Source organism: Trichogramma pretiosum, unplaced genomic scaffold, assembly GCF_000599845.2.
Source record: "Trichogramma pretiosum strain Unisexual culture from Peru unplaced genomic scaffold, Tpre_2.0 scaffold43, whole genome shotgun sequence".
NCBI lineage: Eukaryota > Metazoa > Arthropoda > Insecta > Hymenoptera > Trichogrammatidae > Trichogramma > Trichogramma pretiosum.
Genome location: NW_019640864.1, coordinates 817,008 through 1,328,160, shown reverse-complemented (window position 1 = coordinate 1,328,160; position 511,153 = coordinate 817,008). Strand labels below are relative to the sequence as shown.

At 41.2% G+C, this 511,153-nt stretch overlaps 36 protein-coding genes, 2 long non-coding RNA genes, 10 other non-coding genes and 1 pseudogene across 71 annotated transcripts; 26 read left to right on the top strand and 23 right to left on the bottom strand.

The window, feature by feature from the left end:
* The first annotated feature begins 16,718 nt into the window (after window positions 1-16,718).
* Window positions 16,719-17,311, top strand: LOC111693260. Its single transcript, XR_002763374.1, has 2 exons — window positions 16,719-16,842; window positions 16,965-17,311. It is a non-coding gene; the product is annotated as an uncharacterized LOC111693260 (long non-coding RNA).
* An 11,577-nt stretch (window positions 17,312-28,888) lies between these two features.
* On the top strand, window positions 28,889-28,960 carry Trnae-uuc. The gene has a single exon. It is a non-coding gene; the product is annotated as a tRNA-Glu (tRNA).
* Window positions 28,961-29,030: 70 nt separating this feature from the next.
* On the bottom strand, window positions 29,031-29,102 carry Trnae-uuc. The gene has a single exon. It is a non-coding gene; the product is annotated as a tRNA-Glu (tRNA).
* Window positions 29,103-36,158: 7,056 nt separating this feature from the next.
* LOC106649559 (homeobox protein caupolican) lies at window positions 36,159-75,273 on the bottom strand. 3 transcript variants are annotated; one of them, XM_014367013.2, is made up of 5 exons: window positions 74,010-75,273; window positions 54,065-54,667; window positions 52,077-52,192; window positions 38,078-38,382; window positions 36,159-37,950 (listed from the first exon to the last, which is right to left on the bottom strand). In XM_014367013.2, the coding sequence occupies exons 1-5, from the start codon at window positions 74,046-74,048 to the stop codon at window positions 36,869-36,871; spliced, it is 2,145 nt and encodes a 714-aa protein (XP_014222499.1). In that variant the 5' UTR covers window positions 74,049-75,273; the 3' UTR covers window positions 36,159-36,868. The 3 variants fall into 3 exon arrangements, with proteins under 3 accessions (XP_014222499.1, XP_014222498.1, XP_023313311.1); XM_014367012.2 differs by having other exon boundaries at window positions 74,856-75,273; XM_023457543.1 differs by having other exon boundaries at window positions 74,424-74,507.
* A 50,646-nt stretch (window positions 75,274-125,919) lies between these two features.
* Window positions 125,920-175,750, bottom strand: LOC106649595 (homeobox protein caupolican-like). The gene is made up of 7 exons (XM_014367064.2): window positions 175,068-175,750; window positions 161,755-162,219; window positions 149,683-149,822; window positions 138,668-139,080; window positions 133,698-134,877; window positions 133,518-133,602; window positions 125,920-126,336 (listed from the first exon to the last, which is right to left on the bottom strand). The coding sequence occupies exons 1-6, from the start codon at window positions 175,110-175,112 to the stop codon at window positions 133,563-133,565; spliced, it is 2,283 nt and encodes a 760-aa protein (XP_014222550.1). The 5' UTR covers window positions 175,113-175,750; the 3' UTR covers window positions 125,920-126,336; window positions 133,518-133,562.
* Window positions 159,437-159,509, top strand: Trnaa-agc. The gene has a single exon. It is a non-coding gene; the product is annotated as a tRNA-Ala (tRNA).
* Trnaa-agc lies at window positions 159,609-159,681 on the top strand. The gene has a single exon. It is a non-coding gene; the product is annotated as a tRNA-Ala (tRNA).
* On the top strand, window positions 160,513-160,585 carry Trnaa-agc. Its single transcript has one exon. It is a non-coding gene; the product is annotated as a tRNA-Ala (tRNA).
* Window positions 160,995-161,067, top strand: Trnaa-agc. Its single transcript has one exon. It is a non-coding gene; the product is annotated as a tRNA-Ala (tRNA).
* Window positions 175,751-206,254: 30,504 nt separating the features above from the next.
* Window positions 206,255-264,053, top strand: LOC111693228 (probable serine/threonine-protein kinase samkC). Its single transcript, XM_023457521.1, has 7 exons — window positions 206,255-206,631; window positions 206,771-206,832; window positions 207,458-208,039; window positions 208,955-209,203; window positions 227,613-227,648; window positions 227,955-228,080; window positions 263,982-264,053. The coding sequence occupies exons 1-7, from the start codon at window positions 206,505-206,507 to the stop codon at window positions 264,051-264,053; spliced, it is 1,254 nt and encodes a 417-aa protein (XP_023313289.1). The 5' UTR covers window positions 206,255-206,504.
* On the top strand, window positions 222,448-222,520 carry Trnaa-agc. The gene has a single exon. It is a non-coding gene; the product is annotated as a tRNA-Ala (tRNA).
* On the top strand, window positions 222,936-223,008 carry Trnaa-agc. The gene has a single exon. It is a non-coding gene; the product is annotated as a tRNA-Ala (tRNA).
* A 1,642-nt stretch (window positions 264,054-265,695) lies between the features above and the next one.
* On the top strand, window positions 265,696-266,612 carry LOC106649713. Its single transcript, XM_014367297.2, has 2 exons — window positions 265,696-266,021; window positions 266,094-266,612. Exon 2 carries the CDS (start codon window positions 266,094-266,096, stop codon window positions 266,511-266,513), a length of 420 nt encoding a protein of 139 aa, XP_014222783.1. The 5' UTR covers window positions 265,696-266,021; the 3' UTR covers window positions 266,514-266,612.
* A 3,762-nt stretch (window positions 266,613-270,374) lies between these two features.
* LOC106649712 lies at window positions 270,375-312,388 on the top strand. Its single transcript, XM_023457526.1, has 9 exons — window positions 270,375-270,404; window positions 282,995-282,997; window positions 294,136-294,234; window positions 294,342-294,347; window positions 308,485-308,557; window positions 308,640-308,732; window positions 310,774-310,800; window positions 311,213-311,367; window positions 311,451-312,388. Exons 6-9 carry the CDS (start codon window positions 308,726-308,728, stop codon window positions 311,781-311,783), a joined length of 522 nt encoding a protein of 173 aa, XP_023313294.1. The 5' UTR covers window positions 270,375-270,404; window positions 282,995-282,997; window positions 294,136-294,234; window positions 294,342-294,347; window positions 308,485-308,557; window positions 308,640-308,725; the 3' UTR covers window positions 311,784-312,388.
* Window positions 284,873-285,604, bottom strand: LOC106649714. The gene is made up of 3 exons (XR_001339311.2): window positions 285,496-285,604; window positions 285,312-285,426; window positions 284,873-285,240 (listed from the first exon to the last, which is right to left on the bottom strand). It is a non-coding gene; the product is annotated as an uncharacterized LOC106649714 (long non-coding RNA).
* Window positions 312,389-313,678: 1,290 nt separating the features above from the next.
* LOC106649601 (tRNA-splicing endonuclease subunit Sen15-like) lies at window positions 313,679-315,239 on the top strand. Its single transcript, XM_014367070.2, has 4 exons — window positions 313,679-313,987; window positions 314,074-314,155; window positions 314,238-314,409; window positions 314,474-315,239. Exons 1-4 carry the CDS (start codon window positions 313,964-313,966, stop codon window positions 314,838-314,840), a joined length of 645 nt encoding a protein of 214 aa, XP_014222556.1. The 5' UTR covers window positions 313,679-313,963; the 3' UTR covers window positions 314,841-315,239.
* Window positions 315,240-316,893: 1,654 nt separating this feature from the next.
* On the bottom strand, window positions 316,894-350,965 carry LOC106649668 (serine/threonine-protein kinase N). Of its 5 annotated transcripts, none has more exons than XM_023457601.1 (16): window positions 348,873-350,965; window positions 339,015-339,137; window positions 338,061-338,262; window positions 329,563-329,669; window positions 327,922-328,332; window positions 322,096-322,356; window positions 321,867-322,020; window positions 321,156-321,644; window positions 320,791-321,077; window positions 320,049-320,246; window positions 318,968-319,294; window positions 318,734-318,885; window positions 318,435-318,654; window positions 318,263-318,370; window positions 318,036-318,176; window positions 316,894-317,626 (listed from the first exon to the last, which is right to left on the bottom strand). In XM_023457601.1, the coding sequence occupies exons 1-16, from the start codon at window positions 348,894-348,896 to the stop codon at window positions 317,483-317,485; spliced, it is 3,348 nt and encodes a 1,115-aa protein (XP_023313369.1). In that variant the 5' UTR covers window positions 348,897-350,965; the 3' UTR covers window positions 316,894-317,482. The 5 variants fall into 5 exon arrangements, with proteins under 5 accessions (XP_023313369.1, XP_014222690.1, XP_023313368.1 ...); XM_014367204.2 differs by having other exon boundaries at window positions 327,946-328,332; window positions 348,873-350,964; XM_023457600.1 differs by lacking the exon at window positions 348,873-350,965 and adding an exon at window positions 340,598-341,783.
* On the bottom strand, window positions 322,365-325,400 carry LOC106649670. Its single transcript, XM_014367206.2, has 2 exons — window positions 324,263-325,400; window positions 322,365-324,195 (listed from the first exon to the last, which is right to left on the bottom strand). Exons 1-2 carry the CDS (start codon window positions 325,274-325,276, stop codon window positions 322,903-322,905), a joined length of 2,307 nt encoding a protein of 768 aa, XP_014222692.1. The 5' UTR covers window positions 325,277-325,400; the 3' UTR covers window positions 322,365-322,902.
* A 619-nt stretch (window positions 350,966-351,584) lies between the features above and the next one.
* On the bottom strand, window positions 351,585-354,157 carry LOC106649578 (conserved oligomeric Golgi complex subunit 6). The gene is made up of 7 exons (XM_014367037.2): window positions 353,920-354,157; window positions 353,572-353,846; window positions 353,356-353,500; window positions 352,460-353,287; window positions 352,233-352,394; window positions 351,980-352,141; window positions 351,585-351,904 (listed from the first exon to the last, which is right to left on the bottom strand). The coding sequence occupies exons 1-7, from the start codon at window positions 354,019-354,021 to the stop codon at window positions 351,671-351,673; spliced, it is 1,908 nt and encodes a 635-aa protein (XP_014222523.1). The 5' UTR covers window positions 354,022-354,157; the 3' UTR covers window positions 351,585-351,670.
* A 132-nt stretch (window positions 354,158-354,289) lies between these two features.
* Window positions 354,290-356,324, top strand: LOC106649579. Its single transcript, XM_023457603.1, has 4 exons — window positions 354,290-354,372; window positions 354,484-354,921; window positions 355,000-355,166; window positions 355,244-356,324. Exons 2-4 carry the CDS (start codon window positions 354,672-354,674, stop codon window positions 355,919-355,921), a joined length of 1,095 nt encoding a protein of 364 aa, XP_023313371.1. The 5' UTR covers window positions 354,290-354,372; window positions 354,484-354,671; the 3' UTR covers window positions 355,922-356,324.
* Window positions 356,325-356,529: 205 nt separating this feature from the next.
* Window positions 356,530-356,602, bottom strand: Trnaa-agc. The gene has a single exon. It is a non-coding gene; the product is annotated as a tRNA-Ala (tRNA).
* Window positions 356,603-357,140: 538 nt separating this feature from the next.
* Window positions 357,141-359,516, top strand: LOC106649599 (pumilio homolog 3). Its single transcript, XM_014367068.2, has one exon. The coding sequence runs from the start codon at window positions 357,577-357,579 to the stop codon at window positions 359,497-359,499; it is 1,923 nt and encodes a 640-aa protein (XP_014222554.1). The 5' UTR covers window positions 357,141-357,576; the 3' UTR covers window positions 359,500-359,516.
* Window positions 359,517-359,671: 155 nt separating this feature from the next.
* Window positions 359,672-361,971, bottom strand: LOC106649605 (SWI/SNF complex subunit SMARCC2-like). Its single transcript, XM_014367075.2, has 2 exons — window positions 360,740-361,971; window positions 359,672-360,677 (listed from the first exon to the last, which is right to left on the bottom strand). The coding sequence occupies exons 1-2, from the start codon at window positions 361,832-361,834 to the stop codon at window positions 360,099-360,101; spliced, it is 1,674 nt and encodes a 557-aa protein (XP_014222561.1). The 5' UTR covers window positions 361,835-361,971; the 3' UTR covers window positions 359,672-360,098.
* A 319-nt stretch (window positions 361,972-362,290) lies between these two features.
* On the bottom strand, window positions 362,291-364,348 carry LOC106649504. 2 transcript variants are annotated; one of them, XM_023457545.1, is made up of 9 exons: window positions 364,326-364,348; window positions 364,063-364,236; window positions 363,763-363,999; window positions 363,546-363,689; window positions 363,336-363,479; window positions 363,135-363,269; window positions 362,879-363,065; window positions 362,725-362,757; window positions 362,291-362,487 (listed from the first exon to the last, which is right to left on the bottom strand). In XM_023457545.1, the coding sequence occupies exons 1-9, from the start codon at window positions 364,329-364,331 to the stop codon at window positions 362,414-362,416; spliced, it is 1,134 nt and encodes a 377-aa protein (XP_023313313.1). In that variant the 5' UTR covers window positions 364,332-364,348; the 3' UTR covers window positions 362,291-362,413. The 2 variants fall into 2 exon arrangements, with proteins under 2 accessions (XP_023313313.1, XP_023313312.1); XM_023457544.1 differs by having other exon boundaries at window positions 362,376-362,615.
* Window positions 364,349-366,218: 1,870 nt separating this feature from the next.
* On the bottom strand, window positions 366,219-368,142 carry LOC106649565 (superoxide dismutase [Cu-Zn], chloroplastic-like). The gene is made up of 3 exons (XM_014367021.2): window positions 367,973-368,142; window positions 366,915-367,228; window positions 366,219-366,699 (listed from the first exon to the last, which is right to left on the bottom strand). Exons 2-3 carry the CDS (start codon window positions 367,200-367,202, stop codon window positions 366,442-366,444), a joined length of 546 nt encoding a protein of 181 aa, XP_014222507.1. The 5' UTR covers window positions 367,203-367,228; window positions 367,973-368,142; the 3' UTR covers window positions 366,219-366,441.
* A 1,235-nt stretch (window positions 368,143-369,377) lies between these two features.
* Window positions 369,378-370,608, top strand: LOC106649608 (peptidyl-prolyl cis-trans isomerase-like 1). Its single transcript, XM_014367080.2, has 3 exons — window positions 369,378-369,483; window positions 369,929-370,034; window positions 370,127-370,608. Exons 2-3 carry the CDS (start codon window positions 369,949-369,951, stop codon window positions 370,572-370,574), a joined length of 534 nt encoding a protein of 177 aa, XP_014222566.1. The 5' UTR covers window positions 369,378-369,483; window positions 369,929-369,948; the 3' UTR covers window positions 370,575-370,608.
* Window positions 370,609-370,800: 192 nt separating this feature from the next.
* LOC106649583 (tubulin-specific chaperone D) lies at window positions 370,801-375,055 on the bottom strand. Its single transcript, XM_014367043.2, has one exon. It carries the CDS (start codon window positions 374,705-374,707, stop codon window positions 371,249-371,251), a length of 3,459 nt encoding a protein of 1,152 aa, XP_014222529.1. The 5' UTR covers window positions 374,708-375,055; the 3' UTR covers window positions 370,801-371,248.
* A 412-nt stretch (window positions 375,056-375,467) lies between these two features.
* On the top strand, window positions 375,468-377,706 carry LOC106649672 (6-phosphogluconolactonase). The gene is made up of 4 exons (XM_014367214.2): window positions 375,468-375,842; window positions 376,642-376,842; window positions 376,939-377,222; window positions 377,289-377,706. The coding sequence occupies exons 1-4, from the start codon at window positions 375,701-375,703 to the stop codon at window positions 377,388-377,390; spliced, it is 729 nt and encodes a 242-aa protein (XP_014222700.1). The 5' UTR covers window positions 375,468-375,700; the 3' UTR covers window positions 377,391-377,706.
* Window positions 377,707-378,070: 364 nt separating this feature from the next.
* Window positions 378,071-404,855, bottom strand: LOC106649671 (calcium-binding mitochondrial carrier protein SCaMC-2-A). Of its 6 annotated transcripts, XM_014367211.2 has the most exons (10): window positions 403,831-404,855; window positions 401,205-401,339; window positions 400,783-400,990; window positions 399,767-399,893; window positions 399,588-399,675; window positions 399,406-399,517; window positions 381,126-381,542; window positions 380,872-381,039; window positions 380,529-380,783; window positions 378,071-380,435 (listed from the first exon to the last, which is right to left on the bottom strand). In XM_014367211.2, exons 3-10 carry the CDS (start codon window positions 400,963-400,965, stop codon window positions 380,361-380,363), a joined length of 1,425 nt encoding a protein of 474 aa, XP_014222697.1. In that variant the 5' UTR covers window positions 400,966-400,990; window positions 401,205-401,339; window positions 403,831-404,855; the 3' UTR covers window positions 378,071-380,360. The 6 variants fall into 6 exon arrangements, with proteins under 6 accessions (XP_014222697.1, XP_014222694.1, XP_014222695.1 ...); XM_014367208.2 differs by having other exon boundaries at window positions 400,783-401,339; XM_014367209.2 differs by lacking the exon at window positions 403,831-404,855 and adding an exon at window positions 403,142-403,244 and having other exon boundaries at window positions 400,783-401,339.
* Window positions 404,856-406,614: 1,759 nt separating this feature from the next.
* LOC106649694 lies at window positions 406,615-415,392 on the bottom strand. 2 transcript variants are annotated; one of them, XM_014367259.2, is made up of 14 exons: window positions 415,061-415,392; window positions 413,432-413,594; window positions 413,125-413,335; window positions 412,831-413,049; window positions 412,561-412,736; window positions 412,150-412,483; window positions 411,667-412,068; window positions 411,214-411,587; window positions 410,922-411,136; window positions 410,721-410,836; window positions 410,495-410,636; window positions 410,351-410,420; window positions 410,073-410,264; window positions 406,615-409,961 (listed from the first exon to the last, which is right to left on the bottom strand). In XM_014367259.2, the coding sequence occupies exons 2-14, from the start codon at window positions 413,591-413,593 to the stop codon at window positions 409,842-409,844; spliced, it is 2,733 nt and encodes a 910-aa protein (XP_014222745.1). In that variant the 5' UTR covers window position 413,594; window positions 415,061-415,392; the 3' UTR covers window positions 406,615-409,841. The 2 variants fall into 2 exon arrangements, with proteins under 2 accessions (XP_014222745.1, XP_014222746.1); XM_014367260.1 differs by having other exon boundaries at window positions 411,223-411,587.
* Window positions 415,393-415,739: 347 nt separating this feature from the next.
* Window positions 415,740-418,672, bottom strand: LOC106649569 (anaphase-promoting complex subunit 5). Its single transcript, XM_014367028.2, has 9 exons — window positions 418,409-418,672; window positions 418,290-418,339; window positions 417,866-418,227; window positions 417,657-417,807; window positions 417,416-417,597; window positions 417,231-417,344; window positions 417,017-417,146; window positions 416,504-416,928; window positions 415,740-416,418 (listed from the first exon to the last, which is right to left on the bottom strand). Exons 1-9 carry the CDS (start codon window positions 418,527-418,529, stop codon window positions 415,779-415,781), a joined length of 2,175 nt encoding a protein of 724 aa, XP_014222514.1. The 5' UTR covers window positions 418,530-418,672; the 3' UTR covers window positions 415,740-415,778.
* Window positions 418,673-419,082: 410 nt separating this feature from the next.
* Window positions 419,083-421,258, top strand: LOC106649570 (sorting nexin-16). 3 transcript variants are annotated; one of them, XM_023457547.1, is made up of 5 exons: window positions 419,083-419,383; window positions 419,682-419,973; window positions 420,044-420,352; window positions 420,419-420,546; window positions 420,616-421,258. In XM_023457547.1, exons 2-5 carry the CDS (start codon window positions 419,683-419,685, stop codon window positions 420,680-420,682), a joined length of 795 nt encoding a protein of 264 aa, XP_023313315.1. In that variant the 5' UTR covers window positions 419,083-419,383; window position 419,682; the 3' UTR covers window positions 420,683-421,258. The 3 variants fall into 3 exon arrangements, with proteins under 3 accessions (XP_023313315.1, XP_014222516.1, XP_014222515.1); XM_014367030.2 differs by having other exon boundaries at window positions 419,085-419,383; window positions 419,679-419,973; XM_014367029.2 differs by lacking the exon at window positions 419,083-419,383 and adding an exon at window positions 419,409-419,580 and having other exon boundaries at window positions 419,679-419,973.
* Window positions 421,259-421,403: 145 nt separating this feature from the next.
* LOC106649596 (b(0,+)-type amino acid transporter 1-like) lies at window positions 421,404-432,062 on the bottom strand. 2 transcript variants are annotated; one of them, XM_014367065.2, is made up of 6 exons: window positions 431,502-432,062; window positions 426,981-427,938; window positions 423,891-424,240; window positions 423,264-423,796; window positions 422,773-423,188; window positions 421,404-422,475 (listed from the first exon to the last, which is right to left on the bottom strand). In XM_014367065.2, the coding sequence occupies exons 2-6, from the start codon at window positions 427,078-427,080 to the stop codon at window positions 422,321-422,323; spliced, it is 1,554 nt and encodes a 517-aa protein (XP_014222551.1). In that variant the 5' UTR covers window positions 427,081-427,938; window positions 431,502-432,062; the 3' UTR covers window positions 421,404-422,320. The 2 variants fall into 2 exon arrangements, with proteins under 2 accessions (XP_014222551.1, XP_023313295.1); XM_023457527.1 differs by having other exon boundaries at window positions 431,738-432,062.
* Window positions 429,660-432,570, top strand: LOC106649580 (ZZ-type zinc finger-containing protein 3). Its single transcript, XM_014367040.2, has 4 exons — window positions 429,660-430,811; window positions 430,874-431,094; window positions 431,173-431,304; window positions 432,079-432,570. The coding sequence occupies exons 1-4, from the start codon at window positions 429,989-429,991 to the stop codon at window positions 432,331-432,333; spliced, it is 1,431 nt and encodes a 476-aa protein (XP_014222526.1). The 5' UTR covers window positions 429,660-429,988; the 3' UTR covers window positions 432,334-432,570.
* Window positions 432,414-434,387, bottom strand: LOC106649581 (queuine tRNA-ribosyltransferase accessory subunit 2). The gene is made up of 6 exons (XM_014367041.1): window positions 434,104-434,387; window positions 433,850-433,996; window positions 433,309-433,773; window positions 433,038-433,240; window positions 432,839-432,964; window positions 432,414-432,743 (listed from the first exon to the last, which is right to left on the bottom strand). The coding sequence occupies exons 1-6, from the start codon at window positions 434,218-434,220 to the stop codon at window positions 432,617-432,619; spliced, it is 1,185 nt and encodes a 394-aa protein (XP_014222527.1). The 5' UTR covers window positions 434,221-434,387; the 3' UTR covers window positions 432,414-432,616.
* A 454-nt stretch (window positions 434,388-434,841) lies between these two features.
* Window positions 434,842-436,056, top strand: LOC106649505 (ankyrin-2-like). The gene has a single exon (XM_014366944.1). The coding sequence runs from the start codon at window positions 434,842-434,844 to the stop codon at window positions 436,054-436,056; it is 1,215 nt and encodes a 404-aa protein (XP_014222430.1).
* Window positions 436,057-437,874: 1,818 nt separating this feature from the next.
* Window positions 437,875-439,139, top strand: LOC106649506. Its single transcript, XM_014366945.2, has 3 exons — window positions 437,875-438,607; window positions 438,682-438,947; window positions 439,044-439,139. The coding sequence occupies exons 1-3, from the start codon at window positions 437,941-437,943 to the stop codon at window positions 439,137-439,139; spliced, it is 1,029 nt and encodes a 342-aa protein (XP_014222431.2). The 5' UTR covers window positions 437,875-437,940.
* A 1,367-nt stretch (window positions 439,140-440,506) lies between these two features.
* LOC106649604 (SET and MYND domain-containing protein 4-like) lies at window positions 440,507-443,163 on the top strand. The gene is made up of 4 exons (XM_014367074.2): window positions 440,507-441,791; window positions 441,867-442,132; window positions 442,212-442,388; window positions 442,465-443,163. Exons 1-4 carry the CDS (start codon window positions 440,768-440,770, stop codon window positions 442,891-442,893), a joined length of 1,896 nt encoding a protein of 631 aa, XP_014222560.1. The 5' UTR covers window positions 440,507-440,767; the 3' UTR covers window positions 442,894-443,163.
* Window positions 443,164-443,577: 414 nt separating this feature from the next.
* Window positions 443,578-448,231, bottom strand: LOC106649508 (nose resistant to fluoxetine protein 6-like). Its single transcript, XM_023457520.1, has 10 exons — window positions 447,817-448,231; window positions 446,093-446,352; window positions 445,497-445,997; window positions 445,257-445,417; window positions 445,002-445,170; window positions 444,690-444,886; window positions 444,471-444,609; window positions 444,200-444,395; window positions 443,973-444,115; window positions 443,578-443,891 (listed from the first exon to the last, which is right to left on the bottom strand). The coding sequence occupies exons 1-10, from the start codon at window positions 448,229-448,231 to the stop codon at window positions 443,688-443,690; spliced, it is 2,385 nt and encodes a 794-aa protein (XP_023313288.1). The 3' UTR covers window positions 443,578-443,687.
* Window positions 448,232-451,335: 3,104 nt separating this feature from the next.
* On the top strand, window positions 451,336-454,824 carry LOC106649509 (probable cytochrome P450 303a1). Its single transcript, XM_014366947.2, has 7 exons — window positions 451,336-451,355; window positions 452,489-453,497; window positions 453,582-453,693; window positions 453,767-453,947; window positions 454,018-454,135; window positions 454,212-454,350; window positions 454,611-454,824. The coding sequence occupies exons 1-7, from the start codon at window positions 451,336-451,338 to the stop codon at window positions 454,802-454,804; spliced, it is 1,773 nt and encodes a 590-aa protein (XP_014222433.1). The 3' UTR covers window positions 454,805-454,824.
* Window positions 454,821-457,942, bottom strand: LOC106649555 (splicing regulatory glutamine/lysine-rich protein 1). Its single transcript, XM_014367004.2, has 4 exons — window positions 457,393-457,942; window positions 456,479-457,055; window positions 456,060-456,335; window positions 454,821-455,984 (listed from the first exon to the last, which is right to left on the bottom strand). The coding sequence occupies exons 1-4, from the start codon at window positions 457,712-457,714 to the stop codon at window positions 455,438-455,440; spliced, it is 1,722 nt and encodes a 573-aa protein (XP_014222490.1). The 5' UTR covers window positions 457,715-457,942; the 3' UTR covers window positions 454,821-455,437.
* A 20,518-nt stretch (window positions 457,943-478,460) lies between these two features.
* Window positions 478,461-478,598, bottom strand: LOC111693263 (annotated as a pseudogene).
* A 3,798-nt stretch (window positions 478,599-482,396) lies between these two features.
* Window positions 482,397-482,615, bottom strand: LOC111693262. The gene has a single exon (XR_002763375.1). It is a non-coding gene; the product is annotated as a small nucleolar RNA U3 (small nucleolar RNA).
* Window positions 482,616-483,308: 693 nt separating this feature from the next.
* On the top strand, window positions 483,309-485,320 carry LOC106649612 (ras suppressor protein 1). The gene is made up of 7 exons (XM_014367085.2): window positions 483,309-483,578; window positions 483,840-483,890; window positions 483,966-484,086; window positions 484,167-484,285; window positions 484,366-484,448; window positions 484,525-484,772; window positions 484,849-485,320. Exons 1-7 carry the CDS (start codon window positions 483,395-483,397, stop codon window positions 484,934-484,936), a joined length of 894 nt encoding a protein of 297 aa, XP_014222571.1. The 5' UTR covers window positions 483,309-483,394; the 3' UTR covers window positions 484,937-485,320.
* A 350-nt stretch (window positions 485,321-485,670) lies between these two features.
* On the bottom strand, window positions 485,671-489,255 carry LOC106649586 (recombining binding protein suppressor of hairless-like). 3 transcript variants are annotated; one of them, XM_014367049.2, is made up of 6 exons: window positions 489,161-489,255; window positions 488,969-489,096; window positions 487,533-487,794; window positions 486,884-487,460; window positions 486,458-486,808; window positions 485,671-486,367 (listed from the first exon to the last, which is right to left on the bottom strand). In XM_014367049.2, exons 3-6 carry the CDS (start codon window positions 487,712-487,714, stop codon window positions 485,969-485,971), a joined length of 1,509 nt encoding a protein of 502 aa, XP_014222535.1. In that variant the 5' UTR covers window positions 487,715-487,794; window positions 488,969-489,096; window positions 489,161-489,255; the 3' UTR covers window positions 485,671-485,968. The 3 variants fall into 3 exon arrangements, with proteins under 3 accessions (XP_014222535.1, XP_023313299.1, XP_014222534.1); XM_023457531.1 differs by lacking the exon at window positions 488,969-489,096; XM_014367048.2 differs by lacking the exon at window positions 489,161-489,255 and having other exon boundaries at window positions 489,011-489,154.
* Window positions 488,043-492,223, top strand: LOC106649587. Of its 6 annotated transcripts, none has more exons than XM_014367053.2 (3): window positions 488,043-488,120; window positions 491,290-491,583; window positions 491,665-492,223. In XM_014367053.2, the coding sequence occupies exons 2-3, from the start codon at window positions 491,348-491,350 to the stop codon at window positions 492,008-492,010; spliced, it is 582 nt and encodes a 193-aa protein (XP_014222539.1). In that variant the 5' UTR covers window positions 488,043-488,120; window positions 491,290-491,347; the 3' UTR covers window positions 492,011-492,223. The 6 variants fall into 6 exon arrangements, with proteins under 6 accessions (XP_014222539.1, XP_023313301.1, XP_014222540.1 ...); XM_023457533.1 differs by lacking the exon at window positions 488,043-488,120 and adding an exon at window positions 489,125-489,142; XM_014367054.2 differs by lacking the exon at window positions 488,043-488,120 and adding an exon at window positions 490,389-490,512.
* Window positions 492,224-498,095: 5,872 nt separating this feature from the next.
* On the top strand, window positions 498,096-499,339 carry LOC106649593. The gene is made up of 2 exons (XM_014367061.2): window positions 498,096-498,598; window positions 498,668-499,339. Exon 2 carries the CDS (start codon window positions 498,684-498,686, stop codon window positions 499,317-499,319), a length of 636 nt encoding a protein of 211 aa, XP_014222547.1. The 5' UTR covers window positions 498,096-498,598; window positions 498,668-498,683; the 3' UTR covers window positions 499,320-499,339.
* A 6,992-nt stretch (window positions 499,340-506,331) lies between these two features.
* On the bottom strand, window positions 506,332-507,995 carry LOC111693250. Its single transcript, XM_023457519.1, has 2 exons — window positions 507,020-507,995; window positions 506,332-506,948 (listed from the first exon to the last, which is right to left on the bottom strand). The coding sequence occupies exons 1-2, from the start codon at window positions 507,798-507,800 to the stop codon at window positions 506,332-506,334; spliced, it is 1,398 nt and encodes a 465-aa protein (XP_023313287.1). The 5' UTR covers window positions 507,801-507,995.
* A 1,464-nt stretch (window positions 507,996-509,459) lies between these two features.
* On the top strand, window positions 509,460-511,127 carry LOC106649620. Its single transcript, XM_014367094.2, has 3 exons — window positions 509,460-509,533; window positions 509,718-510,487; window positions 510,575-511,127. Exons 2-3 carry the CDS (start codon window positions 509,761-509,763, stop codon window positions 511,096-511,098), a joined length of 1,251 nt encoding a protein of 416 aa, XP_014222580.1. The 5' UTR covers window positions 509,460-509,533; window positions 509,718-509,760; the 3' UTR covers window positions 511,099-511,127.
* The last annotated feature ends 26 nt before the right edge of the window (window positions 511,128-511,153 follow it).

The window sequence follows — 511,153 nt, the reverse complement described above, 5'->3', positions numbered from 1 at the left end:
CCCCCCCCCCCATCAGTTCGATGCATGCGGATATCTCCCTCTTCCCGTGCGTGGTATTCGCTGCCCTCTAGGTTCGAGCAGGAGTCTTTGCAACTTGCGTCCAGCTCTCGTCTCGTTTCTCGCAATTGGTTCTTGTAAAGGAAGGATATTGCGCGCGCGCGTGCGTACACTGGACGCAACGAGCAACAAATATTCCGGGTACGGAGTATATCGGCATGGCTCAAGCTTACCCTTCGTTGCCGTGCATGATAATCCCTTCGTCATCGGGTTGACGTTAATGTAATAATAATAATCATAATAATAATCATAATAATGAAAAAATTAGTCCGTGTATCAGCTTCAGAGGAGCGTATCATTGCTCCGTTGCTACCCACAGATACACACAGACACACTTGCATTTCATACAGTCGGGGCGCGTGTCCATTTGTCTTATTTGGCCGACGACGATCTGCTCCGCGCCTGCACGAGTCCGTCGACGTAGAGTCTCGAGTCTATCTCTCTCTCTCTCTCTCGCTCACACTTCGACAACGCGGCCCTTTAATATCTATATCGTCCTTTTTGCGAGCTCGGCTATGCGGTGGTGGTGGCGGTGGCATCGGAATATATACTGGCCGATTCCCCGAGTTGGCGAAATTAATAGCCGTCTAAGTGGCGTTTAATATATTGCCTCGTAAATATCTTCCAGCTACACACACACACACACATACACACACACACACACACACACACACACACACACACACACTCGTGCATGATACAAATCGTTCCCTTTTCATATAATATAATATGCTCTGCTTTCAGTTTTTAACGCTTTTACGCGGTTATCGACGCTTTTGTGTCTTATCTGTGGCTGCATTTGAAGCGAAGATGGTTGACACTTCGCCTGATAACGAATCGATGTCTTCTTTAGGTAAATAACACGATGTAGAAAATTTTCATGAACGTCTGAGCGGATTTTTTTTACGGAAACAAAAAGGGGTCTGGAGTAGATTTTCGATCAACGAGCATGGGCATTTACTTAACGCTATAAAAATTATTAAAAACTGATCGTGCGGTAATTAGAGAAATGCAACATTGAAATTCAAAGCTGCCATAGTCTTCGGAACAGCACAATGATAAAGTAGAGCTCTTCATTACGAGAAGCTGACGTTAAGAGAAAGCATAATGAAATTAGACTGAACACATGAAAGAAAAGAGTCGAGAAAAGTGTGTCGGACGGTGGCTACGCGGGTCTGGTAGCCAGAACGTAATGTCATTGTTCGACCGCCTAGGTTAAGGATCGAATCTCGCGTGGCCCGAGATTCGAATTGGAATAGAACTAAGGATAGGAACTGACCAAAATTTTTGACAAAAGAGATTACATTTTTAGTTATGTGGATGTTTTAGTTTCTTAGATCTTTGTACATTATAAAATAATTTTTAAATCGAGAGCCGCGCTTGAACAATGGTAATGCTCGAAATTCTTATATATATATAGTTATACGTACATCTGTAGCGTATTCGCTTGGCGAGGCATGCGTGTGTCTGTATGTAGGAGTGTATCCTATATCTCGAGAGCAAGTGAGGAGTATAGAGTGCGAAAAAGTAAAGAACCGCCTATCTTTCGAGAGTACTTATATGTACGTTACGCCTTCTTTAAGTACATACACACACGCAAATGGTCTTGATAGCAGCTACCAGTCGGAATAATTCGAAAAATTAGATCGCCCTCCGACGCCGAGCCAAAAGCCTTTTCTTTCTCTCGCGACGCATTATAATGGCTACGGAGTCAGCTGGTTTAACGAGCTGCAAGCAATACACATAAGTGTGCTCCATAATAAGCGTCGCGTACGTGCGCGGTTAAAATTGCTGCGCGTCTCATAGGTGGACCTGACTCTCGGACGATTTACGTATTTCGGGCGTATCCGCGACTTTTATAATATCCTCAGCTTATGTGCTGCAAATGCTACGACTCATAATTGATGACGCGTGATAATTATTAGCATTACGTTCCCCGTGCTTTTCGTTCGCCGCATGAACCGATTCAATTTATGATGTTAGTTTTTCTTCAAGTACTTTCGAAAGGCCCGAAGGTGTTGACTTCAACTAAACAGAGAAATTAAAAATTGAGTACGTATTATTCGTAAAAAAATTAAAATTAAAAGAAACATAATTTTTCGATATGAACAAAATTAGTAGCTTCTGAAATTTGGTAAAGTACAGACTTATTGTTAGATATGCTTACCTTATATTATGCCTGTAGCAAACTTTTTTGAATTTTTGAAAAAAAATTATGGTAAATTTTACAATGCAAATCAATAAAATTCACCTTATCAGAAAGTAATCGTTTGACATAGAGAAATTATGGTAAAATTTTTAATTCGTGATCGAAATTTTTGGAAAAGTTACATTTTCACCGCACTGTATAGCATTTTTTACTATATTGCGTTGCAACAATTCGCAAAGTTAAATAATTTCAATCGCGAAGGATAATTAAATAAATTTTTTTATTTTTGAATTATGTTAATTAACATAATTTGTCAATTAATTTCGTATTTTGTTTGCTGGGCATCTTATAAGACCTACTTACATTTTAAACGTATAATGAATTAATCTTTTCTTACTTACCAATAGATGGCGAACGAGAATTTTTTGCAAAACTCCCAATACATTTTTTAGAATTACCATATATATCATGATATCGCGCACGAGTTTAGTGTTAAACGACACTCAAAAAATTTTATTTTTTGCTGCTTTTCAATAAACACAAATATGTCGATAACTTTTTTGTAATAAAACGATTTCAATTTTTAAAGATAAAAAGTGGAATAATCAGTAATGGTAGACGTATTATTTGGTACTATACCATCGTAAACGGAAGCTGTGTCGCGTCGGCCAATGGAGTATACGATTGAACAGCGAGCGCAAGTTAGTTATTCGTTTAAGATGGATGAAACGATGCAATTTAACAATGCGTACAGTGACTCTGTCGACTCGAAGAAATGGACCTGAAAATCCTGGAAAGAATAGGCCTACAAATGAGTTGTCTAATACCATGAATTACGTAACGCAATGCGGTGTGTACGATCGATCTTGCGAGTGACGAAAAATCACAGCGGATATCCCCTTTCACGTATCACAATCCCCGCCATTAGCGAACGCACCAGATTTTGATTAATCTAAATTGACTTTATGTATTTTTTCATCGCCTTCCTCGCGCTATATGTATTTGAATACGAGGTAAATTTTGTCGAGTCATATAGCTGTTCGCACATATGCGCGCGTGCGTGTCTTTGGATCGATCTTGGTCAATCTCAGACGAGGTGCTGATTTTTCCGGTCTTTTTTTAACGTATACCAGGTATTGTATTATACTCGGTACAAGAGGCTTCTGTGTATAAACCGTGCGTCGAACAAAATTGACGATGACAATTTAACACGACATCTTTATTATACGCACACACACACACACACCCGAGATTCTTGAGTAATGTATAAGTAGATCTCTTTACACGAAAACGCGTTGACACAATATTTTTCTTGTCACGACGTGCGTGCAGTGTTTTTTTTCCTTTTTTCAAAAGGTGCTCCACGCCGAGGCGATCCGACTCGCGAGGAAAACGCACATCGTCGTCGGCGTGGCTGTTTACGAAACCCCGACTCTGAATTTCCCCAAGAAAATTCTCATGTTTATGCTGTACCGATGATCGAACACAAAATAGAAAAGTGAAAATGTTTGTTAGTACGTACGTATCTCTGCGTACAGCGCATAAATGCTAGATATTTATCGTACGCTTGCATGTACGTGTATGTGTGTATGTGTGTGCCATCCGATCGGTACAAGCGCAACGTATTTAAGAATCGTGACGGACGCGCAGTGGAGTTTCAAATCGGAATATGTACGCGTATACCAGATCTGTCTCTTGTATCATATAGGCCTAGTCGCGTGTGCACTCCAAGCGCGCAAGAGCTTAGAATACATACAAGCTGAGTAAAGGCATTTGGCATTGCTCGGCTAATCGATCATCGAACCGTTTCGATGTATACGATATAAAATATATATGCGAGCAAATGTCTGCGGCCGAGGCACCGTAAGAGACGATCGTTTGTTTTTTTCGTTCTTTTTTTTTACAATTTGTACTAGAACTAATTATTATAAATGTATTAAAGATCAAATTGCTAGTCAAGGATTTATGTTTCCAGAGACGAGTCGTTTTTTTATGTAATATAACGAAATTTCGGTAGCTACGAAAATTAAAAAATTTATGTCGAAACGGTAAGAGATTAATGAATCGTTACTGTGAAATTTGATCGGTTGACAAAAATTTATAAGGCATGAATATGAATGTAAGTTTATACGACTGGTGTCGAGCAAAAATATGTCAATGCTCTAGCCGTCATAAGCATAATCGTGTACGTGTATTTGTATATTAGTAAAGCCACGAGGACGATAATCACGTATAACGAATCGATGCTCGCATTAAGTGTATATACAGCATCGATTATAAATTTCTAAAGTCAGTAGTGGAATAAAGAAATAAATCTCGATTAATATACCTTTTCTACCCAAAAATCAACCACATCATAATCTCGCCGGCTCTATATTAATGCGGAGTCGATTTTTACGACTACCGTTTACGATTCGAGTGTGTATGCTTTGAAAATTTGTCCATGGCATGGCTGTCAATCAATTTTCTAAACAAGTCCAACAAATCATATACACAGCGTCATAGATGCGACGTATATTAATAAATCACTTATCGAATATTTGGAATGTATTAATTTTACGAGGCTTCGGGCTATTGTGTGGCTCGAGATCTCACCACAAGAGTTGAAAATTATTATACCACTTAGTCGAGGCATTGTGCGGTGCACTCGTTTGCGTCATTTTACATCGCGTCAATTCTGGGGATCAATGTCGTTAGTCATAAAAAAAACAAAGGGAAAGAAAAAAAATTAAAGCGAAAAGCGCTTGAAACCTTATAGATTTTCTCGAAAATAAAAAATAAAATCTCAAGTGCGTGAGCTAATACGTATAGACGAACATATAATCGTGGCTTAATTGTAACTTACGAGTCGCCTGTATAATATAAGTTGGCGCCGTGAAGCCAGTGTTCGAGATTAAAATTTTACACGTGTAATACAGTATACTTGTCGTCCGCGAGCTTTTAGCAGTCCATCTCGGATTTTATAAATTCAGAGAAGAAATATTAATTCTTTCCGTCTTTTTTGCATACCTCTCGCGCGTTTCTTCTTTCATTCGGCAAAGGAAAAAACAAATTCAAAATGTCGGCGGTATTATACACTCGACGAGACGTGATGATATATACAATATATATCGACGCTCTCGCAGCTTCCGTTCTGAATAAAGCCAAAAAAAATAGAGAGAAAGAAAGAAGAGGCCAAAAAAAATTCAACATTAAATTATAATAAAAGAACAGGCCCGAATCAAACGTAAGAAGAAAAAAACAAACACAGAAACAACATCGTCTATTATCTATAGACTCTACGCGCGTATAATCGGCATCGGTATCGGTTAGTATAGCGGGCCAATTAAGGCGAAGAAGCTCGCATATACATTCACATACACACACGTGTTCGTACGCAAAATTTCGAAAGCGCTTTGTTGAATCGTCGCGCTGCGGATCCGTATATGATAATATTGAATAAATACACGAGCTTGTGCTCGACCACGACGACGACACTGCACAGGGCCGATCGAGCTGGAGAGCAACAACAAGAGCAGCACCACACGCATTTAGGCATATATACACGCACACGACGACGACGGTGACTCGGTGGAGTGGACGCGAGCGGTTATATTTCGCGCTAATTGTCAGCGAGTCCTATCGGCGATCTCATTATACGCATGCCGAGCTCGTGTATGTAAGCGCGCGTATGTACACGTCCAAGGGGGTGATCGTGTATACACACACACACACACACACATACACACACTATATGTGTCGTACCGGTGGTGCTGCAAAAAAGAGAAGAAAATAACGAAAATAAATCTCGAAAGGATATAAGGTGCGAAACGCGTTTGTCTCTTGTAGCAGCTCGAGGAGGCCCCGCTCTGCAGCAGATAAGGACACGCGTTCCGAGATGCGGTGCGCTGCTGCAGCTGATGTATGTATACTTGTAGTACGTACACGAGCCTTACGCGGTGGCGATCCCGCGCGAGCATCCCGAAAGATTGATCGACTTTGTTTTTACGCGGCTACCTTCGATATGTAATATATAATATATAAAATACACTTTTCGAGTTTTTTCATTTTTATTATATTATGTGCGCCTTGGAAAAGATGACTTGATCGATAATATACCTCGGGTTTCGCGCGCGTAATAAATAAATCCAATGTTTATGATGTTCGACGCTTTTTTTTCATTCCGAGACGAGCGTTCCATAAAGCGAGGATCGCTTCTAGCTCTCTTTCTCGCCATATATTAACGCGCGCGGATAATCCGGTAGCAATTATCACGTACTTGAAAAATCACACGTATACAATACAAAACCAACAACACACGCTCGCACACAAGCAGCGGCACAGCTACTCCGCAGCCACATCGGCATTCATATAAATATATTATGTAAATTCGAATCTATCCGAGTACTGATGACATCTTGTTTCATCAATGATCGTTTGCAGCGCGGGGAAAATTATCATAACAGGATATATGTTTAGTTTGGCCTTTTCATCGTTCGCACACTCTCTGCGCTTGGCGCAGTGTGCGTGTCAATATTGTAATTGAATCAAGTCCGTGTTTCTTTCGTTCTTTATTTCGCTCTTTTACATTCGTTCTCTCATCTTTTTCTGAAAGTTGCGAAATTTCGCTCAAGAAATTATCGATTCCTCCTCGGTTATTTTTTTTTTTTTCGTTCGTTCATTCAATCTTCCTTAATTCATCCACTGATTCGCTCGGCCGCTGATTAATACCAGCTGAAAAAATTCAAGACCGGTAGTATGTCTCATAAACAATGCCGTACGACAACTGCTGCCCAGGTATAAACCTATACCTGCTACAGTGTACCATACAAAATATATAATAATCTATACCTGCTGCGCGTATTAGGCCTGGCTGCGGAGATCGGCTGCCGCCGCGCACGGCGAGAGATTTGGAGATTTTTTGTCGGTTTTTAATTCAAGTAATCCGACACGATAATGGGCGTCTCACGCAAAACCGAACATCCACTACACACGCACACACATACGAACAAACAAACACATACACACATGCACACGAGTTTCGAAGTGAAAGTTTGTCATCGCATTGGCCTTTTTTTCTTAATTCGTCGCGCGAGGATATATCACACACAAGCTCGTCGAGGCTACCGTGCTACACGTACGTCCGTCTGTCTCCCTCTCGCTCTCCCAACGGCGACAAGAGACCTCGGCGTGATAATTGAGACTAAGTAGACGAGCTAAGGATCTTATGTGTGTGTCTACAGTAGAGAGGGATCCTCGTAAGAAGAGCCCAAATGCCTTTAAGGACGTGTTCATTAGACGGTGAATATATCCTCGAGGAGCTCACATGCACGAGCTGCTGCTGCTGCTGTTTATCCTTTTTGTCCACGCATAAATACTTTGCATTAACGCTGAAAGATTATAAAATACATTATAATGTATTTGCGTACGAAATTCCTTAAACGAAGTTTTATTGATCATCGCTCGTGTCTCGTGTATTATACACGTTACATAAAACTACGTTGATAAATGACATTCGGTAGCCAAGCAAGAGAGATAGATAGATCATTATATTGAGTGAAAAAACATACATGCGTCTGTGTGTGTCTGCGCGCACGCGTAACGGTTCGCGAATAAATGCGAAATTCCTTTGCGATGATTCCCTTATAACTTACATATGCGGCGGCGGCGAAGAATTAATGACACCTTAACTCGTTTCTTTGTCGACGAGAAATATATACATGTGTGTATAAAAATTTTCGCTTATCGAAGCACCGAATCTATTTTATATTATACATCTCTTTGCCAGTCGCTTATACGACCTCCGATGATTCCTTTTTTTTCTTTTTTCCCTCGTTCGCTACTTGTGTTCTGCGCGTTTGTCCTTATATAAACTCGGATTTTGCTTGTCGCGCGAGCCGATGATACATCCGCGGACCAAGAGAGGAAGAAGTGGTATATAGTGTATAAAAGCAAGCAGGGACAGGCGAACGAAAGAGCGAAGCGTATTTATAAGCGCGAGACGTATCAAGCGATGGAATAAATGAATATCATTTGAAGAGAGCCGAAAAAGAAGGTGTCGTATACACGAGATTCGATAAGAAATCAATCTTTGGAAGCTCGCATGCGCACACGAATGTGCAAGCACGACTCGATCGAGCTATCCTCGCTCGGTCTCCGAGGTTTCGTCATTTTTTACGCGCACACAAACTCTTCTTTATCGTCTCTTAAATATATGTATTTTTTCTTCTTTTTTTGTCAAAATTCTTACCGAAATTAATGAGACGCTCGTTTCGAATACACGAACAACTTGTTGAAACGTGCGTACACGGAAAAAGAGCCGTACGAGCAGCAGCAGCAACGATCGAGTCGTGTTCGTCGCTCGCAAATACATATAATATCACGAGAGCGTGACGTCAAGCTCCTCGTTTCATATACGTGTGCATGCTGTATCGGTGTGCACTATACAGCGCTTTGTGATATAATATAAATATATAAATTCTTAGTCTATGCTGGGGCGCGCGCGAGCCCGTGCACCTTACGTGCGAAATAATATTTAAGAAATCGGCAACCGATCGCGTACGCACTTTGAGAGAACACAACGAGCGCGGCAGGAAACGTGGGCGGGCATCCGGTGGGATCTCTCTCTCTCTCTCTCTCGTTCGAGAGTGCGAATAAGAAAGAGAGAGAGAGAGAGAGAGAGAGAAAAAAAAGAGGATAGATAATGCACACACGTATATAACACGAGCGAAAAAGAGAGAGAGGGAGAGAAGAGACAGGCAGCTGCATCGGTACTGCAGAAGCAGTACAGAGGGACGCGCGTCATTAAAATTCGCGATAACACATCGACAACAAGGGCCTCCGTTCGCCTCGCTTGCACTTGGCTCGTTCATTGGCGCGAAGGATTGTTTTTTTTTTTTTTTTTTTATACTTTAATACCGCCGGTCGATTTATCTCTCGCTCCTTTGTCGAGACGAGGACTAGTGTATGCGCAAGTGCCTTCAAATGCTCTACGTGTATATAGAACCACTGCTGTACTATAGTATACACTCCATGTAACAGGTCCACACGCATCGCTCGGATATCCCACCTCGACGCAGCTTGTATAATACGGAACAACTTTTATCCTTGCTCGGCACGAGCCCCGCGCGAGCAACATTGATAAATTGCTGAAAATCAAACTACCGAGCTCGAGATGATCGCGCGCGACTATAGGTAGGTCACATTTCGCAAATCGTCGCTCGACTTCGACTCGGCCATCAATCCACTCTCTCCAGCGGGCTCTCGAGTTGAGCAGAGATGACACCCGCGCGATAAACGAGCCGTGAGGTGCGAAGTACATAATATGCGTGCCCATGCAGAAATAAAAAAAAACGTTGATCGTCGACGAAGAAAAAGGGAAAAAAACAAAGGATTATCCGCTACTGCCGGTGGTGTACAAGACCGATGCGCAAAACACACACACACACACACACACATACACACGAACTCATACATCGTCGAGTTGATTAAACGCAACGAGTGCGTAGGTCGTTTATCAGCAGCCCACGCGCGCGAATATAAGCGCGACTCGCCGAGGAGAGCTCGATCGTTTTCTGATATATCGCGCCGAGCTTCCTTTAGCGTGTTCCTCGAGATGAGCAATACAAGCGAGTCTTCGGTATATTATGTGTAATGCAGATATGGAGAGGGGGAGAGAGAGAGGAGGCAGGAAGCCGAACGAGACCTGCATATAGGCCCGTTGCAGATTTATCGCGTCGACGACCATGTGTATTGTGCTCATATCCGAGACGGATTGTACGATGAGCGCGTGTCGACTGTACAAGTGAAAAGCGTAACTTCTAATTTTGGAAAGATCGTATTGTGTCAGAAATGGTGGCAGATGAAATGACGTTAGATACATTGTAGAAAGAAATTAGAATAAGAATCTTTATTAAATAGTTAATCTTGTATATGGGAAAAGGCCTAACTTCCTTTTACCTAAAATTCATAGCATGTCCTAACTACTTTTTGTGAACGATAAGACTGCATTTGAACTGACAAAGAATACAGTATAATAATATTTAAAAAGTGTAGCTCTTTTATAATGAAACAATATTTATTCAATTTTTTTAAACTTGTTGCCTCGTGATCATATTGTTTTTACAAATTGAGTATAACAAAAGAAGAATTTATAATGCTAAAATTAATGTTATTTTTCAGATGAGTTTTGTGAATGAATACAATCATACGAATATTTACTCATGTGAAATGATTAAACATAAAATGATTTTGAATGTTTGAAATTACGAGCAAATTGTTATCAAAAATATATTCATTTTATTGACCTAGTAAAACATCTAGCTTCCTACATTGTGATATTTTCAACTAAAATTGTGAACAAATTTCTAACGTATCCCGATCATTTTGTAATAATAACATTATACAGTCGATGTGCCATTCGCCAATGCAACGCCCCCAATAGCAGTAATTCATTAACTCCTGCATGCAGTTGAGAAAGTGCAAAGATGATCGTCGATCTCTCGCCAGTGAATATTTTACGCGTCGATCGCTGATTCTAGTAAATCTCCATCGTGAACTCATATCTTTATCGTTGCTAAAAAAAAAGAAGAAAAGTCGAAGCACGCATTAGCGTGAGTGGACGCGTTCACAAGTGGGATCGATAATGGCATTCATGAGAGATGCTTTAACGAGTGTCTTTATGACGCGAGATGTCTCAAGACACGCGTTTTTCCGCGTAATATGCAGCAAGCTGGCGAGATGCAATTATAAAATATCGAATAGCCTCCCGCGCGCTTGCTCACTTGCTTTAATCAACGAATACACGCGCCATTATACGTGCGCTTGCATCTTTCTGCGAATTACACGATTCTAATAAGGAGCGTCGTTCGATCGGATGAATGTGGATCGTACACAAGAGCGCGCGGCATCCGGTTACCGAGTAATACGTGCGCGAATTAAATTCCTTATCTTCCGTCGACGCGCGAGATGCATATAATGCGCGCGTGTGTGTGTGTGTGAGCGCGTAAAAAATGAATTTGCTCCCGATTCACGGGTGGTCACTGCTACTACCACTGCTATGTATAACAAGCTGTTGGCAATGGCAAATATACTCCGAGCTTCACACGTGCCCAAGAGAGAGAGAGAGAGAGAGAGAGAGAGAGAGAGAGTAGATATATGTATACGTGCTGCGAAAAATAAAGGAACGCGCTGGCGAAGCTATACGTCTCCCGCTGGCAAGATGAATGAAGTAAGCGTTTCCATTCACGAATCTCCCACGTTTACGCGCGAGCTCGAGCCCCGTCGATTCTTATATATCGCTTCGCACACACGCGCGAGTAGCAGCACCTATTTTGTTCTCCTTCTTTCCTTCGCGGGCGCGCGAAAAGAATCTTACCTGTGCTGTTGCCGGAGTTGGAAGTAAAAAGCGAAACAATACAAAAAAACAAACAAACAACTCGGATGCAGAGGCAAGAAAGAGTGAACGAGAGAGAATGGGCTTTCCACGGAGCTGTTTTTTTTTTTTTACCTGAATTCATCGGTCCGCCGAGAGAAAGAGAGAAAAGGGCAGCGGCGAAGCTGCAGTATAGTAGTGGACCCCGTCGCGGCGGCGGCTAGCTCTGCTCTCTTAATGGCCGCGCACTTGTCAGTTCGTTTACGTGCTGATGGACAAACGCGCGCGTAGGTAGCGCTTAACGAGCTTCCCACCCGGCTGTACTGCTGCGCGCCGAGTATATAGCACACACTCGCGACTGCTTTTATTGTTTTCTTACGTATACATACATACGTATACGCGCGTCGAGCCAAGAAAGAGAGAGAGAGAGAGAGAGAGAGAGAGAGAGAGAAATTGCTCGATTCCGTAAATGTTTCTCCGATGCGTATAATGTGCATCGATCCGCGCGCATTTTTATACATAGATATATAAAATAAAATACATACGCACTCTCTAAAAGCTCTCGTAGCTGCAGGGCTGCACGCGCGTGCCTGCGTCATCGTTATTAAATCGCCGCGAGCGCGCGGAGAATTAAATTTTTCGTGCTGCTTAGAAATAAGCATCGGATATTTATCTCTCGCGATGGCAGGTACGCTGGAAAAAGAAGTAAGTAAAAAACTCCACACATGCTCATTGTAAGCCTCGAAGCGCGGCGAGCATTATTGATATTATATCATATGTATACAGGAGGTCGCAGGTACATATCCGTGTAAAAGGTACGTCTTCGTCGTCGAGAGCGACCAAGTAAAGTATATATTCTCCCGGTTATATCTCATTGTTCTTATAACGACTATATATCGTCATCGTCGTCGTCGTCGTCGTAGCTGCCGTCTTTCAATGCGCGCGACTATCTTGAGATATCCTCGTTACACTTCGAGGGCACATACAAGACGAAAAATAATAAATACAATACATCCACTCGGTCACAACTGTACAATATATTGTGTATACATAATGGTATATATAGAGCTCCCGCGAGGAAGCTCCGAGGTAGCGAGAGCTCGTCATTATTTATAATTTTCCGCTTCGCGTAAATATATCATCGTGCGAATGCTCTCGCGGGCTTGCGCGCGGCAGCCGAGGCAGAAAAAAAGAAGTCTAAACCTCGAGACTATCGTATAGCGGGTTTACACATATACACGATCTTAGACTCACGTGTTTGCTGCAGAAGTGGTGGTGGTGGTTCTTCTAAAGAGAGCGACCTAAAGAAACCGCACGTATATATCGTTCGTCGCTCATTGTCTTATTGGAATTCTTCATTTTTATCCCTTTATTTTTTTTTGCGGCGCGTGTGTGTGTGTGTGTGTTTGTTAAACTCCACATTGTTCGAACTGACTGTATAAGTCTATCTCCAAGTCAAGCCAAATCGTATTGTACGCGTATCATATACGCAAGCTCGGCCATAAAAAAGAAATACAACGAGAAATATAATAATAATCGCTCGGAGAAAAAGAAAGCTTGCGCGCTTTACATTAAAATGCGCCCGAAGCACTTGTTTATCCGCGTTCAAAATAAGACGTTCGAGCTGATTCTTTTCTTCTCCTTTTTCCTTCGACGTACTTGCTTGGCATTTGTTGCATACGATATGAAAACCAATGTGCCGCTGCATAGACGAGCGTTTTTTATCGTTGATTTCGAAGCTTCTTTTCACAACTTATCGCGTCTACTTTGTAAAACGCAGCTTTTCTTCGTAGGCCTGCATAGCTTTGCCTTTTCAAGGATGATACATTTCGAGCGCGTGTGATTCTTTAGGGGGGGGGGGGGGGGNGGGGGGGGGGGGGGGGAAGGTACACTATTGTTCCACAAAAAAATCGATTTTTTGTTGTTGTATTTTTGGATTTAGTATACCTATAAGAGTATTCAGTAAAATTTTTAAGTCAATTAAAGTAAAATTCATCGAGCTATGGACAGTTTAGTGCAAGGTTTTTTTATGAGCATATTTACGTATAACGCATTCTTAGCTTTTTTCGCTTTTATTCATAGGTTTTACACTAGAAACTCATAATTAATATTATTTCTTGGTTCTAGGCGACGGTGATTCTAAAACTTATACTGGCGTTTTGAATTCAAAAACATGCGGCGAAGATTTTGTAATCAATAAAAAATAATGTGTTGGACACGTTTAAAAAAGAATAGGTACTCGTCTGCGAGAGCTTGTCAAAAATACGGTTGAAGATACTGTCATTTCAACTGAAGAAAAAATAAAAAGAAAAGTGATATCTGGCAAAGGCAAACTTACTGCTAAAATAATTGAGAAATCAACCATATATTATGGATTGGTCGAAATCAAGAATCGGTAGAAAAAATGAGAACTGCAATGTGAGCGACATATGATCACTACAGTTCTACAGATGAGTTTCCAAAACATCAAAAATGTACAAGCGGTGTAGATTCATGGTGTGAATGGCAAAAGTCATCTGCTGAAGGAAAATTAAGAGGATTCAAACATAGTTACATTGCTATACCTAAAGATGTTTTGGAAGCTATAACACCAACATACGAAGATTTGAGTAGCGATACACTTTTACAGAGATGTGTCGGAGGTTTTACTAAAAATAATAAGGAGAATTAAATATTACCAACTACGCTAAATTTTTCGAAACTACTTCGACATCTACAATTATCTTCAACCTACCACTTGCGGATTTACAAATGAAGATACTCGCCCTCTAGTGGTAAAAACTGCGATTTAAGTTATGCATACTTTTTTATAATTTTTCATCAGCGATTTGAAATTTTAACTGATCATAGTACATATGTACAACTAAAATGAAGAAAAGTGATTGAGAATTTTACGATTTTCAAGCGATTTTTGACCGGAAAACTGTAAGTTTTTCGACATATTTTCACCAATTAGTTTCATTCCGTGAAAAATCCTCATTTTAATTCAAACGATTTTTTCAACTTTTCATATTAATCTATCAACTAGTTTTTCTAAAATCGTATCGACCACGATTTTGACCTTTTTTCAAAATTTCCTAAAGTTCAAGGCCTCCAAAAAAAAGTTCTCTTTTCGAGCACTCGGGGATCGAAAGACTCCTTAGTGGACGATGAACGTAGCCTTGCATAGTCGGCTCGTCCTCGAGATAAAAAGCTCGACTAGTCGCGATCGAGTGACAACCCCGCGTCGCACGAGGAATCATCGATGGCGCACTCCATAAAGTCGCGTACGCCTGTGTATATATGTACTCGCAGCTCGAGCTGTGCCGACTAGATATCGTGCGCTAGTGCAGTTGCGCTTACATTATATAAGTATATAACGTTTAGCGGCCGCGCACGAGCCAATCAGCCATTCAAAGGCTTCTATATACTACTTCTTCCTCTTCGCGTTCCGATCGTGTATGCGCGCGCGCGTGTGTATTTCTTCGTCATCGCGGACGATCATCAAAGGATACCAGACCGCGAGCGCGTTTAAGGATCGTCTTGCTATTGCGCGGCTCATATTTGTTTATCTATTATGCTCCGCTGATCGCGTTATAAGCTCGGGATGATCGATTCTTTTCTCGCGGTATATATATTGTGCTCACTTAAGCTCGAGCGCTATACACGTTCGAGCCGCACCACGTACAATGGCGTAATTATAATATAATTTTCTCCACGGTAGTATCTCGCGTACGGATGTTTCGAATTTTTGTTGAGCTCGGTCATCGTCGTGCACGCGGTAAATTACTCCGCGTGTGTGTATACCTGCGATAATTGTTTATTAAAAGTATTTACGACGTCTTGCGCCGTATGGAGAATCGATGTATATGGCCACGTATTATTACAGCTCAAACGTCGAGGTTTATTAACCACGATGTAGGCTCGCATGGATTTTATATTTATATACAATAATAATCCAGCGGCTTTTTACGCGTCCGAACGACGATTCAATGCGCACGATGATAAAGTCCTTCGACGCGTGGGGTAATAAAGCCATATAAGCATTTCGCCAATCTAAGCTTTATTTCTTTTCTTTTTTTTTCTCTTTTTTTTTAGGCACTTAACGCTCTTGCTCGAGAAGGAGAAATAAAATCACGCGCAACCGCATCGCCGCCGCTCGACATAAATCGCCTACATTATATATTGTTTTTAATATCCACAACGCGAGGTGCGTATACATCCGAATCGAGCGTAAAACGCGTATATCACTTTAACGGACCTCTCGTGCACTCCTCAAGTCGAATGTATACCATACCGTACAGTATATGCACTGTCGTTCAAGCATCATTATACGACCCGCTTATTATTACACTCGTATTCTAATGAAGTTTTACAATTTTTCTTAAACTACATATCTTAAATATATGCGGGAAATCCAATGTCTATTAGAAATCGAAGATTTGTAGTACAGATCGTTGAATGTATTGATGAATTTTTGACGTAACACTGGAAGCATTTTATACATAGATATGACTCAAGTACATGCTATCATGGTTCAAAATCAGAATGTAATAATTCTCTCTTCTCTTTCAAATACGTCCACTTTCATACGAGAACCTTCAGGTGTCACACACACGAGATTTGATCGACAAAGAATATCAATTAGCTCATAATACCATGTTGCCACTTTGTATATTGACGCAGTTCATTACAAGGGATTTGAAGCACCTATGCTCGCGTCCGGCATTGTGAATTAACAATCGCCTCGGTGAAGTAACGTCAAATGTTTCTTCCTACATCGGTTCAATAACGATGATAATTTAATTTCTTCATCTTCTTTTTTTTCGAAGAGAAGATACAGAACAAATTAATGTTGAACATTCTCCATTATGACCGATTTATGGTAATCAATCGATAGGTTCGACAAAATTTGTAAATTAAACCAGATAATGATAATGAAGTTTTTTAATTTAATACGTTATAATATTACGAAATATAAATTTATAACTTATATATATTTTTAGGTATATCGGCCAGCTATTAACGAGCTCGAAACTGTAACGAATGCGCGCGACTAAACCTTCCTCGCGCGAGGCCTGTTTTCACTATCGTCTCGGAATAATTAAGATAAGCGAAGCTCGTGTCTGTGTGTGTGTGTGACACTTTGGCTAAGCGAGCTCGTAAATATACTGTCTTTTACGGAACACGGCAGTATTATCCGAGCCACCGAAGAAACGCTCGTTGACCAGCAGCAGCAGCGGCAAGTCAGAAAATGTTGGCAGCCATCGGCCTTTTCATTATGTACGGCATCTTCACGATCTACGTAAGTGTCGATCCCGAAAATACGTAATGATCTCGTGATTTTATATATCGGAGATCCGAGATCTGGATGTATATAATAATATAATATATTCCGATATTGACTTCTCTTTTATACACACACAGGCTGCACTGACGCTCTATCAAGGCATCTACGATCTCTTCGTGTACAATTATGGACTTTACTCGAGAGTGGAAAATTAAAATTCTTTTGGCACTTACATAACACACGTCGTGCCATGCCGAATGAAAATAACGAGTGTACAAACGGACGCAAGAGAGAAACAGAGAGAGGGAGAGAGGCAGGTGGATTTTTTCGCGTTATCAATTGGGCATTCCACGGCCGAGAAACGAGTTTCGTACAAGGTTGCACTGGGGAGGCCTGTCGCATATAATGACCGTATTATAACCAAATAATGTCTTCACAAAGTAGTCAACATAGTCAAATAAATTCTTCAATTTTTTCTTCGTTATTTAACGACAATTTTAATTGAGCACATAATTAATTTCGAGTAGGTGAGGGTGGATGCGATCGATCTGATTGTGGCTCTCTGAGTGTAGACTTAGGCGATGCGTTTATCTTTTTTTCATGATTTTCATGATTCGCTCTTTCAAAATCAAATTCCTTTCCGGCATCGTGCCCCCGCGCGAACGGTATACATAACGACAGATCTCGAGTCGAGAGAATATATCGCTCCGAAACGCAAGGCTTTCGACTCCTTTTTTTTAGTTACTCGACATGAAACGTTGAAAGAGATGAAGAGAGAGAGAGAGAGAGAGAAGTTCTGCTACGACCTGTATCACTTTGAGAGACTGTGGGGTGTACACATGTGTGTGTGTGTACGAGAGCTCGTGTGTTATGTCTTGTACATATCGATGATTCGAATGATATTGTTGTCGTCGGGTTGATGTCGAGCCAATTTCTCGGAATTCCCTGCTGTAAAGTTGGTCCGTGGGCTTCGACGAAAATGCACTCACAGCTATTATACACGCACACAGTATGACTCGGCGACGATGTAAGTACATCTATCCTTTCCTCTTCCTCCACTCGGCAGCTTCTCTCTTATATTATACTTTGACCGTGAAAAATTTCATGCACGATCGATTGTTTGCTTCTTTTTTTTCCTTTTTTTCATTAGATTTTCATCTGTTTTTCATGAAATCCTTTCTCAAAAAAATGATGATCCCATATTGCTTTAGGGAGGTAGTTTCTTTTACTTCCGTCCGGGCGCTGGTGACATTTGAGTGGACTTACGAGATCCCCTCGGCGACTTGACGGATTTCTATGTTTTTTGGGTCGCTGAAACCGAATTTGAAGGTCGCCAGGCCGAAATCCTGGTCAATTTTTTGTTATAAACAAATTAATTGTTTAAACAGCCATATCTTGAAAAATATTGAAGATAGATTAAAACAATTTGTTTTTATTTTATTCGTCTTTGAAAAACAAAGAAATTCCATTAAATTAATTGAAAATCCGTCCACTAGAAAAAAAGTTATGCAATAATTAGTGTAAAATACGTCTTTTTTCACCTTTCAACCTCTGTAACTTTGCTCATATTAGTGCGATCGAGCTCCTGGACGTCTCATTTTAAAGGTAATAACCTACAGAATGATGTAACATAATTTTTATGTAGGTAAAATTGTTTATAATGCAATCTGTAGACGTGTATAAACGTAATTTTATGGCTCTGACGTACTTTCCATTTGTTTATACGCGTTTTTTGCTGAGATAAATTATTAAAACAACGTGGTAACTTAGTTCAAATGAAAGTGCATCAAAAAAAAAACATTTTAAGGGGTTTAGAAAGGAAATCGGTCTAGTAGATGCCAAGTTACAAACAAGTCTGAGCTTGGTTCATGAGTTCATGTTGCCTCAGTGTGCACGCCCTAAGCGCTCGCTGGTTTCTACGCGCTAGTTCAGAAGGCTGTAACTTGGCATCTACTGGACCGATTTCCTTTCTAAACCCCTTAAAATGTTTGTTTTTTGATGCACTTTCATTTGAACTAAGTTACCACGTTGTTTTAATAATTTATCTCAGCAAAAAACGCGTATAAACAAATGGAAAGTACGTCAGAGCCATAAAATTACGTTTATACACGTCTACAGATTGCATTATAAACAATTTTACCTACATAAAAATTATGTTACATCATTCTGTAGGTTATTACCTTTAAAATGAGACGTCCAGGACCTCGATCGCACTAATACGAGCAAAGTTACAGATGTTGAAAGGTGAAAAAAGACGTATTTTACACTAATTATTGCATAACTTTTTTTCTAGTGGACGGATTTTCAATTAATTTAATGGAATTTCTTTGTTTTTCAAAGACGAATAAAATAAAAACAAATTGTTTTAATCTATCTTCAATATTTTTCAAGATATGGCTGTTTAAACAATTAATTTGTTTATAACAAAAAATTGACCAGGATTTCGGCCTGGCGACCTTCAAATTCGGTTTCAGCGACCCAAAAAACATAGAAATCCGTCAAGTCGCCGAGGGGATCTCGTAAGTCCACTCAAATGTCACCAGCGCCCGGACTAAATGGCTTAATTGTGTCTTTGAAATGAACGTGTTTAGATCGACCATTGGATTTGGAAAGATGACCCGCGAATTTTTAAATTCCTAAGATCATGATCGAGTACGGATATGATTTGTGTGTTCATGTAAGGTCCTAGTTATATAATAAACATACGAGTGCGTTATTATACGAGCAAAGAGACAGAGCGAGAGAGAGAGAGAGAGAGAGAGAGCGTGAAACTGATGCTGGCAAAAGTGTAAACCCGTGTAATTTCTCGCGCCGAAGAGCGACGAGAAAGATAGAGGATGAAGGGTGACAAAAAAAAGAACGAGATGCAGCGGAGTCGTAACACACGGGGCAAACGAAGCGTCAAACACGTTACACGTGCAAGTAAACGAATCGTCGAGGTGTCTCTTTCTCGCGCTCGCAAATAGGACACGGCAAAAGTTTACTTGCGCGGCCCACCATCCCTTTTTCGTATTATATAGGGCCGTTTTTCTCGCATCATGCGAGCGCTCGCGACTCTTGCGCACCTATATGTACGTATGCAGTCGAGCCATTCTACACGTCTCTCTCTCCGCGTATATGTGTGTGTGTGTGTGTGTGTGTGTGTGTGTGTGTGTGTGTGCGTGTGTGCAGTATGGATAAAGAGTGGAAGAAAGATGAGGAAGGCTCATCAATCACTGCACGCTACTGCATACGTTATATTGTACGTAGAGCTCGAGTCGAGCGCGTTCGGTCGTTTATTTCGAGCCATGCGAGCCTTGTTGTAACAGCACACATATACACACACACTCACGGGGACCTTCTTTAATACACGCGTCATTACCGTCTTTGCTCCCCGCTCGCTCGTATGGTAGCGTATAGTATTATCGAGCTGTGCCAAGACGATTATTATTATATTATAAAATACGAACGCAAAGAGGAAAAGAGAGAGACAGAGACGAGGCCAAGCCTACTCAACGTGTGCCTGCACCGCTGCTGCAGATCCGGGGGAAAAGCTGCGAGCTCCGGTGCAAGTAGTTCGAACTCGGAGCTGCACTATGGGTTTTCCATAAATACAATCAAAGTGCTCGTTTTGTTCGGCATATGCGCAGCTTATAAGGCATCTTTCAACGACTCGATTCGATCTTCATCAAAGCTCTCTCTCTCTCTCTCTCTCTCTCTCTCTCTCTCCTACCCCGACCAAAAAAATAAGCAGAGCCGCAAGTATATTATACGTTGCACGTTGATATGCAGTTTAATCACGTCGTATACAGGGGCAGCTCCCGTACGTTGACAAGTTTCGCGTGGCAAAATAAGCTGCTGCCGCTGCAGCCTCGAAAATCCACACTGAGCAAAATCAACAAATAAACTATCCCCGTAATAAGTTGCAGCGCAGATCAAAGCGCATCGGCGTATATATACGTGTATTATATATACACGCGAGCTTAATAGTCCGTTTGGTCGTGGTCGTGGTCGTGGTCGTCGTCGTCGCGAGGCGACGGCCCATTATATATGCCCCTTTAATACCTTCCAGCTCCGCAAGCTGCTGCTACTGCTGGCCTTTGAGTTTTGCTGCAACTGCACTTTATCTTATAATACCAGAACACATGAGAGAATGAGCCGAGTGAAAGAGAGAGAGAGAGAGAGAGAGAGAGAGAGAGAGAGAGATTGGCTCGGGATGATATCGAGGGAGAGAGAGCGAGACGGGCGCCGCGCGACGACACTTCCGTCGCCAGAACGGCGCGCACACCACACGGCTCTCCCCGTGTACATGCAAGTGGTGTACGGCTATGTACCGCATATACATACAGACCACAGAGCGGATCCGTCAACGTAACGATCTCGTTGACGCGTCGCTTCCTTGGGAGCCGTTGCCGAGCTGCGCTGCTGCACGATGTTGTACTAGAAGGAAGGCCTCAGCACGCGACATCCAGTGATGTGATTTTCTCTCTCTCTCTATATATTGAAGCTTTATTTCATCCTTATGGGAGCTAGCTCGAGTATACTGCAACCGGTATCAGCGTGTACATATCTAGTATACACCTGACCCGCAGATTCTCGTATAATAATATGTACATTTTTGTCACCGCGCACGCTCAAAAGGTTCGTCAATGAAGTTCGTATATCGATATAACATAATTATTCGCGGGAAACTGTTCGTTATATAAATTTCACCTTCGATTTTTTCTTCACCCCTGTTTGTTTTTACAGCTTGTGGACGCGAACGGAAATATGAAAATGAATCATATTCCACGCTCGGCGCGCGCACGTAGCTGTCGATCAATAATAATAATAATAATAATAATAATATTGTTATTAGCTCCATCGGGCGACTTTTTTTTGATACGCAAATGCCAAAATTAGCGCGACTACGTGCGCGACGCTTTGGACCAACAGCAGATTCCAAAAATAATAAGAGATCGAGCTATGTATTGGGTTTATGATCGTCATTCGATTGGTAAATCGCATTGGGAAAAATCGCACGTTTGACAGTACGTATTAATCAGTGGTATCATAAGTATATGTGTGTGGTATATTTGCGTCAAACTATCCCGACGTAAGATACTATTATTTTTTTATAAAAAAAAAGAAACACTGATGTAATTAAATATACCACTCGTGTTCTCATCAAAGCTGCAAAATTGAAAATTATTCGACGATCGTTTCGAAGCGAATTATAATAAAAAATAAGAAAAAAAACACAACTATTCAAAGTCTGTGAAAATATTTCAACCGGTTGAGGCGAAAACAAACAAAAACAAAAATCCCCCAAACGCGTAATGTACACGACGAAAAAAAATGTTGAAATTACGCAAGGAGATCGAGCTTACACGCTTCCCGCGACATTAAATACACGATAACTACAAAAACTGGCAAAGCTATAATTCACGATCGCGATAGGACATCGTCATCATCTCATCATCGTCTCATCCATCTTCGATCACGTCTCGATCGACCGTTTTAATTTGCTCCTTTGCGCTGCATAAAAACAGCTGCCGATACATAGGCAAAGATTTAACCCCGAAAAATGTGCTTCTTCATTTTGTCATGTTGAGAATCAAAAATTCAAAAGCTCATGGCTTCTATAATGCATGCACCAGTTAGCTTAACCGAGCTTTTCTTCTCCTTTTTAGAAATTTGATAGAGAAACAAACACAGTTATAAACTATGTTTTATGTGTCCTGCTTATTATTATGGGTATCTTTATTGAAATTTGCAGGGAAGCAAATATCCAGAACAAGTGGAGTCCAGTTTCATTGCGGTATCAAAACCAGAATCATTTGGATGTAAATTTGTATTAAAAAAAAATAAATAAATGAAATCACTGACATTATTGATTAATCAGCGACAATCATTTTCAAGCCTATCACAGGGTTCCCTCAAGGAAGAAACAACGTAATAATACATATGCTGTTCGTCTTCGCCGTCATAATCTCGAGCTAAATGACTTAATAACGAACGGGGCCAATACCGCATACAAATACTTATGCGTGTGTATACATTGTAAGAAGCGGCGCCTACGTCCCGCGAGATATAGAAAGAGTTGGTTAATATGTGAAGAAGAGAGAAAGAGAGAGAAAAAAAATCGTCCCGGGGCTGCCGCGCGCGGCTCTCGGCTCGAGATCGTGCCGAATGTTAATTACACGTCGTCGTCTCTCGACGCCCGAGAATGTGTGTTTGCATTAGTGTGTACGTGAGTGTGTATGTAATCGAAGCTGGATCGACGAAGGAGAGAAAAAATTTCTCCCCTTTTGCCTTGATTAACTGGTTTTAATTAGATTCCGATCGGATATGTGAGAGATCATTGTGGCCGATAAAAAAAAAGCAGAGAAAGACAGATAGAAAGAGAGAGAGAGAGAGAGAGAGAGAGAGAGAGCGAAAAAAAAGAAGTTGTCGAATGATTTAGAAAACATTAGTTTCTGTGCAAGGCCCCGTGTACGTACAAGAGCTCGACGAATAATTCGATTGACACTCGGCTAGCTACTGCTTTTTTCTTCCTTCTCTCCCTCTTCATTGAGTGACTCACCTGTACTAAACGTATAAGCGAAAACGAATGAGTGACTGGGCAGCTCACGCGGAGACCTCATGCCGATCTCTCCGCGACAAGAGCTGCCGAGCTTTGTTTTCGCGACAGTGTGTGTTAGCTGAGCTTGTCGACAAGCATAATTTTTTTTTTCGTCGCTCGTGCATCATAATGTATGATTGGAGGGGGCGGGGAGCAAGAATCGATCCAGCCTGAAAGAACACGCATAATATTACACAATAATTACCTGCCGAGGTTTTTCAGCTTGTAGCCACAGCATCGTTAAAATACGAGAGAGCTTGCGCGCACGCACAAAAAAACCTCCGATACATCAAAAGAGACCAATTAGTTGCAAATATGAAAATATCCGTCATAAATCTTGCCCGTGTATACATGCGATCGTCTGCGTGTACGTGCGTGTGCACTGTAAGACGTTGTCTAACTAATTAAGCCATTTCATAAAGGGGACAGGACAGATAGGCAGAGGAGCTAGCTAGCACGACAATTCGAAAAGCTCGTCGCGCGGCAACGAGAGTAAGAAAAAGCGAATCTCCGCTAGGCGTCGAGAAAGCTCAGCTCTCTCTCTCTCTCTCTCTCTCCGTCTTTCGAGCGACGAATGCGTGTGTTTTACGAGGCTTTTGCCAAACGAGATGTGCCGAGCGCGTCTCGCTCCGTTGAAGATCTCTTTCTCGCGCTCATCGTGTCTCTACGGCGACGACGACGAAGACAAGTCCGCAGCTCATACGTTATACACGCTGCTTGCGGTGGTGATTAATTTACTCGGCGCGCGGCCGACTATACATGTATCGTACGAATGCATGCGCCTTATAGTGCGCGCCCTTAGTTCTTCTCTCTTCTCGAGGCATTAGCTCTTAATTTATTTTAACAAATTGTATTTTACTCAACTTTCCGTGAAATTGTCTTGCCTATACACGTTGATATACACGCAGTTATATATATGGGAGGGCGAGTGCAAATCACGAATGTACATAATGCACGAGCGTAAGTTTGACGAATGATGCATGTTCGCGAAAACACGACGCGAAACGTACACTACCTTCAATCGACGACGATAAAAATATGTAAGTGAATGAATACGAAAGTTCGACCGTCGCAATTCGCATGATTGTTTTTTTGGCTGATCGTTGTGTGTTGTCGTGTACATATATATACTACCACGCAGTAGCAGCAGCAGCTCGACGACCGAAATTAATACATCATAAAGCGTCGTGACACAGTCGACATAATCACGTCTCTTGAGCTCTTTTTTACCATATACATAATAATGTACGACCGCGCGCGCACGCACACACGCCAACGGGGGCGACATTGCTCCAGCCCCACACCCTCCCCAATTCATCCTGTCTTGTACATATACCTATCCTTCGACATGTCGAAGACAGGCTGCTGCTGCCAGTACTTAATTAAATGTCGTTTTTCTTTCGATAAAGACGACGACGACGACGACAGTCTGTCTTGGAGGCATCGAGCCACTGTGTACGTGTGTACTCGCGTCTCGAGGTTAATATTTCGCGATCGGACGTATTCCTCTTTTCTTTTATTTTCTTCTCTTTTCTTTTCTTTTTTTTTTGGCATATAGAGAGAGCTCGAGAGTACATTCCTGAGTTGGGCGACACGATCCTTCTTATGGTCAAGATGCAGAGGAGGTGTTTATCAATATTATTAGCACGTTCACGATGTTCATTCACGTATGACGATATTATATATATGAAAGAGATATCGAGCTTATAATAAACGAGCGCACGAGTTCATCTTTTTAATAACAAGCTCGCGTATTGTACACGCACGCAGTTGAACGTTTATAATTGCGATCGCGAGAATTAAAAATAAAAACGTGACCAATAAAATTTTTATCCTAAACAAACAAATAATCGAATGTTTTTTTTCTTCTTTTTTTCGTTACCGAATCTCGAGCGACCGATAATAAATATTTTCGTATCGACAACGATGCAGCCTCGCGATCGCTAACAAATGTATATGTTTCGTAAATTATACCAAGAAAAATTTCTCGTCGCGATCAACTCTTTCCGAGCTGTGTAAAGCGCACGAAGCTCGTTTTTCGACCGCAGAAACGAAACCGTATAGCCATGCGCAAAAAGCTCTCGAATGTACGCAGCTATACAGCTCGGTCTAGCGCACAATATACATATTATATACATACAAAAATGCATGTCATTATCTAATTCAAGGCATCGAAAAACAAGATAAATAATACACGGCGTGCTTATGCAGCGAGAAAAGCGAGAGAGAGAGAGAGAGAGAAAGATAAGTTACGGTAGCTCTCTCGCGTCGACACTCGTAATTTTTTATTCACGTTTCTCTCTCGCAGGGTCTCGAGTGATGTGCAGTGCACCTGAAGCAGTAGTATAAGCAGCTCGCGTACCGAGAAACATGGCGCTGTATGTGCACGTCAGATATATTCGCTCGAATACATTTATACCCGCACACGTACACGAACGGAGACTAGGAAAAGATCGGCGAAGGACAAAAGGCCGGGGCGGTGAAAAAGAGAGAGAGAGAGAGAGAGAGATGTGAGTCGAGGCGCGTAAGCCGATCCGAAAACTGGTGCAATGCTTTATATTATACATACGAGCTCTTATCTCTCTCTCACTCTGTTTCTCGTGCGGCGCGGAGCGCACGAGAGCTTGGGAAGACTCGCGAAGCGTAAATTATATACACTTGCGCGCGTATGCATCAGCAATTCTTATACACGTATACACGTACACACGAAGTAGATGTATACTCGCGCGCAGAGAGAAAGAGAAAGAAAGAGAAAGAGCAAACAATATTGTTGAGCGAGGAAAAAAGAAGGTAAAATTTTTTTTCTTCATCCACAGAATGGACTTTTGATTACGTTATACGTAACGAACGAATCAGGTAGCTATACGGCACACGGCTCAAGATGCTCGAGAGACAGAGAAGAGAAAAAATAAAATAAATGTAATCCAAGCTGCTGCGAAACTCGTGTAAAATATAAGCGCGCTCGTATAGCTATATACGAAGTAGCGCGAAGCAACGAAATTCATCATTTCGCGTCAGATTTAATGCTAATTAGCCTCGTCGTATAACGCGCAGAGAGCTAGCGAGCGAGCGAGAGTTCACATAAATACGAGAGAATGTCTTTTATCTCGCTTGGCACACATGCAAATAACAGCTGTTATTACGAGCATCGCGGAGCTTCTGAATCAGTAGTAGTACAAAGTAGTAGTAGTAGTAGTAGTATAACTCGTTGCTCGCGCGTACGTTACGCGTGTGCGAGAGAAATTCCAGTAATCGCGCTATATGGTAGCTACTCGTATACAGAGCTCGAGTAGAGAGAGAAGCGCGCAATACAAAGCAGTTTAGGCTGACGGATACGCGCGAAAACGCTCGCGCCAATTAACTCACGGGTGAATTATTCGACCTCCTCCCTTATACGTACTATCTAGGTACACGCATATATAGTTGAAACGCGTGTTATATATGCCAGCGCCAAACGTTTCCTCACTCTGCTGCTGCTGCTGCTACCGCTGCCGCGAGCTAGTCTAGTATATACGCGCTAATTTGGAGCACAGAGCTGCAGCAGCAGCAGCAACGGGTGACTTATGTGCTGTTACTGACTAGCTCGACTCGGCGTCAAACAGTTTGTGCGCGCTACGTGCCACGTGGCTCCGTATATGTATACGTACATACATCATAACGCACTGTGTGTGTATGCAGTCGCGATGCTTCTGCACTTGTGTATAACCCAAGCTTGTATCAGGCGCGCGGCATTGCGTATACGAGGCGTGTATAGCACGTTGTTAGCTCGACGCGTATAATGCTCGTGTTGAAACTAATCGAGGCCTAAAGAGCAGCGGCAGCAGCTCGTCGTTTCGATTCTCCAGAATCTCGGCTTTCGTTATATATGTATTTGTCTGTGTGTGCGCGGGTGTATATACAAACACACACGCGTATTACACGCACATACATCATATACTTCCGTGATTTTAGTACAACAAAGGCGCGGACACGATCGCGATCGGATACATCGTTATATATACGTATTATAATAATTCCGACGGCACCCGGGCCCCGCGCAAGTTCGAGGTTTTCGGTAGGCAGCGGCTTATTTAGCACACGCGAGCAACTCTCGCACACGCTCTTTGAAGTGTATGTGTGTGTACTGTCGTGCACGCCAGCAGCAGCGGCTATATTACTTACATGGACATTTCCAAGAGAGAACGTGCCTGCCTCGTTGATGCATTGACTCGCTTCAAAGAAAGCCGTGAAAAAACATAAACGCACTCTTAGCGCGGCCGACGCGACGCACGTGCACCCGAAGAAAGAAAGCGCAGAGAGAGGCGCAGAGAATGAGATGCCTTCTTCGGCTCTCGGCTGTGTGCGACGAAAAAAAAGCTGCGCGCCGAAAGCATCGAAGGATAATGTGCAGTTCTCGAGGGCTCGACAGAGTGGCGATATTTAGTACCTCCCGCGAATAAGCTCGAGGAATCGCGGCAAACAAGCTCGAGGAATCGCGACGCAATCCTCCAACGCCTGTTACTGCTGTAAGGATATAAATCATATCTAATAAGAAGCGAGCAGCGCCGGATGTCCGACCTCCGCGCGCAGGAGCTTAATAATTCGTGATTTCAGCGAGATAATATACGCTGCTGCGCTGCAATGAGAGCCTGTTTCGAGATTGTGACTGATCGTAGCATGTGTACGTACGTATGTAAAAATTTAGAGAGAGAGAGACCCGATGATAAATTAGGTAAACCTTCTAAAAGCTAAAATCCGATACCAGTAACACGATTAAAAACTGAGTCTACGTTACCATTTACTACGGTCTTCACCGTGTGTGTGCGCTTATCAAAATATTACAATTACGCAAGGCTGTCATAGTAGGTGCATTATGTGCCTTTTGCATCTGTCCGTGTGTGTATCAACGCGTGAAATGATTTTATCAGTACAGTTAATTGCAGAAAAATGTATACAAAGAGCAGCTGTTCGTTCATTCGCCATTGTTACAAGGGCCGTAATAAATTGATCTATGCTCTGCTTGACATATATCGACATTAAATGAAACATTCAATGGAATCGAGTCGAAACATTGATTTCGAAACGCAGCTTTGTCAATCACTTGAAAAGTTGACTGCAATATAGTCAAAAAAATGTTGTTTTGTTACGGGTGATGTTACACAGTCTCATTGTTACAGTTGTTGATGCTCCCGCTTCTTCGACTCATCGATTTATTAAGCATTAGAATTGCTCCAATTTACCTATCACAAGCATGATAATTTACGTGAAAAATATCTTTCATTTTTTTTAAACATTATTAGTAAATATTAGTTAAGGTTTTGTAGACAAAGTTATAATTCAATGAATCATTAAGATTAGAAATTTTTCGAAATTCTTTGAAATAGAATTATTGTTAATAATACTTCTTATTTTAAATAATATCATTCTTTACATTACAATTCTAAACAGGATTGTAATCATCCATGAATTTGTGGCATTTTTTAGATAATTTTCGACATATCCCATATGGTCTAGTGGCTAGGATACCTGGCTTTCACCCAGGAGGCTCGGGTTCGATTCCCGGTATGGGAAACTTTTTGTTTTTTTGAAATTTTCACGAAGAAATTTTTTAATCCAAAAATCAATTACGAAAACAAAAATTTTCCCATACCGGGAATCGAACCCGAGCCTCCTGGGTGAAAGCCAGGTATCCTAGCCACTAGACCATATGGGAGTATATGAAGGAGACCAAAAATAATTATTAAATAAAACTGAAACTATATTTCCTCTTATAACAAGAGACGTGCTCAGTACCAGAATAAATTAAATATGGATAAGAAAATAATAATAATAATTACAACAAAAAATAAAAATAAATTATTAAACCAAAAATATAAAAAAAATCAGCAACATTCTTCCAAGGCACATAATCTCGATACGAGGCCTGATTCATCGTTTGCCGTGAAAATGACAAGTCTACAATGTTAACATCGATACGTACACGAGAAACACGCTGCGCACGCCCGCCGCGTGCACATGATATGGACAATAGGGCCTCACTGCGCAGCCCGCGAGCAGTCACAGAGAGTCCAGGCAACTTATGTATGCGCAACTAACAAGCGGCTCACGTACATACACACACGTGTAAGGGTCCTCTCAGCGTGAGCCTCGGCTCGGCTTATATGTTACAGATATATATAAGCGCGGATATGGTGGATAAGATGTTTTCCATATTGTAAGCCCGAGCCGATCTCCTCTCGATTCATGCGCGCATACACACAAACATACACACACACACGTATCGTCACACGAGGTGCACAGCTCGCGGTTTCAATTTTTGTCCGTGGAAAGAGAAATGAAGTTTTCGCTTCGATCTGGTATGAACTTTTAAAGAAACCTTTAAATGAAGTATATATTGAATGTAAAATTGGACATTAAAGGTAACACTTAATTTCATTCAAAGTACTGTTACATGTATTTTTAAATGATTTTTGAAGTGGAATGAGAAACTACGTGAATTAAAATATTTTGATTGAAAATTAACGTTCCAATATTGATTAATTTTTTGTGTAATTGATTTTTATTAAAAAAGTGTACGAAAATTTAATCATAATTAAAGCTAGCCTCTTCCGATAGGTGGCGCATACCTGTTTTTTTAAATCTGCAAGTGGAAAAGTGAAAATATATACGTATAAGTAGAAACGTGGAAAAGATGAGTTAGCAATATTTCTTCACATTGAATTTCAATGTAAATATTTTAGCAGTATAAATACAACGCATTATAAACTGTGAAACATTTTGCGTTTATATTACGTTGAAGAGCATCAGTAGAGAGTATTATCAACGTCGAGATTTGTGTGAAAAGTCACGAATGTGCGTCCGCTAACCGAACCAAGAAGTTTCGGAGTGGAGCAAGTGAGGTACCAAAAACAAGAAAAAAAAATCGACTGCCATATCGACGCATCGAGCATATATACATACACAGTAATGGCATAAACAAACACGTATACGTACGCGTATTTACGATGTGGCCGCGAGAGTATATAACTCGGCACGCTCTAACTTGGCTTTCCGCTCAAGTGCACGTGTCTGTGCCTGTGTGTGTGTGTGCGTCTGCATTTGTGCACACTGAAGGACTTTACGATCGAGAGCACGACCAAGTATACATATATGGCATATATATACCTCTGCCTCTCGGCGCTCGTCGTAAAATTAACGGCGTTTTCCATAAACCCTCTCTCGCGTACGTACACACGCGCGCATTATACATACACAAACACGGAGCGGCACTCGGTGGTCAGTTTGATAGGGAAGTTATGCTGTATTATAACTATGCGCGGACGGCGCACACAGGCCAATAAAGCATTCGCGATTGTCGGCGTCCAACGCGCCAAGCTCACTCTGTGTGTGTGCGTGTGCGTGCTGCACTTATGACGCGATTTATTTACCCGGCGCGAGATGTCCTACTGGCTGCCGTCGCCGTCGTCAGGATCGTTTGTGACTTTATTAAAGGCTTATGACCGCTCTCTCGTGCACATGCATGCACGTATACACACAGAGACACGCAGCTCGCACGAGTTTACCGAAGCAGCGATGAATTTAACGTTTATAAGTGCGAGCTTTTGCTCTTTAACGGGCGTATACGCGCGCGTTTATGTGTACATTAATGCGAGGCGCGCGCGCGTCCGACGAGTTGCCGAGTCCTACGCGCCCGGAGAGCTTTTCTTGATTGAACAATTAACTCGCGTGTGAATGCGTTCCGATATGCCTTTCAACCGAGCGGCGCGGCTCGTATAATAATATTATACAAACGGAAGAGAAGTGCGTAATAAGCCCAGGCCACGGATTGTCGAGCGGAAAATCAATCGAACCTCGATTCATTCAAGTATACATTATTTTTATTTTTTATTTTTGAAGTAAAACTTCTTTAGATTGGAAATGAAGAGTTAATCCTCGAGTCGAAAATAGTGTACGATTGCCTCGTGATAGAATCTGGTGATTCGCTGCTACACTTGGCTCTAGACGATTATGGCGGAATTATTGTGACTGAATTGCCACTAAGAAACGGCGTAACCCGAACAAGCTAATGAGGATGGAAAAACTCTTCTGCACATTATTTGCAAAAGCCTCTAATACAAAAAAGATTTCATGGAGATATTGTTCAAGAAGTGTGACGATATCCAACAGATGGTTCAGGTCCAAGCCAAACGACAAAGCTCTAATATCAATCTGAAGTCTTTTTGTTCAACAAAGAGCGCAAAAATCAAAAAATATAAATAAATAAATTGAATTCATTAACTTGTTTGAATTTGACTTTTTAGTGTTTCAATAAAATTTAATTCAATTCGATTTTTATTTTAATCTGTTCTCTCTCGTACGTATAAATCTAGCTAGCACCTTGTCGAGTTGTGATATTTCTCTCGCCGCTTCTGCCGCTGCCGAGCGCGAACATTCCGCTAAATGAAGTTGCTAACCAGGCCCCGTAACCTGCTATATTATAACACATATAAAGCTCGGGATAATATACATACACATAAATACGCTGGAATGGCAAATTCCTCCTATGAGCCTTTTCTTCACTTCGTACCACGGGCATATTATATATGTAACACACTCGCACACAGACACGGTTCGGAGCAGTGGGCACACTGACAAACGCGCATACACATATAAGCCATCCTTTTATGTAATAATACATTGATATACAAAGAGCAAAAGCCGAGTGAGCAGCAGTTGGCCTGTATTATAGGAGGCCCTCGCTTGATTCATGAAGATGCGGCGGACCTCCTTCGGATCGTTGAGAGTCTCGAGCCGGCGGGTGGTCCCACAGGTTGATTTCTTGTTTCTTCTTCTCTTCTCTTCGCTCTCTCTCTCTCTCTCTCTCTCTCTTTGGCTCAGTTCTCGCGTATATATGCACACACATACATAGTCCGTATATTGTATATGTGCATTGGCTTTTTGTCCTCGCGCATATACGTATAGATATATACGTGATTTCCTCTGTCTCGCTGCTTTGCTCGCCGAAAAATGACAAAGGACGCGACTTTTGGATATGACTTTATTGTTCGCCTTTTGCATACATACCCGAGCACGTATGTGTGTATAAAGAAAGGAGCTTGAGTAATTGCTATCGAGCCATCTCTCTCTCTCTCTCTCTTTCACTCTCTCGCCCGCGTAGGCCAATGATATAGATTTATCGTGAACACGTAATATAAAAACGGATTTAGGAATTAAAGAAAGTAGTATAGCAAAATAATCTGTTTCTGGTGCATCGTTGCAAGTATATAAGAGCTGCGAATCATGCTCTACTGCACCTAAGCGTCGGAACGATTCGATAAAACTCGAAGGTGCCAATGATAAAAAAAAATCGAATTTTCACCATTACTTACAATGAGTTTCTTCCATTAATATCCATTGCACTGACCCAAATAAATTTGAAATATTTTACTAATAAACTGGGCAGTTTTTTCGTGAGCAGCAGCAGCCGCAACCACCCAGGCAGATCCCGCTGGGCTTTCTGCATTTTTACAAGAGTACTTCCACACATAGACTCTCTCTCTTTCTCGATCTTGAGACTTCTTTCCAAGAATATACGTGGCGCTCGTGCGCAGCTCGCAAAAGGGTACACACACACACACACATACCGCATTGTACTGCGGCAATATACATGTGCCCGTGCCCCGCGTGCGCCAGTCGTCGTCGTCGTCGTTCGATTAGTCCGCGTCGTCCGCGGGGCTGCTGCTCCGTAGCGCGCGGGGCATATATAAATAGTCTGAAACTCGGTCAAATCGCGAAATGAGGATATATCTGATTTTCGATGAGTTATTACATGTATGTATGCTGCTCGAGCTCGCGACCGACCAACCACTGCTGCTGCTGCTGCTGCTGCTGCTGCTGAATCGTATATTATGCATCTCTTGGCAAAACGGCAGGTGGATGTATAATACACACACACACACACACACACACACACACAGGCTGGTACATATACCGCGCAGACTCGCGACGGGAATTCAATTTTTGAAAAGAAAATCTCGCTGATACGTATCTTTATTTATTACTGGATACTCGCTTTTGGAGTGCGGGTGTGTTTGTCCGTGGTGTACGACTGCTGCAGCTTCGGGCTCGTTGTCCTTGTCGTCGTCGTTGTTGATAAAGCGATTAGTTTCCGAGATTGCCATCGTGCGCCGCATGTATACACATTTATATATTGCGAGAGTTTCTTTTTGCCGTGTACAACAGACAGTAAAAAAGAGAGGAAAAGGCGGCCAAACAATGAATTCGTTTCTCCGCATTTATTTACCTTTTTTTTGCTTCCCTTCGAGCGTTATACGTATAAAAAAAAGCTTACATAGACCTTTGACTATTGTGAGAAAAAAATATGCAGCTCGATAAGAGGCGCGTGTAACGTAATTTTTCGTCGTTGATGCCCGCTGCTGTACGTATTAGACACGTATATGTGTGGCGCAAGTCAGAAACAAAATCATTTTCAAGGATCTGTAGGGAAAAACACAAAGGTTGGAGTTTCATATCGAATGGGTAAGTATACGTACATGAAGAAATAAAGTGTACAACAATTGCGATTAGGTTTCGTAATGGATTTCATTTATTGCGAAAAAAAAAGGACACATGTTTGCGCGCGCCCGACGACGCGCGAGCTTCTGATCGCTCGCTCGCGCGCCTTCTCGGTGTTGATTTTTTTTCTTTGCATTTCACATATCAATGACATTTTTTTTGTTTTATTTAATTAATTAATAATTTCGTTTACTTCGTTATACAGAACATCACATAGTTTCCATTTAATAATTTTTCTCTCTCTCACATATTCTCGCACGCGTACACATACATACACACACTCCATTATACTCCATGCACACTTCTATGTAATATATTTATAAATATGAATCGCAGAGGGGGGCTTGGGGGCGAGATAGGGAGGTTTCAGGAGGGGCCCTCCTTCGAAGTGCACCTTTCAATGTTTATTTGTTACATTTTGTTTTTATTCGTTCACTCGTCTATTATTTATTTATTTATTTTTTCTTCGTTTAATAGAATTAGTTGAAAAAACAATATCTCCTATTATCACGAGAGATACATTAAATTAATATCTTCACAGACTATCGACCCATATACATTCATATTATAAGGTAATAAGTGGCTAGTAAACATTATACAATTCGTGGATGGGCGTGTACGTACGTATGTATGTATGTATGTGTGAGTGTACTTCTATGTTTATGTAATTTTTTCACCTTTTTGTAATATATATAAGCCGCTTCGCGCACCGACGGCACATGTGTGTATATAAGAACAAACGTTTTGGACGAGAAATGACTAATTTAAATGACGAAGCTCAACGACGGGCGATTTTCATTTGCTTTATTATCGAGCCAACGACGATGGGTATACTCCCGCGTTTATTGGTGTTTGATACGTGTGCGAGACTCATCAAAGTATACAACAGCGCACGAGGAAAAAAAAAATAAAACAAGGGAGAGCGAGATGCGACGATGGCTGCTAATATTATGTACAGAAAATACGATTAATTGGGACAGATTGTACGTGTGAGTGTGTGTGTGTGTGTGTGTGCGTGCATGAGTGTGGGTGTATGCGCACCTCTACGGCTGCTGCTGCTGCCGCTGCCATTGCAAAGCTTTAGAAAACGGAAAGACTCGATTATTCTCCGAGACGGTTTTGCGTGTAATATATTATTCTCGCGCGCGAGAATCGCGATAAAACTGCCCTCTCCGTGTGTACACGTATGTACGCCCTGGTTGGTTGCCGTGTATTATATGCGTGTTTATAAATGTCTGTCCGTGTACGTGTGTAGTTTCTCGCACTCGAGCTTCGCGTGTTTTCGTGAAATTGGAGTTCGCGTTTTCGCGATGGATGGATAGGTTTTTGCGACTGGCTGCTTTTTCGAGACTGGCTTATACGTACCAATTACTCGTCCCGCGCTAAACATTGTATTACGTATAGAGCCGTGTGGCTTGGCTATTCTATATACCGAGTGCGATGGAGATAAAAGGGGGGCAAAAAACTCACGCAGACAAGGAAAGTCCGAGTCAAGCAGAGAGACGTGAAATAAGCTATAGTTCGACGCTGCACGAACGGGAGATGTCTTCGTGAAAGAGTCAACCTCGATGCTACACTCGGGCCTTCGTCGTTTTTGCTTTCCCCTGTGTAATTGTGAAAATGCTTTTTGTCCGCCCACGCGCATCGTTGCAGTAATTCGTAATAAGCCACCCGAACACATAATTGTCTTCTCGATCACAAAGCACATCGAGATTTTCGATTAAATTCATTCCGCTCGCCCCGTTAAAAATCTTCAGTCGTTGGTTCGTATATACGGTATAATAATGATAATAATCGTACCTAAAGTCGTCTAATCTACATACAATACATACACATCGTTCGTCCAAAACGGTACAATGAACGTCGTTGAATTACCAATGATTTTTTGTTTTATTTCATTATTCTTTCGATTATTCAATTCTCGTTACTTATATCGTCCACTTTTTTCCACCTTCGTTAATTCTCTGACAAATATTTACAAAACGCTATTATTTAATATCGATAATTGTTTTACATATATTTTTATGTATAATTATTTCGTAGAGTTTTCATCTATGTATAAATAGCAATATAGACATTTTTGTTACGCTGATAAAATTAGGTAATTTACCTTCTACTTGTGTTCGTTTTCTTTTTTATTTTTTTTCACCGACTCCGGTCATCGCTACTCGGCAATGACTGTGTGCCATTAAAACCGAATTCCATTGATTGCACATCTTTTGAAGATGATAGATCCGTGAAAAATAAAAAGAGACCGATCCGAAAAAGATGTCCCGTCTCCGTAAAAAATTAAAGCGCGTGACAGGTGATCTTTTAAGCACCCTCTATAATATAAGTATACCATAATATAAATATACTATTCAAAAAGAAAATTTAAAAGCTACTTATTGAGAAGAAAAGGTAAATCATTCTGAATATTTTTAATGAAAACGAAAAACAAAGAGAAAGATCGACATTATTTTTCGGATCGCTCTCAATCGGGTCAAATCAACGAATATCGCGAGAGAAATATAGATGCGTCAAAACGTTTTACAAAATTGATGAAATTTTTCTGATAAAAACGTCGCAAATGGTAAAATCGTTCTCTCACAAGTCGAAGATAACGCACTGAAAATTCATTCAGTCACTACATCGTCTTTATCCACGTATGATATATATATATAATTATATAAAGGGTTTCTCAACTTAATCGAAGTCGTGTGTTTCTCATTTTATTTACACTATGTACAATTTTTTACGCTTTATCAATTCGTTATTAATAATCGTTTGTAATTAATTTAAGATTTTATCCTCTGTTTTTTTTTTGTATTAATTTTATTGTCGCGCACAGATATTTAAATCGGTCACACGTACCTATTGCCGTACGGAGCTCTCGCTCGCTCACACACACACAGTAGTCGAGGAGGGGAGGAGGAGGCTCCTTTATCAGACGCGCCCGGGAGACTTGAGCTCCGTGGGCGCTAGACTAGCACCGCTACTTGGATTTGGAGATTGCTGCTCCGTCGTCGAGCCGTTGGAGGACGCCTGCGACGACGACGAGGGCGATATGCCCGACTGCACCGTGGTCAGCATCACCGCCTGCGACGAGGACGAGGTCGGTGTCGCTCCGCCTCCGCTCGTCGTCGAGTTGCCGCCGTTGTTGATCGAGAACGGGATCTTGAGATTGGCTGCCACCGCCGCCGCCGCAGCCGCGGATGAGCTGGACGCGGCCTGAAGCATGTTGGGGGCGCAGCTCGTTGGCGGCATCACACCGCCGAGCGCCAGGGTGCGCTGGTACTGCTCCAGGATGGCCATCTCGTGGGGCGCCGCGCCGTAAAAGTTCCGATAGAACTCGGCGCCGGGTGGCTTGATGTAGTGACCCGCGGGTCCGCCACCGGAGGCTGCAGCAGCCGCCGCCGCCGCTGCGTGCATCTGAGCCGGATGCAGCGGATGATGGGGTGGCAGTCGACTGGCCAGCGGCGAGAATATCTTGCCGACGTTGTTGCTGTTGGCGTAGGGCGAGCTGAGCACCGCCGCCGCCGCCATGGCACTGGCCGACTGCGCATCGCCGTCCTTGCTGGCCATGTCGGCGAGCGACCAGATCCGCGGCTTCGAGGACGAGTTCGAGCCCGGCGTGGCTACGATTCCGCCGCCACCGCCGCTGTGACTCGTGCTCGGAGGCAGTGGATGGCCGCCCGGCGACGTTCGCTCCGGCGAGTGATGGCGCAGCAGTGGATGATGATGCGGATGATGCGGATGGCCCCGCTGCTGTTGTCCCGCGGAGGCCGCCAGCAGACCCGGATGATTGGCGAACTGGAGCGGGTGATGGGGCGGCCGGTCGCGATCGTACAGGCACTCGGGGCTGCCGGGACTGCTCGCGGGCCTCGACTCGTTCCACGAGTCGAAGTCGTGGCGGCCCGAGCCAAGACCCCCGGGCCCGCTCGAACCGTGTATGAGGTCGAGTCTGTGGCTCGCCGACGGGCCCCGCTCGCCGTCCTCGCTCGAGCCCGTGCCCGAATCCTTCGAGTCTGTAACATTCAACAAACGACACGACGTGTTCTAAATTTGCTGCTTCAACTGATTGGCGATTCTCTCGAACTGTTCCGAATGCCCACGATGATAAAAATAAGAATTAATAATGAAGAATAAACTTACCCAGTCTGTCTTTGTCGTCGACGCTCTTCCTACCGCTGTCGTCATCGTCGTTGTTGTTGTCCTCGTCTTCGACTCGATTTCGCGGCTCCCACGTCATTTTGTTCTCCTTCTTTAGTCGTCTCCGGGCATTGGCGAACCACGTCGAGACCTGTGTGAGCGTCATCTTCGTGATGATGGCCAACATGATCTTCTCGCCTTTGGTCGGGTAAGGATTCTTCTTGTGTTCGTTCAGCCAAGCCTTGAGCGTACTGGTCGTTTCTCGCGTGGCATTTTTCCGCCTTGCTCCGTTCAGATCCATGCCGTATCTGTACACGAGGACAAAAAAATAAGGGAAAGGGCTCCGTTTAGTCTCGGTCAATATTTCGCACGCTGATTTATAATTGTACACATACACACATGTATATATTGGCTCCATGACGGTTATGCACGCGCATATCATTAGATCGAAAATAAACGATAAGCACCGCAACCCTAATACGAGTTTTGATTAAGCTACTATAGTTCGAGCTATATGTGCATTACTCTTGAACAGTTTCTGATTGAGAGAGAGAGAGAGAGAGAGCAAAAAAAAAATCCCAAAACGTGACGCCGTGAGTGGCAGCTCTTGCATAGTATGTATGGCGCCCAACGCGGGGCTCGCTTGCGCCTGCGATCGATTTGACGCGATGACAAGTCAAGACAGAAATAAGATACAAAGAGGGCAACAGATAAAGTCGCGATCTCTCTCGCGTGCGCACGTCTATATACAGCAACAGCAGGGTCAGGATAAAAGTCGAGCGAGAGTCAAAAAAAAGTGGGGAAAAAAAAGGAAGAAAAAAAAACAGTAGTAGCAGTAGCAGCAGCGTAGTGCCAATACGAGAGGTAGAGATCCGAGCAAAAGATTGAGAACATTATATATACCGCGTGTATACAGGAGCAGCAAGCGCCCAGCGACCAGGGGGTTATATACCTGGGTTAGAAAGAAAGTATCTCTCTCTCTGGGAAAGTTATCCAATCACGAGGCTCGTTACGCCTCTCCTCGTGGCATATATAGCAGAGTGTTACATATATATATGTAGGAAAAAAGTCTGTGCTCTGTGTCGAGCGCTGGTGGCGGTTGAGGGGTATTACTTTTCTTCCCGAGATCTTTTATCTAACGGTTTAACCTTTCGCGAGTGCACTCCAGCTACCAAGCGCCATATTATATATAGACCAAAAAGAGAGAGGATCGTTGCAAGTTCGAGTCTCTATTACACTTTATCAAAGAGATTAAAGCTTATAAATGCCGAATCGACGGGATTGAAATTAAATTTTTTCTTCACGCTTGACGTTTTTCATCCTGCTGACATGTTTAATTCATTCGTTCACACATATTTTGGACAGCCATGGCTACAGGCGCGCAGAGTGCAACGCAGTAAATTAAGCGAAATCGGGCGGGCACGCGGTGAACTTGTTCTTCCGGCCACGAAATATATAATTCAGTTTTCGAGTACGAGGAAGAGCGGCGCAACCACTGCACACATGCGATCGCGACGACGTCCCTTTGTGTGTTACACACATACCATCTCAGCCCTATATTATTGAGTTTTGTGTCAATCCTCGACGCAGTAATACTGACAAGTTTGTCCGCGCGCTAAGAGGGTGTGTGTACGCGCAGTTTATATCGAGCTACAGTATGATATTCTATACCGCTGCTGCTGCTGCCTGAGATACGGAGAATTAATAAAACTGTCACTTGTAACCCTCTGGTGACGCGTCGAGTTTGCTTGTGAATATCTATATATTTGCACGATATATAACGTGTAATACAGAGAGAAAGTGCGAGAGCGAGACTGTCTGCGGACTTGATCTGTGTTTGCGTGCATTACTACGATACGGGACTTTTTTCCTTTTTCTGCACGCGGTATTGAATATAGAGAAGAGCGTTTCAACGCTGCCGTACTTCGTAAACATTTCAATTTTTTTTCTGTTTTGATGTAAAATCCGAGAGAGAGAAAAAAGAAATGCATATAATATGAACATTTGATTAATGCGCCGTATCAAATTTAACTTAAGACATTAATTAAAAGATAGCAAATAGTATATTTTGCACCCAGGGAGTGAAAAACTGAAAAGTCTCAGAGTACGTGTAATTTATCATCCGAGGCGAAGCCGAGGTTGTTAATCACGTGCTCTGAGACTTTCATTTTTTGCTTATACATAGGTGCAAATTCAATTTTTTGTGAGCCCCCCAGCCTAAAATAACATTTTGGTTTTGCGCAGCGGGAGTAAAATGTTACTTTAGGTTGGGGTGGCACAAAAAAATATGTTTAACCTTCTCCCAAACCATAATTTAACTTATACACTTATTTTCATTTAGCCACTTTTAGTTTTGCGGACAAAGGTATTCGCCATCTAGTGGTGAAAGCTCAAAGTGGTATTATCGTATATAAATTACAATATTACGCGTTTTCGTTCATCTCATAAACAGAAAACACGAAGCTAGCTCGAGCTTGAGATTTGTGAACCATGAAAGGGATCGTCCCCGCAGGAGAAACAAATTAATGCATACGGTGCCTCGCGAGTTTTTGATTCTCCGCGTGCGCAGACTTGCGAGCCAAAGAGAAAGAGAGAAAGCAAAATGGCGTTCGTTCATATATTCGCTACACGATTTGGAAAGGCACATACACACACACACAGCGGGGGGGTCGCATTACTTACTACTACTGGTGGTGGAGCTAGGATTAAAAAATCAGAGTGGTTGCTGCTTGTTGCTCGCGCGAGATAACAGCTTGCCGCGAGCGCGCCCGACAAAGAGCAGCATCATGCCCCAGCGAGCGGAAGAAAAAGAGAGAGAAAAAGAGTCAGCGAGCCGAGGTGAAGGGGTGGTGGTGGCGGTGTTGCTGTTGGCGCGAGAGTTGATCGCATCACGACTTTTGTTACCATGGCGATTGCTAATCGGACCGTACGTATACGTGTCTTTCTCTCTTTCAGTTATATAAACGCGCGTGTGCTGCGAGAGGATTATGCGCTATACGATTCGTATGTACATATATATGAAGATTTTGATTGGTTATAACGCGTTTATAACGCGTAACAGAGAGAGAAAGACGAGAAAGAAAGAAGAGGAAAATTGTTTCCGCTACAGATATGCTAAAAAACAAAGAAATATAAGGAGAGTAATACATAACTCGCAGTGAAAGGAAACAATGGAAATGGCTACACACATACACGCGTGTATGTAATTGATTTGGCACTTTTGTATTTGTAAAAAGGAAAATAATATAATACCGAAGGTCGCGCACGCAGTTATATGGTAGCCATGATTGCCATTATAAGCATCACCACCACCGATTCGCGCATCAGCATCCAACATCCAACATCCGCAGCAACGTCCCTGCGCGGCCGATAATTTGTAATCGCAGTTTAATCGATGAACGCTGTTCGACAATTACACTCGACCCGCGACTGTGGGAAACTGATAAAGCTTCGGCCAATATAATACACGTGCTCTGCTTTGTATTGTGCATCAGCGTGTGTGAGCGTGTGTGTAAGTGCGCCGGATTGGCTGCGCGTCGGCGAAAGATCAAAGCTGCATCGCGTCCTCCTCCCCCCAAGCGCGCGCGCGCGAACTCGTGGAAATGAATTCTTCCTCTTTGGACGCGACGACGACGACGACCGAAGCTTGCGCACACGCTCGCGTATTCCGGCCTCGATAGTTTATAATAGTGTATATTTCTTCTTCTTCTTCTTCTTCTCTCGCGTACGTTGCGCAAAAATTTAATGAATAATGCGTGTACATTCCGGCTGGGCCGCATGAGTAGTAGTAGTGGTAGTAGCAGTAGTAAGTGGTGCTTTATTCAATTACAATAAGTAGCTGCTTTATAGCGGTAGGTAGCGGCGAGTTATGTATAATGGAGGAGCCGCCAAAAGGTGAAAATATATATCGGGGACGTGCGAATGTGTATAAAGAACCGCACAGCGGAAAAGCACACCGGAGTCGTCGCAAATAATCGATGTATATAGGCGATCTTATCTCTCCCACGATAATACCCGTGGCAGGCGAAATAGTACGAAACGACTCCGAACGAACGTATCCGCGAGGTGCGTTATGTAGGTTGATTGATTTTCCTATATATATAATAATAATTATATTGTAACTGTTTTGCTACAATATAATTATTACTTACCATTCATGGATTTGAAAGTAAGTCAAATTATTTAAATCAATCCTATTTTCAAAAACAAAAACCTATACATTCAATTTAAGAGTCTTGAAACGCTAAATAAATACATAAACGTCATAATATCTGCTTATCTGCGTGTCCATACGTTATGCTTGTATGTGCAAAGACGAGAAAGAGACATAGTCGGCACGTACGAAAACTGGTATATTACACAGATATTTACATTATTATATTATAATAATATAATATAAAAATCGCGCTAGCCTCGCTAAGGTTCGAGTGAATAAAATGAGGTACGAGATAGTACGAGCGTGCGCGGGGTGGGCACGGCTTTATATGCGGAGCAAAAGAGAGAGCGAGAAAGAGACGGAGCTCGTGTGTGTGAGTTTGTAAGCGCGGGCAGGTGTGGTATATCCGAGCTAGCGCTCCGCCCCTCATTAGTATAGCCGCCGCCGCTGCCGTCGCCGCAGCAGCGATCACGCGCACACACGCTATATGTGCTGCCAACACGAGAGAGAAAGAGAAAGAGAGAGAGAGAGAGAGACAGACTGAATCGGCTCTTCAAGGGCTGTACTCGTATAATATAAGGTAGAAATATCTCCCCACACGTGCGGCTGCTGTTGATGCCACGGCCACAAGCCCCGCGCTTCATATGTGATATGCATTTATTATTATATCCAATGATGAAACCTCGACTCCGATCTTTGGACGAGCTGCTGATCCCGAAGATTTTTCTTTCTTTTTTTTCAATCTCTCCAGGCTCGAGAAATTCTTTATAACGCTAATAAAAAATCATATTAAATAATGTATAATATTCGCTTGCGTGTACGACTTGCTGCAGCGAACTCTTATCTCTACCGGCCATCTTTAGCGAGTGATTTTTTTATCCGCTGCTCAATTTCTCCTTTTTTTCGAGCAGTGAGATGAAAGAGGAGTATATTTTATAAAGGGCGGCGCGATCGCGTCGTGGTTAATCAGGTGTAAAGCCACGCCGCGCCAGCGTCGCGTTTGCGCGCGATGCACGACATTATAAAATGTGCACTCTTTCGGCAATATATAATAAAACGACGATTCGTTGCTCTCGAAAATGACAAAAAAATTAATAGATTGTTCAGAACGTTCACAATTGTTCAGAAATGCTCAACATTAATGATGGCTTCATGATAAAAAAAACGAACTGGTAGAATGTTTTAAAATATATTACTATTAATTAGATTTTTATGGATAATTTTTCTTTTAAAATTATGACATCACTTTAAATACAATCGCATACTGATTTAAGCCTCCATCACTAGATGGCAAGTTTCTTGATCTGTAAATCTGCAAGTGGCAAAGCAAAAATCAGCATATATAAGTCTACTTTCTATCATTCGATGGCGAAAATGGGTTATTAATTGTTTGTTCAAGGGGCAAAGTAAAATTAATTGTTCAAGTCAAAGTATGGTTTGAAAAGTATTAATTTTTCAGAATTACAATTAAAATCATTATATATATATATATATATTTTGCGCGCCTTATCTGAACCTCTCTTGCTCTCTCGAGAATATAATATTCGCGACAAAATCTCGCCTGCGACTGTTAAAGGCTTGTACACATCATCGACGCAAGCTATGCGTGTATGTATATCATATACTTAAAGATGTGCGAGAGCAGCTGCGAGACATCACGTATCACGCTCGTAGAAGCTGTCCCGCGCGCAAAGGAGTCGTCCGCTCGGATCTTGTCTCGTTCATCGAGATGAGACTCGAGAAAAATGCGAGTGTAATAATAATATCGCCCGAAAAGACTCGAAACACAAAGACGATAATTGTAGCCGAGTAGTGTCGTTTCGTCTCGCGTCGTTCACACGATGTGTACCATCACCTATAGTAGCACTACACAAACTTTCAATTATCGTCAATGATCGTATCTGTGAACGTTTCTCGAGGCGCTTGTACGAAAAATTCAAGCCTATAATATACATGCGTAGCTCGCACCGATCGTGTGTACTCCAGCATCGATCATCCTAATGCGCTGGATGTACGTACAGCGACGATATTATATGTAATATTCAAAATATTAAAATCTAATCGCGCGCCTCGTATTCGACCGCGTCCAATTGATTCTCCGAGGGTCCTGGAGACCGAAGATCGACGCGCGATCCATCTGTATTATGTACAGGAGTCGTCGATCAGTCATCGGCTATAATACATACACGTGGAGAACGACACTACGAAGGCAGCGCGTCGAGATTCTAAAATTAAAAACGGAAAAAGGGCTAAAAACGTGTTTACCCATTCGATGTAAGGCTCAGAACCCCTTCTCCTTCTCTCGTTCTACTTTTTTTTCTCGAGTCATTAAACGCTTGTACATCATTCGGTGCCCGAGTATATGTCACGAGATGCGCGCGAACCAAGAACGTAGGATATTTAGGACCCTTATATATCGTATACTAAACTCGGCTTGTTCAGCTTGTTAGCTCGGGTCCACACGGAGCGAATACACATAACGCCAGATGACATTGTTTCCTTCCCTTGTTGCCGCACGACTCTCCTGAATCGATCGTAACCATACGTTAAATAGAAGAAACCGTCCTTATTTTATTATTTTTTTTAGCCAAGAAATTTACAATTTGATTTCGTACGTATGACACTAATTTACAAGCTTATACGAGCCGAGTTAAGCTTCGAGAAAGACATATCTCGATAGATATACTTCGCGCCGCTTCGCGAGCCGGTTTTCCACTCCAGGCGTGCGCGAAAGAAAAGAGATGCATGTTTGCGCAGAGCTTCGACGATCCTTTTTTTTCTTTCCTCAAAGAAATGTCTATTAACTCGGCGATTAGAAATCATTCGGCACAAATACGGCCGAGGCGTGTAAATACTTAACGTTCACGTTTTTGGCATTTTAAATGAACCACGACGTACGCACAGCGAGAGAGAGAGACGAATATGTGAAAGTCTTTAAACGTATATATACTCAACTGCGATCGGAGTTCGCGAGAACAGCATCAGCAGCAGCTCGTTGGGGCATTACATAAAAATTTGTTCAAGAAATAACTTCGCTTAATATTCGCGCGCGAGCCCGAGTATACGCGGAATTTCTCAATCGAGCGCGCGAGTTTTGCAAAAATTTTCTGTTTCACAATGATCGCAATAATATTGAAAGGCGCGCGTGCTCGTCGTCGTCTCTTATCTTCATTATTGCCGTGCAATAACGCGGGCCCCGCGATCGCATCGATGTTAACCATATACGTTATATGCTTGTAGCCGATGAGTCTACATATTGAAAACATAAAGACTCTCGTATATCCCCAGTAAAAACTAATCGTTTCTCGGCAATCATCGCACTTTAAGATTTGCGCAATATTTATATCGAGCGGATATGTGGTTTTATTAATTTTTTTTCTCTTTCTCTCTCTTTTTCTTCTCGTATATTACATATATCTATCGATGAGTGGGCTTTGGTCATTTTCAATACATACATTACACTTTTAAACGTTTCGCGAGTAGAAAATAAAAAACACGCGTCTTTTGCGAAATATTGCAGGCAATGCGCGCGTGTGAAAGTTTCAACTCGTCGCTTACCGGAGCTGCGCTGCAAGCTCGAGACGCACGAAAATGCGCGTTTGTTTGGTTTTTTCTATGCGAGAAAAAATGCCGGTTTGTCTGTTTCTTTCGTGACTTGCAGAGACAATAATTCACACGCGCAATCGAATGAAGAAAGAAGCACTTCTGCAACTATGCTCGATCGAGACTCAACAGTCATTCCAAAGACACGTTAATTGTCAATATAAAACTTCATTTGGTCGTGCTTTTTATTTTTAAACGTGCTCTTAAAAATATCGTCAACTCTTTATTGGGAAGAGATCGATACATTCCCGTTAACCAACGCGAGCCGAGAGGTCGAGGATTGAAAAATTAGCAATACGCATAAACAAGTAAAGACTCGCCAAATTCCACAAAAATTTTTATTACGATTCATATCCGATCGTTAAATGTCACACACACGGCACATGTGTCTGTTTCGGGTCTCGAGCCATATAATATATACACCAAGAAAGTGCGGTGGTTTACAAAAAGCACATAAAAAACAAAAAAAAAGTAAAAAAACACGAATAAGAAGGTGACGATCTCGCTGTCGCGTCGTTTACAAAAAAAGAGGTCTAATTTTTCTCTCGTTTCAAAGAGTCATTAAAAACATAAGCGAGCAGCAACATAGAGCCTCGTAGAGAGAAGCGCGCGTCGTGCGCAGCGACAGGCGGCGTCAGTGGTTTTACTGGCGCCTTATTAGCCTCGACTATGACGACTGTACGATATCCCGCGGACTGTAAGTATATATGTATGAGCGATCGGTATCTCGTCAGCAACAGCACACATATGCGCGATGTTACATATTTTATAAGTGCTAATGCTCGGGTGAAACTCACTTCTTTTCTCTGTCTCTCTCTCTCTCTCTCTATAAATTAACTTCGTATAAGCTTTTATTGAATTAATATTGGCATCTACATATTTAATGTACGTTATGTATTGGCTGCGCAAATCATACTCAATACATATTTACTCGAGCCGATCGTCACCTTTTGCCGGATGACTAATGTATTACAACCGGCGCTGCTGCTGGCTGATCGCTCGCGCACATTTTCAACTCTTGAACGCGCGTCACGTACTTGGAGCTGCGGACACACACACGCGGATACACTGTGTTCTGTTACTACTACTGCTACCGTGCCCGGTGACAGAGCGAGGATCGCGCGTCCTTTTAACCCTACAATGTTGCGCGGACACAAGTGCAGCGTGTGTGTGTGTGTGTGCAAAGCTCGCTGCTCGGTATATTACATGTATAGCTGCTGCCCGGAAGCTATAGCTCGACGACACCGGAAAGTCAAGACCGTTAACCCGTTGATGTGCGCTGCGCGCAGCACATTTTTATAATATACATATCCACGCGCAGGATTACGTATCTGGTATTCCGAACCAGGATTCGCTCTTTTAATCTTTTAGCACCGATTTCGGGATTAATAAGTATGCGCATTATGTATCGAGCCAGCTCGTCGTCGTCCTCGTCGCGAGAGTGCGACTCTCTCGAAAATGGAAAATCTCGGTTTATTATACGTATGCTGCTTGATCGATTGATTATATCGCGGACGCATATAATATGCTTTTATCGCGTATAATACGTACATACGCTTTCTCACTCTCTCTGACGTCAAGTGCGTGGTGATCTGTCGCGCGCGCGCGCCTGTCCCATTTACGAAAAGGAAAAACGGATTTTTCATCGATATGTCATGTAGCTGCGTGTACGTGTGTGTATGTGTGTGTGTGTGTGTGTGATTGGACAAATATTTCACATTTACAAGAGCTTATACGCGTTTGATATAGAAGAATATAGAAAATCATTATTTATTGGGAGAGATAACGAATAATCGAAACATGGATTCATTTGGAAAGTCATATGTGTACGTATTATAGTTTGACATCGATTATTACGCGAGCATATGCCACCACGCTGCTCTCGCCTTGTTTTACATTCATACATTACAAAAAAAATCAGAGCTAAGAAGCTCGCTCTTCGCCGCTCGAGTTTTATCAACTATATAGATATAAGCGTTTGTATGACTATACATACGCGTGGATCGAGATGCGCTTCGATGTGTGGATATTATAAAGTGTCGCCTTGAGATACAGAGAGAGAGAGAGAGAGAGAGAGACGAAGAAGAAGCTCACCGATCCACATTATATGCATATGTGCGCGCGAGAGCTGTTTGCGTCTCTCGTAATACGCGTGTAAGGTCAAAACTCGTTCTTATTTCCAAGCCTTTTTTCACGTGTTATATTCCGCGTACATATTACATGTATGTATAGGCGACATCGCGCGGTCGTTGCCAAGCTCTGCTGTAGCTCTCTTGCGGAGCTCTGCTCTGCTCTCGGGGCTCGCGCACGCGGCTAATCAGCCGATAAGAGCATTAATGTATATTTCATGTCGTACATCGGTATATACACACGCACGCAGACGGACGTATACACGTACGAGCAGAGACACAAACACAAATACTTGAGGAGCCGACCTTACATATAGCTCGGAGTCGTCGTCGTCGTCGTAGTCGCATATTTACCCGAACGAGAGAGGCGAGAACAAAAAAAAGAAGTTAAAAAAGAAAAAAAAGAACGAGTCGCGATACTATATTGCTAAAAATACGATTGTAAAGCGAGAAAGAAACAGACGTATTACTGCTCGCACACAGCTCGAGGAAGATAATACACATTACGCGCGTTTGTCAAGTCTTGTTGTGCGAGCTGCAAAGTCGCAATGTTTGCGCGATTAAATCGAGAATCTAAGATTCACGCCCGCCCGCGCGCGATACCCTTTAAACGTATGTATAATACTGCAAGTGTACGCGCACACTCACACTCACACGCATCATAATATGACGCAGTGCGCGACAGCATTATAACTCGGCAGAGAGCAGAGGCGATACACGCATTACGATAATACCGACGTAATATACAATTGCGTCGTGCGCTCGACGACGTGCGTGAGATGAAAGTAATGAGTCATTCGACGATTTTTTCTCTCTTCTTCTTCTTTACCTTCTCTCCTATTCCTTCTTTCTCTCTCTCTCTCTCTTTCTTTCCTCTTTTTTTTTGCACGTAATGAGGTAAGATAAAATTCCGAATCACGCGCGCGGACCCGGCGAATATAAACGCGCACACACGACACACGTGTGTCCGCGTCCGTCCACTTCCTTCGATCGCCGAGCTGGGTAGGCGCACGATTATTTCGATCCCTACATATATATATGAGCGCGGCCGAGTGTAAATAAATATTCGAATTTTATAATGTAGTTCCGCGTCACGTACACAACGACACGCGCATTATAAAATGTAAGCAGTGCAACAGCAGCAGCAGCAGCAGCAGCAGCAAAGAGTCGATACCAATCGTCGTCGTCGTAGTCATCGCATGTATTATAAAGGACACACGCGGGGGTTTTTGACGCACTTCCGTCGCGTGTACATGTCATCGCTCGTACCTACCGTATACACATATAAAGCTCGATTTAGATTATTACGTTATGCAAGGAAGCGCGTCTATGTTGTACATCAAGGCGGCACCAATGTTCCGACTCGATGTGTACGCTCGTGCGCGTAGCTGTTTCGTTGTTTTGTTTTTCAAAAGGAGTTCTCTATGAATTTGCGATGCGACACGACGCATCGGACGCGCGAGCGATTAAAAAAAAAACGTTTATATGTAGCGATCTAATACGACGTGGTGAATAACCGATTCTCGCGATGATGAATTTTTTTTTGAACTTCGTTCCAAATCGGGGAAAATAGAACTAGGATTACAATTTTTATCGTTCGTTCGCGGAGGCCGAGCGAGAAACAGAGCGTTTAGAAAGATATCGACGCGAAATTTTCATGCGAAATGTTTACGCGCCTCGATATAACAGTATTCGAAACAGCGCATAATATAACAAACGCGCGAAAGCATATTGCAATTCGCGCAAAGCCGCGTGTTCGCGCTATCTAAGCGCCTTCGCGTAAAAACGATTCATCTTAATTTTCCGTTGTAAATTTTGCTCTCTGCTCGCGAAGAGATCTCGCGAGTCGGCCGTGCGCATATAATAATATAATATCGTACAATATGCCTTATTATTTAAATTTCATTATCGCGTCAAGTCGGTACACTCTCGTATCTGCGCCCCAGAGAGTACGAGAGAGCGAGCGAAAGAATCAAGAAGGCAAAAAAAAGCTCCGGGATTGTGAGTAACAAATGTCGTTCACGGGTCAAGTGAAAACTAATTTATTGAAATGTTTGTGTGTCGCGCGAAACACATATGTATGTATTTATCTCTCTGCCTCTCGCGCGAACTCGATGACGATTTGCTTATTAAGAATTACATGCAGATATACAAGTCCCCGCACATTTGCTTCGTTATATCTTGCACATTATAATCGTGCATATGTGCAATTGTTCGCTTATGTATATGTGCATGTATAATATGTTACAACGAAATTGCGAAAGGCAAAAGCGAATCTTAAGATGAAGAAAAAAAGCACAATGCGAGAGATCGACGTGGAGCTGTGTCAAAATTTGTTTCATCAAAACGTTTCGCGTGTGTGTGTATCCGTGTGCACTTTTTTGGTGACCCAGACAATAATAGTATTGCTGCGATAGTTATATATACAAACAGGCTTATCTGCGAAATCGATCCAAATTGACTTTTTATGTTATCGAGAGTGCTCTTCAAAAAAGCCGCGCATATGTTCTCTCTCTCGCTCTCTCTCGGCTTATATTGTATCGATAATAATTATTACCGCTTTAGCGTGTTATAATTATCGTGGTATATGTGTACGAAAAAACGACTCGCTTGCGTCAATTCGGGCGACGCAACGACTCGACGACGATTGCCATATATATTAATAAAATTTTCTAAAAAAGCAGCAGAGATCGAGTATTTATAATCGAGTATCGAGCGTCTATCGCGACAGATTATTATTAAACCTAAAAACTAGTCAGGAAATCGAAGATGTTCCATTAACGCTTAAAAATATGCACGACGACGCTGCTATGCGGCGTTCCATATTGCACACACACACACACCCGCAAAGCAGGAAGAAAATCAATGTTAATATGTGTTACAAGAGTTTTTTTTTGTTGATTCCTCAATCCTCATAGCGCGACCCGTGCCTGCGTAAGTTATGTAAACTATGTAATCTGTCGCTTCGGTCTATAATTTCTAATTCCGATCGAAAATCTATTAAGCCATGAGGTGGATTAGACACGCATACATAGGCTTTACAATAATATATAATACGTCCTTATCGCTCGGCAAAGATCTCGTTTTGTCAGAGCTTCCTCTCTAGCGAGTTTAAATTATTCATCAAAAATATCTGGTCTTTCCCAATTCCCCAATCGCTCTAACGAATTTTTCCGTGTTTCAATATCAAACACGACGAACATTACATTACATTTCCATTACATTAAGTTACATTCAGCTGAGATTTACACATTATAAACCTGCGCGTGTACATCAAAACGAGATGTGTTGTATCGGTATTGACCTGCAGACTCGAGAGCTCAAGAGACGCTGCTGTAAGACACACATGCGCGAGGCAAACATTATCGCGCTTCATTGATTAAAATGCAGCATACTGTTCACGATTTTGTTTTCAATACTTTCTTTTCCCCCTGCTTAACATTTATTGTTTTAACGTTATCTCTATCGCCGCTTGCTCATTAAGTGATTTACAACAAATTAATTATTTTTCTCATCTTAGAGAGTGAAAGAGAACTTGTGTGTATGCGCGACACAGCAGGCTGCGAGAAATCGAAGTAAATAGATTTATAAAAGTGAGTCCGCGATAAGTAGTGTACTGTGCAACGCAGCAGTGCATACACGATTCTTATACAGCCTCCACGGGTGTGCACTGCAGACGCCGCGCCACAGCTCGATACGTATCCGCCAGGGCACGAGAGCACGACGAGCTCGGTATTGATTGCCAGTTTTTATTTTTATTTATTTATTTTTTTCTTACGCTGTTCGCGTCAAAGCCGATACTGCGTACACACGTCCAATTAGGTGCAGCTCGCGCACATACAAAAAAGTATAGGCTGAGCGCATATCGTCGTGACAAATGTATTAATACAATACGAGATAGGAGCTGCTCTCTCGCGCGAGCGAAGGTTCGATAAGTCCCGCGAGGTGATTCATGAAGTTGCTCCTCTCTGTCTCTCTATCTTTGCGCGAACACGCATAGATTGATTATCGTCGTTGCCGAGCCATATATATACTCATATACATGTGTTAGTGCCGTGTATATATTTATGTTGAAACAAAAAAACAGTAACAAAACGGAGGAATAGGTACTCACCCATTGAATGGGTAACCGGCGAACGTCGCGTCGTACGGATGATACACCGATGGATAGGGCCATGCCGCGGCCGCACCGGCTGCGCCCAAGTTTTCCTTTAGGTCCAAACCACCAGCCTGCAATTGATATAAGAAAAAAGAAATGAAATCAATGGATTAATTTATCTGCAAACACGTGTACATTCTTGTATGCTCATGATACGATTTTTTTGCTTTTTCTCTCTCTCTCTCTCCCGGTCGCGCCAGGCAATATGATATTTATATCGATCGGCGAAATCGTTACGTCTCTGTCGCTCGCTCTCTCGTCAATTTGTGCTCTAAATTCACCGATATACATCGAATATATAAAATTCAATGTTTCTGTGTACAATCGTCGATGAGTTTGTGTGTATGGCCCTGCCGACGACGAGCGCATCTGCCCAATTTCTAGCCGCTTCTCCTTTTTTTTTTATCTCTATATTATACATCTGTTGGCGAGGTCTTGTGCCTCGTGCAAATGCGCGTGTATGACGACCAAAAAAAAACAATAAAAAATGAAATAAAATAAAATAAAACCAACAGATTGTTTGGGACAAATGTCGAGCAACTCGTAAATAAGAGGTAACGAGCTACTCTCCGCGCGCAGTGGCGGACGCGAGCACGCGCCCCGGCTGCGACGACGCGCCTCCTGCACTCGCAAAAAAATCTAGAACGGGATTCATAATGAATTTACAAGAGAAAGAGAGAAAGAATCGAATTGAGTCGGGTGCAGACGGAGCGAAGGATGATGATCGGATTATTTGTGCCTCTTTGTGTGGCCACCGGTCTTGTATTATACCCACCGAAAACACTTGAGTTATCAGTGAACGTGATTCAATACGTGCCTGAAGCTTTCTATCTCGTTTTTCATTTACGAAAATTAACTCGCAACCGCTCGAACGATCGATCATCCACACGAATCGGTTGGAAAATCGGCTCATCGATCGCGACTCGATAACGAAGATGGAATATACAATATAAAAAAAAGGGTCGATTCTCAATTTTTCCATGTTTTCGCTCGCCTATTTCTTTTCTTCTCCTTCTTCTCTTTTTTTCTGTTATTCTGCTCGTCGTCGCCTTGTTGTCGTTGGTATACATAAAAGTTTGCATCGTGTATATACAGACTTTGAGCAAGCGAGCTTTTGCATAATTCCTCTGCTCGCGCGTGTGTGTCTGTGTGCACGCGTGTAAGAATGCGGAAGCCCGATGAATGGAGAGAAACCCCTTTTGCTCTTCTATAAGTCGATGCTGTCTGTGTATGTGTGTGATGTATAAACTCACATGCATATACAAGTCGGAACCCGATTTGAGTTTCGCTCGCTCCATCTCCCTCTTTCTTTCTCTTTCTCTCTCATCGCTAATACTGCAGCCGAGCTTGATGGAACTTTCAAGCGACTATAGCTAATTCCACAGCTGATATACAAGTACGTTATATGTATAAACATTTTTATACATATATATATACGCACGCAAACACGCAGCAAGAGAAAGAGAGAGAGAGAGAGAGAGAGAGACGATCGAGGAGTAGTCGGTCGGTCATAAAATTTTATAAGGCACCAACTTTGATATGTTGTTCGCGACGGATCAAAACACGAGTGCTATGACATCGACGCTAATATCTATAGCAGCGCAAAACACGTCGTCGTATGAGCTCTCTCGGTGTGCTCGGATAGGTTATATAACTCCATCGGTGTATATCGGTTATGAGATTATACTAATAGGTACAAGAATATTGAATATTAGATTTTTAAACAACGAGCTTAGAACTAACGTGTGTGTACGCTTCTATGTATGTTTATGTGCCTGGCACGACTTTAGCTTCTTCTTATTTTTTTCTCTTTCGCTTTGCTTTCTATCTCGAAGCTTCGTCGAGTGCAAAAATCAAGCGAACGTCTCGAGGATGATGCAACTTTTCATCGAGAGAGAAACAGTCGCTATTCAATTGCGAGCTTGAAAGAATATCGAGCTTACCTGTGACGAGTAGAAGGGCGCCTGCTCGGCACCGAGTCCGGGGAAGTACGCGGCCATGCCCTCAGCCGCCGCAGCCGCGTAGGGGGTGGTGTACATGGACAGGGCGGCCGTCGGGATGGCGCCCAGCCTCTGGTACGAGCCCGAGAACAGCTCGTACTGGCACGAGCAGACGGTCTGTCCGCTCAGCGGATCCGTGAATATGGTTCGGCCGGTCTCGCAGCAGCGACCCGAACCGGCGGAACCAGCCGCACTGTTGGGTGGCAGACCGCCGCCCGGACCGCCGCCGCCACTCGTGGAGCCGCCGCTCTGCGAAGCCGGCGAGACCGAAGCGACGGCCGTCGGACTGGCGCCGGCCGGCCGCACCACCGCGCTCGTCACTGCCATTCTCAGTCCGATCGGATGATGCGGAGGCGGTGGATGATGGGGATGAGAACCGCTGTTGTTGCTGTTACCGCCGCCGGTTCCGGACGAGGCGTGTTGCTGCGAACTCGCCGTGGGCGACGTCGCGCTATTGACTATTCCCGAGGAGGACGATGTACCACCGGAACTGCTCGAGGCGGCGATCGTCGCGTTAACTCCCGTCGCCGGTACTGTTACAGGACACTGAAACATGAAAAATGGTAAAACGTTAGAGATCGCTAGTCTCAATGACGTCAGGAGAGAACAGTGATTTTTTTTGTCTCACGGATTCCTGACTATTATAATTATCGCTATTATTATTAGCATTGAGCTCTACAGCTACACCAAATGTAACACCGTTCGACATTCTCGCGTTGCTTCCAGAGTAGAGAGAGAGAGAACCTCAGATAGGTGTACGCGCGTATCATACACGGACACACACTCGTATACACAGACTCACGCGACAACAATTGCGTACGAGACACATCCGGTTAAACGCGCTGACTCGGACACTGGCCGGTCTGAATATTCAACGAATCGTGCCGGCTGTGCACTTCTTGCCGATCGCCTTGCTCGCACACACATATACATAGAGGCTCCTCCACTCCTATTATATTACTCATATATATATAAACTCGAACTTATATATGAGGCATTTCATGCGAAGTGTCCTAGCGCTTCGCCGCGCGGCCCAATTAAGCGAAATCACTCAGTTTCTAACTCACGTAAAAAGTATCAAAATATACTCAGAAAAAATAACTAACTAATGATTTCGATAGGAAATTTCCTCAGCTTTCCGATGGTGTGGTCAGATTTTCCGAAATTTTCCATTTTCCCCGGAAAAATTTGACATAAAGTTTAAAACGCAAATATCTCAAAAAGCCCATTTTTAAGATTTTTTTAAATAGTCCCAATCGAAAGCTGAGGAAATTTCCTAACTGTATGCAAGTTTTCAGAGTGTGCAATTGATTATTACTTAGTGAAACACAGCTGTGAACATCGGGCGCTCGGCCGCGCGGCGGTATGACGCCAGCCGCCGCGCCGTCAGCCATCGCGCGGCACCCACTGCCCTATTCTTGTGTATGACACGACTCTAATTTCTCTTTAAAAATTAAACAAATACATGATTTCGATGTATTTTTTTCTCAGCATTTCAATGGTGCGGTCAAATTTTCCAAAAATTTTCGTTAATTCCAAAAATCGTTTAATTTTCAACTCGCTGTAAAAGTACCTAAGTGCACCTTGAAAAATAACTATCACTCTATTCCGATGGAAAATTGTCTCAGCTTTCCAATGGCGAGGTCGAATTTCCCGAAATTTTCCATTTTCACCGGGAAAATCGTCGAGAACTCTATAAAACTGACTATCTCAAAAACGACTGAATATTTTGAGTTAGAAAGTTTATGTCAAGTTTTTCCGGAGAAAATGAAAATTTTTGGAAAATTTGACCGCACCATTGAAATGCTGAGAAAAAAATACATCGAAATCATGTATTTGTTTAATTTTTAAAGAGAAATTAGAGTCGTGTCATACACAAGAATAGGGCAGTGGGTGCCGCGCGATGGCTGACGGCGCGGCGGCTGGCGTCATACCGCCGCGCGGCCGAGCGCCCGATGTTCACAGCTGTGTTTCACTAAGTAATAATCAATTGCACACTCTGAAAACTTGCATACAGTTAGGAAATTTCCTCAGCTTTCGATTGGGACTATTTAAAAAAATCTTAAAAATGGGCTTTTTGAGATATTTGCGTTTTAAACTTTATGTCAAATTTTTCCGGGGAAAATGGAAAATTTCGGAAAATCTGACCACACCATCGGAAAGCTGAGGAAATTTCCTATCGAAATCATTAGTTAGTTATTTTTTCTGAGTATATTTTGATACTTTTTACGTGAGTTAGAAACTGAGTGATTTCGCTTAATTGGGCCGCGCGGCGAAGCGCTAGGACACTTCGCATGAAATGCCTCATATAAAGAACTAATGCGTTTAGATACGTTAAGGAGTCGCTTTGGCTACGATCGTAAATGTGTCTGTGCGTGTATTATTGGACAATGTGCGCGCTCCCGTGGACAACTAATGATGTTTATTCAGACGAGAGACAATAATACACACATGCGTATACCTACGCGGACACACCGCAAAGACTTGTGCGCTCGCGCGCCAATATTATACGATGCCTACGAGGCATTGTTCGGCTTTATAAGGCCAAAGTACAGAGACGACGACGACGACGACGACGACGACGACGCGCTCCGCATCGCATAAACGCGTTTGTCGAATTATCGCTGAATTAATTAGTCGAAATTTTCCGATCTCTCTCCTGTGACGCTCGAGGCAGGCGCGCCGCCGCCACAGCGATCGATTTTCGTTTTTCCTCGTTTTTCATTTGGTCTAGTTATTTTGTTTAGCCTATGCCTATGTAACATAAATAATGCTTAATAAGCTGCGGCATTTTTCGATACCCATAGTAATGAGCACGCGCGAGTGCATTATATTATAATACGCATACCGATTTTGAGCGCGTGCGTAAACCTGTCTTGTTTTTATTTTTTCGTTTTCCCAAGATCGGTATACATATAACTCGTATAAACTCACGCGTTCGTGCGTGCGTGGGCCGTATCTACAGAGAGCAGTTGTTTTTCCTCAAGAACATGCGTACGAACCCAGAGATTTTCTCGTTCGATCGAATTTTTCATATACTCTTGTGCCCAAAGCCGATCTGTCTTTTGCGTCTTTCGTGGAAATCTGTAATCGCTCGCGTTATAATCGTTGCCTCGAATGCATTACGATACGCATTTTTCGGGTACGCACGCACGCACGCACGCACGCATGCATCCGTATACGTGAGGTTATGAACAATAAAAGAATGCGATTGTCGCGTTATGTATCGCGCAAAAATGCGCGCGGCGCAAAAACAACGGGAGAAAAAAATTGAAGCCTGAGAGACAAAAAATGAAGATGTAAATTTGTCGAGCCTCGAATTTGTCGCTCGCTTTGGGTCTCGCGACCTACAATAATGTATAACGACACGCGCACGCTCTTATATTTATACGAGCTCTTTACATTAATAATGAATCTTTTTAACCTCTGGCCTTGTAGAGTACATTTTACACGACAGTGCTAAATATTATAGAATCGTATTTCCATCGTTTTTAGACGTCATCGACGATGAGAGCGGCGACGAATACTCGGAACAAAGAGATAATGCGACTGTACTGCTATACGAGGCAATCATATCGATACGTATTATAATAATTTTTGCATCGGCTTATATTTGTCTCGAAGAAGTGACCTATGAACCTAATAAGCCTCGCGCGCATCGAGAGAGCCGAGTCGAAGCAACGCAACAAACGAGTCCACGCAAACTTTGTTCCTCGAGTTCATAGTCAAAACAATGAAAAAAAAAGAAAAGATGAAGCAATCGCATTGCCATGTAGCGAAAACATAAAATTTCCAACGAGCAAGAGGCTTTAATTTACTATATCATATAAAAATAAAATGTACGCGTTAAAAAATAAAAGCAAAAGTTATTTTGCAATGGGATTCACAACATCTCACGTACGCAACATTCACATCTGTCTTCGTTGACTCGTACACAATACGAAATACATACAAAAATTCCCTATAATGTGCTCTCGCTCTCTTGGCTGCGAGGCCATCCCCTTTGAAAAGTACACGGCAGCAGTAGCAGAGCTCGTTCATTAATTCCACATCAAACAAGCCAGCTCTAAATAGATTAAACTCCCGAGCTTTTCGTACGTGTAAGGGTAGGAAATAATATTTCGAGTCTTTATCTCTATATGACTGTCTCTGCGCTTCTATGTATGCTATATGTTATGTGTACGCGCGAGCCAGTGTTGTTATAGTTGTTCAACATGTCTTTGGACACGCGGCGACACAATGCAACGTATGCACGAGCCATCAAATATTTATAATATTCCTTCTTTTTTTCGCATTACGTTTGTGTGTATACCAGCTGCTTGTGTGGCGTTGATCCTTGAATTTATGAATCTCTTTTCTTTTTTCTCTCGCTCTTTGCGGTTATAAATGATGAGTTTTACTCTCGGGTCGGGATTTGTACGTGCGCTCTGCTACACACACGAAGCTTGGAAGTTGTTTACCGAGCCTATATAAAAATAAAAAAAAATAAAGACCATTGTCGCAACCTCGAGGTGTTTTTAATTATAATCGATTGAAGTATATAAAATAGTCGAACGCGACCCCGATTATTTATTATACGCGTGAAAGTACTGTCGCGAATCTTCGTTGGGAAAAGCGCGTCGCTTTCATGTTGCACCGACTGCGCGCGCAAAACAGCTCAAACCACCCGAAAGGACAGAAAAGAGGAGGAGGATAGACTTCCGCCGCGGCTCGGGTGGCAAAAGTATTGCGAAACATCATTGTTCGTCGCTTTGGGTTTTTTATTTTTTTCGTTTTGATAAAATGCCGACGCGAGCAGTAAGCTATATGAGTATCTCTCTCTCGCTCTTTTTCCTTTACTCGATACATTTCTCACGACGATCACCAATTCAAATTGCCATTATAGTTTTATAAGCAACAAACCGATACAAATGCGTATAATGTGTGGCCTGTTTCGTGACACTCTTGCGTGACGTACGTTACGTTTTATATATGCTTGGTATACAGTGTTATACGTGGACAGAGGCGACGATTTGTTCTTTATACATTTTGGCGCGATCCGTACCGTCTTTTCTTTTTCCTTGTTGTCGTTGTTGTTTTATTTTTTGACTCGCCGAAAGTACACTTTTTAATGCATAATACATTGGCACGCGCGCTATATAGCGACGAATTCGAACAGCATAATACGAACAAACCCTCGCTTGGGCCAAAGGATTTCGAGTTGAGCAATGTGGCATCGAATCGACGATTATACAACGATTACGTTTCATCGCGATCGCTAACCAGATACGTATTATTCCGAGATGGTATCCCCCGAAATCGGTAGGCAATCGCTAACAGATTTCAAGAGAGTTTCCCATAATATAATGATACATCGTACGCATATTGGACTTTTCCATCGCGCAGAAATGTACCGGACGAAAGAGTCGCAGAAAAGCTAGGGCTAGATTATAATTTGCTATCGCCGTCGACCACGGTGTAGGACAGCAAAGAGCGGCGCAACGAGGAGGACCAGAAAAAAAAGACAACGCACAGCGCACGATCGTCGTGATCCATACACGCGTATTTTCTCTCTTTCACTGTTGTGCGCATTATATACCTGCGCACACAATCGAACACAGAAAAAGACAGAGAGAGAAAGAGAAACGTCGGTTGAAAACGATTTAGCACTGGCGCATGTAAAACACCGATTTAATTTACCGCCGCCGCGGCGCTGTGCTGATTTTGCGAGCAGCAGCAGCAGCAGCTCGTTGTTACCACGTCGTTGCTGCTGTTATGTTGGCATAGTAGTGCTTGCTCGCGGAGTAAATTTGTAAATTAATCGGAAAAACAGCAGCAGGGGATTTGAATACAATGAAAAAGTGAATTTCGCGTTTCGCCGATTTTTCAACGATCCCGTGTTCGAATTGCCCGTGTATACAGGTATAGCCATAGCTTCGAGCACCGAGAATCGATCGAAAGAGTGAAAAAAAAGCAACAAAAAAAATTACACAGTCAAGCCCGCGCGTAGCAGCAACATGCCACGAGAGTCGGGTCAACACCTCAAACTCTTTCCAGCTCTTTTTTTTTCATTCTCTCGCGCTCGAGTTGTGCACGCAGTACGAGCGTACACACACGGTGTGCATACAAGGCCGGCCAGCAGCACACCTCATGAGAGAATCCGAAAAATCAGCACCTTTGCTCGCGCGCAGAAAAAAAACTCACACGGATCGCGGAGTCGAGCTGCTGCTGCATCGTTGTCGCGCGCGAGCGAGCCAGTGCATACGGCCCCGAAATTTATAAGCGAAAAATAAAAAGGACGAGAGTGCGAGAGTGAGAGAAAGGCCGAGGGAAAAAAATTGTCGGCATCCGAAAAAGAGAATATCAGCCAAAGTGAGAGAAGGAATAACTATTTCCTGTGCGTGTATATTTTCTGCGCGATCAAGAGTTTGTGATAATAAAAAAAACATCAGCAGCAGCAGCTACGATACTACAACTGCTGCTGCTGCTGCTGCTGCTGCCAGTGTATATACCCGCAGAAAACACAAAAGAAGGTATGGATCGAAGGAATCTCTCGCCAGAGAAGGGCCCATAATTCAACGACAAGCAGCAGGAGCAGCAGAGGGTCTATATGTGCTGCGATGCGAGCTCGTGCATGTGTGTGAGTACGTTTCGCGGCGATCGCATATCGGGACGACTACGGTAGCGCGCCACAATGCGCTCAGCAGCGGCAGCAGCATGTATGCAACTATATCACGGCTCAAGAAGAAGAAGAAGAAGAAGAAGAAGCCACAGCAGCGAAATCAGAAGAAGAAGAAGAGAATGAGACAAGCGAAGAGAAGAGGTAGAGGCAGCAGACACACGAAGGATATAAAGGAAGGAAGAGAAAGAGAGATATACCAAATTGATGCTGATGCGATGAGTGCCGTAGGTGTATAAACGAAAGAATCGCCGGCAGCAGCTCTCGCGATGTCGAGGTGTGATTGTCCCATCGGCAGACATCTAATTACGATAATATATAAAAACACTTTTTTTTCCCTTTTTTTTCTCGCCACCAAGCCGCGGATCGATGTAAAGCGTTCTGCGTGAGAGAGACGACTGCTGTATATACTATACACCTTATCATACGCGAGAATCAATGACGCGGATCTAAGTTTGAGCCTAAAATCTTGGTATCATTTATTATTATTCAAATTTCAGCTGCACGGCCCGATTCATCCCGAGCACAACAACGTACAAATACACAGCAGCCTCTTTCTCTCTCTCTCTTTCGGCCAGCGTGGCAAATTAAATTTCATCGCGCGCTCGCCCGGGCTCATCGCGCGTACAATTACATAATTATATCGCCGCGCTAATGGATTGTCAGCGCGGTAAAAAGGTATATTAGGAAACTTTTAGCACGCCACTTAAGAGTCGAGCGCGCACAAACGGCCTGCCAATAAAAAATCGGTTAAATTCATAAAATACGTCGTGTATATTTATGACGTAGGGGGCCGAGGGGTGGAGTGTTGTACCGCAGTGGCGAGGAAAAAAGGGCGCGCGCTGATGTATCCGCGTGGCAGCATATTAAAATCGTTGAGTGCATACATAATGCCGCAGAGTGCGCGGATTTTCGGAGCTGCGCACACGGACCGCGGATGATAACGTTACTTTTACGAGTATTGTCCGGCGTGCATCGTCGTCGCACACAGTGTGCATGTGCGCGAGCTCGCGTCATTCGCAGGCAGCTAATTACCCACGTGGCGAGCGAGCTCTCGAGGCAACAGCGCGCAGAATTGCGATATCGATAAACTACGAAGCAGTGGTAGCGTATATATACGGCAAATTAAACGCATTGCCTTTTGCGAGCTAATAGCCCTTATAACCGGAATCCTGCCAACGACTCGACGACGAGGCGATCCTGCGTATTACGCGGCTGCGATCGGTATAGCGAAGCAGCTGCGCTGCGATGCGTCTTTTTCTCGCTTTCGACCAACGCATCGTCGTGCCACTGACCAATCGTACACCTATACGTTATTACATGGGCATCTATAAGTGGTCAGGCTTCGCAGCAGCACGTCGATATTACACGAATGCCTTTTTTTTCGCGCAGTACACGACGCAGACTCGCCACGCTGACGTATTGCTTATCCCATATGTATGCATCGCGTTCTATGAACGAAGAAGGTTTGCCGAGGTTGCGGGTAAAGAAGGAGGATGCGACGACGCTCACTTTGCGCGTGTATATTCTTTAATGCGCTAGACGTGACTAAACTCGTTCTAATGCGCCGTGGGAAGAGGTGTAAAGGCCGTGTGGCTCGAAGACGCGCATACGACATATTATACATATAAGCAGAGAAAGAGAACCTCTGTCAATGGCCTTACATGTACCCATAACACCGTGTTGCGTTGGCATATATTTCTGAAAGCTGTCAAGTGCGGAGACGAGCCCTGAAATTCTTCGCCTTACATTATCTTTGCGATATTATACGTGTTTGTTTCTTTTTTTATACACATTGTAAAAATTTTTACGAAACACATAAGCGATCGGATCAATTATCAACTGGCGGTGCGTTAAGCTTAAAAACTACGGGGGCGGGCATGTCGTTCTACCGTGCTTCGACAACAACAACTACGAAATGAGAAAAAAACAGACGAGGCGAGTTTCAATTAGCGAACGCGGGATATAATCGCGTGTTCCGCGACACGGAAATCCATCGAGTTGTGCGCGTCGCGCTAATCCACGGGAAGAGAGAGAGAGAGAGGAAACAAATCGTACATTGCGCGTGCGAGTATTCATTCCCCCGATGACGGATAATGAAAGAGAGAAAGAGAGAGAGAAAAAAAAAGATGAAGAGGAGGAACGATAATCGTGTACGTGTGTGTGTCGAACATCGATGATCCGAGCGCGTAATAATAGAAGCTGTGTCGCGATGAGTCAGGAAATCTCCTGTCGTGTACTCGCGTCTATCGCTCGTTTGCCCCTTTTTACACGCGTATAATGCTTGCGCGATGTGTATTGTAGGATAGTGCCTCGGTGGGAAATGTATGAAAATTGTAAAAGGCTGCGCACGTTTAATATCTGTAATCTTGATTTTATAACGAAATCTAAAAGCCATATACGAGAGACTATATAAAAATAATACTCGGATAATTTGTAAAAGAAAGAGCATCATCGGCAGCAGTAGATCGCAGATCGCAGGGAAGCGCAATCGTCACTAGACCGCGAGTTATAAATTTTTCATACTCTCGAGGCTCTTATCCATAAATACATACGAATATATACGCGTGTAATGCATATATGAGAATAGTTCATCATATAATTACTTCGGGATGTTATGTTGTTTTAATGGAAACATACCATTCAATTAGCATACGTTTTATGCTAATTCATCACGAAAGATCTTCCTTTTTTTTTTATTTCAATTTTTTTCTTCTTCGTCTTCTTCTTTCCTTTCGTTCGAGCCGCGCGCGAGATCATCATACTTTGGCTATATACCTCGCGAAATGAATAATACACTCGAGTGAGGCAATTTGTGGTTTTTTACTCGATAATCGCGCGTACATATATACAAAAGCGCAACGTCAAGATCACTCAACTTTAATGATGTTGACGGAGTGTGCGTATACGGATAACGCGGGCAGCAGCTCCACGCACGCGTGCAGACCTCGGGGGCCACTCGGGGTTAACAAAAAAAATGTCGCGAGCGTCGAGTGACATTGTACGGGGTTCGCACATGCAAACGCACACTGTGCCGATTTCCATACGGCTTATCAATCGCGAATATCATATATACAAAATTTCAAGTTTCTCGAGTGTCTCGTCGTCGTCGTTGCCGCGCGGCTAGATAGTGTCCACGTTCTAAAAATGCCTCTCTCACGCGACAAATACCTGAATATAAATCTATAAAGAGAGGCTTGTCGAAAAATAAAGTCGTAAAGGTGTAAGCGCCGGAGCTCTATACATATCGCGCGTAATCTCGAAAATAGCCGCGCGCGGCGAGATCAGGTGGCTGTGTAACGTCTTCCATTCGTCGGACCACTTCAACTTTACGAAAAACCTTTAGCTGTATACTATTAATGCGACGATACGGTCGTATAATTTTTATAACGAGGCTTTCTCGCGGCGAAAATACATTTCGAGTATATGAATTATTGCGGTCACAGCGTGCGCACGTACGCGAAGAGCTTGTTGCTCGGTGTTTTTTTTTATATCGCCGATGGACTTAACATACATTTGCGAACGATATAACGTCTAATTAGTATATACCTTCACATATATATATATATACGTTTCGAGTTTGTGCGTTCCGGGGTATATACGTAGTAAATATGTAGGGCGTGTGTATGCGCGCCTTGTCGAAGAGCCGAGAGGAAAAACTTGTATACACGCGGCGATTCGGATCGGCGAGTGAATGATCGATGAAACATCGATCATCGCTCTCTGCCTCGAGGCTCGCAAAAACACGTGCACGACTACGACGACGACGACGGAGTCGAAGCTGCTGCTGCAGCTATACACTAACGGCAGCAACGGCAGCAGCACCTGCCCTGTCTGATATTGCCTTAATATTATTTTATGCGTGCAAGAACTACGGTATACAGAGGGTAAATCAAAGAGGATGATCGAGCCTCGCGGAGAAGAGCGTGCATAATGTGGCTTTGTACCGTGTGTACAAACACAAACATAATGCGAGGCCTCTGCTTTTTACGATATACGTGTGAAATTTTTCTGTTACGCGTCGTTGCAGTTGAAAAATGCGCGCGGCGGCAATATCGCCGCCGTTAATTATTATTCGTCGATGAGGTGCGTCGAGTCGACTTTTAATTGCGCGCTAATCGCTCTCTCGTATTATATCGCGCGCGAGCTCTTTAAATATATATCATTGACGAGCTTATAACTCGTTTAACGACGGAGGGAACTAATTCGTTTTCTAAACAAAACAAAAAATAAAACATGTTTACTTATTTCATTTAGTTCCTTCTTATACTTTCTTTTTCTTTTTTTTTTTACTTACTTTAAACGGTAGTTGTAAATTTTCACATTGATAAGGTGGTATATAATAATGCCTCGGGTAAACATTATAAACGGCTGTTTGTCACGCGCAATCATAATTCATTTTTCTTTCTCGAGGCTCGTAAAAATTAATTTTTATTGTATTTTCCACGCGACGCAGTTACATGGTGTATTATTTATCGCTTCGTTGGTGTGAAAATTCAGAAATTATTTGTTTTTCAATTTTCTATCCTCACAAGATATGCATACGCGCGTATTTATGTTATAAATCTTATTGCTTATAAAAGCAGCTCGCAACACGACTGTCGCGCGGAGATTTTCTGCTCGCGATCGGTAAACGTTTTTGCGGTGCGTGTAATCTATAGACACAGATGCCCCGATTTCATCTGTTTGCCTATATCATTTATTTCCTGATGTGCTCGTGAGTGTAATGTACGTGTTTGACTATGTAACGAGGAAGAGAGAGAGAGAGAGACAGAGAAAAAACATTTGTCACGCGTTATTACAAAGCCTAGCGCAGAGGCGAAAGTCCATATTATATTTATCGAGTTAAATATTGACTTCCCTTTTGTGCCCGGAACGCGGATTTCTACGATGGAGTGCGCCCACTTTTTCCCTTACATTACACAAAAAAAAAAGGAAAAGAGAAAAAGGAAGTTTTCGACGACGAGTGTACAGAGGCGCGAGCCTCCAAATACTTAGGATGTTTGCTTTGCGGTTTACGTTCGTGTCTGTGTGTGTAGACGAATAATGTGTAAAACGTACAGATGCGCCGCGCGCGCGCCACTGTATACATACACACATATTATGAACCGCATTGTCATAATGTAATAACGCGCCTATGGAGTCCATCGCGTCGAAGCGTGAGAGTGTCGAGCCGACGCACTTGGACCTTCATATTACATAGACGATTTACGAATGTTATGAAAATATTTTTTACGACTTACGCGAGAAAAAAAATAATATTTTATATCGTATGTACGAGAAGTTTGAAGCGAAGTGAAGTATGTGCAGTTTTTTTTTGGCATGGTGCGATTAGATTATATATTATAATATATTGAAACAATGGTGGTGACATCGGTTACACTATACGGCTCTACAGAGAACTTCACTTCCTTGTAATCGAGAAATCCGACTCGAGTACTTTTCGGAACATCGCAAACAATGTATATTAAAAGGCAAAGTCTCGTTTCGCCGTGTTTAATAAACACTTGGGCTACAGTGTATGTGTCCGAGCCTCACATACATTCATGGTACTCTCTGCTATTTCGATTTCGGCACAACTTACATTACAAAGTCTCTTTCTCTCTCTCTCGAGTATATATTCTCCCGAAGTAATACAGCTGTACATGGTAAGTATGACTTCAATGCCTTTCATCGTTTATAGTTTTGAATGTTATAATCAAACATCCTAAAATGTCACTCGACACTAAATAATAATATGTATATTAACTTCGAGCCGACTCCAACATTAACATTACGTTATTTCAAGAGGTCTCGACCAAGTCACTCTCTCATACACATGCGCACTCTTCATATAATGTGAGCGAGTATAATATAAAACGCGACACCGACACCACTTCCTCGTTGATAAAGAAAATACATTGTATTATATCAACTTCATATTTCGCATATCTATATAGCCCCGCTACTTTGTTTCGTTTAGGCGACTCTGCGCGACTCGAAGTTTTTTGATATACACGCGTACAATACTTATTATAACGAAGAGCATACATACGTAAAGAACGAAGTCTGCGCTGCGTGAAACCCGAGCACAGGAAGTCTCGCAATACAATATAATAAAAAAAGAAGAGAGAGAGAGAGAGACAGTGAAAGACAAAAAGAAGAAGAGGAATGAAATGCTTGAGCTTTCGAGTTATGTGCACCATGGGCACTGCAATATACAGTACGATGACTATGTGTATGTGTGAGTATTAGATATGAAAAAAATACAAACGTAATGTTACGTATCTTATTTTTGTGTGCGAGCAAGTGTGTGTCTAATTTGTAAGGAATTGCTCCGATTTTGGATCGATCTATCGGATCGATCATTCATCCCAAATTTTAGCGATAACGATGTTGATTTTCAACCGTATTTTTTTCAAGGGAATTTTGACTCGGCAAAAATCCATATCCATTGATCGACTCACGTACAGGACACGCACACACAACGCGCCGTTTCCAAATTGTCGCGATGTATGCGCTCGAAAATGGACAAAAAAAATCTGTGCCCGTGTACTTCGTCACGCTTCGTGCGCGCGAGATCCTTGCATCGTATACGGGAAAAACGTGTAACACACAAGATTAATGAAATTAACTTCGAGTCGTTCGCAATTAAGAGATTTTCGATCGGATCGACGTACGAGATTCAATACGGATTTCCCCGAGAGGATACAATTAATGAAACACCAGTGTGTGTGTATATATAATAAAACAAAACTGTCATACAGCACAGACGACAGGTTGTATGTACTACACCGGCAGCAACAGCAGCAGCAGCTGCCACCGCCTCGCTGGATGTAATGACACGAGGGCGGATCCAAGTCAGCATATTTTGCGCAATATTCGCGAGCGCTTGCATACACAAGCAAGTGTTCGTGCATTATGTGACACGCATGTGTGTGTTTGCGAGTGTGTATCGTGTGGCATTCTGCCTATCTCTCTCTCCTTTCGCGACGAAAAAGCAGGTTTCTATCGACAGGAAGATCCGACTTTAAATTAACTTTTTTTCCTCGTGGCTTACAGAAAATATCTTGTATCATATACGTGCGCGTTTATAGAGCGTATATCGAAATGAACTGACATTTTTTTACTCGCGCCTCGTATTCTCGTTCTTCACACGGCCAGCTTAGCCGTATGCAGACGCTAAATCGCCTTTGTATCGAGTATTTTGAATCATAATATTATTATAAGTATACGAACACACGATCTTAGGAAGATCTGACCAAGACATCGGGGTTTTTTATTGCTTATGATGTATAACAAGTGCGTCCAGTTATACAAATCCCATGACCGAAAATCCACTTTTGAATCGGCTCTGATCTTCAATATACACCTATTATTTTATCAAACACACGATGTATATTATTCGAATGAAGCTGTCATCGTTAGACATACGTTATAATGCTCGTATATATTAATATAATAATATAATATAATATAAATATAATATCCTCGATACACGCGTTGTGCAAATCACAAGGTGTGTAATTTTATACTCATATTATATTATGAGCAGTTCGCTACAACCGACGAGTAAATATCACCGTTTCGCATCTCACGTATAACAGTACGATTCTCTCTTTGCGAGTGAGCTTGATTTCTGAAAAGTAGCAGCTATGCGAATGTGTCTTATGCTACGAGGATCCGAGAGTGAAAAAAGAGCAAGCGAGAGAGGGAGAGAGAGAAAAGTGCAGCGCGTTTAATTTTTTCACATTTAATTATAAAAGTGTTAATTGAGTGTTAGCAGCCGAGTCATTCCTGCTATAAAAAATGCAAGCGCTAAATAACTATAATCATCCGTACGATTAACGTTGCACCGAATGTAATCGCATATTGTATGTACATTTATTATGCACGAGAAATGAAACTACCTTTCGAAAAACTCGGTAAAACTACTCATGAGTACTGAGTACCATATGTACGGCGATCCTCGAACTACTACTCTCGGCCTGGAAAAAGGAGAGAAACATTGTTTTTTTCTTCTTCTTCTTTCTCTTTAAAAACGCGGAATATCACACACACACGAAAGCGGCAATTACCAACGTCGCGCTTGTCTCGCAAAATGTGCATCGTTTAACCTGCTGCGCCTAGCGGTACCACGGTATACATTATTATAATATGTATACACACACATTTGAGTCGTATATGGGTATAATAGTGAAAATTTCACACACGACTATGTACACTATATGCATATACTATACGTACTGGGCGGCTAACGTACACACGCATACGATAAAACATTGAAAATTTCTCATCAACATCCCCCCGCAGCGCCGCTGGAGTTATTAAGTATTATGCGTTTATATGGCATTACACCCATTACACATCTTATAAATTAAGTGACACGCGGAGTACAGCTCGAGTATAAGGAAAAAGCAGCAGCAGTAGTGCAGGAGCAAAGCCGCGCGTGTGTGGGTAGTTGCTCTTGCGCAAAAGCGATAAGCTTTTAGATCGTAGAGACAGTTAAGCGGACTTGTGCGTGTGTGTATATTAGACTTGTGTTGCTACGAGGCATACACATACACGAGCAATAGCGGAAAAGAAAAGTGCCTTGTTAGCTTCTTATTTTTCTCCCTCGCTCCCCTCTTTCCCTCTCTTTCTCTCTTTCTCTCTTTTAGCGTACCTACGTGTGCGTTTGTAATTTTGAAATTTATTCGCAAGGTTTTTCACGTGCTCCTGTATGTGTGTGTGTGTATGTGTTTGTGGGTACACGCGCGAGTGCGAGTGTAATTAAAGTAATTGCGGCACGCCTGTGCTTGTGGCTCGGTCGAGAGAGAGAGAAAGAGAGAGAGATGTACTAGAAGATACACATACACCACCGCCGGAGGAGTTTTGATAATCTCTGTGCGCATGTTATAGCGTATATTAGTGTCATTATTCGCGTGTTATAAAAAACGAGAAAAAAATATAAACGCGCAAAATTCGTGTTTTTTTTTTATAACGTAGAGAAAATACACGACCGAGAGCTCACGATTATATTTGTTCAAAAAAAGGTTAACACATCTAACGTCGATAAAAATAAAGAGGAGGAAGCTCGCCCCGATGAATGTATACATAGGCGAGCGAGAATGCAGCTTCGAGTGAAATTTTAACGAAAGTGTTTTCGCTTTAAACCATTGAATTATATGCGCTTGCGCCCCGGGTCCTCTTCGCGCACTGTATAGAGAGAGGATCGATGGCTCTCTCTCTATCTCCTGTCCCGATACATTTGCAGCGCAAATTAAACGAGCCCGAAAGATGCCTTTGAATATTGCACGTCGTTTAAATGCACACACATACACACACACACACTTGCCACTTCGAGTCTATTTTCGAGTCCGCATGCTCTATATGTCTTGGCGTATGCCTCGAACCCGAGCGAGCGAGAGAGTATATATAAGCTACGTCGAGATGTCAACTTTAAATTTCTAACAGGCTTGTAGACAAGCCGTGTAATTTTGCCTATCTAAAATATCGTATCGTTACATTTTTCACGTCATAGACTGCGCGCGCGCACAAATAATTTATATGGAAAATCCTGAATACCGATCGAAAGCGGCACTGAGTAGTGGTGCACACACAGGCAAACGAAGATTTATATATAGACACTCGTTTATCGCTCGATAGGTATAAAAAAAGGAGAAGAAGAAGCAGAAACGTAATGGTTCGCTCGCGTACATACATAACATATTTATCCATATTTTACTTTGACAAATATCACCGCACCTTTTTTTTTTTCTCTCTCTGTCACTTTTTGTTGTCTCGAGGCTCGAGCGACGCGTCGCTGCTGCTCCGCCTATTTTTCGCAAGTTCGTTATCGCTTCTTCGTCAGTCACGGACGGGCGGGACAATGGGGGACACATCGAGGCACAATACGTGTGTAACGCTGCAAAGTGATTCTAGTGAAATTAACGCTTTGACATAACGCGCGATATAAAAATACACACCGTGAAAGTAGCTATTTTTCGTCTGCGTCGAAAATCATTTTATTTTCATTGCCAATAGTCAGCAATATCAGCCGTCGCGGAACGAAATTTCACTCGTGGCTTTATTAACACGTATATCGCGATGCGTACAAGTGACGCGACCGGGACTCGCTACGTGACGTGATTTCGCGGCAATATTTCGAAAACGAGAGGGTGCAAAATTCATCCTTCATATTCACGCAAACCGGCGCACGAAAATCGATTATTTCCCTTGAAGCTTTTATCGCGCGTTGGGAAAAGCTCGTCGAGTTTTTCTGAATGAAAATTGACACGCGCGGGGATAGTCGATTGATTCTCGTCGTGCGGGCACGCGCGCGTGCATGTGTGCGCTGCACGAGAACTGCCACAGCATAATGGGCGTATACATTTTATAAATGTAAGCGAGTGAACGAGAGAGGAGGCAAATCGACACACGATGGATTTTTTGTCGGCCTCTTTTGTGTCCGAGCTTTTGCTGCAGCCGCGCGCGCAAGCTCTGCCCTCTGCCAACTGTTGTATATGCGCGTATGCTTTGATTTACTCTTCTTTTTTTTTCGTTCGTCACGACAATTCGTCGGTATAATTGATTCTCATCGAGTACCCGCGGCAAGTCGATCGATCAATTACCTATACACGTACCCGCGGACGTGTAATCGTTTTACCCAGACTCGTATTAAATTATTATACGCGTACCATGTGCACGCGTAGATATATAGGAGGTGCTGCTGCTGCTGCTACAGCTGCCGAGAGATAACTCGAGTTTGCTCGAGATTATTAATGTAGTTCTCGGGCACTCGATGTCATCGTCGTAGTAGTCGTCGTCTGCTCACTAGTGCCGCTTCCGTAGCTATAACGCGATATTTGCATCTGTGTGCAACGTACGCGAAAATTACCCGCGGAACGCGAGCCAATTGTCATGACTATCGCCTCGATCGAGCTCTGTATTAGCGTCGCATTAGCAGCATAGTTGGCGCGACTTACAAATCTGGGCACGAATATACCTTCCAACTTTTCAACTCGCGATGTATATTCTACGTGGGTATACACGCATGTATACAAGAGAGCCGATCTAGGATATTATTATAAATTTTGCGCAACGTACGCCTGCTTATATGCACGAGTGTAAATGTGTTGTGTGGGGGGGTTGAACGGATTCTCGCTCGCTCAGTCTCTCTCCCTCTCTCTGAAGCTCGTTGCAAAACGTCCGATGATTTACGAACGAGCTTCTGCGATTGAATTTTATTGCGACTCGACAAAAGCGCGCGACAGAGTCGACTACTGCATGTGCACTTCGAGAATAGCTTAACGCGCGCGAGCGAGCGGCTATACGTTTTGTGTTTCTCTCTCTCTCTCTCTCTCTGTCTCAACAACTATGCTATGACGACGACGACGACGACTACGACGGCGAAGATGAGGCGACGACGAGATGCAGCACGCAGTAAATCACTAGACAACGCCGTCGCCGCCTGCACCACTGCATGTGCAGCACGCGCATCTCTATAATATACATGCAAAGTCAGCAGCCGCACAAGAGTGTATGTTATGTGTGTGTGTGTTTTGCAACTCTCAAGGCAAATTATATCGCCTCAAAAGTTGTGCGCGCTCGATGTATACCGCTGCCGCCGCCGACGGTAAAAATCCACTAGCTAGACGTGAAATATTCGGCACCGACTACATAGTATTTTATTCGTTTATTTTATTTTTTATTGTTTCAGCCTCGAGCGCATTTGTTATTTAACCGATTTTACGCGGGGTATATCGTGGTACATACGTCGCGCGCTGTACACGTTATACTGTACGGCTAAAGCACGACCGTGTGCTATACGCCAAGTTTATAAGAAAGGAATGTCTTGCTCGACACGTGTGCGCACGAGGTGCACATGATTCGCGCAGCAACAGCAGCAGCAACATCGAAACACACAAACTATTCGAGCTCTCTCTCTCTCTCTCGTGAACTTGCTGCATCGAGCCATAATTTCTTCCTCAACAATGTGCCATTCCTATCCTTTTTTTTGCTCTTTCTCTCTCTCTTTCTCTGCTTTATCCCTTTTGACCGTATAGCAACAGCAGCAGCAGCTAAAGCTACAGCCAACTTCTTCACTCTTGAGCGTATGCATATGTAAGTGTGTGTGTGTGTGAGTGCGCGCGAGTATATATATGCGAATGTACTTTCACCTTTTGCCCATGCAGGGGCGACCCCGGGCTCGCGCGTGCGGTTCTCCTCTACTCCGCGACTCGTGTCCTTACACACATACATTTATATACATAATATCTGCGCGCGGCCGCTCGTGCGGATATCGAGAAACGCCGGCCGCCGCCGCCGCACATACCGTGCGATATTCATATGCGCGTCGTCCTGAATTCCGAATCTGTTTGCTCTCGAGTACCGAACTCGACGAGTGTACCTCTTAACTTATATGACCATCGTATGTTAATACTCCCAAAAGTGACCATCGACTCCTTTTTTTTTTGTCATTCAAGTCGAGATCGTGTAATGAAACTCGAACGAATCACAATGCCAATGATTATGAGAATAAGCCAAGCCCGATTAGTAAAACAAAACACATCGCGAACAAAATGTCGCGCACACCGCAGGTGAATTAACAAGCTGCTAAAGAGTTTTAAAATACTAGTATCCCATGTACAGCGTATCATATAATAACGATTGCTGCTCACGGGCTCGAACGAGATAAAAATCACGGCGTATAACGATGTAAATTGTTCAATCGGTTCTATCTCTCTCTCGTGGCCAGGCGCTTGCACAAGAAACGCGTCTATCGCGACGTTAATGAATTCGTTTTGCAAATGCCCAACGAACGCATGCACATTGCACCTTTCACAATTTTCGTACCATTTGTTGTTGTTTTAATTTTTTTCTGTCTCTATCTATCTTTTGCGTTCGACTCGATTTGATCTGTCGTCGCGTAGTAACAGACAACACGATGCCGCTTGAGCATCGCAGAGGGAAATGGAAAAAGCGCGGCGCACAAAAATCGCACCCATCGATTTACTTGTACAACCCCGGGAGCTTTTGCTCGGGCGGGCATCGTTCGACACGCGATCTTTCTACGCGATTCCTCTCTTTCCCTCGTCTAGCGTAACAACTACGCAGACCCGCGGCAGCACAAACAAGTACAAACACGTCGAAGCTTTCGAGGACTTTTTATCCAAAGGACTGATTATATATTTTGCACCGGTGAATATCGTCGCCTATCCTGGTCAAGATCTCCGCACGCAGCGCGTATCAAATAATTAATCAAGTCACCTGTAAATTGGGCGATCCTCGAAAAGAGAACTGTGACATGATGCGTCGGCCGCTGAAGGGCCGCAACGATTAGCAACACACCCACTAAGCGAGCATGATCTCGTCCTTGCTTGAACACATGCGTGATCGTGACGAGACGAGCCGCGGCGCTCCCGTTGACGCTAATATATATCTATGTATATAACGGAGCAGCGCAGCGGTAGCACCCACACCCACGCGCGCCACCGTACGTCGTAGTCGCAATAGTCGTCGTCGTCGTCGTCGTCGTCGCGATGACCGAGGAGAGCTCTTGTAAGGCTACAGTCGTTTTGCTCGCGAGAAAAACGAATATAACTAGCGACGACACTACTCGTTGCTTTATCTCTCGCACCACTTTTTTTTTTTCTTTATATACTCTAACAAAAAACTACTAACTCTGTCAATGATATATTCGATGAACGCGCGAAGGTGTTTCTCTGTCGCTTTTCTTTTCGGCACACGGTCACTTGTCACTTGTTTTTATTGGTCGTTTCACGCGAACTTGGGCAGCCTTTCTTTTCCTTCTCGCGCGTTGTTGTCGTTGTTGCTGTACCGCATCGTCGCGAATGCACATCGCCTTCGACAATTAGGGGGTGGCGATTCAAAGGACGTGCCAATGAGCGCGAACGAAGAAGCAGCAGCCGCCAGCTACTACCGACTCCAACATGTTGCAAGTGTGACACACGCACCCACACACCCACGCACACACGCGACGTTGATATATAGTGGATATATAGCGAAGAGAGCAGTGATCGGATAACGTAATTTTTGCACACCGTCGTTATCGTTGTCCGGCCCGTAGCACTATGAGAGAATTGTGTAACTTGCCTGACGTTCGATCAACGGGGAATCGATGAAACTCCTACAATCCAACATGTTATGATTCCCGAGCTACTTGTCATAGAGTCAAATCAGCTCGAAAAATCGACGAATTCGTGCATCGAGGGAAATGCACCTGATACGTAAGTCGTTCGTCATTTGATATAGCACCACAGCACCACAGTACGCGTAAAAATCACTCGGCACAATTATTATAATGATAATAATAATAATAATAACAACAGCAGCTGCAACGGCCAAAACAATCAACAAATAAACTGCAAAAATAGTTTAAAATACACTCGTGTTTTCTGGAACGTGCACAAAACTCTCTTTCAGATACGACTCCTTTTTCGCGAAGCAGCAGTAGCATCAAGCGCGGAGCAGCTCTTGTTGCGCAGCGCGTATATATATATTTTGCCGTATATATACACACGATCGCGATCAGTACGCTCGCTGTGTGACGACTGTACTGGCTGTACTACAGACCAACGAGCACAGTTTCTTTTCCTGTAGACGCAGCGGCATCTATACCCTCACTCTTCTCTTCTTTTAGTTACTCACACGCGCGCAGCGCTCGCGCATACACACCGACGTTCGTTCTCTCTCTCTCTCTCTCTCTTTCGCTTCTCCGGCGAATGTATACACACTCCGCTACACGTACATGTATACATGTGCGAGGTACTACCGAAGCGACGCGATTCAGTATTTACTGGTGTTGGTGGCTGTGTGTAAGTGTGTCCCCCCGCACGTGTGTGTGTGTGCGAATATAATGCTCGAATGTGTCGCGCGCGCGACGGAGACGGAGAGGCATGAAAACGTAGAGCAGCAGCGCGGCGGAGGAGAAGGGGAAAGTGTGTGTGCGTGTATATATATACGGGCGCGGAGCAAAAAGCTTATAGCCGCTGCCGAGCCGGAGCGAGTGCGAGTGGGGTTCGCAGAGTACGAGTGGCGCCCAACCTGGGGCTGCTGGCTGGTGGGGGGACCAGCGATTCGCCTGTTACTACTGCTACCTCTACTACTACCTACTCCTATATAGGTGTATACAGGGGAGCTCGTGTTTGTAGTCAGCGAAAACGCTTTGTCTACAAGTACGTATATGTGTGTTTGTGTGTCTGTATGTGTGTTTGAGCTTGGCTCTGTTCGGCTGCACAAACGTATTGCAAATGTCACTGGAGATGCACTAATGTTCCTCTTGAGCTTATGCATGTATATGTATACACGCTGCTATTTGATGATCCTATACAGTGGCCTTTTGCATTAGTGAGTAGAGTGAATCGTTGAAATGATTGATTTGTATCAAAATTTTGCGCTTTTGAGCTTTGCTCTTGTCTGCCCCCTCCCTCTCTTTCGTGACTTTACAATTCAGTATGCAAGCAGCCTTCGATATAGAGCTACATTTTTGAAGGCCTGAACAATTAGCAATAGGAAACGAGGCCACAATTTACTCCTACTATATCAGTCAAAAATTACCTGAGTGCCGAGAGACTTTATTGTAAAAATGTATCTTGCAACAAAGCTCACCACCCGACAGAGACATCTGATCTCAACTAATAAGACTTGTCCTCACCCACAATTGCATATGTTCTAATTTAGTCTTGACATTGGCTAACAAAAGATGGCTACTGTATCCACCCACCCAATTAATAGTATCCAATGAAAATTTTGACTAATTAATGATTAATTTCACTCGATGACCTCGCCCACGAAAATGTCTACACTCAATTTTTCCAAGAAACGACACACGTCTGTGGTTCGATTCATGCTCATCATAGCACACAATCATCGTCACCATTAATAGTCATCTTCAACCACTAACGAGCGTATTTGATCGAAATTATAAAGGCTGACTAAGGCAGCGCGTGTGAGTGAGACAGAAGAACGACTCATCCATCTTGGTCGAACCGAGCAGGTATTTGTAGATAGTAGTAGTCGCATGGTAGTGTTAGTAGTAGTAACAGCAGCAGCAGCAGCAGCAGCAGTAGTAGTAGTAGTAGTAGTGGTAGTAGTATAAGTAGTAGTAACAGCGTACACAGAGTAGTGGTGGCAATTGTCGCCGTAGTTCTTTTCTTTCCCAGGAAAAGGGGCAGATTTTTCGTGCCCGCGCCGCGAGGCGGTTTGTACCTACTACTGCTAAGCAAGCATCGCGTGTACCCCCCACCCTTCTCTTTCCTTGTAGTCTATCTCTCTCGCTCGCTCTACTGTGGGAGGGTCTCGCGATTTGCCGGGCGCGCGCGTGAAACGATCGCTCCTCTCTGCCATAGTCGTGTATAGCATGCAGCAGTAGTTGTAGCGCGAGCGAGCGATGGAGATGGGGAGGGAGAGTGTACGTTGCGGCGCGTTCTACGTTGGGCGCCACCTCTCATTTCTTTCTCTCTCTCTCTCTCTCTCTCTTTCTCTTATACATTTACGGAGTGGCTCTCTCCGTTGGAGACTATACCTACGCGCGAGAAGCAATTATTACCTCCGACAGAGTCGCACACGCACACACTCAGATGCACATGCATGTATATAAAACATACATACGCGTCTACAGCGAGTCAGCCAGTGCCGAGAAATATCATGGCGTGTGCGCGAGCGAACGAGGCGGTTAGCACCGGTAGACGCGCGACAATAACGCTCGACGAGAAAGACTTTTCTCCTTCTCCAACCCCTTTCTGACTTCTCGTTTTGGAAAAACAGATCCTCTGGTCGTTTTCCACGCTGCCCACCCGTGCCCCTGCCACTGCGCGCTCACATTAAGGGAAAACTTTCCTTATGCGCTCGGCCCCTGTGAGTGTATGTATGTATGTACGTGGCTCTAAGCTCCGAGGGGGTTGTATGGGTAATAGAGCAGGGGAGTGAACGCGCAAAGCGTGAGCGGGTATTATCTAGCTCGCGGCCAAGGGGCTAGTTTGTCGATCTTTCTACCGCTGCGGCGGCGGCAACTGCGACGGCGACGTTGGCCAAGAAGAAGCTGATTTTTGATCGTATAAGGAAGTCTTCGCGCGTGCGTTATCACCCGTCGTACGCGCCCTGAGAGCAAGGTGGGAGCTCTCTCTTGCCGTACACGACAATTTTAGTTCGATGGATTTCTCAGTTTAGCAAGCGTGACTCGGCAGCTCTATATACCGAAGTAGTTTGTTCAATGCCCTCTCTCTCTCTCTTTCTACCCCTCGCTAGGATTCCTACCACCGGGAGAGAACCTCCTTGTGCTACCCCTAGACGAAGGTCTATAAAGCTACAACTTATACCGGTATACTAGTGCTGCTAGAGCTACTGCTGATCTCAACTCTTGCCAGACAATATACTTCTTCTTCATACTTTCCTTATGTGCTTGCCACTTTCCCCCGAACAAAACCCACTAGTTTTTTTTTTTTCACTTTTTCTCGACTCGAGATACTCTTTTTTTTTCTTCTCTTTATAAATGTACCGATTCTATTCTACATGCAATTTTCGTGCTGTTGGATCTAAACTTTGAATATTTTATGCCAACCAGGGTTTCAAATGTTTTCGCTCTGCTTTTCAAATGATGTCAGTTTTTAATGCTATCACGAGTCATGCGATTTATTATTTTATTTTTAATTGATTCAATTAAATTCTTTTATTCTGACAGATATTTTCAAAAAAACTATGTCAATAGTGAAGCAAGTATTCTTAGGCTAAAAGACCTAGTAATTACTTATTTCTTTTCTATTTATTATCATATTTCTTTATAAAAGCTTTGATGTCGATAGTTTACTAAATTTTATTCTTTTTTATAAATGATTAATGAAAAAAATCATCTAAGAAAAACTTTTTCAAAAATATACCTCAATCACTTTTTCATACGAAAATTATATTGGCATAGTTCAGTTTTGAAATAAAAATAACTATTCGAGACAGGAAAATCAACAACCTAATCTTTCATAAAAATCATTATAAACTACTAATAATTTATAAGTTGTTTTTTAACCACTTTTAGTTCACAGAAGAAACCCATAAAAGAAAGTAGTATCATTTTTATTCTGACTTTGTTTCCGACAGGTTTGATAATTTATTTATAAAATGTCATTTCATGCAATAATTACTCTTATGTTTGCCTACTACGAATATGTTTACTTTCATTTTACGCAACATCATCATATTTGAGTTTACAATGATAATCAAACTTTTGCCTCGACCACGATAAAAGTAATGACGATTATACTGCGAAATTGCAGAGTTGGGAAAAGTTTCTCGCTCGATATCATGAATGCAACTGTTTAAATTGTGCCTTCCAAAAAGCCTTTTGCAATAATCCGTCGGCATAGCCCTCACGAGCTTTGTCCTCGATCCGCGCAGAGGGCAGCAAAGCTCACGAAGCAAAGTGCATCGCTCGAGTCATGAGCCTGTATACGCACACCGAAAGCTCGTGTACTTTTTTTCCTTTCTCTCTCTTTCTCATTCTCCTTCGAGGTGCACGAGAGTGGAGGCGATTGTCGTTCGCGCGAGTGCACGACGTTGGGCGCCCCGGAGAAAAAGGGGCGGACAGAGAGGACGGTCTATTGGTAGGTGGAGCAGTTTGGAGGCAACTGAGGCGTCACGCTCTTTCCCCTCTTTTTGAAGAGATGAAAATTTTCACCGTGGTAGGAGATTTTCGTTTTTTAACACGTTGGGCGCCAAATTTTAAAGATAAAGATGATTAAAATAGTAAATAACACGTATATTTCTCTCAAAACTTACAAATATATCTTTCTTTTGGTATTGAATTTGACAAAATAAGTAAAAAAATTGCATATTGATTAGAATTTGAATAATCTGAAACATCAATGTTGTTCTAATTACAGAGAAATAAAAAAATATTTCCCAATAGTTGGTTGAAACCGATACACTGTTCAACTTATCGCTAAAACTGACGGCAAAAGCTCGCCAATATTGAAGGAAAAGAAAACCCCTTAACAAAGGCAGTTGCAGTCTTGAAAAAAAGCGAACCCTCTCCACGATATTCACGAGCTCTCCCCTTCAGAAAAGAATGACTCGCAACATCGCGTTCGTTGGCTGCTCATTTTTTCCCCTCCGTTCGCGGTAGGCGCGGAAGTTTTGAGTCCCGCCCACTCTGAGCGCTCCCCACCCTCGCGATTCTAGCTCTGTCTCGCTTGCTCCATTGGCGATAGCACAGAACTCGTTTCTCTCTCTCTCGGGCTCGTGCGGCGCGGCGAGCTCGACCGAGCGTGAAAAAGGGGGAAGCTCGAGAGCGGAGCAGCGAGCCGGAGAGTGAGTTGAAGCCTCGACGCTTATTCTTCTTTCTATCGGCGTGGCGAGCGCACGTACTATACGTATACGGATTTTACACTCGGCAGGCTTCGCGAGAGCCGTCGGATCGTAGAATTGTAGGTGAAAGAATCGAAAAGGAGATAGATGCCATACATATACCGAGATATATGCATCGCTGTGTAACGTAGTTTATTAAACTCTTTGTGGTTTATTGTAGAATCTGGTAGAGGGCGTCGTGGAAAAAATCATGTGTTATTGCGGATAACTTTTTGTTGATTAATAATAAGCTCGTAGGTAAGTGTGTGTCAGATGGTGTAAATTTTCATTAATGCAAGTGTTAGGTTGAATGACGCAGGTAAGAATTGTTGTGATAAATTGTAAGATAATTAGAAAATGTATGTAGAGACAGATTCTCCGATGTTTTTGTTTATTTAAAATTAGATTAATGTTTAAAAGATCGTATTGAAGTAAACTTAGTAGATTTTAATTATCAGTGTAATTGTGCAATTTAGAATTTTGGTTTTTAATGCTCTAATTCAAATTTTTTTTTAAAATAATTTAATAACACCTATGATGATATCAACTATTCTAACTCGTTTTTATGCAAATTTTCAAAGTAGCACTAGAAGTTTTTTTTCACTTAAATGGGTTTTTTACACGTTGTATAAGTTTTTAATTTCAAGTTTAACTTATAGCCGTCGGATCTTATGATTTTTTAATTTTTTTTTCTTGAATTATTTTTGTCTTAAATTTATTGTGAATAACTGTCCTAATAAATAATAAGGTGTAAAAATGAAATGCTATTCTTTTCCTTTTTTGCTTAGATTATTAAAAAAATTATTCAAACAATTAATTATTATTGTAAGAAATAAAGAGTTGATAAACAGTTCGTTATTTTATTGCGAGAAAAGAAACATCATCGCTCCATCCTTTTCCATTTTCTCACTCTAATTTTTAAGAAATTTAATAAGAAAATGAGGTACTTCAGTTCTCGATGCGTCATTATTTTGATAAGTAAACACTTCTCGAATTTAATCAACGACCATCGTATTCGACAACATCGGCAACGGCTTTTACGGTTGAAAAAGGCCAGAAGTATTTATTCATAACGGCTTTATTTTTGCCGCTGCATCATCGAACTCACAAGGAAGTATTCTTCGGTACATCAAGAATATCAGGTAAGTAAGTATCTAATCTCCCTCGAAAGAGAACTCGTTCGTTAAAGGGAAAACGAGGGAAAAAAGGAACCACCAAAAACGTCTGGCGCGCAGTCAAGGTGCACAGACATGTCGTGTCGAGGAGAGGACATGCGAGATATCGTCGGTGCGCGCGTGCAGCTGCTCGCATCGCGCGCTAATTAAAGGTCTGGCCGTTGGCGTTCAGGTGGCAGCACGATTCGTCCCTGTAAATGTATAACCCAGCGAAACAGAGAAAGAGAGAGAGAGAGAGAGAGAGAGAGAGAGAGAGAGAGAGAGAGAAAGAGAAACGTGTATGGAAAGTTGCCTGCCTACAGTGCACATATGCAACTCTCGGCTTTCATAGTGCGCACACAGGCACACGGGCAAGCAACGCCTATATCGGCTCCGAAAGCTATATATCTAGAAATTGGAGGGGGAACTGGCTTCTTTCGTGGAGGGGATCGTTCCGAATCGAGAGAGACAGAGCACGGGTAAGTATAAGAGGGGACGTCGCAATGGCTTTCGATATGGAACGCACGAGTAGTAGGTACGTCACGGGTATATTGCGGCTTGTATTATAGAGCTTCGTATACAATATATGTTATGTGTATCGGAGTATTATTCGTAAGGGGGCGCACAGAAATCATTGCCCTGCACTATATGTCTATGTACTTGTGTGTGTATATGTGTGTTATCGTCTTGTCTGGGCGAGGATAATCGTGCCGTTATGCACTGAATGCGATAGTATAGATGTATATAACGCTCAGTTTTACTCGATCGAACGTGAAACGAAATAAGCTCGTTCGTCATGGTGATTTGTATAAAATGCAATCCCCGACTCGTGAGCGTACAATGTAAAGGCAAACCATATACATATAGGGTGGGCTTTCCGTTATGACTATTGTACACTGAAATTGTTAAGCACCTTACTTGCACTTGATAAAATCCGTCGCGATCGTTGTAAAACTTGCCCTTCGAAAAAATCGTGCATTCAGTTATGAAATCAGGACGATCAAATTCATGGTGACCCATAATGATTTTTACTGTATTTTTGGCTTCATTGATTGAATAATTTTCTCCTCTCACCATTTTGGGTCTTAACGAAAGACGCGTCAATTCAATTTTCATCGCATGAACTTTCATAGAATGAATTACTGCAATAAATGACTATTTAATGTCATTTATAACGAAATCAAATGACCGTACCCTAGAGTAAGTTCTATCAGGAAGGTAATTCCTGTTCGAAACCAGATAAAAAATTCAGTCGATAACCCAAAAAAAGGTCCTGGCAGTGCATCGACACGCAGCTCGAACGAGGCCACGAGTTATCCATCGTGTGTACCTCCATCGAAAAAGCGCATCGCGCGCATCTCGCAGCTGCCAGCCTCGAGTTCGACAAAAATCCCACAGAGCGCGCGGCGCGATTCGTTTCACGTACACCTAATATAATAAATACGCATTCAAAAGTGCAGCTGGGATAGGTGGCCTGACTGTGCATCGCATGTGGCGCTATGCGACGCTCGATGCCGTCGGCAGTGTAGAGCAGTAGGTATAGAATATTAGTGGTGGTAGTAGAGCTGCATGGTATACCGTACGCATATAAAGCTGCAGTCGCCGCCACTCGACCATAATATTTCATCCCGCTTCGCCTTATACGTATAGTTATAATACCCTTGCGTGCCCAAAGAACAAAACCTTCTCTCGGGCGCACAAATATATCTATAGGCACACACACGAACACTTGAGAATTATCCCCCCTTTAGTCTCGTTGGCTTGATATATACATATCTGTTTTAGGCGCGCTATATGTACCTACGCTACGCAGATAGAGAGAGAAAAGGCACGAGCACATCCAAGGGTAAGACTCGAGAAAATCCAAATTAACGACGTCCTGTACGAGGGAGGGTTAGGGATACACGTACCTACGTACACACATAAAGCGCCCGCGGATGTGTACAGGGTACATACACGCGTAGATATGTACATGCATGCGAGCTTTATAGAGACGTTATGAATAAACTCGGGGTCCGTTGGATCGTTCTCGACGCGACGTAGACACCCACGTGTGTGCTGTGCTGTGCTATGCTGTGCTCTCCGACGCGCGTCGATTCGTTTGTTGACTGATTGGATTTTCGGATAAGAGATTCGATGTGTTATAATGTGTTTATCACGCCGTCGCGGCAAAGGCTCGTAGCAGCACATACATTATACAAGGAGGGGTGAAGGGTGTCAAAAGTCCCACGCACGGAACACAGCTAAGGGATATAATAAAAGAGCATATCTATTCGGGTTGATGCTGCCTGAGGCTTCATAAGTGCATTTACCATCAGCAGATTTTTTTTTCTTTTAGCAAATGTCATTTGACGCTACATCCAAGTTTGTAAACAATATGTTACATAAATCGCATTTATCAATCTCATCTAATCGAAGCTATATGTGTGCGATGATGTATATAAAGACATTAATCAGTCCGGGTAATCGTCGCGTTAGAATTAACTACAATGTACGGTAATTAACAAGCAATTGTAAACTCATCGATAATCTCGCGAGGTAGAAATTGTATATATAGACGAGATGTATATCGACTCGCAATTCGATTTCCACACACACACACGCGCACAAGAGCCATATATTATAAATGGCACGATCGCTATATATTATAGGCGCGCGCCATCACGACGAAGCTCGAGGAGCTTAATATATTAATTATAGCTTAAATCTCGACATACTCGTGTATAGGTATATATAATTAATGGGCCACACGAGCCGCTGACATCGTAACGTCTTATATACATTATCGCACTATATAGTCGAGCTTCTTCTACCTCAACGCGCTTGTGTGCGTATACGTGTATATGTGCGCACAGATCCCGAGACCCTGAGCAGCTAGCCGAGACAAGATTAATCGCGCAAGTTCATTTTCGGAGTCTCGGCTGCTCCACTCTATATAGCTGCCGCACGCGCATATAAACTTGCGGACTCTCCTCGAGCTGCTCGTAAATGCGTGACCATATTACAGTGCACACATAGTTAACGCGTCATCGCGAGCTTTTGTTCGAAATGTTGATCTTGAAAAAAGTACAGAGTTATTTTCCGTATACGACACTGGGAGGGATAAACAATTTGCTCAAAGTCGATACCGCAGGACCGGTGTTCCGCGAGCTTTGACAAAAAGTTTTTTGCTCTTTCTCTCTCTCTCTCTCTCTCTCACATGACGAAGCTTTAGCATAGTAGCTAAGGAGTTATTATGCAAGTAACCCCTTTTTGATGGCAAGTTTAGCCGAGAGCCATGGCAGAGAGCAAGGCAAAAGTGAACCGATGGAGCGAATTGGCAAAGTTAGCCTTGCGGGGATCTCTCTCTCTCTCTCTCTCTCTCTCTCTCTCTCTCTCTACGGCAAGCGCAATTGCTTGAAGCTTCTCTCAGTACGTCGTCGTAGTTATACAGTTGCATTAGAGTATACGGAAAGACGGCCCCTTTCTTGTATAATAACTTTAGCGACTGCACAGGAAAAGCGGGGGGAAAAGCGAGCAATCCTCTCGCAAGTGATTTTCGACGCGCTCTCTGCGTCGCGACTAGAAAGTATCTTATAGAGAGTTTCTCTGTTTATTGTATCGCATCGCATGTTCTATATACAGCTTGAGATGTCAATTTTTAGCTAATTTTACAGCGCAATCTACGTTCGCTTATCCATCGATTAATTATTATATAAAGCCGCGCGCATTAACGCAGACTTTGTGTCATCGCATATAGGCATTATACGAGATTATTCGAGATAAAAAAGCACTCGCGTCGCGTTACGAAAACAAAAAAATATCAATAAGCTCACGGTGGCTCGCGTGCACACGCCCGGCCGTATACTTTGATGAGCCGCACGAGCATTATCTTTTTCTGTTATTTTTCCCCGAATTACATGTACACACGTATCGAACACCTACTTACCGATGTTTCTCAAATCGATTCGAGCCCGATACCTTAACCCGATAATGTACGCGTAATTCTTTATCGAGTATCAGTGTTCGATATAATTGACTTTTACGCAATTTTCGTACTCTACGCGACCGCAGCATTACTTTACTTTCCCGGATGTGTATAAAGATGTGTACTCAGTCGTGATGACATTATCGTGGGGCACGAGCGATAAAGCATCGCTTATATCTCGTTCGGAACGTACGTTTGCTATTTCAAGGAGGTCTTGTTTGCTTTGGTATCGATTATGTTATACTACTTATACTCGAGACTTCTACGTTCCACATCGAGGCATCTACCGTTGAGGATTAAGGGAGCGCGAGACAAGAATTCTAACATTATAGAGATTAATGTAGAGAAAGAGAGTGAACGATCAGTCACTCGATCGAGCGAATTTCGTGAGTGAATTTTATTATAGCTCTGCACTGACGTGCGGCGAGATCAAACTAAAAATGGAAAACGTCGGAGATGAAACGACTGTGGTCGCCGCCGCTGCAGCCAAATATATATATAACAGTCGCACATTCACGCGTGCGTACCATTAAGTAGAGCGTGACGCGCGTACTCATAAAAAGATCCTTTCGAGACTTATCCGGAGGATATCGAGCGAGGCTGAAACGATCCCGATTCTTCGTCCGCGAGATTTTGAGTAATCGAGTGCGACACTAGTGACGACGATGGGAACTCGAATGTTATTTGGTCCGTTTGGCGAATGAAAAATAAAAGGGTGCATAACCACCGTGCTGTTGATTTTGCAACGAACTCAAATTGCAAACACAGCGTAGTAGGGTTCTTACCGTCGCGCCCTGCATCGAAGTAAGCGGCCACAATCTCGAGAGCAAAAAATTACACGATACCTTACAATGTACTCGCGAGTAACGATTATCTAATTAACCCATATGCCTCGAGGGGGCACTCCACGATGCTTCTGATCACGGCAGCGATCGTTACGATCGCGATTAACGTGCGCATAACGAGAACGGTTGAAACTAAACCGTCGACAATTAGCTCGAGCAATCGCATTTACATACGCGAACAAAATCATTTTTCTTAGGCAAATTGAGGAAAAGTTGAGTCGAGCTTGTTGTTGTTGTTTTTTTTCCTAGCTTATCTTCGTGGCATTAGGGCGCGTGTTCGATACCCATGAAAAAGACCTCGTTTTATTATATTGCACAGCTCGCCTTTATATACGTGTTGAGCAGCCGTTACGATTCTCTGGGCTAGATTATGGCAATGCACACACAGACACGTGTGGAACTTGGTTTATTAGTCGCAGTCCTTAGCTTTTATATTGTTTGGTTTTGCGCATATATAAGCAAACGTTTACGTCTCGCTCTTTCTCTCGAGGTTATCGGTGTGTGAAATGGATTATATTCACCTCTCTTTTTCTCCAGTCAGCTTCCAGAGGCTTGTATCCACGAATCTCGACTTCCTCGCGGGAATATTAAAACGTTGTTGCGGCTTGGATAATTTCTTTACATTTATATAAAGGGATTTAATCGGAGGGTTGATCGACTCAGGGACGTGTGTCGGCGGCACGTACATAAGAACTTCGTTTGAAGATTTAGCGAAAGATTCGCAAATTTTACATTTTAATGAAATTCGCGTTATTACACTAATACGCAGCTGATAGTATCATAAATGAATCAAGATATGCGAAAAACCTTTGGTTTGAGTTATTACTCGACTTTATGTACTTTTATAATAAATGGATTATCATACACTTCGAGGGCAAGATTACAGCGTTACTGGCTGAACAGGTGTTAAATTGAAAGACGAAAGTTTTAGAGAGAGAGTTGAAAATTTATTGCTTTATTTTTAGAACACATGCCTCGAGATAAACTCATTAATTAAAGCTGTACAAGTTTTCATTATTTTAACCTGCGCAGAGATAATGAATTTTAATTAATTGTATCTAGTTCTATAACCTGTTATACTCATTGCAAAAAGAAAATTCCGTCAATGATATCACTGCTGTTTTAGTACACCCCGAGATCCAACAGTATGAATTTGATCATTAAAACAGTATCTCCAGAAAAACATTCGTATTTTACATTAATGATGCATCCATAATTTGATTGATACTTCATCTAGCGAAAAATTACTATAATGATATGGACTTTGCGAGGCGCGCATGCAGCACACCGTGTCGGCATCGTTCAGAGATAGACATCGAATCCGGTGCGCAATTCAAAAATCATATACATAATAAGCGATTGCAATTTATTATTTTTTAAGCGTCGATAAGCCATCGCGCGCTTGTACACATACATGAACGAGCGCTAATTGCACGTACGAGAATCGGCCCGCGGACGGTGGTAGTCGATCGACGAGCGCACATACATACATGAGAGATTATGACGCGCGTGAATCGTGTTGCCCGCGACTCGAGCGAGACTTTATTCTATTGTTCGGCGAGAAACGAGTTTGTGTTTGTGGGTCTGCATATTATAAGTTTGCATAATATAATGATAATAATAATAATAATAATATATTACGAGCGTTCCTTTGCACAGACGCGCGCGACCCAAAGATTCCAAAGATCGCCGCAACAGGATATGTTCGTGTGATATAATGAGATTTTTCGACATGTACATATCGTAGTCGCATACGTATGCGGCAATGATCGCAATTACATTTAAATGATATACCCGCGAACTCGCGTATTCGCTTTAACGTTTCTGCGAGTAGTAGTGCCGCATAAAACATGCGTACGCACTAGGCATCTGGAAAATGTCCGAGAAATAATTTTTCTCGTCAAATTAATTCAAGAAAGCATAAATTGCATTATTAAAATTTAATTTCCCAGAAATCGCTGAATTTGCGCTTGTTCGATGTGCTTACAATGTATTCATCAAGCCTTTAACGCGAAATCATTAGAAAATGTTACGGCTATGTAAGCAAGAGATATATACATAGAGCTTAATTAAGAATTGTATCTTCGAATGTTTTTCATAATTAAATTATTGATTCAAAATTATACTCGAATTTTCTACCAGCGAGAAATTTCATCGATGTGTAAGAAAATAAAGTAAAAGAAAAGCAATTATAAAATGATATGATGATCCACATATTAATATTAATAAAGTATTTAAAAATATGATAAAATATAAATCTTTTATAATTTTGAAAATATTTACATGAAAACTAATATAAAATTGATAGAAGTTTTTTTGTTCGTGTAAATTTAATGTGATTAGAATTAGAGTTAATATGATTAGAATTATAAGCTCAAAGAACTTTTTTTGAATCGAATCGATCTAAATCTTATTTAAAATGTTCAAGTCACATCTATATTCATATATTTATATTAATTTACCGTCTTAAGTATGTATTCATCAATTTCAATTTATTAATAGAATCAGTAATGCTCATTTATAGAAATACTAGGGGGCTCGTNCCCCCCCCCCCCCCCCCTACTAATGTACTGTTTCAAAAAATAGATGCATCGTGCTGTGAACCAACGCTCCCGACGTCTATAGAAATAAATCTATAATGAGGATCCACCAGATCTTGCAAAGTATTTGAATAAAACCTTTTTATAGTTAAAATAACGAGATCCCGAACCCGAAGATTTCTTTATTCTCATGTGACACACGTCGAGAGCTTCAACGCAATGAGGTAAATTCCAAATTGTATAGAAATTAATGGCCGTTCGAAGGAGAATATTCATATTTGGTTGAGGCATATGCAATGACTGAAATGTATTCCAAATAGCTCTTCAAAAATATAACCTGTCCTTGATTTGCTAATTCCAAATCCACTTTAAATATGTTGGTAAGTAGTATCAGTACTCAAAATCCTGTTAAAAATTGTAAATTGTAATAATGACTAAAAAAATAGATTTACTTTATCTTTATGAGTAACTGTTCTTCGGGTAGTATCGGTTCTTTGTGAAAGTTTGTCCAATTTCTCATGAATTGATCACTTATCTTAGATAAGATATAATCAAATGTCTAGATTGACATCCTGCAATAGTCGTGGAATTGATTTGCATCTCTTTTAATCCATAGAAAACAGCTAAAACACTCAGATTGACTCCTTCTTGAATCGGACATTGTCAAAATTGACTTGTGTTCTTTTAAAAATTGTGGTAAGTGTGGGGCAGCTATGGAAATTAGATAAAAACCCTTACAATTATATAGTAATAGAAAATCTACTTTTCATTGCGTTTTTATCCCAAACAACTCTTAAACAATTTACCAATCTTACATTATAGTATATTACTTTATAGTATATTATATTATATATAATTATTTTGATTTTGCCGCTTGCAGATTTACAGGATCGTCAACTCGCCATCTAGCGACAGGGGCTGACTTTAATTATGATTGAGTTTTCATACATTTTTTGTGCATTAATCAACGCAAAAAATAAATAAATATTAAAACATTGATTTTTAATCGAAATTAAAGATCTGATTCTAATTTTAATCGGAAGTTATTTTTTTCATCTTTGTTATAAAATGTGTATTTGTTGTTTGGCTTTTTAGGCAATTTTGTATACCTTACGTTAGGTAAAAAAGTAAATTGACACTGATATATATTAATTTTCATCGATGTTAAATCTACATTAAATTTAAAGTTTTTTTATCAGTTTCTTTTATTCATAAGATTTTACAAATTGAATGTTCACTCCAAACGACTCCTCTATTATCGACCTCGAAATGTTGTAGTCGTTACAATCAGAATAGCTGGATAAAACAATGCTGTTACACAGCGATGTCTTTGCACATAGGCTCGCATATAATCAATAAAACGCGCGCACCAATCGTTATCTAAGCTTATCGATGCTACATAGATATACACACGGACGCGTCGGATCTCACGCATGCAGTGTGCAGTATTCGTGCTTACGAAACAGTCTCGCTCGAAAACTCGAGAGCCCGCAGCCGAATAAAATCCTCCCACCCTCTCCTTCCCCCTTTCTCTCCGTCTCTCTCGTTCTCCCGCGAACCGCAAATTTCATTCAGCTTTTCCCATGCGCGCGTTTGTTCGTTTTTCTGCTTTTACGGTCCTGTATACGCGGTTGTATACGACGATGCTCTCGGGCCCTGCTGCGCGCGTTCGTGTGCAGCGCCTCTACCTTTCTCTACATAATAATATGTATATAGGTACCCTCACTCGATTCAGTCTCTCTCTCTCTCTCTCTCTCTCTCTCTCTCGCTCTATCTTACGAGTCTGAGTACGTGTGTGTATGTGTATATCGTGCTTATATACAGCTCGAGTGCGTCTCATCCAATCCGAGAGGTTCATTTGCGAGGCGAGCTCATTAGTGCCCACCTACCGTGGCGACTTGGAGGCTGGGACTGCTGATCTCATTACCCGACGGGGGCCTGCGCTGCATATGTTCACGAGCTGCTGCGTGAAAGGCCCCGCTTGCTTATCCCCCTTCCTTCTGGCTTCTCTTCCTTCTCGGGCTGCGCAGTGCTGCTGCTGCTGTTGCTGCTGTTGATGCTACTCTTGCTTCATTATATTCTTACAACATTTGCTGCTGCTGCTGCTTATCATTATAGCTAGTTCATCCATGCATGATACTCCGCTCCGCCTCTTTTCGACCATCTTCTCTCCTTGCGTTGGGTACAACGCTTGCTCGTTTTTTTATCTTGGTTTCGAAGAGGAAGAGAGAAAGAAAGAGAGAGAGAGAAAGAGAGAGGAAGCAAGAAACGGGCCCATTTGACTAAAGTTGCACTCGGTCGCGCGCGCGCACGAACGAGAGGCTGATTTTTTTTCTTATCTAAACGATGCTCGTGTCTCGCTTACTCTTTATTAATGACAAGTCGACGTCGTTCTTTATTCGACCAAAGTCAACGAGAGAGAGAGACTCTGATCACCGCATATAATACACGTATAAAACGAAGACATCGAACTCGTCCGTGTCTGATTTTTTATACCGTAATTTATGGTCGCACATCAATGAATTTTTGGTTGAATGACTTTTTCTTGCTGGTTTTTCGACGGTGTGCACGTACGTGGCAGCTTCGACGACGAGTCATCATCCTTTTTTTTATTACTTATATACTCGTCGTTATAATTTGCATTGAGAGTTGTATGTGCGACAATCTGTCCAGAAAAAAAAGAACGCTGACGCATTATTAACACGCGTGCGTGGTTCGAGTATATATGCGCAGTGTTTAATTAGTCGAAAATTAAAAGTCAAGATATAATTTCAAAGACTTTATCAGAAAACTATTTCTGCCGGTGTATATGTGCATTCTTAGTGGCTCAGTTCAATGTCGTTTTTTATTGTATTATTAGATTTGCTTAAAAATATATCTTCCCACTACGACCGAGTACTGAAAAAATGTATAATAGGGGAGAGACCGGCACGAGTGACACCCTAAATTCAAACTTGCGTCCAGAAGCGAATTTTTCAAAATTTTCAAAACTAAAACTATCATTGCAATGGGGAGCTCAAGCCCTATAACATATATTAAAATTGGAAAATTGCAATGAAATTTCATTTTTTTATTGAATTTAAAAAAATTTGTCACAATTGCCCGTCTTTTTTCAATGGTGGGCAATTGTGCCATAGGAGTCGGGCACGAGTGTCATGTACATTATCACGCAAGAAACACATGTATAAGTGAGAATAGTATAATTTTTTACTCAAAAACAATTAAGTTTAGAGAAAAAGTTTATGGAACAAGAAAGTCTCAAAATTTATCGAGAAACATTCTCAAATATTTTCAGAATTTTTTGAGATTTTTTTAAGAGATGGGACTCGACGAATTGTCGAAAAATTGAAAATCGTCTCCGAAAATTTTGAAAAAATTTGAAAAAATAAAAAAAATGTTTTTTATCGCTTTGCTACTCAGTTGAAATATTGGTGATATCGGATTTTCATAAATGATAAAAGCATTATGAAAAAATTTATTTCATAATTTTAAGTTGAAATTTGCTTTTTTTATGGGAGTGGCACGGTTACCAGCCAAGTTCCAATTACCCGCCTCTCCCCGATGCAAGAAAGGAAAAAGATTCATTTGCTGTTCTACTTGTAGTAGAACCTAGTTTATAACCGTAAGACTATCTACAACAACAAGATGTTTATCGAGATTAAAAACATTTGTATTTATACTAATCGGACATTTGTTTTGCTACTTGCGCAATAACAATGCTCCATCGGTTTATGAAATCAAAAAGCTCTTAATCACATAAGACACCTTTGATTACGATAAATCTTGTTACAATACAAAACAAATTCTAGAATATTAATTCATAATTTATTTACAAAAATAAAACTCATTTAATGAATAAATAAGCAAATGTGTAGAACTGCTGTTATCATATATCTTCAACAGAATTTCCTAGAATATTTTGGAAAATTCATGTTATAAAATATACTTTGAATTCGTATCCATGTATATAAACATGTACTTATGTGTTGTTTGCCCAAGAAACCAACATGAAATACGTATAAAGTAAGGGAGGCTATAGTAAACGCGAGAGAGACAGAGTTACAGGACATTAGAGCATCAGTCAATCACATCGGGGGAAAGACTCCGACTCTGAAGAGATGTTTCTATAATTATCACACTCGTCTCGTTTGCTCGTTTTTCTGCACAAAATTCGTATGCATATGGCTCGACGCTCTTTTCTCCGACTCCTCGATACCAGGGCATATTGTACTGCACAGCACGTGTGTACACATCAGACTTCAGTAGATTTTCTCCGGGTCGAAGTAGAGAGAGAAAGAGAGAGAAGAGAGCAGCAGCTAACTTTTTCCTGGCACGCGTGTTGAGATGCTCTTTATTTCGCAAGCAGAGCTATAATACACATACACACGAGTACCGAAAATTTTTAACGTATGACGCGTGCCCCTCGAGTATATATACAGCGGAGCTTGTTCTGCCGGCACCTCTCAAGAATATGCAGCAACTGAAAAACACATACACTTCGTTCGCGAGGAAAACTTTTTTTTTTCATTTTTCATTCTCTGTACACTAGCGGGCCATTGCTCGCACGAAGGAATATTATACATCGATGCAAGAAATGTGCACAGTGAACGAGTTTCACACACGCGCGCGCGCACAAACTCAGGCCGCTTGTTTCATATTATACGTACATATACATGCATGTATATTAATATACATGCATTCATCTCTGATCGTTGCGGGCTTGCTCAAAGTTTCGTCGAAAATGATTTATATAAAAGCCTGCGCGTTTGCGCCAGCTAACAAGTTAATGTCTCGCGCGTTTTATTACGATTGCAATTGTGTTGTATGCAACGTGTATGTAGCTTCGATTGACTGTTATTTTCATAATTTTATTTTAAAGATAGTAATCAAATTATCGAAATCCATTCATCTTAGATGAATTTATGAAACGAACATAAAATTCGTGCATCATGAGGAAAAGCTATGTTGGTAGTGTAATGTTCGTGTTTATCGAATTATTTCCTTTGCCGATTCTCTTAATGTGCTATCTAATTAGTTTTTAGTGAAATAATTAACAATTTTAAAAAAATCTTCGCGAAACGTCGCTTTTTTGTTTAGAATATAATTGTTAAGAGTACAAAATATCCAGATGAAATTTCGCAACAATAATAATAGACTAGTGACTAAAAATGACCATTTAGAATGTTTCATAATTCATTCATTGGTCTTATTTTTGGCGATTTTTCTGTTTACTTCGAAAATTCAAACGCATTTCTAATTATCTGAAGATGACGTTTTGACTGTATCAAAAAATTTACACCTGTTTTCAACCACTTTAAATAGGTCAGTTTCACTTTAAATCTTCACCGCTAGATGGCGATGTAACTTTATTTGCGAATCTGCAAATGGCAAAGTCAAAGTATTAGTACGAGTCAAATGGGTGTATTGCAGTTCATTACTATGGTATGTGCTATTCATGATAGAAGGGTAAAGTATTGCAATAGCGGGGTCTCGTTATTAATGGACAAGTCACGCGTTCAGTCACTAGCGAGTAGCTACATTCCTGAAGGGAGCAAGTGTTTAAAAATTGGTGAATTTAAGGTATAGCTAAGCTACTCGACGTGTATAACCTCGAATATTTTCTCAGTCCTATTACGTATAATCAAGCGAGTAATGGAAAAAAGAGAGAGCACAATCAGGTATACAGGCAATCCCCGCTATTCGCGGTTAATTCGTTCCCGAAAAACACCGCGAATACCGAAACCGCGAATACCGACACAGAATCCCCGTTATTGCGGATAGACCTAATAGTTGACTCATTAACCTCGAATCTACGTGCAATTATGGCAATTTTTCTCCTTCTTTTATTAGCTCCAAAATCTTGAGCTTTTGACCAAAATCCATCACAGCTTTATTAAAATTATTACTAAACAACCGTGAAGTAAACCGCGAATAAGCGAATCCGATTCCCGCGAATAGCGAAACAATGGCTCAATTAAAGAACCGCGAATAAGCGAAACCGCGAATACTGAGTACCGCGAATAGCGGGGATTGCCTGTATTTACTTTTTTAGTGTGAACCATTATATCTTTTGAAGCGATTGCTTGATCAAACTAAATTATTTTTAAGGGTAAAAGAAGAACCGTATGATGCTTGGTCCGGTGCAGATGACGATTATAAATTCGATTCGGTGGACTCTAGCAAAGCCAAAGACTTTAAATCAGTGATTTCAATCATTTTCCAAATTCCCCCTATCAATGACTATTATACAATTTCAATTTCATAGGCAAATCACATGAATGAGATTATGGCGTTACAGGAAGAATTAGATGTAAATATATTCAATGATTTCGAATGCAAAAATGTTAAACTTGAGCGGAAGTGTCCAATAACGAACTGCAAATCTGAATATCCAAATTTCCAATCAGTTATAAAAGTAGAAAATGAAAATCAGGCCGATGACGTAAATGAGTATATATTCATTGATATAGAATGCAGAGATGAAAAACCTAAACAGAAGTATTTATCGAAAACCATCTACAGCCTACCTATTCAGAAAATAGGAAACGAAAATCAGATTAATGGTAAGAATGAAAATTTGTTCATTGATTCTGCAGTACACAATCGGACTCAATCCTTCCAATGTTATATTTGCCACAAATCATTTGGACACAAAAGTAACCTCAATAAATACATAAATACAGTACATAATCGTATCAAACCCTTTGAATGTGACATTTGTCAAAAATCATTTGGACGGAAACAAATCCTCAAACGTCATATAAGTGCAGTACATGATCGAAGCAAACCCTTTGAATGTGAGATTTGTCACAAATCATTTGGACTAAAACATAACCTTAATAAACACATAAATACAGTACATAATGGTAGCAAACCCTTCGAGTGTGACATTTGTCACAAATCATTTGGAGAAAAGGGTAACCTCAGGCAACACATAAATGCTGTACATGATAAGATTAAACTCTTCTAATGTGAGATATGCCACAAATCATTCGGACAAAAGTGTAACTTCAATAAACACATAAATACAGTACATAATCGTATCAAATACTTTGAATGTGAGATTTGTCCTAAATTATTTGGACAAAAAAGTAAACTCAAAAGGCACATTATGACAGTACATGAACGAAGCAAACCCTTCGAATGTGACATCTGTCACAAATCATTTGGAGCAAAGCAAACCCTCAATAAACATATAATTACAGTACATGATCAAAACAAATAATTTGAGTGTGAAATTTGCCACAAATCATTTGGATCCCAGCATAACCTTAAAGCTCACATAAAAACAGATACACATGATCGTAGCAAACAATAGAACATGAAAGTTGTTTCAAGACACTTGAACCTAATGAAGACTTCTTTACATGCACACACGAGTTTGCTAAATAATTTTGTAAAATCTTTGTGTGTATTCTTTAATTTTGTAAAAAAACAATGAAGTACAGTTCAAACTGTTTCTAATTTTGTCGTTACTGTAAAAAACCGTTGGCTCACTTTTTGCGCATAAAATATTAAATCTTCGTTTAGATCTGTTTTAGATATTGTAAGATGCTGCGATACTAGGAAAACCCGTAGATTTTATCGTAACCAAACCGAGAGATATTCGACACCTCGTCAACCTTGCGAGTTGGAATTGCCATACAGGTAGTGCGAGCAGACGTCATACTTAAACAGCGAAGGAGACTATAGTTTGTTTATGTAAGTTTTTAATTAACATATATATAGTTGTACAATTATCGTCACTTTGCCACTAGCAGATTTACAGATAAAGATACTCGCTATCTAGTGGTGGAGACTTAAAGTGGCATTAACTCACGTCAATTGGTTAAAAACAAGTTAACGTTTTTATTATCGATAAAAATACTAAATCGTCTCATCAATGTGAATAGCTGTCAAATACATCTCTCAGTTTTATTAAAATCTTATTGTATTTATACTAGAACGAAAAGTGGTTCGTCCAAACTCGCAAAATGATATTTTCGATAGTTTTTATTCGCGGTCGGCAATAAAGCTATTTATATACTACATGCGTGCGCGGGCACCCAAGCTCGTTTTACGCAAGGCGTATAATGTCTAACGAATAGCCCCCAATAAATTCATAAGCCCAAGAGCGAAACAAGAGCTCAGTTCTCTCTCTCGGCTACAGCTCGCCCGCTCCTGTAGATGCATGGAGAAGAGAGAAAGAGAAGTCTTGTATACACACGTATATAGTCGCACTTGTCGTTGTGTGTATGTGTGTGCCAGGGTGTACCGGAGGCACAGAGCGACGGCGCTGGCGGCTTTTATTAAAACCATAACCGTCGTCGGGATGAAGGTTCTCTATACCGCGTATACTGAAAATTGCGAGTATATAGAGAAATTAGAGGATTCATTAGGAACGAGGGTGTACAAAGAGTACGAAGCCGAGGGTATTACAAGCAAAGGCACCACACGGTGGCGGCCCTTTTCTGAATTCTCGCTACGCTAAAGAGTTTGATACTATAATTCGGTTCAACTATAGCTGTTGTGCCTTTTAATAAGCATATTAGCCAAAGTGTAAATTTCATTCTGAAATCGTTAAATACTGCGAGCTACACTAATAATAGCTGTGTGGTCGGGGGAACTGCCCTTTTTCTTTCAATTAACTTCCGAAACTTTTAGCAAAAATTAGCCATTACCAAACAAAAAAAAACGTACAAGTACTCGAGCCTGCTTTTACTTGTCTATATGCTTTTCCATGGGAATAACTTTTTATTATGATCGCTCTTTAAAAGATATTCTATTTAGCTTTAAATTAATATTTCGAATCAGTCAAATGTCACGTATTTTGCATTGTGTCGCCAAAATCGTTTCATCCCTACCACCATTAATATATCGCACACAAACCGGCCGTCTGTCTGAGAAAAAAAAACTACGCGCGCTCGCGAGCCATGCACAAGCAGTAAAGCATCGAGTGTTTGTTAATTCTATTTTCCTCGCACACACTTACAAGCAATCACACACACACATTCACACACACGCATACACTTAGGCACACGAGTCATGCGATTTCATTGATTTAAATACTTGCGCAACTTCATTCCACGGGTTGTTCAGTTCAGTGCCTGTACGTATGTATGGCTGTATAGAGAGTGAGAGAGAGAGAGAGAGAGAGTGCAGGGCCTGGGCGAGCCTCGAGTAAAGCGGTTTATGCAGCTCGAACGAAACTTCAAAGTCTCAAAACTAATACTTTCGCTTTAACGAGTATAGTTGAGAGCTTTGCATGTCATGAGTATATAGTACGCGTCTACGTGTATGTATGTGTGCACATATATATGTGATACACGTCGTATAGACTTCAGCGCGTGTTATAAGCAGTATAAAGATCAAAAACTTCGCGTATTATTACAAACGCTCGTTGCGCGCTCGATTCTCGAGTCACGACGCCATAAGCACGCCGACGGCAGAACAGCTCGACGTATACACGTCGAATACAACGATAAGCATCAGGAAATGCTAATTGCGATAAATCGTACTGTTAATTTCGCGATAAAACATCGATCCGTAAAGTCCTTCTCGTCGGTACTCGAGCGTGTGTCTGTGTGTGCGATGCTGATCCGTCGCTATAACTCGACTTGTCCGCGCGCAAGCCGTCACGCTCGACTCCGATGCTGAAGTTTAAATGTAGTTTTTCGATTTTTTTGTACGGGGGTTTAAAAAAAAAAAACTTGTCACGCGCGCAATCCGCGAAAATCCGCGCGAGCCTGACTGGATTAGCTATATAAACTTCGAGGTTGATAACTTTTTTTTGGAATCGAAGTTGCGATTCGCGCAGATGTGCGCGCCGATGCTCCGCAGCTGCTGCAGCTTCAAACGCAGGTGAAGAGCTGCGATAGAACTTCTTATCGAATCACTTAGTACATTACATTTCTGATTGATGTTTGAATTTAATCCCCGCCACTTCATTATAGCTGCTAATTATTCATAATCGAGGGGTAAAAAATAAAGTAAAATTGTATTTCGGTCAAAAGCTCGTTGCTGTTTCTTTTCCTACGCTCGCCATCACTTAGTCAATCAATTATAATCCCTAACGTCGTTCATCCTCCTTCTCTTACATCACTGCGATGCTCGTCCTCTCTGGATATGGCTCCGTCGTCTATCTCTCTCTCTCTTTCTCTCTTCCGACTTTTATCTCGGATTGTAAATGGACTCGTTGGTCGATTCATCCTCTCGTCAGGAGGATCTCGTAGCGGCAAACTTATAATATTCTCGTCTTACCCCGCCGTAGCTGCGCAGATTAATCGTCCTTGACATCGACACCCATGATAGCAATGCCCACGCGCGGGCATAGAATTCCTATGCACGCCTTTGACTCATATACTACACACACGCGTATAGAAATACAAACATTCGATCGAGCCGCGCGCCATGGGGGAAATTATTTTGCAGGATTAGAGGATGTCGAGGGCCTTCGCACCGATGTCCTCGCGAACTTCCGCTCCACGGATTATGACGCTCGTGTGTCTGTCATTGGCGCCGCCATATAGCCCATGGACTTGTCGCTCTCGCTCGCAGCTTTTTATGGCGTTGAGAAAAAAAGTTCGAAATGACGATTGTGAAAGTTGTATAAAATAGTCAGATTTTATATTGCCCCGGGGTAATCAATTTTTTTGTTATATTCCTCGTTGTTGCTCGTTTCGCCGTTATATATCGCGCGCGACCCTTGGATGTATCGTGCACGGCCTATACGACGACGATGATTTTTTTATTGCCGTGTGTGGTTTATGCGATTAAATACTCCGAGCGTTTCCTCGATCAAGGATATCGAAACAATAATGCTTTTAAACCGATCGACTGACCGCGACTAGTTTTACGTATAAAAATATTTATCCCGAGCAACTATTGAATATCACGTGGCCGATCGGCCACAGTCGTGTATATGAGTCGGCCTAGCTCGAGTTTTTATACATTTATATTTATCAACTGTGAAATTCCAGGCTGTCGGTGTAACTTTTAATCATCCGCTTTGACGATCATTTCCGTCGTATAAATACTCTCCAGTCTCCTCTCACGAGATTCGCGTGCGTATAGGTATATATAATTTAAAACGATCCTCTCGAGCCTCTTTCTTGCATATAATACACACGCATTTTTATATTTCGTCTCTTCTTCTCGAGGCTGTTTCGTCAGTTTTCTCGCGCCGTTAAAAGACAAATATAAACGCTTTGTTAGGACTTTATACATTTTTTTAAAAACCCTCGCACACGCTCACATACTCGAGCACACACACGCATACAAGAGAGGCGTATTTCAGTTTAGATTATCTGGACGACGATGCGCGTAAGATAAAGAGAAGGACGCGCTGAAACGAAGCCGAAGCGAGAAGAGGTGCGAGCGTGGAGAGAGAGAGAAGACGAAATGTGTGCAAATGAATGAATCTCGAGCGAGAGAGCCGAGCGACTATCCGTTTCTTTCACCTGACTTCATTCATTAATGAGCTTAAAAGCTTCATTCATATGCGGACGCGCGCAGAGTTACCTCCCGTATGTATATATCGCTCGCCGCGTTCGCATCTCGAGCGTTTATATATTACTATACGTTTCCACACTCATGAGGCAGGATAGAATACCGTGTCGGGTTCCTCTTTTTCTTCCTCCGCCTGTTGCCAGGCTCTCGCCTTCTTCCATTTTATCTTTGTATTTTGTTGTGTTCTGTTTTTTTTCAACGTCTTGCTGCTGCTGCTCCTAGCTTGCAGGATCATCAATGCTGGACGGAGAATTTGACAAAATTCCTCGTCTTCTTGAGTTACACGAACCCGCGCGCGTGCACAGACCTTGATGTCATCGGTGTGGAAAAAGTTTCACGTTTTTATTGTTTAAGCTATACTTTTATGTATCCATATACAGCACTCGGCCAACGTGTCTGTGAGAAACAATTAAGTGTATGAACACAACAAACAAACTCGAGGGAGCCTTTGACCGAAAAATTTCGTCAAAAGAATAACAAGTGCGCCCGAAGCTATAATCAGTCGCTCCTCGACCAGCTCATATATATATTATAAGCGACCATGGTCTGTGCCTCTCGAAATCGATGAAGTTTATTTCCTCTTCGTCGCGTTTACAACGGGACGACTCAGCCGCAAAATGCGTCGACGCACGCGCGTGGCACGTGCTTTTTTCATGTCCGCGCGACTATTCTATTATAGCCAAGAGCACATCGTACATGTAATGCATAATTGTCCGTAGGGCATTGAAGTTGAACAACAACTATGTCGTCGGCGGCGGCGGACGCGCATACATAGACAGAGGCAACGCGATGAATGTATTATACAGTATCGCTGAAAGCTCGGGACGCGATGGCCATTGTCGCGAGTAGGGCAGCCACTTGACGTGAGACACGCGCCGCATGCTACATTATATATCTAGCTCTTACTCGGTGCGCAAAGCGTTTCTCCGTGTGAGTACAATAATCACTTTTTTAAATTTCACATTTCTTAAGGATAAAATGTTAGCTTAGAAATAGTATATTTTGCACCTGGAGAGTAAAAAACTGATTTTTTTCGCTACATAGGTGCAAATACAATTTATTGGTACGTATAGATAGAAGTTCGATTTAATAATTCCTATCATGATTCGCATTGGGCGGTAGAATAATAAGGGATTTTTTTTATTTACAGTTTTATTTACAGTTGAACGAGAAATTCTTATTTATAGAAATTTAAAAAATATCTTGCCATTTGCGAGTTTTGAAAAAACAATCCTTGTTCGCCATCTATTGGCCAATTACTATGATGAAGGTAATCAATTAATTGATATTAAGTCATATTGCCTCAGTTTGACTTTTACAAATTTGTTGACTTAACCACTTGCAGATTTATAAATAAAGGTATTCGCCATCTAGTGCTAGCAGCTGAAAATGTTATGGTATTTAAAATGGTTTAAAACTGGTCTGAATTTGTGAAAAAAATTTTATTACTATTTTAAGGTCATATAAAAATCGCTTAATATTTGCAACATGATTGAAACAGAAACTATCATTTATTTATAATTACGCTATTATTGTATTGAGCATTTCTATTAGTTGTGCCAACAACGACCATGACGATCTAATTTTTCATCATATTTTTTCATATTTTATCTTTATTTTATAAGTTTTTTCATATTTGTTCATTTTATTGGTGCGTTAACTATTTTTATGAATTCTCCAGCAGAAATTAACTTTTTCGTTTCACTCGTAGGACCGAAAAGGTTGATTTCAGCTGGGGTAGCATAAAAAATAAATTTTCGATGAAAAATGAAGCATATTGTTTATTTTGAATTATTCTAAATCTTAAGGATAATATTCTCGCTACGTACGTATGAGTACTTGTAAATAAAATCATTCACACAAAAAAAAACAAATGGCTTAGACTCGCTGAGCTTCAGCGCTGACAGCTATTTAGAAAAATAATGATTTATTAATGTAAGATAATGATAAGTTAAAACCTTTGAATCGACGTTGTTTACGTTCGTTGCCGTTAGGTGACGTCGGCTCTGGGCATCGCACTCGCAAGCAAAAGTGAGTCCCACGCATATGTAGACTCCTGGATTTTCGGCAACAATAGTATTTGTAGCTTTGATTACTAACACTTCGAAACGATCCATTTCTGACGATGGTAATCTGTACTAAAAGGCATATCACCAATAAACGTTGGAACGAGCTTCGTGAACCAATATTTACAAATGGTAAAAGTAGCAGTGGCAGCAGCTCAGCCTCGAGACTAATTAAATGAAAAAAGAAAAGCAGGAAATAAAAGAAGTGATGAGCGTCAAACACGATCAACTTTTTTTGCTGTACGGGGGAGGAAACGCTGACTCGGGTCCTTCGTGTAAAAACAATCCATCAGCGCGTGCGACAACGCGTGTATGTCTTTTGGCTTATGGCCGCGATAAGGTCCCATATTCTCGCTCTAATAACACTTTATACCGACTCGACGCTGCTGCGTCGCAGCTCTCAAAACACGCCAAGCCATTATACAACAACAACAGCAACAGCAACAGCAGCAGCAGCCGTTCATTCAGTAAAAGCACGAGTGCAGCAGCTCACACGCGAGAGGAAGAGAGAAGCTCTCGGGGTATAATACCATATAGAAATAATTAGGAGCTCTGCTGCGCGAGGACGGCTCAAGATCGATGCGCTGCGAGGTCCGAAAACCGTTGCATATACGCGCGAGGCCTCTCGCGACTTTTCTCTCTCTCTGGCACATATGTAAATGTAAGTGCTCGTATCGTACGTGTGTGTGTGTATGCGTCGCACTGTGTGCAGTTTGCGCGATACGAATCGCAAAACCTGAATGAAGCCTCCTCGCTCCTCTCCATTCTCTCTCGCAGGACCCCGCGTGTGTGTGAGCTATAAAGTTCCGAGAAAGCCAGTGTCCTTTCCGGGGCACGAGAGCCTCGCTCGAGAGCGAGAGAGAGAGATAAGAGAAGGTAAACCTGCGGGCTTTTTCTTGAATGAATCAAGGGCACATGTGTGTGTAGAGTGAGAGAAAACGAAGGCACTCAACACACAGAGGAACTGCTCGTGCAGCGCAGACGCAACGACGACTACGACGACACAAAGTGTTGATTATCCGACGGAAGTTGCACGCGTGTAATTGTTCTCTGGTGGCTGCTGCGCTATACATACATACAATTTATGTACATGCACCGTCTCTTTCTCGAGCTTTGATTTATACTTCGAGCCAAGGTGTGTGTATATATATATAAGCGCTCGATTTATCGATGACGAGCATCGATACTGTACGCTATAATATACATAAATGCGTTACACGTATACGGAACATTGCGGGACGTTTTCGCGCGCGGACAACACTGCCACCTTACGTACTACGCGTAGCATATAATGGCCAATACGTATGTGTATGTGTATATAATATAAAAGCAATAAATTAATTACAATTCGAGATATCGCTTATCGCTCGTTTTTCGGGAACGACATTAATTATTCATGAATCTGGAGCATACGTACAATATGTGTAAGATGCCAATGTTCTTACACGCACTCGGGCATCGTATGCTGTGCTGTTCGTACATAGTCGTAATGTCCTCAGTGTCATGCCCGTAGTGTGGCCGTCAAAAAATCACAGTCGAGCATGGAAAAAGACACGCAGAGCCGAGAGAGGAAGTTATATATCGCGCGCGGTGTTAAGTTCGCTCCCGCGCGCGGACATCATTAATAAAGCTCCTTTTTGGAATTCGCAGCTCTTCGCGCGCGGCTTCGTATTATTAATTGTTATTGATCGATCCGATAAGCATCTCTCGGTATTATATAGCGTAATGCTATATCTAGGTATATTAATAAGTATGTATATTATTGAGGAATTCCGTGGACGGGAAAGTCGTCAGCAGCAGCTCAAAAGCGAATACTAATTTTTCTAATTGATTTCATCATTGACTGCAAATAAAATTCCACCTTTTTCCTTCTCCTCGTCATCCTCGTTTTATTATGTGCGTATAGCATAATACGATGTTCCGATCGCGAGCAGATCGTAGCTTTTTATTATAATACACGCATTATGTATTCGTCGAAGATGTATCGCCTCGATAATTATAAGCGTTTAATCAATATAGCCGTATATGTGCTAATATAATGCGCTACACAAATTAAATATACGTTTAATATGTAAACACGGCTCGAGTGTATTCCTCGATAAATCAATCTCCGATTATCCGAAAAATAAATTTTAATTCGAGCGAGATTGAGAAGAAAAAGAGAAAAAAAATCAATCGCATACTAGTCCATATAGTTTCCCAGCAAAATATCACCTCCCACGCAAAATCGCATGAGTGTACATGTGTGTACACTGCGGAGTCTCTTAGCGGGAGTCATCCCTGCGGGGAAGCTCTCCTCTCTCTCGCTTGCACTCGTATATATGTATAGCTCGTGTGTCCCGCTCGCAACACATACACACAGGTAAAATTTCGCGATCGGGAGAATCGCGGCGTCGGCGTCGACGACGCGTCACTACCGACCATCCGACTCATCCGTTACCTTAGCGCTAATATTTCAAGCTTATAACGGCCGCAGCCGAGCCAGCACGAGGCACACCACTACTGCTGCTGCTATATGCTGAGCTGCAGCGGGGGGTTGGTCGCGGAGGCTGCTACAGCCTCTGCGGTACAAAAACTCCCCCCCGCGGAGTATATAGGTACACACAATATAAAAGATGAATTCAAAACGCTGAATTATCGTTGAGTTTTTTTCAATTTAGACTCGTGGCCGAGAGATTAAGATGTGTTAAGAGATGCTTTTGCAAAGCGCGCGAGAGCTATATGTGTGTGTGTGTGTGTGTGTGTGTGTGTATGTGCAGTGAACTGCAGCCTGCACACATTATACTGTGCCTGCGTGGGTGCGGTTCGTACGATATACCTGCCTAAGTATAATATACGGGTGATTAATTGTCGCCCTCGCTCGAAGCTGCTCGACGTGCTTCGCAGGCGATGGAATTTATTTAGCCCTTTGCCTTTTTTCTCCTCCTCTACTCTGTTTTTTTTGTTTCTTTTTTAGCAATGACATTAATATTTGAAAGACAATGGATGGATGGAGATTAACGTGTTTAAGTGAGTACGCCTGCGTATATTCATATACGCAAGTTTGTATGAGTGATGCTGTTCGCGTGGCACAGCTTGAAGACATAATATCGAAATACACGTGTATTACACGTACGATCGAACGGGTATATCGATCGATTATTCTTAATATCGCGGCTTAAAACGCGATACGGACATCAATTCGTTTCACCGCGCGACACCTTAGAAATTTTTTCATCAATTTTCTCGCGTTCGCATGCGATAATTCGCTCCATCTTCTTTCTGGTTTTACTTTCGTACGACGAGGAGAAAACAAATCGTATTCATGGATTGAATACGTACGACATTTACGTCAATTGCGATCAAAAGGATTTCCAGTCGCTATATCCGTGATGACGAGTGATTTGTTCCGCTCGACTTATTACCGTGAGTGAATAAAATACATATTTGTAATAAATTGAAAAAATTATTCATGTGCTACCCATAGTCCTGCAAATGCACGTAATTCAATGTGAGATAAGTTAGATAGATACATACTTTTGATATATTCTTTTGATAAATTACTTTGGAATAACAGAAAAATATTTTTGTAAAATTGTCGAAAAAAATGTATTCATACTGGTATTTCACGAGCTGAATATAACTTTGAATTGGAAATGTTCGTTACGATTTGCCAAAAGATGTCACTTCGAGTCGGGGTCGATCTCGCAAGCAGTAAAATCACTGTCAGTCTAGAAAATGGCATTCAAAATACCGGAGCGGTCATGAATAGTCCGGGTGCCAGCTATGGGCTGAGTATGCATTTTCAGGTCCATGAGGTAACCAAGACTTTTTATAGGTTTTTTGGTGTGCTGAATTTTTTCGTTTGAGACATTCTTTACCGAGTTAAAAAATCGCAAAGATTAAAAATATGATTGGTTTCTAAACAAATTCGTGCGTATAAAAACAACTTTACGATTTTCTAACTCGGTAAAGAACGTCTCAAACGAAAAAATGCAAGGAACAAAAAAGTCTTAGAATTAGTCAAAAAATTCAAAGTCTTAGAATTAGTCAAAAAAGTGTGAATTTTTTCAAATTTTTTTAAACAAATTTTTTAAGTTATAAACAATAAATTTGTTAATAACTTTTAAAGTACTAATTTTAATGTTTGGCACCCAAGCTAAGTCGATTCAGCACACCAAAAAACCCATGAAGAGCCTTGGTTACCTCATGGACCTGAAAATGCATACTCAACCCATAGCTAGCGCTCGGACTAGAACTCCAGATTTGTATTCAGCGACCTCAAAACCCTCCGAATAATACATTTGAACTTATTTTTACAAATATTTAACAAGTGTCACATTTTTTCCTATTTTCATAATTTTTTTATATGTAATGAAGGTTATTTCGACCGTCCCTACGAAGACAATCACTCATGCGAATGCGGTCAAAAAAATCTCTTAGAAATCGGTGGCGAAAAAAAACTCTCTTTCAAAGAAGCGGTCGAGAAAATCACTCTAAAAAATCTGCGATCAAGAAAATCTCTTGAAAAAAATAAAAAAACAACTAAAAAAAAATCAAAAAAATTAAAAAAAAATTAAAAAAAAAAAATAATAAATTTTTTGGAGAGATTTTCTTGACCTCATTTTCGAAAGAGAGTTTTTTTTCTCCGCAAGTTTTCAAGAGAGATTTTTTTGAACGAGCTTCACTGGAACGGTGATACTCTTCGTAGGGACGGTCGATTTATGCATTGTTTCGATACAAATATAAAATATGGAATTCCTTCATGATTAGATAATTCTCAAAATTTCTTGAGCCCGTAACGAATCGCACGCACGAAATTACATACGCATCCGTCTTACTCCGCCGAAAATCGATAATGCATTTCTTCTTTTCCTCGATATTATTGCTATACATACAGCTAGATACAACGGCTTTCGTACTCTACTTTTTTGAGAATTCCGCATTTTTAAGTATTCGAAATATCAATAGCGAATGAAGTAGATAAGCTAGGCAGTATTCAGCACAGTTTGGGTTACTTGGGTTACTAAAAAAGCAGGTAGTGGGAGGCCAAGTAACACACGTTTTTAAACGAGGACTTCTACAGGGTCAGAGGAGGGACCTGGTGGAGGGTCGCTGAAGAGGAGGTGGGGCCAGGACGACGACGACGACGAGGTCGGTGGCGGTGACCGACCATAATTATCATTATCATTATCATCAGCGTATACTCATGGTTCGTGTCTTAGTACGTGTGCATGAACATACTCACGTTCACATACGCATACGCGCATGACACGCGCATAACATTAGTGACGACGTGTTTTTACCATTTTTATCATCGCGGCTGATGCTGCTGCTGCTGTTAGCCGTTCCCGTAGACGTCAGCGTTGATACTCCCCTCTCCACCCCGTACATCTAAACACAATCAGACACTAACGCATCAAGCCATCGATCAAAAAATTTGGGTTACTTTGCTTACTTGGGTTACTTTCGCAGTTGCCGCTACCAAAAAAACTTTGGTTTCTCTTCAAAAAACGTGTGTTATTTGCGTTTTTACTCTCAAAATTGTCGAAAACATGTGTTAGACTTCCCTTTCTATATGAAAGCACTACCTGCTTTCTTAGTAACTCAAGTAACCCAACCTGTGCTGAAAACTGCCTAGCTTATCTACTCAAACGTGCGCTTTATTTTGATTTAACAAATCGCTCAAGCTCATCGGCTGTTCATCGTCTATGGACTATTCTCAGCAAATTCTACAACAGACGAGAGAGAAGTAAAAGACAAGCGTGCCAGAAATAATTTTTCAATGGCAATTTTCCTTCGAAGATAATATACACATGTCTGTGCGTTGAGATTTTGGATGCACGTATACGTATGCGTATACCTTAACGCGCATAGAAGACCACCCAACTGGGACGTCAAATACCAAACTGCTATATAACCCTCCCCCCGTGTGGACGGTATATTGCCGCATATATACTCATAAGTGCTCGTGTCTGTGTCTGTGCAAGAGAAGAGAGTGAGAGAGAGAGAGAGAAAGAATCGTACTGGAGAGCAGCAGTGACGACAACGACGACGACGACGACGACGACGATGTTCATTATGCATCGTCCTCCGGATCTCGCTCTCGGCTCTCGCACCTCAGCAGCTAATCTCGCCCATATAAACGTTAATTTAATTAAATGCTTCCTCTCGTCGCGTTTTTCTTTCTTCCCCGTGTGCCTCTCCTGTTCTTTCTTCGTCTCTCTCTCTCGAGCAGCAGCAGCAGCAGCAGCAGAAACAGCAAGTGAGGCCGTGTCCCGAGGAGAGCCTCATGCAGTCTGGCCGTTCGTTATATCACACACATACACACTCACACGTGTACACGTCCGAAGAAAGGAAAAAAAAGGATAATATAAGAAGAGAGGAAGGGCTCGAGTCTCGAATCACGTCGCGCTTATCGCGAAGATAATTCGATGTGTATAGGTTTAAACCTCTTGCACTGTATAGCGTTGCATTTATAATATACAAGACAAAAAATATTGGACATCGAAGGTATAAAGGGGAGGGACTTCCATAGACAATGTACATATATAATAAACCAAATCAAATACAGTTAATTTCACTTTGCCAATTGTAAATTTTCAAATTTAAAGATACTCGCCATCTAGCGGCCAATGCTTGCTCTATAATTATGAATAAACTCTGATACATTTTTAGAGTAATTTAAACGAAAATGTTTGATTTTCAGCGTAAATTTTTTTATTGCAAAATTATATTTTTACAAATTTTTCGTGTTCCGTTATAAAATATTCCGATTTTCAAACATTCCGAATATTCATAATTCCTAATATTTATCATTCCGAAATGTGAACATGGCTCGAATCGTTTTTAAATGCAGGTTTAAGATATCACTCCTCACTTAAGTCTCCCCTTGACCGGTTTGTTACTTGGGTTATATGAGTTACTTGGATTATCTAGGTTACTTGGGTTATGTGGGTTACTTGGGTTATATGGGTTACTTGGGTTACTTGGGTTATGTGGGTTACTTGGGTTATCTGGGTTACTTGGGTTACTTGGGTTACTTGGGTTACTTGGGTTATATGGGTTATATGGGTTACTTGGGTTACTTGGGTTACTCGAGTTACCTGGGTTATTTGGGTTACTTGGGTTATGTGGGTTATGAGCGTTACTTGTGCTATCTGGATTATATGGGTTAGTCGGGTTTCTTGGGTTACTCGTCTAAAAATGCTTTCTTCAACAGATACAAGTCTAACTGACATTCCAACATTATTTTAGAAAAAAAAATTTATATATGTCTTCTTTCGATCAGTTGGGTTACGTTGGGTTTTTTTACAGAGAAAAAGGGAATCCTTAGAATAATATGTCGATTGCTGTCTAAAGAGACCTGTTATAACCCGCTGGAACACTCTCTATGACTGTTTTGCACAAATAACTCTATAACGTTTTTTTCCTAGGCGCTTGGTTGACATATAAAAAAATTTACTACGTTCATATACGGTTTTTTTCTACGACGCGCCATTTTCGTGTCTGCCATGTTAAATTTCGATACCGTAACTATTGGACTTTTAAGTCTACACCCCATGGACGCAAAAAAAACGTGTTAGACCTATAGAGCAAGTCTGTTTCGACTCGAAAATTCGGATCAAATCAAATTTTTTTTTTAAAAAATCGTGTTTTTTATTGTTTAATTGTTCATAACTTTTACACATCAACTTTTTTGACAATTCTGACACCGGATTCGAAAAGTTCATAAAATTTTACGTCGGTTATGACTATTCTGACATTTCTCACATCATTTTTCCACAGAGTTTACAGCGAGTGAAAAAATAACTAAAATTTCGTCCGTTTGGCCCGAAACGGGTTAATTAACTACCTGCAACACTGATTTGTACACATAATCGAACTTTTTTTTAAATTCAAAAAATTACGATTACTATTATTTTTAAAATTTTTTGAATTTAAAAAAAAATCGATTATTTGTACAAATATTGGACACATTTTAACTGTGTAAAAAAATGCCCGTGTACAAGTTTCATGTGTACGAATGATACCTTGCCGAGAGTGACTTTGAATTATACGTATTTGTGGACACAAATTTAAACCTATGCATGTGAGAGCAGGTGAATGTGTGTATATATGTGCAAGCAGGCAGAAGGTCACAGAGAATAGCCGCTGAAGATATATATACCGCAGGACGTATCGTCGTCGATTAAATAAATACGAATCTCATCTGCCATCGACGCTAATTAGGAGCTACCGTATAAAAGCCTTGTGCTGCGCTGCGTATACGTAATATAGCTATGCACTCGTCGAGTAGTGTGTGCCTGGGCCACGATCTCTCGACATTTGCGGGTAAGCCCACGGGCTCTCCCAGCTCGGTAGCTACTTATATACCTACTAATACTCGTTTCTTTATCCCTCTCCTTTTCCCTCCTCTCTGGCGTCGTCGTCGTTTATGTATGTATATAACCTGCCGTTTCGCGCAGCAGCAGCAGCAGCGGCCAGGCAAATTTCTCATTTTGGCTTATGTGCTATTTTGCCTTAAAGCCAAGCGAGAGAGAGAGAGAGAGAGAGAGAGAGAGAGAGAGAGAGAAAACGGCGTAGAATCCTTGCAAATTCTCATGGAGCTGCTGCTGCGCGAGCGTAGAGAGTCTCTAGCGTTTTCTTTCTTTCTCCCTCTCGCTCTCATCTCGTAGGAATTCGAAAGATTGGGTCCCTGATAAGCTTTTTGGTTTGAATATACATTCATTTCTACTTCTTCGTTTATTTTTTTTTTATTCCAACCTGACCGAGTGCGTTTTTATATAGTGAAACGAGCCATAGCGTATAGCCACTATATAAACGCGCATGAATATTCGTGCACACACGACATTAAAAGGACCCATATATATACGCGCACAGCATGTAAAAGAGGGGAAGTAGAAGGCTTCTGAAATTTTTCGCCAGATTTATACTATCGATACGTATTATATAGATGCGCGCGCTAACGAAATATTTGCCATAAAACGTTGATAATAATAATTATCATCGTGTGGAAACGTCCACTTGCACGATGTGTGTCGTATTCACAGCCGCGATCGACGTCAATCGGAATGTGCCATTACATCCGCGCGTCCATAAAAACAGTAGGAGATACATCTCCGAAGTTTTTCGCTACTTATATCATACGAACTCCTATTTGCAAGCGTCCGAATTTTTTTCTCCTTCTTTTTGAGCTTTTTTACAGCTGTAATATAACATTCGAGCGACAGTACACAGAGATGCTTTAAAATTGGCTGCGGATATTCAATGTAAACAGGCCGCTTATTACACTGATTTTTTTCTTGCTAAGATCGGTAGACAGGCGTGAAAGTGTCAAACGATTCGTGTTTTACGAATGTCTCGTCATTTTTTTTGTACCAAAAACGAAACAAGAGAGAGATAGAGAAACTTCCACTGACACGTGTAGCGTATGCCTGTGCGTTTTTGAGAAAAACATCATTTTAATCGAGGAAAGCAAATAGCTTAATCAATGTTACGAGCCTTATAATACACGCGGGGAACCAGATCTATACGTATGTATGCTTGCTCACCGGCTCAAGAAGCCGCAATAAATTTCCTTGAAACTCGATAAAAAGCGTGTAAGCATTTTGAGTTTTTAGATAGCGCGCGCGCGCCCGAGAGTCCCCCGAGCTGTGCGACCCGATCGCAAAAAAATTTAGATAAATCTCGCGGCAAATACAATAATAATGTATTATAATGCCGAAAAAAAACTTTGAGAGAACCAAACATCGAACTGTGCCTCGATATAACGTCGTTGTGTGTATACGATTTGGAAACTTGTCCCGCGATCGAGGATTATATTCTTCAATGTCCGCGCGCAATTTGCATCGCAGGGAGATAAGAGCCCCGAGCGAGGCACATTATTTTTTCTCGCTTACTTCTTTTTTTTCATTTGTCACTGATTAGCATTAATCAGCATATAATTACGTCTCTCTTGTCGTCTGCTTTTAATCAATCGACTCGATATAAATACACAATAAGTTGAAACTGAATCATACCTATTTCGACTGATTATTTCTTTTTTTTTTCGACCAAGTACTTACTCTATAGGTGCAAGTGACGTTCAGTTTCGGGCAAGCGCGCATAATAAAATCGAGCCTGTGTATGTGTACCGTGTAGCACAGAGAAGCCCGAGATTATAAAAAAAGAAGTGCGCGCGAAGCGAGTGTCATTATTTATCTGCGCGCGGCACAGAGCCCGGAGATCAGGCCCGGCACCGATGCCCGGGACGAAGGTACGTTTTAATGGCCAAACCATGTTGGAATTAACCAAAACAAAGACGAAGCATCAATTAGGTAAGCGACCTCCCTTATATACATACACACGCGCGCATATATACACTCGCCTTCCTTCCTCCTCCAGATGCCCCTTTTTTAATTTTTTTTTCTCTCTTGCAACCACTCGACCACTTTTTCTCTCGTCGCCCCCACAAAAATTGAGCTAAAACCTATTTTAACCCCTGTTTGTATAGCCGAATATATAGCTCGCTGCTGCTGTTGCTTCTGATGCTCCCGAGATGACGACGGCACGATGATTTTTATGATCCCCAGCGCCGCACCGTTGCGGAACTGTGTTGATTGCGCCGCGTCGGCTATGAATTTGCATTTATTTGAAAGGCCCCGGTGACGGCGAATTATATAGATTGATTTGTGTCCGGTAGACGAATATTTGCACTGGCAGCTCGGCTATCCTTTTTGCGATCCGCGCACCGTTGTATATCTATAAACGCTGTTCATTCCGGAGGTCGCAAACGACGACGACTACGACGTAGACGATACGCTGCGAGCTTCTATATAGGTACGAGCGGGATATATAACATCGTTGAATATTCATGAATCATATATTCGCCTAGCTACCTACTGGATTTAGCATAAGAGGATGTGCTAGAATTTTTGCTGCTAAGAGAAGTAGAGAGAAAGAGAGATATCTGGTTCCTCGTGTATATATGGATCTGTGCGTGGCCGCGCAATGCTCTACGCGATTTCGACATTTTGGATTATTGCGCCGTTTACAAGTTAATTAATTATTCGCCGAGGAGCAGAGAAGCTATATATAATATGATGCGACGATATGTATTTTGCATATAGTCGCAACAACGAGGCAGCTCTCTGCTGCTGTACGGCCATTTCATCTTTTTGGAAGTTTTTTTTTCTATGCTTCTTTCCTCTATACTTTTTTTTCTCTTTTTTTAATGTTTTGCCGAGATTCGCGTATAATTAAATATATCGCGTGGTGCGTAATAGAGTGAAATATGCGAGCGTGCACGGATAAGAGAGGCCTCTCTCTCAGCTTAGAAAAACAGGTATTTTTTCTCAGAGCATTAATCATTTGCCGCGCGCGCACGCCCGTAAACATATTATATACTTCTGCTTCACTCTTCCCGTATACGTATAGCGTATTATATACGTTTATTATATATTATTTTTTGGCTTCGTTCTTTATTTATGAACTGTGGACTTTTTCATTTTCATAAAAATACACACAGAAGCTTATAATCCGACACGTATGTCCAAGAGGAGCTGGAAACGTATAAACGTATCACACACATGTCTATAGATTTATTTGATTTATTTATTTATTTTTTTTTTTTCGTAATATGCAACAAATGAACGAAGCAATCGATCGTCACGTCTAGTCAACGCTCGACATATCGTTCCACGTGTACCTATATCCGCCTTGTGTACCTACAGTAAAGAGAAAGAGAGAACGAGAGAGTAAAAGCAGTAATGCAGTAGCGGTCGAGAGGGTGAACTGTACGCGTGTACACGTCCATATAATATGTATTGTTGTGTCTTTCATCCGATTCCCAATAACGGCTAATAAATTGTCGTATACACACATACCGATCGGCTGCATGCGCGCGAACGGACCACCGCGACGAGGCTAAAGGCTTATTATATTATAAGCAGCATCGAGAGGACAAAGGAAAGTTTTTATTATGTACGCGGTATAGCTAATTATCCCCTGGACAGGTAGTTCGATCGTTCAGGTTGCTATTTTTTTTTTTTTTTTTAATTTTCCTTCGCAATTTGATTTCGCTTGGTCTTATTAGATATTTTTCTGATATTTCTTTAAACTATCTAAATGCAATTGAGTTAATTCTGTTATCAAATTTAGACATTTTGGTCATTGTTTTGATATTGATTTATTTTTTGCGTTAATTAACTAGCGAACGAAAAATGTATGAAAATTCAATGATAATTAAAATCAATCTCCACCGCTAGATGGAGAGTATCGTAATATGTAAATCTGCAAGTGGCAAAGTGAAAATCATTACATATAATCATGTTTATAAACCCTGAAAACAAGTGACTTTGTGATTATTTGTTACGTATAATCATGCTTAGAAATCCTGAAAACTTCCTGGAGAAAAAAAACTTTCTCTACTTCTAAATTAATGAAAAATATATACATCTTTAAAAGTGAACTTTAACTGAATTGTCAGAAAAACATAAAATGAGTGTATCAAATTTTGCTAAATTTTTTTGTATAAATGAGGCAAAAAATCAAAATTCTGCACTCGCCATTGCGCGCATGGCTAATTACGCTTACATACGCTCTCCGAAGTTGGCGCGGCCGCCCTTTAAAGTTGGTTTTTTGCTTAATTCGAAAAATATCTCTGACCGATAGGCCACTTTTTACTCCGAAAAAGTCTCGAGTATATAATATAAGAGAGCAACGTGGCTCGTGCCAAAATGTTATATTTCAGCGCTCTAAGGTCCCTTAAGCAGCGTGTAATGCTACGCCAGGTGATTTGTTTGTTCTTCTCTTTCTCTCTCTATCTGCCTCTCTCCACCTCTTTTTGCCCAATGAGGTCCAGCCGTGCATATATGTAGCCAAAGAGTCTGCAACCATGTCCAGACTTGAAATATTACCGGATGCTGCGAGTCCCGAAACACTCGCGATCCTCCGTGTGTGTATGTGTGCGTCCGGACCCTCATGGTCTCTTCTTCCTCTCGTTCTCTTCTTTTCTCGAATTTGCCGCTTTTTGCTTCTCTCTCTCTTTTAATACGGAATGTCGCTTTGCACGCGCGGCTCGAATTCGTATTTATTCCTCTCTTTCTCTTATTTCTTTTTTTTATTTTTCAGCCCACCTCCCTCTGCACCTCTTCGGTTATGCACACATACACAAGGATATAATACTTACACTATACCTGCGGTCGTCGAAGTGATGGGCGAGAGAAGAGCAGAAACACACACGCACGTATGGATGAAACGAGCTGCCTTGTCGGTAGATAGTGTTTTGATAAGGGTGCCTTGATTGAAGGCCCGCTCGTCCCTTCCTTTTTCTCTTCTTCTCTCTCTCTCTCTCTCTCTCTCTCTCTCTCTCTCTCTCTCTTAACTCATATAAGACAAAAGCTGATTAATGTATTATATACATGTATAAACTGTGCGTGTATTTTTTTTGGTAACAAAGATTCCCAATCTTTCCCAATCTATTACTGTTAATAATATTTTCACTTACATATATCTCAAAAACTTGACTATTCCTCTTTCGAATTGGATAAGCACCTTGTAGCGGTAACAGAAGTATTAATTACTGTTTATGCCGGTAATATCACGACCGACAGACGTCTCAGAGAGGACTACACAATAATGGCTATAATCGCTTTGGCTTTGCTGGTTTTGTCTAAAAATTTTTAGTCATTGCGGCTATTACACAAAGTGTTTAAGAATTTCCTAAACTTTTAACGGCATTGCAGTGATGTCCTAAAATCTGCCTGTAACATGTATAACAAAAACGACGAGACGCGATCTCGAGCTCGCAGCCGTGAATTATCATTAGTTCGCCATTAATTACACCTGTATAAGAGTCGATACATACGTTAGCTCAGAACCATACTGATAAAAAAGTTTACATTATACATTACACGTATTTCTTCACTCGTGTTTTTGTCGTGATCTGCCTCGATCTGCGAGTCTGCTGACTGCTGCTAGCTGCTGCTGCTGATCATTAAAAAAAAATCGCCCGAGGAATCGAATTTATATTATGGACGCATCGGGGGCCGGAAATATTCAAATGCGTCGAACCAAGCGAAACGACTCAATTTTTCACGATATCTTTCTGCCGTGGCCTATGCGTGCGCGCGCTTGTGTGTGGCGAAATTAACTTCTTTTTTTTCTTCTTCACGAGGGCCGTCGAGAAATCGTTATCTTCTGCGCGTAATCGGCATGGCGGTGGCCCGCAACGAATCAACAACGCATCAGCGGCATTAATCTAGTAGCTGTGCTCTCAACGTTTGCAAGCGTTATTATCCCATAAATCGGCTACTTTACAGACCCGCGCGATAATCGGTTCCCGTTATAATGCCATCGCTATTTTGCCTGCTTGTGTGACTTTTTTTCCTCTCGATCGTTTCGGGGGTATAATCTTTTAGCATTGGAACGAGCTATTGCTGCTGCTGCTGTTTCTATCCGAGGTTACACGCAAAAATGTCAACCTCGAGGCCCACCGGAAAACATTTGAATCATCGCTCGTTCGCTCTCTCTCTCTCTCTCTGCCGAAGAGACAGATCGCTCGAAGTAGATAAACTTGGGCCAGAGGAAGAGCGAGAGAAGAGAAAAAATACCAGTAGTCTCGAGCGAGTCCTTTCACCTCTCTCTGTCTCGAGGTTACAAGAGGCAAACTCGCGCGTTAATCACTGTTAGTTGCATACACACAAATAACACGGCGTATACAGTAAAATGAATACCGGAAGGGACGATGGATGAGAAACTCGGATTTTTTCTCTTCTTCCCTGTTGGCGAATAAAGCTAGCCACGAGAGACGCGGAGGAGACATCATATTCGGACGTATAAAATCTTACACCGGAGTCGGTATAATTCAAAAGAAGCTCCCGCTCTCGCTTGTATGTATTATAAAAATTTTGTCTCGCTGATTTTACGTCAAACTGTGCTCACTCGCTCTAGCACCTGCGCGCGGCACAGACTCCGCACCAGCAGCAGAAGCAGCAGTGTCCGCGTATACTAAATATACACATATAATATAATACGATTTCATCCGAAAACGAGAGAGGATGGCACGAGATTCTTTTAGTTTCGGATTTCATCTCGCTCGTCCGAAGGGGGTGAAGTCGAGAAGTTATTTTTCCTTCCATTTTTGCGTGCTTCGCTTCGTTAACCTGGCTTCTTTTATTCTTCCTTCTTTTTTATATTTTTAACCTTATTTTTCGACACTGTGTCCTAACGCGCACGAATTAATGATAAAAAAAAGAAGAGAGAGAGAGCGAGAGAGAGAGAGAAAAAAAAGCAAGAAGAGAAGAGGTGACGAAAGAGAGATGCTGGTACGAAGGAGATGTGAGACGCGCACTTGTTTCTTTCTTCTTTTTTTTTCTTTTTCATCTTCACCTGGACGTACGTGTGTATGCTATGTGCGAGTATGAAAACGAGTTTTGTCTCTTCGTATCGATCGCCAGGCCCAAAAATCGAGTGGTCGTACGCTTATTTCGTACTTTTCATTCCCAATCAAATAATAATGACATCGTCGATCGGCATAATTACTGCATTATATTTTCTTTCTCGCTTGTACAATCAAGAATCGTTAACAATAAACTGTATCGAAAAGTCCAATCGGGTTGTACCTGCAAAGACCTTGAGGAAAAGATACGAAGGCGCGTCCACTAGTCTAGTGTCCTACAGCAGTTGTTCATCGTGGGTTCATAGGAGAGGGGAAGTCACGGCTGCGAAGATATTCGGCTCGGGATGAAAAAGAAGTGCAACTCTCGATCGCCGTTCAGTCGAAAAAAAACCCGTTATATACCTGCGTACCTTGTTATCCTTTTTTCCCTGATTTCTTCTGTTGTTTCTCGTTTTTTTTTTCTTTCTTTCCTACACATTATAGACGTTCTCGCGCATACGTAAAGCGAAGAGGAAGTTCGCGAATTAGCACTTATTATATAAATGCAAATGTCGATTCGATTCGACGCTTCTGTTCGGCCGGGGCCCTCATTCATTCGTTCGTTCGTTCATTCATATTATTATATACATTATATATATTTGCTCGCCGATGATATATTACACACGATGTTGGCTTGTAATCCTTTTAGACTCGTCCGCGCGCAGTTGTGTAAATAATACATCGGCCTTATATCGTATAGTATATAGTATACGTGGCTTCATTTAAAGCAAAGCGAGCTGCGAATCGAAAGAAAGAAACTCGGACCCGATCGATCGTTTCGCGGGATAATAAGAAGCGGTATATCATTATTATTTGACTTGTAATGCGCTCCCGAAACGACTTTATTAATTTTATCTTAATATTCGCGCTTACATAGGAAAATTATTATTGTGTTAATGAATCATCTGTGTCGGAGGAAAAGTATTTTCTCGCGGAGAGCTCGGATCCCGAACGATTATAATTTCTTCTTCCACGAGTGGTGTATTTTTCGGTGTAAATAAAAGGCGTCCTCTACACGCGTGAATGAGCGCGTGGTTATAAGCCCTTGCGTATATAATGTATAATGTACCCGAGCCCTATATATACAGACATTTCGTCGCGAGCTTCAAAGTTTTTAGCGTCATACGCGTGTGCACTTGCTGAGTCTCTCTCTATCTCTCTCTCTCTCACTCTCTCGAACGTTGAGCAAAAGCACGTGCATATGTTGTGCGCGTACACATACACACACACACATATATACGTTACACATACAGGTATATATAGACGCGAGCGCATATAAAGGAAACCCTAGAAAAACAATACCCTACATACTGCGTGCATTGAAAAGCTCCTCGTACGTATAGGTGCATATAATCCCCCCGAACTGTACTATATAGGTGTGCTGCTGCTACTGCAGTCTATATGGGCGAGAGGCGGCCATTTGCATTTCTCCGCATTCTAATTGATACAGTGGGCAGAGCTATATATTTTATGCGCTTCCTCGCGCGGCGACAGCAGTAGACCAAGCTGTGCTCGTCGTCAAATCGCATTAGCATTTTGCGTTTTCCCCCGCACAACCCTGCCCAGCAGCAGCAGCAGCAGCAGCGGCACAACGTATAGGGCTTTCTTCTTCGGGTAATACGGGCTCGCTCGAGCTTCTTGTCTTAATTAAGAAAATCTGTCGAGCACTGTACACACTGCCAACTCTGTACCATACGTGCCCAGTATACCTATGTACGCGTGTGTGTGCGTTTAGCGCAAGCTCTTCGGCGAATAACGTATTCCACCCCCCGCACTTATTTTGTACCCACACGCGGACAGCAGATGGAACCGCGACGAGTCTTAACACTATATATATACCGGCATCGACTCCCTGCGTATAACACAATCCCAATAAATCGAAGGAACAAACTGTAACCAGTGGACGGAAAAATGTCATGTACTACATCTATCCGCGTAACAATCCGTTTTATAAAATATTAATTCCGTCGGACGTATTATATGCTGTAGCGCATTGGCTGCGTGGAGCTGCAACGATCTACTCTAACGTACATAAGCTCGACGCGATCTCGCGAACCGCAAACCTGGTTGCGCGAGTCGGACGTATTTATATCGAACGAGAACGGATCGGCGCGCGAAAAAAGGGGAGCTGCTGCTGCAGCTCGGCTTTTCATTCTTGCCCGGCGCGTGTACATATACGTATACAAGCAGACATACATACGAGCGCGTTTGTGCTCGTGTATATATAGCTTATAATACAAGACGACGGCGCCGAGCTAAATGGCATAAATCATCGGTATGTAACAGCAGCAGTGGAGCATTTTCTTTCTCGCGCTCCATCTCTGTATATAGGTATGTATGTGAGTGTATATATCCCTCTCGCAAATGTTATATTATAAGTGGGACCTCGGAAGGACTTTGTACACGTATACGGGCGATAATCCAGCCTCTCTCTCTCTCTCTCGGCGAGTGTAAATTAACGTCCGCGTGTGCGCCGCCGCGTTCACCACATCCCATGCTGCGATCGCCGCGTATGTGGGGTATGTATACCTGTGCGCGCGCCACCACCACTACTGCTACATCGGCGTATCGCACTCACGACGATTTTTCTCTTATTTTATTCGTATACACATACACACGCGTGTATATGCTTTCCTCCCTCCCTATGGCTTTTACTCTCGTTTTGTTTGGCGCATTGGATCTCGACCCTCCGTATACGTGTGTGTGCGTCTGTGTATATAGCGGCCTGCGCTGTTCATTCATTCTTTGTTGCAATCTATTTGGCTGCAGCAGCTTATATACATTTACCCTCTCGCGTGGTTGCGTATGTACCGTCTGATTTTATCGCCACTCGAGCACGAGGCATACGTATAGCTTTTACTCCTTACGGACTTGTGCTGCTGCTGACTGCGCATGAGAGTCTGCGTGCGTGTGTACGTCTGTGTATGCAAGGTACACATATCTGCATTGCTGTCCATTCATGGACCCGCTGTATCCTGCATACACTTCGAGTAGTATAGGAGCAGCTTGCGCACTGCACGAGCTGCTGCGCTGCACCCTTTTTGAGTGAATTAATTAATATTTTACTTCATGAAAATAAGATTATTCAAGTGTGAAGATTGTATATCGAAGGCGAAGAAATTTAAAAACTTGAACGATATACAGGACAATCCTTTAGATAATATCCCAAGACCAAGATAACCACGCGTGGACACAAATTCGTCATATTTTATCAAGTTCAGGTGCATTCGCCTTAACGACGTAATCGATATATTGATGAAGATCATAATAAAAATAATAATGAGACGCTGTCAGTACGTGTTTTTGTCAAATGACGCTAGATGGCGACCGCGAGTAAATACAAACACTCGATGAAACTTATCAAGTAAAGCATATGAATACAAGAGAAATGTAGCAAGTGTACACGTAATACGTAGTACATTATTGAGATGCTTCGGGCGCTGATCCATAACCGAATAGTATATCTGAAAAATCAATTGATGTTCACTTTAACGTGAAAAAAGTACATTGATCAAAATTCGATATCGATTACTACAATTTTCATGTTCGATTTTACATTGATTCTTGATCAAATTTAAGATTTTCCGTAACGGTGTACTGCATGAATATAAATTTTCAGCATTGTCGCTCGTTGGCGCGTAGGAAGTCTACCAAGTTTTCCTATATACATACGCAACTTGTGAGCACAAAACAATAATGAGAAAGAAAAAAAATACCACATCCAACGCGTATAAGATGCGATTTTCCCACATCGTGCGAACAGTTTCATATATACCTATAATATATATCACTGCGATGAGTAAAACAAGAGGAAGGAAGGTGGATGGAGGGTACAAAAAAAAAAGGATATACGTATACGGTATAGATGTTGTTTGTAAAGTTGAGATCGAGCTAGCGCTGCACTTTCTTATATGGCCGGGCTTCTCTATATATATATTCGCGCTCGCTGCTGCGTACTGCTGCCGCGCGTGCATCAATCGGAATTTATGAATCCTGGAGTAATATTTCGGCGTTGCTGCAGCCGCTGCTCGTGGGAGTAGTCGCGCAAAAGCTCGCGTATATAATATCGATTGCAATCTTCCCAGGCACACGAGCGTGCGCGTATTTTATAAATTAAGATATGCACGGTATAATATAATATAATATATAAATGGCCGAGCCGCGTAGGCGCGAGCGAGTCTCGGTCGTTCGGCAAAGTTCCGCGTGCTCTTCTTTTTCTCCTTCCTTTCTTTGGATGGTTTTTTTTTCTTTTGCTACGTCAAGCGACTGACAAAATACACGACTCCTTTCAAAAAAAGCATGTCAAGAGTATAGCGAATTAGCGTATATATTCCGCGTGCCAAATGAGCCGTCAAAATTGCAACGTGTGCTATTAATGCACCCTGACGCTTCTTTCTCGAGCGAGCTCGCGAGCAGCGGCGAATAAAAATCCATCGCGCGCGCACGCGATTCTAATAATAGCCAGGTATAGCGCACACGGCATGAGGCGGGGAACGACAATTATCCAATCACATAGTCCAGTCACAAATGAATGGGGGAAAAAAGAGAAGAAACCTCCGAGAAGCGGCAAAAAAAACAGACACACACTCTAAATTACTCGAATAATGAGAGACAACGAACGAATTGCTATTACCGTGCTAATACTGCTGCTGTTATGCGAGATTTATATGGCTCAGTGCCAGGATGTTCTAGGCGTATTTCGTTCTTCCGCGTTGCACTCATTGGCTTTAGGCATAATATTTTTTTTTCTTGTGGCCTGCCCCAAAGCCTCAGCGACGCTCCGTTGCGTCACGCGAAAAGCGGTGCAATCTCGCTGTTGTGTGTGTCTAGGTTTTTTTTATACTTCGTGGGTAAATTCGAAAGCTCGTTTAGCGCGAGTAATACGGTATATTCTTTGAGTATATGCATCGGGTGTAGCAAGAGCATCCAAGATACGGCGTGTGTATAATCGAAATTCGCGTCCGCAGAGGCCTCTCCTAGCAGGCCGCGACGCAACGAAGCCTATTGTTCCTCTTCTTACTCACGGAGCTATTATATGTGTTAAAAGCCAGGGGTCAGTATATATACATACACGTACCTATACACGATCATTTTTATATACCCTTTTCAGCAGCTATTGTTCGCTACGGCATGTATTTAAAGCCGAACGAATGCGCCCTCTCTCTCTCTCTCTCTCTCTCTCTCCTTGCAATGTGTACACTTTTTTCCGCAGTCCTAACGCCGAGCTACTGCTGCTGCTGCTATACGTGCCACGAATTCCTTATGTATATTTATGTATATGGAAAAAGCTACACACTTAGACGGTAGCTGTGGCTGGAGCAGTAGCCGATACTCGCGCGTGCGACTGCGTGATATTTTAAGGTGGGTGGTATATTCACGAACAAAGTTTAAACCACTGTACGTATTTAAAGTTGCGCTCGCGGGGTATATCTTTGAATTGCAAAACGAAGGCGTTAGCACAGGACTAATAGCAGGAAAATTCGTTGGGGGTGCGTGGAAGATCAGAAATGATCAAAAACGAGCATATCACAACGTAATAGTTTCTTGTTTCTTTTAATGAATAATATGAATCCATAATTGAAATAGACAATAATAATATAATAATATTTTTATGTGATGCGTTGTCACTGCGTTCTCTTTCTTTTATTTTTTTCTTCTTCGTTATATAATATCGATAGGTTTTTTTTTAAGTTTATCGTATAGTTATCGTAATAGCGCACAGATATAATATAATTTTTGCTTCGCTTTATCTATACATTCACATTCACAACTATTTACAATTTTTTTTTTGTTTACTCTTCACACCACTCGGTTTTTCATTTCGTAATGTACAATATATAGCTCACCAGAACAAGCGCAACCAAATCAGGAGCGAGGCTTTGTTTTTTCGGCAACCTCGTAAAAAACCTCTTTTTTGGCGCTCCACCGCGTTCTCAGCTACATAGAAGATATGCTTTAATATTCACAGCAATTATCGTATTTTCTGATCGTCTCTCGCGTTGCATCTGTTTTTCTTTTCCTCTTTTTTTTTCAAGAGACAAGTAGACAAGAGATGGGCGAGATGAAACAACTCGCTGTATTTACAGTGATAATTAAGAAAAAGAAACGTCAACGATGAGTCGGTCATCTATTATTATAGGGAAAATTGCTATCGTGTGTTTGCAAGTGTATAATACGTGTGTAAACATTACTATTCCGTCGAGGCTTGGCTCCACGCGTCTCCCATATTGTATATACTGGCGTTTAATTTTCTTCTACACTTTTCCATTTTATCACAGACATAAATAAATATATTATATAGTTTTTTTTACATTTACAATCCTTATTCGCGTATAGTCTGATTTCAAAAACGCATAATATGTACATGAGTGAAAAAAAAATGAACGAGGAATTTTTCATGAGGAACTATCCGCGAACGCTGGCTTCCACAACGCGATCAATTTGCACTTTAATATAATAATATCTCGTGTACGTCGGCTATACTTATGTGTATTCTGTACGGGTATAGTAAAATGATCTATTGCAGCGTATTATCCTTTACGTATCCACTATGAGTATAAGTATTCTATTGAAAAAGACAAGCTTATTTAACTCGAGGTTTTATCATTATAGTCTCGTCACCCGCTGCCGCTCGTAGCGCGGGGGGCAAAATCTATGTATCGTAAGAAGCGATGGAGGCATATTCTGAGTAATTATACACGCATAATACACACATGACTTTTCAAGATTAATTAATGTCGCTATGAGGTTTTTTTTTATTATTTATGAGATTCGAAGCTTAGTTAAGATGCATTAATTATTGGCTTTAATATACGTCGTTAAGGTGGAGTGATAAAAACTATGATTCTAATTGCACATTCCGTCGGGCAGAGAAGCCAGCGCGATATTTCGGGAAAAGGGTTTGCATGCGAGCTTGATATAATCGACCGATCGATTCTCCATTGGGCGTATATAGGTTATTTATCGTAACTAGGCACCGAGACAATTTGATTGAAATGGGTAATGGCCCAATGAAAGGAAACGTTATAGTACACTTAAATTTCGAGCGATCCAGTTGAGGCGACGATGATGATGATGACGATTACGACGCTATGATAGGTGTTTATACGATTGGGCAAACGCGCGTTATATTTTCCGGTAATACTGCAAGCGCGAAAATAACGACGGCGTATCACGCGAACTCTCGGGACTTTCATTGTGGCATTGTGTATATCAACAAAATCTACGCCAGGGATTTGGTTGATTGACGACAGCCGGGGGCGCGTGCGCGAAAGTGAGATGGTGCACTGCTGAAAATCAAATTGGTGAATTAACGCCATCGTGCACCATCACAGAATTTCGCAAGCGCACACACTATCGAAACGCAATTACATCAAAATTGATTAGTGTATCAGGGATGAGTGATGTTTTATTTCTTTCTGCCACATACAAATTTCAAACGCAAACAAAGTCAAGTGTTTAAAGTTCATAATTTTTTTATTGATTTTTTGTACAGTTCATCTTAAAACAAATCGTGATTTTTACTCGTCTTTTGCACTGAGAATAAAACAGCTATTCCGTGTACTTGATTATAAAACATTTTTCATCTTTTATAATGGTATTTTTTTTCGTATATATTTATGCATATTTATATAGGAGACGCGTGTAAGTGACAAGCAGTTCCGTCGCTGTGAACCAATTGCGTGTGTTCCTGTGTTTTATCTTATAACTCACATTTTTTTCCTATCAAATGACATAATTATATTGTTATGCATGACGCTTTTAAAGTTTTTTTTTGTTTGATAAATTTATAATTTACGACTTACATTTATCATTAATTTATCTGTACTATATAGAATTCTATATTTTTTTTCTTTATGTAACATATTTACAGAAGATTAAAAAAAAAAGGAAAAAAAGAAGAAAAGATACTCTCTGCGCGCTTCGATATAGTAGCGTTGCCAGAGTAACTTCAGCGTGACTTCATTTTTATCCAATATATTGACATATATTTATAAAACGTAATCAATGCATCGATAAAAATTACGCTTCTTTCGAGATAATCAAAATAATCATACTTTTTTTTCACTCTTCATATCGACTAATGAACAATTATATTTAATATTCAACAATAGTTCCTTTTTGTATCCCTTTTCGACGTCTCTGCATCGCGTCGTAAATCCAATGCGTTTTACAGCTCCGCTTTGCACGTTGCCCATAAATATGTATTTTATTAAGTTATTATTACAGTGAATAAATTCAGTGACTTTAAAAACAATACAATAAAGTAAAATCTCTCTCTATCTTTCGCGCATAAAAGGAACGAAATAATAAAAATTTACTTCATCCGACGGATACTCTTTGCATTTTAATAATTATTTAAAATCAAAAATTTTTTCTTCTTTCATCTAACGAGTCGCGTTGACTTAATTTATTTATCTCTCACTCATTTATTCGTCCGCATTTACCACGCATTTAAATTGTAATATTGTATAGTGTAATCTTCAGTCTGTATATATATATATATAATATATATTATAGCTCGTGTCTCGTAATCGCGACGCACGTTGCGCGACTCTCGCGCTACATACGAGAAAAGAGACGTTTTTTCATGCGAGAGGTAGGATTTTCGTATTATTATCGTAATACACTGTCTGCATCGTCAATTGCGTCGCGCGCGCGACAGTTGGCAGGTATCAACGTTGTTTTCATGCCGATGATCACAATATATTTCACTTTTTTTTCTCCTCGTTCGCTCGCTCTTTTCGTTTTGCACTTCATAAGTTATAATAGCGGGTTAACCTGGAACATAAAAAAATTACCATGTCTTTTAATTTTGATTTATTAAAATCGAATGCATATTTATAAAATCATGTATACGATATTCAAAGTCGTCTCGACAATTGTGTCAACAAGCGCGCTTATACGTCTTTATCTCGCTTTGCACGCGTATGCGCAGTGAAAATGACATTTTCTCGTGCGACTAATTATTCGATAGGATAAAATTGATTGAGTTATCCCGGAGTCGATTTATTCAGCTATTCGATTGCGCAACGAACTGGCACGGCAGCAGCGAACGGTGGTGGTGCGGCGTCGAGCGACGCTTATACGAGCGAAGAGACGATTAGATTGAGCAATTTTCATTAGCAACTTGCCAGCGGCAGCAACTCCACCCGTCGGGTAAAAGGAAAGGAAGCGACGACGACGAGAAGGCACGGCGAGCGCAATTAGTCAAGCGGAGATTTAAAAGCCGAGAAATTCGAATCGAGTCATTGGAATTTATAAGCTCGACGATCGTCGTTGCGGCCGCGCGGAAAACTCGACGACGGCGTAAGTCAGCGGGGGAAGGCGAAGGCAGCGCAGCGCGGGCACGCGTTTCAAATCACGATCTACAAGTCGTATCTTTCCAGCTTTGTAAATAATCAAGTGCGCGCGATCTAGGCGCCTGCAGCGATCTGTGCTGCGCATTTGCACTGTGCAGCGTGTGAGTGTACTCGAGGCTCATATATAGAGAGGTATAAATTGAAGATCTCGATTCCAAAAGGTGTGAACTTCGGAGCGCATCGCGGACACGGACGAGACGAGAAAGAGGGAGAGAGATTAAAAGGGCCGCTCGTTAACGGCAGATTCTCTCTTATATTCTCACGTCTCTGGCAGTGCCACAACTGCGCTGCGCGAGGAGATATCAGCCGTGTCGATCGTCGTTGGCTCGAGAGCTTTGCTCGCGAGATCGTATGTACTAACGCTACTCTTCTCTCGCACACGTGAATGTGCCGTGTATTTGCCCATTTGTAAGAAATACATGTACGAGTATGAGTTCATATACACACACGCAGACACACATATGATACGTTCGGCGCAATCCTGAGCGAGGCTTATAATCGACTTTCGCGGAAAATATCCTTCTAGGCAACGACAGTTGCAGGTACCTATATACCGTACGAGTTTATTTTCTATATATATGAAACGCTCGGTAGCCGAGAGTTCAGAGTATAAACTGCTAGCGCGAAAAACCGCGGGAACTAGCTCGTCGTCGTCGGTGGTGGCGGCGGCGACGGCAGCAGCGCAGGCGGCAAATATCAAGATCCGTCGGTGCAGCTTCCGACTGTATATAGAGAGCTATGTGCGCGATGGCGAAAATCGCCAATTAGCCGAGTGCACACGCGTACGTGACGGAATACATATATAGGTAAGACTAAGTGTGAAGAAAGAAGGTGCGCATAGGTAGAGAAAGAGAAAGAGAGAGAGAGACAATCTTTTCGCACCATTGCGGCGACGGCGGGAGAGGGTAAACCGGTCGACGAGTAACTGTCTCTCTTACAGCAAAGAGAGAGAGAAAGAGAGTTGGAAAAGAGGATCACTTCATGGGAGGCCGCGAGTCTTGTTCAGTGCACTGCAACCTATATATCTGTCTATTATACATTCATGCACTCATCGTCGCGAATCGTACTTTGTTTTTACCGATAAAGACAGCTAATACGCTCTCCCATGCCTACTCTATGCACGCGCAATCGTTCGACGATTAAATAATCAAAGACTCGTGCCCTTTTCTAATGGCCAAACTCATCAGTACGCCTATACATCGGGACGTTTTGATAAACATCCGCACACCGGATAGGAACTATCAATTTTGAATTTGCCAAAGCGAACGATGATCGATGAGTTTTAGATACATAGAGGAGAGAGGAGCGCACGCAACGTAAACTCGCTTACTACGCCTCATAGATTAATCATTCGATGAAATTATTTCCTCGCTCCGGTCATTTTTGTTTCCTCGTTTTTTTTCTTCCTCTCGTTATCGCCGAGCTTTTTTGTCATCGTTATAGCTATTATTTTGTTTTTCATCCACGAGGAAAAGTTTATGCGCGCTAATATTTATACAAGGTACAAAGTATTATAAAAGCTCGCGCGCAGCTCGTCGAGAAAGGCCGAGTAGTCGCTCGGGCAATATAGGGATTAATCTTATACGGATCGTGGAATCGCTGGAATCTCGTTTGCGCGCGCTCTACCGAGGCCTCGCTATAGAAGGAGCGGTTCTCTCTCTCTCTCTCTCTCGTTCTTTCTTACCTTCTTTCTCGCTCGCTTGCCATTTTAACATACCTTCACATTTCGAATTACAATGCGAACGCGCGCGTTTTTCGAGACTTGCAGTGAACCTCGAGAGCGAGCTGCTCTCGACCACGCGCGTTTTATAAATACACACACACATCCACGCGGGTTATCTTAGCGCGCTCTCCTTCGCGAGCTTTTTTTGGTCATCGCGAAGCATTGTATTATCCGCTCTGAACTTTTTTTCTCACGCATTTTTTATATTTTTTTATTTTATTTTATTTTTTCGTTCATTCATTTTTCTTTACTTTTTTTGCGTTGTTTCTTATATACCGTCCACCGTACGCTTCGTCGCACGCACGCGCATCGCCACTTATCTCGTGTTATATCTGTCTTTATATATCGTACTGTATACATATACAGAACCTCTGGCTCGAGCTTATCGCGAGTCCGCCAGAGAGACGTTCCGTATGGGTAATGAGATTTTTTGCGCGCGTAATTGCGAATTTAGCTCTGAGCAGCAGCAGCTCTCTCTCTCTCTCACTTAGCCGTTCTCTCGTGTATCTCTGAGAATATATATTTATAAGGAAACTGCTTGCAAAACACCGATCGATACAAGATCGTATGAGATCGTTTATCAGATCGCCAATTAATTTATAAGCCCGCTCGCGCGCGCACCCGTTTACCTGTGTACACCGTATTGTACACACATATCGTATGTGTATGTTTTATACGCTCTCTCGGCCGATGAATTATACTCGATTCTCGCTCGTCGCGCACACACAGCTCTCCGATATAAACGACAAATCGGTGTGAAAACTCGTCGCCAACTAGCTATACATACACACACATATTCACACAAATACAAGACGAAAGTCTGACTCAATCCTGGTTATAGTGCGCCACCGTGATTCGACTTGATAAATTGCCCGAAACGCGAGATAAACGGACGAGCGTGAGCAGCAGCAGCAGCGATTGACTAAGCAAATACGTACTTTTTTTATAAGCGGAAGATATATCATTGAGTGTGCGCGCGATATTGTCGTCGACCTATTTCCTCTTCTTCGTCGGTTTTTTTTTCTTCACGCGAAGGGATACGAGCTGCGCTGTATAATTGACAGATATGCAAGCACGCGCGGAGCACGCTCGCAACAATTGTCACGAAAAACCAGGATCGATTTATTATACACACACATACACACAGAGTTGCGCGTGTGCTAGTCCCGCTACCATGGCAGGTATATGTATGGGCTACACGATATAAACAAGGCGCGCAGAGAAGCGAGAGATACACAGGCAACAGCAGCAGCAGCAGCAGCAGCAGCAGGCCAAAGAAGCGGCAGTACAATATAGCAGCTCGTTTAATTAGAGGATAACTTGGCTACGTTCGCGCGTCACATTTGCGTATATATTATAAGCGTATACTATAGGTGTATACATACTGCACGCTGAGGCAAGAGGCGCATTCGATTTAATTACTCTGTATAATAGCGTGTGTATATAGCAGCGCGCAGTGCACAGAGAGGCCACCAGAAAGGGAACTGTTTCGGAGTGAATTTGCATTTGGAGATATGTACAAAGAGGGGGGTCACTGTGCGAGCTTTGCCTATATACCACACAATTGCAGCAAGTGATTCTCCAACAGTGACTGCGCGCGTGCAGCTTGGGTCAATTCGAGCTTTGGCAATCAACTATAAATAACCGTTTTTTTTTCATTCTCTAAAGTAGAACGAACAATATTGTTGCATTAGTTGCGTTGCAGTTGCATTAGGCCAATTAGTTACATTACTTTATACAAAAAATTTTATGAAAATATTGTACGAATATTCGATCCAAATTAAAGTTAGCTTCCAGCACTAGATGGCAAGCACTTTTATCTACAAATCTGCAAGTGGCAACTTTGAAATAATAGATAAATGCGCAAGTGCGGAATCTCGTCGTAGACTTTTCTCAACCTTATTGATTCTTTGAGTAAACGTAATAATCGTTTAATGAACTCGTTTGTCGAGATTGACAGTGCCGTCAATACAAATATACGCATCGAGCTGGCACATGGGAATTTTTTAATATCTTACCACACGAGATGTTACGGTATATAAGACGCAACGCAATTTATAAATTCGAGATGAGAAGTTTTGCAAGAGCGATACCGTGCCTGTATAGAGAGAATCTCAGAGGAAAGGTTGGTCGTCGCATCATCCTTAATGAGTCCGAAAAAAAACGTCGTTGGGTAAGAAAACAAATGAGCCGAGCCGTGAAATAATCCGCAGCGAATGAGCCATCAGGCTTAATAAAGGAGGAAGAAGAAAAAGAAAAAAAGAATATTCTCTATTTGTAATCCACTGAAACGAGCCCAAGAAGGCGAAACGTCTCTCATATTGCAGGCCAGCATCAGCAACAGCAGCAGCAGCAACATATACAAACAGCACAAAGAATCTTTTACGCCTCTTTCTTTCACCCAATAAGCACCCGAAAAAAAGAGTCAAGCAAAAACCAACACGCAGAGTCGCATAAAAAAGTCGCCTCTCTTTTCAGCAGCAGCAGCAGCAGCAGCTCGTTGCGATAAAATTTATTAAGAGGATGTACACGAAAGTATAGTGCGAAGGTCCTCTCTTGGCCATTATTCTACTCACTGAGAGAGAGAGAGAGAGACTGAACGAGCGAGACCACCTCTGGCCCCTACCTTTCTGCTTTCAATAGCAATTAAATATCCGCCCCGCTAATTGGCAATTACCGCCTCTCTCTCTCTCCCGAAGCCACCGGGTAGGTATATATAATAATGCCTCTTCTCTTCCTTCCTCCTTGATTTCTTTTTCCTGAGAGAGGTATACATATATTTTGGTACGCACATAAAAGCCAAGCACTGCCAAAGCAACATAATCTATATTCATGGACAATATTATATGAAAGAGAGCTGAGAGAGCCAAGAGCTGCGAGCATGGCAACGATGGGGAGGAGAACGAGAGAGAGAGACAGAAACGGAGAGAGAAGAGAGAAGAGGTGACGACAGTGAAAACTAGTTTATTTGGGACTGGGCTGTAAATTAAGATCCGATCAACGCCCAGATAAGGATGTCCCACTAACACCCGGCCACCTGAAAGAAATGTGCACCAGCAGCAGCAGCTACAGCAGCAAGCTCTCTTTTGCCGTTTTATACCATTCTTCTTTTTCGTTCATTCTTTTTTCTTCTTTCTCTCTCCTTTTTTTACTGTTTCTTTTCGTTAATCTTTTCCTCGCGCGCACAAACTCGTCCTTCCTGTTTGTTACTTTGTGCGCAAGCAGGTAAAAACGCGTGCAGGAGAATTTTCGGCTCGGCGGTATACGTGTGTGATCGGCGGAGAAGCTGCCGCTGCTTCTCCTCAGGTGTAAATAACTCGCGCCTCGGGGGTACGCTTTGTAACAATGCGCTTAATCGGCCTCGTCCATCAGACGTCTCTTTGGGGTCCTTTGCTCGGTTTGTCTCTCTCTCTCTCTCTCCCGTAATACAGCCCCGCCGCGCTCGCGTTTATATACAGAGGAGGCTGTATGCCGCCTGCGAAAAAGGATTGTTGTCGCGCTGACTGTTTAACTTGCTTCGAGTAACTAATTGGGATGTAATGCCGACGAGAGCTCTCCTTCTCTCGCTCGCTCCGCGTTGAGAATCGAGAGAAGAGGAGAGATACTAAATTTACACGGCACGGGGATAAAACTTTGTTTTACACCTCGGCTCGGCGCAAAATATATATCATATACACTGCGTCAACGTCGGAAACTGATAAAATATCAAACTCCAGAGAGAAAAGTTGCAACTTGTCAACTTTCCCAAATGTCGAGGCGCGTTAAAATGATTCATTGTGGCCGAAGCTCGCGGCGAGTCGTTTCTGTCGCAGTTATGTAGAGCGATATGCTTTCTAGTTTAGCGTGCACGTATCGCGCGACGTTTCGAGAAAATGCTGAACGCGTGACAAAAAAAAAGGTACAAAGAGTCGAGCTTTGACTGATCGGTGGACAAACGGGCGCGAGAATGTGTTATACGAGCCACGGGGCTGCAACAACTAGAAGCTGAATGAGTTTGCAGCAGAACGAGAAAATTACAAACACCCGTGGATATACGGTTTGCGTGTGTCTCTGCGCACGCGCACGCGTGTGTGTGTGTGTATATTCGCTGCAGACTCTCGAGAGGCACGACGGAACGAGTATACAGGACCACTGCTCAACCACGATTTTACAACGTGAGAGAGTGAACACGTTGATTCCATTCAGCGATTGAAATCTTCGTCCATTTGTTACTGTCAAGGAAGGTGGCGATAGCCCCTCTCTTCGCAACCGCGTCTTTCTTACTCAGGCTGCCCACACGTATAACCCAACCGTGTATACATGTATTATATACGCATATATATTTGCTCTCGTGCACGAAGGAGACTCTACTCGGCTCTCCGGGCAATGGTGGGGAACCCACAAGACGCAATGGAGTGGCTGCCGCTGCTATTATTTCGAGGTCTCTCGTTTCGGAGCTTCGAAGACGGACGGACTATATAACGACCAATCAACCATGCCCCCCTTTACCCTGTCTTGAGGTATATTAATTTCTTATCGATTGTCTTCTCGAGGTGTCCGCGACAACGACGAGACAAGATTTAACTTTGAGACCTTTTCGTTAACGCACCAATACGTGTGTATGTAAAGTGTCCACGTGATTGCAGATCGGATAACAGAGAGAGTACCGTTTTGACTTTCCGGTCGACCTCCTATATCATCGGTTGCGAAACATTTCTGTCTCTCTTTTCTTCTTTTTTTCTCTCTCCGACACGCCTAATGTTGCTTTTGCAATAATGGATGACATCGAGGGTTCGGTTGGAATTCGAATGAGCGAGAGATCGCTTGTAATCGATTTTTATTGATAATACAAGATAAAATATTGAGGGAAAGAAAGTAAAAAAATATGTGTTACACACCTTGTAGACGGCCGTGAATCTCTCTGCGCTGATCCCAGCGTCGTTTTAGACAGGTGATACGAAACCACCGCCAACCGCTTGTGACCTGTAACACGATACGTGAAAATCAAGTTCAGTCATAAAGTATGAGAATTATCGCGTAGGAAAATTGATTGGGAAAAGTGAGGAATTGACACCGACCCTTTGTAAAACGGTTTGAAAGCGGTGGTGGCTTCCGTCGGCGGGAGACTGGCAGTGGTCTGGTGCTGATGCAGCATCGAGTTCTGCGTCGGTGTGACCGCCCCGAAGTCCTTGTGCGGCGAGTTCTGCAGCCTCGAGTTGTAGCTCGCGGCGTTGCCGTTGGGACCGGGCCCGAGCGCGCCGTTGCCCTGCGCCTGCTGCATGTAGCTCGCGGCGACGGCGGCGGCCGCGGCGTGACTGGCGGAGGCCGAGCCGTAATGACCGGGATTGACGGCGGGATTACTGGCGCTGTTGCTGCTGCCGTTACTACTGCTGCTGCCACCAGGGCAGTACCCGGTCGGAGGGCCCTGGATCACGCCGTTCGGCGTAGCCACCTTCATATTGGGCGGCGTCTGCGGCGGGGTATCCGTACCAACCTCGGGAAACCCCGCCGCCGCTGCCGAGGATGAGGCGCCGCTCGAGCCCGACGTCGAGTTTGGGTTGTAGTGCAGCTGGCCGCCCGAGGACGAGGACAGGAAGCCGCCGTAGCGCGCGGACGTGCTCGAGTAGGGCGCGGTCGCGGCGCTGGACGGGCTCATCGAGGCCGAGCTGGGCAGCGCGAAGTTACCCAGACCGCTGGCGTCCCCCACGCCGGAACCGCCGCCACCGCTACCCAGCCAAGGTTGCTGCGAGTGATGGTGGCTTGATTGACTCGACAGGTGATGGTGGGGATGCTGATGAGACTGTTGCTGATGCTGCTGCTGCTGCTGCTGCTGCTGCTGCTGCTGCTGTTGCAAATGTTGCGACTGTTGCTGTTGATTGTAGTGTTGTTGCTGCGGGGTCAGTTGCTGTTGCTGTTGCTGCTGTTGTTGCTGCGGATGGTGGTGTATGTGGTACTGGTGATGCGGCGGTGGCGGCGTTTTGCAGGCGGCTGTGTCGGCCAGTGACCAGATTTTTGGCTTCGTCGCCGGGATCGGCACACCGGCGCCGCAGTCGGACTTGATCACGTCGTCCTTGAGATGATGATGATCGTCTGTCGGGCCGTAGGGATGATGATGGTGCAGCGGGTGGTGGATCGAGTGGTGGTAGGAGTGCTGCTGCTCGTTAACCCGACGTGGATCGTCCTCGAGGTCCAGATCGTCGTCGTCGTCGAGATCTTTGTCGTGCTGCATGTGTTCAGCTTTCACGTGACGCATGGGTTCTTTGGGAGGAGAGAACCACCACCACAACCGAGAACACAAGAACAGTTTTAACCGTTAGATTACTCTCATATTTGGTAGTTTTGAGGAAAAAAAAATATTTTCGGTTGCATTTTACCGCTCTAGTTGTATACGTATAGCCGAGTTTATATAATACGCGTATCGACCGCCGAAGTCGTCAAACGGAGAGTACAACACTCGAAGATTCTCGAGCTCAGGGTGTGATATATAACCTCGACTCTGGCTATCTCTCTCTCTCTCTTCCTATCAAGCACGGTACAGAAAAGTTCAAACAAACTTTCCTCAACTTCTTGGCGCGTTTTTCTTGTGTGCGGTGTATAAACTTAAGAGCGAGGAGGGCTGAAGACAAAAAAGAGCTAGGGTAAGTGTAGCGGACAAAAGTCCCCATTCAATGCCGAAAGTACTCGTACTGCTGCGTCCAGTTCTCCTAAATGTATAGAGATATGAGCAAGTTGCGCGAGACGCGTCCACTTAGTTAACAGCGAAAGAACATTAAGACTCGGGCGTGTCGGCTTGGTATTATCCAAGTTCACGCTCTGGTATACGCGGATCTTAATTCTTTCGATGAGTTCAAAACACACATCTCATACGTATCAGGTATTAATAATTAACGTGTATTCAGTGGCCCCTGTGTTGTGGATACGGCAGCGGTCTCCGTGCGCGTGTGTATAAATATATCGAGAATATAGGGCGAAATAGAGCAGTCAAGCCGATTCCCTCGGCGAACTTATACGCGCACAAACTCACACACACACGTCCTAATCTAACGAACTGCGAGCGAGCGGGGCAGAAGCTGTGAAAAGGGAGTGTGAGTCTAAACTCATGGCCAAGGAAGGCGAATATCTATGCTATGGGACTTGGCGCGAGATTTCACTCTCGAGTGAGCCTAGCTTCTCTCCTTCCTATAAGCTCTCTCTCCGGGCTCGAAAGATTCTCTGTGTCTTGCTTACCCTCCCTGGAGGCGCTACTATACCACTGCTAACCCTGCTTCGTAGGTTAGTTCGCGCGTGCGGCAGGACCTTCTGCCGCAGGGTGGTATTACCTACACCAGTCGAGTGAGAGCAGCAGCAGCAGCAGCAGCAGCAGCAGCAGTGGCAGCAAAGCGGGGTGCCGGAGAATTTCATTAAGAGGCTCGAGAACGACGACGACGACGACGAGGGTTTGCTTGATGGCTCGTCAGGCGATAATTCCCCCAAGAAGGGCGTCAGTGGCGGCCAGAGCCGAGGCTCGAAATAGAGAGCGCGCTCCCGACTTGACGCCTGCCAAGTGAGCAGCCCGTAATGGAGAGCCCAGCAGCATCAGGGCAAAGTAAGCAGTAGCAGCAGCTCTCTTGTGTGTGTATAGAAGAGAACTGAGCTTATGGCTCTTTTGACAACTAAATAGATACTCTTGGCGCGCAGTATATCGGGACGGGTCCACAAGTGGCTCTTTAACTTTTCAACCTTCGCCATATTGCATTGACCCCGCTTGCGGCGCCCAACCTGGCCTCGTAAAAATAATAACAATAATCGCTCGATGGACGTTAACAATTTAATCGATGCATACTATAGTGCGTGTGTTTATATGCGTGCACGGTCGGGCATGGTTATACGTTCGAGTGAAACCGATGGCTCCTTACGGAGTCGTGCCCGCGCGCCAATTTATAGCGTTTCATATACGAGCGAGCGAAGTACGCGAGCCAAGCCGTTGTGGCTTATACGTTGATACATTAGCGAGTGGTGCGTGCGTAGCTATTGGGCAGCAGCGGAGAGCCGTTTAGGACCTTGCTCCGTGTCATTGTGGTCTCGCCCATGTCGCGTCGTTGCGAAACGCGCGTCTTTATATGCGCGCGCGCGTTGCTACCGAGACAGTCAACTGGCCACTCGCCATGCCTCCTGTAATAACGTGTATGGCCTATCGCTTCGAGCTTGTTCTGTGTCTACAATATAGGGCAGGAATTTTTGCGATAAGTTTTCTGGTAGAGCTTGCGACACGAGATTTCTCGTTTTTTTTTTTTTTTTTTAACTTGATTTGACAGCTAGCTGGATGAACTGTCCATGTGTTTTTATCAAAGGCAATAAAAATCTATGACAAGTAGAAGGAGGCATCGCAAGTTCGAATCGTTCAATTTCCAATTCTACCATTATCAATATTTTCAACCCGAATTTTCAAAAGCGTAAACACGATGACGTATCTTCGCAAATTAATAATATAAATAACGCACATAATGCGCCGTACGTACACGCATACGTTAACTCTCGCGCTGACTAAATCAAGACATCTCGCACACGCAACACACACACACAAGCCTCGTACATAGTCACAATATATGCATTACATACACGAGAAAGACATTGCGCGCACCGCAGCCGAGGCGCAGAAATATTACGCGCTTTCGCGAGACTCGATCTCCAGCTGTATATAATGCGCGCGGCTATAGTGTGTATATCGCTGCTGCGAGCAATGGAAGCTCGTATAATAACTAATAGCATACGATTCCGAGGCATTTTATCAGACTAATATTTTTACGTTCAGCGCCGTATGTACGGCGCGCGTTCGAGCATCCGATCGATTTTGCTCTCACATCCATACGCGCGAGAGAGTAAGAGAGAAGGATGAACGAGGATGAAGAAAGAAAAAAAAAGGAAGAAAAAGAGTAAGGGAAATCACGCACCAGGTCGCACGCGCTACAGGGGGCTGCTGCTGCAGCAACTTCGCAAGTCGCAATACATACGCAGAGAGAGAGAGAGAGAGAGGCCATTAATCTTTTCGTGTTATATAGCTGTGGAGAGCCACAGCCCGTCACTTTGGTGTTTACCCACAATATACGTGTGTACGCCCTTTACGACAGTCGAACATATTTATACGTCTGTGTGGATGCGCGAGTGCACCGAAGCAATACAGTTAGAGAGAAATGCAAGATAATGTGATGTATCGGAAAAATCTGCACCTTGCACGTACATAAACGAATACGTACACGGAGACGAAATGAATTTACGCGTGTTTTCCCCAATTGGAAAATTCAATCGCGGGGCTAACTAGAATAATAAGTTCATTTTGAGAGTTAGCTAGAACGGGTTAAGAGAGCTTTGACTGAGCTTTGAGGGGTCGAAGGGCAGTCACGTATTATTATATATAAGGGAGATCATGCCTTGGATACGATGGGGAGGAAATGTACACATTCTACTGCCGCTGCTGCTATGGATTGCTACAGGGATCGATTATTTCATTAACGGCAATATCAAAGGGGAGCAGCAGCATCAGCAGAGCAGCTCAATGATAATATCGGTGCGCGTGACTTTGGTGTCAGGCCGATTGGTCGCGTCCTGCCGCACACCAGTGCGGGGGAGAGAGAGAGAGACACCCCGGGCAGATGGCTTTTGACGTATTGCCCGCCGACGAGGCTGGGCGCACCGCGTGCGTATAGTACAGGGGGTCGGCTACGAGCCTCGAAAAGCTCCCGAAAACCCTATAACTCTCGTTAACTGTACGAGCCAGCCAAAGAGAGAGAGAGAGAGACAGAGAGTGAGTGAGACCAGCAGTGATATATAGAAGTGCTAAGTGTAATCTCGGCCCGTGTTTGCCTTGCCGCAGGAAGGTGATCATCGCAATCGAATGTATCATTCCAGGGTGATACATACGTATAACGGTGTGTGTCCGAACACGCTGGACATGCTGTACACGTATTATATATAGGTACACGCGGTCGAGGTCGGCTATTTATTTTTGAGTCAATTAAGCTTTCGGGTTACACTACACATAAGTACATTTGAACGTCTCTATATCTCTTACCATTGTCGTCTAATCCTCGCCTGTGATGATGATGATGATGATCGTCGGCGCCGATTCTGTTGTCCTGGTGCTGCTGGTGATGGCCGTGATGCCTCTGTTGGTCGACGACGCCCTGCATGTCGTCCTTGTCCTTGTTGTCCTCGGAGTCGCTGAGGGCCGCGTCGTCGTCGTCGTCCGTCTTGTTCTTCGGCTCCCACGTCATTTTGTTCTCCTTTTTGAGCCGTCTCCGGGCATTGGCGAACCACGTCGAGACCTGTGTGAGCGTCATCTTCGTGATGATGGCCAACATGATCTTCTCGCCTTTGGTCGGGTAGGGATTCTTCTTGTGCTCGTTCAGCCAGGCCTTGAGCGTGGCCGTGGACTCTCTCGTGGCGTTCTTGCGCCGCGCCGCCAGATCGTAGCCAGCACCGTACCTGCAAAAAAAATTGTTATGATTAGATGCAGCTTGCGGAGAGCTTACACGTGTATATTATGTACATGAAAGATTATCAGTATCTGGAGTTAATTGTCGCAAGGAACTACGCGCACGAGACGGGGTGCATCTGAGAAAACATGGGCGCTTTTTATCGCCCCCGTATGCGCCATTTTCTTGTCGACGAATTTATTTTTTTCTACGTGTTGTATATCACACACACACACACGTACATCTCGGGTATTATATTAGACGCGCGCGATTCCCCCATGGGATTTAGCTAGATGCGTATGCACGCTCGCGTGCGCGCCGCAGTATCTTTCTCTCTTTTAGCTTTTAGAGCTTTTTCGCTACACATATACACACGGTTGTATATGTGTATGTATGAGTCGTCGCTTCCTTTCTCCCCTATAGCCTCTTCTTTTTTTTGCGTTGTCGTTCTTTATGTCGCACTATATACTATATAAGTAGCTCGATTGTGTGTATCATTTACATTTTCTCTTTTTTTGACACATTGCAACAACCACAAAAATTGTTCCTTCTAACGTATCGTGCATATCATTGATGACCGATGGAACAGTCATTATAATTTGTCTAGCCTAAAATTGCTCGTTTCCCCTTTTTGTAATATTATATTATGCATACGTGGGGGTGAGTGCAGCAGCAGCAGCAGCAGCAGGCGGTATTATTTCTGGAAAATTTCAAACTACTCCGCCGCGCGCCAAGAGGAAGAGCTCGCGCGCACACAAGCACTACTTCCGATGTGCTGTGCACGGGGCACATATACATAGTAGTACTAGCAGTATCGTTCATGCACACGTACTAAAAGCCCGCGGGGCAATCTCATCTGACGACGAGAGAGAGAAAGAGAGAGAGAGAGAGAGAGAAATTCACATAGCGTAGCACACGCAAGCCGGAAGAGGGTGAAAGAGGTCGTCGTCGTCGTACAGTAGGGGTTGATTCTCTCTCTCGCTCACTCTCGGAGTGAGAGGGGCAAATAAACCGTTGCCGCAGCAGCAGCAGAAGTAGAAGTAGAAGCAGCGTGATTCGCATCGCTCTAGTGTGCCCTGTAGGGTATACAGCAAATGGCGATCCGATCGATTTCACTCACTCTCACTCTGTGTATAGTGCGAGCAATTTTTTTGCTTCCCTCCCGCTCTCTTTCTCGTGCGGCTTGCTGCGCGCACACAGAGTTTTCCATGAGATGCAGAGAGTGTATATAGAACTCTGGTGTATAAAGTGAACGGAATTTTCGACGATAAGCTGTTTCTTTTCCCCGTTTCCTTCTCTCTCTCTTGCTTTTTTTGTTCTTTTTTATATACTTTTCTCTTTTTGTCGAGGGAGGATAGTGGATGCTTCGAGTCGAGTGCTATTCTCTCTTTCTCTCTCTCGTCTCTCAAGAGTGCTTATACGAGAGATACATACAAGTGCTAGATTTTACAAATAATATCTCGAGCAAATCGATACAAACGTTGGAAATGCCGCGTGTGAGTTTGCTGCCGCATACATGTACGCCAAAACGACCTCTAGAATTTTTTTCTTCCTTTTTATCAATCAGCGCACGACAAAGAAACCTCTTTTCGCTTTTGTCTTAGCCAAGCTGCTGCTGCTGCTGCTGCTGCTGTTGTTGAGTATGTATGACAAAAAAGTGACGGAGAAGCGCGGGGAATAAGAGAATTGAGAAAACGAGCTAGTCTCGCTTGGTGTCGAGAAAGAGGAAATCCACCGACGGCTTGTATCGGCTATACACCATGCAGCTCGAGTGTTGAATGCACACAAAAATCAAACAAATATGCCTCGCACGTGCGAGCGAATCTTCTTCTTTTTTCACGTGCTCTGATTTTTCATTCATCGAAGATTATTGTACACACGCACAGACACCGTGATTGTTCCTTTTTTATATGGCCAATCTGCTGCTGCACTGTCCGAAGGTAAACAAAGCGCAACGTTTCGATCCGATATTCTTTCTTCTTCTTTTTTTTACACCGGCATATTTACTCAAGTAAACGAGTCTAAGATAAAACGATTACAAAACTTAAATGAAATAATCTCATCCTTGAGGGAGGGCGCGGAAAATAAATGATCTCACTTTCATCGTCACCCTCCTTTACTTTTGTATATACGTATACGGCAGCGGCTCGCTTCTCTCTCTCAAAATTCCCACCCACCACGCACAACTCACTTTCTCTCCACACTATAACGCCAATTTTTTTTTCGCCTCCCTCTTTTTTCTTCGCACACCGCAGACGCGTACGCGCCCGCGCGCAAGGCAATCTCACAGCGATGACCGTGGAGAGAAACCTCCCGCGTAAGTCTTTTTTCTCCACCGAAAAAAAAGGAAGAGAGAGAAAGAGAAGAAAAAAAGAGAGCATCGCGCGAGTAAAGTAACGTGAAAAAAGGTCTTTCGCTCGCTCACTGGCAGTGCGGTTACGCCAGAGGCTTTTCACCCTCTATTAAACTTCCCTAGGGACAAGAGAAAGGCGGCGCGGCGTGGCTCGTGGATTTCTTCCACGAGGCGAAGAGTAGTAGAGAGAGAGTCGAGGCGACGATGGCATCGATTTATATAAAAGACGCGCGCCTGGCACATTCTCCAGCGTATATAAGGCATGCGCGTTGGGCTTAGCCCATTGTCAAGCAAAACAGCCGCAGTGAGAAGATAAAGAAAGAGAGAGAGAACTCGAATTATTTGCTTCGGGGGTAAGGTCCTTAATGAATTCGACGATTAACCAATTTCGACTTTAGCGCTAATTGCCACGCGCCTCGAGCTTTCTTAAAGCGCCGCAGCCTGAAGTATCGGTTATACATCTCTATATTTTCCTTGAATCGATACTTGAGTGTCGTTGTTCGACTATACGTTATAAACTCGATACGTACTTTACGTGCCGATTGGCTTTTCTTCGATCTCGCTTTCTCATCGTCGCATTACGCGCGCGTACATACACGCAGATTGCGACTGGAAACAAGTGTGTACACTCACTACCGCGTGTACAACAAAGCACTGCAGTACAGGGAGAGATCGCACAACTCGAGTCCTGTGTGATGCTCGAGAAGAGGAGTGCTGCTGCTGCTGCTGCCGCCGCTGCAACATCGGCATTGATGCATAGACAGGCAGCAGCACATCAGTCAAAGCGGCAGCATCAGCCACACAGCAGTTGGGAGATCCTTGAAAGGTTGGCCAATATTGGCGCAAGGCGCGTAATTACGTAAGCTGCGCGCCTGTGCAGCCGCGCTGCAATAGAGACAGAGAGAGAGAGAGAGAGAGAGAGACGAGCGGCTCCCTCTGACAACTTTTGCTTACATACACTGACACACGCACACATAGTAGATGATGAACAATCCTAGGGTTGCCTTCACGTCGATTGTACGCGTGTTTATTCAAACTAAAACTACCGAGAAATGCTAAAGGTAGCTCCGATGTTATATTGTGTATAGTGCAGCCATGACACATCGAACTCGATGTTGGGGCGCGGAAAAAATTTTACGAGTAAAGGTAGACTCTAATATTGAAATGTTTCACATCTATCCAGAATTCTAGAGGAGTTTCATTTTTCTCATTCGTACATTATAGCACCCTCCGAGCATACATCGCGAAAACTCACGAGGACAAGCACGAGACCACTGTATAGTGGTCGTTCACGCAGGCCAGAGAGAGAGAGAGAGCTTTGATTAACTATTTTTGTCTCTACGCGTATACGTATGGCACGGTAACAACGCGCACCGGCTCATTTTTTCCCTCGCGCGCGAGCATGTGATACGAACATTTTCGCATATTATGACGAGGCGGGACCGTGGCAGAGCAGCAGCAGAGCTTTCGAGAAAAGAGAAATCCTAGATGAGAAAAGCGTATGCGTCGTTACGTACACGCGTGTAATGACTTTTTTTCGACCGATGGTCGTCGTCGTCGTCGTAGTGGCCGGCAGCAGCCCACGCAATACACAACACCCCTTTTTCGAAGCGACCCATGGCTACGTATATATCTGGTTTTTATCCGCAACCGTGTGGGTGTGTTGTTGCTACTGCTGCCGCGCTCGTTGCGGCATTTTATTGAAAAATAAAAGGCACGTATAGCGGGTAGATGAATATTTCGCGTTGGGCGAATAAAACTTTCGCTTTTTTGTGCGCCCTGCGCGTGCTACAAAGAGAGAAAGAGAAAGAGATAGAGGAGAGGAAAAAAATTACAAGGACGATGAGCATATATATGCTTCTATATATGTACCATGGTAGAGACAACGACGAGCATCGGTCAACGCTGCACGCACAAAAAAGTTTCAAAATAATTAAAAAATCGTTGCGGGCTTCGTCAAGCTCTCGATACGCCGCGCTCGCGTTTCATCCTTTTGTAAACGTTAAAAACTCAATCAAATATCGAGAGATGATTCAATAAAGATCGGATGCGGTAAACGAGAAGGATATACATTTTTAACCAAAAAAAAAAGACGCAAACAGACCAAAAAAAGCGAAATAAATATATTTATAATACCGTGACGATCGAATCCATCTTGGAAACGTTATATTAAAGCTGCGCACAGCTCAACGATACGTGTATAAAAGAAACTCCTTCGAGCGTCTCGCTCGCGCGCGCGCGGATCTCGAGTCTCTCTCTCTGCTCTGCTCTCCGAGCGGTTCTTTATATGATATCTCTCGTCTCCTCTCTTTTTCTTTTATAACGAGCCGACGATTTTTCTTGCGGCGCGTACACTCACGCACACATTCTGACCAATTACACACGCACGTCGCGGAGGTCTTACCCATTTCCGCCAATGTTGCGAAAAACTCTCAGCCGCCGCCGCTGCTGCACAACGACTCGCGCTCGACGACCGGTTCTTTTCTCTCTGTGTGTATTATATGCTATATTACACGTGCGCGTGGAACATAAAGGCCGCGGCGGTTTCCTTTGCTCGATCTGTGCGGGCCCGAAAAATATCAGCTCCCCCCGCCGCTTCGGTATATAAGGTTATATGTAATATATCCGATTTGTGCTTTCAAGCTTTTTTGTATCGCGCACAATCGTTCAATCGATCGTGTGCGCGCGTATAAAGATCGGAAAGGATATATTATTATTTCTCCGTGTTTCTTTTGGCACTAATAAAACCTCTCTCTCTCTCCGTCGACGACGACAAGTTGATTAGCGATACTTTTCATTATACGCGCTGGCGCAGACACATCCGACGCGAGCGAGCGAGCTCGCGGTGAAACATCAAAAATGACTCGCGCGCGCCCCGCAGATATAATATAAAGAGCAAAAAATGCTCCCGCGTTTTATAAAAATAATAAATATTAAATGTGTATCTGTGTGTGTGCATTGAACGTCAGGATGCGATACGTTTCGCCATTATCATAATTAAAAGCAACACCCTTTTCGCGCAGCGTATGTATAACGTAGTTTATTATGCGTGCGGCGCGTTGGTATATATGGCTCGTCACGCACGTGCCACACTGGGTACGGTATGCAGAGCTCCGGGTGCGAAAAAAAAGAAACGAATGCACCGCACACACGCACTCACGCACACACGCACTCGTTAAATTTGAGATTTTGCGCGCGAAAAAAATAACAATAACAAGAAAACGCAGGAGAAAAAAAAGGAAAAAGGTAAATCTCCCATTTATGCTCGCGCGTCGCGCGCTCGGCGATGTGTCTCTGTTTCTCTCGCGCGCGAGCGCACCCGAGAGATGATAATAAAAGAGCTTGCAAAAACAATAAAGTCCTCGCGTACACGGGGCCTCGAGTACAAAGAAAAGTTATATGTATAAACGCGCCTGAGCTCGAGCTGACACGATGAAAAGAGAAAAAAAAAGAAAAAAAGGTAAGAGAAAAATACGCCTAGCGTCGTGGGGTAGGTAAAAAGTTTTCCTTTTCGGAAATTCAGCCTGGCACACACGAAGCGCGCACATATACGTATGCGTGCGAGGATATATGTCTGAAGAAATACTTTTTTCACGTACATATACGACGTTGTGTAAACCGTGTATCGCACGAGTGTCACCAGGATGCGTGGCAAGGGTACGTCAAAGCAGCAAAAAAGTGTCAACGTGATTTAGAATAGAAAAATAATCAAGAGTGATCAAGATATACTTTTTTCTTCCTCCTTTTTCTGGGTGGAAAAAATTGCGCAGGAATGCGCACGCTCTATATATCGGGCTAAGAGTCACCACTATTGGGCAATAGAAGGGGAGGCGAGTAGTATAGGAAGTAGGTATAAAGAAGAATAGGCGCGAGCGAAGCGAAAATTCATAACCGTACTTTGGGGTGTTTTCGCAAAGAGCTGCTACTGCTGCTGTGGTCAATGAAATAATACGCGTGCGCGCACACCCGTATATAGCAGCTCATACATATAACACTCGGCGGCACATATAAATCACTCCCACAAGCAAGGAGTATATAATAGCCCCAAGAGAGTCTATAAAGATCATAGCCGCAGCTAGAAAATTCGCCGGGGCTGCAGTGCTAGCACAGCAGTACAGTCACCGTGCGTATAATATAATAATATAGATATCTTCGTCTATATATATATGAACAGTTTGCCTCGAGAAAATAGAGAAGTAAAAACGACCAAGTATAATACGAGCCCGAGCTATATTATATTATGCGCATGTACAGACGCGAGGAGAGCTGGTGAAGTGTAATAGAATCGATATAGAGCTACATACGAAGCTATTAAGAACTTCAAAGTCTTCGAAAAGAAGTTTGAGTTTGCTGTTAAGCACTTACACGTAGTCGGTATCATAATGCTCGAGTTAAACAAGCGTCGCGCGCACACGCATGCAGAGCAGCAGCGGGTAAAGCTAGAAAATATGCTCCTATTACGATACGTACGCATGCACACATATCATATACTATTATTATATATGTGTGGACGACAGAACCGCAGCTCCTCGTATTCCTTCGCTTTGCACAGTAGTTGTAGCAGTATGACATTTCATTAAAACCCGGCAGCGCTCGTCTCGCTATAATCACACTTTATACCTGTTTTTTTCCTTCTAAATTTTCTAACTTATAACTCGAGCGTCATTGTGAAGTTGTTGTCTCGTACGCAGCCTCGCGCGCACAAAGACACGAGCTTTGAAATAATCTTCTCTCCGAAACTGTGACTTCGAACTCCGCTATATATAATATATATAAAATATATACGTGCGCTGCGGCGTAAGATTCGCTTTATATTCCGTGGGTGTCGAGCAAAAAGCAGCACTTTAGGCGCGCCCAGGCAGGAAAGCAGGCAGGCAGGCAGGCAGTCAGGCAGCTGTCTGCATTGCTTTTACGTCACATCCATTCGATGACTACTACCACTGCTGCTGGTGCTGCTGCTGCTGTTGCACGCACATACACAGAACGACGCGCCTAAAAGCAGCCCGCTCGGGGTATAGGTTTGATAAAAAGCTCGAATCCCCATGGCAGAGGTCGCCACCTCGAGGGTTGGATGAAGTCGAGTCCTATAGGCTCGTCAGCACACACACGTATATCGCATTATGTATTTTATACTCTGCACCATGCGAGATCGAATTGATACGTAGTGAATTCAGTGGCCAAGGAATGATACGCGACATTGAGTAGTTTTAAAAGATATGAGCATTCGATGCGTCTCGTTGTATGTGTGTGTATATGTGATATAGCAGCAACACATGCGTGTTCAGACGTATTACGTGTATACAGTAGTGTGCAGCCCCTTGCATTCAAGCCCAACACCGTGTCACAAATTGGGGTGAGCGAGAGAAACTTCCAAGTGAGAGAGAGAGAAGCATTTAGATGATTATGGGATTTGCTTGTTAGCTTTTAATGCAACTGAAATATTCAGTGGAGATTTTGCCCTTAACGCCGTGTGTATAATAAATACGTAAGAGCGTTTAAAACTATGAAGCCAACGAGTGTAACGAGTATGTATATTTCGATCGTATCATACATCAATGCATACGAGAATAACCGAGAGAAATTTGCGTTAGCGTTCGATGTTTCGACGACACAATGTGTGTAACGTATGCATTTCTCGGCAAAAACTCGTTTATACTTGACGAGTGGCAAAAAGTATAGTGGTATACGTTAGTAAGTAGAGGCGACACTTGGAACACGGTGACAAGCGTCAGAGACTGTATACTAGCTGCTACTACTCGACTGGTACACACGGACACAGAAAGCTTCGCTGTACACACATCGAGTAGCAGGCGAAAAAAGAGCCGCAAGCTCGAGTCTCTCCTCGGTCGAGCTTGCCAACAACGAGCTTGCGAGAGAGAAAGAGAGAGAGAGAGAGAGAGAGAGGCAATTCCCTCTGATAAAATAAATAAACCAATGAGCGGCTAAAAACAAAGCTTACAACTATACATACATCTCGTTCATAAATCTCTTTGTGTGCGAAGCTCGAGTGAGCTCGGTTACATAGCTCGAGCTGTATATAGCTATATATACAGGGACGTACAACGTACAGGCGCTCGACGACTACCCTCCTATACGTTGAGGGGTCGCGCAGGCGTGTGCTTTTCTGCTGCTGCTGCTGCTGCTATACTGCTGCTACTGCACGACGGGGGAGGAGGAGGTGGTGGAGAAGGAGGAGGAGGCGCAAGGCACCTGTGGCAGTCGAGCACGGAGTAGGCGTACAAAGAGCCCCGCTGCTGCTGCTGCTACTACTACTACTGCTGCTGCTTGCGCGACATATACAGGGAAGCCCAATCAATAAAGCCCCTCTTATAGTACGTCTACGCGCGCGTGTGTGTGTGTAAGTGCTCGTGTGTAAAATCTATGGCTGTGCGCGTAGATTTGTGTGCACGCGTGCGAGAGAGCGAGCGAGAGAGCCGATATCGCATAGAAGCGGATTCGCATACTCTGGTTGCCTAAGCTACGCAATGAATGTACATAGTAAATTTTACCATGGAATAATGTATAGAGGCGCGCGAGCGGTGAAGCGATCGCGCACCGCAGTTACTTATATATAAGTGCCTTTATATTGTACATCGTTCGCACGCCCACACAACTCCTGTACACACACACATACATCGATCTCTATACATGTATAGTACGCTGCTGTAGCCTACGAAATTGATTGTACATTATTTGCCGGCGATGGCGATTGTGCGTTGCGTAACGTCAAAATTTCGTTCGGCTATCGATAATATAAAATCGATCGAATCTCGAAACGAACGTCGTATGTATAAGCGTCGACGACACACCGATACGATATACCTTTTTTCCTCCTCCTTTTATGTATAAAAAAGCTCGATCCGCGTATTATTATTCATACATATGTTCGGTCTTTGTCGAGGAAAAGGGAGCACAGGAGCGCGCGCGCGCGTGGCAGGATTACAACATCCTCTCCGAACCACAGCCATTTTGTATAGCCATGCTACACGGCTGCTGCATAGTAGCTTGGCTTGTATAAGCTACCTCGACGCCAATAGAGTAGCAGCGACGGGAACTCGATCGTACTTCAACCCTCTCTCGCTCTCATCTCGCGTTCGATACTATACGGAGCTTAGACGGATTACTTTTGGATTTTTCATGAGCCGGCAGCAAGTGTCGCGCGCGATCAAAGCTTTTGTCTGTGTGTATATCACGACGAGCAGCAAGTGTCGCGTTTGTATATAAAACGAAGATATAAAAGGGGTTACGTTATATGCATGGGCTAAGAGACTCCTCGTATACGTTGTAACGTGTATCGTGAACGAGGCGCAGGAGGCAGAGAGAAAGAGAGAGAGATTATGCGGTCTTTGATTTTAATTTAAATTAGTCGAGGAGAAGTCGCTCTCGCCCTGCTCTCTTACTCTGTGATTCCGAAGGATTAGAGTCGTGTGTCTTGTCTCTCTCTCTCTCTCTCTCTCCTGTTCCCTCCACGCGCACGAGTATATAAACGCGGTAAAGGACGGCCGTCCCGAAAAATTTACGATAGCAACTTTCGACCTTGGCACGCCGTGTGAAACTCTAAACTCTCATAACGAAATTCGCTCGTCGCTTATACTACAACAAAATAAGAAATACAAAAAATGCCAAGAACAAAAAAAAACATTTTCAAGTACGCGTAAATCAATTTGTCCATCATCGTTCTCTGCCTTTGCGCGCACGCGCACACACATGCGATATTCGCGCGCGCTCGCGATTTCTCATCCGACGAATTTTTCGCGCCATATATCGCTCGGACACATACTTACTGCTGTTGTAATCCCTCTTTCCGGAAGAGACTAGCACGCGTGCGCGCGCGAGACGGCTTCTTGACAGGCTCTCTGAACTTTCTCGCGCGCATACGCAGCAGCTCCAAGAGCTATAGAGTAGCTCGGTCTCGGGATTAGGCACGTCGCAACCGCATTTCTCTCCCGCGAGAGAAAATGATTTATGTGTGCTGGTGCTGCGACACACACACACACGCAAAAATATATATATGATATATATTCGTTTGTGAGACGGCCTCGATAAATCGTCTTTTTGGAGCGAGCAACTATTTTCATCGCCCTGTCGACGAGTGATTTTTTTGTAATTAAGCGAATGTTTTCAAAATATATCATGACTATAACTGTATTATCGGCCGAACGGAAGAGTTTCCAGTTTAACGAGCAGAAAAAAAATGAGAGTATTAAAGTCCCGAGCATATAAAAAAAAGCAAGAGAAAGAAGAAAGAAATTTACATACCCATAGGCGGCGAGGGTCGGATCATAGGGGTAGTAACCAGTGGCCGCTGGCTGTAGAGCCGCTGTACCCCAGGCTGCCGCTGCGCCCATATCCGCAGTCATGCCCATACTCGTCGCGTCCTTCAGTCCGTATGGATTTCCCTGGAAAGCGAATGAAAAAAAAAATTAAAATTGATTCTTTAGAACTGCTCTGTGCCACATTGTATTATGGATAAGAAAAAAAACAAGGGAGAAATTGAATCAAACGTTAAAAATTACGATCACGATTCACTTTTTATCATGCATATTGTACGTATTAACAGTAAGGAGCAAATTCGGTAGCCGAATATATATAAACACTCGGCAGAATGACGAGAGAGGTAAAGACGTCGCATTAAACGCGTATAAGTGAGGTACTTTAAAAAGCCTAGTGGCGCCATAGAGTTTCGTATTTCGGCCTCTTCTTCGCTACTTCTTAATTCCGTATAATAGCTTCTGTATATATAACGCAACTACTTATTCTCATCCTGCTCCTGCAGTATGCCCGGAAAGCTACTACTCTCGCTTTTTGCGAGCTTGGTTTTTTTCCTTCTTCCTTTTTTTCATTCGCCGCCGCTGCCGACGACGACGACGAGGAAAGATTAAGACGAGAAAAAAGGAGCCTTTGTCGCTGAGTTTTAAAAAAGAGCGAAGCTCGCGCGAGTTAGTGTATAAAGCAAGCCTAAAACAGCCGTCGCGGCAGGTGTTTAATGAATTTATGTTTTGCTTCTTTATATCTTTATGTGTCTTTTTTTGGGCTGCTGCATTCGTATACACACAAGCATATCGCGCATATTTGTATATAAAAAGTCTCGCTGCCCCCGGAGTCATCAATCTCAATTGGAGCCAAATCGAGTTAGAGTCTCCCGACCCTCGCAATTACGCGTGATTTTCTCGGGTGAAATTTACCGCACCGGCGGCAGCAAAACGCGCGCCGCACAGCCACCCAAAATTTTTTCCAAATCATCGAACTCTCATCCCCAAGGCGTGCGAGTGTATTATATATGGGACATTTCACGTCAACTCTCCCAGTGCCGCGCGGTCAAATTACTAAATTTGTGAATAGCTGTAAAAGTACTAAAATGCACCTAGAGGAAAGAACAAACCCACGATTTCGATGGGAAATCACCTCAGCTTTCCGATGGTGAGGTTAGATTTTCCGAAATTTTCCGCTTTACCCGGGAAAATCGCTGGGAAAACTTTAAAGTCGATTATCTGGAAAACTTCATTTTTAAGATTTTTTTAAATAGTCTAGATCGAAAGATCAGGAAATTTTCCATCGATATAGATATAGATGTTCGGTTAGTGGCGTCCGACCGTCCGTGCGCGCGAAAAAACCACGTTTTTTCTTCTTTCTCTCGCTATATCTCGCTAAAATCAAAAAACGCCTCTCTGGAAAAGGTCTATGTCGATGGGAAATTTCCTGATCTTTCGATCTAGACTATGTAAAAAAATCTTAAAAATGAAGTTTTCGAGATAATCGACTTTAAAGTTTTCCCAGCGATTTTTACGGGTAAAGCGGAAAATTTCGGAAAATCTGACCTCACCATCGGAAAGCTGAGGCGATTTCCCATCGAAACCATGGGTTCGTTTTTTTCTCTAGGTGCATTTTAGTACTTTTACAGCGATTCACAAATTTAGTGATTTGGCTTAATTCTGCCGCGCCGCGCGGCACTGGGAGACTTGACGTGAAATGCCACATATACGGCACATATACGCACACATATTTATATACTCTATATTGCTCGCAATAATACGTACTCGAGTGCACACATACACATACAAACACACGTATACGCATACACACACACGCACATATACGTATGTAGAGTACATCGGGCTTTTAATGGGTGAGTAGTAGCCGCGGGTGGTCCGTGGCTCACAACTATTGTTATGTACGCCTGGAAATGGCTCCGGGTTTCTCTCTCTCTCTTTCTCTCCCTCGTTTCACAATATGTGTGTCGCACAGCAGAAGAAGAAATGCAAGAAACGGAAGATAAAAAAAGAGAGAGAGGAAAAAAGCGAGAGAAGGGCGAGCAAGTGCGCATTATGCGAGTCACGTATCATACGTATTCCTGCCAGCACCGGCTATACAGTACTAGGTATATAAATGTACGTTCGTGTATTATACGTGTGTACGTATGTGTGTGTGTGTGTGTGTGCCTGTATGGGTAAGTGGCGGGTATATAAGCTCTGGTGACGGTGTTTATACATAAATATTTTTGCGAGATATAAAGCCGAATATATAAACTATTATTGCGATGTATGGCTGCTTGCCCTCGTCGAATGAATGTCGCGCGCACACAGATTCAGACAGTGAGTCGAGCAGAATGACAAGAGTCTCTACATTGGTATATAGCTTGTAAAAAATTAAAAATTACTACAGCGATTACAAGCTGCGCTCGACTTGCGAAGAATGTAGCTTCTTTGCTCTGTGCTCTCTCTCGGTTGCTTTGTTCCGAAGCGCGCAAGCTTATACGTGCCAGTTATCATTGCCAAGTCGAGGAAAACGACGACGACGTTGTTGCTACTGTCGGCCGAGACAGTTATGTTAATGTAACTAGACGTATATACGAACGTGCGAATTACATTTATCATAAAGCTAACGCGTGTCCGAGTTTTCAAGACTCTTTAACTCGTGACTTTAAACTCGCTCGATGCCATAATAATAGTACACGCGCGCAGCTCTCGGCTCTTGCACTCGTTTCGGTGGCGCAGCTGTCTCGAGGTTTTTGTACTTTTCTCCTCGTGCATATCGAAGTACGCTCGAAATTTCGAAGTGAATCAAATTAATATCACTCGTGGCATATTGAGAATTGAAAAATCGACTCCGATCGAAATAGAGCCGGGACTTTTGACAACGACTTCATAACGTACTCAACGCGGCAGCGACCTGTCCATGCTATATCTTCATCGCATACGTATACCGATTTCAGCTGGTTTTTCTCTCTTTTCAACGTGTCCTGCCGCGCATCAGCTGTGCAGTTTGCGTTCGATATACAGTACATAAAGTACGTACACCGACACATAAATATACGCTCGCACCGATAAACGATTATACGCATACACCTATATAATACAGGCAAGCGTATATACGCAGCAGCTCACGCGAAGTGGAGTCTAATTAAAAGGCGAAGAGAGGTATTGGTTTGATTAATGTCAGCTCTCAACGTTAAGCTCATGTACGTGTACCGCGTACTGCACATACATACACGCACAGACACAGACGCAGAACTGGGCGGACGATGCGCGCGATTCGTCGTCGAGATAGCAGGACTCGCGCTTACGTTCACGCATCTTTCTTTCTTTTTCGTATAATAATAATATTCTCGAGTAGGTACTGTATACAGGTACGTGTGCGCACGCATATACACCTTTTATAACATGCACACGCGGTGCAGGTGCAAATGCGCAATGTTGAAAATCGTTGCTCTTTTCTCTCTTCTCTCTCTCTCTCTCTCTCTCTCTATCTGTCGGTTGTGCACAGGCGGTAATGAGACGCGTATGTAACGTGTGCTGCTGTTGCTGCTGCACATTTATCGTATACCCATAAGGTTTTTCGAAACGTCGATTATATTTATATGTGCTTCTCTCTTATTTTTATTTGTTGTCTTCGAGAAAGAACAAAAGGTGCACGTATATAGAAACATTTTGTAATACACATACTCGGCATTCGTATTAGGAGACGCTATCGGCGTGTAATATCAAAAAGTTTTCCTCGGCAATATATGTAGAGCCACATTTTTTCGCCCCTGTCTCAGTCTCGCTCTCTCTCTCTTTCTAGCTCACTCTTGTGGGTTAGAAAGAGAAAAACTTTTATACACGCAAATTCCTTCTTTTTTTCTCTCTCTCCCTCCTGCGTCCCTCGTATACACAGATAGAAACTAGATAAAGTCTCTCGAGGTGTGTAAGTGCTACGTGTGTATACTACTTGGTACTCGCGTTATGTGTGCAGTTACGAAAGTTAAAATAAAAATACAAATATATAATGTGCAACGCAGTAGAAAAGTATATAAATATTTGTCTTTGCAAGTTGTATACGGAGTACTGCGTGCTAGGCACGCGAGTACGTTGGTACTTTTAATTTTGAAAATTAATTTAAAAATTCACTCCAACGCTGGGCTGTACACGAGCGTCTCGCTCTATTATACGTTTATGATATTTATGCGCTCGAGCGAGCTTTTACATTATAGGTATAGAGTGTGTAACGCGAAAACGACCAAAAAAAGAGACAAACGGACAAACGTCCGCAGCTCTCTCTCTTTCTCTCTCGCATTCTTGAGTCGCGCGTTGCCTTCGTTTTTCAATATATTAAGTACATCATCCTTGTGGACCACCGTGGCTGCTGCCGCTACTGCACCACTGCTGCGCTTTGGCCATTTTCATTCAATGCTAATCTGATTCTTATTATATTACAATACCCATTTATACGAATATATCGTGTGTGTGTTTGTGTGTGCGTATAAGCATGTCTCGCTTGTCGTTACACGTGATGCCCGGCGCCTTCAGCGGGCTCTTCTTATTTTCACCCATTCTTTATTTTCCATTTCCACTTTTTCTCTCTCTCTCTCTCTCTTTATTTTTTCTTTCAAACGGCTCTTAACGCTGTACATACGAGTTAACGACTGTTCACATTTTTATTAATTGGATCGAACAAACGATTGTGCTCGCGTGCGCTTTAGGAACGAGTAGAATTATATTTATGCACACTAAGGAATGAGTCGTTGCTACATTACGCGATGCCAAAGTGCACCAGGAAAAGACACGCACGCAAGAGACACAAAGGTTTTATTTCATTTTATGTCAGCTAAAGAGCTTTTCAACCATCCACGATGATCATATACTTGTTGTACATTAAATTATCAAAGTAGACATTAGCCAAGATCTTGACAGTATATCGACGCAACGCAGCGACTTGACGTTTATGAATATGTAACTAATTTTTATGCGCGACGTGTTACATTGCCGCGAGGTGTATATATTATTTAATTAAAAGGATAATGCACACTTCGTGTCGCTCGCTCCTGAAAATCCACGCGCATAAACGTCACTTTTGCGGGGCTTTATTATTTTATTATTGTCATTACATTGTTCTTGTTGTTGTTATTATTATTATTATACGCATGTCCGCACGCGAATAAACGCATGATTGATTGTTTAATTAAAATAAATGAGCGGACGAACAATAACGAGTACAGCGTCGAGATAAAACATCGAAGTAGAATGTGAGCGCGGAAAAGCGAGTTTGCAATAATTAACGTGTATTCAATTACTCGAGAAAGACGAGGCACGCATACAGGGAGCGAGGCAAAGAGAAAAGCATGACAATCGATGGGGTATGTATGTAGGATATACGTGCAGGTTTTATAAAATTAACACGTTACGCGCGACAATGACGTTTTGTCGCGTGGCGTGGCACATCATAATACGGCCGCTGATAATTGATCTAATGTTTATGATACGAATTTAACCAAAATTCGTTAGTACTCGGGGATTTATAGGGTAACGTGTAAATTTTGCAGTAAACCAGGAGAAAAATTTGTCTTTATTTGTAATTCGAACCGTAACGACGTACCAGTACCTGTAATTAAATAATATAGAAGTGTAAAATAAAATTGCACCGTAGATAGGCATCGTTTTTCGGAAAATCGTCGAAATTGGCGCTCTCGCGCACACAATGTCTCTGCCTCTCTCTCTCTCTCTCTCTCTCACGCTGGGCGAAAAAACCAGAGAGATAATAGCACGTATATATGTGAGTCTGTGTCGCGTGTTGAAAATTATAGCGCGATTTCGAAACGGAATAAATAATTCCGAGTACGGAGCAGCGACGGCAGCGGTGTCAGAAAACTATCCCGCGGAAAACGGAGAAAAATGCGCATGTACGTGTCGCGCTGATAATCATCTCCCGCGCACGAGCGGCATAAAACAACAACAAAAACAACAACACACGACAATAATGCGCGCACTAGCGTAGATATATTTTCCAGTTTTTTTTTCCTGTATTTTCTCGATGTGTATCACTTGTAAATAATCAACTTAATTCATATTTAACCGGTGCATGTGTTTACCGCGCAGGCTCCGGGATATAGTACATATGAAATCAAGCTGTCCGCTTTCATCGCTTGTCAACTGCGCGAGTTTACATTTGCGCTCTCTCGGGAGCTTTATTGGATCTTTGGAGCCCGGGTATATATTAGCTTCGGCATTACGATAATTGCAATTTCAAAAGGCATCGCGCACGAGGCAGCAGTAGCTTCGATGTGCTTCAAAGTATATCTAATTTCTAATTAAAAGTAGTATATTAGTGCGCGTGTATGGATGTTCTTTGATCTACTTTTAATTAACTGTAACGATGAAAACTCATTTCACAGTCGAGCACGAGAGTCGAGATAGATAGAAATGAAAAATAAGTTACAAAACCAATTAGCTCTCCGCGAATCTTCCATAATTTATATATATATTTCTGCGTAACTTTTTCGAGGAGAGCGCAAAGGAGAGTGCGAGAGAAAAAAAATGAATAAATACGATTAATATCGCTGAATAATCGTTAAATTAGCCGCCGCCACCACCGCCACCAGCACCGCAAGTGCAAGCGGCGGCGGTTTTATGAAAGTAGGCGGGCAATTCCTAGATTATATACATTATATATCACGTACAGCACGGCGCAAAAGTCACTGCGAAAACTGACGCCACGCGGAGGCGAATAAGAGAAAGAGAGAGGAAAACCGAGGGCGAAGAGAGATGCTGAAAAGAGAATCGGCGCCGCTAATTGCGGTCGATTATATTATATTAAATCCGAATTAGTGGCATTAAGGCGCGCGCGCGCCTGAGCAATGCTCTTAATTGACTATTTTTCACACATTCTAACGTTCTCTCTCCCTTGCGTATGTGCATACATTTATGCTCGAGATTTCATGTACTCATTGGGACGGATATATATTTTAAAAAAGTGACGGTATTTATCTTTCCGGGACCAATTTTAAATCGTGTTGTTTATTTGTTATTTGCTCCAATGAATTTTCCAGAATAAATTTGTTGTCATCAATATTTATGCGCAATGTTTTTGTGTTTTTTCCTATGTCTTCCTTTTTTTTGTCAAAATTCGTTAAAATTTCGAAAGATTTAATTTTTCATCATTGTTGAAGAAGCAACAGCCAGGCGATTTTTTCCAATTTTTTTTCTTTCTTACTTTCGTACTCTTTGGTCGCAAACAAACAAAGAGACGGAAAAGCACACGCGACTCACGGAGTCTCGCTATAATTATACGACAAGTATTTCGTCTGCATTGTAACGTTTCATTGTTTGCTAATGATTTTCGCTCGATTACCCGAAAATAGCGCTGCTCGCTCGCCTCGTTCTCTCGCTGCTGCGTGTGGCGCGAGAATTAACATGTGTCGCGCTACCGCCGACGACGAGAATCGACGTTCGCCGCTTAGCGAATTCGTGTATTATACCGATGCCAAACACACATTTGCAGGCTTGTCCCGAAACGTAATGATGCTTTGATAAATCGCATGTTTATTGTTCGAAAAATCATTTCGCCGATTCGCTATCGAACCGATTCAACGCCGGACAGAGAATTGCGAGATATTTTCGTGTATACGTGCGCGTATAATAATCGAAGGCTCTCTCGGCCCGCGTTGAATTTAAAATAGATCCCACTTTTTTCTTCTTTCACTTCGCTCGGATTCCGGTATATGAGCAACTATAGGTGTTGAAAAATACACGCGCACACATACGCGCGCGCGCGCGCAGACGCGAGTGAAGCGAAATTCATCAGCTTCCAAAGCACTAATGCATCTCATCCTTCTTCATTTCCACGAAACGCGACTACGCAAGAGACACTTTTTTTAAGAGCAATTTCGAGCGTGTTTATAGCAAAAATTAATCGAGACATGTCTCGTTGGCTCCTCGTCTATAAATATCGTCTTTGTGTGTGTCTCTGCGCGCGTGTATACGTACACTCGGACTGATGATACAGTATCAGACCGGATAGGTATCGTCATTATTCATACTCGAGAAAACATTTAACAAGTCAAAACGCCGAATGCATGTTTTATCAAATTGGTACAAAGCGAGCTGACTTCGTGGCTCGAACCTATTCGAGAACTCGAAAAGCGGAAAAGTAGCTATAGGCGCAAGTGTCATCTTCGAGTAGTATATTAATGATTATTTTCTGTTTGACATTTTTCTCGAGCGTGTTTTCTCGATAGATACAACATTTTTCTCGTGATATTTTTGTGTCGAAATCGTTTTTACACTCTTTTTGCTTTTTTTTCATAATTTTCGTGCGCCCCAGCAGCTCTCCGATCAATTAACAACTCTCGAGCTCGTGTTTTCTCGATATATATACGTCGGAGAGCTAATTTTTGGTATATTATAATACAAGCTCGAGTCGCGCTCCGGCCAAGTTTTAACAAATTCTCCCTCTCATACACTCTTAGCCTTAATAGCCTCTCGAGCCAAAAAAGGACGGCTGCTTGAAAAATAATTATTCACGTCGACCACGTGCGTCGTGCCGATCAATCTCTTACTTGGGCCGCGTGTGCGTATCTCACTTTCTCTCCCTTCTCTCTTGGTCTTTTTACTCGTCGACCGAGTCCGAGCGAAAAGCTGTCGCGCGAAGAAAAGCTGTGTGCGCACACACACATCTCTTCTCCGGGTGAGCTTGATTTACAACAATTGCTACGCTATCAAGTGGAATATATACTGCTTATTTACTTGTGGCTTTTATAGGCTCTATTTCTCCTCGGCTGTATAACAGCGGTGATGAGAATATTTACGAGCTCGAGAACGGGGAATTAAATTTATCGAGTCGTTTTTTGGAAACGTCACCCCATAATTATGGCTCGAAAAATTAACGCAGATGCCAGTGGACACACTATGATTATAATCTGTCATTTTTAGGTAAATACGAGTTAGTTTAGATGATTTATATCTTAAAATTCAGAAACATCGCTAGTGTAATATCCTTTTGTGTGCGTAATAAGCCTACGCGTATACGCAATAATACCACCTACATTATACTCTCAACCTGTTTTTCCTCCATACATAAATGCGTAACGCCGCGAGTGTATTGTATATCCGAGTGCGCCCGCGCGCCTTGTTGCCGTGTTTATATAAACGACTAATTGTTCACTAAGCCTAATTAATGTCTCAACAAGTGATGTTCCCTTCACGCGCGAGTCGTTTAGCAGCGTGTCTCTTTTCTAAAAATACAAGAGGGAATTTATATACATGTAGTATATGCTACGGAGCGATGCGCCTCGAACCACGCCTATCTCGTTGCATATGCTGCGAGTTGTTCCTATATGCGTATACGAGGAAGCGCACGACAAAAATTATCAGACTCGGGCGAATGCTGCAGATACGTATAATGTTCGCGCGAAGAAGAAGATTCTCAGGAGTAACACGAGTGAATAATGTCCGCATTTTTCGAAATGACGAGACAACTGTATATCGAGAGCCGACGGAGAATTTTGCAAATGGATTTGGGTTAAATATATAAGACGTATTGTTAGTCGGTCTTTGAGAGTGATGTTGAGATTGGAAAAAAGGGTAATAGATCAAACAGATTGATTCAATTTTTGCAAGTATTTTAGAGAGATTAAATTTGTACGGATGAAATTTGAAATTTAAAATACGATTTTTCATTTTATAAATAAAATAAAACATTTTTATCCCCTAAAATTAACAAACTATATTTGAATCTCGTTTAAGACTACCAGGAACCATCAGGGGGCGTAGCTCAGATGGTAGAGCGCTCGCTTAGCATGCGAGAGGTACCGGGATCGATACCCGGCGCCTCCAGAAACTCTTCTTTTGAGTTTCGCGATAATCTTTTTAATCTTTAACTTTCCCTGGTCTCTTACAGATCCAACATGATCAAGTTGCGCCTAACAGGTAACAGGGGGCGTAGCTCAGATGGTAGAGCGCTCGCTTAGCATGCGAGAGGTACCGGGATCGATACCCGGCGCCTCCACAAGAATTGTATTTTGCTAAAAAAACAATTTTTTGACGATCCAATACCTGAAGCATTTTTTGAAACACTTTATCCAACTGACTCTTTGAATAAACCTGGTAGGTACTGACTATGGTTTCGTTCGTCACCAAAACTTAATAGTTAAAGAAACTGGCTCCTTTTGAACTCTCGAATGCAAACGTATATTTCCGATAATTCCCTGTGAGTTTTATTCAAATTAAATACTGTTAAAAAGTGTCAATAATTTTTTTTTAGTAAAAAATGTAGATTTTTTAAGGTCTAATAAAAAAAATTTTTAAATAAGGTATTCGAACCAGTGATTGACAACTTTTGACCAATAATTAACCTCTTTTAAATATGCAATAATTATACTTTTTTCGTGTTATGTGGTAATCGGACATGGAAAACAAGATGCGACATCCGCTGAAGAATTGCATAACGTCCATACAAATATATTTTTAATTGTTTATCATAGTGTATTTTCCAAAACAGTCATTCACATATCATTTTAGTTCTACACAAATACTTCTACGAAGTACTATTGATACTCGAAGGCTTATTCTGGTGTTGAATTAATCAAGATACATTTTTGAATAGTTGAATATTAATCAAAAAAAATTTTTAATTCTAATTTTAAAGTTTGATAGCAACATTTTTGATTTGAAAAAAAATCTGAACGTAACGATTCTGATACTTCAAGCTTTTTAAGTGCTGGACAACTGATCAACATAAAACATTCTATTTAATTCGGTCTTAAGGTTTTATTGGGATCCAGTCTACTTTCTCTTAATTTTTAAAATCTCATTATCTCAAATTAATGATTAAATATCAGGGGGCGTAGCTCAGATGGTAGAGCGCTCGCTTAGCATGCGAGAGGTACCGGGATCGATACCCGGCGCCTCCAAATTTTGCAATTAACAATAATAATTTGCACGAAAAAAGGGTCCGAGACAGATTTTAATCTGAATATTTGAAAACATGGAGAATTTTTGCAAATGCGTCAATGCGCTATAGATACTGATTTTTTTCTTACTTTCCTTATTCATTCGATTTTTTTGATAATTGTTCAGAATTTCGATTTATTTATAATTCCAAAACTCAATTAAAATCAAGTGCTATACTTAGTGTAAACGCAACGGCTAATACTTATTTTTTATGCATTCAGTGTAAAATTTGTTCTATACCGTCTTCGTAACTTTTAAGTCTTGTTCTGTTATAAACAATAAACATTTTATATCCGAAAATGTCCGATCATTATACTTTTTGTTATTAATCCTATAAATTTAATATCCCTTTGAGATCATCAGGTATCAGGGGGCGTAGCTCAGATGGTAGAGCGCTCGCTTAGCATGCGAGAGGTACCGGGATCGATACCCGGCGCCTCCACGTCGATTTTTGAAAATTTTGTGAATTTTTTTTTTACTTCTTCTGACGGTCACGACCGTGTATATATTTCTTAATTATTTGAACAAAAAATTTATGAATAACTTCATACTGACAATGTTAAATATATAGCTTTGCCTCTACCAAGCTATGCATAATTAATAAAAATATGGTTTTTCAATAAGACTCATCACAGAATTCGCTTCCAGTTTCTATAATAATGTCTCATTAAACTATAAAATCATACTTGCTAATAAATATCGTACTTATTATGAGTATTTAATCTTTTTAGAAGTGCTAATAATTTTATGCAGTTCATCATTCTCTGCATAAGTTATCACGAAAAACAATTCTCATATCGGACGAGAAACTAATTAAAACTTGTCAATTATTTTAAATCATGTAACAATATTATAATTTGAATAATTGTCGAACAAATTTTCTGAAATATCGTTTTAAAAAGTTGACCGATGTTTTTATAATCAGTCGCAAGATAACCCAGGCACACGCTCGTTTATTTACATTGCATATTAAGGTCATTAAAATCAAGTTTTGCAAACATGATAAAAATTATTGACGAACACGCGCATCATCAATTTATTATTGCGATTTATTGCGACGCGAGACGAAATTGAATATGCACCAAAAAAAGAAAAACATTCGTGTGTATACAAATATAGAGACACTCACCAGTGGCGAATAAAAAGCCGAACTGTCCATGCCGATGCTGGGATATGGACCCTGCTCGGCGCTCGTCGGAGTCGGGGTCGGATACGTGCTATAACTACTGGCAGTGGGCCCCAGTCTGGGATAAGCGCCGAGGGCCAGCCTCGCCGCGCTGTCGTACTGGCACGAACAGACCGTCTGTCCGGTCACCGGGTCCGTCATCATGGGCCGGCCATTCTCGCAGCAGCCGCCGCCGCCACCACCACCAACGGTCGACGTCGTGGTCGCTGGGGCGGTCGCCCCGGCCGCCGCCGTCGGTGTGCTCGTGCCGCCTGCGGCACCGGTTCCGGCCGTGGTGCTCCCGCCGCCGGTCGTCGTGGCTGTCGTGGCCGTCGAGGAGCCCGGCGACAGCGCCCCGGGACTGAGAGCACCCGCCGACGACATGGCCGGGGACGTGGCCGTCGTTGGCTGGCCGGCGCTCACCAGTAGCTATATGCAACAGCAAAAATAATGATGTCAGTATGTTCATGGAATCGTATTTATTGTCAAAGAGTTTGAATGTATACACGCGAATTTAACAAGCCCTCTTGCGAGCGAGGGACGATGTAAATTTCAGTGTTAACAAGCGTAGGCACGCTCTGAGCTCAACATGTACTTCAATTGCATATACCAGTGCGCTCTGTTCTGTTTCTTCTCCAAAAAAACTTGCACGCAAGCTAGTTACACAAGTGTCGCCGAGATATCACTCGTGAAATACATATTTCACTCGGCTAAAAGACCGATAAAAATCCTCGAAAAACTGAAATGGTCGTTTCGTCAACTCGACGATTTTATTTCTCTTCTCATTTAGTGCTGCAACTGTACGCTATTCTTCATCACTCGGCACATTTCGCGAATGCGAGGGGATGGAAAAGTTGAAGAAGCGTAGACGTTTTTTTTGTTGCTGTTTTGACCGCACAGCAGGAGAAAAAACTTTCTAAAGCTGTGGTTTTTCATTTTCACGCACCGCGAAGTAAGTATCGTAGTTTCCGATAGCGTATGGTAAAAGAGTCGAGAGAAAAAAAAAGAGCATGTAACAATATCGCGTTTGTGAAGTCACGATGTATGTCGGTGAAGTTTGCGCAGATCATCATCTCTCTAACGTATTAATTTCAATACTTTCTTCGTTTAAGAGGAAAAAAAACGAGCTTGACTCGCTCAATCTCTGCTTCTTGGCATGCACGCGCGCATACACACAGACACACACGCTATAGCGACTCGGAGATATCTTACTTCGTTTTAAAGTTAATTAAAGACGACCTCGCGTGAATATCTGTATATTGCTGCACATCCACTAGACGGAATCTGTTTCGTCTACTTCTCTCCCGCTCGTGTGTATGTCTGTGTGCTAATGCACTTTCTCTTTGTACTGCACTACATGCAGTATTGAAGGCAGCCTACATAGCATATAAGATAGTCAGAGACCAATGATGGTGCAGAGCGGTATAGGGGAGAAAAAAAGTAAAGGAAAGAGAGGCCGGCCACTCGACGCAACGACGAATCGCCCTCCGCTCGCTGCTGTGAAAGAAAAATCCCGAGACGGTCTGCGTTGTATCGTTTGTGGCACGAGCACAGCCCTCGAGTGAGTTCGAGACTCTCGCACACACTCGGAAGGCAACGATTTTACGATGATATTAATTAGTCTGCGCGTTTGATGGCCGTGGTCCGTCGCGCAGATGAAAGAGTCGCTTTTATGCACGCGCGTGGGTAGTTTATGATTGTATGTGAGTTATGGTGGGTGGACGCGCATCGTGTGAAAATCCTCCTTTTGGACGACTAGCGCACCAGCACCAGCAGCACGTAATAATATCAATCAAGTCTTTTGCCGCTGCGCTGGCACGGCTAGTAGATTTGCGCGAATGAATAAAACATACTATAGTTGTAAGACACTTCTCGCAATCAAAGGTGGATAGAAGTCACGAAACGGCGCACTCGACCAAGCTTATGGCTCTCTTTCTCTCTAGACCGCCCGACTCGACACCCTTTGAAGAGCTTAATTGAGTTTTTTTTCTCCTTCTCTCTCATATACTGCTGCTGTGTTCCTCCGCGCGGCCCGACTACCTATATACAGTGCGGAGTATACTGTCTGCCACTTGAAGAGAGGAAAGAGAGTGAAACAAACAAACGCTTCAACACGCCAGAAGAAAAGTCCTGAGTGAGCCGCAGCAGCGGCAGCTGAGAGGGGTCGTAGAGCCGTAACACTCCGCTGTACTATCCCTTTTCTAATTCACTCGACGCGAGTAAGAGAGAGAGAGAGAGAGAGAGACAGAGAGAGGATCTTTATTCATGAGCGGTTTTGTCCCGGCAACTTTCTCAACTCGTTCATTTGTGCAATGCACCTCGAATATGTGTGTGTGTGTGTATTATATAAAACGTAGTGTGCGTGTATGTTTGGCTCAGAAAAGAAAATTCAGGAGATAATTTTTCGCGACAAAAAAAGAACTCGATGAATATTTCCATCGACACGGTTTGTCGCTGTTTATGTACGACGACTGCGGTCGAGTTTTTCCTACCGACTTTTCGCGAATCTCTCGAGCTACATCATTATGCACGTATGATCGGACGACGGAATGCGCGACAAATCCCGAGGCTCAAGACTCTTCGCTATATAGACGTCGGTCCGTCGGAACGTGAATAGTCTACATATTATAAAGCCCTCGCACGAAGTTGTATCTTCACGCGCTCGGGTATAGCCAATGTCCTTCTCGATGTGTGTCTGCACTGTGACTATGACCTTTGATCGAGTCTAAAATATCCTGAATCTTTTAGGCACGGGTCGTCTTTGCCACTTCTCTCATTCGCTTCTTCTCTAAATCCCCTTTTTCTCGTATACACTACGCACTATTCGCTCTAAAACTATTGATTTCACACGCTTTCGATGTGCAGTAACTGAATATATTCAGGAGCTGCCTAGTATATACCAAAAAGGAGCAAAGTATAAAATCGCATCGTCGTCGAAGACCAGAGTGCGAACAATATATATGAATACGCGCGCGCGGGAATGTAAAATACGAACGAATAAGGCGCGCATTACAAATACATAAGTACACATGGAGGAGCGCACGTGGATATTTTGCACGAGCTCCGATTACAATACAAACAATGAGTAATGAGTATTAGCCTAGCAGCGCCTATACCCACTCGGCACAGCCTCGCCAACGGCAAATACACGACGTAGAAGGAAAATGGAGAACAAACGACAAGAGGCATTTTCCACAGCACAAGCCGATCAGCGAACTAATGCGCGTGTATACACACTGTAATATATGTAACAGATTTGCGCGATCGAATCGACATTCGTGCCACGCCACGCAGCTGATCTTCCCGCACACAGCTCGAAGAAATGATCTCTAGACGACTCTCACCTTTCAAGCCCCGAGGAGCTCTCTAATAAAAATGCACGGCAGGATCATGGCACGCCACGCGGTGGTGGCATTTTTTTCGCGAATCCGACCACCGTTGCGAGGCAAGTTCGTTGGAGCGTGCGGAATAGAGTTCCTAGATATATGTAAACAATAGCTTCGCTTGGGTTTAACTTTGCCTCTCGCACGAGTAAAAATGTTCTCACTAAATTCCACAAGAGTCGCCGTTTCTATGTGCGCACCAGTAAAGAAGCTATATTAAAAATTACGCACGTATAGCATCGGTAAAAAATGTATAAATTTTTCCATCGCGACTGGAAAAATGATCGACGCGATTCAAGTTGAAGATCGAGTACATTTGCACAAACAGAGTCGAACTCGATACATATCGAATGAATCGTACATTGATTTTACATACTAATTGATAGCTGAAAAAAAAAGAAGAAGTATAAATCGATACGAAACGTACGCGAACATTAACCGATCTAACATGGAATTTAAATCTTTCATTACAACAAAAAAAAGTCGATTTACAAACTAGACGACGAGTGCGCGCGCGCGGACATAAAAACACGGGAATTTCTAATTCCATAATTAAAAAGTAGCGAGTGGATGTAAGCGCTGCCAATTGCTCGGGCGCGCGTACGCGATTCGAGAATTCCTCGGCAGCACAATAAAACTGCTCGCTGCACACACACACAGCTCGTATTTCGTATATAAAACGAGGAAAATAAAAAGAACTTGAGAGGCTGCGATTTATTCAGAGACGTTAAACAGCCCGTTAAAACGGCTGTATTTTCGCGCGGCACGGGGCGAGAAATAAGAAGGAGGCAGGCAGGCAAGCGCGCACGAACGTGATCTTGAGGAACAGAAGAGGGGCGGGTCGCGAACTTAGCTACCACGCTCTCCGACTTATATATATATTTGAGGAAGCGAAGAAACGAACGAAAAAAAGGGAAAAAAAGGACCGACGGAGCTGCGGTAAATAGACAATAACGAAAAGGCGATATTACGGCGCGCTGACAATGCACTAAATAGGACGTATCGAGCGCGAATATAAATACCCAAAATGTGTGCGGCGACAGGTATAAGACACTCGCTCGAAGGAAGAACCATCGCTGCACACCGTACATCAAAATACCAATTAGAAATTTCAATATCTCGAGCTCGCCGCTATCGCCGTATTATCAGCTAGCTCGTGATATATGTACGGGCTTACCTTTGGTATCAATAATTCATGCGATTGCTATATTCGAAATAAAAAAAAAAAATAAAAAAGAAGGGCTTGGTTTTCTCTCGCTCGCGAACTTGAATATGCATGGAAAAAAATATGACCGCGCAAACTGGTTCTCTTTCTCTCTCTTGCTCGAGAGCGCGAGAGAGCTCGAAAATCGAACTTTCAAAAATGCGCTGCGCTCTCTGTGTATGCGTGCGTGTGTGTGTATGGTGGCGCGTGTACGTATATCCTTGCGAATCGCAAAAAGTACACAACTGCGTTGGAGAAAAAAAGGAAGGCGAACAAGATATTTTATTTCCTACGCCGATACGTATAATGTATTTTAAAATGTGTCATAAAAGATAATATTAACGACATTGTAAACGCAAAGCAAGTAGAGTAGTCGGTATATACGTGTGTGTGTATACGTACTCGCGCGCGCGCGCGCGCCGGCGGTGAAATATTAAATTAAGCATTATTTCGCGTGCGGATTGGCAGTTTTCTGGCTTGCGCGCGCGATCGCGAACGTCAGCCTGTGCAGCCTCGAGCGAGGAAAAATTAACGTTGAAATTTCGTATTCAAATTTTTGTTAAACGTGAAATTTCTCGAACGCGCGCGTGTGTGTGCTTCTATGCCGTTTTTTCTTATTTATACATGTGTGTTAAGGAACGATTTTATCGTCGAGACACGTTGTAAATTCCGACTTCGACTATAAACACGCTATGAATGATTTCAACCCTTCTCTTATAAAAAGGCCATACTTATACAGAGACGCGCGGCACGGAAAATTATTATTTTTTATTTCCATCACTTAGAGTTCCGCGAGTATATATATATTAATAATAACGTTAAGAAACTCCGCCGCGAACGAGACTATCAAAGTAAACATTATGATTAAAAGCGCATTATGTACGTATATGCGCTTGGAAAAGTATACACTTGACAAGGTGATTTTAGCCTACAACTCATTTAGCCGCGGCGCACACTGAGGACTCCATATCGTGCACAGAGAAAGAGAAGTCGGAAAATCGGAACTTACATGCCCGTTAAGAGATAAGCCATGTGAGCGCGTGTTCGTATATCGTATAGCATAATAATATGCAGAAGCACAACTTTTACTCCGTAAAGCTGTCGATACGTATCCAGCTGCATCGACGATAGCAGTTCACGAACGAGATTGTAATCAATTTCATTTTCTCACGTAAATTCGATCGCAATGAAAATACTCTGGGCACGAGCGCAGTTTACTCACATATATTTGTCACGAATACATATTCGTCTTTATTCGCAACGGTGACGTTATATCATTCGCGTCAATTTGTCAAGACGTGCATACAAATATACAATGTATTTATAAAGCCGCGAAACAAGCCGCGCCGATGGAATCGCAACTCGTATTAATAATGGCCCTGTCCTTTTTGACGAATAATATACTTGCGGACTTGGGATGTGTCAGCCAGAGCAGTGCAGTCGCGCGCCGGTTCATTCGTCTTGGAAAGTCTCGACTTGGACAACTCAGTTTAAACCCCGCGTGCGCGCCCATACCTGGCGCTTGATTGATCTCCTATATATATAAATGCGAAAGTGCGCGAATATATATTCATTTGTCTCTCAGCCCCGTATACCATATGTATAAAATATATCGACGCGCGGCAGAAAACGAATTGACGCCTCGCGCGCGTGGGCTATAAGTCAATCTCTCTGTGCGCGCAGAGATTGTTTTTTTTCCTTCACTTTTCAGATTTATTTATCGGCTCGTTGTTGTTGTTTGGTCGGTTGTTAAGCGAGCGTGTCGTTGATAGAATGACACGCGCGGAGAGGGAGAAAGGAAGGGATAACAGTGCATTTATATACAGCTAGATATTTTCACGAAATCATTTGCCACACTCTCCGCGGCGGCGGCGGCGGCGATTGATTGATTGACTGATTGATTGGCGTATTTACGATCGGCGCGCCACAGTCTGCGCTCAAAGCGAGTTCGGTGTCTAATACACCTGAAAATTGTCATTGCTTTCCATAGTCGTTTGGAGCTATTGCGACTTTTATCATAAGTGGTTTTTTCTTCAACTATCACTCAAAAGCTATTGTATTAGCATTAAAAACTAACGATTCCTACTGCACTCCGACGGCGGGGCCTCGGATCGTCATTACTCCGACGAGCGCGTGATGCACACACGATACGTGCGAGAGTTCACACACTAAAAACGCACACTACTGGCAAAATGAAAAAAACAAAGTCACGAATTAGAGCGCGGCAAAGGACGGATGCAACACACGGTAGCGCTAATATAGTATGCATGCGGTTTTTCTACGCGCATACGTTCGTGAATGTGTGTGCGTGTGTCTGTGTGGAGTATGTATATAGGTAGAGGTGACGATAAAAGCTGCGCGCGACGTGCGACGATCTATAAGCGCAAAAGCAGCCCAAGCCAACTACGAAGGCTAATAACAAATTGAAATCCGACGCGACGACGAAGGTCTCTCTCGCTACGGATATTCTGTTCGCTGTGCATGTGTGTGTGTGTGTGTGAGTGTGTGCGTGTACGCGGGCTCTGGCAGTCGTCGATGCACGACTCTTTACCCGTGTCTTCTCCGGCATACACACGTCCTCCTCCTCCTCCACCTCCTTCTCCTCTTCGTCTTTTTCTTTTTCTTCCTGCCTCGAGCTGCCGACGACTCTCGTACCTTTCGTCGTTATAATATTTTCACTTTTTGCCCGTACGCGCATACACTTGTGCGCGTGTGTCCTGCGCGTATAAACGCATACTTTGAAGAACAAGTTAGCAGGCGGTGTTTATTCGAGAGCCCAACAGCGAAGCAGCAGCAAGAGTTAGCAGAAGGAAAAAAATGGATCTAAAAACTTTTTTTATCTCGAAAAATTAAATCCGCGAGCAAGAGCGCGCGAAAAACTTTTTTCTACACGCAAAAGTTTCCGCGTATATACATGTGTCGGAGTTTCTTGTGTGCCTGTTTGTGTGTATACGTCTGATTTTTTATGCGTTATTATATGCGTGTATATGCGACCTGTATGCATGGAGAGCACCGATACGACTTCCCCGGTGACGAGACTCTCCAAGAGCTCTACTCTATACGATACATACATTGTAGTTGCACATTGTATATGTGTATAGCAGATCAAAAAGTGTGTGCTCTAGGTGTGCAGCCCAGTCCCCACTTGGCGCAGCGATCTGCGCAAGCGCAGCCCTCCGAGACATACCGTACAGAAACGAGCAAGTGCGCTATGTATGTGTGTTTTTGTCCTCGACGCACGAGAACACCTCGATTTCGGGCTCACAAATTTTCCATTTTTCTTCTTCCTCGCGCCACTCACGAGTCTACCTGTGTCGGTATAAGCATACGACTGCGTGTGGTACTTTATTATACAAGAGCAAATTTATGCACTCGACGAAAGATGCGGAGGGCAAAAAAAGAAGTGCAAAGAAAAACAGCTGATCGATTGGCGTTTCTCTGACTGTTTCTGTCTGCGGCTGCCCAGCTCGCTCTCGGACTCGGATCGCGCGAAAAGCATCGGATTAAAACCCCCGAAGCTTATGCGATTAAGTTTAATTTTTTTTCCTCTTTCGCGCACCCGACTGCAGTGTGTGTTGTATGTATATAAAATACACACATATCTCAGCGCGGCTTCGAAAGGTGAAATTTATTTATATAATTTAAAATTTGTAAGCTGTCGTGTCTCGCGAGTAATAATACGTGTATATATCGTACGCACTTGCTCTTATAACAAACTTTTAATACATTACACACGACGACGTTTGCAGAGAGATCAGCGCGGCTATTTCTCTTCGCGTTCTCTCCCTCTGCGTTGATCGTTGCTCTTTTTTCTTCGCTGTTGCTCGCAGAGAGCTACATATACATACGTATACATACATACGTACATTCATACAAATCAGATTACATATCGATCTTTAGCGTATATACGGTTGTATTAACACCGCGAAAACTTGTATTATTTAACTCGTCCATTAAAGAGACACATGCGCGCGCGCGCGTATAATACATAGTATGCGTGTTGCGTCTGTGTATGTGCGCGTGTGTGTGTGTGTGTGTACACGTTAAAGGGGGATATATGTCTTACAGCACATAATAACGTTGTGCAAACTAGTCACACGAATGCTTTTTTAAAAAGCCATGCCAAACAAGCACCCAAGAGAGCAAGAGAGAAAGAGACACGGAGCACATATAGCTCCGATATCTTACGCAACTCGACTACACACACCGACACAGACTCGCAGAGAGAGAGAGAGAGACTCGGTTATATAGGTATTGGCGAATGTCGTCAACTAAAATCTCGAAACCTATACGGCAGCCCTGGTTCGTATGTATAGCGCGGGCTTTATCGGACCGAAGAATCGTCGCTGAGAATATAAGAGAATCGAGAGGCTGTATTAATACTGTACGTAGACACTTGCGTGTACCTACATGTGTTTTATAAATCTATGAGTATAATGCACGCACATGTATGTGTGTCTGTGTGTAGACGATTTTTTAATCCGACGAGGTGGATTTTTTATAATACGTCCTGCGCAGTGCGCCATTGTGTGTTGGCTTTTAAAAACGTTGTGAAACACGACCATCAGTCGCTTCTAAGCCAAGGCACACACACATAAACACAATGAAGATTTAATACCTTTTAATTATAAAACCTTATTCCGATCTCTAAGCGACGGTGTGTGTAGCAGCTAATACTTATGCATGATATTCAGCTCGTATAGCTCGAGCGAGCCACAATCGAGCCTTTGGGGCAAAAAATCGTAGACGTTCGCGAATGTGCACCGTACACACACAGTATATGCATATGCAGTATATGTATATGCATATGCATGCGTTACACATATATAAATAAAATAAGACACGCGCGCGTTCACGTGTGAGTGTGTATATCTAATCCCCGACGCTCTTTACCTGCTCGTCGGATCGTTTGCTATAATATGTAAACATACTCGCTTTACAAGTGGAAAAACACGATGTCGATGCAACATTTTATCATCTCCTCTCCAGTGCTTATAGCTACTACGACTACGACTGTACCTACGACTACTAGTAGCTGGCGATCGGCGCGGTAGCTCCTCAATAAAATCCAATGACATTGATAAACCGTAATATACGCAGCACGCGTGTGCCATCGTCCTCGGTATGCGCGAGTATACAAATACTTTCTCGCGCGCACCGCAATCTAATTTACAGCTAATAATTTCCAAACTGCAGCTCGAGCGCGAAAAATTAGCCGTACACGATTTATACGCACACGACGATTCTCATTCGTTCCCGTTTCTATTTAGTGAGTCTAACGCGTATAAACTCGCAGCATTATTCAATCGGTATCATATCAAGTGCATATATCATAATATATGGCACCTATGTGCGCGTGGGTGCGTGCACGATGCGTTATTATTACGACCGTTTCGACGATCGCGCCGCGTATCAACACCCGCAATAATCGTGCCGTATATTTTATTTATTATATACGCGCACACTGTTACAGAGCTCATTAAGCTTCGTGTATTTGTGAAAACGCCGGAGTATAATTAAAACTAGACGTTTAGCGGATAGTTAAATAGTAATAATGTTTGAGAGAGAGAGAGAGAGGTGTTGATTTTTATGAGAAGCAATTTATATTAATTGTTAGTATTCTCGTTGCTCTATGCGAATATCTCCGGCGTTCGGCGCGCGCGTTTAAAAAAGCATAAAGCAATGACTTTTAAATTTCTCTCTCTTTCTATGTCTGTATTTCCAAGTCGCTGCCTCTAGCACGAGCGCAGCGTGCACACACGCACGCGATTCCGATTAATAATTCGCCATTAATTACGCCACGGCCTCCACCATTATGGTTAATCTCATTATAGAAGTTATATATTATTTATTTTGGCACGCACGATGTACATAGATTTACAACGGGGCTCCTATAGCACACCACTAATTTTTTATATATATATTTTTTTTAATTGTCGACAGGAAAAAAAATAAAAGGTAGGGATGAACGAGAATAAAATTAATTTTTTTTCTCTCATCTCTGCTTATAGAAGTGATAAAGTTCTTTCGGAATTTATTCTTTTGCGTGGAATAATCGAAATGGAGAATGACCGGAAGCTTACGGATGAACAAATACGCATCGCTCGACCGTGTGTATGTGTGTATGTAGCTGATTTCTCGCCTGATCGGATCACCACAAACTATCTTTCAGGGATCAGAAGTGTGAAATTTTTGCAATATCAATAGGAGGCCATCTCTCTGACGCGTCGAGCGGAATATTCGCACACATGCACACTCAAATGATGCACAGACCGCCGCCGCCGCTACGCATATATATCGAGCGCTGAGTTATAAGCTCTCGGCAACGTAGCTCCTCTTTTCGTATCGGCTTACTCGGCTATAGGCGCGATGCCATATTCCTCCGTGGAATACATGTAGGCAATGCATTATAATCGTTACACATCGAGAGCCTAGGCTCGTTAGTAACACGCCGCGACACAGCAGAGACGTGCGCGACGGCCGTCGCTTTACAATATGCCTTTTTAGAAACGCACGGATACGTACACGCTCGCAAATGTAATAATGATAAGAAGCTGTGGTACGTTGAATAAGGCGTTGAAGAATCTGCACGATTAACTGCGTGAGCCATCTGAACCGAAGCACAGGTGCGCGCGCGCGTGGCCCGCTTAATGAATGTCTTTTTCTCGCGATCGCTTTTATACTCGCTCTCTCTTTATATTTGCGCACGATTGTATATCTATATATGATCGCTCTAAAATAAACACACAGCACTCGAATATGTTTGTTTTGCCCTTTTTTCTTTTACGTCCGAGTTATTGAACAAAGCTACGATTTCGGCAACCAAAACTTCATCAGTTTTGTTCTCTACTATATTGTTTTTTATTTTCTTAAAGATAGTGACTACACATGGCTTGGAAGGCGTCGTGATATCGATCTAAGCTTAAGATAGAGAGATAAATTTGAGGAAGTACCGGTCCCCTTCTAGTCCGTATATGTGTTTGTTCCGAACATCGGCGAACATTGACAATCGACCTGGTTACTATATATTTGACAACATTTTATCGATGAGTAAACGATCATAGGAAATTAAATCGATATTTATATGTATAAATATGTATCACCCTTTTTATTCGACTGAAGCAAGCTCTAACTAAGTATTTGTATAACAAAAAATGCAGTTCTCAATGAATTTTAAAATAATGTCTTTGCACAACACGTAACTTTAGTCAACACAACGTGCAATGGAATGCATAAAAATTCTTCTTTTCATTAAATAGACAATCTGCAACGAAGTCAATACCCTTTAATAAAAAAAAAATGTATCACCCCGTGCCAGCGCCTCACTCTATTGCGGGGGTCGTTACGAAATCAATTTATCATTCCACCGGTTCACGTGTATGATATAATAATATTGCGGGCGTTGCACACCGTCAAGCAGTTCTAAGCTCGAATTTTTCCACTCGGCTGTTGAAAAAAATTCGCCAAAACGATTACCAAGAAATCGACGATCTTCTTTCTTTAAAAGCTCCTTCATGATTATTGTTCTCATTTTTTTTTTCGTACATAGATTAGCTCTTGGCGTCTTTTTATTATCAAGTTTAAATAAATATTTCTCTTATCAGAGATCATCGATGAAATTTTTGTTGTTGATGTAACAAAGCAAACGCAAACGAAGAATGCAGGCCTATTCACCCACATTTCAGACGAATTTACCTTAGGCAAAAGTGTAATAGTGCAAACACGCCATTAAAACCGAAATGTCAAATAAAAAGAAGCAGCACCTCGCAAACACATAAAAAAGAAGAACCACGAAGCTATATCGGGCAACAGGTTTGGAAATACGTCTAGTTTTCATCTTCGACGCTTCTCTCTCTCTGTCTTCCCGTCTCGTTCCGCTGGATATAATATGTTTATCGAGCTTATTATCGCGTCGGGAAAACGCGCTAAACGAATCATTAGCCGTGAGCAGCAGCAGCAGCAGCAGAAAGCAAACGTTTGCACAAGCTCGGATTTTAATGCCTCGGCAAATTTACGTTGCCGGGCTTCAGTATCGTGCCGGTGGTAGTGGTGCAAATTTCATTTGATAGCTCCGGTTATTGGGCGAGCAAACACACATAACTATATTTAATGCATTAATCAGTGTAATTACTTAATCGATATATCCATTGATGAACGATTACACGAATAAACACTCGAGAGAGAGAGAGAAAAAGATATGGTGAGATAGAGAGCGAGTGAAAAAAAAGAGTCACTGAATCTAATTGCTCGTTTTTATTTATAGCTCTCGTATGGAGCAGCAGTACACAAAAGAATTCGCACGTGCTCGTTATACACGCACGTAGTAGCAGCACCAGCAGTCGAGTCTCTCTCTCTCTCTCTCTCTCTTTCTACACACAATGCATACACACACTGCACGAACGGTGCAATTAAAAATTCGAAAAAAAGACCGCACGCGTATAGAAATGAAAAGCACACACAAGTTTAGATGGCGAAGCTCTCTCTGTTTCAGTCACTCGCAGGGTGCGCGCGATAACGTCTACTCCACGAAAATCGATCGGACGAAAGAAACCCCATCTGCATACGCGAGTCCCGGCCGCTGTACGTGTGCACCGTTCTGTGTGTGTACGTGTGCGTTGATGTGTGCGTGCGTGGGTGGGTGAGCGTATGCACGCCTATATGCAGCCTTTCGAGCAGCAACGAGAGCTTACCTGCGAAGCCGTCGGATAGTAGCCGAACTGCGCGTATGCTGACATATCCCTCTTTTAAGCCTCCTCTTCTCGTTTTTACGAAGCTTATGCGTGTGCCGTCCGCTGCTGCTGCCGCGGCCTTTTTTTTCTTCTTCTTTCTGTTCTCTTCTCTCCTTATTTTTGCAGCACTCGCGAGAGCCGTGTATAGACTTCTTGTACTTTTGCGCATATAAACGCAGTGTTTCGGAACTACTACTAATTCACACGCCACACTAGTGTCCGCACTATCTCTCGTTGCAATATCATTCGTCGTGCTACGTTAACAAAAACACTACTCTGTGGTACACCGTCGAGTCACTCATATCTGCATGCAACAAAACAACAACAGAAAATAAAAAACAAAACAACAACAACAACACACGGGGAGGCTCTCTCTTTCGAAACAAAAGCTCCTCTAGCTGTTCGTTTTTTTGCGATGCCTCATGATATTACAGTCTCTACGGCTTATCCTTTCGATACACTCGACTATTCTGGTGGATCGTCGTCCAACACGAGCCCAGAAAATAAAAGAAAAATCAACGCAACGACGCGAGATCGACGTATTATAAACAAAATATCGGACGAAGCGGAATGCGAAACGTCGGTGGGAACCGGAGCAGCGGCCGCACGCGGTACAGGGCTGCGCTCCAGTCTGCGACTGACTCGCTTTTACACTAACACTAGCGCGAACTGTCTGCAAAACACACAGCGCGCCGTTCTCGTCGTCGTCGTCGCCACCGCCGCACCGCCGCTGCCGCCAACGCCGCCGCTGCTGCTGCTGCTGACTGCAGGCGGCAGCTCGTGTTTTGCCCGTGTAGCATATAGCGGGTTTTCTGTCTCGTTCTCTTCTTCTGGCGAGAGACTGTACGCGCGAACCCTCTGGCGGCGAAACGCCGCAACTGGAGGCTCGCGACGCCCCCCACCCCACGGCCGGCCGAGAAGCTGCGACCAATGGCAGCCGAGACTAGGCGGAGAAGTCGGGCGCCATTGGCTCGAGGCGAGAGGTACTCGACTGGGCGGAGCCCGACCCGGTGACTACCCACTACCATACTCTTTATTTCTTTCCGTGTGTATACGTATATTCGCGCGTGTATGCTACGCTAGGTACGGAGTTACGCACGAGGAAGCGAGACAGAGAGCGGCATATCCCGTATACACGCGAGAGGGATGAATTCGTGCTGGTGGTGGTGGTGCGCGCCCGGCGGCAGCAGCACACAGAGAAGAAGTAAAATGGAAGGGAGTGAGGATTTTCAGATGATGCGTATAGCCCGAGTTTGTAGGGTGTTTGTTCGAGGGTGTAAGTAAGGATGTAAGTGAACTTGTGTGTACAAGTGGACTACTGTTGCTCTTCTGGGAGAGTTTGCCTCGTTTGTATTTAAAAGATATAAATCTCGCCCTCTATGCGCTATATCGTTCCTCCTTTTCTTTCTATTCTGCAAATAGTTGAATTTTTTCATATGAATAATGTTTCCACAAGATTTTGCGGTACTTCGTAAGAGCGCTTGGCTGAAGATGACACAGCGAGATTTTATTTATTTTTAGAGGTCTATTTATAATGTTTTACTTTAATGGAAATTTGTCATTAATCGTATGGAGAAATAGGAGAAATATTAATATACTTTTTTTTCAATTAATCCTAAAAAATCAAGAGGCTGAAAGTCCTCGTTTCAGATCGAAACACTATACGCTCTATGCTAATTATGAGTATAACGTATTTTTTGCAATCGTTCATTCAAGCGTAGAAAATTTATGCATATCAAAACTATAGCTCATAATATTCTGTGTCTAGACAGATAAATTTTCCAAAGTAATAAATTTATTGAAAAATAAACAAGTTACATGTAAAACTGTATTACTATTTAGTTGCAGATAAATTTATTGCTTCATAAGACTGTTTTGGCACTTTAACATTGTTGCAGTCGTAACACAAACGTAATTATTAGATAACGATAAGAATGATAATTATATTAGAAAATGTGTTGTTTAACAAGTCAAAATATGTTTCCTGATGCATTATCTGCTATCAATGGTCATAAATTAATGAAATACTTGTAAACTTGAAGTATCAAATGAGGTATAAAAAGATCATATCGAAGTTTAATACTGATAAAATCTCATTGTAATCTATAAATGTTTTTTTACATTGAAGAATGATCCATTTTGTGCAACTAGGACATGAGTACATTTTTTAAATGACCTTTCAGAGAAGATTCAAAATCAATAAAAACAGCAATAGTGACAGCCCATTAATTTACACGAAGTCATTATTATATGTATTTATATTTATTTATTTTAATAGTATTATTATTTATGTTAATAAGTATGGAGACTTTAGTATTTAACACGTCTTCCAGGTGTATCAGTAACCGAAAGAATATTTTTTAAATAAATTGTTTTAGCTATTTTGAATCTTGAATTTGTTCTGGTCAATTCGATTTGGTGTGAAGATAGTTTCGTATCATATCTTCTGTAAAATATTACAATTTTTTCATGTACTGAGGTTTTTAATGAATCAGATTCCTAAGTACATACCAGAGTGAATATACAATGCTTCGTAATGTTTCATTTTGAAATATCGCCATAGAATATTGGAATATCCGAATTAGATTTATTAATGAATACTAATCATATTTCAAACCATAAAGTTCAAAATGTAATTCATTCAACCCACAACACATCATATATGTATAATTCATAAATCTCTGCATGATCTTCGAGTCTCTAAAGCTCTTAAACTATACGTGTATACGAGTCTTACATTACGAGCACGTTGTTAAACATTTTTCGACGCTCCGACGGCCGGCGGAGATCGAGGCGCGCTCGAGTTAAATATATCAGCATCGAGAGCTGCCGCTTACAAATGCGATCTTACAAGCTATTAGGCTTGTCTATATGAAGAAGAAGTAGAAAAAAAATCAATCAGTCCTCTCGTTCTGTGCTTTGTATTACGAGGAATACACAATATTCATTCATCTTTCTCGTATGTGCTGGGTACACGATATATAAAAGGTGCCCTGCTGTTGGCTGTTACCCGTAACCATAATATAAAGCGGAAGTCGCGTGGCGATCGCGCGCACAGTGGCACAAGGCGGTGACTTTTGCATCGCACTTACTATAAGGCAGCAGCAGTACACGCAAACTTATGATATATTTAATGACTGGTTGACAACGTGGGAGTCGGTTAAAATTCGTACATTCGTATGTATACACGCACAGATACATAAAGGCCGAAGGAAGTCTCGGAAGAAAGGATTCGAGTAGGCGTGATAGGGCCATTTGATCACTCGCGCGTATATTGTACATATTGCGTAAAAGAAAGATGGATGATGGATTTTCAACACGTGTTACCGGGTATACGCACATATACGTCACGAGACAGGAGGGCAACGCTGCGTACACAGCCTAGCTTGGGGTCGCTTTATAAAGGATGCATACACACATACAGACTGCTGCAGTTCCCGATTCATGTGTCTCGTGCGTGTCACGCTCGTTGTATTATATACATATAGCTAGAAAGAGAGAAAAAAAATCATACACTCAACGCTAATCGCTCTGCTCCTCGGCGTTTGATGGATATAAAATTACCACAGTGATTAATGAATAAAAGTGTCCCCGCGCGCGAGACAAATTAGTATAGGATATATACAATATTGCACGACGACGTTGACGACACACGTCCGTCAAGTGTTCGATTCTTCATACGAGGAATCAGAGCGATCCAGAAAAGAGTACAATAATAGACTCGTCGAGTCGTTGATCGAATAGATGAATGATAGCGGAGTGATTCTAGCTTCTCGAACAGCCCAAGAGGTCATCTATCCGTGTATGTTGAATTGCTCGTATCCGCGTGATATCCGCGCGGCGAGATCCCAAGAGATTTTTCATCGACGAGAAAAAAAAGGTTTCGCGCGATCAGCCGTACAGCATATACGAGGGTTTAAGGAGGTCGAGAGAACGGAAAGAGATACAGCTTTTTAAAGACCGCACGGCTACTTTACCAGTCATTTTTAGGCTCGATTGACCGCTTGCCCACGGTTCTACATGAGTTTTGGATTTTCTACGATATGTGGCATTACGAAATTCGTCCGTATCCTTATACGAGCCAACGCGAGAGGCCCACATAAATCGAACGATGATTTATTTCGAGTATATATATAAGAGACAGGACTTAATAGACCCAATATCCGTGCATTACATAAAGCTAATGAAATAGCTCTTACGGTCTTTTGCGTGTCTCGAGTACCGCTTATGATGATTCAATTATATTTTACGATCGATGATGGCGATGATGCACTCACGTCGACGTAGTTTTTTTTTCATTGTTTTTAAATCGTCACGTTCCTGCGCGTCGATTATCATTACCGCCAAGCGAGCGGCAGCGCCGGCTGTGCCCCTGTGCGGGAGTCTTTTATAATTCGCATTATTCTGCCAAATTATTGTATCATTATATTTTCGTGCACGAGGCGGAGGATTTTCGGATCAATCGATTTTTCGCAACATCTCAATATTTTCTTGATCAATCAAACATTGAGGTACGCGCATCATCTTTTGGGCAACAAAAATCCGCGGAATCACTTAAAATGTATGATCTCGAATCACGTGAGTGCTACAACGAACGGATATACATACAACAACGCGGCGATATCCACCTGTGTGCGCAATGCCCCCCGATTTTTTTCGCTCCGCACGATATTGCACGCACTCGAAGTTTCTCGACTCGAGGGAATAAATGTATCGGTTATACTGGTCGATCTTTGCGCGCAAAAAGCCGAGAAAGAGAATGGAAAGCGGCTTATAACGATAAAAATCCCTCTAGAATTCAATGCCTGCCGCGTGCATGCTTGTTAATATTACACTCGATCGGGCAAAAAATGTCCCGCAGCAGCAGCAATGGGAAAATTCTTTTTTCCGATAATTACGCCACGCGTGCTTAGCTTAACTTGCGAATTTCGTATGATTCATGGGAAGAAAAAGTAGCTATTTGAGAGCAATGGTCGTGACAAAAAAAACCACACCAGGAGCAAAATTACCCAAAAACTTAATTTTTACATTTCATCAATTATAAACACGAGACTTGAATTCGCGATTACAAATCGCAATCCTTCTTTTTTTATTGTTCTCGCGTCACGCACTTTTTTCAACACCCGCAGGTATATATGCAATACACGGCGCCTCTGCACGCACACAAGCTGACTTACGTTTATACCTTCGAGAAATTTTTATTGGTCCCTGGCGCCTACTCTTTTCTTGCGGGGCGCGATGCGATGCTAAAATCGAGAGCCGAGAGGAAAGAAAACGAGAAGAAACCGACGATGCGCGACGAACGTCTTGTTTTCACTTATTCATTCGATGACGATGCGCTTTGTATTTATTATTATCGGCCGCTTGTTTTTTTGCTCTCATATAATACGTATATCACGCGCTATTAACGTACGTTTGATCTTGTTCCTTTTCTGTTATTTCGTTGTTTTATTTTTCGGCACAGTGGGTTGTGTTGCGTAAAAGTCGAGACAATAATTTTGAGCAAAACGTGTGCATGTGTAGCAGCGATTCTCGCTTGTCGATCGCGCACTTGTCTCGATATCTCAATGAAATATTACGCGCTTCGTATCTGGTTCAAATCTTGTAACAATAACAAATAAATTCTAGAATTATATGGACCATTAATTTTATATTAAAAATCAATAAACAGCTATGCAAAAACAACTGTTAAGCAAAACTTGAACATAATTCCACAATCACAGCATATAATCTTTAAAAATATTTTTCTTTTATATAAAACGACGAAGTGCTAAAAATTCTCTCCAAAATTTCAAATTTCGAAGCTATGAAAAAACGTGTTTTATGGGTTAACTCTTCATATCCAGCATGCCTCAAGAAATTTATTTTAAAGCACTGACATTTTTATGAAAGTTATTATATTCTAATTTTTTTTTAGGTACATAGCAATTCATAATTTACAGATAGATGGCATATGGCCGAAGTCTTGAAAACTCAAAGGGATTAGGTAAAGTTTGAGCATTGAGTAGGAAAAATGTTTAAACCGCGACAGAAATCGCTTCACTATTTTCACTCTATCAAAGCAAAAAAGGAATCGCAGCTGCCACATAACAATCGAAAAGGCTCGGGAGGTGCCAACAACAAACAAAACGCGAACCAAAGAGCGAGAGAGGACAGGCTATAACATAGCTTTGATACGGCATCGAACGACGTGCGCGTAAGTACAATGTATGTAAATAATCTACGTACTATATATACGGCGTCATCGCAGACACCCTTAATGAAGACGAATGGCGGGCAACGCGCGAAGTAATGATAGCGCACGATTAACACACACACACAGACACATATACAGCGATCGTGTGTGTCTGTGTGTTATGCACTGCGCTCTCTCTATGCAGTGCAGAGCTCGAGCGCGGCGAGAGGGATAATGATCGGCGGAAGTGCTCGTGCTAAAATATGCAGATCTGCAGCAGCAGCAGCCTAAATTACTATACGGCTATATACACCCTACGCTGCGCGTCGCACACACACACATATATAACACGCGTGTGTATTATACGTGCCGCATGAGCTCGCGAGCCCGTGTGCGCTGCAGCTATACCATAGTGCAGTCGAGTCTCGCTCGGTCACCTCGATGCATCGATGCACACTACTGCTATATAGATGCGAAGTCAGCAGCACCGACCTCGGCTGCGCTAGCCCCGGGACCCTCAAGGGTGTGTGTATATATTATGTAACGCGTTATAGTATCAAGCGAGAGAAAGGAGGGTTCGTCGCTCGATCATTGTAAATTTTCGGGAGAATTTCGAACGGCCGCTCACGACGACGATTTAGAGGGTAATTTTGTATTATACGAGGCTGCAGCTATAATGGTGTATATACGACGATTCGCACCATTGCCTCCCTTGTGTGCCGCGCCACACACACGCCTTTACATTCAATTTACAAATGTTTAAGGAAAATTGAGAATTATGCTCGGTATATAAAAATTACGCTCGCACACGATGTATCGTAATCGACTTTGGAAATCTCTCTCTCTCTGCTTTTATATTAATAACGCTACCGATGCGAGCTCCGCTCGCTGCACTCGCCCCGATAGATGCTCCATACGTATACGCGAGGATCGGTTTTTAAAGAATAAAAACTTGGTGTATACTTATAAACGCGTACGATATGCTACTACACATAAGCTCGGCCGTACACATATACGTATGTATATCGAAAATTGCTTACGCTTTAGCTTTACTATATAGCTCGCTACGCGTGCTAAAAAGTCGCTCGTTAAAATTAATGATTTCCTGTGATTTCGTCGCTTCTTTCGCTCGGCTCTCGCGCGAGAACGAAAAAAGTGCATAGCGCGCACACACACAGTATACTACTGCAGAGCACCGCAGCATGATACAGCGAGGAAGTGAATGCTTACGACGTGTAGCGCTCGATGCGTAATATTGCTCACGATCAGAGCTTCGAATCTGAAGCGCGACATTTTTTATTCTCCTTGCTTGCTGCACAACGTTATGATATATAAACATAAAAAATTTTTTTTGATATTATTTATCGCACGTGTGCAAGCATACGATGTGTCGAGCCGTGTTTTATCGACGCGCGTGCATATCTTACTTGGGTCGTTGTTAAACCCTCAGCCTCGCAATGGTAATTAAGCCATACGGCAGTCATTCGCGATGGGACTAAATTTTATTGCAGCTCGTACTTCATATCAATTGATGGTGAACGGAATAAAAAAAATGTTTTTACAACTTCATCGTCGTCGTCGTCGTCGTCGTCATCGTCGTATTCTCGGGGCTATTATCCACGCGTGTAACTCGGGCATTTAGTCGCGATTTACAGCGATAATCAAGGAAAATCAATAACTTCAAAAGACTCGCGCGAAGCGCCGCGAGTTTGACGCGAGCGAAAAAAGTCAGCATATAGCGGCATGGAAAAAGAGTGGCATTTTTTTCTTTGCTTTCTTCTTTTTGAAGTATTCGTTCCGTCGTACGTACAGTATATCAGTGTCTACTTAAACGTGCTCCTGACACGTTGAGTGCAGTAGCAGCAGCAGCAGCAACAGTGCACTCATATATATATTGTGTGCTGTATATATATGTGTGTGTGTGTAATAACGGTGGAATACATAAACACACTTGGGAGCTTGGGATATTCTGGGAATGCCTTAGATTTCTACACATTTGCGATACTCCGGCGGGCCGCATGCAGCCTGGAGTACAGCAGCCTGACAAGAAAGGAAATCATTAAGTTGTTTACAAGAAATTGCTATTACCGACTACGAGTCTACGTACATATACGTATGTGTGTATGTGTGCATATACGTCGACTTGACCGCTATTCTTGGCTACCTGTGCGTCGATGTGTGTGTGTCTTCAGATGTGAGGAGAAAACAATCGATGCATCCGTAAATGACGCAGGAAAATTCACGCGTTTCTTTTTCGAACAATAGAGAGAAAAAAGGCACCTAAGTGTATACGAGATTGATTGATTTCACGAATCGAAAGATTTCATTGTACAAATGGCGTACATACATCGTGCTTATTTCTGCGCTTGACTTTGTCTTTAACATAAAAACGATATCATACGAGAATACGGACACAAACTCATGCGCGCGTGGATGATTCCAAAGAACAGCGAATAATAACAGCTATAAAACGACTACAGCGCAACGAGTCAACGAGAGAGGCGAACGAGAGGCGTATAAAGAGTCGAGAGAGGGAAAGCTGCATCACAGAGAGAGAGAGAGACGAGGATGCAGCAGCAGCATCATGACCAGAGCTGAGCGAGGCAAGCGAGCCACCTCTATTTTCGTCACGCACGATTGATGTGTCTACGTGGGGGTTTGGCTCGCAGCCGATTTCGCGCTTGTACCTTATGCATCTCGCTCTCTTTTTCTCTTTCTGCTTCTTCTTCTTTTTTTCGTATATTCGTGACTCGCGATCATCTTCCATATCCGAGCGCGCGCGTCTCACTCCATAAGCTTTATTTCATATGCCGAGTACATAAATGTCGCTCGAGCTCGAGCTTTGACGTCTGCAGCAGCAACAGGAATATGCATACGTACCTCGTACGAATGGAAATATTATTACATAAGTGCACATTCGTGAAACGAAACAATGAGTCGATTTTTTTATTTTGCGTTTGTGTATTTTCTCGAAAGTATTAATCAAACGAGTATGTGTGTAAGTAAGGGTATGCGCGTTTACGGGTCAAGCCTATAAATATTCAATTGCTTATAAGGCTCTCGCGCAATAGAAATAACTCGACTCGAAATTAGACTTTTGTCCGGTCGACGAAATAATCTTATCGGGCCGGCGCGACCGCGTCGATTCGAAATTCACGAGGCATAGATCTTATTTACAGGATATATATACGGCCTATGCATATGGGACGCAGCATTGGCTCGCGAGAGAGTCATTATATGAGTATAGGATCGACAGCGATGGCATACCAAGAGAGACGTACACATTCACGCGCAAGTCCCATTGATGGATGGACGTGTGGCACACAATCTGCGCTCCGCATTCCGTAGACGTCGATGTGCTGCGCGGCTCGGTCGGTCGCGCGAGCGAGACGTCCTGAGGCCTCATCAGGATCCTAATGTGACTTTTTCCGTCCTGCGTACGCGCGGATGTATACTATATAGGTATGTGGGTATATAATAGAGAACGTGCGGCGCTGCTAATGTGGCGCTTGCGATTCAGAATTTTAATTCGCTATTCCTAGAACGTCGTTGACGACGACGACGACGACGACGTTGACTCATTCGTCGTCGATTATATTATTACCTGTATGTGTGTGCCCCGTATGTAGCTGCGAGCGCGCGACGAGTGAGCGATGAGTGAATTATATACCCGACGAAAGTCTCCCGAATTCTTCCGTTTTTTTCTCCTCTTTTTTTGCTTACTTTCGACCGTGTGCGTGTCTGTGCGTGTGGACTGAATTAATAATTTTTTGACAGTTTCGCCATTTGAAAATTTGCCTCGTATTATTGTACATTATATACTTATCGTCCCGAGACGATCGCCGATAATTAGGCGAATTTTTATGATGAAAAGTTTAGGAACCAGCGGACAAACTAGTATACATAATATTATGTATATCCGACGTATCACCGTTGTTCGCGTCCACGTCCGATCATCTTTTTATTTTGTAACATAATCCAGTCCTCGCTCTCTCTCTCTCTCTCTCTTTCTCTCTAACGATTCATCATCGCGATAATAGAATGTTAAAGTCCGGACGCGCGCCAACGTCGTCGCGATTTTTTGTCACCTCCTATACTTACACGATCGCTGGAGAGAGAGAAAGAGAGAATAAAATATATTGGACACGCTATACTTTGCCGCGCGCACGCGTGCAAATCATCGGACAACATTCTTGGCTCGTCATAATTGTACACACACACACACACACACATAATATAATGGTAGGAGCGCGGATCGTTTAAGTGCTCATCGATCATCGCGCGCATTTGTCACCGATGAATAATAATAAATGAATTATCCGAAGAAAAGTACGAATAGTTCTATCGCGAAGACGACGACGACGATTCTTACACTCATAATACAAAATGTGGCTGTGTTTTTTCATGTTTGTTTGTTCATTTTTTCTCTTTTTTTGTTCGTTTTATTACGAGACGGTTGTAGACTCAGTTTTTCTTATAATCTTGTAAAAATATACATTCATTTCGTAACGGTGCGTATGTATACTTTATCTTTAGTTGCAGATGTACGAAAATAAAAAAAAAAATAATAGCCGAAGAGAAAAAAAAGAAGGAGCATCATCGGACGGACGTATCAGAAAGCAATTAAGGCAAGAGCACGTTTGTTCGAGCTATCTTGCCTCGGAAGTCCGAATCTGCACGAATGCTACAGAAAGAAAAAAAAATACGAGAGAAGAAAGGTCTGAAAGGAGGTATACGTTACACACGCGCTTATACAGGTGAAATTTGCAGTGCTGCTGCAGCTGCTTTTTTTTCGCCAACTACTCTGTCGAAACGTCGCGCGCGAGTATACCTACACTATAGGCACGAACGCGCGCCACAAACCTTTATCTCGAAATCCGATCTAACGTTTGTTAAATCGTCGACGGGTGCGGTTTATCAGCGTTGATTATGAATAATTAAATAAAGAAACGAGTTTCCAGATTTGTTGATTGTTTGTGCGCAAATTGACACTGTAAAAATTATTTTTAAATTTTGAGTACTTTTCGTAACTGATTGTACTGGAATCCTTAATGACCTTTATATTATATTTACTGAAAAATTCCAAAGTGATTTTGAACATGAATCACTTTCATGTAAAAAAAAAAGTACCAATACTAAAATTAAGGAAGTTGAATAAATATTAAAAATGAAGTATTTATAAATCCTGCATATTTACTTAACCAAAATACATGAATTTTCAAGTCATATCTTGAATATTGCTAATATTTTATGAAAGTTACGCATTTTTCGGGTACGTAATGGTTCACAACTTGTACCGCTAGATGACATATGGTTGAATTATTAAAAACCAAACGAGATTAGGCAAAGTTTGAGCATTATATACAAGAAATTGTCAGCATCATTTTAAAACTCATCAAAAATATTAAAGTTTGCATGTTCTTTATGCCAATTTGTGTTTGCATACATTTTTAAATCATTGTAACTATTAAAAACAGTGTCAATTCAAACGCTGAAAGTAGCAGATTATTGGCCCTTCACGCGTCGACAAATTTTCCCCTGTATATTGAAAGTTTAATGAAAATAATACCATCATTGTTGTCTTCGTTGTTTGTAAGCAGGCGCCCTTTTGACGAATTAATTATGCCGATGATTAAGCAAAGAGTGCGTCATTATTACATCGGAACAGAATTAATGATGCGCTCGTACCTATACGCAGGAACAAAACGATGAAATTGCAATAATAATAATACGCCGTGTGCGCGCAAGGTGAGTCGATCAACACATGACTTTGTCAAAGTCCACCGTGTGCGTAACGCATTGGAATAATTTTAACGCTGCACGTCTATGTTTAAAAATTTATCTTAATCGAGAGATAAAAATTAATTAAAACATTCGCGATCGAATATAATAAAGCTGTTGCGCGAGCAAATCGAGCCGCGCGGCTGATTAAAAATGACTTCTCATATTATTATATACCCTTTTTTTAATGGCTATTCCGCGCTTGTGTGTGTGTGTACGTTTGTGTACACATGTACCGTACGCACAAATACAGAGAAGTGCGGTTCGTTTAATTAATAATCCTCCGGTGTATATCGTGTGTGTGAGTGTGTATATGTGTGTATACGCGCAGGTTGCGCTCATACGTCTCACGCGCGTACGCACGACGTCTCTCTGCGCGGCGTATATTATTCTCTGCGTCCTTGCCGCGCGGGGCCGGGGATGACAAAAAAATTACACACACGCGCATACATAAATGCGTGAGCGCATACGATCGGGGGCACATAAGAAAAAGTTGCAGCTGAATTATGCTATACATCAAACAGAGCGAGCGCTCGCCACGACTGTTACATATAAATGCCTACGCACACGTACGCGCATAACCCATAATTCGCGGATGCATCGGGCCGAAAAAGCTGCCCGAGAGGCAATGAGAGCTGATATACGAGGCTCGAAAAGTCGCGCGCGCGCCTAATGAAATCGAATAACTGTCCTTTACGCGTGGTATACGCCATCAACGTGTATACTTATAATATTTCCGTGCGTACCCCCTCGTATGTAATTCGGTGCATTTTATTTTTGTGTCGAGCGTGGATCGCAGATTTTTTGAAGCAGAAACGCTGCTGGCGGTCGCGGCAACGTGTGCAAGGTGTTACCGACGCTTATAATGATCGGCGTGACCGCTCGATCATTTCGCCGGGGCCCAATTGATACGCTCGAGGTCTGAGTGATTTTTTTGTCGTCCACCCCGCGCGCGATTCTATATAATATAGAGTAAAAAAAAAAATGTTTCGACTCGAATGTGTATACTATAATACGCAACTGGTTCGCTATCAGCATAAGCCACGCGAAGGGAACTGTAACATGCATGTTTGCATTATACCGAAATCTCGTTTAGTGCGCACGCTATTTTCCGAAAGCCTCAGCCGTGCGCCGCGAAAACTTGGCTAAATCTTTTTTTTTTTCCTCTTGAGAACACGTGTGCTGCGATTGTGTGTGCGCGCGTGTGTGGGGGTGTGGATTAAAAGAGACTTCTTGTCTTTTCGCGCGCTAGGCTATATAAGAGAGAGACGGTAGCGAAGAGGAAAAAAAGTGGTAAACCCTCGACAATCTGTTTCCCAAACTGTTCGTTTCCTGCGCGCTCGTGTCTCTCTTTCTGCGTGTCTGCGGGGATAGCGAACGACGGACACTCCCCATGTGTGTATCCTGGCTCGAGTGGCCAAATTGAATCATCGCTGAATAAGCTAGAAAATCGCTGGGGTCCACTATAGCGCACGATATAAACCATCATAGATGTACTGATCATACGCGTTCTGGACTTTTGGACTACCGATAAATCGATGTAAGAAAAAAGAGATAAAAAAAGAACTGTAAGCATAAATAGATTCTGCGTGGGGGTAAAAAAACTATAAAAATGTTAATCTGCGCCTTTATACCCATTGAGTGCAAGTATACGTATTATAATGGTTACAACGAGCCGCGAAAGTTAAGACGCGCTCTCGAGAGCCCGTGTACTTCGTTCCGAAGGGGGAGCGAGGGATTATTATCCTCCGCGGGAGAGTAGCTATTACCACTATGTATACGCGTCGAGAGTGTATAGCCGAGCGAGCTAGTGAGTGAGCGAGAGGAAGAAGAAAACTACGCCCGAGGCCGCAAACTGTTGCTCTTCTATGTATGCTTGCTACCGTCGACTAATGAAGCGAGCACCGAAACAGCTATATAGGACTTGCATACTCCGCATAGACGCATTAGTTCGGGGCTCTTTATTCGACTGCGTACGTATACGATAGAGAGGGCCCTGAGCAGATGCTTATCCGGGCTGGTGTTATCGTTGGAGCATTCTCAAACTACTACTATACAGTTGGATAATTTTACCGTGGGTCCATTTCAAATAATGTAAAACGTAAAAATTAATTTTGCTGTAAATGCGTATAGTGTCAGCAAACGTCAACGAAGTTTTCAGCTCGACCGTACTCCGATCGCAATCGCACGCGTAATAATAAACCGTTTGCGTATGAAGATAATTCACATTTGGAAGCTCGCTGTCTGAAGGAGCAAAGTGTATATGAATTCGAGGGGCCGTCGTCGTCGACGTTGCCGCAATCCAGCCGCGTTCAATTAGCGCACGAAGAGCGAGCGTCACGAGTTGCCGCGCCCGCTGAATCCTGCTCCGCACGGAGCGTCGATGTACGCTACGTATGGCAATAGTACATATATCGCATTCACGAAGGGGATGCACGCACGTATACGTGTATGCTTACCTATCGAAGGGAGGGGGGGGGNGGGGGGGGGGGGGGGGGCAGAGAAAGAGAATACGCGCTAAGTGCGACGTCGTGTGTTTTCGACGATTTCGTCGAGGGTTATGACGACGCGACGATGATGCAAGAGGGGGTGCTGTGCGGGTACATACATTATAATGCGTCTGTTGTGTGTGCGCGCGGGGGGAATGCACCTGCATCGAATTTCGACTTGTTATGCGTAGGACCAATATATTCGTATTTGATCATTTGTGCGTGTGGGTGTGTGTAACCATTAATCGTAATTGTATTATTCGGAGGATCAAATTTTCATCTCACGCATTTGATATTTACGATTAAAGTAGTGAAAAATCTAATTTTGTAACTCCAACTAAATATTTTGGTAGCGCTTCTGCAACTTTTCACTCAGCAGAGCAGTGATATTCACAGTTGGTACAACAAAATCACATTTTATATCCTCAACTGTTACTTTTGTAGTTTGCACTACCATAATTTTTTACGTGTGGAAGATATCGTCAAATATAACGTTGAAATTGAAAGGGACTCAAGGGGACTTTAAATAAATTCAAGAAGTCTGAAAGATTTTTATATAGTTTCTTTATTTGGGTTTCTGGAGATACATACAGAACGCGTGCGCAGCACGGTTATTCTGCAGCTGTATTGACAGTTTTATGACTTGCTTTAATCGCCTATGTTTCCACTAGCCTTATACAGATTGTTTAATGACATGCTGCCTTATCATTTTAAATATAATAGTCTATCTTAAAGATATACGGCATTGATTTTACTTGTACAATTATTTTTACTTTACCACTTTCAGATTTATAAATGAAGATACTCGCCATCTAGTGGTGGTAGCGATGAAGCAGTGTCGTTTTTGCATGGGCGTTACGTATCGAAATACATAATAGTCTAGCTTGAAAGGCGATTGAAATTCCATGATTTTTTCAGCAAATTAACTCAACTTCTTTTCAATTTTAAATTAAAAATAATGTGTGTGATTGCATTTTTATGCATTCTTTGTGCAGTTTATGCTAAAAAAATCTATTGTGATACAATAATTTGCAATGACTATTTTCTGTAAAAGTACCGTAAATAAAATTAAGTATTAAGTCTGATTTACATTGAATCAGCACTAAATTAAAAGTTTTTTTAAACTATGAATAAATGTAGTTCTTAAAAAAGAATTAATCTAAAACCAATCGTCATCTAGAATCATCAGTAAATAATTTACTGCCTAACACAAGGTGCGCGTGCCAAGATGAATTTCACAGCAATTTCATTGAACTTAACTATCGATAGCAATGCACTCCCGTCGTACACAATGTAAAAATAAAATTATCGAAGCCTAAAAAATTTCTTTCGCTTCTCAATTTTTGATGCGCACGACCCGTACACGTAAAATGTATCTCACTTCAACGACCCATCTCGCTACTCTTCGTTTTAAATGCCAATCAACTTTCGCGCGCCTGTATAAAACGCATCGGGAGAAGTAAAGAGCAATTGTATACGCATTATGTGCTCGACCCCGATACATTTCGTCGCCTTGAATGCTCAAACCGTGGAGACCCTTTGCCCTTATAAAGAGCGCCGGGGTGCGAGATTGGCACGAGAGCACTATTTGTCAGACGACGACTGGAGCGACACGTGACATAATGTTGTAGAGTGACAAAAAAGTACCCGTGTTTTAAATCTCGATTTTTTTTCTCTTTCTCGTTCTTTACAAAATGCATGGTGTACGCCTGTTGTGGAGCGAGACTCGACGGTACTGGACCAACAACGCACAATGGACGAGTACATGAAAGTCGATGTGCATCGAGGTTTACAATTATAATAGAAGCAGAATAAAAAAATATATACGTAGAGTGAGCGGTCGCAAAATTGCTCCAGATGTCCGATCGTGAGCGCACTGACCAATAAATATTTTCGTTGAACGAGTGACCACTTGTCCATGCCCCCACGCAGTAACGTAAGAAAATAATGAGCCACAGCTAGTAGTACATCAAAGACATGCAAATTCGACTTCTGCACTCGCTGCTGACGACAAATATTTGCACAAGCTCATACACGCATTCGTCGTAGCGCACTACTCCTTCCTCGTTCACTTGCAGCTCTAGCGCCGAGTCAAAACTCATGACTGGCTTACGTACGATTCGCACTGCGAGCAGCGAAATAAGAAAAGGCAGTTTGCATCCCTCAAAAGCGTCAGCGGGGATCATTAAGCGTGACTTTTGGGATAGTCGGGGCAAGTGCAGTCACACGCCCGGCCATTTTCCACTTGTTCTTGTTTTGCAAAGACACGTGTCGCGAAATAACGTCTTTTTTGCGTGCGCGCGTGTGTGCCTGCTATACGCGTCGAGGTACATAATAGGCATTACGGATGTGCACGTGCTCTCGAATAGGTCGAAAGGAAATTGGTGCCGCCACCGCCTCCGGGTGACCGTTGACATTAGCTTTAATGCCAATTGCTCTCAAATGCATTCGACCGAGCTCGCGGAGCGACTTAATTTACAAACGCGTGCCGAGCACGAGGCGTTATTTTTCAAAAATTTTCATGGCCCGCAAGTGCACGGGACACGCTCGAGTAGTCAAGTACGAAGTAGGTATAATATATCCGAGACAAGCTATAAATTTCATCACTTCGAGTGTATCAACATAGTCGCGCGCGCGTGTACTATATGCATAAAGGAGAAGCTGCTCTCGAGGGCTGCTCTCGAGCGACCGAGCTAGAGCTCCGAAGCAGGACCCCGCCGACGCATACCGCCGCGAGCTCGAGCTGCAGAGAGATAGTAGAGATAGTAGAGAGAGAGAGAGAGAGACATGGCGCGCAAAAAGGAGCGCGCACCCGAGTACTGCGTTCAAACAAGCTCAAGGGCTTTTCGAGCTATAAGCGATGCCAATGGAGAGACACGAGTGGTGCACATACGTAATATATACATATGCGCGCGCGCGCGACTGAGTGCGTGTGTGTGTCGCTCTCATAGAGAAAGAGAGAAGCGGAGAGGCAAGCAAGCAAGCGAAAAAAAACGAAAAAGGAAGAGACGGTCCGTCGTCGTCGTAAAGGGGACAGGGCAGAGCGGGCTGTATAACGACGAAGCGTGTGAACTTCGACAAGTGGATACGCGAAAAAAATAAAAGGAAAAAGAAATAAAGGAAGAAGAGGAACTCGGAGTAGCTAGTAGTCGCCCAGAGAAAGAGAGAAGACACGGACGCAGAGAGGAAGTAAACTAAAGTGGACGGATGAGTTAGTCGGAATTTCGCTATTTCTTGCGACATTGCGCGCTCAGCAGCGAATGTGTTGAGAAGAAGTATGGATAGATATATATGCCGATGATGCAGGTGCGCATATGTATACACATACACAGCGATCGCATCAATCATACGAACTCGATATAATATGTAAGCTCGCAAAACTCGTGTAGTGCTTCAGCTGCACCCCCGTAGCAACTATGTACGCAAACCCTCTCTCTGTGCTTATCCGAAAAATCTTTACGTGAATCTGAAAAGTTCGCGTGCTCGCATACACACACACACGAGAATGGAATAAGAGTATTGTATATACCAGGCAAAAGTTAGCCAAGTGTTGTAGTGAAATCTACGCATATGTATACAGACCCTTGCGCAGGACTTAATGTTTCGCAAGTGTTTATCAGAGTACTCGTATACGCACATACGCAAGGGGAAAATGTGTACATAGACGAGGCGTATTACAGAGGGCGAAACGGCCTATTGTTGCGTCGCGCGCGTATGGAGCGGTGAACGTAAGATGGAAAGCAAAAAAAAAACTACTACGCGTCGAGATAATAAAAGGAGCTTTTATTTCATTATTGCTTTCGGGGCATTGTTGAAAAGCGCTAAATCATTTTATTCCTTCGATCGAGTGGACGACGACGACGACGCCGTGATTCGACGAGCGCCACAGCACGACGGCGACAACGACTTATCACGCACCGACCCACGGCGCGCGCGCGTAATGGCGCACGGGGCCACCACGAAAAAGGCACCGGGAATTTATCCTTGATTTCGATTTACCGTCGCACGCGGAAAAATATTAAAAGCCGCAGCTGCGTTACATTATATATACGACTTCGCACCGTTATGATATACACTTTGATTATAAAAAGAAGAAAAAAAAGTAAAGGCAGAGAATGTTGCGAGAGAGTCGTATTATGGTGTTAGCCGTATAATGCAGACAAAAAGCGGAAATTACAACAAAACTGAAACTCGTGTCTCGCCTAATTAAATGTTATAATACAATATTAAATGGTCATGATCGTATAATACACTTACACACGTAGATACACAATGTAGGCAAAAGGGTTATATAAATGTTCGCGATAAATTAAAAAGATTGCGCCGATAGTCATTTTTACTAAAAAAGTAGATATACACACGTACTATACATGCGGATACGTTTAATTTAACAGACCAGCGCGCGGCCGTGGTTGCAGTGTTGTTTTTATCCTTTGGGTCGCGCGCGCCGAGATATCGCTCGATTTTACACGCAGATATGCAAATGGCCGAGCCGTTGTCACATGCGTCGTATTACGAGCCTGGTATTATACGCGAAACATCTCATTTTTCGATGAATACGCAGACGCGTGCATGAGGAAGCGATAAAGTCAAATTATAAAATGAACCGAATCAAAATTCACTGCGAGCGTGTCGCGCGTGGTTAAGTCAATATAATAACTATTACGTGCAAATAATCCAATTTCGAGTACTCATTATTAGATGATTGCCGTTGCATCGAGCGAGTTATATCAAGTACCTCGACGTGTGCTTTAGATGCACACATTTCATCGGCGTGTCCCGCGGCACGTCGGACACGCATCTTTCGTAGAATTTTATGACGCGCGCGTATAATATACATACACACACACATGGCACCGATGGGCGCAGGTGCAAGCGATCCTCATAATTATATAGTCGCTCTTGATGAATGTCCAAAAAAAAAAGTTGATAAAATTTTATCATCTCGTTGTGTCTCTTTGCACATGTGTCTTCGAAGCGAGTTTAATACATTTTTTATATTTATTAAAATTAAAAACTTTGACGTCGCGCGATCAATCTTGAAAAGATACATTTTAATAACACCTCGAGCTCGCTCGCGCACGACTATGTTAACACGTTTAACGTCAATTTCAATGATAGCCCAAATGAATCGTGATTACGCGGCCCCGAATTTTTACAGAGAGAGTGAATTCTCACGTTGCATCGTCGAATATACGCATAACATATACCTGGACATTGGATTTTGCAGTCACGTATGTCGCGCGCGCGTCAAGGGTATTGTGAATTGAAAAAGTTTACGGCGCATGTCCGCAAATACAGGCGCACGTCTAGCAAACGGCATAATATCCCATATTATTTGCGCGCTTACGAGACAATTGAGAAAAAAAGTTTCCTAATCACGGCCAGACACCGGCCAATTCTCAAGCACCTCATGAACGGGATCCGTCGCGCGTATTATAAACGCTCGGACATGCACACGGCGCTTCCATACGAAATTTCACTCGTGACGCGTATACCTATATCTACGCAATAAAAAGTAGCGTCTAATTCGCGTCGATGTAAAGAAGAGTTGTCAGATCCCAGACGACGACAATTCGAATTAGTCGATAGGCCGAGAAACATCTATTGCATACGAAAAATTTGGCAGTGGCAGCTTTTATAATTATACACAGACGAGCTGAGCTTGTAATTCCCACATCCTGACCAACGGTGGCTACCGTCGCGCCATCCGTGGGAAAGCCACCGGAGCGCGTACGCAACGCGACACGGCCGAAATTTAGGATCCGACGTGGGCTGTTTGAACGATCGCATACGAATAGAGATGGAGAATATCTGCACGAAAATTCGTAATTTCGTAAATACTTGTTCCACCGCGAGAATAATGATGTTTCTCCGAGACACATCGGTGGCTTGATGAGCTTTTAAACGCAGGGCCCGTCAACAATGGACATTTTGGAAAATAGTCGTTTAAAGACTTGTAAAATAATACGCGTGTATGTTTAATCGACTCGCGTGGATGATAAAATTGTAATCGCGAGTGCGTATCGGATTGCAAGCGGGAAAACACACAAGGAGAATACAAATCACGTTCGTCTCGATGTAGCACCTTTGGGCAAGAGAGAAAGATACTTCAGTAAAAGCTTTCGCGCGATAGCACACGCAAAACAATAAAATGACGAAACAATTACTTGACTCTACATAAGATCGTAGGGGCCCCATTGAAATTCATCCGAGTCCAGTACCAATTGTACATTTATCATAATAATGCAATATGAGTGAGTATAATAAAAGGAACACAAAAACAGCCATTGTACATAATAATGATACGCTGGGTACGCGAAGCGTCAGTCTGATTAATCGGCGCTCGAGAGCCCCGAAGGATGAGCGATCATGGCGACAAAACGACGTCGTCGCGCAAACGCAGCGGGTGACGCGGGCGCCCACGCGATCGGCCGCAAGTGTGCGCGTCTGTATACGAGGACGCGATAAAAACTTCGAAGGATCGATCGACTTTCGTCGCGTACGTGGATAAATTTGTTTCAGAAAGAAGCGCAAAGATTGCAGGTGTTTGCAAACAAGTCGAATCGACTCAAGTTTTCTGTAAATTGGAAAGGGGTAAAGAACAATTATTGAAAACGCGAAAATGAAGAAGAGCCTAAAAAGACGCTCGGGTCTATTATTCACGCCGACGAGCCGCGTAAATTTCACGTCGAGCCGTACACTATAGTCGCATGTATATAGACGAAAGAGAGCAAGAGAGTGAGAGAGAAGCTTCGTCGTGTTATATATATTCCTAACATGCGTTTGGCTCGGTGTTCGGGGAGGGAAAATTTATCGGCTCACCGCACGCTTTCGAGTGGCTGCCGCCGCTTCTAAACTTGCTTCTCTCTCATGGTTATATGCACGAAACTGGATTTTCACTCTATACGTATTATATACACGTGTAGAGTAATTGGCCCGTACGTGAGCGGTGGCGGCGGCGACGGCAGCTATATCGTAGCCGGGGGTCGTACCACCGGATGCGTCGAGATAATGTAATGCACGTATATAATACACCTCGTGAGTTTCATCGGACCGATATATATTAAGCTCGTACGATATAACGCAAGAAAATCGATTAGCAAGCACCGAGGAAAAAGACGAAGAATAAGAAGAAGTCAGTTATAATGATTCTCGAAATTTTTTTTGGTAGCAGTGTCGAGCGGGATCATCCATACGTAGGGTGACCGAAAGTAATGCGCGCGACGACGTTGAACGCGCGGGTACTTTGCATATCGCGCGCTACGCGTCGCAGCGACGGTACCCACATGCGATCATCCTTATTATTATTATTAAAGGATGCGTGTGCAGCTGTCAATGCTCATTGCCTTATACTACATTTTTGGGTAAACACGCACGCGCGTTCGTGGTCGAGTCGCGCGAATTCGTTGCGAACAAAAGCGAGCCAATATTATTTTGAATTAAAAGCCAACTAATAGATCAAACTATCAAAGCTCGAACTAAGTCGAACCTATTACAACGAGAGCTCCGCACGTATTACTCACGCGTATTCGGAGTTTTTAGTGCGGCACACCGGGCACGCGCCACTTTTCGTATATTAGGCGCGTCTGATACACGTACATAAGAGAGGGCACCTTCTTCTTCTTCGTCTTCTACCTGTTCGTCTTCTTTGCGCGCAGGCACACAGCACCTGTAATCATGTGCGCGAAAATTATAGGCATTTTGGCGCGCACCCGCGAGCACCTTTCGCTCGGATGCGCGCCTTATTTCTTCGCAGCGCGGTTGATGATCTCCGCGGGCCCGAGCTTCGTACGTTGAAAAAAAATCTAATACCGAAGGCTGCTGGATCGGGAGGCGTTTTTTTACATTATATATCGGTATTTAATGTACGAAAAGAAGGGTGCTTCGAGTTGCTTAGAAAATACGACGTGTGTATCGCTCGTACGGAAGTTACGTACATACATTATGACGGAGTTCGGACGTCCTTCGGAAATATACGTATACATCGTTCGTATAATAACTACACAACATTTATTCCGACTGACAACTACTGCGTTTTGAAAATTTCCGTCGCGCGAGCTACTCGACGGATATTATGTATATCGTAATAATATAAAGTGCACCTCGTATACGTACGCCGCCGACGAGTTTCCGATTCACGAACGCCGCCGCCGCGCTTTTAACGCGAAATTAAGCGTCCGTCCGGGTGTGTTATAAGGGCTGCAACCGCAAATTCGAACCTAAATACGTTCGCACTCTTCCGAGCGTGCGTATGATCGTATATGAATTTTATGCAGGGTGTGCACGCCACTAAACGCGCAAAATTATTATATTATATTGTCGCGCTGCGCTGCGGTAATTCGCGCTCTATAAAGCGGGGCTTGTTATCATTAAACGAGCTGCGCGCGGAACTTAGGGCCACGTATAATCCGCTGCAATGCGGTACTGCACGATTCGCGTATTATATAGTTCGCAGATCGACAAAACAAATATATACTGTATGACCATATAATACGCGCGATATCATCGAGTTTATTATGTACGTTTATGCTGGCCGCGTATACGCACGAGGCCGGGTTGTGCGAGTTGTGCCTTTATTTTCGAGCGACCCTCTTCATGTTTCGTTTTTTACGCGAGGCGGCAGCAGACCTCCCGAAAGTAGAACCGCAAATTGTGTACCTATGTGCGTATCCCTCTCGACGCTGTGACGGGCCGGGGCCTCGACTCGCTTCTCTATATTATACTCGACATTAAATGACATCTAAATCTTAAAGAATTATTACTCGTATATGGGCGAACGAGAGAGATCGAGCTCGATGATTAAACCCAGGAGTTACAAGTCGAGCAAACAAACCGAGGCAGCTCGTACAGGTATATTTCACGTATTATTATCGTGCGGTGTGGAGAACAGCTGCCCTGAACTAGCTGCGTTTAAAGGGTCGCTCACTTGTGTACACACAAGGGCCCATTGGAGAAGGAGGATTGTCGATTTAATTTGCAATTGCCTTATTGGACCGATAATAATAGGAGTACGTGCTCACTAGGTCTACTTATAACTTTGAGAGTATGAATTATTTTTTTAGGTTTTTTTTTAATGAATGAGACGGTTATTTCGGCGACATGTAATGTAATTTAAAACGAGTTTTATATGACATAGGCTCGGATTCAGGACAAACAAAGAGTGATGATGATGCACCAACCTCGTGATGATGCGAGTGCGACAGCATCAAGTAATCCGAGCTCGAGGATTGCGGCTGTTGTTGATGATCGGCCGACGACGCGTTCGGCACCTCCTGCAGCAGACCCACATGATCGCTCCAGCAGTCCTCTGGCATATCCATGGTGCTGTGCTTTATTTTCAGCCCTCCGTTCGTGAGAGATCGGTAGTAACGATCGGTATGCAATCGCGTAAAAGCGACAATCGAGTGTAGCAACGTCAATTATTCGATTCACAAACAAACTTTTCTCGTGTGTCACTTTATTGAACTTTTCACAGTTTCGTCTTACTTTTAAACTTTCGAGTCAAGCACAACAACAAACAACTTCGAAACGCACTCAGTCAAAATGCAACATCGTTGGCGGGTTTTCCCACTTGTAGATCGGCAAGCGTCCATTGGACTTATCGATGCAAACTTACAACAACACAATCACACACACAATGTCAATAGTCGATCATTTTTCGTTCAAAAGGGGCGACAAACGTCAGGAAGATCGGTAAGGCCAATACCGATCTCCACCACTCGCTGCTGGCACTGAAGCAGACGATTATCACTTGAACCGTGTGCGGAGTATTCCTATCTCGCTCGAGTCATTCACTCGTCAAAATCATCGATGATTTACGTATAATATCGAAACTTTTTGTCTCGCACTCGCGACACACTGAAAGGACGACGACCACACGCGGCCGGGTAATAAGTTTTCTTTTGCTTTACGGAGTCAGGGCGCTTCAACGAGTCCAAGGAGGGATCGCAGAAGACGCGCGAAAAGTAGTAGTAGTAGTGGTAGTAGCAGCAGTAGTAGTAGTAGAGAAGAGAGAAAGAGAGGGAAAGCGCCGAGAATAAGAGCACACGGGACCCATATATGCGTGTGTATATATAGAGGGGCCTTTTGGAGCAGCCTCGCGCAGGATACTACGATACGCGGCGAGGGCTTTCGGGGCTACAAACGCACGAGGCTGTTCCGCCGTCGATGGTCAGTCGACGTATGGAATGAAGCAACGCGACGATGCGCGCGCGGGGGGTCTTCGGGAATCGCGCGCACACACACACTCACTCACACATAAACGGAGAGAGAGAGAGAGAGGGTCGTTTGGCACGGTATACAGGGAGTACATGTAGAGCGAGCAAGAGAGAGAGAGAGAGAGAGATACGTGGGTGATGTTGGCAAAGTACGGCGCACACGCGGGATACAGAATTCTCTGTCTCGCTCTCTCAGCAGCAGTCTCGGTGCAGTCTCTGTATATACCGTGCATGTATGGTAGATATATCCAAAAGAGAGAGAGACAGAGAGAGAAAGAGGAGGTCGCGCGATATCTCTACACAGGGCCTCGCGCGCGCACCGACTCTCTGTTGCTGCTGCTGCGAGCTGGCTGGCTATACAAGTGTGCTCGTGGTACGTTTATGTATCGTCTATGTGCATTAACGTGTGTGTATATAGCTCGGTACTGCATTTGTGTGTCTGTTATACTGTCGGTATTATATGTCTGTGTGTGTGTGTGTGTGCGGGAAAGCGCAGCAGTGGGGCGGAGGTGGCGCCAATACCTGCCCTCCCTGCTGTGCGCGAGCGCGCGACTGGGCTCTGCGCGCGATTCCATAGCAGCGTACAGCATATATATTTTCGTGCCGTGGCTTACTCTGCCTCTCGTGGCTCGGCTCAGCTTCGGCGCAACGTGTATTATATGTACGTGTGCGTCTGTGTGCGTCGGTGCACGTGTATAAATTTTATGCATCCTATATGCATGTGTGTGTGTGTGTGCATGTGTATACACGGGGAAGCAAGATCTTATAACATGTGAATGGGAGAATGAATTACGCTGGTCGACTGCGCGCACAAGATCACTTATATATTGTGCGGGGGAAAGGGGGGAGGAAGGGGGATAGGACGCGATCGGCCTCGCGACTCTCGAGCTATATCATATGCGAAAGCTCGAGACGAGATACGCGGAGAACTACCCCGTGTAATTCAGCAATTCTCGACCTCGTTGATAAAAGCGATTGAGAAAGAAAAAACAGAGAGCCGCGCGATCGTTACTTGCAAAATACAGTTTTTTTTCCTATTTCACCTCTAATCCGCGAGTCCTTTTTGGAAACAATTGGGTAATATAAAATTCTTACGAGAATCTCAAGCTACGTAGACACGATACTGGCCGCATGGCTCAGCAAAATTTATCGATCTTTTTCTCTATTTCCCAATGTACACACACGGCGCGTCTCTCTTTCTCTCTCGTATAGACCGTATATCGCAAAGCCCTATAATCGACATTCTCACACTTTCTTAAGACCTGAACTTTCGCACGCGTACGCGATAGTCACTGTACGCTTATATTTATGCCGCCGCTGCTCGCGAAGACGATCGTATTACTCCGTCGTAAAGCTCTCTCTTTCTCTCTCTCTCTCTCCTCTCTTAGTTGATCTTCTCTCGCGTGACTTGGCTCAAAAATCGTCAACCGCACGACTGCGCGCCGATGTTGCATCGAGATCGCGACTTTTCGATCCAAGCACCGCTACGCAAGCCCGTCTTTCTTTTTAACGATTCTCCTATCGGCTGCTCGAATCACGCGAGAGTTCTACTTTTACTGCGTAAGTCCAATCGCGCTTGTCCCGATATTTTCGCGTGCATCGAGCCTGTATGAACTTTGGATAAATGTCTATGCATTACCGATCTATCGAGACCCGAAAGAAGATATGATCTGCAACCGTCGGTTTTCAAATATTGTTGCATTATGGTCGAGAATTCGAATTAATATTATTCTCGTCATCGTCGTTCCTTTTACCGTCTGTATTGTTAAAAAGAAATCTTTAATTGAATGCAGATTTAATGTAAAATTATAGATTAAAATTAAAATAAGCCATATTGAATCTTATTTGAGGTACTTTTGCAAAGAAATCTTCGTTGAAAATTAATACATCAGTACTGATGTCTTCTTTCATATAAACTATACGAAAATGCATGAAAATTTAAACAGTTACAAAATAACAAACCAGATTTAATCCTTTAAGAATATTTGTACATTTTCATAGATAATTACTGTTACAATACTGTTTAGTTTTTGCGTTAATTGCACAAAAAATACACGAAATTTAAATCATAATTAAAGTCAGATTGTACCGCTAGATGGTGAGTACATTTCTCTGTAAATCTGCAAGAGGAACAGTAAACTATTGTATTTAATATTAGTAAAAGTATGATTTTGTCACTCTCATTGTGGTAATATTTGGTTTGATTTAAAAATATTTGATGATTTTTTCATGGTTTTACATGGATTTAAATTTATCTACTAATAAAGAGAAAAACTTCCTATATTTTTATATTAAGTTTAATGTAAATATGTCTAACAGTGAGACTCTCTTTCAATGCGCAGCCGTGGGTAGCCGCTTCGCCGTTTTGGCAAAGACACCATTACTACTGCAGCACGCTAGACTTTGGAATTAGACTTGGTCGCGCTGTTTATACGCGAGGGTTATACATAAATGTCTGAGAAAATGTTGAGCGCGAATCACGACAAAAAGACAATATTATGGTTGTGACCAGCTATAGCTGCGAGTGTGAACTCGCGCACGCTATTTTGACTGCCAGCTTATGTTAAACATACGAGCACTCTTGTACGTACAAATGAAAGAGAAAAAAAGAGTGGCTATCGATTAAAAATGATTTTATTTTTAATTTTTAATAATTAATTGAAAATGTCGTTTAACGACTATGGAAATACGCGCACGTTGGAATGTCAAGATAGAGAGAGCGAGAAAATATTAATGGCCTATCGCGAACACAAGACCCTGATAAAAATCGATCGCTTTACAAATAGAACATAAAATTCGAAACGAGAAATTGAAATTATTCTCAGTGGATAGTGGCTCACACGGACTATTGAATTTTCAGCTCGCAGCTCGCCTATAATTGACATCGCGAGCCGCTGCGTGTTAATTATTCATCCGGTTTTGTGTGTCGATGAACATTTACAAGCAAATGAACTACTGTTCTAGTACCGGCATTCACAATTATTTAAAAATAACAAAGAAAAATGAAGAAAAAAACAGAAGGATCGATCACGTTTCACGAAGATCGAAAACATCGCAAATATAGATACCGTGTCGAATGAAAATTTGTTGTTGTCGTGAACGGAAAAACAAAGCAAAAAACGCCACGACAATCCTCCCTCGTGAATCGTTAAAAATAGTTCACTGTCGACGTAGCTGGTAAACCCAGAAACTGATCCCGTGCACTCAAAGTCGAGCGCAAAACACGACTTAGCTCGGCCGACGGAACGGAGCCTCTCAAAGATATGAAGAAAATTCATGCACGAACGGCGTATATGTAATCTGAACGACTAATCGAGCCTGGGCCCCATCGCGCGGACAGGTGCGCGTTTGCCAAAACGTGAATTTATCCGTACATCGTGTTTTTACGTTCATCAATAAATTTATGTATGGTACGTACAGAATCGTCAATGAAACAAAATTTAAAGGGTAAATTTTGTTTGTTTTCTCGAAAAAAAATGAAAAGAAGTCGTCTCAAACGTTGCGTATAATTCTTCAAATCAAATGGAATACTCGGATACTCCATTTCCTCGACTATACAAAGCTAAGCATTCGTCCAAATAATCGGCTTGTATCGTACGTACATAAGCTCGCTCATGCGGTCAAGTTTTAATGTCACGTATGCACAATACACGAGTATGCATACAAGCGCCTCAAAGGAGCGCATCACTATACATATCGACGTTTTCCCTGCCCGCGCACATACACACTCGACGTTCAAAGTTAAGAATGCCGCGGAAAAAATGAAGCTCATGCAGTCGAGAGCCGCTCATAAAGTATATTACACAGGAGAGTATATACCCATACGCGAGTTGAACACATAGAGCAGGAGCAGCGGCGGCGTAACGTCGCTATGCAGAATATATAATATCGGTATTATAACACAAGGAAGGACTTTGAGCTCGTGGAAAAAGAGTCAACCCCGCCGCTTGTGGGAAAGATAAATAACGAATATATATGCCGGATCGATGCACACACACATATACGTATGATCGCGAAGCGACGAGTGCGCAGCGTATTATATGCGGTCAAAGACCGACGAGAGATGCGCCGTACACGATATAAATAACGTAATGTTATGCATTCGAGAGGTTTGGACTATATAATATAGACGTGCAGCAGCGTCGATGAAAAGTACGCTCGGGACAGCTGTCAAGCCAAGGTCCTTATTCATTTTCAATCATTAATTTCGTTTCGTTCGAAGAGAGAGATAGAGAGAGGCAACTTGGCTGAATTAAAATCATTAAAAATCTATAATGATAATGCGCGAGTAGCTTTTGCCCGAGAGCAACGAGAGACTACGTATATATATGTAGACTGTTTTTGCACTGCTACCAAGTGTACCAAGATAATAACACATTGATTTAATCGAGCCAAATCTGCATGTTATAATCACGCACCACGTCGCGGGGTCATTATTCGCGCGCACATGTACATATACATTGTCTATAATACATATGTGTGTGTGTGTGTGTGCACATACATGTTGAAACGTTCGTGCTATACGCGTAAGGTGGTATTTCATTGAAAAATTAGCCTATACGCAAATCAAGACGCGATGCTTATCGACAAATTAAAGCCACATTAAGAAGGCCGTAAAACGTGAAATTAGATCGGCTCCGGCAAGAAGAAAACGCGAGGCGCGCGCAAGGCCTGCAAAAATATGCCTAATAAACGGAATATTGCGCCCGATTAAAGCGCGCTTAATTGCAAAGGTGCCGCACGCGTTTTATATGTATTATATACAACACAGTGTTTGAGCCCGAGCTCGGCAGAAGATGAGCTTCCTGCATACTAACATACACACATGTGCACACTGCACAAACACACACACACACACACACACACACACACACACACACACACGTATATTGGAAAACGCGAACGAGCAGGAACTGTATCGTTTACTTACGAATTAAATTAGCTATGCGAGATTATGTGCTCAGAGCCTGGGCTGCATCGACGTGTTTCTCGTGTAATAATAGACATTTGAAAAATATCCTTACAAGATTCAAGATGATTTTCCCATGTCTATTGCTGCTGCTGCTGCTGCTGCTGTGGGGCCACAGCGTATTAAAGGGTTAACGACGATGTATACATTTTGAAAATATCTCGGCTAACGATAACCTTCGTTTCGTTTCAATTGGGGTTTTTTTGATATTCACGACGCTCGAAACGACGGTTTGAAGGGTTCGAAGGTTCGAGGGAAATGTTTCGTTTTTTTTAGGAATCGTCCGAGCCATCAAAAGGAACTTATAACTTCGTAACGGTTCACAGATGCCCGTTTGATTGGGTTACATAAAAAAACTGCTCCAAATGTATAAAAATCTCACCTAAATCGTTCAAACAGAACTCCGAATATAAAAGAGAACTCACCTCGATTGTTCAAAAATCAACGTTTAAAAATTCATCGGAGGTTAATATTCGCGACTCCGCACTGTAACGTATTTTCCGTTCGTACTTATATGAAATTAATCGAGCGCCAAAACGTTACACCCAATATCGTGTGTTACAACCGTTGGCTGCAATCTCGAAATGCAGTATGCATTCGCAAGATCTTATTTTTGAAATCATTCTTCTGTATACTCACTTGTTCCAACCAAGTCGAGGAAAATGTGTCCCATAATAATTCGCGTCGTCTCGAGACTCTATGGCGTTCTCGGCTTCATCTCGCTCCGTCGCTGCAGTGCGGCGATTTATAATAAACGACTCCGTACGTTGCTCTCTGCACCAATTAGTCCGGCCTGCAATAACGAATATGCACAGAATTGAAAATTAATGTGATTTAGATGCAGGTATATGTAGTGTATAACGCACGATATGTGTAACATTAATCAATGGCTCTGAGCTCGTTACAAAGTGACCGGCTTGTCCGAAATTCGCCCAATTAGTATGGCAGTATCCGCGCGCGCTCGTTAAACAGTCGAACGGCGGCGGGGTTATGGACGTTGGGCGGATTTTCAAAAAAAATATTCTAAAATCAATCGCCATGACGACGGCTCCCGACGATGTGTTCGCTTGCAGCGAAATTGATACGTTATAAGTAGAAGTTGTGTCTTCTTCGGACTTGAATTGAAAGTGAATACGTGACTTTTTGCCTCCGGTACCTATATCGCGATACGATTCGATGATTTCGAAGTGCAGATTACGTTACTACTATATTCATTCGCGTTTGTATATCGCCTACTTTTGGCATGAACAAAACAAATGCCTGTGATAGCTATACTATGTTATAATGTATAACGAAATGGAGAGAAAATTCAGAAAGCGTATCGGTCCGATAAAGTCTCGTGCACACAGCCTGTATGTATAGTATAGTTCCGCACCCATACCTATTTACCAACACATACGCATACACACGCGTACTTATACTATACGCGAATTCATGTGTGTGTGTATGCGCAATCAGTGTATCCGTGTGAGTCATGTGAATATTCATTTACTTACGCGACGCGATACTCGCACACGTATACACACATACGTCTGTTTGCGCGCCAACGCTGCTGAATACGTGTAATTCTTATAGGCATCTGAGTTAGCGCGTACGCATTATATACTATACAGGACCTCATCGCGTCGACTGCTACTCGCCGAGCTGCAATAGCGTGTGCCTCCGCTACGACGACGACGAGGTTAAAACGAACGAGCCACTGCGTCGTGCCAGTACTGCTGCTCCGCTGGCGTGCAGGCCAATTTGCTTTGGCATAGCGGAAAAATGTCGTCGCCGAGCGAGCTCTCCCTCGAGGAGATTCGCCGTTACCTGCTGGCCCAGGGCGGCTCGGCCCGCAATCAGGACCTCGTCATCCACTTCAAGAAGTTCCTCACTGATCCCGAGACCAGAGGTAAACGATACGCGAACGCGCAAATATTATCGCGACTCTCTTACTTATATACATTTGTTTGCATTCCATCGTCTGACAAGTGTTTTTTTGTTTGTTTTACGTCTCTTTTGCCTGGCGCTTTTTTTGGCACGCCACGCAGTCGAAGCGAGAAATCGTTTCAAGGAGTACATCAACACTTTGGCCACGATCAAGACGGAAGAGGTGAGTCGTTTTACTCACAATATGTCTTTATTCGTTTTGCTGCAATACGACGATGCTTCGCTGCTGTGGCTGCCCGCATACGCGTTCAACGCGAGCGACAGAGACGGAGAGAACGACTTGTTGCTCCGCTACGGCTACCGACTTTATAGAACTGTTAATGATGGCATTTAATGCTTCAATAAGCTCGGCTCATTATAATTGTCAAGTGCGCGACTCGCCAGAAGCTAATCTGCTCGCGAAAAAAACATGAGGTTCTTTCGCCAGGATTCGAATAAGCTTTAGCGTTTTTTGAGGTTATACATTGATCTCGTGGATGTTCTGAATAGGATGTGTAGCATTGGATACTCGTTTGCCAGCTCAGCATCAGACTGATCAGAGTGAGACGTGTGAAATAAAATAATGCTCTATAAGACTCAATTATTATTTGCATTGATGTACCTCCATTGCAATGCAGTAATTGATTCTTATACTTGCTGCAACATAAATCATAAAAACATTAAAAAGTTTACAATAATTATGAGTATTCGTCAGAAATAGAGATTATTGTGTCTTTCTAAAAAAATTAAAATTAATGTGAACTTGTGGCACTAATACATTATGCTGAATTGATTCATTAATATTTCAGGGAGAAAAATTTTTAGTACTGAAGAAAAAGTTCCGCCAAGCATCGCTAGATCTGTCATCACCTACTTTAAGTTTTGCACAGTATCCAACTTCACCACTCTCCACTCCAGATCTTGCTACACCAACTTCTCCTTTAAGAGACTTATCACTAGCATCCTCAATTCGAGATCCTCAACCACCATCTTTGAAAGATCATTTTAAAACACCAGTAAGAGAAGCTATACCTCCTCCTGTGCGTGGATTAGCTTTGCAATCATCGCCCTCAAGAACACCTCCTCCTTACAGACCTCCACCTGTAGCACCTCTCAGTCCTTTGAGCAATACCACCTCACCTATCCGTCGATTTCCAGTTGAACCACCAATTGGTTTGCCCCTTGGTATACCAATTGCTGAACCTGCCATACAACATGTGTTACCTAGTGCCTCTTCGAGGTATTCAGAGAGCGAATCTGAATCATCTAGCTCCAGTACGTTGCCTCCCTCAGTACCTCCAAGAAGAAAAAGTCAAGATAAAATCAAATTTAGTAATAAAGAAAACCAAGGTATCATCGACAAGAACAAAAATGCATCTGAAACAATTAAGGTTAGTAAAAACTGTAATTTTCTCTACTATGTTTATAATGAGTAGCATCTACAGGCCTGAAGGGCAATGTATTCTAAATATGCACAAAAAATGATCAACTTGTAGTATGCACGTAGAGCTAATGTATGTGTTGAAAAGCTGCATAGTTACACCACATTATTCACTTTACTCGGTGTAAGTTTCAATAATTTAAATGTACATAACTTATAAGTGATGAACATTATCAATAGTTACCTGGGTAGGATGAAATCACAACTATGCATAATTCATATCTGTAAAATAAATCACTCGCGTGCCCCATAAATAAATAAAAATATTAAAGTAAATAAAACAAATACGTCACCCTGTAAACTAATGTTCATAAATAAAAAAAAAATAATAAAAAAAAACTCCGGAATGAAAACTTGAGCAGATGGCAAACTGAACGCGCACAGCGCTTAGTTTTTGTTACTTTGGCGCTAAACGTCCAAATCGATGTGTAAATTTATTTTTATCACCGTTCATCATCATCATTGTCGCTCTTTTTCTTATCTTTTGCAATATATTTATACACATCTACCGATAACAAAAAAAAATCATGCACAACAACTCTCATATTATTCAACTGTCGCACGACTGATCTCGACAAGTATACTATTGCACGTTCACAGTAGTTGGACATTTTTCATTTTTCATCTCTTTCATCTCTTCTCACGCTCTCTGTTTATAACAAAAAAAAAAAAAAACTCTCAACGTCGCTGCTCGACCATTGGTGATTGTGTGTCTATCGTCTTCTAATGGGTTCATATCCAAGGCTGCTGTGCTGGTTGCTTCTCTAAAAAAACAAACTCTGTCTCTCGCTGTGGGTGTCATTTGTTAGCTTGTGTCCTCGAGACAAACATTGAGTTCAGCATGAATGAAAAAGACAAAATGCAGGAAGACGCGATGTCCATATCGTCGACAACGTCCACGGCGTCTTCTCAGCAGCAGCAGCCACCACAGATGACACAACAACAGCAAAAGGAGAAGGAGCAGCAACAGCAGCTAGAACAGCTGAGTGTTAAGGAGCGCATGCAAAGATTCAACAGACTGGCAACCGAGACCGATTTGGCTGCCAAGGCCGCCGCCGTCGTCGGTGTGTCGTCACCGCCGGCGGCATCAACGAGTAAAAAGCGTGCCGATAAGGTATGATTCAATTACGCCTCTTTTTTTTTAAAGCCTCTCTTTCAAGTTTAATCCTTTTATTTATTTAATTAACATCATCGCTCATCTCATCATTGTATTATTACGAAAGATAAACAAGCGTAAAGTCAGTCCGAAATTCTGAGATACCGTCGTCGAACACACGAAGTATATGCGGTCAACGTCAATTAACGCATTATTTTCTTGGTGCTTGTTTGCTTGCACGTCATTTATATTACATTATTCGCAAGTGCGAAGTCATTGGGATGGAAAATTTTCGTCACAATGTACTTGTTGCTGGCTTATCATGCGAAGCGAGACGTTTTTTAACTGGGTTTATTAATTATATGACGCATACCTACACACGCTCGCAAATTGATTTGATCGATCTAATCGGCACACATTTTAATGATCTATTTATATTTACAAATCAGAAGCAGGTGTTTTAATATTTGACTCCCACGCGCGACGACGATGAAGAAAAAAAAATGTCCCCGTGAACAATTACCCACTTACCATTGTTGAAATTATATTCACAAATACATGCGAAATGTCGCTGCTTTCGTATGTTATAAAATACGCACACACGTTAAGACAATGTTTAATGGATTCGTTTGGGTCGGGTGTTATAGTATCATATACATGTAATGCGCGATGTCAACGTAGAGACGACGACGCGCGAGCCCGAGACGTCGTTCGTTTCGCACGTCGTAAATCATGATTAGCCAAGCGTGTATAATCGGGAGGACTCTCTTTCTGCATTTAATACAACACACTCCACCGAGACGCAAGCAAGGGTGTCTTCTCGTCGTCGCCGATTACCACACGCGTATCCACATGCGTTCGATTATTATGGCTCACGGCTCCAAATAACTAATTTTGCGGCTTGTGCGCCGTCTCTCTCGAGTACACGCGAGAGGTGTGAAATCTGTCGAGACGAATCAAATTTTGCGCCCGGCGAAGATGCGAACACGGGCGGGAACTACTCGAGTTTCGAAGGACAAAAAAAAAACGCATGACAAAACCAAACATCATTACACACGCATTCGCGCGACGATCAGAGCGGTTACAATCGGGACAAAATAAAGAAGAAGAAATTAATACAGGACATCTCGACGCCGTATACTTTTTTTCTTTTAAACGATCGTTATTAATTTTCACTTTGAGCATCGGTCAAAACGATACGTATTATATACGAGTCGCAATAAAAACGTATTGTATACGTGCACTCGAGTCTCGGTATAATATCGCGTGCGTTTTATTGCCACAAATTCGCGCGCAAACAGAGTCGCGCATTACACCTGTCCGCGCTCAAACGTCGTCGGCTCTTCTTTCTGCCGCCGCCGCATTCATTATACATACGAACACACAAATGCACACACCGAGAGAAAAGAGTGCACAAAAGTACGCTTGTACGAGCTCTCGAAATAGCGACTCAGCGCATACCACCGATATACAATGTTGCGCCGTACATATCATCACGTGTATAATATCGGCTAAGAACCCGCGAGAATATGTAAGGGTAAGAGGCAAGTTTAAAGGCGTGCAAGCGCGTATATACTATATGTATGCTGTAGCTCGGGTAGTGCGCGCGCGCGCCTAATTAGGATCATCACGCATGTCTTAGCCCGAGGGCGAGAAATGTTGAAACACGAAAGTAAAAGACGAGTAGCCGAGTAAAGGGAGAGAATATTACATCGATAATTATAATGATAATATCGCCTTGGTTCGGGATGATAATTACCCCCGTACTTACGCGTATACTCGGCCACCAGAGGAAAAAAAGAGAAAAAAAAACATATAATATATATAATATACGTAATGAAAAACAAATAATAACGATCATTTGCACACACACACACACACACACACATGTACGCGTTACGACGATCTCTCGATCTAATAACTGTTAGCGCAAAAACGGAGGGGAAAATGTGCCGATTTTCGATCTTATGCGGCGTAAAAATGTTGTAGCTTCCCGAGTACAACAAATCTACCACTATATAACCAATGTATACATACGTATGTACACGAGGTTCGGGATGTTGCTCGTTATTTCTAATGTTATGTCATGATCGGTATATTACACGTCGCGCCGCGCGCAAATATGTATCTCGTGACTCGAGAGAGAGAGAGAGAGAGAGAGAGAGAACGAAGAGTCACCCGGCCTTTACAGATTATGTCTGGCGATACATATCGACTCGAGTGTATAACACATGTACAATACGAACGAGAAGTCAGTCAACGTCGAGACTTCTCTCGGGTAAATTGTAACAATTTTTTTTTCTCGTTTTGAAAAAAATATATACACAGACAATTTGTTTTGTTTCTCGTTTTCCTCCGCTTCCTCCTGCGCGGGGGGAGGAAAAAAACAACACGATGTAAATTATAGGCCTACGCGCGTCCAAGATGGATTCGTTGATAGACGTTGACTTTGTTATTTTTTTTTACCTTCTTTCTTCATTTTCGCAGGTGCATAGCAGGCGTGTATACGCGAGAGAATTTGTTTTTTTATGGAAATCAAAGATTTTCACGCGATCACATCGGATACAGATAGACAGACAGCAGCGTACATTTGCTTGGGATATCATACACGGCTGAGAGCGGCTTATTGAGATTCAACGAAGAACGAAAGAAAAAAAAATGGAGACGAAGGGGAAGGGGGGAGGAAATGCTTCGTACAACTCCTCTGCAAGTAGCTATGGTAAATTTCTTGTCAAACTATATCGAGAGCGAACGAACGAAAACAGTCTTCCGAACTCGAGAAGACGACGTATATATAGCTCGTTCGTGGAGTAGTACGTACGTACGTCGGGAGAATTTAGACGCATACATTAGAGAGAGAGAGACGACTACGACGAAGAAGCGAACTTTGCCGACGAATATCAGTCAAAGCTCGCTCGCTTATATATATAGCGGGTATAATATATATGCTTGCTTGCGCGCGGCTTGTGCACTCGTGCTCTCTTCTGCCTTTCTCTCTCGCTCTCTATGGCACGGTAAACCGCGTAAAGTAATCTTACAGAATGTATATGCAAAGGAGGGTTTTGTGCGCGCTCCTCGTGTGCTTGCAGCGCGATACGATCCTTCCGCCGACAAGATTTCGAACAAGAGGGGCTCTCTCTCTCTCTCTCTCTCTCTCTCCAAGTTGATCTTCTAGTACTAGTAGTAAAGAGAGAGGAAGAAGAAGCTTGGAGATGCGCGATGGCGTTGAGAGATCGCGGCGCGTATCCTATACATATACGCATGCAGGTTCGACGGCAAAGACCGATATTACATCGCGATCGCTTATGTATGCATTATACATACGCACACACATGCACATGAGGGATGACGATGAGATATATTACGCTGAGATTTTTCTTGAGCGTTCTCCATACGTACCCCCGGTGCGAACGGCAAAATTAATCGAACGTTTCCGTTTTCCATTTGTCTATCCCGATTGCGCGTCTGTATAATGTAGTATTTGAAAGCGGATCGGCGTAAGCAATTTTCGAAACCTCGAACGACGACGACGACGACGACGACGTAATCTCGACGATTCATCTATTATATATGTTATACGCGAACAGTTTGCAACACGAAAAAGTCATGTACGGCCAATTACTTCATTAGTTCACAATTAAAAGGCTTCATCCAGCGCTTTATAGGAAGGAAAAAAAAGTTCGTCTACTTCTACTGCTGCTGAACATTGGCGGCACAAAGACCAAGGCTCTATGTAACTCGTTCGGTAAAATACTCATACACACACATTAGCTTTTGATCGAATTGCTCAAGCGCCGATCTCGAGGCTCACACATCGAGCAATGCAATACGTAATATTTGCTATAGGTCTAAACCGAGGAAAACAAAATACGCGGCGGTGCACATTGTATGTATGCACCGCTCCCAATTTCGTCTCCCAATAATATGAACTTTCCTACTCCGAGTTCCTCTATTATCTCGACGCTCGAATCTATACTTTCGCTGCCTAAAATCCTCGAGAGCACGACTTGGTCCCTGTGAACAATAATAAACGTGTGTCTGTGAGTTAATACATACACACGTCCAAGTCGATTTCTATTTTTCATCCCAGCTATATATACTGATAAAAATGCGCCGTATACCTACTACGAGTGTGTAATACGTGCTGTGTATACAAGCGGAGAGACACGAGGCGCGGTGCACCAGAGCCTCCGCGCGCGGCATTGTTTCCACGGAAGAAATATTTCGACTATTAATCAGCGCAGGCGCGCGCGACGTCGTGCTCTGCTCCGTGCGAGAGAGAGACACCTGGAAAACAGCACGCACACGCATATTAACTCGTATGATATATCAGAGCGGGTAACGCCACCGTCTTGCTCTCTTTTGCGCTCTGCAACGCGTACGCACTTTTTGTTTTATTTTCTCATAATATGGCTGCGTCGCGTTCCGCTTCGAGCGAAAATCATAAAAATGAAGTCGGAAAAGCCATCGGGGCTACATCTAAAGAATGTTCAAGTAGCCCACTCGTTAACGAAAGCTACATCCGCGGAAAGCTTTATATCGTTCATTATTACTTGCCCAGTTCAGCGATAGGAAAAGATTATGATTACTTTTTTCTTCTGTAAATACTGACTAGCAACATGTGAGGGATGCGCCTTCGGCAAACGCGCGAGCTTTTCTTATAATTACACGTAATAAATAAAGTTACAGGTACTTAATATTTAATTTTTACCAATTAAAGAGGTTGGGGACGCAACCGAGTTCGAATCAGCCACTATCAAGAAACAGCGGAAGGTAGACACTTGATTTGACTAGGTGGGTCGCTGGTATCATAGGCTCAAAGCCTATACGCATGCTATCGTATTTTTGTCTACTGCTAATCTCCCGAATTGTGTTTGCATGTAGAGCAAACATGAAATTCATTTATTATTAATAAAATTACTTTGAAATGTGCTCGAATATACAATATAGTCGATGATATTTGAAAGGCTATAACTTCATTTTTAATTACGTGAAATTTGATCACGATCTTTCATCTTTATCACAAGTTATACTTGAATTCGTGTGAAATATCTTGCGCGCTCCTATGGTAGCCATGTTAAAAAAGTGTACTTTTGAAATTAAAATTTAAAAAATGCAACTCGACAAACGAAGCTGAAATTTCAGGAGAACAGTATAAGGGGTTTTAACTATCAAATCCCGAAGTTTCAACTTCGTGGACCATCTTGACCTAAAGTCCCCAAAGTCCTTAATACTTACAACTATCATGTTTGATAAATCCAATGATAAGTTCTAGAAAAAAACAGTGCTTTGATTTATACAATTATTTCGACTTTGTCACTTGTAGATTTACACAATTTAAAGTACTCGCCATCTAGTGTCAAAAGTTTGAAGTAGTATTATCGTAATTAAATTCGCTAAAAGCGATGATTCCAATGTAATGTAAATCAGCATTCAGCTTTCGCGAAAAATAGAATAGTCTTACAATAGGCGTTTGGTCTTGTCAGTTAGAGCGGTCGTTGGCTCAGTGGTTAGCGTGCTAGCTACAGAAACAAAGGCCGCTCGAGGAGCCTTGGATTCGAATCCTGGTGAAAATCGGATTTTTCCGATTGCCATTCGGCAGGATGAGAACCCATGTGATCCGCCTGTCTCGGGGTGGGTTTTTCCCTGGAGGAGGAGGAGGAGGAGGGTTTAGTGCATATGCACTACGTATACCCCCAGTCTAATGAGAGAGAGAGAAAAAAAAAGAAAATTTCCAGTAATTGAAATTTTAATCAATAATAAAAATATCATGTATCCGTGACACTTTGACGCGAAAAAGGTACTGCAATAAAATATTTGATATATCGACTTGCAGTCTTTGATGTTGAAGAATAACTCCTTCAATTAGTCATGTTTATTCTGAAAATTTTTCCAAACGATGTGCAGTTGTGTCCAATTTTCAACAGATATTTGGTCGAGTTTTCGTAACCACAGTCCATGGCCAAGTGCAACGGTGTTTTACCTTATTTGTCCTGGGCGTTGATCTGCACCGACCGATCTTTGCAGACAGTCGGTCAGATCAACGCCCGGAATAAGTAAGGATTCGCCACGTCATTACGTCGTCTATTTGGCAGGAAAGGTTCAAAGGAGTCAATCCTTCTGAATTGCCTAAATTCGGATCGGCACCTATGGCATTGAGAAAAGGTGCCGGTCCGAATTTTGTCATTTCACAGGATTTTTTCTAACAAGAGCATCGAGATCTCGTTCAAATTGTCCTGGATATCGACTTGCACCAACTGATGTACTTCGTCGATGATCTGAAAGAACAACTCCGTCCAGTCATGGTTAAATTTCCGTTGAAACGTTCTATGGTCAAGTGCTACAGATAGTATCTTTTATTATGATTTATTTTTTACAAAATATCAGTCGGAGTAAAGACGAATGGAAAATTATTAATATTGACTCTTGTCATTTCGAGTACCTATATAGTTACAAGATATAACGACGTCATCACGTCGTCTATCTCGCAGGAACGATTAAAGGAGTCAATCCTTCTGAGTTGTCTAAATTCGGATCGGCACCTATGGCTTTAAAGATAGGTGCCGATCCGAATTTTGTCAATTCACAGGTTTTTTCCAGAGAACGTCATCACTTTGTCTATCTCGCAGGAAAGGTTCAAAGGAGTTAATCCTTCTGAGTTGTCAAAATTCGGATCGGCACCTATGTTTTTGAGAGAAGGTACCGGTCCGAATTTTGTCAATTCACAGGGTTTTATCTGAAAACGTCATTACTTCGTCTATCTCGCAGGAAAGGTTCAAAGGAGTCAATCCTTCTGAGTTGTCTAAATTCGGATCGGCACCTACGGCATTAATGAAAGGTACCGGTCCGAATTTTGTCAATTCACAGGTTTTTTTCTGAATACGTCATTATTTCGTCTATCTCGCAGGAAAGGTTCAAAGGAGTCAATCCTTCTGAGTTGTCAAAATTCGGATCGGCACCTATGTTTTTGAGTGAAGGTGCCGGTCCGAATTTTGTCAATTCACAGGTTTTTTCCTGCAAGTGCAAAGGAATCAAGCCATCTTGTCCTGGGCATTGATTTACACCAACTGATGTTTTTTGTCGATGATCTTGAAAAATAACTCATAGTACTAGTCGGAGTAAAGACGAATAGAAGCTTGTATATATCTGTGGTGGAAAGGGCTAACGAGATAACTCCATTTTTCGTGTTTTCGAGAAAAACACGTTTTAAGTTGCGCACGAGGGCCTAGCTAGACGCGGACGACTAAAGATCTGTACCTATGGTATCTTTACCTATTATGAGGTATCTTTTAAACTATGTATTTGTGAAATTGAAATACGCATCATAGTGATGATACGGAGTAAAAAATATGGACTTATCTCGTTAGCCCTTTCCACGCTTTGCACTCAAGTCCACTTTTGGCGGTGACATTTTTTTCAATGTCAACAATTTCGCTTAGTTTGTGATCAAACCCTCATTTAATGATTTTACATTGATAAAATAGCTCATTTAACGTTCTACTGGTGTCAGATCTCAAATCTGGCAATGGAAAAAGCCAAACTGAAAATCGCGAAAATGGCCCCTTGTATATCAAATGTACCCACCGTATAGTGAAATTCACAATATTCGAAGAGCGTGAGAGCCATTTGTATGCTTGAATATCATTTTCTTCCATTTTCAAATCAAAGTAGACTCTTTATCGCATTTTGTAGCTCGCAAAGGTGGACTTATTTCGGATTTGGCCAGGAATCGTTTGCAGTGAAATGGATTTATCTCGTTAGGTACGGTGTTATATTTAACGATAGGTGCTCTTTTCAGCTTTTGTGACACTTGTACCTTAAAGTAGACATAACATATAGGTAATTCATGTCATAAACTCGATTTCGAAAAAAATGGAGTTATCTCGTTAGCCTTTTCCACCGCAGATATTTACTATTGTACTTTCAACAACAGATGTACGTAGTTTTGATTATAATATATCAGAGTACCTAGGTAGTGATGAGATATAACGACGGCATCACGTCGTCTAACTCGCAGAAGAGGTTCAATGGAGTCAATCCTTCTGAGTTGTCTAAATTCGGATCGGCGCCTACGTTTTTGAGAGAAGGTGCCGGTCCGAATTTTGTCAATTCACAGGGTTTTTTCTAAGAAACTTCATCACTTCGTTTTTCTCGCAGGAAAAGATCAAAGGAGTCAACCCTTCTGAGTTGTCTAAATTCGGATCGGCACCTATGTATTTGAGAGAAGGTGCCAGTCCGAATTTTGTCAATTCACAGGTTTTTTCTTGAGAAGTGCAGAGAAATCCAGCCAAACTTGTCCTGGGCATCGACTTTTACCAACTAATATTTTTCGTCAAAACTTACTTGTATTTACTTTCGTACTTTCGAGCACAGATGTACGTATTTTAATTATAATATATCAGAGTACCTATGTATTTGACTTTTGATTTGTAGATTAACTTTTAAGTCGATTTTAAATGTAAAGTACCGAAATTTGAGGTCCAAATCAAAATTATATATAAAATTGAATTGAATTTAATGCATGTGAAGCGCATATAAAATTTTCAAGTGACTGTATAAATTGTAATAGATCAAAGCGTGACATTTGAGCTGCTGCCATGGAAGAAGATATTGTTTCTATATCGCCAAGTTGTCTTGCGGGCTGAATAATGTATAGACACTACGAGGCAGGCGATATACATACCCGAGCCGCAGCATGTGCGCATCTACAGCAAGAGCCCATACGAGCCGGTGGTGCGCGCGCGCGAACGTCTTACTGTTATTTTAATTAGACTACTTTGTTCGCGCAGGATAGGGACAGAAAGAGAGAGAGAGAGAGAGAGAGAGAGAGAGCTATAAAGCCCGAAGGAGATAAGATTTATCTCCCGCTTGGCGCGCGTATACGCCTTCGCGTACACGTGTATATCTATATAAGAAGCATCATGACGTACGTGGAAAACGACGAGTTTTATACATATACCGTCTATCTGCATGGCAGAAGAAAAATCTGCCAGACGGTCCTGCTTGTTCTTGTTTATTTTTTCTCTCTCTTTTCTATGCGTATAACGATGAAATTCGCGTTTGTCAAGCTTAATTAAATAATGCTTGCGCGCGGCTCGTTTTGTTACACGCCTGTGTAGCATATACATACGTGCGATATGCGTTTGTAAAGAATTAATTATCATTAAGTTTTTACCTTAATATAAACTCGGTTTGTACAAAAGGATGTTTCGTTTGTGAATTCGTGTTCTAGCGCATTGTTCGCCACAAAAAGGGGGCAGATGCTCGACCGATAATAATCCGCGCTGGCGAATCGTAGAAGAAAAAATAGCTTCGTGCCGTAGAAACATTATAATATAACGTCGCGCGCGACCGAAAAGTACGTTACAGGCAAAGGAAGAAAAAAAAGCAGAAAGAAGGGAAAAAAATTTAGCGAGCATTTGTGCGCACCTCCACTCTCCTGCGCGCAAGAGAGACAGAGAGAGAGAGAGAATTCCTGCTGCCCCGGTGTTGCGAAGATTTATCGATCCTTGCAAAATTGAATTAACGACGTCAAACATCCAACCGGAAGACGGGATAAGAATCGAAATTGAAATGTAAAAATTCCAAAGCGCAGAGTAGTTGTGTGTATATGTGTGCATAGCTGCAGTGTAACAGTCCCGCGAAGTTCATAGAGAAAAACGGGGCGCATTATACCGTTCCCGCGTGACGCGATGCTCGCGCGCGCGCGCGGGAGCAAAGAATTAATATCACCGTAATTGCTCCAGCACGTCTAACAATTGCATTAATTTTCGTGTTAAGAAAAAAAAATTAAATACGTGGTAGTACGGCTTACCCGAGAGAGTTCAAAGACGCGCGGTACCGCCCCGAGTATAATTTAATCATTACACGTGTGAGCTCTAATCACGGCCTCGTATAAACGTCGTTCATTAGTGGGGCGGCCCCATATCGTACGTGTTCGATCGATCGCGAGATCGTCGCCGAACGATCGTCAAAATAATCCGAATTCTCGTGGCGGTGAACTTGACTACGTCGCGTTTTATATACGTATGTATATATAGCAATGTTAATCTCGGAACACGATCGTCGTCATAGATATTTGCGTATCCCGAGCAGCCATCCGACGACGTCCTTACAAGATATTAGCCTCTCTCTCTCGTACGCAGACACATACACATCGAATCGGATATAATTCTCCATTCGCATTCGGCGTATATATAATATCTTTGAGAATCTGGGCGTGGACGCGTATAGCGTGCTATATAGCGGGCTCGAAATCGACGTAATACGGATGATGATACGATCGAGTCGAGCGATAAAAGCGAATCGCGTCTCGCGAGTGTACGCGATGATGCATTCTGCGCGCTTCGCTGGGCTCTTTAATCGAATTACTCCTCATTTGTCATTCGAAATGTGAGCGCAAGCTGTGGAGCTGGATGCGTAGGATGTATATTTGCACAGCCGAGAGAGAGAGAGAGAGTGAGAGAGAGAGAGATGCTTATCGGCCCTTATATACTCGCGATTGTCTCTTCCGTGCAGTGCGTAATACTTATTGACTGCCGACGCGCCGGCATGTGTGTGTACGTTCGGGCCGTTTCGTCATTATTTAGGCTGCGATGTATCGGGTATAAATGTACGAATGTTCATCGCGTATATCGACGCCATATAGCTGCCACGCTCGAATATGCGCTAATAAATTTAACGCACACACATATAGTTCAGAACACATAATACGCGACTCGATTCGTTGGCCCTGTGCACTTCACGTATGATATACGTGTGTGTGTACGTGTGTATGAGCAGTGTTCGCGGGTCCGCGCGCGAATGAATTCCCGCGCGCCGCAGCGAGGATTAACATATTCGACGCGCATAAATCGCAACCGATGCGGCGCGCAGTTGTGTGTGCGTGTAGTATAGATAGGTAGGTAGGTAGGTGTACCGCGGTCACGCGGAGGACTGCACTCCATGCGGTGTATATCTGGCGCACAGCTTGCAAGCCAAGCCAGTATGTATATACGCTATAATGATAATAATAATTTTCAGTCCGACGCCAGCCCGCGCGCGACCCCGCGAAAGGATCCAAAAGAGAGAGAGAGAGAGAGTTTCTCTTACTTCCCGCGTCCTTGCGATTGGGATCTATCGTTAAAAGTGCTCCTCTCGTATAACTATCTATTTATCTTCTTCTTCTCCTCCTCCGTTTTCTCTCTGCATTGCTCTTTCCTACGTATACCTGCTTTAAGTGTACTACGTGCTCGCAAGAGAGAAAGAGAGAGAGAGACGAGGAGCATGTCTTATCGGAGCATCGGCCAGTCACGGCTATTTGTATTCATAAGTCCGCGGGAGGCCCCGAAGAGAGAGAGAGAGAGAGTTGGAAAGATTCGCAAAGTTGTCCGTGTGTGTGTGTGTGTGTGTGTGTGTGCACAAACTGCCGTGTACGTATGCAAGTCTCGCCTATATTCGTCCTCCGTTAACCGAACTGAAGGCTTCTGTTAAGAATTGCAGCCAGTTCTCTCCGCAGCAATTCGGATCTGACTTTTGGACCCGCGCAGCTCTTGGGCCAAAGATGATATATATCGAATAGGCGCCGTTGCAACTTTTCGCATAGCCCAGTGCATTATAATATATAACGTAATATATCTCATAGATATTTTCGACTTTTAAAAGCAGCTGTGCCGATGCTGCGTGGCTCGTGAATATGTTTATACAATATAATCGCACAATTACGATCTTAAGCCAACTAAACGCTTTCACGAGGCGTTCGCTCGAATATACACACACACACAAATAAATATAAGCCTATTGTAAGAATGCGACCAGTCATCGAGTTATATTTAATTTTTCATATGATATCAAGCCACCCGTCGAGCATTTCGAACCTCTTGATGAAACTTATATAGCCAAGGCACAAATTGAAGCAAACGGCGTCGGGTATCTCGCCCCGCACGAGCGAAGATATAACGAAAGGATCGATAGCTTTTTTCTTGATTATTTTTTTTTCCTTGTTGCTGCTCTCCACAAAGCTTTTTGACATTGTTATGCAGGCTCTGGTAAGATAAAACAATCACCGAGGATCAATTATACCCTCTTCCTCTCGAGCTATAATCTGCCAAAGTGATTGTCTCCGAGAACACAAGGATTATAGCGCGATTTTTCACCTGCGAGCAGTGCACATTTAACGGCACGTAGCATACACACAGGCTCAAGTGCGAGGCATCGGCTTCCGTGCCCGTACACGATGCGTGTATATCGGCATCAATTTCGGATCGGCAAACATTCTCGACGCGGCGGTTCGTGAGCGTTCATCCTTGCGCGTCAACGACCCAGCTACTTAGGCTCACGTGTGCGTACAAGACCCCGTGTGTGCAGCAGCGGCCTGTCGATGCTTATGCACACGAGATATACGTACAGAGGTACGCGTATACCTACGTAGGAGAGAGAGAGAGAGAGAGAGTCAAAGGAAGGCTGGGCTTTTGCGCTATCTATATGCTAATCCATTGAGATGGTACTCGGAGATTGCCCCGACGGAATTAGCTCGGGCTATATCGGGAGGCCTGCCTCGCACAAGGATATATAGAACTTCTCTCTTTTGGCTCGTCGTATATCCTAAGCCTCGAGCTGCTCGCGCGTGTGCGAGTGTGTGTATATGGGTATGCATAAGAGAGTCAAGGGGTAGTTGTGGGCGGCGGTAGGCTTGGAGTATCATCTTTGGCCGCAGTTCCGGGCACTCGGGAATAAAGGCTTTTAAGCTATTTAATAATAAACGCATGTAAATACCTAAAAAAGGCCAGAAAAAGAAAAGAACAGGTGGACTTTGAACTTGACAAACTCTATTAAAATAAAGCATCATACCAATTCATTCTCCGTCTCCATCATTTCTCATCTCATTACCAATTATATCATCATATCACTAAAACTTAGACCTAAATAGTTTTAATAAACAATATACATTTAAAAAACAGTATACAAGACGTTATAATAAAAATAAAATGGATAAATAAAAACTAATAAAAAAATAAGATTTTGGTGTTAAAATTTATCAGTATCAATTTTTTTATTTATAAAAACCTTTCGAAAAATTAAAAGTTCTAATTTTTTAAATTTTCACAAGTGATTTTTGTTTCGAAAATAATTCTGAACGTAACAATCCGGTATTTCAAACTTACAACTCGACAACTCGATCAGCATGAAACATGTTACTTAATTAGGTCTTGAGAACTTTTTGAGATCTATACTTTCTCTTAATCTTTAAAATCTGATTATCTTAAAATATTGATTAAATATCTGGGGGCGTAGCTCAGATGGTAGAGCGCTCGCTTAGCATGCGAGAGGTACCGGGATCGATACCCGGCGCCTCCAATTATTTTGCAATTAACAATGATAATTTACTGAAAAAAAAGATCTGATACGAATTTTGATCTAAATATCTGAAAATATGTCGTATTTGTTTGAATTTATGAATTTTTTATGGGTACATACTTTTTTTCTTACTTTCTTCAATAATTCGATTTTTTAAATAAATTGTTCATAAAATTAATTCCTCAAAAATGTTAAAACTCAATCTATTAAAGGGATTATTTTAAAAAAAACGCAAAAGCTCATTAGTATTTTTTGTGCATACACTTTAAGATTTTTCACCACCCAGTCCGAGCCTAAAGCATTGAAATCTCGTTCCGTTGTAAACATTCAATATTCTATATCCAAAAATGTTCGATCGTTACATTTTTGGTCATCCATTGTAATTTCATGATCTCTTTGAGATCATCAGGTATCAGGGGGCGTAGCTCAGATGGTAGAGCGCTCGCTTAGCATGCGAGAGGTACCGGGATCGATACCCGGCGCCTCCAATTATTTTGTAATTGAAAAAGATTTACTGAAAAAAAGATCCGAGAATGATTTTAGACCAAATATTGAAAAACTTGGCGGTTTTTTGATGATTGTGTATAACAGTAATTTCTCTACAATTCCACAACTCAATACAAATAAAGTATCACTCTGTATAAACGAAACAGTTAATTACTATCTTTTGTGTATACAATTTAATTTCCCGCAAAAATTTAACTTATAGCAATGAAGCCTTGATTTGTTATAAACAATCAATATACATCGTACCAATAAGTGTTCAATTACACTGTTTGTTGATGATTGTAATAAAGTGATCTTTTAAGCTTTAACAGGCTTAAGGAGCCGTAGCGAAAATGCTAGAGCTCTTTCTTAGCTTCTTTCTGCAGAGGAGATAGCAGTGACCCCAAAAAAGAAAGAAAAAGAGAAAACAACAGGTCGACCTTCGACTTGACCAACTCTGTTGAAATCGTGCATCGTACCGATTCATCCTCCCCGCAGCTGGCGCCTATCTCTGCACTTGCAACACTCGCGCCAGTGTCCAGCGAAAGCGCGAGGAATTAGTTAAACATCGGATCAATTTGTAATTATTAAAGCCGAACAATGTGTCTTAACATGACGCGTAGCTTGTCCGAGCACGTGTTAATCTAGGACCCAGCCAGGTTTTTCTACCTCGTCATCGTCGTATACTATATATCCTACGTACCTCGAGATTTGCGCGACGCTCTGCGCGCAGTCAGTCAGCCGTAACAGTGCGAATAATCATTATTGCCGCGTACGTGTATGTGTGTAAGCCCGTGGTGCTGTATATACGCCTACGCAAAATTGACCCGTTTCCGCTGCTTATTATAAACAGCTCTTCCTTTTTTTTATTTTCAAGCAGCGCGTATGTATACTCTGACGATCGGTTCTCACGCGTGACTTGGCAGAACTGCGCAGAGGGCCCAACTGCGGCGTTAATAAGCCCTCGGTGTTGGTGTGTGTGGGTATGCGTGTAAGGATGCACGATAAGATAGACATATGTAAGCGAGAGTTTCGAATTGCCTCTTGCTCTTTATGTACATTCAGAAGTTCTTGACAGTGGATTTTTATTACAAGTTCAAATAGGCTCGTTTTAATCGTGACATTAAAGTTAATTTGCGGGAAAAAATGTGGGTATAAATGCTCGAACCGATCGCTTGATCGTTATTGGGTTGAATAAACCAGCGATATATTCACCTGCTGCTTGGCAATATCGGGACAACGTATTGTATCGCGTCGCAGCGATGGCAGAATTTATTAACCCTCGTGTTATACGTCCGTGTGTGTATATGCATGTGTTTGTGGAGCAACTCATCGGCGCTATACGCGGCTCGAGAGATGACAAACTCCACTGAGCCGCCTCGCGCCGAGAGATAGAGATGCAGAGAAAATATTGCAACGGGTGGGCGTGCGTATTATACGTCGCGACGACGACAACGACAACGATAAACATTCGAAAATACAACGCCACATGAATCATCTAGAATTCGATTCGGATCGCCGTGTGTACTATACCGTCGGCAGCGGGTACCACAATAATATCCACTTTATTCGGCCGAGCTTGTGTGTTAATATACGTCTGCAATCGGTGGTCGGATTTTTTATTTGTAGATTTTATATCGTACATGGATCCCGACATGGAAACGCTTATGTCGAACACGGCTCTCTCTCTCTCTCTCTCGATATACACACGCATAGCCGCGGTGTGCTGCGCGGCAATACGATGCTTTTTTGATCGATTCGTGTAGTAGTTGTTGGAACGGTGGCAATTTATCCGCATATATACGTGTGCCGCGCAAGAGATTGAAATATACAAAATGACGATTCGAGCCGCGTTATAGTCACTCATGGCAGAAATCGACTGTCTATATGCTCTGCAGGTATAGCGGCGGGAGCAGAGAAGGCGTCGCCGAACTATGCGCTGAATCACCCGCAACGAGAGTTTTCCTGTCAGCACCAGCTATATAGTACCAGCTATCGTGTGCGCGTAGTACATAGTAGATGTCGTCGTCGGGCGAAATAACCCCGCGTGCGGAGTGTACGTGTGTATGTGTGTGTGGTGTGGGGATGTAGAAAGGCAAAGCGCGCGCGGGACTCGACTCGTTCAACGGTAGCAGCCGCCGCGAAAGCCAGCCAGAAATGAATGCATACGAACGCCCATTAAGCGAATAAATCAGGCTAACGTTATCCGCAGAATAGCATAATCGATCTCACCTAACTCCGAGCTAGACAACTATGCTAAATTCTTCCACCTCCGCATCCCCTTCCCCCTGCGAATACAAACTCGTACTGCAGCTTTGTAAGCGTAAATTCTGGCCTATGGATTTCGGCTTATCCGGAGAGCGCAACGATTTCCCAATGTCCAGCCATTTTCCTTTTGATATAATAATTTTCCATTACGTTCTTTGAATGTGCGGCTACACACGCAAGGCCATAAATGTGTTCGATGCAAAAGGTGCATAAATCGCTTGGTTACGCACGCACACAGCATCCCATACACAAGCTCGTACACGCGCCTATTCAAGCTACCACTTTCAAGAATGCCTTTCGGACTCTTCAACGCGCCGTCTCGATTATGCAGTGCGTATAGATGTACAGCGGCGAAAATGTTCCGGCGCACGCGCGCGTATGTGTGTGTGTATTGCGCTCGTGCCTTTGGCCCCGGAGGTCGTAATAAAGCTAATTCCTGCTCGAGGCACCGCGTCGTGTCTTGCTCCGCGTTACCCCGCCGACGCGTGTATTATCCCCGTGTACGGGTGAGCTTTGCATACATATAACCTGCGCCCGCTCGTGTTGTGTACGCTCTTTTCCGCACGAATGATTCTCTGCCGTGTATTATTATTATTACTCCAAGTGGAGAATCGCTATGAATTGATTTAGCGGATGCTGATTAGGCTTGCTCTCGAGAGAGATATGCTTTTTTCACGGAGTTCGAGTTGCTCTGTACTTTCAAGTGGCGTATGCTGATTTCGTCCAAGTTTAATTTTTCTCTACAAGTACATGCGGTGGTTATTGTTGTTGTTTCGATGTTCTTGCTTTTTAGCTTCCATCGGCGTATAACGACGAACGACACGCGGCCATCTCTCCGTATAGGCGACGCGCATCGGGGCTTTGATCGATTACAGCTTCCTATGAGCATCCTCGAGCTTTATAGATACGTGCATGCACATATCGTACAAGCGCCTCGGTAGACCCAACCTTAATCGAGTCTGCCCGTATATATACGATGTGTAATTTCACCTTTGCATCTCGGATGAATTGCGAGGCAGCAGCAGCGATGGCGGCGTTGACACGTTCTGCCTTAATTAATTCATGAATTTTGACGGAGCCTCCTCGTGCGAGGCGCAACATCATCGCTCGTAACACGATCGTCATCTGTGAAAATTCATCCCTGAACATGTACAGATCGGTTCGGCAAGAAACAAAAAACAAAGCCAAACTGTAATAAGAACAACGCCGTCGATATATAATTGATTTGATCGAGAATCGAGCCTTTTTCGTCTTTTTCTGGTGTCTAATGCGTATACACCCCAAGTGTTATAAATCTTTATTGCCCTGTTAGCAACAGGTATTCGAAAATTGATAACGATGATAGATGACGTCAAAAAGCCTCGATCCAAAGTGAGCAATCCAAGCGAACGAATAAAAGCTATATATGCGCGCGGAGCCTCCGCGGCATGACGAGTGCAAAATACAAGCGATTTAACAGGAATGAGTAGTCGTTTAGCGTCAGCGATGGATCCAATACACTTTTTTTTGGCTCATGCTCTCGCGCGCATAAAACGACGCAGATCGATTCTAGTCGTTTATTTCTCTTCGTTGTTATTCCAATGATTTGCCATTGTTTCGATCTTGAATTGAAGATGGGCAAAAATTGGGATTTTTATTCCAACGCAATATTATAAAGTTTATAAAAAAATCACATTGAATCGAGGCAAAAAGCCGTATAACGTAAAACACAAGCTGGCCTTTCGTATTGCTGAAGTGTTAGCATACCAGCGAAGGCTTGGCTTTTATCTCAGGGATCACTGGCTCGTCGACGAATGGCCGCAGATTGATTAACGGCTTTTCTCAGCGAGAAGTCGATCGACCTCGCCGCACGAAACTGCGTTAAGTGCCAAAAGCTAATCCATCGGGTGAATGAGAATTTGATTTTGGTTTGTCTTGAAAGGCGATTTTCGCAAAGGGCTATTATTAAGGTCCACTTAATTGAATTTATAAGTCAACGATCAATTTTATTTATTTTTATGTTTTTATATGCAATTTTGTTTTGTAGTTATAAGCTCTTCATAGTACTTAGATATTATCAATGCGTATCAATGCACATTTTATCTTGAAAAAATTTCTATAAACTACTTTTGAAGAAAATATAAAGAAATTATCAAAAATAGCAATTCAATCTTAAGTAATATAGATTTAAAACTACACCAATCAATTCAATTAGATTCAATTTATCCATGAATCCATTACAGGACATTAAATAAGAATCAGAAACTGAATGAACAGTTTTTATATATAATGTAATAGACCGATTTCTCCATCAAATTTAAACGGTGATTAATATTGTCTTTTTTTGCTCTCGCCGCAGGGAACCGAGGAGGATGACAGAGCTTCCGTCGCATCGGTAAGTTTAGCATCATCATCCAAGTCATTACCTTTATTTCAATTTTTTGCCGTTCATTATTAACCGACAGGTTAGTGCTAAGCCTCGTCAAGCAAATTGATTTAAGAAAACGCACCGCATAATTTTTATTCAACTAATGTTATGAATCTATTTTCTTCGTTATTAATATCATTTTTTTGTTCTTTCGCGGTTAAACTGCTTTTGAAAAATATTAAAAATCGACTCGCATTTACTCACTCATACATCATCGCCTGCTCGCTTGATTACTAATAATTGCTTCGACGAATTTATTATACCAACGTACAGTTTTTACTTCCGGCTCAACAGCAACTGGACGCAAAGTCACGCGAATGGTTGGTCCGAGCAGCACAGGGTGACTATCAGGCACTTGCGAAACTTGCGGCTGAGGAACCCCGACTCGCCAGAACTAAGGTAAGTTTTATAACAAACATAATATAATATTCTTTTTATTTATTGTTTCTCTTATGATAATATTATGCATTTATAACTACGAATCACGCATAAACATTGTTTTTCTTAACATTAAAACTTACCTCAATAATTCGAATCCATTGAAAATTCAAGGCTAATAAAGTCCGAGAACTCAAAATAATACATCTCAAAAATGTATAGTTTGATCCGTACATTATGATAACCATTACCTAGCTACAATTATCATGTTTTGTTGGAGTATTATCCTGAAATAGATATATGCTTATTTTTGCAAAGTAATGTGGAAAATTTGGTAGGATTTACAGCAATTTTTGTGATTATGTTTATGATTATCCAATTTTTAAATTTTGTTTTTGTTGTAAATGTTCAGTGAACTCGAGGATTTTTCAGCCTACGGAAAAAATTATAACATTCAAACTAATCAATTGTTCGCGAAAAGCGATACAGCTACTGCGGGCAAAAGTATCGGAGCGCACATAATACGCTAAACTCGCCACACCCGCTACGCGTAAATCCCGCGCAGGCTATCCTGACTCGATCCCGCGTGCGCGCGCGAGCGGTACACCGATGCAAAACGAGCGCGCCGCGCAGTTTCGATAAATTTTCTAAGCGGCAGTTGTAACCGCGGATTTACGTATGTGCACGTAGTTTTGTGTGTACACTGCAATCCAGGAGGACGAAAAAAAAACGAGAGAGACCGAAAAAGAATGTAAGCCGCAATATAGCATACGTGACCAGCGAATTTTGCATTTTGCGTTCGTTCACGTTCGGCGCTCGAACACTATTGCTGCTGCGCGCTTAAAAGTCGGTAATTCTTCGTTGAAATATTTTTTTCTTGTCAACTCGTCAAGTCATTGCCGTTCATAGCGTTAGAGGCAAATTGCGAAATTGTTTTTGCACGCATAACGATGAAAATTTTTCATTTTCCCGTAAAAAAAAATCGTCCGAGAGACCGTCGAAATTCATTCTCCAGTCGCGTTGCACAATGGGAGAATATCCCTCCTGTCTGCGCGTACGAAGCGCTCCTGTAGCAGGCTCCGGGCCACGTCCCTCGGGATGAATTGTCCGAGGCCGCGTGTTTGTGGATATAACATCGTTGCGCATAGAGACTTCTGTATAGAGGCAAGGCAGCCTCGGTACTCGCTACTCATACATATCACAAGTCTCATTTCGCGGGGGAGCAGCAGCAGCAGCAGCTCTAGCTCTGGTGTATTATAAGCACAAATGCAGTAATATACGCGAGTGCGGGCATGGTCTCAGCTCGTCGTCTGAGGAAGAGGAGGAGGAGTCGTGGGGCTTTGTTTGGCTCGCGCGTTTGAATTAGAAGTTCGCGCCGCGACACGCTTGTAATGCGCTGCTATATTATATATATAACACCACACGTGCATTTTAGCTGCATTAGAGACCCGAATAAGTTGTTGTATGCGCGTCGTACTAACCTGCTAATCCGCTCTACATATACATGTATATTGCCTTGGCAAGGCGCGCGTGATTCATTATAATACCTCAGCTCTCGTGTGTGTGTACATATCGTGCGGTATTTACTCGTCGAGTAACTTATGTATATTATACGAACCGAGCCGGGGCTGAGGGGCGCGCGCGCACGAAAAACAACACGAGTCAAACATTTCCAGCCATCCAGGCACTCGATTTATCGTCCTCGATATTTCTCTATCTCTCTCTCTCGGCTTGACTTTTTTTCTCTCCCTCTCGCGTGTGCTTCAGCAGCTATAGCATAGCTATAGCAATGGCTATGTGTACGATATGTATATGAGCTGGTGGATTTGTGAATGTATGTGTGTGTGTGCGCGTCTATGTGCGCAAGGGGTTAAACGCGTTGATTAGCTGCGGTGTTGATTTAATTACCGAGGGAGTAATTGGCACGACTACTGCGCGTCGTATTATATACGTATAGGCCAGTATAGTTTCTTCTTCTCCCTTCCAATCCACATCTCTCACCTCGCTTCTCCCCCCGCCGTTCACGTGTGCACGTGTAAGTGTATAGACGCGCGGATATATATTCGGGGAATTGCCGTTGCATATTCATCGATAGATTATTATAAGCGAGTATGAGGCTCGTCGGCTCGGAGAATTGGACGTTAGCGAGGCTGCGCTGCGCATCGCTGCTCGCTGCTGCTACTGCACGATCTCGAGAGACTCCAAACGGATATATAATAATATCTATACGTATACGTACATACTCATTCGTCGAGGTGAAGATCAGTCGGAAAAATTATCCGACGGGCGCCGCTGATGCCGTTGCCGCTCGTGTGCACTGCGCGCCCATAAAAACGTCATCCAATCAAAAACAGGGTTTTGAACTTAACTGCAGCTCGGCGGCGCGTGCATCAAATTCAGTGCCAGTGTCGATGTACAACGTTAGTCGTGATATTCCATCAGTTCCGCGCATTTACCCCGTGCACAGATATATCTATGTGATACACTCAATGTCATCCCATATAATGCGAGAGCATTCGGAGCTCGTACGTTTGTGCGTTATGCATCGTATATTCAGGAGCTATATTTGCGATTCGCGCAGCGCCAAAGCTCGAGCTACCCCGCGCGCGCGCGAGCCTATATAATATATACCTAAAGCTCTCGTAAAACTCGAGCTTGATTTACGACGGATGCCCATTAGACGCGTGTAACTGCCATCATCGATGCGACGCGCTTAAATCTGCCGCCGCTGCTACGGTGCTGCTCGTGTACCCCGTATATGCCCATTGTGTCGCGCGCCTGCGTTATGTGTCGGCTTCCGCTGCAGGTGTATACGTCAGAGAGAGGTACTTCATTAAAAATCGATGCTGCATCGATGTATTTGGTATACCATTAATGACCTCTTGCGCGCGTGTCAAGACACGATAATAACCCTGCGCGAGTCATTCTCCTAGCTTAAAAGTTTCAATTTACAGAGATTTTAAGTGCGCGTAAATACTCGTGTTTCCGCGCAGCAATGTTGAAAATAGCAGCTCGTTAATATTGCAGCCGCTAGTGTATATGGCAGGATTTCAATTTGTAACGTATCGACGGCGCACAATTCAATTAAAGTATTCATTAAAATCTAATCAGTGCGAATCTCGACGCCGTTACGCTGGTACAGAGCCCGCGCGGCGGTTTCTTCAATTTATTCCTTTTCCACCGACGTAACAATTTTACAGGAGTTGAGCTTTCGACCGCGAAGAACCTCGATTACCATGGAAATTTAATCGATGATCGCAGACGAAGGAGTTTTGATTCTTCCATTTCTATAAATCTTCTTTGAGGCATGCGTGTGTGTGTTTGATACGTATACGCACTAGCGAGGTACTACCGTGTTGGTAAACGGGATTCTTATTTATCATATTGATTTTATCGTTTCGCTCTGTGCGCGAGCACCGCAATATATAACTGCGGATCGATTAAATTTTCCACTTCGTCACTCGAGGAGGTTTCGGGATGATCATTTTTTGCTCGTTTCGTTTTTAATAAACTCAAAGAGCCAACGAGTCTATATAAGTTGGTCGATTTGTCTCTCTCCTTTTTTAAACCTGTCCCTTTCATCCACGAGCTCGTATAATACGTAAACGCACACGCCCACCCAACCGAAATAATCATCGCTCGTATCAGATTCTAATTATCAGCCTTTAAACAAACAAATAAACGCGAGGCTGTGTGGCTGCTGCGTCGATCTCTCGCGAGGCCGGACCGCTGCACCGCTCGGTGTAATTCTCTCTTTCGCTTATATGCCACACGAGAGAGCGAGCGAGCGAGCGAGCTCCGCCTGATTTAAGGAGTGTAAGACCGCCCACCCCGATATTGCGCGCTTCTGCGGACTTTGCGACTCGTTGCAGCTCTCTCTCTCTCTCGCTCGGCACTGTCTGCATTGGCTTCATATACCTGCCGAAAAGCAAAAAAACGAGCAAACACGATTTTTGATGCCAGCCTTCGATTAGGTCATTAATTATTTTATCGTAACTTTAGCGCGATGCCATTTTAATGGCGCCCCACGTTTATCCGAGTACAGCCGCGAGAGCAGCAACAGCTCGTAATTTCTAATGAACTTAACTTTCACAATTTTCATTAATTTTGCGCGCGCGGTGGATCGCGCTGTGCTTTGCACTTGCATTACCGCGTGTACGTGTATATATAACTCGACGACATACATCATTGAGTTGTTGGGAGGAAAAATTTCGGAGCAACAATTCGAAGTACACTGCGCACAGAGCGCCACGAGCACGATACATATAAATAGCGTCCTAATGGTAGCTCAAGATAAGCCTCGTGTACGTACATATGAACCATTAGCTCGAACAATGCTTCGCGAAATCCCCCAAGGATTTTCCGAAGAAACTTCGGCTGGACTCGCTGCTGGGCAGCAGCAGCGGCAGCGGCAGCGGAGAGGAAAGGAGAGGCGGATCTCGAGCTCGTTGACCTCGACGCTTGTCCTAAATTTCCAAAGAGACCATTACATACGAATATATATTTGCTCTTCTGAGAGAGTTAAAAAGAAGAAAACGCATATCCGAATTGTAATTATTTTGCGATTGCAAGCTTACGTACTCCGTATAAACGTATACACACACAGACATGCACCTATACATCAATCCGCGTGCCAACTCAATTTGGTCGAAGAGAGAAATCGCCTCGGATCGATCGAAACGCGAAGGTATAAAGCAATAGCCCCTCGCGCATTGGCACCTCCTTCTTTCGATTACCTTCCGCTTCTTATGCTGCTTCTTCGTCTCACGATCATGCTGCAGCAGCAGTCTCTGACAATGCCAATATACATCGTCCACGCTCTCGTGCCCCTGAAGTATGCGCACGTATGTATATAATACGGACTCGAGATCGAAGCGCAGGCCGCGCGCGCAGGACTTAACGAAAGACTGATTTATGCTCGCAATTATACATCGGTAATATAATATAGGCCTGGCGATGATGCGCGCGCGCGTGAACAACTCATTATTCCATCGGATGTGGCTGCTGTTGGACTGGTGATTTGGTTCTTGTGCACACAGGGACGGGGGTGCACGCGTGAGTTAACTTCTTTTTATTTCAATTTTTTAATTCCTTTTATTTGCACGATTGTAAGTAGGCACCTTCTCTCTCTCTCTCTCTCTCTCTCTCTCCACGACGAGTGTGTGTGATTTATGTGTGACACTCGTTTAATTTCATCGGCTCGTTCATTGCCGTTCTCCTTTACATGGTTTGTCTTCTCGATCGTCGGTCGTACGGGCCCGATGCTGCCCGTGCGCCCATCTGCCTGTCCGACGCACCGAGTCAGCTTTATGAATGACCAATGCGAGAACAACGAGCCAATGATACATATATTGTAGAAACAAGAAACGGTAGTCGTTGCGTGCATTGACCACGTCTTTTTGGTTTTTTTTTTTTTTTTTTTTTCATTTATTTTACATATTTGCATAGCAAACGGGGGGCATTTAATGCGAGAATATTTCTTATGCACTGTGAAACTTTCTAGACTTACTGCTGAATCTTTGATTTTTCTCTTTTGGTTTCCTACGATTAGGCTATACGCCACCTAACGGCCACTTATAAACTACTGCACACATTACTAGTGAATATATTTTTTCCTCTGAAACACAGAACGCTTCTAACTAATTGGTCAAATAAGTATGCAGTGTATTTACTTTTATTTCAACATTGGTACTAATTTGTATTAATTTTAGTATTGGTACACTATTTTTCACATAAAAATCGTTAATTTGTAAAAGTAACTTTTTTAATCTCAAAGTAAATATATTATAAAAACGCATTGAGGTATATGCTTACTTGACAACCAGTACAAACGTCTATTAAAAATACTTGAAACATACCGATGATTTTTACATCGATGTGACGAGTGTGTGCAGTGCTTTGATCGGAGTACTCGCTACTTTGATTTCTGCGACACAGAAAACGTTTGCGCGTTCTGAGCTTGCTTATGATCTGCAGAGGACACGGCACTCGGAAAGTTTCTCAGTACATTGTCGCACAGTGTTTAACGAGCTCGACTCCATACCGTAATTAGTTCGCAATTCAATGCGCTAATATTAAAATTAACACCCCTACCTTGAGATACACAGATTCTTGATCGCTGAATTGCAGTTCGCTCGAGATCGGACCGCAAAGGATATTCCGATTCTTATACGTACATATACGTTCACGTGAGACCGTACGTATAACGAAAGAAGCTGCGGAACGGGCCGCCAGTTCGGCGTCATCTCGCTGTGGCATCGTTTTTCCACGCTCGCTTTGCGGTGTGTGTGTGTGTGCTGCTATACATACATGCAAGCGACCTTCCGCTTCCAGTTATACATACACGTGCATATGCACACATCTCCTTCGAAGCTTTGGCGCCAATGCCAACCGAGCTTGCGCTCCTCCGGTAGAGGATGGCATGATTTATAAAAAAAAAAAAAAAGAAAAAGAAACGAAAGTAAGAAACGAGAATTTATAAGTGAAAAAAATTGGCTTCTTGATAATATAACCATCGACGCGTTCATCCGTCTCACGCGCGCGTATATATAAATGAATCTTGGCGCGTACATATTGCATTTATAGCGTTATGATATAAAAAAAATGACGACATCCGGCTCAACTACGACAAGATCCGACGTTGATTTCGTGAATTCCGGTAAAGTAGGCGTTTTTGAACCGAGAGTGACACTTTTTTGTCAGTCGAAAGAGTTGAGGCCCTCGGGCGCGTAATTTTATTCGCTCCATCTGTTATACATTCGATACGCCACATTAAACGTACGAAGAACGAGATGAAGCAGCGTCTCGGCTCGAAACATCATTTTTCACTCCGTCTCTATCCGTATAACTTGACTGCACTTGGAGGTATTATAATTGAGACATCGATCAAAGCAAATCATCGGCATCTCGGCGCACAGAAGTGATTTTTTTTTTCGATAACTCCAGAAGACAGCGCGACACGAGCGCACACGGTCTCACCCAACCATTGAACATATATATACTCATAGGAACTCGAGAGAGTCGCGATAAGGAAAAAAAGGAACGTATACGTAGGTATCGTACGTAGAGTATGCATAGAGCGGACACAAAGCGTAACGTCGTATAATATAGCCTAGGCGCGCGGCGTGCATGTAAGCAAACAGTTCGCGTGTCGATTCGAAACGAGATATTTTTTTGCGCGCTAGAGTTCTGCCATACAGCTAGCAAGGTTCGCACACGTATACACACACGATAGTTATATCGTAGAGTCGTATCGTGATTCGCGTAGGAAACAAAGCCATTGTTTTAGGCTATTTTCTCTCTCTCTCTCTCTCTCTCTCGGGCTCTCCTGCTTGCTCGCTATATACGCTGTACGTGTATACATATGACAGGGTGCTTATTTGACACAATTGGCCGCGATGTAAAGCATTGTCAGCGCGCCGGCAAGGAAAAACTCGAGCGCGAGCTGCTATATACGCGGAATAACAAGTTCTTTTCTCTAATCTATCGGCTGTTTTATTTTATTTGTGTTTTTTTTCCTATTTTTTTTTCCTCCGTGCGCGATACGGATTCGCGGAATGACTTTTCAATTTCTCGTTACGTGCGCACGAGCGATCTCGGCGTTTCAGTCGAGAATTACTCATTAGTTTATATAATTGCCGCGTCTCGGTGCGCAAATTTACACCTTTTTTTTCGGAACTTCTTTTATATATTCCATTACCGTGTACAGGAACAATTTTATTAGCCTATAAAGATCGAACGACTGGTACGTTCTTTCTTTTTTTATTTCGTGCGCTTGTGCTGGTCCGTGCCAAAACAATAACGAGAGAGAGAGAGAGAGAGAGAGTGGAGTGGAGTGCAAAGTCAGAGAGTAAAAAAAAGGGGTAGTCAAAGGTTAGAGCAATGAGTCGTTACACTTTTATGCCTGCCATGTCGAATGTTAATGCCCGACAGACACGCAGATCGCGCGCACACCAACCAACCCCCGTGTGGTACACGCTGACGCGCATGTAACGTTATATACCTAATATACATGTAGGAATGCGCGCACCACCACCAGCGCCCGCCCGCGCGCAGAGCTTTTATTTTAATGTCTTAACTCGCTCGCAATTTATTAAATGAATTCGCATTCGAATTGACCCGTAATTACGCCACTATCAAAATGTAACACACACACACACACACACAGAGGCACACTGCTGCACGAGCGCGCTCGACGACGACCGAGCTTCATAAAACAGCTGACGATTCGAAGCGTATTACTACCGGGCAGAATGTGTGTACTATAGCAGAGGAAGGTAAAATTTGATCGATGTCGTATACATGCAACTAGCGCATCATTCAACGCGCAAAATGACTCGAAAAATTATGCCTCGTCAACGCAGCCTGGCGCTCTCGACTTTATAAATGATATTATAAACTGCAGCGTTTAAGCTCGCAGGCAGCCTCGACTATAATAATTCTATCGTCGCCCCGTCGTCATCGTCGTGGCTGACTTTTGCTTCTTATATAGCTATGTGTGCAACTATAATACTGCATGCGCGCGTTTTACACATCCGTCTAGGCCAAATAAAGCATATCGCGCGAGTACGAGGCGTGCGCGAGCGAGCGAGAGCTCGTATAAACTCGACGATGTATATTCGCATGCACCGACGACGCTAACACGTCCTATTAAAAACGTTTATCCGGCTCTCTTCTTCTCGTTCGAGCGAGTCGTCGTTTTAACGATCCGTTGATTGCACCTGAATTACGAGTAATAATTCTCCCTTCAATGAGTAACAGCTGATAATTCGTGCCTCTCTGCGATCGTCGCCCCCTCTCTCTCTCTCTCTCGCGCGCGCGCGTGTAACTCCTCTCGCAGTCATTTAAAAACTCGAGTCAGAGAGAGCTTATAGGACAGGAAATATACAGTGCGTAAATAACTCCTCTCTTTCTCTCCCTCCTCCGAGTCGACGAGGTGAGAGCTAAAAGAGTACGACGACGATCGGCTCTCGCGAAAATTTATTGCTGATTGTTTTTCTCTTCTGCAACTGTGAGTCTGTGTGTATCTGTGTGTGTCTCTCTCGTTCTCGCGTTCGTTCGTGCGTCCAATGTCGCGACTCTGAAATGTATAATGCTTCTGCGCTCGGGGGCCTGCTATATAAGAGAGTTTTATATATACATACAGGGCCCAAGCGAAGCTGGCGCCAATATACCAGGGGGGCCCCCTCGTTAAACGATCGTTATGCTAGGCAGAGAGTGGAGATCCCTATCTTTCGCCTCTCTTGCGAGAGAGAGAGAGAGAGAGAGAGTACGGTGCAGCACACAGCGACGTCGTCTCGCGATCTCTCTCTCGCTCGTCCTATGCGTGCGTGCAGTACGGTCTTTAGCTCTTTCTTCTTTTTTTTCTTTAGGAGGGTCTTTCAACTAGCATAATATCTATGCACGCACGTGCGAGAATGGCAGCAAATAAGCTACTTCGAGATAAGCCGGTGCGCGCATGTGGATCGCGAGCTAGAAATAGAAAAAGGGAGGCAAATAAGTAAAAAAAGTAAAAGCAGGAAGAAATTAACCCAATTTTTCACTACCTTACATTATGCTCTCCGATTAATCTCTTCGGACGCACGGATCGTTATACGCATATGCGGGGTGAACGGATCTCAATCCGAGTCCGACAAATATACATCCCGACAAAGAGTTGTGTTCGTCTCGCAATTCCGACACAATTGACAGGCTTTCAACGTGTGTTTGTCCTGCATACATACGATCTATACATTCAAGCATGCACGTGTGCTAGTGTGTGCTCAGTGAATTAAAAATACACCGTATAATTTGACGAAAGAGCCTATTATACGGTGGCTGTTACTGTTGCTGCTGCATATACATAAAGTGCACAGGGTAAACTAGCGGAGGATATATTTATTCAGTCTCTCTCTCTATTTAGAGCGATATTGGCGTGTGCCAATCTCTTGGTCACTGCGTAACGATATCCTCGAGCTTCCGAATTTTCGTATAAATTGCCAATATGGTCCATCCCGCGCTCACGAGTCATTGTCATCGTCGCGGATGATCAAAATAAAATTCACGTGATCGCCGAGCTTTTTATTTTTGACGAAACTTTCGTCACCGATCGGCATCGTATTTTATTTCAAGAATTTATGCGACGCGTAGGTCACATATGTTTGTAAAAAAAAAAAAAAAATTCAATCGAAATGTCTGTCCGTACGCACTGCATCCCCCTCCCCTTCCCTTTCTACATACATCGAATTTAAATCGATACATGACGCTCGTCTTTTTTTTCCTAATTGATTGGCACTCGACACTTTTTTACCATCGAATATTTTGACTTTGTCGCACGGCCCCGCGGGCGCGGATCGTCATATATTCTATACACACACACACACACTTATATTGACGAACCTTTCATAGCACGTATGAATAAATGAATGTATAATTCGAGAGAGAACTTCGCACACGTGCAGCGCGCGATAGAATTAGCCGAAATGTTTATAAAAATAAACCATTCGAGAATACAAGCGCTGCCGATGCATTAAGTCGGTTATAAATTTAACAATCGTTCGGATGCTCGCGCGCGCGCGTAGTACATCGCTGGCCATTAACGGATGACACACCGGCTCTCGGTGCTTTTATGTTTAATTGATATTTTTCGTAACTCCCTCGTGAAATCCCAGGTTTCCAGAGGGGGGAGGAGAGCAGGGGAGAAAAGAGAGTCTGTATACCGGCGTTATAGGCGGAGGCAGGAAACAAATATAATCCAAGGCTCGGACTCGGGCTTATATAATCGCCCGTCGAAATATCCCGCGAGAGAGAGAGAGAGAGAAAAAATTCGAGAGGACTCGACGAGGACGATTTTCGCCTCGCCTCTCTCTGCTATATAACGGGATGATACAGTTTTTTGTCGCCCAGCAGCGACAGTATCACGCACATCACCCTATCGAATTAATCCCTCGCTCTTTGAACTATCCATCCCCGGCCATTTTTTTCATCTTTTTTGTTCATTCTCTTTTTTATTAAAACGACTAATTTCACCGGGGGGTGTTATCCGTTGTTCTAATTAACCGTGTACACCGCGTAAAAGAGAGAGCCGACCCCCACCGCCGCCTGCTGCACCTTCTCTAGTTTCGCAAATTGCTCTCGGGCTTATCGATTATAGACTACTTTCGTTCTTTTTTTTCTTCGACTTCGCGAATTATTCACGTGGAAGAAGGGCAGAGAAGAGAGAGAGAGAGTCGGGACTTAGCCTCTGTATTTCCGCGCGCACGGAGAAAATTTCAGTGCGGCAACGGCGACGACGACGACAACGACGACGAGATCACGGTGGTCTTCGGCTGCTGCTGCTGCTGCCGCTCGCGTGCCCATAACGTCGCCCGCGTACGCGACGACTTTTTTCCGATTCCCTCCTCTCACGACTCCCTTTTATTCGTCCTTTATATCTGCCGCTCGGCATCTCCGCCAGTAACATATTGTTACTTATTCTTCTTCGTCTTTTTATTATTATCTCTCTGTCTCGCAAAGTTCACTCTCTCTCTCTCTCTTTCTCTTTTTTTTATTCTTTTCAAACTGGGGGAGGGCAAGCGCAGCTAGAGCAAACTCGTGCAGAGTCGCGAGCGCATATGGCATACAGGTCAAAGAGAGAGAGGAGATATATATTACGAAATGATTTTGTTTTCGTATCGGGTCGCGCTCGCACACACACAGGCGCGCGCGGGATTCATATACAGGATATTCTGAAAGAGCTTCGTAAAGCCGTTCCTCGACGTTCAACTTCTTAGGAAGATGATTTTTCAAATGGCTCATTCGTATATATTTACGTAGTCTAGTTGGCTGTTATACGAGTGGTTTATCCCGCTTTGACAAGACAATGGAATAATCTCGAAGCCGCGTCTCTTTCTCGAGTCATAACTCTCCGATTATTAATGATCTCCGCAGCCTCGAAGACGCGTTAAATACACGCCACGCTCGCTTCTTATACCTCACGAAATTTCTTTTTTTCGGACGGTTTTTTTAATTCGGTTTATATCCATCCGCGCGAGAGTAAAATACTCCGAAAGAATCGTCCTGCTGAAGGGGGAGGATATGCATGTGCCGCTGCCGTCGCGTGTGTGCGAGTTATCGAAGGGAAAATGGCATATGTGCGGCGGCATCGTTCCTGCCGTCGTCGTACCTTGCTACAAACGATACGTGTGTGTATATGCTATATAAAGTTAAAGTTGAGAAAGAATGGCGCCCACGCTTTTGCCAGCGCGCCAACACACGGTGCACATACAGAGAGCGGAGCGGAGCCGACGACGACGACGACAGCGGCTGGGTGGTCTTTTCGCCCGAGAGAAAGAGACTCGCGCGCGCGCCGCGTTCGACCCCACCCACTCTGTCCGCACCTTAACACTATTAGGAGAGAGAGAGAGAGAGAGACAGAGAGAGATGGCAATGGCGCAGTTTTTCGATCCATATAATACATACATCTATACTTTTCTTCCTTTTTTTTTTTTAGGCGCCCCGAGCTCTCAGCACTTGAGAATTCCGGAGTAGCTGACTCGGCGACTTTTGTTACACTCGGGGGGTGGATCTGCGTTGTAAAACTCGCGCCGGTCGCGCGAGGGCTGCGACTTTTTCCTTGTAAAAGCCCCTCGCGCTTCCGAATCTTTGACATCTTGAATTCGCACACACGTACACACGTGTCTTGCTGCGCACGAAAATTATCACTCGAACGCGACAGCCGCTCTGTACAAGAAAAAAGACAGGTATACATATTCCACCTCGTGTGCGATGTCCTCGAGAAAAAAAAAGTCAGACAAAAGAGGTGCTAAATTAAGCTTCGGACGCGCAGGCTCGCGCGCTGTCATCAGCCTGTCTCCGCAAAAGTCAAACCCATTAAAACCCCATAGGAGTATTCATCTTGGGAGGACGCGCCGCGATAACATCTCTCGGAATGCCAAGAGAAATCGTACGGGCCGTTAATTTATCCGCGATAAAGCTGCGCGCGAGAGTGCGAAAATTTGAATAGAACACGAGTCGGATGACGAGATGGAGGGCCACTTTATGAATGACTCTGCCGCGTAGCGTGCGCGCGTGCGTGGGTAACGATACGAGAAATTTTTGTGGTGGTGTCGCGCGCGCGCGCGCGTGAACTTATGTGCCCAAAAGACGAATGGACGCCGAGGCAACGATCAAGTCGAGCCAAAGATCGCGTAAATGGATGCTGTTAGTTGCGTACGTGTCTCGAGGCTTATCAGAAATGATTAATTTTTCAGATAAACATATTCGCGAGAAAAATCGTACGCTAATTCACCAGCGAAAATGACGACGACGACAGCGTACGTATAATCGAGCACATTTGACCGCAAGAGCTTGGCTCGAATTTCTCGATGTTTAATTCCATTTAATGCATTGGTATATATTACTCTCGACGCTGCAAAGAAGGATAGCGAGAGAAAGAAAATGAAAAGGAAAAAAACGAGCCGTAGCAGCAGCAGCGAATGAATCACCCTTCCACTTCCGTTGAACGAAAGCCGCATGTGCAACAGGTACATTATCAACCGGAACCATTACCACCGATTCTTCTCCCATTTCTTTCACTTCTTTCTCTTCCCCCCGTACAGATACCACTTGTTTCTTTGTTTTCTTTCTTTCTTTCTTTTACTTTCTATCTCTCTTTCTCGTTCGCATCTCGTTCGCGTTATACAACTCGTCGTTTGCAAAATGAAAAGATAAAAAGCTTAAAAAAAAAACGATCGACGAGAGGGAGAGAAGAAACACAAACGGGGCTCGACGTTCGTTAAAAAACTGGCTCCCAACGTGGGCAACATCTTCTCCCGAAAAATAAAACTTTCGGATCTTTGGCTAATTTTGTTACGACGCGCTGTCTGCGCGCGAGCGAATGTGTGTGTGCGAGTGTGTACGGTTATATACGTATAACCCAAAAGCGAGAGGACGCGCTAAGTGGAAATTGTTGTCAAAACGTTCGAAGTAGTCTGCTTTTTTTTTCGAATTTATTTCGTTAAAACTCGCGCGCGAGCAGCACAGTGTACATTTTCGGATCTCTTGCTGGACGCTATATATATTTTTTCCTCGACCAAAATACGTTCTTTTTTTTGGTTTTTGAGACAGTACACGGCTGCGGCACGCATAATAGGGCCGTACGTTATTAGGCAAGGATTCGTGGATATTTCTGCGAGATATATTGAATAAACACGTCGTTGACAAATATTCGAATAGATATAGATATGTTATAATCGCTAATTTTCGTTTATCTGTGCTCGCCGATTTACGCGTTATATTTATCGAATTAGCGTCGGGGCGTGCTTATAGCAGAGCTTCCGCCGATTCTCCCCCTATAAACTCTATTATCAACGAGTTTGCTCATTTACAACCTTGTCGTCTAGATATGTAACCCTGTGGCGTCGTCGTCGTCTCTTCTATCTGACAATATTCTGGAAACACTTGTACGTATTTTGCCTCATTTCAATTCGCTGCGTCGTCGTCGGTCCCGCGCGACAATCGGTGTGCACGGATAACGGCTACATTCGTCGTGGCTACTGCTCGCGCGGGTCTTTTTTTATTCCTTCATTCATTCATTCACTCATTCACCCAGTTAATTTTCATATCTACAAAACAGAACTGAATGGTTTTTTTTTGTATGACGAAAAACTCGCACTGTCCCTTGTAAAGATAACGAGTCGACTTGGTACTACAACGACAGACATTTTTTGACACATTTTATATGAAATTAATCTTATCTTTCGCCTGTATAGGTTCGTTAAGCTACCTGTTTTTTGACAGCCACGCGCAGCGTCGATATACGTTGATTAAACCAAGAATAACGCCAATTACGAAGCGAACGAGTACGCACTGCATTGTGTGTTAGTCTCTCGACGCACACGAAACGCCCACGACGCGCGAAAGGGACAAGGTCACGATCGCGAGACCTCCAAACATCCTTTTAATCCTCGTAAATACGATGTCCATTATTTACGCATTGTTTTTATTCTGTTGCGCACACACACATCTTCCCTGAGATTTCTTGTCTTTCGCACTCGCTACGTCTGCACGAATAACATTTCTTATCCTTCGCCCGAGCACGGATACTATACTCGGATGTGTTTGGAGGCTTTAATTTGACCGAGTGCGTATTGTGGCGAGAACTGCAGATTCTTATCCTTTATTTTATCATATCTGTTTAGTGGCACTAACGCCTTTCCGGTCCCTCTTCGTCCACCTCTCTTTTCCCTTTACTTTTTTATTTTTTTTTTTTTTCATTATCATCTTTTTTGTTCCTTCTTCGTCTTTTTCTGCACAGTCGACACACTTGTTCGCTCGCCATGGATGCTGTTCGACACACGTGCAGAGAGACAGAAATAAAACTCGTCTTATGCATAGCCGAGATTTCGCGCATTATACATCCGGTTAATTAAATTAATGAAGGATATGGATCTGTTGTTCACACAGTTCGTTGGCTCGTGCGCCAAGGTGTCTTTTACACTACGCCGTAACTTAACATATCGTTGTGAAATTTTGCATTGTGGTCGAGGAAAAAACTTTTTTTTCTCGTTTCGCAAAGACACAACGAAAAACTACAACGGTTTGAGCCATATAGGTATACAGGCCTACCCGTATGGATATGTGCATAGGTTAAAGTCTCTCGTGCAACAACTCACATATACACATGGCCGTATAGAAGCGCTATTCTCGGAGCTAATCTCGAACGGGCCTGACTTGTCCGAGTAACGAGGCGCTCGATCGCCTTGTTTCGTGATAGCGAGCCTCGTAAATTTCGCATACACTTCTGTATAACGTTCGAAAAGCGATCGATTTCTGTCTTGTATTATACGAGCTGCACTGTGTACGACTCCATCGCGCGTGTTTCGATGTCTGTGCGCCATGAGAGGCGGCGGCATTCCCATGTAAAAGCTCATAAATAGGCGCGTTTCAATTTTCACATCCGAACGCGAACCAAGTCAGAAAAAGTGAGATGCAACATGGATGGTGAGCGCGCGCTCTCGCGATATAACGTGCCGAAAACTAATCCCAAGTATCGTGGCCAGATAATAAATGCGAGCCTAAGAGTTTATACATTACGTAACACCCTCGTCGTGTTTTACAACATTGCAGCACATCGGAACGGGGGTTGAACCACGCGATCGATTCGTTATACCGATTTCACATGCTAACCCTTCGGATTTGGAGAAAAAAAAAATTTACCTACCACGTTCTCGCATAAAAGATGATTAAAAAAAAGCTCGCGCTTGAAAGGGCGAGCGGATAAAACACGGCCGAAGGGATCTTTGATACTCGTGCGCTTCGAACGATCGGAGCGAGAGAGAGAAAAGGGTGTCCGGGTAAGCACGAAATAAAGAGGAAAAAAATCAACCAGTATAACAGATGAAAACGAGGTGAGCGCAGGAGAGACATCCGTCTCGCATTAGCATATACAACGGCTGCGAAGAAGTAAGGGCATGAAACTTTATGTTTTTTCGACCTATTCTCGCCTTCTTTCTCTCATTCTCTCTCTTGCACGAGGTTTAAACACTGTAAGAGAGAGGAAGAAGAAACCTCGGAATCCGAGAGGGTGAAAATTCATTTCATTCGTAATTCGCTTTTTTTATCCCAAGAACTTGTTGAATAGGTAATTATACTCTGGAGGAAATTTTTGATTTTTTTCAGCATTTGTTTCCGCATTTCTTACAAATTCAATACTTTTGGAAAGAATTATACAGTCATTTTTGCTTCGCCACATGCAGATTTGCAGATAATCGTACTCGCCATCTATTGGCGAAAACACAAAGTGGTTTCATCGTATTTAAAGTGGTTGAAAAATTGTCTCAGTTCTTTGACACAATTAAATGGTCATTTTTCAATAATTTCAAAAACATTTGTTACATAATTGTAACGGAAAAATCGCAACAATAAGCCAATTTGCAGTTATACTTTTTAAAACATTTTAAATGATCATTTTTTTGTCATAAAGGCACCATATTTTGAGAATTTCTACCAAAGAATGTGAGGATTAAAAGTCGCTAAACTTTGTAATAAAACGGAGAACTTTTCTTTAAAATTAATCATAAAAACTCGCTCGAAGCACCCAAAAATATGTTCACGTTGACATTATATTATTATAAAATGTGTGGACATTTAAAGCGATAAACTGTAATTTAGGCATGGGAACGACTTCAAAATTGAAAATTTAGTAGATTTTTTCGAGTTGAACGCCGAGAAACAAAAAAGAATCTGCTACCAGCTCGGACGTGACGCCGACGCGAAAAATAAAATGCTAACTAAAATATGATAAACAGACTTGATGAACCGTGTGAATCTGCGAGCGAAAAAAACGTGTACAACACGACGAACCTACTCAGAAGCATATTAATGACTCTTGGATTATTAGGAGGCTGCCCTTCTGTGTTTGCATTTCTTCGTGCAGCGCACGTATGTAATGTGCGTGTGGGTCTGCGCGATGAATATATTTCTCAAACTAATCTCTGTTAGCTGTACGAGCGACGAGCAGCCACTCTCTCCTCTCTTATTCTATGTTATTGTTTTTTTATTTATTTTTATTTTTTTACGCGTGCGACCGCCCGAGACATAAATTACGAGGGCGTTTTTGTGCGTGGAGGAAAAAAAAAACGATATTTGTACCGTTAGCCATAGAAAAATGACAATAAAGCGTACAAAAATCTGAAATTCCAGCTAATTCTCCACCCTTTCGAGCCTACGCGCGAGATAGAGAGAGAAAGATAGAGTCGAGTGACAGCTGTTTTTTGCTCTCGTAACATATTTTTTATCTCATTACCACTCTGTTGTACAAGTGTATTTTCGGTGTTATTTTAGCCCTCTCTGCAGTTCGAGCGTCTCCTCTGTTGTTGCTTTTTATTTTATTTCAAAAAGGCGTATATATTTTGCAAAGTATATGCACAATGTGCACCGACTGGCATATAACGTATTATATCCCGCGACTTTCTGCGAAGAACTTAGTATTCATAATACACGAGACAACCCCAATTGCATGGCATGTACGCGAACTCGCACACAGATACACACAAGTACGATATTCAGCACGTCGTCGTCTATATATCTCTATGCAGTCCATACGTGTATATGTGCAGCAATTAAGACATCGATGGTGCAGTGTGCACAGCACATCGCGTGCGCGCACGGCATCTGCAGCAAAATCTATATATATGTGTGTACGTATGTATACTGTATACCTTATAGCCGCATGCACCACGATGTATACATATGCACTGCCAATCCGTTCGTCTGTATGCGTGATAAGCCTTTGCAGTATATAGTGGTAGGTATATGCAGCTGCGTGTGTGCGTACACGTACGTACGTATAGCATTGCGCGCGACGCTTTACCTTAATTTATTTGCCTTTAACAGGCGCGCGCAGACAGAGAGAGAGAGAGAGAGAGAGAACTGACGCAAGAGAGTAACGGCGGGGACGCACCGCGCAGACGATAGTGCGGCGGCCGATGCTATAATTCCAGTCGTTGATTCGGCCCTTCGGATAATTGAGTCGAGCTCGTATTGTACACCGCTGCACTTGCGGAGCGGCCCATCGATCCCGGGAATTCAATGGCGAGCTTTTCCGTGGGCTGAAATACCACCCTCCTTACTCGGTATAATTTTCCTAAATACTTACGCACACACACACACATGTGCAAGCTCTAGTGTAATTCAGGGTATCGAAAACATAAAACTTTTTCGTTTTTCCCGATAGAAAGTCTATTATATGCTTTGGACTTATCGGAGGAGAAATTTATTATCGTCGTCGTCGTCGTTGTCGTCGCTGCGAGATGAAAGCGTTGATCGCTCGAGCGTCAAAAAAGTTCGACAGCAGCAAGAAACTGCTGCTGTCGCTGTAGCTCTATAATATACAACGCGTCGAACACGCGTTAAAATGCGTTCGCGCATACATTTACATGTATCGGATGTATTTTCGCATTGCTGTTAATTAGAGCAGCTTAAATTTATATATTTAATTGCCCGAGCCTCGTATATTCCACTGCAGCAGCGGCTCGCGACTGTGCGTGCGCCTCTGTATGGCCTGTACGCGTATGTGTGTGCGAGCGCAGAAACGAATTGAGACATCTGTTCGCGAGCATGTTTTCCACGGTAAACACGAACGCTCGACATCGAAAGTGCATTCGTCCAAAGGGGCGCGTACATACGATATGTGTACCTGCCATTTCAAGATATAGACCTTCGAATAAGAACTGTGTGGTGCACTGCACATACACACACTTACACACAGACGCATAGGAGCAGCTCGAGCACGAGAACCGCTGATATGTGAGAAAAAAAAATTTTCTACGTTGGCACTGCACGCATATCCGAATCGAAAAAAATGTATTTATATACATATCGAGACGGACAGGCTGCACAGAACGGCGAGCACGCGGGAAACACCTTTTGCCTTTTTGCGCTCGAGCTGCGGACATTTGAATACGCGCTGAATAAACATGAAATGGACAAATTCGACTCTATCGCGAGCCTCGCTCGTTTTTCGTCTAGAGTAGAATGAGCGGGGCACAGGAAACGATCGCTGTAAAAATAGGGAAGGTATATTAGCCGCTAATAACCACGTCCCGAGATCACGATATCGACTGCACACTTGACGCACGCCAAGGTTTTTATCGTCGTCGCAGAGTTTTTGTTATTCCAGCTCTTACGGGCACCAGCAGCACATGTGCATCATGCAAGATTTGCGCGTTAACGAGGAGATCTCTTTTGCGAAGACCATAGAATGCGTTTGGGCTCCGTAATCGCCGAGATAGAAGTGGAGTAAAACGAAAGCACCTCGTTCGTACGAGAGCTGGAGTGCGAGAAAAGAGCGCGATCTTGTATGCGCAGCAGCTTGCCGTTAAGTGTCTACTGCACAAGCCTCTGTGCAATCGCGTTACGATTGCCGCGTTAACGTGCTGTCGGAGACAATCTTTCCACAATTGTTATAGGCGCATGAGCAAGTACTGCGCTTGAGCGTGTACGCACACGAGTATATATTATTAATTATCGTACATTATAATGGCTGATTTTATAAGTCTGGTACATGAGCAAATCCATATTTTTTCGTCCTTTTAATTCACGGTCTCAAATCGACACCAACATTTTTTTTCATAAAAAATGCATGAACTTTTGCTCATCGTATACGAAAACTTCACTGATGACAATTTGCATGAAAAAGTAATTTTAAATGCAAAAATAGATTCTTATCTTATCTCTATCATCCTTCTACTATCAGTCATTTCGTCAAAACTCGAGTGTAAAAACTAACAATCCTGCTATTTTTGTGTTCATCAGTACAATATTTGCGTCGCAAATAAATCAAAGCCAATTTTGAACTCGAATAAATAGTCGATTAAAAATTAATGAAATATTTTATGTTGATAACTGGTTAATTAAGTTCATCTTCAGTATATATAAATTAAACATTCATTTTCATATGTATCATGAGTGCAACTGGCGTGATTTTAATTATTTAATAATAATTTACTTCGAGTGTGTAAGGAACGCGCGCCTAGATCTATCTAATCGGTCTGCGGTGAGGTACGAAAAATCTTCCCCCACTCTCCTGTACAAGTCGCTTCTGCTCAGCAGCTTTGGGCTCGCTCTTAGCCGCGCATAACATGCTAAAAGCTTATAATACGCGTCGATATATCCTCGTCTATCTTACCTGCACACCAGGCCATTATACATACATAAGTTTGTGTATAATATAATGCGCTCCAAGCCGGCCGCGCGCATACAGTACGTAATAAGCGATCTTCCATCGACAGCCTGTATATATATGGTACATCTTTATATGTGGCCGCGCGGTAATTATAACTGTCCCGCGTATGTGTACGCGCGTGCATGTATCTATATCTATGCACACACGCGTAACCAAGGCAATGCATGCGCCTATCCTAGAGGCGATATTGGATCTTTCTCTCAGCGAGATTAAGTGGCGATTTAGCCGATTTACACGCGAGCCGCTGTCGGGATATATTTACAGTTAAGCCGCACGAGAGCTGCTGCTGCTGTTGCCGCGGTGTATACGATATAAACTAGCGAACGTTGAGAACCCGCGCAAGTTCTTGACCCAGAAAAAATAATTTAAAAACAGCAGCAGCAGCCTTTAAGGTGTCGAAATACGATGATGTATTTATGCTTTGATACCCGATCGTGATTGTGGGTGTGGACTGAGTAATACGCTGGTACGATTCGATGTAAGCTCCTCCTCTTTCATCGAACTTCGCAAGCTCGATATTTATATACCTTTTCACCTTTATGCGAAACTTTTTTCCTTATCGAGTCCGCGAGTCGCGCAACATTACGTGCTTGGATGATGGAGTACGCGTGGCGCGCGACATTGTCGTTACACTCCCGCGGCTCTGGATAACTACTTGCGCGTCGCGACTTCCCGCGGAGTCGAGCCAGACACCACCACTGCTGCTACTACCGATAACACTAGTTACCGCTACAACAACAACTACTTGACTTGCGATCCACAAGTGCCGCGCGCGAGATCTATGAGTCCTTCCAAGCGCACCCACTTGAATATGCATTATTGTCCTCGTGGCTGGAGAGATCTGAGACTGCCTCGAGTGTACATAAAGGTTTTATAGCCTCTTTTTTTTTGGTTGCAAACGCAGCCGACGCGAGTATTATATGATATAGCTCGAGAAGCGAGAGGTGCGCTTGAAAATTTATAGATTCTTATTTATCATCCAAGCTTTTCAAAACTCACGGGCGCGACGCGATCGCTCGCTCGAGTCGTGATGCAGTGTATACCAAATATCGCTTGAAGCTTGCGCGCGACGAAGAAAGAAGGTATTAAGAAGGAATTAATGGCCCCCCTCGGAAAATCCTAATGACAAACTACGCGTGCCGTACGTAGCTCGAGCTTACCCAATTTGTCTAATTATTTTGCCTCGCACAGATATATATAAATAATTTTCGCAAAGTCACCACCCCCGCTCCTCCTCTCCGGCTCTCTTATGTAATGTTCCGAAAATCTCTGCCGACGATGCGTTAATTAATAAAATCAACGTTATACGTATAGCAGTAAACGGCCTCTCACGGCGTGTTTTCCTACGTTATGCCGCCTGCTCGCGCAAAAGAACAAGCGGCAGAGAGAGAGAATTAGATACATCTACGACGAGCTGCGTTATTAATTGTTCGCCTCGTATAAACGGGCCCTTTATAATTGGCTCGTTCGAGCCGGCATGGAGTACGCGTATATACATACTTACACGCGCACGAGGCTTTAATCGTCAAAGACTTTATTAAGCGTATGCACGTGGCGGGGGCGAAAATTGCCGTATCTGCGCGCGGCGAACTATACGCGCGGGGAAAATGAGAGAAACAAACGAGAACGTATTACGTAATACAGCTGAGATCTAAGATCTCGAGGAGGTGAGCTTATTATAATAAAAAAAAAACCACACACACACACACACACGGAAGCGGGGTTCGGGTGTTATGTTTTCAAGAGCAGCAAAGTGCGTCTTTATTAATCGCTCATTGTTGTTTTTATTTTTCTTCTGCCTCCGTATCTTAAATAATCCACTTTATCCTAAATCACTCACGAATTAATCACGCTCGCTGTACGCCGCGTCTATAAATTTTCCCGGCTCTCCGCGCTCTGTCTGCGCAGCTTTACAACGACTCCCTTTCTCTCTCTTTCTCTCGCATCCAAAAGAGGTTTGCCTCATTTTTCGGCTATTATACGCACGGAATGCTACGAAAATAAATGTCTCTTTTCCGCGCGAAGAAAAGTGTCAAATTAGTCATTTCTCGAGTATTATACGTGTGTCGTCGAGCCATATACGAGGCGGAAAGAAGAAGTGGTGTATCGGCTTCTTTAGATCATAATACAGTATGTCATATTTTTCCCGAATGCCGTGATAATACCCGAGACGGCTGCCGCTGCTGCTACTGCTGCGTCTATGTGTGTGATTGAAGAATCGTGTGCCGACGCGAGATCTCCGCGAGTCACGTATGATTGACAGCTGACACGAGTCACACACACACACACATAAGGCGGAAAAGCATGTTGCACGAATTTGTGTCGCTCGCGCGCTTGCGAGAGAGAGAAAGAAAGAAAGATACATTTCGACGTGTCGCGGGTTTGTGTCTACAGCAGTAACTGCCCCCTCCGCCCCCGTCGTCATAAGTGACTTTGAAATCGTCCAGAGTTACTGAGAAACGAAAAAAACAAGAAAATCAACGAAATACACTCGTATTTGACGTGATTTTGCGTATCGTATACACGTTGTACTTTCGTTCGGGTGTTGTAATACGCGCTAATAACATACAAATCGACTACACAATCTTGAAAATTCTTTCTCTCTCTTTTTCGTTAATATTATTCGTAATCGTCGGTATGTAATTAATGTAAAAAAGAACGAGTACACACACCGCACGCCGATATTCGTGCGTAAAATAGGTCCGCTGCAAAACGTATTAGATCGTGCGTGCATATCGCGAAGACACACGTCGTTATACGGCACATATAATACGTTTATATGTATACGAGAACATGTAGCTCCGATCTGTGCGCGTTCCATCAGTCACACACGCAAATAACTCACTTCCACTTAATGCCGTATAAACTCGAGCTCGAGCGAGGCTCGCTTTATTTCCCTCTCGTTCGCTCTCGCTCGCGCGGAGAACGAAGAAGAAGTAGAAGAAGAAGAAGATGCGCTCTGTACGCTCGGAGTAATTTATGTTTGCAGCCGCAACGATCCATCGCTCGAGCTCGTACGCAAAAGCTAAATAGAGAGAAGACGACGACGACGACGACGCCTTTCGTCCTTGTGCGTTATTATACATATACGAGATGTATAGGAAGGTGCATCGCAAGTTGTTCCTATTATTCATAAAAAGCTGCGTCGAAGAATAGCTGCTTTAACCGGACCGGGCGTTTTCCAGTTAACCAGCGCTTCCAGCTCTCTCGTAGCTGCGCGTAATGCGGATGAGCTCGTTGGAAAAAGTGTACATCGGAGCTTTCGTGTAAAGGGGCGAAGACAGGATACTAAATGCGACACGATTAATCAACGCGTATCCGTATTATATAGCCACCAAAATACACCGAAAAAGCGCGTGGCTCGACGTCGAATTTTCATTTTTATATCGCTTGTGCAGCGCCTCGTGCATCAATTTAATATAGCCAAAGAAACTTATCGCGAATACACCACAATGGCAGAAATCTCGCTCGCACGCTAGCTGCCTCTCAGCCTGGCGCGTATACGCAAACTCCCAGGAGTCATAAATCTTGACTAAATACTCGAGCGAGAGAGCGTCACGAATGCATGCTTTTTGCTTCCGTCACGTCGTAATTGTCGCTTTTGGGCATATAAATATTTTTTGCTCGTCACCGTGCACTACGGGGTTAGCGCAGGCCTCGGCGGCTCGCAATTGCTGCGCTCGCTCTTGCCTGCTGTACGCTTGTTGTCCGCCCGAGCGCGACGAGCCGTTTCCAGAATTAACTGATGCATCGATGTCGCATACTATTAAAGTCTTCCTCGCGCGCCCGCCGCCATCGTCTTGGGTCTTTTTGCCGCGTGCCCTACCCGGCAGCGAGAAAGAGTGAGAGAGAGCTAATGAACGACGTGAAAGGGACTAATTGCTACCAGAAGTTCCTATTATTATGATTTTCTTATATCTTTTTTTCGTGTTTGAATTTCGCAACATGATTTTTGGGTACAGAATTAAATTTTTTTTCTGTTTTTTTTCTGCATTTCATGAATTTTTTTGCGCAATGAGCTAGATAAATCAGTGAATGATTCACAGTTTTCCAATCTATAATCAAAATTTATCTGCACTTGTCTTCTTAAAGCTAATCTCATAATTTAGGTAAAATTAGGTTGTTATTGCTTTCATATAGTTAAATGAAGTACCAGAAAGATATTAAAGGATACCAAATATTTTACAAGAAAATCTGATTTATCTAGTTGTAATACCTTGCTTCTTATACTTTTATTTTCACTTTTCCAATTGCAGATTTATAAATAAAAGTACTCGCCATTTAGCGATGAAAGCTGACATTAATTATTTTCAATAAAAACGTTTGAATTTGAGTATAGAGTTAAATTTTTCAAGTTTTTTGAGTCAATAAAAATATTATATAGAAATGTATTTTTATGAAATTTTTGTAAAATATTTATCAACAATAATTTTCAAGTGGGATTTCATATAAAATCCCCTTAATTAAAATTCAGTAACGGTTACTTTGATTTTAACGTCTAATTTTACATGAAATCGCTTCATCAAAGTCATAGTTTTCTTGACTACCTTTCTAAAGGGCAATCAGAAAGTAACCCTGTTCGAATTCAACGTTCGAGCTGGAACTCCGATTAAATCGTTTGAATCATAGATTTTTTGGTTAATTCCTCCGACTCTATCGCTCGAGTCGCAGACATGAGAAGCGAACAAAATCCCAAGTCCGTCGAGTTAAGCTCCGAGGGTGGCCGTAAACTGTCGCAGCCGCCGACGTCTCGCGTGTATACGTGTCTCTTGACGAGTGTCTCACAGCTGCAGTTACATATGCACGCACGAACACACGTACGTGTATATGTACTCACAAACGTTGTACCCTGGCACACGCGAGCGCACATACACACACGCACATCTGCAAGCGCGCATACACAGAGTACAAACGTACATGCACGGAGACAGCAGCAAAGTCTCCGCGCGGGTAAAAAATAAAGGAGGCTGAAAAGAGACATTTGTCGCGCTCGCGCCTTTCGACAATGCCGGTATAAATCCGTCCCCGACCTACACGTGTCTTCGCTTGTCTGACGCGCGACTGCGAAATCCGTGTGCCATGTAATTTTGGAATAAGCCGCGTGGCGCGCCGATTCGAGATGTTTCGCGAGATCTGCCGCTGCAAGCTCGCATTCGCATTCGGCGAATAAGCGCCCATATTGATGTTTTCCCTCTTTTTTCTCTCGCGTCGAGAGAGTCGCGTATTTATATTTATAAACGCGAGGCGTGCCTCGAATATATCGTAAAAATCGGTTCGCGAAAATCGATATCTCTATAATTTCCGTTGCCTCGTCTACGCTCTCCTTTTGTTTTTCGCGCGCAAAAGTACAAGTCACTTATATAGCCTCATGGAAAGCGACAATTAGACTCACGAGCTTGTTCCGCGAATTCGTATACGTGTGTACAGTATGGGGCCGAGTAATGCGCCGGGCGGGCACACACATGCCGGGGCAGAAAATATTACGGGCGCGCGCGCGACATCGACCAAAGTGGAAAGGGCGATTAGCGCGTTACCGATGTCAAAACATTCACGAGGCGATTTATCCCTTTCGCGTCTCATTCCGCGAGCACACCATATACCAGTAGGCAGCAGCAGCAGCTGAGGGCTGCACTACTGCACTCTCTCGAGGTCCCTGTGCAGCAAGATGGAGCACCGCGTAGAGGCTGACGCACTTCATCATTCTTTGCTGCGCAAAGCCCGAGGAGGAGAAGACGAAGAAGAAGAGTAGTGGTAGGTAGCAGCAGCAGTCTGAGAAGAAGCTGCAGAGACGGATGTGCTACTGCCTGGCTTTTACGTTGTCGTGCCGAGTAATATATAAATCGGCGAAGCTTCTACTTTGCTCGACATCGTTTATTTTATATACAAGAACGAGATGGAGAGAGAGAGAGAAAATCACGAGTGTAGTGCAGTACTACTACATCGCCGGCGTACAGCAGTAGTACAAAAAAAAGTGAGGGATACAGCCGCGACGACGACGCTTGTTTTACTAAATTTCGAGAAATATATATCGCGCGCTTTAAGTAATTTTTAATCGTTTGTACAAGCCGTGCCCGCAACGAGACGACTTTTCAGGAAAAACGAGCCATCTCTCATATTTCCGATTACGGGCCTAAGCTTTTTTTGATTAACGCGTCGATATATTTTTAGAAGCGTACGTAGATTGATAAAAAAATAAAATAAAATACAAAACGTCTAAATAAAAATTGTATACGACAAAAGTCACACGACGCATTAAAATGTCAGCGTGTTTTCATGCAGATCAGAAAGTCGCGAGCCCTGGAGAAGCAGTTTTTTCATTGGCTGACGTGTCCGGGCTTTTCGAGCCGCACGACGACGTCGCGCGCTTGATTATATACCTTAAAACGATCGTCGCGTGCGGCGTTATACATACGCTTTTTTTTCGCTCTTCTCTCTCCCTCTCTCGTTCGCGATGACAAGTTGTTTGACTTTTTTCAAAATTACGCCGCTCTAAAATTAAAAATACCGTATAAATTTACCCAGAAGTCTCGACAAAATATTTGTCACTTGTTCGTCCAATTGCGTATAATATACTCGATATCTTTTCGTGAAAATAACAATTGCAAAACGCATGGAAATTAAAAAAAAATAAATAAATAACACTGCTGGTACGCAGTTTCCAATCTCTGAATGCGCAGAGGCGATGTTTTTTTTTCCTGATCTCCGCACGCACTAACGTCATCACGTGAGGTCCGCGTGCGCAACGTCGTCGTCGGGCCACGTCGGAATGCCAAATTAAGCGTCGATGCATGCTCGCGCGCGAAATGTTTAATTAATGCAGTCGAGCTTGATAAGGTGAAAGGTTTTATTGAGTGCGAGACATCATTTTTTTTTTGCTTCGTTGCACATCAACTGTCGTTCCTTGTGGTGCACGTCCGTTCGAAGATCGAGGAGCTTTTGGCGCTTCTCAATATTTGAGACACGTGCGGCGCGTCGCGAGCCGTCCAATACGCGAATATTATTGAACCGATCGCAGGAGGCCAATATAATATGTACAGCGTGGCAACATCGTCAGCTGTCCGCGAGACGAGACGAGCTCGGATCTCTGATAATTAATGGCGAGGCGATCAATTATTTTTCTGCCACTCGAGCTGCAATGTACACATCGACGTTCCAGCATGTCGATGGCATCGAGTTTCTTTTCAAGTGCACATGGATTATAAGAAAATTTGCTCCGAATTTTTATCAAGTCCCAATATTATATATACTCACCTACATTGGAAAAATTGACTCGAGACTCTCGGGGACGTTTGAGACGATCGTTCCGCCTGCTAAAATCCCTCCGCGCGGCTTATTGAACCGATTGATCGGCAGTTTTTTTATCCGAGCGCAAGCCGTATAATAAAGTCGTGGTTCGCTTTTTCGGACGATACGTGGCCGCGCGCGCATGTGTATATGTATCGAGAGTCCGGTATAGATTTCTATTATAAAATCGTCTCGTCGCCCGACAAAACAGCCTCGCTGGACGATCAAAGTATAAATTAAATTAGCCCTGCGATGAAGAGGTAAAAAATATCCGACGACGAGTTGGCGCAAGCGGGAGACAGATACGGTGAGGGAGGGTAATACGGCAAAAAAGAGAATATAACAGGCCTGCGACGACGATGACGACAAAGACGACGACGACGACAAGTATATCGCTAACCGTAATAATTTGATCGAATGAAAAACTTTTGTCCGTTTATACTACGTCTCTTATGCTGCGTGCCGCGATGGTAATCGAAGATCGTCAGAGAGAGAGAGAGAGAGGAGATTTATGTCGTTTATATTTATACTGATTGAAATGTTCTCACCCGATTGTATCGACGATCTGTATTTTTTTGTTCGTGCATACATATAGTTGCGAATGATATTGCGTCTGTATTAATCGAGTTAGTCGACTTGTCGTGCCCACCTCCGATTAATTTTTTTTCTTCTCTTTCGTCGCTTCATCGAACAATGAAGGCTCCTGCTCGATCGGCGCGTGTAACACGTAAAATCTATTATCATAGACAAAGCACACGTGCCGCGACGCGCACGAGTCAACCTTCAAGGCTCAAGTACGTATTGTTATTGGATGATAAAAAAAAATGGGAAGGAAAGGAAAATGGTTACATCGGCCCCCCTTGAACAAGCAGCTAATTATCCTGCGCCAAAAACTGCGCGCAAAAGATGGGACGACGACGACGACGACGACGATGATCCTCTCCTCACGGGTGCTCGCAAGTTCTTTCTATTATTAAGGTAACATCGATGTGTTTTTTTGCCCATCGGCCATAAACAAGTACGGCAGCAGTTTGGGCTGTTGCTGCTGCTGCTGACAATGATGATGATGATCAACTTATTAATAAAGAGAGGAAACTCGCGCCGTTACGGCACACGGGGAGAACGGCAGAGCATCACAGAGAGATACAGAGAGAGAGAGAGAGAGAGAGAGAGAGAAAGAGCCATATCGTCGTCGTCTTTCTTGCTCGAGGCGCTCTTGATGCCGCGCGCTGCACTAAATATAGGTATATAATACATATAATACATCGCATGTAGCAAAAGCAGCAGCAACAGCACTGGTATATATAAGGGTGAGCGCACTGAAAAAAAAAAAAATCAAAACAAAAGGCAAACGACGACGACGACGAAAGAGGCACGCTCATTATTTCGAGCTAATTGGCGGTTCCTCTTCTGCGGTCTGCCTTCGGCTATATCTCTCTTTTTCGACTGCGCACAGCAGCAGCAGCAGCAGCACCAGCAGCAGCAACAAGGCAAGAGCAGTCACGTTGGTATATATACAGAGACTGTGCGCAAGCTGCTTCAAACGTGCTTTAGCGACTCCGACTTCTATTGTACGTACACAAGCTCTTTTGCGGTTAAAGTGACCGCTGATAAAAGTCCATTTTGGTATAATGTATAGAGTACATAATGGCATAGCGAGGAAGGCGACGATTATTGCTATATGATTCCTCGAGCGTCCTCGTGTCAAGCGGAACGCGCTGATGTCGATGATTATCGGGGGGCCTCTTTCTCTCGCAAGACACGTGTCAACGTAAGCGTCGCGATCGATCTATCACTCTATATAATACGTATAGGTACTATATAGCACAGGGCAGAAGCGTCTTAGCTAATGGCAAGATCGTGTGTCGAGCTCTCGGGCATTATAATGTTATACCACGCGATGCTGAAGGTGTGTGTGTATATACGAGGTGTGACTAAGATTCACCGATCCCAAGTATATAACACCTAACACAGCAGTGTGTCTCCGTACTGTATATCAGCTATACTACGAGACGCTCGACATCTTCGACCTCCGTATGCATGTGTGCGTATACATATAACAAGGTGATTATTGAGGCTTGTCTGTGCAATATCTTGTTCGCGTTCGGTGTCGATCGTGTTCGACGATAAACGCGCGAATATATATTGCGCCCGGGCCCGGAGCGTCACCGACGAGGCGTAAATCGTATACAAAATATTAGACGGTATTTCAACTCTCTTTCTCTGTCGCTTGACGTACGTGAAACTTGCGCACCTCGAAATAACGTATATCTTCATCGACTTTTTTTCGTGCATTATATATTAGGTACAAGCGAATCGACACTGCAATCCTTGGGTCGTGCTCGCGTAACGAATGACTTTTAAAACGCTAAAAATTTGCCTCGCATTATACGCAATATAGGGGTTTTTAAGTCGTCGTCGTCGTCGTTGCTCGAGCCACCCGTGCAGTCGGCGAAGCGTATACATACAGCGATATATACCGAGTGAGAGAGAGAAGAAATCCGACAAATGAATTAATTCCGGTGAAATAAATCACGGGCCAATGGTGTAAGTGTGTATATACGTCGTGCTGTATTTGTAACTGCAGCTCGTCGGGGCACGGGGATATACTCGTGCGCAATCCCGTGCAATTTGACAAATGTAAGAAAAGAGAACGAGAGAGAGAGAGAGAGAAAATAAGAGTACAATAAGGAACGTACGAATTTGCGAGTATATATGGAAAAGAAGGAAAGGAAGCGAACGAATTTGCGATAAAGAAGAATGAATGGAGTTAGTAACAGCAGCACAAGTAAGAAGAAGAAGTAGAAGGCGAAGGAGAAGAGTAGTATAGGAAGAGTTTATATGTATGCCAGGGATAGGAAAGGTGCAGGCAAAAGAGAGGGAGTATAAAACCCCCCTTGTAGTAATACTGCAGGAAGAGGTAGGTGACAACTGAAAAGGGCGCAACGCGGGCGCCGATAAATCAAGGCTTCACGCGCTATTTTAAGCAAAAACAAGGAGAGAGCGAGAGAGAGAGAGAGACCCCCCTTCAGTTTCGGCGCCAGCTCTCATTCATATTCCCTTTAGATTCTCTCTCTTACTCGCTCGTTTCTTAATGGACTCCTGCGGGGTAGCGGCGGCGGCGGCGGCGGCGACGGTGGCGCTGGATTTACCGCATGCTGCTGCGTGCAGAGAGCCTTGGAATACACACGAAGGAGAATCATTTCCGTGCAGCTCTCCGATCGCCGTCGTCGTCGTCGTCGCGTCTCGGACGCATTCCTTTCGTGGGAGTTGCAGCTCGCGCTGCACGTGGGTTCTCTGTCTCTGCCTTCGTCGAGTATTGTTGCGAACGCGTGTGCGCGCGAGGTCGATATAATTTGCTTGGCGCCACTTCACCTCGTGCGTCCGTCAACGTACGATATACATTTCGCGAGCAACGTATGTGCCATTTTTGTACTTTCGTTATTATCGGCGCAATCGGATCGATCTCTTATCGCTACCATTACAAATGAAATAACAAATTCAAGCGAGCGAGTCTAATGAATTTTAGCATGATTTTTATAAAATCAGCGTGTCTCCCGTTCCCCCAAGGACTGTGCTGCTGCTGGCTAATGCAGAATCGGGACGGGATTGTATAATTCGAGCAGATATAGTCAATTGAAAAGGACCCGTCAAGTAGGTGTGTCCCACGTGCCGCGCAGAGAGCATATCAGCTGGGACGGACAGGTCTCTCTAACAAATGATTCCCCTAATTCCCTTTTGCGCCCGACTCTCTCCTATACGTACATAATGCATAATAGCTTCTCTCTCTCTCATTCTATATATATGCAGGCAGTACCTATATATCGGTAAAGCGTCGTTTCCATTACCATATTTACGACGTGCGAGTCTTTGCTCTGGCTGGCTCTGCTACTGCCGTTGCCGCTGCTCGCTTATTATCATCCGGCGGCGCGCGGCTTTTGTTTGTCCTCGTGTGTGCGGTGTGTATAGCTGTACACGGTACAAAGTATATTACGCGCGCGACGCTCCGGGCTATATACGAGAGAGAGAGAGAGACAGAGATCGCGTCCGAGAGAGCTTAAAATTGCGCGTCCGAGACATCTTAGGAATCTCTCTATATATAGGTACTACTACTGGCTCGGCGGACAGTCACTGCAACAGCAACAAAAAAGAGAGCAAAGGATAAAGATAAAGATCGGAGACGGTGGATCGGGTTTTCGGGGGCAGTTTAGCCTCCGAGCGATTTCGCGATAGCGTATAATATTATATGCGCTTTTATGCAACGTTAAAAGCTGCTGCTGCTGCTGCTTCCAGAGAAATTATCATTAATTCTCCGAGTATCGTACACGCGAATAAACTAGCAGCTCGAGAGACGCGCGATCGATCCATCCGCACGAGCACGAGTGTAATTTCTCGAGAGCTCCGATACTCTCCGATAAAAATCGTCGCGATTCGGATCGTTTTGTATGATACGTATATAATATGTACCGTTTAAAAGCAGCGCGACACGATATCGTAAGCTTATAACCGGGGCGTAAATACAACCCAATTGTAAAACCCGAAAGAATTGCACCTCCGCGCTATTGCACACACACGATCGTCCGCGTGCGGCGCACGGCGCATTCTTTCGCGAGCGAGCGAGCTACTGCTGCTGCTACATTGCAATATCGTACTTGTATGTACGCGCGCGCGTTGCAGCAGTACAGCAGCAGCGGATCCGCTGCTGCATCTTTTATTCATCCGACAGAGTGGAGCCGTAATTTGAATTGAATGGGATTTATAAATTATATTTCAAATTATGTCTGAGGAGTTTGCTACAGCTACTTCTCTGTCTCTTTCTCTCCCTCTCGTTCGCTCGAGGAGGTCGCCGCGTGTACGTATATATACGAGAAATAGAGAGAGAGAGAAGAATTGGTGCAGGCCGAGGAGAGAAAGACAAAACGGTAGTCTCGTTTTCTTTATGCAGGATATTTAGTATTAGGCCCCCGCACAAAACAGGTTGTGCGCGCCCAGCTATGCGCTTCTTGAAGCACTTCTGTCTGCGAGAAGATGATATTTATATCTCGTATAAGTCAAATTAACTGGTGGACGCGACTGCATATACGTACCTCCTCGATTGAGAAATCTTTCTACGACTCCGTATTATATGGGTACGTGCTCGGAACGTAATTTTTTATTTTTTTAATTTATTTTTATTTTTTTGTTTCTACCGCTCTCGAAGCGCGTCATCTCGGCAATGTAGTATAGCTTACGTGTGAGCGCCCGCGTTATAATTCATTTTTTGAGTGTGTCATTGTCATTAAAACGGAGCTCCAGTGTAAATTTCTGCGTGGCGCTGCAGCACGACTCGCGCGCGCACACTTATACCTCGTCGAGAGTGGCAAAATTTATATATCAGCAATTCCGTTGTATCATTTTGACAAAGTGTCTCGCATGCTTTTGAATTCTATCCTACAAATCATATCGTGGTAGCCGCTCGCAACGACCAAAAAAAATCGAAAAGGATCTTTCGAGATCTTCCCAATTGACCGTGCGAATAATTATAAATTGCCCGAGATGAACTAGATAAGCCGGCGTAACGTATTGTAGAAAAGTTGACTCTGCAGCAGCAGAGCACTTGGAAACAACCCTGCAGCAGTGCGGGTCAGAGAGAGCATGGCATGTTGTGCGCGCGAGCTCGGTCGTACTGTGCTTGGCCGCTTGAAAAGAGCATTATAAAGCATTACAACGAGTGCTGTTAACGTCTGTGTCCAATTCGCCGTATAACTATAACAGCCTCCACGCATACGTTTAAATGCGTGTGTACCCTTTCCTATATGGGTATACGCTGGCGCAGATACGCGCGAAATAAAATACAAAATAACGCGCGGGGGCGCATTAGTAAAACCTTCTGTCAAATCCATTTTCCGAATCGGCCCGCGTGCGTAGCAGCGACATAACTATTATATAGCCTCGACTGCTGCTGCTGCTGCTGCTGTTGCCGCTGTGGAAAAAATCGCGAGCTCGACGTTGCGCTCGCTCTGGCGCTATGTATGCATGTAGGTGTACGCAATGTAGAATACAGCTCTATATAGCCGATCCTGAATGAGCCGTAAAATTTGTATTTCGCTTGGCGAGCGCAACGTCGAGTAGTGCATTGTCGAGAGGGCCGCACGAGTAAAAAAAAAGGACAGCCAAAATATATATAAATAAAATCGAGAGCGAGCGCAAGCTGCATGAACTCGCGTGTTTCGCTCGTTTCTTCTCTCTTTTTTTTCGTTGTTGTTTTTTTTCGTTGCTCTCTTGCTCTCTCTCCAAGGGGTTTATTTTATGAGGACACGCTCGGCTTTTTTATTTTATTGCGAAGTTTGATGAAGTGGGAGTCGTTTGTTCTGTTCTCTTCTTTTTTTTTCGCTGCTCGACTGTTTTTTTTTTTCTGTTTGTTGTTCGTTTTTTTTCGTATGTTTCATTTGATTAATTGTCGTTGAGAATTCATAGTATGGGAGATGCTCTACGTACGTCAGGTTTTATAACTTTATTCGAGTAATTTTGTTAGTTATCACCCCGAAGTTTACGATTCATCCGAAAAAAATCCAAAAACGTACTTTTCATTTTAGTGCGAAAAATTTACGCTACACTCGACTCGACTATCATTGCCTATCGGTGAACATTCATCTAAATGAAAAAAAAAGGACAAAAATGAAAAACCTCTCTTCTGACGTTCTCTACGACTCTGAGCTGTATAGATATCACGGGCCACATACGGACGCGCAGGCACAAAAAAAACTCAATCAATCAACTTGCATCAATTTATCGCACCATTGAAGCAATTTTTCCACTTTTTTTTAAACGGCGCGCGCACATATGCCCCGGGGTGAGCGTTGGCAAAAAAAAGAAAGAATTTCAATCGCCTCTGCGACTGTTTGCGCAAAAATTTATTAAAACCCGCAACTGGAAAAGGCCACCACGGACGTGTACCATAAACTTTTTCGGAGAGAGAGCGGCGCGCAATTCTATTCTATTTCTCTCTCGAGCTATATGGTCGCGCGTTTAATTATGCTGCGCGTATTGGCGCAGGGGCGGTTCTCACCGCGCTGTGCGCGTCATTCGTCGGAAACTGTCGCTGCGTTTCCCATTCGAGTCGACGTTACGTCGGATATATCTATATATCTTTGCGCTCCTCGCCCTGTTAGGGAAAACACCTTTCGCCGCATATGGGTGATATGTTTCATTACGAGAGAGAGAGAGAGAGAGAGAACTGCAGGCAATTGACGATCCACTCGAAAGCTACATATTTATGATGGAACTTGCAATGTTATATATGAATTTATTTGACATTATCAAAAAAATTGAAATTCACATTTTTGAGAAATGAGGTGTGTATAGCCTTGTTAAACAAAACTGTTCAATGACGAAGTCTTACTTTTAATTTGAGTACTTAGACGTTTATCATTTTATATCTGAAAAATTTGTCACTTAATTTTAAGATATTTATCAGCGTATACAATAGAATTTTTTTGTAAAATGACGCAAATTATAAAATTGTTGCGTTATGATCTTCCACGCAAAAACATTCAATGTAAAATTAAAATATTTCAGACCGTTTTCAGAGGATTGCGTATAGTTGAAATACCGAAAATGTGGCAATTCCATACTTAATTGACTATTTTGACAATGGTTTTATTATTTTTTTTCGGTATCTGTCTCTCGTGGTTATGAAAAAAAAGTTGTTATTTGAAGTTGTCTAAACTTGCTGTCAAAATGAGATTTACTACACCTCTTACTGTTCAACAGTAAGATAATTTTTATTTTGGCCATAGATCACTTCGAAATTATAATTGACGGATAAACGTTTTCTAAAGGCTCCATCAGTCATAACTATGAAAATTACAGAATTTATGATCGTTTAATAAATTTCGTAAAAAAATTGTTAAATTCGATCGAGAAATTTAATAAATTTTGTGCAATTGATTCAGTTATACTACCTGAACAATTTTTCTGAAATACTAATGCAATCTTCTAGTAAATTATTAGATGATCATGGTTAATTGGTGCATCGAAAAATGTTGTTAAAAGTTCGATATCATTCGCACTTTGATAATGGAAAAAAAAAATCATCGAGTGCAAAATATGGAAGGACAAATATGGAATAGAGATTAGTTCACACGCGCAAGATAATTCTTACGAACGACCTCGTCGAATCTTTATCTCAAGCCTCGATCAGCCTCGTGGAAGGCGCTTCTAATTCTCAAACATTTCCATCGGTTTTTTGATTAAATACAATAATCTTGCGATTTCTGGAATGATTCTTTTCCTAATTTTCACTGCGGCCTGCTGGGCGATCACCCACTTGCACGCGTAGTTTGTACAAATCCAGGCACACATCCTCCGCCGCTTTCATACACCTCCGAACGTATTATAGCATCGCACATACACCCCAAGCAAAGCAGTATAGTGCACGCGCGGCAATATATCTCGCTGCTGCTGCTGCCGCTAGTAGTTGCGCATACACACACACACTCGATATCTATCTTTATCTCAAGCCCTGCACCCGATTACCTCCTTCCCTGCAACCCGATGAAATTTCCCCCCGGCCCCCCTCCTTCCTACCCCCTCGCCTCTGTTTTCTATCTCGTACGAGGCCGAAGCTCATTTAATTACAACAAACAATTTATTAGGTTCATCCAACGGGTTTGCCGGCTAACACGCCCACTATATACGGCGCCAACTGCGCGCGTTCGTCCGATACCTCTCTCTCTCTCTCTCTCTCTCTCTCTCTCTCTCTCTCTCTTCTTGTACGTATGTGTGTGCGTGTGTATAAATACATCTACTATATTATGTACAGCTTGCAGCACGAGCCCAGGCCACGATTTTGCGAAAATAGAGCGACGATGATTCCGCGCTTTCGCTTAATAGCGATCCCGTACACACGCGCACACACATACATCCTACACTACGACGATGTGCAGTGCATCTGTCGCACGGGTCTACGCGTAGACTCTGTTATTGCTCATGCTGCTGCTACTGACTGCAAGCATTATACGTATATGCTCCGAATGATGATTTTGGAAACACAGACGCAATCGGAATGGGGACGACGCCGCCGCTGCTGTTGCTACCGAGCTATATAGCTGCTGCTGATCGTGAGCTTTTTTACACCGAATCCCGGCACTGTTATACAAATTAGTTTTGTTTTCGCCTTTTTTCTGTTTTTTTTTCGTTCTTTTTTTCCGCAGCTCGAGCCGCCGAGTGATTTATAGCTCGAGAGCTGGCGTCATTTTTTTTTTACTTTTTCCATCGAATGATTGAATTATTCGCGCAGGGATTTTTTAGAAGAGATCTCAGAGCCTCTCAAGATCTCATTAATCTTGCTTCGTATATAGTATAGGTTCTTAAAAGGTTTATTTGATAGCGAGATATAGGTTCTTTCCAATTTTTCAACTGACCTTTTAGAATAAAATTCAAACAGATATAATATTAGTGCGCACTATAGCATCAAAAGTCCTACGACTCATAGTAGGAGTAGGCAGTGGTATAATTTCAGGCAGTCAAAATTAGGTGACATTACCGAATAGAAAATATTATCTCATAAAACTGTTAAATACTATCTCATGACGACATAAAATTATGTTTTGATTTTGAACTAAACTTTTCTTTGACATATTTATAAATTCCCTGGCAATGTCAACATTCGCGTTCAACTGTTTACTTTAGAAAGTCTGGTAAATTATTGGTTATTATTGACCCATTCGAATTGTGAAATGGTGTAACGTCATTAAGTGTAAAAACTACGAAGTCTTAGTTCATTGAGAAAAAAATGTCTTCCAATGGAAATCAGGTATTTTGCCTATCCTGTCTTAATAGATTTCAGACGGATATTGAACTAAGGTGGCATCTACGTTTCAATATGTGTGCAAATTCACCGGCCGAAAGACCACAAAATAATATCATGGACTACGAGCAGACATTGCGTAATAAAGGTTCAAGCACTGATTCAAATACTGAAGATCCACGAGATGGAAACTATGAATATTGGACATCGAGTGACGGAGGTTCAAGCACTGATTCAAATATTGAAGTTCCACGAGATGGAAACTATGAATATTGGACATCGAGTGACAAAGGTTCAAGCACTGATTCAAACATTGAAGTTCCACGAGATGGAAATGATGAATTCAGTTGGTTATCGTATGACGAAGGTTCAAGCACTGATTCAAATACTGAAGATCCACAAGATGGAAATGATGAATTCATTTGGACATCTAGTGACGGAGGTTCAAGCACTGATTCAAATATTGAAGTTCCACGAGATGGAAACTATGAATATTGGACATCGAGTGACGGAGGTTCAAGCACTGATACAAATATTGAAGTTCCACGAGATGGAAACGATGAATTCAGTTGGTTATCGTATGACGAAGGTTCAAGCACTGAATCGAATTTTGAAGAGCCATAAAATAAATACGATGTTTTTATTGGACATCGAGTATCGGAGGTTCAAGCTCTGAATCGAATTTTTTCATAAAGAGAAAAAATGTTGTAAATACTGTTCGAAGAAATTCATTTTTATACTAAAATACGCATTAAATCTCATGTTATTATATTTACGATTTTTTGAGGTACATTCATTTTATAACAATTGACATTTTTTTTCTCTAAATTGGTATTGATTACGAAAATTGATGAGCTATTGAAAGATTTGTAACTGCCAACAAGCGGAATATCGTAAAAAAACAGCCCTTTTTCAACGTTTTTAGATGCTCTCTTTTTCCAACATTAGACATTAGACATTAGACTTGAAGGCCCATTCGCTGATAGTAGCTTAAATTCTGAGAAAGTTTTATAAATTTTTTTGAAATTACGTTCGGGATCGTACATGAAAGATATCGAGTTCTACGTTACTTTCTATCAAAACAGGCCCCTACAACAGTGTTTAGATCACTTAGTGGTATTTTTTTTTGAAAATTTAGATGATTTCAAACAAAAAGCTCTCCTGCCCTTTTTTGTTGGAATCACTCTATACTGAGCTAGATATTAATTTAATTTTTATAATAATCATCAATTTCAAAATGGCAACTTTGGTCTCTCACAAAAAAATGATAGGTGGTCGTAAAAATTTTAATTAAATTCGGGGATATCGGAAAAAACAAGTATTTCATTTTTGTAGGAAAAAAATTTTTATACATTCGATTTAACTGAGAATTATAAATATATAAATAAAACTTAAATACACCAATATAGCTTGAAAACGGACAATTTTTCTTCACCATACTATTAGAGGATCCTTGAACCATAATTTTCCAAATAAATCGATCGTTCACCGCAAGTGTAATCCACAACCACACGCGGATATGTACACCACGGGTGCGCACTCGACGTGGCAGATTAAATTCTTAAACTGCTCGCAGGATCGATCATCGGCTGCAACAGCAGCGGCGGCGTACAAAAATTCTAATAGTCGTAATAACGATCGATCGATCGGCGCAATTACCCCGAGAGCTGCGGTTTACGCCGGAAGATTTCGAGTTCGCGTTTGATGCTTCCGTGGGTTCTCTCTCCTCTCTCTCTCTCTCTCTCTCTCTCTCTCTCTACTGCGGCTTTTAAACGGGAGGCGGAGAAAACGTTGTACAGATGCGATCGAACCAATGACTAACTCCGTTTTATTTGTGAAATACACTTGCAAAAATGAAAAGCAAACGATAATTTCTTTAGATGAAAAACATATTGTTTTTTTTCTTATATTTTTTGCTCAATCGCAATTAATTGAATCATTTTTCTTCGCTCGTATTCCTTATTACCTGCAAGTTTTTGCCAAACATTTTACTTAGATTATCAAGATAGGCCATTAGAAGCCTAGAAAAAGCGCGGCAGCTCGACTCGACTTGCGCGGCAACGATCAAGAATTTCTCGATGGTAATTCCCGAGGTACATCCACTGTATACGCAACCGAGATCATGTGGCTTTTCTTCTCTATACGTACTGAAATCGAATCAACTAAAATGATGGTAACAGCAGCAACCGATACGGGAATTCGTATTTATGTAATAGTTCAATCAAGCGCAGTACAACATGATAATTTTATGGCAAAAACACGGGGGCTGCTGCTAGATGAATATGCAATTTTTCGCCGCTTATAATTATTCAAAAAACATTTTACGATCCGTTTGCATTTCGTCTCGTAGCCGCGCACCGGCACCCGTATACGAGTTCGGGGCCAATTATTTCATGTACGCAACTCGAGTATGCATTATGCACGGCCGTCAGGGCGCGCGCGCATAATGCATTTAATAGCGAGTAAACAGCATCGTCGATCGTAAATTTTGCATCAGAAGAAAAAAGATTTATATGCTAATGCGGTGCGCGTCTCGTTGCAGAGAGAAATTCTTTACGCGCGTGCACGTATTATAATGCGTGAACTATATATATAAATATATATTGTACACCTAAACACGAGACAACACTCCGCGGGCTCTGGACGAACGTGTCTATAGATCGGCTCGTATGAGCACGAGAGATATCTCAAGAAATCGGGAGGAATTATGCAAAACACGGCGAAAATGGCTTTTTAAACAGAGAGAACATCTATATTTATGCTGGACGACGCGCGGCGGGCGCATTTCGTTGACGCTACTGTTGCTGCTGCTGCGATCCGTGCGCGTAAGTATGCGAGAAGGAACCGGCCGAATTAAATGTAATTTCCATTGCTGATCGAAGGAGACTATGGGGTATGCATAACAAATCGGCTGCNTCGTTCGATTTATTTTTCTTTCTTTCCTCTTTTTTTTTTTTTTTTTTTTTATTCTTTCGCTTGTTTTTACGTGGCTTCTGTTTTTTCATCGCCTTCTCATATAGTAGAGAAGATGTCGCAAGTGACGCTGTTGGTTTGCGATTAATGCCAAAAGTGACACACCAGACAATCATGCATTCAGCGAGTTAAACTACTGTTACACGTCATATAGGCTAGAAGAGTTGATATGTGCGTGTACGAGAAATTTGGGATGTATCCTGTACATTTCGATTCGTACCTCTTGCACATCCTCAAAGAGGTAATAACAACCATCGAGCGGCTTAATAACTCTTCCAAGAGTATGCGAAAAAATTTTTAAATACGTAAGAATACACGAAAGCAGCGTCTTTCTGGAACTGCCTCGTATCTGTGTCTGTGTGTGTATAAACGCACGCACAAAAAATAGTAATTACAGACCTTTTAAAATTCAAATTATTGACACGCGCAACAAAAAGAAAGTATTAATATTATATGTATCCCTCCGCATCGGAGACTCGGCTTGAAAGCTCGTGTCCCGCAGAAAGGTTTTTTTTCCGATGATGCTGCTGCTACCTTACACGTGTAAGCACAGACAAATCGCGATCTGCGCTATTACTTAAGGGGCTTTCGGAGATTATTACACATGTACACAAGGAAGACGTGCAATTATCAGCTCTCTCTCTCTCTGTCTCTCTCGGAACTTATTTTCTTTGCCACCGCGTTTATATGAAAAATGAAAAAAAAAAATAGCTCGAAAATAAATGTTATAAATACATACCGCGAGCCGAGGGTTCATACATATTATAAAGAAACGATCTTTGCCGTTCCGGAAAGGAGAAGATGCCACTCGTCTTGTCGGGAATACAAAACTATATAACGACTTTGACTCACGCGCGCAAATATTATGAAGTTCGAGAATTTACGATATGCTACTGCTGTTTACCAATGCCACACGTAAGTGTCACGCATGTCTCTCTCTCTTTCTCCCTGCCCCCCCATAGTTTGTCCGGGGGCCTTCAAACATCGTTTTCAAGATGTAAATATGCGAAAAACAATGTTTATATTAAACGTTTCTTGAGAAAATGTAACAAAATTACCATTACTAGTATTTTATAAAACGATACGTAACCGTAGCTTTGTTTTCTGTTTTAGGATCCATCTTCCGTAAGTACAGTACTACATACGTAAACGGCATTTGCATGTGTGTACAGCCGATGCTGCCGGACTGCTGACAAACGCGACGTTCGCACGCCGACGACGACAGCCCCGTCGGCTTGCACGTCTCGGCGTGGGTGACAGGATTTACGTGGTTTCTAAATAACTATGCGCCTCTCGGCCTCATTCTTTTCTTTTAACATACAAACGCATACATATAAATACACGTACACATACACACGAAGCAGATGTGTAACACCGCTACATTGTATGTTGCATGTTTTGCATCGCGTCCAAACAACCGGGCCGATCAACGATGTTCATCGACTACTGTGTGACTCTCGGGGTCGACCGTGGCCTGCGTATGTGTCGTTGTCGTCCTTGCCTTCAAACTTTATTCTTGCACCAACGACGCTACCGCTGCCTTTTTTAACTGCTTCATCGACGATCCAACATCGCAATCTTCCATCAAAAGGGCGTGAGTATTGATGTTTATTTGCTTTGATTTTATTATTCGCGGCTGCTTCATTTTGCGATGTTTAGTTTTGTATCATAGAGTTAACTTTACGAGATACAAAAAAAAATCGCGCTAACGAAGAAGAACGTTTGTTAGAAATTATTATCTTATTAGTTTCATATTGTATTTATAGATAAGGTAAACCACCTAATACTGGGACACTTATCCGGACAAACTTTTATTCTACTAATTTATCGTTCAAAAAAACGACCAAAGTGCAAACTAAATTGATTCTCGCGATGGCGGAGGATTTCCAGAATGTAATATATTAGTTGAACAAATTCTAGATCGTAAAATTATTAAAAAATAAGACATTTTCTTGGGTAGTAAAAATCACCTATAGTAGGACACCTCGAACAGCGCCACTGTATAGTAGGACACGAGTCAGACCAAAAGTGGGACATAATAATATGGGTAGGTATACGATCTCAAGCAATGGATATTAATTTGATTTAAATGATAGGTAATATATAATAAAAAGTCAATAGATTTATAATTTAAAGAATAATAGTTATTTATGTAACAAGTGCCCAAAAGGCGTTTTTGGGCACGAGTGTGCGGAAAAAGACACGAGTGCCGGCCATGCCGCAAAAAGCTGGGCACGTGTTGCATACAAAATTTTATGCAATAGTAGGCGAAAAATACGTTCATTTAAATGAGGCGTTTTACCGCACACCCGTGTCGAAAATGTGGCATTTTACCGCACACAAGTGTCCAAAAACGCTTTTTGCGCACTAAAAAATGTGCGAAAAAAGACATTTTTCGTCATACGATTGCATAAATATGTTTTTTATTGTTATTAATCTGATTCCGAAATTTCATGGGTTTTTTCACTTTCATGAAACTGTAACATAAACGAAATGAAAATATTAAAACACCAATGATGATTAATTTCATAAAACAATTAATTATTAAATATAGATCACTAAGTTTGAACACCTATTTCACTCAATTAATTGAAAACAGAATGTAAACATACCTTCAGTGGCTGGTACTTTTCGAGGTTAGGATACTCGATCACCAAAGAGTCTGCGCAAAATCGGCTAATATTTACCCTGCTTTTAATTGAATAATATAATAAGTATAATTGTCTAAAAAGACACACTTTTTTTATAATAGTTACGAATATACACTTACTTCTAATGGATGCAGATATTATAGGCTACCCAAAGCGACAAAGCGAACTGCACCGCGGGGCGTATAGCAAATATGTGACTTAATTTGTCCTACTATAGGACGTATTGCGAAATAACTGCACGTAAATCAGGACATGTTATTATAAAAAAAATATACTATTATTTGTAAAAATAACAGTACAGTCGTGTTCCGGGAAGTCAAAATATTGAATATAAAACTTAACATTACCTACTTTATATTTGACTTTTATCTTCAATTTACAAAAATTGTGTGGGTACTTTTCCACTCAGAAGTACGATTTCGCACCGAAATTTCTTCCCATCAACTTCGTCGTTACTCATTGAATTTTCATATTTTTTGAGTAAGTACAAATAAAAAAAGCGTTTGAGATATGCATATATTAGAGATTCAATTGAATGATAATTCATATGATTTATCGTTGTTTTTATAAATTTTCATTGAAGAAACTACTGAAAATCGCAGGTGTCCCACTATACGACGGATTTTCGCATTGTCCCAGTATTGGGTGGTTTACCTTATTTAAAGTTTTTCGTCCTCGTTGTTATCAACGGAAAAATTGAATTTTTAATCATACCGTTGACTAGGAAACACGTATAAATTCGTGACTGTCTGCGCACAGTCGAGCAAAATAGATATTATATTCTCTTCTCTATCGTTATAAACTCTCTGCTTGATGCTCGAGCATCGCGTCGGAATAGAGTCGTATCATTTGCCGTATATGCAGTATACGCACTGCACAAGCGAGCGACGACTATTATACTGTATCCAACGACGACTTTATTTATTTACCTTTTTTTTTGCATTGCTCTCTGTCGCTCGCTTGTGCACGTGAAAAATCGACGATATTCCCGACGACGCAAAAGTTGTTTATTGCAGTCGTGATGCGCGTGCAAGTTTGTAAGTGCACACACACACACAAGTGATACGTATTATATGTACGGCTCGTTGAGCTCTTGTGGGGCACTTTTACACGAGCTACTCGTCCTAGTTTTGCAATGAAAATGTCCTGTTTATTGTTTTACTTCGTCGACGCGACTAAATCATTTTTCTCTTTTTTTTTTAGTAAATGAAAAAGTCGGACTGCGAGTCGCGACTATATATAACACGCTATATAGAGATATTTTTCTGCGTCGTGGAGTGCATCGGAATCGTCGCTCTTTCTCTGCGGACGTACAGCACAGTCGTCGTCCCCGCGCACGCGTCGTTAATTCGCTGCTGCGCGACCGACGAGAGACCCTCGTGCAAATTTTTCATATATTTTCGAGTGAAACAATGGACGCCCGCAGCGGTGACCCCCCCGCGCGCGGGAGAGAGAAAGAAAGAAGCCCTTATGGAGACGTCACTTTAGCGAGATGCCATACCTTGATTTCGAACATTTGTATACATACTTTAAAAAATAATCGCGTGGGTGAAGTCGCGTCGCACGTGTGCAACTTCATATTTACGACGTTGCAGTCTTCGAAATTCCTGAATTATCGTATTTATAAGTTCCCGGTATATGGTCACCATTGGTCACATGTGATAAACAAAAATATTATAGAGTTCGATTTTATTTTAATGTTTTTCTTTTTCTGCAAGCAAGTCTCTCTCTTTCTCTAAGGCTACTATTGCACGGGCCAATTTTTTTTTTGCTCAACGTCGAAACGTTTATAACTACGATTTTACCGTTGCGTGCCTGAGAGATCAGGCTATTATTCGCGTCGATTCATGCTGACGCGCGCAAAATTCACATTTTTGATTTCTCTAGCACATATCCTTTCGCACACACACAAACACATACGCGCGCGTAGAGGGACTTGACTGCAGGCGAGAGAAGTTTACACCGAGCAAAGTGGCTCGTTCACGTTTCGATAATTGAATGTTGTTTTCATCATTCCAATAGTAACGAGTCACTCATTACCCACACGCCCAAAGGGAAAGAAAGAGAACGAGAGGCGCGCAGGACTCTCGGTTCTTGCGGACTGTATATACAAAGTATATCGAGTCTCGGGATCGATGGGAGTTATTCGGCTGATCGTTCGGTAAAATTTGAAATTTCGGAATGACCTTTCGATTCGTGCGCTGCGCTCGACTCATATTCACGTATAATACGCGAATCGCAAAAAATCAAAGGATAAAAATATCGTTTAATCTTTCGCCGCGCGCCGAATGTACCTCCTATTACACTTATAAAAATATTATTATAAATTGAGCTACTTTCGAGTATAGTCACGCGACACACAGAGTACATAAGTACGTGTGTGTACAAAAAACGAACTGCTCACTTAAGTGCACGCACGTATATTATATGTAAACGTTGGGTGCGCGGCCCTCGACCCGCAACAGCAAGCGCCAGATGCTTCAATATTACTACTACTTGTTTAAATATATTTAAGTACGATTTCCAAGTCAGATTAGAGCGAATTTTGAGACACTAACGACATTATTTCGCGTGAGAAAGACGTTTTCGTTCGCGTGGTGACAATTTTTTACTTCTTTTTTTTTTCTTCTTTTTCGTCGACTTTTTATACCAATGTGGAGATTGTCATCGGGTGTTGACGCTTCGCTGCTGCAGCCGGGCTAATTTTGTGTGCGAATCAAAATCGAGAAACAATGTTTCCGTTAAATTATTTGCGAGCCGTGTAAAAATATCCTAGCGTGCTTGCGCGGAGTCGTTGCATGTAATTCATCAAGAGAGCATAATGTTGTTACAAAAGACATGCCATGATTCCCATTATAGGCAAATTTATCAAAGCACACACTGTTATCCTTTATCAGTGCAATATTCATCGTAGAAAAAGAGAAGAAGAAAATTGCATCAGAACAAAAGAGTCTGATTTCATAATTGAGCTTTGTTAGTCGCGAGATGCACTTTCTTCGGCTGTGTGCACGCATACCTGCTCCCAGTTCGTTTTCCAGGCTCACACATATACATATATGCTTTAATTAATCTCGTCTTATCGACATTATAGATCCCTGTGTCTTACGCGTATATTTAACATACACTCAGCCCGTGACTAATTAGACAAAACGAGCTCGAGATATGTGTATGTGCGCACTCCGTGAGCTGTACACGTAAAATTTTCCGCAATAATATCGAGTTACATCTGATTTATTTCCCAATCCGTGTTCGCGCATTACACAGTATATTAGTCTTACAACGTGTATTACGGCGAATTTTTCCCTCTTACGATATTGTTGATGCCCGAGTGTGTACGTAATATTTGTTTTATTTACGCGCTCGATTCGATTCGCACATAAATGTATAACGCGTGTGTATTATACACGCAGCGTGAGAAAAGCCTCGGCTCAAAAATGAACAGTAACCATTTTCATTTACGACGCTCGTAACTAACGAACTTTAATTATTTTATGTATATTAAAAGAATACATAAAGTACAATAATTTCTTTATTTTCCATAAAGGAAAAGCATCGAAGCGCGCGCGCGCACCTATATTATACCGCTAAATACCGGCGTGCTTAGCAACTGTGAAAAATTATGATAAACATTATGTCTTCAGTTAATATATCATAAAGGAAAAAGAGCGAGAAAAAAATGAGCACGCGAGGGGCACATATCCACGACGCTTGGCATTATAATATACACGGTTGTAAAGGATAAACGCGGCTCTCTCTCTCTCTCTCTCTCTCTCTCTCTTCTTTATAATTGCCGTCGCATTATGAATATTATATGACTGCGATGGCCTTTTTGCATTTATTACGAGAATTATTATATCGACAAAGCCGATTTGCAATCGAAATTTGCCATCCTTCCACCCTAACCTACCTACCTACCTACCTCTCTCTTTCTTTCTTGCTTCTTTTTTACTATGCGCGTCTTGAAAGAGAGAGAGAAAGATAAGCATCTGTAATATTATGTAAATAAAGGACGCGTGCGTTAAGTGCAGAGACGATTTAAAGGCGCGCACGCCGCGTGCATTATATAAAATACTCGGGGATCGACAGATAAGGGATCATAGTGCGTTGAGAGGAGACACACGTAGTATATTACTTACTACTATTTCCTTCATAACACGCCTCAAAATAATTTTTCAAGTTTCGCATTTCTTCGTTGTAAAATATCATTTGTAACAATTTGTACGAGAATTATTTTATAATCAGCAATCAAACTGATTAATCTCATTAAATATTTTTTTTTAAAGGGACTACTATACTCGTACCCGATCGTGTTATCGCAGGAATTTAAGAACTCGCGCTTAATGCATCGTACGCTATATTTTTCTAAATTCAACGAGCAATCACAACACGTTTTATTTCAAAGACAAGATCAAGTCATCACTTTTTTGAGAGTAAAAAAATAAATAGCGATGTATTTTATTAAATAATCGATATCATTGATGAAGTTATTTTATTACCACCTCTAGCTCTAAAGAATAAAAAAACTTCATATTTTCTAACATTACGTATGTACCATCATTTACCTTATCGGAGTGGGTTCACAAATCGATTATTTTGTGCGAATTTTTCCTTTGCATATGTCGCATGTATGCGTAATCAAATTGTGCGTCTGAATGAATGTCACTTTTAAGACAATTCCGGTGCAGTTTTAATGACAATGAGTGCCTGTGTATCGTGTTGTGCATACACGTTCATTAGACGGTGAAGACGGAAAGTATCGCCATCTGTAACTGTCAGTCGTAGCTTATCACAATCGGGGTATAACTTCGCTATTATACGAGTAGTGCATTCAATCGCTAGCAAGGAGAGACATTTCTTCATTGCGAAAGTGTTCATAAATAATATAAGTAAAATAATAAAAGTAAAAGAATTAAATTATATAAAAGTTTAAATAATATAAGTAAAAGGGCATAGATCTCTATCTAAAATCTCGAGACAGTATCCAAATTAGAGGTACATAACCTCGAATATTTTCTAAGTGCATATCGTGAAAATTTACAGTGAATACATATTAGAGAAGAGGGCAATGGAAAGTAGCTGGGACGCAGTTGGGTATAACTATTTTTGTGCATGTCATCATATTTTTTTATAAAACCGCTTCATCAATCATCAAACTATGTTATTCTACAGGGTTGAAGAAGAACCGAATGACGCTTGGCTGGATGTAAGCAAAGATCATAATTTAGATTCGGTAGACTCTTGCAAAACATCGGTTAGTTAAATTATTTACATCATACTCTAATTTTTCGCTATCAAAAAAAATACACAATTTTTATTTTAGAAAAATAACATGAATGAGACGTTACCAGAAAATTTAGATGAAAAAATATTCGTTGAGATCGAGTGCAAGTATGAAAAACCTGAACTGAAGTCATTATCAACAACTATCTGCAAAACTGGGTATCAAAACGGTCCACCAATTTTGAAAGTAAAAAACGAAAATCCAACCAATTATTTGAACGGCAAAAGATTTATAATTTTGATAAAAAAAGCATTCAATTATGATGAGAACTGTCAGTTTCAAGAAAAGTCCCGATTGAAATTTAAAAAATCTGAGAAGTTAAAGATGTTTGAAAAAACAACACAAACCAAAATGTGTCGGAAAATGTTTAAAGGGAAACCTTTCTTAAAAAAACCCATCAATTTGACAGACAACAGCATCAGATCATATGAATGTAAGATTTGTCAAAAGTCACATGAACGTAAGGATACCCTCAAATTTCACATAATGGCAGTACATGATCATTGCAAACAGTTCGAATGTGACATTTGTCATAAATCATTTGGATACCAAAGTATACTCAAAACTCATACTATGAGAATACATAATCCTTGCAAACCTTTCGAATGTGACATTTGTCACAAATCATTTGGACAAAAAACTAATTTCGAAATTCACGTTAATACAGTGCATAATCGTAGCAAACCCTTCGAATGTGACATTTGTCAAAAATCATTTGGACGCAAGGGTGACATGAAAACTCACATAAATGTAGTTCATAATGGTATCAAACCCTTTGAATGTAGTATTTGTCACAAATCATTTGGACACAAAAGTAACCTCAGAAATCATATCAATTTAGTACATAAACATAGCAAACCCTTTGAATGTGACATTTGTCGGAAATCATTTGGACGAAAATATAACCTCATTCGACACATAAATGTAGTACATAAACATAGCAAACCCTTTAAGGGGAGGCTCTCATGAGACTCGATCAAAAAATCGATTTTTTTTTTTTGCTTACTTAGATAGCAAATGTCCCGTAGAATACACCCCCGAAACCCTTTTTATCAAAATCGATTTAGTTAAAAAATTATAGGCAAAAAACCGAAGCTGTCTTTTTACGAGGGAACGATGTATGTATGTATGTACATTCACTTTCTAAAACTTTAAACGCGTTTTTCTCGAAACTATGTTTTTTGAATCGGGCGGCAACATATCTCGAAAAGTACTGCACTTAGAGATACGCTTTTTTTTTATTTTAAAGCTAATTAAATTGTCTGGAGGTTGAACCTATAAAATTTTTAATTTTTTCATTATTATTACTTTTTACAGCCCTTAAAAGAGCCAAAAAAGGGCAAAAAAAAGAAATTTTTTTTCCGAAGTCCGCCATTTTATCAATTTTTAATTTTTTTGCAATTATCTAGGTTCAACCTCCAGCAAATGTCATCTAGTTTAAGAGGAACTTTGCATTTTTAGTTTCGGGCAAAAACTGAAGGCGCTAGCTTGCCGCCCGTTGAGGTACCTTTTTTTAACACGACCTCCATCAAACGCTACTAGGCGATAAATAATTCGATATTTTGGTCTGAAAAAATTTGTAAATATAGTTGAATACATACTTTATAAGTACGAAAAAAATTTGACTGCATTATTCACTTCCTTCCACGAAAACAAAAATCACGAAAAACATGTCATTTTTGATGCGCTAGATGAGAGCCTCCCCTTAAATGTGACATTTGTCGGAAATCATTTGAACTAAAACATAGCCTCATTCGACACATAAATGCAGTACATAATCAGAATAAACCCTTCGAGTGTGAGATGTGTCACAGATCATTTGCACAGAAAGGTCATCTCAATGTTCACATAAGTACAGTACATAATCGCAGCAAATCCTTTGAATATGAGATTTGTCACAAATCATTTGCAGAAAAGGGTACTCTCAAAAACACATAATAACAGTACATAATCGTAGCAAACTGTCGGAGTGTGAGATTTGATACAAATAATTTAGATGTCGGAATCTTCTCAAAATGCACATGAATGCAATACATGATCGTAAGAAACCATAAAATGATTTGTTCAGAGATATTTGAACATTATGAAAGTTTCTACACAAGCATGAGTGTTCTAAGGAATTTTGGAAAATCTTTTACATGGATATTCTTGAAGTTTGTGAATAATAATAAAATATTAAAAACTGCTTTTCATTTTGTCCTGACTATGAACATTTCAGTTACGTTTCATAACTAGACTAAAATATTAATAATTTTTTGTCTTCAATTTGCACATAAATGACTTCATAAATGTATTAAGTTCATCAAATACTACTTGCAATCGAGATGTGTTCTTCCTTATTATAATATCATGTAAAGAAGATGTTTATAATTTTCAAAATTAATAAACTATTAACATAAATGAAACATGAAATTTTATGATTTAAATTCTATCATAATACTTGGATTCAACTGAATACTTCTATTATTTACGAGAAAAATCATTCACAACAATACAAAAATATAACAAGGACTAGACTAATTAATGCATTCTACATTCTACTCATATTTTAGTTGAGTTTTTAACTAGTAGCAAAATTCTGTCGAAAATAAAGCTGACTATCGCAAAATTATTTGTCACTTTTAAAGAGAAAATATATGGTGCATTATTTCAAAAGCGTGATATGACATGTCTTGTTATTGTAGCTATTAGAAAACTTTGAAAAAATAAAAACTAAGACGGTAGAACCTTTCATTTTACCGAATTTTACCTTCCGCAACTATAAAATTTCCATAAAAAAAGACCACATCGATTTGCCAGCCGGATAAACACACCAAATGTCCCCTCCGTGACCTGTCCTGAACTCAGAATCGATTGTTTTCACTCATTAAAAATATTTTTACAAATACCCAGCAATATTGTGATACATGGGCCTTATTCTATACATCCTAAAGAAAGTTTTTTTGTAAGACTCGTCATCTTAAATAGTCTCAAAACAATTGTACATAAGTTACAAATGTGTCCTTAAATTATGTGAAATTTTACATCATTACAAATATAGTGCCAGTAAACGGGCTAGACAATAATTTTGACCTCTCTAACTATACGAGGGTCATCTTTCAGAACTAAGGTACTCGATTTTTGCCCGTAGAATATTCAAATCTTAGTTGCAGCTTCGCTATAACAATACTTGCACACGAAAATCGTACTAGTAAAATAAAGTGTCCCCTCCGTGATCGACGAGTTTTTGAGCTAGCACTTTTTATTTTTGAATCTGCTGGCGTAAAAACGTTCGTCTTTACAAACAATTTTTGTGCGTGATCGGAAAAAAAAATTTCAACTTTGTTGTCGTCGTGAAATTTGATGAAAGTGCGATTTGTCCCCTCCGTGAGTGTCCCCTCCGTGACAAATTTTCATGTTTGCAATAAGAAAATAAACGGATTAGATGATGGCCGGTAAAAAGTGAATATTCCATGAAAAAACAAAGAATCAAGTGTCACAAACTACGGGGGTCCGGAAAAATTAAACTCAAAATAGAAGAAAATAAGCTGTGCAAGCTCGTGTATCTGAGCGGAGAGAGAGAAAAATATTTTAATTACGACTGAAAATAACTGATACATGAGATAGCTGAATAATTAAAGGAAAAATGATGGGTGTGCACACGCAAAGAGAATATTTCAAACTAAAGGTATGCACGCGCGGCAATGGTGAAAAGTTCGGTTTTTCACCTAGGATCTCTATCCTTCGGTGTACATAATGACAGCGATTATTCGTCCCGCTCTGCTCGTGCGTTATGTGTTGACCTCGTGCATATGGATACCAATTATGTGCCACGCATCGTCGTCATCGGATTTCACCGAAAAGCTCAGACAAACTTGGTGAATTCGCTATTCGATCGATCACGACTTCTACCGCATCGCATATATTATGCGCCACGCGATCGATGAAAACAATAGAATTCTCCCGATTATAAACTCCTCTTCAAATAGATTTCGATCGAAGAAGACGACTTCTTTCGATCAAAAGCAAAAATCTCGATTATCACAATCGCGGGCGCGCCAAGGTGGATAATGACTCGACAGCTCTCGTTCCGAGCTGCGTATTCAATGGGCAGCTTTTCCTACCTGTCACAGCGCGTTGCCTCGCGTTATGATGGATTAAACGCGGCGTCTTTGCTCGCGTACACATCTCTGTATGTTTTAATTTCGCGTATGTATGAATTCGCACGCGTCGCGCTCGTGCGCATCGCACAAACAATGATTTCCCCGCGGAGCTGTGTGGCAGCGGCGGCCCAGCGGCGATCTCGTGACAGATCGTATTTTTTTGTTATCCGTTTTGTTTTTATGCTGTAGCCGTAGCCGCAGCAGCGAGACGAGATAATTTCATTACGGGATTTATCGATGCTCCCATATTGGTATATGGGCATAACTTTTTAACAGTTCCGCAGAGAGTCGAACTCGCGGTGCGCACGTATTAAGAGACACGTGTTGCGTGCGCCTTTCCTATATGGCCATATTTCCATCGCTCGTCGCGAGATTATTCATTCTTCATACTAGAACTCAACCAAAATAAAAAATAAATGGCCAAAGAAAAGCACTCAAAGGCAAAAAGTGAAAAAATAAATTCTTCACTCCCGAGATGAAAAACAAATCTTCTTTTCCAAACGAATTTTGCTTGTTTCGAAAATAAAGCCACACGCGCGCGACTATAGCGGGAGGAAAAGCCAGTGCGCGACGCGACGCGTGGGCGGGGTAGGGGCTCAAGCGATATAACAATAAAACGCACTAGCAGAGCGGATCCCTGTGTAAAGCACTCGACCTTCTCGACTCAACGGCGGGAACACGCGAGATCATCCTCGAAGCGGGGGGATAAAAATTACCCAAAACTCCGGGACTGCCGCTGCCGGTCTCGCTCGGTGATATACGCTTTATCACTCACACGTACCGCGCCTACATGCACTCTCGTGCGCGCTGTGGAACAAGCTCCGCTACGAAGGATCGTATATACTTTATATTATTATTATTGTTATTTTTTTTTTAGTTTTGATGCGAGTAAATGTGCGATAGTGTAAAGCGTTATAACATTTTTTTCAATGCCGATCTATCCGAATAATAAAAGTGTACAACAACGTGTCAAATTATATGCCAAATGTCGAAAAAACACTGGTGGCTTAAATTTCGCTCGAGTATAATACACTTGTTTTTCTTCTCACGCTCTTTGCTCAATTTTTTACTCTCTCTCTCTCTCTCTTTCGTTCTTTCTTCTTGCAAACTTCTTTGATATATAAACAAAATCCAACAGCAAACATTAAGAAGTACAGCACACACATAGTTAGCGGTCACGAATTTTCTTAAACGATAATTATCCCCTGTACGTTTGTGTATACTACTGTGCAGTTGGGCTGCCGATTTTTATCACTTATTAGTTGCGGGGATAGAGAAGTATACTTACCTCCATTTCGTTTTTTTTTTCACGATTCTCAGGAGTCCACACGGAGACGGCGGTGACATTTAAATCATAGGTGGTGTCCAAAGTATTTGATCATGACGGATCGCCGTAATAGCCGAGTTCCTGCTCGGTGTATACCAACTCAAACGCATGCATTATATTTCCGCGATATTGGAAAAAAGCTCTTTTGACTTTCTAATTTCGATGCGATTTTTGCTTCGGTTATCATTATTATTATTATTATTATTATTGTATTATTTGCATATACGTATGTGCACACGGTGTATTACGTCTAAATGTAAATCAAGCGTCGATGAGCGTGTTACACATGTTTTTGTTTGTTGAAGATATCTCTCAGTGTAATCTGGGAATATTACTATCTTTTTGAATACAGTCGATTATTATTTATTAGTTTAAAATAAAAATCAAAAAATTTATAATATTTATAATAATCCCAAATAATCCAATCATTAAGTATAGCAACGAGCTAGGAAAATGAAAAATCTTGTCTCAGGCTGCGTCGCAATCAAGTCCAAATCGATTTGTCCCCTCCTAATAATTCCGTGCGCGTACACATACGCCTCTATCTTTACAATATCATCATCGATGGCTTGAGACATAATTTCACCTATGTACGCGGTGCTATTATCATTAAGCTTTCAGCTCTCATTATAAAATGGCAATATTATGTACTGCGAATAATCGGCGCATCAATTTGCATTTAATGTTTTTTTCTCTCTGTTTCATGTGCTTCGGTGTTTCACGCTGCGTTGCTGATGCTGCTGTTGCCACACGTGTTTCGTACGTGTAATTCAACGTTGACAGTATGTAAGTATACGATAAAAAATGACTTTATAATCTTATTAATATGTGCCTTCTTCGTTTACTGTTCAAGTCGACGATCTTTGTTTATTTCTATACTTTGTCTGCCGTGGAGCGCGCGCGTTCGGCTATTATGCCGTACTGTATAACGCATATTTCCGATGGTGATCATCACCGAGTAAAAATCGAATTTATAAGCCACGAGAGGTATATAATGACTCTTAGCTCTTGGTATGAGAAATCGCGCTATACCGACCACCTTTCCGCGAATGTGTATTAAATCGAGCTGTTGCTGCTGCTGCTGCCGCCGCCGCGGCTGCAAATGAAAATTGGCGCGATTAAGTCCCGCGCGTGCCCGTATACATATAAAATCTCCTGCGCGTATGGAAGCGTGGCCGGCCAGTGTATACGTTACGCAAAATTGAACCATTTTCCCGAGAGAGTTTTTTGAGCGATCTTCAAGCTCGCGGCAGCGGCAGCTCAACCGAACCGTGCCGAAACAATGGATCTCTCAATCCAATATCTTCGATCGCTTCCACTTTTATGTGTGCGAGAGTATGAGTATTTATATCCTACATACCCAATTACGGTCATTACCGGCGATATATAATGCCTCGGGGTTAAGAGAAAAAGGATAATTGACGCTTGATCCATCACACACCAAAACCGACGGTAGTATACTATATGTATAATACAAGTATAAACTTCCGTACGTGACGCGCTCAAGAGAGAGGCCCTTTCAACTCGGCGTCGTGCCTGCCTCGTACGCGCGCGTGCGATTCTTTTAATGAACTCGTTTAATCCTCGAAAGAGGCCGCAAATGCGCTCGCGCGAAATTAGGGCTCAAATTGATTTTCTCGAAATTAATAGCCGCGCGCGATCGGAGAGATCGCAAACCGGAAACTTATTCCAACTTGGACGCTTAGCTTAGGCGTCGATTTGTTTCGTTATTATTGATTTCATTAGGACCAATTTTATCCTTCTGCACTGGTATTAAACGTAAATTGAACGCTCGCCCGGCATTGGTTCGTCTCTTTTCTCACTCTACAAATTCATGCATCTTTGTGTTATCTTTCCTCTCTTGAAAAAAGCGATGGCCTGAACGTGACATCAAAATAAACTAGCTGTGATTGATCATTGGAAGTATTGTCGTAACACCTTCTCTACATTTAGCGCGTGTTCTTCAATTCATCATAATGCGATAGCTTTCGAGTCGCACGGAGCAAACTGGTATGTAGCTTGTGCATATAAAACGCGTTGAATGGTGGCCACATTTTATGAATTCATCAGTAGTAAAATTGTTATTTTTAACTTTGAGCAAATTACCTGACGATATTTTACCTCGATGATCCGATCAAACTTTAAGGAGATATTGTTTTTATTTCATATACGTATGTTAATTTGTTACATACGTGTTCTCTGTGTAGTTCATACATAAATGACATAGTAGCGAATTTGCATTCATGAATGTATGTATCGTAAACATATCTGGGATTATAATGTCTTTTAATGTACTTTGCATCGATTTTGATCAATTGTCGTTACTTTCAGAGTTTTTATCGATAATTTTAGTTGTCCAATATTCCGCTAGTACGAGAACCAGTTGAAGAAGTCAGCGTGCGAAGTTTAGGAACGATTATTGCTTCAAGGCAAGAATTTTATATTAACATAATGATATAGGAAGTAAATACTTGGGACAAGGTTCGATTTATAATTGAAATGTTGAGAGCGATCGATGATTGAAAATAACAATTTATTAACCATAATCCAAAGAACAAATGAAAGACAAAACAGTGTCGATATTTTAGTTTGTGTACGACGACAGTCATGACAAAGTGAGTGAAATATTTTATTGTTCTTCACAAAGTTCAAGGACATTCATGTAAAAGGTTTTCCAAAATTCCGTAGCGTACTCTAGAATGTGTAGAAGTCTTCAATGGGTTCATGTGTTACAACAAATTTTACGGTCGTAGGGTTTGCTTTGAGAATGTGAATTTTCAGGTTCACTTTATAGAACTATGTATTGTCATAGTATAAGTTTTGAGTACACTTTGGTATCCAAATGATTTATGACAAATGTCACATTCGAAAGGTTTGCTTACTGTCATGTACGGTAATTATATTGAGACGATCTTGTCGAGCAAATGATTTGTGACAAATATCCCAGTGAAAGCATTCACTGCGATCATGCACTGCATTTTTTCGTCTAACTTTTCCTGTAACGCCCTAACCTCATTCACGTGATTCGACTGTAAAATAAAAATCTTATTATAGTATTTGATAGTGGAAAATTAGAACATTATTAAAATAATAAATTCACTGGTGACTTATAAAAAGAGAATGTTTCAAAGCTTTTGATTTCGCAAGAGTCCACATAATCGAAATTATAATTTTCACTTGCATCTGGCCAAGGATCATTCGGCTATTTCTTCACTCTTATAAAAATAAAGTTCTATAAAGCAATTATTTGAAACTATATCATGGCATGAACAAAAAAAGAATACCTAACTGTGTCAGCTCTATTTTCCATCACTCCCGCGATTATATGTTATAACAGTGAATTTTTATAAAATAACTCGACAAGATGTTAGAGGTTAAATTTCTCAAGCAGCCAACACGTATCCTCGATATTGCCAATTTGTAAACACTAGCTTACTGCGGGAATTTAGATTATCGCTAGCTACTGAATACACTACTCGTATATTAGCGAGGTTACCCCCTCCGATTGTGATAGCTACAGACGACGATACTTTTTCCCACTATCGTTGATTGGCCACAAGCAGTAATGTCTATGTGAGGCAGAGGCACTCGCATATCATTGAAACTACAATCATCAAGTGTACTCGTCAGTCACACAAAAGAGAAATATTTCTACATTACCACGAACACAGTACATAATGGTATGTTGTGCATCTGATATTTTAAATCAAGTTCGGTTAGTTAGACATTGGAGCTGCAGATGGTAGTAAAATAACTAAAACAGTGGCATCGACAATTGTAGAAAATACATCTCTACTTATTTTTACTTTAAAAAAATATGATGGCTTAATTGTGTCTTTGAAATAAACATGTTGTTATTATATGTTGAATTTATGTAGATAGCGTAGGTTGTGTTGAGCGCAAGTTTTTGAATTCTAGATGGTGTGATGGAGTGCGCGTTCAGTGCGCTGAACGATACGAGCATTCTTATATAATACGAGCCTCGAAATTCAAACTCGTCGTATTATCAACTAATGATGCGTGTGCGTGTGTGTCTCGCAGCGATGCATTTATAAATAATACAAATAAGCTGGAATCCGCGTAGATTTGTGCCTATACGTGCTGCACAGCCTACCGTTCTCTCTCTCTTTCTCTCTCTCTCGGCCGTCGCCGGGGAATATATCCTGGTATAAGGGGCTAATTCGCAGTGATGCACGATGCGGTCATAGTGCCAGTGGCTGACCACACGCCAGATGCTCGGACCTCCACATAGCTGTATGCGCGTGTGTGCATGTATACAGGCACGAGCAGCCCGACCAGAGCAGGTCGTCGTGAAAAATTCGCTGCCCGGTGTCGGGGGCTGCTCGTCTATATATAATACGTATATATTGTAAGCGAGCTCGGCCACAAGGCAACCGCCGCTGCGGACGGCCGCGTAAAGGTGTGTGATGCGGCTGCACACCAAGTTTTTGCGCAAAGTCTCGAGATTTATTTAAAAACGATGATCTGGCCAGGAAAATTAGGTGGAAAATTGTGTTAGGCCAAGGGGGTTTATGCGTACGGCAAGGTATACACGCGGAATATACGAGTCGAGCATTTAGCAACTCTCGAGTCTCGCTGCAGTTTCAATTTTAGCGCCTGTGGCTGGTCGCTCGCGTACACATCTGCGTTTGTGCGAGCTGCATACATGCACACGCTGGAATGACCCTATAAAAGCCGAGCCCGAGAGTGAGAGGGAGAGAGAGAGAGGAACTCCACGCGAGCATAGATATATGCAACAAAACACGAATTGTCTTTTTCTCCGTATCTGCGAGTGTGTATGCATTTGTGCACAACGGCATGCAGTAACAACAACAACGGCAGCAGCAGCAAAGTGCACATGCGCGATGACTTTATTACCACGAGCCCGAAATCGTTATGGCCCTTTATATGGCACGCTGTAAAGAGCTCTCATTCTCTCTCTGTTTCTCTGTACATTGCATCGAAGTTTTTTCCTCCTTTTTTCCGTTCTACGATTTTATGCGCTTCGCTCGCTCGCTTGTGCTGCAAAGAGCTCGATCGTTGATTAGTTCGGGAGGCGCCTCGTGATTGCCCCGAAAATTCGTGTACTACAACGATTCATATAATATCGCGAGTGCGGGGCTTTTGAACCCAAAAAATCCAAATTAACGAGCGGATTTGAAAAATTCATTACTCGACCTCTCGTTCTCTCGTACGCGTGTTGGCGTGGCCGCATCGATTTATTCTTTTCGGCGTCTTATTTCGAATACTGTATGTACGTGTATGACACGCGTATATGAATACTCACGAGTGAATCTCAATGATCCCCCATGCCATAAATACCGAAAATATGTGTATATACGAAGCTGTGTACAACCGAAAATATATATAAATACAAGATTGTACATTGTAAAGTAAAAAAAAATGAAACGAAAGAAGGATATCTCGAGTTTGTAAGCAACGCGTAAAATAAGCGCATACAAACGCACGCGGCTCGTTCGTTCGACCTCGCGAGATATCGCGCGAGACTCGTGTGTGTATGTGTGTGTATGTGTGTGTGTGTAGAGAGAGAGAAAGAGAGAGAGACCTCTTTTATCGATACCGCGCGATCGGCATTCAAAAAATACATATTATACGTATCGTACCTTCGGAAATCAACGGAAGTAATTAATATTCGTCCGGAACGAATCTTGCGCGCATAAACACGAATGTGCGAGTGAACGCCGAGCGAAAGGAGAAAAAGGTATACAAAAAAAAAAGGAGCAACGATTCCTCGGCTACTCTCTCTCGCTCTCCGCAGGAAGAAATTTCGATCCTCGTACGAGCTTGTGCCGTACGTGTGCGTGTGTATTGGTTTACAAGCGCGATTCTGCGAGAAATAACGTATTACTGTCGAAGCCGATAAATTCGATATTAATATCGGCTATTTATTTCGAAGGAGCGAGAGAGAAAGAGCCCCTCCGCCCGCTATATGAACGCCGAGTGCAATAAAGTGTCCCTCGTCGTCGAGAACAGAGAAAGAGAAAAACTTACTCTTTTCATAAAACAAATCTTTTTCGAGTATAAAGAGACTATCATATCGACCGGTAAAAAGAAAGAGAGAAAGAGGAGGAGCTGGACGGTTTGTTCGCGCATAAATACTTGGGCAAAAGTTGAAATACAAACAAAAAGGTTTCTCTCTCTCTCTCAGCCATAAGAGAGCCGGTGCAGCAGTCCTCGAAGCTCACGACGACGACGACGACGATACGATCTCACGAGCAGCAGCGGCAGTGGCGCGGCTCGTCTGTGACCAAGGAAATATTTATGCAGAGTTTGGACAGTACACACACTGCACAGTGCAGATATACATATGAGATCCTACGAAGCAATGATTATCTCATTTTTTGGAGGGGAAGAAGCTCAGAAAATTTTTCAGATTATCCGACGATAAACTTTGACCTGGCGCGACGATTTATCTGACGTTGTCGATGGGTATCCCCTATATACCCAAAATTCAATTGCTCTCTGAGTTACGTATATGCTGCCTCGTGCGCGCATGGCAGTTATCTATGCGAACGCATACACGGTAATTCCTTGGGAGCTTGGAACCGAGAAATCGACTCGATACGACGTTGTAAACCGGAGAATCTTCATTTGGCATGTATATGCGACAAGAGAGAGAGAGAGAGATGGCAGGGGGAAAGACACAGACACAGTTTCAATTTCGTAACGCCAATCCAATCATGTAAATCAGGGAGGACTGAGGCATTATCGGCATGGTATACGAGTTTCCCCTGATCGACCCCAGCTCTCCACCTATCTCCAATTCTCGGACAGTTGAGCAGCAGCAGCAGTCCGGCAAGTTTATCAACGAGAAAAATTGATTTTTCGATTGATCATTATTATTATCGCGATTTATATTTGCTCTCTTACGTCAGAGCTGCAGCGCGGCCGGAGGATTTCTCAAAGGGGCATATCTATCGGCGATTCCGTATGCGTAATATTAAACACGATTCGAACGAACAATCTGCTTGCGAAATATAACAGCGTGTTCCTATATGCTCCTTCGATACGAATCATTTAAAATCTCGTAAATCATACGTACGTATACACATAACGTATCGCGGCATGTGTAGCCGAACGAGCGCCGGAGCTGCTTTACACGCGCTTCTGATTATTATCGTATAATTTACGTTTCGCGCAATACTCGGAGAAATATCGCGTGGATCCGTAGCGGAGGAGTTTTTCACTTTCGTGCGCACTCGCAATATTACGTGTTTATATCATCGTCGAAACTCTCGTGGCGAAAATCACATGCGAGAGAGGAGCCAATATCGGCGATCAATCGTTGGCCAGAAGAACAAGCTGCTGCTGCTGCTGCTCTATGCTCCGACCAAGTGCACACAAAGCCCAAAAAGGGAGCTCTGGTCAGGTCCGACGAAGCGAGTAGAATCGAGGAAAGGGATGAGTATATGCTCCTATGTAGACGTATCGGCGCGCGCTACCAACTAATCCAAGCATTGGCTAATCGCCTGCACTCTGGCCTCTCTTGCACTGCAGGCGAAGGGAGAGACGCAATTCCTGGCGCAGCAGCTGCAGCAACCTCTCTATGCGTGTAGTCAGATTCCACTGCAATAAAACGTAAATTATGTCGACGTATATTTTGAGGGTAATTTAATCAACTTTTTAAGTATTTTCATCTTACAAGATTTAATTGACTTTATACAATGTTTGAAAAATATCAGAAAAATGAAAATTTAATAAATTTTTAGATGACTAGACGATCACTGAGGACCATAAATGGTTTAATAGAATATTAAGAAAAATCATCATGACAAAAGCTTTAACACCGACATACTTGGAAAACACTTGATCAATTTTAGACACTTAGTTTACCCCTGAAAAAGAATTATATCGCCAGACTCTTTGGCCAAAGTTGTCGAAAGATTGATACGAATAAAAAAACGCCAAACTTAAGATGATATCGGGTTGAAATTTGAAATTCCGAAATATCTTGATCGTTTTCGTTGGAATTCGAATTGTCAAACAAAAAAGACTCATTTTATATATAAACGGCATCACTACAGTAATTGGACCGATCATCGCAGTTACATGCTGTATTGGCTACTGTAATGCTATTTTTACGAAAATTGTCACAATAAAAATAGAAGAAGATTATCGTCGGGGAAGTAAATAGTTGCGTGCCCGTGTCAGTCGTATCATAATTGCGGCGATCGAGACGTAAGCTAAATATAAATAAGTAAACCTAAAAAATTCTCGATGAGATTAATACAGTTCAAAATTTGATTTAATTTGATTTGATCGTCAAGAAGCTCAAAGATGTGTCAACATTTTATAAAACTTCCATCACCGCTATTTCGAATGATTGAATTATGACTGCCGACTTGAATGAATCTGGCTATTTATAAATTAAGAATCTGTCAAGAAAGCAGCAAAATATTGCTAGTTTCTAATTGAATGTTGCATAAACTACTGGCAGCAATGAGAGAAATTGCCAATTGACTTGGGATATCGCTGCAGACGGCGGCTTATTTCATTGCATCTACGTAACGATCCATCAGCCCTTTTACATGCGCATACGTATAAGTTCTGCCATTTGAGCAATATAACAAGCTCCGATCGAAGTCGTGTTACAACGATCTGTAAGTTCGATTTTTTTGACGCCGTTACTCATTCGTACCTCGAGCCGGTACATCTTTTGCCAGCACGGTAAATATTCGAGTAGTATAAAGGAAAAAAAGTACTCATAGGTGTGCTCGGTATAAGGAATGTAAAAACGTATCCAAGCGTAGATCCGAGTTCACGCGAGGATCGTATACATATAAGGCGCAGAGCTATTCCGCTTTATGTATAGGCAAAGTGTCAAATAATAAAAACATCCGTTATTACCTCGCAACGTTAGGAAACGAGCTATACACATTGTACATGTATCAAAAGCTGCGTTATATATACCGCGTCGTCGCATAAAGTTCAAGGCGGGGATGATGCGTTTCACGCTTTCTCTCTCTCTCTCTCTCTCTCTCTCGCTCACTCTCACCGAATGCGAATATAGGCGTACACGTGCAATGGTGACGAGAGCTAATGGACGAGCCTGATGGCAATGTCTTGTATCGCTCGTCGCGGCAGTGCACTTGATTTACATTCGAATATCTGCGGAAAGTCGCCTAATTGCAAGCGTCGCTGCTGCCGCTGCTACGTATAGTGCAGGGCCGCAACTCGACGATATGCGCCGGATGTCACTTACGCGTGTGTGTGCACGCGTCCCATCCGTGAATGCGTATTCGTCTCCACGTGCACTTTGCCTTACGTGTATACATACGTCGTATATACCGAAAATCTCAGAAGGTAAAATTTACTACTACTCGAGAGCGGCTGAAGAAGCCGCAACCTCGTTGCATACGTAAATACGTCCGATCGCAATTGAATTAATCGCGGCGGAAACACGTCGGGGTGAAGTAGGTATATACCGGAGTGCAGCGTGTCAATTCCTCAAGCTGCTGCTGCTGCCGGCGGCGGTGGCGTCGGCGCGCAGCAGTCACAGCTCGTTTGCCGCACAACTGCACTCGGGGCGCGGATCGCAAAGTGCAGCGAAAGCACCAACGATGTATAATACGCTGCCGGCGCTGCGCTGCTGCTTTTTTCCGCAAAACGAGGAAGCGGCGGCCCGTACTTGAGTATTTCAATTTGCCATAACACAAAAGATGCCAAGACGCTGATAACATTGTTGGATTAATACGTGATGTATACATACGCAGAGCTATATTACACGATGTATACTATGTATAATATAAAAAGATCGGCGCGCGCCAAGAGCTGAAAGAGAGAGAGAGAGACGAAAGAGCGAGTGGGCGTGGACTACGATATTACAGGCAACAATTGAATGTAAAACGATGTTTTCGGATATGCTGCTGCTGCTGATGCTATAGTAAGCCGCGAGCGAGCAAAAGAGGAGGCGCGCCAGCGATTTTCAAGATGCGGCCATTGGTCGAGCGCGAGGCTTTCGCGTTATACGCGCGCGCGCGCCTGCTCTTTCTCTCTCTCTCTCTCTCTCTCGCTCGTGCCACAGCTCGCTCTTTAATCGACGGGAAAACGCGCAGACTGCAGCGGCGGCAGCTGAAAATTCCCCAACGTTGACGTACAAGTGTCTATATAGATGCAAGTCTTGTTAACGAATAATATATTATGCTTTTTTTTCTCTCTCTCTCTCTCTCTCTCTCTCTGTCGATTAAATAATGCAACGCGCCGGGCGCCGTGTAGCATCATTTCTTTTTAATTGGAACACGTGTTATGCGCGTACCAAAGTACACAGATTCAATAATAGAAAGCTGCATCGTTGCGTATGCATGTACACACACAAAAAAATTAACACAAGAAGTAAAACAATATTGTTACGGGCGAATAGATAAGAATTTAAAACAATTCAATTCTATATACACGAGGTGGAGTCGCGTCGGCGAGTACACACACATACGCAGTACGCTCCAACGTGTATGTCTTAATTTTCATTGTTATTGCGTAGTATACGTATTAGCTTATTTCTCTCTCGTTCTCTAGCTGCAACTCCGAGTTAAAGTTCGCGTACTAATTAGAAGCTACAACAGCGGCAGCAGCAGCAGCGGAGGCACACACACGCTCTCTTTGCTAGTCTCGTTGTATTATATGTTTATAAATTGTATATATGTGTTACGAGCTCGCTACACCAACGCTCGTATCGCGAGCAAAAAAAAGAATAAAAAAAAAACACTGAAAAATATATATAAGCTTCGCTATCCGCAGCAGCTCGTCGAAAAAAGAATCGCGCGCGCGTATCATACACGCGTCCGAGGAGCTTTTTTTACTTCCTCTTCTTCGCGCGCCGAGAGTATGTGTTTTGGAGCTTTACGCAACGCATACAATAATAAAATACGCGCGAGAAGGAAAATTTCGCCCGCATACGGAAAAAGAGCAACGAAGAAGCTGCAGCGAAGCTACGAGTTGAAGCAGCAGCAGCGGCAACAGCGTCTCGACAGAAACACAGAATGTGTCATTAGCATATACTACAACTACTGCTACTGCTACGTACATTGGCCAGGCCAGACTTGCGCCCGCGTCGGTCTGCTTTATGATTTATCCATATTATAAAACGTACACGTACACCCTGACCACTGCTTGGCTTCTCTCTTTCTCTCTCTCCCTAACGTAGCCAACGCAATGGCATGTTGTATCGTACGTGGTATAACCCCTTACCAGGAATGACATTTTCTCGCGTGTTTACCGGGCATCGCGTACTTTTTCTCTTTCTAATTTTTTGTTTCCTTGTAGCCCGCTCGGACCCGAGCTTTTATTTAGTGGAGGGATTTCTTTCCAGCTCTTCTTGTTTTGTTACGTACCGTATACGCAGACGTATACGCGCTTTCTTTTTACCAAGTCGCGGTGCTACGGGTCATCTTCTTTATGCTCTTTCGCTTAATACACAGGCACACGCACGCATTGTGTTCGTTGTTCTCGCGCAAGAGGTAATGATGTTTAATGGTTATTGCAGGCGTTGCGAGCACCACACGCGTGTGCGTATACCACACCAACCGTATAAACGCGCACTCGTATATAAACACAGATGAGGAAAACGAAGAATTGTGACTTTTATGAATTAATTACGGGCTTTGTAAAAAGGATTGTGTATGCGTGCGATCCTCGTGTACCCGCGCAAGTCCATACGAAGAAGTTTTAGCTCGTAATCAATTTGTGCCGTACGTATAAAGCATTGAGGGAGAAGAACGCGTGCTACCTATATTGACAAGATTACGCTTGCGTAAACAATCCCTGTTGTTGCGATATGACTTTGCATTGATTTTAGAGGCACTGCCAATAAATACAGTCGACGGCAGTGATGTTGATTTCCGTGATTACGTATCAAGTGTGCTTGAAATTGATACTGACTTTTACTTACTGTTTTTTTTACTTTTCAGACGGCTCTACACTGGGGTGCCAAGCACGGCGATGAAAACATCATCAAGCTTATAGCGGGAACCTATCGGGATTACATCAAAAGCGTCAACGAGACTTCGGTGAGTCCTATTTATCCAATCGTTGCTCATGACATCTTTTTCATTAAATTCCCTCTTCTTTTTTGTTTCATTTTGGTTACATTGAATCTTCATCTCGACTAAACTAGAACGGGGTAAGTTCAAGTTCTTTATTTGAAAACTTTTTTATCAATTGTAGAAATCCTTTATATAATGATATATTTTACAATCGGCAATCAGCCGCTCGTGACACTCAATAAGCGCACAGTATTAAATTAATTAGAAGGAGCTTCGATGCGCCAATCAGTATGGAAAATCGATACAAGTACGCACATAGTCTCGGTTGCATACATATATATATATACACATATATATATGAAAACACGCGTACACAGAAACAGCCACAGCAGTAACCGAAGCTGTGATTTTCTACGATCTTGAGAGCCACTTTATTTCTTAAAATTGTCTTCTTGGCTAAAATTTGGTGATTTAAATTGTCATTTCTTAAAGAGCTTTTTGGATTGACGATTGATGCTTTTAAATTGTTGGTATTTAAGAAAATCAGTGTTGAAGGTCAGGATGCAAAGTTTAGGCATGCATCTAGATTCGAAAACCCTGTTTCAAGAATTTTCAATCGTTTTAAAGATTAAAAGTACTTGGGAAAATATAAACGTCAAACTTAATGATATTTAGAATAACTTTATTGTTTTTTAAATTAAAGCATATTTAAGATAAAAGTTTATGAATAACGACACAAATACAAATTACTTATGACAGATCTCACACTCTCAGGATTTCATCAGATTATGTACTGCATTCATGTGTTTTTTAAGAGTATATTTTGATTTGAATGATTTATGACAAATACCACAGTCAAAGGATTCACTGTGAGCATGAACTCCATTTATGTGTTGAGTCAGGTTATGTTTAAATCCAAAAGATTTTCGACAAATTTCACATTTATAGGGCCTGCTTCGATCATGTACAGCACTAAAATGCCTTTTAAGTTTATTCTGAAATTCAAATGATTTGTGACAAATTTTACATTCAAAGGGTTTGATACCATTATGTATTACATTTATATGAGTTTTGAGGTCACCCTTGTATCCAAATGATTTGTGACAAATATCACATTCGAAGGGTTTTCTATGATCATGTACTGTCATTATGTGCAATTTGAGGGTATCCTTACGTCCATAGGACTTGTGACAAATTTCACATTCGAAGGGTTTACTACGATTATGCACTGTATTAACGTGAGCGTCGAGAGTAGATTTTTGTCCAAATGATTTATGACAAACGTCACATTCAAAAGGTTTTCTACAATCATGTACTGTCATTATGTGCAATTTGAGGGTATCCTTACGTACATATGACTTTTGGCAAATACTACAGTCGAAAAGCTTCCTCCGATCATGTACTTTTGTGTGAGTTTTGAGGTTTTTTTCGTTTTTAAATGATTTGTGACAAATGTCACACTCGAAGGATTTTGAACTAATATGTACTACTTTATCAGTATGGAGACTACACTTTTGTTCGGACGATTTTGACTTATACAATTCTTTTCCATTATATTTTTCAACCTTTTTCGTTTCCTTAAATTCACCAGCTTTGTGGTGGGAATTTAACGTTATTTGACAATTATCTTCATAATTGAATCCTTTTTTTATCAAAATGATAAGACTTTTTTCACGCTTGTTGTTGATTTGATTTTCATTTTCTTTTTTCTTAATAGAATAAAAATTGAGGCATTCAGATTTGCAGATGGTTGCAGATAAAGAATTCAGATCAGGTTTAACATCTTTACACTCAAAATCGATGAATATTTTATCTTCTAAGTTTTCCTGTATTGCTACAGCCTCATTTTTGGGTTTTGTCTAAAAATCAAAATTGCGTTAGAGTTTTCGGTAGAGGATCAATATAATTACAGTCATTAAACTCACCGATAATTCATAAAATGGCAATGTTTCAACTTTTTCGGTTTTGATAAATTCTACAGAATTTAAAACATAATCGTCACCTGCGTTCGACCCAGTAGTGTCATTTGGCTCTTTCTTTACCCTGAATAATTTAATCGAACTTATTGAAATGATAATACGAAAAAATATCACGTCTATTGGGAAATATGTGATAGAAATTTTTATGTAAAGATTGCGGAAAGAGATTGGGCATTAACGCAGGTTCTTATGGGAACCGAGTAATAAATGTTTAAAAATCAATGAGAATTTTTTTCATGTATCTGATGTTGTCAAGATCATCTTTATTTTAAGGGTAAGACTATTCATACGACAGATCTAGTAATCTAGAGTTTTTTTAACCTCACTTCCCTATAGCCTTGTGCATGCGACCGCTATGTTGGTAAATATATAATATTATAAATAAAGTTATTATTTGTTGGGCCAAAATGCACAATTTGTTGCCAACGAGCGGCGTATGCCGCTGAAGGCGGCGGAGCCGGCGCTGGTTTGTTGATATCCTCGAGTAATACTTATTTAAAGACTCAAAAAGGGTTTAAGGACGTTGCCTCAAAAAAATGACTATCGATAAAGGGCCTTGAAATTTTAACAACATATTATTGACAATACTTTTCATAAGTGTGAGAAATTTCAGGAACTTTAACCAAACCATTTCCGAAATATAATTAATCAAAGTTCGGTACTTTAACATGGTATTCCTATGTTAGCGTGTCGAAAAGACGCTATTTTGTGTGATTATAAAAAAATGCATCGATATAGTAATTTTCGATACAAGTGCCATAAGTAACACTTTTTGGCACGGCGTAGTTTAGGGCCCGAGCGCAGCGAGGGTCCTAATAGCTGGGCCGAAAAGTGTCCCCTATGGCCCGAGTATCGAACAAAATTTTATAGTACTGTGCAAAGTTCACATTTATGCCCCCTTTTCCGAGCCATGAGTCGCACTTTCTGGTAGCGCGAAGTGAGGTTAGCGCACGAGCGTATGCGAGTGTGATGCGAACGCAGCGGTGCCAGAATGTGCGACTTATGCCACCGAAAAGCGTGCCATAGATGTGAACTTATGCCACGCAGTGCTATAAAAATCTTTTCAAAAACTAGGAAATAATTTTTCAGTATGTACTAAAACATCTCAAAAACTGGAAACACTTGACCAAACAGTTTTTGAGAAAAGTTAATGTAAAAACATTGCAAAAATAAAAATTCAAACTTTTTGACCTGAAACCCATTTCGTAAGGTTTTTAGGGTCATTTTAAACAAAAAAGTGCTCTTGCAAATTTTCTCTAAAATCTATCGTTCACAAGCTATAAACAATTCAAATTTAAACAATTTCAAGCAAAGAAACTTTGCGATTTTTTATCTCAATAAGTATGAACTCTACGAAAAATTGTAAAAGAACAAAAAAGTCTTAGAATTTGTTAAGGAAAGCGTATGAATTTTTTCAGATTTTTTCTAGACATATGCCCAAATTTGTCGGTCAGGTCTGAGGGAACTACCTTAAATTGATTAATTTCAATTGTTGAAAGAGTAGGCTGTATAGTTACAAATAATTATTTTTTGAAAAGCAGACAAATAGTCTCTTTAAAAAACCATTTAAAAAGGTTTGTTGCTAGAACGCACAATTTGTTTTTGGTAGTCGGTCAAAAATGCTTTGTCAAAAATGCTTTTTTCACTTTCACAGACTACTTTTTCAAAAATGGAAATTAAATGACATTTTTAAGTTCTTAATCAATAAAGTATGGAACTAGAGTTAGTGTATCGATATGTATTATAATTCTAGATGAAATATACGCGACTCACGTTTATGATTTGACAGCACTTAAGGATGTTCCCTCAGACCTAACTGACAAATTTGGGCATATTTCTAAAAAAAATCTGAAAAAATTCATACGCTTTCCTTGACAAATTTCAAGACTTTTTTGTTCTTTTACAATTTTTCGTAGAGTTCATACTTATTGAGATAAAAAATCGCAAAGATTCTTTGCTTGAAATTGTTTAAATTTGAATCGTTTATAGCTCGTTAACAATTGATTTTAGAGAAAATTTGCAAGAGCACTTTTTTGTTTAAAATGACCCTAAAAACCTTTAAAAGTGGGTTTCAGGTAAAAAAGTTTAAATTTTTATTTTTGCAATGTTTTTACATTAACTTTTCTCAAAAACTATTTGGTCAAGTTTTTCCAGGTTTTGAGCCATGTTTTAGTACATACTGAACAATCATCTCCTAGTTTTTGAAAAGATTTTATCGATGCGTTTTTTTATAATCACGCAAAATAGCGTCTTTTCGACACGCTAGCATAGGGATCCCACGTTAAAGTACCGAACTTTGATTAATAATATTTCGGAAATGGTTTGGTTAAAGTTCCTGAAATTTCTCACACATATGAAAAGTATTGTCAATAATATGTGGTTAAAATTTCAAGACCCTTTATCGATAGTCATTTTTTTGAGGGGTCATGTCTGCCTAAACACGACTATAAGTGAACTTTTATTTAATAGATCATATTCAAATTGTTTTAATATGACCGAAAATAGTTTTTTCTATGTAATCATCCTCCGTGGATTGTACCTGTTCAATTAGATTTTTTTTCGTGTCTGAACGACTTCATACAATTGATTTCAAAAGTCACTAGATCTGTCGTGCGATTAGATATAGCCTTAAGGGTCCTCTATACACGATGTGAAATGCTCAATCGGTAACACCAGCTACCTAGTTACATTTATGTTCAGTCTGAAAAATTGGAAATGTTATTCGCAAATAATCGAGTTGACGCACATTTCTAATACACTCATTAACATTGTGGTCGAGTTTTATCCAATTCCATGCATTATTCAAGGACAAAAACGAAAACTACGAATAATCATGATCAATGTTATTTAATAGCTATGGTCATGAAATTTTTTGGGAGTGATCACGAAACTAATACAAATTTGCCTATGAAGCTATTTTTTCAGATAATTGAAAAAAAATTTTTTACAATGTTTATATGAAAAAATAGCTTCATAGGCACATTTGTATTAGTTTCGTGATCACTCCCAAAAAATTTCAAGACCATAGGTTGTATACTAAATGAAAAAAATGGGTACAAAATACGCGAATATAGTTACCGACCGAGTAGTGTATAGAGAACCCTTAAAAGTACTTGTAATTAGTTTATAATAAAGTTAAAAAAATAAACAAAAAATATCCGGAGAAAGCGGAAATCCTCGAGTATCGAAATATTGAAGCGGTTTTTAGTTAGTGTCTTTAGTTTGTAAATAAAAAAATATTGAAAATTCAGCTTTTTTGTCTGTGAATTGTGATATTGTCAATAATCTATAATAAAATGGTTATTAAAAGTGCTTTTTCGGGTTGCAGTACAAACTCTCGAGCGGGGAAGTTCGTATTTTTTCAAATGACCAAAGAAAAACTCAGAATCAATCGTAATTAAGAATATTATCTTTCCACCAACAGCAGACTTGGGTTGGAAGACGATTGCGAGGTGATTTTCATGATTTTTCGGAATTACGTTCGATTCTTGGTTTTTCATTTGTCAATTGAAAAAATACAAATTTCCCCGCTTGAGATTTTGTATTGCAACCCGAAAAAGCACATTTAATAACCATTTTTTTAGAGATTATTGACAATATCACAGACGAAAAAGCTGAATTTTCAATATTTTTTTATTTACAAACTAAAGACACTAACTGAAAACCGCTTCGATATTTCACGAGGATTTCCGCTTTCTCCGGATATTTTTTGTTTATTTTTTTAACTTTATTATAAACTAATTACAAGTACTTTTAACATGCTAATTTAACACGTGAAGTATAGGGGCGCGCGCGGTTTGTTATGCCTCCAGGCAAATCAGCTGTTCGGTAAAGTGACCATTTCGTGACAATTGGAGAACGCCCTATTCGGCTGCTGCGACTGTCTAAAATGAGGTTATGGAGAGTCGTAGCAGCCGAATTAACGTCAAATGTAGGATCAAAACGTGTTAATTAACTAATTGCAAATGAAGGGATAGAAGATTTTCAACAAAAATTTTTATACAAAAACATTTAAATAAAGATGATCTTGACCTCATCAGATACATTAAATAAATCATCATTGATTTTTAAACATTTATTAACTACTACAAAAAGAGTCGTACCTGATTATGTCACTGCGGCTTTCCGTCTCTTGATTCATGGTAGGTTTTCACTGTAAAATGTCACGTTGTACACTGAGAAAATATTGAAAGTTATGGAGGCTCTAGCGACCTAAGGTGCTCTGCATTTCAGCGCTCTATACTTGTGCTGCGATGCGCCGCGGTGCGTTGCGTGGCACACTGCAGACAGCAGCGTCTGCTACAGCTGTGCTCATGTTTATGTACAGCAGAGCTCGAGGCACGCGAGGATCATCGTACTCGTTTTAATAATTTCTTAAAATATAAATAAAATCGCGATGAATGTAAATAAAACAGTAGGTCCAATGAAACAATGCAAAGTTACATTTAAAGGTTTGTTTATTAAAGCAAAACGTAATGATTGAATCGAATTTTGAAATACGTGCCATATCGTTTACGTCGTGTGACTCGGTATGGCTGCGGTAACAATTTTCAAAAAATCATAAATTTTTTATTTGCACATAAACATTTTTTATTATATCATTCGGAATATAATGAAATTTCCTACAACATATATTTATTTCTTTAAATTTTAAAGTAGAAGCTTACAGTATACTAAAAAAATGTGAGTGTATTTAGTAGGGCTGTGCGAGTATCCTATTTTCCGAGTTTTACTCGACTCGAACTCGACTCGCCGAGTTCGAGTCGGGTTCGAGTCAAGTCGGGAAAATTGGAGTACTCGAGTTTTTTCGAATACTCGATTTTTTCGGGTACTTGAATTTTTTTGAGTAATCGATTTTTTTCGAGTACTCGCAATGTATTTAAATTTTAAGTAAATAAATGGTGAATCAACAGTCTCTAGACCCCTCTCTTTGTGTGTATATGGGCTAAGCCATAGTTAGCGTGATAGTCAACAAAATTTTTTTTCTTAAATTATGTACTTTTGAAAAGTACATTGAAAAGTAAAAATCCTGAAAGTTTCAGCCCTCTGAGTCCAAACCTATTGGATTTTCAAGAGCTCAAAGTTGAATTTTCTTTTTCTGCTGATACTCTGCTTGCAATTCTGCTTTTCTGGGGTTAACATGAAAAAATTGTTGAATCATGGTTTTTAATGTAAAATTTGATATAGAATTCAAATTTGTACTTAAAAATCATATTTACAACTTGAAATCCCATAAAAATGATATTTTCCTGCATTAATCATATAACTGTACTAAAATAAATGTGTTCGTATCCTTCGATTAGGCCCATATTGTAATGTTCATCGATATATCAAAATACAACTTCTGATGAATTTTGGTTATCGGCAGACAAACAGAATTCATTATTGAGCTTAATATGAGTCAAGAAACATGGTTTTTCTCTAATTTTCCTTGATTCTCGCATACGCTCGTGCGCTAACCTCACTTGGCGCTACCAGAAAATGCGACTCATGACTCGGAAAAGGGGGCATAAATGTGAACTTAGCACAGTGCTATAAAATGTTGTACGATACTCGTGCCATAAGTAACACTTTTCGGCACAGTTATTAGGACCCTCGCTGCGCTCGGGCCCTAAACTACGCCGTGCCAAAAACTGTTACTTATGGCACTTGTATCGTAAAGTACTATTACGCAGTAATTTATATAATTTCCAATACTCGTCGTCTCACAGAATCTTTCTTAGTTGGCCGAGTTTTGTATTTAATTTGGGCGTGAAATTCTCCCAATTGAGATTAAAATGATACCAACGTCTCGGGCGATAGCACCATCACACAGCGTTACATTTCGTAACCAAGCGGGAGTACAATAGCCTTAAATATCTTTCAGTACACGAAGAACTGTCGATTCCCCTAAGAGTCAATGTTCCCAAATTTTGTTTTACCAAAAATCTTGAAATTTCATAAACTATCATCGGTTAAAATTTCACTTCGGTCTAAAGTTTTTGTCATTTTCGCTACAGCCTCCTCAAACAAATCGAATATTGAATGCTTTACATATCTCGATTTTAAGTAAAAATCTATAGTCTTTCACGAATGTAACTTTAAAACAGTTGCCCTTCAAAGAATTCTGCTTTGACAAGCGAGTAAACTCATCTGTCGTGTATTAGCTAGGTGACCCGTCAACTATTTTAGTTTTCCGGCTATTCCTTCCTCCTCTACCATCGACTGCGAACTTTACGAAAAAATAGTACCCGAAGCACATCATTGAATCCGGAAATATGGTTCATCTGGACAAAAAATTTGATACCATTGAGATCCGCTGCTCATTTTACCTTACGTATAATACTAATTAATATCAACTTGTCGGTGGCTTGCTTATCGAGTCGACCCACCATCGATATCAAAACCAAATCAGCAACAGCAAATTTTTTTTCTCACCGTTACATTTATCTCTTGCGTCTCACTGTGCGTACAATCCAAAAAAAAACAATAAAAAACTAAAAATTACACATGTTCATCGTCGCTAACAATGAAAAGTGAATCTATTTTTACTGTAAATTTGAGGCTAATTACGATGAAATCGTAGTCATGAGCCGATCGATAATCAGTTATCGGATTTTATATATAAAATACAGCTGCTTGGGACGTGAGTGTATAAGGACATCATTGGTTGCATCGTGAAAAACGAGGCCAAAGCTCGCGAAGTGCGCACCGGCGCGCACTGCACTCAACGCAGCCCCCGAGTGCCGTATCGGTGTGTGTCTGTGTGTAATAGCAAAGTCGCTTGTATATATATGAGATAGAATCAAATTGTCGTACGTATATATCTATACACGTGTGCAGCGTAACGTGTCCGTGTGTGGTCCACGCGTTTGGTACTCTCTTCTCTCTTATATAAGCGCTCGTTAGCGGATCGTCGTGGAGCACCGTTGCTCGCTGCTGCTGCTGCTGCTCCTGCGCGCGTGCATACACACACACAAACATATACAAACTTGCAAGAGAGATATTTACAGGAATAAGAGTAAGAGGAATTGTTTCTTCGGCCTGAAAGTAAAGAGTCGGTGTATATTTCATATAATAGGCAGCCGAGAGTCGATGCTGCGCACAGAAGGAGAGGCGGCGAGAGTTGTTTATGGGTGCGCGCATCGAGGAACTTGCGACTTTTTGCCCGAAGGCAAAACGCTAACGGATAGAGAAAGACAGGCAGAGAGAAGAGACAAGAGGGTACATTTGTGCATGTGGCTCTCTCTCCGTCTCTACATCGCGAGATGGATTGCTCGTAAGCGGGTGCGAGCTAATTAGCCTTTTGACAAGTTGCTATGTTTATTCGAATGTATTTGCGGTCGGCGGTAGTTGTATGTACGTGTGCGCTATATACGTTTAAATCAAGCTTCGATGGACGCTGAATCGAGCGTCATTTATTTTATACCTTGCGCTATAGATGTGTCTGTATAGAGATCAGTAACTACAGCGCGGCTGCTTCTCTTTCTCTCTCTCTCTCTCTCTGTGATCATGCCCTCTGCTGCTACTCGTAAACCTGTTCGCTTGAAGAAGAAGAAAAAACGAAGAAAAAGTCCGTAGAAAATTAGAGCTCGATGTCCCGATAAGCTCGGCTTGTCCCCTTTTGAATAAAGAGAACAATAGGCCAGACGACGACGAAGAAGACTATGCGGCGAGGTTGGCTGGCTGCTGCATGCCTTCTGGATGGGACAAAGGGACTCTTGCCATGCACCGACGACGACGACGACGTCGACTGCAGCAGCAGCACACACAACTGCTGGTGCTGCTCTCCTCTCATGTAAATCATTAATTATCTCGTTACGTATTATATATGTACACATACGAGAAGCAAGTGCATTGCGGCAGTAGCAGTAGCCCATATAAGAAAGCTATATGCTTGAATATACGCCGCGACCCGATGTCGCCTCTCTTGAAAGCACGCGCGGGCGGGCAGCGCAGGCGGCGGTGGCGGTGGCGGCATTCCTTGTTGCCAATTATCGGAACAACGACAAATAAAGCAACAACCGAGCCCCGCAGCCGCGACGATGTATGAATAATCCCGGCAATTGTAGCACTGACTTTTCTATACATATTATCGACGTCACACTTGACTCTCGTTCTTTGCAACTTTCTTATCAATTTCGACAATTTGTGACCATCGAGCCCGTAATATGGTTCCGAGGTATATTGTATGCTACTGGCTTCGCGCGCCGATCGTTCCATATTTTGTATTAATACATTATACACTTTATACATTGTAGTCAAAAGCGAAATAGCCGGTGCACGCACGTCGATTTTCGTAGTCTGATTAATCGCTTTTAATATATTTGATTGAGCGCAATTTTACAGTTTAAAACGCGCCCCCAATCTTTGGACTAGCTATATAAATTCCTTTTTTTTTAACTTGGAAAAAAAATAATAAAAGGGTGCCGAGAAAGGGACAGCTGCCGGCCACTACCACGATATTATGGGTATATATTATATGTATGAAAGTATGTGTCGGAAGAGCTCGAAGTGAGATTTTTCAATTTTAATACTTTTTCTTACATCGACGCTCTTTATACGCGCGCACCGCGCTTCATATATTGCTGCGATCCACTAAATCATACATCGTGTACTAGACTGTAAAGGGCCACACGTGTGTGTGTCAAAGTGTATTATAATGCCTACGTGCGTTTTTTATTTCTTTCTGTACTTTTTACTGTCAACGAATTTTGATTCCAGATAAATTTCTGCACGTGAAATAATTTTTTTTGTTTTTATCGATTGATTAGATTGATCAGTCATTGGTACGATATCATAGAACGATATACGTGTTGACATAATGCGAATTATTTGGTGCTTTGAAAATATTTTGAATGTGAGCTCGATAAGCTATTATCTATATACAATGTAAAACACTCGATGGAAAATTATCTTTAATTAATTGAAATACCTAGATAGCATCTGATCGCGTCATTATATCTAAAAATTTATCGTAAAGAAAAGTTACGTCCACGGTGACATATTACTCTATGTTACAAAATTGATCGATAAATAATTGCTTGTTTACGAAATTGACGTAAACTCTTGTAAATTGATAAACTGTGACGGTTTGTGCCACTCAGGTTGTTACGTCAATCAAGCAGATCTTTTATATGTATTAGGGTGTCCATTGTTGACCGCATTGCCAGTTTTGGATCATTTGAATTTTTTTATCTGTTATCATACTGTATATGATTTTTAGCAGATGTGTGTTCTTATTAAAGTACTGCAGCGTATAAATTAGCGTCAAACGGAATCAAATGCTTTTTCCAAGTCGATTAGTATAACACTGGTCATCTTCCTCCCCAGGAAGTTCCAATTTTTATCTAAAATTAGCTTGTGGATAGCATGAATAGTAGTGTGCCCTTTGTGGAATCCAAATCGGTATTCTGATAGTATATCTATGTCGTCGCAGAATTTAGTGAGATTACTTTTAATAGAGCGCTCAAAGATCGTGCTTATCATTGGTAAAAGACTTGTAGGTTTTAAGTTGTCAAACTCAAGAGGCTTGTTTGCTTTTTTTTTTGTTGAACACTATCAATTTAGCTAGTTGTTTAGCCCATTGTTTAGCTTTTAAGAATTACATTTGGGATTTTATCCCATCCCGATACAATCAGCGACTCGAAAATTTATATCTCTTTTCGCACTTTTAAATAAAAGTGCCATTTTTTCAAATAATCGTACGTCAGAATGGAAGTATGGCAATCAGCTTTACCAGATGCAGATAAAAGAAAATTAAATTTTTTTGGCGAAATAAGGTGGTAGCCAAAAAATGTGGCATTGGTTACAATTTTCGGACCAAGTGTAAATGAAGAAAAATAAAATGATTGTATTCGAAGCCATTGAATCAGATTCTAATACCGTTCATGGCGAATAGAGACAGTGGTATAATTTCATGAAGCAAAGTCACGTCCTGACACGAAAGTCAAGAAATTGGTCGTTAAGTACAAATTGTTCGCGAAGATGGAAATTGAAGAATCTTTGTGCGATGACGAAGAGATGTCGGATATATAACGTTAAATGTGATGTTACGTCCAGATCTGTCGCTCTGGCGCCTGATCTAGTTACAACATGGAGAGGAGGAAAATCCGATCAAATACTCTGACAACGTAAAGTTCATATGCTCATGCCAATTGTTGGATCTCTCCCACAAGTCTATAGACAGTATTCTGTGAATAATTTGCGCGAGAAAATTCTTCCGGTGCTAAGCACTAGGATGTTTCATGGAGCTGACACGCAACCGTATACCAATTGAATGTTGTGAAAATATCGATAAATCATACATGATAATAAGTAATGATAATGTAATAAAATAATAAAATAAAATGAATCAAGATTTATGTAATATTTGCTTTACGGTTGCAGTCAAAAGATCGTTCAATTTTTTACTTTTAAACTAGCTTTTTAATTTTTTAGTAAAATAGATGTAATTCAGAAGGGAGGGAGATACAAAAACGCAATTTAAGAAATAAGAGCCATTCTAACACGTATACACGAAAATTATCGATGGCGATTGGTCAGCGTTGAAAAATGTTGGAACACCTCGGACTGTGAAGTGTCGGAAATTTTTATTTTTTTTTAATAATCCATCCGACACATATATAATACATAAATTCAAATGGAGCGTATTATTATAATAACAGATTTCACATGTGACGCTCAGCCGTCACCCTTGCACACAGCACCACGGAGCGCGTATAATAATACGAAAGGGGTCGTCGCGCGTCTCTCTCTCTCTCTCTCTCAGTCGCGACTTTTAAAGTGAAATAAATTAAAGGCAAAAGTGAGCAGCGAGCCCTTTCTCTCTCGCTCTCTCCGTATATCTCTGCGAAGGGTGCATATGGTTTCACTGAGCGCTTTAAAATGAAAAAGCCAGAGCAATAGCAGCAGTACCAGAATGTAATATATATATATATAGAGAGAGAGAGAGAGAGAGAAAGCGAGGTAGTAGTATCCATACAATAGGCGTGTCAATTTGTCGAAGCGCAAAATCGTGCTGTATTCCGCGCGCCCGTTTGTATGATATGTGCGGAACTGCGAAGCGATTCGATATGCCTTACAGACACATACGCATAAAGGCATTGAGTCGCAGCAGACACGCTGTAATATATGCAAAATTTATACTACTCCTCGCTCTTGATATCACATGTGCGATCCCTTTGACAAAACAACCATAAACATTACCAGAAGCTTCCGCGAATCGAAAATATACCGCAAAAAAATTATCGCTCGAAACACTTTCGATTTTTCGTCTCGCATGTATACATATACCCATGATAGACTACGGCTATCGCGTTATATGCACCCGCATCGCGCGCTCCGCAAAGGTGCAATGGCCCCGCCGACACCGCCGCGTGTCTGTCGGCAGGTGGATGCATTTTTCGCAGCTGTGCGGGGCTAGTCTTATATAGCTCGATCCGATTCTCTTTTCTGTGTGCTATGCACACTTGTAGGTATATGTATACCGCACGTATGGTGATCAAACTCGAGGCCTTTTGCGCGATGCGCTTTTCGCTTGCTGTACACGCTGCGCGTAGTCTCGAGTCGCGATTCCAAACTCGAGATAAAGGCGAATAATCAATGAGACGTAAGCTGTTTATAATGCACCGAGTCGATGTGTGCGCGTGTGTATATAATACAGGCAATAAAATGCGAATTTGTCGAGAAAACGCGTGCGCGTCGTTTCGACGGAATAAGAGAGAGAGAGAGAGAGAAAGTCGAGGGACGACCTGCATTCTGGCACGGTGCGGCCCGTCGTCCTCCTCGCATATAACACAGTAGACACACGAGGCTCTCTCGCTTCTTCGCGGGGCTTGATTAATAACCGACCCATCCGTTTTATATCACGCGCGAAACGGGGGCTTATTAGCACGTCAAAAATATGAAACTCTCTTTTGCGCGCGCGCGCGGAAAGCAAAACCTGCATTTAAAAGAGAGTATAGTAGCAGCAGCAGCAGCAGCGTCTATTTGGCGCGTCGGGCTCACGCGCGCGCGAGCTCGCGAGCCGCAAGAGAAGATGTGCAGAGCAATATACACCGTGCAGCGGGCAGACCGAGGCACGCACACACGCGATCGTTCGCACGCTCGAGGTGATATAGAGCAGCGCTCCGACAATGCACTCCGGCGAACACCTTGCGCGAAGCCCCGAGAACCTCCCTGCGCGTGCTTATATACGAGAGACTATATTCGTATCAATCTTTCAATGTCATTCGCTTTCCTTTTTCTGATAATTATTTTTTGTTGTTGTTATGTCGTTGACTCTCTATTATTTTCTTGCTTTTTTTGCTTACAGGGATACACGCCGCTTCACATAGCCGTGCAGTTTTCGCATGAAAATATTTACAACCTCCTGGTGCAGGTTTACGGTGAGTGATTTCGCACGATATTTTCGATTTATGCATAATTATCATTACGGCAAAAAAAATCTCGCTTTCTTCCCGATCGCAGGTGCCAATCAGGACGTGCGCGACTACAGCGGCAGAAAAGCTCGGCAGTATTCGATCTCGCAAAAGGCGGCGGTCAGCCAGGACACCATGCGCAGTGAGTGTTTCGTTTCTTATCGGACTCGGGATCAGGGTTTCTCTTTTTCCCTCATATACGTTCGTAGAATTTTAGTCGGTGTCATTATGTGGATTATTTGCTATATGTGTCAATTGGATGAAATTAAACAATTTGATTTCGTTCAAGCATGATCCGATGAAAAAATTGTCGTCGTAGTTCTAGACAAACTTTATGGGAATTTTTTTTTAATTCTCTATCACATTGCACTCTCATTCGTTCTTGCTTGCTACACATTATTCTTTTGGGTTTATAAGTACGAACTATTTGGGACTATATGCTCTGCAGTTAACAGATCCACCGCGGATGAAATTTCCATACACGACACTGGAAATTTTGTTCGTCCAGATCGTTGATTAACGCATATAATATGGGAATAATTATAGAATTAATCTTGCACTTTTGTTGTTGTTGTGTATCTGGATCTGTTGGATGTATTACCTTGTTTGTTATAGGGAGACTAGCTGCAAATCAGCTCAGGCAAGTTATTAGATTCTCAAGAATCCTGACGGTCCAATATAAAATAGCGATAGAAAAAAAAAGAAAAGTAGTATCCTTTATTGTTATATTTAGTGTATATTTCAAGCAGTAGTATCGTAAGGCTTTTTGGGTTTTGGCAATGTTTGGTATTTTTGCACGTTGACAGTAGACTTGTCCCGATATCCGAACTAATAAAAAACTACTAGACGAAATTTTTTCAGACATTCTATACTTCCCACTCTTTTTCATCTCTTATTGAGTACTTTCTCCTGATTATTTATGATAAACCTATAATTAAATCGATAAAGTTATTTTTTCGCGTTGCGTACTTAAATTTAACTTCATCATACCGCGGCAATGTTGTCGATAGCAAGGCAGAGTTACGAAAATACAAACACCGCGTTCGTGTACGCATATAGACACGCAATAAACTGGTCCACCTCAAGTTGACTATACTTGTCCTGCCAAAAAGTTGAACTTTCGGTTCGACAATGATGATCGCAATTTGGCCCCTGATAACGATCAAGAGCAGTTGCGATGAGTTGAAAATGATATGAATGAAATGAATTTAAAATTTTTCGCTCGAAGTGTAAAAGAAAAAAATTATAATATATACAAATCCATTTAACAAATGCCTGCATCGTGTAAATTAACACAACTCAGCGCGTCTCGGTAATCGCAGTGTTTAATAATAAACTACTTTTTTGTCCGTCGTGCATAGAAAAAAACTACTACTACTTTATAGCGCGGACAATGAGCATCTCGCACTTGTGCATTTTTTCATCCTCTCCCTCGGGGGCTACTATACTACATAGTTAATTACTCGCGCGCACTGCACACTTAATTTTGAGCAAAATAGTTTCTATCAAAGGCTGTCGATCGCTGCTCCTCGGCTCTGCGGGCATTATAAACACTCGCTACAAACATACACACATACATACACGGCGTCGGCTTTGTCCGAGCGCGAATTATGAGTAATGCCGGCGAGATAATATAATATAATGTACGTATATAAAAAGACGTAATCTCCCTCGGCACAGGTATAATCTTAATTCATTAGAAATTAAAAACGCAATGATTTGCATTTAAATGAGGTGTTAACGAGCTTCTTCACTTTTATTATCCTGCATACGCACTCAGTAGTTTTTTCTTGAGTTTTTTTTTTGCTTCTAACAGGCGCACGTGTGTTACTTAACTATTTTTTTTATCTCTTCATTATGTGTGGATATATGATTACTTCTTCTATTTTTTGCATGATATCTGTGTATATAATTTGACGTATTGTACAGGGACCTACTTTGTACTTGAATTACAACTCATGCACGAGCTCTCTTGATTAATTGTACATTATGCACTTGTTGTCGACTGATTTGTATTTACACGTGTTTTTCGTAATTCTTTGAGCTTATTTATCAAAAATAACTCGATAATATCTTTTGACGATTAATAATGACGATTAATAATGAGTTTCAACAACAACACTCGTATCGTTGGTTTTTCCTGCTATGCTTAACACAATGTTCTGTTTTCTTTCATTTTTCAGAAATAAAAGCAAGGAAAAAGCATGCAGGTAAGGATCATTTGACGTCAACCGATTCGCTTCGTTACAAAAGAAGTTTCCTCAGGCCTAGAATGATTTCTGTTTAATTCAGCTCCTACTAATACTCTTACATTTTTATTGCAATCACAAAGTTAAATTTTATGCTTTTGTATTAATGTGTTAATAATATTTATGTTTATTTTTTTATTATTTAATACGTGCCAAACTTATTTGTTTTTATTGGGTTTCATTAAATTTGCTTCATAATCTTTACTTTACAAATAACGGCAATCTTTTTCTATATCCTTTCCTATTTGCTTTTACACTCTGCATTGCTTTATAAAATTTTTCGTTTCAATTTTTTATTTTTTCTTCTTTTTATGAAGTACAAAAAGAAAATAGATATTTAATTTGTTCTTTTGAATGCACGCATCGATCACAGAGAAAGATCTTGGTTTCCTACGTATTGGCTCGCTGAACGTTCGCGTGAAGCGCACGACGGAGGCATTCAGCCAGTTTTTAGGAGTCACAACCAATAACACTGCCTCGAGTAACGAAAAGATTCACAAATCCTGGGGCTCGGCCGATCATCTACCGGTAAGCGTTCTCATCTTATACCTTGGCTTATACCAATAAAAATAAAACTTGAATATAATTCTCAATTTTGTGTGTGTTTGAAGCAGGCCGATCAGCTGATGCCACCACCCAAATATGGACCGATCAAGAAGCGACGCAGCCGACGCGCGACCGACTTCATATCGTCGCGCTCGTCGACGGGCAGCGGCGGCGCCCAATCGCCGGGTGGCACACCACCGCCGGGTTCGCATCGACGTCCGTCATCGGTCTCGACGATGATGAGCAGTCCTTTGCACGAGGAGCTCCCCCCGTCGCCCTCCAGGAGCACCGGTAGTGGTGTCGGCAACCAACAGCAACAGCAGCAACAGCAGAGCAACCACGATTCGGACTCGGACGGCGCCTGCGGATTCGACTCCAGATGGCACGGTCAATTTTGATTCAGAAACGTACTCATGAGGCTCATGTTGTCGTGCTTCGGATTGGGTGCTCACGAGAGATAATATTTCGCTGAGATTTGAGATGCATTTCAAAAATATATACGTATAATAATCGAAGAAATGTCGGGACAAAATTGTTTACTTTTGAAAATGCTCGTGACTACATCGCGATAAGGATCATTAGTAGTAGCTTCGATGAATTTATTTATACGGGACCGTCATCGTTAACGAGCATCATAAGCTGCGCATATGTTTAATACAGTAACGAACAAATTATTATGTCATAGAATTAGGTAGTAAATTAATTAAATAAACGAACAAATTAAGCGAGTTAATTTATTTAATTAAGTTCTTGTATTTTCTTCGAGAAAAATACATTTTGATTGAACAAGTATGACTCTCATACGCATTTGTTTGTTATTATAGAATAAATATAATAGATAAATAGATAATGAAAGTTACATATGTTTTATAGAGGATTTATATTTTTTAACCTTGAATATATTATAGTTGAAATGTATGTGAAAATTATGTGCTTGTGTGTATAGAAATGAAAAAATTAAAATTATTTTTCTTGTTTTGTCGATAATTGTATAAATATATTGTAACATAAGAATAAACAAAATATTAACAGCAAGTTGTTTCAATTTTTAAAGGATTACACACATTTGTCACGTTTAGAATTTTTTTTTCAAAATTAAGAAATTGCATTTGCATTACATAATAGATATCCTGCAGAAAATACTTTTAACAATTTCTGAGTTACAATTTTTACTTTTTTCTGTGTTTTCTAAAAATTATTTGTTTCTGCAAAACCAAATTTTGATTTAAATTTTTTGGACGAAAAATCGATTTTCAAATATTATTAAGCCTTTAATTCTACAATATGCAACCATTAAAGTTCTCAGTGCTCCTATAAAGAAGTAAAAGTCATTTTCTATACCTTTTTGCATTGATCATTACAAAAGGAGAACATCTAATAGAGTAAATCTTCCAGTACTTTCACACAAGAAAAAATCTCCCTTTGTCGAGCAATATACTCGGCAACAAAATTATCGCAACCAAAAATTTCATCGAAATTTTGTCGATTTTCAAATGCTTCTATCTTGGGCTATATTTACTGTACCGACACGTTTTTTTTTATTTCTTGGAAATTTTGTCCTCTTTAAATCCATGTATATTATGATAAGATTCGAGTCAATATCGAGTTACCAGTAGTATTTGAGCGCAACACTAAAAATTACTGAAAAAAATTGATTGTTTGAACGTGAACCAGTACCAGAGTAATTTTTTTAATTGAAATCTAACATACACCAACACAAAGTACTCTTTTCAACGAGTAATTTAAAAAAAATAGAGCTCTCTACGATTTTTTTAACGCCCCGTAGATCAAGTTACGTATTGCGTTAAAAAAATTGTCTAACAAGCTAATATCATTTCTAAAAAAATTATTTTAACTAAAAAATGCAAACTGCTAATATTACCATATCAATAACTTGAACTTAGAACTGGATTGTATTTTTATATTCGGGCTCTGAAAGCATTTTGAGTAGACGTACACATCTTGATAAATGTATTTCGTTTTTAAAAATTGAATTGCGAATTATATTTTTGAAAGTCTTATTAACGTTTATTAAAAGTGATCAGAAATTGGATGAGCTATTTTACCGAGTAGCTCTCAGTATATTCAACCACGGAAAGAGTCATAAATCGTATAAAAAATTGCATAAAAATTAATAAGTTCAACCATAAATTTTTCCTTGAAAATATAATATTTAATTTTGAGAAGTGCAAAAAATGTCATTGCCTCAAAATTGTACTCTTATTACTATTTATTTGAGTAATAGTTTCCGGTTGTTTGATAATACAGGGTGATGATGTTTTAGCAGGTTTACCCTAGCTTTACGAATTTAAAAAGTTTGTTGCTTTCTTTGTCATCAGTGGAGAGTTGAAAATTTGCGCCTTCGCGAAAATTTTTTTGTCACTATAGTGAACAGTATAGGCTATAGATAAGTAACACGACCTGAATTCTCGGCTACATTACAATATAAATTGCATGCTGCACTCTATACTGACTACTGACCACCACTTGACTCATAACATAACCTCTACTCTGCATATTTTTTTTGTTTTGAAAATATAGTTTCTCTAGTTTGTTACAAAAACGAAGAACATTCAAGATGTGGGATATTTGTCATCCAGCTGTAAGTAGAGAGATTAGAATTAATTTCATTTTCCTCATGATCTTCATAACGTGGCATTGCCTTCATATAATTTTATTTATGTAAAGTACTACAATATGAGCCAGCTAGGATGCAACGATCAGGAAAAGTTACAGCTAGCATTTTATGTTTACATGGAACTATGTGAAGGTGATGTAACTTTTAATAAATTTTGAAGTGTTTGATAAACAATGAAAAGCCGAATTAACATCTCTTAACTTTTTTATTTTAGTTAAGTGTTATTGGGATGTTCATTACAATTATTGCAAGGAGCTTGAAATTTTTTATTTGGAAGCAAAAAGAAAAAAGAATGAAGAACCAGGTATATTTATACCTTGGCCAGCCTGCAGTTATTTATCGTTAGATCTGATAAGTAATATTCAACGAGAATTAAAAACTGATAAGTAAGAAAAATATATAAGTGTTTCATATTTTTACCTTTCAATACAATTGACACTTGTGTTTTAGAATCACGTTTGCTTTCAAAGCTGGTATGGTGGAGTCTTCGTATTACAGCATAAATTCAGGATTAGTGAAACCCATGGATTTGGAACAGTCCAAAATACTCAATGATAAAAAGATACAAAAACATAAACAAGTAAAAGAAATAGAAAGAAATACTTCTAATTTGTACAAAAGAGCATTGAGTTTACAAAATGATCAGTGTGATTCTGAGACTGCATATGACAATAGATTTAATCATGAAGGCGGATCCTACAAACGAATAAGACTTGATAATTTAAATGAATCGGAAGTAATTGAAATAAATATAGACGGAAGCACTGAAAACGTTGAACCTAAAACCAATGAAAGTACAAATAATATAAGTCGATAACATAATTGTAAGTGTTAATGTTTACTTAAACATTATATTATTCATAAAAGTGAATGTACATTCTAAAGAGTCAGATTCTGGTTCATTCAAATTATTTTAATTAAGGAAATATTTGATAGCAGACAGTGTTGTATATATATATATATAAAAAATAAGGCTCCTCAGTGATAAGAAATATATTATATCTGAACATTATAAAATACAAGTTTATTGCTCTTTATTGTTTGAGATTTTTTATTGAATATATGAGTTAAAGATCCAGCACAAATAATTACTTTTTTATTATTTATTACAATTAATAGTTGTAAGCTGCCGTTTGTCTATACAAATACAAAAATGTAATTCTTTAAAGAAAAAAAACATTGAATCACAATAAAAGTTTCATTTGTGTATATAACATATTTATTGCGAGTTTGAGGCACATATAATATTCATCAAGAATACAATTTATAAACATTTAACAAATACCTTGTTAATGAAAAATATCATTTTTAATATCTTAACTAATACAGAGTAAAATCAATTTTATTGATATGAACAAAAAAATGTATGAAATCGAAAATTATTTTTCAATATTTAAAAAAACACGGTACTATCTACAAAATGACGCAATAATTGATTTATATACATTAGTTAATCATATTTTTAAGGTTGATTAGTTAGAATAACATTTTCAGTTTTTATATTGAATTTATTGCAGACTTGTTAAACAATTCGAAGTAAAAAACTAATTTCGCAATTGAAAAAGAAATGGCAAGTATAAAATCTTAGGCAGTCATGAAAAGTTTCGAGAATTCGTATTCAGTTCTCGGAAAGCTCACAAATTTCACAAATTATTTTTAGACTAATAGTTTTAAAATATTTATTTTGCAGGCACAATATTTGTTGTAAATCAACAATAACCGCTAAAATGCATTCTCCATTCATAAATTCAAACCTTTTCATTCATCTTACCCGAATTTACGAATTAGCGCTTATGAAGTAAAGCAAATATAGTAGAAAGTAACGGTGTTAGTATATTCTAAAAGACTTTAATTTCACGTATAAACGTTTCATTTGATTTATTTTGTAATTCATAATTAAATATAAGATGAATTTTATTATATGACAGATAGGTTCATAAAAAGTGTAAATATGTATCAAATCACATAAATGATCCAATACACGTATAAGGCAATCTAAGTTTCAAAATTAGCTCGAAACTATCACAAATATTTACGGTGTTTCCGTAAATCATCCTTACTTCAATCGTACATGAGTAATTTAAACTAATTAGTTTTATAGAATAGCATTTTGAAGTTTCAATGATTTCCCAATTAAATTTATATTATATTTTTTTTATTTTTCATTAATTAGCTCATGATATGCTTGGTAATCTTTTTTTTTTCTTTGAAAACCGTTTCTCTTACAACTATTTTACATATATTTACATTTCTATAGTAAAAAATAAATGTATAATTACAATTTCGTTCACAATACGTAAGCTAAAATATTTAATATTGAATCTGAAATTGTGAACTTTGTTAAAACCTTACGCGAAACGTTGTTAGTGTTGAAGCGAATTATAATAGAGATAAGAGTTATGATATTGATGATAATAATCATAATAGGATTAATAATGATAATTTCGATAATATTAATAATATTAATAATAATGATAATAATTATAATAATAATAAAATATTGATAAAATTACATTTTCCTCACAACAAGAGCTCTACACTATTTTTTTAACTCGACTTCTTGTTTAAACAATTATCACAAGAGCACGAGTGCACTATTTATCAGTTACGTACAGTTCTATGTAAAAAATCCTTTGATGTTCTGCTTTTAATTATCAAATGATTCTATACAATTTTCTAATCCATTTTTTTATTGCAAAAATTATTTTGTTATTAGTTTTATACGTAAAAATTTTTAGCATAAAAAATAACACTTTGTTCTTTCATAAATATATTAGTATTTTCAGGTTTCTTTCCAGGATAAAATTCTTTTTCAAGATTCAAATTCATTTTAAACTTTCAACATTTAGTTAAAGAAAATTCGAATGAACTGACTTGATCATTCAGTAATATTTACTGTATATTCTTCCGACCAAATCTACATAAATATACAAATCAACTTATTTATACATGAAAAGTAAAAGGTTTGATTCTGACAAAAATTAGACGACTTACATGTTTTATGTTAACGTTTAACACTTTTTTCATGACAATGTATTTATACCATTGTTTAAATTTTAAAATCAGGAGTTTCAGCGGATTCTCGTCAATGAGCTTATGAAATTAATTTTAAACCTTTTTCCTGAGCTATTATCACTTCGTTTAATTAAAAACACGTTGAATTGTGAGTGTGCGGGACACAAATTGATAGTAAAAATTATTAAATTGTAACATAAAATAAAAAAAAATATATAAAAACTATACAGATACTCTATGAACAAACTTTTAGTATGGACTTTGTCGTCCAGTTACACTGACAATGTTTGAAACATGCGTGTAATGTGTAATAATTACATTTTGATAGAAAATTAGCTGCGCTTGATATCGAAGCTCACGATTGATTTCATTTACGTTGGAACTTTGTCGGAACGTCTAATAGTTCGCAGGAACGTCTAGTAGTTCGTTCCTTCTAGCTCGGGGTTAGCACCAGTCTGCCATATAAGTAAAATCTTTGAACAAGGCTTGCTCAGCTTCGCTCAACGGTCGAGGATCTTTCGGTGGAGTTAAATGAGGTTTCTCAGAAGTAAATTCTTCATCAAAGTTACTAACGTCTTCGGCAGAGTTCTGAAAAATTAAAATTACTGTTAAATTTGACTCTTAACAATGGAAATTTATTTTAGTGAATGTTCGTTATCTGTAATGATTATGAAAGTTTTTAGGAGGATTTATTATTTATACTTTTTTTCAAGAAATTTTTTTAGAAATAAACGATATTTGTAGATGTTAATCAATCATTATGTAAAATTTAATGAATTATTAGGTAAGTTTTTTAAAGAACGATCGTGTAATATGCATGATTTTAATTCCGATAAAATCTTTTCTTACGATTTTGCCAGAACATCGACGTTTTTTAGCCTGTTAAGATGACAATATCATCAATTATTCTTTTTAACTAATCACAGAATTACGAACAATTCCAAATTTTTATGTTAAAAAAAAGTAAAACGTAAGAAAAAGTAACGCAAATACTTACAATAACAGGAAGGAAAGGAGGTTTCACTCGTCTTAGAAGCAAATCGTCCCATGCTATGTGCCGGAAGAAAGATTGTTTTTTAACATCTTCGGCATCGCGTTCACTGCTACCCAAACGTCTTTCAGGATTTTTTCTTAGCAGCTGTAAATCACAAATTATCCATATTACATTATAGATGCTGTCCTCGAGAAAAGTAACACGCAACAGCTTTTTTCATGTTTACTTACTCTTCTCATGATAGCAATAGCTTCAAGTGACAGGAATCGAGGATAGCGAACCTCATCATTAACGATGGAGTCGAAGACTTCTTCTTCATCATCACCCGGAAACGGAGACTAAACAATACAATATTTTAGAAAGAAAACAAAAAGAAAGTCAGAAAGTTAACAGCATACTCACCTCTCCAACAAGCATCTCGAAAATAAGCACTCCAAGACCCCACCAATCAACAGCCCGCGAGTATGAAGTCTCAGTAAGTACCTCAGGAGCGAGGAACTCGGGTGTTCCACAGAATGTACCTGTGCGATCACCGAAGCCCATTCCCTCTTTGCACAAACCGAAATCAGCAATTTTCACGTAACCTTCGGTGTCCAGGAGTAAATTATCTAATTTCAAATCTCTGTAAAATAATAAAAAAATAGTAAATTATTCAAGTTTTTGATGCAAAATGATTTACAAATTTATTTTATATAATTTACCTGTATATGATGCGACTTTCGTGGAGGTATTGCAACCCCAAGACAACGCAGGCCGAATAAAATACAGCTCGAGGCTCGCCGAATACGTCAGCGTGAATGTGCATCATGAGATCACCACCGCCAGCGTATTCCATCACAAAACAAACATGCGCCTGCAAATAAGCGAGTTGTTAAAAATTTATTTCATTGTTTGCTGTGTACGAAATAATGGGAAATTAATCTCTTAAAACTTACGTCGGTCTGGAAGCAGGCGAACAAATTGACCAAAAATGGATGCCTCGTAGCATTGGCTACCTCGAATATTCTCTTCTCTGAGAGCAACGACTCCACTTCATCTCGGGCGATGATGTCTCCCTTCTTCAGCGCCTTGATGGCGAAGTACTCGCCCGTGTTGCGATACTGTGAAAGTATCACTTTACCGAAATGCCCGCGGCCCAGAACAGACAAGAGTCTGAAATTTTCCAAGCCCATGCCCGTATTGAACTGGGATTGGCGACGAGATTCGTACGCGCTGTCTCTGAACGGCAGCGGTCTCGATGGCGCTGGCAATTCATAAGCGATCTGTTGCGAAAGAAGATAATCAAAACATTTTTCTAACTTTTGACGAGATAGACAAACACATTTTATTTGTTAAATTACGATCTCAATGATAAATAATTGTTAATAACAAACACGTTCAATATTTTTTCATGTACGAGTTTTATGTTTACATCAAACAGTTGGAGAAATGACAAAGAGATAGTAATCAAGAAAATATTTGATACAAGATCATATTTTTTTTGTGTGATAAAATAAATGTATATTATAGAAGCATTGATTTAACTTTAAATCAATTGGACTATGCTTAATTCAGCGTTTAATGAATAACTAAAAACACTGAGCTCTAACAAAATCTTTCGATAAACTAAGAAACTGTAAGTTGTACGTACACACTTTTTAGAATGAAACTCTATTACGGCAAGTTTTAAAAAAAATATTATTATTCGAGTTTTCAAAAGTCTTATGTCGTTATTAATTAGATCTTCTCATTTTAATTAGATAATAAAGAGATACCAGCAAAGAGATTTAGTGAGTTTATCTGTTAGTGGAAGAACTATTAAATACAAAACAAGCACACCTGAAGCATCATTATTTTATACATTACGAAAGCAAGAAAAAATCCACACCCTAACAACAGCTACAAATCAACGAATTTAGATTTATGATCGAGAGATTTTCAACAACGAACATCTCTTGAATGAACGAAAGAAAAAAAACAAGAGCAAAAAACTTCAAAAGCCATGCTGTGCCACATCTTAGTGCCAATCGAGGATACCTCGTCGTGCGCGAAATCAGTCTCGTCGTCGGGAAACTCGACAACTGGCTGTGGTGAAGGTGTGCGTTGTGGGTGAGACGCGTAACACGATGGCCGCGCGACGGGAGCGTACACCGCGGCCGGTGGCTCCGTAGCAATGGCTCTCAAAATTGCACCTCTGTCTTCTCTCGGACGGAAGTCGAAATCGCGGTAGTAGTTCTGTAATTCCGTAGAGGTAGCATTGATTCTCACTTTTCTTTTACTGTTCGATTTGATATAATCGCGATGTTTGAGGCATTTCTATCTTTCCCGAAAATTTTTTATCTATGGTATTTGATCTCGTTGATGTTTCGTTAAAATTAATCATAGAAAAGTAGTCACAAATCTACCCGAGTCTGTTAATTAAATATTTTATTAGCTATTCATTTACTTGTACTTGAAGCACCATTTTACTTAATATCCACTGTTAAATTAATTTTTTTTTTTCGTTTTAAGCCAGATTATTATTATTTTATGTTCCAAATATTGTTACTTTTAATTTAAAGTTCCCATTACCGTTATTATTTGATTCCTCTTGAATAAATAACAATTATTTGTACTATTTTATAAAGTGGTTTTGCTCAATTTTTAATGTGCATAAATACTGACAAGTGCAGATTGTGTAATTCAGCCTAAGGTATACTGTGAACGTTTTTTTTTTCAAAATTTCTTATTCTAGCCCTAAGCACTTCTACTATGATCAATCACCAAAATCGTCACTTACATTTCGTGCGTTATCATCGAGGATTTTGGCCGTTGGTGGTGGGGGAGCTGGTACGGATGGCTTCTTTGCCACCGGTGGAGGTGGTGGTGGATGGTCTGGTGGATGAGGTAGTGGCGAACTCGTTGACGTGTGAAGATGCAAACTACCGTGACTACCACTTGGTGTGACTGAAACGCCAAGTGGTCTCGCGCCACCCAAGCCACTCTTGTCGGGATTGGGCACTTCACCGAGTGTTTCATTTTTATCTTCGATTGACGTATCGAAATTTAGTTGCGTTGGTTGCACACCTGATAAAAATGATTCACATAAGCCTCCGGGAATTACCTCAAAAATAGGCAGCTACAGTTAAAGTAAAAATGGCTTACTCAATGATTTACTCGACGGTGGGCTTTCGGAATTCCTGTTGTTGTTGTTATTATTGTGATGATGATTGTTACTGTGATTCAACGACGGCGCCGATCGCTTTAACAATCTACCCCATGTAGCGACGTTGATGTTCATTTGATTGGCTCTGGGGAAATTCTTCACCTGTTGCTTGAAAATCTTTCTCTGTCTCTGCAGTCTCGGTCTGCGCGATATCATTGGATTGAGGAACTTGATTTCAGCGAACAGCAAACCCTGAGGTTCGAGTTGTAGCGCCATTCCGTGTCGAACGTCGTCGATGAACTCCTCGAGACGCAAAAATTTTACAGCGCATAACGAGCGCCAATCTTTCCAATAAATGCTGATCTCGAGCTCACGCGATTTATCTAGATCGATTCGGAATCTCTGATCCCAAGCTTGCTGAGAGCACGGACGCCAATTTGTTTGCCCAACCAGTACGTTGTCGAGCTTGATTTTTGCCATAATATCGTCTGCAAAGTGAAACAAATGGTTACTTAAAGCACAGAAAAATAACGAATGTTCGTTAACGTATCATTATGAGGTGAGTGTCAAATGGTTCACCGAGCAAAGGAATTTTAATTAACGCAAATACTTCCTAGTCATTAACACCGGAGCAGTTACATTAATTTTCGCTACTCTTTGCTTTGAACCTCTTAAAGAGTCTAAATGAGCATGTTGAGAAACAAACTTACTACTCGTTTCATCTTTGACACTGTAAGATTTACTTGAGCTACGGCCGGTAACGCCTTTTTTGACTAAACTTCGTATGTCTGGACTCGCTGAATGATCGCGCTTCGTACGCCCAGGAACTTCTTCCGCTAAATCTTGACATCCCATTAGTCTGACCTGCGATTCGTATGGTCATGTTAATATTTTAATCCATTACTATATTTAAAACATCAAATGAAACTAGAATCATACCTCTAACTGCCCAGTAACACAAGCAGTTCTCGAAATCGGTGCGGGTACTACTGATCTATCTTGAATTTCTCCTTTAAATGGATTATCATTTTTATAAGATGTGTAGGTGACGGTAGCCGGACTGGATGATTGAACTTTTTGCAATTCTCCCTTTAATTGAATTGCAAATTCATTATCCGGTGGCAGCTCCTGTCTGCGCCTCTCCAATGATAGCCTCAGTAGGTCCAGCTTCCGGCTTGATTCGGTCAAACTTTCTTGGGCCTGTAGTTTTTCAAGATAATATTAACAAATTTAGCATTTATCAATTGTTTAATCAAAGAAATTGTCAAGAGATATGATGTCAATCGTATTGCATAGAAATAGTTGAATAGGATAGAAAATAACTTAATATTTCAAGCGCTGAAATTTTATTATTATTAAAATATTTATAATATCCAAAAATATTCGTATTGTAGTATTATTTTAATGAATACGTCTACACATTATTTCTTTCAGCTGACCAAATTCCCAGTTTTTAAAATTGTTAATATCCAAGTATTAAAAATGCCACTCACATATTATTATTAAACATCAAGAAAAATACATACATTTTCTCGAAGTGTGCAAGTGAACTTGCGTCGATAAATTTCAATTATTTTGTTATACAGAAATTATTTATAAACATCATTCGGTGTCGGTATTTCTAAGCTTACGGCGAGTTTCGAGCTCGGAATTTTTTTTTGTACACTTTCACAACACCGCATCACACGCACATATATCCCCTCCGGCACATTCTCGAAAGATGACAATTTTTAAGTTGGCGTATCTTTAGCTCGACGTTCTCGAGCACCTTCGAGAGTCGAGTATGTCGAGGGAGCGCGACCTTTTTCTGGACGACTCCTCGAAGTATCGTCGACAGTGCTCGCATGAGCAGACGGGATTTTTTGCGGGGCCTACGTGATGTCCGGGCTTTCTCAAGGTATTGATAACTCGGCCGAAAACCGAGGCTTTGATTATGTGATCGGTCTTTTCACCCTGCGGTGTGGTGAACGGCGACGTGACTCTCGATTGCAATTTCGATGGAGGTGGCGAAGGACTCGTCGAACCGAACGGGCCAATCCTGTCCTTCAGTGCAGCCATTTTAGTTTCTTTTATGCTCTCGATATAGGGTTCTGGATTTTCGGACGTCGTCGTTACGATGCCAGTAACTCCAGGTAATTCTTGTATCATCAGTTTGCCGTGTACCACGCTGGAATTGTCCTCGCTCGAGACAAAACTCCAGCCAACTTCAGAATCGGATGCATCGTCGTCGTCGTCGTCGTCATCGTCGTCGCTCGTTTCAGAAGACCACTCGGTCGTCGAATTTTTTCCCGTGCATTCCTTGATCCTCTGATTACTCAGTCGATTATTAGCCAAAGCTTTCCTAGCCCAGAGTATCTGATCGAGTCGTCGGATTCGCTCGCGATCCAGTGAGTCGTCGTACTCGAAACTGTCGCACTGAGTGATGCTGGCCTTGCTGCCCAGCAGCGACTCCATGTCCGAGATCGTCGTGTCCTTCCAGGAGGTCATCGAGGCCGTTTCCTCGGCTATGCGCACGCTCGAGGAGGCCGCGGACAAGCCGATCGACGACTCGAAGTCGCGTATCCGGCTGTAAGAGCTGAACTGCGACGGATAGAGAGAGCTGAGCAGATCGTCGCTGCTCTCGTAGCCCTTGGAGCTGGCGAGCGAGGGCATGCGCAGGGGCGCGTGCTTGAAGCTCTCGCATCGGCGCTCGGTGGCGCGCTTCAGGAATGCATTCTCGTCTTGGAAACCGCGCGGCAGTAAGGAGTCGTCCGTCACCGTCCTGTGGACTATTCTCACGTCGGGATTCTCAAAGACGGTGGGTGAAATTTGGCTGGTGTCGTCGGACTCGCTGTCGGACGTCGAATCGTCGTCGTCGTCGTCATCTTCGGTGCCGGTGCAATAAACGTCGATGTGCACCGTGCGCTTTCTCTTCTCGCTATTGTCGTCTTTGGATTTCGTCGTATCCGTCGTGGCGGTACTGGACGAGTCGGATTTGTTCGAGGCTGCTTCCGGTCCGGGTGTAGGACTTCTCGCTGGCTTTCTCGTGTGCTTTCCAAACTGCAACGCATCGTCGATTACATTTTCAGGAAAAAATAAACGAATAATGTTCAAAAAAAATTCTTACGGCTTTTTTCTGTAGCTCCTCTTTGCCAGAACCAGACACACTGCCGGACCTTCTTCTCCGAATCTTTCTTCTCGCCATTACCGGTGAATTTTTCGCTTCGATATCGGTCGTTTGTGTAACAGCATCGGCTTTGTTGCTGCTCGCCTCCGCCGCAGGCTGGCACGTCGTCCTCGTTGCCGTCGCCGTCGTCGTCATCGTCGTGGGAGAAGGTGTTTTCTCTTTTAATTTGGTGCAAAAGTGCGCGGCGAACGGCTTGTTGCCGGCCGCAGCTTCGGCGCAATCGGCGCACACGTCGGGCACCGCGTTGAACTTGCAGCACGGCTTCGCCACCGCTTGTTTGTACGTGCTCCAAGGTCTCGGATAGGGAATTCTGCTCGTTGGCACAGCTTTGCAGGGTCCCCCGACGCCGCCGTTGGGACTCGTCGTTGCCGTAGGTGCTAGGACAATACTGTAGGTACTGGTGCAACGTTTGTCGTTCATGTCCGTGAATCGAGGATTTCCGCATCGATACAAACTGCCGGATTTTTCGTCGTCGGTCGCCAGCTGCAACGTCTGCTCGTGTTGCATCATGTGCGTGTAGCATCCACCAGACCTCCTACTCGAGAACAGGCTACTGTTCGTCCTCACGGGAATGGCGGACTTCCTTGTCGGCGGCGTCGAGGTAAACAACATATTTCCTCTCTGAAAATTGCAATTGTCCGACAAGGAATCTTGGAGGAACGGCGGCGACGGCGGTGACCTTTCGGCCACGCAATCGGGCACGAAGCTGTAGGTCATCCTGACACCCGTAGCCTCGCTGCAAGGCTCGATCTTGGCGTTCTTGGTCACTCCCGTCACGGGCTTGTCGTCGTCCTCGCGATGTATGGTGAATTCGGCGCGTACCGACCAGGGCGTGCAGCTACCGTGCGACGGCGATGAAGCGGCCGCGGCGGCGTTACTATTGCTGTTGCTGCGGCTACGGCTGCGGCTACTGCTACTGCTGCTCTTTGGCAATTGGCTTCTTCGAGCGAACATTATTGTTGCAGCGATCGATCGGTGACGATGATGTGTACTTTGCAACGCCTCAATGTCATCGTCGAGCGATCTAGTTCATTCGCTCGCTGTAGATATAGATTCAGCGACACTTGTCTTTATAGCACCGAAGACGTCGTCGTCGTCGTCGTCGTTGTCATCATCCTCTTCGTCGAATCGAGCGAGCACAGATTGATCGACTTGGCATGCGCCTGTCGGTCAGTGTGCTGCTGCTGCGCTTCGCTTCTTCGTATACGTTGCATGCACGCTCGTTTCACACACGCTTTCGCGATTATCTCCAAAATAGATGGAACCGATTCGTGTCACGACGCGATTTCTTCGTGTGCGCGGGGGATCGACCAAGTCGATCAGCTGTTTCGCACGGTGGTGCAACAACACTACTAATAATTCTATGCTGCAGGGCTTAATTGTCAATGGGTCTTGTCTCCCAAGACGCGCAATCAGCTCTGCGCGTGTGATCTCGTTTGCGCGTTTATTAATTTTTGCTTTTTAGTCTGTACAAAAGTCGTCTGTGTGCGCAGCTGCAGCGACACCAAACGAAATTACGAAAACTTTCGTTAGAGGCAAATAGCGCCTTGTCGACGCCTATAATAACAATTATCCGCGTCGCTTGAGCGTATACACAGTAGCCGTGTCATAGGACGGAAACAAAAAGGGCGCACGCACACACACTTTACATAGGCACACGAGAGTAGAGAAGGCACAAAAAGAGCAACGGAGAGAGCAGCAACGTCAGGCGCGCTCCTATTACACATCTAAGCCAGCCAGGCAGATCGCGTCGTCGCAGCAGCAGCAGCAGCCGCGTCTTCTGCGGGGCTTATAATTAGCGCAACGTGTAAATTTGGAGCGACTGGTCACCTATATAACGCGCATTTCAAAGCTTTGCCCAGAATACCTGGAATAAGCTGTAGCAGTTGTACATTATACGCGCACGCAGCGCGTGCAGAAGTGTCCCTCTCTCTCTCTCTCTCAACTTTTCTACGACAGCCGCGCAAAACATACTCATAGGCGTCGTGTCGTTATCATTCACCGATGAAAATTCATCCTATGCACACGCTGCCGCTTCAGCCGAGTCGTCGCTTGTACGTGCGTGCGTGTGTGCGCGCTTTCTATGTATTTCGTGTAAACGCGTGTTGCGCATCGCGAATCAGAATACTTGTTATGCGATCGCGCACCGTTAACGTTCCTCTCGTTGTGTTTTTCTTTTTTGCCACATTTTACGCTTGGCTCTTCTCAGTAGCGGTGTGTGCAGCAGTGCAGGTGTGCATCAAGTACACGTAGGTATCGAAACACTTTGAACGAGCAGTCGTGAATTATAACTGCCGCAGCTGCTGCTGTTTCACCATGCGACGAGCTTTTTGCAGGCTCTCCTGTGTTTAGCTGACTCTTCTTCGGCTCTCTTCTACGCCCACGCGATTTCAAACATCGTTACATTACGATCTCTGGCGTGCGCTGTGGAAGTTATTTTCGAGTGGACGACTTTCGAGTCAAAATTGGAGATTTTTTCTTTGTAACGACTTCGAGTCCGAGTGACGCGAAACAAATCCTGCGTAAACAAAGCTTATTCATTTACACAAATGCACGCACCGCACGAAAACCTTGACACATCAATCTTCGACCGGTCTTTTTTTTCCTCCAATGTTTCCTCGCTCTCGTCGTGCACTTGAGAGCATGCCACACGAAATTTCAACTCTTCGATTGATTTCGCAACACAAGCAGCACACTGCACTCGGTGCTACTCGCTTCTCTCTCTCTTTCTCTCTCTTTTTCTTTCTCTTAATCGTTTAGTGCGTCGATTTCTCGACTCTTAAACGTTTCGCCTCTCGTCTTTTTCTTTCGCCGTAATAACCCAGTGCAGGCTATCTTGCATTCTGCGGATAAACTAAAAGATGCGGACTCGGGCGAAAAGCCGAGGCATGGAAAACAGAAACGAAAGCAGATGTATATATAGACCCGCTTGAAACCGAGTTATTTTGAGAGAGAGAGAGAGAGAGAGAGTGAGAGAGAAAGAGAGCGCGAAGTATAGAGAAAGAGAGAGAAATTGAAAAAGAATGCGAAACAAATTTGTTGGCCGAAGATCTGGATCAAAGAATATTTTAAAAAGCCATTCGGCTGGTGCAAAAAGAGAGAGAGAGAAAGAGAGAGAAACAAGTAACTCATTCAATCAGGGCGATGATTTATCATAAATAAGTCGTGAATCATTATGGATGGATACATAAATGTTGCACACAGTGACGAGAAAAAAAACAATCTATAAAATTAGCCACCTCGATCGCTCGAGCAAACCGAGAGGAAACAGGGAAAGTTGCAAGCAACAAAGCGACAAAAAATTCAACAACTTCTATTATACCGGATACACTATTTTTCTCTCTACTGTCTCTCTTGGGTTCTGCATGTCGCCTATGCACACACATACAAATACGCGTATGCTTAATTGAAAGTACACAGAACTCGAGTACACGCTCGTATATATACGAGTTTTTCTCGTTGTTTCGGAAAGCCGGTTTTCCGTTATCTTTCGCTCCTACCAACATTTTCTCGGTTAAAAAAAAACCAATGTTTATTCATATAATCTCAAATGTCGCGCATTCGTATACAAAACTTTGGACAATACGATGAATTTGTACCTTTTGTATTTGTAACAAGCTCACCTCGGATAGAGCTTTTTTGTCGGAAACCTTGGAGCTCTGTAGCAGGCGTATGACATTTTTGGCGCCCTCGCTGACGGCCGCCTCGATCCTCAGCCTGTGTCGGAGCTCCTGGATTCGCTCCTCGAGCGCCAGCTCCAGGCTCGCGTCGCTGTGGTCCCTGTGGCCGCCGCCGGCCGCGTCACCGTTCTGTGCCGGCGCGTCCTCGCGGCGCGCCGCCCTCGCCAGCTGCTGCTCGCGCGCCTGCTTCTGCTTCATGATGCACATGCGCAGAAATTCGATCTTCGCGCGCGAATCGTCGAGCATCTGCTGGGCCTCTTGGAGCATCTTCTTGTCCTTGTGGCCCGCGCTCGTCATGCTCTGGATCAAGTTTTCCGCGCCCTGCTTCACCTGCAATCACAAAAATTGATAAGTTAACGAGTCACGAATTGAGCAGAGACAAGCAATCGATATTTGCAAAGTTTTGACGTTGTAAAGCTTCGGCTGCATAAGCTTATTTCAACAATATGCTTTGAACAATAATTGCCAACTTTTGCTGTACTTGCAAGGTCACATTTAAATTTGAAGAAATAATTATGAAGGAACTAAGCAACTAATGGTGAAAACATTGTAGAATATTTTGATAGCGAGCAATGATTTATTATAAAAATTAATTGAATCAATCGTTCAACAATATGTTTATTTATCAAAGTATCAAAAAACGAACCCTTTGCCACATTCTTTTTGCCATGACTATTGCGCAAGAAAACTTTTCGCACTCGAAACCCCCACTAATGTATGAAAAAAATGAAACCAAAAAACAACTAATCAACACACGTTGCCCAGACACAACAGATCGACGCGGCGCAGTTGTCCCTCGCACGGGCTGATTCGCTCTGCGAGGGCAGCAGCGGGAGACACGACTCTGAAAGCCAAGTGCGCGTCCAATAATACCGCTAAACTGATTACACAGAGAGAGACACAACACAAACGAATGACCCTCGATCGCTACTACAACAACGACGAGCTTGAGCCACACATGCTCGAGTAATTTCACGCGAGAGGGATATCTTTTTGCGGCTCTCGTCGCGTTTATTACATAGATTGCCCGCAGCTCTAATGATACTTCGCCATCGGAGGTTTAATATGCGTGAAGCGATAAATATAGACCGGGAGCCGGAGCGATTGATTCGGTAAAGACACCTTCCCAATAATTATATCGCGGTATTATTAACACTCCTCCGAGCCTGAACTTGACAATTGAGAGCTCGCTTGAAAACGCAAATTATTGAAAGGAAATTATTTATTCATTGAATAAGCAAGTTCGTATTAATAATAATTTTTTGCAAGGTTAAAAAGTACACAAAGCGCCGGGGTCTTTTTTTTAATCACAAATTGATCAATAGCGTGCCTTTATTTGCACGAATTCACTCGTCGTTAAATATCGCACACTGATTTGAAAGCTTTTTAATGGAACATCCTCGATTAATTACTTCTTTCTTTCCGCAAAGCAAACTCGTGAAGGGCGAAGCTAAGGGTAAACACGTGTTGTTGCGTCAGCTGTGACACCTAATCCCGATAAAAAGTTAATTCACAAAATGATAATGAAAGGAGGAAAAAATACGACGCATATTTACGAACCTTTTGTTCGATATTGAGCTGCTTTTCCAAGGTGACCAGTCGGAAATCTTTTTCGACGTCCTCCTTGACGGCTTCGTCGGCACTGGCTTGCGGCGACTGTGCCTGATCTGTAACAAATTCCGGGATGAAAATTTTTAGCATATATTTTTCTTTCAATTTTTTTTTTTCGTACCACGTCGAGGAACGTCACTCCACGTATTAGAAATTTATAGAAACACATGGTATTTTCGAGTTTCCGCTATATACGCACGCTAAGAAGCCAAAGCGTATAATCAGAGTATATATACACGCGTATCTAGCTCGTCCCATTACTTTGTAAGCAAGTTTTATAAGTAGTCGCGACGCAGCACAATGTCCCGTTTCCCTCATTTTTGCGCTAATATTCAAGCGACGACGACGACGATAATGGATACGATCGTGGGAAATGCTCCACCTAAAAATCTGCGTTACAAACGCGTAAGAAAGCATTGCGCGTATACGGGCTGACAGGCGAGTTATGCTTGAAATGCACGACAACTCGTTACAGACGCGAGCACGTGAGAATAACTCGACCGATCGACAATGAATTGTAATTAACTCTACCTTTATGAATTAACGTCAATTGGGTGGGAGCGAGCAGGTCGCGATTCGAGTGATTTATGGAAACACTTCGATCGAGTAATTTTCTTGATAAGGCGACCATCTGTGTCGATGCGAAGCAGTACATTTGGCGGGGGTTGATTCCCATATTTTAGTAATTAGAAATAGAGCGAGCAGACTTTTGCGGTAAAATGATTACTTTTACCGTCTGCTATATCATCGACGACTTTTTATTTCGATCGAAAAAGATAAATTGGCTCAAATATCAAGGTTTTTCAAGCGGCATACGATAATCTGTTAGCGAAAAAGCACGCGCGCTCTATCACGCATCCTCTCTCGCAGATTTATGCGCAAATAGAAAATCGAAGGAAAAAAGAGAAAGTGAAATCTCGAGAAATCGTCCAACTTATCGGTCGTAGCCGCCGCGGCTGCTGCTCGCAAATATAAGTAAATCGTGAGCGAGAGAGAGAGAGACTGCGGTACGCCGCTTTTACGTATTAGATATACGCCAAGCAAGAAAATGCGTTTTTCATCGATTGTGGTTAATAAAGCTTGACCTTTCGATTAGCACAAACGTGAACCTTGTTCGATTCTCGTTTTTCAATAGCAACGTAATCAATTGTATATGTACGGCTCGGAGGAGAGTCATTGCACTTTGATGAATCAATAATTAGGTCGAAACCGACTGCGGCTGCTGAGCTTTCGCGCGCGCACGCGTGGCGTAGCGAGTCTGCAGCATGCGTCATTTCGCCAGATACGACGTTGCCTCTTCAGCAAATAATCATTCGATCGATAAGGCTCGCGGAGGAAGTATTACGCGACGCTCGATTGTGTAATTCATGGTTTCTAAAATCATTCACTCCGTTCGTTTACCGCGACGCAGCGCACGCTTGTACGAATTCGCGGAGCTTCGGTTTTTCTTCTCGGGAGTAAAAGGGTAACACACACACAATTTGATTAGCTAGCTAGCTAGCTAGCTCGCTCGCTCGCTGCGGAGGAAGAGGATCGAGAGCCGCGCTAAAATGTACCGTTGGCGCATGTGCACCTTACACGTATTGTACATCGTATGCATGTTTATATTATAAAGCTCATCGTGGTCACGCACTAGGCTAAAAGCAATTACATCGTTTTCTTATCCACGTGCGCGCAATGCTCGCTACGCTCATATATACACATTTTGTAACGAGGGGCCTTGTATACATCTCTATATGAAGCCACATTGTAAGTTTCCAACAGACTGAGCGCTCGCGATTTACTAGCGGTACATTATGCCGAGATAGCATGATTCGCAAAGTTGGGTACTGTCATAAATTGAGGTAATTTTTTTTTTTCATTTTTACATCGCAGAGAGACGACGACGACGACGACGACGACTATGCGAACAATTCGTAAAATGACTGCTACGCATGTGTAACGCACGCGCAACAAAGGATCCGAAGAGAAGAATGGTACAAGCTAAAAAGTATACGAGCGCGCGAGCAATATTTAAAGGGTAGCCGGGTTATACGATCGTTCGTTTTCAGCCATGCGCGAAGGATGCGTTTCCTCGCCTCTCTCTCTCTCTCTCGTGCGTGTATCGCGCTGCAAATGAAAAAACTTATCGAATGAGAAAAAAAAACGAACGTTTCAATAAAGGATGTGTTGTATACGCGTGCCGCGCAGCCAATTCTCCCAACAGAATCGGTCGAAAAAAAAAAAACAGGAGGAAGAAAAAAAGAAACTAATCACAATGGCAGAGCCGTGTAACAAAAAAAGGCAGCAGGCTCGTTGCGATGATTTCGCGCTTGCTCATGCAGTACGGAAGTAAAGCGCGCGTGTACAGTACACCAGTATAGAGAGAGAGAGAGAGAGAGAGAGAGAGAAGAGCTAAACGCGCGACGAGAGCGAGTTCAACGACTTGGCAATATAATTACACACACACGCGTACGAGTAGTACGAGTGTGTGTATGCGGTTGCTCCATTCACACTCTTCCTCTGAAGTAATACAGAGCTTGTCGTTATCGTTGCCGGGCGCTTTTTTCTTTCTTCTTTTTTTTCCTGAGACTTCAAAGCAAAGGAGAAAAAAACGAGAGCAGATTTTTACCTCCTGTTAATGAGAGGAAAAATCATCCGCACTCGTGGTTATAATGGATACTAATGAAGTTGTGAATGAAATATCTCTTCTTTTTCCTCTCCCTCACCTCTTCGGTTACTTTTCGAGCAGTTTGCATTTTTACGTCGCAAAGTCCGCGCGCGCGTTTTATTTCCCTCGCACGCAGGCCGGGGCACACGTATTAATAGCTTTTATCGAACAATAATGATCTATACTCATAAAATAGGATTTATAATCTTGGGAATATTCCGCAGAAAGAAAATGTATACAATCATTTCCATTAAAAGCTATAAGCTGCAATTATCGCAAGCGAAATTACCTCCCTTTAAAACTTTTACAGAGATGAAAATCGTAGAAAAAGAAAAAAGGAAAAAAGAAAGAAAAACCGATCGCCGATAATGATTCGATAATATATATCGTATACTAATGAATCGCGTGTACCGAAATAGCAGCATTCTACTCGAGATGCTTCTGCTGCTACACAAGATGCACGTGAGCACGCGCGTATACACACATACATACGTACACACACTCATGATCCATTGTAGCGAAAAGAGCGGGATAATTAGAGATGATACGCGCGGATCCTCATAGAGATCGATCGACGTTTTTCATCTTCGTGGAAAGTCGTGAAAGTTGGCCTGTGTGTTGCAGCACCTGAGCATTATTTTGCGGTAGTAGACATCGACCAGCGTTTATATCTCTTTTTTCGTCGTATGCAGCTGCTCCTCTCCATTTTTATTTTTTTTTTTTATTTTTGAAATTTCTGCACTTCACGTGCGCGCGGGTGCGCTTTATCAACGCGCGAATATCTATGCGGCCGCAAAATTAATGTGGCGTTTTAACGAGTTTAATTTTAGCGCTCGCGCGCACGAGTATTTAAATATAAGTGATACACATTGCGCTTTTATAACGGAGCTTTTCTCTCATTTGAGCGCGGGGCGTCGCGAGCGCGCGCGCAACAAAATAATTCGCCTCGCGCGGCGCGGATTTTCATTAAGTCGAATTGAATGTGTATCGCACGATGTATATTGTAGACGAAGCAAGAGCAGAAAAATTAAATGCCGAGCGGCGGAGAGGCACGACGAGTGCGAGCATTCGTGGCAATAAAACGAGAGCGCGACTCTCGTAGTTCGAGCTGCAGCAGCAGAGAGCGTGGGAGGAAATAATACGAGAAATGTCAATGAGGAAGAAACTTTTCTCGGGCGCGCTTATATTACCCGCGTATATATATAAATCGAGACCATCGGTTTGCATGTGTAATTTCAGGGTTAACTCTGAAATTAACTATGACACATCTTTCGAGGTCGCCGCTGTTTTTAAAATAAAATACCGATAGTTTTATCTTCGCTCTTTTTACGCGCGCTCGCCGCCGTCGGAATTTAGAGTCCAAAAAGTTTTGTGCGCGCGCGATCCGCTGTATAACATATTTTTCTCGAGCTTAGATAGATTACTCGATCTTCGCGTATACATCGTACGGCGTTGCAAAAAAAACATACCAGAAGGTCGGAGCGATGTATTTTTTCGAATAAAATTATCGTGAACATTTGTCATAAGAGTCAAAAGTTTTATTCGAGTTTATATTTTCCTAATGTCATACGTACGAGAGATACCAGAAGCGGAGAGATTTTCATGTCATAGCGTAATTTCAACATTATTACTTCACGGCGCCACGCCACGCATAAGAGTGGCCAGTAAAATTTCATTGCACAGAGATGATGATGTAAACGCAAATTTATATGTACTTTTTCCCGATCATTATGATATTCAACACGCGCGAGAGGTATAAAAAAAGACTCGCGCAGCGTCCACGTGACACGTCCTTATTACACCGTACACGAATAAATCTAATTAAAAAAAGAAAGATTATGGTGCAAAGTACAGCGTGTATATATGACGCAGGATTTATCGTCGCGTACCCGAGAGCTTGCGATTTTAATCGTCGAATGTTGAGCAAGAGTCATCCGCGCGCGAGTCCGTAAATTACCCCCGCGGCAACTTTTTCGTACGTATATACTTTTATCATCGGGAAGCGTGATATTTCGAAGGAGACGCGACGACGATAGCGTAAAAATATCATAATTCGCGTGCATTATATTGCGACCGAAATAAACCTGCAGCTTTTTTGATCGACCTCGCGAATAATAATTCCCCTCATCAATCTCTTGAATGGAACGGCCGAAGTTGTGTGTCGCTTCGTGTATACGATGATTCACAGGTCTACATCTCCATTGCTGTTTACATTGACTTTTAAACGCGAAGATAAGACGCAGGCGTATCTTTACTCAAGAATTAGTTTACTCCGAGGATGTTGTGAAAATGAAATTTATTTGACGCTTTGCTGCGTATATATCCAACTTGAAACAACGTTACGACTTAATCTACGGCCGTCGAGCTTTTAGCTCAATTTTGTATCCGTTAATGTTGTGCGTTTTGTTTGTAAACTATACGCGACAGCACCTGCTGTATGACTTAATGCACAAGAGAGACTCGTTTCGAATATTTATATTTTCTCGATGCCAAAAAAAAGAAAAAGAAATGAGGAGGTCGAACCTCATTGTTGAATCTTCCCACGAGGCCAATTGACGAGTATTATGTGTCGTTTATTTCTGCACGTACACGTCTATATTTTCTTCTGTTTTTTTGTTCAAGCAACCGTTCAAGCCCAAAATCGTTGTATTCTTGTGTAAATTCGAAATCAAGCTCTGTAATCTTTTAGGAAATAGACTCCGAGGCTCGTTTTTCATTCGCAACACGCACGCGTTTAGTTACAAGCCCCATGATGTTTTTCTCCAACATATTTTTTTCGCGCGACGATCGAAAAAAGGCGTGCTGGTGTAAATCTTAATGAATCTAAATCGAAACGAACAAGCTTATATACACGCGCACGCGCGCAGCTATTATCCCCTCATGAAGACATTAACAAGGTAAGCCATGAAGTCTCGGCCGCGCGCGTATCATCGATGAACAACAATCAGCAAGCAAATGAGCCTCCACGTAGAGCGCGCGCCATAAATCTCCGGCCGTAAATGGTCTCGCGTCGAGCTGCAGAAAAAAAAACAATTCGAGGAGTATTTTACTAAGTAAATATCGCGTTCGCAAGGATCGTGTCCCATTACGCTGCGAGAGTCTAATCGAACTTTAAATATGCGCGCGCGGGTAGTACGCACACGTCGTACGTTTACTCTTTCTTTCTTTTTTTCGTTGCCCTGACTTTGCCACTGACTTTATAAATATATATGTGTATATAAACTATATAAGCCTCGCCCCTTGCCGGATGTACGTAATACTAGCCTGGATGCGCTCAATAAGGCCGGAGCCAACTTCCGGACAATACGCGCCAACATACACACTCAAACACGCATGTGCATATAACTCGCGACGGCGAGTATATTATCCGGACGACGACGCTACCACGGTCATATTAGTGAGTGTTTCGAATGTGTAAAAAAGCACAATCGAGCGTAGCTTTGAATTTTTCCCGTCGATAGGTGTACAACGAATTCCAAAGCTTTCGAGGTGCGAAAATAATTTCGCATAATTTATACTTTACGATGCGGCATGGGCAAGCATCGCGGGCCGCGCGCACACGAGCGCGAAGAAAAAAGTAAAATAAATTAGTTTCGTGCTCTAGGATTTAATAATTATAGTATTAGATGCGCTCGCGCGGAAGCTGCAGCGCGCCGGCACATTACGTACACGCGCGGACTCGCGAGGTACTCCAGACGTAAAATTGCGGGAATTTCAATTATTTTTATACAAACAGCGAATCTTTCAAGATTTCGCGTTGCGAAGAACAAGAAGAAGTAAAAAATACACACGTATATTTTTATATTTTTAATAAATTGGCTCGAGCAGGGGCACGCGCGACAAGTGCACGATACGAAGACAATTTTGCAGCGCTTCGATTTACGCGCTTGTGCGTCCTCGAGGATGGACGCCGCGACTCGTTGCGCACACATATATTTAACTGGATCGAGCTTCGCGGCGCTGCTGCTGCACTGCCACCGCCGCGGTGAGTGCACTGCTGGTGCTCCGTGCAGGCGTGTGCGCGCGGATATTATATATGCACGCGAAAAGTGAGAGAGAGAGCGATGATATAAATAACGCAAAATGCTACCGCTAACATCGCCGAGCTGCTGCTAGCATTAGCAGCCTTCTTGGCCATACGGTATATAATAAATTGTATATATGCAGCTGCATTGCTCGCTGCCACTGCTATCTCCGCGCCTGTCTCTTTCTCTCCTTCTTTCGTTCGATCTTAAAAATGTGCGCGCATTATACATGCTCGGCGTGACAGCGAACGCGATACATTTTCATGCTTCGATTACTTTGTATGCGAACACGTAGCGCCCGAGCAATTGGCTGGTGGGCAGTTGTGATACGTATACGTACTCGCGGGAGCTTTCGATATTCAGCTAGAGCTTCTCTTCTTTATTTTCATTAGCGTGCGGAATCATCGTTGATCGTGAGAAACGAAATTTCTGTGGATTTTCTAATTTTCAGAACGAGGTAAAATACAGCCTGAAATCGCACTCGAAATGGTCCATAAAAAACATGTGTATACGAATTCGCAACGGCAACGGCGCAAAAAAGCGATGAGAACGTGTAGCATAGACACACGAAGACGAGTAATAAAAGTGTTTGGGGCCAACACAGTAAAAAGTAAATTACCTCCTCTCTCGTATCACGAACTGCCCGGGGTACCCCTCAACATCGTACGTATTTACACACACTGCACTCGTAGCGTTATTATATAAACATCTTCAACGTTTACACTTCTTCAATTACTCCGGCTGCGCGAGATCTTTTTCCAAATCCCTATGTATACAGCGCGTGGCGCAGCTTAATAATCAACGAAATGATTTTCCTCTTTTTCGCGATTCGTGATATTCCCATGGTCGCTCGTTTTTTTTGTTTTTTTTTTTACACAGCGCACGAACAGTCCCGATATATGTATTTATAAAGAAACGAGTAAAACCTCTTCGATAGTTACATTTTCAATGCGAAGATTAAAGCAGCAACCTTCGAGACTTTGAATAGCGAGAGATGATCGAGAGCCACATGAGAGAGAAGCCAAATGAATTCTTCGCTCAAATGCCACTGACCCATTCGACGCATTAGAGAAGAGAGAGAGAGAGAGAGGTAAAGAAAAAAAGAAAAAGAAACGAGGGCTCGCGTGTTTATAAATTATATTATGCAGATCGATCGAGCCCGAGTACGCGAGCGAGCGTCTCTTCCGCGTGTATTATACATGCAGCGCGAGACACACGCTCACGCACACACACATGCGAAGCTGCACATCGCGTTTTTGCGCGCGCGAGCTTCGCGCGCATTATATACATAGACACAGAGTCACGCTCATATGCACCGACGTCGTCATAAGAATACTTATGAGAAAAAGAGAAACGAGCCAACGCGGACGCGACTCGCACTGTGCGCGTCTAGATATGCACGTATATAGGTACGTGCGTAAAAGTAATAGTATATTTTATATATTCACATTTGGTTTAGAGATGCATGAAACGATATACCTTGGCTCTCGAGTGTGATATTGCGGTTAATGAAGAGAATATTTATACCGCGGGAAAAGAGGATCGTTTACATATTATATACGTATTCCTGTATGCGAGTACTTTATACGTTTGTTTACGATCATCGTCGCCGATTAGAAGCGTCGAAGAGATCGACGTTGACAGCTTATATGGAACGCGAGGAAAATAAATCGAAAATGAATCACGTCGGCCCGCGAAACGAAAGTAACGCGCGCATCGATCCAAAAAAGCTCTGGCGATATCCGTATACACGTAAGAGTAAAAATACAAACCTTGGCCATTGTTGTGGTTGTGCGGGGGCGATGGGGGGTCCCTCTGCGTCAAAATAATTTGACTCTCGAGCATGTTCAGCTCCATCTGCAATTCGTGCAGTTTCTCATTTGAATCCTTGACGAGGATGCTCACCTCGCTCAGCGACTTGCGATCCGTGGCGAGGGCTTTCAGCTTCTCCGCGCCGACTTTGATTTTTAATTCCTGCAAGCACACACACATCGTGCGGGCACGTGAGACAATTACTCATAAATATACAAATCGTTTGGGTGAAAATCATTTAAAAAACCAATGAGAATGACGCTTATGTCTGTATGTACATGAATGAATTGGCTTTTGTCACGAGAGTAGTAGATATAAAGTAATGTAACGTGTTCCTGCTGCTTCCAGGAGAGGAGCGTGTCTGTGTGCCTGTGCCGTCCTGTGCATGTGCATAACATTCAACGTTCACCGTTTCTTCAAACGGTTATGTGTGACAGAATAATAATATATATGTGTGTGTGTGTGTGCAGTACATGGAGTATGCACGAGCGTAGAGGCATCGCGTGTGTATAGCTGCAGCAGAGACTGTTATTTACGATTATAAAAGCGTCTCGCGTGAATCAGCTGCTGCAGCAGAAGCGATGATTCACCGAGTTAATGCAATTCTACTGCACTATAATATTCACCGTATACTTATGATCGTTACGTCAGGCTCTTCCGCAACAACCGACTCTAAGCCGGTGATAATATTGTACAGAGAGTCTCGTCGTCGTCGTCGTCATCGTTGCAAGTGTGTTTGGGAGAGAGAATAAGAAAAAAAATGAAAGAAGAAAGAACAACATTGTCGAGCTTAAAGTGCAACTCGTTTCTTTTCTACGATCGTGTTTGTTCTTGTGTATACACTCTGCACTTGTGCCTCTGTGTTTGTATTAATGACTTAATAAATAACAATAATAAAAAGTTTTCCAGCTTACCTTGCGTATTTCCTTTCTAATGTTCTCCTTGATCTCCTCGAGTTGTACGCCGAGCGGCCGGTCCTGATCGTACACGAAACCATACTTGTCCGAGATTTCGCTAATCAGCGACCTGTAGTCGTTCTGAAAGCATCAAATTGGTATACGTTAGTAATTCAATCCTTTTTCATTCAGCAATTTTTCATTATCCTTATATTGTGCTGCTCAGGTATGATTTATATGTGTCAATTAGTTCATTGTATCGCGTGGGCATACAGATATGGGTTCGTAATTAAAATCAACGATGGATTTGTGCCATTATCGAAAATATCCTCCGAACGAACAATGGACAAGTGTGAAAACGATATAATAAAGCATCACGATCGGACGTATAAATTGCAATCGCGTCGATAAATCCTATCTCACTCTCGCTCAATGGCGCGAGTGTTGTACGACGCGGCGCACAGCGGCATCGAGAGTCTTGTCGCATGGGAAATTAATTGTTGCAAGACACAAGCCAGCGCGATGCGAATATAGAGTCAACAGACGACACCGCTCAGCTGATAAAAATCGCGACGAAAAACAATAAATTAATAAATCCCTATACATGTGTAGATTATATTATAATGCATGATGATCGTTTGTAACGAGCTTTTGACTCGTTCCGACACCTCCCACCCTCATTTCTCTCACTCGCTCTCTGGAGTCATGATGCCGGGGCCTATTGCGTGTGTGTGCAAGTGTGTGCTTCATTTTAGCTTCTCACGAAATGTTTTCGTACAAGCACGTAATCGCTTCTTTTTTTTCGTTGTTATTGTTGTTGTTATTATTATTCTGCGGCAGCCACAGCGCACACAATATATCGTAAATATTACTCGGCACTTTTCCAGGCCAGGCTCGTTATTATCGATATTATAAGTATATACGGAGCGGCATTCAAGGACTATAAAGCCGCAAGACGATATTAGCGTATAACAATTTTTTTTTCTTCTTCTTCTTCTTCTTCATATTAATAACAATTTAATCGTTGTACACTCGTTGATGATCTTATCGGACGACTTGACGCTGCGATTCGATTTCAACATTTTTTTGTCGTATTTCCCTCATTTCGATTGAATAATTGCGTCAACGCGTTCTAGCGTTTGCTAAATATATTTATGAGCAATGAGAATAATGAATAAATGAAAAAAAGGGGTAACATACACGATAACGAATCTTGCTTCGACACGCTTATAAGTCTCGAGATCAATGAGAGATTGCCGTGTACGCGTATTATTTCTTCGATCGTGTACGTTAGGAGACTTGAAAAAAAAATCAATTTCAAATGTATATTGACCAAGCACATCGGCGTTTGTCGTGTGCGCAGGGGATATCATATCCATTTACGTGTGTATCGCAACAATGACTCTAGCGCCCGCGAAAAATGTACGTCTAATCGGTTTTCCATCGATTGAGAATGTTTTTTTACGACAAACAAAACGAAACAAAAAAAATAATTTATCTGACTCTTGATTAAACAATCGTGTCTCGTTTGTATGTATTTGCCACGAGCTTATCGGCCAAATTTAATCGATGACATATCCGCGAAGAAAATATACACTTACATTGCAGCTGTAAGAGCTGCAGCTAGCTGCTGCCGCCCGCGTAAAACGTAGCACACTGTCGGAGTCATCGACGCATTGCCAAAATAGCTTATATTTGGTATTCGTATTCTTTGACTTCCTTTTTGGCCTCGGCATTGCACCGCACTGCACTCTTAGTTGGGCGGACGGACGCACACACGCGCACCACTTCACCGCTGCACTTGGCACTAAATTTACAAAATCGAGATCTGCTACTACGTTGTATATCTATACACTGGCGTTCAACGCAAACGTATTATTGAGACGCGAAGATATATAGATTTTTTTTTCTTTCTTTTTTGTTGTTGCAAGCGTCCGTATATGCCACTGCAAGCTGCATGTACGATTTTTCAAGCTCCCACGGCTTGTGTGTGCACAGTGCAGGACTTCTTATATTACGTCTGTATAAGCGCGGCGAGCTTTTACACAGACGCTCGCGGCGTCGTGGCGGCTTGCACACACGGAAAAAACAGAAGGATGATTATCGCGTGTAAGCGGTCGATGCGAAACGACTGCTAAAACAAAAATGTCACCATTACGGACTACCACTCGCGTACATCACTGTCATCGCACTGTCATCATCGGCACATCGTCGTCGGCATGATGGTGTGTCGCTACTAATATAAGCCGCAAGACTTATCTTGGCTGTATATTACGGTCTCTCTGTCTCTCTCTCTCTCTCTCTCTTTCTCGCTCTCTGCTCGTGTAGAGCTGGCCAATTGATAATCGCGATATGTGCTGTCGAGGCAAAGCCACACACATACACACACACTCATAGACACGCGATAACGTATGTTACTCAAGTATGTGTACGTGCACGTAATGAACACATGTATGCATGTACACAAGCTGCTGGTCACGCACACACATAAGAGGGCCACAGATTGCGACGAGCAGCCGCCGATGATGGTGATCCGATGGCGTTTCTCATCCGACTGCCGACGAGAGCAGAGGAAAATTTTATTATTGTCATAGCTATTCCGGCACTGGCGTTTATTATTTGTTGTTGTTATTATTGTATCGCTAATAGATATTCCGTCGTGTTGCAGGTATCGCCGTGCGCGCACCCGCCATAATTATTTCGTCTCCTATACGAGCAGAGAGTCTGTTGCGTGCAAGCTCCCTTCGAGTCGCACGAAAAGTCGTCGAATCGTCCATGCGTCGAAAAAACATGTAAATAATCATATACAGGCGGACAGGTTCGCTTCGAGTCGCTTTGATGCGCGCAGCACGATCGGCACACGATCTCGCGTGTACTACCTATATACCTATCCGATAGAGGCGGTAATCGCCTGTTTATGTATATCGTCGTCGGCACACGTACATGAGCGGCACACACGCGACAGCATCACAGCAGCACGACGACGAGCAGAGACACGCGGATGACGGGCTTGATAATATTTGCGCGCCGTCGACTTCCTCCTATCGCGGCCATACGAAGACAGTGACTGCACGGACGACGACGATCGTTTGTATCGCTACTGCTGCTGCTGCAGTCGCAAACGCTGCTGCGGCGCTGGGGCACCGGGTATAGAGCTTTTGCGATTTCTCGATCGAATGTGTGCGCGCGCGCGACCGTCTCTCTGCCAAAAAGGAAAACAAAACTTGCTCGTGTGTGTGCGTGTGAGTGTGGATGTGTGTGTTGGGTGCTAACGTCAATACTATTACAATGTGCGCCAAAGACAGAGAGAGAGAGGGATTGATTCTATATACACTTCCATTCATATTTTTGCTACTCTCTCTCTCTCTCTCTCTCTCTCTTTCTTTTCCTCTTTCTGTCTCTCACTCGAGCTTCTTCGCACTCTTTATTTCTCTCAATTGAATCTATTTTTAAACGTTTTACCAAGTCTACTTTCGTATTAGTTAGCGTCTATAAGAGCACATTATAAAATATGCTCGGCTCTTATTTACACACACACGCACACATCAAATTTTCACAAACGGGCACAGAAGAGGTCAAAAGACGTTGCGCACGCGCTCGTATAGCTATATATATATTTCTCAACAAAAAGAGAGAAAAACAACAACAACAAAAAAAAGAAAATCGAAACGGTCACGAACGTTGGCCATTGGCTCACCAAGATGGAAAAATAAAGGAATTCATCGACCGTATACGACGCCCGTATCGAAATAGATCCCTCTTTCATGTATACATCGCGTCCGATTGGAAAAGTGTAGAATGAAAAAGAGCGTTTAAAAAACTTTTGTTACGCAATCGAAATACTCACTTATCGCTTGTGCAAACATATTAAATACAGAAGCGCCTTTTCTACTTGTAAGACTTTGATTTTTGTTTTCGAAATTAAAAAAAAACCATCCGTCAAAGCAAAATTATAATAAATATATCTAATACGGTGTCGGAATTGCGATAACCCCACGCGCGAGTCAATTAAAAGAATTGTAACCCGAACAGAGAATAGCCGTACTCATATACACGAGATTGGGTTTTCCCGCAACGCACTTGGATGGCTTGAGATTTTTATTTCTTTATTTACTTTTTTGCTCGTTTAATAATGGTGCAGATTTGATACAAACTCAATGTCGCGCGTGCTGCTGCCTACTCTCGCATGTATAGTCACGTGACACACAAACACACTGCACACTCCGTGTATGCACTTCACGTGTGCGTCATGAGAGCGAGCGACACAATCTGTCGCGCGCAACGCAGGTAACATAATACGACGCGGCTCCGCGACAGTTTAATAAATGAATCGACGACAATTATTGTGTGCGTGTGCGTCTGCGCGCGTATGTGACGAAATCGAACGCAGCGCACGCGAGTCCTTTATCAATCGCGAGATACATATTTATTGTCTTTTTATAATGTAAGAACAACTGTCGACTGTTGATTTTTTTTATTTTTTATTATTTTTTTGCGCAATTAACGGCGGTATACACGTAGGATATTTACGAGTGTAATATCGATTGTCCATAATATAGAAGCGGCGCGCAATAAAAATCCCAGATGCGAAAAGCTCGAAAGGTGTTTTAACGCGCGATTAGTCACAAGTCGAGTAGTGGAGTGCCCGACTCCGTTATTATATTATGCGTACGCACGTACCGAACGGATCTCTCTCGTGTACATAAATACAACAATAATAATGCATAAGCTGCTGTTCAGCAATTCATATATAAGAGGCAATGAGCGATAACGAGCGGGATATTGCACTATACGTTCCGCCGCCTTATTCTCCGGATGATATAGTTTCTTCCCGCGACGAGATGTGTGTATAGAAGCGTTTAGTCAACCGAGTCATTGTCTATTGACTCTCTCGCTTACTGGCTCCGGACGCACTTGTGTAACGGATACATAATGCGTATATAGGTATACACTTGTTGACGCCTTTGGGAGCGGAGAGCAAATATTACGCGTACGGCGGGGGCCAAGAAGCCCATCGCTGCCTTCTTCATACATACAAGTATACCTCGTTCGAGCGAAGATTTTTTATTTTCATGTACCGAGCCGCTCTACTCCTCAAAGGGTCTAATGTGCTCGTTCTATTTTTCACCTATTGCAAACATTTCGATAAGCCCATTAACTACTACTATGCCTTTATAAGCCATGACACATATCGAACTTCTTCGTCTTAGTCGGTGCTAGCGAGGTCGCACATGTTTAGCTCGCTCCATTTACTCTCTCACTCTCTCGCTGTACACGATTAGGCGTGTTGTATATAGTTTCGCGCAATAAAAGTTACGCTCTCTCTCTCTAACTCGGCTCATACAGCTGCTGCTCACGTAGCTGCGGCTCAGTTACTATAATATACACGTCAAAAATTATGAAACGCGCGTGAGCGAAAAATTTTTCGTACGAACGTAATTTTCCGAGGAGAAAAAATAATGACGCGTTTCGCGGGGATACACCGCCTCCCTCGCAGTTGCTCACATGGTCCGCGGAAAAAAAGTGTACGCAGCTTTTCGGTTTTATAGATACATGTGCGTGTGTGACCGATACGAATGTGAATAATTGTAGTACCGAAAGTGTGCGCGAGGTCGCGATGTACACACATTCCGGGGGACACTTTTGTACGCGAGTATATAAAAAGTGAAAGTCCGCAGCTTCGCGATCTCGATCGATATAATGTACGCACCAATCGTTTCGGACATCGATCGACCGAAACAACTTGTAAAAAAAGAACGAAAACGAAACCCAAAAAAATCAGCTTCAAAATGTATACATTACACGACGGCGACGACGATGATCGGAGGACGCAGCGCAATTTTGAAAACGAACGAAACAATTTCTAAGAAGCGAGCTTTTTTTCACAGTTCGATCTTGTCTCTTTTTCTTTCTAGTAAGTGGCCGCGGCAGCAGCTGAGCGCGAAAGGAAAAATTTCATCACGCTCGCGACGACAGACTCGCGTGGCATTGAGGAGCCAACGTGTGCGTCCAAGAAGCCGAGGCATTACGCACATAGGTATATACCAACTACGTACTCGAAATTCCTAATGCGGAGCATCAAACGTCGAAGATAGCTTGAAAATGATTTTGGCATGAACGTAAACGCACATACTCACGCACGCGCGTAATTCTCACGGGCTATTCTCATTTCTCGTAGCGTCGTGATAAATTACACGGGTATACGCAGAATTAGAGACAGAGGGAGGGAGCAGAAAAAAAATAACAAGAGTATTATTGCAACTTTCACCTCATCGAGTGGCGCACGTCGTTATCAACGGCCGCAGAAACGAAAACGCGACGACGACTAAGACAATTGCTGACATTCGCTCGCGAGGAAAGAACAATAAATTTCCCTTGTCGCATGCGCTTTTGTATATATCGCGTGTATAATCCAAATCATTCTCAGCACAATAGGGTCTATCTCTTTCTTCATTCATTGTAGCGCATACGTAGACACGAGTTACGCTAGTTTCTTTTTTCCGACTGACTCTCGAGACGACGACTTTATAATAGACTCGTCGCAGGATTTCGGCTGTAACATAACAAGAGCGAGCGACTTTACGAAACGCAGCGCATGCAGCAGAGGTTCGTGAGACGCACACGATTCATTGCGTGTATACACAGCGTGTATTATTTCGAGCTCTCTTGCACCTGATACGCGTACACCTGCGCCCGTCGTTTGGCGCGCGCATGTAGCCCAGCCATACACGAATCCAACTTGTACGCACATTTTGTCCAAAAAGCCGTTGCTGCTTTTTTTCCTATGGTTGTTGAAAATTTCGAGGTCCCGCTCCCTCGAACAGTATGTGAGAGATGATTTGATCGAGCGGCGCGCGCGCAAAATGGGGTCGTTTCGCTATAATTGGAAAACTTCTCATAATATAGCCCCCCCCGCGCGCGTCTAAACGCGCCGTTGAATCTTGTTACAATAGCTCACGAGCACGAGAAGAAAGAGAGAGAAAGAGAGAGACTGTTGAACTTACGAAAGAGCCAAATTATTTTTCTTGCCGATGATTCAAACATTTTTTTTAGAGAGAAAGACACACGAGTCATGGCACGAGTTATTTTCTTTCTGATTTTTATTTGTGAGCTTTGGTCCTATAATTCATGGATGACAGAACGGGTACATTCGTTCGACGATGTGTGTTTACCAATTACGGAAATCGAGAATTTTCAAGATAATGATAATTTCGACTTTATAACTATCTAGTGAAACTTGAAAACGGGCAAGTCGAGTCCTCGTACATACATCGATCAGCTGATTGGATTGCCTGAATATACGCGACGCTTAGCAAAACGCTAATCCGCATGTACTGCAGTATTAATTGAATTTACCGTGAAAGAGTAGCAGCCAATACAGCTGCAGCTGTGCACTAGGCTTCGTTATTCAGTCCAACTGATATCGCATTTTTCTTATACACTCTTGTCTGCTCGCAGCAACTGTTTCGAATAATTAGTCGCATGTATTCATACACATAAGTTGGTATCTCGTCGACGATGACTTTCCCTTCAGCTGCCTCGCAACAAACGCAAAACCGTATTATATGTATTACATAGTATAACGTGCACAGGTCGATTTCGCGCCGCAACAATCGTCTAACTTATCATAATGGAAGGATCATATTGTCAGTGATAAATTCATTTTGTCGTTTCTGCCGAGTAGAGGATAGAGGATATATACATCCAGCCCGTGCTATTATACGTGGAAAATCGAGAGATCCTTGTGCATTATATATTGTCTTTCATTTGTTTGTGTGCAGCGAGTGTATACCGTAATATGCGTGGCATACTCGTGCATTGTCGTTTAGGCGCGCGCGAGAGGAGAATAAGAGCGAACATATTATAAGGCACGCGTATGAGAAATGATTTTCTTTCTATTTTCCGATACAATTTTTTTTTTCATTCTTCGCTTTGTTTCACGAGCTTCGAGTTTGAAAAAATGTAATGTATAGTGTATCATAATAAAGACGAAGTAATATAAGGCACGAACAGCAGATACTGCTGATCGACTCGATGTCGCATATTTTTTTCTCTTTTTTTCTCGAGAGTGCGAACGAGAGGGAAACGCCAACAAATCCTAATATGATATTGATACGCAGAGTATGTGTTCATATAAGAGAGACCCGTTGTCAAGGCGCAATCCGTCCGATACATTATAGGTATCGTTTTTGCGAGCGTAGCACGAGCGTGTGTATATCGAGCGAATGAAAAAAAAACGAATTCCGAGATGGCCTTCCGCGAGAGCGAAAGAGAGACGAGAGGAGTGAGAGCACAAGGCCTCCTAACCTAAATTCTCCTCCGAATGTTGCTCCTTCGGCTGATGTTTTTGTTGTTGTCTCGCTACTATCATAGTTTCCTGTACACATCAATGGAGTTCATTGCGCATTTTGTATTTGAATGATCGCTCGCGTGCGTATACATCGTAATGTCAGCCCAAGATTGGGATGTTAATTTTCGGAACGAAAATATTACGATCTCATCGAAAAACTCGTATAAAAGTTGAAACACATCCGGCCCCACAATATAATATGAGCGAAAACGAGTTAAAAACGTTTTAAATGCCTGTGATTAATTTTCATGGCTTATATTATTATAGGCTGTATATGTATGCTATCGGAGATATATCGTGACTGGTCGTCGTCGCCGTCCGATCCGCGGCAGCGAAAACAGAAGCAGCCTCTCTTCGTGTACACATATATAAGACGTGCATTATCGCGAAACATCGTATATAAATATAAATCAATTGCTACTCGTGCTTTCTCTGCCTGCTTTGAGTCGAGATTTCTATAATTAGAGGGGGAAGAAAAAGAAGAAGAGGAAGCTCGACGCGTTGTACATTATTTCGGTACACATTCTTGACCAATAGTCTCGCTTATTTTTACCTAATTTTGGGCAATCTTCCCCTTTCTTTTGCCTCGATACTTTCGCGCTTTTTTTCTCCCACGTGCACTCACACACACCCAGTGCAAGCATATAAGAGGACAAAAAAAGCGGTGTATAATATACGCGCGCACTTTCGGCGTGTTTTTCGGAGCATTGTATAAGCAACAAGTGTGTGCACATGCGCCGTATAATATACGTATAGATCGCAGCCTTATACACCTCCTCCGAAAGTTCGCGCATAAGACATACACGCACACACACACACATATTCTGCACCTATCGCGTAAGGTGTATACGTAAAACCGGCATTTTTCACTTGACTGACTTCTCTCTCTGCGCAAGAGAGTAAGAGAGCGAAATAGTCCTCTCCCTTCCCTTCGTACTCACAAAAAGAAGATTCGATGCTCCGAAATTCACTCTCGATTATTGGAAAGAGCTCGTCCGCGTACGGGGTATATATCGGTGGCGAGACAACGCGGCCTACAACACTTTCCGTTAATATAAACAAATGCCCGAGTAAACTCGGTCTCTCGCGCAAAATCATGGTGTCTGAGTGTACATAAGGGACGTGTCTAGGTGTACACGCGAGACGTAAAACACACTCGTATACAATCATGTGTACATCCGAGCAGCTGCAAAAAGTCGTACACATGATCACGAATGGCCGAGGTTAAAGGGCAATCACGTTGTGTACGTATATGCACGCGCGATACATACACAAAAACGGAGCAAACCGAAAGCCCGCGGAGTTTACATCTATCGGGGTTTGTTAGTGTTATTATTGTTTACGCTCGAATATATGATGTAGCCCTGCAGCAGGTCGTGTTTATACAGGCGCTGCATACACACACACTCGTGCACGCGTGTATGTACACATCTGAAGCGCAACAGGAATTGGCGTGTGCGTTTGCACACACGGACACAAACGCGCACATTTATGCTACGTGTGTTATGATAAAGAGAGGGACTCACCTGATAATGGATCGACTCCGCCATCTTGTCTCTCTCGCACACACGTCTTTCTCTTTCTCTCTCGGGGCAGTAGTAACAGCGGCAGCGGCGGCGTTAGCAGCAGCAGCAACAGCTAAAAGATTCTCGTAGCCAGGCAAACTCGCCCGAAAGATTATCGTTTTCCTCTCTCTCTCGCTCCTTTGTTTCTTCTCTCACTGAGGAGCGATTCGTTTTTTCGTATAATAATATGCGGCAACAGTCGCAGGCAGCTGTGTATTAGCTCCGTTGCTTGTCTTTTCCATACAGAACACGTTGACGCACACACATGTATGTAAACTCGCGCACAAATATATACACAAGCACAGGCACGGGTAAGAGAAGACGAAAAAAACCAAAATAAATGTACGGGCCACTAATACACAGTCACTATTTGGCCGATTAGCCCCGCACGAGCACGAGTCTTCTCTCTCGTCGAGTTGCCCGATTTCGCCCGAGCTCGCACGTCTCTTGCGATTGTATATCTATACACACACACATTTACCATTTATCTTCTATTATTAGTGTACGGGCTCGTGTATATGTGTGTATACGTGAGTATGTGTGTGTGTTCGCGTATTCACCGTTTTAGTACGAGTGTATCACTGCTTGAATATCGACGATCTTCGAAACGCGCCGATCTCGCCAATGTATATGTCACCATCTGCGCGCAGATCTCTCTCTATGTACGGATGAATGAGATAGAAGAAACAAACAAAAAACCAACGATAACAACAACAACAACAACAACAACAACAACAACGGCAATGAAGTAAACCGCCGGCACTAAATATTGTGAACACTATTAAGGAATTTCGAGGATTGACTTTTTCTTGCTCGATCTAGCGATGATCATTGTGCTCCTCGCGGCCGTTGTTGCAGGTAACTCGTAGCACATCGTCGTCCTCGAGCGTACGATATAACTAGCGGGCGGCACACATCGGCGGGAGAGATCCACCTGCACGCGCTGCGTCGCTGCTGCTTGGCGTTAGTGTCTGCTTTTGTTACAGATGTATAATGTACGAGAGTCGTCTTCTCGGGCTCGCTACTCGTAACCGCGGCCGTAATAACTATCTTGACTTCTACGGAGCCCCCCCGCGCGCGCCTCCGAGTAGTGTATGTGTCGTATATTTAGCGAGAATTACGCGTCTCTGCGTAATTCCTCGATGACGAGTCTTCGATCTTCGGTTCTTCGTGCTGTAGCGGCAGAGTACAGTGGCAGCCAGGCGGTGGCAGAGAAATTTCCGCGATGCCTCTGTCAACGACGACAACGACGACAACGACGACAACGACGACAACAATAACAATAGTCGTGGTACACCTGCGAGTGTATGCGTGTTATTGTGGCTCGTACTGAATGCACGTAGGTACACAGACTTTAGAGTCGAGATGTATCGTGTAGGCCAACACCTCAACGAATTTTAATAACTCTGCACTGATTTTCAAAACGGAGCAGCGAACAAAACACACCGCTGCGACTGTGCGGCGCTTGGCATTATATAGGTTAGAGTGCGAATCCAAAGCAAGTAGTAAGTCCGCTGCAGTAGGCACTGTTTTATATCGTTATTATGTTTTCATCGCAGCACTCGTGTGCAGTATCCAAAAGGGCAGCTAAGTACATGTAACGAGCGAATCGCAGTAACGCTCGCTTAAATATCGTACACAAACACACGCACTGCCAATGACGACAACGACGAGATACTGATGATTCTTCCGAATGCGATATCGATCAAAGATCACAGCATTCCGAGGGTAAAATTCCGCAGGAGAGAGATAGAACGCGCGGCACGGCGCGTCGTTCGATTTGGATTTTTGCAGGCACGCTGAGTACCGCGTGTCACACGTCACGAGTATAGAGAAATATTATTGTCACTTCTTTTTCTTCTTTTATCAGAAGCCCGAGAGAATCCAGAACTAAATCGAGGAACTGTCGTGCGGGCCTACGTAGAGCGATCGGATGAAAAAAAGGAGAAAAAAACGGCAAAAAAATCCAACGAATTTTGGACGTATACACGGAGTTTTAAAACGGAGCAATACGTGCATACGCCGCGAGAGACGCGCGACTGTTGATCCGCGCGACGGCGGCGGCTGTGGCTGTGCGAGCGAAACGAGCCTGCCTGCCTGCAGCAGCAGCGCAAAACTCGCCTCTCCGTATAGCGCGCGAGGTATAACACACACAATAAGACGAGTTGCGGACAAAACTATATAGGCTCCGCGCGTATGCACTGCATATAATATAGTAGGATGCTATGTACGTATAGAGCTATATATGACGGGTGGAAGAGAGAAAGAGATGCACTGCTATACGAGGTTGCGAGAGGAGAAGAAGAGGAATAAAAAAAACCGGGAGTCAGGTATATTATTCGTACATATATACATCGAGAGTGGGAGGAGAGCCGATGCTCGGTTGCGGAGAGAACTAGATGCTGTGCTCTCTGTGTGCTGCTGCTGCGTGCACGTAATTTTTCATTTATATATCCGTATGCATATATATATACTTTATGTGTAAACGTGTGTTGAAGCACGAAGCGATATCTGCACGAATGGATCGGAGCAGCTGCATGCGGTATTGTGTACGTTAATACGCGGTACTGCAGAAATTTTAAAGCCTCGTTTAAAGAGCCGATTTCTGACTTATCGGCGCGATACGCAATTTTTTCAATTATTTTTGGCATATTCTTTTGATGGTAAATTTTTATCAACGTATATCTTTTATTATTGATAAAATACTTTGGAACATTTAAAATTTCGTATCGTCCACGATGCACGATGTAACACTCGAGTCAGTGCTCGAGAAGGGCCTTCGACAATTGATCGGGCGTGTGGGTGAACAGGGCGCCCGGATTCTGATACTGATTCCTCGGGTCGTAGCAGGCCTCGTATAGCTGCTTGTAGATCGCCCCGATCACCTCGAAGGCCCGACGCTGCGTGCTCGAGCGGTGCACGCTGCTCTGCAGCAGCGATATCTGCGGCAGCAGCAGCACGTCCGGCATCACCAGGAACGTGTCCAACTTGTTCTGCGACGGCGAATGAATAACATTAATAAATGATTCAGGCGTCTTTGAATTGTTCGTGTTCAATTGGGGACTCACCGTGAATTCTTTGATGCTTAACGGGTCCATTCCGGGTATCGTCGATAACGGCCCTTGATCCTTGCCTTGTAAAATTGTGTATATCGGTCCTAGATTTAAATGGGCGACCAAGGAGCTCGCTTGCTCCGACGTTAAAGTATCGATTTGGGCGTCTGATTGTGCCTGATAGAAGGAAACAATTCGTGAAACGTAATTCAATATTTCAAGCTGGAGAATTTGATAAAAATGGTATCAATTGTATTCAGAATCATACTTGTAATCTCTCCAATCGTTGGTCCATGTATTCATAGAGTGCTAGAGTGGAATGTATTTGATGCATACAATTCAAAAGGTAGACTGCCATATCAACAGTTGGAAGTCTTGAAGCAGTTTCGTTTACTTCTTGCAGAAGTGGGTCAATAATACAAGAAACAATCTGAAATTTAATATTCAATTAACACATATTCAGAGCTGATTTTGTATAGTTTCAGAGTTTAATACCTGCAGCATATCTTTTTCTCTATCTTCAGCAATACTTGCTACTGATAATACTTCATTGAGCAATGACAGTAATCTGGATACAGAAGGAGATGGCACTAAATCATTAGCAGGTGGTTCAGCTCTTTCACCCAGTGCAGTTCTAGTTTCTCTTTGCAATCGACTAACAAAACTTTTTTCACTCAAATCCAATAAGTCACCAAACATTCTATCTAAAACACTGTCATGCATGATTGGTTTCAGAGTAGCTCTATAATATCTAATTAATGTTGTAACAGAATAAAGTACTGTTGATGGTGCCTCTACTGCCACAATATGTTCTATCCTAGATTTTAATGGATGGCATAAACCTTCTGTTATAGTACTAAGAGCTTGGTCTATTTGATCTGTCATATTTGTTTTATCACAGAGTTTCAATAAAACTAAGAGATTTTCTTTTTCCACTGGAATAGCTTGATGTAACCAAGCAAGAATATCTCCAACATATCGTTTTGGATCATTAGCATGCATTTCAATGGGATTAGAATCGCTCCCTTGACCTTTTCCTAATGTCAAAGCATCAATAAAGGCACTTACTATTGTTGATCTTCTATTTGTACAATATTCATCTAGAATGTATTTAAATAAAACTGGCCTAGCTTGGAGTTTACTCATAGATTTTACAAGAAGTGGAATTAGTTGTTCATTCTCAACATGTCTGCATTGAGTTTGCATCCACCTGTAAATTCTTTCCAGAGCAGCCTCTTGAACTGAAGTCATATCCTGCATTATATCTAATGCTAAAGTTTGCATGCCTAGTTTTAACAATTGCTGACAGTTATTATGAATTTCCTATTTGAAAATGAATATTTATTAATAAAAGATGTTTCAACTTTTATATATTTTGAATTCTATTTTACCTGAGCTCTATCTAGTACAGAAAAGAATTCTTCAGTTATTGGTGCATCTTTTGAACTGCCTTGCAGTATTGCTGTTTCTTCATCTGTTAAGGTAAAAGTTTCTATCAAGGCAGCAATTATTTCTTGTTGTTTTGTAACTTTGTCACTATAAAATAATCATAGCTATGAGTTTATTATAGTTTTGAGTAGACTTGAAAATACAGGTAAAAAGCATACACTTCAAATTGCAATTTTTTAGCTTTTGCAATAATATCTGTAGAATCTGATTTTGCCTTTTGTAACAAATCAGTAACTTCATCCATATGTTTGCCCATGCCTTTTGCACCAATGTTCATACGATCCAAAATATCTTTCACAGCTTTATAAGCTTTTGCCTCTTCTTCATCGAGCATTTGACCTCGCTCTTTCAAAGTAGTTTCTAGATTTTTCAATGATTCTTCTGTATTTTCAGTGTAAAATGTTGATATGTACTTGAGTGCTTCTATGACTTCCTAAAATTTATAAAACTTTATATTTATCACACTTGTTAAATATGATGCTTGAGTAATTTAAAGTCAACCATACCGGGTCATTTTCCGGCCGCTCATCCACCAAGTATCTTATTTTTCTTCTAATTTCAGCGACTTCGGGATCCTCGCTTTCGATATCTCCAGGCACATTTTCCATTTTAACAAAAAAACTAAGTATCTAACAACTTTGAATCAAATATTAAAACCAAAGTGTACTGTTAAATCCACATTACTTATCACAAATGTTCTGTAGTGTTGATACTCATACGGTCTGCTGGGGCTATGTCAGTAGATGAGGACATCAATTTTATTTCGATCAGCTATACGTATGTATATACGCGGTAAACATAAAACAGGCGTGATAGCTTCTGTCATGCTAGAGCCGTGTTGTTGACATCCTACCTAGTAACGCGCTTATCGTCCATCCGAATGCACTCGGGTTTCAAAAGTTTCAAAAATTTTACGAGAAAACTAGTGGGTATTCGCCTATGCAGCGAGACATAAATAGGTATGATGGTCGTAAAATTTGTTTTGAGTCCGACTCGCATCGCGTCATCGTTCTAGCAGACGTCGCGCTTTTGATAAATTATACATTATACATTTGCGTACAAAACCTCAGGTTGGAAAATGCGATAGATTCATAATTGGCGTAGGAGTGTACTAAAAAAGTTTATCAGCGCAATGTAATCACTTATCATCGTGCTAAGCGAATCTTGGTATATATGTGAAGATTCGGAACTAGTATTATTCTACGAGTGATAGCTTCAAGTGCTCAACTGTTTGATAAATAAGACGTCTTTGTCAAAAATGTCTTCTGACGCTGGTGAACAACTTTACAACAAAATTGACACGTTCGTGTTCTTTGATTTGGAAACAACGGATTTGATAAAAGGCTCTTTGATGCCGAGAATCCTGGAATTATCAATGGTGGCTGTATCCAGAAATTCATTGCAATCTGATAAGAGAAACAGAATGGCATTGCCTCGCGTAATGCAGAAGCTCACACTGATTTTCAATCCGATGCAACCAATCAATTATCATGCTTCAATGGTTTCAAGTAAATATAATATTTCAATCAAATAAATTGTTAATCATTATCTAATTATTATTATTTAATACTCCTTATTTTTAACAGACTTGTGGATCGATAATTTGCAAAGCTTGAAACCATTCGATCAAAATGCTTACAACACAATAATGGAATTTCTCAATAGATTACCAGGTATAATTTGTTTTGTTGCGCACAATGGCAGGAACTTTGATTACCCAGTATTTTTATCAGAACTTGAAAAAATTCAACAAGTAAGGAATATTTTATAAAATGATTCTTTGTTAAATTTATTCCATAATGATTTTCAAAATTTTTAAATTAATTTTAGAATATACCAGACAGCATCTTATGTGTGGATTCCTTTGATGCCTTCAAAGAATTTTTCACTGATGCACCAAATTTACCAGATCCACCAATGGTACCACAAGGTTACGATGAAGTGGATGAAGAAGAAATGGAAAGAATGAATCACTCAAATATATCAATTGATGATAATTGGGATGGTGCTTTATGCATGGCAATGGATGCATATGAACTCAATTCTCCTGGAAATATGGAGATCACTCGCAGAGAAACATGTTCCAATAATTCAGATGGTAAGGATGTATTAGATGCTATTACAAATAAAAGTTCAGAGGCAAACACTTCAAATAGTACACCAGCAAAATCAAATACTTCAAATAACATGCAAGAATTGAATGAAACTACACCTTCAAATCAAATGATTAGATCTTCTATGAATTCTGCTCTAACACCCTGTAAAAAGTTAAATAATGCTAGAAGAGTGTTAAATTATGGTAATACAAAGCCAAAAAATTTTAAGCTTTGTTCATTGCATGAGTACATGACTGGTCAAGAAGCTGAAAATCAGCACAGTGCTGAAGGTGATTGTATTAGTATGTTGCGATGCATGTGTCAAATGGGTATTTATTTTGCTGAATGGGCAGACTCAGCAGCTGTGTCAATGAATTACATTAAAAAAACACGTCAATTAAGGATGACATAAAACAAAATCCTAATCATGGAACTATTCTAAATTTAACTAGTACAGTTATGAAGAATTTTATAAGTATTTAAAATTTTTTAAAAATAATTTTATAAATGTGATGAAACGAGATTATAAAAATCTATTAAGTATGGAGAGAAGTTTATAAGATTTTAAAATTATTATATTAAGTCATGAGTTTACACTCTGGTTGACACCAAAATCTATATTAGTATGGAAACAATTATATTTTTGCACGAATTAAAAATACTTTGATCCTATAATTAATCATAAGAAATAATATTCTCAACTAAAAATAAACTATACGAATACAAGCATGAAAACATGTATTAATATTTTATAATGTAATTATAAAAAGATGTTTATCGACGTAAATTGACAAAATATATTAAGACAAAAATAATCTGCTTTTTTTAAATTCTTTTATGTACATCTTTTATGTATGTATCTCAATGATACTTAATTTATTAGATTTCTGGAGTGTATTATTATTATAATTATTGTACTGTACTTATAGTATTTCTGCGAAGATGCATCATAAGAAAATTCGAGCTTCCACGTGATGTTAAAGCTAATGAATTTCAAAAAAAATGTCAAAAAGGATCGAGTGGAGGCGCCGGGTATCGATCCCGGTACCTCTCGCATGCTAAGCGAGCGCTCTACCATCTGAGCTACGCCCCCTGATGATGAGTAAGTTCAGCTTATGAATCGTACAAACGCTGCAATATTCTTATAGAGCATTGAAAGTTGAAACTTCCGTGAAATACTAAATCTGCTTATAGAAGTAAAATTTCTGAAGTCGACTGTGCCACAAGACAATTTTTTTGTCCATCACAGATATTTAGTATCATGAGATAGTAAAAAATTAATTTCTTACCTCATTGAACCTTACTCACCTCATTCATTTTAATATCTTGTAATTTAATTGTCAATTTATTCGATTTCTAATTACATTTTCATAATTTTCTACATGTACAGAGTGTCAAGAGTAGATACAAAAAAAAAACAATTTCAATCAATTATAAAATTTTGAGATCAATATAGTAAAAAAATGTTTGAATAATTTTAATTATGCATGTTAACTTTTCAATTTAATAATTTATCGTAATATGTTATCGATTAAACACGTGTGTGTCTGAAAAGGTAAGTAGTTTTAAATATCATAATTGAATTAGTTATATTTTATTCAAAATGTCTCTTTGTTTTTTGCTGTGGGTATTAGGTTGTATAGTTAATTAGAGTCAATAAAATTTCGAATTATTTAAGGTACCATTTTTTCACTCAGCTCATTTAACTATCGTTGGTGCTCGGAGTAAAAATTTTATCAAGTAGTCGATGAAATTATACAATTATACAATCATTTAAAAATAATATAGAAAGGTAGTCATATTCAAGACATGATGATTTCAAGCAAACTTTCGAATTATGCGCCACTGAACCGATATAGCTCGAGGTGCGGCGCGCCTTGCGACGCGCAGCTGGTTCGAGTCATTCGTTTCTTCAAAGTTCAAGCCTCTAGCTTCGAGATCGTCTGTCCACCTTTAACCTAAAAAGTTTTATTAAGGGTACACTGCCGGTATCCCAACACGTGTGTTTATTCAAAGAGTTCAACAAGTCTTTTAAGTTTAAACAAAGTAAATTTCAATCAATCCAAAATGGCTCTCGGCAAGCGTAAGTCGACTACACCACAAAATAAAAATAATAATAAAAAAGCACGAGGACCGTCGAATGTTAATACTGACAAAAAGAAGATTCAGAAGAGAAAACCCACTCAAAAGAAACCAAATGTGGATGATAAAAAGTTAATTAAAAAAGAAAATTCTGAGTCTACTACGCCAGTAAAAAAAAGTTTTGACAAAAAGAAGATCCAGAATAAAGGACCAAGAAAACCCAACTTGGATAAGGCGAAAATGATCAAAAAAGAAAAGGAGACTGCTGAGAATGAAAAGCCTAATTGGCTTGAATACAAAAAAGAGCAGAAAGAGTTGAGAGAAAAACGACGTGCCAAAAAATTGGATGATGCTTATGACATTGTCATTCAAGCCAAGAAAATTGGAGAAAAAATCAGACGGGCAGAATTACCCAAAGACGAACAAGCAAAATTGACAAAACAACTTCATGACTTATTAAAAACTCATTATTTGAAGATGATCTTCATGCACGACTTGTCCAGAGTAATTCAATGGCAAATCAAATACTCCAATCCAGATATCCAATTGGAAATAGTAACTGAAATACGACCTCAATTAATCAAAATGTTCTTTTGTAAGTACTCAAAAAATATTATCAAAACATTGCTTAAGACTGCTGGATCATCAAAAATAAAACAAGAAATTTTAGAGGTATGTTATGGTAATGTTGTTAAATTAACCAGTAGTGTTTTATCGGCATCTATGTTTGAAAAAATATACGTTGAAATTGCAAGTGTACAGCAAAAGTTAGCTTTTAAGCAAGAATTTTATGGCGATTATTATAAAAAATCAAAGGACAAGAACATCAAATCAGTGACGGATGTTTTTGAACAATCTCCAGATATGAAGTCAGCTACATTAACAGCTATGAAAGCTAATTTGAACAAGATCTTGAATAAAAACTTGATTAATTCAAGTCTTGTTCATACAGTTCTTTATGAATTTTTATCACACTGCTCAAAAGAAGATAAAGATGAAATAATGGCTTTAGCTAGACCTTTGATCGCTGAATTGTCACAGACAAAAGATGGTGCTAAGGCTGCAAACATTTGCATTTGGAACGGTACAAATAAGGACAAAAAAGTTATGATGAAAACTCTAAAAGAACATGTAAAAAGTATAGCTACATCTGATCATGGATCGCTCATGCTTATGTGTCTATTTGATGCAGTTGATGATACTGTATTACTTAAAAAAATTATCATTCAAGAGATAATAAATAACATTGATGAGATTGCTGCAGACGATTGTGGTAGAAGAGTTATTATGTACATGGTTGCCAAGAGAGATTCAAAATTCTTCCATCCAACAACCATAGATTATTTGAAACAAGGAGACAATAATGAATTCACTAAAAAACCACAAGAAGTCAAAGCTAAAGAAATTTTGGAAAGTGTGAGTGAAAATTTGCTTGAAAGCATTAGTGAGAAACCTTTAATGTGGTTGAATAATGGTAAAATTCAAATAGTTACATTAGCTATTTTGAATAATTGCAGTGGACCCAAACTAAAAGAAGCTTTTGCTTCTGTAGCAAAATTCATTACAGACATTGATTCTGTAATGGACAACAAAGACAAAAAAGATGAAAAGATTAAAGCTATTGAAGAAGCTGGCTTACACATGACTTTAAAAAAGATCATTCAAATGGACCAGAGCAGAAAAGAAAAACAAGAAACAACTTTTGGAGAGGTTCTTCTCGAGTACCTCACTGAAGAAGTATTAGAAAATTGGGTTAAATTCAATAGAGGATGCTTCTTATTAGTTAATTTTATTAAATGCGAATCAGAAGAATGCGTTAAAACTTTGAAAGAAAAGCTTAAAAATGTTAAAAATCTGAAGGCAGAGTCAAGTAAAGGAGCAGAGATATTGCTTGAAAATTTGAATTAATGTTTTTATAAATATTTATGTTAATATTAATTTTTTGTAATATAATACTATATAAATGTATAGTACCTGTTACCTGTAAAATAAAATTATTTTTAAGGATAAATCAAATTTAAATGTTTTTCTTACACACAAAGCCTTTAACCTTGCAGAAATTATGAGAAATTTAATAATGATATAAATTTTCAATTGTAATATTTTCAATTTTACTGCCCATGAATAATTTACAAATAAAATTTGAACTTTTTTTTCTTAAATAAGCTTTCATTTACATATGGTTACATGCATTTTTACGTTTTGAAAGCGAAACGATTCAATGTAAGAGTAAATAATAATTCAAAAATAATTCAAAAGAAATAGAACTGAACACTCAAACATCTGAAATTTTAACTCATTTGAATTGATCGAACATTTATATAATTGCACTGAATAAATCGAATACAAACGATTTCGTCAAGCAGCACGAGAACTTGCAATTCTCTCATTGATTTCATCAATCAAATACGGATCAATTATAAGTAAAATATACATATGCAGAGGCTCTTAAAAAAAACGCACAACAAAAAAAATATCTACGGCTCGTTGAGCGCCGATTTCAATAATCATTGATCGTTGAGCACGAGTCCCAAACAACAGCTCAAAACGCCAGGAGGGCCAATAGCCGCCAATAACTGCCGACTGAATTGCGAGCCTTGCAGCTGTGGCTCGAAGTGATCCCGCAGATACTGGCGAAATTCCGAGTGAAATTTCTGTCTGTCGCGCTCGAGCTGCCACCGCTGGGCTCGTAGCGATTCGTACTCGCGTTCCTTGAGCTCGTCGAACTCCAGCCGGAAGTTGATCTTCTGGTCGATGCAGTCGCGCGAGCACATCAGTATGTCGCTCATGCACTTGTTGGCCTGGACGACGTTCGGATCCAATTTTCCGAGGTAGCTCTCGCGGGTCGCCGCCTCGATCGCCCTGGCGAGCACTCGCGGGTGCACCATCGCCGCGAGCAAGACCGCGGCGTCGCTCAGGGGGCTGAGCTCCTTCTTGACCATGAAGGCGATGGGCTCGGGAGTCCGCAGCAGCGGCTCCGCGTCCCAGAAGTATAACGACTCCTCGGGGCGCGGATCCTCGCTGGGCAAGTGCAGGAAGTGCAGCACGCACTCCTCCAGGCTCCTCGTGCCGACGTGATTGCTCACCTTAAAGCGGGACGAGTGAGAATTATTAATATTTTTTCGCCTTAGAGCTGATGAACGATTACCTTTTTCCAGTCGCTTCTACCCCCTGTGTAGATTTCCAAGGCCTCGTGCAGCAACGAATTCTCTTGCTCCGTCCATTCGGGTCTAGTTGTGGTACCTTCGACTTGCGTGTTTGTAGATGCATCCGACTGCTCCTCACCCTCGCTCGTTATTGCTTTGAAGAGTAGGGACAGTGCTTTTCTGCGCTCGTAGATTCTCGGTCTCTCGAGCTTGGGCAACGACTGTTCGGCGTAGTTTCGGCTGCCGCCGCCACTCTGGAGAACGTCGGACAACTTGACGTAACAGTCCTGCATTATTTTTGGCTTTTTAGCCGATTGAGGCGTTTGGGGTGATCCGCTCTCGTTGGCAGGTGTCCCGAGCGATTTGGGTGTCGTGCACTTGCTCGTAGGCGTCCGATGGTCGGCAGCTACGGCGCTATCGACCGACGAGAACGCTTTGCAGGGGAATTGCTTGGGTTTCCGGGGCTTCAAGTACATCCTCATCCTCGGCCGATAATTGATCAAGCCCCACTGCTCGAGGAAGCCGTGGATCCGCGCCAGGGCGCACACGTCGCCGGGCAAGTTTCGCCTGCAGGCCGTCAAGGTGAGATAGTCGCTCGGCTGCACTCGATACGTGTCGATCATGAAGTTCCGGTAGAACAGATACATCTCGGGCGTCTTGCTGAGAGGATTGACGTTATTGAAGAACTCGGGCAGGGCTCGGCGCTCGATGTGGTGGATCGAGGCGTAATCGAACCAGCCTATGGTGTAGCTCGGCACGACGATCAAATCGCTCTGATCGACGCGATCGTCTTTCTCCTCGTCCGCGGTGTCGACGCTGTTGTCGACTTTGTCGTTGACGTTGTTGTTGTTGTTGTCGGTTGCCTGACCCGCTGCGGCCTCACCCGAATGGCTCTCTTGCTTTTTCGCGGCTGCAGCAGCTCCCCCATTTTGGGATAGATCGTAATGACAATTGTCGTCGTGAAAGTCGATGCTCCTCTTCGCTTCCTCTTGTTTGTTTTCGGGCGATTTCTTCTGCTCGGTCTCCGATTTTACTTTAGTCCCGAACAGTTCGAATTTATTTTCCGTTGCGAGACGGCTTTTTCGTTTTGGCCTCATGGGGATTCACTTTGTGTCTAGCAGTTAAAACCCTCAATCAACGATACATCTGTACACGAAATTTTCAACGCGCTACTGATGCGCAATATCACTTGGATTGTACTGTACGGAAGGGAAGCAGATGACAGCCAGAGTAATAAATAAAAGGCCCAAAGCTCGCAATGATTGTTATTGTTTACGATCGCGCATGTAACTGAGCTTCCCCAGGCTAATTTTATTCTCACTTAGCTTGGCTGTTGATAGGGTGAGCAATAGCTTCGGTTTTTAATATTACAAAATTAATTTATATTTTTCCTCGCTTTAGCGAAGGTACGGAACAAAATTGGACTATAAAGAATCAAAACTTTATTATAAAAATTCATATAGCATGCAAGGCGTAAGACAGCCCGGTCGCAATAATGAGTGAAATAAATTTAAATTTGTTGTAGTTTTGTGTACATGATATTTATTATAAGTTTGGTGTAATATTCACGTTTATTATTTCAAGTACGAAACTTATCATTATCATAAAAAATCGTTAAAATATTACAATTATTCAGTAGTACCTTGGACAGAGTTAGCGACGAAAATCTTATCTTTTTAGAGGATCGTACAATTCCAATTCCCAGCGGGTTCTTTTTCATGTTCTACGTAGTTGAACTCGTACTCTGGTCCTGATTCAACATCCAAATAATCAGAATTATAAAGAACACCAAGATCATATTATTAAACTCATTATCATCCTTTCTTCGGCGATTATAATAGCGATTATTATAATTTTGATATACAACTCGAAAATTAGCTAAAAGAAAGTTTCCATCATCAAAATTAAAAGTAAAATATTAATCGTCATTGCATATCAAAATCAAAATAAAATCATTTTACTGTAATATGTATAAAAAATATAATACCTCGTATTAAATAATTAGACTCGTGAGCAGTTACTGAAATTCAAGAGAAATAAATATTTTTCATTAAAAAGCATGCATTAAATTTAAGTAAATTATAAGAAAAGGTGTAAAAAAATGTATAAAAAAATCAAATATATAAAAAATTATGCCCCACAAATCTTTCTGGCAAGTATGAGTTGATCGCTGTCCATTTTATCGTCGATCTCGTCTATAATATTGCGAATACGATTGGCATGATTCTGCATAGTAGCCGATGACATCTTTTCGAATAAATTCAGCCCCGAATGCCAGAAGAACGGAAGCTTCTCTTTTTCCAAAGCTTCCTTCAATTTTCTTAGTCCCTGTGTGTTAATATTTACTGAAGCTTTTATTCCGCTTTTAATTTTATTATCAATATGTGTGATACGTACGTGCATAAATAGCCAAGTTTTAGATCCTCTTACGAATTGATCCAAGTCTTTTTTGTGATTCTCTAATTCGTGGAAGAAAATCGTCTCCATATAGTAACTTACAATACTTTTTAGATCATGAGTATCGCGGAATTTCTAAAATAAAATCATATTTTATTCAGAAGTTTATATCGTTACTATTACTACATGGCTAAAACTTACCTTCATTAATTTTATTATAGACTTCACTGCACCGCTTTTATTTAACATAGCTTTTTCATTTTCGGAAAAGGATAAACGCCAAAGTAAGTTATCATTCCATATTGATCCGTATAGTGGTTTTGGTACCACTCTAAACGGTCTCTTCTGCAAAACGAATAAGTCTTAGCACATTGAGCATAAAATTATTATTAATATTACATAAAGTTATACATCTTCGTTATATCTTTTGTATCCAGAACTTAACTGGACACCATTGAATTCAATACAAGGTACAAGATCGACGTCGAATACGTCATCACCGTTCGGCTTTCCGATCATGATCGTAAATGCAGGACCTGATTTTTTGTGTCTCATCTAGCAATAATTAAAAGTACATTAGTTTAAACATTTGCTAATAATTTTGTAATTTAATGAGTGAAATAATTACATAATAGGTTCTTCCCCCGTGGTATAATTCGTATCCAGAAGGGCCCCTTCGCAGAGTATTGAAAGCTGACATAATTACACTTTCCAACCACGAACGGAATTTATTTTGATCCAAGTAATCATTGGAATCTGTTATTTTTTTGAGTTCTTCTTTATACCGTAGACAATTGGGATCTCTTCCTCCTCTATAATTGATCTTTATTTTTACATAACCGACTTTATTGTGATTTGTATCAATCTGTAAAAATGAAATTCGAAGATGTAAAAATAAAGTTTGAATGGAATAGTGTAATCTACTTACCACTAAATCAATGCTCCAATGATCTAATTTATGTACCAAGTACAGATCAAATTCATTTGGGCTACCATATTTAGTTCCCTTATAATAACTTCCGCCGAAGGCAATCCTATTAAAAATTGTTTCAAAAAGTTTGTTGTCCTTTTTCATCAGTGGAATGAGTGTCTCATTAACAATCTAAAAATGTATAAAACAAATTGTTATTGTAACTTGAGTTTCAATTAACAAAAAAAAATATTTTGAAAAATAGACGATCAAAACTGCACCGCCATTTGCTATCAAATTGTTTTTTCAAACTTCAAAATATATCGGAAAAGTTTCAAAGATCTGTGATCTTTATTCGATCGATTATCTTTTAATCGACCTTTCCATTAATAATTTCCGAATCTAGTCGGGTTTACTGTATTTTATATGCTTCAGCGCAAAAACCGCACTAATAAATTCAAGGGACAAAAGAGGACCTTAGTCTTTTGCTAATTAGAGAATAGAACTAAGGTACGTTTTTGCCTCTTGAATTTATTAGTGCGGTTTTGCGCTGATGCGACGATATCGTGTAACGGGGATCCCCGTAACGTAAGCACTAAGCACTTAAGCAAGTACAGCATATCGTAAGATATTAATACGATACAAACTGATAAAAACTTATTTGTTGAAAATATTGTTCGTTTGAAATTATTGTACGTTTGAAAATATTAAAAAAAAAAAAAATTTATTGAATACTTGCCGCTCTTAATAGCTCGTTGTTTTTTGTGCACTCTGCATCGGCCAGCGTTAAATAATCCTTCTCGATCTTTTGAAAAACCGTATCATCTCGATACTTTTTTTCCGTATACACGGAACCCTGGGGTACGACGTAGTTCGTCATCTTTAACTCTCGAAAAAAGCCCAGTAGTCTTTACAGAAAAGCAAACGTTCAACTCTGTGGGCCAGTTGAGAAGACTATGCGAAGTCGCTCGAACTTCAGTCGGCGTTTTATACTGCACGAAGCGCACGAAGCGCAGAGAAGCAAGAAAAAGAAATAAAAATATGAGCGCGACCCAAGCTTCTAGCGACCAATCGGCAGCCTCAACGTATGGCGTAATCTCGAGAAGCGAGCCTCCTCTCTGCACTGTTCGGGCGTCTGTGAATTTTCGATTTACAGCTTGTGTGCGTCGCTCTGTAAGTTGCGCGAAATAAAGGGCGAGAGCGAACATTTGCAGCTATAAAGATATGTAAAAACTTCCTCAAACGGAAGTTAAATGTACCACTTCGTGCTGCGACCATGTGTGTTTGTACGCAAAAATGTGATTGACTTCGTTTCGTGTTTATCATCGGATGCGCGCGAAACGCGTTCTTTCTCCGGGCCTTCAATGATTATAATATTCGTCAAATATAATGTAGCCGTATTAATTAAAAACTGGTTCTAAAATAATCGATTCTCAGCAAAGTATATGCAATGTATTTTTGAATGTAGTTTATAGAAAGGCAACGAATCAATGAATTCTCTGTAAAGCAGAGAGAAACACGAGCGACGTTGCAGTCCTACATGTATAAACCGGCGAGAATGCTAATTTTAAAATTGTTTTTAAAACACATACGATACAGCAGTATAAATATTCAAAACTATTCACAAAGCCTCAAGTTACTGAACTTTGTTTCCACTCTTTTCTTTACTCGAGCACGAGACCTATTTTTATAAATACTTGGAGGTTTTAACGAAGAAAATGTTTGCCCTTAGTTTATAGATACACCGGATAAAATATTGGTACTATATTTTTTTCAATCTGTTGTATTTTGTTTTTATTTATTTTACGAATCCTTGCATTCACGAGCCTTGCTTCAAAAGTCTTATTTTTAGTTTTTCATCTATTTTTTACTTCATTGTTATTACCAAAGAGTATACGCGATCAAATACTTTCTAGTAAAAGTATAGATCATTATTGTCAAGGTTAATATTTTTTTTTGAGTGAGGGAAACTAAATTTAATATCATTCCCAATATAAAAGTCGATAAAGTAGTGAATGACTATCGAAATCGAACGATTATCATTCAACAATCATTATCGGCAAAAATTATCGATCAAGTTATGGATTGGATTTTTTTCAAATCAATTGATTGTTTTAATAAATGATGTAAGTAAAATATTTAAAAATATAACGTTTAAAAAATTTATATCAGCATTCATTCGTAAGAAACTTTATTTACAAAAAGTCTCAGATATGATCACGTTTAAAATTTTGCATAGAAAAATTAACATAGATACGCGAGTGCGTTTGAAAAGTGATTACACATTTGCAGACATTTGTTCGTCGAAGAAACAAAAAGTAACTCGAGCTTTACACGCGATAGACGTGCGAAATTAAAAAAGAAATCTCAGTCGAAGCTCCGTGTGTCCTCTCTCGATCAAGCGGAGATGCCAACTACGCCACAGGCCAATCTGTCGCCGGCGTTGCCGGTCGTGCGGGAGCCCTCGTTGCCACCACGGCCGAGATCGTCGGGCAGGGCGTGCACGACGAAGGCGCGACCGACGATGCTGCGGTTGCCGAGCAGGGCTATCTGTCGGTCGACCATGTTGATGTGGGCGACTCCCTGGGCGTCGGCGAGCACGTTGCCGAGGTCACCCACGTGACGGGAAAAGTCATCGGGTCCTCCGTGTTGACGCTGTATAGAAGAACAAAAAAGAGTTATTTTTGTAAAAAAAACCGAATAATCCTTTGTTTCATGCGTTTTGAAAATATCGCCATTTATACAAGCTTGCGCGCGACTAGATAGATGTAATGAAGTAATCGCTACTGTCAGCTCTTATCCTCGACATTAATCGTACCGCTCGTGGCTTGCCTCTATCGTTTCAAGTGCGTACTTATAACAACTATTACCTTATCGGGATTGAAGTGCGAACCGGCGGACTTGCAGCCTCCGGTGATGTCTCCCTTCTCGTGCACGTGGAAGCCGTGGAGCTGATTGGGCGTCAGGCCGCTCAGGGTGCCGGTGACCGTGACCGGACCCTGGAGGCCGCTCTGGGTGAGCTTGAGATGGCCCCAGACGACCTGGCCGGTGGTCACGTTGGGATCCGGGGATATGAGGACGGTGGCCACGATGTTCTCCGCCTGGCAGGCGCCAAAGAGGCTCAGCGCGACGAGGCTCAATGTCACAAAGCCGTTCATTGTTATGCTGGGATGTGTATACGGGTCTGATGAACGAAATTACATATTATAAGGATGGACATTTTGCGTTGTAGTTATGTAAAAAAAAAGAAGAGAAATAATAGCGGCGCACCGACTTTACAATCGTAACTTCAGAATCTTGTCTTTATTTCTCGGCAAATAAATCGATTTTGATGCAACACGTGCGTGCGCGTGTTTGTGTTTCGATAGTCGTACGACTCGTGTAGTTTATTTTACTTTGTAATTAAGCGTAATTGAGAAAATATCCTATGCATCTATAATGACATCTCGATAATTTTGTAACGCTTTCGTAATAAAATCAACTTTTAAATACAGATCGAGGAGGCTTTTGAAATATCGCATCGCGCGTTTTAACATCGAGGTGAAAAAGTTGACGGAGGAATTCGGGTTTACAGCAAAAAGTTTACTAGCTACTTTTTGCAATTTCATTTTATTCAATTTATTTTTACAAAATTGACGTTATTTTTTTCTATAAAACAAGTTGCGATTTTGAATTATTCATAGGATAGTCTATACATGGTAAATACAAGTTTACATTGAAAGAAAAAAAATTGATTCACGTTGAAATATCGTATACTTTTGAATTGCACCAGTTGCAGCACTATGTGGATTGTATTTACCTCGATACAAGATAATAATATTTGCCTTGACGAAAAAAAAGGAAAGAAAAAAGACCGAAGAAGAGACGCAATGTCCGCACTCGGGCACACAAATTGGGCAAGCGTAAAAAAAAGTGAAAGTTTATTTACCTGCGCAAAATCACTGGGTAAAGTTCGTAGCGTCGCTCGTCTCCTCGAGTGACACACTGTGCTCGACTACCTCGACTCCGTTCGTTTTTATGCGTTTCGTCCGTGCGGCGGCTGACCCCTACTACCATCGCAGATCTCGATCGTTGACGCGCGCGGCGCACCGACTTCATTCATCGCCAACAACGAGGCCGACGTAATACCCATTTGTTGATGCTATACGGCTCTGGCTTATGAGAGGGAACGAAAAATCTCCTCCTTTGTTTGGACTGCCTGGGAAAAAGAACGTATCCTTCTTCTTTTTTTTTAACATTCACGTGCTAAACTAAAACATCAGATTTGCGGCATAATTTTCATTGAGGCGTTGCATAATAAAGCGTAAGATTATCTCCGTTAACACGACCATTATTACCAATCGAGTCCTAAACAAACAATGCGAAATTTAGGCAAAGGAGAAACGAAAATTTTAAAATATTTATTTTTCGACATTACAAAAAGAAGAAAAACATTTTTGACCTAAAAAAATGCATCTCATGGATGTATACGTCAATCATCGTTGACAATATCAGTCGAGTGCAACGATATAAGAAAAAAAAGGCATTAAAGACGCAGACGTCGAAGAGCGTATCGATTCACGTAGTTATAGAGGATTGTTGTCAATCTCGTACGTGAGAGATTAGACGCTCCGGCAATCAGACGCACGTATGTTTCATATATCTTTATATTACCTGGACAATTTGTGAGCGCCGATAGGAAATTTTTCATTTTAATTTTTCGAACGATTGTAGCACTTACTCCAAAAAAATTGTAAATCGTGATTCATACAATTTTTTTTCATTGGCGTGTTGTTTTTTTTGTGAAATCAACTCAAGTTTGTTTCTCTTGAATGATAAGTGGAAGTATAAATTAAGTGAGTTCGAGTGTTATTCTGAAAAAAGTTGAGGGGGATCTGAAAATAGTTTATTTGATCTGAATAAATATCTGATTGAATCTACGTACCCAGTGAATTCAAATAGATATTTTTTTGATTTAGAACAAAAAACTCAAAAATCGGAAATCATACCTTCGTTTATGAAAATTATTATTCCTTTGATACCACTGAATATGAAAGAAATAATTAGAATGTAGCTCCACCAAATTTTTTCTAATAATTATCATAAAATTAATCGTAATATGTTCACCATTTTGATCAGTAACATAGTTTTTAGTCATATAATATTATCAGGGCGGCGAAGGTACCGAAGCCAAACTATACAACATTTTTGCATGGCATAAAAGTCGTCAATGAACGATGTTATAATCGTTATTTGATCAAGTTTGCAAAAATATCAAATTTCAAATCCGGCTCTAAAAGGACTTTGTGCTATCAACTAATGACTGCAGGTGGAGCAACTCGCAACACGTGGTGCGTCAAAATCAAATTGACAATTCGCCGCTCGGTTGATCTCGCGACGCGGAATACGATAGTTTCAAAGAACGCTTAACCTTTAAATTTCAAGAAATTATTGTTTTGGGTAAGTTATTTAAAATGTATAACTTTCTTATTTATAAAAAAATAAATAAATAAACAACTAAATTAAATTTATCAAACTGATGCCTTTTATTCTACTAATTGGTTATTTTCATTTTGATAAAAATATAAAGCTGCCTATTTGTAGTCCAAACCCAAAATATTATTGTCTCGAGTAGGAGATCTAAGATATACAAACGGGTTATTTTGAATAGTGAATTGACAGCCTCAGAACTTATTGTATTAAGAATATATCAAGTCCAGGGTGACAAATAGAGCTTTCATGTAAAAGCTCTCTGCACACAGATTTTCTTTGAAAAATGATCGATTGATATTTTAGAAAAAAAAATTGAAAATATTCAGTTTTAGCTTGGTTTAGGTATCTCTATGTATTTAAGTGTTGTTATCTATTGTATAAATTAATGTTAATTTCGTCAATTGTTTTACAGTTATTTACCAGAAAAGCATCATGAGTTTAGCAACCAGTAATACTAATGCAGCAAGTGGAATCCCAGATAAACACTGGCAGCCTCCATTTGTTGTTCTTGAAACTTCGTAAGTACATTTTTAAAATCCTTGAAATGACACAGTAAAACGTTTTAAAGTTTATTAAACTCAAAATTATTGAATAATTATTATTATTTTAGAATGGGCGAAATCGTTGTTGAGCTGTATTGGAAACATGCCCCTATTACCTGCAGAAACTTTGCAGAATTGGCAAGAAGGGGATACTATCACAACACAAAGTTCCACAGAATCATTCGAGATTTTATGATACAAGGTGGAGATCCCACTGGTACAGGAAAAGGTGGCATGTCCATCTATGGAGAATGCTTTGATGATGAAATTCATGAAGACTTGAAGCACACAGGAGCAGGAATATTATCCATGGCAAATTCTGGACCAGACAGTAATGGGTCTCAATTCTTCATTACCTTAGCTCCAACGCAATGGCTTGATGGAAAACATGCTATTTTTGGAAGAATATACAGTGGCATGCCAATTGTACAAAGAATAGGATTGGTGGAGACAGATAAAAATGACAGACCAATTGATGATGTTAAAATAATAAAAGCTCATGTTAAAAACCCATAAGGTCAAAATTGTAAATTATATAAATATTATATAAGTAAGGTATTAAATAAATATTATTTTTTAAACAACATTATTACATTTGCTATATTATTAATTAATTTATTAAAATTTCATTACAGTTAATAATTTTAAGACGCAATATCTCTCAATAGTGAATAAAAAAATAGTAAATAAAGTTTTATTTATAACAATTTGATCAATGTAACAAATATGCATGAGTTGATAATGTGTGATATAATATTTATACATATTATTTGAAGTTTTAGTGAGTACATGAAAGTTTTAATGATATAAAATTGATTTTGATGTACATGTTAAGCTTCTTCATTCAGTATTTTAATGAATGCATACAGTTTCTCTTGTGGAAAAATAATTATTCATCTGTTCATTTGTACTCTAGACTACATAGAATTTCTCATTTTCCAAGTATAATAATTTGTGCAGAATACAATTATTTTACAATTTTTAATTTATAGATTCAACAAACTTTTATATCTATGCACATAAAATTGCTCCATTAAATGCATAATTTTTGAAATATTAACAAGATCGAAAAATATTTCACAAAACTTAGGGCTACATGTTAAAATGGATAATAGCAGTATAAGAAAACAGATTGTTAAATCAATAAAGCATACACATACTGAATTCATTCGTTTTTTTCAGTAATTAATTTACTTAGGTTTGTGCCTCATAATTGGTATGGGACATTTCATAATATCACAAAGTTGATTTCTAATTGGTCTGAGCTCTTCAACAGGTTTTTCCCAGTCCACAGTGTTCAATTTGTTTAATAATTCAAGCAATTCGTCCTCTTCAACATCTATGTCATCTCCAAATAATGTTAAAGATTCATATAATCTGCTTGCAGTTGCTTTTCTTACAAACTTGAATTTATGACATAAATAAATGCTCAATTGTGAAAAAGCACCTTTACCAATTGGTCCTTTGACTTGTAATAAATGACAAAATATTTTCACACTGTTCAACTGACTTTGTGTTGCATTAATGGATTTACTCTCTTGTTTTAGTAAAGTTAGTATTCTTCTCGGCATTTCATTTTCTGGGTCATCAATGATATTTTGTATGCATCCAGAACTGAAAAGTCTATCTAAGAAAGCTAAACTAGCTGAAATCATGCGATCATCACCATGACAATCTTCAAAAATATTACATATTTCTTGACACAGTGACAATAAAGTTTTTTTATCTAATTGCTGTAAGTATGAAAATAATGATAAACTTGAATGTTTTACTAAAGATTCTGATAAGCCACCAACACTGAAAATAATTCCACGGAGCAAATCTTGCACATATGGTGGATAAGATAACATTTGTATAAAAAGTGGAAACGTTTCACTCTCTGATTTCCAGTCAACAAATTGTCCATCATCATTGTTGCCAGAAAATAATACTTTGAGTTCATGGTGATATGGAATATTAGGAAGTTGACTATGGATTAAAGAATTGAAAGATGTACCAGCTTTAGCTCTGGTTCTATCAATTCTTTCAACTGCTTGCTGAGCTATACCACCAATTACTTTTGTCATAAGATTTTCAGTTAGTATGTCATTATAGCCAGCTTCATGAACCAAGTTAGTTAAATTGAATATAGCAGTAATAGTTGCCTCACGTACCCAAGATCCTATATCACCACGACTATCATTTGTATAATCTTTTAGCCCATTAAAAAGACATTTGTATAAATCTGAGACATAAGGTTTCCATTGCTCTGAATATTTTAGTCCCAATGTATCACAAATTTTTTTGAGAGAATTTATAGCTTCTTTTCTACTTTCAGCCCAAAGAGTTGTTTCTCTTGTTATGTAGCAGCATTCCATAAGTTTTAAAAATATGTCAGCTCCTTTTTCTGTTAATACTGATACTGGAAAATATCCTATTGCTTGAGAAAAGCCTATTCTGTTCAACTGATTAGTAGATTGAAGATTAGAAAGATATCTATTGATGATTATGTGTCTAGCTTCCTCATCCCAAGTAAAATAATATTCTTCCAGAAAAGCTTGATGTGCTTCAGCTGACATTGTTCGCACAGTGGGGAGTTCATTACTTAAACAGTCTTCCAGTAAGTTTTGCCAATCATCAATATGATCTTTAATATTTACATGACAATGTACTGAGGCTAACTTTTTTATAAGCGTGACACATGCTTGTTTGATAATTTCTCCACCAAGACCACGAAGTTGACCACGGTTCTTACAGGTTTTAACAATATTTTGGATTTTGTTGAGTTGTTCTGGTGAGATAATATTACTTATATCAGTATTAAGTTTCTTTTGTAAAGCTACCAAAATCTCAGCAATTGCTAGAATAGCACCATGACGTACAAATAAGTCTATGGAATCAATGTATTCCAAAAGTATAGGAAAAACATTTTTGATCATGTAATTAGCATCTAAATCAGTGAGATTGTGCAAAGCCTGAGCAGCGAGTTCTCTTATTGCTACATCCCAATGAGTAACTTTTTTCTTAATCAAATGGTTAACCAGAGGTTCAAAATATCCTTCGAATTTAGCCACATGTACACTAATTTTAAGATAAGCATTACTACGAACTCCAACTTCAAAATAATCAGCAGCTGCAATTATATCTATTCCATGTGGGAAATTTCCTTGTCTACCAACATTTTCTTGAAAAGCTGCAGAACTTGCTCTACGACAATTGATTTCACGATCAAAGCAAGTAACCACTAAAAGAGCTGGAGCTATTTCTTTGACGTGGGGTTGAAAAACTTCGGGTTCAAAAGCTCTAGCAAATGACCAACAAACAAAGCATGCTGCATCTCTAATAATAGAACCCACAGGACCATAAGCTCTAGGTTCATCAAATATCAGAGCCTGTATGACTAGAGGTATTATTTCTTCAAGTCTGTAAGATAAAATCAAACCTCTTCTACATAATTCTGCTAAAGCTAAGCAGCCTCCATGCCAGGCTGTTTCAGAATCTCGAGTTGAAAATAAATTCAAAACAAATCCAAGAACATCGTCAGCTAAATCTATTGGTAAACGCGCCGTAATTCGTCCAATACCCTTAGCAGCAGACCATCTGATTATCATAGATTTATCTTGTAAGCCTTTTATAAGATGTTCCAAAATATCTTCCATGATTGGAGGGACTTCTTGATCTTCGCTTTCTGATACTTCATAATCTTGTTCTAAAATAACTGGTTCCTTACTGCTGGACTCAACCACATTGTGAGTAAGCATGATAGTTCTGGAAGCTTTCTTATACCTCCATGGTTTGAAGTTTGACTTGAGTAATGTAATGCCAATTCTCTGGATAATTTTCATAGAAAATTTTCTCACAAGGTCAGCAGAGCTTTCATTAAGCTTACATTCAGAAATTTTATCCAATATCATTTGAGTATATGGTACGAGATCTTCTCTACAGCTATGTTTTATAACTGAAGCTATGATAGCTAAGGGTCTATGATTTAATTTATCTTTCTCAAAATTACTAAGACTCCACATTATCATGTCATCCAAATGCTTTTCTTTGACATCTGATCTCGTTAAGAAGTTAGCTAAGAGATAAATTCCAGCAATCGAGCAGGCATCCTTGGATGAGCAATACTTTTTACAGATATCAAGTACCCTCATAGTGACAGTTTGTTCTGGTTTGATTTCGCTAGTTTCAAGCCTAGACATTGCAAATGGTATCTTTGAAATGATGGACAGCCATATCAATAGCACGTACCTCGTTTGCCAGTTTTCTTTGTCGTCCATATTCTGTTTTTCGAGCATCTCCAAAACAGGATTGAAATCTGTAACTTCGTGTGGCAAATATATTGCAATTTTCTTGTAAGTCTTGACACTCATGATGATGTAAATGTATTTGAAAAAATAATGCTTCAGTGACTCGGACTCGCTTCTCTCGCGTACGAATTCTATCAACGGCGAGAGAAAGCTCTCCAAGTAAGGGTCGAGCAGCTGCGGTTGATCCTGATACTGTTTCAAAATAAAACAAAATCGGTCCATATTTTTCTCCATCGTCCTGGCCGGTAAATCTGGTGTTTGGAGCTGCTGAATGAGATGATTGATCTCGTCGAACTCCTTGAACACGCTGTGACCGCCGCCGACATTTGTGCATTCGAGATCATTATCGTTGGGACTCATTTCTCTAGGCTCAATTTGACATTTGCTTATTTATTTATGTATGCTCGCAATTCAGCCCGTGCGCGTTTGTATATCGTGCAGCTTTTAACCTCGATTTGAAGTCTCTCGTCGATCCTTCAAAAACTTGACACAAGCACACGACGATGCTCAGTAAATTCCAAATATGTAAGCTACGTCGTCACGCGCGCTGAAGTCTGAACGATAGAGCAAATCGTGATTTTACATGGAATCGCCAGAGGGAGCTTTCGATTGTTACTCAGCTCATTTGAAATTTTTGACGATGGATTTAGGTAACAAAAGTTCGGTCAACAAAATTAAAAATAATTCGAATTTAAAACTAATCAAATTTTAATTACTCTACTCAGTGCTTAAATTGTTTTATCTCGAGTTTCCTCGAGAAACTTTGAATGCTTTTTAATCACGGTCGAGTAATTGTTATTCGTTAATTTGATTTCATAAAATTATGAGAACGCAAAGATATAAATTATGAATCATCGGAAGCTAATTAAAAACTCACAATTACACGCTAGCACGCGAGCCTCGCCCTTTAAATGACGTAGCTCTGCGCGTTTAAAAGCGAGACGTTTGGGTTGCAAACTTGCAATGTAAATTCGCCGAATTCATTCGCGGACTGTATATTCTCTCCAGGGCCACCTATCGTCTTCGTTGCGAAATCACGTCGTCAATTCGCACTAAACCGTTATCTTATCTGCAACGTCTATGGCTATACAATATTCTATCGCGCACACACAGACACGCACAAGACGACAACGGGATCGACGGGGGAATATAAAAAAAAAACACCTACTCATCCATGTCTACTGCTCTGTGTTGCTGGTGCTGCTGCTCGCTCAACATCTGACATTGAAAAGTCGCCACTTGTCCGGTCAAGGCGTTTTATTTTTTTTTACAAAGTTTTTTATATAACAATTCTCGCTCGTTGAAGCGGCTTTTCTCTCTTGCTCGGGATAAACAATAAATAAGTTGTCCACAATGTCAGAGCCGACGTCATCATTGTCGGAGACGTTGATCGAGCCCGACGCCTCGGGGGTTGTAACGAGGCTTGCACAAATTCTCGAACGCTACGCTACCGATGTCATCGAGGCAGAGGATATCTTCAAAATTGGACTGTCAGGTGTGTGTCTGTGACTGAGTGTGTGTTTTTTTTTTTCAACAGACCCACATTCTCGAAGACCCCGTCTCGCGATTCTTTTTCATTGACTATTCATAATGACTCATTCACCTGCATTGTGGAAATCTAAATGAAATCTAAATAATGACAAATTTCCAACCGACTATTGTTTAAGGTTATATGGAAGAGCTTTTCCCCGCTGCAAGCGCCAAAACCGTATTTCTCATAAAGACGTAATTAGCGTAAATTATTTATCGGTCGACTGATGCAACGTAGCTCGCTTCAATCGTAAAATCCTCATTATAAACAAACACTCTTGTGTCGTCATTCACGGGATAATCGTATCATTTTTTTTTCTCTTATCTCCGGGAGGGAGGGGGATCGAAAATCCGAAATTACTCTCAGCCGAATGGTGGTTTTTTATAGAAAAGTGAAGCGTCTGATGCTATGTATGATTTTACCATAAATCTAGTGTGGAAATGGACTGATATCATTCTAAATTGAAGATTTTTGAATTTAGTTCATTCACGTTTAGGATAAATGAACTTTCAATAATATAAGTTTTCGTAAATGAGCTCTTAGTTTCATGATGATTATGATATTTTGAAAACTGAATTATTTGATTCTTATTTCACCATTAGGATCATTAAACAACAGCATCGGACGCTTCACTTTCTATAAAAACCACCATTCGGCTAAAAGTAATTTCGGATTTTCGACCACCCCCTTATCTCCGTTCATTCGACGCGCTAATTATCATTTTCTAATGATTCAAATTGTGAATAATATTCTCATGTTTTAGGTGGCTCTTTGGTCAAATTTCTATCCGAGGGTTTGCCTCTTGTAAAAACAGACTGGAGCAAATGGAGATTTTTCTTCTGCGATGAGAGGATAGTTTCCTTCGAAAATACTGAATCAACTTTTGGACTATATAGAGCAAGTTTGATTGGAAAGATTCCTATTACTGAGGATCAATTTATAAAGATTGATCCCCAGCTTACAGGTAACTAACTTACAAAATAATTTTTTGCTCAGCTTGGTTGACAATTAATTTAATTAATATTAACTTAACTGAAAAACTCAAAATTATTTCTTTTAGCTGAAGATGCAGCTAGGGACTACATCAAACAAATGACACTGTACTTTCCTCCGGATAGTATACCAAGGTTTGATGTTTTACTTTTGGGAATGGGCCCTGATGGTCATACTTGCTCGCTGTTTCCCAATCATCGTTTATTAGAGGAAACTAGTTTGTGGGTGTGTCCCATCAATGACTCTCCTAAGCCGCCTCCTTCAAGAATAACTCTGACATTCCCAGTTATTAACAATGCCAAGGCATGTATTTTTGCTGTCACTGGTGCAGGCAAAAAAGAAATGGTCAAAGTAAGTGGTATTTTCTAAATTAAAATATATTATGAAATTCGAATTTCATGTTTTTTTTCTTTGCAGAGAATTTTGAAAGACAAAGAGAATTTACCAGCTGCTAGAGTGCAACCAACACATGGAACCCTATACTGGATCTTAGACAAAGAAGCAGCTGGAGGTTTATAGTTTTCTTCTAGACTGACCCCGTGTGATTTAACATTCCATTTTGTAACTTACTATACTACACTTGTCGGGCTGCTAATTTTATATCTCTATGTAAACAATAATTTTTGTATGATATAGATAAATCAAATTAATGAAATATATAATAGGTAGGCAATTATATTATTATATTAAAAACTGTTAAATTTATGTAAGCCGCTTCTAATATTTATAACATCAAACGCGCTTTTTACACTTGAGTAATTTATGTGTCACCTTTTTAATTGGCCTAATGTTGATATTTTTTTGATTAAAAAAACGTACTTAAAGATTCTGCAAACAGTTTTTTATATTTTATTCGTTACTCTGCAATATTGCATGATAGTGTACTGTATTTTGAAAATAACTTTACCGATATTGTAACGATTTCTGAATGAAAATTTTATTCAACTCACGCTGGTTGTTTGCTCTATTGTTGTCATGACAAATTTATTTAGATCTGTTATTAATTAATGTCACGTAACGATGAAAATATTGTATCGTAATTATTGATCGTCTGTAAATAATAAAATAAAACCCAACTGAAATTCTTCGATTTACTGAATCGTAAAATCTTTTTCATAATCCCCATTCCCAAGCTGTGTTTTTCTTAACTGATAAATAGTTTAAGCGTAGGTAGGTAACAATAATTAAATGATCAGATATTTTGGATGAGTCAATAATTACATTTATTCATAGAAAAAAAACTATTTTTAATATACATTCACACTCAGAGGCATAAAAAAGAACTAGAAAAAGTTGTCGACTTGCTTTAGCTTTCGATTAATTTTTTATCTCTCACGAAAGTTACGTGTAATGTGTATCATTCAGTCCTTTAAAGCAAAAAATGTTTATTCTCTAGTAATGTTATTCCTTGTCCGACATATATATCGTACCAAAAACATACTATTTGTTCACTTCTTTCAATGTAAATTTTAACTATCTACATATAAAGCTGACAATTCGTATAAAAATTAAATATATAATTTTTGATAATTACGAATTTAATCATTTACAATAATCGATACCAATAATCAACGAAGAACACAATAATGTTATTTCTTTCCACGACTTTACTTCTTCTCAGATCACTACATGCAAACTCTCGTAAAGCGAAAGCAGCACGAGTCGATCCTTTTATACATCAATAATTTTACTAATATATAAATAATAAATAAATAAGAAGTGTAATCGGTCGTATATGAGCTCCATATTGAAAAGAAACCGGCTAAAATAAACAAGCGAGATTCGCAAGGTAGTGTATGGGCAACGTTTAAAACATCGCTACACTTGAAATAAACAATATCTTTTCTAGCTACAATGTACAAGAAAACCTTTTCTACTTCAATCTTCAAAACCGTTCTCTCGTTTTTTTCTTCTATTTATCGTATTCTTTTCGTTTCTTTTTTTTAAATAAAAAAGGAATGAATAACATTCAAACAAGCCTTGAAAGATCGACATGCGTATACAATCATATTAAACGCGATCGATTAATCTTATACATTTTAATTTGGAATTTTATTACAAATAGTAATAATCAATTCATTTTTTAATTAATTATTATCATGAAGATAAAAGGGATCATTGAGCCATTATTTATTGAATTATTTAATTTTGGACTATTGGACGAGACTGTTTCAGCTCGGATTTCATGCATGTGATTCGTAAATATCATACGATGCATTTACAAGGATCGTTGACTCTTGGCATCAAGCTAGAGTTTTTATCCCAGCAACGTATCCATCGAATAGCGAACACAATATTTGTAATTATCATATATTATTGTAAAATATTTTGTTTAAAACATCTTATAATCAATACTTATCACAGTGTAAGTATATAAATATTATATTCATAATATAACTCGATCTTGGAGAACTGAATATTCCGCTTTACATTATACAATTTGATAGCGCATTTATTTTTTTTGTTTCATCAAATGTCGACCAACGACGTTACTGATCGTAAATTTAAATAATCAGTCGATTACACTATACAGCAAGAGCGCTCAAATTGCTTTCATTCGATCTCTCTCTTCAACTCTCATTTGCATTCTTTTCGTTTTTAATTTTTTTTTTACAAATACTCGTATACTTAATCCATCTTATAGGAGTAGCACCGAGGAACTGTACAGCCATGAAATCGTGGCAGATAAAAATAATCAGATACACGTGACATTAAAAAAATTGTCTCGGTGTAGTGCACTTGAGTTTTCGAGCAAGCAAGGGACCACGCGATAGGCAACAACATCACTCCTTTAGCTATTCGAGAGAAAAAATGGCTGAATTTACTTTATTTAGTCGTCGTAGTCGAGAAGCGCCTTGCACGTGCATAATGCAACATTCGACAATGCTTCAACACATCGTTCCGTAAAAAAGACAACTAGCAAACACGCTTGTATTTATGAGAGAAAAATTGGTAAAAGGCTCGAGAGGAAAATTTTGCTTTACATCATAGTTATTATAATATATAACAATAAAATGAAATTGAGTTAATATATACGTTTTTTTCAAGAGAGGAAGAGATTAAAACGGTCTCGCCGTAACAATGTGTAGTAATATAATTAAATATATATACGTACAAGCATCTCTCTATCTCTCTCCTATTATATGTAAAATTATCTACGCAAATGTTTCGAAAAAAATTTGGGTCTACATCAGTCGGTTGTACTGGCACGGCGCACGGGCTCATATATCTGTTCGCAACTTAATTCTATATATATAATATATATCATACACAATTGACGATTGGCGTCGTCTGGATCCTACTAGCCCGCGCGCGCTCGCGTCCGTGCCTCGTGATCATTATTATTAATATTATTATTAGCTGTATATATTTTACAACATATATGTTTATCGTTAACTTGTACTTAACGTACAGTTTGTTATTCGAGCTGGATAAAACGATGTGAAATTGATAACCTAAAACGTTGTTGAGCGGCCGGGGACGTTTTCATCACGTCATGTTGACGCCCAGAGCCGATCTGACGTATTCGTAAACGACGTAACTCGTCGATACCGCTGGCGCGACCTTGAAGAAAAATGAAGAGAATACGATTATTATATTTTCCATCATCGGCAATTTGGCTTAAAAGTTTCTGAACGAAAATCGAAGTGCTCTTACCTTGAGGAAATTGGGAGTCAGGCCGCGATAGAGGCCGCGCAATCCCTCGCGCTTGAGTATGTCGCTGAATATGCCGACCATGCTCATCTCGCCATTGACGGGCGCGACCTGGGCCTGCAGTCGCGTTCTGACTAGTGCCAATGGATAGGAGCATACCTGGCCCGCCGTGCTCGACACGGTGCCGCAGAGTATCAGCAGCCAGATCGCCGGCTGCTCGCTCTTGTCGTGTGTCCTTAGATAATTATTTTTCAGCGTCTGTGGGGGAAAGTCGAAGAGGCGCTCGTTAGAAACGTGATTTTAACACGATGAAAAAAAATACATTGATTTCCGCTGGGACACTAACCTCGTAAACGGCCAAATCGATACCAGCGTAGGGCAGGATACCGATGAGATTGGGAATGTAGCCTCTGTAGAAGCTCTTCAATCCCGCCTGATTGAAGATTTTGCTCGCCGCGTCGCGTATGCCGGCGTACTCGCCGGTTTTCCTCAGCGCCAGCCTTGTCTTCATCACCTACACAACATAAACAAAAACGTAAATACGCATGTCACCTCGATTCATTTTCCTTGTAAATAAGCGTATAGACAGAAAATATTTACCTCGAGAGGATAGATGACGGACTGGGAGACGCCGCCGGCGATCGAGCCGGCCACGAATCGCTCGTATATGCTGAGCTCTCGATTGTCGCTGCCCTTGATCTGGCGCTTGACCTGCTCGTAGGCGGCGAACTTGAGGGCGGTCTCGGGCCCGATCTTAAGTACGTTGATGCCGTTGCCGCGCCAGTAGGACTTGATGCCGCCCTCGCGCATCATGTAGCGGCCGCAGCTCAGTATGTTGCAGGACTTGGAGCCGTGCACTTGCAGATAGACCTTGATGCGATCGAGGGGTGCGGTGCAGGTGCGCGACACCGCCCCCGCGACGCCACCGGCTAGCAGGTGACGCCACCACATGCCCGTGACCATCTCGCTGTTGGTGAAGTCGTCCGGCACTCCGATGTCCTCGCCAATGTCCATATACTGTAAAACAAAAAAACGCAAACATTAGTCAACCTGTCTCGAATAATCGAGCTCGGGGCAAATGTAATTTTGGGTAAATATGTGTGTACTGAACAAATTCTCGGGTGACGCATCGTCGTCGATAGCTTGTAGCATGATACCGCGTGCTCGTCGTTTTCTCGAAAAGATTTATTCCTATTGACGTGAAGCGAAGCAACAAACACCACACTGGGTATCGAAAAAACAACGGGGGAGTCGACGACGAGAAGAAAACAGATAGATAGATTTACGCGGGGGAAAGAAAATAGGCGGCAATCACTGAACATTGAGAAAAAAGGTTATAACGAGCGAGCGAGCTTGAGCTCATTATCACTTGTTGTTCAATTGTTTATTAAATTCACACATCGAAAAGAGAGAGAGAGAGAGAGATAGAGAGAGAGAGTGAGAGAGGAGAGCCACGCGTGCGTGCGAGGAACTAAAAAGCGCAGTTTTCCTCCACCGATCATCGTATCGTAGAGTATTAAATTTTTGTTTAGAGCGCTAATTAATATATAGAATCGTCGTACGAGCAAGGCCAGACAATAAAATTCAGATTTATTTTTAGCCGTGGAGTTCCGTCGCGACGCAACGAGAAAAAGGCGACGGCGGCGCACGTACACGCACACGCGCGCGCGAGTCTCGCAAAAACGTTATTATTAGAATTCCAGGTAAGTTTGCGCGCGAAAGGAGGAAAAAATCGGTGCATCAGCAGAAGAAACTTTGTATGAAATTATACACTCTCGACTTTCTGCAGCCCTCTGGTATATTTAAGTGGCAAACAGCTGATCGCGATAAGAAATCGCGCAAAGCATAATAATAATAATAATAATAATGAGAGGCGCGCCACACAGACGTTTTCAAGCGCATAATCGGAAATCACGTGTGTGTCGAAATATTCGTATGAGAAAAAATTAGAAAAAAAGAAGAAGAAGAGACAGTTTTTGCCTACAACGCATCAACGAATATATATCTTGGTCGTTATTTTAAATAAACTGCGCATCTCCTTCGAGCAGAGTTAATATTATATTTGCGCAACGGAGGCTCGAGCTCTCCGCGCTTTTGTAATCATTTCACGATAAAAGTAAGAAATTTCAATAAATACATATTATTTGTGCGCTCGATTGCCGTATACACGCTCAATTGATATTCCGCTCGTCTTTCAAATCGTATATTATACGTAGCAATTGTAATCGAAGGCGGAAAAGCCGCACAGCAGTCGGCCGAGATAAATCTCAATTTCCAAAGCTCAATATCGAAGAGAAAATCCGTGTCAACGACGAGCGATGAGGAGGAGGAGGATGTCAAAGGCGCGTCGTCGCCGTCGTCGACGATAGCCTTGCGCGCGGATTGAAATCACACATATACTGCGCGTTACATGTGTAATACTGCACGAATCAAACGAATCAAGCCTGCGTGATGATGATACGCTCGATCGAGCGACGAGATTTTCGCGCAAATCGTCATCGCGACGATGGATCTTCCTCGGAAAGCACGAGATACAATCGAGCTTTATTGCCTTGTAACAGTTGAATAAGCGACGAGCACGAGATTTTGTCGAACGTTCTCGAAAAGAGGCGTGTGTGTATTAAATTGCCATTAAAATATTTATTCCTTGTTGGTACAACGACGACGGCTCTGATTATAACAAGCGCGCGACGGTGACAATGAAGTTTATATTTCCGCGTGCGATGTACAATAGGGAAACACATAATATAAGCTGCTGCTGCTGCTGCTTCCAGTTGTTAGAAATCGATCGATACGTCGTCGGCAAAATTTGCGATTCGCGTGTCTAATGACCCTCTGTATATACTCGTTAGAGAACGATTACAATTTGGCAGCGACGAGTACACGACATTATGACAGTGCTTGGCCCGGCGCGGAGTGCACGTGATGATCACAACGCCGCGGCGGGCTTTGCTACTCTCAATTTGTATACCGCAGGCAGGGGGAAAAAGTTCAAAACTCGTTTTCAAATTGCAGCTACTACGTGCGTCTGAGTAAATTTACATTATATTATGTATATCGCATACATGAGGTACGATGCCAATTTCTCTCTCTCGGGTTTCGTGATGACAGGCGCTGAGATCGCACGTGATCATCGGTGACATAAGTCGATAATCTCGGAGCGTGTCCCGAGCCTTATGTCATCACTGCGTCTCTTCTGTACGTGTGTGCGTGCATACCGCGTGTAACACGAGTATAAAAATCGCGATATAGATATATCACATAAGGCAAAAAGGGAACAATTTCGGTTAACATCGGTCAAAATTTGCTATTATAACGAGCAAGCAAACGTTAGCGAGCGAGCGAGAGAGAATCGTTGCAACATGACATTGACATCTCTGTCTTTTAATGCTTGTTTCCTCCCCTCTTCCCCCTTCCCCTCGGCACGGAATTGAAGTCAAGTTCACGTGCAATGTGCTGCAAGCTCGCTGCTAGCATTTACGCGCGCGCGCGCACACACACACATAAATATACATGCGCGAAACGTTATGTTATGTTATAGCTTTGTAACGAGCCGAGAGCGAAAGTCTAAAGTTTCGTATACGACGTTCCAGTTTGCGTATAAATACCTTTATGTAAATCTCGAGCCATAAATCGCTGTCGATGTTATCGAGTTGATCCATGATGGTTGGAGAAAAATGCAGAGAATCGGATCGATACAGGTAAATAAATACAATCACACACGCGCACACGCGCAGGCACGCACGCACGCACGCACACCCTCACTCACACCACAGGTATATGTAACGCGACGGAGAGATCGCGCGGGCAAACAAACGGTCGTGGTATATGTCACGCACGCGAGAGACCCGATGAGCGACTAGCAGTGCCCCGCGCGCGACAACTTCGCAAGCTCGCCGCCTCTCCGCCTCGTCGTCGACGTTCGTGGACGAAAAGCCCTTATTGCTTGGCTCGGCGCGTGAGCTGACCAGCGCGCCGAGTCTACGCGCTTCGTGTATAATATATATATTTTTTCGCATACGCGACATACGTATACACGATATAGGACGAGTTCGGCTTTATGCCAGGAGGATATAATAATATACGTTGTGCATTATACATATAGGAGCGGTGCTCTATAGCGCAGCCGCTCGCTCGCGTTAGCGCTAAAGAAGGTGCGAGAGATGCATCAAGTACTAAACGTGGGTGGTGCTGTGCACATGGCTCGAGTTCGAAAAATCGATTTTTTCAAGATCGTCTCTCGCCGCGAATACCCACGATACACGCGATCGCGCGTTGATAAAGAGGATAAAGTCATCGTAGGAAAGGAAGAAAGCTGCACGAGTTTTCGCGCGACTTTTTCCCGCCAAAAATGTAGTACACGCGGCACATTGTCTATTATGAAGAACGAACTAGACTAGATGCATTATGTATTCGCTTCCGCATTTTTTATAGCGGCAGCAGTAGCAGCAGCAGTTTAAGTTAATTCGCGTGTGGCAGCAACGATCAGCCGTGAGCGAATCAAGAATGTTCTATGCGGCCTGTATGCACGCACGATATATGCGATGCACACGCTGTATATGTAATGCGTTGCATAAAAACGGCGCCAAAGCATACAGACGCACATGCATACATTTGCAAGCTCTCGTTTCATTTTCCTTTCTTCGGAATGTAACGAAAAATTGACGGCTAAATCTCTCGCTCTCTATCTCGTGGCAATGATGAGCGCAAGAGGATGTACGCGGAATAATTCTCATCTTATCTTTTACCTGCGAATTAGTGCGCGATAATACGGGTCGATCATCCGCGTGCTTGTGTGCATACCTCGAGATACAGCGATCAAAAAACCGATGCATCATCGAGCAGCACTCGTTTTTATCGCGCCGCGTGTTTACCATAAATAATATAATATCTGCGTGTATCCCCACTCGAGCAGAACGAGAAACACTCACAAGCGTGCCATGCACTCGAAGATCCTTGTACGGATACACGTTATTACGTGTCACGCGCGCGGGGTATTTCCCCAAAAAATTTAAATCGCGTATCGCTGAATTCTTCGCGGTGCGCTCGATGAGGCTAAAAAAGTAAAAAAAACGATGTTACGCACACACACGCCTATATATATTTTTATGTATATAGACGGGAAATGCATGGACTGCGACTACGTCACAGCCGCGGGCTTTTTATCATCATCATCGTCGTCGTCGTCGTCGTCGTCGTCGTCGTCGTGGAACGTAGCAGCAAACGCGTCAATGTGCAGCTGCACGTTTTTCACGCGCCTCCGAGGCAGATAACGTGCTGTGCGCCGTTCCTCGACTTTTCCACGTTGCATTGACGCGTGCCTATCCGCTTTTGTCGCGTTTATAATTGTCGCATGTGCTCCCTCCTCTCTCGCTTGTTCGATATTATAACTAGAGAGACTTTCCGTTAATGAAAGGACGATAATGACTGATTGGGTTTTTTTTTCGCGATAATGACTGATTGGACCCTGCTTAGAGATTAATGCATCGCCGTTTCGTCGGTGTAGATACTACGTGTATATAATGCATAGATGCTTATATTTGTCAGATTGAACGTTTGAGTAAGACAAAAAGCAGAAAAAACCGGCCGAGTTCAATGGTATAGAATTACTGTTAGGATTACTCAAGTATCGTAATAAACGACAGACTCTGTGTGTGTATAAAATACAAAGTGCATATTATATTCTACCTGTTGGCCTATTATACAAGCAGTGTCTAACAAGTATCATTTATGACTCTATATACTCGAGCGATTGTTACATTGAATTTATGTATACAAAAACTCCTTCCTTTTTTTTCCTTTTATAATTGTTCGTTGTAAAACGAGAAGAAAAAAAAAAGATTTTTATCAATTTCCGAGTAAAACCAGTGACGCGAACGTATATTCGTGGAAAAATTCGTGTGTTATGCAGTGTCGTAACCGAAACGACTTCGGTAATTCTTTCACCTTCATTCACTTTTCTCGAATTATCGAGTCCTTACAAGACTAAATGCACAAGTATACACAATTGAATTCTCGCGGCATTCGCGAAATGTTCAGCAAATGATCAACGAAAAATATTCATGACCCTCGTTGAAAAATGTCGGACCAATGGCCGTCCTATATACAGCCTTGGTCATGGAAAGAAACGCGACGGATTCACGGCCGTTCAACGGATCTTCCAATACGCCTCATACTTTTGAGATAAAATTAAAAGTAAAAAAAAAAGGTAGACGTTATTTAAACAACCGTACGCAGCCGAGTAATAGACCTTGACTTCGTTACACGTGAACGGCGAGGACAATTAAAAAAAAAAACATAATAACGAACGATTCTCGTTTTCATTTAAACGAAACCGACTTTCGTTAAAACATATATAGAGCCGAAGAAAATTGACAATCGATGCACAGCAATGTACAATATATTGACTCCCGCTACGTTTGTACCCTCGATTTTTTATCAGCTGTTTATTGTTGACTCTCTCTTTGGCGAGTTCGCTCGCGCACATGACTCCGGAGCGAGAGAAATCACGAATCACATACCACACAACGTACATAAGTATAAGTGCGTCAGACATATTATTCGCAAAATTATTTTCAATCGGCAATTATAAAGCAATGGTTCAGCGCTCGTGCTTGCTGATAAAAAAAAGACATGTGCACGTATAGGCGCTACTCGTGGCGGATTTTTTTTCGCGTATGTATATTAAATATAAGACGATCGTTCGCAACGAGCAGTAGTGCGAGAAATTCTCGATAAATTATAATGTGCTAGGCTATTTTTTTCTCTTCGACGCACGACGGACATTGTAATTTAGCCACATTGGTCAATACTAGTATGGTCTTGCGATAAAACTAGAGTGAGGCCGGATCGCATCGCAACTACCACTGTTATTATTATTTTCTTATTTCAGCGCGTTTAAAAAACCCTAGGCTAAAGAACCGATCTTCGCGATCGTTATGTTATCATAATGTACCGGACTCTAGGTTTTTCGCAAGAGAGTATTTCGAGGTCTCGATAGTATACAGACTATACGGGAAAGGCCAAGAACTTTCACTGATTTCTTTCGCCGTCACGCCGCCTATCAAGGTCGCTGGCATATTCCTTGCCGAAAAAGAAGCAGGAAAAAAAGTGTAAGAAAAAGAATTCGAGGCAAAGAGAGAGAGAGAGAGAAGTGTGATTCCGTGATAAACAGTCGTCACGCGGATCGAGAGTGATAATCGATGACGATAATTAAAATGTATATCGTTTACACGCATGGGTACGCGATGACGTTTGCCGGTACGAACATGTACAACATACACTGTGTTATGGCAGACAAAAAAAAAGAAAACAAACAGCTGTTCGCGTCGTTAGCTAGTACCATTTGACAGTTAGAGACCCGTAATCGAATGGAGATGCACCTCGCGTTTTTCAGGAGAAAACGAGAGGTGTATATAGCGAGGCCGAGAAAGAGCGAGAGAGATGACGTTCGAGAAACTCGATTGCAGAGAGAAAACGGCCTAAAATAGAGGTCAACGGCACGTGTGTGGCACATCGTGGACCGTATTAAAAGTGACTCCTCTCGGAGCATCGGAATGGCACAGACGCGTGTGTGCGTGCGTATATTCATGCGTAAGTTATATAGGTAGATAGCGGCCAGTTTGACCCTACATAGCACCGTTCAGTCGGGCTCTCTTGGCTTTTATATCTCGTAGTATACGTTACAGTCTCGAAATTTTTCTTTTCTCTTTCTCTCTCTTTCTCTCTTTCTGGCATCTTCTATACAGCTCTCGAAATTTTCCGACCACATATAGGTGGACGCTATAACGGTGGGGTTTTTAAATTCTTTTTAAGGTTAACATGGTGTGACATGTGGGCCCCTTTTTTGACAGGCACGCGGAGCAGAAGAGTGTGTCTAAGTGTGTGTTTATGAATGAAAAAAAAAGGAACAAGCCGTAGAGACGCGAAAAGAAAGAATTACCCGTTGAAGTTGGTCATGATAACGGTTGAGAAATTCCACGCAGACTGTACAGCCGCTGGTGAATACCTCTTGTTGTCGTAACATTGTCGGCCGATTAAGTTTATCGGCCAGCGATTACTTTTTTTTTTGTAAAATAAAATACAAATTTTTGCGCTCCTCCTCCTCCTCTGCTTGGTCCTCCTTGGATTCGTCGAGCAGTTTGGCACTGCAAGTTTAAAGGTTCCGCCGTTCCGTCATGATTTCGGTGTTGTGGTTTTCTTTTTTTTTCTCTCTCAAAAAAACTTTCACTCGTTGGAAGGCACTTACGAATGTGTGTGTAACCGGCGCTATGGCCAGTCACTACTATACAATTATGAGCACACGAGATTTTAACGTCCGTTTATAACCTCTACTTCGTGCTCGCTCGATTATGAAACACTCGCGCGCGGCACTTACGGCACTCGCACATGCACAGAGAATGATACAAAGAGGACACAATCACTTTTTTTTTTTGCTCGCAATCAAAAAGAGACGACGGTACTGGCTTCGAGGGCAGAAGCGGACTGAACGAAAATTTAATCGAACGAGAGGCACACGGCGCGACGCTCTCGATTGATTCAAAGGCGAGCGCTGCTTGCTGCTAGACACACAATGACTGCACGAAGCCGCCACGCGCCCATGTGAATGCACTGCGAGACATGTACTGCAGACCGTAGCCACTCGCGACGGAAATATAAGTAGGTGGTCGTGTGCACGCCGCGGCGAGAGCACCCACGGATACGGATGTATGTGTGTGTGAGTAAGTTCGAAAGAGTGGAGGGAGACGCGCGGTGCACACGCACATGTGCACGCGAGAAGAGATAGGCGCACTACTACACGTCGAGATTATCGAGAGTGAAAGAGTCAGTAAGAGAAAGAGAGAGAGAGAGAGACAGGCGCACTTACACACCCACACATCTACATGTGCGCAGGGTCGGACTGTCGGAGGCGCTGCTTCACACATACACACACGCGTATCGTACACATGTACGCACGAGAACACGAGGGTATATAGAAGACTGAAACCGAGAGTGAATGTATAAGGTATAGCGAATGGTCTATGTATGAGAAAGAGGAACGGAACATATAGGAAGTCAAATTGGGAATTTCAAAGTCCAAGAGCAATTTACATCTGTTCTCTCGGTCTCTTATATATCTCGGTGTATATGGCTTGTCAATGTGCGTGCACATGTGCGTTGGTGTGTGCGCGAGTCGATTGGCGCACACGCCTCCTATGCGTGTGTATGTGTGTGTATATGTGTGAGTTTATTATATATTGTATAAATGAGCAGCAAGTGTGACTCGTCGTACATGTAATGTCATCGTTTAAAGAGAGATACAAGCGAAAGAAAAAAAAACTCGGCAGAATCGCAACTCACGATGATATCAATGCGCGACGACGACGACAACGACGAGTTGTTCAATTCGCCACTGCAATGATACATTATACGTATATAGCGATATACAGCTATAACTCTGATTATTAATAATTAAATTTGCTCTTCGATTGTTGCCTAGATAGTAAACAATAAGACATTTTCGTTCGATAAAATTTTGTAATTTGCTATACGAGAGAAAGATAAAATTTTTTTGTGCATTAAGGTCGTGGCTTTATTTTCGATATACAGACTACAGGAATGTCCCAAAAATATAAATTCTAAAAGTATAACGTTTGTTCGCTACTTCCGATTGCCCCCTCCAAAAAAATAAATAAATAAAAATAACAAAAAAAAGCGAAATAAAGTAATCGGCCTTTTTCGTAGCCGCTGTATAAAGCGCGTGTATAACGTGTCGCGCAGAGGAAAAACTCGACGAGGCACGAGACTTATATTATAAATATTCGATTCCAAGCGACATTTGGCGCGACGGTCAAGCCTCTACGATCTTTTTATTGCCTCGATCACGATCGTCGCGAATCGAGCCTCGTTTTCAGTCTGACGTCACTCGGCGCGCACCCGCACATACACACACGCGCAAAAACATACTATCGTTTCAATTGAGCTTTTTAAAGCGCACACACGGCGAGTGAGAAACAAATGCATATATAGAAATGACCGAAGAGCAGCGTCACGATCGTGTATCATAATACACACAAACGACGCGAGGGGAGTTATACGAGCGGCAAGTGTCAAAATAGATAAATTTCCAGATGATTCCGCGGCTCTCTCGATATTTACGAGATTTTGCCGCGCTGCTGTCAACAACACATCGTATAGTATACCTGCCGTAAGCCGAGTATTCGCGGCGCTTTCGAAAAGCTCGTGTGAATGAAAGAAGGGAACACTCGAGCTATCGTTCAAAACACAACGGATCAACGGCCGCCGAGCAGCAGTATCGAAGCGATTTCACGTTCGTCCACACACATATCGAATCCCCGTCAATTGTACGCTTACATCGAGCGAAAATTTCAACGAATAAGCCAAAATGGTTCGTCCATTGAGCAAAAACCCGAAGGGCGAGCCAAAAGGATCGTCGACCCCTGTCAAAAGTAACAAGCAGATAAAACTCGAGGACATCTTTCTCGCGTCCGAGGAGATTCGCAACGTCATCATGAAGTCCCTGGAGAAGAGCGTCGAGAAGTCCATCGCCGAGGTGATGATCGACGACGGCATGGCGTTGATACCGAAAAAATCAAAAGGTAGCAAGGACGAGAAGGAGGGGAGCGGAGCGATCGCGGCGAAGAAGCTCAACTGCGGCCAGCTGATCAAGCTGGAGCTGCGCAAAGCCAGGGAACGTCTGAGCTTCTTTCGCGGCGGCAGCAAGAGCAACAGCGACGCCGAGAAGTACGTGGAGCAGCCGAGCGTCGTGATCCGAAAGCCACGAGGCAGCAGCAACGAGGGCAAGCCGTCCCCGAAGAAGAGCGCCACCACAACCACGACGGCGGCTGTTCAGACCGGCGCCCTGGCCGACGGCAACGAGTGGTCCTACAAGCACGCCGCGTTCATGCTGCCCTGCTTCGACGGCTCGAATCCGCTCAATTACGCCAACAACTGGCGCAACCTCGTCGATCGCTGCTCGATCGCCTTCAGCTGGACCGACGAGGAGACCATGAAGATCGCCCGGCTCAGGATGGACGGCCCGGCCCTCGAGTGGCTCAACTCGCTCGACAAGCCCTGCACCAGCTGGCTCGAGTTCCAGGAGCTGTTCAATGACAAATTCGTCGAGGAGTCGGACCTGCTGGCCAAGACCTTTCTGCGTCTCTCGAAGCGCCGACGCAAGAGAGCCGAGTCGCTGGACGAGTATCTCGAGGCGATGCAGCGTCTCGCCGACCGGATACAGCTGCCTGAGAAGCACCTCGTGCACTTCATCGTTAACGGCCTGCAAGACGAGCTCAAGGCCGAGGCCGATGACAACAACGACGACGACGACAACAACAACAAAGACCAAAGGCTCGACAAGGTCCGCTCGATGGACGAGCTCAGGGACTATCTCGACGCATTCAAAGAGCGCAAGGCAGCCAAAGATGCCTTGATTTACGGCCTGCACAGGAAGAAGAACGACGAGGACAAGATATGCTGGAACTGCCGGGCGAGGGGCCACGTTTACGAATTCTGCAGCGGGTACTTCGATAACAGCGACATTTGGAAGCTGTTCTCGCTACTGTCTATGAGCTTGGTCGTTTTTGGTTTTTGAAGAGAGACACGAGACAGGAGACCCTTTTAAGAAAGAAAGGCTTGATAGAACGAGTGTGAAAAATATTAATCGACGACGAATATTGGTAAAAAAAAAAAAAAAACGAGAAATGAGAAGAAAAAGCAACAAAAAAAAGTGAGAGTGAGAAAAAATAATTTTTATTGGACTACGATGTCATTGTAGATGAATAGAAATTATTATTTTGATAATCCAAAGTGTATTTAACCGCGAGCGATCCGAGTAGTTCTCCGATTCAACGCGATTTATGCGAACGCGTGTGCGTATGTGTATTGTGTGCGATCGTCCCGAACTCGTTTTATATTATACAGCGCGTGAATCTTCGTGAGTGTATGTGTTGTGTGGTCTTTATTACTTACAGTCTCTTGTGTCTTGTGTTAATTGATCCAAAGTTTTGTTTATGTATTATATGTTATTGTATTATAGTGTACAATAGTCGACAATTTGTAAATTATTTTCTAAAACCTATCGATCGAGATTTTATATCATTAATATTATATCTAAGCTCTTAAATATATTATGTAAATAACACGAGTGAATGGAAAAGAGATGTGTGATTGGGGGGAAAAAAAATAATAAGTGTTTGATATTTGTTAAAGATGTACCTGCAGCTACATGTATATATTTATAAATAAGTTTGTACAAAGAAAAACGAAATAGGAATTAGCGTCTAAGTAAATTTTTGAAAATCACAAGTTTTTTTACACCTAAGTTATATCGCTGGTTCTTTTTATTTTATTCATTCGAAAACACACTCCTCGTTCGTCAATACACGACGACAACAGCTACAAAAAACAAACGTAATACACCTAATTATCTGAAATCAAAATACTGCGCATGCCTCGCGCTCCCGATAAGTTATTTTTCTCGGGCCCGATTTGAGCGCATAAACATATTTCTCACCGGAATACACAAACAAAATCTCATCGTCGTATCGGGTAATAATTATGACGCTCCACTTTGGAAAACGTTTGAATTTTCCAGCTCCAAATTTTTTGCACCGAGATTTTTTCTAACGTGACTTGTCGACAAAATGATAAGCGGTGACCGCAGGTGGTAAGTACGAAGTTTCATCGAGCGCAGTTTCACCTTCGAGTGCACGCGCATTTTTTATCAAATAATTCCACTCGTACCTGTGTTCGTAAGTGTCTGTGCGTGTACGCGACACAACGAGGGGGGCTTTTCGAATTGCAGGAAAAGCGAGATAGCAAAGCTTATGCTCTCTGTAAATTGACTTTATGATTCTCGAGAAAATCGAATTTCTCTAGAAAATAATGTATAAATCATTGTGTACGCAGATCGCTCGAAAAGCGATGTCGTCATACACACAACATCAATAAACATCGACGCGATAATCGTCGTTTTTTTTATTACTTAAAAAAAGGAGAAAGAAAAAAAGCATACATTGGAGAACTTTCCAAGAGCGATAATGCAGCAATCGAAAGCGCCGATGCAGCGATATCGCGGGGATTAAAAGAAAAGAGTGAAAAAAAAGTACAATAAAATTCATAACTCGCGCGATGACTTGACGCGATCGCGTAATATATCGCGCTCCGCGCGCAGACGGTGTCTTTTTGCCCGCGCGTCGTCGACGTCGCGGTCTGTGTTTGTGTTTCGAATTATCTGCGATTACAAACGCCGGCTGCGCTGCGCACTGTGCACGCGTCGCGCACTCCTACATACATGCATTTATATGTGCAATATACATATTTGTGCAGACACGGTTCAAAGATCTTTTGCAGGTAAATTTATAAATCGAGCGCGGCGTGTACGGAACCTTGACAAAGGTTGCACACGTGCTGTATGTGTGTGTGCGCGCGCTGTTGTGGGCTGCGCTGTCACTGCCATGCCGATGAGCTCTTTTTAATAGTTCTTTCGTTGTTTAACAAAAGACAAAAAAATCCTCGACGACGCGTCGAGTCGTTATCTTCTCGTATTTTACCGTCGATTTTTTTCTCTCTCTCGCTCGCTTTCGAGGCGGCGACTTTAATAGTATCAATTTTACATTCATGTGCAGCAAAAAATATCAATGATCGACACAAAGACTTTTCGCCTGCGTACCCTAGACAGAAAACGATACGTTATATAGATACACACGTCGATGCAATTAATATTAATATCGGCACGAGCACAGCAGCAGCGGCGGCAGCGCCGAATCACGTGAACGAAAAACGCCGCAATTATTAAATAAACACTTGTGTATATAATAACGTCTAGGATGATTTGTACTTATAAAGCACATGTGTGTGCAAGCTGATATATGTGTCTGCATGTAGTATTACGCATCTTTTGTATGTATATGGGCAAAATCACGTCAATCGATACCGTCAAAAATTTGAGCCGTTTCGGTTTATTTCCAATGAATCTAAAAAGGCTGAAAGTTTGATTTTCATTTGCTTTTTTGAGGGGAGGTATAAAAAAAATTTAATAGCGATTTTTGTCAACACGTTGGAATTGCAAATTAAATTTTACATCGAAAAACATTTAGAAAATTAAAATTCACTTTTGAGCCATTGTAGATCCACAAGGAATGTATTTAGAGGATTAAAATTTTGGGAAGTTCCTTTTTTTGAATTGCATACTTTTTAAGACCTTTTTTGACATTAAATTTGATATGATTTGATGCATATACCTTGCACTATACGTACCGCGTGCGCTGCACTTGCGCAATCTTATCGTTTCCGCGCGTCGGGCAAAAAAAAACTCAGAAGAACAAGACCGAACGCATAAGTGCGCATCGCTGCCCGGCCACGTGGCTGCGCACAACGAGATCATTATTTCAATATTAATGACGCTAAATAGAATACTATAATATATATTCGAGGAGATGATCGGCCGGAATCTTTTTTTTTCAACTTTATTTTATTGCGTGTTAGCGGATATTTTCGAAGATCGACTAAAATCGAATTCTCCTATGTTTCGAATTTTCAGCTCTGTGTCAATTTCTAAGAATAGAAGCAGTCACACACACGCACACGGGCGCGCGTTGCAACAACGCAAAACTTTCCCCCGTTGCAGCGTCGTCGTCGACGGCTTAAACTCGAGGAGATTATAATGCATCTTCGAATCTTAAGTATAATAATTCATGCGTTCGATATCATAAGCTTCGATATAAATTCTTGATAATTGGTCTTGCACGCGCCGCCCTGTCTCTAATCATCGAGCCGAGACACGATAAAAATCAATCATCTCAAAATCAGTTCTTTGTAATTATTATCGTCACGCGCCGATCATATGCCTCGCGAGTGAATATGCACACTCATCTATGATTTGTTAATTTATTTATTTTTTTCTGTCTCGCGATTACAATAAAAATTATTCATCGGATACGCGAATCCCTGCCGAGATCGGCGGTGCAGTCGCATGTAGTAGAGAGTACCGATCTCGACGAAAAATATTTCGTCGACACGACTATCTATTCGTATAGCCGTAATAATGTAAGCGCACGCACAATGGCATCGACGAATCAGGTATGCGACCTCGAGTCGAGTCGTCGTGCAGTAGTATACAATATACATATGAGCGACGACGTCTCGCAAAAAGCGCATATAGGTATACGCATTGTAAGACGCTCCGAGCCGAGCTCGCAAGAATCGAGAGCAGAGTATACGTAAAAGATCGTGACGTCAGGATTTTAATGTCCGCTGCAGTTTCTGCGCACCGCGCTCACACACACGCACACATGCACTATACTCTGCCTCGTATTTAGCGGCTGATGAAACGACGCTGGCCTATTGCGAAATCGCATGCATATATACATACATAGATACTACACATGCAGTTACCGATCTTAGACGCGTGATTTCTTTAGTAGAGCTTCTTTTGCGTGGCAAAAGGGGGTTGATTAACGATTCGCAAGCGGCCGAGAGACTCTGACACGCGCCTGCATATACATATCGACGCACAAAGATGATTGTCGCGCTGGTTTTCCCCCCGGTGCAAAAATAGGTTACGACTTCTTTTTTCCTCTGCGCGTTTTTTGTTCATTGATATACGTATGCGTATCTCTCGGCTGCACACGCGTCGTAATGCACACACGGATTCGATATAATATGATGTCTGGAAAAAACGAGGTCAACGACCGCATGACCAACGTCTGTGTTCCCACGTGTCCGTGTGTCTGTGTGTCGTCTGTATGCTTTATTTACTCACAATTATAAAAGTAATTGAAAATCACGTGTGCATTTCGCGTACGGCACGATGATTAACGCACATTGTATTCGCGCGTCGTAGATGTTATTATTTTCAAACTCGGATCGTGCGTTCGACGCGCTTGTGCGTCTCGTTATCGCGGATGCGCGCGATAATTTCGGGGGACACTTTCGAGTGCATGGAAAAATTGCGTGCGAATTCTCTCAATGAAAAAAGAATTAATTGGTAAACAATTTGCGTACGATGGTGAATTTCCAGGCATGATCCAGTCGCAGCTTGCACAAGTTGACGATGACTTGGCTCAAGATTCGGGTTCGACGACAGGGCGACGGCAGGAGTTTGTCCAACTTTGTCCACAGATCGTCCAACATCGACATTTCGAAATAGATACACCCTATTATCAACACTGAAAAAATTTGCCGAAATCCGATTGCGTTTGTACGAAACTTTTAAAGTCAGCTGAGACTGTTATATGAACGCTCCTCGACTGCGTGTACTTTTGAACGTTCGCGAAGAACGAGGACGAAGTGGAAGGAGAGCAGCGTGGGGCAGCTCCTATACCGCGCCGTGTGCTACGTGAAAGATGCAAGCAGTACTATGGTAGCCGCCGCCCTTAATTTACTTTTACGGCGAGAGATACAACGGTTTGCCGAGAGATTTCGTTGTAATTTATTCGACGCGAAATGTGCTTTACCCGAAATTAATTTTTATCAAGCAAATTTACCTATATGCATTGGAACGAGAAATGAGAGAGAAAAGGCGGGGGTCACCCACACGCAACGAAAATAAAACAGAAGCAGAAATTTATAGATCAACGCTATAATGCAGTACAGGAAGGCGAAACCGAATGTCCGAGAAGAGTCGGATCGCTTTATTTATTTCTATTAGAGCTAATAATCGCGATTTCTTGAGGCAGCAAGTGCATCGGAATAATCTCGACGCGTGCATTCCCCTGACGTCATCGCGAGCGCAAAGTTAAAAAAAAAGATTGAGAGAGAGAAGCATTACGACTCGTCTACCATTGAGACGTAGAAATGCGTTTTATCATTGATCTAGTTGCGGAGTCGACGAGTATTTTTTTTTCTACAATAATTCAGAGTTTAAATTATAAAAATGAAGATTTACTTTGTACAAGTAGACGATTAACCGAATAATCGCCAGACGAAAAAATGAATAAATAAAACGTATTCGATACGGACTTAATTTAATCAATTGTCGTGTGTTCGACACAATACGTAAATCTTTGGGTGATCAGTTTTTGTTGTAATGAGATAGCCAGTGTAGACGGGCAGACGAACTCGTTAGCGATACCACTGACCCATGTAGCTCATATATATAAATTGAAAGAAAAAAAAATCAATTTTTTCGGGCTGCAATGGCTCTACTGAAAACCAACTCTCTGTTACGCAATCCAAAGCGACGATTGGCTCTTTCGAATCGCACAAACTACGGCAGGGGTATAAAAACGTTTAATTTTTAATCTTAGATCGTTCAGAAGCTTGTTTAAACAACGACGCGCAGGATGTTTTTAAAATCGCGTTTGTAATTTATTTACTCGGTGTGTGCATGACAAAGCTGGAAATTTGAAGCATTTCTCCTCGATGCGTCAAAATATCGTTGCCTTTAATTGAAGCTCTCGCACACCTCCGGCATATTATAGTATTTACTCGTTGAGCTTTAATCGTTTTTTCCGCTATGACTCCCGTTCCGATACGATAATACGAACGCGAGTACACAGAATATATCTCGGGTAAAGCGAGAAATGAATTTTTCAACGAAAAACGGTGTGAAAAATACTATGCGTAACGATCTATTTCTAAAAAATAAAGAAACCTTCGAACGAATTTGGTCGTCGACTTTTTACGCTAATTACTCTCGCTAATTGATAATAACCCAAGTGTGCAGTGCGCACAACTCGTAAAAAAATAACACACAGGCACGAAAAAAAATATTGACAGTTAATCCAGCGATAGAGCGTTCGAGACGATCGAGGTCCAGGCAAAGAAATCATAATACAAGACCGAAAGAAAAAGTAATCTTATCGCTTTTATACGGCATTAGATAACTTTCCACGATTGTCGACAATTTGACTTTTGTAGGACATTTAAATTTTTCAGTTCATTTTCGATAAACATACAATGTTTGTATACACGTGCGGTTTCACGATTGGAAGTACATTTAAACAAAGTTCATTTGTTAAAGTGAATAATTTATCAATTTTGTCCGGTGATTTCATTGCGAATCTCGACGACGTTTAAAAAATTTTTTTAATATCATCGATGATTGAGCAAGAAACATGAAAACGAACGAACACATGCCCAAAAAAAAACCGATTGAAAAAAATGTAAATATTTTTAAACTTCGAGCGAGATGAGAGCTTGGAATATTTTCTTGAATATCGTTTCGCGCAGTAATTTCGCAAAGAGCAATAGGTGACAAAAACGCTTCAATTATCCGCCGGCTTAGACATTATGGCAAAATCTTTTGACAGCGCGATAGCAGATAACAATTATTAATAGCGGTATATTTTTATACATTGTTAATTAGTTGAAACAATTCCTCACAGACGGCATTTATAATTAATCGGTCGTTGAGCAACTCGATGAATTTTACTTTTTCGTTCGGTACAAAAGACTCTCAACAAGAGTACAAAATTTACAAGTCTTTGTTACATTGATATTCCAGTCGGTCGAATTAACGATAAACAAGCATATAAAACGCGCGTCGTGACAGTGCGTACACGAGCACGCGACACAGCTGCGAGCGACATTATAGGAGCTTGCCATTTGTCGAAGGTCGGAAAGCTCACACAGACTATACGGGCACAGACGCATTTTGTGCTCGTATATATTTGCACGCGTCACGCTTAGGTCGAGCCCCCACGAACAGCAACGAATCAGAGAGCGATAGATAAAAACGGCAGCAGCAGCAGTAGCCGAGTGTGCTGTTCGTGACGACAACGACGCTCCAAAGCTCTCTTAGCAAGTGGCGCCACGACGTTGAAAACGCACATTTGCGTCGAATTATTTTTATCAACGATCAAACTATTCTGATAGTTTCGAGTCTTGTTGGAATTTTAACAATCAAACAGAGCTTTCATCCATCTTTTTTACTCACCGTTGTATGTCTCCAATACTGTATCAATTCATGAATATCGGTAGTTGGGGCGTACAGTAAGAAGTCTCTCCATTCGTTGAAACTAATGTTGAGGCTTCCATCTTTATCCATTCTGAAAGTATTTTAATTATTTAGAAATGGAAAAAACATGACATTTTAAAAACATTTTATGACATATCAACCTTTGAAGCAGTTTCTTAGCTTCGGCCCGTTCCATTTCAACGCCAAGCTCTTTGAACGCCTTTATCAATTCTTCAAGATCAATTTTACCTGGAATAAAAACGAACAAAAGATTTTATTGATTGGTTTAAAAGAAAAAAAGGCATGAAACGTGCAAAAAAAAGTCAATAAAGTCACTCACCATCTTTATTTTTATCTAGGTCGGTAAATTGTAAACGTAGATTTTTTTCGTGCTCCCGCACATAATGGATAAATTCGGCTAATGATATATCTCCGCTCTTCGTTTGGTCCGAGCGCGCCAAAAATTTCTGCCATCATAAAAATTCTCTTTAGCACAAAATTTGGTAATACAATATTAATACTAATCTACGAGTAATTTCTTAACGTATTTTATTCCACTTATAACTGAAAAACTTTTCAAGATGTGCCATTGAAATTCTACGAAATGACAGTTCATCAATTGGATAACATTTAAAGTCAAAGAAATCAGATTAAAATTGAAGTCGCAAGAAACCGTACAAACTGTTATATAAAGCAACTTACGAATTGATCTTTCCGGACAATTAAGTTTACGAAAACGACAACTCCAGACAGACTTGCATCGTAAAAAAAGTTTAAAAAAAATGTTACTAATAAATAAAACTTTACGACACGCACAATAGATGGACTTGCGCAATGCAACATTTACATAACCACAAGTATGATTGTTTAAAAAAAAAAAAGTTTCAAGTGTCATTTGTTCCGAAAGTGGTATAAACGTTCAAGGTTTTCGATGCACAGAGGCGGGGGTAATTAACGGACACACGAACGGCGGCGCGGCCACTCAATCAGGTCCGATAAAAGTTTTCTTGGCAAATAGGATTATAATAAATAAAGCCGGAAGTATACGTAAGCCAAGTCATTTTCGACATTGAAAATCCGAGTCTAATACAGCTGTCGAGTCGAGCCCATGCGAAACGTATAAACGCGATCAACTCGTCCATCTGTAACATCTCGCGGTATATATTTGTTTTTCCTCGGCGAATTACATGTGCGCGCGCGCGCGAATCGGTCATCGAACTCGTCGAGTTTCCTTACATACTTATTACTACTCATCGCGTTTCGATGTTACAAACACGACTCGACAACAAATTTTTTCGTCTCTCCACTTGGTTACGAATTATTACAAGCAAATAATAATAAGAATAACAGCGATACCTGTGCATAGCGCTCGTGAACGCCGGCGGCGTGCAGAGCCTTGGACAGGTCGTGCACGTCGATGCGCCCGTTGCCGTCGAGATCGAGGGTCCTGAAGAGCTTGCCGAGGCGCTCCTCGTCCTGGGCCGGCAGCTCGTGTATGTAGTGCGCGGGCGGTGGCGACGCTTGCGCGCCGGCCATCATCGCCTGGGCACCGCGTGCCAAATTACTGGTAGGCATTTTTTTTCTCGTTAGATTATCGAAAAAAAAATAGTGTGAGATATTTTTTGTCCCTCCTAACTAACTAGGGGGAAGAGTAGGCTAATTTTCGCGTGGCTAATTGCACTATTTGTTTTATTTTTATCTAAGTGTTTCTTTATCTAAGTGTTCTTTTGCTAATATTCTTTGCTAATATAATAAAGCCGCTTATAGGGGTTTATTACGCCTTTGGAGCTTATTGTTCAGTGCTTCTCAGATGTAACCGTGAATCCGAGCTGACGGTTGCTGCTGCTGAGACGATATGTTTCTGCTCTCGTTGCCGACGATGACCATCAACGATTGTCTGGGCATCATGATGCCTGCGAAGGAAAGAAGAAGAAAAAATAATTAAGGCACATTATACATTTGTAAACAGTCTGCGAGTGTTTAAAGTAAGGAGTAAGGGTGTAGAGAGCGCGAAAGACCGCACATGTATGCAGAACGATACACGTTCGGGGCATCGAGAAATCCAATAGGCTAATTTATACATTAAACAATGCGGTAAACCGATACCGTCTGTGTAGGATCGTCGTGCGTGATAATAGCGACGATGATGTTATATTATACTCGCTCTGACTTTATTATCATCAGCTCTCCTCTCTTGTAACACTGGCGAGCGCACACGAACAAAAGCGAGATTAGCGCATTCCACCGCGGAGACCGGCGCGAGTTTAATTATAACACATCATGAGCGCAGAAGGTCATGGATATTTGGCTTCATTTTTCTATACGTTACGAAATAGCCATTACGTATTTTTTCACGAACGAAATGATTCGCGCCCTCGATCGTATCGATCAACCCCCTTGGACTCGGTAGAAACTGTCACTATCGTGAAATCGGGGTAGGGGCTTCGCACACTCGCGTTCGACATTTAATTGGTCTACTGTATTATATATAACGCGTGGTTCTGGCTCTACTCGAACGTACGGATCGATAACTACAAAAACGCACAGCGGAGATTTCGATGCCGTGACTCCGTATCCGAAAATTTTTCAGGGGGAGAAGAAATTTTCCCTGCAAATCGAGTGCAAGAGCAATTGGAGCCGAGCCAGATTGTAAATTTTATATATAAAATCATCAAAGCTTGGCTGCTCTCTCTCTCTCTCTCTCTCCCTCTCTCCGCGCAGCGTATTATATTACGCGCACTCGGGCATTTAAGCAAATACTCGTATAAATTTCGATAGCTGCGTGAACTCTATTTAAAGGCGAAAAAGTACTGAAACGCATTAAAACAAAAACGGCTAGACAACGTCGAATGAATTATTCAGCGCTATCGACGATAATAAGTTCGAACGCGTCGCGGATAGAGTCGCGAAGTTTATCGCAGACTAGCTTTATATAAAGCTCGGCGGGAGCTTTTTCGGTTACTTCGATGATCTGCAATACAAATCGTAAACAAAAACAAGAAATACGCGACTAAGCTTGCTGTACGTAAACTATATTGAATTTCATGGTTAAAACGATTCTTTTATTTTTTGAAAAATGTCAACTCGACAACATGTGTTCAACATTGCACACGCATATGGACGAGGTGAAAAGCAGTAGAGCAGACGAGGAAAAAAAATTAAAGCGGCACAGACAGACAGAGAGAGGCGACTTTAGCGAAATAAAAATCATGTGCTACGAACGATCGAGACTACGGTAGTTCTGACCGGTCGCGTGCATAAATTTACTGCCTCGCATGCCTAACATAGTTGAATGATTCATCCATAACTCCGTGTACTCGCGTAAGGTAATAATAATAATAATGCATAAACGTGCTTCGTGTACAACATCCTTTAGCACTGGCGGCGAAATTTTTTTGTCGCGTCATGCACACTTGGCGCACACTTGGGAGGCAGCAAAGTTGCAGACGACGGATACATACGCGGACTGCTGCCGTCTTGAAATTTTTTTCCACTACTCTTTCCTCTTGGTAATTAAAAAATATTTGAAAAAAAAGCAGCAGCGAAACCAGACAGCTCCGGATGAAATTTTACACAGAAGCTGATGAAAATCGCAAGAGTTAGAGGAAAAGATCGCGAGAAAATAATGCACGCGAAGACGACAGCCTTGGCCCACTTTCACTCGCTCAAATAGTCATGGACAGCTTGCGGATCAACGCACATAATAAAAACTTACGAGAACTATAATCAGAGAGCAGTCAGCAGCAATGATCGGACGCACGAGTTCGTGTGTGCAGACTGTACGGGAAAACGATTGGAGTCGCGAAAAAACTGTTTTGCGTACCGGCGGCGATCCTCGCACTACGCGCGTTTTGTCAAGTCCTAGCCTGTCTGTGCTGCTGCAGAACTTGTGCCTGGAAAAGGCGCGTGCGTGCAATGCTTCTCGCTTTCAGACTATATACTGGCATATGAGTAATGAGCCACTACGATATACACACACGCATACTACGATGATTATTATTACTCACGACGTATACATGTACACGCGAAAGAGAGAAATACAGAGAGAGAGAGAGAGAGAGCGCGAGAGAGACGCACACACAAGTCAATATCGAGGCGTAAAGGCAAAAAGGGTGTTGAGGGTGGGGGCAGTTGCAGACTGCAGAATGTGCTGCATGGCCCCGCATTATGTGTACATGTACTGCCAATCCATTTTAATATGTATTGCACATACGTACATGACACTCACGCACACACGCACACGCACGCATGCAATACACACAGCAAACTCCGAGGAAAGCAGCAGCAGCTGCAGATACTCCCGAGTTCTCAAACAATCCCGACCTCGGAGGTAATGTTTGTACGTTATACGTATGATATACGTGCGTTATGTGTGCGGGGGTATTCCAGCCAAGGGTAACTAACCTGTGTCGTGTGGACGTCGCGTTTCCTCGCCTCGAGCACACGATGACGCCGCCGACGCAGTCGAGAGCTGCACCACCACTGTCACCGACGTTTATTATTACAACTTAATCTATGTATGAAAAATATTGCACCCTCTCTGGTCGGCCCTCGAGCGACTGTCAAGCGATGCCCCCCCTGCCTTGTACTGCTGCTGCTGCGGCTGGGCAAGACGTTGTCGATGTTGTCTGTATCGCGTGCGCACCAAAACTCGGCAGCAGCTTTTTTTCCGTTTATTATTATTATATGTATCTCCGACCTGAGATCCTTGTTCGAGAGGCGTCTGCAAGCCTATTTTATACACGATACATATAGAGGCAGCGACTAGTAGCTATATATATTATATATATTGTATAATGCACACAACGGTATCGCGCTTGGACACTGCGTACATCCGTGTGTGTATATATATTATGATGATCACAAAACGGTCGTGGCCGTGTGTCGTCGCGGGCGAACGTGTGCTGTTGTAGTACCCCGAGATCCTATCCTACTAAGCTCCTATGTAATGCACACACACGCGCACACAAACTCATACACAGTCCGAGAATGACCGTGACACTTGCTATCAATCACGTTTTTTCTTTGCTTCTTCTGTTTCGCTTTGACGCTTGGTTCGTTGCGATTGTCGCGGATTCAAAAATTATTGCCTCGATTCGCAACGACGAAAAAATGTTCTCAGCGGGTCAGCGCGCGTGCGAGGCTGCTGCTGCTGTTGCGATGACAAGCGTGTGCTGCTGCATGTCACGACGATCGACGTCGTTGGTCGTTGCTTTTGTCGCCGTTAGGCCGATTGATAATGATACGTTGTTATTTTACGCAAGATTATATTGTGGAAAGAGAGGCGCGTCACACACTATAAAGTCCGCGAGGAGACATAGAGTAAGAGAGAAACTGTAGCAACTGTATCGTAACGTAGTAGTGCGATTTTTAAGAGGCTATGTGTGCCTCGCGACTTCACGCTACTATTCGCATGCGAGCAAAAGAGAGAGAGAGCGCGCGAATATCTGCCCGTGCTGCGTGCACATTTACCAATGTCTGTCTGTGTGTGTGTGTGTATACACTATACAGTATATGTATGCGTTCCTGGAAATTTGGAAAGTCCCGCGCTTGTGGAGGCATCTTTGGTCGATAAGGTAAACAGCTCTCTGTATTTTTTTGCAAACCATTGTTATTATTATTAAAAAAAAAGCGCGCGAAATTATTATCTCATGGATGTGGATTGTGGGCGGCTGTTGCGGATTGCATATTATTAGCCAAATTGTTTGTGTTATGTCTGCGGCGAGAGGTTTAATTATTGTATGCGTTGGATATCTAATGCCCGTCGAAACGACAGATTGCGAGATAACGCGACAACCCGCGTATCGCTCCGAGCTTTGTCATGAAAAAAGCGTTGTTTACTTTAAAAGCGATGGACAAGCTTGAAAGCAGCTTTTTCTCTCTCTTATATCTCTGTTATATATTCAAAGTGCAATTAACGCTGATTATTTCAATCGCGATGTTTGTGTATAGAAATCGTAATTTCCAGCTTATCTTAATTAACGTCAATTTGTTGGGGCCCAAAATTTGATAAGGAAATTAAAATGTATCACATTACCTGAAATGGGAGTAATGGGTAGAAAGTAAAGCATCGTTGATTTCATTCCAAATTAAATTTCTTCATTTATTATACGAAATTTTCATTATACGATATTGTTGAATTATATAATACACAAATATTAAAGTGAGAGTACATTAATATTTACGTATTACAGTAGCTGCAGCAAAACTACAGTGAGAAAAAAAATCATTCCGCAGGATTATCGATGTTATAGTTCGTGATAATACATGTAAATATAATAGTCTAAGATGATCCGCTACGGTTTCACTTTTTTTTCCTTAAAAAGTATAAATGCAAGGAAATTTTTTTCACTCTCCAAGACGTTAAACCGTCTTTGACGATTGATTCGTTTACTTACTCGATAATTCGAAAAAATTGACTCTATTCGTGGACCCGAGATTTATGACCATGTATACAAGTGAGCGTTATGTGTGCTGCTGTACGCGTGTAAAAAAAATTTCCTCGCATTACAAAAATTATAATAATGTTCGAAAGAATTCCTGTAGCCCAACTTATCGCTTAATATTTGCAATTGGCATCGCTGTGCTGCGAAGCCGAAACGAAAATTACGCAGTATAATTAATAAATATAATGCAACATTTTATAAAACATCCCAGCTCAAAGTGTGTTCGATCGAGCGAAATATTTTCTTATTAATTTTCATTACTTTTGTTTTCTTAAAAATTTACCTTTATGTATATAATCACCATGGTATTTATACACATAAACGAACGGTACATCATTGGTTTCAAGTGTAAGAAATTTTTTTTTAGTTTTTTAAGTATTATTTTAAGATTTTTTTTTATTTTGTTATATTATACCATATCAACACAGATACTAGTGTATCAATATTATCATCGGTACATCATAATATGTATATATTTTTATATATAAATATTATTTGTATAAAGTGACATGTTTAACATGCAATTAATCTGAAGCTTGCACAAACAATGTACTTGCTGCGCTTTTTACTTCCCATTGTTTACACAGCCGTCTTTAGTTCGATATATTAATTATTTTTTACCATTATCTTTGTATTTTTGTTTCTGTTATCTTTTATTTTTTCAGTCTAGTTACTCGGTGTTACACACAATAGTTTTTTCCCTGGCGACTTTCCAAGTCGTTTTTGGAAATTCATCATTACGTACTAGTGATTTAAAAATTGTGAAAAATCAACTAAAATACACGTATCGTAATGTTCGACACTTCAGTTACGAGTTAGCAAAATATAAAAGTAAAAAATTATTTCTGTACTTCATCAGACATTCTTCATTACTATCATTTTTAAAACAAATGAAAAAATACGTCATTAGCAAAAACTAATGTGAAAACGTCGAGTGATTTTGTAGTTAATTTCATAACTCGATTGCCAGGGATAAAACGTATAGATGGGAGACGTGCGAGTAAAGCGACCAAGTACTTGCCATTTTAAGAGATTCGGCGTAAAAATCCATTTTCATACTAAAATCATTTTTGAACTTGCAACAAATTTTGCGATTGAAGCAGTTACTAAAAGTTACAATAAAATACGACGACAGAGTTTTTCCAAAAATACATGCTTGCATTATATTTTCACAACCAAACTATATAAATCATCAAATACATTTTGTCCTTCGTATTGCAGTTTTGTAACAATGGAAAATTTACTATTGACATGCTCTTACAATCTTTTTTCTTCCTACCATTACAATTTTACGATGTACATAGCAATTACGAAGAATAACATAAGATTTGAATAAAAAAATAAAATAACTCAACCTCATTGCACTAATTTATTTTGCCCGAAGATAAATTGGATGTGTATCAAAAAGTACACAACCATCCAAGTTGATGTAAAATAATCCAACTGCATAGTGTATTTCAACTTTCCGGATGACTTCGGTAAAAAATCGATATATTATATGAAAGCTTCCAATAAAACTGGAAACTAGCATATAATCGGCTACACCATTATGATTCATAATGAAAACGAAGCACAATTAAAACATATTTAAATTTGTAAATTTACAACTTTCTTTTCATTTTTTTCTCAACTTTAGCACCATTTAGTAAGAATGGTGAAAAGGAAAAATATTAACGAATACGCACGACAACGAATTAATAATTCTTTCTTTTTCCAAGCATAGTACGGTTTGCGTATGTAAACTTGAAATTAATAAAAAAATAATAATAATTAATATTTTTAAACAATCAATATACAACAGATGAAAAACAAAATATAATAAATAATTCACGCTATCTGACAGAAATAAATAATTTCCCCGTCACTACTCCACACTTAATTGCGTAAAATGGAATTTTTGAAACCTAAACCGATAACGATTTAAAATTCACAAACAGTATCATAATTTCATTTGTGTAAACGCAGGAAGCCAATGTGACTGTTTTATAATATAAATGTGTATTACATATATTTCGCTCGAAAGCAAATGTTCATATAATCGAACTCAATAGATAAATTCATCTACAGATATTAACGAAGAATTGTTAAAAAAAAAGAACATCGAACAATAATCCCGACGATTGAAAATAACTCTCTTAGTTGGACTTTAGAGTTTTTTTTGTGGTTTTACAAACAAAGTTTTCAAGTTACTTGTAATTTGATATTTTTCACATCGTGCTTGCAATAATTGCTGATTAACAGTCTTCATCGTTTATCGATTTTATTTGAGATAATTACATTCTAATGTATATTTTTATACTTTAATATTCTATTTAATGATTCAAAATATAAAAGAGAAAAATGCTTTGCTTTTCAATCTATACTTAGGCACGACATACAAGTTTTTTGCGCGCTTTTGTATTAAGAGTAAAAAAGTGGAAAAAATTTCTGTATATCAACAAAAAAATTTTCATCACACCCTTTGCTTGTAGATTTACTGCATTATTATGATACAATCCTATTAACTATGACGGACAATGATGAAAAGTTTAACAGTGCGTGGGTAAAATGCATCCACAAACAGCGTCGTATGATGGGCCAAACGAAGCACTTTTCTCGTTTCTATTGCATATTTTCTTGAAAAATGATACTTTTTAAAAAATTTCTATTAACATACTAATAACGTGTAAAGCATGGTATATAGAAATTTACTTTTTTTCTTTCAGGAACGCTTGAACTCATATTGCACCCAAACGACTAAAATTGTACAATTTCTTCGACGTCTCATTTGAATAATGACATGAATATATTTCGTTACGATTATAAATTTCTAGATTAAAATATTTTTGATACATCATCAAATTTATGCTGACATGTAAAATCTAGACACTTGCTACAATTTTGAGATTACCACAAAATCGCAATAATTCAATTTTAAAACAATTGATTTTTTAAATAATTCAATACTAATTTTTAGTAATATAATATATTTGAGCGCAAAACTTCAGCGGTTTGTAATGTTTTAAAACAGAACTGCATTGATGTATTTAAAAAAATTTTGATTTTATAAAAACAATCGATTTTTAATACTTATTTCCCCAATCGTTTCATGTACATGATAATTATTACTTTTTAACGTGAATTTATGATTTCATAAAATGAGAAATATCCATGATCTCATCGTCGATCTTTATGATCCTCTCGCACAATAAATATCATGTTGAGCGATATCAAAAATGATTTTCGCATTTCAACTGCTTGATATTTTCTATATAAATAAATATACTACACTCTTGTCATGTTTATAAAACATTGACGATCAATTTCTGTTAAATTTTAACAAATATACCTCCCCGTACCGTAATATATATATTTTTTGCAAAACAAATTCTAAATAGTACTTTTCGTTTTAGATACAATTCACGAACTATATATATATCTATTTTTTTTCTCGTATAATATATAGAATGACTATAGTATTACGAAGAGCCGTCTCTACGTAAATTCTATCAGTTAGCTATATTTTTTTTAATTAGCAAACTCTCGTCAGTTTGAAAAACTCCGACCCGAGATTAAAATGTAAAATGTTGTAATATAAAACATTTTGAAAAAAATTTTTCATTGCAATTACGAGCTACGTACGAATTTTCACAGTTTTTAAATAAATTTGTTTCCAATTTCTAAATTGGTTAAAAAATTATCTATTCGAATATTTACGCTCGACCTCACTGAGGTTTTGTTCAACAAAAAGTACAACGCACAGTAGTGTGAAAATTCGTAGTTCCAAGAGCGCAGCATCGTAGTTTTTCATCGAAAATGACGATGCTTTTCATGACTTTTAAATGTATAGGCGATTTTGTCTATTTACAAAGAAATTGATTAAAAGTACGAATAATTTTGTCGACGAAAATTATAATAAAGCGTGATTCTCAACGATGCTATGATTTAGTTAACTTTGAACAACAGGCGAGCGATTCAAAGATGTCCTGTCTAACATTTCTTCGGGTCTTCTTCCGTAGACCAGTGCTTCTCTTGTTCTTTCAACTCCGACTCCCAGCGCAGTTCAAACTCTCGCATGTCATTCGCAATTTCCGTTTCGTACGTGTCCTCCTTAATTTTTTCATTAATTACGTTATTCAAATAACTCGAGAAGGACAGCATCAGTTGATGATTCCTTGATAATTCGGGAATAAAATCGTGACAGTTGTCAGTTATACTCACGTCATCCAGCTTAAAATCTCTCTTCGAATTCGGACTTAAAAGTAAATTGGTGGATGGTTGAATCCAAGCCGTATTGCTATAAGGACTCCAATTGTACACGTCTTTCTCTTTTTCTCGGATCCCGGCCTCAATCATTTGCAACTCTTGAGCTAGTCTTTCATGTTCGGTATAAGCTGCGCCTTGCGTTGCGAGCTATTGCGGAAAAATAGCATTAGTAGTTCAATATCATTCGAGCGAAAACTTCTCGGAAATAATTTCTCTACGAAATAATTGCTTACCTTTAGATCGTTGATTTTCTTTTCTAAATGTTTCAATTGCTGCTTCACTTTTTGCGATTCGATGATGATACTATGGAAAAAATGCAAGACATTATTTATCCTGAAATATATTTTTACAATAATGTACTAGTTTTAGCTACATACTCTTTTGACATGCAATCTTGACGAGATATTTGCACTTGAGAACTACCATCGGGCAAAGTACAATTTAGTGTGATGTAAGCATCGTTCAAATTTGAATTTGTCAAATTTTGAATTCCTCCATTTGGATTGACACCGTTGAATGCTGGATTAAAATTTTACATAATAAGTTCTGATTTCAAAAGTATTCAACATTGATTTATTTGAAGGTATATTCGAGAAATCTTACTTTGATTATAAAATCGATTAGTCAAAGGGCTGGTTGCGGGTACGGGCCGGATATTAGGTATTGCAGTTTGAACTCCATCGTTGTATATTGCATTTTGTTGCATGCTGTTTGTAGGTCTGCCAAATTTTAAAGTATTAAAAGTTATTATACAACCGTAAAATCATAATACGATTAAAAAAGAATAATTGCAGGGCCTCTCACCTCAATATTGATTTGGATAATCTCGATATTGGTCCATACTTGTTAGCCAACGAAGCCTCAAATGGTACGAATTCATCGTCGTATACGTTAGAATCATTGCAAATGTAATTATTGCCAAAATTGAAAGTTCCTGTTGTATTGTTCTGATTGGACAGAGAATTCGTCCAAATAGAATAATCGGAATTCAGCGGGTCATTGTGAATGTCGTGATAATTCTTGAAAATTATTTGTTTTGTCAGTATTATTGCAAACTAACGACTTCATAAAGTCATTGATAGTAAATAAAACTTACTGCGTTTACCTGCGGAGGCTTGCCAACAATATTTTCCAATTGATTGATAATTTCCATTCTACGCTGCAACAGCACGGCCAATGACTTAGCAGCTGTCCTCTGCTTTCTGTTATTGTTATTGTTGTTAGGGTAAACATTTTGGATGTTCGCAGCTAGTTGCTGTTGCTGTTGCTGCTGTTGAACTACGCCGGCATCCCAGAGATGTAAATTGGCTGTTGCATAATCCAGCGGTGTGCCGATAAAATGAGCGGGCGAATCTTTCTGCGGAGAGATACGCGGCACTGATTGATTGCCTGGGCTCGAGCAATTTAGCAGAGTCACGTTAACCGGAACCGGTTGTTGCAATGAACTTAGCCGGTTGGGGTGATTGAAATCTGAAAAAAGATGAATTGATGAATTAACAAATATTTGTTACGGTCGTTCGTTGTTTTTATATGCATTCTCGATGCTTACTGTCCCGATGCGCGTTCGGATGATTTTTCGAAAACCCATTATCCTTGCCTTTAAATCCTTTTACGGGTCTATCCATACTGACGCTCTTTTCTTTGTTTTCTCTCGATGGTTTGCGACTTTTGGCTCGATACTTTTCTAGTTCCGACTCGCTGTGAGCAAACGTACAGCTCGTGGTGCGCGGACAGGAACCACGGAGAATCAAGTCGCGACACATACTGACTTTGTATCTTGACATCCCAGAGCCTCCGTTACCGTTGCAACCGTTACCATAATTAATACTGGGAGAATCTTGGGATTTATTACGATTTCCATGTTGTTGAATGAAATCAACCAAAGCCGTCACGACGATGTTGATAGCTTCTAACGCTGCACGGGTATCTACCCACGATGGTGGTTCCGATTCTGTAAATTATTTTTTTATTCAAATAGACCGTTTCTTGCTTTTAAGAGTAAAATTATATGTAAATTTAAAGAAGTACAAACCGGGACTAGGATCGATAGCGGCCAAAAGCTCTAGGTGCGGTCGTAAGCTACTGAGTTGTACCGGGTCGGGCGTCTTTAGAAGAGCAGTTACCAATTCTTGTACACTTTGAGCAAATGATTGAGGTGTTTGCAATTTATCGATAATACTTTGCATGTGAGACTTGCGACCCGTATCGCCGTAAAGTAAAGCCGACCATTGATCCGGGGCTATGCGCAATCCTGACTCCGTTGCTATCTGAACTATCTGAGCGTCGTGTTCGCGACGAAGTGCTTCGTAAGTTCGAAATTCTTCCTTCAGTTGCATTAACGATGAATCGCCTTCGCGTTTAGACACCTGTACTCAAAATAATCAATATTATAAATTATTTTTTCGGAGATTACATTTTTTTTATTTAAATGTAAAATTTTTACCTTAAAACAACTTGCTCTGTAAAGTAATTGTACTACATGACCAATACTGGTTTTAGAAGCTTGCGGAAATTGCGGTTCCAAACGTTGAACAACAAACATAACTAAGACTTTTCTAGATAAAGCTGAACCATCTTCTAAAGCTAAAAGAACTAATTTCAGCACCTCTTCTTGCATACCTTAATAAAAATACAAGAAACAATGAAGGTGAAGTTTAACAATAAAAAGAGAGGTGTGGCAAAAAGAATAATTTGAAAAAATATTGTAACAAACCAGGTCCTAAAAATTGACATCCTCTTGCTCTGACAGCAGCCCAGAGGTTTGCGCTGAGCTGCTGTGGGTTCTGATGTTGCAAAATAAGTTCTGTCACTGATCTTTCTCCTAAACTTCTTGCTGCTCTGACTGCTCTTGCCCTTCCCTCTGGTTCAACAAGTTGACATCCAACTAGAGTTACAAGTTTTCTTTGCATTGGCCTAGATACTATGCCAATTCCTGTAAAAAAAGTACTTCATGGCAGAAAAAGTTCATCTTATTAAAATACAAATTTAAACCCAAATAAATACATACCGGTTGCATTATTTGATGTAACTTGGCATGGTTTGAGGTAGAGTGCAAGCTCCTCAATACATTGCTTTGCCACAAGATAATGTGCATAGTCTTCAGGGGACAAGAGTGATTGAAATGTTTCCGAGACATTATTGCTTGGTATTGAATTACCAACCAGTTGTAGCAAAGCTTCATTAACAGGTAACTTTTCTATCTCTGTGTTGATTGGACTCTGCAAATTGTGTAAGCACCGTATTGATGTAATATCTTGATATAATTAGATAATCTTGATATTTTTAAAATATAATGTTTAGTAATCAAAACTTACTTGATCAAAGGGACACTGCTTGCGTGGGAGACTTGTCAAGCAGGTGTAGCATATTGTGTGACCACATCCTAAAGATATAGGTCCACGAACAGCCACATCAAAGTCATTGCAGCAAGCAGGACAAGAAAGAAATTCAGTCCACTGTGGTGCCTGTATTGGCATTCTGTAAGAATGAAAAATGATCAACATCAATAAACTTCAAATCTTTCAATTCACTTGAATCCTGTTCTCTATTATTTGTTTTTCATAAGTTGCTTGATTTGAGAGCAGAGCATCTTATATCTAATATCGTTTTGTTATAAGTGTCAATCAATTCACTACTTAATTGAAATTGTAAAAATAAACCAATTCATATTGAATCATGATAACAAGAAATTAAGAATCCCAAAGAGAGCTTATCAATTCGAATGATGTTACAGCACAACTTTCTCTTTTACTACTTGCAGCGGCCTAAAAAATTTAACACTTTTTTTATAACCAAAGAAAAGTCATTGAAAATGAAGAAAAAAACAGAAGAAAAAACAGCATCAAACTGTCAAGGCTTGACCACGGAAACGTACATAAATCGAGAATCTCTCCCGAGACTTTCCTATTTGTTGATAACCTATTTTTCTTTCTCTGCATAACTTGCTATCTGACCACTTGATTGTCTATAAATAATCCCGATTTTTCACTATACACACGACACACGCACATACTCTCGTTTCTTTTCTCTCTTTCTCTCCCGATCTCGTTTTTATAAAAGAAACACACGGCACACACGGCTCTCGCTCTTTCTCGCGACTTTATTGTGCTTACACTTTTGCAGGGAGCGAGCCAGACAGCGAGCGAGAGAGAGAGAGAGAGAGAAAGAAAAAAAAACAACTCAAACGTCACTCTATGCAATGTTTCCGCCGTTATCATATGTTTTTATTAAATGCGTTGAAAAATCGGCTATTCAGCCGTTCGCCAATGTTCGAGAGCTTCGAAAATGAATAAATTGAGCGAGACGAGAAAAAATAAAGGGAAGAATTGCGTTTTACAAGCGCGAAAAGCCAATGTACGCGAGAAATAAATAAAGAGAGAGAGACGGAGAAAAGATATGAAACGTTTAACTACGTCACAACTGCGTGTGCAGTGCGAGAAATGAAGGCAGTAGCTTTATTCGGTATTCTTCATTACAATAGAAAAGAACTGCGAAGAAATTCCGTTGTATGCAGCTTATTCGTGTCTATAGCCTGTGTACTGTATGTGCGTGCTTGCAGCGTACATTATATAGAGAGAGAGAGAGAGAGAGAGAGAGAAAAAGGAAAGAAAAAAAGAAAACAAATGGACACGCGAAGAGCTGTCATCGCTCGACTCGCCGTATAAACACCGTAACATACACTGTTGTGCGCGACATAACAGCACACGCATTAACATATCTTTTGGCCCGTACTAATAGTGCATGTCTCGCTCACGTCGCGCGGCATGTTGAATCGTTAAAGGGAACGTCATCGCTCGCGCTACACCCAAAAATACCTGCGGTGATATGCACGCACGCACATAAGTATATACCTATACGCACACACAGACACACACACACACACACACTCACACTCACTGCTGCTCTATGCGAGTAGAGATGCCACCAGGCATGCGATTACTCACCTCGTTCAGCCACATAGAAAACATCACACACGACAATATTTATGTTAATCCACGCCAATTGTTCCGTGGATGGGATAAGTAATTTTGCACGATCGATGGGGCACCAAAACCTCGACTTGACAGATAAAAAAGAGAAAGAAACGAACGGCGCACACGTTTTATTGCAATTCACAATATATCGTTTTTACGTCGGACTTTTAACTGCGCGACTGTGTACTATTTCAGCGTATTGCGGTGACTGACTGGCTCGCTCGGGCAGCGCAGCTCAGGCTCGCGATGTGTATGTATTGTGTATAATCATAACTGCACAGTTGCTCACGACGTCGTCCGTCGTCGAGCAGTTCGCGCAATGTATACAGTCAGTAGCAGCAGTATACACATATACAGCAGGTATGTTTTGTCAATGCAAGAGATAACGGTGCGGCAGATGGCGAGTCATCTTTGCCGATGCCAGAAAGATCCACTGGCTCGCGCAAGCGGCGGCGCGATCTGCGCTATCTGCGCTCTGCCTAACAAAAAGATGACGATAAAGTCATCTACCGTTGCGACAATGGCAAGCGAAAGATAATACGCACCCGGGCGCTTGCAAACGTCAGTTTTGAAATTTTGCGGACGCAATTTCCACGGGCTGAAAAGTAAGTAAACGGTATTTTTAAAAATGTAATCAATTTATTACAATTTACACGTATTTACAACTGTCGCGCATGATCATTTTGTTTCAGAACAAAAATGCGTGAATTTTTTCCGTTGGAAATTGCTGATCCAGAACTTTGAATTGGAAGGCGCAGTTATTTCGTTCTTCGGTCATATTGACTTCGTGATAGCAAACGCTCAGCAGGTACAGGGTGATTTTTAATTTGTTATTGGCGTCTAGTTTTTGAAGCAACTTTTTGGCTTTGAGCAAGTACTTGATGGCGTCGTGCAGCATGTCTTTCTCATCCTCGTCCTTTTGTCTCGTCGCATTGGCTATCAAACATTTGGCGTAAGTAATGTGGGCTCTTGCTTGATCGTACAAGCCACCGTGGGCGAGTACTTTTATCAATGAATCTTTGACATTTTTCAAAGCTTGAAATGGCATTTGTAACAATAGTTGAACATTCACGATGTGCATGTTGACCAATGCCTCGTAGTAAGACAAATGATTCTTTTTTGCTATATCCAAGGCATTATTGAGTAATAATATACAATTTGTTGCTGATTGTGGATTCCCAGCAGCTACAGAGCCGCATTTGATTTGATTGATGAGTAATTTGACTCTGATTTTATGTAAAGCAATAGTATCTTCCATGGCTTCTAATTCATAAGCAAGTTTGAGAGCTTCAGAAAAACTATGCCTTGCAAAGTACACTTCTGCCAATCTATTTGAAAACATTTGGTCATTAAAATATTGATATTCTCGATTTAATGTTATGAATATTAATGCCAAGCTTCATTTATATTTACCTAAATTTACTTTCAGTTTTATCTAGACTTGATATTTGCATTGCAATTTCTTCAGCTGCTGACCATTTTTCATTTCTAATTAATTTATCAAATTCATGCAGCTGTTCGCTTAAAGACCATATTCTATTGCTGGGTTTATTAGGAAACCTTTCTTTGGCATGACCCAGTACAACATTAGCAAGTGCATATTCACCCATTTCATGCAAAATATTAGCTATAGTGACCACAGCTTGGCAAGTTGATGGTCCATTGAACATTAATTGTTTCTTTTCTCCAGAATTAAAAAGTAAAAGAAGTTGGGCACATATAGATGACATTTCTGTTTTACCATAATATGCCCATAGGGCAGTCTTCTCTGCATAAATCATAGACATCAGATCAACCATTGAATGTTCGTAGTTGAGATGATCAGACCTCATGAGCGCCTATAAGTATTAATTTAATAGTATGAAAGTATTAAAATTGTTTTTATAAATCATCATTTAGTGCATCATTGTTTTTAATAATAATTACCTCAAAAACATTTACTGGTTCTTGTCCTTCCATTGCTAAATCATGAGCAGCTGCTATAAGAGCTAAACTAGAAGTATGAGCCATTCCCAATGAATTTGCTTTAGCCATTGATCTTGCAATCAGAGAAGATCTGAAAAAATTTTTTTTTTTACAAAATATGTTAAAATAGAAAATCTTCAATAAACAAGGGAATAATTTGAAAAAAAAACTTTACTTGTTTTTATCCATCAAGTAATACACCCATGAGTGAGCTAATTGTAAACAAATATTATCTCCTGCTTCTTGGGCCAACATAATAGTTTCTTTTAAAGCTAATCGAGCTAATTCTCTGAAAGGGATTTTTTTAGTTTTATAAATTATATTTAACAGTTTTATACTTATTAAAAATTTTATCATTACTTATAGCCAAATTGAGCATGGAGAGCAGCAAGGTTTAAAGCAGCATATCTGAAAGTTCTGAGTTTGTCTTCAGAAACTGGACGGTTATCGACTGGTGTAAGCCTATCAAAACAGTGGTACAAACTTTCCAATGCGCCACAATATTCGTTTACTCTTAAGCAATTAAGATAGCTTAAGTAATGCTGAAATTGAAAGTAATATATTATACCATAATTATAAAATTGGGTTATTATTGACTTACTGCTTCAGCATAGTATGGACTACTGCTTAACAGATCTTTCACAAGACTTTGCAGTTCTGCAGGTGGAAGTGCTTTGTGTTCATCAGTAAGTAAAGCATGAGCTTGTTGAGCCACAAGTAACTCTGCTTGTCTGCCTCCCCATTCATTATCGCTGAAAAGTACACAAAATTAAAATTCAATTTATGAAAGATTTAAACAAATTTATTTACTTGTTGAATAACGTTTGATCTTTCTCAGATCTATCCATAGAAATGGTGTAATCACTGTTTTCATCTACATATGCTTGTAAATCTTCAAAAAGTGATACTATTTTGTAAAAGTTCAACTTTTCAAACAACATAATTGCTCGTCTTACATAGAGTCCAAGAACCGAATGTTTATTTAGCTTTTCAGAATCCTCTGTAACAGATTTCATAAGCACCCCCAAACTGTCAAATAGGTCTAGTAGCTCTTTAACACCTTCTGTACAAATGAACTCCAAATCTATAGATAGCTGATGGCTCAAGCGTTGTAATATAAAGTCTGAAGAGTCAATAATTTTGAACAAAGATTTTTTATTCAAATCCGGAGACTAAAAAATATACAAAAATTATTGTCTTTGTTTTAATAAACTTTGTCATCAAACTGAATTACCTGTATTAATTTAAGGGACGCCACACAAAAATCTCTTCTCTCAATGACAGCTAAATTATGAAAAAAATAAATATGAGTCAAGTAAATAAACAGATTACAGAACTATACAAAAATCTTACTTTTGTTTGTTTCATTACAGTACAACTTGATGAACATGAGGACAGCTACTTTATAAGGAGTCAAAGATTCCTTTTGAGTTTTCTTGGCAGAGCCATCAATGTTTGCAAATTCTTTATTCATTTTTACTAGTTGGTCGATTAGTGTATTCTTAAACTAACTTAAAATAAATTTTTTTTACAATTTTTCAACTTGTTTTGTACAATAATTACAAACTACGAGTGATGTTTTTCATGTTCAATTGAATGTAAACAAAAGTGACGCCCGGCACATTCTGCTGTAGCCAAAATATTTCGACCATGCGTTATTTTTGACCTACAGTTGGCGCTTGCGCCACAAATGAGAAATCAGCTGGTCTGCTCCAAATTTTCGAAATCCACGTATGTTAATATACAGCCCAAGGGATTACTGTAAAAGTTGACAATTACCTCTTTTTCAATTGCTTTCACTTGAAAGTTATTCTATGAACGACTTAGTAATTATTTTTCTAATGAGTTATTCAGTACTCATCGGCATGCGATTAAAATTGACTAAAAATGGCATTCAATTCCTGCAAATCAAAGGTGTTACGTAGATTGTTGATTTTTTTATCTTTTATAAGACACTCGACTTGTTATGTCAACTCAAAGATCCCCTCCCGCAGACCATAACATTTCCGCAACAACCAACCAGAGTCCAGTCAACTGCTCACTGGAGAATGCATTTTAGGCCATCCGCACATTTGTGCGAATTGTTTTAGCTCTCGAGTGCTTCGTGCAGTTTTATCGCCAGAGCGACGTGGGAGAGGTTATAAGTATAGATTTCACGAAATTAACGTCGAGTGGTGAGCTGTCATCTGTCGAATTCAAAACAAACACAAGCACACGAAAAAGCTCAACTATGTAACACCTGTAGAGCTGGGGCAGTGGCGTCTTATATATTATCAGCACTCGACGTTTCGTTTCTCGCCACTACACTGTACTCGTTTGAGTACTAAGGTAAATCTGTGGTTGATTGCATAAATTAATATTTTACCTGTACTTCGTGCTACGACTTTCACTTTTTCATCTGCTTCGAATTTAATGCTTTTAATTAAAAAGCCGTAAAATTTAATTCCGTGCGATATAAAACTTGACCCCATTGTCTACTAAGGTATTAATAATATAATAGGATTGCAATATGCATATATTATGAAGTAATATATTGGGTCACACGTCATGCCAAGCTGTAGTCATAAGTTTTCTCAGACTCCCTTAAAAAGTATGAACTTTCTTCATTTCTTATTTTTTGCAGCAGAATGTCAAGTTTAGAAGCAAGTGCTACTAGCTGTGTCAGCGAAGTGACTCTTGCTATAAGCAGGACCAAACTTTCAAATCCAGTTGATAATTCAAGAGTTTTAGATAGTCCTGATTCATCGAGTTCTGGAAATTCAAATTCCTTCACTATACAGAGATATGATTATACAGATGATGAAAGTCAGAATGGAAATTCAGAATATCAAGAATCACAAGAATCGAGTACCAATGATAATGATTTGAGAATACCTATCGTTGGCTATGAAGTTATGGAAGAAAGAGCTAGATTTACAGTACGTAAAAAAAATATAGAAAATAATCAATGATTTTTTTCCTTAGTAAAAAGATTGATTTTTGTATTAGGTGTACAAATTAAAAGTTGAGTTCAAAAATGGAAATTGCTGGTTTGTGTTTCGCCGTTATACAGATTTTGTCCGCTTGCTCGCACAGCTTAAAAGACTAAAAGCTCCAATTTCTCATCTTTCGTTACCCAGAAAAAAGTGGATTGGTGATAATTTTGCCCCCAGCTTTCTCGAAGATAGAATTACAGGTTTACAGTCTTTTGTCAATGGGCTGTTAAATAGTTCAGATTTAGTTATATTACCTTGTGTGAGAGAATTTTTTTGTCTTGATGAACCACCAGCTTTATCAGATACTGTAGAAGAATCAAGGGTAAGCCTTTCATAATTTAAAATGCTGAGATAATAATCATTTTCCTAATACATTTTATCTTAACAGGCTATTTTTGAAGCTCTTGAAGATACAATTTACCATTTACGTCAACAATTAAAAGAGAAAGAAAAAGCATTAGCATCTGAATCGACTCTTTGTAATGAATTAAGAAAAAAACTGCACACTCTCTTAAGGTAAAAATCATGTAATCTATTGAGATTGATCAACATTTGAAAAATACTAATTATATTAATTATTTGTAGTGAATCTCAAAACTGCTCAAATTGTGGCGCAATTAACAAGTACTCTAGTATGGATTTGGAGACTTGAGGAAAATATGCCTTGTACTTAATTTCATTTTATTACATGCACTTAAGTTAAAAAAAATTTCTTTTGCAAAACGATCTGATTCATAAGACTGATGGAAAAAAAGGAACAAACTTAACATTTCAGAATTATTTAGATTGCAAAAGATAGATTAATCAATCAAGTATTATGACAACTAAAGAGTTTTCAAAATAGAGTAAAGTGACCTTAGTACTGCCTTACTAGAATAAGCTAGTATTTCGAGAACTTCCAACTAAAGAATAACTTCCAAAAATGATTCGAGTATGTAATCATAAAAATCATATAAAAAATATTTGTTTCAGAAAATCTATTTATTTAGATAATGTGAATGGAATTATATGGCTGCTACATTGTTGAAAAATTATTTATTTTAATAAGTGATATTGTGAAAGTAAAATTGTTATAAAGAAAATTGTAATTTAATTTATGTACATCAAATTCTTTATGTTTTTGTTAAACTTAGTGAAGATAGAGTAGAATGATTATATATATTTCATAGCAAATGAGCTACTATCTACATAAGAAAAATACTATAGTTGAATAATATTTTTATACGATTTATTATATATTGTAGTTAAACAGTTGAGATAAAATTGAATTATAAATTTCTTGTACAAATATATATATAAATCAATATATGTATACTATTTTCTTAAGATAAAAAAAATGGTTAAAGAGTCAAAAAAAAGTATTATTTGTTTTTATTATCATGATTTTCATTTTTCACATCTTTGCCGTTTTTGTAACATTCAGTCCTGTATTATTCGGATTCTATACATATTTTTTTAAGGTACTATAAATACGCGAATCACGCGTATACAATTTTTTTACACTCGCTTAAAAATACATTACACAGTTTCAATGAAAAAATGTTCAACAGTGACTGTACAAACTTTCATTAGTTTACTATTAATAAAAATTTGCTCACTCTTGGCACACTTTATCGCCCGAGCGGCGAATATTATCGGAAAAGCAGCTTAAAAAAAAAACGAAAATAAAAACAAAGATTTCATACAACGAAGTAATGCACGTCTCGGACATGATTGATCTAGAATAGTTATACGGTACAGGAAAAAAACTTAAGTTTTATTTAAAATTAAAGGAAAAATACAGTAGGCTTAAAAAATGATAAAAAAATGCATCAGTGTACGATTTACGTTAGGCACTTATTATATCATTGAAAAAAAAAAGAATTGGATCGCGCGTGTGCCTATGCAGTTTTTTTCAGCGCATTACAGTAGTAGTAGTAGTAGTAGTACGGAATGAAATATCTTATCGCGTTCGCGGGCTATCGTAATCGCGCACAAGTGTAGAAGCTTGCGTACGATGAAACAATTAATTAATTCACAACCTCGCTTGTTTTTTTTTTCATTCGTAATATACATTTGACATCCTATACACAATTAATTCTTTTAAATATACATTTACTCGCTCGGCACCATGAAATTCACTTCAGCTATATAAACAAGGGAATGGATAAAAAGTTGTCTCGGTAAAAACTCTGTACACGGATTTTCTCACTTTCGCTTCCACCCTCGACATCCATATATATACTTGTGTATAATTGGCAGTTGATCGCTTAAACTAACATTAATCGACGCTAAAAAGCGCGAGATCCTATTATCTGGCGGCGATCTCGTCCTCGACGGCGAGCCTCTCCTTCTCGGCCGAGGCGGTCTGGTCCTCGCTGCTCGTGGCGCAGGAGCCGGTCGTCGAGTCGTCCTCGTCGGGAGCCACGACCATGAACAGCATCTGCACCAGATACGTGAGTTTGCCTGCGCGCGGGGGGAACAGAAGCGGACATATTAGATTTCGCAATTTTAGATACGAAGCGTAATTACAATAGTAATGAAATGAACGAGTTCTATGGCACGCGTAGAATTTTTATCGCCGTGCAGTGACGCAAATTCAGATTATTACGCGCTCGTGCAGCAGTGACCCTGCAGTCCGCTACTTATATCAAAGACAGAAAGCAGAGAAAAAAGAATGCCGCGCATCAAACGATCCGACTGCAGCTGCAGCAGAATTTCACTCACGTGTCAGCCCCACGTTAAATGAAAAAAAATACTCACGCGAAAATTTGCTCTTTCTCTTCTCGTAGACGTAGTAATGATAGACGACATAACCGACGAGCATGAAGCAGGCGATGAAGAGATACCGGTAGGTGGGGTAGGCGATCATCGGCGTGACCGAGAGGAAGATCGAGACGGCGAGTACGATGCAGGGTATGATGGTGGGCACCCTGTAGGGTCTCGGGGCGTGGGGCTTGGTACGCCTCATAACCAAAAGCGCGACCATGGCCAGGCCGTAGAACGCCCAGATGAGGAAACTGGCAAGCTCGATGAGCTCGGCTATGCTTCCGAAGACCATGCAGACGAGTGTGAGCAGGCCCTGGAGCACGACCGCAGCTGCCGGCGTCATGTGCTCGTAGTGCACCCAGCTGAAGAAGCGGGGAACGTGTCCTTCTTGTCCGGCGACGTAGCAGAGCCTGCAAAGAAAATCACGATGGAATTGGCTCTTCGCTCGTGTAGAAAAGTCAAAATTGTAATTGATCGAGCCTTACCTAGCGACTCCGAATTGAATGCTGAGTCCGCAGCCAAAAGTGGACACGGCCACGCCGAGGGGTATGGCGAAGGTCAGCCAGCCGGGCAGCACGACGTCGCCCCAGGCGATGGCCACGGCCGGGGCGTTGACCATCTCCGGGACCGTCAGGGCCGCCATGTACATGACGTTCATGCTCACGTAGAGCACCGTGATGACGGGCACCGCGACGAGGATGCTACGCAGGATGTTGATCTCCGGCTTCTTGACCTCCTCGGCGACGATGGCGGAGGCCGTCCAGCCGTCGTAGGCCCAGAGGCCGCTGTAGAAGGCCAGGGCGATCGCGCCGGGCGCCGTGTTGGTGTCCTTGAACGGCTCCGAGAGCAGCTCGGTGTGGCCCATCGAGAGCCAGAAGATGCCACCACCGATGACGAGGAAGCAGGCGGCCACCTTGCACGCCGTGCAGATGTTTTGAACCTTGACGTAGAGCTTGACGCTGATCACGTTGATGTAGACCATCAAGCCCAACGCGAGGATGGCGATCATTTTTTTTACCTGCATGAGAAAAAAATCATCGGTTTATATTCCACGATATGCCCAATGGTATTGTTGCATTTTTTACGTTATCGCAATTAATTATTGTACTCACGTATGCGTAAGTCTCTTCGTCGATCTCGCCGATGTAGCCGCGGAACGGCTGGACGAAGTACTCGGCGAAGGTGAGCGTGATCACGGCGACCTCGGCCGGGCGCAGGATGAACACGAATACCCAGGAGCATATGAATGCCGGCAGTTGGCCCAGGTAGCGATGCAGCGGCGAGAAGGCCTCGACGAAGTAGGCGTACTCGGCCCCGGAGCGCGGCACCACGGAGCTGAGCTCGGCGAAGGCCAGCGCCCCGAGCAGCGACAGCACGCCGCTGACGATCCAGACGATGAGGCAGAAGCCGATCGAGCCGGTCTCCTTGAGCGCCGTGCTCGGCGTGATGAAGATGCCCGAGCCTAGGGATGATTATTAGGGTACATGGTTACAGCGGAGTTTAGATAGGCAACGGTCAAATTTCCGCTCATTTTTTTTTTTTTTTTTTTGGCTAAATATTTTTAACTCATTATCGCGTGTGTTTAAAAAATATTTGCTCCGCTTATCGGTGCGCGCGCCCATTAGCACGAAGCAAACAAATTTCACATCTCGCTGCACACACAAAGACGGTTTTGCGCGCCTATATACATTATCGCGTTTAATCCTGCCTATTTACATGTATGTATACATGCTTACGCGAGTTTTAAATGCATCGATTAAACTCGCGATTGTCCTGAAATTTCCTGTCGCTCGAGATAAAAAAGGCACTCTCTCTCTCTCTCTCTCTTTCTCTCGATGACGCTTTGTAAGTATAGCGATTGGACGTTGCTCGACGCGAATCGAGAAGAATATATTGGCAATTTTCAAATAATAGCGAAACCCAGTGAACTTGAACATTGATTTGCGCGATAATTTACAGACAATTGATCATCGCTATGTCGTCGATTCAAATGCCATCCGGATGCGACGAAGCGCCTTCTATATGTGCGATCGATCGCAGCAGCGTGTTTATTTTTTATATCATCATCGTCACGGTCGTACCGTCTAATAACGGGCGCCGTTCCCCACGTCGACGTACGAGAAATTGTAATCGAGATCTTTTTTTCTTCTTATTCTTTTTTTTGCCTTATTATATTGTAGAATTTCCATTAGTGCAGGCGAGAACAACGACCGATAGTGATTTTTCTCCTCCGAGTAGATCATACAATAGAGAACCTATTCCGATTTTTAGCTCGCTCTATTTGCCGGGGCCAAGATTGTTTTTTCCCCATTATCGCCTGCAAAGCGATATACCGAGTGATTAGTTTTCGTTTATGATGAATCCATTTACACGGTTGATCAGCTATATAGCCGATGTACTAAAGATCTGATTGACTGGTCGAGTGCTTCACGCCGCGTGTTTATCGATAAAATTAATGCTAGCCATCATCGGCCGCATGTAATAGCCCACTTTATCTATTCATGAAATTCATAATTGATATCAATCAGCGCTCGTTCAGAGATTTCTCTTGCTCTCTTATCGAAATGCCGCAGCAGAGACCAAAAATAAAATCTCGTTGTAACATTTTCATCGTGCCGCGCCACGCATCGTGCACGCGGTAATACGTACACGAGCTTTCATTTTTTTTGTCGTCGCGATCGTCGCACGAAAAAAGAATGCGTCTATCAGCAGAAAACAGCGGAAAAAAATATTCAAACTGCACCGCTGATGATGCGTTACGGTATACAATAAGCCGATATAAAATTTTTTTTCTCCGTATTCGAAGTAAATTGAGAAATATACGCACGCTCGAGCGGCGCGGCGGCTAAAAGTATCGTTGCGCGGCGATAAACCGTGCTAAATTTAAAAAGGAAAAAAAAATAAAGAGGAGAACGAGAAAAGTTCGGCCTTATAATCGTTGCAAGCGATATATAGCTCGCTACACGAGCATGCACCAATGTGGAAATTTGTTTATTATAGATTTATTTATCGGCAGTTATGCACATGGCTATATAAATATGCAGAAAACAACGGCGAGTGTTTATGGATCTCGTAAAGCAGCCGAATAAGCTAGGAATAAGCTGAACTCGTTTCTGGAAATAGAGCGCGACTGCCTCCGAGGCGGAGAGACGAGCCGCCAAGCCACATAATCGAGAGAAGCATCAATACGAGACGCGGAGGAAGAAAAACGGATATCCCCGAGACTTTTTTTTCTTTTTCGGAGCTTTTGTTATGACTCCCCCACGCGCCCATGCCACACACACATAGACAGACACACGAGACAGGAGCTCTTCTTCGATTTTGAATATACATCTTAAGAGATACATAAAGTTCGCTCGAGCTTGTGTGCGAGGCGTCGTCCTCGTACCATTTAAGAAGAAAAAAAAATCACTATTATATACGGAGAGTGTTGGATAGCGCGCGCGCGAGAAAGAGAGAGAGTCAGAGAGCCGTATTTTATTTTTAGAATTTAACATCCTCTCCTTCGAGCATATAATAATTTTTCCATCCGCATTTTCCGACTTTTTCTTCTCTACATTCTCGCATTTTTCTTTCTAGCAGCTGTGCACGGAGTCGGTTTCGATAATATTTCATCGCGTAAAAATTCTAATTATAATCGATGCATCTCTCTCTTTTTGCGCTCTTTTTTTTGATTTATTTATACGGCCGCGCATATAGTTCGTCGACCGCGAATCGGAATACGATTTTTGTAAAGATGGAAAAAGAATTAAAGTTGATATCTTGTTTCTCGATACACGCGGTTATACGGTATACTATCAGGACGTAACGAAGTTATGTACTATCGCTATCGTTGTATACACGTGTAACTTTTATCAAAGGGTATACCTTTGCGAGTACATACCGCACGCACACACACACGTGTACAGCGTCAGCAACGTGCGGCGATCATCGAGGCATCGTCGTCGGTGCGCGGGACGCAAAAATTTTAGCCAATAGTTGGAAAACGACGTTTATACAGGCGCTAGGCGCACGTGCCCGCGCTGTGCAGAAATACGCGCAGAGAGGAGAGAGAGAGAGAGATCTGATGCAACAGTTTTGCCGCGTGCGCGATGCATGCGTTCTATACGGCTCCGTTTTCTACGCGCGCGTACTCGTATGAATTTATCGGCGCCTATACGAGGTCGATACATTTATTTATTAACATTCGTATTGACACATACCTATCATCACAGCGACGATCATGCTGATAGCGCTGAAGAGTCCGAGCTCTCGCTTCAGGCCGACTTGGGCCGCCACCTCCTTTTCTCCGTTCGTCGACATTCTGGATTCGGTTTTCTGGCTCTTCTTTTGTGACTCTTCTACCGAAGATTCAACGGTATCCAATTATCAATTAACTAATTTATTTATTTTTTTGGTCGGCTTGGAAAACTTCAAGTCCACGTCTCGGTACACGGCACAACAACGAGCACACCAACAAGCACGAGCGCGCACTCACGGCTGCGTCCGCATTTGTGCATGTAATAACAATATGCTTAGTTTTTACGATGCACAACTTGCAAAGTGGAAAAAAAGTTATTTACCGTACTGACGATATTTAGCACGTCATGGAGTGAGAGAGAGAGAGATAGAACACACGTGGGTAGCTCGCACTGCGGCTGATATTGTACTGCTGCTACTGACGACACTTCTCTGCTGCGCGCGTGGCTCGATCCAGCAGTCCGCAAACGCCGATGGGGGATTATTATAACTATATATATGATACGATGTATAAGCAAGAATCGCGTAGTTGCCTGTATAGGATGTATATTCTGCTCGGCAACGGCAGCTCCGTTTAGTACTTCTCCCCCACTTGTGGAGCTGCTTTTACACACGCGGCTTAATACTTATACATACGAATGTATGTGTATATCAGCGGCTCTCCTCTCTCGTACATATCGTCTATTTGACCGTGTGTGTAAGTGCGGTGGTATATACGAATCGCCTCGACGACGACGAAATGTTTGTGCCGCGTGCCTCAAAACTCAATAGACGCATTCTTTAAAGTCATTGTCACGGATTTGCGCCCGAGTTATTGCGGGCACTGCTCAAGACAGATGTGTGGCGACGTCTCTGGCCCAACTCAGCGATGCTCCTTTTTAACGCCAAATTCTGCCGGCTGACCGAGGTTTGCGAAGTTCCCTGAAACACACAAGTTTAGGAGGTATTTTAATAAGGCTTGTAACTCGTAATCAAGAAGGAAAATGATGTACATATCGAGTCGGCTCACGAGACGACTCCGAATTTTTCTTTGTCACTGCAATGTTTTTTCAACTCATCTCAATTTTTATATCTTTCCTCGAGCGAATTGCTTTATGATTTATTGTATCGACATACTTTACTTTTACAATTGAGCCGAAAAAACTTTTTTGCCTCGCTTCAGACGCGCCGTACAGCACACAATCGAGAACTTTATAATATTATTTCATTTTATTTTTTCTGCGCTCGCATCTTCTCTGGCCCGCAAATCCAAACACTCGAGTTATCCGATACGCACCCGGTGTGTGTGTGCTTTGCGCGCGAAAAATTGTAATTTAGTATAATATCTCGTGTGCTTGCGATGTGCATGATGCAGCTTACACTTCTATAAAAGGCAAATACAATGTGTATGAGCGAAAGAAAACAGGAAACATTTAATATCGCGCTTGCTGCAGCGCAGAGTCATCGGATAATTTTGAAAATTGCTCGACTCAAGAGCTTATAATGAAACAAAGTGTGCGAAGCTCTAGCTCTCGCTCTCAAGACTTTATTATCGCATATTTTCATTCGCGCTTTATTGGATCAGATACATGCCGAGGAAGAGAGAGAGAGAGAGAGAGAAAGAGAAAGAGAGATATCAGTGGTTTTTGCACGCGATAATCAATGATCTCAAAAAGTTGAGATTATTTTCGCGTCGTCGCCGTGCCGTCGTCGCGTCGGGATCCCGCATCTAACTTCAATTACTATATATACATATTCGATTCACATGCCTCGTATAGTGCACCAGACACCGAAAGTCAAGCTAATAGAAGTTAATAATGGAAGAATCCATGAATTTCTCATCGACGTTCGAGGCCCCAAGACGATTACCGAAGTTAAAGGAGGATAATCTTCAATTAATAATTCAGCTATTCGTTCGTAACGACTCGGTTTTATCTCCAGGCAGTCGAGTTTCTCTCTCTCGCACACCCCTTCGATACACATTCAATTTTTGTCTAAATAAATCGAAGCCGCACGCGAGATAAGATAATGGAGTAAGTGGCGAGATCAGATCGTCAATTAGAGATAATTGACCCGTTAAGCGAAGCGAGTTATTAATATCAACGAGTTTTTTTCTCTTTTCTTAATTCTAATGCCATTGCAAAGATGCGTTACTATACTATAGATTACTTCCCGAGAGACTCTGCAAGCTGCGTTCAATATACCGGGTAAACGTACTGCAATTTGTGCGCGAAAAGCTCGCGCGCGCGCGAGCGGCTTCGCAAATTGAGTTACCACCATTAGAGACTTTTCGAGCCGCCTCCTCTGTGTGTTATGTACACTTTGCCGGCGTATATAATTGAATAAACTCCCACGGCCGTAGCATTGGAAAAGTAATAAGCGACGAGAGAGAGAGAGAGAGAGAGAGAAACTCACGAGTTTTAGCTTCGAAAAATATATCGTTTGAAACGCTAAACGGTTTCTCTCGGACTTTTTGCCGCGAGGGAAAACATTGGGTCAAGTTTAATAAGCAGCATGTGTCACACGCACACACACATCTCTATGTAATAATGCCGATGCAGCGATCTGTGAATAATATAATATGCTTCCTTCGATATCGCGAATCTTTTGAGATGTGCGCGGCATTGCTGCCAATTATGCGTATTACGAGCTTTGCATTGGCCAGCCTGGACCACGTTATTTACTTCTGTTAAAGTTCATAACCTTACATTACACCAATTAAAATAGGTGATCCGTTGACATTTGTATACAAGCCGATCGAGAAATTTATTTTTTCTCTCGAATTCAATTTAATTAGCATGTCTCGTCGCGTAGAATTATCACGACAAAGCCGACAATATAAGCGCAAGTCGAGAAGTTCGATGTGCCGTTCGTCACGCTCTTAGCGTCTAGAATAAGTTTTTCATTTTTTGAGTGACATACATCACGTTGCAAAGATTTGGATAAATTTTTTTGTTCGGTTACTTTAACTGTTCCAAATTTTCCTGCAATTATGGGTAGTCCGGTGGAATCGATGGAAACGGATGTAATGAAAGAATCGTGCTCAAACAGTGCAACAAGTTCGTCGGATTCAAATAACGAATACATTTACAGACCAACAACTTTTGAAGATTTATTGCGTGATATACCGAGAGAAGTATTAAATGATTGTGGCCCAGATGAAGCATTTAGACCAGATTATAAAGCAGCAATATTTTCACAAAGTCGGCCAGCTGGTGCACCATTCACTCCTCATGAACCTTCGCTGTGTCACGATGAAGAAGTTATGGACGATGGGACCTTTTACTTTGAATCGGATCATTTGGCCCTCAAAGGAAATGAAGACTATCATAATTTATTAAAGGTAGTGGTTACGTTGCAAGCTCTTCGCTCTCAAGCCGTTAAAGACTTGGAACAATTACACAATGCAAAAAAGGAAGCATTAATGGACCCAATAGCTTATGTAGAAAAATTAAAAAATGGTGATCTTCCAGAATATCCAGGTCCATTACCAATACCAGAAATTCCAGATATTGATTTTAGTAAGTACAAATCAGTACAACCAGATGAAAATATGAGACCAATTACTAGAAATATAAGATCAACCGTTGCCAAAAAAACAAATTTAAATCAACAGAGCACTTCTAAATTATTAGAAGCATCTACAGTTTCTGGAAAACCAAAAGTTAGAGGTAGGGATTATGATGAAAGCAAGCCAGGAACTTTCAATCAATTATGGACTAAACAAGAACAAGAAAGATTACAAGAATTATTAGAAATTTATCCAACTGAAGAAATAGAGATGAAAAGATGGACCAAAATAGCAAATGCGCTTGGTAAATATCTTGAGGGTGACAAAAGATTTTTTTTCTATTATAAATATTTTATATTGTTTTAGGAACCCGTACTCCAAAGCAAGTGTGCAGTAGAGTTCAAAAATATTTTCTCAAGCTCTCAAAAGTAGGCCTACCAATACCGGGTAGACAACCAAAAGTTAAAAGTGACAGGAGGTTTTCAGCTAAGGCCAGACAAAATATCGCAACAAAAAGATCAACATTTTTTCCTCATGAACACCTTGAGGATGAATTTTTCCATTCAAGTTATCATTATAATAATTCTGTAAGTTAATATTTACATGCAAATGACAGAGTTTATTTGAATCAAAAAGTCAGAATATTATTTTTATTTTAATTACAGGATACAAATTCAGGATCTGAATCTATAAAAAAGGAATATACCTGCGAGCCAATGCACATTCAACTATTACGGAATATCAAGGGAGAAACTTTCACAGAATATGAAAAAAATTATACACACACTGGTCACAAGGTTGGTGTTACTAATGTTTTCTTGACTCAATATTAGCGGAAATTTTTGTATTTCTATTAACAAAATAGGAAGAGCATAAAATTATATCAATTTCGCGTTTTGCAAGCTAATTGTCAGTCTCAAGCCAAAGCTCGTGAAGTCTTGTAATAAAAAATCAAGACGTTCAAAGTAAATATTTTTATTATTTTCTGACTTACGTCGCACATCGTTGAGCGCGGTTTTTTTCTCGACTTCTCTCTAAATACCGCATCTAGCTTTAGTGCTGTGAGTTACCCTTGAAAGAAGGCAGCAGCGGCTTCTTGTCACACTGCTGTATACCCGATGGCCTAATCGTTCGGAATAATTCAGTTGAGACGTTGGCACTCCACATATAAACACACAAACACACACACACATATACGTACACAATGACAATAATTTAAGGTTACTGAACTGTGTGACATGAAAGAAATGCTGCTGCAGGAGGAGAGATATGACAAGCCGCGCGCGCACTCGCCCAGCTGCAGCCGCAGAGTTTGCAAATCCATCGACTCGGAGTCAGTGCCAACTGCCACAAGCACGAGCAAACCCCCCGAGCTGCTTGCGCGCGGCTATCCTTCTGTGTTGTCGCGGCGAGAGGGATGAAACGACCCTTGCCCCCTCTTCGCGCCAGCCCATCACATCTGTCCGGGCCGCGCGTTGCGCGCGACAACCGTTCAAATTTCCCGCGCGTGGATCGTCTATCATCATTGTAATATAAAATTCATTGACTCGAGCTTTTTTCATTATTTGCAGTGCTACATTTGCAACATGAATCCGATCAGGAACATACGCTGGGAGTGTCAGGACTGCGCGGACATCAATCTGTGCACGGATTGCGCGGTTGCACAACTGGAGGCTGAGGATCCACTGCATCCTCCGGATCACATGATGAGCGTGCACCGGCCGCCGAAAATGTCGTCTCATAACGGTTACGACGTTGATTATATGCCACACAAGTTCAACAAAGGTTCTTACAACTATCTCGACATGAATTACATTCCCGAGTGAATAACAGTGAGGATATTTTTGTTTTCTATTTTTAAGGAAATAATAAAAACGTTGTTAGGTTTCTGAGGAAATGCTGCGCATTTTCAGTCATGCAATTGAAAGATTTATTTTTTACAAGTCAAAGAGTACAATAATTTAGTTTTAGTTTTACAGTTAGATGATTATCTAAGTCATGATAGACATAAATACATATAAAAAAAGACTGGAGAGAAAGGTGGATTGCATTCATTAGAAAATTATGTATGATAAAAAATATTTTCATTTATTTTGGTAATTATGATAATTATGCCTTGTTTTTTATACTATTCAGACATCGACTCTGAATTTTAGTTTTGAATTCTTGGAATGTTCCTTCTTTTATATGTCGCCGAATGTTTTTGAAGAATTCCATGTAATGATGAGTGTTATGGCTACAGAAATTAATAAAAAATTAATTTTTTTATCTAGCAATTGAGTTACTATTATATATTATGTTTCAAGTTCTCTGAACAATAAATATACTCACATCATGAGAAGTACTTGAGAAAGCAATTCTTTGGTCTGTATTAAGTGATGTATGTATGCTTTGGTGTGATTTTTACAAGTAAGACAATCGCAGGATTTACATATAGGACTAAAATCTTCTACGTAGCTATAAAAAAAGAATTTTATACTTAAAAGAATTCGAAATCTCATAACAAAATATTAAAGAATTAGTTTCTTACCATTTCTCTTCTAAATTGATTGATTCTTTTACATTTCCTTCCTGACAATCATCACACAAAAATGTCAATGCTTTATTATTTTCAGTCATTATGTAAGGGTAAGAAGAATCGAATAAATCAATTCCCAAATTAACTAAATCTAAAATTACTGATGGATTCCAACATCCCATCATTGCTTTCAATTTTTCTATTGGTAACAAATTCTGAAAAACAAACAATTATCATTTGCTGGTTTATAATTTAAATACAATCGAGTAATTCTTGAACTTACGACACAATGTTTGACCACAGGTTCAATTTGACTAGTACTTATATTCTGAACTGTAGGGCCATTTTTATGTAATCCATCAATTGCATATCCAAGCAATGGTTTGTTTTCCATGAACTGGATGCACTTTTCTCTAGCTTTCAAGTTATAGCCTCCTTCAATTGCTCCCAATACACCCTTATTTTGAAGTACTTTAGATTGAGTATGGATTTTTATACATTGTTCAAATTGTTTTTTGGTTCTCTCAAAGCCTTTCATTATTCGTTTTTCAGAGCTGTCTTTATCTGTATCTCCATCACACAGTGTTACGTACATTTCTGGCTTTAATTGTTCAATTATTTGCATGTAGCGTTCAGGACTAACACTAGATCTACCATTTCTCGACCAAACTGAAATGGAATCTTTGACTTGATGACCAGATTCTGATAATTCTGCTGGGTCGTGAATATTCATAAAGAATGGATATTCCTAAATTAAAATTAAAGAAACTTTTGATTAAATAATCAAGAAACTTTAAAATTAAGTTTTATTACAATATTAATACCTGCATTCCCACAAAATCACTAAAAGACTGTGATGGTTTACAAAAATCTGCTATGCGAATGGATGATGACAAAGATGTCGCAAGTAATTCTTGTTCTTTTGTTAATTTTTTAAAAACATTTTTGGTCAAATGTGGTACGCACCCCCTCTGAAAAAATTATCATCATTACTTAAAACTTATTAGAATTACTTTCAAAAATAATAAATTAATTAGATGTTCTTCACAAAAAACTGAAACTAAAGAACAATATTTACCCTCGTGTAAATCATCAACAAAGGTGTTTCGAATGACAAATTGGGTAAACTTTCGATTTCGGAAAGCTTGCCAATGCGAGCACTGCATCGAGCAACAGATTCTGTTGAAAATCTCATGTTGTCTAAGAATACTTTATTTAAAAGCAATAATATATTAACTAATATATTAACTAAATTGTACAGTACTATCTACTCTCTGAACTGGACACATGTGACTGACAGAGGTTATGTGTATATATAAGTAGCAGAAAGTTAAACTGCATGCAGTGTAGCAGAAAACAACATTGAAACAGCAGACGATTCATTGATCAAAATATTCAAAATACACTGCTCTTTTAGCAAGTAACACCACCTGCAGTCAAATAATATAAAGTAAAATTGAAGTAAAGTAGTAGTAGTAATATATGTGAAACCAAGCATGTAATGTGGCAGACCGGTGATGTCTTACACGAAGATTTCAAGGCCATTAAGGAAAAGAAGAAGAAGAAGCAGAAAACAATATTTTTCTAGCGCGAATGGAAAGTGCATTTTTTAAATCATCTTCTTATAATAATTGCTTAGGCCGTAAATTTAAAAAATCGAGACTTCTGGCCATATTCTAGCCATATATTATATTGTACTAAAATCTATTTTATAAATTTATTTTGTAACAAAAGGTTTGGAAAAAAAATTTGATATCATTATTAAAAATAATTATTAAAAATAGTGAATTACTGTGTTTGTGTTTGATTAAGCAAAATGATTATTTCTGAAGTAATGTGTCTTCGTTATAATCAAGAAAAAGTAGACCGATTGCATCGTTTACGCGAAGACGTCAATTGGCTTGTCGTATCAGAGCGAAATGACTTTCTTGTTTACCTGGAGCCTATCATCAATGACTGGCACAACCAACTACCAAATCTTCTAGACATATTTAGGCCCGAAGAAATAGAACTTCTTCTATTAGACTGCATGAACAATCCAAGTCCAAGCGACGAGGAAGTTTATCTAGGGGAGTTGTTCATCGAATTCGTAGCTCGCTGCGGATACCAGGATTCGCTTTACGCTATCGATGAGAAGGACAAGCCGACGTCGCGACGTACCACACCTCTGCATCTCGCAGCCAGATGCACTTTTTACAACAGAAATAGCATGATTCCACTGCTTTTTAAAATATACAACAGATTCGACGTGAACTACGACGAAGATGGATTAACGCATTTTCACGTGGCCTGCGAGTACGGCTGTGTCGACGTCGTTAAAAACTTTCTCGAGCGCGGCCAGGACCCCGATTGTCTCGTACCAGGAACTAACGATTCGCCGCTTCATCTAGCCGCGAAGAACAGTAGCAACAAGAAGGTCATCACTTTGTTGTTGAACAGAGGCGCAGACTCGCGTCGGGCAAATAGCCAGGACACGACACCTATCCACATCGTGTGCAGGTACGACGATGAAGAAGCGTTGCAGATGCTATTCGAGAATGATCAAGGTGGGCTGTTGGAGGCGATCGATATCCAGGGCACGTTTGGCTGGACACCATTGCACACGGCACTGCTTTACGCCAACGACAACGTAGCCAGGTGGTTGCTGGAAAGAGGCGCCGACGCTAACTCGACCAACGGGCACGGGGAAACGCCTTTACGCGTTATCTGTAAGAGACGCAATAATTACAGTGACGCGGTCAAAGTGTTGTTCGAAATATGCGACAAGGTCGGCCAGGTGATGCAAGTCGATTCCAGAAACAACGAGGGCCTGACACCGCTGCAAGAAGCCGTAGTCAATTTAGCGCCGAGAACTGTCGCTGTACTCTTGAATCGTGGGGCCGATCTTTCTAGTTTCGTTTTCCCGACTGAGGATCACTTCACTAAGAGCTTTCGAGTATGGCGTCACGAATACGATTTTAAATTGCAGCTAGCCGCTGGCCTGCTGTGCGTCGTCGAACAGCTCGAAAAAAGAGGATACAGACTGGGTTGAAGCAATGCTCTGATGATAATGCAATTGTTCGCTCAACATGGATTGCTCGAGAAGTCGGCGGATCTTGACAAATGTTGGTACAACGACGAAGAGTTAGCAAAAAAAGCGAAGGAAATAATGATAATATCGAGTCTGTCGATCTACTTCGTTCTCCAGATGCAACCAGAGCAAGAGGATAAATTACTAGCGTATCGGGATTACGTACAGTTGGCACATTCGAGCAAATTGTACGGTCTTCCCAAAAAGTTCGGCGACGCTTGTGTCACGCATCTGTGCGAAAAGCTTTCGAGGGGATTTTTTCGGCGATGGGCGCTGGACTCCATGTTGGTGGCGACAGGCTATAGGTTGCCTATCCTCTGCTGTGAAATGATTGTGAACTGTAACTTGATGAACAAAGATTTACACAATATTTGCTTGGCAGCTGAAAGCTGAAGCTATAATACGGAGGGTGAACGGTGTATTTGCTGTATTTTTGTACATATCTGGTGTAATTTAATTCTGTAAATTTTCTATGTGATTAAAATAAATAATTGAAAAGAATGATTATTGATTTTTTGATTGGAAAGTACGAGGCAATCCCCAAAAAAAATAAAAAACTACTACCAATGCGTTGACAGAGTAGTACTTTCTACTGAAAATGTGATTATTACCATTTTTTGAAATAAATTCTGATTTCTTTTTTAAAAACAATAAATTGTACCTCATAGTATTGTACCATACACAATTATAGATTCAAAATAGTAAATCTGCAGAGCTTTCTGCAAAAAAACATGATTATTTTTCGTGTTCTTTTCGAATAATAAAAATTAAATAAAAATATTAATAAAAACTTTGAATTTTTTATTTAATTAAATTCTATGAGAACTAATATTAACATACCCAGTTAAAAGATCTGAAATTTGAAAAGTTAGTTCAATTGAAGTGCTGTTCGTGCGGTCGTGCAACAAGATAAAGATATAGTTGGCAAAACTGCAATAACGCAGCTCATCGACACTTCTGTGCATATATCTGCTTCCAGCTCGTTTTTCATATTAAATTGACGTTCAAACATCAAGTATATACGTAAATAAGTTAATTTACGGGCAATCTGTCAATTGGCTACACTAACAAGTAAGTGTAAGTAGAGAAAAATTAAGTAAATAAATAACTTGTAAATAGTGTTTGATGTAGAAGCATTACCAACGAAACATCAAAAATCGCAGAAGTATAACATTCCCATCAAACATCAAACCGGTAGGCGGTGACACTTGCAATTGCAATTTGCAGGTCACGATGCGAACGAACCCTATAAGAATCTCGTCCGGGAAAACCTGCGAAGCGGGCTCGAAATGTTTTGCGTGGTATTCCCTATGATAATCATTGTTCGACTAGTCGTAATAAGTGTTTGGACAACCCATTGAACTCTTATCAATTATTTTAATTCACCCTATCAAAGTACATTAGGCTAATTACCATCGTTTTTCCCAGGTACGATTAATTTTAAATAATCTTCAAGTTTCAAATGATGTTTGACAGTCATTTATAAATTTAGATTAACTTGGTACGATGCAGGCCGAACGTAAAGCCATAATCGACGCTTTATCTGAACCTAAAATAAAAGATTTTGCGTTTAGCTTGAACATAAAGTATGAAATAAAAAATGCAGAAGAATCTGTTCAAGTTCGAAAGGAAGGCAATAATTTATATATCAAGAAAAACCACTCAGACCAAGATCATAAAATGATTTTGTATTTTTATAACAAAAGCGTAGCTTATGCTCCCAGTGGATCTGAAGAATTGATGTATGCTTACAGTAATCGAGCATATTTTTTAATACTTATAAATAAGTATAACGAGGCTTTAGATAGTTTAGATAAAGCTATACAATTAACAGATTCAACTAAGATGAAATTGAAGTTGTATTGCCAAAAAGCTAAATGTCTAGCTGCCCTTGGCTCTTCAATAAAAAATGATGTATTAAGAGAGATTGATCAAATTTTTAAGATATCAAAGTTATCTATAGAGGATACAAATTTTGTATTAAACATTATTAAGAAAACTAAATCTGCAGTAGCATCTATGAAACAATTCAAACCTAACAATCAAGAGTTTTTACAAGAAAAAGAACAGTACAATAAAATTATTATTGATAGAGAAAAAGTTGATCCATTTGATTTTGTTGAAATAAAATTAACAGAAAATATGGGTAGAGGTCTATTTGCTAAAACCAATTTTAAAGCAGGCGATTTAGTTCTAGTGGAAAAACCTTGTTTGATTGGACCACATTTTTCCAATCAATATGTATTCTGTTCTCATTGTTTATCGGTTGCATGGACTGGAATTCCATGCGAAACATGTCATGATTACATATTTTGTTCTTTAAAATGTAAAATCATGGCCTGGAAAGAGTATCATTTCATTGATTGCTCAATAACACCATATCTTATTCTATGTGACCGACACATCCCTGAATGGATTCACATGCACCTTAAATTTGTAATATCATTGATGAAAGATAATAAAACAATAGATGAGCTTAGATCCAAACTGAACATTCCCAAAAAGGATCAAGGTAAATATGACAATGAAATGATCAAAATTTTCTGAAGTAATCCAATTTATTTGATCTTTATGTATCTTTTTCAGTTGAAATAGTGAATGACAAACCTGAACTAAAAATTAATTTATTAAATAAACTGATGAGTTTATCTCATAACTTACCAATGCATCAAAATTTTATTCCTACCATGTTTACAGTTAAAGCATTGATTTGTATGGTTAAGTATACATCATTTTTTTCTGAAAAATTGAAAGATATGCAGTGTGAAGATTTTTCAAAGAATGAGGACTTTTTATTCATTGGATCTTTGCTTTTGAGATTAGCAAAAATAAGTGCTGTTAATTCTCATACTGTAAGGAAATATTCTTTTATGTTCAATTTATTTAAATCTACTTCATAATTACTAGTTTTAAAGTTTTTTATTTTTCTATTCAATAGATATCATCAGATATTATTGAAGAAAGTAGTTACCAACTTCATGATCTCTTACCTGAAATGGGCATTGTACGTAGAGGATTTTGCGTGGGACTTATTAGTAGTATGATCAATCATAGTTGTGCACCAAATATTCGAAGATGTTTTACAGATGATATGAAGTATGTTTTTTATGCCACGGAACCAATTGCTAGTGGAACTCAGGTACCCATTACTATAAATTTTTGTATATTTTCTTTCAATGAGCTATACATAACATATTATTAAATTGTTATATAGCTTCTGGATTCATACAATGACTATTTTTATGAGACTCCATTAAGAGGTAGAAGATTAAAAAATTCAAATTTTATATGTCAGTGCATTGCTTGTAACGAAGATTGGCCTCTATTTATGTTATCAGAGGTAAATGATGCATTCTTGAATTATCAAATGAAATTTAAACCATTAATGTATTTAAGAGAATCAAATTTCATAATGAGAATCCATCCTTTAAAAGATGGAATTTATAATGCAAAATATTCAATCGATAAAAATTTAATACAAACTGTTACTAACATGATGGATGAAATAGCTAATGTACTACCACAACCTAGTTTAGCTAGATGTATGTTATTTCAAATGCTTGTTAAAATATTTAATAAGTATTATGGTCATATTGTGCCCTTTGAAAACTTGTGTTAATAATAATGATTTTTCTAAGAATTGTAGTTTTGTAAATTTAAAAACGTTTCATAATCTATTGGTAGTTAGCTTTAAAAAATCCAACATATTTTAATAACTCTCAAACTTAACTAAGGTTTTTTACGTACGTTATTTAATTTATTAGCTTAAATATAAAATATTCTTATTTGTTTATAACATATAAAAACCTTTGAATTCTTAATATTATTAGTGTGATTACATAATAATTTGCTATCTTAAATATTTCAAACTCTGATGTTTTTATGATGAAAATCATAATTGTTAATAAATTAAATTTTTGTGCACTATGTATAATTTCAAATGATGAATTAAAATGCATGCAACTTTAATTTCTAATTCTCAACTGTTACCTTCAAATCATGAAATAATAATTGTATATTTAATAATTATTTGTAACATATATTATAAAACGTTGCACCCATTTGTATAAATTGAAATGTATATTATCCACGCTTGAAACAAGCAACAAATTTGACCTATAATAATACTTTGACAAATGCGCAAAAAACATTAATATTTCCTAGTTAAAAGATCAGAGAGTTAAATAGATAGTTCAGTTGAAGTGCAAGATGATGTTGGTAAAACTGAAAAAACTCGTCATGAGCCCTACTATTTGCAGTCTTCTTGCAAGAGCTCGTTTTTTAGATCAAATTGATAAAACATCAAGTACTATATAGATAACTTAATTTACGCGTTATTCGTTAGTTCGCCTTAGTGTCTTCGACAGCATTTCAAATGGAAACATCGCAAAAGTATATCCACAAGACACAAAATAAACATCAAGCCGGGGACACTAGCAGTTGCTTGTCGCGAGCGAACACAAGAATCTCGATCTGGGAAAACCTGCGACTCAAATATTACTGTGTTTAGTAGTGTTGGGTAGTTAAGTATTGGGCACCCCGTTGCAGTACCTGGACGTCGTTTAAATTTATATTTCTCAAATATACCAGACTGCTCTTTATCGTTCTTGACAAGGTACAGTTAATATTTGAGATTTAACGGTCATTTATAAATTTAGATTAACTCAGTAATATGGACGCCGAACATAAAGACATACTTGACTATTTATCTCAACCTAATTTCGAACAAATTAAGACAGAACTTTCTCGTTGGAACATTGAGTATGAAATGAAAAATGCAGGAGAATCTGTTAAAGCAGTAAGGATGGGCAATAAAATATATAACAAGAAAACTCACACGGACGAAGAACACAAAAGGATTCTGTACTTTTATAACATGGGCATAGCTTATGCTCCCAGTGGATCTGCAGAATTGATATATGCTTACACCACTAGAGTAAATTTATTGATACATCTCAATAAATTTAACGAGGCTATAGGTAGCATAGATACAATCTTAGCATTGACAAATTCAGACAGAGTAAAATTGGAACTATATTGTCAAAAAGCCATTTGTCTTGCTGCCCTTAGCCCTTTTACAAAAGATGATGTATTCGAAGAAGTGGATCGATATTTTATGAAAGTAAAGTTATCTGTAAAGAATACAGATGTTTTATCAGATCTTATACGGGAAATAAAGGAAAATAAATCTCAAGCAGAATCAATGGAGCAATTCAAACCTAACAATCAAGAGTTTTTACAAGAAAAAGAACAGTACAATAAAATTATTATTGATAGAGAAAAAGTTGATCCATTTGATTTTGTTGAAATAAAATTAACAGAAAATATGGGTAGAGGTCTATTTGCTAAAACCAATTTTAAAGCAGGCGATTTAGTTCTAGTGGAAAAACCTTGTATGATTGGACCATCTTTTCACAACCAATATGTAATCTGCTCTCAGTGTTTATCGGTTGCATGGACTGGAATTCCATGCGAAACATGTCATGATTATATATTTTGTTCTTTAAAATGTAAAACCATGGCCTGGAAAGAGTATCATTACATGGAATGCTCAATAACACCATATCTTATTCTATATCATTCAAATCTTCCCTCTTGGGTTCACATAGGTCTTAAATTTGTAATATCATTGATGAAAGATTATAAAACAATAGATGAGCTTAAATCCAAACTGAACATTCCCAAAAATGATCAAGGTAAATATGACAATGAAATGATCAAAATTTTCTGAAGTAGTACAATTTATCTAGCTTCTGATGTATCTTTTAAAGTTAAAATAGAGAATCACAAATTTGAACCAAAAATTAATTTACTCTATAAACTTATGAGTTTGTCTCATAACTTATCTGAGCAACGAAAAATGAATTCTACCGCTTATACAGTTGTAGCGTTGATTATTGCGGGGAAGTACACAACTTTTTTTTCTGAAAAATTCAATGATATCCGTAATTATAATTTTTCAAAGAATGAAGATTTTCTATTCATTGCATCTTTGCTTTTAAGATTGGTGAGAATGGGGTCTGTCAATACTCATGAAGTAAGAAAAGAGATTTATTTATTTAAACTATTCCATGATTAAATCTAGTTTTAACATTTTTTATTTTTTGAAAAATTAGATAGCAGATAATCCGGCTGTACTATTACCTACAAGAAGCAGTATAGTTAGAGGATTTTGCCTAGGACTTATCAGTAGTCATATCAATCACAGTTGTGCACCAAACATTCAAAGATGTTTTTCAGATGATATGAACTATGTTTTTTATACCACGGAACCAATTGCTAGCGGAACTCAGGTATCAATTAACATTCATTGTTACAAATATTTTTCAAATTGGCTACATATCATATTATTATAAAATATCTATAAAGCTTTTAGATTCATACAATGACTTATTTTATAATACACCATTGGAAGTTAGAAAAAGAGATGATTCAAATTTTGTATGTCAGTGCATTGCTTGTAAAGAAAAGTGGCCTTGTCTTATATTATCAAAGGTAGCCAAAGCATTTATTGCTGATAAAGTTAAGTATGACCAAACAACATATTGGAAAGAAATAAGTTTCATGACGAAAATAGATACATTAATACAGACATTTCGCTATAGACAATATTTAATTGATAAAGATTATATACAAATGGTCGCTGATCACATAAATGAAGTAGCTGATATTTTACCACAACCTAGTTTGGTTAGATGTGTGTTACTTAAAATGTTTGAGAGGATTATGGACAAGTATTATGGTTTTACTCAGCCCTTTGAAAACTTTTGTTCATCAAAAATAGAACTAGTTTTGTAAAGTTAAAAATTTTTTATCATTTATTGACAGTCGGTTTTGAAAAAGTCAATATAACTCAAACCTAAATGAGGTAATTACAAGTTTAATTTATAAACTTAAATATGAGACGTTCTAATTTTTTCTATAATGTTTAAAAATCTTTACATTCTTAATAATGTAAGTGTAAATATAAGTGTAATTAAGTAATATTTTGCTAACTTGAATAATACAAACTCTGATGTTTTTATGATGTAAATCATAATTAGTAATAAATTTAATTTTTGTGCCCGATTTATATTGGTATGTTAATAAATGTTTATACAATACTATTCAATACGATGAGGTTTAACGTCCTATTTTCAAAAGGCTGCAGGAAGTAGCAAGAAATTTCAAATTGTGTATTCCTTCTTACAGTATCTTATTAAGACCAAAGCTATACATGCATAAAAGATATAAATATTATTGAACAAAAATTATACTTGAGATCAATTAATGAAGTTTAAATATTTGAAAAAAAGGCAGGTATTCGTAGGTATCTAATTTTCCTTGCTCGATTAGAACTTGACGAGTCGGATTCGAGTCAAGTAAAACTCAAAAATCGATTAATCGCACATCTTTATCAATTACTAAAATTTTATTATACTTTAGCGATTCGAATGGAGCAAACTTTCTTTGAAAAAAAAAGAAAAAAAAAATGGACAAGAATACGCATAAAAAATATTTTTATTCTATATAAACACTAACTAATAAACATATTTACAGAAACTAGTTATTTACACAATTTCACAATATTATCAAATACAGTAAGGATCGAATCAGAAGACGTCCTTGGTCTCGGAACATTGTTCTGGTATGCTGTAAGCCGGCGACTCGTCCCTGAAAGTCGAACGATCGCTCCTCTTCGTCGTCCGCCTCATGATGAAGTGCTTCTCCATTTTGCGGAACGGTCCCTCGATACCGATCGCGATCAGCAGCGCCAGCGAGAACGAATAAACGACGTCCGGCACGAAATCCCAGAGCTGAAATTTTGATCATTTTTGTTTTCATTATCGATCCACTGTTGCGCGGTCATGTATATTTTTCTGCAAAGCTCAACTTACCGTGCTGTTGATGGTGAACGTGCGGGCGGTTCGGACCGTGGCCATGTGATAGGTCTGTATGACGCCGTGAGACAGGAAGACGCTATAGGTGAGCCGTCCCAGCGGCTGACACCAACCAGGCGTTAAAAATTTGTAATAGCCGTCTGTAAAATTTTTATGTCATTTGTATACGGTATGTTCGACAAAATTTTCTCATTGAGTAATAATTTCGCTGCTTGTGTACTCACTCAGACCGTCGCTCATCTCGATGAGCAAAATAATGGAGCAGAAGCTGATGGCGAAAGTGGCCCTGTGAAGGCTCGCGTAGACGGCCATCTCCAGCGAGCTGTGACTGACGTTCGGGTCGTAGAAACGAAAACCGTACGACTGCGAGTAATAACTCATCACTAAGACTAGTACGAAAAATAGCGTCTTGGAGTAATCCTGGAGTAAGATGTATATCGTACATAAATGTCATTGATATTGGAAAATCTTTTCAATTATCGATCGATCTCATACCTTCGATATGCGCCAAGATGCCCTCTGATAATCGTAGAGAATCGCGCCCGCTATCACCCCTATGAGATAGGCGCTCATTCTCAGATGTGTCTTTACGTAATAATTGAGAAAATATGAGTCGTCCGCCAATCCATTTAAACTGCAATGACAACGATCGTCAAGCCTGAGTTGACTACGAAATATTCCCAATAAATCTAAACAGAATCGGCATATACTCACTGTGGAAATCCAATGAACAGCGGCTGTATGCGATGCTTGTAGGTGATGTAAAACGGCACGACGATGCTCAAAAGAGTCACCAGCCCGAGGATAGAGTAGCCGATCTTTCTCGGCCACTTCCAGAAGAGATAGATCAACACTATGGCGACGAGGTAGCAGTGAAAGTCCACCGACAGATACCACGATTGGAAGATGCACTGCAACAAACGTACGTTTTCTATAAATTATATGTTCTATAAACGATATGTCTGCTTAATTCGGGATTTAGTATAAAAAACGAGTTGCGTTGGCGCAATCGCCGGTCACAATTACCATTCGATCCATGGTCAGGTAATTGTTAAGATAGAAGAGATTGGCCCACCAAGTTGAGGCGCAGTGCTGCGACTCGGCGACGACTTTTTGCGACCACTCGGGACCCGAGCCCAGATGCGGAAACACGTAGGCGATGAAGAAGATCATCAGTGCGTACGCTGGCGTGAATCTGGTGAATCGATAACGATACGCAAAATGAAAATTTCGCAAACGTGGACGAGTTTTCGACCGAAAATTATAGAGCAAATGAAGTACCTGAGGAAGCGTATGAAGGTCAGACCGATGAAGTTCATGCGCTTGGTTTTGTCGAACTGATCCAGCAGTCCGTAACAGGTGAGCAAGCCGCCGATAGCGAAGAAACCGTCGACTATGATCGGCCCGTTGTGCACGATAACGAACGATGGCACGTCGAACGTCTAAAAGAGCCAAAAAAAGTACGATATTTCATCTCTTCTTTTCACTCATCGAAGCAAAAGATCCTGAAAGAGCTCATACCATCTCGAGGTAACGTTTGTTGACCACCGGATTGAAGTAGTACTGCATCATGCGATGGCCGATCAGCACCATGCACATCGAGACGAAGCGCAAAAAGTGTATGGTGTCGAGGCCCCGATGCTTGTAGCTCACCTCGAACACGGTGCGCAGATTGCGCCTCGCCGAGAAGCAGAGCAGCAGCTTCTGGGCGTTGCTGCTGCCCTCCCTCTCCTCCTGCGTCTCCAGGGTGCCGTCGTAGATGCTGCTGATCACCACGGTGACGACGATGCCGCCCAGCACGAGGCCGTAGACGAGGGTGCCCCGCGACACTCGCGGCTCCTCGGCCTGCGTCTGGCAGTTGTGCTCGTCGATCCTGACTCGAATCGACAGGTCGTTCTGGGCGGCGAAGTCGTCGTAGGGCGCGCTCAGGGCCTGGCTCACCTCCGCCGGGCTGCAGGCCGCCGGCACGCACAGCGCCATTTGCACGTTGTAGCGTCGTACCCTGCGAAAGTCGCCCTTTTCCTGCTCGATCGATTGGTACACACGATTATAATTATCGTTGCGCGTTATTTCGCATCGTCTATGATTATAGGAAAGAAAAAAAAATAGGAGCTCACCTTGACGGCCTCCCAAGCCGAGCCTTTCGGATTGAAGTCGAAGCCGAGTTTTTGCCCATTGCGTCCTCTTGGCCGATCGCGTTTTTGCTTGTACTCAAAGTCCACGAGGCAGTAGCGGCCTCGCACGCGCTCGGGCAGTCGCTCGTACTTGGTCGCGGGCGCCAGCCAGGTGTCGACCCGGTAGCACTGGTCGAAGCTGCCCAGGTGACGCGTCTGACCGTCGATTATGCCGTACGGATATTTCGCCGATGCGTCGAACACTGCGAGGAAAAAAAAGAAGAAGAAGGAAATTATAATACGATCGTGTCGAGAGAAAAAAATTATTTCGAGATTTGTTTGACGACATTTTACGCGCACACGCGCACGCACATGTGTGTTGCGCGTGTTATGGGTGTTTATACGCGAGTCGAGCGAAAGTAGTTCATCAACCTTGAAGGAGATATATAATATACACGACCGCGAGAGTCAAACGGGAAATATTATATGTTATCTAATTTAGCATAAATCACTCGATTGCTTACGTCACAATAACTAACTATTCACTCATCGAGGATTTTATTTATTTATTTATTTTAACGTTTTTTTTTCTTTTTCTTCTTTTTCATTTTTTTTTTTTGCAAATCCGTTAATCTGCCGAAGCGAGATTTATCTGCTGTATGCTTGTCAATAATTGAAGAATCCAGTTACCCAAATTTCAATATTTATGAGCTTCAGTCGGTCATGCGTGTGAGCCCATACGATCTTTTGTATGTACACGATTTTACTGGATTTTATAGCCATAATCAAAAAGGCTGTAAAAAACGAACGAAATGTCCAAATATACAAAAAATAAATTATAATTATCAGTTCGCGAATTATATAAATAAAGAAAAAAATAAAGTAAAACGAGAAAAATAAAGCGAGATCAGGTGAGAAAGAAAAAAATACACCATCTTCGACCCTCCGATTCACTGTAAATCGATGATGAATTAATGAAGCCGAGGCAACCCGCGTTCGCGCGCGTGGATGTTGCAATTGTGGATGGGTCGATTTACGCACGAGTAGATTGCCCAAACATACGCTCATATTTGTTTTTGCTTCCTTAATAAACTCTTGCTTCCGTAAAGAAAAAAAATTATACATCGAAAAAATTCGAATCGCGTGACGATTATTAAGCGCGCACAAGAGGTGGTGGTGCGAACCTGCGTGAACCTGTCGTCGATATATTTTATACACTTATATGCATATATTTCATAACGAAAGTCGATTTTAAACGTCCCACTCGTCGTTTGGGTAAATCCAACTTCGTCTTTTTTTCTTTTAATAATACATTTACATTGTTAATGCAGCACTGAAAATTTAATTAACGAACTCGTCAAAGTTTTGAATCAGCGCATATAATAATCCAACTTGTTTCCGTCGTTGTCGTTGGAACGCGTACATATATATACATAAGCTTTCATTGCGTCATTAATGCACGTGCGTTGGAAGTTTCGCAGGCAGGTACTGTTTCGATCGGGCTAATTTGCTGCCGCGAGAGGCTAAAGTTTTGAAAGTTCAAACTAGGCCAGCTGTGGCATTAGAAGGCACATTAACTCGCGTAACGACTACCTGCTTAATTGGCGGTCTTTTTTTTTTATAAATTAAAGGTAAAAAAAAAAATAAATGCTCGGCGTTAATGCAATATGTCAGGTCGAATCTAAGATTTTACCGTGGATTTACCCATGAATAATTTCAAAACTTACTCTGCACCGCCCACAATTTTCCATCCCTCAGATCTTGGAAGTAGCGGCTCAGCTGTCGCCTGCAAGCTCCTTTGGGCGTCGATCTGGACTCGGCCACGGCGATCGGCGGCAGCGGTATTTTCTCCAGCCAGATTTTCTCGAACGGGCTCCTCTCCCTCGGGAAATCGCGCAGATCCGACTCGACATAATTGACGTAGGTACTGAATGTTGTCCGGCAGGACTCGGTTCCCTCGTCGCACGATTCCGCCGTTCTCACGTCCGTGAGTTTCAGATAGCCTCTCTCCGTCCTGTTTCTCTCGAGGGCTCGACGATCGAGGCCGGCCACCCGATGAAAGGGCGACAGGTGTCCCAGGGATTCGATGGCGTTGAGCACGAGCACGAGGCTTATCGCCGATATACAGTTCAGTATCAGCATGATGGAAGTTGAATTTTTTTGAAGAGACAAAAATGCAATTAAAGTTTCAACATTATATATGGATCTCATGCAACTTCACTCCGGTTTTATCACTTGGTATCTTATTTACGAACGAACTCTACTCTGTAGCAACGACAAAAGAGTTACATTTGTATTTATACTATTGCCGGGCGCGTTCTCACTCTCTTTTTGTGTCGGCGTTGTCAGTCCAGAGCCGATTTTTCGTCTACTAAAGTCTACCGTAAATCGTGTATAAATGATCGGGCCAGCCACCGATTCCAATACGCGCGCCAATCCCCTCCTTCTCCGCTATACCTCGCCCGATCTGCGATGTTTCTAAACTATCTACTATGACTTTTACTATATAGGATACCTTGAGTCCAGGCGTCGTCACGGCGTTATCCTTCAAAGAAGCGATGAAAAAAAAATGATTTTTTTTTTCTAAAGATATATGCATGAGAAAACGATCTCCTCGATTCTAACATGTACGCCGCCGCGTGTTTGCTCTCGGCTGTTATAACTTTTGAACGTTTATTTTTTAAGAGCAACAAAAAACTTGTCTATTCTTGCAAACAAACGGGAATTCGAAAAAAGGAGAATTTTTTTTGTTATCTCCGACCCACACGCATAAAGTTTCGCATCGAAAGCGTGAATCGTCCTTTTCAACGCTGCAATGAATTGCATTAAAAAATCATCTCTCTCTGTTTTTTGTCACGCAGCGAGACGATAAATTCGGAGGATGACCTTAGAGAAATTTTTTTCTTCCTCCTCGGAACAAACGGTTTTTTGTATGTTTACCAAACAAGGTGCGCACGAGCGGGCTCATTTGAATTTGAACGTCGAAGAAGAAAAAAAACAAGGATGACCAGTTGGAATTTCGCGAAACAAACGATACACGTGATACATTTGTGTGTGTATCAAACGAAATCGAGCCGAGCATAATTTTGCAATAATTTCCGTATAATGTGCAGCAAAAATTGTCGTCATTTGGCTATTTCGAGCTCGATGTACATGTAGGCGAAAAATTCCAACGGCTACGACGTGGAATAGGCGACGACGGGACTCGCGTCTTTTGTTTAATTTCATTTCTTTATCCAGAAATTTCTCGCTACATTACTTAAACGTTAAAAATAAGATTTTGACGTTTTTAAGACCTTTAATCGAGTATATTCGAGTATATCGTCGGATTATTATTGTAGCGTAATTAATGGCCTCGAAAAAAGGACGACGAGTCGTAGGTACGAATTATATAATATATCAAGTTGAAAATTGCATAGTTTACGCCATTGCGTTCTCAATGTAAATAGGCGAGCGAGATTTGTCATTTCAAAATTCGGATTAAATCGCGATTTTCCCATTGACGCATGAGATACCCTTCGCGCGACTCATTTGTTTGTTTGTTTTTGTACGTCAAGAGTGCGCGAATTATTTAATACATATATTACAGAATAATCGATAAATTCTAGAGATATGTTCCCGCGTGAACAGCGATCAATTTAACGTTGACCTTATAAATTCCATATTTCGGTCATCGGAGTCTAGTGAACTTCCTTCTCACTCTTGTCGTTTTAATGTATACGCAAAAATAAGAAAAATTTGCCAAGCTTACGGTACCTCTCGAGAATCTAATGGCACCGCGACCCGAATGCTGCGGTGAAAGTATAATGTGTGTGCGTGTGTTTTGTGATGCTCGCAAAAAGATCGACCTCACGAATGACACATCGGTTCGATCGCGAGATGCCGATGATGATGATGATGATGATGATGATGATCGCAGCACCTGATCTAGAGAGATTCGATAATCTCTATTATGCCGAAATTATATTTGCTCGCTAGTCGTTCAAGCGCATTTTGCAAGACTTTTCGCAACGCATTCGTCTTTTTTTTCTTCTTCTTTTGCTCTGTACTGTACCTCTCGAACCGATCTGCGATCTTCCGTTGCTCTATCTCGCTCGCGCGCACCAGACAATCGTACGAGACGTGCGCATATATATGTATCCCCGTATGCTGTATGGGACCGTGTGTAACGAGATTTTTGCTCGAACGTTGCGAACCAAGTGGCCGAACGCACGATCCGCGACCTTGACTGCGCGCGGAGGATTGGTGCAATAACGTTGAATTTCACGGCTTCGGGCCGGACGCAAATGCGGTATCGAGTATGTATGTAATTCGCTTTTCTCCGCGCTCGGATGTGTCAAATTTGAGAGGAGGATTTTAATTTCTAGTGCTTTCGCGCTTGTGGCAATATGTATACCTGTACAAGATTCACACGTACTCTTATCGCGACCACGTGTGTTTGCAACGATCGGCGCGGGTTCCGAAAAATCATTCACAATTGCAAAATCCTCCTCCATAAAATAAGTGTATTAAACGCCTATTAAACGCACTCGTAACGAGAGCAATAACTCCTGTACACTTGACCCCACGACATTTGGGTCATTTTGACAGTTCGGGATTAGCCGTCGGGCGCAACTTCATAATATACACAGGCAATTGTGGTCGGGACGTCACTGCCAATTACATAACGATAATTCATAAATTCATAATTTATTGTCGCAGACTGACGTTACAAAACGTTTTGTTTTTTTGAACGCGCCTCGATCCATCAATTTTTCTCGTTGTTTCCTTCGCTCCTATTATATATATTTCTCAACGAGCCCTCGAGTTAACAAACGAAATTCAACAAGCTGCGGTATGGTTTACTAAAAAAAAATCTCACGCCGTTCAAATACGTATCCGCGACGACAGTGGTGCATTTTCACTTTTATAATCATCCGCAGGAGGGAGACCCCGACAGTATATCATGTACCCGGCTAACTTTCATGCATTATATACACGTCCAAAATATGTAACGCAAAAAGTGCCCATATCGCGCATACAAAACTTGCCCATACCGCGGCCCAAGCGCCGGAGCGGGGGATCCCCGTGCACGCCTGCCTGCATAAAAGTTGTTGCAGTCCAGCGGAGAAGAGAGAGAAGTAAGAAAGCACTTTCTTTGACCGTAAGCGTGTGCACACTCTTTCTTTCAACGTGCGATACATGACGCGAGACACGGCAGCCGCCTCTTCTCTTCCTCTTCGTACTCTTCTCGTCGTCCAGCCAAAATGATCATCAGCTTAGTCGGGTAAATTTTCAGCACATTTCTATCATTTCATTATCACCTTTTCTTCCATGTCGTATTATACTTTTAAAAAAACGTTTCGTGCTTTGCTCAGTTCAGTGTCAGTTTTGTGTCGTTGTCCTTGATGCAAAAAGAAATGCATACAGTGTCGGAAAACGTCGTGTCATTGTGTGATGTTCAAAGAACTATGCGCCGTGCGTGTCAATTGTTGATCTCCATTCATAAATTTTTGTGTCATTTGTCAAATAAAAAACAAAGTCCGACCTACGCAATGGAATCGTTTTATACTTCCGTTGGGCGGGCGTACCGATTCGCGTGAAACTCGAACTTGTGCTCAGTGATATTCCCTCGATGGAATAATCTCACGCGCAAACGTCAGAAAAATTTAATTCGCACCTGTGTTCGGAATAATTTCGATTTTCGATTCGTTTATGTGCATACATTTTGGGAGTAAATAAAACGATCTTAGGTGCGCAAGTACGGGTAACATGCACGCACGCACACACATACACATCGTGCGTTAAGAAAATTTGCGCCCTGACTTTCCGCGAACGGCAGCGATTGCGCAATCTTTTAATATATAATAACGCAGCATGAAAGTAAACGCGGATGTAACGCGAAACTTTCACTCGTTTGGCTGCTGCAGCTATAATAGTCGGACAACCTCTGCTGCTGAGGAGATCAAGTGCAGTAACCGGTCCTTTCCCATTTCACTTTTAATCGCTCGTTTACTTTACTCGCTGCACTGCTCGTTACACGCGTAAGAACGCAAACTTATGGGTGCGTATAATGCACGAGCACGACTCGCGAGGAATTCCGACGATTTTTTTCTGTCATTTTTTTTTTATTCGTTTCGGCATTTGTTTAAACGTACCCGAAGTAAACGCGTTTGATACCGATCACGATGAACCAGTCAATTTTCGACGAAACGAAAACATACGAGTCTATTCTCGTATGCGCGTTATTTGTTCAAATTTAAATATTTTTTTGCCACTGATATCTTAAATCACGAAGATCTCGGATATTTTTTTGCAAAGTCATGTACCAATTGCTACAACTCCATATCACTGATTCATCAACTATCCACCAACTTTTGTGATCGTTAAAAAACGTTTGCTTTTTTCCTTCGCCATCAGCTTCCTACCCTCGATCGGCCTCGTCTTTCTGGCGCTGCTGCTCCTCTACTATCTAAGCACGCGCAAGCCCAGCGACTTTCCACCGGGTCCGGCATGGCTGCCGGTCCTCGGCGCCGCCCTGGAGATCGACGAGCTGCGCAAAAAGACCGGATACTTCAGCGAGGCTTGCAACGCCCTCGGGGCCAAGTACGGGTCGGTGATCGGCCTCAAGATCGGCGTCGACAAGGTCATCATACTCAACGACTTCAAGAGCATGAAGGCCATGGCGGCAAACGACGCGTGCGACGGCCGACCAGTGGGTCCCGTCTACGAGACCCGGACCTTCGGCAAGCGTCGGGGCCTCCTGGTGGTCGACGGCAATCTCTGGGTGCAGCAGCGCCGCTTCATCCTGCGCCATCTGCGCGAGTTCGGCTGGGGTCGCACCGACATGGCCATACAGATCGAGCACGAGGCCTCGCAGCTCGTGCAGTACTACGGGCGCCTGATCGACACCAAGGCCCAGTCGTTCCAGATCGACGACTGCAACGACGACAACAATAACGACGACGACGACGCGGAGAATCGTAGGACGCTGGAGAAGACCGACGAGGAACGCCGATACGAGTCCAGCTTGGGCAAAAACGAAAAACCCGAGAAACTCGGTGACGTCGGACGAGAGCCAGCCAAGAGGTCCCTCACCGCCGAGGACTTTTACGTGAAGGTGAAGCACCGGGAGCTGCTGAAGGAGGCCGGTCAGGGAGCCAAGCTCTCGGGCATCATCGTCGAGATGGAGGACTTCTTCGGGGTGCCCGTGCTCAACGCCCTGTGGACCATGATGGCCGGCAAGCGCTACAACGTCGACGACCAGGAGCTCATCTACCTGCAGCGGATCTTCACCTCGCTGCTGCGCGACGTCGACATGATCGGCTGCCTGTTCCAGCATTTTCCCGTGCTCAAGTATCTCGCCCCGGACAAGTCGGGCTATAACAACTTTCTCAAGACCCACGAAAAGGTCTGGCAGTTCATCAAGGTGAGTGTGAATTATTCGGAGGATATTTTCATTTCAAGCGAGAGTCTTGCATTACGCACTTTTTTATCGTTGTTATCGTTACAGAGAGAACTGGAAAATCACAAGAAAACGTATAATCGAGACTGTCCGCGCGACCTCATGGACGTTTATCTGAAAGCTCTCGAGTCCGACGAAAATCTCGACGAAACTTTTTCGGGTAAGCGCAATCGAAGCTTCGTTTTATCGATCAAAATTTTCATGTGGACTGTTTGTTTTCTCCTCGCTCACAGAGGCCCAACTGCTGGCCATCTGCGTGGACCTGTTCATAGCCGGCTCCGAGACCTCCTCCAAGGCGCTGGGCTTCGGCTTTCTCTTCCTCGTTCTCTATCCGGAGGTGCAGCGCAAGGCGCAGGAGGAGATCGACGCGGTGATCGGTCGCGATCGGCTGCCGTCGCTCAACGATCGGCCCAAGTGAGTATTTGCGCGCGATTACGCTATTGCAGAACAAAAATTGAGATACAATTTCTGTTTGATTTAACAGCATGACCTACTTGAACGCCGTCGTCATGGAGTCTCTGAGGATGTTCATGGGTCGCACGATGAATGTACCGCATCGCGCCACGAGGGATACTCAGCTCATGGGCTACACGATACCCAAGGTAAAATCACGAGATCTGTACGATTGTTATTGATAACGAGGTAATGCTGATACGCCCTGCGTGGTTATTATTACAGGACAGCATGATCGTCGTGAATTTCAACAGAATCCTAATGAACGACTTCTGGGGCGATCCCGAGGTGTTCAGGCCCGAGAGGTTCATCGACGAGACCGGAAAAATCGTCACTCCGGAGCAGTTTGCGCCTTTTGGAATAGGTAGGTTTACAATAATTATATTATATTTAATTAAAATTATACAGGCGAATAAATATGACAGAGGTTTGACTTGGAAAAAAAATTATTTAATTTATGCCTATAGTACAAATTCAATGGTCATCGTTAAAATGAACTCACAACCTTACATGTATATTATCAATCATAATAAGCTAATCAGCGAACAATAATATATGAACAAATTTCATACGTATTAAAATACAAATCGTCAAATTCATTTTACATTCTCTTTACCGTCACAGGTCGGCATCGTTGCATGGGCGAGACCCTGGCCAAGGGCAATCTCTTCGTCATCACCGCGGCTCTGCTGCAAAACTTCACTTTTTCGCCAGTGCCGGGCGAGACGCCGCCGCGCAACGCCTACACGGACGGGGTTACAGCTTGCCCGGTGCCGTATCGTGTTTTAATGACCAAACGAGCGCACACGGTCAATTAACATTTTTTATTTATCATTTTGTTTTTTGTTACTTAAGGTTAATTTTTAATTCATTTCATGTTTAAACTTATTCATCGAGTTAATTGTTTGTATCAGTGAATGATAAGCCATTAATGATATTATAATGAAGTTTTGAGATGACCATTTTCGTTTGCTTCAATCATAAAATGTGTATTGAAGCGTTATAAGAATAATTTTCATGAAATTTATTATATTTAGAAGATAAAAAGATGACTAAAAACAATTCATTGAATTAAATGTAGTTAAAAAATGGTTTCCCAAAATTTCATAATAGTATCCTAAGTGGAATACAGTCCTTTACGATTTAATGATATAAAGTTTCTAAGGATTATTATTAGTGCCACTTAGAATGCGATGAATGAAACTTTGACTTGTATTTATAATCAAGTATGTTTGTTTTTCAACAAAATGTAAATTAAGTAGTTAAATCGAATGTAACATTTAATTAAAAATATTTTGTATGAATTGAAATTTTAATTTTAATCTATACATTTTCATATAGATTGCTAGTTATTTTTTCCATCATAAAAATGTATCAACTTTAGTTTAAAAAAAGTATTCATCTCATATAAGAATTAAATAGGACAAGTCAAAGAAAATTATTTAATAAACCTAATTCTCGGAATCATGTTTGTCTCTTTCTTTATCGCTTACTTCAGAACTTGCCCTACTCTTTTCTTCACTTCGGCGCTTCTCTTCACTCCTTTTATCCTCTTTGTCTTTTCTGTCGCGATCTTTTTCTCGATCCTTTTCCCGTTCTCTATCTTTATCCTTTTCTTTATCTTTGTCTTTTTCTTTGTCTTTGTCTTTGTCCTTATCTTTATCTTTATCTTTGTCTTTATCTTTTTCTCTATTTCGATCTTTGTCCTTTTCTTTGTCTTTTTCTCTATCTTTATCTTTTTCCTTGTCCCTATCCTTGTCTCGATCTTTATCGCGAGATTTTTTCTCGCTACTGCCACTGCGTTTTTTGCCATTACTTTCTTTGTCCTTGTGACGCGATTCTCTGTCCTTATCCTTGTCTTTATCCTTGTCACGTGACTTCTCTGAATGCTTCGATTTGGACGAGTGAGTTTTTGATTTCGAGCGCGATCTTCTTGAGCGTGAACGCCTTGAGCGAGATTTGGAACGTTTACTACGAGAACGGCTACGGCTTTTTCGTCTAAAAGTAAAGGTAGACATCGATTAATAATGATAAGAAGAAATTGTGTTACATTCGTAATTAATGAGCACTTACTTTGATGATGGAGATTTCTTTTTTCTATGACTGCTTCTGGATCTAGAACGTTTAGTGTCCCGCGATCTTGATCTTCTGTCGCGAGAACGCGAACGATGGCGAGACCTTGATCGTCTACGAGATCTTGACCTCTTGCGCCGATCCCTCGACCGAGAGCGACGACGAGTAGAGCGAGATCTAGAGCGTCGTCGGTGTCCTCGAGAACGCGAACGTCTGTGTCGCGAACGTGATCGTTTACGAGATCGTGAACGCCTGGAACGACCCCTGGATCTCGACCTAATTTCAAAGAAAAATTATGTTTTAGTACTGTCATAATAATGCATGATAAATTTTTTAAATCCGTCAATTACCAAGTTTTAAATCAATATGAAAGCAATAATTTTAGATTGTTAATGAAGAATTGAAAAAATTTTAATTACCTGCTTTTTCCTCGACCTCGAGATGGGCTGCGACTTCTTTTATCTTTAGAAAGCATGCCTATCATAGGATCTATAGTTGCTGAGATGAGATTATGAGCTTCTTTGACCCTTGTCATAGCCTCCTCAATCTCCTTTTGGGCAGCTTCATTACTCTTGGCTTCTGGTTTGATGATAGCCTGATTAGCATGTCCAAATTTTACAGGGCGATCGTTCAGCATGTCTCCATTGTACAATAAGGCTGGGACCACTGATGATTGCTCTGAGAATTCAACCAGCGCATAATGATCGTGGTCCGAGTCACGTGTGCAGAGTCGAATGTACTTCACCTCGATGTTACGTTGACTAAAGAAGTCAATGATATTATGTTCTGTTGTACTGGAATCAAGGTTCCCAACCAAAATAGTACGTCTGATTTCCTCAATTCGACGACCATCAAGATGACCAGGCAGATTGGGATAAGGGGGAAGACCATTCGCTTCCAACTTTGGATCCAACGTAGCAATTTGATGATTAGGTGGTATGCCTTCAATTGAATTGACAACATTGGCGGGTAACTTTGGCTCAGAAGGGTACAAACCTAAAATGAGATAATGAATTAGTATTTGAATAAAATCAACTTGATTAAAAATTATCTATCGATCATGTACAAATAAATTATAACTAAATTAAATTTTATTATTCATCATTTAAAATTGGTCAATAAATTCAAGAATATAATTGATATAGAAACTTATAAAGATATATAATGAAAAGATTTTTTAAACACTGAATTCTTATCGTTTGTTTATAAGCACTGCAATGTGTTTTCATTCAAAGCTCATTGAATCAAAATCAAAACAAGTCAAGATGCACGATTAGTATAAGAATAATATTTGAAAGGCTACAATAATGAAAAACAAACGAGCGATGGTTACCTGGTACAACAGTGCCGTTATTGGTCAGCTCCAGGGCCTTTTGCTCATCGGGAATATCATTATTTTGATAAGGAATGACAATGATGGCACGGTCAATGAAGACGGTGTTGGTCATGTGCTGCGCCACGGCGATGTTGCTGGCGTCGTGAAATTTGATGTAGCAGATACGCGACTGCACGGGCACGGCGACATCGCGGATCGTCGGATACAAGCGTATGTCCTCGATCTTGCCGAGATAGCCGAACAGCGTCTGCATCTGGTCCTTGGTGGCCTGGGGCGCGATATTCGTCACCTGGACGACCTTCGTCGTGCCCACCGCCATGTTTTCCTGACGCGGGCGGCACACGGCACGCACGGCAGACGGGTAGGTTAGCTTGGCCAAGCGCCGCGACGCTTCGCTGGCTCGTCTCCCGAGCTTACCAAGGAGACGAGGTTATGTAGCAACAGCGGCCGTACACTGTTATGTTGTCGTCACTCGCGCAGAAACAAGCAAAGACTGCAGCCGTGCACGCGTTTCCAGTCGATTCTTGCTCGTAGGTTGTGAGGCGGCGCTTGTGCATGCGCAATGTAGAAGAGTTTTATTTTTGTGTTGTGACTTGTCTTATACTTGTCGTGACAAAACTGATCATCGCGAGTTATTAGAGATTACTCATTACAGATCGTCTGCACTCTACAGCGCGTAAAACTTCATCGATCAATTTTTAATATGTACAACGAATGAATTTGTTTCTCCGATTGATTTTTACGATAGTGAATGCTAACAAAAACTAGAAATTATTTTTGTAAGTTTGCAATAAATATTAATTTATAACGATTGGTTTTTATTTTCAAAAGAATATCATATAAATTAATTTTTTCTATAATCAACGATGATTAATCGACGTTGTTTGTGTGCCGATAAATAACAGATGACTCAGAATGTTTTACTGTAAATTCGGTCGACATAAATGAGAATTTTAACGTACTAAGTTTTTAAATTCGACCAATAATATGTAAGAGCTTTTTACTTGAATTTTTTTGTGAATTTTTCAATCGAGTGACTGTTTGACCTTTATCAATTCAGTTGCAGGAAAATGTAATTCGTGTAATTGTATTATTTACTACATAGCAATATAGATAGGAAACTTTTGATTTCTGTTTGTTACTTTCCATATGTTTCTATGGTAGCCAAGAAACAAAAGTACAAAATTGTTTTTTTCAAAATTAATCCAAAGACAAGATAATCATTGCTGAATATTGGCCCGTAATTCGAGCTATGTATCGGTTGATTTTCGTTTGAATAAATGGGCAGGGCTACCTCGCTAACATTCTCAATATACCGCTTTATTTCTGTGCTTTATTTATTTCTTAAGGAGGCTCTACACCAATCATAACAATAGTACAGCGAGGCATCTGTCTGTCTCTTTCTCGCATTAGGCAGACAACCGCTCGCACTATTCTAAAACAATGATTTTGTTTAATTACTCATTAGTTAGTTCGTTAAGGGGTAATTTTTAACACACCAATCGAAAGCTTGAAACTTTCTCTTTCAGAAAATATATTTTTTATTAAGATGGTTGATCTTTTAAATTAGTTATGAACAATAAAAGACCGCGTCCCATAAGAGCCAGTGTTAAAATCGCGATTTTCAAACTTGTTCATCTCGAAAGTTAGTTCGTCAACTACATCTTTTTTTGGAATCTCATTTTGAAGATCTGACAAATCGATTGATATAAGTTTTATCATGTTGGATAATCTTTTGCATAATGTGTTGAGCCCCCTTAGGTCACTCTCGCTCTCGCCCTTTGAAAGATTTTACTTTTGATTATTAAGAAAAAAATCACCATGCCGCCAAACTGGGCTTCTGCTCGTTTAATTAAAATGGGAAAATTAACCCGTAAAAAATTTTCGTGCACCTTCGTATAGGCTGAGAAAAAAATTACGAAGAATAAATGTATGAAAAAAATTCAGGATCATTACTATGCAGTACGCGAATTGCATACCATTATCGTCGAAAATTTTCTTTTAGAAACTATATTATTCATGTTATTTTGAAAAGATTTCTCGATAACATCTGATGGTGAAAAAAAATGTCGAAAGTCTAATAGCTCGAAAGTACTTGACGAGACCTGTAAAAATAATTTATTAAAACATTATAACTGAAGAGCCTGCTAATGTTTTTGGCAGACCTACTTTTTATTACGCCCTACGAATAGTATACGTATCTAATGGAATGATAGACTTCATCTGATGTATCGATAATAAATATGTTTTAAAGGATTGAATTTTCATAGGGTTATTAAAAATTTACACTAGATTTAAGTATTATTTTTCTCAAATAATCTATAAAAGAATAAATTTTTATGAACATGAAACTCGTAACGAATATTTATGTATTATTAATTTGTCAAAAAAACCTTATTTTAGTAATGGTACGAGAGATTCATCGTGTTTCCTGTTTGCTCTGTTCATTAATTCTAAATTAAGCACGAAAATGGCTAATACGTGACCTCCAAGTAAAACCGAAAATACTAAAAACATTTCTTCTATTTTCATTGACCAGTCTCTTTTTTCGCTTGCATCCCAATAAATTTTATATGAACCAAAAAGTTTTTGTGTAAAACCAGCTTGGTAAAATCGCAGCAAAAAATCATTCAATTTCGGTTGCAAAACCCAATCCGGACGTACAGAGAAAACAATAGTACGCATGTTCAACAATGGTTCAGAGATGTGAACTAACTCTGTCTCACGAAGACCGTACCCAACAAAAAGCAATGATCCGCCAATGCAAATCACATTATCCTGCTGCAACATTTCTTTCATGCAATTTTTAAGATCATTAAACTCCATGATATTTCGTGTAGTAATTGCAGTCATTTGAGGTACAATTGAAGAATAAACACAAATCTTTACTTTTGTGTCATTGATAAAATCGTCAAGCGTGTCAATAGCCGATTTGAAATTGGTCAGAGTATTGATAGCACTGAATAAACCGACAAAATAGGCACTCGAACAAACTGTCAATAGGATCACGGTGCACATAAGTATTCTTTCGGATATATAGTAAGCCCGTTCGAATGCTGGTTTGTTCATGAAAGACGTGAATATTCGTACGTACTCAAAAAATGACATGCTCCAAGATAATTTCAAAATGAATTTCGATACCAACAAAAACATTACAAAAGAAGCAGCTAGGTTGACAAGAACGTCCGAATCGACAGCCGAGATGAACTTTTCAAAGACGCTGGGTTTGATTTTACGAGATAATGCATTTACAGTTGTACTTGCTGAAAAGCCCGTTTGCAATTTCCAATAATCAGAAAGAAGGCTCATTAGAGTGATAATTTCAATTTTTCCGTTTACAAGATCTTGGAGGGCACCTTGTGGTTTTCCATCGTTATTTAATGGGGCTCTATTTGTGTAAATTTTCATATCGTAACTTGCTCTCATATATTGTATGAATTCGTTCAATACTTTAGCAGAATTCAATGGGACTTCCTCTAATTTGACGTCTGATCTCGATGAAAATTTCGCCTTATTCGGGACTTCAGTACCCACTATAATCTTGTAATTAGACAAATTTACTAATTTGTCGAAATAGCACATGTATGTTCGTTTACTGCCTATTAAATAAATAGAAAAAATAAATTTTAATTAAATGTAAAAAATGAAATAAAAATCGTAATATTTAGCAATAACTTACTCTTAATCAATGAAAGCTGAGTAATGTCACAAGACAATAACGTTATATTTTCATTGTTCATCTTTGAATTCGCTTCAATTATCCAAAATGATGTTGCCATCGCGGAAAATGGATTGAAAGTGTAGAGCATGTAACGATGACTGGATGTTACACATAAATAGAAAATATTAACAATATAAAATTTCCAAGCCACATTCAATGCTGGAGATGCCATATTACAAGAGGATTCGGGAGTTGGTAAAATTAAAAAAGATGCTTGATTATTCCAAAAAATAGAATTTCGAAAAGCTCTAAAAAAATCTAATAAATAAGGCTCTGACATCTCTTTAATGATGACTATATGTGCTGGTTGTGTTTTCCTTTCGAAAATAGTCTCATTGATTTTAAATACATTTATCAAACGTTGATAACGAACATTATTTGAAATATTACTGAACCCATTCAAATTAAAAATAAATAACGAAGAATAACTATCGCTTAAAAACGATATTTCACAACTATTCCAGTTGCCGACCATCATGATATATTTTTCACCTTCGTATGGGTTGAGAAAGCAATTATCAAGAATAAATTTCTGAAAAATTATTCAGTTATAGCAAGGTTCATGTCGTACACGAAGTGCATACCATTCTCGTCCAAAATTCACTTTTACAATGTAAATTATTCTCGTCATTTTGATATATTTTCTTGTTGATATCTGATGATACTGAAGATATTTTAGAAGTCTTAATCGTTTGAAAAATTATGAGAAAAATCCAAAATCTCATCGTACCTGGAATAAAATCTTTTCGAAAATAATAACTACAGAGCTTTCTCATTTATTTGGTAGACATAATTTTTTTGGCATCTGCAAAGAGGTGTGTACGTCCAGTTAAAAAAAAATATTGATATCTTTTGCTGCATCAATAGTAGATACTGTCTACAAGTTTGTTTTCATAGTAATATTTAGCATTTACAATTCATTTTAGAGCTAGATGTTTTTTTTTATCAGGCAAAAATACAACAACTGTAGGGAAATTCTTCGAACATTAAAATTGCTTATAAATTATTTAGTGCAAAAATGAACTTTTAATTTCAATTAATTATTGATTTTTGGGCCTTTTCAATTTCGTAATGCATTTGACGTGCGTAATGTTTTTTCAATAATCTAATTCCACCGTTTTCGGGTCTATTTATTTTAATGTAATTAAAAACGAGCTCTCTCGACCTTTGATTTACAGATTGATAATCAAGCCTCATATGTTTAATTTGATTTAGTGTACCTTAGAAACCATTTAAACAATCATTTTATTCCGTATTAAAAATCTTTGTGATTTTTTTTGTCTTGACAGGTAAGATTTTGGAGAAAGAAGCATCCAAGCCTGTATGCATTTTTCGGATCACTGCAGAATGAGCAAGGCGACACGGAAACATTAGCAAGGCAGATTGAGCTGGGCCAAAAAGTTCGAGCTAAGCGGGCTGGCAATTTTTAAGCGATGGAAGGAAGAATTCTCAACATTGTTTCAAAATATCATGAATACGCCGACCAGGACACTGTAATGGAGTACCTACCCAGGTGAAAATAGTATGTCAGATCTGACTCCAGATCTGGCATCAGATCTGGTATAAGATCTGATAAATGTACGCCAGATCTGATACCAGATCTTGTATTCGATAATCGACATCAGAACTTATATCAGATCTGACATCAGATCTGATATCAGATCTGAAGTGACTGTATTGCCTTTAATTAATTAAACAATAACTTTATTAATAATTGAAACTTTATAACACATTTAGTTATATTTTAATAATCACATCTATAATACCTTTAAGAAAAATTCCTACAATATTTAGGTTTCTGATAATGTGAATTTAAATTGATTCAACAACTTATATTATTAAGATTTATTATAAAATTTTAATTATTAATAAATTTATTGTTTAAATAATTGAAGGCATTACAGTCACTTCAGATCTGACATTAGATCTGATGTCAGATCTGATATAAGTTCTGATGTCGATTATCGAATACAAGATCTGGTATCAGATCTGATGTAAGATCTGGTGTATATTTGTCAGATCTTATACCAGATCTGATGCCAGATCTGGAGTCAGATCTTACATACTATTTTCACCTGGGTAAAGGCTATTGCCCACCACACCAGCCTCTAAATTTGAAATTCCCAATAAATTGGACCTTTTTTATAATTTGGATATTTTGTTTTTTGAATATTTTTTTTTGAATTTATTCATTTTAGAAATCGGGAAATTCGGGACATATAATTTGGGACTTTCAGTTTGGAACTTCTGTTTTGGGACTTTTGTACTAATACCCGCTTTAATATATTACTTCAGAATTTACGATTACCACGCAGTGTTTAATTTTGAAGTAAATACTTATCGTATGACTTTATAGTGTAACCATTATATAATTTATTTTTGATACATATGTAATATAGTAAATGAGTATAAAAATACCAAATAATAAAATTATATTACTTTCAGGAGAATTTTCACATTATCAATACATTTGCTGAAAAACTTCTGGATAAAGTCGCTTACTACTTTAGAATACATGTGATTTTATTGGGGAAAAATATCGAGAGAATGAGAACTAAAAACGGTTTTATTAATTTTATTTGTAAAACAGAGGAATTAGGTTGAATAAATAAAATTTCATTTTTAACCACAACGATCGAAATCTGTCTATATTTTCTGTATCGTTTTGCTTATTGTTTCTATAATAAATATGAAAATGGCAAATGCATGACCTCCAAGGAAAATCGAAAATACTAGATACATTTCTGTCATTTTAATTGTCAATTCTCTTTTCTTTTCTTTCTGCCAGTGAATAACAGATATTTCATAAATTTTTTCTGTACATCCAGCCTCATAAAATCTCAATAAAAAATCATTGAATTTTGGTAGCAAGACCCAATCCGGACGTATTGAAAAAACAGAAGTGCGCATATCAAAGAGTGGCTTAGAAATGTGAATCAATTCCGACTCGCGGAGGCCGTAACCATTGATAACCAACGTTCCACCAATACAGATTACATTATCTTGGTGAAACATCTCTTTAATGCAACCTATAAGATCAACGAAAGGTACGATATGTTGTTTGGTAATTGCAGTCATTTGAGGCACATGTGAAGTATAAACGTATAACTTTACTTTCGTGTCATTAATGAAATCGTCAATAGAGTCGATATCCGATTCAAAATCGGTAAGGGTATTGACAGCACTGAATAAACCGACAAAATAGGCACTTGAATAAGATATCAATAGGATGGCAGTACACATGAGTATTTTCTCTGATGAATAGTAAGCCCGTTTAAAAACTCGTTGATCCATGGACGAGGTAAACATTCGTAAATATTCAAAAAAGGAGGTGGTCCAAGATAGTTTCAAAATAAATGTTGATACTAGTAAAAACATTATAAAAGATGCACCGATGTTAACAAAAATGTTTGGATCGATCGCAGAGATGAACTTGCGAAAAAGGCTGACTTTGAATTTGCGAGATATTGCATGCACGTAAACATAAGTTGCAAATCCTGATTGCATTTTCCAACGATCTTCAATGACGCTTGATCGAGTACAAATGTCAATTGTGCCATTGATAAGATCTTGAATTGCACCTTGTGGTTTACCATCGTAATCTAATGGGGGTAATGCTGGATAAATTGTCACATCATAATTAACTTGAGTATGTTCTACAAATTTTCTGATCAATTTAGTGGATACGATTGGGATTTCCTCCAATTTTACGTTTGATTTTCTAGAGAATTTTGTGAGTTCGGCACCCACTAACATCTTGTAACCGGACAAATTTCTCAATTTGTTGAAATAGCACATGTCTGCATGCTCACCATCTATCGAATAAATAAAAAAAATCAATTTATCAACCCCATGAAAAACATCTCAATAAAAGTCGCTAAAATGTTCAATAACCAACCTTGAATTAACGTCGAGGTCGTGATGTCGCATGAAAGTATTGTTAAATTTTTAGTGTTTTTTGTTGAATCAAATTCGATTTTCCAAAACGGCGTTGCGACGGAGGAAAATGGATTAAAAGTGTAAAGCATATAACGATGACTGGGGGTCACACATAAATAAAGGATATTTATGATATTAAAACTCCAAGCCAAGTTCAATACTGAAGATGCCATGTAACATGAGAATTTAGGATTTTTGAATACAACTAGAAAATATGCCTGATGATCCCAAAAAATGGAATTACGAAAAGCTGTGAAAAAATCTAATAAATTAAGCTCTGACGTCTCTTCAACTAATACTATGCGCGCTAGTAAAGATTTTCTTTTCAAAACTATTTCACTAATCTTTACTAAATTTATAAACCGTTGATAACGAGAAGAATTTAATAAATGACCAAATCCATCAATATCAAAAATAAATAACGAAGAGAAACTGTTACTTAAAAACGTGATTTCACCACTACTCCAGTTGCCAAACATCATGATATATTTTTCTCCCTCGTATGAATTGAGAAAACATTTATCAAGAATAAATTTCTGAAAAATGATTAAGTTACGGTAACTTCTATGTCACACACGAAATTCATACCATTTTTGTCGGAAATTCACTTTTATAATCAAAAATATTCTCGTCGTTTTTGTACAGTTGTGTGTTAATAACTGATGATAGTGAAGATATTTTAAAAGTCTCAATGGTTTGAAAGTATGTAAGAAGAATCCAAAATCTCATCGTACATATAAATGTAATCTTTTTGATAATAATAAGTGTAAAGCTTGCTTATGTTTTCAGCAAACCTAGTTCTTTTGTACTAGAAACGAGCATTATGCACTTGGTGGAGAATATAGATGCTGCATCGATACTAGATATGCTGTACAATTAGCTTGTTTTTCATAGGAATATTTATCATTTGTAATCGATTTTACAACTAGGTTTTTTTGCCTATAATCCATTATAAAATAATGTTTTTACAATAAAATGGTATCCGTACTTTTTTTAGTAAATACCATTGTTTTATTTAAGGTTTTTTCTAAAATTTTTCTGGGATCTTCTGGAATCAAATCTTACACCCCTCTTCCTTCTTCTTCAAAGACTCCAAGATAATCAACTAAACATTAATTAATAATTCCCATTGCGCTTTTTCGATCTACCAATTTATTTCTGCTCGCATGATCTTGAATTTTACTTAAGAGGGGGATCGGGAGGGGGCGTAAACTATTGTTCGACAAAAAAACCGATTTTTTTGTTGTTGTTTTTGAATTCAGTATACCTTTAAGAGTATTCAGTTAAATTTTTAGATCAATTAAAGCAAAATTCATCGAGTTATGGACATTCACTTCTTCATTATTGCTATTATTCTTTATTATTACTTCATTATTCATTGAACATGTTTCCTGAAAACTTACTTTCTTTGAGTCGGTGTACATCATAACTCAAAAACTTTTCAAACGATTCATATAAAAATTTACACAAATATTTTTACATCAATTTCTGAGGTACTGAAGTCGAGATATTATGCTTTTTTTATTAATTTTTTTTTTTTATATTTTTCAGATAAAAAAACAAGAATTTTTTTTGAATTTTTACTTTTTCAACTTCAAAATCACACCAAAATTTGAAAAATCAAGATAATTGGAAAAATTCAACTTCAGTACGTCAAGTATCGTTCAAACTTTTAAAAAATTGATTGTTCAAATTATTGAAAAATTTATTAATTTTACCTGCATCGTATCTGATATATATGGGTCAAAATAATACTTTTTTGAATTTTCGTCCGTACGTATGTCACCGATCTTGACGCGCTTTTGGTATGTTATAGTACATGATAAAAAAGTGCCAAACCCAAATTTTGGGACCCTCTCCCCCCTCCTACCCCCCACTTCCGGTATCAACGTCCATTTTCTATCTGCATTTTTTCTGAAGGCTTGAAGCAATTAAAAAATCGGAAAAAATTCACAAAAATATATTTCAACCATCCAAACGACCTTGAATTTTTTCAGATTTTTTCAGACATTTGAGCGCACCTTTTATCTTGTTTTTTTCAACAAAATACATGACCTCAAATTTTTTCAGATTTTTTAATTGAAGGCGATAGCGTCTAGGGCCGAAAAATGCTATTTTTAACAAAAAAACGTTCCTAGAACCCGATGGTTCCAATAAAAAAATTTGAAAATATTTTTTTTTAATTCCTCGACAAATTTCAAAAAATTTTGACCGTTTCAGAATTCCGATTGAAGCCTCCTAGCTCAATCTAGAGCATCAAAATAGCAGGCCAAAGATTAATGCAAAATTCTGAAGGCGTTTCTGAAGACACATAATAAATGATAAAACTATTTTGATGCTCTAGATTGAGCTAGGAGGCTTCAATCGGAATTCTGAAATGGTCAAAATTTTTTAAAATTTGTCTAGGAATTCAAAAAAAATATTTTCAAATCTTTTACTGGAACCATCGGGTTCTAGGAACGTTTTTTTGTTAAAAATAGCATTTTTCGGCCCTAGACGCTATCGCCTTCAATTAAAAAATCTGAAAAAATTTGAGGTCATGTATTTTGTTGAAAAAAACAAGATAAAAATTTTTCCGGATTTTTCGAGGCTCCGTATCGTAATAAAAAAATTATTTTCGTCAAATAAAGCGGTTTTTGGCCTCAAAAGGTGCGCTCAAATGTCTGAAAAAATCTGAAAAAATTTGAGGTTACTTTTTTCAATGAAAGAAAAAAGTGAAAAAAATTTTCGAAAAAGTTATTGTATCCTAAAGCCTTATATGAATTTTCAAAATTTTCAATGACTTTTTCTGAAGGCCTGAAGCAATCAAAAAATCTGAAAAAAATTCAAGGTTGTTAGGATGGTTGAAATATATTTTTGTGAATTTTTCCCGATTTTTTAATTGCTTCAAGTCTTCAGAAAAAATATAGATAGCAAATGGACGTTGATACCGTAAGTGGGGGGGTAGGAGGGAGGAGGGGGTCCCAAAATTTGGGTTTGGCACTTTTTTATCATGTACTATAACATACCAAAAGCGCGTCAAGATCGGTGACATACGTGCGGACGAAAATTTAAAAAAGTATTATTTTGACCCATATATATCGTTTGTTACCGTGTACAACACCGCATTTTTTCAACCTTCGACTTCAAATGCACGTTATAGCCTGAATTATGGATATTTCTCAACCAAAATTTAAGTGAAAACTCTGCAATGTTGCTCTATAGTATAGACTTTTTCCTGATTCATTCGCCATTACCATGTTTAAAAATAAAATTGTTAAAATTGTGAAAAAAATGAATTCATTAGAGTGTACCCCCCCCCCCCCCCCCNCCCCCCCCCCTCCGCCTTCCCTTAATTAACTTTGCCCGTTTCCTTCTTTAAAACCCAGTATTTCTTGGCCCAGTTGGGCATTCATTTATATGCAATGTTATTGAGGTTGTACTGGAATCCATGATGGACACCTTTCTCATCTTCATACATAAACATTCGTATAATTTAGATAATTTTTACTTGTTGTAATTTTGAAGTGAAAAGTTCTTGTGTGACCTTATAGCGCAGCCATTATTCACTTTATATTTTTTATATGTCACATAGTGTTGTTACATCCCGTTGTCAGGATTTAACAATAAACTATTTATTTCCTAGACATGTTGCCGAGGTGGAGTGATAATAAAGGAAGACTTAATTATTCGATTGATGTTTATATATTATATTGGTAGTGAAATGGTTTATAATAATATTAATTATTGATAATAAACAAGCAGCATAGTTCGCTACAGATCACACACGCATACTCATACTCATACTGTTTACGTCCTAGCTGCTTGGAGTTGTTAGCTGCCTGCGATGTCGCTTGCCTGGTGACGTCGTTGGCTGCTTGCGATACTCCTTATCTGGTTGAAGTCTGAATGAAGGCTGGATCGCGCAGATGCGCTTGCTCGTGCAGTTACAATATTTTTATTCGCACGTCACTCCCGTTGAATTAAATACAACAATATTTTATGGCTCATTGCTGACTATCTGCCTGAGCAGAAGTACAGCGTTGGACAATATCCTTCGTTGAAAGAGTATGAACGTTTAATCACATTTTTGAAAGATGCAAAATCTAAGAGTCTACAGCAACGAATGGCGACTGACTGTACGCCGTATAAAAAATCGGAAATGACAAAGCTTGCGCATAATGGCTCGATGCGCGCCTCACAAAATTGGAAGAACCACAGAGCTCACGATACGCAGTGTGCAATTTCGTTGATATGAAGAAGCTGCTGAGACTGTTTTCTCGTAGTTTATATACACCTAACTTTGCCCCATTTTTTCATCTCGCGGCAGCGCGTGTAAGAGTTCTTGCAAGCGTTTCAGTAACAGAGGCCTTAGAAATAGGTGATGGTTTTAGGCCGCTCAATTCAGCATTGTTCACGCCGGCTGCGCATGTCCGAAATGATGTTACTTTTTACCTGTCGTGTGTGTCATCAAAATTATGCATAGAAGATGCGCGAGATACATAAAATTGTAATACATGTGTAATAATTATTTTTTATAGTAAAAGGTTGCATTACAGACTGTAGCAGTTTCATATGAGTTGCAAAATACAAAAGTAAGAATTCAATCTATAATTTCCTCACTATTTTACTCATTGATTCTGAAATAAAATTGTTACGGAGTTACGGGTTACAACTCGGCCGAGCGAAGTTGCGCCGCCCAAGCGTCGTAACGGGCATGTGGGCGAGTGCGTGTGTGTATGATTGTCGCACATTTCAGGTAGCAGCGAAGAAGATGCAGTCACGCGGGTCCGAAGAACCGTGGAAATTCGGCGACAACAGCAGCAGTACGCCCAAGCGGGCAGAATGATTTGAGCCTTGCTTTGGCTAGGAACTCGCGAGAACGCCAATTATCTCGCAAGCATAACTTCGCAGCTTGACGGAGTTCGCTGCGTATTCGTTCGATATAAACACGACCGAGTTGAGCGTGAAGAAGCCCTGAGACTTGGCCTGTGTAAGGCGTTTGTTCACCTGTGATTAAAGTTGTGATTGGGCAGGTGATCGCCCAGGTGAAGCAAGCAGTGCAAATTGTGAAGCCTTTTGTGTAGGCTTAGAAGCAACGCCCAAGGAGACACCTGGATTTGGCTTGAAAGTCTCCCGGAAGTTGGACTGGTGAGACGCTGCGAGAAAGCAACGACAAGCAGCAAGGAATTAAGAATATTATCTTTCCACCAACAGCAGACTTGGGCTAGAAGACGATTGCGAGATCATTTTCATAATTTTTCGAAATTACGATTGTTTTTTAGTTTTTCATTGGTAATTTGAAAGAATAAAAACTTCCCCGCTTGAGAGTTTATATTGCAACCCAAAAAACCACTTTTAATAACTATTTTATTAGAGTTTATAGACAATATAACAGACAAAAAAACCGAAATTTCAATATTTTTTTATTTACAAACTAAAAACTTTAACTAAAAACCGCTTCGATATTTTGATACACAAGGATTACCGCTTTCTTCAGATATTTTTTGTTTATTTTTTTACGGAACGGTAAACTAATTACAAGTACTTTTACCAACCAACTTTAACATGTAATGTATACGGGCGGTCGCTTTGTTTTGCCTCCAGCCAAATCAGCTGGTTGATTTTTGACCGTCACTGACGACTGTGAAAAAGCCCTATGAGGTCTTGAAGTACACCTTGTGATTTCCCATCTTTATCTAATGGGGGTACTACTGAATAAATTGTCATATCTTAACTAGCTTTAATATAATCTACGAATTTTTTTTATAAATGCAGCCGATTTAATTGGTACTAGCCCGACTTTCAGCGCGCGCTCTCTTCTTTCTTATTCCGTTTTGCCATTTTTCAATATTTAAAATAGAAAAATTAAATAAAGGTTATGTTATAAACTGTAAAAATATGCAATAGGTCGTCTTTTCACTTCAGCGTCTCCTCGAGAAAACCAATCAAAATTAGTCTTCAGCCGTCCATAGGTTAATATTCCACTTTCTTAACTTACTATAATACTCGTATTTGCGCGCTACAAAACAAAAGCAAGCTACTGAACAACCAATCACAGCGCGTATAAAATGCTAACGCCAAAATCCTCACCACTTTTATAGGATAGGATTCCTTCAATTTTATATTTGATCTGGTTGAAAATGTTGACTCACTATTTGTGAGTTTTGTACCATGTTACATCTTGTAATTAGATAAATTTACCAATTTGTCGAAATAACACATTTCAGCTAGTTTTCGATTTATAAAATTAAAAAAAAACAATCAATTTAAATAAAATATAAAATTTTATGTAATAAAAGTGACAATATTAAAACACCAATTCTCAATAAATAGTATTTCGGTAATTTCACAAGAAAGTAACATTACATTTTTGAAATTTCCCGTTGAATTCGCTTCGATTTTCCAGAAAGATGTTGCTTTCGAAGAAAATGTATTGAAAGTATAAAGCACATAACTATGACTTGAGGTTACACAAAAATATCAAAAAGATAAAAATTAAATGCCAAACTCAATACTGAAGATGGCATATAACATGAGGATTTAGGACTTTTTGATATAACTAAAAAAGATGCCTGATTATTCCAAAAAATAGACTTTTGAAAATCTGAGAGAAATTCTGCAAAATTAAGATTTGGCATTTTTTCAATACTGACGATATACGCACAGGGTAAGTTTTTCTTTCCAGTACTGTCCCATTAATTTTCAGTATATTTTTCAAACGTTGATAAAGAGAATAACTCGAAATATTACTGAATCTATTTCAATAAAAAATAATGATGAAGAATAACTATAACTTAAAAGAGATACTTCACTACTAATCCACTGGCCAAACATCATGATATATTTTTCGTCTTCGTCTAGGTTGAGAAAACATTTATTAAAAATAAATTTCTGCGAACATCAATGATTTACTGTAAGTTCCACTTAGCATTCAAAATACATACCATTCTAGTGGAAAATCCGCTATTTAAGTCTGTATTAAATTTGGCATTTTAAAACACTGCTCGGTTGACTTTTGACGTCAAAAAAGATATTTTGAATGACTCTGTCATTCTGAGGTAAAGGAGAAAGATCCAAAATTTCATTGTAACTATGAATATAATTTTTTTAAAATAGTAAATGAAAAGCTCACTCATGTGTTTGGCAAGCCTTTTTTTATCGCCAAGCAATGAGCATCAGTACATATCTAATTGACTGCTAGACGTTATCTGACGAATAGATGGTACATATGTTTTACAAGCTTGAATGTTCATAGGAATATTTAATATTAACAATGGATATCGGAACTATCTTTTTCCTATAATTAATAAAAAAACAATATTTTATGAACACGAACCGCATAATGAATATTTGTATATTATAAATGAATAAAAAAACTAAAATTAATTAGTGGTATATTACATTAAAATATTAAACTATAAATCTTATTCTTCTTTGCCTATGCTTGTTCTACTCATGGACTCTAACATAAACGCAAATATGGCGAATGCATGACCTAATAGTAAAACAACGAATACTAAGTACATTTCTACCATTTTCATTGTCCATTCTCTTTTCTCGTCCTTCTCCCAATGAATTGTAGATGGAGCGAAAAATCTATGCGTTATTCCAGTTTCATAAAATTCTAATAAAAACTTATTAAATTTAGGTTGCAAGAACCAATTTGGTCTTAACAAAAAAACAGAAGAGCGCATATTAAACAGAGGCTTAGAAATATGAAAAAACTCTGACTCTCGGATAGCGAAAGAGTTAATAGATAATGACCCAATAATGCAAATAATATTTTTTTGCTGCAACATTTCATTCATGCAAGTTTTGAGATCAGTAAATGGTATGATATTTCGTTTAGTAATTGCAGTCATTTGAGGTACAACTGGAGTATAAACACAAATCTTCACTTTCGTGTCATTAATGAAATCGTCAATAGAGTCGATATCCGATTCAAAATCGGTAAGGGTATTGACAGCACTGAATAAACCGACAAAATAGGCACTTGAATAAGATATCAACAGGATGGCAGTACACATAAGTATCCTCTCAGATGAATAGTAGGCTCGTTCAAAAGCTCGTTGATCCAAGGAAGATGTGAATATTCGTACGTACTCAAAAAATGACTTGCTCCAGGACAGCTCCAAAATAAATTTTGATACGAGCAAAAACATTATAAAAGATACAACAATGGTGAAAAGAATGTTCGGGTCGACCACTGAGATGAATTTCTGAAAAATGCTGACCTTGTATTTGCGAGATATTGCGTGTACGTAAAGACTAGTTATGAAGCCTGATTGCATTTTCCAATAATCGTCGAGGAGGCTTGGTTGGGTACCAATGTCAATTTTCCCATCAATAAGGTTTTGAAGTGCGCTTTGTGGGTTTCCATCGGTATCCAATAAGGTTTCCGCTTTGTAAAATTTTATATCCAAACTAGCTCCAATATGCTCCGTGAATTTTTCTACTAAGGCACTCTTTATATTGGATTTTTTAACTCTTTGTGACACGTTTGCAACGGCAAACCCTAATAATATCTTGTAATTGGACATATTAATCAACTTTTCAAAATAACACAGCTCAATGTGCTTACTATCTATAAAAAAAGAAGTTTCAGTTCCTAAAAACATTCATAAAAATAATATTTCGCAATTATTCAATTACTAACCTTCATTTTCAAATAATTCTGTGATATCGCTTGAAAATAAAGTTCCATTTGTGATATTTATTTGTGAATTTGTTTCGATCTCCCAAAATGATGTGGCGATTGAGGAAAAGGGATTTAAAGTGTAAAGCACATAATGATGACTGAGGGTTACACATAGATGAAAAATGTTTACTATATCAAAAATCGTTGCTAAGTTTAATATTGAAGATGCTAAGATTGAACAGGAGGCTCTAGGAATTTTTGTGACGACCAAAAAAGATGCCTGATTATTCCAAAAAATAGAGTTTCGAAAGGATTTAAAAAAAGTTAATAAAGTAAGCTCAGACGTCTCTTCAATGATAACTATACGCGCTGGGAGTGTTTTTCTTTCCAGAACTGTCTTTTCAATTTTAATAAAATTTTTTATACGTTGAAAACGAAAATATTTTAATAACTCATCAAATCCATTCATGTCAAATATGAATAACGAAGAAAAACTATTACTTAAAAACGATACTTCATTGCTACTCCAGTTGCCAAACAACATGATATATTTTTCGTCTGGGTATGTATTGATAAAACATTTATCAAGAATTAATTTCTGAAAAATAATTTAGTTACAACGAGTTTTTATATATCACGCAAAATGCATACCAATCTTTCTCCACTTTGGAAATTTGAATTACTTTCGATGTTTAGAATCATTTCCCCATTTTTAACAGTCGATGGTAAAAGTATTTTGAAACTTGTTATAGTTGGAAAAGATAGAAGCATGATCCAAAATTTCATAGTATCAATAACTATAATTTTTTGGTAAATTTTAACAAAGGAGCTTGTTAATGTTTCTGGTAGGCTTAATCGTTTCTTTGAAAATAGTACATATTCTTTAGAAAGATAGATATCTTTCGCTTTTATTGATCATTTGCATGTTCTACGAACTTGTTTTCATAAATATTTGAACTGTTTATAATTGATTTTAGAACTTCTTTTATCCTGCAAAAACCTAATTATCGGGAAATTGAGTGTGTATTAATAATGAATTTACATTGAATTAAATATTGTACACAACGATTTATACAGAGTGTTCCAAAATTATGGAAACCTCTGAAAAGCGGCAAAAATAAGGGGGAAAGAAAATCGATAACCCTATATCCGACGTATTTTTTCACGGGGAATCTAATCGTGATCTCGGATTTGACCTTGAACATAACCTCAGAGCGACAGCAATCAAAAAATCGATTTTTCAAAAAGCAACCCCTATTTTTTATTGCAAATTTGAAAAAAGCGGAAAATTTTACGATGAAACATGTATTTCATTTTTCTGTTCAAGGTCATTTTAAGGGCGCTTTAGGCTCAAATAAAACCCCGACTTCACCTAAAATTAAGCTCAAGTAAGTTCTTCATTTTCTACCTGTATCGTCCCCAAAATTACTTTAAACAAAAAACAAAATACATATTTGAACTTAAAATTTTTCACTCTTTTCAAATCTGAAATTAAAAATTGGGGTTACTGCGTAAAAACTCGATTTTGAGTTGCTGCAGCTTTTAGGTTATGTTCTAGGTCAAATTTAAGGTCACCATTGAAAAGAGCGAAAAAATTTACGTTTGAATAGGCATTTATGTTTTTTTTCAATATCATTTTTGGGGGGCGCTACAGTTAGAAAATGAAGTTCTTACTTAAGCTTAATTTTAGGTTAAATTGGGGTTTTGTTAGAGCCTGTAGCACCCTTAAAATGGTCTTGAAAAAAAAAACAAGACGTACATTTTGACGTGAAATTTTTCGTTCTTTTCAAATCTGCAATGAGAAATGGGGGTTCCCTTTTGAAAAATCTATTTTTGAGTCGCTGCAGCTTTGAGGTTATGTTCAAGGTCAAATCCGAGGTCACCATTGGATTCCCCGTGAAAAAATACGTCGGATATAGGGTTGTCGATTTTTTTTCCCGCTTATTTTGGTTACTTTTTAGAGGTTTCCATACTTTTGGGACACCCTGTATAATACAATACATACAATAGTAAATACATTTTGTTGTAAAAATTACTATCATATTAAATACTGATATGTTTATTAAAATGCTACTCATAACCCATTGTTAGATAATACTTACTTACAATTTAAACAAATGTTGCTCGACATTCAAAGTCAAATATAATTAATTGATTTATTAAGAATCATATTATATTTAAAATTGAATGTAAAATAGTATTTTTCGTAAAGCTTAAGTAAACATCACAATAAAAATAAAATAAAGATTTTAAATTATTTTTAATTTTTTTTCAGGAGTTGAAGCCTACATTAAAAATAACTTTAACCATTTGAAATCTAAATTTCAGGACATTATACTTTTAGAAAAACAAGAAAAAGCACCGATTGACTATTTAGCAGAAATAACTGATCATGTTACAGAATAAAATTTATAAAAATATATATAAATAATATATGAATAATAATACACTGTATGTAATACCATGTAATACCAATGTAATAATGGTTATATATAAATTAAATATAAATTAAAATAAATAAAAACTATTATTTTTTTAATTTCCTAAAATTATATCTGTGGTGGAAAGACATAACGACTTAAGTCCGTTTCGCGTAAACCGGGGTAAGGCAAAACGACTTAAGTCCACCTTTGTGAGCTCCAAAATGTTATAGACAGTCTCCTTTGATTTGAAAATGGAAGAAAATGATATTTCAACATACAAATGGCTCTCACACTCTTCGAATGTTGTGAATTTCACTATACGATTGGTACATTTGATACAAGAAGGGCCATTTTCGCGATTTTCAGTTTGGCCTTTTTTCGTTGCAAGACTTGAGATTTGACACCATTATAATGTTAAATGAGCTATTTTATTAATATAAAATCATTAAATGAGGTTATGATCATAAACTGCGCGAAATTATCGATATTGAAAAAAATGTGACCGCCAAAAGTGGACTTAAGTACAAAGCGTGGAAAGGCAAAACGCCATGATTCGCTTTTCAATTTCATAAGTACATAGTTCAAAAGCTATCTCATAGTAGCTTAAAACATGATAGGTTCAGACCTCAACTCGTCCAGGTTTAGTTAGGCTGATCCAATCAACTTAAAACGCGTTTTTCTCGAAAATAAGAAAAATGGACTCAAGTCGTTATGCTTTTCCATCACAGATATATGGTGCATTATTTGAAAAGTGTGATATTTGGAGTGGGTAAAATGGGCAATATTGGAAAAACCGAAAAACTTACTTTCTTCTATTTTGAGTTTAATTTTTCCGGACCCCCGTAGTTTCTGACACTTGATTCTTTGTTTTTTCATGGTATATATACTTTTTATCGGCCATCATTTAATGCGTTTTTTTTCTTATTGCAAACATGAAAATTTGTCACGGAGGGGACACTCACGGAGGGGACAAATCGAACTTTTATCAAATTTCACGACGACAACAAAGTTGAAAATTTTTTTTCCGATCACCCACAAAAATTGTTTGTAAAATAGTATATTACTGCTCTAGGCCGCGAAAAACAGAAAAGTCCCAGAGTACGTGTAATTAGTGGCCGAGGCGAAGCCGAGGCCGATAAACACGTGCTCTGGGGCTTTCTTTTTTCGCGGCATAGGCCTGTATACTATTTTTCATACATAGTGGCCAGAAAATAGCTCTTCTCGTTTTGCGCAGCGGCCGAGAAGTAGTCACTTTCTGGCCGCTGATATGAAAACGTTCGTTTTTACGCCACCAGATTCAAAAATAAAAAGTGCTAGCTCAAAAACTCGTCGATCACGGAGGGGACACTTTATTTTACAAGTACGATTTTCGTGTGCAACTAGTATTATAGCGAAGCTGCAATGGAGATTTGAATATTCTACGGGTAAAAATCGAGTACCTTAGTTCTGAAAAATTACCCTCATATAGTTAGAGAGGTCAAAATGATTGTCTAGCACGTTTACTGGCACTATATTTGTAATGATGTAAAATTTCACATAATTTAAGGACACATTTGTTACTTATGTATAATTGTTTTTAAACTATTTAAGATGATGAGTGATGAAAAAAAACTTTCTTTAGGATGTATAGAATAAGGCCAATGTATCACAATATTGCTGGATATTTGTAAAAATGTTTTTAATGAGTGAAAACAATCGATTCTGAGTTCAGGACAGGTCACGGTGGGGACATTTTGTACGTTTATCCGGCTGGTAAATCAATGTTGTCTTTTTTTATGGAAATTTTATAGTTATGGAAGGTAGAATTCGGTAAAATAGAAGGTTCTACCGTCTTAGTTTTCATTTTTTTAAAGTTTTCTAATAGCTACAATAACAAGACATGCCATATCACGCTTTTGAAATAATGCACCATATATGTATGTAAATACTAATGATGCTATATGCACGCGTAGCGCGCTAAGCGGCAACTAGTGCTTAAAATAATGGGAACATTTTGCGCGAGCGAACTGCTTGATTTTTCGAGGTCTGAATATTTAACTCCACAGGTGTTCGCTCGAATATTCTCGTCGCGATATTCTATTGGTAAAAATATAAATAATGATCGGATGAAAAATTACTATTGCGATTCAATTAGGGCCCAACGTAGCGAAATTGTCAGATAGTGTCCCTTTATTTATCATGAAGTACTATAAATGACCAGTTATGGAGTAGACCATCTGCCCTAGAACAGATCTATCGTGCATCCAAAGCTATTAAATATTTCAAATTTACGCAAAGAAATCACTACCCATCGTAGTAGAAGACTCAATATACATAAATAGAGTACTTGGAGGTTATGTTATTTTTTTATTTATCAAGACCCCTCAGACAGCTGCCCATCCATCCCTTCGAGTGTGAAACCCGAAGGTGAACGATCATCGTTGGCAGGCCGAACCTCCGCAATGGGAAGCTCGAGGCCGCCAGCCTCACGCTCAGAATGAGCAGCCACGTCTCATCCTCGTTCACTTTCTGAGGATTGTTTTTTGATGGTTTGGATGAAAAAAGTTCGATGGGCCTATCGGGAATCAGAATTTGAAAATTAAACATAGGATGCGTTGAATTTCAAAACGCATATAAAACGCTATAAATTGCATTTTTTTTATGAATTCAAGTTTGGACCCCACTGGAAGTTGTTCTCAAGAAAAGAAAAAGTTGAAAACTTAACGTTAACAATGCGAGGAAAGGTATATTTTAGATTTACACAAAAATATTGTGCAGTTGACACGAATATTAAAATTTCGTGGGATTTACTCATATAGCATCCTCGCTGCTAAGTATGGAGCTATAAGCTGCTATCCCCCTGCTAAGCCACTACAGCTAGGAGTGGAAATAAAGAAATATTTGAGCATGAATAATACAGTTGTAGGTTAATAATCAATGTTTTTGTTACATCAATCGATATTTTTTGAACAGATTTTGAGCAGCTCATGTACGCATATCCGAGTATCCTCTTAGACATTCTATTAGTAAAAAAAAAATAAATAAATAATAGTGGGATAGAAAAACCAGTTAATTTAGAGGATATAACTTCTACTTTTGTCTAGTACAATATATAAAACGAATAATGTGAAGGTAAACCTGTTGTCGCTATATTAAAAACTTACACTTGACAAATAATATTATACACGTCAAATACTCATGTCATTATATTACTTTAATTTTGATATCAGATTCATGATGACTATACGCTGGGAGTGTTTTTATTTTTAAAACTGTCATATTAATTTGAAATGTATTTGTTTTTTGAAACGTTGATAACGAGTAGATTTCAATAACTAGCCAAATCCATTCTTATTGAATTTAAACAATGCAGAATAACTTTTACTCAACGATATTTCTCTGCTTCTCAAGTGTCAAAACATCATGATATATTTTGCGCCATTGTATCAACTAGGAAAACATTCATTAGAATAAATTTTTGAAAAATATTTTAGCCACAGTTACTAATACGAAGCACGCAAAACGCATACGATTCTTTGGAAAGTTCCTTTTTTACATCTAAATCATTTTTTTAATTTTGAAATATTTTATCGTTGATATTTGACGATATTGAAGGTATTTCGAAAGTCCCAATGGTTTGAAAGCGTATGAGAAGAATCCAAGATTTTATCATACTTGTAAAAATGATTCATTTGAAAAAAAAAACTAAAGGGCTTGTTCATGTTTATTAAAGCTCTACTTTTGTTATCGTAAATGGCAAGTAGTACATATTCATCAACCAATCAATGGATAGAAAATATTTTTCACAAAGCTGTTTAGTAAGTAATAATTGAAATTCGTAAAAGATTTAAAAAAAAAGTTTTTTCAACAATCCACCATAGAATAACGTTTTATGAAAAATAAAAACTTGTAAAACGTTTTATGAATCATCAATTATTAGAAAAAACATAATTTTGTAGTGAAAAATTATTTAATAACCTTTTATTTAATAGATATTATTTAATAATCTTTTATTTGAAATTAACTACTTTTCTGCTCGTTGATTCTAAAATAAAAGAAAAAATTGCAAATGCATGGCCTCCTATTAAAATAAAAAATACCAATTTTACATCTTCTAAGTCTAAAGGTGATTCTTTGTTATCAATTGTATACCAATGAATCAAAGATGATTCAGAATTTTTTTGTGTGTATCCTATCTCATGCAGTCTTAACAAAAAATCATTCAATTTTGATTGCAAGAACCAATCTGGTCTCATTGGGTAAACCATAGTGCGCATATCCATCAGTGGCTTAGAGATGTGTATTAATTCTGACTCGCGAATGCCGTAATAAGTGATAACTAAAGTCCCAACGATGCAGATAACATTTTCTCGTTGCAACAGCCCTTCCATGCAAGCTTTTATATCGAGGTAGTGTTTGAAACTTCGTTGAGTTATTGCAGTCATTTGTGGCACAATTGGAGTAAATACGTAAATTGTCGCCTTTGGGTTATTGATAAAATCTTCTACGGTCTCGATAGATGATTTGAAATCGGCCACAGTATTGACAGCTCTAAATAAATTGACAAAATAAGCGCTAGAGTATGAAATTAACAGGATAGCAGTGCACAAGAGTATTCTTTCGGATGAATAGTAAGCCCGTTCGAATGCTGGTTTGTCCATGGAAGACGTGAATATTCGTATGTATTCGAAAAATGAGATGCTCCAGGATAACTTCAAAATGAATTTCGATACCATCAAAAACATTACAAAAGATGTACCAATGTTTAGGAAAATGTTTAAATCAACCGCAGCGATGAATTTTTTGAAAATACTTAGCTTGGTTTTCCGCGACATTGCGTATACGTAGGTACTTGATGAAAATCCTGATTGCATTTTCCAATAATCGTCGAGAAGTCCTACTCGAGCACTCATATCAATTTTTCCGTCCATGAGGTCTTGAAGTATACCTTGCGGTCTTTGATCGTCATCTAATGGAGGCGCTGATTCGTACATTATCAGATTGTAATTTGCTTTGAAATGCTTCATGAATTGAATTATTGGTCCATGTGATTTCATAGGCAATTTTTCCAAATTACCATTAACTTTTTTTTTAATTTGGGACACATTGGCAAAATCGGCTCCTAACGCCATCTCATAATTAGACAAATCGACCAACTTATCAAAATAGCACATTTTAACAAGTTTATTATCTAAAAAAGCAAAATCAATATGATCCAAACATCTATGAAATTTGAATTCTACAATTGATAAAATCAAACCTTCAATTTCCCTCAATTCAGTGATGTCACGAGAAAGTAATATCCGATTATTGTATTGGCTTGTAGAATCAGCGTCGATTTTCCAAAACGATGTTGCAATAGAGGAAAATGGATTTAACGTGTAAAGCATATAACGATGATTGGTTGTTACACATAGGTAAAAAATATTAACTATATCCAAATTCCATGCTAAATTTAATAATGAAGTTGCCAAGAATAAACAGGAGGGTGCAGGAATTTTTGTGACGACCAAAAAAGATGCCTGGTTGTTCCAAAAAATAGAGTTTCGAAAAGTGGTGAGGAATTCAATGAAACAAAGATTCGAGGTCTCTTCAGTGATGACGATACGCGCGGGATAAGTTTTTCTTACTAGAACTGTCTCATTGATTTTAACTATATTTTTCAAACGCCGATAATTAACCGAAAGTAGAACATTTTTAAATCCAGTCATATCAAAAATAAATAACGATGAATAACTGCTACTCAAATCCGATATTTCACTGCTACTCCAGTTGCCAAACATCATGATATATTTTTCGTTTGGGTATTCGTTAAAAAAACACTTATCAAGAATTAATTTCTGAAAAATAATTTTGTTACAACGAGTTATTATGTATCACGCTAAATACATACCATTCTTGTTGCAAATTCCCTATCTAAATTTGACTTATTATTTTTGATATCGAATGAAAAAAAAGGCACTTGAAAAGTCGCGATTGTTTGAAAGTATAGGATAACAATCCAAAGTTTCATGATACTTCTGAAAATAATTGTCGAAAATATTGCTTATAACTTCATTTTCTTAGGGATAAAAAAAATAATATAATGTAGAAATAGTTGGTAGTTTATTAAATGAATCGAACTTTTTCGAACATACGTTGAACTGTTCTCGTCCATTACTTCTCATTTTTTAATAATACAGTTGTGACGAATAAAAGGAAATAGTTTGTTTATTGATTTTTAACGATTATTAAAAATTTATCTCAAAGTTGTATCGGAAATCATCACATTAGATAACATAAATTATTCAAGGTAACCTTTATTTTTTTATTTAACAAGACCACTCAGACAGCTGCCCATCCATCCCTTCGAGTATGAAACCCGAAGGTGAACGATCATCGTTGGCAGGCCAAGCCTCCGCAATGGGAAGCTCGAAGCCGCCAGCCTCACGCTCAGAATGAGCAGCCACGTCTCATCCTCGTGGCTGCATCGACTCCTACTTTGGGTAGAGAGTCTGTGAAGATATACTACAGAAATGATCCTGTGAAGTATGATCTTAACTCGACACTACATGCTCTGCGCTGTATATACTTTTTTTTTGATTAGCCACTTGTGGTTTCGTCGAAATTCCATCGAAGCCATCTAGTAGAGAAGTTAATACTACGGAGATGGTCGAGATCTAGTGCGCATGCCTAAATTGATTATAATTTCCTCATTATCGGCATTGAAAGAGTAACGAAATTTGAATTGGTCGATGTTTAAGCATTGTATTCCTTTTTTTCTTTTATGCAACTGAACTTCTATGTCAATTCTGATTGAAAGGAACTAAAAGAATTGTTTTTTTTTTGCAAGTAGGTAATCAATAAAACCGTGCATAAAACTAAAATTTCGCTAAACATGAACAGACAGTTTCTATTTGCTGACTTTATAATTTATGAATCTAACATTTTCCACCGATTTCGCTACCAATTACCGATTTAGTTCAATACACGCAAATAGTATATACACAACATACATAAGTAACTTTCCCCGAAAGGGAAAGATCATACCAGTAGCACCCACGCACCGAGCTCGTGCGATAAAGCAGTTTCTCCCATGTAAGCACAGAAAAAAGTTAACATCTCCTTCCTCCCATAAAGAGCTATTTCCAAGCCGCGCCTATATAAACTCGCTGGCTGTCTGTCAGATCTTGGATCTCGTTGCCTGCAGTTAAAGTTAGCGCAGTAGCGAGTAGTGTATAGTGAACCGTGTGCGCGCGCATTCCTAATAATAAGCATACGCGGCTACATAAATATACATACACGCGCAAAAGTCCCACACCAGGCACGTACTACACTATGAGCAATATTAACGAGTATTATGAGGAGCACTCGGATAGCACGGCGTTAGTTTCGTGCATACCAGCCACGGGCAAGATGTCAAAGGCCAAGAAAGTGCTGGACGAGGCCCGGGAGCTCAAGAATCCCGAGCTCGAGCTGGCCGACAAAAACATCGCCAGCTTCGAGGAGCTACCTGGTCTCGGTGAGTCAAGTGACTTTGGCGTTTTGTCCTTTTTTGGAAGCTTGGATCGCTTTCGCTTTTTTATTTCCTTGCCAGACTGGTCTTCGCGCATACGTCACTGCGTGTGTGCGAGGGGAGCGTATTATATATATATATATCGCTGTGTGGGTGTGTACACATGTATACGAGGCGGCGGTGTTTATTATTTTAACGTTCGACCAGCTGATTCTGTATAAAGTGATGTTTTTTATTATATTTTTGATGAATGAATTTTATTTTCAGTTAACATGTCGTACATAACGAGGATCTCTCTCAGTCATAACAAAATTAAAGGTAAATTTAAGAACAATGTGCAAAAACGATTTGCAGATACGAATTCGGTAAACTATTGATACATTTTTTTTCAAGCTGTACCCCCTGGTCTGGCGAATCTAGTCAATTTGGAAATACTTAATTTGTTTAATAATCATATAACCGAATTGCCCGTATCCATTTCACAAATGCCAAAGTTGAGGATTTTGAATCTCGGGTAAGTTGTCATTAACAAAATTTTAACGAACAAAAAGATGCGAAATAATTTTAATAAAATCGTTTACTACTGTGTAATAGTATGAATAGACTGAACGCACTTCCAAGAGGCTTCGGAGCTTTTCCGGTGCTCGAAGTTTTAGATCTGACTTACAACAATCTCAGCGAAAAGAATCTGCCCGGCAACTTTTTCATGATGGGTAAGAAACATTTTTATTGAGAATTAAAACTGAAAAGTTTTTCATTCGATATCGAGTAATCTGATTTTTTATTTCGACAGAAACGTTACGCGCGCTTTATTTGGCTGATAACGACTTCGAATTTTTGCCACCAGAGATATCGATGTTGAAAAATTTGCAAATCGTAAGTTCCTATATAAATTAATTTTCGAACGAATATAATTCCGAGCCAATTACTAACAAATGAACAATTTTAACAGCTGGTATTGAGAGAAAATGATTTGGTGGAACTGCCCAAAGAAATCGGTGAGTTAACTCGTCTGCGAGAACTTCATATACAAGGAAATCGGCTGACAGTATTACCGCCAGAAATCGGTAATTTAGATCTTCTCAGCAACAAAGCCGTCTTCCGCATGGAATTCAATCCGTGGGTCACGCCGATCGCCGATCAACTCCAAGTTGGCATTTCTCACGTTCTGGATTATATACGCTCGGAAACTTATAAATTGTTCGTATTCGCATTGATAACATGAGTTTAAAGTTTAATTTTTGAGATGAGATTGATGTTAATGATTCTTTTACAGCGTTTATCAGCGGCATCAAGCTACAAAAGGCATACCACCACCGTCCGAGAACGACAAGAGTAAGAAAATCTCAAGAGCTCGTTCTTAAATAACAAATTTTACTGCCATTGGCTAACAAGCTTATAACGACGTACAAAAAGATAACATAATACCAAGTACAAGCGCAGCATTTATCGAGAATTCGAAGATTGATCGATGCATAAATTATATATTTATTGATGAAATTAAAAAAAGAAGTAGATCTGATACCATTGATTGTACATGTATGCACTGTATGATCGATTACAAACGTGTGCCTTGAAAGTATTTTACATATATATTTATTTTATAGAGTTGTAATACAGAATTTTAATAATTCCGTAATTTATAGAGATCTGTTTTCCACTGAATTTAGTTTTATTTATCAAATGTGCCTAAATGTAGCAGTAGAAGACTGAGACTTCATGAATTTTTAAAATGTAGAAACGAGTATGAAGACTCCATCCAAATAAATTAACCATTTAATTTATGTTTTAAAAAATGATTTTTATTATTGTTACTCCTGAATTTATTATTACTGAATCAATGTGTTCAACAAATCGACAATTTTATTTTATTTACAGGTAAAATAATAATCGAAAATCATGAAATGTAAAATCACATTGTATACATTTTGATCTAAAATGGTTTCAACCGTTGTTGAACAATATACAATTTTTTATCAAACTAACTTCAGTCTAACAAGTTTTTACAAAAACTTGATACAGCTGAATTTAGAAATTCAAGCTGTATTTACTTTTTTCAAAATCTTCACAGTAAATTCGATGAATTTACAATAGAAATTCGGTGTAGATTACAGCTGTAGAGGTTTTAATTGAGTTCGTCAATAGTCATTTTATTAATAATTAAATATACAAGTATCACATTCTTCTTAAGATTCTAATAATTACTGAGATCGTAAATGTCATACTTTATATAGTAAAATAAAATTGATTTTTAAATATGAATTGCATATGATATAAATATTTTTATTTGCTTTTAAAAGCAGTCTAGTTTTTGTAAAAGTCTTCAAAACTATTAGCTATACTTATAATAGAACTAATCAATTTTACTATAGTACAGTTTCATATCACCATGTTAATTACATGTGAAAATGCATTTGTGGTGGCAGTTGTTGATGCATTTGCATTGGCATCTGTAGTGGTATTTGCTGTTGTTGCATCGGTGGTTGATGTTGTTGTGGTATTTGCTGATTAGGCAATAGCCAATTACTATCATCCACAATTGGTGGCACAGGTGGCGGTAACTGCGGTAACATTGGTATTTGGTTAACTCCACGCCTTCCTAGTTCAACATCATAGTTAAAAGTATGGCCGGTTGAATATATTATTCCATCATTTCGCACAAGGGATACTGGCACAGCAGTACCATTATCCACCCAAGACCAATTTCCTTGAAAAGCTGTAACATCTGGCACAACACACACCATACTTTGCTCTGTTCGATACCATGTTTCAGCTTCAAGATCTCCAAACCAAACCTACAATCAATTTATCAAATTATTGTAGTAGAGAGTAATTTTTCAATTTAAAATTTTACTTTATAATTTCAGCTTTTTGAATGTACATACATGTAAATTAGGTGCAAAATCATCTCCTTTAATTTCTAGCATTGCAACTTGATCCTGACCCATTGGATTAAGATACTGCACAGTTGGTACTGGAGTAACTGGAGCTTTCACTGGACCCATTCCTTCATAAAATTTATATTCTGCACGCTCTGTACTAATGATTGTCCAGCAAGCACCATCATTTATAAGATCTTTGTTTGGTTCTTTGGGAGAAGCTGTTGCATTGAAAGGCACTATTTTTTCTTGTGAAAGACAAAGGTACAAACGATCAGTATCTTTCAGGAATAAAGCACATTTGTGTAATTGTGAAACTGGATCATCAGCATCAAGGCTTGCCATTGATTTATCTACCTGTTAAAACATATAATATTCATTTTAGAGGTGTTAAAATTTAAATCTATTTTATTGAAGAAATAGTTTGTAAACCTTGCGTATTATTAATCTGGGTAGTGCCATTCCTGTGTCCTTACAAACTAATTTCACTGTATTATTATAATGAATATATCCATCTCTTGGTTCAAAATCTTCATTTTCACTTTCCTCATCGTCCAATAGATATATTGTAAAGGTACTCCATTGAGTCGAACTAGCATGAAAATGATCACCTTCAACATGTAGGTATCGTGTGCTTACTGTCTGTGAACGCAATCTATTGAATAGAGCTACAGAAGTTCCACTAGCTATACATAATTCTGTGTTTTTAAGAGATTGCTTTTTTTTAGAAGGCTTAGATATAACTTTGATTCTGTTACTGTGGAAGACACCTATATCATGACCATTTCCATGGAACATTTTAATGGAGAGCATGAAATTTTTTCGTTTATCAGAATCTGATATAAAAAGAGTTTTAGCCGCACAGTATTGCTCTTCATTATTTAAATCTAGTTGCTGGACGTCTTGATCCAAATTGCCAATAATTCCAATAAAGGCACATATTTGTACTGCTTGTTCAGATTCTCCTTCTCGCCGCATTTGTTCTTGTCTCATCACCCACGAATCTCCTCTGTAATTTAATTATTTTGCATTGTTATAAATGAACGACAAAATAAGTAAATTTTAAAGTTAACAGTGCTACCTTAAATAAACACATGGTGGTGGACAGAAAAATCTCTTCTCCGTGCCGTATGATTTTTGTGCTACCTTGGCATGAAAAATAACAACAACCATGTCAGTTTTACCGCCGGTTCTCTTGCATTCTGAGAGGTAGTGACGCATGGCCTCTTGCGTGAGTCGAGGACTCGACAAGTCCACTTCCATTTTGAATGAGCACCAATTTTTGGCATGCTACTTCAATGATAAACACAATGCAGGCTCGTTCAGTCACGTGTCATAGCTACCTGTGGGTGAAAAGTCAAAGTTTTAACTGTCAAAATAGATTCATCAGTGAGAGTCGATGCTTGTAAATATTATGCGGCTTGAGGCGACTCGATAAGCTCATTATCATAATATTATGAACTCAACTAGTCGTTGTGAAACAGACAGTTCTGTTTATTATCTGACTATATCTGTACTGCGCATGCGCAAACTCAGCGCCCCGCCACGCCACGATCAAAATTAAAAATAGCTTATAAATTGCTTATAATAAGGCCCATAAAATAGTCTATAAAAAGTTCCGTTTTCCAAAATTTCTCTTCAGTTGATTTTGGGATTTCTTCGAGAGCAGGTAAGCTCTTTTTTTTTTTGGTTTTAATCGGATAGTTATGAATGTCGGTAATTTTAAATAGTTGTCACGTTTTTGATTTTTTTCCCCAAACGCATACGTGAATATTTTCGAGGATTTCCCATAAGAATCCCACTTAGAATTTCTATAATTTTCTACCAGTTGTTTTATAGAAATTTTTCTTTAATCCTCGACGAAAATTTTTCTCATGAGAAAGTTTTATGAAGTATAAATAAGCCTTAAAAGTGTTTGAAATTTTTTATACACTTAATCAATGATTTCTAAGCGTTAATAAAAGTATTTAAAAATCTATAAAATCTCGCGAAGACTCGATTTTTTAGAAAAAGGGATAAGTTTTTTTCTCATTTATTTCTATATTGTCCATATGGTTTCCCGTATAGTTTTTTCTCAATGACTTTTAACGAGCTTTAATACCGATCAAAAAAAGAATTTAAAACTATTTAAAACGTTTATTAACGCTTTATAATTCTTAATAACTTTTCCAAATAATTCTAGTCACTTGTACATCTTTTTTAAATTAATTAAGTGATTGCCGTACCTGCGTGAATAATTCAAAAATCAATTTTCGTCAGGTTTCACATAAATTTTTAAAATTTATTTTTATTAATTACAATTCTTATAAAGTTTTATTAATTCTTAAAAATCATTGTACGAAATCTGAACATTTATGATAATTTTGAAGCCTTATTCAGACTTTTAAAGAATTGTTAAGAGTATTTAAGAATTAGTGTGCAGATGAATTTCCGTAGGAGATAGCATACAAAATTGTTAATCTTGAACAAGCTTACAAAATGGCAATAACGCTATTTAGTTAGTAGTCAACAACCCACCTGACCGCACTCGTCGCATGTAAACAAACGCACGTTTCTAACCTTCGAGAATTCCCGAAAGGACGTTGACTCTCGCGAGAAACTTGTACTTTGCGCAAGTTCACCGATCTTCTAGTCACTGATTGTGCCTTTGAAATTTTTAAATCTTAATCGCTCCGAAATGAGACAAAGAGGGTAAAAAAAAGTACAAACCAACAGGTAGTAGATAGTATAAAACGCGATGCACTTCAGGCGTCGTAGTATATAGACAGGCAACTGTTGGCGCGATGATATAGCGCAGCATCTCGTGTGTGTGTAGTGTACGTATAGGAGCATCGGCTGCAGCTGCCGTCACTGCAGCGCCGCATTATTATTATCATTATTAGCATTCGGGTTTCGTCGCCGCCTCTGCTTGTGTGCCAGATGGCGTTTGCCATTGTATATCGTATATCGTGATACAATTCATGGGGGTATCGTCGTTACACTGCGTTATTCAACTGCCGGGTTGTTTACGCGTCTTAGTACTTTGATAGATAGCTCGAGTGGTTTCAGATGCCAGAGCTATAAAGACAATTAACCAGGACTCAATTTTAGCGCTCCTTTGAAAATTTCAAAAATGCCTCAATTTTTGAATATTCGTCTCGCAGCATATCTCAACGAGATTTGATGAATTCAGCCTACTGGTCCTTTTTGCCTCTTGTTTGCTGTGTTCATTTGGCGTGTGTGCGCTACCGGCGAGCAGAATATAAAATAGTCGAGTCCCTTGCAAAGTACCGTAAAACAACATGGAGTCGCGAACGCCTGAATTTTTATGTACACCATCGCAATAAATTGTGTGAATTACGATAGACATATCGAACTTTCGGATTTTAAGTGGTCTATTTATAATCGTAACGTTGAGAAGTTATAAGAAATTGAAGTCGTAAAAAAAGTAAAGTAGTCGAAAGCTGTGTCAAATTCCACGTACATCGAAACGAACGGTCATGTCAATGCTCCGGCTTGTAGTATCGTCTTTGATATTGCTCATCTCGTTGGTCGAGTGCCTCGTGGACCCGGAAAGAGTCGGCTTGTGCTGTGCGCTCTGCGACGACGACGGCTGCAGCGGCACGATCAGCGGCAGCGATGCGAATCAGCATCACCGGCGCAACTGTCGCGTGTACACGGAAAACGAGACCGACAGTTGCGACGTCGATCTGAGCCTTCGCCAGCATCATCACGGCTGGACTCGTTCGCAGCTGCTGCGCGTGGTCGAGCTCGTGCAGGCCGAGGTGCCGCGCGGGGCCGACGGAGCCGTCATGCTCACTTGGCTGGAGCCCGAAGATGACGGCTCCGAGGAGTCCGCTGCTGGTCTGGCCAAATCTAGATTCGTCGAGTTTTACGGCTGTCGAAGGATCGATCGAGTGATGAGCATGCGATACGACGATCTCGAGGACATGATGGGTTTTCTCGGCGAGCAAGAGAGCTCGGAGTACGCCATCAATCTGGCCGATTACGGCTGCGGTTCGAGCTCGTGCCAGCTCACGATCGTTCGGAGAGTTTAATCGATTTTTCTGCGCGTATTCGTTGTAAGAAAGAGTTTCGCACCTTTTTAGAAAGTATAAAAAATTCTCTCAAAAACTTGAGTCAAGAAAAAAACATCAATGAAGAGTATTCTTCTACTAACTTAGAGTGGATTCTGTATCGTGTTCTACCAAAAGTATGCCATGCCTAATATTTAAACTATTTAAAATACAAAAATGAAAAAAATATTTATTCGTAAACTAGGCTTAACTAATGTTTTAATCTTTTATGCTTGGCATTTTTCTCCTTTGATTTCTCAATGCTTTTCTTTTTAAATCAACGGTATAAGATTTTCTCAACTTGGTATTTGATTTCACAACTGTGCTGGCTCAATCAACACTAAATCTTGTTTACGTATTGATCAGAAATTATGTCGACAAGTACGACTTATTTGAAGAATACGCCCTATATTCTTTTGAGACTCGAAAATTCAATCACGGCTTATTTTTGGCGTATGGCATATTTTCAGTAGAACACCATAGCTTACCGATCGCGGTAACCAATCACTTGAATCAAAAATTTCAGCTTGTTAAGTATGTCTAGTAAATCCATGGAAATAAATAATTAAAAAAAGAGTTTTAATTCCTTCAATTAGCAATCGAATGGTTATTTTGTGTAAAAATTGTTTTTAAAAATGTTATACATTTATTGTATATAATTAAGGTCTACACCTCAAATTTTGCTCAAGTTTAATTTGTTTTATTTATCAAGGTTTACTTACATTTTTCATCTGACAATTTGTTCAATAAAAATAATTCAATTTCTTTCTTTCTTTTTTCCAGCCTCCTCGTATCAACAACTGCAAGCATTCTTCGGTGCTACCTTTGACTTTGAGCGATCATGTCGAAATTATTGCGAATCATCTCTCTGCTGCTCTTGGCGAACTTGGCGATCGTCAGCGGCGTGCTGTTCCGCGATCACGAGGATATGGTGCCGAATTTTTTCAAATTGACCGACAAATCACAGGTCAACCTGTGCTGTGCTCGCTGCATCAAAGAAAACGATTGTATCCTCGTGACCGAGAACGCAAAACACCGCTGTGGCGGCATTATTGATAAGAATTCGATCGGATTAGTGTGAGTTCGAACGAAAAAAAAAGAAAATACATATAGAAGCAAAATTAATGTCGATAATGAACGATTCTACTTTTCTCGCAGTGATTTTCCGGGCGGCAGAAAGATCACGACTCATCAAGAGCCGGACGACCGGTGGGTGCTATCCTGGGTCGATAACATGTCCGATCCCGTGCTGAGGAGCCGCCGCTTCAGCCTCAACAATTGCGCCTGGACGTCGAACGTCTTATTCGAGACGGACCGCAAGGTGGCCGATGTCGCGATAGATACCTTGTTCCATTCGAAACGGTACCCCGAAGTGTCGGTCTCGCTCGAGCCGGCCAGCTGCGGTAACGTCCAGTGCGACGTCACGATCTACAAGAGGAGCGCCAGGATTAGTATCAAGACGAAGGCGCTGACATTAGAGAAACTTCCAAGAGACGATCTGTAGGGTATTTTTTGTTTGCGTTGCATTGTTTCAAACGGAAGGAAGAATAAAGTATTATATTATGTATTTACAGATATTTATATTAATATGATGCTTCATTAATATCATATGCACAAAAAAGATTTACTATGTAGAAGTAAATTATTGACTAACTTATTGACCATCAACATACTTAATTGCGTTAAAATTAATTTTTACGATTTCAATAAAAAATTGTCATCCTCGTAAAGTCGTCTAATTTTGTACTTTTATATGTTGCGTGTAAAATCTCTGCCGAGTTTGCGCGTTACGACCCCGTGCGTAAAAAGCCAATCCCACCCCCGGGCGTGCGAATCGCCGCCGCATGTATAGCACGAGCTAAAAGCGACAGTAGTTGCGGTAGTGTCAGCACGAGTAGTAGTGGCGAAATCCAAAATAGTCCTATCCCATAAATGAGAACCGATTGTTTTTGAATCCTCGATCGCCCCCGGCGCGGTGCTCCATCGTGCGAAACATGTCCGCCGCGTTTCTGCATCTCGGCTTCGTGCTGCTGCTGCTGCTGCTTCCGATCGTCCGGACTCGAGCCAGCGGCTACCAGCGCGAGTACGTCAAGGTGGACTTCGAGGCGTACGACTTCGTCAACGCGACGGTCTGCTGCGCCGAGTGCGACTCCTCGGGCCAACAGTGCCACATGCTACCGGACGACCCCCTGGCGAGCCCCTGCCTCGTCGAGATCTCCCGGCCCGAAGACTATCGCATGTCCCGGGGTCCGCCTCGGGCCCAGGCCTTCCGTGCGCTGCCGCTCGATCACGATCTGCCGGATCGCTTCATGATCAGTTGGCTGGCTCAGACGCGCGGACCCGATCGCGCCGCCAAGCTCGGCATGCGCTTCTTCGACTTTTCCACCTGCCGACAGGACGGCCCGACGGAGCTCGTTCAGCAGGACGACGAGGAGTTCGCGCTGCTGTTCGTCAACGGGCTCGACGACGGGCCCGTGAGGTATCGCATCTCCCTCGAGGAGTATCGCAGATGCGGCCGCCCGAGATGTCACGCAACCGTCATCAAGGAGTTTCAGCCGCTGCCGGTCTGGAGGCATCGCAGCAGGAGCAGCTCGAAGAAGAGCAACGACGACTTGTAGTAATAATCGTAAAAACGACCACGAGATAACTCGACGTGTGTAATTTATACGACGAAGCAATAAAACCGAATTCTAGATTTAAAAAAAAGAAAGTATTGCCTTGATATTTAGTGAAAACCCTCGTACCAGCTCGTATAACACATTTCGCATTACGTATAGGTGTATGGAGGAGGAAGGAGGGGGATAGAGGGAGGAAAAGGAGGCTCGCTCCAGCCCAGACAGCTTGCACCACGTCAGTCTCGGCGTCGCCTTGGCAACGAGAGCACGTGCCAAATTACCATCTCCGCCCTCGCATCCTTCACACCTCGCACACTTTGTTTTCATAATAATGCCACCATTCGATCGTCGTTTTCTGCTCTGCGTCCTGCTGCTACTGCCACTGACAAATTGGAAGGTCACCGGCCGTCGTACGCACCTCGCGAGCGTCACCTTCGAGACGCACGACTTCGAGCGCGATCGGCTCTGCTGCGGCCGCTGCGACATCGGCAACTTGGACTGGCTGCACAAGCCCAACTGCCGAGTGACCCTCGACCGTTACCAGCCGTCCTGGCGCCGGGCCTGCAACGCCAGCGTCGATCTGCACTCGCGCCAGGCCAAGATCGCCCGAGCCTACCGTCTGGTGCCGTTCGCCCCGGACGACCGAGAGCGAGTCCGGCTCGTCTGGCTGGATCGCAACGCCAACGGCCTGACCTATCTCAAGATGAAGAGCCTGGACTTTGCCACGTGCTTCCACGTCGAGCCCGAGAGCTTCGTTTATCCGAGCGACGCCCACGCGCTCCAGCAGATGTACGCCATGTACGGGGACGACAAGCACGACGTGATCTTCGGCGATTGGGACGTTTGCGGCACGGAGAACTGCAAGCTCATGCTGGTGAAAAAGTAAGCCCTCGTCGAGTTCGTAGCGATACAAGCGTAGAACGATAGCCGAGCTTCGATCGTTTGAATTTCCCGCATCGTCGTGCTCGCGAGCATCGGGAGGTGTGGGAGGCGTCGGGAGCTCGGGCTATACGCGGGAGCCTACCGGGCGAGATCGCCTTCTGCGCATGGCCACCCACGCCAAGCGGGGGCGTAAAAATTGAAAAATACATTCGCGCTACAGCTGTCACTACTTCGCGTAATAATAAACGATGTGACGCGGAAATATCGGGCCGGGAGAGACATAGCACGAGTTACCACCGACGCGTTCGAATTTTTTAATTTTTTCGCCTTCGTCCATGGTTCGGCGTCTCGAACCGTCGACGTTCGCTAATCAACGTTGGTGCTCTTGTAGAGTAGTGACAGCCGCGTTCGAACAGAATGTCGAGCGCGCGTCTCGCCGCCAGTGAGAAAACCAGATCATTATTATTAGCGTTGGTGCTGATCGTCCTGGGACTCGCGATCGTCGGCTCGGCCAGAAAGTCCATCCTCAGGGTGGAGTTCGAGACGGCGGACTTCGACGCGGCCAACGTGACGTTCTGCTGCGCTCGCTGCAGCGACGCGCACCGTCGCAACTGTCACCTCGTGGCGGCGCACGGCTCCGAGTCCGGCTCCACGCCGTCGCGCCGGCCCTGCCGCGTCAATCTCAAGAGGATCCTGCGACAGCGTCATCATCGCCAGTCGGACAATCGTCTCTATCGGGCCATCCCGGTGAACAATCGGCCGAGCGACAAGCTGCTCTTCCTGCCGTGGATAATCAAGCCGCGGGACGACTCGGGGCCCTCGATCACGGGCCTGCAGTTCGTCGATTTTCCGCTCTGCCTCGCCCAGGAGCATCCGCGACGCGTCCAGCTGAACGAGGAGTTCGGCCTCGAGTGGATGCGCAAGCTCTACAGCTCGACGGAGAAGTGGGACCTGGTGCTGGAGCCGTACGAGGCCTGCGGCAGGCCCAAGCCCTGCGACGTCACCATCGTCAAGCTCGCGCGCATCAGCGCCGAGGACGAGCAGTACGTGAGGGACGACTTGTGATTCGATTAACTAGTTTAAAAAAAAAACCAAAAAAAAAAAAAAAAAAAACTGAACGAGAAACAAGGAAATTAGGAAAGTTACCTCTTGAAAACGCGTAAATGTGTGTATACTTGACGGTAGCGGCGCAGAGTCGTGCATAAATCATTCGAGGCACGTCCGCGCCCCCCGCGCTGTAAAGTACTTTTTAACTTATGATCCACGCGATGGCCTCCTAAATCCTCAAATTTATGTTTATTTTATCGATCGGTCCAGCTGTGTGCTATGCAGCAGAAGTGGCCAAACGGGGGGATGGACGGGGGAGAGCAGCAAACCACAGCACAGCGGAGAATAAAGAAGACAGAGGAGCGCGGCGCATAGTGATAGCTTAACGCGGAAGTGATACACGTGCAAGTCACGTCTCGACGTTACATATAGAGAGACAGAGAGAGGCGGAGAGCGTGTTATTTTTTCAGCGCGGCGTATATAGGCACCGTCGAGGGGTATTATAGACACCCTGGGCACGTATAGAGTCGTCTCTCTCACTCCAAAAGCAGAAGCATAACCAGCAGCAGCAGCAGCAGCAGCACAAGAGGAAGAGGAAAGAGAGGCATAATAGCATAAGTTACACGCGGACAAAACGGTGTACTTTGCAGCCTCTCAAGGTGGCCAGTGCGTAGCAGGGAGCAAAAATAAAGCACGACCAGTGAGTATACATGCGAAAAAAGCTTCCGAGATTTCGATAACGCGATTACTGATTGCAGTGTCGCTGAGCTCGCTGCTGCTCTCGTTGCTGTCGTTGTTGTCGTCGTCGATCGGGAGCATCGGTGCGTCGCCGCGCAGCATCAGCCTCGACTTTGAGCTCTACGACTTCGGCCTCAATCAAACCCTCTGCTGCGCCTACTGCCCGGACGACTCGGGCCGTCGCTGCCAAGTGACCGTGTCGAGCTTCCCCGTCTCCTGGTATCGGCCCTGCCTCGCCGACCTCAAGCTGCCGCACTACCGCGACTCCAGGGCGATGGCTCGAGCCTTCCGCGTCCTGCCCGAGGACTCGTTCAGCCCCGAAGACTACCTGGCGGGCCAAGTGCCGGAGTTCGATCGGGACCGGGAGCGATTCCGCGTGGCCTGGCTGGCCCCGAGCCGACGCCAGGCCGACAAGTACCAGCTGGCCGAGAGGCTGCTGCGCTTCGATCGCTGCGAGTTCGTCGGCCGGACGCAGAGGAGTCGCGCCTCGGACGCGGCCTCGGCCCTGCTCGATCTCTACGCCATGCCCGGCGATCCGTTTCGCGACGTCGCGTTCGCCCGCTACTGGGTCTGCGATCGCGAGGCCGCCAGGTGCGACGTGACCTTTCTCAGGTCGGCCAACGATCTCGACAAGATGCTCGATCTCGAGGACAGCATCTGGGACTGAGTGGCCGAGACGGCCTGGTTCGGCGCTTTCAGCTTCATTAGGCTTGGATTCATGTAACTGATCTCTATAAGAAATTCAGTCTCGCGAAAAAATAAGTATAAGTAGATATCTAAATTGTATCATTGATAGTAAATAAATATTAATCGTCAAGTCAAGATTCAGTATCTCGAGATTTTCACATTTAATAATTCATCGAAATGGCCTAGGTAAAAATGCTCAACTTCAATAATGGCCGTTAAAAAAATTAACAATTTAAAATGTTTTAAATTACTTTACCATTAATAAGATTATTTCGGGTGATATTTCTTTTACAATTGTTACAAATATATTAAGCGTATTTTAAATGACCACTTTAAATAAGATCATACTACTTTGAGCCTTCATCACTAGATGGCGAGTTTCTGGATTTGTGAATTTGCAAGCGGCAAAGCCAAAATAAACATATAAGTCTAGTTTCTACCATTCGATGGCAGAATTGTTAGATAAATTTAGCCAAAAAGTTGAGCATGTTCATCAGATAACGTTTATCATAATAAATAATATCTAACGAATATGAATTTAACACATCTTAAAAATGAACTTTCGCAATATATATCCACGTAGGTAGATAATAACGATATAAATTCAGCCACCCTATCGCAGCTGCGAGAACTGTGAAATCCACTCCAGAGAGTCAATTTTGCGCGAGGATATAAGCTCGAGCGCTGCGTGCACAGCAGTACTGCTACATTATACATGTATAAATCTAAAGGCCACTTAGATCGCGGGGACTTTGTTTCAATTTTTCCGCGATCTCTGAGCGAGGCGAACACGCTCGACATTCGCTCTCGCGGGCTATATTATATCATATCCATACGATAGTGATCGGTCGTCGTCGCTCAACGCGCGCCACATCGCTCGGATCCGCAGAAACGCAATTCGAGCCTTCAGCTATTATAATATATATCGTATTCGCGTCGGTCGCCGTGTGTTTTCTCTGCCGTCTCCAATCGCTTGGCGCACTCGAGACGATGTCAGCCTCGACCACGATCGCCTACCTCGCCGTGCCAATTATCCTACTACTGAGCACGAGCTGGCCGTTCGCCGGCGGCACGACCAAGATCAAAACCGTCAACATCAGTTACAAAGTGCTGGACTTCTTGGGGCCGCCCAAGTACTGCTGCGCCGTCTGCCAGGAGAAGAGCCACCTGTGCCAGGTCTACGCGCGCAACAACGGCAGCGTGCGCGACCTCAAGCCTTCGGTCCAGCTGAATCTCACGAGTCTCGAGGCCATCAGGAGCGGCCGGGTGTCGAGTCGCAGTCCCGTGGCGCATCGCCTCAGCCACAAGACCGCCGACGACGCGACGGTGCTGTTCAGCTGGCTGCGACCTCCCGCGGCGGACGGCGCCGAGTCCAGCTACGAGCTCCACCACGAGTCCATCAAGTTCCCGGGCTGCACCGTGGAGAGCCTCAAGTCCTCGTTGTTCGGCAATCTCGGCCTCGCCGTCAGCCGCATGTACAGCTACTACGGCCGGGACGCGCTCAAGTTTCAGCTGCTCATCAGGAGCTACAGGACCGTGCACTTCTCCTGCGACGTCACCATCGTCAAGAAGGTCGTCCACGTGGAGGATTACGTAGACAAAGTGTAGAAATTATTCATTCTATTCTCTCACGTCCAACTTGTAAATATTCGTACGAATGAGCGTTTTATAATATCATTATATACTATGTAACACTAACGTTTAAGCCTCGTAAGTATTAGCTTTTCCACACACGATGTACGATAATAATAATAATAATAATGAGTCGTCGTCGCCGTCGTCGAGGAGAGCCGAAAGAAGCACATAAGAGAGCGAGAAGAAGACGAAGAAGAGCTTAAATTGCACTTTACTCTCTTTTCTCTCGTAGCTACACTGTGCAGCTGCAGTCGCAGCGCGTCCGTCGGCTGTATTGCAAGCACCAGTTAAAGCTCATTCAGTTCAGCGGAATAACAAGTGCTTCTCTTCGTTTAGATAATATTACATAGAAGAGTATAGGTATAACGGCGCTCGACGTGCATATCATCTCAGCGAAAAAAAGGAAAAAATTTGGAAACAAGAGAGGGAGAGTTTATTCATGCACATGGACATCATGCCAGCAGCCTGTTGAGAAAAAAGAATAACGAGTGAGTACATCGATTGTCAAAAGAATCGAAGCTTTTATTCTTCACAAATTGCGTCATTGAAATCGACAGATACGTCCGAATCGTCATGGCTCATCGACGGCTGCTCCAGCTGGTCGTCTCGGCGCCGCTGCTGCTGCTCTGCGGCGGCAAGGCCATCACCAGCGACCTGAATCGCAACAACTTCTCCAACGCCGTGATCTGCTGCGCCGTGTGCGACGAGTCCGGGGCCAACTGCTCCATCACCACGTCCAATCAGATCTACAACGAGCAGAACTTCAAGAAGTCGTGCCGGGTGCGCTTCCACGCCAACGGCACCTACGAGAGCTCGCCGGTCTACGTCGAGGAGGAGCCGCCGCCGCCGCCGTCGCAGTCGAGTCGACTGCAGGAAGGAGACGCCGGAGCTACATCGACAGCAGCAGCCGCATCGAATCAACCGCTGTACCTGAGCTGGCTGGATCTGCACCGGGGCGGGCCCAACGACGAGGGCAACAAGACCATCGACTTCGCTCGCTGCCTCGTGGACACGCACAGGCCCGGTAAATTCGATCGGGCCGAGCTGCCGGCGATCAGAGCCTACGGACTGTCGGGTGCCAAGGCCGAGCAGTACGAGCTGGTGCCGAGGGAGCAGGAGATGTGTGAGGAGACCTGTCAGATGATGATACTGAAGCGAGTGCCGAGCTTGGACGATTACATGGAGAAGAAAAAGATCACCGACGAGTGACGACCGCTCGTCATTATTACTATTATTATTTATTATTAATAATACAGAATATCCTAATATATTTGTGTGTATAAATGTCGCATTCAATGGAAAATATAATGTCTATTTATAATGTAAAGCAATGTTCAGTGTAGAGAAGCAATATCATACGTATATATGACCTTGTAACAGATATATCATACATAGACCGCGAGTAGTGGCATTACCAATTTTGCAACGATCCCGTCAATCAGCGCGCGTCCTGACTTAGAACTTGGCCTCTGGCCACGTGCGAGCCTCATCAATTTTCTCTCTCTCTCACTCGAGAGAGCTTAATATACATAAGTAGACGACTCGAAGCAATTTATCAATTATCTCCGCGTGCGATAGGCCGCCGGGCTCCGATTGAATCGGACTCGAGAAAAAAAGCTCTCGGGCACAAACGCGCGGCGAGCACATAGCTGTCGACATGTCGATCCGTGCTACACTCCTGCCGCCGATCATGGTTCTCGTCGCGGGCGTCGTCGTAGTCGTCGTCGTCGCCCAGGCGGCCGACGATCCCAAGCCCAAGATCCACAGTCTGCCCATACAGTTCAGCACGTACGCGTTCGAGCGCGCGAAAATCTGCTGCGCCCAGTGCGCCAAGGCCCAGTCGGTCGGCAAGTGGAACTGCACGGCGATGCTGCCGCAGAAGCACCAGCGCGCCGACTCGAGATTCGGCGCGGCGGACTGCCCCCTGCAGCTGGACAAGCCGCGGCAGCGACTGCCCGCCTGGACGTTTCGGGCGGTGGCCCTCGATCCGGACTCGGACTGGATGCTGCTCGTCTGGCTGTCGAGGCGACGCGTCAACAAGACCACGAGCTCGACGAGAATCGGCAAGCTCATCCTGGACTTCTCAACGTGCACCCCCGAGGGCGGCGTCGACTGGACCGAGGTCGACAACGAGGGTCTGGCTCTGAACTACATTCACCGGCTGGCCGACGGTGCGTCCGGCGACGACAGCAACGACGATGGCGGCGGCGGCGGCGGTGGGGCTAACAAGAACGTCCAACACAGGCAGGCCATGAACATCGTACAGCCCATGTACGACCTGACGTTCGCCGAGAACAAGGCCTGCGGCGTCAAGCGATGCGACGTCACCGTCGTGCGGAAGAATTAATTTTAATAATCGATGTATCAATATTGCCATTATGTCATTGTTATAATATCTATATTACGCGTAAAATATGTAAATTATCTATAATCTGATGGAATAAAATTGTCATGAAAATGCAATTATCGGCTACCTCTGCGTTTACATTTAATGCCCTTGCCACGAAATTGACATAGAACTTGGCGGTTCGGTGTGTGCGCACTCGTGCAGTTTGTGAATGTCAGCCCCTCGAGCAGCTTCGAATTTTCCAATTGTCTCGTTTTATCGTTTCGCATTACGTACTGATACGCGTTCTCATGATACCGATCATTGTCTACGTGCCCCGCGTATAGTTTCATTATTTTAGTTTCGGTCGATCGATCGTGTGCATGTGCGCGTGAGAAAATAAGTCTTTCCTTCGATCTTCGCGCGATACCGAAACGTAATATCGAGTATGATCGAACGATGGCTTTTGCTCGGGTGCCTCGTCTGCTTCCTCGCGTTCGTCCGCTCGAAAACCATCTACAGCAACGACGTGAACGTCGACGATTGCCCGAAATTCCAAGCCTACGCCAATCAGGAGGTGAGCATCTGCTGCGTCCAGTGCGATCGCAGCCCCGAGAAGCGCTGGAACTGCAGCGGTAGCATCGTCAAGCCCGAGCGCCGAGCCACCGCCTGGACGTTTCGCCTCGACACCGAGCGAGTCATGCTGGCCTGGCTGACGTCGACCAACGACGACTTCGACGACGGCAGCGGCATCGGCGTCGACGGCGAGGACGACGACGATCAGTGCCCCGAGATCCGAGTCGGCAGGATGAGGGTGAACTCGGCCAGCTGTCTGCTCGAGGGCCAGGTCGAGTACGCCCAGGTGCAGGACAGGCGCGAGGGACTGCGCGTGCTGCACAATCTCACCCGGGTCTACTCGGCCAACGACGGCCTGGCCTACTCGGTGAGCATGAGCCAGCCCGGCTACGACTTTGACTTCGGGGAGAATCGCGGCTGCAAGGGCTGCGACCTGACCCTCATCAGGAAGAAACTCTGCGCTTATTGAAGAGGAATGAAAGAATCGAGAGATAGACGTGTTAATTGCTACTAATTCTTCTCTTTTTTTTTTAATAGTGCTTCCATTATCATACAAAAGAAACGATGCACTAACTCTAATCGATGTAAAAGAAAAAAAAACATAATTAACCGCACTCGACTTATTCTATCTATAAAACAACCCTCACAATTGATTGATTAATGCTTAAAAAACTTTATATACAAAAAAATTAATATCGAGTCTTTTCGTGGCACAATATACAACGTAATTACAATACACTACTATTCAAAAAATTCATTTAAGGTATAATAATACTCGACCAAAATTTACAAAACTTGGCACTCGACGATACACGCGCACTCGAGTCAATCTCACGTCACTGTCACGATCTTTTCGCTCGCCGTCGAAGTCGCGTTATGCGAAGAGCTGCTGTTAAAGTTCGACCTTCCAGACGTCGTCGCGAGATTCTTGCCGCTCTCCTGCGGCTGCGGCTGCTCCTTGTTGCGCCTGCTGTGAAAAATGCCTAAATCCTCGTCGCTGTGGCACTTGGCCTGCAGACTGTAAACCACGTTGACACCGTCGCTGTCCTGCTGCTGCGACTGCTGATAGTCCAGGTAGGTCTCGCCGCAGAGCACCGAGACGCAGACGCGCTCGCCGCCCGCTTGGCCGCCAACGAAGAGCCTCGTCCTCGCCTGGTCGCTGTCCCTGGAGCAGCCGTGCCTCTGGTACTCGCTGCTGCCCAGCTTGCCGCCTCGATCGTTGAAGCGCAGCAGTCGGTAGCGCAGCTCCGCGCCGAGACCCGAGCAGCCGGCTCGAGAGCAGTCGACCGTGAGCAGATAGAAGCCGTCGCCGTTGGGCGAGTTGAGCACGGCGATGTCGCGCGGCTCGTGCTCCGTCTCGTGGACGAGCTCGCTGCGGGCCCGGCCGTTCTGATCGTACTGGGTGCAGTTGACGCGACGCCGCTGCTTGGCGCCGCCGAGCGAGCACAGCGTCATCTTGCCGGGACTGGCCGAGTACACAGGGTTCAGGTACTCGAGTCGAGCCGCGTCGTACTTTAGCGGGTAGACGTTGACCTCGCGCTTCTTGCCTGCGTGACACAATAACAACAATTTCAATTTCAATAAAAACGGTATTCGAAATATTTACCGATAAAATCCAAGTTAGTTTTGCATAATTCATTTTGTGGGATTCCTAATAGATTATTATAAGTAAATGTACGTATATAGATGTGTTGATCGGTCTGGAGTGGGTAACAGATATATTCGCCAGTGCTAAAAAGCTCTGAACGTACTTTCACTTATACAATTATTTTAATTTTGCCACTTGCAGATTTACACATAAAGGGGTCTCGCCATCTAGCGGTAGATGCTGGCTTTAATTACAATTGAATGTTCATACATTTTTTGATTAACTCAAAAAAACGAATATTAAAACATGTGCTTTCAATCAAGTTGTTTCAATTTTAGTTTAATATTAAATTTTTTTGTTAATTTTTGTATTGATAATCTATGCACCCGGTTAACTTTGCATGCATTTTTTTACAGTTTATATAAAAATAGGAATCAATATTTATACATCAATTCTCAACGAAGATTTCATGAAAAAATACTTCAAATGGCCATCAGAATCGATTACTTTAATTTTAACGTCTGATTTTCTATTAAAAGTTTTTTTTGTTTCAACAACGCGTATTTATCGCGTGCGGATAAAAATATATCGCTCACCGTCGTTCCTCATCAGCGAGACCACGGCGAGCATCTCGCCGTCCCCGGTCAAGCTGCTTCTGCGCTGCTCGATGACCAGGTACTTTTTCTCGGCGCTCGAGCCGTGACCCGAGGACGAGGGCAGCAGCGGCACGATCTTCACGCGTCTCGGATCGTCGTCGGCGATCTCGCTCGTGCCTTCCTCCGGTCCGTCGACGAACCGGCCCCGGGCGTCGTACGTCAGCTTGAAGAAGCTGTACGACCTGTTGACTCGGCGCTCCCAGACGAATATCTCGTAGTTGGTCGGCGGCTGCAAGACGAGCGTCGTGGTCCAGGCTCGCCGGCCGGCGTCGAGACTGCCGGCCGAGCGCAGGCTGCAGTCGGTGAAGTCCAGACTGACGTGGCGCACGACCCGGGACCCGCTCACCGGATCGAACGACGTCCACCGGACGAGGGTGAGATTGCCGGCGTACGGGTATAATCGGAATCTCGTGTTCCTGCGCAGGGGCGACGATCGTCCGTCTTCGTTATTACCCGCCGTCGTCTCGTCGTCGTCGTCGAGGCTCGGCAGGCTGACGTTACAGACGAGTCTCTCGTGCCTGCCGTCGAAGCCGTAACGCTCGAGATCGAAGCGGCAGCGATTCTGCCTCCATCGGCCCGGAGTGGCGGCCTCCTGGCAGCGAGCATAGAGCAGGCTCGTGTTGAAGAACTCGAGCCTCGAGGAGTCGACGTTCTGCAGGTAGAGCTGCTGCTTGCCGACGACTATGTCATCGTTACCGGTCACCGACGATGCCAATAACGAGCCGAACAGCAGCAGCAGGCCGAGAATCGTCGTCGACGCGAGGATCCGAGCGATCGCTAATTGCGCCTTCCATGCCTCGATCATGACGATTAAGGCTCTCTGTCGTCGGTCACGTTGCTTCTTGATCCAGGAAGCCGATTCCGACCGAGCTCCTCGCGAGCAGATCTGCGAAGAAAAATAAATTTGACGTCGCTGTAGTATATATAGTTAAAATACACGATTCGTATATTATCACTATGCAGAGAGCAACGAAGGGCAATGTTGTGCATTTACAATATTATAATACTGCAATTGTATTAAAAACTCACCTTGACACATGTTTCGACGATCTCTCGCTTGGGATCAATTCAATCGCGTCGTCGTCGTCCTCGTCGTCGCCTGCGATGGACAACGAGATCTCGGTCATCGGCCGAGCATCGCACACATAGATCGTGTTTTATACGCGAATCCGTGCTGGTGCTCGGAAGCAGCTCGGCGACTATGAGGGACTAGAAGGGACCCCCCTTCAAACATACAGAGCCACGCAGTAATCACGGCAGTCCCTTGATAATTATCCTCAACTCTCGTGCTGCTATATACGATCCTTCGCCATCTCCTCTTGTTTTGTCCTCCTCTGCGGCCAGCGCAACGGCAGCTCTCCTCTCTATCCGCGCGCAACACCACTCGTAAAAAAAAAAAAAATATGCACGATCTCGTTGCGAACTTGGCCCTCGACGAGTAGGAAGGAAGACAGCACCAACAACAACACCAACAATGGGCAAATAGACGTGTATGTCCCACGCACTCGTTGATAAAATATTCTTCTTCAGACAGCAGCAGCAACAGCTACGATGAGTAATATAATTCCGGAGCGAAGACGAGCGTCGATTTTTCCCTTTACGCACTGCATATATGCAGAGAGGAGAATTGCACTGCACTCCGCGTATATATGCACTATATACTCTCCTTTCTCGCGTACAGTTACGCGTATACACGGCGTATGTATATGTACGCTGCGCCTCGCTCTCTTTTCCTTACGCTCTCTCACTCGCTCCTCTCTCTCTCTCTCTCTTTCTCTGGGCCTTGTGTACGAAGATCGCGCGTATATACCCAACGCTGCCGCCGACTGTATGTGTACGTATAGTACACAGCATACACGAGAGAGGCTGGAGGAGGATCCAAAAACCTGTTTGCAATGCGGTTGGGGTCGCTTCGCTTCTCTCCACTATATACTATATATATATAACGTCGGAGCGAAGGACGATCAAGGCCAGGCTACACTCGTGCCTCCGTGCAACTGCACCGAAAATCCCGCGGTCCCGCATCGAGAGGGTCCGTGGCCTGGCCGGGATATATGTGATACAGCGCAGCTGGACTATCGCGATCGTGCTCGCCGCGGGGCCTGTTATTGTGAGTCGTGCCTTTATGTAACATAGAGTACTTGTGCCGCCGCGATACGGGGGCCCTGCGCGCAGCGCCGAGTCGTTCTTGAACTTGGCAATACACCGAGTCGGAGAGAGATGGACGCGCACAGGAGGAGGAGGAGGATTATCGCGGGCCGTTTCCGAGCGTGTACGTCGGTACTGCGGTGCGAAAGGGGTTGCGCGCACTGCGCATACATCGCCCTCTCGCGTTTGAATTTCAACCTGTGCGCTAAATATCGTCTTTTACAGCAAAACTTGTTTATTACATGCCTGCAACTCGATTGGATTTTTTTCTTTTTAACTCGAGAGTCTGTTTATGTACGCGCGCGCGGATATAGGAATTTAGATTTTTATATCACCTGTTTACATGTGTATTAATATACACTGTATAGTAAGACCTCGTTAATTCGAAATCCAAGGGACAGGCTTCGAAGTAAGGAGGATTTCGAATAATCGAGGTTTCATTTAATGAAGTCGAAGGAAGGTGCAATTGAAAAAAAGGTTGTATTATCGAAAAAAACAGGTACTCTTATTTATTTAATATTTTAAGATGATTCCAATTATTTTTCGTAAAGTAAAATGCTATTTTATAATCAAGTAGCAAATTTTTCAATGAAATATTTTACTTTTTAAACTTTTTCATTCATGATGCGAAGAAATTACCTGCTATTAACTTGACTAGTGTCTTTATCGTCTTTAATTATTCATACTTAACTACTATACTTTTACACATAATACTTGCGTATACATTGTGTAAATGTAAACATGCAAAATTTTATCTCGAATTATTGAGGTTTTATCGTAATTATTTTACCAAGTGTATGAAGGATTTTGTTCAATACATGGATGAAAAAATCGCTGCTATATGGCACCTGTAATTGACTCATTTTTTTTTTTTATTAAAAAAATTAAAAATAATAAAAATAAAAAAACAATTATCTCATTATGTTCTTATCGAGTAAAGAGTCCAGCCGTCGTGGAGTCGAAGAGACCGTCGAAAAACTCCTCGACCGACTCGAAGAATCCCTTGTTGGCCTGCTGCACCGGTTTCAGGTCCTTCTCGCCGAAGCACTTGGCGTCCAGGCGAAACACCTCGCCGCGGTCGCGCCTCACGTGATACAGATACTTCTCCTTGCACATGAGCGAGACGCAGTACTCGCCCGTGAGCTCGGTCTCGAAGAATCTCGCGCTGGTGGTGCGATTCAGGCCCGAGCAGGCGTACTTCTCGTCCTTGAGGCTGGCCACCTTGGCGCCCTTGTCGTCGAAACGACTGACGCGGTAGCGATGCTCGCGCCCGTGGCACTTGGGATCGGCGCACTGGACCGTGAGCAACAGAAAGCCACCCGCGGGCAGATTCAGCATGGCTATTTCCTGGAGCTGGCGCTTGAAGTCGAGGGTGACGTCGAACTTGGCCTGGCCGTCGAGATCGTACTGGGCGCAGCTGACCTGGTGATCGAGGCGCGAACAGGTGCCGATCAGGTCGTGAGCCGTCGAGTAGATCGGATTCACGTACTCGACCTTGTTCTGGTCGAGTATGACGGGGTAGCTCTTGAGCGGCAGCTTGGTACCTATTAATACACAGAGAGAAATATGGATTTTCACGATCGGTATCGCACTTGCTTGCTACAATCAGTCTTACCGTCGTCACCGAAGAGCGAGACGATGGCGTTGCGTCCTCCGAAGCCGTTGGTACCGTCCGGATAGTTCTGCTCGATCAGCAGGTAGCTCTTGGAGAAGCTGTTGACGGGCAGCGGCACCAGCTGCAGATACTTGACGTCGTTGTTCTTGTCGTTGCTGAAGAGAGTCACGGCGTTGCTCAGAATCTTGCCCCTGTCGTCCATCGACATCTTGTAGATGTTGAGATTGGAGTCGTTGGCGTCGACGCGCTCCCAGAACACGATCTCGAACTTGTCGTCGTAGGTGATGAAGTGGCCCGCGCTCGAGCGCTCGGGTATGTCGAGCGACGTGTAGTCCAGCCGGCAGTCCTCGGCGAAGTGCAGCACGGCGATGCGATACACCTGGGCCTTGTGGTCCTCGGTCTTCACCGTCCAGTGGACGATGGTCTTGTCGCTGCCGAAGGGCACGAGGCCGATGTCCGTGGTGACGACGACCTGGTCCTGGTCCTCGGCCACGTCGCTGGCGCGCAGCTGCACGGCGCAGGACAGTTTGCGCGTCGGGTCGTCGTCGAAGCCGTACCGGTCCAGATGGAACGTGCAATTGTTCGAGGTCCAGTTGGTCTCGTAGAGGCACTGGGCGTGCACGACGCTCGTGTTGTAGAACGCCACCTTGCTCGAGTCGATCATGTTCTTCAGGTAGTTCTGGTGCTTGGTCAGCTTCTTGAGCTTAGCTCGGCTGCCCGCCAGCAAGCAGTTGAGGCACAGAATCGCCAGGATGATCGAGCTTCGGCTCCATGCTCTCATTGTTGCGAGGTGTGCACGATTCACTTACTTAATTGATTAAAAATTTATGAAAGAAAAACAAAGAACAGCAGCGATCGCTGTGTATATCGACTTTTTTTTTGGACACTCGAACCCGCGGAGAGCGACTCACGAAAGCTCGCACTTAATCGGCGCAGTAGTAGCGACGCACTGACACGCGCGTTCACCAAACAAGTACAAGGTGAAAACTGAAAATGTGTACAAGATGTTTTGCGCATAACTTTATACTATGGGCATATACGTCCGTCGTGCCCCGTCACTTCTTCGCTGAAAAGACGAGCGAACGAGCGAGCCTAGCGGTTTTCCGCGTGGCTTTTTAATTTTGTTCGCGCTTTAACGATCGAGTCTCTTTCTCTCTCTCTCTCTTTTGCGCGCGACTATTTATATATATTTACACGCTCTTCGCCGTAAACACACGCACGAACGCATCCTGGCCGACTCGGGCGAGCGAAAATTCACCGTTAATATTCTTTCCATTTTTTTCCTCCTTTTTTTCGTTCAACTTTTGAGCTCAAAGCTAAAAACGTGTGTGTGTGAGTGTGCCGCTCTAAGATGAGAATCAGCGGGGCACACACGCGTCAGTAGTGCATGTATCGCGGCACGCGTGCAGACGTTTGTTTTGCTCATTATGCGCGAGCACGACATAACGTATACAAAACAAAGGAATTTTCTCACGATCGCTTCATCGATGGCTTGCTTCAAAACGAGGCTCTACTCTCGTGTGCCAATTTCCATCAAATTTAACGATCCCATCTCGTCGCGCTACTTGGTCGTATATTATGCGCTATCCTACCTGCACTCGTAGCTGCACCAATAGCGGCAAAAACCAGTCGAACAACGCGACGATGAGTTCGAAAAGCGTGACACTTTCTTCGCATGAATATTATGATTGTCAATCTATGCGCGTGAAGCCGCTTCGTTTATGAATATCATGTATGAAAACGGAGCATGACTCGTTGCCGAGCTTGTTTGTTTACATAAACTCATAGATATAAATAATACAGTGTAAAATTCGTGTACATGAATGAAATAGAATGCTTTGCCAAGTGCCTAATTTTATTTCATGCACTATAAGAAAACATGATTATTTTCTAGCCTTGATACATTATTTAATGATCGTTTCAGCTAATTTTAATGGCTAGACGGCAAACGAAATTTCAATTGTTGATAGCCTAAAAGATATGATTTTTTTTATCAGTGGCATAAAAATTCAAAGGTCACCGAAGGGAAATGCTCCATTGCGACAAGAGTTGCTAAGGGCTAAGATTGTCCTATATTCGAAAAAAATTTTCACGTGTTTATAATTTTTGTCTTTTATCGCTTAGTATTATCAGTGTACCATTGTAAAGGTCGCACAATGTGGCATTTCCTCTACAATATGCTACATTGGATACATACAGTCACACGTGTCGCCGAGCATTGTTAATTAGAATCCGAAATGTGTCCGCTTTATCGTAAAACGATACACACAATGTAATATCCGCGCGTATATAGTAGTACTGCGTAGCACAAGTGCTGCTCCTCGTATCTCGCGCGCTCGAGCTTTTTTTTTTGTTTTTCCGCTGTTTCTCTTCCGAAACAGATGATAAAGTCAATGAGGAGTATTTAAACTTGCGTCGCGAGTGCAGACAAGCTAGTTTCCATTAATCGTCCGCTCGCGTAAGCACGCGCCGAGTCGTGTGTGTGTGCGTGCGTAATATATAAATGAGAGTCTGGTAAGTTTCTCGAAGTATACAGATTAAACTTTATACTTTTTTTATAAACGGATTTGTTTGTTGCACAATATTATTACACACATATATTTACACTTGACTCGACGAATCGTAAGCTTTGTTCTCGTCTCCTCGCGGAATATAACATCGCGCATTACATCGATTCTCTTGTTTTATTCTTCCACAGACTGACATAGCGCATTGAAATATAAATAAATTTTGTTCGCAATATGGCGCTCCGACTTATCGTCTCGGGGCTCTTGTCCGCGCTCTTTATGCCGCTGCTATCGGCCGGCGAGTCAATAACCGTGCTGCAGCTGGACAGCGCCAAAGACGATCTGTTCGCCGTCACCCCGCCGAGCTTCGCGGCGCCCGACCGGGCCGCCTACGTCAGGTGCGAGCTCGAGGTCGATCCCTCCAACGGCCAGCATCGATGCCAGCTCAACTACAGGTCGGACGTGTTCGGCGACGACGGCCAGCCACCGGAGTATTATCACTCGTGCCCTCTGCAGATCGGCGCCAATCTCTGGGAGAACGTGGAGCGTCGCGAGGTGCTCGTGGAGCCGCTGAAGCCGCGCGATCGCGTCGTCGTGGCCTGGCTCGAGGCCGGCGGCAGTCTCCTCCAGCTGCGCAACGTCCAGTTCCCGAGCTGCCAGATGACCGAGGCCAGCTTCCCCCTGGACAAGGTGCGCGACGACAAGTTCGCCAAGATCGTGCCGCTCGAGCGGGGCGGCGGCTACAACGTCGTCTTTAGCAGCAAGAGGCTCTGCGGCGCAGACAAGTACTGCAAGGCCCGACTCGACGACCAGGGCATCGTCGTGGAGGCCCCCAGCGCCTGGATCGAGGTGCCCGAGCAGGCCAAGAAGATGATGGTCGCGTCGGTCGGCGACAACGAGTACCTGGTGATCCAGCTGCAGAGCAACGGAGTGGCTCACGTTCAGCTCACCAGGAAAGACGGTACGACATCGAGCGAGCACCTTCGCGTCATTTTTTCACGTCACGTTGAATAATTCTTTCTTTTTTTTTTTTGTCGCCACCTCGCAGGAAAAGTAAAGATGGCCCGCCACTACTCGGACGTCGAGGACACGAGCAAGATCGCCTACTCGACGGGCCACGACTCGATCCGCGTCTGCGTCGATCGCCACTCGAACCTCGAGTGCAGCCAGTTCAATCGCGAGGGCAAGCACAAGGGCCAGCAGGAGCTCAGCCTGCCCTATCATCTCGAGTCCAAGACGCGCAGCGTCGGCCGCATGACCATGCACAATCTGCCCGACAACGGCTTCCTGCTGCTGAGCCTGGTCTGCCAGGATCGCCACTGCCTCGGCCACAAGACCTATCACCTGGCCCGGGTGGATCGGCAGGGCTCGGTGCGCAGCCAGGCCCAGCGCCCGGGCTGCCAGCTGATCGGCGAGCAGCTCGAGGACAAGTTCTACGAGAGCAAGAACGAGCAGGGCGAGGACGAGTACTGCCTCGTGCTCAGATGCATCGAGACGGATCTGCGCTCGATGCAGCGCTTCACCTTCGAACGGTCTTGCTACAGCGGCGACGACTTCAAGCTCGACTTTTAGATTATTTTCTTTTTTAATATCCTGATATTTGTACGATAAGAATAATAAAAATAAA

What these genes read in the sequence shown, in the direction of transcription:
- LOC106649559 (XM_014367012.2), bottom strand. Translation starts at nt 74,903, where the DNA reads ATGTTGGATTGTAGGAGTTTCATCGATTCCCCGTTGATCGAACGTCAG. An exon ending in CGCCCTTCTACTCGTCACAG is followed by an intron (nt 52,193 to 54,064) that starts GTAAGCTCGATA and finishes TATCAATTGCAG; the next exon opens with GCTGGTGGTTTGGACCTAAA. An exon ending in GCCGGTTACCCATTCAATGG is followed by an intron (nt 38,383 to 52,076) that starts GTGAGTACCTAT and finishes CCTCGTGTACAG; the next exon opens with ATACGGCATGGATCTGAACG.
- LOC106649595 (XM_014367064.2), bottom strand. Translation starts at nt 175,112, where the DNA reads ATGTCAGCATACGCGCAGTTCGGCTACTATCCGACGGCTTCGCAG. An exon ending in CGGCTTTTTATTCGCCACTG is followed by an intron (nt 149,823 to 161,754) that starts GTGAGTGTCTCT and finishes TTCGCTTTCCAG; the next exon opens with GGAAATCCATACGGACTGAA. An exon ending in GCGAGGATTAGACGACAATG is followed by an intron (nt 134,878 to 138,667) that starts GTAAGAGATATA and finishes CTCCTCCCAAAG; the next exon opens with AACCCATGCGTCACGTGAAA.
- LOC111693228 (XM_023457521.1), top strand. Translation starts at nt 206,505, where the DNA reads ATGTCGTCGCCGAGCGAGCTCTCCCTCGAGGAGATTCGCCGTTACCTG. An exon ending in CACTGATCCCGAGACCAGAG is followed by an intron (nt 206,632 to 206,770) that starts GTAAACGATACG and finishes CACGCCACGCAG; the next exon opens with TCGAAGCGAGAAATCGTTTC. An exon ending in ATGCATCTGAAACAATTAAG is followed by an intron (nt 208,040 to 208,954) that starts GTTAGTAAAAAC and finishes GACAAAATGCAG; the next exon opens with GAAGACGCGATGTCCATATC.
- LOC106649713 (XM_014367297.2), top strand. Translation starts at nt 266,094, where the DNA reads ATGGAAACTATGAATATTGGACATCGAGTGACAAAGGTTCAAGCACTG.
- LOC106649712 (XM_023457526.1), top strand. An exon ending in AGCAAGGAAAAAGCATGCAG is followed by an intron (nt 310,801 to 311,212) that starts GTAAGGATCATT and finishes CATCGATCACAG; the next exon opens with AGAAAGATCTTGGTTTCCTA. An exon ending in GCTCGGCCGATCATCTACCG is followed by an intron (nt 311,368 to 311,450) that starts GTAAGCGTTCTC and finishes GTGTGTTTGAAG; the next exon opens with CAGGCCGATCAGCTGATGCC.
- LOC106649601 (XM_014367070.2), top strand. Translation starts at nt 313,964, where the DNA reads ATGTGGGATATTTGTCATCCAGCT. An exon ending in GGGATATTTGTCATCCAGCT is followed by an intron (nt 313,988 to 314,073) that starts GTAAGTAGAGAG and finishes ATTTATGTAAAG; the next exon opens with TACTACAATATGAGCCAGCT. An exon ending in TTACATGGAACTATGTGAAG is followed by an intron (nt 314,156 to 314,237) that starts GTGATGTAACTT and finishes TTTTTATTTTAG; the next exon opens with TTAAGTGTTATTGGGATGTT.
- LOC106649670 (XM_014367206.2), bottom strand. Translation starts at nt 325,276, where the DNA reads ATGTTCGCTCGAAGAAGCCAATTGCCAAAGAGCAGCAGTAGCAGTAGC. An exon ending in AGGAGCTACAGAAAAAAGCC is followed by an intron (nt 324,196 to 324,262) that starts GTAAGAATTTTT and finishes GATGCGTTGCAG; the next exon opens with TTTGGAAAGCACACGAGAAA.
- LOC106649668 (XM_023457600.1), bottom strand. Translation starts at nt 340,732, where the DNA reads ATGCCGAGGCCAAAAAGGAAGTCAAAGAATACGAATACCAAATATAAG. An exon ending in GCAGCTCTTACAGCTGCAAT is followed by an intron (nt 339,138 to 340,597) that starts GTAAGTGTATAT and finishes TGATGCTTTCAG; the next exon opens with AACGACTACAGGTCGCTGAT. An exon ending in ACCGTCGAGTAAATCATTGA is followed by an intron (nt 321,078 to 321,155) that starts GTAAGCCATTTT and finishes CATTTTTATCAG; the next exon opens with GTGTGCAACCAACGCAACTA.
- LOC106649578 (XM_014367037.2), bottom strand. Translation starts at nt 354,021, where the DNA reads ATGGAAAATGTGCCTGGAGATATCGAAAGCGAGGATCCCGAAGTCGCT. An exon ending in AGCGGCCGGAAAATGACCCG is followed by an intron (nt 353,847 to 353,919) that starts GTATGGTTGACT and finishes TATAAATTTTAG; the next exon opens with GAAGTCATAGAAGCACTCAA. An exon ending in TAAGCATCAAAGAATTCACG is followed by an intron (nt 351,905 to 351,979) that starts GTGAGTCCCCAA and finishes TCGCCGTCGCAG; the next exon opens with AACAAGTTGGACACGTTCCT.
- LOC106649579 (XM_023457603.1), top strand. Translation starts at nt 354,672, where the DNA reads ATGTCTTCTGACGCTGGTGAACAACTTTACAACAAAATTGACACGTTC. An exon ending in TCATGCTTCAATGGTTTCAA is followed by an intron (nt 354,922 to 354,999) that starts GTAAATATAATA and finishes TATTTTTAACAG; the next exon opens with ACTTGTGGATCGATAATTTG. An exon ending in AACTTGAAAAAATTCAACAA is followed by an intron (nt 355,167 to 355,243) that starts GTAAGGAATATT and finishes AATTAATTTTAG; the next exon opens with AATATACCAGACAGCATCTT.
- LOC106649599 (XM_014367068.2), top strand. Translation starts at nt 357,577, where the DNA reads ATGGCTCTCGGCAAGCGTAAGTCGACTACACCACAAAATAAAAATAAT.
- LOC106649605 (XM_014367075.2), bottom strand. Translation starts at nt 361,834, where the DNA reads ATGAGGCCAAAACGAAAAAGCCGTCTCGCAACGGAAAATAAATTCGAA. An exon ending in GTAGAAGCGACTGGAAAAAG is followed by an intron (nt 360,678 to 360,739) that starts GTAATCGTTCAT and finishes TCCCGCTTTAAG; the next exon opens with GTGAGCAATCACGTCGGCAC.
- LOC106649504 (XM_023457544.1), bottom strand. An exon ending in ACGGGGGAAGAACCTATTAT is followed by an intron (nt 363,690 to 363,762) that starts GTAATTATTTCA and finishes AATTATTGCTAG; the next exon opens with ATGAGACACAAAAAATCAGG. An exon ending in CTATAATAAAATTAATGAAG is followed by an intron (nt 363,270 to 363,335) that starts GTAAGTTTTAGC and finishes ATTTTATTTTAG; the next exon opens with AAATTCCGCGATACTCATGA.
- LOC106649565 (XM_014367021.2), bottom strand. Translation starts at nt 367,202, where the DNA reads ATGAACGGCTTTGTGACATTGAGCCTCGTCGCGCTGAGCCTCTTTGGC. An exon ending in CGCACTTCAATCCCGATAAG is followed by an intron (nt 366,700 to 366,914) that starts GTAATAGTTGTT and finishes TCTTCTATACAG; the next exon opens with CGTCAACACGGAGGACCCGA.
- LOC106649608 (XM_014367080.2), top strand. Translation starts at nt 369,949, where the DNA reads ATGAGTTTAGCAACCAGTAATACTAATGCAGCAAGTGGAATCCCAGAT. An exon ending in TTTGTTGTTCTTGAAACTTC is followed by an intron (nt 370,035 to 370,126) that starts GTAAGTACATTT and finishes TTATTATTTTAG; the next exon opens with AATGGGCGAAATCGTTGTTG.
- LOC106649583 (XM_014367043.2), bottom strand. Translation starts at nt 374,707, where the DNA reads ATGAGTCCCAACGATAATGATCTCGAATGCACAAATGTCGGCGGCGGT.
- LOC106649672 (XM_014367214.2), top strand. Translation starts at nt 375,701, where the DNA reads ATGTCAGAGCCGACGTCATCATTGTCGGAGACGTTGATCGAGCCCGAC. An exon ending in CTTCAAAATTGGACTGTCAG is followed by an intron (nt 375,843 to 376,641) that starts GTGTGTGTCTGT and finishes CTCATGTTTTAG; the next exon opens with GTGGCTCTTTGGTCAAATTT. An exon ending in GCAAAAAAGAAATGGTCAAA is followed by an intron (nt 377,223 to 377,288) that starts GTAAGTGGTATT and finishes TTTTCTTTGCAG; the next exon opens with AGAATTTTGAAAGACAAAGA.
- LOC106649671 (XM_014367208.2), bottom strand. Translation starts at nt 401,001, where the DNA reads ATGCCTACCAGTAATTTGGCACGCGGTGCCCAGGCGATGATGGCCGGC. An exon ending in CCTAGATAAAAATAAAGATG is followed by an intron (nt 399,676 to 399,766) that starts GTGAGTGACTTT and finishes TTTTTATTCCAG; the next exon opens with GTAAAATTGATCTTGAAGAA. An exon ending in TCGATTTGGCCGTTTACGAG is followed by an intron (nt 380,784 to 380,871) that starts GTTAGTGTCCCA and finishes TTTCCCCCACAG; the next exon opens with ACGCTGAAAAATAATTATCT.
- LOC106649694 (XM_014367259.2), bottom strand. Translation starts at nt 413,593, where the DNA reads ATGCCAATACAGGCACCACAGTGGACTGAATTTCTTTCTTGTCCTGCT. An exon ending in TTATCCAAATCAATATTGAG is followed by an intron (nt 410,837 to 410,921) that starts GTGAGAGGCCCT and finishes AAAATTTGGCAG; the next exon opens with ACCTACAAACAGCATGCAAC. An exon ending in CAAGATTGCATGTCAAAAGA is followed by an intron (nt 410,421 to 410,494) that starts GTATGTAGCTAA and finishes TTTTTTCCATAG; the next exon opens with TATCATCATCGAATCGCAAA.
- LOC106649569 (XM_014367028.2), bottom strand. Translation starts at nt 418,529, where the DNA reads ATGAATAAAGAATTTGCAAACATTGATGGCTCTGCCAAGAAAACTCAA. An exon ending in CGTCCCTTAAATTAATACAG is followed by an intron (nt 418,228 to 418,289) that starts GTAATTCAGTTT and finishes TATATTTTTTAG; the next exon opens with TCTCCGGATTTGAATAAAAA. An exon ending in AACCAGTAAATGTTTTTGAG is followed by an intron (nt 416,929 to 417,016) that starts GTAATTATTATT and finishes TAATACTTATAG; the next exon opens with GCGCTCATGAGGTCTGATCA.
- LOC106649570 (XM_014367029.2), top strand. An exon ending in ATACTGTAGAAGAATCAAGG is followed by an intron (nt 420,353 to 420,418) that starts GTAAGCCTTTCA and finishes TTATCTTAACAG; the next exon opens with GCTATTTTTGAAGCTCTTGA. An exon ending in AAACTGCACACTCTCTTAAG is followed by an intron (nt 420,547 to 420,615) that starts GTAAAAATCATG and finishes AATTATTTGTAG; the next exon opens with TGAATCTCAAAACTGCTCAA.
- LOC106649596 (XM_014367065.2), bottom strand. Translation starts at nt 427,080, where the DNA reads ATGTCGACGAACGGAGAAAAGGAGGTGGCGGCCCAAGTCGGCCTGAAG. An exon ending in GATCGTCGCTGTGATGATAG is followed by an intron (nt 424,241 to 426,980) that starts GTATGTGTCAAT and finishes AATCATCCCTAG; the next exon opens with GCTCGGGCATCTTCATCACG. An exon ending in GAGAAAGAGCAAATTTTCGC is followed by an intron (nt 422,476 to 422,772) that starts GTGAGTATTTTT and finishes CCCCGCGCGCAG; the next exon opens with GCAAACTCACGTATCTGGTG.
- LOC106649580 (XM_014367040.2), top strand. Translation starts at nt 429,989, where the DNA reads ATGGGTAGTCCGGTGGAATCGATGGAAACGGATGTAATGAAAGAATCG. An exon ending in CAAAATAGCAAATGCGCTTG is followed by an intron (nt 430,812 to 430,873) that starts GTAAATATCTTG and finishes ATATTGTTTTAG; the next exon opens with GAACCCGTACTCCAAAGCAA. An exon ending in ATACACACACTGGTCACAAG is followed by an intron (nt 431,305 to 432,078) that starts GTTGGTGTTACT and finishes CATTATTTGCAG; the next exon opens with TGCTACATTTGCAACATGAA.
- LOC106649581 (XM_014367041.1), bottom strand. Translation starts at nt 434,220, where the DNA reads ATGAGATTTTCAACAGAATCTGTTGCTCGATGCAGTGCTCGCATTGGC. An exon ending in TGTTGATGATTTACACGAGG is followed by an intron (nt 433,997 to 434,103) that starts GTAAATATTGTT and finishes TAATTTTTTCAG; the next exon opens with AGGGGGTGCGTACCACATTT. An exon ending in GTGATTTTGTGGGAATGCAG is followed by an intron (nt 433,774 to 433,849) that starts GTATTAATATTG and finishes ATTTTAATTTAG; the next exon opens with GAATATCCATTCTTTATGAA.
- LOC106649505 (XM_014366944.1), top strand. Translation starts at nt 434,842, where the DNA reads ATGATTATTTCTGAAGTAATGTGTCTTCGTTATAATCAAGAAAAAGTA.
- LOC106649506 (XM_014366945.2), top strand. Translation starts at nt 437,941, where the DNA reads ATGAAATTGAAGTTGTATTGCCAAAAAGCTAAATGTCTAGCTGCCCTT. An exon ending in CATTCCCAAAAAGGATCAAG is followed by an intron (nt 438,608 to 438,681) that starts GTAAATATGACA and finishes TATCTTTTTCAG; the next exon opens with TTGAAATAGTGAATGACAAA. An exon ending in GTGCTGTTAATTCTCATACT is followed by an intron (nt 438,948 to 439,043) that starts GTAAGGAAATAT and finishes AGATATCATCAG; the next exon opens with ATATTATTGAAGAAAGTAGT.
- LOC106649604 (XM_014367074.2), top strand. Translation starts at nt 440,768, where the DNA reads ATGGACGCCGAACATAAAGACATACTTGACTATTTATCTCAACCTAAT. An exon ending in GGTCTGTCAATACTCATGAA is followed by an intron (nt 442,133 to 442,211) that starts GTAAGAAAAGAG and finishes TTGAAAAATTAG; the next exon opens with ATAGCAGATAATCCGGCTGT. An exon ending in CAATTGCTAGCGGAACTCAG is followed by an intron (nt 442,389 to 442,464) that starts GTATCAATTAAC and finishes ATATCTATAAAG; the next exon opens with CTTTTAGATTCATACAATGA.
- LOC106649508 (XM_023457520.1), bottom strand. Translation starts at nt 448,231, where the DNA reads ATGCTGATACTGAACTGTATATCGGCGATAAGCCTCGTGCTCGTGCTC. An exon ending in CGGCTTGGGAGGCCGTCAAG is followed by an intron (nt 445,998 to 446,092) that starts GTGAGCTCCTAT and finishes TCGATCGAGCAG; the next exon opens with GAAAAGGGCGACTTTCGCAG. An exon ending in CGTTCACCATCAACAGCACG is followed by an intron (nt 443,892 to 443,972) that starts GTAAGTTGAGCT and finishes TCAAAATTTCAG; the next exon opens with CTCTGGGATTTCGTGCCGGA.
- LOC106649509 (XM_014366947.2), top strand. Translation starts at nt 451,336, where the DNA reads ATGATCATCAGCTTAGTCGG. An exon ending in ATGATCATCAGCTTAGTCGG is followed by an intron (nt 451,356 to 452,488) that starts GTAAATTTTCAG and finishes CTTCGCCATCAG; the next exon opens with CTTCCTACCCTCGATCGGCC. An exon ending in TCTCGACGAAACTTTTTCGG is followed by an intron (nt 453,694 to 453,766) that starts GTAAGCGCAATC and finishes CCTCGCTCACAG; the next exon opens with AGGCCCAACTGCTGGCCATC.
- LOC106649555 (XM_014367004.2), bottom strand. Translation starts at nt 457,714, where the DNA reads ATGGCGGTGGGCACGACGAAGGTCGTCCAGGTGACGAATATCGCGCCC. An exon ending in TAACGGCACTGTTGTACCAG is followed by an intron (nt 457,056 to 457,392) that starts GTAACCATCGCT and finishes ATCTCATTTTAG; the next exon opens with GTTTGTACCCTTCTGAGCCA. An exon ending in AAGAAATCTCCATCATCAAA is followed by an intron (nt 455,985 to 456,059) that starts GTAAGTGCTCAT and finishes CTTTACTTTTAG; the next exon opens with ACGAAAAAGCCGTAGCCGTT.
- LOC106649612 (XM_014367085.2), top strand. Translation starts at nt 483,395, where the DNA reads ATGAGCAATATTAACGAGTATTATGAGGAGCACTCGGATAGCACGGCG. An exon ending in CAGTCATAACAAAATTAAAG is followed by an intron (nt 483,891 to 483,965) that starts GTAAATTTAAGA and finishes TTTTTTTTCAAG; the next exon opens with CTGTACCCCCTGGTCTGGCG. An exon ending in TGTTGAAAAATTTGCAAATC is followed by an intron (nt 484,449 to 484,524) that starts GTAAGTTCCTAT and finishes CAATTTTAACAG; the next exon opens with CTGGTATTGAGAGAAAATGA.
- LOC106649586 (XM_014367049.2), bottom strand. Translation starts at nt 487,714, where the DNA reads ATGGAAGTGGACTTGTCGAGTCCTCGACTCACGCAAGAGGCCATGCGT. An exon ending in CCACCATGTGTTTATTTAAG is followed by an intron (nt 487,461 to 487,532) that starts GTAGCACTGTTA and finishes ATTAAATTACAG; the next exon opens with AGGAGATTCGTGGGTGATGA. An exon ending in CCAGATTAATAATACGCAAG is followed by an intron (nt 486,809 to 486,883) that starts GTTTACAAACTA and finishes ATGTTTTAACAG; the next exon opens with GTAGATAAATCAATGGCAAG.
- LOC106649587 (XM_014367053.2), top strand. Translation starts at nt 491,348, where the DNA reads ATGTCGAAATTATTGCGAATCATCTCTCTGCTGCTCTTGGCGAACTTG. An exon ending in AAGAATTCGATCGGATTAGT is followed by an intron (nt 491,584 to 491,664) that starts GTGAGTTCGAAC and finishes CTTTTCTCGCAG; the next exon opens with TGATTTTCCGGGCGGCAGAA.
- LOC106649593 (XM_014367061.2), top strand. Translation starts at nt 498,684, where the DNA reads ATGGCTCATCGACGGCTGCTCCAGCTGGTCGTCTCGGCGCCGCTGCTG.
- LOC111693250 (XM_023457519.1), bottom strand. Translation starts at nt 507,800, where the DNA reads ATGAGAGCATGGAGCCGAAGCTCGATCATCCTGGCGATTCTGTGCCTC. An exon ending in CTCGCTCTTCGGTGACGACG is followed by an intron (nt 506,949 to 507,019) that starts GTAAGACTGATT and finishes GTGTATTAATAG; the next exon opens with GTACCAAGCTGCCGCTCAAG.
- LOC106649620 (XM_014367094.2), top strand. Translation starts at nt 509,761, where the DNA reads ATGGCGCTCCGACTTATCGTCTCGGGGCTCTTGTCCGCGCTCTTTATG. An exon ending in TCAGCTCACCAGGAAAGACG is followed by an intron (nt 510,488 to 510,574) that starts GTACGACATCGA and finishes GCCACCTCGCAG; the next exon opens with GAAAAGTAAAGATGGCCCGC.